The 458144-nt window shown below is 42.3% G+C and overlaps 5 protein-coding genes and 1 long non-coding RNA gene across 29 annotated transcripts; 2 read left to right on the forward strand and 4 right to left on the reverse strand.

Moving 5' to 3' along the window:
* Positions 1-12962: 12962 nt before the first annotated feature.
* Positions 12963-22207, reverse strand: CRYGN (crystallin gamma N). The gene is made up of 4 exons (XM_053410145.1): positions 21838-22207; positions 21014-21262; positions 17641-17786; positions 12963-13179 (listed from the first exon to the last, which is right to left on the reverse strand). The coding sequence occupies exons 1-4, from the start codon at positions 21856-21858 to the stop codon at positions 13044-13046; spliced, it is 552 nt and encodes a 183-aa protein (XP_053266120.1). The 5' UTR covers positions 21859-22207; the 3' UTR covers positions 12963-13043.
* A 2325-nt stretch (positions 22208-24532) lies between these two features.
* RHEB (Ras homolog, mTORC1 binding) lies at positions 24533-53268 on the reverse strand. The gene is made up of 8 exons (XM_053410144.1): positions 52947-53268; positions 36550-36621; positions 35632-35699; positions 32857-32939; positions 29003-29059; positions 28846-28893; positions 27120-27201; positions 24533-25028 (listed from the first exon to the last, which is right to left on the reverse strand). Exons 1-8 carry the CDS (start codon positions 52996-52998, stop codon positions 24936-24938), a joined length of 555 nt encoding a protein of 184 aa, XP_053266119.1. The 5' UTR covers positions 52999-53268; the 3' UTR covers positions 24533-24935.
* A 6560-nt stretch (positions 53269-59828) lies between these two features.
* Positions 59829-261946, reverse strand: PRKAG2 (protein kinase AMP-activated non-catalytic subunit gamma 2). 6 transcript variants are annotated; one of them, XR_008327131.1, is made up of 17 exons: positions 260938-261946; positions 194659-194730; positions 186040-186322; positions 123275-123486; positions 99402-99468; positions 87593-87702; positions 85755-85836; positions 82180-82238; positions 72623-72668; positions 71145-71199; positions 69612-69738; positions 67680-67845; positions 66662-66699; positions 65332-65478; positions 63205-63257; positions 61507-61600; positions 59829-60483 (listed from the first exon to the last, which is right to left on the reverse strand). XR_008327131.1 is itself a non-coding variant. In XM_053359547.1 (16 exons), exons 1-16 carry the CDS (start codon positions 261034-261036, stop codon positions 60452-60454), a joined length of 1689 nt encoding a protein of 562 aa, XP_053215522.1. In that variant the 5' UTR covers positions 261037-261941; the 3' UTR covers positions 59829-60451. The 6 variants fall into 6 exon arrangements, 5 of the variants coding, with proteins under 5 accessions (XP_053215522.1, XP_053215523.1, XP_053215524.1 ...); XM_053359547.1 differs by lacking the exon at positions 63205-63257 and having other exon boundaries at positions 260938-261941; XM_053359548.1 differs by lacking the exons at positions 63205-63257; positions 260938-261946 and adding an exon at positions 212964-213254.
* On the forward strand, positions 100065-186065 carry LOC128398459 (uncharacterized). 4 transcript variants are annotated; one of them, XR_008327136.1, is made up of 5 exons: positions 100097-100215; positions 101780-101828; positions 136791-136903; positions 141597-141717; positions 185976-186065. It is a non-coding gene; the product is annotated as an uncharacterized LOC128398459 (long non-coding RNA). The 4 variants fall into 4 exon arrangements; XR_008327135.1 differs by lacking the exon at positions 185976-186065 and adding an exon at positions 155811-155946; XR_008327134.1 differs by lacking the exon at positions 185976-186065 and having other exon boundaries at positions 141597-141917.
* Positions 261947-283538: 21592 nt separating the features above from the next.
* On the forward strand, positions 283539-314499 carry GALNT11 (polypeptide N-acetylgalactosaminyltransferase 11). Of its 8 annotated transcripts, XR_008333017.1 has the most exons (15): positions 283540-283777; positions 292210-292542; positions 295042-295165; positions 297829-297995; positions 298108-298233; positions 301572-301821; positions 304503-304620; positions 305319-305471; positions 306187-306405; positions 308258-308362; positions 309423-309560; positions 311177-311476; positions 312461-312559; positions 313045-313135; positions 314453-314499. XR_008333017.1 is itself a non-coding variant. In XM_053410555.1 (13 exons), exons 3-13 carry the CDS (start codon positions 292248-292250, stop codon positions 311306-311308), a joined length of 1827 nt encoding a protein of 608 aa, XP_053266530.1. In that variant the 5' UTR covers positions 283539-283777; positions 286978-287054; positions 292210-292247; the 3' UTR covers positions 311309-311583. The 8 variants fall into 8 exon arrangements, 5 of the variants coding, with proteins under 5 accessions (XP_053266530.1, XP_053266528.1, XP_053266531.1 ...); XR_008333016.1 differs by lacking the exon at positions 312461-312559; XM_053410555.1 differs by lacking the exons at positions 312461-312559; positions 313045-313135; positions 314453-314499 and adding an exon at positions 286978-287054 and having other exon boundaries at positions 283539-283777; positions 311177-311583.
* On the reverse strand, positions 313142-457682 carry KMT2C (lysine methyltransferase 2C). 9 transcript variants are annotated; one of them, XM_053410544.1, is made up of 60 exons: positions 456796-457681; positions 420416-420504; positions 416623-416761; positions 415338-415547; positions 412569-412714; positions 411570-411679; positions 391033-391195; positions 390187-390358; positions 389093-389207; positions 385610-385782; positions 384907-385067; positions 383128-383238; positions 379887-380599; positions 374721-374840; positions 372916-373032; positions 372697-372798; positions 371808-371912; positions 369602-369783; positions 369083-369247; positions 367991-368100; positions 363861-363926; positions 362572-362784; positions 361153-361278; positions 359693-359812; positions 357625-357755; positions 356593-356779; positions 354849-354947; positions 354450-354497; positions 351625-351762; positions 351450-351482; positions 351239-351364; positions 350096-350234; positions 349654-349868; positions 349316-349389; positions 348118-348300; positions 344736-346853; positions 343740-344044; positions 341144-342930; positions 339451-339562; positions 338983-339061; positions 338449-338512; positions 337562-337794; positions 334233-335918; positions 331936-332148; positions 329729-329893; positions 327950-328091; positions 327381-327528; positions 326726-326904; positions 326482-326618; positions 325528-325780; positions 324953-325092; positions 323050-323157; positions 321058-322177; positions 320460-320596; positions 319646-319788; positions 319199-319367; positions 317587-317703; positions 316611-316684; positions 316138-316246; positions 313142-315084 (listed from the first exon to the last, which is right to left on the reverse strand). In XM_053410544.1, exons 1-60 carry the CDS (start codon positions 456981-456983, stop codon positions 314992-314994), a joined length of 15120 nt encoding a protein of 5039 aa, XP_053266519.1. In that variant the 5' UTR covers positions 456984-457681; the 3' UTR covers positions 313142-314991. The 9 variants fall into 9 exon arrangements, with proteins under 9 accessions (XP_053266519.1, XP_053266524.1, XP_053266520.1 ...); XM_053410549.1 differs by having other exon boundaries at positions 357625-357701; positions 361153-361281; XM_053410545.1 differs by having other exon boundaries at positions 327950-328088; positions 361153-361281.
* Positions 457683-458144: the final 462 nt, after the last annotated feature.

The raw sequence follows: 458144 nt of genomic DNA on the forward strand, positions 1-458144 counted from the left end.
TGCAGGCTTCTAGCTTTTGTGGACTTACTTGATCAATGCATTGAATGTGTTAGAAAACCCATTATGGACTCCTGGACACCACCGTTCCTCTTCTATTTTTGTACTTATTACAAAAATGGAAAGTTGTTTTGATACACAAATCTTCCTCACTGGATTTTGGATAATACATTTGGTACCTCTAATTATAAAGCACCCTTTTCAGCGGTGCATACATGGCTGCTGGTACAGCTGTTTTAGGAAAGGGTTACCGCCAGCAGCCAGTTCCAGTCAAGCCAGCCATTTCCCAGGGATATTGTTGCATTGTTGGGATTTGAAAAACAACACACACTCGTTGTAATAATCTAACCTGTTCCCTACTTCGGTGGAAGCTCTTGCTTCATTTGCAGTGAACTGGCCTCTTGCCCAGCCTTGTCTATCTCTAACAATACATTCCTGAGGGGCTAAATCTAAGCACAAGCCAAAGGATATAAGTGTAAAAGTATATAAACAGGTCTTGGCCAACATCGCTCTTGTTTACACCAGAGATAAATGAGGAAATGGGACCCAAATTGTGAAATTGAAAACAAAATGAAGGAGCAAATAAATGAAATGAAACAGCCAGTGGCTGTTTCACATTTCAGAAAGCAACCCTCCTTTTTTAGTTTGCAAGATTTGTTTGCAAACTAGCAACTGAAATGGAATGAAGATTGTTGTAATTATTTTTTCAAAGTAGGAAGAGTCTTATAAATAACTGAAGTTTTTTTTGTTGTTGTTGAAAAAATCACATAGGGTCAAAAGGAAAGATGACTGATAAGTTGGAAGATGAAGATGAGCAAATATCATTTCACATACTTAGAACTTGGTTGCAGCTTAGTTGCATGCTGAGTGGTGACCAGGTCCAGGGGTACAACACTTGCCCAAGCCTGCCAGGCTGACAGCAGATAGACTGATGGACATTTGCTGGGGTTCGAAACCGGGAAAGGGGGGGTGGGGCTTTGGGAATCCAAAGGGTATACAATTATACTCTGTTTCTTTTAGTTTTGTTTTGCTACTAATATAAAAATGGGGAATTCGTGGAAGGGAATTGGGGTCGACCTTAGAAAAAGATTTTTAAGAATAAGTACTGATGTATAAAGACTGAGGTTTATAAGTTAAAATTGGTTAACTAAAATGAATTAAAGAAAATAAGGTAAAGTTTGGGGACAAGAACTTGCTGAGCTAAAAATTGGAACTGGAATACAAGAAGGGGGGTGTGGGGAAGTCAAGGAAATTGGTTATTGATAGTAAGGAATGTAAATTTTATGTGTTTTTAATTGTTTTTTTTTTGTTTTTTTCTTTATTTTTTGGAAATTTCAATAAATATTTATAAAAAAAAACACTTGCCCAAGCCTGGATGAGACCATCCACCTGTCTCATCCAAGGTAGGTCTGGAGGGTGGAGCCACATGGACAGGATCCCCACCCCCCAGTAATTGTTTTGTTGTCATTTTCCCTACATACTGGAACAAGACATCCCATTTAATCCAACAGTGTTGCAGAATCAAAATATACATAAACTCAATGCTGGAGACCATTGTAGGAATAACAATTCCCATACAGTAGTGGACAGGATGTTTCAGTAGTGGCCACCCATTTGTGGAATGGCACCATCATGGTCCGTTTTTAGGTGCCAGGCTAATACTTCTTATTGACCCAGGATTTTGGCGGTTAAGTTAGCTGCTTCTGTGGGGTAGGGCTTGAACTTATGGCATTGTTGGATGAGCATTTTAAGGAATTTTGTATTGCACATTGATTTGTAATTTGGCATCTAATTAAGTTTACCTGCTTGCATTTTACCTTGTTAAGATCCTTTGATTGAGGGAGGGTGGGTGAGTGTCTGACAAACACAGTTGATAATAACAGTCGCAACCCACTTCAGAAGGCTGCTTGGAAGATTGAAGAAGAAGAAAAAGTGAAATGTTTTGCTGAAGTGAGAAATAACCGTTCCCTTCTCCTGCGTGAAAGACTGCAGTTAGCTGATTCATAAGCATCTGTTTCCATTCATTCCAGACTGCGTGCCCTGATACTGCTGGATTCCTTTCCAGCGCTGACTAGGGGGCCAAGGAGCGGTTTTGCTGCTAAACATAGCATATATACCCAAGATGACATGGTCTGAATATGGATGGATGCGGGAAGGAGCCTTTTATGAACTTCCTTTAACTCATCTGGTTTTGCAGACAGTCCTCCGACTCAACTTACACACAGTGTAATCAGCGGTTTTGCTCTGACGAATGGAATGTGCATCGATACTCTGTCTTGCTCCAAGTGAAACAGGAGAGTCATTGCTGTTTCTGACCAAGCAGACAGAGCCCCTGTTCCAGTCATTCTTAAACCTCGAAGCAGTCACCACTTCCTTTCTCTTCCTTCATGATCAACAGTATCCCAGGGGTCACCAGCCTGATGCCCAGGGGCCCACCGAGACCTTGTGCCTATAGGGTGCCCTCTCCCTGCTGAAATCAGGCTGGATAGAAGCCCATCTAAGCTAGCTTGTTCTTCTTACAGTAGTGGTTGCTGTCCCATCAACAGCAGGGAAGCCAGATTCCATTGCCATTCCAATTACCTTTTGCATAGTATTTTTCGCTCTATAGGACGCACCAGATGATAATATTCACCTAGTGTGAGGGGGAGGAAACAAGAAAAAAAAATTTCTGAATCCCAGAAGCCAGAACAGCAAGAGGGATCTCGCTTCTGGGATAGCGTCTTGCTGTTCTGGCTTCTGGGATAGCCGCTGAAGCCTCTCCCGGGCAGCGGGATGAAGGCTCCCCCTGCCCAGAAGAGGCTGCGTGCGGGTAAGCTGCCCTCTGCACCTTCCCCCATCTCCCGCAAGAACTGTGCGCTCTTTAAAGGGAGCACGGTTCTTGGGGGCTTTTCTGGGAGGTGGGGGAAGGGACAGAGTCGCACGCTCTGTCCCTTTCCCCCCACTTCCTGCAAGAGCTGCGAGAAGCCTCCGCAGGACAGCAGGGAGCCTTCGTCCCGCTGCCCTACGGAGGCTTCACGGGGGCTATCCAAAAGCCAGAATAGCTAGAGGGAGCACTGCGCAGCGCTCCCTCTAGCTGGTCTAGCTTTGCGTGAAGCCTCCGGAGGACACGGGGAGCCTTCATCCCCTTGCCCTGCAGAAACTTCACCGGCTGTCCCAGAAGCCAGAACAGCGAGATGGAGCGCTGCGCAGCGCTCCAGCTCACTGTTCTGGCTTCTGGGACAGCCCGTGAAGCCTGCATTCGCTCCATAACACACACACACATTTTCCCTTACTTTTTAGGAGGGAAAAAGTGCATCTTATAGAGCGAAAAATACGGTACGTCATGGGATTGCTCCATCTTGCCCTTCACCTAGGGCAAAGAAATGAGTTGGGCCAGCTCTGGAAATACTGCTTGTGGTACAAGGATGTTGCCTTGCTCTCCCCTCATCACACACGGCCTGACACGTGAGCCTGTACAAGCAGCGGTTGAATTCACATGTAGCAAAAACCTGGAACGACTTACTGTGGCTGGATGTGAATGAGCTGCATGCTGGTGCACAGTGATGCTTGGCTCCTCCCAGTTTGCTCCTCCCAGGACGTAAGCGGGGTATACAAACCCAGGGAGGCTGTGCTCACATTACTGCTTTAAAATGCAGCTGCGTCGTTGTATCTCTCAATTCGGATTGAAGTGGATTCGGGGTGGGGGAACATATCAAAACACAGTCTTTGGACTCAGCTACATTGGCAAAGAAAAAACATGTTATATAATATCGGCTTAAGGAGACCATCAGGAGAGACCATAAAGGACAAAGAGAAAATATTTGATTAAGAAGTGATGTGGAAACAGCAAGATAAGATTGGAAAGATCTATGAATATGTGTTTGGACTGTTTGAACATCTGTTTGGACTGATTTGGACATTAATGCAGAAGTAATGATTAGATCAGAATCCTTCCTCGGATCTGGAAGTATGGGACCCCCCAACAAAATTTAAAAATTCGGCACTGTAATTTGGAATTTATGTGATGTGGTTTGATTCAATGTGATTGGCCGGTTAATAAAAATTTATTAGAAAAAGAAAAAGAAAAAACATGTTATATGCGTTGTTTATACATTCTTAACACTGTGACACCAGATGGAGCTGCAGAGTTCCATTTTTGCCAACCCGATTTCTCATGCAAAGTTCGCAATGCGTTTAAACCGAAACGCTTCTTTGATGTGTCTAGATCCAGCCTCTCTTAAGAAACAACCAAGTAGACACAGGATTGATAAGGATTGTGTGTTATGTTGTGTGTCTACTGCTTCCCAAGTCAGCAGTTACTTTGCACTTGGTGCAAAGTAAACAACAGTGTATACACAGCCAAATATTTAACTTCTCGTTGTATTGCTCATGGTCTGCTGTTCTCTAACAAGCCCCCGTCACTAGCCATCCTTAAGCTGTGATTCGTTGTTGGCTTACAGATCATGGCTTCTGACGCGACAGGAAGTTGGCTATCCTGGCCGGTTATCCTGCTAATGCGAGGGGAGGAGCAAAGTGGGAGACATGGTAAAATGTGCTGCAAGAAATTGGGTAAACCAGTCATCAATGTGGATTCTGTGATGGAGGTGAGCGATGTGTCAGATTTTGTTTACCTTTTTTTAAAGACGGGTGGATAGAACCAGAGGCGGAGGAAGGGGGGTGCGGTATGTGCTGGCCTCCCCGGGTGTCATCACTGAGGGGGAGGGGTGACAAAATGACAAAAATATGAGTTAAAAAAATAAAAATTGGGCTCACGAAACTTTTTAGTTCTGTCAACAAACGCAACAAAATGCGTCTGGCACTGGGTGCCACACTACAGGGGTCAGCACTTACCACGGGGCCTGCAGTGTGCCCAAGCCACACGTCTCTCCTAGGAGTGATGTGGTGGCTTGGGCGCCCGCAGGCTCGGCGCTGCCTGAAATGGCAGTGTGGAGCTTGCATCCGCTCACTGTCTCTCCCTCAGCCACCCTACAGCTGAAGGGGAGGCTGCAGAGAGTCTCCACGCAGCGCACCCCAGCCCCACGGGCGGCTTACCCCTGGCTACACTGGGCACCCGAGCAGCTAGCTACGCCGCTGGATAGAACCAGGTGGATGCTCCAAGACAGGCACACGTTGTGCTGAATGAACAGAGAGGTGTGCTAGGTGATTCACTGCAAGTACACAATAGCGTGTGAACTGCCCCATCTTTGGTACAAGTCCCACGAGATTCCAAGAGACATTATGGAATGTGCCAGCTTGCCAATGGCTAACCGTGACCATTAAATGCTGTGAAAGTGACTCATTGGGTTTGGGGGGAGGCCATCATTGCTAGGGCTGGGAAGGATGGAAATCAGTTAAGGTGCCTTTCAAATTCCACTGGTACCCCCAAACTATCTGTGAAAACCTCAGGGTTTCTTTCTGTAAACCCAGAAATAACATTTCTGCCACATTTCACCCACCTTTGGGAGGTATAAAGCACTAAGCCAAAGTACAGCCTGAGGTTTTCCATTCCATTATATGATTATTAATTTTGGTGGGGAGGAATAAAGGCATGAAAGTTTGCAGAGCACCCCTCTTCTACCCAGAGTTGAGAACAAATGGAATTATAAAGCTCACAGCAGGAGCACCGAATTGCCTCTGGAGACCTGGGTTCAGTTTTCACGTCAATCAAAAAGAGACACACATGAATTTGAACCAGCCATTTTACAGTCCTGCTCATATGGTCAGCAGCCTTGTTGCCATTTTCTCAGGAAGCAGAAGAACCACTTTACACAGCAGGGTGCTGGGAGATGCCACGCTGCGGTCTGTTAACATTTCCTGTGGGAAGTTTCCAGGCCAAGTCATAGTTTAGAGCAAAAAGAAGATGGCCCTGCCATGTTTCCACAGGGGACAAGCGCGCTTACACACAAACACACACCCACACCTGAAGTATGGGCATGAACATGTTGCAAACCGGCTGCGGATAATCTTTATCAACCTGAAGGCACATGGCCCTGCTTCCGAACTTCTTGTTTCTTGGACAGGTGGGAAGTGTGAACCAGTATGTGGCAGTGGGTGGGTTTGAAAGAGGATTAGACAAATTCATTGAGAATAAGGCTATCACAGGCCCTCCAAGTGTCCTTATTTTCCAAGGACAGTCTTGGATTTACAGAAGCCATCCTGGTTTCTGATTTGATCCTGGAATGCCCCACTTTTCCTTAGGATGTCCCTATTTTCCTCAGAGAAATGTTGGAGGTAACAGAGTTATGCGACCCCTGAGCCAAGGAGATAAGAAACTATACAACCTTTAGAAGACATCTAAATGCAGCCCTCTATAGGGAATTTTTTTATTGTTTAATGTTTTATTATGTTTTAAAATATGTTGGAAGCTGCCCAGAGTGGCTGGGGCAACCAAGTTAGATGGGTGGCGTATAATGTTGTTATTGTTGTTGTTGATGATGATGATATTGGAATAAAGGTAAAGGTAAAGGGACCCCTGACCATTAGGTCCAGTCATGACCGACTCTGGGGTTTTGGCGCTCATCTCGATTTATTGGCCGAGGGAGCCAGCGTACAGCTTCCAGGTCATGTGGCCAGCATGACTAAGCCGCTTCTGGCGAACCAGAGCAGCACACGGAAACACCGTTTACCTTCCCGCCGGAGCGGTACCTATTTATCTACTTGCCCTTTGATGTGCTTTCGAACTGCTAGGTTAGCAGGAGCTGGGACTGAGCAACGGGAGCTCACCCCGTCGCGGGGATTCGAACTGCCGACCTTCTGATCGGCAAGTCCTAGGCTCTGTGGTTTAACCCACAGCACCACCTGCATCCCAGATATTGGAATAGGAAGTCCCTATTTTCACTGGAGAAATGCTGGAGGCTATGCCATGAATGGCCACAAGCAACAATGCTTTCACTGTTGGAATCAACATACCTCAAAAACAGCTGCTGGGGATCACAACTGGGGAGAGTGTTGTTGTGTTTAAGTGCTGCTTTTGGGCTTCCCATAGGCATTCAGTTGTCCCCTGTAAGAATAGGATCCTGGGCTAGCTAGATATTTGGTCTAATCCCAGCAAGGCTCTTGTGTAAAGAGACAATGTCACTTTCAGGAGAGAGGGAAAAAACACCAAACAAAAACAAAGCATTTTACACTTTGAGTTGATGCACACAGGACCCCTAAAGCAAAAAGAAAGCTCCTTGAGTTCTCCTCTGATTACTATTATTACAGGTTCAGATGATCCCATTGTTTTTGTTTCGTCCCGCTGGCCAAGATAACCACGTCCCACTGTGCGAGTCTCAGCACATTCTGCTCCCTGCTTAGTTACATTTCGGAGAAATTGCGATGCTGGAAACTCCAGTCACACGGTCAAAGCATTTCAAGTGTTGCAGTATAAACAGGACCAGACTAAGTTACAACCGGCTTTTAAAAGAGTTCTGTTTTTTGCTTTCACCTTTCTGAAATCAGAACACAAGGGATATGGATGTGCGGATTTGCCTTTAGAACATGTTTGTACCCTGGATGGCAAGCAAAATTATTCCTGAAGGAAGCTGGGGGCTCAGGAAGCAAGGTGGAAAAGAGAGCTCTGTGCTGCGCAGCTGGCAATGGCTTTAGGAACCAGCACTACAGTCACTTCGAGGCTTCTTTCTATGTGGCGCCTCTTCAAATGTGTACGAAACTAGCTGATTGATGCTAAGTAGTACCTGGAATGATAAAGAAGAGCACATTTCCTTGCTCCTATTTCCCCTGTTTTATCCAAATTAATGTAAATTAATGTTCAACAGAAACAGATGAGATTCTCAATTAGTTTCCCTTTATTGTTAGTTTGTGAAATTGCACAGCTGCACAAAATGCTTGAGATGCAATTACAAAAAACAAAACAAACAACAAGGCTACTGTACTGCCCGAATCTCAAAGGAATTGGTTTTTAAGAGGAAACCTTTGCACTCAACTGGAGGCGGTTTGCTCCTTGTGCGTTCCTTCTGCTTTTAAGGCAAGTGACGCCGTTGCTGAATTTTAACACAAATGGAATTCCACAGCACTTTTGAGTTTTCGCCTCTCACTGGCACTTGAGATGGAATTCTGCTGGGAATCCACTAGAAACCGACTGTGGTTCCAATGGATTCCGGCATAAAGGCCTTAGTCTGGGATGATTGGGGCTGACTGAGGGCGGTGGCGCAGCGGCCCATAAAATAAGAGAACCACAGAACCATAGAACTGTAGAGCTGGAGAATACCCCATGCAGGAATTTCAACAGAATAATAATAATAATAATAATAATAATAATAATAATAATAATAATTTAATTATTTATACCCCTCTCATCTGGATGAGCTTCCCCAGCTACTCTAAAGCATCCATGACAGAAAGCTATCCAACCTCTGCTTAGAAACCTCCAAGGAAGGAGAATCTGCCGCTTTTCCACTGTTGAACACCTCTTACCATCAGAAAGTTCTTCCTGATGTTTAGTCAGAATCTCTTTTCTTGTCACATTACCCACACAAGATCACGGAGCTCAAAAGATACACTATGTTCAGGGCCGTGCTTTCAGAGAGACCCCCAAATGTGTGTTTTGTGGCGCTGTGCAAGATTTCAGCTCTGAAAAAGCATGGGGGGGTCAGGGAGGCAAGATCTGGGCATGAAATTGTGTGAGGTCATGGTGCCCAAAATGGCCACCGTGCTCTCGCAAGGGAAAATGGAACATCCCAGTTTTTTCGGGACATTTGAGGAGTATGCCAATGATTAGGCAGAACCACCCTCCTGACACCTGCATCGCCATCCGCTTACCAGGATGGGGCGGGTGGGGACGGGGTGGTTGCAAGTTTGGGGCTGCAGAGACATACTGGTGGTGGCACCAGAATGGCTCTTCCAGTGCAATCTCTTTATATATATATATATATATATATATATATATATGTTTTTTAACGTATTATTTTCAACAGTAATTAAACATACTTTTACATCTTATTCAATTTTTTGACTTCCATCAGTCCTGTCTGAAAATTTTCCAATCTAATCTCTTAGTATGCATTTCTTATTTTCCCATTACATTTCAAAACTCATAACCAATATCTCTATCTTTTTCTACCTTGTAACACTTTGTATATTTCTCCTTACAAAACTTCTTGTAGTCCTACTAGCGTAATTTGTTGATTACAGTTGCTCTTCAAATAATTCATATACTTCTTCCAATCTTCTGTAAATCTCTGGTCCCACATGTTTCAAATCTTTCCTGTCATTTTGTCCAATTCTGCATAGTCCATTAATTTTGTCTGCCATTCTTCTTTCATCGGAATTTCTTCTTGCTTCCATTTCTGGGCTAACAATACTCTTGCCGCTGTTGTTGCACATAAGAACAGTTTGACATCTTGTCTATTAATGTCTTGGCCTATAATTCCAAGTAAAAATGCTTCCGGATTTTTTAAAGAATGTATATTTCAACATCTTTTTCATCTCATTATATATCATTTCCCAGAAGTTCTTTACTTTCTTACATTCCCACCACATGTGATAAAACGTTCCTTCTTTTTCTTTACATTTCCAACATTTATTATTTGTCTTATACATTAGTGCAATCTCACTGTCGCACTGCACCATCCAGATAAGTTGCAGCGGTGCTGGTGTTCAGAGGGCAGATCTGCCCCTCCACAACAGCTGATATTGGTAGGTTGGGCCCAGAAAAAGAGACTGTGCCTATAGGAACCACTGAGAAAGATATCCTGCCCACGTGGCACCCAGAACTTCGGCTCAGCATTTCTCCTTGTGCTATGCAAGCTGAGGACAGCAGGCACGAGTTCACTTGCAGGGCAGAGTCAACCTAAGGTTAGCCGCAGTGGAGGAAAGGGATTCATTACAGAATGCATTCAGCATGGATGCCTTCCGTCCTGTTAAACACCCGCATTTTGCAAGAGTCAGCTGATGATTATTATGATTATTATTTCTAGCACGGAGCGAGTTCTTCCTGTTTTAAATCACTGGCTTTCTCTCCCACTTCATTGCTCTCCGTTCCTAGTCCCAAATGACAACCTCCTCAAAAAGACGGAATAATAAGAAATAGGTCACTGTTCTATTGAAATCACGTCTGCGAAAAAGCCCAAGCTGCGAATTGCTGATGGATTAGCAAGGCAAGAGGTCATGCTGGAGCCAGAATGTACGGTTCTAAACAGAAATATTTAATGGCACTTTGAGCAATCAAAAAAAGGAGACTAGTGAGCTACGCTGGCCCTGAACAGAATGCAGTTTGCAAGTGGAAAATAATTTTAGGAGAGTGCGGAATCGGGCACAGAGCATCAGTGCCTGAATCTTGCATGTTGCAGCCCAAGGGGCGATATTTTTCTAGATGAGGACATAGAAATTTTCTGACATTGCTTGGGAGACAACTCCCTTAGCCATGGCTAGCTTTGCAAGGGGGACAGTAGAGAAAGACAAGAGGTTTTAGTAGAAGATGGGTAATGGTCAGAGGTAACTGGGGTTCTAGTTATAAAACATCTGGAGGGTCATAAACGCTCCATCCTTGATGTAATTGGAGGTGTAGTTTCTTCAGAGTGCTGGAATTTGCAGCTCTGTGTGTAGATCATTATTATTTGGGGAAGACTGACTGCTTACGGGATGCGGGTGGCACTGTGGGTTAAACCACAGAGCCTAGGACTTGCCGATCAGAAGGTTGGCGGTTTGAATCCCCACGATGGGGTGAGCTCCCATTGCTCGGTCCCTGCTCCTGCCAACCTAGCAGTTCGAAAGCACGTCAAAGTGCAAGTAGATAAATACCGCTCCGGCGGGAAGGTAAATGGCGTTTCCGTGCGCTGCTCAGGTTTGCCAGAAGTGGCTTAGTCATGCTGGCCACATGACCCAGAAGCTGTATGCTGGCTCCCTCGGCCAATAAAGCGAGATGAGCACCACAACCCCAGAGTCGGCCACGACTGGCCCTAATGGTCAGGGGTCACTTTACCTTTATGACTGCTTACATGGCATAATGTGCCTTATCATGTGGATAGAATATGCTCAGAGGCTCTGTGTTCTTGATGTCTGACAGGGGAACTCTTCCTTGGCTTCCTGCCCCTTTCTAGGTCTGGAGTCTTCCTTCTGCACCCAGACCCCTCCGCATCTATACAGCCAAGGGGATGAAATGTGCCATGAAGTGGACTTTGACCAGCCATTAAGGTCCGTGATGGCTTTGGGACACTAGTTCACACGCTCTCTCACACTGGCCTACCTCACAGGGTTGTTGTGAAGACAGCATGCAGTAACTCGGGTGTCTGTCAAATTTTTAAACATAGTCTTCACCACCTCAACTTTCTGTGAACTCTCCAAGCGCAGTTCATGGCTGCTGCCAGAGCACGGCAGATTTCCTTGATCTTACAGACATCGCTCCCTGCTTCTCGTTTCCTTGCCTCCCTGTCAGCCTGCGCTTTGCTGCAGTTCAAAAGCGGCATTAATGAGCAGCAGCGGCAGCACGGTGTTGCAAAGAAACCCTGCAAGTTCTGCTGATTTGAGGCTGAACTGTCACGAACAACAGACACCTCCCTCTTCTCTGTGCTCACAGACAGGGTGAAGTCCGGGGCAGTGGTTTGTGTGTTTGTGTGTTTGTGTGTGTGTGTGTGTGTGTGTAGGAGCAGAACCTCCATTTGCCAAGAGCTAGCTGCCCATCTGCCCTCTAGAACTGGCAAGCCAGATAAGATCCCCGTAAAAGTGACAGATCAAAGTAGCTAATTCATCAGACTCTCCAGGAGATTAGCAAGAGTGGCTTATAGCAGCGCCGCCCGCCGCCAGCATTTGTGGGCATCCATCATGCAGATGAGTCTAAACCGGCAGTGGGGGAACTTTTCCAGCCCGAGGGCCACATTCCCTTCTGAACGACCTTTCAAGGGCCGCATGCCAGTGGTGAATGGGAGCAGAGATAAAAGCAGGCAGAGAAAGTCCTCGGAAGTGGATTTAGGGCAGTGCGAGCGGTACGGCTGCAGGAGTGCACAGCCGAAAAGGCGCCCTCCCAACGCCCGGTAGGGGGCATCAAATAGCCTCATAACAGGGTGGCATATGACTAAGGCCCACCCCTGAAGTCCTGCCCATTTGCACAGTAGGTTCGTTTCTTCACATGCCAACACACGACTCTCTCTATCCTCTCTGTCTCCAATATAGGAATGGAAGGACACATCCCAGCCCAGCAGAAGCTCTTGGAGTGTAAAGTGGGGGCCAGTGAGGGGTACTTCCTGGGCAGAAATCCAAGGGCCAGGGAAAGGGGCCTGGAGGGCCACATTCAATCCCATGCCTGAGGTTCTTCACCCCTGGTCTAAACAGCCAATGGATGATCTTGCAGAGAATATCGTGCAATGCCTTTAAGAGCGTGGTCACTTAATGTTGAATGTCTCCTATGCTCCTTTGAGACCTCATACCAGGGTCAGTATCAACAGGTGGCTTCCTCTGGCAGTTGCCCCAGCACCTTGCAAGTCTCCACACCCCACCCCGCCAATACCAGCACCAGGTTTCTTCTATTATTATTATTATTATTATTATTATTATTATTATTATTATTATTATTATCAGCTAGTCTTCCCTGCCATTTTGACTTGCTCCCATTCCCGACGATGCAGCCGTGCTCTCGATTTCAGAAGCCCACGTCGTGTTGAAGTCCATCACGAGTCGATTTCCTTTTTCATCTTGCTTTTCTCAGAGGGCATGTGCTCACTTTTACATTTAGAAAGAGGATGTCTAAACGGTCTTATGTGACAAAAAGCAGCTTTCCGTGCCCCTGTTAAGGGTCGTCAAACCCCGTAATTATATTTACATCATTAGAGCTCAAGTAACAACCTCCTTACCCATCTCTGTATCTGTATATTGTGAGCCTTCAGAATGCACCATTCCATGAACAATGGCAACTTATTCTCCCCAAACAGAATCACCTCCCTACCTCAATTGGCTGGTCCATGTCGGCTACCCATACAGTGCGCTATCAGGCCCTGGACTGCTTAAGCCAGTGACCTTCCTGGGCATGTGGAGGAATGCAAAAGAGGCACATCGGATTTCAAGTCTTTATTATTTCACATTTCTAGAGACCAGGAGGGAAGGGTCCAGACTCTCCGTTTTCACCAGGCAGTTAGCTAAAAATAGTTGACAACCCTTCTGATTGACTGGATGTTTGCACAGGCAGCTTGCCACTCATTGCAGCTGCTGTAGTCACCTCTCTCGACCACATACATCTGGCCACGATAGTTAGGTTCCTCATACAACACCCATCTGAAACAGAAACAAAATGTTTTCTAGTCAAAACACTCCAAGCCACATTCAGAGATGGTTATGGTGCCATATTGGTTTCCTCCAAACAGTTGGCATTTGATGTTAAAAGTTGATCACGGCTAAAATTCTGGTGGCTCTGAGGTGGAGATGGACTTGCTCCTTTTCTGAATGATTGGTTAACCAAAGGTTTAGAAAGCAGCAGTGATGAAGACATTAAACCCAACATATGTATGTCTGGGAGATGGCGGACAAAAAGCAGAAAGAGTTTTTTAAAACAACTGATCACCGTTTATTCACCTTATAAATACAGTTTAACAAATGCGTTAGTATGCACAACTCCCATTTGTTTAATGTTTATCTTGCACATATGTTTGTATTTAATGTGTTTATTTTAGATCTCTGTTGATTGTTTAATTGTGTTTGGGTGTTTTGGAGATACTGAATTTGTAATATGTTTTGTTATAAGTTCATTGACCTAGACATCAATCAAATTTACTCGCTCAGCCAACCCCCGAAGTTCTTAATATTGAGAACGTTAATATGAAAAGGATGCAGAAAATATGCTTTAAGATATCCTCTTTTTCATAAATACATCTAATAAGAGACATAGGATTTAAGAGACCAGTCCACATAATTTCTGGCCAGAAGTTCTATATGAGCACTGGGGTACATGCCCCACCACATATGCTCTATTCTAGTTGTGCAGAAGAACCCATCGCTCAAGGCAGGTGGTTGTCTCAGCACCAAGGATAGCGCCTAGTGAGCCATTTGCTCTAAGAAAGGCTGGAAGCAAAGCTAAACCTTTTGAGCCTCTGCCTGCTGCCCATCTCTCCTAGGCCAACCCTCTGAGCTACAGACGGGCACTTCTGTACTCTCTGCCCTGCCCACCTGGTGCACCTCCTGTGCCACTGGACTTTCAGAGTACTGTGGGAGGCACTTGGTTCCTCAGGCCCAAAGGAAAGCACCTGTGAGGGTTTGCCTCTGGTTTTATAGACCCTGGGTGCTGTGGAATCTGGCAATGTAGAGGTTCAGTTGTTCCTTGACTCCCTGCTGAATTCTGGGGTCATGACTAGGGTTGCCACCCATCCTGTATAATATGGGTCCGTCCTGTATTTCCATGTAATATAAATGTGAATAAATCCTATTTCTTAAAACTACGACAGTCTCCACTGTGTTTTGATTCTCAAAGGAACACAGATCCTGGGTGAGCGCCTGGAACCCCCTGGAATCTTGCCACGGCTTGGCAGAGATTGGGGATGGTGCCCAACTTTTGTAACAATAGAGACATACCTTGGTTGTCAAACGCCCTGGAACTCGGACATTTTGGCTCCCCAACTCCACAAACCCGGAAGTGGTTGTTCCAGTTTGCAAACGTTCTTTTGGAACCCAAACATTTGGCGGTGCTTCTGCAGCTTCTGATTGGCTGCAAGAGCTTCCTGCTGCCAATCAGAAGCCACAATTTGGTTTTCAAACGTTTTGGAAGTCAAACAGACTTCTAGAACGAATTCCGTTCGACTTCCAAAGTACGACTGTATATCCGTCAACTGAGGATAACACTTCATGCATCTGACGAGGTGGACTTTATTTCATGAAAGCTGATGCTGTAATAAATATGTTACATCTTCAAGGTGCCACAGGACTTTCACCTGCAGGGCTGTTAGGGTTTTAGGAAGCTGCCTTGCTCCAGGCCAGACGCTTCCTCCATCTAATCCAGGAGTCGGCAAGGCTTAACGGTCATGGGCCGGATCACTCCTGCGGAGATCCTTTGTGGGCCGGGCCAGCGCAGCACGACACCGGAAATCGCTTCTGCGCATGTCCGCGACGCCTTAAATTGCTTCTGCACATGCCCAGACGTTGAAAATTGTGCCTGCACAGAAGCGATTTCTGGTGTCTGGGCATGCGCAGAAGCGATTTCCGGAGCTGCAGAAGAGAGTCCCCGCACCGCACTGGTTTAGCACAGTGCGCGGGGACTCACCGAGCAGGCAGCTCAGCTCGGGGGTGGCTCGGGGGCTGGTTAAACGGCCTCCATGGGCCGCTTCTGGCCCATGGGCCCTAGGTTGCCGACCCTTGATCTAATCCACTATTGCTTCTCTTGTCTATCAGCTCTCCAGGGTTTCAAGCAGAGGGTCCTTTAAAATAAAACAAATAACAACAGCCTTGCAGTTGCCAAGCCTTGAAGAAAAGGCTCCTCCCTGGCCACAGAGTACATCTTGCAAGCACTTTGGGCATTTCAGCCAGAGAGCCCAGAACGGTTGTCACCATCCTGCTTCTCCACCTAGCCGCAGGAACTACCACCATCCCAATCCAGACTGTGGCCCGTAGCATCTGTCAGAGCACCAGGTTGGGGAAGGCTGCCTTTGAAGTCCTGCTTTTTGCCCTCCTAAGAGATGTTCCCTTGGCACGGAAGCACGAAGCAGCATGAACCAGAACTCCAGCTGTGCCTCACACAAGCCAAGCACTCTCTGGCTCGGACAGAGGGCTCCAGCTCTCTCCCAGGCACGCACATCCAAGTCATGCCTTCTGATTGTGTTTGTTTGTCCAAAGGAAGCGCATGGTACCATGAGGTCAGAGAGATAGTGGGGGTGGAGAGAGAGAGAGAGAGAGAACGAGCCAATGACATCATAACACAACAACGCCATCACTGGTGAAAGGGTGAGACACACACGATGATTTTTGTTTTTTTCCACCCCCTCAAGAGAACATTTGTTCCTGGTCAGAGCGATGATGGAAATACAACCCTGCGTGATCGCCGGTTTTCAGGGGAAATGTTTTTGGGACAGAGGGAGGGACAGCAAGACTGTCGGCCTCTCCCAGTTTGGCACTTCTAGAGCAAAGGATCAGAAAGCAAGAATGCGAGAAGGAACTATAGTGGGGAAGCTATAATTGGTGTTAATCTTTTCCAGAATAAAGAGGCTTGTTAAGCTGATCCTCTCGTGCCACATGCAAATGTTTTGTTTTGTTTTTGCCTCAGATGAACATTTATGATGGAACTGCTGGATTGGATATTGCTAACTTGCAATTATTTATTATTACTACAGTAAGGACTCCACACATAGACCCAAGCCCAGGGTTGGTGGAATGTCAGGGGAGTAGAGAGCTGGGTTTTGGTCTCTTTTAAAAGGGATACCCTGTAGATATGCAAAAAAATAGAAAAAGTCAATAAATCAATAACTGTTCATGGCTTTTTTGAAGAAAGTAAATGGAAGCTGTCATACTGACACAGACAATTGGTCCATCTGGCTCTGTGTTGTTTATGCTGAATTTGAACTGATCAGCAGTGCTTGCAAACCCCATTTTTTTCAACCAGCCACATCTTTTCCTGCCCCACATCTGACATCAGGTGTAGAGGAAGTGGATATTAAGTCCTAGACCCAACCCTGGAACATACAAGAGAGACAAGAAACCCACTTAGGAGTAGGTTTAACCTGTATGGGGGGGATGACTGAAGAAGGGTAGGGACTGGTAAAAGCTACAGAAAGCAACAGGGGCCCATGTCTGTGGGTGGTTATTCTGGCATGGAACTGCAGAGTCAGAGATGTCATCATCTATATCAGGGTGGTGAGCCCCCTATCTCCCTTCAGATGTGGATGGACCAGCTCCCATCATTGCTGACCTTTAGCCATGCTGGCTGCCAGGGGCTGATGGGAGATGGAGTCTGGCAGCAGCGGTGGGCAATGCATTTCTGTGGATTCTGCCACCTGGGGCAGTTGCCTCATCTTGCCACAAGGGTGGGCCAGCCCTGACCCCAACAGATCTTGCTTCCCCTGTCGGTTTCCAGAGGAGACCCAAAGTCCAGCACAAAGCAAGACATCTCTCTCTCTCTCTCTCTCTCTCTCTCTCTCTCTCTCTCTCTCTCTCTCTCCCTCCAGCTTTCAGCTCACACACACAACTCTGGCTTTGTTCTCTCATCTATCAGGCAGGTGAGGTGGGTAGCGAAAGGCCTGCCCATTTGTTTCTATGGCAACAGAGCTCACCCTTTCGAGATGCAGACGATGGATACTTAACTGGCCAGTCAAAGGTACTGGCATTGACAAACCTTGACAAAGGAACTTGTTTGGCAAGTTTCCTCTTATGTACTCTATCCTCACAGATGCAGTTGCAGGTTCAGAAGGGATCCAGTTTCATCCAGACTGACCAATCTAGCAACTACATCAATAGCAATCTGAATTATCCAAGTGCTAGTTACGTAGTGGAAATGGCACCGTACATGCGCACACACAGACACAGAGAGATGAGGAAACAACATGCTCAGGGGAACCCAGAGAGGCAAATGACTCACCCCCAAAAGAAAACAGCAAGATGGGGGCTGAGTATGCTCAGTGTGCAGGGAATAGGAAAATGGTGGCAGCTGGAAGAAGAATGGAATGGAGTACTCTGAAGAGGGCTAAAAGGAGGATTACATGCGGCAACCCTTTATTGCAGGTTGCCCTTGTATTATTTTGACACCCGTGAGTTACTTACGCTCCATCCCCATAGACTTTGATGGCGTTGATCCAGTTTTTGGCCCAGCCTTGCCTATGCAGGCAAGAGCAATCTTCGGTGAACTCCTGGCTGCGACCACTAAAGTGTCTGCCCTCGAATACTTCGATCCGGTAATTCTCGCCATGCTGTTGGCAAAGGCAGGTCAAAATTAGCTTCATGAAACAGCAGGGGCAAAACCCAGAGACACCTCGCTTTTCCAAATTCACACTAAAGAGCTTGGTATTGCGAAATATGTGTAAAAATGTATATAGAAAAATAACATTTGCACCCTTCTCTTCTTCTAAGGAGCTCCAGGCAACAGAGAGGTGTTTTTCCCCCCTTTTCATTTTGACCCACAGGTGAAAGACAGAAATGTGCCCTAGGCCAGCCAGTGAATTCTGTAGCCAGCAAAAAGCCACAGGTGGAAAATAGGTTCAGCATCAGCCCTCGCCAGCCAGCGACTGTTTCATAACTTTAATATTTATTTTGTCTACTGATTTAAAAATTGCTTTTCCACTTTTTGAAATCAAAGCAAGATCTCAAGAAGGTGGTTAGCAGCAGACATAAAAATATATATCAATAAAAATGTATTAAAACATTTATTTAAATAAGCAACACGTTGTCCCCCTCCCCCATACTATATACAAAATATGCCAGTGATTTGTGCCCTAAATATAGGAGAAGTAGTGCAGTGTAGTAGTTAAGAGTGTCAGCTTGGGATAGGACGATGTTTGCAATTTATTACGCACCCTTTACCTTCAGGTCCCAGGGTGGGCTACGACAATTAAACCACAATATTAATGTTTTTTTAAAAAGTTTAAAGCAACTTTAAAATTCAGGAATAAGGTGGGTTCTAAAATACGCATCTCCAGTGTCAAAAGCCAAGATAAACAAATGTGTCTTCAGCTAGAGAGACTCAGGTTCAAATCGGTTCTGAGCCATGAACCTCACTAGGGAATTCTCTCCCTCAGAGTAGCCTATTTTGCAGGATTGTTGTGAATTAAATGAAGGTGGGAGAGAAGGACCCGTCACTTTACAATATGAGCAACATGCCTGTAAAGATGTGGTCATGCTAAGTTCTCCAGGAAGTTAGTACTTTTCTTATTATTGTTGTTTTCAGTGAGTAATTTAATGCCAGACTATGAAAGTGTTCAAACTTCAGCTGAGATGGGGGAGAGAGAGAGAGAGTTTCAGACCATCCTCAAGTGCCCTTTAGCATAAAACCTGCACCGGAAGAAATACAAACCACGAAACGACCACGCACAAGGTCAAGAAAACAAGGCCACAAGAATGCCACTTTTGACATTTGCAAGAGAACCAGACATCCATACATGGGAAATGAATTAAGAACCCCACGAGGAACGAAACTATGAGGAGGAAATTCCAAAACACACATCTATTTGAGACTGCTTCCCTTAAAACAAACAAACAAAATAATAATCACATTTTCCCTGTTCCTAGTCAAGTCTGTGGTTATTTATACAGGATAGTTGTGACTTTATTAAGCAAGGAAAAGAAAGAAACACACATGCCGCCCGCTTTGGTCTCCAGTATCCTGTCTATGCAATTCTTGGAAGGTGAACTGAGGTAAATTGCTTTGGGAATTTCCCTCTCCTCCCGCCGGTAGGTTTGGTAGGTATTTGTGAGGGAGTCTGCAGACAGGTATAAAGTTCTTTTTAGAAAAAAAGAAAAAGAACCAGCAGACAGAGGACATAATATATTTATAAATGGAATCATGTATGAGAAGACTTGGCTGAGGTAGAGGAAAGCTTGTGGCATTCTTTTGGCGGTGGAATCTCAGATATGCCTGAAACATCTGATAGCAGACCAAAAAAACAACCAAAGAATAGGCTCTCCCGTTCCCCATCTTGTACATACAGATGCACAAATACACACACCTTCCACTGCAATACAAATTTAGTCTGAAGACAGGAAATAGTAGTTAAAAATTGTTGAGGGTACTTTGAGGGAGGGCTCCATTCCTGTGGTGTGTATGTGTCTTATTATATTAAAAATATTAATTTTTTTGCTCTTCAGCTAGTAAGTTTGCAGAATGCCTTACAAAAAACGTCAGCAGGAGAGCTAACCCATTAACAGCACAATCCAGTACATGTCTAAAAGAAGTCCCATAGAGTTCTATTGGTTGTTTCCAACTTAGATTAGAGCCACTTAATAGGCATAAGATAGTCCTGCCCATTAAGTACAATGGGTCTACTCTGGAGTAGGCATCACCACCCCAAGTTATTGCCAAGAGACTGAAGTAAGACATATCTAGTGGATCTTAATGATTAGGTGGGGTATTCCTTCAGATACTTGGGTTCCAGGCCATTCAGGGCTTTACGCACCAATATTAATAAGTTTATTCGAGCCTGGTAATGCACAGAAAGCTGCTGTGGGGACTAGCGAACCAACTGGAGTTTGAAGAAGACAACAGAGGCTTAGACAATAGAAAATAGTTGCCTTACCATGCCTCCTCAGGTGACAGCTTAGAACTGATGAGCAGCCCCAAGCAATGAACTTGGTCCTTCAACCACCAACCCACAGAACTACCATCTTGTTGGGCTTCAGCTTCAATTTATTGGACCTCAACCATCCCAATACTCATTCCAAACACTGGTCAAGTACTTAAACAGCCTCTCCTGATTCGGGTGAGATAGACCACTCTGTGATCTTCAGATGTCGGGCATCATCACTGAAGACTGGGGTATCACCAACGTATTGATTGTGCCTTGCTCCAAATCCCTGGGTGACTTCCCCCAATGACTTCATAAAGATGTTAAAACAGCAACTTGGAACACAATGGAACCCCGGAGGACCTCACAGTCCAGAAGCCATGGGGCTGAGCAAGGGACTCAGGTTCCTACAGGTAGGAACAGAACCACTGGGAGACAGAGGCAGCAGCCCCTAACCCAGAAGGATGCCAAGGCCCAGGAGATACAACGTTCTTGTTCTTTGTCTTGCTTGATCACATGATGATGGCACAAAGACCTGGGCTATGAAGGCAGTGTTTAATCCCCTGGAACAGACAAGCCTGCCCAGGCATGCAGAATCCATGTTTTAAAATGTTTTTAGTTCATTGCAATTAAAAAAAATGTTTTAAATAGTAGTTTACTATTTTTACTGGTAATTTTATTGTTTTATACTTTGTAAAGTACTTTGAGGTTTTTATTCTATCAAGAGGTGCATGATTTTTTATGAAAAGTAATAAATTATGACCGTTCTGGCAAGTTGTTAAAACATACGATGATCCTGAAGACATTCCAGACATCCTCCCAAAGGGCAAGAGTGACAGACACCTGGAAACAGAGACTCCCTGTGATAAACAGGACCTGTCCTGTCGCTCATCAACAAAAAAAAAAAAAGGAGCACTAACCATCCCAACTGGCTTGCAGGATCCCATTCGGTCATTGTGCCCGTTCCAGCGGTGGAAGCCAGGGTATTCACCATGCTCCAGGATGTACTGCTGGCCTCGGAAGTCTGCGAGGCTGAAACAGATCCAGGCTCCGCTCTGCACACAGATGGAATTGACTCTGTTCATGAAGCCCCGCTCCTGGAAGTTGTCGCAGGGCCCGCTAACCTCCAGCTTCCGGCCTGTGAAGCATTTGCCTTCATAGAAAGTGATCTAGAGGAAAGAGGACGTTCCAAGGATTGAGCTACGGCCACTGCGAGGCCCCACGACCCACCGGTATTCCAAGCAGATGGAATCCGCTGCCAGACGGATTTAATTTTGCATTCAACGAGAGAGTTCATTGAAAGCTGGAAGTATTCTTTTAATGAGACATTACAGCTTACAACACTGTGTGTGGCTAACAATGCAACCTCTCGGGGTTTTCTTTTCTTTTATAAACATCGTTTTTTCAAATTGTGTATTTAGATTAATTAAGACACACTCCATTGTATTTCCCAATCCTCTTTATCCTCTTGCTTTCATATGCTTTTCCTTCTCTGGAGTTGCCAGATTCCTTGCGCTTTAAGGAATGCTCCTTAATTTCAGACCACCGCAGCTTGTGTGGCCCCATCCTGCAAGGCAACACAGCCCCACAATGTTTTGGAAAGCGTAGCTCCATTAAGCCATCCTGTCTCCTGTTGGCATCCAAAGCTTTTATTTTTCCAGCTCATCTCCTCCTCCCTCTTTTTTTTTAAAAAGCCTCTGATCTCATACATAAGCAAAGTTACAAAAAGGAACATGTTACTTACTTTTCCTGAATACTGAGACATGTTTCACTGGCAACTGCTAGCGCAGAGGCAGACTCCCAAATGGGATTTTCAGAGTCACGGGAAGCTCTACTATATATCAGCAGCAGGGAGACCAGGTTGGGTTTGTAAGGCCTGCCAAACAATGCACACTGGGGATGGTTCGTGCTTAGCTGGCAAGAACGGCATACCTCTCTCTCTGCTGATACGGGAGTTTTAATTTAATCCAGACAATTTAACAAAAGAATCACTCGTTGGGGGATTTGAGCAATGAGCATCGAACATTTACAGTTCCTTTTAGAGAGAAGCTTTATTTATTAGACGAGGTAACAAGCCAATTTTCACCTGCTTTTCCTTTTAACACAGCACACGTAAGCCTGGAGCCCATACAGTGAGAGTTCAGAAGATGCCTTAGAAATTAGGAATGTGCCCTATACTCTATTTGTCTGTCTAGTCCAGCATTATCTGTTTTAACTGGAAGTTATCTAAAGCTTCAAGTCTCTTTTTCCTCTTCCTTCTTTGCCCCCTTTTCCTTGTCTCTCTCTCTTTTTTTAAAGATTGCAAGCAAGGACTGCCTTGTTTTAATTGTATATAAGCCACTCTGGGAGCCTTTTTAGCTGGATTCTCAGATACAAATGTACTAAATACAAGTAAAGGAACCCAAGATCCTGGATATGAAATACACTGTATGTAAAGTGTAGGAACATAGGAAGCTGCCTTATTCTTATGAGAATTTGCATACCGCCCTCCATCCAAATATCACAGGGCAGTTCACAACATAAAAATGCAAGATAAAAACACTAAATACATAAATGCACAAAACACAGGCCTGAAGGATGTTTAGAATTACATCTGAACCAGACTGCAGCAACAGCCAACATACAAACGCGGACTTGCCCTTCTTTAGGGGAAATGGGATCTTCTGCTCTCAACTAGAGGCTTCCAACAAGTGTTCCAAGAAGCAAATTCCTCTGTGGCTCTGCAGAGGCTAGCTGTGTTGTACTCACATTTTCCTCGCAGAAAACAAGCCCCTATGGTGTATTAAAGGACAGAATGGATATGTTCAGAGCAGAACCTTCTTGCTACCATATCATGCTGTCCTGCTTCATCAGAAGACCTCATTAAACAATAGTGGAACCAATTTCATGTTAAGCCAAGCCCTGAAAATACATTTCTATTGCCAAGCTTCAAAATAATTTCCACATTGCATATGTACACCCCCCCCCAATTCTATATGGCTTATAAACGCCCTGCAGTACTATAGTTAATTCCTATATAAACCAGCAGATATGGAATGAGATCAAACTGGCTCAGCAAGTGCTATTTTTGTACCAGCACGCAATTTATTAGCAGGAACATTTTATACATTCAAAGCTCTCTAAAGACAAAACTAATTAAATCATATTACCCCTGGGGAAGGAGCTAATGATAATCATTCCTTTTTCACAGTTGGGGAAATTGGGCCAATGGGAGGTCCCAAGCCTCAAGAGGGAATTAATGGCAATGGCAGACTTGAAATCTAGCCCTCCAATGCTTGTACTAGGCCCCCAGGTGCCAGACTGCTTTCATTGCTTGGATCTTGGCAAAGCTTGCTGGATGGAGAAATACAATGCACCATGCAGCGTGCTTCCATCGTGAGCTCGTTATTTTACCGGTATTACCATTTTGTCTTCACAATCAACCCTTCAGGTACAAGAAGGCTGAAGCTGTGATTGGTCACCAACAGGACGCATGACGAAGCAAGGATTTGCGCTCATTCATTCATCCAATCCAATTCTACCTACTGCAGAACCCTTGTTCTCAGATCAGAACTGAACTATGCCATTTGAAAAGGGGGACCCCCTAGCATGTTTCAATGTACGCCCAATATTAAATGTGGGCAGCTGACGGAAAGGTTTATGATTGGCTGCTGTGGAGTATCACTCACTAAGGATCCTCAACTGTGGGAGAGGGCTATTGACCTCGTGTCCTACTTGTGACCCTCCCAAATGCATTTGGAAACAGAATGCTGGATGAAACATGCCTCTCCTCTGACCAGCAGGGTCCTCAAGTTCTTATGGCCTTTGCTTTCATTATTAAATTAGTACACCCTAAAATTCATGCAATGGTCAAGACACTTTTCAGAATAGCATAGAGCGCAGCAACCCAACTGAAGTAGCCCAGCCTGTTGAGATGTTGAACATTTTACTACACATCAGCTTGGCCACCTAGTATATTCACAGCTTTCCATTTTTTTGTGTACTATTTTTGGATGACGAGGAGTGCTGTGACATCTTATTGTGGAATGAAAGCTTTAGGCCCACATCAAATGAGTGAAGAGGATGAAACTGGATCGTGCTGGCAGGAAAGTGAGGAAATATACTGTCAAGGGGGGGCGGACCTGGTTCACAAGATTGCGTTCAAAAAGATAATATGCATTCAGTTCACCCGTTACTGGAGCAGTAAATATACCATAATTATGGCCAGTGGGAGGTAATATACTGCTCAAAGTGCAAGAACAAGCCATAATTCTTCTTCAAAACCTGGAAAGTACAACCAAATATGTTAAATTCAAAAACTGCAGTCTTTTCCTGTAACTGACCTTTGAAAATGTTCTGTTTAAGCATTCCATCAAACATTTGGCGGCATACTGAACTAGGTATTTTTCAGAAATGGCATGAAAAAAAATGTAAAGAACCTGTTAAGCAGTGGGCACACAAAGGTTTGCAGCTATTTTATTTACAAGTATACATTTAACACAAAGAAACACCGATATTCAAGCCTAGTTAATAGTAGTGTAACAATATGCATCATCTGGATGATTATTCTAACCCAACTACATTGAAAAATTAATGCCAGTAAAATTCTTGGTCATAATATTAAGAAATACAATATATAAATTGAAAATATGATTGCTTAAAATTTGAAAATGGAAGTGAAGCCTTTTTTTTTTTTTTGCACAGGAGTCAGAGTTTAACATAATCTGAAGGAAAAGTCTCCAACTGACTTTATATTGTTCAGGTTAACAGAAGAAGAAAAAGCGTAGTTTCGCTGTGAGGGGGAACAGGCAGTTTGCTTCTTAAGGTAGAACATATTCCCAGTGTTCAGCCTTCGGTGGGCAATCACATCACCGAGCATGAAGACTTCCCTTGTGAAGATGCCCCGTCAATTTTCTCTGCCTCCAAAATTATCCTTCTGAAGACGTCCACAGCAGTCTGGAAAGAAGGCAGAGGGGCTATTAAGAATCTGAAGCACTAGAAAGCACAGCAGCCACTGTGACTGTTTTAGAATAGCGAACAAGGATGAGAAGAGGAAAGGTGACGACATGCTGTAGCTCAGCATTGCTAGCATGCCTGAGATGGATATGCACGTGACACGATGCAAAAAATCAGGACCGCCTAATTTCCTCACCCAACTCTCATTGCTAAACTCTGACCTGCAAGCCTTCCTTCTTCTTGTAATATGCAAGTGATGCTCAACATGTGAAGTGCCTCTTGAGCCAACATCGCTCAGAATGGGCCTTGTGTACCTTGCACAATGCGTGCGAAGATCACCGCAGACCACCATGCTGCTGAAGTTTCAAGCCAAAGTGTGAATCGGGTGGCTTTCCAAGGTGTAACGAAGACCTCTTTGTTAGGCCTGGCATGAGACCAGTGAAATATAATAGTAATTTGGTTTCATGCCTACTTGTTTTGCACTGTAAGTATTGTTACCTGCCCTGAGCATTGGGAGTGGAAAGATTAGCAGTCTCATCTCAGAAGGCTACGAGGCTATTTCAGGGACCTGAGCCTGAATTCATAACCCAATAGTTATGTGAAGAGAGCTACAGAGCTGGAAGCTATGAAGGCCAGGGAAATGTTTCTGAGAAACTAGAGGGCAATGTCAACAGATGCTAAGAGGCAGTTGACTCAATTAAGCTCCAGGAGCCGCATTTTGGTTTGGAGAAATAGATGCTTTTCAGAAGGTACTTCCATTATTCTGAGCTAGAAGGTAGCACAGAAAGGCACCCAAATATATAAGGACTGAATAGGAAGAACTGTCCCCTGAACCAAAATGCTGCCCTTCAGTATCTTTATTAAATATATATATATAATCTCTTATCACCTAGTTGCTATTGATGTTTCATTTTTCGTGTTAAAAGCTCTTTTCCTCTTGTACTGAAACTTGTTAAGAATTTTTGCCTGCAGAAGTAATAGTTGCAGGGAAAATATAGTAAAGAATGAAGAAGTAGATGTTTTGGTAATGAGAATGCTGCAAATCATTTGTGTGAAACTATCTCGGCATTTTTGAGTTGGCACACTTGGAGAATCCAATGCTCGTCTTTCTGTTTTTTTCTGTTCATCAAGAATCATTTGCCAACGAGGTACAATTCTGAACTGGGCTTGCTTCCAAATTTGCTCCAGTGGATTCAAGCAGTCCCTTAAGCATCTTAAAAGTGCAATATGACAGTTAATTGAACATTGCCTCATATAATGCCAGATACGTACTGTATCTCATGTGACATTTAAAATCCAAAATCAAATGAAAAGGGTATTTGTCAGTATAATGTTTCCCAGACACAAATTGTCCACAAGTGGTCAATTAACCTAATATATTTCCTCTGCAATTAGATTTTTTGCAGAATCCCAAATAGCTTGCTCTACAGAAGTTTCACCTCTACATGCTGTTTCTTTGCTCCTGAAGGTAGACAGGAATGCAATTTTATTGAAACATTCAGATACCCTCCCCGATATTCTGAAACAGTAATTCAGCTCCCATTTTAACAAGGAATATATGATATGCTGCTTTAACTCAAGCTCAAGTCTAAAACTGCCAGTGCTCTTTTTAGCGGATCCTTTCATCTTACAAAATTAGGGAGGCTCTTCATCTGTGGTGGCAAAGCAAGAGTTCACCCTACCTCTGCAGCTTAAGGATAAATTGATGCAGTCATGCAACGAAGTCTATGGAAAATACATGTTTTAACAAGGTTCCCAGTTTGCATCGCCCATAACTAATCTTGTTTGTTTGTAGTTTTAAGTGGCTGCATTGATATGACCGCATTAATCTTCTGATGACTGTAATATTTACATGACAGTCTTGTTGCCTGAAGATTTCATCATATGGTGACATATCACAGTAATCTCCAGATCAGGAACAGTCAATGGGATGCAAACACCCAAGTGATGACTTTGCCACTATGCAAACGGTCATCAGCAAGCTGTAAAAAGCTGACTCGGGCAGCTCTTCTCCCATTTCCCTGGAAACACATTCATAATTAAGCAGCAATTCCTATTTCAACTTCAACCCTTTAGAAGCAAATTGGCTACCTGGTTTTCTTTAGCAGAAGATTCCAAGAAAGCTGCATTCCAGGATTCTGCTAAAGCTTTCCCTTCTTCATAGCTGATCACCCTGAAAAAAGGAAAGGAAAGTTATTTATAGTGAGAGCCCTCTAAATTAAAGTTCTAACCATCTGACTGCTCGTCGTACTGTATTATATGTAAGATTTAGGAGAACTCATCTAATAGATCCAGATATGATATGTTTACAGTTCGGATTATCAATGTTTCATGGAGAAGGTTTCACATCAATTTTCAATTAGAGCAAGAAGCAGGTGATGCCTAGTTTCGAAGGAAGGGGAGCTGAGTGTATTGTTGGAAGTACATAATGAAAGCCAAAGCTTAATCAGATCACACAATAACATTAAAGCCCTGCTGATCACACAGGTTTGGAATCAACAACACAGGCACCGTCTCTAACAGCAACTTCACAAGCACTACATTGCGTATTATTTTGGGTACAGCAACTTTGAAAAACAACTAAGTTAAGGCCGTGCACATTTAAAGGCTAAGCAACGTCCCATGGGTGATCAACTAGGTAATAGGGTATTATTTGGACCATCTCTCTTCTAAGAGTAAAATTTTAGTAGTGGCAGCAATATAATTATTCTGTCTATTAAGAATGTAGGAGAGCCTGCTGGAACAGGTCTAGGGCATACGTAGCCCAGCATCCTGCTGCCACAGTGGCCAGCCAGGCACCCATGGGAAGCCAGCAAGCAGGATTCGGGCGCAAGAACACTCTCCCTCTCTGCTGGTTCCAGCAAGTGGTATTCAGAAGCATAGGGCCTCCAACTGTGATTGGCAGAGCACAGCCACTGTGATCACCATAGCCTTCACTAGTTTGTCCAGTTCTCTTTTAAAGCCATCCAGGCTTGTGGTCATCACTGCCTTCTCAGGCAGTGAGTTCCACAGCTGAACCACGAGCTGCTTGAAGGAGTATAACCATATTACCACAATTCTGAGTTTCTGTGTCACCATAAATGTGTAAGTGATTATGATGGCAGGTGAATTTTTACACCAATCAGAAAAAGGGGACTGGTAAAGATTATGGGAATTCTATGGGAATTTGACAGTAGTGAAATTAAAAATCAACTTTGCCCCGACAGTAGTAAGATCCACCAGAGGATCGGCGGACAAATATCCGGGCAACAGGTTACCCTCAGGCAACTTTACCTGAACCTGACCTGGCCAAAATGCTACATTTAAAAAATAATTGCAACTCTAAAACCTGAAAGCAATACTCAAGTACCAACCCAAGTAGGATGACCTGAGCTCTTTGGAGGAACAGCAGGGCACAAATGTGACAAATATAGTTCATTCTTGGCTTCCTACATAACGCTTCTGCAGATAAGTAGGTCATCAACTGACCAACATTCCAACCTTAGTTGAATTTATCAAATAAAAGCCAGGAATAGGAGTTGGAATGAGGCAAGCTGTGGTATCTGAGGTGATGTATCAGAAGGAAAGGTAGTAAATTACAAGCACATTTCAAGGCATAGGACTGCTACAGCTATCTGCAGACTGTTATGCTCAGAGAAGCATATTCTTCTCGGTTCTACAGAAGTTAGACCCACTGAAATGAATAAGTAATGAATCAAGGCCAGTAACGTCTATTAATTTCAACAGGCCTACTCAGAGTATGACTGGATACAATGCACCACAACATTTTAATCTTAGCAGGGTTGCCTTAACTCATCTCAAGAGAAATATTCCATACCGTTCCATGTGCAGGTCCTTTTTATTTCCAACCAACATAATGGGGATCCTATGGGATTAAAAACAACACAAATCACTTTCAGAGCAGAAGCTGATGTCTGCAGAGTAATACGACAGCAAAATGAAACATGGAATGAAATGAGAGTGTTACTACTTACTGGACTTTTCCCACCATATCCAATAACTTGCCATGGATAACTTTAATCACTTCAAAACTGAAAAATAAAAGGATGACATCATACACGCCCTCCAACGTTGCACCCTCTGGCATTTCTATCCCGCCCACAAATAATTCTACAAAGATCAAAGCCACAAGCAAACACTACTTCATTTAACTACTGGGAATTCTATTTGTCTGGAAAACCTAAGTGAAGCCCCAATGCCAATGGTATCTCATCATGTTTGCACAATTAAAAAATGAGAAATTAAAACCTGCACCCTGGCTTATACATGGCAAGCAAGACATTACTTGAGCTGTGTATGAATTTGATTTCTTTTAAACAGTAAAAGGTGATAAAGTTGAGCATCAAACACCATAATTATTTTAAGTTACAAACTCAGGGTTAAAGAGGCTGTTTCCAAAACATAACACGAACCTGATACTGTTATATACCAGGTCACTTCCAAAGCAGTTTATGTTCTGTGTAGGCTGGTTGCACAAGCCTCACTGAAAGGAAGGGAGAATTGCACAACTGCAGTGGGAGTGCATGCACAAGTTTCCACCACAGTGTGACCTTGACCATGAAGGACAACTGGGTCAATGAGGTCAGGACTTCATTTTGGCACAGAAAAGTAAACAGAATTGGAGAAAGCCAGAACTGTCATTGTAACAGTTTGATTGCTCATGTAAATGGAAGACAATCCATAAAACACCAATGGCAGAACTCCAACACAGCACAGTACAATCTAAAAACAATTTGCTGACTGAAAAGGGAGATGCACAAGGTTCTGCATTCACCCTGCTCCTTTCACCTCCCACCAGCAGGCCAAGCTCATATCACCCTACGTTTTATGTACGGACTGCAATATTTACATCACTAATTCCCCAAGCCCTTGCCCACTATCTGTATCTAACACTGGGGGGAGGAAACTCCAGCAACTTCAACCAACTACCCCATGTCTTTCACCTTCTCTACTCAGCTGGTCTGTGTTGTGCTTCAGGCACAGCCTGAACTTGCTGGTGTTTGCTTCACATTTCAGTGTAGACTGAGACATACAACCACTCACATTCCCTTCCTACGGCTTGCACTGCAAGGTGTTTAGGATTTGCAGAGCTCACCAGTACCAACACCCGCCAAGGCTTGGCCTCCTTCACCCCCATGAAACAACTTTACACATAAGACAGAAATAAGAGATCACGTCGGAGACATGTGAGACATTAGAGTGGAAATATATTTGCAAGTCTCATGTTCCTCAAAAACAGAAGCAAAATTACCGCGGAGGTACAGCTTAAGCATACTCTCCAGTATTGACAGTTATCAGGACTTTACAAGAGAAGTAAATGCAGAAGTTGTCCCAGTGTTTATTCTTTGTGTGTGATAATACGGTTAACTCCAGGAAAACAAGGCAGGATCCAGAGGGCTGTAAGTGGGCTCACATTTTTAGGCCTCTCTACTGACTACAGCCCTCATGCCCCATTCCAGCCACTCCTGAAGTGTTTTTTTTTGGGGGGGGGTTGTTCTCTGGAACAACTTTCAATATAGCACAGTGGGGCCACAGCTGGAAGTGAAGATTAGCAAATATCATGTACAGAATACGGATGCAACACAGTGCCTTTCCAATCTACTTGAGGCTCCTGTAATGCAGTGCATAGTAATGCGCTGGCAACTGGGTAATGGGCAAGTTAGAGAGCAGCTCAAGACCCAAGTGCTCTTCCCTCGTGTGTGGCTTATGGCCCTATCATGTGGGAGCAGAACACAAGTCCAATTTATGTCTGATAGCTTAAGGTGTAGAACAGCAGATTGGTGAATAAAATATTCTTAAAGGGCAAGAGATCACAACAATGCTGAGACATATGACCATGCCCTTGGAGACTCGCCATAATGGGTATGAAGTTCACAGAGGCCACAGGCACAAGTGACACTAAAGCAAGCTGTGGGGCTCATTTTAAGTAAAACATGTGTGTGCTTGTGCACACAGATCTCACTTCGCTTCTCCCTTAATTGAGCAGGGAAACAAACCACAGAGTGGCTGGCTTTGCATTGTGTCTGTATCAGCACTTGTGGTTTGCTTTCCTCTAGACAAACCATGACTGGGAAGTCAGGCTTCGCATTGCGGTTTGTTTGGAGAGAAGTACACCACAAGGACTTTGTTCAGAGGCAACTCCAAGCCAGCTGACCTGGGACTTCTTTAGCAGCTGAACTAAGGGAGGAGGTGAAGTGTTACAGTTAAAACTAACCACATGGCTTGGCATAGCATGTGGTCACCATGACCCTCCTCCTATTCATTATGGCGAGTCCCCAACAGCTGTTGTCTCCTAACAATATTTTTTTCAGTCTGCTGCTCTCAAAAGGAAGTTAGAAATCACCTACACTTATGTCTGTGTGAGAGGACAGTACCACAAGGTTTGCAGAATTATTAATTTGGAAACTTAAATTAAAACATCAACATTTTTATTAAGACTGCAAACAGGCTTAACAAGAAGCCTATTTTAAAATTCTCTATTAAAAGAAAGAAAAGCAAACAAATTGCTATCCACCCTGCGGCCAAGAACACACACATATGAGAAAGTGATAATTGAGCCCATCACAGAAAGCGGAGCTCAAAGAATGGAAATTTCCAAAGCAAAAGAATGCCTCAATACTGACTTCAAGAGCCAAGGTTACACAGTCCAATAAACTCTTGCCTTCTGCTATCCTGTACAGAGTGTCCACATACACTGCCCCAATAAGGAGATCTGTCTGAGTCCTCAGAGCATACTGCAAATGGATCAAGGTTGCACTCTCATTTTTCATAGGCTACCAGGCAGCTGAAGGTTGGTAATGCCACAAAGCAACATCATAAGTGAGCGAACTCAACGTGAAAGGCTCTATATTCCATTAGCAATCCTTTACCCACAGTAATAGGATTTAGGTTATCAAGCACTAATGGCCTTGAAATTGTGCCAAGATTTCTCTTTCAGGAAGGCAGAAGGGCTAATATCAAATGAGTGGAAGATTCAGCCTAGGGACAAATTCACAGACCTCACTTTTGATACCCACTGAGTTGTGTGCAAGTTCAGTTCTAAGGCTTTGCAATATTCATTTCAAGAGATGAACACAAAGTTCTACTCAGGGTTCACCCATTGAAATCTATCGACCCAAGTTAGTTTTGCCCATCAATTTCAATGGATCTGTTCCTACGATACCAGAATGCTTGACACATGCACATTAGTAGGTTGCAGCTTGGTTACCACAACTTTGGATACCTATACACCAAGCATACTAGTGTGCATTTGCAGAGAAGGCAGCAAAACAATACTGGCAGGTACCATTGTTGCACACTTGAGAACAAAATTAATTGTCTAAGAAAGTAAGTAAAATAAAACTGTATTATATGGCAATATAGATTTTTGAGGAATTTTTATACATATTCAATAGTCAATGTATATTTCTGAGCACAAAACCTACTGTTTATGAAAGAGCATCAGTGGAATGTGTCACTTGTTAGCTGGCTTGATGACAAAGGCAGAGGAAAGGACCACAACTGCCTGAAATACTATTCTGTTTTTTCTTCTAGGTCTTACAATTTTTCTTCATGACGAGCAAATGGATGCTGCCCTTTTATAGTACTTCTCAATTTAGCTTGCACTTTATGGCTCCCAGAATGTCAGTGAGAGGCAATACTACTTTGAAAGCTAATAAATAAAAACTCAGTATGTTTTTATGGCACTCAATCCATGTCCTGCAAAATATTTTTTGGTTGTGTTTGCACCACATTTTCAAGCAAAGTAGGGAGACTAAAGCAGCCAAAGTCTGAAACAGCTCTAAATTAAGAAACTGCCTTGATAGCAGGAATTGGAGGCATGTCTTACCTTTTTATTGATGTGACTGAGTAAACAAGAATGTATCCATTAATGTCTATGGAGTACGTCTGAGGAAATATTGAGTATTCATCCTGTTGGAAGATAAAGCTGCACGTTAATGTTTTGCTGCCACACAAGCTCATTAGTGAGCTTGAAGAACTGAGTTAGGATTAAGCGCATTTAATCCTTGCATTGTTAAAATGCTGTGCATGAACGTACATGTACTGACTTCCTTTCACTGCTGTCTTGCATTCTAGTGAATTTTTTGCATAGCTGAAGGATTACAAGTCCTCTACAAAGGTCTACAGGAGCAGTGCCACCGCTGAAAATGGAAGGCACCAAACAGGAAAGGTGACATTTCATGGGCATGATGCACTCATGCACTCACTATGCATTTACAAGAACAGCACTGAATGTGAGAACTGGTAACTTACAATTACTAAACAGTCCTATGGGAAGTTGTCCATTAACTTTGACACACTGTGTCAAGACAGACAATTTTGGCATTTAAACCTATCAGTATTATATCTGTTCGGAAATTGGACATCTACTTAAATAACTTAGAACATGCTCAATACTCTTGCTCAATACTGTTTAAGATGCCAAATGATCTTTCGACTATGAAGTACTGCAAATAGTAGGTTATCAACAAAGCACTGATCAAATTCCATTTTAGCTTCCACAGATGTGAATACTAGGATCTCTCATTGCTCCTTCAGAATTTAAGGTAACTTTGACTTGCTTGGAAGAAGGAACTTTCTTAATGACAATGCAAGCAGACAAATTCAAAACAAGGTTCTGTTTAAAGATTTTTATTTTACTAATTAAAATACAATTCTAAGTACACAAAAGTAAACACAATTTCCCTCATCTTTCCTGTGACTTTAGGATGTTCACCGAGGGAAAGTTTCCCATTCACTTCTCCCTCCTCAAACCACCTATGTTCCCACAAGTGTCTGCCTGAAGGGTCAGGAATTTCTCCTGGACAATGTGAGATGAGGTCCAGAGGGGCTGCTAGGGAAGAGGGGAAATGGGAATTTTCCTTCCATGAACTTGATTAAGTTAAAATGATGAAATTGATAAAATAAACAACTTATGTAGTTTTATTATTGTGATGAGTATGTTGTGGATTTGTCATTTCACGCATTTAGTGTTGGGTGCATTTCACCATTAATACATGAGCCCCCAGTGGCACAATGGGTCAGTGCATCTTGCTGTTAACCAGAAGGTTGGTGGTTTGGGGTGGCTGTGGGCAGGATTCCTGCATTCCAGTGGGGTTGGACTAGATGACCCTTGGGGCTCTTTCCAACTATACAATTCTATTATTCTATGTTCCTGCTCATCTTTACTTCATTTTATGGGATGCCGAGATGAACTTTGCACATTGAAAATATAAATATGCTACAACTGACTTAAGCCTTTGGAAGGCTTAAGTCTATGCAGGGGAAGTATTTTGCTTCAGATAGGGAAGGTAGCCTGGAAACCAAATATGCAGCCATTTGAGGCTCTGTTACCCCTTGATGTGACTTGATATGGCTTCCATGAGTTTTTCTGTGGCTTTAAAAATAGAGAAACATCTAGATGCCCTTGGTTTCCGAGGCTACAGTTGGGACGATGGTTGGGGAAGAGCCTAATCCTGCTCAAGGTCAAATACTGCCAGACTGGAAGATACCAAGAAATTATTGTACCTTCGGTTAAGCAGTAGCATTTTGCAAATGTGCTATAGCATATTTGAGCAAAAGGAGATGTTCTTGTTCAACTCTCAGCAGGTCCCATGCACAAAGACATATGCTACATTTTGAAAACTCACAGCAGCCTATTTATGCACAGGAATAAGCCCAATGCTCAAGGCTACAAAATAGTTTTCCCTACAGGGAAAGAGAAGTTCCTGCTTTGCTTCTTTTGAGGTTTAGTAGTTTCCTTCCTCCTACTTGCCTTATGTCTAGGGTTGCCATATTTTGAAGAGCAAAAAAGAGGGCACATTTGCCGGCACCTAGGCCAGGGAGGAGGGGGTGCGGGAGCAGGCGAGCACTGGAGAATGCTGTGGGTGGGCATGTGCTGGATTGACATCAGAGGGCACTGGGAAGGGACGTGGCCAAATTTGCGCACGCAAAATGGGTGTGTGTGTGATACATACATACATACATATGCCTCTCCCTCTTTGGGACGTGCACGAGGTGGTAGTGGTGGTAAGGCATACAAAATAATTAATTAAAAAGCCCAGGAAAAGCAATAAAGCGAAACAGCATCTTTTTATGTAGGAGAAAGAGAGGAAGCAAGACATTTTGGCAAATTCAAAAAATCTGCCAGGACAGAAATTTTACACCTGAAAAGGAGGACATGTCCTGGAAAAAGAGAATGTATGGCAACCCTACTTATGTCACGAAGGATTGTGAGAAATACTTTGTGCAAAAAGGATATTATCTACTGTCTTATCAGCACACTTGAGATTAAACCCAAATCAATAACCACATATTTCTCTCCTTCACTTGAATTCCCTCTATAAATGGCAAATTCATATGACAACTTTAGATTAACTGCAACTATGATCTTTCTGTGCTTTAAGCAAGAGTAACTGAGTTGGTTATGAAAAGGTACTTATGATCTGCTTCTTCAAAGATTTCATACAATCTGTAACCAGACAATATAGGATGAATCACGTCTAATTTCTACTTGAAAATAATTAAAAGGGCCATAGCTTTCTCTCCTAAGTCTTTTAAGGCTCCGTACCAATTTTAGGATATCAACACTGGAAATACTATCAGGGAAACAAACATTACTTACTTGGCCAGCTGTGTCAACTACTTGAAGATGATATTCCTGCCCATTTACTGTAATCAGCTTTGTGAATGCTGGACAAATGAGAAAAAGGGCAGTTCAGTGCTTCACAAGTCTATCACTTCAGTTCAAACTGGCCATTTTACTCTTTAGCAGAATAAAATAACCTGGGTTTCATTGGCCAAATTTGCACATCACAGTTAACTATTCTTAATGGATTAAAAAGAATGTAATCTATGGCTTACCATTATGTCTGAACCAGAGGGTGCGGTTGGTTTTACCCAAACACAAATCATGATTTGCAAGTCAAAAACAAACCTTGACTTATAGATCATGGTTTGAGTGAAATACTCCATGACCTCCAGTCTTAGGTTAAGGCTGTGAAACTTATTTCATACCCATTATTCAGTGCTTTTTTTCTAGAAAAATAGGTGTTGTTACTCACCATGCAGTTGTTACAGTGAATGTCAAACTTTTTAACGAACAACAACAAGGTGCTAGTACTGCGTACCCTTGAGTACATCCTGAAAAAAAGCACTGCATATATTTCTGCAGAGCTGAACTAGAAAGACTAGCCTTAAAGGCTAGCAGTTATATTAACTTTAGATCCAACATAATTTCAAGCTCATAGGTCTCATTTCCCAAAAGGCTGCAGAGAAGTGTTGCTTCTATTCCTTCTTTGCATATGTGATTTCTAAACCGACTTTCTTAAAAAGACCGACTGGTTTACACCCTAGCTTCTCTATAGAAAACTGCACTTTATGAAGTTCTGCCTCCGTTAAACATCCAACTTCAGATTAAATAATAAATCAATGAAGCATAAACTGCTTCAAGCTCTTTGGAGGAAAAGTGCATGTGTGGGCAAAATGGATTAAGGCAACTCAGCTCCCCTTGCAAGTTCAGAGAAATAGTTCAGTTACTTACTGTTCTCTATGGTAGGATCATATGAATCAACGAACTGGCCTTCCACAAACTGAATCGTCAACGATGATTTCCCTGTGAAGAAAACAAGGCAAAAGCTAACAGTGCTGCACATGCGGTTAATGACATTCTGTCACCAAACACAGAAGTTTTGCAATTTGTTTTATTTTGTTTTAAAGAGCTGTTTAGGTGATCCTGACTACACTGCGTGAGTCTGCGTGAGAGACAGACAGTGTCTGACTCCCTCCTCCTATACCATATCTGTGTTGTAATTGAATTGAAAATTGATTGATGATAACTTTTTCTCCCTTTGAACTGTAGCGCATCATGCCATATCAACAAACTGTTCTTCAGATTTTCCTCTGCTAGGATCTACACATTATGGCTTGGCTTGTTAGTCACACCCATTATTTGCAGCTACTTCCATTACCCTAAAACCCAAGGAAGTTAGCATCTTTTGCACACCCTAGAGAGTAGGTTACTGCCATCCCATTTGGTCACGCTGTCACTTCTGCTGTAAAGCAGCAAAAATATCAATAGGCATTAGAATTAACAGCCCTCCCTCACATATATCCAATGCAGGTTTTCACAAGTGCTATGGGAAATATGTATAGGGGTGAAAATATAACCACGGCCTATTAAATACTGAAGCATTGCTCCAAGCTTCTTTCAAACTTTCAACACTTGAGTTCTGAAGATGTCAATCTATCTAAAAAAGAAGATGTTTCATATGGTGAACATATGCCTGTGCCAGGCAGCCATCTTATTTCCACGTACCACTTATTACCATTAGAATAACTTAAAATAAGATACTCTCATTGTTCCATGTGAAACCAGAATGATTTGCACATAAGGTGATCATGCATTCCCCCCCTTAACTGTGACAAAAGTCAATGTGCCAATCCTCTTGTCTCTTTAGGAATATTATGTTTGCATAAAAAAAAAAAACCACACACAAAACACAAAAAACCCCACCACCCTGACATCTTCCACGAGAGCAAAGCCTGTGACATACATAGTTATTGCAAACAAGGATGTTTCCAACCCACTCCCATCCCGAACCTTCCCAGTAGACACTTTCCCTCCCCGCATTCCATGAATGGAAAGTACTATTATTATATTTATTAGTCACGTTCCTCACAAAAGTGACCCAAAACAAACCGATTGTAACAAGGGGGCAACAAATATGTGGAACATTTCAAACTAAGGACCAAAAGCCTGGATAAAAATGAAAGGCTTTGCCTAACACCCAAAAATGAAAGAAAGAAAGAAAGAAAGAAAGAAAGAAAGAAAGAAAGAAAGATGTTACCAGGCATGCCTCCAAGTGGAGATCATTCCACCACCCACCAATGAAAAGGCCTGTTCTAGTGTTGTCATTCTCCAGACCTCCCATGGAGGGGTCACACAGAGAAGGGTCGCACATATACCCATCAGGGAGGGAATCAGCCTCTGTGCCAAGACACCCACCTCTGTGCCCCTCCTGGCACACAACATACTTAATAGGCTGATCTGGGCCTGTCTGTCTCCATTGTTTGAGGGAACTCTCTTGACTGTTTACTTTGACTTCAACAGATCCTGTGAATCTGCCTGCATGGAACAAGGATGCTAATGTTTTTTATAAGTCATTGAACTAATCTATTTATTTATTTAATGCATTTTTATCCCACTCTTCGGCTGAAAAAAGGCTTCCAGAGTGGCTTACAAATGTCAGTGATGAGCCAGTCTCTGCCCTCAGGCTTACAACCTCCTAGAAGATGCAAAAGAAAAGGGATTAGGAGGGATGGAGAGACTGCATTAGAGGAAGGATTAGTTGGGAAATTACTATTTTCCTTTTATGCAGTTTCTGATATATCTTACTCCATTGTATTGCAATGTTTAATAAGTATATTGAATTAGAAGTCTGGAGTTGATTAAAGAGCTTTACCCATACACAGCCTCCTTCATGAGCTGATGGCTGTGCCCAATGCTACTTGGATCCTGGAACAGAACTAATTCAGGCCTGCTTCTTCCCGTTAAAGATACTGTTAAGTCTGAACTCCCACGTATTCAGATGAAGGTCACTTCACACCGAAAGTAGGGGTAGGAAATCTCTGCCCCACAGCACAAAGCTGACCCACCAGGTCGCCCTATTTGGCTCACGAGGCCATTTTCCCCAGACTATGCCCCACATCTGATACCACAAGTAAAAAAACCTGACAAAAGCAGGATTGAATGCACTTGGTTCCCATCTCCCTCTATCACTATGGGTTAAAGATCTGGGCCCAATGGGCCATAAAGGTTCCCCACAACATCCCAAAGGCTTTACTTTATGCTGTGCCCCGCACTGTTAATTATGGATTTTAAGATACTGCGACATGAAGCACTGGGGAGCCAGTGCTAAGCAAAATGTTAAGAAGCCTGCCATCCTTCAGGTCCTTGGAAAAACTTTCTTTTTGAGATATAGCTGTGCCTTTTTCTGCACTGCAGTGACCCCTGTCTACATGAAATAGTTGCTAGCACCTGTCTGATGTGTTTGCCAACGGCAGGCAACATAATCCTAAAGCAAAGATCACAAGGCATGGTGGATACTTTGGGGCCCAGGCTTGTATTTTTTTAAACTACACACCACATTGTAGTTGCATTTTGTAAGCATTTATAGCTAGTAAACAGGTCATCTGAATTAAAAATGAAACCAACAACTTCTCACATGGCAGGAAGAACCAGACGCACAAATATAGGGTGGGGGACACCTGGCTTACTAGCAGTACATGTGAAAAGGATCTAGGGGTCTTGGTGGATCACAAGCTTAACCTGAATCAACAGTGTGATGCAGAAGCAAAAAAAGCTAACACTATTCTAGGCTATATCAACAGAAGTATAGTGTCCAGAGATCAAGGGAAGTAATAGTACCACTCTATTCTGCCTTGGTCAGACCACACCTGGAATACTGTGCCCAATTCTGGGCACCACAATTTAAAAAGGATGTTGACAAGCTGGAATTTGTGCAGAGGAGGGCAACCAAGTTGATTAAGGGTCTGGAAACTAAGCCTTACAAGGAGCGCTTGAAGGAGCTGGGTATGTTTAGCCTGGAAAAGAGGAGACTGAGGGGAGATATGATAGGCATCTTCAAGTATCTTAAGGGCTGTCACATGGAAGAGGGAACTTGCTTGCTTTCCCACCAGTCTGGTAATTCTAGATATGCGTTACTGTTGCAAAAGAAGGGCCATAAGCTCAGTGGGGTTAAACACCTGCCTTACATGCAGAAGGCCCCAGGTTCAATCCCTGGCATCTCCTGGCATGCCTGCGAAAGACCCCTGAAATCCTGTACAGCCGTGGACAAAACAGAAAGCACTGAGCTATAAAGACCTGACTCAGTATAAGGGAGATTCCTATGTCTACAGAAAACCTTGTATTGTAAACTGATTTCACGTTTCAGCTGGGCAGAAATATTCCATTTGATGGGCACAGCAAAATTCCCGCTGGTCTAATTATAAAATGTTTTCAAATGTTGCTTTCGCCCATTTGAACTGAATCCAATTTTTCATTCACAGGCGTTGTAGTACATAGTAAGGGAACATTTGAAAGCAAACCAGCAGAAATCCAGATAGCAGAAGGCCGGGGGCGGCATTCTATGGATGATATAGGGATAGCAAAAATCCAAGACCAAAACATTCTGCCAATCACATTGGTAAAAAGTGTGAAGCCCTTTAAAAAACCCCCAAAATAACCCCACTAGAGCAGAGATGGGAATAATGAATTATAATATGTGACAACACAAGTTCAATTACCTATTCAGCAGCAAGCAGACTAAATTAACATGAAAAAAATGTTCATCATTTAAGAAGTTGCCAGTTATGCAACGTTCAAGCTTCCGGGCTCCCTGCCAACCAAGTGTGGGCAGGCAAGCAGCATGCTTGGCTATAGTTCAGGGCTGGCCAAATGGCACTGGAATATATTGCAAAATTGCAGTCAGACAGGATAAAGCACAATAGCTCCTGACTACTTTCACGTTTGAGTGGGAAGAGGGAAAGAACACTGTTATGTGCAAGTCTAAAATGTCTGCCTGTACCAAGACTGTTGGCGTGGCTTGTCTTCTTCATGTTAGGCTGCCATCTTCGAATCAAAACTGCAACAACTCTCAAAGTTGCTTTAAATCCATATTCAGCAACCAGTGTTCGAAACTCCCACTGTTCTAGGCGCATTTTGTGAAAGGGAATTTCATTAGTGTGAGCAGTTTCTGAGCTCTGGGTGCAGTACTGTGCCTAAGATTTCGGATTAAAACTGCAGAGTGGAAGGAAAGGAGGACATTTTCCTGCCTCCTCACTTCTAGCTACTCTCTGAAAACTGGAGAAGAGACCCACTTAAGAATATTAAGAGGGGTGGGCAGGGGAAGGACTAGACCATGTGAAAAATGAACATAATATTTTAGCTGCAGTTCATTCATTTCCAGCTCTGTATTGTTATAAAAAAGTGTGCCTAGACATTCCGTTGTTGTGCCCAGAACCTATTTTTAAGGTGCCATTTAGCTCCTAGCTTTCATATCTCAGCTTCTAACACTGTCAGTGACTCACCCTTTATAGCATTTAGGGGAGTCCAGGAGGGTTAAAGTAACTGGACAAGTTATTTTCAACACTTTTTCGTTGTTGTTCAAGAACCCACCGACAGCAGACTAATCAATATGGCTAGCTTCACCCAACAATCCCGCTCCTCCCCCAGCAAACAAACCTCACTGCAGCCAACTAAAACCACCAAACATGCCCCGCCCCCTTCAACCTCTCTATCAAGGAAATATAACAAGTGAATAGAAAGAGACCCTTCCCAAATGATGCTGACACAAAACCCCACACATACAATAAGTAAAAGAATATAAGTTTTACCACCCCATTCCCATCTGTTCCCTTTTCTTCCCCAACCTTATACTGTATACAACACTAAAGTCTCCCAACAAATGTAATCAATCCGTAGAAAACACAACCTGATAAAGAGACAATGCACATACTTTTGTAAACCATGAAAATCTTTAATATTTTTTTTAAAAAAACCGCATCAAAAACTGTTCTTGTTAAAAACTGGTGGAAAGAAGGAAGCAACCGAGTCCATATTTTTGTCTTTAATCTTTTGGAGTTGTAAGCAGAAGTACTTACACCCCTTCCTATAAAACATGTATTCAAGTCTCTATTCTGATTCAGCTGCTGGTGGACTTGAAAAGAGTTTTGAAGTTACAAAAACTAAGGCTTCGAGGTAGGATTCAACAGAAAGCATCAACAGAGCATGCTTAGATCATTTTCAGAGGTATGGATAGCATATGCACTATGTATAAACAACGTGTAAAAAGAAATTTTTTGGATAGACTCAATACTGCCTCGATTTGAAGTCTTTTTCTGTATATTGTGGCTGTAGCAGACAAGGAGGGGGAGAGAGAGAAGGTGCCCTGTGGGTGTTCTTCTTCTTTACACTTCCCTGAGGGCCAAATTTAACATGGCTCTGCTTTCTCCTCAAGACCATCCTTCCCGCTTGCAGCAAGCAGCGTAGCCATGAGGGAGGAAATTCTGGCACTTCCTCCTCCTGCGTTCTCTCGCATTCCCATGCACTGATAGAAGCTCCAGATGGGATATTTCTAAACTTCAGTGGTTTGTTTTGAAATCTACTTCAAAGTGCTAACTATTCTGATGTTGTGCTTAGTGGTCTATAATTGTCTAGGTTCTCAGTGAACTGCCTTTTCCCGTTATCTCCCTTCTCCATAAACTATAAATAACTCTTGGATTAATAAGTACACAGAACTGAATTTCATAAATTAATCTTAAGCGCCTTTAAAATGCTAACATTCTGTAGCATCCCTTTTCTTGTTAGTGAAGCTTAAACTATTAATAATAATAATAATAATAATAATAATAATAATAATAATAATAAATTTGCAGAAGCCAAAAAGAGCACAGAGCTATCCCAACTGCGCTCAACAGATTTAAAGTGGTGGGACAGGCACCTCCAATGGTATGATAATAGAAGAAGTTGTGACAAGAGAAGCAAGTTTGCTACTTTGCTGCTTGCCAAAGACCAGGGTGGGAGACTCAATCTGGTCATTGGGCCGAATCCTTACCTCCTCCACAGGTCAACTCCAGCAGGTAGGCAGGGCTGCCCACCTATCAGTTACCTCACATTATTAAATCTGTGTCCAGCAACACTTGGTACAGGAGCCGAGACCCAACCTGCCTGTGCACTGTCTTGCCAGAGTGGTACATACTCTGGTTATCTCCCGCTTGGTAACTGGGAGTGGCCACCGCGACCTAACTCCACTCTGAAAGGATCGGCATTGGCTTCCAGTACGTTTCCAGGCACAATTCAAAGTGTTGGTGATGACCTTTAAAGCTCTAAACAGTCTTGATTTTGTATACCTGAAGGAGCGTCTCCACTCCCATCATCCAGCCCAGACACTGAGGTCCAGCTCTGACGGACTTCTCGATAGTGGCACCCGCCCTGTGGAACACCCTCTCATCAGATGTCAAACAGATAAATAACTATATGACTTTTGGAAGACATCTGAAGGCAACCCTGTACAGGGAAGTTTTTAATGGTTGATGTTTTATTGTGATTTTAAGATTTTGTTGGGAGCCGCCCAGACTGGCTGGGGCAACCCAGTCACATGGGCGGCATATAAATAATAAAATGATGATGGTGGGCAGTGACAACTTCAAAGGGGCTGATCAACTGACTTGTACTTACATTGTACCTTCAAAAGGCTCATGATAACTGCCATTTGGCTGACTGGTATAGAGAGCAAGCCTCATTGGGTGAACTAGGGAATTCCCAAAAGCAAATAGCCTGTCTCCCAGTGGGGCTCACTGCCAGGGAGCAATCAGGAGAACACCTTATAACACGGGTGTCAAACACAAGGCCCGCGGGCCGAATCCGGCCCGCCAGACCTTGTCATGTGGCCCGTGTAGCCGCCGCCAGCCACCAGCCTTCACCTTTTATTCTCGCTTTTTTTTTTGACACAAGAAAGCCGCCTCTTCAGCGCATGTGCGGCAGCCTACAAGCCAGAGAACGTCTGCCCTCTAGCGGCGCTGGCCGTTCTACACAGGAAACCTCCACTTTACATGCATTCAGGAAACCTCCACTTGTTTTTATATTGAGCGCATGCCATCCTGTGATGTGACAGATCCAACGGCTGCCTGAACCCTTCTCTCCTGTACTGGAAGTCCTACAGATACAACCGGCCCTTTGAGGGTGACCAAACTGCTGATGCGGCCCCCGATGAATTTGAGTTTGACACCCCTGCCTTATAAGCTCCCAACTGCTGTTTTTCAGCCATATCTTTACCTGCCCCACCCCTGATGTCATATGTGACATGGGGCAGATGGGTGTGGATTTTGAGAAAACAGCCTCACAGACCTCATACTGCCTGACTTAATTAGGCCTAGGGACTGGGGGTTTAAGGTAGCTCTGGGTCCACTGCTAAGTCATTACACATCATATAAAATGGAAATATTGAAAATAAGCGCTGAATACTTCAAGCTTAGTTTTATTTTTGCCACTTCTAGTCTTAATGCTATCATACAATCTCATGAAAGACTATTATGTTAAACCTACTTTCAAATTTAACCCTTGCCCCCCTCACGGGCCAAACAATTTCTTATGAAGTATGACCCCCCCCCCAACTTCTCTATTCTTGTTTCCAAAATAACTGCTCTTCAGTTTGAAGAGCCACCACACTGGACAACATAACAAGATTATCCATATCTCCATCGAGATTTATACCCTAAGACAGTTTTGCTTCCAGCAAACCTCCTTCTGTCAGTTAAAATCCACTACAAGATTAAGAAGGAAGTACACTGGTCTTCTATCATCAGTCTGCCAACATGAGCTATATTTTTCATGTTCCTTGCATGCAACTCAAAGGGAAGTGGCAGTACAGTAAAATGGGCAAAGAGAGGAATGTCTAGAATACTGGCCACAAATTAGAATTCAGAATGTCCTTTTTTATAAGAAGTTTCTAGTCCTCATGGTCTTAGAGAACAGTTTACTAAGGTGCAGGCAGGGTTTACTGAACATTCACAGGCAGAGTTCAATGGGGTCTTCTGGTCTGGGAAAAGTGCTTGATGTCCTATAGAGCAGCGAAGCCTGTGCAAGTGTAAACCCAAAATAATGATTGCTTGTAATCCTTAACTGGAATGCTGAATGCCTCTTATAACTTCATCTGCATATTATACTATAACGTTGACACTTATAAGCAAATTTCAGAAATGCTTGATTCTTACATTTTAACAATTTGGAACTACTCTCTGATGACTAGTGGCAGAGAAGACCTAAGGTCCCAAATTCACGTGACAATAATTTGGTGGGCTATCATACCAAGTAAATTAGGACCAGTGGGTCACCAAACCAAAAAAATTGGGAATCACAAGTAGAGTTAACAAGATTTTCCCAGCACCCCTATTTCTTTCTCATTTCCCATCTCCGTGCTGCTCCGACTTCTAATTTCAAACATTCTTCTATTGTTGACAGTTAATGACCTGAATTTTAGATACCTCATGATTTTTTGCCTAGGTTTAAAGAGGCAACTGGTTGGGGGGGGGAATCAATTGCTGTCCCTACATAGTCCCCACCCCACCTTTTGGTACATGCCTCCAAATGCAGACCATGAGCTGGAACAAAAGTTAATTGATCTTAGATTCATAGAAATGTAGAAATGGAAGTGGACCCCCTGCAATGCAGGAATATGCTGCTGTCCCATATGGTGATCGATCCTGCAACCTTGGAATGATCAGCATCTCACTCTAACCAAATGAGCTATCCAGGCTGCATTATCTAAATAATATTTAAATGTGTGTACTCAAAATCAGGTAATGGTTTGGAGTCACTCTCATGAAAGGCTTACCATCCCCTTCCCTGCCTCCTGAATCTGCAAGGGATTCTTTTTTGTTTTTAATACAGTTGTTTTCTGCAAGATCTCTTCTGTGAAAAACAGCTGATTTGGTTTTAAAAAGGGGGAACATACCCTATCAGCTGATGGAAGCAAACTGGAAGTAGGGGGTGTGGTGACAGAAATGTCGCCAGAACCGCCCACAAAATGCACTTATGTGTATTCAGAGTAACAAGTGGTTTTATACTGCATTTAATTCCCCTTTTCGGATTTTTCCCAAATCTGCGTTTATTGTTGAAAAACTGCAGGCAGCCAATTGGCTAGGGGGAAATGTCATGTTGAGAGCACATACACACAAAAAGGCACATGCTGCTTCAAATTCACATTAAGTTCATGTATGGATGAACCTATAAACACAACAGTTCACTTTCCCAGCAAAGAAAACTGCAAACAAACTCTTGAGGCTGCACTGAAAGATAGCTGGAAATCTGAAGTGGGAAGCTGCACAGTTGGAAGTAAGCAATATGGTAGACCAGGGTGGTTCAACCCGTGGCCTGGATGTGGCCTATGATGGCTTTTTTGGCAGCCCTTGGCAATGTTAAAGAAAAAAATAACATAAAAGCCTTACCTTAAAAAGGTATTTTTTGTGTCATGTGTTATCAACATAAGCACATACATCTGTTTGTGTGTTAAAATGTGTTTACTAATTAAATAATATATTTAATTAAATACACAATTGATAAATTTATCATAATTGTGCCTATTAAATAATGATAAATCTATTGCAAACACTTTAATGAAGTGTGTTGCCCATGGATTCTGTGTTGAAGTACTCTTGTGGCCCTCTTGGTATGAGAAGTTGGACTGGCCTGTGAGTGCCCCTGATAGCCCACACACTTTTTCTATGGCAGGGGCAGGGAACCTGTGGCCTTCCATATATTGATTGACTCCAGCTCTTCATTAAAAGTAATGGATGGCTAGTAAGAAAGCCAATATTTGTGATCCCAGAGGGTATCTCAAAGTAGGCCTAGCACACCTCCAAGATAGCTTTCTCTCCCATCCACAGCCTTTAAGATCAATGTGTCAAACGGTACAATATCTTCTGAGCACCGTATTATAATGAAAAGGTTACATAAATGTTCAGTACCTGCCCCCAAACTGTGAGACACCCTCATCCTTGAGATCAACAGTCTCTGACTGAGATGTGCTGATCCTGCATTTGACACACAAAGTTAAGTGGGCAGGTGTGTATGTGTCTAATTTCAATATAATTCAACTATCTATCTCAGACATTCTATTTTTAGTGTGGCCTCCCACCTGCACCACCTTAAACAGTTACTTAATCCAAGCCATTTGAGGCACGAATGAGGACAGAAATTGAAGTAAATGAGGGGTGGGAAAACCCTCTCACCATATTCCTGTAGGACCAGCAGTGTCTGGAAAAATTAGGCATGCCTTCCTTTGGCAGGAGTTATCAATGCAAACACATCAATATCCCTGTTTAATGTGGTCCCCAAAGCAAGAGCAAGCACTGAAAACAGGCTCTAAACTGGGAGCCTCTTTGCTCATTTTGAATACTAACAGAATTTTAAGTTCGAAGTTGCATCACTTGATTTATAATCTAAATAACAGCCGTGTTTTACCTCACAAGGGAAATGCAGCATACAGCATTTCAGGCAAGGTACTATATATTCATCAGCTAAGGCCAAGCATTCACATACACGCAGTTATATTATGAAAAATTATGCAAAGAAGCTGAAGATATTTGACTTCCAATGTTTAAGGTAGCTCTGAAAAATAAATCAATTTTGTCGGGATTTACTGCAAAGGTATGCCAAGTAAGATATTGCAAATCAGCCTTAGAAAGTGCACATTATTCAAATACACAAAACTGGAAGGTCAGAGCTAAGTTCCATTTGACGGTGTCAAATAGCTTCATAGTACGAGCCAAAAATATTTGAGGCTTCCACAGCACAGAGACCTAAGATTCAATTACATCAGTGTCTATATTTGTAGACTATGCATTGCATTTAGGAAACTGATATTTATATAAATACAGGAAGTGTTAAAAGGAGTTGGTGACTGAACAGGGTATCCTATGTAAATATGTTAGCAGCTTGACTGTTTTAAGTATTGTTGAGAGTGAGATGAGAAAAAAAAGCTCAGAAATGCAAACCAGGCAACTCAGGAGTTAATTCTAGCACAGTGTCCTTAAACAACCCTTCCAGTGGCTTGATATTACAGTCAAACATGCTGCCTCTAGAGTTTACTGCTACCATTAACAAGTGCATTGCAGTAAGATTTGCCACTAGACAGGCAGGAATAAAATGAAGCTTTTAATTAAAGCTGGCATTTCAGACTACTACTGAGGAGCAGCTATCCTGCTTAAGAACAAGATCTGGATTCAGCAAATAGTGAAGACCATGACCAAAGAATTGTGTAAAACTGCATTTCAGCAGCTGTTTCAATGACGTGATAAAATATTTGGCAACTTTTAATTGCAGATTGTCCTTGTGCGTTATGATCATTCCCCCATCCATGTTTGAAAATGTGTCTAATATTTAAGCACCCATAACTAAAATAACTAAGAAAAGAAACTCACACTAAAGGCATAGAATGCAACACTACACTAGCATAAACCAGTCTTTTTTTAAAAAAAAATACCCTAGCACTAATACCTTAAGGTACAGGTGGTGACCATTTTGCATGGGGGTTGTGTTCTTGGCCCCCGTGTGTGTTGGTGGAGCATTTATAAGCACGTTCTGCCCTCTTCCGGGTCCCAAAGGACCCACGTGATGGCGATCAAATGTCAACTGAATGCATCTAAAATGGTTGCCGCTTGTATATTAGTGTTTATAAGGCTAAGCCAGGGGTAGGCAACCTAAGGCCTGTGGGCCAGATGCGGCCCAATCGCCTTCTCAATCCGGCCCACAGATAGTGTTTTTACATGAGTAGAATGTGTGCTTTTATTTAAAATGCATCTCTGGGTTATTTGTGGGGCATTCTCCCCCCAATATAGTCCAGCCCATCACATGGTCTGAGGGACAGTGGACCGGCCCACGGCTGGAAAAGGTTGCTGACCCCTGGGCTAAGATATGGATCCTCCATAGAGCCCTTCTGCACCTGCCTCTCCCCAGATGAAACTTTGAATGCTAGAAGAACCCCAGCTCATATTTCCTGCTTTTAGGGAAGGAGCTTCCTGTCTGAAATGCTGTAAAGCCGCTGTCAGTCAGTGTACTGAGCTGGATGGCCAATGGTCAGACTCTGTCCTGTGTACTTCACCTGTTTGTGTGCAAAGGTTTCAACAGGAGTAGGCCTCCTTCAGAGAGTTCTGTGGGCCATTTTCAGATCAGTAAGCAAACAAATATTGTAGGATAGCTATTTTCAGGCAATCCAAATGATTTAATGAATTAGAAAGTCTACCTTTACTTTCCTAATCTACTTTGTTCACCAGGTACTTTCTTTGCCTTATACCCTTGCTAGCTTGAGCCTTATACAAACAGGCTACCTTACACCTGAATTATCTTTGCCATACCAGCCTGTAAAGTCCACACATGTAGGGCAAATTCTTGCATTCAATTACAGACTGATGCTGATTGTTTCCTTGGTCACATTGTATGAACAAGCTACATTTTTGTTCTTCTATTCAGGCCTCTCTATACAGTGGTACCTCGCAAGACGAAATTAATTCGTTCCGTGAGTCTTTTCGTCTTGCGAGGTTTTTCGTCTTGCGAAGCACGATCAGTCGCAACTGCACCTCTTCAAGCGGTTTTAAGAAAAAGGAAACAAACTCGCAAGACGTTTTCGTCTTGCGAAGCAAGCCCATAGGGAAATTCGTCTTGCGAAGCAACTCAAAAAACGAAAAACTCTTTCGTCTTGCGAGTTTTTCGTCTTCCAAGGCATTCGTCTTGCGAGGTACCACTGTAATCTTTGTGCCAGGGAAAGAAATGGAATTACAACAACTGGAACTTGATCCAGGCATGAAGAAAGCCTTGAGGTATGCCTTTTTCACACTGAGAAAGCATCTGAAGATTTCTGAAACCAAAGTCACTGTAAATTTTACAGTACCGGAGAAGCATGTCAATGTTACATCTGCTTTGTTCTATTGCATTGCCTTGATTTCCTCTTCATTCCCAATAAAGGTGGAAAGGGGAGGGAAAAGGAATTGCTATGGTAACAATTCTATGACACTAACTTGACAACCATTCTTCCCCAAAGTATATGAAGAAAGATACAGCAGGTGAGAACTTTATAAGGTTGTACTGTACTTGGAAACTATTTTAACAAGGAGTTAAGGTTCTGGACTGCACATATCATTTTAAAGATCCCACTTCAAAACAAGGGTCTGATTTTAGCTAAACCACCTGTACTTTCTGCCGGAGGGGAAAGTGTGTTTCTTTCACTGAAACTACTAAAAACGCCTGCTTCACTGAGTAGATATGAAAACCTAACCTCAGTATATTTTTCCTTAAATAATTTCCACACTTATTTAATTTATATTCCACCCTTTTCTCCCAAGGAGCTCAAAGGTACATGGTTCTCCTCCTCCTCATTTAATCCCCACAACACCACTGGGGTAGGTTAGGAAGAGAGGTAGTGACTGGGCCAAGGTTACCCAGTGAGCTTCATGATGGAGTGGGGATTTGAACCTTGGTTCTACTTCAACACTCTAACCCAGGGATTGTCAACCTGGTCCCTACCGCCCACTAATGGGTGTTCCAGGATTCTAGGTGGGCGGTAGGGGGTTCTACGGCACAAGCTGAATCCTCCTTCCATTGAGCACTGGTGGGCGGTAAGGCAATTTTACCATCAAGAAAGATGCATTAGTGGGTGGTAGGTATAAAAAGGTTGGCTACCCCTGCTCTAACCACTACATCATTCAAGCTCTCCTACAACAAAAAAGGCCCTATAAACCAAAGTATGTTTCAGCGCCACATTTCCAAGCATTATGGCAGTCATTACGAGAAATGAAGCTGGAATATAAGAACCTGCCCATTTAAACATTTCTCTTATCTACATTATACAATAAAACTTAAATAAAGATTAAACACCCAGAAAGTGTACTGTGAAAGTGAACATGAACAGCTCCTCAACTTTGGACTCCTCCCACCTTGTGTTGGAAATAACTTATTTTACACACTATGACTTAACACTCAGCTGGTTTACACTGTGGATGCTGCTACCCAGTTTGTTTATATAGCTGGACTTTGAAGCCCTTTTTCCACCCACCTTGCTCTCTAACATTACTTTTGTTTACAACAGAACAAAATATCTAAAGAATGCCATCATTTCAGCATTTAAAGGTCCATGGACCTTTAGGGGCAAAAGCAGAGAGCACAGTGTTAAAAAAGGGTTAGATTCCAGCTTTAAATGACCTATGATAGTGCTGTTTAGATTGGTGAGCAGTAAGTGGATGGAAAGTGGGGCATCCCAAAGCACTTGCTACATGTTTCAAGCAAGCAGCTGGGTGGCAAACTGTTCGGGTGACTTACTCATGTAACAGAAGACCTTTACTAAACACTCAAGGGTTTTTTTGTGTATGACAAGGTGGCAAACCCAGGTTTGCTGCCAAATGTGCACTCAATGGGAAGCTGTTGCCAATCACAGCTTCCAGACAAATGTTATTTGTACAATGATACACATGTGAAAACACCTGTGTTCAAGTGCCCATGTAATTAACACTTTGTTTTGTAGGTGTGCACCATAAAAGATGTGATGAGTCCCCAATGCAGCTTTGTCAGCTGTAGAAGTGGCCACATGCTCTTTGCCCTCAAATGTATTTTGAAAGTGACCCCATTTACCTGACAAAGACCAGGTGTCCACTGAGCTTTCTAATAGAATCAAATACATACTATTTAATATACTCTAGCACTTGCTGTACAGTAGCCAATAAAAAACACACACATACAGTCACACCCTTTACTATGTGTTTACCTGTCCCATCATCACACCTGGAGGAAACAGTCAGAAACCAGACAAGCTGCTAAATGTTTGAGCAAGCAAAATAAAAGAAGTTTGCCTAATCCCTGAAGTTGATTTGGGCCTCCTTAAGGAGGCAACTGTTAGGAAAGGGAGGCTTCTTTCAGAGACATTCCCCTGCACCTCCACTACATGTCCTAAGTAAATTATAACTTCATTTTCAATTACTCCACAATAATTACTTTCTAATATTACATTTGAAAAACCTGGCCAATGATTTCGGGAGACTTATTTGGCAAATCCTGAGACCCCCCCTAATCTAAACTACTTTAAGCAAAGAAGTAAAATGATTTACAAAGAGCGAACTGAAGTTAATGTCTTTTATATGCAGAAATTGCACCTGTGATTAGTTTCAAACCACTACCAGCTTTCTGGGGAATTCTGCTTGAATGAGTTTTACTCCCTATGAAAGTCCTTTGGTGTAGAAGCTAAGCAGGTCTATAAAGTATGTCCAAGAGACGGGACAAAGCCATAGTTATCTTCCTCACGGGATCAGACCAAGAAAATTGGTGAATGGTTTTAGTAATGCATCACTTCTCTTCCTGTACAGTATCCAACACATTGTTAACATGCAATAAATCCACAATAACTGACCCACATAGCAATGTAGTTTGAGGAAACAAAACTAAAATTGGTTAACTTGCACTAACGCTTTAGCCACACTGTCATCTTCAGACCAGGATAATTTGCAGAACCGAATGTGCAAATTATTTCCACCAACTCATTTCCACCAACTCATACCAGTTTCCAACTTTGGGGAGGGGTGGAGGGAAAAAACACAAGAGCCCACTTTTCTTAACGCGGTGGGTCACCGGAAGCGAATGCTCTCAAAGACCAAATGTGTGGAGCGGCAAGAAGAGATTGTCACTCACTGTTAGCGGCAGCTACAAAATCATTATTGCGAAAGCGCGATCTTGGGTATGCGGTGCCAGGCGCAGTGGATGGGAGTGGACATCTGGGAGCTGCCCCGGAAACCATCATTACCCGTAACCACGCTTTGCACGAGGAAGGGGGGTGGGTTGGTAAAGAGATTTCACGTCAGCCTGGAGCGGGAACGGTGTTCCCCGCGAGCCAGACCGCGGAAGATTAACAAGTCGCCTCTGCAGACGCGGGAAATGCAAAACGGCCGCTCGGAGCCTCTCCGGAGAAAACGGCCCCGGGAGTTGTGAGGCATCTGCCCCGGGTGCACTGCGTGGGGAGCCCGGCGAGGCTAAGTTACGGGGAAAATGCACACAGACACGCGTGCGAGGCCACCGCCACACGCTTCCCATCCCCGCCAGCACGGAAAGCAGGCAGGGCAGCAGCCCGCCCGGAAAACGGCTGACAGGCCCAAGGCGGGTCGTCGTCGTCGTCGTCCTCCTCACCTGCGACCGGCTTCGAAGGCGGGCTGCCCCCTTTCGGCCGCCAAGCCACGAGGCGGGAGCGGCGCGCACGTCCGCCTGCGGAGCCTCAACTTGGGCCGAGGGCCGAAGGCGGAGGCCGGGCGCGCCCGCGTGGGGGGCTTGAGAGAAGCGCCCCGGTCTGGGGGAGCCCCTCGGGGCCCGCTCCCCGCACCCTCCACCCGCCTCAGGGAGTGACTCACCGACGCTCCTGTAGCCCAGGATGGCGATCTTACGGGACTTGGACGGCGGCATCTTTTCCCCGCCGGGCCCCGAACCACATCAAGGGCTCCGGCCACGGGCGGGCGGGACGAGAGGGAGAACGGGAGGCGCTGCTCCTGACGAGGAGGCGGAGGCGGAGGCGGCGGGCGGCCTTAGGTGGGGCCGGCTGGGGACAGGTAGAGGCGGCAGGGGGCGGCAGCGCGCGGCATGCAAGGCGGCGGAGGGAGGGGTGAGGGGAAGAGACGGACCGCGCGGGACTCGCTGACTAACTGAGAGGCACGGCGATGCGACGGCGCCCGCTTCACTCACGTGACAACCGCCGTCCTCGGCCGTCTCCTCCTCCGCTTCCTCCCCCTTCACCCCCCTCCCGCTCGCGCGTGCGCGCATCTTCGCCTCAGCATTCGCTCGCCCACGTACGGCCGCCGTCGTGCGCGCTTGCGTCACGGGCGAGGGAGAGGTTCACCGTTGGACTGGCAGGCGGGCAAACGGCCGAGCCGAGCTCGCGCTGAAAATTTCGCTGCGTCATCCTTCCCTCAAGGGGGTTGCCCCGCCTGGTTGTTTGGCTCTGGCTCTTGGCTCTGGCTCGTTCTCCCGACCCCGCCCACTCCTTTTCACCTCCTCAGGAGGGGCAGACGTTGGTTGGATATATCGGCTATTTTTTGTTGGTTGGCGGAGGGCGGGGCGGCGGCGGCTTTGCGCGCGAACGGGGCTGCTGATTGGGTCCCCTGATGACTCGCTGCTATTGGCCAAATCCGAATGGAAGGTGTGGAAGGGTGGAGTCGCGGGGGTGGTCTCTCCGGTGATTGGCAGGAGATAGCGGAGCGGCCTTGCGTGAGGGAAAGAGCAGCGCGTGCGTGCGTGCTTGAGTACGTGCGTGCTGGGCCCATTGTCAAAATGTCCCCTTAACTAGCGGGCGGCTGGCAGGAAGCCGCCGGTGGTTTCTGTGCTAACGTGCGGTTCTAGTGCAATGGTTGCGCACGGGACAGATCGAGCTCCCTCCGTTTGCACTGGGAAAGCTTTAAAAAGGCATTGACGTATCTTACAATGCAGTCTGCCGCCAGGGATTTGTATGTACAGTACCTGAATCACGAGTGCTACGATATTTACACTGATTGGGTTTGATTCCTTGAATGGTTTTACCACGTGTGTGGATCGGGGGGGGGGGGCTACAGTATTTTTATTTAGTTATTTAATTTCTATACCGCTTTATATTTTTAAGAAAAATCTCCAAGCGGTTTACAGCATATTAAATCAGTAAAGCATAAATAAAACAATCTGAATAAGTCAAATATAGGGCATACAGACAACATAATTAATAGAAAACTAAAATATTATCTTAAAAGATTTCAAAATAAAATCAGGAAGGGAACGGCAGACTTGAGTTTTTCCGTTTCCCCCTCGCAGCACGCTGTAAACTAGAGCAAACTAAGAGGGTTGTGATTTGGTTGGGGTTCACGGTCAAGTGCAGCGATTTCAGCCATCGGTCAAGTCTGCTACAACATACTGCACCACACTGGCTGCTTTTATCAGTGACTAATAATGCTAATATTGTATGCACTCACACAGAGAAATTACATGCACACTAGTCACTGTATTACAACTTACATGGTTAAAATTATGCTCTTTGTGAAGGACTGGGTGAAGAGGCCTTATAGGTTTCTGCCCAAAACCTACATTATAGGTTCCAAAGCAGGCAGGTTCCCCGGGATTTTTTTTGGGGGGGGTGCTGGTTGACAACATGGTGTTGGGTGTGTTTCCTTATCTCCTGTTCTCCAACTCACTTGCTTCTCCCAAGCATATGTGTAACTAGCATAGAGTAACTTTTATGGGGGGCCAGTGTGGTGGTGTGGTTCAGAGCAGTGGTTCTTGTAAGGATGTGGTGGTGCCACAATGGTGTGGCAGAAAAGGATGGCAGTGTGTCAAGAAGATTCAAGGACCATCAAAGAAACATTTAAACATTTCAGTGCAGTATAATATAGCATACAGGCAGCAACCATTCTGTACGCGTCCAATTGATGCACAACTGCTGACAAGTGGGTCCTTTCAGAGGTCAGAATGAGGGAGTAACGGGCTTATGCACACTTTCCTGACGTGCCTGAGGGCCAGGAATGAAACCCCCAAACAAAATGGTTACCGCCTGTATTATCAAAATATATTTTTTTTGTAGAACATTACTGTGAGTCCTTTTTTTGTTTCCGGATGCATTGATCAATAAAAAAAAAAAATCAGTGCAATGTGAACAAATATTTATTTTGAAAGTATGGCCTAGAGAAAAGTTTGAGAACCACTGGGTTATAAATGCAATGAATATTTTTTAAAAACTTCTCTCTCTGGGTAGTGAGGATTAGGCTCATCTCAGATGGTGCAGCAAAGTTTGGGTTTCCCACAGAAAAGATTGAATAAGAGTTACCCAAGAAGGCTGACAGTGTTACAGTAGAGTCTTTGTATATGTACTCTAGAGATTGTTGGGACAAGTAATTGTTGAGAACATGCTTACCTATATGGGTGAATGTATGCTGGTAGTTTTACAGATGTTTCAGTAGAATTTATGTGCCTCTTGAGTGAGGGGAATCCCATTTCATGGATTTTGATTTTTTCTGTTCTATATACTGTAATAATAATTTTAAAAATCATGAAGATGACGGACTATGCAGAACTTGATAGACTGACGGGAAGGATCCGAAATCGACGAGATCAGAGATTTATAGAAGATTGGGAAAAGTTTACAGAGTATATGCATAAATTAAGTGATAATCAAATAACGCTTGTAAGCTTTAATGAAGCTCTGTAAGAAGAAATGTTAGAATGTGAGCAAATTAAGACTTAATCTATAAAAATAATGGAAGTAAGGTTTTAGAAATGTGTAAGAAATTAAGAAGGGAAGGAGTATCAGTCAAGTTGAGGGAAGTCAAAAAGAGAACAGATATAAAAAAGATGTATGAATTGTATAAATTTTGTATTGGAAAAATTGAATAAAATAATAATTTTTTTAAAAAATCAGGGCTTTTATTTCAGACAGGACCTTGCCTTAATTCAGTTCCAGCACCTCTCAGATGGCTGCCATTGCCATTATAAGAGAATAAGGGTGGATTTCATGGTGAGTTCTGGCACCCCTTTTTCTAGATAAATAGCTCTGATGATGATACATAGTTTATTACTTGTACCCTGCCCATCTATTAATTGTGTTTGTTGATTTCCTTTGTAAACTTTGCCATTTTTTAGCGAAAAGTAGTTCTACAAATAAAATAATATTTTGTGTTCTAGCCATTCACTCCTCTCAGATAATATTATTTCATAACCCCTCCTGTTTTTCTGTTTCTGCAAACCTTTGAGTTCTCCCTAGCTTGTTGATACTTCCCTAGTTCCTTGTGCCATTTTGGCTGCACAAGGATTCACACTTGAAGAAAGAGTATACTATTACTATATACAATGTTTCTCTCAACTTATAAAGTGTTATTTAATTTAACGATGCTTTGGCCACCATGGGATGTAGTTTTCTTATCCAACAGCATTTACTAATAATTGCTCCCATTCGTTGTTTCATACACGTATTTTGCTTACGTATTTAATTTTAATGTTTAACCTGTTTAAAGCACACATTCTGAAGAGGATACAAGTAGGATAGAAGTCAGTACCAAAGGTGGAAAAAGTACATTGTCCTTCTCAGCCATGTTAACTCTGGCTGCAGCTGACAAAATCTTATCCCATCTGAAATCTCTGGATAATTGTTCACCTTTCATGAGAGACCTCAATGCTGTACTGACACCCTTCAGAAGTAGACTATGAAATTTGCACAGACGATCATGTATTGTTGGAGGGGTCAGGAGAATGGTTTGGAGTGTAGATAAAAGGAACAGGGTATTCTGGATTGTAAGCACAATCAGTTCCTTTTGTTTTTTGTATCATATGTATCACCTATTTGAAATATAAATGATGCAGAAGCAAACTAGGACTTGTCTTGTGTCACATACTGAATGTCCAGACACAGCAAATATATTTTCCTTTCACACTGCTCTTTCATAAGCATCTGGATGTGGAATTAACAGTGTGTTTCTACATGGCGCAATACAGCACTATATACCATATTTTTCGCTCTATAACACACACCCGACCATAACACGCACGTAGTTTTTAGAGGAGGAAAACAAGAAAAAAATATTCTAAAAGAAACAGTGGATGTATGATTTTTGTGGTTCATGCTGTGGCCACAGACATGTGATCTGACAGTGAGTTTGGAGTAGCCCAATGCAAAAATCCTGAGGATCCATGTGGATCCATGCTTTGTACCCACATTTTTGCACCACTGCGGCCCCAGGCAACAGTGGGTGCGTGATTTTTTTGGTGCAAGATGTAGCCATGGACATGCTATGTGATCTGATGGTGAATTTGGGGTGACCCAGTGCAAAAATCCTGAGGATCAATGTGGATCCGTGCTTTGTAACTACGTTTTAAGTGGGGAGGGAAGGAAAAGCACTCAAGGGACAAGGAGCACGCGTGGGGTGTGTGGAGAAGGATGCTGCTAATAATGCAGAAGAGGGGTTTAAGGGGAGAAGGCTCCTCTCCTCTCCCACTTTGCTCCTTTAAAGCAAGCAGGCTCTGCTTTTCTCCCTCCTCCCCGCTCATCCCCGGCTTAGCGAGCTGAAAAACTTTGCTGCTATGTAGCGAGCTGAGTGGGGAGGAGAGAGGGACAGAGAGCCTGCTTGCTTTAAAGGAACCAATCGGACAGGAGCCGCTTACACAAGTGTAAGCGTCTCCTCTCCTCTCCCGCTTTGCTCCTTTAAAGAAGCAGGCTCTCTGTCCCTCTCTCCTCCCCACTCAGCGGCTCTTCTCCCGCTTTGCTGTTTCAAAGCGAGCCACGGAGGAGGGAAGGAAGGGGAACCATGGATCCTCTGCTCACGACTGCAGCAGATTCCCCCGCAACCCGTAGGCATTCCCTCCATAACACGCACAGACATTTCCCCTTACTTTCTAGGAGGAAAAAAGTGAGTGTTATGGTGCAGAAAATATGGTACTCCACATTAGTTCTTCTCCATGGCCAAGTCTTCTGTAATGTTTATTCACAAGGCAGTTCCATTCAGCAAAGGTCTCTTGCAACATTAGTAAAGGTAAAGGTAAAGGTACCCCTGCCCGTACGGGCCAGTCTTGACAGACTCTAGGGTTGTGCGCCCATCTCACTCAAGAGGCCGGGGGCCAGCGCTGTCCGCAGACACTTCCGGGTCACGTGGCCAGCGTGACAAGCTGCATCTGGCGAGCCAGCGCAGCACACGGAACGCCGTTTACCTTCCCGCTAGTAAGCGGTCCCTATTTATCTACTTGCACCCGGGAGTGCTTTCGAACTGCTAGGTTGGCAGGCGCTGGGACCGAACAACGGGAGCGCACCCCGCCGCAGGGATTCGAACCGCCGACCTTTCGATCGGCAAGCCCTAGGCGCTGAGGCTTTTACCCACAGCGCCACCCGCGTCCCTCTTGCAACATTAGTAGATGCCTTATTCCAGGTTTAGTGCTTTTTATTGCTACCTATGCAGCACAACTGGGTGTGTGGATTACTTATGAATTGCCCCTGAAGCCTGTTCCATTTGTGTGTGGTGTGTATGAAGATTTAATTACTGGCTTCCTTTCATTATGTAATAGTTAAAGAGAGCTATTTGCTATGGGAGGAAATAGACAATAACAGGAACAAACCTTCCCTAGCGAAGTTAACTAATGGTTATCACGAAACTTTTCAAGAGACACAGTTGGAACAGCCTCAGCAGAAACACTGAAAGGTTGGAGGAGTAAACAGAGCCCACAGCTTTTATCACTGCCCTTAAAAAATTTTTATTTGACTGTACTAATTTTTGCTTTCTGTCAGGCATTGGCAAGGCAGAAAGGTGGAATATAAATATTTTAAACAATTATAAAATGGGCAGAACCTGTAAAGAAGAAACGGTTAATTAATGATCAAGTACACTCTAAAGTGCTGGGGAGGCTAGTGCTCTGACTGTATTTTATTACAACACCCCACCCCAAAATCAGGACATTGCACTGAACATAGGCACTTTGGCAATGATGTCTGAACAGTAGGGATGGGAAGTCTTGTTGCAGAGATACAGTCTGCTAGTATACAGCCAACATATCCACACCATGTACAGGGGACAAATAGATGCTTAAGGGACAGGACCTTCCCTGGAAAGAAGATATTCAACTCCAGAGTCTTCCACAGATATCTTTCTTTAATTTCTCAAAAGGGAAAAGAACTGCCTGTTTTCTGATTTTTTTTAAAAAATAAGCTTATTAAAAAGAGAAGAGCACATCCTTAAAAACAACTACATTTTGGACAACAAATATATGTTTATAGTTTACACAAATAACCAGTTTGCCTTCTGAAAGGAATTAATCTGAATCGCCCTAAAAATGGAATATGCCAGAACATGTGGTTGTACTGCATATGGAGATTTATGGGTGTATTTTTAAGTGGATTATGCCATCTTCTGGACACCTAGGATTTTTTTGTTACTAAAATTACACAGTAGGACTTTTGGAATTATTCTCACACCCTGGTTTTCATTCCATACCAGCATGATACTGTTACTTTTCTGCAAGTTTATATGCAATCAACATTCACCTTCCTTTGTTGATTACTTTTTCATAGCTTCTTTTCTGTGGAAATATGAGGTGTCTAGTGGTGATACATGACAAACCCCTGATTTCTGTGCCTCTTGTGTACAACCCATCTAAAAGCCACATGGTTTGCACCACTGTTTTTAGTAACGAGAGATCTTCTTATATAACAATCAATGTTTTATTAATGAATATGGTGAAGTTTTAGCTATCCACCAAAGATGTGTAAAAAATTGCAAGAAAATAAAAATAAATAAAGCTGGTTTTAGATCAGTCTTGTTTTACCATCTCTTCAGAATGCAACATTTATAAACACACAAAACTGTCATTAAAGTCTTAAAGTAATCTACTGATATTCAAATTACAGCTTTTATGACAAATCTAATGATAACTGAAACTGATTTGGTTTTAGGTTTAGCGACTTGAACATTCAAATACAGTGTCTCGTTTCACACAATACTTCCTCTTATTGTGATGGGCAACAGCGATGACATATTGTTGGCTTTTTGACATAAGGCACTATGATATGAATATGCCATATACTTGCCTTATGTCAGAGATCTGTTGCTGAGCAGTGACTTCTATCAAATACAAAAGATGTTTGTTTTCAGGATACAGTGCATTTTAGATGAAGGACATCATGTGAAGTCTTTCAGCAAACATTTTGAAATGCAAGCCTGTATTTAATACATAAGCTTTTTGTCATGCTGCTTTTTGTGTGTGACAGTCACTGGGAAGTAATAGACTAGTTACCCAACACGCAGTCCCAATACACACATACTCATCCCCATTTCTCTCTTCTCTAGTGCTGCCAGTGTTCTTGAGGCAAAGATGACCCAGTAACTTCAATCAAGTTGTTCTACAAAGGTTTATACGTTCACAGCAATCATTCAGTTTCACCTTCCTTTTGTTTGGCACCTGTTAACGTAAAGGTAGATGAGAGAAAATGTGTACACCAGGGGTCAGCAAATGTTTTCAGCAGGGGGCCAGTCCACTGTCCCTCAGACCTTGTGGGGGGCCAGCCTATATTTTGAAAAAAATAATAATGAATTCCTATGCCCCACAAATAACCCAGAGATGCATTTTAAATAAAAGGACACATTCTACTCATGTAGAAACACGCTGATTCCCGGACTGTCCGCAGGCCAGATTTAGAAGGCGATTGGGCTGGATCCGGCCCCCGGGCCTTAGTTTGCCTACCTATGGTCTACACTCTCATATCATGGGAGAGATTGCATTTGCCCAGCATTCAACACATAACATTTTTGTGCCTGGCAAAATTTGATCTTTCTACCCCTGCACCCAGGGGTGAAATTTTCAAAGCCATTATGCATTCTGCCAAACTTTTTAGTTTTATGGAAGTTTGGACCATTCATAATATACAATGTATAAACTTTACTTTTAAGCTCTAATGCAATATACACTGTACCTTTTATTATTTTAAACTTTTTAGCTAGAGGACATTATGGTCCAGATGCAAAGTTCTGCTGACACCCAAATGCATTCATAGCAGTTGTGGCCTGTATACAATTCTTTGCTTACTTATATCAGAGGCAGCCCAGGGCACTAAGTGCAAGTGCAAGTTCAGTCCATTACATTTGTGTGCAAGGGAGAGATTACTGTGCATACCAATGCTCCAACATGCACAAGGGTCAATCTGTCCGACTAACTGATAACTACAAGTATTAATCAAGTTCTCCACATAATGGAGAAATTCACATTTTAGGGGTGCTAACTAAAAGATGTGCTGGTTTTAAGATAAGGTTATCATTGTGACATTTGACGTGAATACAGGAGACAACTGGCTCAGTCATGAAGCCCACTTGGCCTTGAGGAAATCAGCATCAGTCTCAACTTTCAAGAGTTGTTGTGAGCATAAAGTTATTGTACGATACTTTGTATGTTACAGAAGAACTCAATACATAAATGCTGCATACGTACCAGCTGGTGAGAGCACCAGAGCTTGTAGGATGTCCGAGAGGGAGATGATACCAACAATACTATCTGCTTCATTCACTACCACCAATCGATGCACCTGCAAACATGAAACAAAAGCATATTAAGAGATTACTGTATTTGCCAATAAGCAGTGCACTCCACGTTCATGTTAATAATAGCCAGATGAATCAAGCTATTTAGAAGGACACTCAACTCCCCCTCAATGAATTAATATAGAGACTTTCCAGAACAAATTTTTGTTCAGCTCCAGAGACCCAGGAGGGCATACCACATTCAAATCGAATTTACAGTGAGAAACAAAGAGAAAACATGAACTGGATCCATTTTCCAATGCCGCTAGGTGAAGCCTGGATCAGACCATTTAGTTTTACACCAGTATGTCATTAAAAAGCAGTCCCAATTTCCCTCACTGTTAGCACTTGCATTCACATCTTTTCTGTGGGCTTGTACATGAATAACTGGAGGCCCAGCTGTTCTATAATTGAACAGGGACATGCTGCACAGTAGCAGAATACATTTCACTTTTCACAGCTATGAAAGGCTAATTGTTGAAATGCTAGCAAGGTGTTATTTAACAGTAAAGAACTGTCCGTCGACAGATAGAAGAAATCTGAGAGTGCAGATTGCATTTTCCTCATTGTCAGAACAGAATATAAAGTTCAACAGAAATTATTCCTACTCATTATGAATACATTCAAGTGGAAAGTTCTTGTTAAAAATAGATACTGTCTGTAACCCAAACACTGCCACATAATCTAACAAGGAACAGACTAAAACTAACAAGTCTATTTTTATTATAAAAGTGAAGTGTAATGTTACTGGTTCCATACATAGTTAAATCATATTTATAATTAGAATAGCCTAATTTACAACGTCAGCTTAATGGTGTGCCTTTAAAATTTATGCACCACTATTTTAGGTGCATATTATAGTTTGTGTTTGCCCAGTAGGACTTTTAAACAACATACCCTCCCCACATATCACATCTCCTGAGTTTCAAAAGCAGTTTGCTATACTGCACAGCCACCCCTTTGGGCAAACGTACAACCAGTCAAGCATTGATGAGTAGACAGTGCCAGCAGCCCTCTGTTTGTGAGTTTGCATCTAGTTAATTGAACTGGGGAACATGCCAACAGCAGTGCCATAAACCCACACGGAGTATGCCACAGTTGGCATCTTATATATGGGGTACGTGAACAGCTGTTTGAGAGGGAAAAGTCCACAACCTTATCTGACACGCTTTTCTAGAGTAGGTCTACATCTTTTTCGCTTTATAATCTGACAAAAGTTTTGTTCAGCTGTTTTTAAATACGCACACTTATCATGGAGTACTTGTAGCTTTGCCACGAAGACATTTGAGTAAGACAGCAGTTGTTTATGGGAAAGATGCCCAAATGATTAAGATGCAAAATAGTGAGATGATCAGTTCCCACAAAGCATTTAAAGAACGACCAGACTCTCAACAGATGACCTCGGCTCTACTAAACATTTGATGTTTTATGATTGCTCTCAACCATTTTCCAATTTTGTAACCACTTTAAACTTCCATCAAAATGTTTGCTGAAAGTAACTCAGAAATACAAGAAACAAAGAGCAAGAGAGGCCTTTGTCAAAGAAATAGACATAGTAAAGTTCAAGTCAAGGTACTTCAACAGTTTAGGACAGAGGTGAACTACATACCGGCCAGGTAACTTAGAGCTCCTCTTCTCTTGTATTTGAACAGTCATACCCACCTGATACAAATGGGGAACACAGGAAAGAAATAGAAAAGGGGGGAAATTCTATTTTTATATATGTTCCTCTTACGTTGGCGATACTTTAGACAGGGTTATTATGATGGATGGGTTTAATATGACTATTAAGTATGGACTATCACATGGTCAGTCACTTGGCCATCTTTCTCAAGTTGAACAGCTTCATTACTCAAAGGCTATCGATTAATAAAGTGACAGTACAAACACTTATCTGCCAAGACGCAACAGTAATAACCAATTACTTAAAAAAACCCTCCACCCATCCTCCAATCTAATTCAGATTTCTGGTATCTACGTGTGATGGGATGGTGAGCTGCTTGTGCGTAAAATCCTAGTCCCTCAGAGTTTGGCTAAGTCCACAAACCTCTGTCTCTGATGGAGCTCCTTAAGCATGGCTCCATCAGTCGCTCGTTGAATCGGACAGTGGGCGTTTACGGAACTTCTTCCAGCATAAAAGCTCCTTAACGGAAACGCGTCTTCTGGACTCTCGGCGTGACAGTTTCCGGCGAGGAGTGGGTGTCCCTACAGGAGGTCTTGAAACCTCCCCACTATTTTCGCTTGAAGTGTCTCTGAGCCCTCCCTCCGACTCACTTTCCCTTGGAACTCCACTTCTCCCCCTGCTGGTCCCCTCCTCAGCTGAATGTTCTCTCTCACCCCTCTGTGAGCCCTTTCACCTCCTGCGTCTCAGATGGCAGTTCCCTGACACTACGTATGTTGTGAAATAATTACATGGCATCTTTCTGAAAAGGTATTGTAAGATCGGCAATGTCTGTGTTTAGAAATATATAAAATAAAACTGATATACCATTGATTTTAAAGTACACACCTATCTTAGTTTATGTTGGAAAGTTTCCATTGCTACCTGTTCTTGCTTTGTGTGCACCTGATCGGGTGTCATAACTGATTTTATCCCATATGAAAAATATAACTCAGAATATTTTGCATTTCACTTTTTCAAATTATGGTCTGAAATTAGGGCACTGGGCAGGGAGAGGGGAAAACGAGAAAGCATATTATGGCTTGGTTGGCTTTGTCAGTGAAGGAAGAGTCTTATGTTCCATTACGATGGTGATGGTTGTATGGGAAAGTTTCCCATATACCTCATAACATTTATCCTGTCCCACCCTAGGGGAGAAGGAAGGAAGAAATCACAAGATTTTAAGGGGGATGTCTAAGAGCTTGAATCTAGAAGCTCAAATGGATACCCATTTTCTGATAACTAGATGGGAAGCTACTTCCTAGCCTGCTGCTTGCAAGGTGATCGTGCCTGTAGCTAAAAGGCAGCACTATCCCAGAAGAACTGTCCTGTCCCTGGTATTACTGCAGAATTCAAAACGTGCAGTATTTTGAAAGCAAAGCGTAATTATTGATTACACCCTTATCCAGAACTATGTGCTTTGTATTAAACTTACAGGAACATTTCAATGAGTTTGCATTTCTTTTCCCCTTTCAACCAACGTATACTAGTTATCACATAAATACTGATTAAAGGGTGCGCTAGCAGAATCCATATTTCTGTGATGTGCCTTTGCAAACTAATATTCATCAAGTTTTAAAAAATATGGCAGAAGTCACAGTTCTCATATAACCACCAACAGTCCAGCTAAGTTTATCATCTATAAACCTTGGGTTTAGAGCAACTTTAGATCTCCCACCTCTTCATTTCAGTAAAAGACCTTTAGACTTCAGTCCATCAACAATGCCACATATTTTCATAGGTAGCCATCACAATCTCCACAAAAATCAGGGTTTGGTCACACTGCTTGCCAAAACCTGAAGTCTCCAAGGCTGTAGTAGTTCATCATGCTCAATTACTTTTTTATTTTAAAGAAAGAAATATGACAGTCTTTAAAAGTTAGAATAAAGAATCCATGAAGTACAGAGCCGTTGTGCTTTATGTAGGATTATAAAATGTAAGTTTAAATGCACATTCTAGCACACCTTTGAAGGAGTCTTATGCAGACATCATCCGAGTCCTTCTTTGAAATTGTGTTAGCTGGAATTCTGGTTAGCAACACTACTCAGAAATGTGTTGTCGTCCAAGAAATCTCACCTCAGCTTTAACTATCCGATCCACGATGGTCTCCAGTGTTTCCAGCTTACTGCATTTTACAACACCTTCAAAATACTGAGAGCGGTGTTGTAGGGCTTGTGTCACTGTGATATCTAAGTTATTATAAGTTTTTTCAGCAGCAAGATTCTGAAAAAAAGTGATTACATAAGACTCTTTTTTTTAAAAAAAGAAACACCCAATGTATTATTCCCTTATGTCTGGAATGTGATGCTACTAAGATCATTTCAGAAATGGAACAAAAACCCAGTCCTCCAGATACGCTAAGAGTACAATCTAAATAAATATGTGCAATGTTAGGTTGTACAAAGATATAACATTATGACCAAGCTTGCATGCCAGTTAGGAGGTCTATTGTGCCTCTGCTAAACATGATTGGCTCTTTGCAGATTAATGTTGCCTAATCTCCTAACCAAGTTTAGGATATCAGGAAAACCCAGTGAGCTTGCACACTCCTCTCCTTCCTGTCTCAAATGGGTGGTCCTATTTCCTTTCAGTTTGCACCAGATTTCCACTTTAATCATGGTTGCAAACTGTGGATTAGTGCAAATTAGTGTGTAAACATAACACTAATCATAAAAAGGTAAAGGTAAAGGACCCCTGACAGTTAGGACCGGTTGCAAACGACTCTGGGGTTGCGACGCTCATCTCGCTTTACTAGCCGAGGGAGCCGACGTTTGTCCACATAGTTTTTCTGGGTAATGTGGCCAGCATGTCTAAGCCGCTTCTGGCGAAACTAGAGCAGCGCACAGAAGCGCCGTTTACGTTTGCGCCAGAGCGGTACCTATTTATCTACTTGCACTTTGACATGCTTTCGAACTGCTAGGTTGGCAGGAGCAGGGACCGAGCAACAGGAGCTCACCCCGTCGCGGGGATTCAAACCGCCGACCTTTTGATCGGCAAGCTCTAGGCTCAGTGGTTTAGACCACAGCGCCACCTGCGTCCCTCTAACACTAATCATAGATAGCTACAAAACTCAAATTGAGTGGTGGGTGCTCACAGAAGAGGGGAGAATGTAGGAGCATATCCCAATCTTGATTAGGAGATGGGGCACCATTAGGTTTGCACCAAGTAACAGACTGCAGTCTTTTGTTGGTTGCCAGTTGCTCTCTCCTCTCCAAGGAAATTTACCTCTCCACCCCCCTAGAAGCACTCATGGAAACCATCATAGGAATAATTGAAGGTAGAGACTAACATAGAAATATCAGGAACTGAAGAGCAAAAAGGACCATTCTACTCTAGGAAAAGCCTCTGGGCAAAAGTGAGAGATATAAAATATATTTAAAAAGATATAAAACATGTAAATACTTACTATTACATCAAATTTGGAATAAATATCTACAACTTTTCCTAAAAACAGAAGATAAAACAAACTTTATGTTGGTAATTAAGCTATAAAACCAAATACAATACTCTATATTAGCCTCTGTCAACCTGGTTCAAATGTTTTAAGAGTACAACTCCCACCAGTCCCTGGCCAGCACAAAGACTGCTCTATACAACTTAAAACATTGTTCAGTAGCACCTTAGAGACCAACTAAGTTTGTTCTGGGTATAAGCTTTCGTGTGCATGCACACTTCTTCAAGAAGGATGTAAATACACCTAGAAGTTGTATTAACAGATTTACAGCTTGGTCCCATGCTTGTTTACTTCCACATTGTGTATATGACACACACTAGGCCTGTGATTCTGTACATGCTTACTTTTGAGTCAACAAGTTATAGTGCAGGATGAATCCATATAAAAAGGTGAACATATTTTAGGAAACAGTGAATTTTTAGCTTCAATGATTTCAGCACAGAAAATAATTAATGGTAAATTTCACCTTCCTTACTCAAGAAGTGCAAAAGCACAATCCATCTGCACTTTTCTGTACATTATATTGGAATGGAAGGAAAATAAAATTACTGCAGAAGTGTAATAAATATAGAGGTGCAAATCAGGAGTAATTTTATTGAAGTGAAAACACACAACTGAAAAGAGAAGCAAAAATATATTTTGTTCTAGATCCTATAGGGTTTGATGAGAGTGGAAAAGGGATATGTGCAAATGTGCTTTTAGCTTTAAATGATAATGAAACGCAAGATAACCAAAACAGAATGGAACCATTTTGTTCTATTACAGTTTCCTAGAAACGTAATTAATTCAAGTGAGATGATAGAGATGTTATGAATAAAAGATTGATCAAAGGGTGATAAAGAAGCTTTTTTCTCCTTTTATTTTTTCCCATTTAATAAGGCGGCTCAGATAATTTATCACTTACAACAGATAACCAATGGCAAAATAAACTATTTCCTTCCGAACGATAGCCATTTTACTGAATACAAACCTGACTCATCCACAACAGGTAGTGCTGATATCCTTCTATCTACAAATATATTCAATGCTTTAATGATAGGAGTGTCTGGGTGTATAAAGGCGATGTTGTCATATGTTCCTATCCCAAGTTCATCCAGATTTTGCTTCATAAAGGCAGGCTTTGGCATTTCTGACACCTAGAAGAAGTAAAATACTACTTGTTTGACAGGCATATTTTACCATTTTTAAGCTACACAGCTCACACAGTTTTAAAAATTACCACGCAAGGAATTTCCTTATCATGTCTTTCAACTGGTAACATATTTTAGTAGCCTAGTAAGCTTAAGATTAGTGGGCAAAGTCAAATGTGTTAGAATGAAGCTAATACTGTTTTCGAAGTTGAACTCTATTCTGGCATTCTGTCCCACATTTCTTGCTCATATAGGGATGCCCTGAACTGGGAAAACACAATAAATATCCAATATACAGTAACACGTTCACAGCTTTTATAATTGCAGCATGGATTGCAGTGGCACAAGTGTCCTTGGTGTTTTGAAGATGTAGCTTATGAATGAAACAGCACAGCTATCATTCAAAGCTTGCTGCTTCCTTGTCCAAGCTTCACAATGCAATTATTAACGCCTTATATAAGGTTGCATGCTAGAACTTCTGAGTGTCGTATAACCCAGGCATCATTTGGACACGCTTCTGCAGCTGTGACATTTAGCACACTGAATTTTGCAGGAGAGTTATGAAAGGGATAGCATGTCTAAGGAGTTTTACTAGCATATCTTTTTATTGTACCGATTACAGACAAGTAATCCAAGAATGTTGCAGTGTATCCTCGCCTCTTAGTAGGAATGCTCCTGGACAGGTTTTCAGCCAGCCAATCATGACCCTGTCCATTCTACATTTCTATTTTCCAACAATCAATCAATATTCTGTGCTTATTGAGCATGCTCAGTCCTCACTGGGCTGTTTTGTGGTTTGTTTTTCAAAATGTTCTCCTTCTGCAAACCTCAGAGTTCCTCTGAGCATGCCAATACCTCTTTCCTTTCTCAGTGCCCCAGGTTGGCTCCAATCCTGTCTCTGAACTCAGTGGTGAGCCCTATTATGAGAATGCAAAGTTTGCATAGATTTTTACCATGAAGGTTTCTTGGCAGTAAACACTATAAAGTTGCTGCCATCTGAATACTCTGTAAACGCTATTTGCATGACCCATCCCAATACAAGAAATTTTGTCACCGGAAAAGTGAGACAACAAAAACCATCCATGTGGTCATTTGATAATTCTCAACTATTATCTCATTATACTCCTAAACTTTATAAAAACCTAGGAAAATCAACTACAGTTTCAAGTGACTGAACTAGGCCAGATGACTGCAAATGAGGCAAGCCAAGCCTTGGATTTGTACCCACTCCTCCTCTATGAACAAGAAATGTGAGTAGAAGCTTGCACTTTTGACTAAAATAAAAACTTAAAGAAATGTTCCTTATTCAAACTCCAGTAGGATAAAAGAATCCAGGATCTTGTTAGAATAAACTAAGGTTTCAAGTTTGTACGTAACAGGAAACGGTGCTTTAGTCTGCAGTGAAAGCAGAAGATTTGATTTTCCTCTCACACATGCAAACCGGGTGATGAAGTGTCACCTGCAAAAGTGACTGGATTATTCAAGAGTCTTTTTTGAGACTGCTTGATTGCACAGGTCCAATTAAAATACTTCCTGCATAGTTATTATGAATGGAAACACTTTTATCACTAGTGCAGAGTAAAGGCCTGCTACCAACTGCATGAAGAGAGACAACAGGAACATACCTATTATTTTTGTACCAGTGTAAGTGTAGAGTATTCAAAGGAAATGGATCATATAAGTACAGTTGTTTCCAAAGACTTTACTAATGTAACAGTGAGCTTTGTCTGTTCCAACATCAAGAAGTAATAGGAATTTATTATTTTACTTACAAAAAGCTGGAGAAACTTGAGGATTCTTTTATGGGTAAGTATATAAAGTGCATTTCCGCTCACTGGGTCAATAACTGGCAATCTGTGGATTCTGTTTTTGATCAGTGAATACACAGCATCAAAAAGGCTGAAGAGAAAGTTATTGCAACTGTTAGTATACTCTTACTGTGATATCCGAAGACAGCTTTGATCATTCCCCCAAAGCTACACTCTACCAACTAAGTGATTTTTAGTAAATAATGTTGGAGGAGGTTCTGAAAACTGAGCTAAAGGGCAGATGATTTCATTACATCATTGTTAAAGTAGGTATAGTACAGTTTAACATCAATATTATATCAGATCCTGTCAGCCAAACAGGAAAATGTTTTTTGATGGGGTGGGGAAAGAGAATGTTTTACTTATAAGGACCTGAAGATTACTAAGATTCAAATGCACAATAAAATAGAGGACAATAACAGTAATAAACACAACAGCTTTCTCCCTAAATGTCCTTGTGCTGGCTTGGAAGGGTTACACAGAATGGATGGTTAATTATAGCATAACAAGCTTCCCTTATATAGTAATATACTAATACTACATACAGAAATACATGTAACTGGAAGCAGGAGCGGAAAGGAAGAAAACTTATGCCATATCCTCAGTATTTCTTGTGTAATCATTACCCCCTCCAAAAAAAAAAAAAAATCAGATTCAAAACCCCCAAAGATTCTGGAAATGTAAAGAAAAAGATGGGACATTTTTTCATATGTGGTGGGAATGCAAGAAAGTGAAAAGCTTCTGGGAATTGATATATAATGAGTTGAAAAAAATGTTGAAATATACATTTGTTAAGAAACCAGAGGCTTTTCTCTTAGGAATTGTTGGCAATGAAATAAATAGAAAGGATTACAAAATTTTCCAATATGCAGTGACAGCGGCAAGAATACTACTGGCCCAGAAATGGAAACAAGAACAAATACCAACGTTGGAGGAATGGAGAACGAAGCTGATGGACTATGCAGAACTTGATAAACTGACTGGGAAGATTAGATATCAATGAGACCAAAAATTCATCGAGGACTGGAGAAAATTAGTAGAATACTGGGAATGTATAAGTGATAACGGAATAACGTTAGTGGCATTTAAAGAAGCTCTGTAACAGAATGAGAAATATTGTAAAAAAGCAAAATATAAGAGGGGGGACGGTATAAAGGCAATACTAAAATTTGGAAATGTGTATTTTAAAAAATCAGAATTTGAATGATTGGCAGAGAAGCCGAAGGAAGTCAAAAAACCGAAAAGTTTAATGCAAATTGTTAATGTGGTATAAATGTATGGAAAATTAATAAAATATAATTTTTTTAAAAAAAAACCCCAAAGATTCTAAGATAAGCCATAAAGGTTCCTATCACCAATTTAGAAACTTAATTGAAGTTAGAAACTTAGAAACACCAATTGCTAACGTGCACTATCTGTCTTGTCCCTTGCAGCTGTGTGATGGATGTATTAGCACAATTTACATTTTAAGAAATCAAAAGTAGAAAAGCATCTTACCTTGCATCTGGTGAAATGTTCACTAAAGGCTTAAAGGTTTCTTGTAAATAAAGCTCTGTATAATTAAAAACAAAACCAATGCTTCATAAATTAATAATAAAAAATAGTATTTCATGAAATATCCACACACACTTAGCAGTGAACCCGGCATATGAAAGTGAGGACAATCCATGATTTACTAAATTAAAGAATGGCAGTGGTTCACAAGAGCAATCACTAGAGGTCACTATAATACTATATTAATACACATGAATACCATAAAAAAGTAGACAGCAAAGGCTGAGCAGAGGGTATTTTAAAGAAGTGTTTCAGATTACTAATGTAAGTGCTTTTTGTTTTTAAGGCACCACTGTCTTCTCAGGCACCTGCAGCAATAAATGAACTTCCAACTTTTTCTGCAACGCATAGCATGTCCTGAAGACACATCTTCAAGATGAACATTTATTGAAAGATCTTCAATTTTTTATCTAACCATCATTTCCTGAGGAGTGACTTGGTAAGGTGGAAAGAGGTAAAGGGAGGCAATTTATATTTATGAAAATATAAATACAAAAAGCCATTATTACCCATATTTAAATCAAAACATGCAACATGTAATAATTAAAATTTACACCACCAGTCAGAAATATATAACACATACAGGTGAATATTACTGTGATATTTCATCTTCCAGGGACTGTTTAAAAAACACTTTTTAATAAACTTGCCTGGTGGGCATCCTCTCTTACAACATGTAAGTTTTGTAAGAAATAACACATTCACTCATATGAAGATGATAATAAAGAATTTCAGGGGGATTTCCAAGATAACTCTTATCATGTAAACTATTCACCGTTTTAAAGTCCTCCAGCTATAGATGATCCTTCAAATATCCCAAAAGCAGCATTTTAGGATTCAATAGATCATATCCAATAATCTCTTTTTCTACTTGCCAAAATGAGGACTTGAGCTTTTCCAAAATACCTGCATTAATTTTGTCTCTAAAGCTTTACACCTCCAAGTCCTACCTTCCTGTAATTTTATCCTTCCCGCAAAGAAAGGCCTTAATTTGAGCTAATCCCTTTAGAATTTTACAGACTACAACAGACTTGAGCTTTTCCCAAGATATGAGCAATTAGGATGGATTCCAGCACTCACATTTGTGTTGGAATCTCTTCCACAGCCCACGGCAGAGCCCAAGTATATCTGGGTTCTCAGGCTAAGGGAACACAGGAAACTATTCCTGAGTCAGACCATTAGTCTATGTAACTCAATATTGTCTACACTCACTGGCAGCGGTTCTCCAGGGTTTCAGGCAAGGTGTCTCCTGGCCCAAGCTGAAGATGCTGGGAATTTAACCTGAGATCTTCTGCATGCAGAGCTGATGTTCTACCACTGAACTATATAGTCTTTCCCCTATTAAGGACAACACATAGTATAGTACTGCATAACAGGTTGTGAATCACGTTCTTAGTGCATATCTTTCAAAGGGTACTTACCCCTCCATGTTTCAATCTTGTGCTCCTCCAATTCATAGATTTGTACCTGCAAAGAAAAAACAGGTTTAAAGATCAAATCTTTAGCATATAATTTTAAAATGGCCAATGAACTACCTTCAAGTAATTAGGACTGAGGCACATAGTTAATATTCTGAGATTAACTATAGTAATATGGGTGACTTTAAAATGCAATGAAAGGCTGACAAATTGGAAACTAAACCAAAATCCTGAACAAATACTTAGATTTTCTGCATACACAGCCACTGGAGTTGACAATTACATTCTAATTTGAATCATTTTCTTATGCTCTGTTGCAAGCACATTACAGCAAACAGGAATTAAGGCGGGTGGGAAAATACTAATTGCTAACACCAGCACTGGGATGAACAAGTTTCTCATCTGCATGTTTTGAAAATGAAATTATATTTTCCTACACTGATAAAACTAATGAGAGCACTTGGCTGAAAAGTGGTTGAAATAACCAGGTATAGAATAATAATAATAATAATAATTTATTATTTATACCCCGCCCATCTGGCTGGGCCTCCCCAGCCACTCTGGGCGGCTTCCATAAAAACCAAAAATACAGTAAAATATCACACGTTAAAAACTTCCCTGAACAGGGCTGCCTTAAGATGTCTTCTGCATGTCAGGTAGTTGTTTATCTCTTTGACATCTGCTGGAAGGGCATTCCACAGGGCGGGCGCCACTACCGAGAAGGCCCTCTGCCTGGTTCCCTGTAGCTTTGCTTCTCGCAATGAGGGAACCGCCAGAAGGCCCTCGGCGCTAGACCTCAGTGTCCGGGCAGAATGATGGGGGTGGAGACGCTCCTTCAGGTATACTGGACCGAGGCCGTTTAGGGCTTTAAAGGTCAGCACCAACACTTTGAATTGTGCTCGGAAACGTACTGGGAGCCAATGTAGGTCTTTCAAGACCGGTGTTATATGGTCTCGGCGGCCGCCCCCAGTCACCAGTCTAGCTGCTGCATTCTGGATTAGTTGTAGTTTCCGAGTCACCTTCAAAGGTAGCCCCACGTAGAGCGCATTGCAGTAATCCAAGCGGGAGATAACCAGAGCATGCACCACTCTGGCGAGACAGTCCGCAGGCAGATAGGGTCTCAGCCTACGTACCAGATGGAGCTGGTAAACAGCTGCCCTGGACACAGATTTGACCTGTGCCTCCATGGACAGCTGTGAGTCCAAAATGACTCCCAGGCTGCGCACCTGGTCCTTCAGGGGCACAGTTACCCCATTCAGGACCAGGGAATCCTCCACACCTGCCCGCCTCCTGTCCCCCAAAAACAGTACTTCTGTCTTGTCAGGATTCAACCTCAATCTGTTAGCCGCCATCCATCCTCCAACCGCCTCCAGACACTCACACAGGACCTTCACCGCCCTCACTGGTTCTGATTTAAAAGAGAGGTAGAGCTGGGTATCATCCGCATACTGATGAACACCCAGCCCAAACCTCCTGATGATCTCTCCCAGCGGCTGCATGTAAATGTTGAAAAGCATGGGGGAGAGGACAGAACCCTGAGGCACCCCACAAGTGAGAGCCCAGGGGTCTGAACACTCATCCCCCACCACCACTTTCTGAACACGGCCCAGGAGGAAGGAGCGGAACCACTGTATGACAGTGCCCCCAGCTCCCAGCCCCTCAAGACGGTCCAGAAGGATGTTATGGTCGATGGTATCAAACGCCGCTGAGAGATCCAGCAGAACTAGGAAACAGCTCTCACCTTTGTCTCTAGCCCGCCGGAGATCATCAACCAGTGCGACCAAGGCAGTTTCAGTCCCATGATGAGGCCTGAATCCCGACTGGAAGGGATCCAAATGGTCCGCTTCTTCCAGGCGTGCCTGGAGTTGTTCGGCAACCGCTCGCTCAATCACCTTGCCCAAGAATGGAAGATTTGAGACTGGGCGATAGTTGGCCATCGTGGCCGCATCTAAAGATGGTTTTTTAAGAAGCGGTTTAATAACCGCCTCTTTCAGCGGGTCTGGGAAGGCTCCCTCACGGAGGGAAGCATTCACCACCCCACGAAGCCCATCGCCCAGTCCTTCCCGGCTAGCTTTTATAAGCCAGGATGGGCAAGGATCCAGGAGACAGGTGGTTGGTCTCACTCGTCCAAGCAGCCTGTCCACATCCTCGGAGGTAACAGATTGGAATTGATCCCACTCAACTTGACTAGACAGAACTCTAGCACTCTCCCGCCCCGGCCCTGCTCCCACGGTGGAGTCTACTTCTTCCCGAATCTGAGCGATTTTATCTGCAAAAAACTTTGCAAAATCATTGCAGGAGAACATGTGGCCCATACTGGGCCCCGATGTTGCAGGTGGTTCCGCTAAATTGTGAACCACCTGAAAAAGTCTCCTGCTGCTATTTTCTGCAGATGCAATAGAGGCGGTGAAGAAATTCTTCTTCGCCGTCGCTATCGCCACTTGGTAGGCTCGACGTTGAGCTCTAACCTGTGTCCGGTCAGATTCGGAATGAGTTATCCGCCACCGGCGCTCTAGCCGTCTCAACGATTGTTTCATTGCCCTCAGATCCGTGGAAAACCACGGGGCTGTCCGGGCTCCATGCAATCGGAGAGGGCACTTCGGAGCCAAACAGTCAATAGCCCTGGTTAACTCCGCATTCCAGCGGGCCACCAGGGAATCAGCTGAAAGGCCATCAACATGGGATAAAGCATCCCCTACCACTCTCTGGAAACCATTTGGATCCATTAAGTGGCGGGGGCGGACCATCCGAATTGGTCCCACCTCCCTGCAGAGGGGATGGGTCGCAGAGAAGTCCAGTTGCACCAGGAAGTGATCTGACCATGGCACTTCTTTCGTTTCGCTTTTACTTAGTGTCAGATCACCAACATCCATAGAGGTAAACACCAGGTCCAAGGCATGTCCGCGGCTATGGGTTGGGCCAGACTTATTCAGGGACAGCCCCATGGAGGCCATGCTTTCCACGAAGTCCCGAGCGGCCCCTTGTAAGGTCGTGTCGGCATGGATGTTAAAATCCCCTAGGACGACCAAGCTAGGTGTCTCCAGGAGAACATCCGCCACGACCTGAAGCAGCTCGGGCAGGGAATCCTTGGTGCAGCGGGGAGGTCGGTACACCAAAAGGAATCCTGTACTGCCCCTATTGCCCAACTTCCAGAACATGCACTCGGAAAACTGGGTCTTCCCAATAGGACGCCTGGTGCAAACTAATGACTTCCTAAAAATCACTGCAACCCCCCCTCCCCACCCACATGACCTGGGTTGCTGTGCGTAAGAGAAACCTGGTGGACAAGCAGCGGCAAGGACAGGCCCATCTGCTTCATCCAACCAAGTCTCTGTTACACATGCCAGGTCAAGTCCTCCATCCATGATCAAGTCATGGATGGCAGTGGTCTTATGAATCATTGACCTGGCATTGCACAGCAGCACCTTCAGGTCATGTGGGTATCCCTTGCTGATTCTAGTATCCATCCAGTCAGGACCAGACCCGGAGGCAGGAATAGTCCTCAGACAACGACTAAACCTGCCCCCTCTGTAATGACGTGGTCTAGTCTTAGCGTAACTCCTCCTCCTACCCGTGATCACTGAGATCGGTTGCCCCAGTGCATCCCCCCCTGTGGAACATGCCCCAGCCATTTTGTGGGCTGGGGCCCACTCCCCGGCAGCCCTGACCCCTCCCCCTAAGAACAAAATAACACCTTAAACAAACAAACAAACAAAAAACCAATAAAACAATACAAACAAAAAAAATTAATAATGTAAAAATTACAAAAACATCAAAATAAATAAAAAATAATAATTCCCCAAGCCCAACCAAACATCCATCCCACCCCCACCCCCCACATACAAAAAATCCAAAAGAAAAATTTTAAAAACATTTTAAAAACACTCTGTGCCCCCCGGCAGTAACAACTGTCCTTGTGAGGCCTGTCAGGCCCTGCCCTGGGCCAGGTGGTAAGTGGCAAGAGCAGGGCCCTCAGGCACTCACTCAGGGGAGTCTTCCTGGGCAGCAGGCAGCAAGCCGCACGCAGTCCTTATGAGGCTTCAGGCCCCGCCCCAGGCCAGATGGTAAGTGGCAGGAAGGAGCTGGGCCCTCAGGCACTCACACAGGGGAGTCCTCCTGGGCAGCAGGCAGCAAGCAGCACACAGTCCTTATGAGGCTTCAGGCCCCGCCCCAGGCCAGATGGTAAGTGGCAAGAGCAGGGCCCTCAGGCACTCACACTCACAGAATGCATTGTTAACAAAATATATTCATTCCGCTGTCAAGAAAATAATGAAAAAAATCTTGCTGAAGCAGAAAAGTTGGGCATCTTCCATTTTCTTGTGCAGATTAAGATTACATCATACCTTGAGTGTCAGCAGCAGCCCCTTATCCCTATCACTAGCTGTGTACAGTTATGGGTAGCTACATGCATTCTTTACAAGACACTTACTTTAAAAGTAAGTTTGAAAATGCCACTTTTGATTTGTCATATTCGATTAGGCAATCGGGAGCATTCCACAGGCTCGGAAACTTCCATCCTTCCCTGGTTAGTGTTCCCCACACTGCAGCATTACATCTGCGTTAAACTAAGCAGTTTTCCATGTCAGGCATAAACCCTAATTTCAAAGCTAAGTACAGTTAATGCTAGTGCTGACAAAATGCTGCAACATAGTTAACACTAATAAGGGAAGGGAAGGAGATTGCAACACATGCCCAGTAGTGTCGTGTCTGCTTGTCCAAGATGTGCAAATGAATCTTCAAAGTTATACTGGCATATCATTGTAGAATCTTATACACTTGTGTGTGGTAAAGGCCCTCTCTGCACACTCATTTTGCACTAACATACATATGCAGATCCACTGTATCATCCCTACCCTGGCATAAAATTGCTACCAGACCCCAAGATAACAGGAGGAGCAAAAGAACTGGAGATTCCAGAATGTTACACTTTTGAGTTCAGCATCTTTCCCTGCAGTTCCCAAATAACATTAGCAGAGGTGGGAGGGTGAATTACAACTTTGCCATCTCCTGACACTATGGCACCATGCTTCAATAATTCAGAAGTTCGGGTTAAAAGAGCTCTTGAATGTTGAATTTTAGACTGGGCCCTAAAGAATGCAAGCCACAAGAGTTAAGAAGGATATTTCATTTTCTCTGCCTAAGAAATCTTCTTTAAAGGGAATGAATCTTTGCAGCACCCTTTAAAAACCAAGTACCAATTTTGGTATATAGAGTTTGACTTGTTGACATTACTGCAACAGTAATGATTTGAGTAATGGCAGGAATGTTTGTAGCAATGGAAAGAACTTGAACTTTGTACAGAAATCCCTTGGCATGGGTGCTTGGCACTCTAATGCAAAATAGAAACTCTACTTACAGTACTCCAACTTTCCTCATGATGGAGTAAAAAAACCCTGAATCCATACACATCAGCAAATATGGAAAACACTTATAAGCTATTGGAATGCATGCAACTCTTACAGCAGTGGTACAGCTGGATTTTATTGCCTTACAAAAACGAACACTCCCTTATTTGATGCTGAAAATGCTGCAGTGCTAATTTAAAATTCCTGGCTCCTCTACAGACCATGGTTTGCAAATCAGGAGTCATGCTCATTAATGGTGCTCCCTTTCCTTCACTCTCCAGATGTTACTCCTTTTTTCTTCTTCTTGAAATTCACTTCAACAATGCAAACTAGGCATCCTTTGTAAAATGGAAGCTGTATTCATATTTGAGCTGGGATCATCAATGAACATGGTTTGTGCTTGTGAATATGTAGCATGAAAAACAAGGAAGGGAACAATAACTCTGGAGACGAAGTGACTATGGTTTCTAGGAAGTTAAAGTTACAAAATGCACCCATCTAATGATTGTGAAATTGAAATTATAAGTTTACACTTAAAATTCACAAAGTTGCATTTCATCTCTCATCACATCTATCCACTGTGTCAAACATAATGGCCCATTCAAGGTTTGGTGGATTAGGAACATGCCACAGGCTCATACGTTTCCTCTTTCTGGATTCCCTCCTCCATTTTCTGGTTGCCTCTATTCAATTATTTACCCAATTCAGATTACAGAAAACCAGAAATGGAGGAGAGTAAGCAGAAAGGGCAAATGTATGCCTGCAGTTTATGCCTGATCCTCCAAACCATTATATGAAGGATTGTTTGAACTGCACCAAATTAATTATATTTACATCATGATTAATTCCATTCACTATTTAGTGAATTTATGGTTTCAGTAACTGACAGAGCAAGACTTTATTTTCAGTGAGTTAAATGTCTGATGGTCATTTATGCAAAAATAAAGAGCTTTTGCTTCTCCTGCTGCAACAAATTAAAAACAAACAAACCTACAGTTAATAGGTACTTTACAGAGTAGCCTTTTCAACTATTCAAATATAATACATTCTTTATTGCTGCTATTCCTTTTAGAACAATGTCAAACTTCAATGTCAAATAACTTGTTGACTTTGTTTAGCAACTGAAGGATTACTAACAACAAACATTCCCTCAGCCAGAAATAGCCAACTTAGTGCCTTCCAGTGAGTGTGAACCAAAACTCCCAACATCCCAGACTACTGCAGATGCTTCCTGGGGCTGATGCAGTCCACAAAATCTGGACGGTACCATGTTTACTCCATGTGTTCTAGACATACTAAGCCAAATTGGGGAAAATGTGATTGAAGCAATACAACCAGCATTGTTGAAGAGCTACAGGCAACTGTTACCTATATTCAATAAATCACTATGATGCTTGTGGTCACAGTAGAACCGCTACATCAGCGCAACAGAAATGCATAGGTCAGCACTAGCCTGGTGATAAGTCACCATTTGACCAGCATAGTTTTTTACTAATGTGGTAAATTTATTTTGGGCTATAGCACTGAGATTGCTTGGGGGCGCTCCATCCATAAAATTTCATCTACATAGCAAAATAGAACTCTTCTCCCTAACATCTAGATTTCTAAATGTGTAGGGAGGAATATTCAGCAGAGAGCCTCCAAACTGCAGTCTAAAGTAGTACAGCCTTATCACCTCCACAGGAGAAGGGCCATAGATTAGTTGTGGACAGCTGTTTTGTGGCACAGAAACAGTGAAGAAAGCTAAAGACAGAAGCAAGGACTGGGGACAATTAACATATGCAACATCCTAGGAATCAGTGGAAATCTAAGCACCTGATAAGGAATAGGTATCTGTTATAAATAGAGCCCCGCAGCCAAAGATTTAGCAGGTTCAATTCAATGGGAAATCCAGCCCCAGTTCCTTTTCAGGCTCCCTGCCCAACCCTAGTTTCCAAAGCTCTGTTTCATACTCATTGTGTCTAAATCTGATAGGATTTGCCTGACCTTAGACTGGGTGAGAATTTCCCAAAACTCCACTTTCTCCTTGGTACAGGATTGTTAATTAACAGGGTTTTGCCTAGCCAAGCCAGTATTGGGAGAGCTGGATACATAGACAACTGTGTGTCATGGCTGACAGGCATCATAAAAGGAAGCATTTGACCCACTGTGTCTGTGCACCATTCCAGTGATATATATCTTTAGGATCAGGCTGTATACTTCCAGGTGAAAGAAATCTAAATTTTTCTTTAAACATTTTCACTGTCTCTGTTCCAACAAAATGCGTCAGGTACACAGGGAAATACAAGTAGCAGATCAGACTTAACTACCAAATGGTCAGCTGTTTCCTCTCCTTGCACAACTTGATTATTTCCTGAAAAAAAACTAACAAAGGAAGTTCTTCTCCTTAAAAGTGCACCAAAAGGGTTTCCCCCTATAACTGAATTTATATGGTTCCAACAATATGCTCTGCACTTGACTGAAGGGAGAACTGGAACTTACTGGCATTAAAGCACATAGGAAAGTGCATTTCAACCTTGTATGCAAGGCAGAAGAGTTTCAAATTGGAACAGTTGGCATGTTCAGATAAAGCTGCTATGCTGAAACGAACAACAGGAACTAACAGGCTGGATACCAATCACGATTGTAATGTAGGAGATATATCCTGGATCCCAGCAGCATGCCTATACAACTACATGCAGTTCCCACTTGCCAAACACAACGTGTACCCAGGAAATTGTTCATTAGGCAAGGGTTTGCATAACGAACTGGTGATTTCCATTATTTCCTATGTGAACATTTCTAACCCATGATCTCTCTCCCCTCTCCCATCACGTTTCTTCATAAAAGGGCTGCAGCCAACCAGGAAAAAAGAGACAAAGACAAAACTAATTTGTCCACACTCTCCCCTCCTTCCCTCTCTCCATGGTTTCTGTCCGAAAATGTCTGCTGCAGACCAACAAAGCACAAACAAGGAAGGAAGTGGGCAAACTCCAGTTGTTTGGATATCAATCAGCTTTGTATGTAGCAAGGTTTGGCTATTACTATGTTCACATAAGTGAAATTTTTGGATAATGAGCAGGTGGATAAGTGGGATCTCTGTGTATAAATTTGTGTCCTAACTTCATATTATGAAACTGTGGAGGGGTTGGCTCATTTCAGTCTTACAATAAAACTAGTGCCCGAGAGCGTCTTGCCCCAGGACTAGTTATTTTCATAGTTAAACCAGCCTTTGAATCAAGGTTTCTGCAGTCCAACACTTATTTGATGTACTAAACCACACTGGCTCCATTCCACTGTGCATATTTTCTGCATACTTTGTGTTACATCCATGTTATTTCTGCTTTTTATATTGGTTTGTGCATATCATTTTATAACTATCATGGGTAAGCCAGCTACCCCATGCACCAGAGAAATAAAAAACAAACTCCTTCAGTATCAGAGATGTGCAATTATCTAAAGCAGGGGTCAGCAAACTTTTTCAGCAGGGGGCCGGTCCACTGTCCCTCAGACCTTGTGGGGGGCTGGACTATATTTTTTTGGGGGGGGGAATGAACAAATTCCTATGCCCCACAAATAACCCAGAGATGCATTTTAAATAAAAGCACACATTCTACTCATGTAAAAGCACCAGCCAGGCCCCACAAATAAGCCAGAGGTGCATTTTAAATAAAAGGACACATTCTACTCTTGTAAAAAGACGCTGATTCTCGGACCATCCGTGGGCCAGATTTAGAAGGCAATTGGGCCAGATCCAGCCTCCGGGCCTTAGTTTGCCTACCCATGATCTAAAGTGATGTTTCCTAAACTTGGGTTTCCAGCTGTTTTTTAACTACAACTCCCATCATCCCTAGCTAGCAGGACCAGTGGTCAGGTATGATGGAAACTGTAGTCCAAAAACAGCTGGAGACCCAAGTTCAGGAAACACTAACCTAAAGTATCTAGTTTGATATGAAGACAGGAATAATGGTTCTTATCACTTCTCTCATTCAATAACTAGTAAGTGATATAAGATAAAGAAACCTTTGCCCAAATGTCTACAGAAAAGGTGGGGATCTTAATTTCACATGTGTCATTCAGAATCTAGCAGCAAAACTTTCCTTCCTCTTCAAAAGGCAGCATTCTTTCAACCACCCATCCAATTACAAAAAAAAATATTATCAAATACATTGTTATCAATACTTTTATTTCAGGGATGCTCACTAATGATAATTGTATTTATGAGGTTGTACCTACCATTGGAGACTTATAGTATCTATGCAGTATATTAATGAAATCTGTAATAGTTAACATTCCTGTAACAAGAGAAAACAATGTAAAATAAAGATTTAGATCATATTTAGACACAATTTTTAATTAACAAGTTAAAATAAATTAAATATTGCATCCCTAATTGATAAAAGTTCCTTTAAAAAATTCCTAGTGTAGCTTAGAAATATGAGTGTACATGACACTGCCTGCCTTTTACAAGAACCACCAGAGCTACATAAACATAATTCCTACATAATAAAGGGACATAGCATTTCACATCTGTAAAACTGGTAAGATCTATTTTGTCAGACAACTCTAGCAAAATGTCCTCACTAAACAGCTCCTAACTGTTGTTTGGTATATGATCAGGAACCTCAACCTTCCACGCTTACTCCTTCCCTTGCATGCCAAGATTTGTTGTTGTTTAGTCGTTTAGTCGTGTTTGACTCTTTGTGACCCCCTGGACCAGAGCATGCCAGGCACTTCTGTCTTCCACTGCCTCCCGCAGTTTGGTCAGACTCATGTTTGTAGCGTCGAGAACACTGTCTAACCATCTCGTCCTCTGTCATCCCCTTCTCCTTGTGCCCTCAATCTTTCCCAACATCAGGGTCTTTTCCAGGGAGTCTTCTCTTCTCATGAGGTGGCCAAAGTATTGGAGCCTCAGCTTCAGGATCTGTCCTTCCAGTGAGCACTCAGGGCTAATTTCCTTCAGAATGGATGCGTTTGATCTTCTTGCAGTCCATGGGACTCTCAAGAGTCTCCTTCAGCACCATAATTCAAAAGCATCAATTCTTCGGCGATCAGCCTTCTTTATGGTCCAGCTCTCACTTCCATACATCACTACTGGGAAAACCATGGCTTTAACTATATGGACCTTTGTTGGCAAGGTGATGTCTCTGCTTTTTAAGATACTGTCTAGGTTTGCCATTGCCTTTCTCCCAAGGAGCAGGCGTCTTTTGATTTTGTGACTGCTGTCACCATCTGCAGTGATCATGGAGCCCAAGAAAGTAAAATCTCTCACTGCCTCCATTTCTTCCCCTTCTATTTGCCAGGAGGTGATGGGACCAGTGGCCATGATCTTCGTTTTTTTGATGTTGAGCTTCAGACCATATTTTGTGCTCTCCTCTTTCACCCTCATTAAAAGGTTCTTTAATTCCTCCTCACTATCTGCCATCAAGGTTGTGTCATCTGCATATCTGAGGCTGTTGATATTTCCTCCGGCAATCTTAATTCCGGCTTGGGATTTATCCAGCCCAGCCTTTCGCATGATGAATTCTGCATATAAGTTAAATAAGCAGGGAGACAATATACAGCCTTGCCGTACTCCTTTCCCAATTTTGAACCAATCAGTTGTTCCATATCCAGTTCTAACTGTAGCTTCTTGTCCCACATAGAGATTTCTCAGGAGACAGATGAGGTGATCAGGCACTCCCATTTCTTTAAGAACATTTAAGAATTTCTTTAATGCCAAGATTAGATGATTCCATTTTCTGGTTAATTATAAACGAGAAGTAGCTAATGTGATGTTTAATTACAACTCCCATCAGCCTCAGCCAGCGTGGCCAATGGTCAGGAATGAGTGTTTATAGAACTTGGTGAATAAATCAAACTGAATCCAGAAAGTTAAGAGCTTGGCAACTTTACTTAGTTATACACAAGTAGGCCGAACAAAACTGTAGCCATAGGCATATTGTAAATAATACTGTAGAAACTTCTGGTGAGATGCAGTCAGACTGCAGGCTGAGTTTCTGATGGAAAGGAACTACTATTACAGCTAGAACATACGTAACATGTTAGCATTTTTATATGCAAGAAATCTGGGAAGAAGCAAAATTCTTTGGCTCCGTTGCTATTGCACCTACTAGCTGCTTTAAAACAGTAAGAGCAATCCAATTTGTAATTTACACCATTGGTTGCCAACCAGTACCTCCCTATGTTATTTTCAAAAGGTCTCAGGAAGTTTCCTTTCAAAAATCGAATGCAGGAGAGTGTTTGCTCTTCCTAGTCAATTCTTGTTTACACTGGCTCAGCCTCTCCTAAACTGAACACACCCTTCAACATGACCACATTTCATTGGATGCCAGGAATGGATGCCCACGCTTCCATCAGGAGCTGCAAAGAGCTTCACTGTGAGCAAGCATAGCTGTGGCCAGTATAGGTGCTTCCCACTCTCATTGATGGGGCAGCTGATGGGAAAGCTTGTCAGCACCATTTTGTGGTCCTCTCTCTCTTTTGCTCTTTAAGATGTGAAGCCATTATGCCCATAGCAGTCATTTTCTGTTATGTCATCTTCACGGTAACCATTTTAAAACTAGTGCATATGGTCCTCTCTCTAAATTCTAAATTTGCCCACTGGTTGGTGACCCCAGGCTTACAGTTTTTGGTGCAATTCCCTGCCAGTGCTATTCCAGCAGGGAATCTAACAAAATTTGGAGGGTACCACAGTGGCTACCTGCTATAAACATTAGCTCACCAGGTTCAGACCAACTGGCAGTGACTGGAAAATTCAAATATTGGCACACAAGGAAGCATAAAAGTACGAGGTATGTTCTCATAATGTCAAGCTATAGTTTGGGATTCCAACTGAATAGTCTCCAAGGCTGTAGGGGAGAGGCCACAGTACAACGGGAGAATTTTTTTTTGAAAAAAAATTAAAAATCATGTCTGCATCCTCTTCTTAGGTATGTAATTTCATGTCTTCATGCATGAGAGAAGTACAAGTCTAGGCATGGATTTTATTACCACTCAGCTGGCAGGTATACAAGAGTTTTTAAAATCAGAAATATTTTTCAAGCAGCAAAGGTCTGGAGGGCTCCATGTGTTTAAAAAGACTGGACACAGCCAAGCAACGGTGTTCACTTAAGATGCAGTCAGAACCAGTAGTATCTTGCTACAGATTAGATTCTTGCATATTTATCATGGAAGTGAGGCCTAGAAAGATTTTTTTGGGAGGGGGGGGGGTCTTACGGAAATCAAATGGGATTTTAGAAATAAAGCCAACAGGAATTTGCTTGTAATGGAAATTACTTCTCTCTCTTCGGAAAAGCTGAAGATAATTCAAAAGCACCTGAAATATTGCTGCTTGCACCTTTTCAGCTCTTTGTATGTTTGGCTCTTGAAAGAGCAATGCTGACTCCTTGGAATTTAAAATATTTTTCCCAGCCCTGCTTTTATGATACACTAAGAATCCCATTTCCCAGCATTTTAAAACGTCAGTATAAAAAACCCCAAGAATTCAGCTTGCTCCACAAAAGCACTAAGTGTTGCAGACCCTCTCCATCACCTATTCTATGATTTGAAGCCCATGTTAGAGATAATTGGAAATCACTGTGTCTCACTATTTGAGTGAGCTTCACCATGGCCTCCACACAGGTGTGAAAGCAGAGACTTCCTGTTATGTCTGAAACAGATATAGATGGTATTTCATGAGTATAAAATAAAAAATTGAAGAGAAGGCAAAAGCACAAAAAAATCCCACAATCCACCACTATATCTGATTCCACTGTACAGTGGAGATGAATTAAATCTCTCTCTCCAAACTCTATACTAATATATCTTACCTACAAAGCTTTGTTTTTTACTCTCCCACAGAGGAGCTGCTCGGACACCATTTGCTACCAAGGCAAAGAAAGCTTTCTTTACCTGAAAGACAAAATAAAACAGCATTTTTAAAAAAGGACACAGAGCACTGCTATTTTTAAAAATCTTTTCGCACAGCTTGATACTGAGGAGGACATGACAGCTACAATTTGCTAGAAAGGTATGGATGAGTTTCAAGCCTAAGGAAACAACATGGATACACTGAAACACTTCTCTCACTTGTTCTATATCCATTTGGCATTACACTTGTATGTACAAACCAGAACAGTGATTTAGTTCTTGGCAGCTTCCCAAACTCAAGGACATGGAAAACACTTATTTTATAATAAACCTGCAGTATTAGCCAATGAATATCGCCCACCGCCCTGTACAACATCACATTCATTGCTGCATTTGTGTTTGCCTCTGGCCCCACCCACCACTGGCCTGTGGGAGGTTGTCCAGAATGGAATGGGGAAAAAATGTTCCCCATCCATTTCTAAGCCACACATTGTTTTAAAACATGGCTTAATCGTGAATGTGACTCCTAGCCTACTGTGTGGCACACCCCACCTCTGGTGGGTGCTATGTGCAGCACAAAGCAAGCTACTTTATAGCTTATCGGATCAAGTAAATCTAATTTGTTTCAAATGTTTGTTATTGGCTTATTTCTAGCTTACCATTCATTTGTATGAAATATGACAAGCCATGTTGTGGCTCGTTTGTGCCACACACAGCATTGTACAGAGGTAAGGTCATGTGTTTAAAATCAACTATGACTTAGCATGACGTGCAAACTTAGCTCTTCTGGGGAGGGGGTTAACCTGAATCCACTGGCATGTTAAGACTTTAATCATGAGAAAAAATGGTAAAGAATGGAAGACTAGGTTTCCTTCAGGCTATCTGGAGGATAATATACTTTTGTTCGATATAGGTCTTAAGGTTTGAGTGTTGACCTCCCAACTTTATGAAAGCATGCATTGTATAAAAAGATCTGTCTATCATCAAAGACAAGAGGTTAATTTATTTACCTACCAGGTCCAAGAAGATAATGCAACTACATTATAAAAGGATATATTTTTAGTAACATACTTTTCATTGTAAACAATTCAATGTGACTTTGAAAGTCAATGACTATAGAAGGAGTGTATTTTGTGTCAACTGGAAATGCTAATTTATATTAAAATGTCATGTTAGAAGAATATATGTCTCTTAGAAAATCTGTTCCATGCTGTTTCTCTGTTCCTATTCTGCTATATTCAGTGCTCCTTTTCAACTTTAAAATGATGTTACAGTGAAAAATGTTAATATAGAGCTGCACGGTCTAAGTGTTGGCTTTATTATGACATTTTTATTTAAAAAAATTCTAAAATGACCTTCATCCAGAAAGATCCTAGGTAGGTATATAAAAATTATAGTTTAGTGGGCTTACTTGTAAATACTGGCATGCAATCCTTAAAAGTTACTTTACCAAGGTATTTGAAACCTTATGCCATATAATTTATAAAACAAAAGATAGGCATCTGTTCAACATATGATTTTAGAACATATTTGATAGCTCAATTTTCACAACCACACAAAGGCACTTTGTCACTAACCCTTTTCCATTTAAAAGGAAGGGAACTTCCATTGGTCATTAGGACTGATGTCTAATTATTGATTCAAAGAGGAAGAACATTTTTTAAAAAAAACTTTAAAAATGTCTTTGAGGCATTGCATTCTGAAAACAAGGTCATCTGAATCACAGGGCACAGCCCATGTATATTATTAATAAGGCAACTAATGGTTAGGAAATGGATTCTGAAAATGGACAACTCACCTGTAGTGTAGTGTCAAAGACCACAAGCTTTGAGCTTGTTGGAACAATATCATAACACTTATGTGACCTCATGAATCGCATGTAGATATCACTTTCTGATTCGCCAACAGCTGTAAGAAAAACAATTTTTTAAAAAAAAATAAAAATGCCTCAAACCATATGAATGCTATTCTAATTTAAGGAAGGAAAAAGTGGAATTCTCAACAACATTTCTACTGCAATAGTCATATAAACTTGGGCATAATTTTTAAAGTTATTGATGAGAAAAATCAATGAACAAATTTAGTGGGTACAGAGCTCCAGAATGAGGCAGGTTCACTTCCCTGATGAAAGGCAAACCCCAGCAAGAAAACAGAATGCCTGGAGAGTAAGCAGTGAGGTGTTCCTCCACAACAGGTCTGAGAATATTGATTTGAATGACTACACATGTGAAAAGGAATTTACCTATGGAAATTAAAAAGAACATTGTTTGTAAAGATGATTTATTGGCAGTGGTGAGAATGGATTACATCTAGCGAAGATTTTAAGTGGATTTCAAGAAAAAAGGATGTGGCAACAACAGAAGAGAAGGACATATGTTGGCAACAGGAGTGGGAAACTTGATTTTTAAAAACTGTATTAAATTAATTAGGTTTGATTTGTATTAATTTGCAAAACTAATAAAAATAATTTGAAAAAGAAGAAGAAAGTAAGCAGTGCACCTTTAATGGGAAGTTGAGACAGCCACTTTTCTATGGTATGATATGTTTCAGCATATTAACAAATATAATCAGAACCATGTACTTCATACATGAATAAGAATTCAGAGCAGACTACTAGGCACATAAACAGCCCAAGTGGACTCCCAGTGTGATAAAAACCTGCCTGAAGGTTCCCTCAGCTTTGCTATGATTTGCACCTCTGGTTTCATGTTGCACAATTATTGCCATGTTGAAAAAAATGATACATAAAGAGGCCCTGATGTTACACCTGAATCAGCACCGATATTTAAAACCCAGTGTTTAAATATTCATGGCATTAAGTCCCAAATCAGATTGCTGTTGCAGTTTTGGGGCGACAATGCAGAACAAAGAGAGCAAAAAATATGAGTGGCTTCTAGAGGATGCCAACGCCACACCAAGGTTCCTCCAGAATGGGCGAGTTGAGGTGGAGCCACTTCTCTATGCTTTGAGACAATAAAAGTTAACTGTCAGCCATTGTTAGAATTACCCATTTCTATCACGCTTTAAATCTTCTTCAGGTGGCATACAAAGTAAGTCACAAGGTTACAAATTAAGCTTAGAATAATTCCGTTATTAAATTATTTCTCCACCATCGCATCAGGTAATTCAGGAATCACCACACTGCCAATTGCCTTTCAATACATTTGTGAATATTTTATTTATTCTGGAAAACCTTTTCAGTTTGCTTCTAGATATGGCCAAGTTAGTCGATATCTGGGAGGGGCTCCCTTCCACAGACATGGCTGGAATCTAAAATTGTGGCTATACCCAAGCCATATAAAGATCCGTTGCAGGTGGAATCCTACTGCACAATGTTTTTGACTAACCATGTACACATAAAATCAACATTGATTCTTAATCTAAAGCCATCATTCATATTAATCATCTGAACTCCAATAGTATAGATATTAAATGTGGGACAAAGCAAGGTTGTCCTTTATTACAATTTTTACTTATTCTAACACTAGGGATTAGAACCTCTTGCTATTAAGGCTGAACTTCTCTGCAATGCCCTGCATTGTTGAGCAGGCTCTGGGAAGTGGATAATCTAAACGCAGCTGGAAGAGGCTGCGTCTCTCATATGGATATAGTTACAGCTGCAGCCACTTCAGTGCCAGATCTGCTCAAGTCCTGGCTTACAAGACATCACTTCCTTTTGCTATTAGAATCTGGACCTCGGCAAACATTTCAGGGGTAAATATTAAACGAAGATACTGTATCTTCGGAAAGTACATGGATGATATTAAGCTAACTACACCAAAACCCATGGAAACAGCTCAAGCAATACAAGAACTTAAACCAACTTTGCCTCTGTCACAGGGTGTGTATTTCCAAAAAATTGAGGCAATGTTTTCATATCCCTCCTCACGCACAAAAATCATTCAAGAGTTTACTGAATATTAAAACGTATTATGTGAAACTGAAATATCTAGGTATACTTATCACTATAAATTTGAACAGACTGCTTAAAGTCAACTATAGTTGGCTCTGGCACACTATTAAACACAATGTTTAAACGCTGGAGAAAAGAAACCTTTACAATACTAGATAGATTAGTGGTAATTAAAATGGTGACTCTTCCAAAGTTAACATACCCCTTTCAAGCTCTTCCAGTATGAATATCGCCTGTACAATCATGTCTTTGGCAACAGAAATGGAATTATTTTATTTTTGATCAATGTAAAATCCATGTAGGGAAGTTTATTTATGTGGCCCATCATGAGTGGGGCTGGAGAATCCTGAATTGTAAAGGTAAAGGTACCCCTGACCGTTAGGTCCAGTTGCGGACGACTGGGGTTGCGGCGCTCATCTCGTTCTATAGGCCGAGGGAGCCAGTGTTTGTCCGCAAACAGCTTCAGGGTCATGTGGCCAGCATGACTAAGCCGCTACTGGCGAAACCAGAGCAGCGCACTGAAACGGCGTTTACCTTCCCGCCGGAGCAGTACCTATTTATCTACTTGCACTTTGACGTGCTTTCAAACTGCTAGGTGGGCAGGAGCTGGGACCGAACAACGGGAGCTCACCCCGTCGCGGGGATTCGAACCGCCAACCTTCTGATTGGTGAGAATCCTGAATTGTACTACCTGGCAAATCAGCTTCACCATGCTATTCCAATGCTCATGGATGATGCAGACAAACAATGGGTTTGTATGCAATCTGAACAGATATAGGGTCTCCCCTTTCATGCCTTTTTGGACTCCAATAATAAATTTCAAAACAACCCACATATACACAACAATTTTCTCCAAACAGCAGTCCACTATTGGCTTAGAAAGGTGGCTGTACTTGCTGCAGCCCTATCCCCTTTAATTTGTTTGGTCTCCATCCCCTCTTTTATCACAAAAATCAAACTTACGATATAAGATGGTTGTGGACTGTAAGAGAATGTTTTACTTTTTTGTGTAGATAATGTTCCCATATTGGAGGACAAACTTAATGAAAGTCTACAAAAACTACATGTACCATGACTTCTGTGGAGGCAGATCTCTACTTTTCTCTAAAGGTATTATAGAGAGGCAGTAACATGTAAACTTTCAGAGTTTGAAGGTGTGGTGGGACACTGCAGTAGTAATATTAAGGGTTTGATTTTAGACTATCCTGTAGCTTACTGAAATCACAAGTGAACGGCGCAGAAGGCCTTAAAATAATGTTGGAGCAAGAACTGGATTTGAAGCTGGAGGAACAGGAATGGCAGGAAGATGGAACAAATCCCCATGGTCCATCTCAGTTAGTGACTAAGAAATAACACTTAAAATGGTACGGAGGTTATCCTGTATAAATTATACACTATCACCATACTGTAGGAGGGGATGCCAGATAGTGTGTACTTAAAACATCTCTGGAGGGATTGTAGAAAAATATAAAAGTTCTGGCTCTCTGTGTTTAAAGAGATTAGCACACTTTCAAATTGTAACGTAACACCCACCCCACAACTAGCTCTTCTAAACATTTTTGAAGAGAATGATAAAGGATTATTTTTTAAGGAGTTGGATGCAGTACTGTTCCAGAGGAATTGTTGCAGAAAGCTATACAGCGGGGGGGGGGGGGGAACTACCTCTAGAACAATGCTATATCCTGACGCATCATCATTCAGGGTAGTACAGCAGCTAGTGGCAGAACAATTATTTTAAAAACGCCCTGCGAAGGCCACTGCTGCTGCTTCTACTACTTACAATTGTAAATCTGCATACATTTGTTTAGAACCAAGCCAAAAATGCCGACCCACTTTCATGGCTTTTGAAGTGGGAAGGCATTTTTGGCTCAGTGCTACTTAAATATTGTTTTGCTATTAATGACCCAAAGAACAGCTATCTCTTCCCTCCACTTGCTCCTTCAAAATCTGATCTTTTTTGAATTACTGTAGCCACGTTTAACAAATGCCAATTTATTTAATTTGCAACTTGTATTTTATATGGTTACAAACAACACCTATAATCTCATTATCAAAATTTCTGGTGTTTATCCACTACTTACACTACATAAAAATCACACCCAACAAAAATCTTCCATCTGATAGTCCCAAGTACTACTACTATATGGGTCAAACAGAATATTTGTTTTGTAAAACTCCTTTGTAACTCAACATTCCCTTTCTCATATATATCACATATGATATACTTATTTATCTATGTGCAAGGAGGATGTTTTAGAGGGCTTAGAGGAACCAACAGAAGAACAAGCATTTCAACTGAAATCAAATACTGATTTCCTCCAGACAGGAATTCAACTGCCCAATACTGACAATATGCAGAAAGTAAAAATGCGACATCTTTAAGAAACTGTTACTGTTCCCTTCCTACTGCAAGACATTTAATAATTCTACAGAGCTAAAAGTTACAATCAGTTATGCTCTAAAAACTGATACACATTGTATATCAGGGGTTGTGCTGAAGTACTTGTTGTGAAATTCAGATAAGTCATTTCAACACCAGTGCTATTTCTCCCATCCATTTGGCTTGTAGTGATGAAAAGAGAAAAAATAAACTGAGAAACACCTTCATTTTTAATTAAAATATTTTTATACTGCTCGGTGTTCAAACACCATGCTTGATTAATTATCAGTATTTCAAGAAGCATGTATAAATGACAGACTGCGCTGCAAGTACTTAGGTACAGTAGAACTTGGATTTAGTCAAGCCATGTAATGCATGCCTTTTCTGTTTTCTTCTGCAAAAGCAATTATAGTAAGTATGGACACATCTGCATAAACATTGGTTAATATACCAATGAAGTGAAGAGTTTATATATAATCCAAAGTATAAATCAGGGCAACATTACAGCAATTGTTGTTTGCATTAATCCACAAATGAAGATTCAATGACTTGTGACTGGTTACTCATTAAGACTAGAAATACCATGAAAACAACCTGGAATAAAGTATTTGATTTGTATACCTCCATCAAAGCTCAGGAGACTGCATGGGGAGGGAGATCATTTTATTTTATTCAACTGCTCTGTGAGGTAGGTACAGGTAAGAGACAATGACTGGCCAAGGCAACTTAGTGAGTTAAACAGGAATCTAAACATGTTACCCACCTCAAACCAAAAATTCTAGAGGCAAAGCCAGACATGGATGATCAGTCAACAGATCTCCACTCATCTTTTCCAAAGCTTATAATGCAACCTTTTCTCCCAGTCAATATCGCTCCAGTTATTAGCATCGCTTGCCTGGAAAAAAACAAGTTTCTGTCCCCCACTGGACAGAATGAATCCCCAATTCAATCGGTAAATGATACAGGGAGAAAAGGTTAAATCCTTGCCACTTCAGCTCTTTGGCACCAGTCAAATATGGTCCCTGCCCCCCTGCAGCTTTCTTTAGAAACACCTTTACCATATATCTTGCATCTCATCTCATTTAGTTACAGGCAATATGCAGTAGTGATAAGGTATGAATCACTATTTAAATTAAGAATGATGAACCTGTGGCCCTCCAGATGTTGAATAACTACAACTTCCATCATCCCTAATTATTGGCCATGCTGGCTGGGGTGATGGAGTCCAGCAATGCTTGTAGGGTTTCAGGATTTAGGGATTGGGAGTGGCCTTTCCTCTAAGGAGGTCCAGGTGGAATATATGGTTTTCCTTGTGAAGAAGGTTAAGCTGAGAGATAGTGACTGGTTTCATAGGTGTTCTCACAAGTCAGAGTCTAACCATTACACCACACTGCCTACCAAGTTCCATACACTGGGACAACTCCATATGCATTGCAGTTACTCCTTTGTGACTTATGATCAGCATTATACTGATGCTGATGTAACTATGAAACCGTAAGGAGAAATGGGCAGAAGTGGGACTGTAGGGGTGGAATAGCTAGTGTAGTTGTCATCTTATCCTACTGATGTCAAAAGTTATGCTAGCTGTTCTATACACTTACCAACTCAATAGAAAACTAAAATGAATGCCAATCATCCTTCAGGTCATGTTGTAGAATAGGAGGACAGCACCAGAAAGACATAAGCAATGGACTAGAACTCATACAAACACAAGATGAAGCTACAGCACTCTGCTCCTCACATGTAGTAAGGAGATGGATTTAACGAAAGGGCAGTTTTATAGAAAACAAGACTACAAAGGGCAAACACTCCCCTTTTCAGAAACCATTATTAGGTACACTTCAGGATTCCACACACATACAACTATCTTCAGCCCTGGTGAAGTTTCCCCCATACACTGGGAAAAGCAATGGGACACCAAACATTCACATTCCATTGACTGCTATCACTGGTCTTTATTTTTCATTAAAAGATCAGAACCATAGTGCATGACAGGAGAACAAACAGTAATGAGACAGATCCAATGCAACTTCCTCCAGTAAGTGGGTATTGCCTTAATATTGTTTCCTCAAATGTAGATATCAGGAGAACTACTACTTGAGTGCATACTCACATAAGTGGACAGTGTGACTGTGACGCGCAAAAAATGGAAGAGAAACAGCAGCTGTCACTATCTTAATCAGACAATAGGACCATTATTTCCATTTAAGTCATCTAAACTACCCAATTTTGGAAGTTGGATACTACAGCGCAGGACTAATGTTTGCATTCAAGATGTTATTGGCAAGTGCAAAGAGCTCACACTACAATTCTATCTGGGAGTGAGCCCCAAGGAAGCCAGTCCCGTCATGTTCAAAAATTAATCAGAGAAAACAAAGCCCACCTGTCACTTAAGAATTCATAGCAAGTTTTTCTAACAAGAGGAAGTTTTTAGCTTAAGGCAAAAATGACTTACAGTACTAGTACTATACTTCAACACTTGGAGAGGATGTCAGCATCTCCCATTCCTTTTCTTCGATATAAGATTTAAACAAATTGCTCTGACAGCAAGAATTCAGTGTCAGAAACCTTTTTGTCCCTGGCCACCAATGTGTAAAAAGATATCTCAAAGAACAAATGCAGTTTTGTATATTGTCTACTGCTTCTTGTTCTTAAAACTGTGCTGATGAGAAATGGATGAAAGCCAACATTGCAGCAGAACCAGTTATCCAAGGTAGACTTACAGCTCTGCACCAACCAGTTAACAGAAGTGATAGGTATACAGTTGATGCGTAACAATTTTATTCTTAGAAATGGTTTTGCAACCAAATTGAATTTTAGTCCAATTTGCTTTGAAAGCAAAGACACTAATTTCAGAACACATTAACACTGTAAGTTCAAACTATGCTACACAACAAACTGTTATTAAAGTTTCATGCCGAACAAACAAATATATCAGGACGCTCAATCGTTAATAAAGCAACTTTTAATAACTGAAAAGTCTGATACGAAGGACAGGAACCAGTTTCCCAATTCTTCCTTCACATGATTATAAAAATTAAAACAATCAAATACATTGCTTACTAAGACAAGTATAGCTGTTGCTAACAGCAGTACTGCTTTTGTCACCGAACCGTTTTCAGCTATGAAGTATGGTAATAACCTTATTCTCAAGTAAACAGATTAATCCATTCTCAGAATCATATCTCTATGGTGCTTTATAAAATTATTTTATACAGGTTGCCTACTGGGTTTAAATATTCTGTAAAAGTGACATGAACACCACATTTTTATTGGGAAGGTGGGCTAGAGAGAAAGGAGATCTCTAGTTGGATGTATTGGTTCCGTTTAATCAAGGCAGCAGTTTCTCTCCCTGTGAGCAGATATAATTTTCATGACTTCTATTCCAGAGCAGTCTCTAATTCACCCTCTTCTTGCTCATCTCCTGTGTGCCACTGGGGAGATGATTATGCATCATGGAAGCAAGTGGTACAATTTCACTGGAAAAGATGTATCTCTTGTACAAAGGAAAACATTGCAGGTGTTTTCCTGGAGGGGGCGCAAACTAAGGGCTAGCTCTGCTTGTAAGATGTCTGTAGAGCTAAAACTCACAAACCTCTCAGGGCCAGAAATCTCATCTGATCATATATTTCAATTCCCCCAATCAAGATGGAGCGAGTGAATGCAAACATCAACCTATCTGTGTGAACAGAACAGTACTGGTGGCAGGGCAGAGTTTTAATTTATCTTAAGTGGGAATCCAGCAATTTTTGTTCTCCTCCCTCTTAGAAATAAACCTATTTTACACGAAGCATCAATTTGGCTACAAGGTACATGCCCTGACCCTGAATGTCATAGTTCTTCATACAACAAATAGGGGAAAGGCTAGGCATGAGCAATGTGACTACTGACTTTTGATGAGAGTTGAAACGTGCTCCTGAACAGGATTAGAAATGGTGACAAAAACCTATTGTGAGTGCAATGGACTTGTACAATATGCTGAGTACAGTAGATTTGTACAATTGCACCAAGTAATCTTTTTAACATAGCCAAGACCTCCTCATCTTGTGCCCTCTGCTACATATTCTGGACAACAACTCCTGCCACAGGAGCTAACTCCTAGGGGCCAAGGTCCCTTCGCCCCCTACCAATAAAATATTTGAGGGGGCCAGGCCAAAAATAATCTCTTGTATCCATTTACTGCTTTATCACAAAATGCTCAGCTCAAGAAGAGAAGACACTTTTGACATTCCTAATGCAGTCAAAGCTTAGACCAAGTGTTTTAGCATCTTTAAAGTACTAATTTAAATTGAAGATGCAGTTACTCGGAAGAGATAATTCATAAAAGCAAACACAACCATTAGATCAGAAAGAGAGTCTTGCAGCTCTACTACCCACTAAAGTGTGATTCTTCAGTCATTCCATAATGAGACCCATTAAGAAACTGGTCTTGTTGATGTTTCAAGCCAACACATAGCAATGATCAAAAGTCAGTCCTATCATTCATGAGGTGGTCCAGGAAACCTTCCAATGCAAAGTTGCATCAAGCTGCTGACAGCACAATCCTATATGTATTTACTCAAAAGCTACATCCTACTGTGTTTAGGATTGCAGCCTGAGTCCACTAACTGTCCTCAAAGTCTGCTAATCACAGGAAGAAATGGAACAAGTTCTTAGGAAAAAAACAGCTCTGTTGATTATAAAGCATTTTTTCTTTGTAAATATGTTCTGGAAAACTGCTTTTGATTGTTGTACTGCCTATAACTCTTAAGAGTCTAACAAACTGAGTCACCCAAAATTGAAAAGAAAAATGAATCCTTTGTTAAAAGATCTTCTAAATAAGAAGCTCAGTTATGAGTGGGAATGCAAGAAGCATTATGTTGACTTGTCCATCTAATTAAGTAGGCTTTCTCAAAACAAAACAGACTTTGAGAGTCTCTGTGCTGAAATATCCTTTAAGAGCTTTCTGCTATTTATACCATCTTTACGTGACATAGCAGTCACTCTATAATATCTTCTATAACAAAAGTATATTGGGGAAAAAATAAGCCTGTAGAAAATTTACAGAGGCTTAAATTTCCAAAACAAAATGTGGATATGAAGTTGTGTGAAGAGATTGCAGTCACAACAGTGCACTTTGAACAAGTATTTTAATGGAGGTCCATGGAAGATTATCTGCTCAGGAGAACTGTGCATATCTGCAGAACTAACTGTTCAGAGGTACTCTAAATGCCTCTAGGGGGCAAACAGTAAAGGTGCCAGATGTCCCTTATTTTAACTCACTGACCCTTAATCCAGAATACCACAGTCCATTAGAGCACAATAGCAATCCATTATGTCAGACACCACTGCTCAGAAGTGTTGCTTTTAAAAACAATTAGGTTTGGCAATCTCAATATGAGCTGCCCTGCCCCCTCTTACAAAACTACAAATAAAGAGCTATATTGCCTAGGAAGGCCTGTGTATACATCAAAAGTTTATTTTGAGGTCTCAGAGTTGCATGTGGCAGGTTGCCTGTTTAGCCAGTTTTTAGATGGCTGTGTGAGAGAACACTTTTAGAACGCAACTGACACCAAAGGGCAACTAACTGATGAGATTAATGGTGCTGGAGGGAGAAACCTATTCCATGGAATGAGAATAGACTGTGCACACAAAACGTATCTATTCTATGGAAACAGGTAATTCCCATTTATGAGAATTGCTTGGGGAGGAAATAGGTAATTCCTGTTCGGGAATTGCTTGGGGAGAAGTAATTTCTGTATGGAAAGAATGCAGAAATAGATTACACCTTTTCTATTGGGCAGACTGCAGGTTTGTCCCTGATCTACTAAATAAGTAATTGTTCTACTCACCCCTAGCCTCAATGCCATACTGTTTCAGAATAGCTACTTCACACAACTGTGTACTGACAGAGCAGAAATGAATTTGCCTTCTAGAACCACCCTCTCCAAATGCAAGTAGGGCACAGCATTTAAAGGGTATTACCCAATACCATAGAGAACAGGAATCAAGAATTTTTAGAGGAATAATTTTATGAAATGCCACTTGTCACAACAGTGGTGCAGAGCGAAGGAAAGCTACCTCTGATGAAGTTTCCTTTCCCATAGAGTTATTAAAAGGTCCTCTTGAAGACCTTTTAATTAACACTGCTTTTAATTAATGTGTGTAGGTCTGTATTTTAATGCTGTTGCTGTTTTAATTATGCTTTTAGCTTTGACTGATTTCTTTTTTCAAATTATTGTATGTTGAATTCTCTCTCTCTCTAATAGTCCATTTTGATATAAACCTGCTCAGAAAGGTTTACCCTGTAAAGAGAAATATACATTCTGAAATAAATATATAAACCTAAGAACCCAGGCATGAAAGAGTTAATATTTTAGACTGTAGGCTCCATGGGGACATCCTTTCACTTGTGAACCCATGTACACTAACGGTACTGAAGAAACTAACTAATCCACATTAAGCCACCTTGACTATGGCTGCGTATTCACCATACATTTAAAAGCACACGACTTTCCCCAAAGAATCTGAAGGGGCTGCAGTTTGAATGTGGCAGGAATTGTAGCTCTGCGAGGAGAAAACGACACTTCCAGGGATTTTCTTTGGGAGAAACAAACGTACTGTAAATTCCGCCCACGCACTGTATGAACGGCTGTCAATTCTTTGGATGGGGGGGGGCGCAATACCATTTTAGCCCAGATCTTACCACACACCTCTCTCTACCTTGCACCTCCCATTGTTACTTGGGAGAGGTTGCTTAGAATATAAAGAAGCCCATATCCTTTTTACCCTGCCCACTTTACCTTTCATTCTTCACCAAATCATTTATTGCAAGCCACCGGCTGGGTATTATTATTAATTATTAATTATTAATTATTATTATTATTATTTTAATCCCAGCACTCATGCAACTGGTATGCCTGGCTACTCCAGAAATCCCCTCCCCTCCCCACCCTGGGGGTAGCCTTACCCAGCAGGGAAATGAAATATTGTTAGTGTGTGTGTGTGTGTGTGTGTGTGTGTGTGTGAGAGAGAGAGAGAGAGAGAGAGAGAGAGAGATCTAGAGACACACAGAGAAAGATCTATACCAAAACTGCCCGCCCCTTCAGCTACCAATGAGCCCTGTACAAATTCACCACACAACACAGCAGCAGGAAAAGCAGGTGTCTGTCTGCATGGTCAGCGGTGTGTGCCCAGGCAGGCTCCATGCCGGATTACGAGGTTGTTGTTTGTGTGATTCTGAAGGGATTCCGCCTGCCTCGGGGTTCCCCCATGATCCTACCCGGTCGGTCTGCCTGCTTGCCTGCCCCCCCGCCCCCCGCCGCTTCTCCTTACCTTCATCCTCGAGCTCCAGTTTCTCCAGCATCCCTTCGGAGGCGGCCGGGGACTGAGGAGGAGCTGCCTGCAGGAGGGCGGGGAGGGAGACACAAGAGAGAGACGGCGGGATCAGCAGCATCCAGGCGCGGAACTCACCCGACCCGCGGCGGCATCCCCGGGGGCGGGCGGGAGCGGGGCGTACGGCGGAGAACAGCCGGGGGGCTGCGACCGGCAATGCCCGAGTCTCGGCCTGACAAGAGCGGGCTCGGTTTGCGACGCCTCCCGCACGCTCCGAGGAAGGGGACTGGCCGAGGGGAGGAGCCGAGGGGCGGGAGGGCTCGGCCGGCCTTTCTCTCCCTCACTCTCCCCACACAGCCCATTAACCCCTTCGCAGTCTCGCCAAGGCCCGGCGATATACCGAGCGCTCTTCCCGCCCCTTTCAGGGACTCGGTTAGCCGCGGCGCGGGCTGGCTTCCCCCTCAGCAAGGGCGGCATCCCCTCTCGCAGGGCTGAGGCGCGGAGGGCGGCCGTTAAGCGGCCAACGGCCGCCGGCAGAACGTTGGCGCGTTGCAACCGCCACCTTTACACACCCCTATTTCGGGAAAGCGCAGTGGAACATCCCGCGCTCCTCAAACCCCTCGCCGCGCTACTGCCCCTCGGGAGAAGCGGGCAGCTACCACCTTTCGGAAAAAGGGAGGGAAGGGGGCGGGCCTGGCTGGCGGCAAGTTTCCTATTATGCTAGGGGAATAAGACTCCTACTGTCCTCCCCACTCCTACGCCGCCGTTAGGAGATCAGGGCCGCAGGATTCCATATTAGACTTAAGAGGCGGAGGTAGGACAGGAGACGCGCTTCTTTCCCACGCACCCCACCCCCGCCAGCTGCTTTTGGTATTGTCCAGTGTGCATTCACCTGCACGGAAAGCAGGATGAACCACTGCTCTGGTGCAGGGGAGAAGCTTCATGTTCTTGTCTCCTCCTGCCAGTCACGGCACATAGAATTGCAGAGTTAGCAGGGATCCCGAGGGTCATCTAGTCCAACCCCCCCTGCAATGCAGGAATCCTGCCCACAGCTGTCCCTGGGTGGGCTTGAACCGCCAACCTTCTGGTTAACAGCCAGGCACACTGACCCATTGTGCCACAGTAAGAATGGACTGAGATTTGTCTGGATCTTAGTTTACCTGCAATATGATCCAGATGTTAGTTCCTCTCCTCACAGAGCAGGATGCACATTCTACAGATGTGTCGGTGACCCCACAGTTTGCACCCTATCCCACCTGCCTTTGTTTTTCACCATCACCCTTCCGTATGTGCCCACACATTGTATTCCCATTATCTGGTGTGCAACCTTGCTCGTCTTTATCAGTTCATCCTCCAGTTGCACAAGAAGAATAAGGTGAAGGTGTATTTCTGCCAACCTTCACATTCAGTACTCATCACCACTAAACAGATCCCGCCAAACCTGTGCACTTGTTGTTAGTCTTCAACCCTCCAGCAGAGTGCTAAAGGCAGGAAGTGGGAAATGTGGCCCTCCAGGTATTGGTCACTCCATCCTGACCACTGGCCGTGCTGGCTAGGGCTGATGGGAAGTCCAGCAACATCTAGAGCAGTGGTAGGCAACCTAAGGCCCGTGGGCTGGATGCGGCCCAATCGGCTTCTAAATCCGGCCCGCGGACGCTCTGGGAATCAGCGTGTTTTTACATGAGTAGAATGTGGTCCTTTTATTTAAAATGCATCTCTGGGTTATTTGAGGGGCATAGGAATTCGTTAGTTCGGCCCACCACATGGTCTGAGGGATGGTGGACCGGCTCACGGCTGAAAAAGGTTGCTGACCCCTGATCTAGAGGGCCACAGGCTCCGCACCCTTAGCTTAAGAAGCAAATTTATATCCACGCAGCAGATGCGTATGTTCTTATATTTTTCATTCGTGGGTACATTTAACTTGCTTAAAACTTCTCATGTCCTTCACTATAAGAGGCATTGGTTCTCCTGTTTCCATCCCTAGCTCCCCCACTTCCCAAGAGTGCATATGCTGTTCCCCCTTAATGTTCAGCAGAGATGCTGAAAGGATTAGGTATCTCTGACAGCAATGAACAGCTCCTAAAAGGTAGATACTGCACTTTACAAGTGCATTATTCATAATTTATCCATATATCTTGAAGCGTCCATGGATTAACATGCTTAGCCAAACAAGTCTTAGAGCTGGGTATAGGCCCAATCTTTAAACTAATTTAAGAAATTAGAGCAAAATAAAAATGGAAAGCTGGTTCAGAGTAGACTTTACCTGAATGGGATTTGCACAGTAACTACAAATTAGATTTATATCTTGTAAGAATATGGCACGTTACGTAATTTCATGCTTTCCTATTATTGAAGTTGGTTTTCTGTGTTTTCAACAGGCAGAATTTTAAGGAGCACAGGAAAAATTCAGAACATTACTCATCTTTTGTAAGTGCACAGAGTTTTTTTGGGTTTTTTTTGAGCTTATATTATCCACTGCCAAACTCTCAGGCTTTCAGGGAAGTAGATATGCTTAACATAAGGATTCTAAATTTAAATAAGTTTAAATCACACTTCTCAACATAACCACACACACAATCTTAACCAAATCCTTGCCTAAATATAAAGGTCTTAGTCTGTATCCAGTGCGTACTTATGCTAGGGTTAGAAGAAGGTGCACCATAACCATGGAGTCAATGTGATCAAAACTACTTCACAGACATATTTCTACTTGTATATAAAATATGACACCTCAATTCACCCATCTTACTCTTCCACAGTCAGTCACCTCAAATATGCCTGGGGAGTTGCTGCTTCCATCAATCACCCATTTCCAAATTCTTCCAAAATATTTATAGTCTCACTCAATCCTTATTCAGCCCACGGCATCATTCATATTCTTTCACAAGGCAATAGTGTATCTGCAACCAGAACCATGTAATTGTGGAAGAAAAATGCACAGCTCCCTTTGTCTATGTAGAATTGACTCAGGGAGTAAAATTCAGAGACTGTTACTTCAGCAATGTTATCACATACTCTCAGGTTCTGAATCCATAGTAACTGTAGTCTCATACTTTGACATTTGTTCTACACACAGAACAGATCCACATACACTCTGTCCTCTATCTGTTTTTCTGGGATTACTGTTCTAATGCACATGCTTAGTGCACGTTTGATAAAACCATTAGTTACTTGAAATGACTAAACCTGCAAGCTTAACGCAAACATACTCAGAAGTAGCTTTCCTCCACTGAAATAATTCAAGGCAGGAACTGCAAAAAAACCATGGTGCGGATCAGCTGAATAAATGATAGGCATATAAAGCAGCAATTCTTGTGGAGCAAGCTTCACAGAACTCAGAGGGACTCATCTTGCATAGCCTGGATAAGCTCATTCAGTTAAAGCACAGTGCTGATAATCCCAAGGTTGCAGGTTAGATCCCCGTAAGGGACAGCTGCTTATTCCTGCATTGCAGAAGGTTCGACTAGATGATCCTTGTGGTCCCTTCCAACCTGATTCTATGAAGAAGCATGTTTAGGATCTTCCTGCAAGCAGTGCTCAGCCTTATGCGAAACAAGGCTTTTCACCAATGCACAGTGGCCAGTGATCTAATTTCTATGTTCTATGAAGTATAAAAAGAAGAGCAGGTTTATTGGCTTTTCAGGCAAGGTAACAGTTGCTTTAAGAATAAACATAACTCTTCATATGTTTCTACCTTTTAGAAGACAGCCTGCTCACACTTGATTTATGCAGAGATTCCATCCCTACCCAATACTTGTCCTTTGAAGCTCATTGGGCAGATACAGCAGCCTTAAGAGATTCCCTTTTTATCTTCACACCCCAAAACATGGTTTTCAAGTGTAGTGTTTCAACAACGTAAGCAACCAAACACACGATGCAGGAGACTAGGTTTGCCAGGGTGACTGAAACCTCTCCTGAAAGGTTCCTTCAATTTCACATCTTCCTAACCCCTTCATCTTTTGGCTACCAGTTGTCAGTTTGGATCTTAAGGGTCATAACTGTTGTTACACTGTTCCTTAAGTGTTTTTCCTTAGAGAGCGACAGAGCCAGCAATTTCCTGCAGGGCTCAGATGCTCCCTGAGGCTTCTGTCTGCCACCAGCCACTGAACTTCAATGAGAGTATTCATTTTCCTCGGAAACAGTTCTCTCTCCCCTGCTGTGCTGTGGCAGCAGATGCCACTGCGGTTTAGGAATGCCCCTGGATGCACAATGCGGCACTTCAAAAGGAGCCATAGTAGCCATGCAGAGAATACAGACTTTTCTTGAAGTCAGCACACAGGACAGGAACTACCAAAGCCCAGCAAGTCCCTAAATTAGGAACGTAACAGAATGTTAATTAAAAACAAAAGAGATGTTAGGCTTTCCTCCCGAGCATCAGAATATAATTGCAACTGACGAGACCAGAGCAGAGCAATGGCCCATCTAACTTCAGTATCCCAATCCCCAAAAGCGACCAGCTTCAGAAAGCCCAAGGGAGGGAAATAGGAAACCTATAAAAGATCCCAGGCCAACTCAGCAATTTGTGCTTGCAGAAATAAATCTGCAAGTCATTCTAGTACTCGCCAATCCCACACAGGTATGCTAATAACCCCAGGTGCCAAGTCCTTCCAGCATCATTTTTGGCAGAATAATGACTTGAAAGTGAACTTCAAGCAGCACCGATAATGATTGCAGAAGAAGCTATTACTCTTTGCAAGACATGAACTGGGAGGTGCACTAGTCCAAAGCCACTCTTTTAAAGCAAAAGGAAGTGGCAGCTGAAACCTGCAGGGAAGAAGTATTTACCATTTATGTTCCTACTCTGCATTTTTGAAAAGCCTCGTAAGATTCATTGTCAAATGACTAACTTGGATTTGGATTTTTAAAAATTCTTGCTGAAAATAAAATAATAATAATAATAATAATAATAATAATAATAATAATAATAATAATAATATATTTATACCCTGCCCATCGGGCTGGGTTTACCCAGCCACTCTGGGCGGCTTCCAACAAAATATTAAAATACAGTAATGCATCAAACATTAAAAGCTTCCCTAAACAGGGCTGCCTTCAGATGTCTTCTAAAAGTCATAACATCACAATTTAAAGCCATGCAAGTGTAATTCCAGTTGCTGCTTCTACTGCGCACACCATAAAAGTTTCATCGGCTCAGTATTAATGCGAGCAACACTAAAACATCCAAGGCTGCATGCAGATGTTCTTGTTCTTGGATCTCCTACTGTGGACTTGCACAATAACATACTAATACATTCATATTCCAAGATCAATTTGCTGCCTCACCACAACAGACCAATAGTCACAACCACCCAACACACTTCCTAGTTATGTTCCTTGGGCAGCATAGTATATACTCAGAATGCTACTTTTCCTAGGCATATGCAATCTGACAAAATGTGGAATATATTAAGAAGCCTTGCCATTGGCCTCATCTAGCTCAGTATGGTCTACACTGATGGGCTGTGGCTCTCTGGGGCTTTTGGAAAGGGGTCTTTTCCAGTCTTATGTGGAGGTGCCATGGATTGAACCTGGGAGCCTCTGCATTGCAAATATGTGCTCTATCACTGAATTATGTTGCCAGGATGGCACCAGCAGTCTCCATATCTCCAGCTGTCTCTCAGGACGCTTCCTGTTTGCACCTATTAAGCAAATACAGTGGTACTTTGGGTTACATACGCTTCAGGTTACACACTCCACTAACCCAGAAATAGTGCTTCAGGTTAAGAACTTTGCTTCAGGATAAGAACAGAAATCGGGCTCCGGCAGCAGGAGGCCCCATTAGCTAAAGTGGTGCTTCAGGTTAAGAACAGTTTCAGGTTAAGAATGGACCTCCGGAACAAATTAAGTACTTAACCCGAGGTACCACTGTAAGGGGCTTGTCCACACCGGACTGGACTGTGAACTTGAGTCCAAGATTTCTGGGCACTGTCCTCAACCAGAACCCAGCCATCATTTTTTGTTGAGTGAAATTAGATTTCCTCAACCCTGGGAAGATCTGAAAAGCAAAGCAAAACCCAAAACAAATCCGCTGGTGCTGTTTGCATCCTCTTCAGTTAAGGCGGCACCAGAAAGATCTATGCAATCTCAGAGTGAGGTGGGGGCATGGGGGATGGAGAATCCGGAGTTTGTATGCAGAGTGGAAGGTAAAAAAGGACATTTTTCTCTACTTCCCCACTTCTAGCCACTCGCTGAAGACTGGAGAAGGGACCTGCATGAGAATATGATGGGAGGGGGAGCATGACTTTGCTTTTGAAGGCGGATGAAGATTTGTTTGTGGGGCCACCTTAAGCCTTGTTGAACCTTGCAAGTGCTTGGAGCAACATTGAACCAGCTCTTGTTTCTGAAACTGTTACTACACCGTGCATTCATTTTGCTATCCTGCGCTTGTGTAGACCAGTCTGTTGTGTGCACTTGCTACATGTTATATGTGCAATGAGCCTGCACAACATGTGACTCGTCAGGTTGGCTGCAGCCTGCATAATGCAGCAAAGCAGGTGCTTGACAATTCCTGTAAGTACATTGACTTCAGCAGACTGGGCCACATGTAGTGCAGGCCTAGTGCATGCTAAGAGTACTATGAGACACTTCCGCTAATCCTTATGAGAGTCGCTGGGCATAAGAGTCAGACCAAGTTACCCATTCTCATGCCAAACCTATTTGGATTAGTTTCATGCTCTCCGATAACCTTGAGATATATATATCTTTCACTCGCTGCATTAATGGTTTCACTGACCTTGTGCAATTGATCTGCATTTTGTTGCCAGTGAGGAGACAGTTTCTTGGTACCTGCCTTTAAAGTTGTGTTGTTTGTCAAGGGTTGCAGCTCTCATTACACTGATAAGGCACATTCTCCATTTCCTGGATTTCTCTGCTGAGGACTTCCAGAGGCCACTCTGATTTTTAAAATATTGATAATTTTAGGAGTGGACTTTGAATGCAATGTTGGCAACATACTGAAGTGCCAAACAAAAAGTGTTAAAGAAATAACAGAGTCCAAGCCAGAATTTTCATTATCACTATACTCACGTTAGAGCTATGGATAGCTGAGTTGTTATACGGAATATGAAAATCTAATTGCTTTGCACCAAATGCATTTTACAAAATGCAGGATAAAAATAGTTCAGTGCTGTTTCTCTTCTATGCTTTCTTTTGGAGCAAGACTGCTTTTATGGCAGAGTTATTACAGCCGGGTGCTTGCAATCAAAATGCTGATCCAGGCAAAATCACCACACAATAACACTAACCCCCACCCAAGGGCTGTTTGAAGTAATAAAATATGGATCAGAATAAAATTAAAGTGCTTCTGTAATAGAAGAATATGAGCTGCAATTCAACTAACTTGAAGGCCCTGGCTTTTATCCCAAATACTGCTAAGCTTTTGAGTAGGAAATAGAATCCAAAGTACTCCATCCGGCAAAGTCTTTTAATTGTGTACCAATATACAATGTAGTATAGCTCTGCCCATGGAAATAAAACTTATACAAGGTTAACAGTTAAAGTTCTCCCCAAAGAATCTTGGGAATCATAGTATTTATGACAATGCCATTTATTCTCTGAAGCGATAGCTAGCCTTCTTCACAGAAAGTTACTTCACAAGTCTTTAGAAAGAGAATGACAAGTTAAACCTGTCTAAGACAATAGTGCAGATAAGTCCTTGTAGGATTATTCACTGCATGGTTAGTCACTGGCAAAAGATCAAGCTTTGATAGCATAGCGTATCTTCATTGCATGTTTTGCAAACAATTTGCAAAATATCTGTCCAAAACAGAATTTATCTTTATTGCACTGAACAAACAAACAAACAGCACACAAGAACATCCTAGCTATAGAACAAAATAATATGAGAAAAGGATGAATTTGTGCTGCTTTCACTACACTGAAAGTGCCGCTTTTGCACATAAAGGTAAAGGTAAAGGTACCCCTGCCCGTACGGGCCAGTCTTGACAGACTCTGGGGTTGTGCGCCCATCTCACTCAAGAGGCCGGGGGCCAGCGCTGTCCGCAGACACTTCCGGGTCACGTGGCCAGCGTGACAAGCTGCATCTGGCGAGCCAGCGCAGCACACGGAACGCCGTTTACCTACCCGCTGGTAAGTGGTCCCTATTTATCTACTTGCACCCGGGGGTGCTTTCGAACTGCTAGGTTGGCAGGCGCTGGGACCGAGCAGCGGGAGCGCACCCCACCGAGGGGATTTGAACCGCCGACCTTTCGATCGGCAAGCCCTAGGCGCTGAGGCTTTTACCCACAGCGCCACCCGCATCCCTCTGCTTTTGCACATAACCTGCAGCAAATTCCATGTACATCAGGGTCAAAACAAGCATGAGGCATGATCCAATACAAGCCCCATAAAGCCGGAACTTCTGAAGACTTTCCCATACAGAGCTCACCACAAGGAGACTGAAAACTCACTCAGGGTAGGAGGTGGGGAGGAAAGGTCTTGCAAATCCAAAGCCATGGATGTCATCCAAAGGTGCTAAGCTGTGTTTCCTCCAACAAAACAAAATCTTAGTTTAATATTGACTCGCAAATGCCAATCCAAATTTCTTTCAATTGAAGCTGTAACACAAGCCCAAAAATCTGATTCTCACATGTATTGCTTCCAACTTTATCTCTAATTCAAGTTGCCCATCATAACTATTCACTGTGAACTGAGGTTCTGACAGCTAATAGAAGCATATATTGCAGCCATTTAGAGAGAAAAGGAATGTGGTCCTTAATTGATCGGTGATGTGGTAGTGTTGTGTTGTATTATTTATGCAAATTGATTTCCTCTGAAGTTAAAGATCTGACTGGGACAAACCTTGTTATGCTGAGCTCGTATTTTGCACAATTTGTATACGGTGTCTGTTTGATAATGTGTGGTTTGCTATGCCTAATAAAGGATACTTGATATTAGAAAAGGAATGTGTGCATGGCGGAGAAGCCAGAACTGCAGACTACAAAAAGTCCTACCTAGACCCTGCTCTAATCCAAGCCATCAGCAAATCCACCCTTATGTCACCAAGTTCTTCCTCAGGAAGGAAGTTCTGCACCACATTCCAGGTTGTACAGCAAATTCACTCATACAATGTGCATCGTCCTGCCTACATTAGTATCTGCATTTTCAATGTGGCCGTTTTAAAACACTAGGTCTACCTAAAAATTAAGGCATCTCAGACCAGCAACATGTATGTACCTCAAATGCAACAATTAAGTGCCCCTTCAGTAGAGAGAAAAAATGACAAAATAATGGGCTCCATATACTGATATCAGTTGTATCCTGTTTATGTAATATTCTTGCTTTTCAAGGAATGGAAAAGTTGGCGTCTCAACAGACAAAATGACTTTCATTTATAACATACAGAATGCACCTAAGCAAATGGTGTTTTGAGTAATTCCAGTGGTTACATATTAATCTGCTATGGCTGGGTAGAGGCTCAAGAATCTTGTTTTAAAGCCAGAACCGCATGACAGAGAGTTACTCAAGCACTTCAAGAAGAGCCATGGGTGCCCTTTATTAACAGTTGACCTTCCTTGATACACAAAACACTTCTTTCAAAAAACCTTTGTTTCCACCAAAAACACAGAAGCTAATAAACTAATGGCTTCAGCATTATGCTCTAAATATGTCTCAGCAACTAAGAATGTCATACTAGTTTTTAATTTCCCTCCCAGTGCTTCTTAAGAAGTAAACACACACACACACCCTACCTTTTTAAAAAAAAGCTTAACAGACTAAAGTCTAATGAGAAGGAATTCCTATCTAAATGCAAATCAAGGTGCACCAATCTTGAATGCACAAATAACTACAAATGGAACTTTTCCCACCATCTGTGAATGAAACATGCCACAATTTATAGCTTTTGCACATGCTTCCAGTTCTTCTCTCTGAAATAGTCATGTCTAAACCATGGTGCTTCCAACTCAAACTTTGCAAGCCTCAAACCTTCCTACTGTGTAGGAATATATGTGTTTCAAGTTAAATTTGAGAATATATATACTTATTCTTGGATCACCTGCCACTATTGGTTTTGCTCCAGTAATGTCAAGAGATGGAGACAAAACAAGGGTGGCTCTTCTGCTCAAATGGCAAAGAAAGTGACTAATGGTTGCACTGCCCAGGTGAGCTGGACAGGTGGAGTTATCTTTGCACTCATTGGCACCAAAGCTGCCAGCTTTCGGGCCTTGCAGTGATTCAGCCACTCAGCGGCAGCAGTCATTACAACCTCCTTCTCCTTCCCATCTTAATCAGCCTGGCAAACAACAATCCTTGTATTTTATCTTATTGTACAAGGCTTATTTAAGTCTTGAGGTTGTCTTCAGGATGGAGCAGACATAGCATACTAGTGATAGGATTGGGAGGAGGAAGAAGAAAAAGAAAAAGAAGAAGAAGAGGAGGAGGAGGAGGAGGAGGAGGAGGAGGAGGAAGAGTGTCTTGGGCTAGAAGAGCAGAAGAAGGGTACACATAATCTTGAACTTTTTCCTTTGCATATCCATCGCTAAACAGTCAAGAAATGTTACATCTGCACTGGCCCAATCAAATCACCAACATTTAGGACACATGCATTTAAGATCCTCTTTACCTTTTGGTTTATTATGAGCCTGAAAAAAGCACATCAGTCAGTCATGAGAAGTGCCATTCCACTTTCCCCTTGAGAAATGAATCAGCTGTCCATCCCAGTGGCTGGCCTAAGGCAGCACTGCAGGCCCTAGCCAGAACTAAGTTAATTGCAAATCTGCCAGAGGAGTGAACCAGGCAGAGCTGATGTTAATGGCTTCTCGGCAGCATAAAGCAATGGAGCTAATGAGGAAGAGAATGGAACTTCCATTTCCCCCATTGCAAAAATTGTACCTGGAGACAGGCTTTGTAGAAATATAACTGATTCAAGTGATATAAATTACAATTAATCGTGTAATCCAGTTTAGGAGGCTGGCAGAGAGTTTTTCCTTTCACTCTGCAACTTGCGGAAGGAAAACGGCCATCTGTTTCATTTATTTAGCAGACATACTGCAGGACGTGAGACTCCTTGTTCAAGGGCTCCCTGAACAGATTAGTCCCCCTGTAGTTTATTTTGCACCAAGCGTAAAATGTCATTCAGTAAAGTACAAAATTTCTCTTGTGGCTTATAGAACGCCTGTGCAGTTCTGGGGTTTGAGAAAAGGTGCGTTAACAGTGCACACGATTATCGGCATAGCAGCCCAAGATACTGTTTGAGTAGCCAGAATTCACTTATTAATTAAAACCATTTATATACCGCCTTCCATGTAAACATCACAAGACAGTGTGCAAGAATACATTAAGATAAACAAATTACCGTAGTCCTTCAGGTCAAAACAGTTGTATTAAGTAAACAGAGTATTAAGTTAACAAATACAGGATAGCTCAGTCGGTAGAGCATGAGAATCTTAATCTCAGGGTCATGGGTTTGAGTCCCACACTGGGCAAAAGATTCCTGCATTGCAGGAGGTTGGACAAGATGACCCCTGTGGTCCCTTCCAATGCTACATATATGATTCTACTTTTGCCAACATCGAAATGCCATCAATGTCGGCAGCTGCCTTAATTCAGACGGAAGACGAATCCAAATAGAATGTTTCAGTGTATAACAGTTCTAACAAGGAAGCCATATACAAAGAGAGGGACAGTTTTGGTTCTGAAACAGATGAAGGGAGCTGGAACTATATCTATATCTACCGTATTTTTTGCTCTATAGGACGCACCCGACCATAGGACGCACTTTGTTTTAGAGGGGGAGAACAAGGAAAAAAAAATCTCCCCCTCTCTGCTCAGCGCCCCTTCAGCGAAGCGGCAAGAGAAACGGAGCCGCTTCCATTTCTTCCCCCGCTTCGCTGAAGGGGCGCTGCGCAGCTCTCCCTCTCTGCTGAAGCCGGGAGAGTCTTGCTCTCCCGGCTTCAGCAAAAGGAAGCCAAAGTATTTAATTCGTTCTGGAGATCCGTACTTAACCTGAAACTGTTCTTAACCTGAAGCACTTCAGCTAATGGGGCCTCCCGCTGCCGTCGTGCCGCCGGAGCACAATTTCTGTTCTCATCCTGAAGCAACGTTCTTAACCCGAGTTACTATTTCTGGGTTAGTGGAGTCTGTAACCTGAAGCGTATGTAACCTAAAGCGTATGTAACCTGAGGCACCACTGTATCTCATTTTAAGGAAATGATCAGTGAAGCATCACTGGAGTGAATCGCAATTAGGCAGAAGCAGCACTTGGCCAAATGTTCAGCCCGTCTGCTATAATTGACTAAAGGACTGTAGAGCCAGGCCACATCCCTAGTGCAAAACAATCAAATTTATCAACAGGTTGCTTTTATCCTTGCCCTCAGTTCCAATTGAAAACATGACAGTGATGAATCTGCAATAATAACTATTTTGAGTTCACATCAGTCATCCAATGCAGAGGAAACATTTTCCAACCCACTGCCGAGACATTCTCCAATATTATTATGAGTCAGCTGCCCCAAAGCATCTCATTTTCCAGTGGCTAAACCTAGCCTGTTGCAGGTTTTTGCTTTTTGTTTTTAAATGCAGACTCTGTTTTTAAAACAATCTTATGCCTCCTCCTCTCCCCCTGCCTCCCAGCTTAGCTGGTGTGGCACTAATGGACAGAGAGCAGTCCCCACTGAGCAGGAGCAGGCAGCGAGAGCAAATATTACTGGACAACTTAGGGAAAGCCACCATTTCATTCCCAGTACACGGCATCATCTGTGGAACGGGGTAATGCACACTTTAAAAAAAATCCAGCAGCTTCATTCTCCATGTGTACCTTAGTAACAGAACAATCACAACCGTATCTACTTCGAAGTAAGTCATACTGAATTCAGTGGGGCTTACTATCAGGTAAGTGGGCTGAGGACTGCAGTCTAAAACACTAAGCTTTGAATCAGCAAGACCTCTGTCATAAACTCTTAAGGGCTGCTTCAACACTGAGCATTTGTACTTATGGAAGTCACACTTACTTCACTCTAATTTTCAGAGGCATCTGTAGTGATAAAAGCATCCTCCTCCCATGTTTTCCCTGTTCAGCTTCTTTATTCCTCCAGAGTTCAGAAAATCTGTTCTCTTTACATGATGGAACAGCTATGCAATTTCCTCAAGTGTAGATAAACCATCACACAGTTGTTCTAAGCCACAGAGCCTAGGACTTGCCGACCAGAAGGTCGGCGGTTCGAATCCCCGTGACGGGGTGAGCTCCCGTTGCTCGGTCCCAGCTCCTGCAAACCTAGCAGTTCAAAAGCACGTCAAAGTGCAAGTAGATAAATAGGTACCGCTCCGGCGGGAAGGTAAACGGCATTTCCGTGCGCTGCTCTGGTTCGCCAGAAGTGGCTTAGTCATGCTGGCCACATAACCCGGAAGCTGCACACCGGCTCCCTCGGCCAGTAAAGCGAAATGAGCACCGCAACCCCAGAGTCAGTCACGACTGGACCTAATGGTCAGGGGTCCCTTTACCTTTACCTTTACACAGACCAACAGTGGCCTGAAAAGACCATACTATAGTATGTTTGGAGGGCAGCAGTCAGTGAGAGAGTACTGCACCTTCTTTCCCCACCCCTGCACAGTCTAAGTGATGTCCCCCAATAAACATTTGGGCTGGAGAAATGTGAGCTGATCACAACAGAATGCAATTTGGATTCCAGAAGTCTAGATGAGGTTGCTACTGCACTTCCTTTTTCAAGCAGAGGAACAATGACCAGACATTGCCTGGAAACAGTCAAGTTGTGCATCCATAGCAGAAGAGGAATGACTGCTAGAAAGAACACAGAGAGAAGAAACACTTTGCTGCATCTGCAGCAGCAGAACCGGGTGCCTTCATCTGCCCAGCTGCAACAAAACATCTTTCGCCATATCAGTCTCTACAGCCACAGCAGGCGCTATAACCTTCCTACAGTTTGACTTCACCCCCAAAGGCAAACTCCTCCACTGTCTCCTGAGGCAGATGGATACCAACCATGCTAAATCATCCATGTCTGTAAGTACCCTAAGTAACCTAGCCCATACTGGATCAGGCCAATTCCTCTCTAGCCCAGCATCCTGTTCTCATTTTGGCCAACCGGATGCCTGTGGGAAACCCACAAGCAGGATTCCAACACAAGAGCCACTCTTCCATCTTGTGATTCCCAGCAACTCGTATTTGGAGACCTGCGTCCCCCGACCTCCCATGCCATGTCTCCTTTGGCCTTTAGATAAGCTGCTGTCTCTCAGCCCAGGCCTATATCTGAAGAGGCTACTGATCTACCATACAGGGTTGTTGTAAGAAGACCTGGGAAAGTCTACTCGAGTGCTGCAGGCCAACCTCCCTAACAACGGAGGGAAAAATAGACCACTGTGCAGCTAGAGGAAACATTCAGATCATTGCCACCCTGTCCCTCTTATTCCTTGTCTACTTAGTTACTGTGCCTGGTGAAAAATTTATGAAGCCTTAGTCATAAGATGTTTTCAGACAGACGTACTTAACTGCCAGCTCTTCCTTCACTAACTGCAGCAGCTTTCACACCAGCGTTTATAATGTCAATGGAGAGTTCTATTTAAGCATTTATTGCTGGCTGTGGTCCACCGAGATCCATTAGAGTGTGGAGCAATCTCCCTCAGGGAAGTGGTGGGTAGCCGAGGGCCTCTGAAACCAGACTGGGCAAAATGCTATTTTTAAGGAATCAATGGCAAGACAGACACTGGCCACTGCCCAAGGAGAAGAGCTTGCAGCTGCTCCTAAATCCCCTTTTGTGATATGTTTAGCGGGGCATAAACATATCATGGCTGAGTCACAGAAACTTCTTGGCACAACTTGCTAAATCATGTTTGCCCACCTGAACACTGGAATGCTGGGTCTACAGTACAATGACAGCACACATTCTCCCTCTCCCTCAAGGCACCTAATTTCTTCTCAAGAAGTGCCAGATTCAGGCTAGAGGTACTTTCCTTTCCTGCTGCAGTCTCCATGTGGAATTCTGGGATATGCAGAGGTGGTGGAGAGAGGAAGTGTTTTGGGGGGGCAGGGTTGTACCTAATCCTAGTGTGCATGACCTCTTTCAGACAACACTATTTTCTGTTATTAGAAAGATGTGAGGCATTATGCATGGTGACTGGGAGTTAATTGCCATTTTAATTCTTTTAAGCAGTGAAGAGTTTGCTTGTTTACCTTGCTTCTCCCAAACCCTGTGCCTGAGAATGGACCATATTTGCAGATTACCCAATCTTGGGACTCTGACTTAGTCTGAAGCCTTGGAGGCCCATTGGATGGGTGCACCAGCAGGACTTTAGACACCAGGGACAAATATGACTTGCCTAGAGCCAGCCTTTCTTCAGTTATATGGCTACACACAATATGTCTGAAATCACAAAGTGCTTTTTGTGCCAAGTCATTTCCAGGTGAAGCTTGAAAAGCTTAAGAGCGTATGTAATAAATGCATATCAAAGGAAAGCAGGCAATTCACCACCAGGGTCCAGGAGCTGCCGTGAAAGCAAAGACCCAAAAGCTCTCTTACATTTTGTGTTCATCTTTTTAAGTGAGAAAAGGAATGGGCAGTTGCTATAAAAGCAGAGTCACGGCAAAAAGGTCGAGGGAAATGGAAGGATGGAGTCAGGCAAGAGAGGAAGAGACAAGGAGAGGAAAAAAGGAACTATTTCTGAAGGCACAGAAAATGCAAAGGAGAAAAAAAACTATCATCACCCTCTGTATTAAAACCCCCCCACAACCCTATCTGGAGCTCTATCAAATCTTAGGTGAAAGGATCGGTAGAATGAAGACATTGTTTTCCAATGTACGCACAAGAAACTTTGTTGGGCTAATAGAAGGGGGATGGGAGGGAATGTAAGGTCATCTTACACACCAGCTTTCTGACTTTATGGCTGTAGCCAGGACACACTTCCAGGTACAGCTTTTTTCCAGGGCTGGGGGAGCTTTCTCATGTGCACATGATAAATGGCTATCAAAACAGGTGATTACTACAACAGGACCTTTTGGGTGGTGGCACTACAACTTTGGAGGGCCCTCTGCAAGGAGATGTGAATGGCTCCCTCTCTTCCCATTTTTAGACAGGCAATGCTCTGCTGTTTTAGTAGGCTTTATGCAGTTCCACGTTTATTTAGCGCTGCTTTTAGTTGTGCTGAATTTACTGAAAAACCACACGGCATTGTTAGCTCTGTGCGCCATTCTGCAAGTCTGGCTGCACTCCTGGGTACCTGCCGAGACCTACATCCCCGCAGGAAGTCCAGTTCCATCCCCTGGATCCTTGTAGCTCTGCTGTTCCTTCACTTGGCTATTGCTGCCTGCTCATCAGCTCTCTTTGACCAGATAAATAAAGTACTTAAAAAAAAAAATCTCAACCACCTTTAATTAAAGTGTTCCAGGGAGATGTACAATAATATTTGCAAGAAGAAGCCTCTGGAACTGGGCATCCTTTTTAAAATGGCAGATCTGTGCAAACCAGCCACACCATAAAGCTGCAGAGAAAGGAATGAAGAGAACAGTCTCCCTCTCCCTCTCCCCCCCCCCACACCAGGCAAAAAACAAAACAAAAACAGAAGCAAAAGAAAGCTGCCTCCCCCATTACCTTTACAACCTCTCTGCATTCCACTCACACTTGGCAATCTGACACTAAGGAAGAGTTTAAGTCACCATCCTCCAGCTACTGTTTGAAAGTCAGGCAGTTCAAATAACAAGAAGTCAAAGTACAAATTGTTGTCTTATAGATGTTACTGTGTGTGTGAAGTTGTATGTCTTCCCACTAAACACAGCTGGCCTAACCTTTCGTTGAAGGAATCCAGCTAAACTTAGACTCTTTATCTGGAAAAAGTGCTTTGGACTCCCTACTAGGGACAGATACATAAACAAACACACACTTTTCCATAAAATTAAGCAGCTGCTACTTTGCAACCGGGGATGCAGGTGGTGCTGTGGGTTAAACCACAGAGCCTAGGACTTGCCGATCAGAAGGTCGGCGGTTCGAATCCCTGCAATGGGGTGAGCTCCCGTTGCTCCGTCCCAGCTCCTGCCAACCTAGCAGTTCGAAAGCACGTCAAAGTTCAAGTAGATAAATAGGTACCACTCCAGCGGGAAGGTAAACGGTGTTTCCGTGCGCTGCTCTGGTTCGCCAGAAGCGGCTTAGTCATGCTGGCCACATGACCTGGAAACTGTACGCCGGCTCCCTCGGCCAATAAAGCGAGATGGGTGCCGCAACCCAAAGTCGGTCACGACTGGACCTAATGGTCAGGGGTCCCTTTACCTCTACTTTACTTTGCAACCAGGAGGTTTGCAAGACAGCATTAAAATTTCCTTAAGGCAGGGCAAGTCTCTCATTAGGTTCTGCCTTAGTCACTCTGCCCAAGCTTTATCTACTCCAGATGTGCCAGACAACAGATCAGCATTAGGGAAGGAGTAGGCAGGGGCAGCCAGAGCTACTATGCCACTTAAAAGCTAGAAACCTCTGGGTGCAACCCTTACCCCAATTGCAAGGATGTCTGTACCAGCTCAGATTTAACAAGCAACTCTGTCTGCCAGGTTGTTGCATTAAATATATATACGGTATATATTGGCTCTGTTCCTGTGCCTTTAACAACAACAACATACAGAAAAGCTGCAAGTAAACCTGCTCCCAGCACTCAGCTTCCACCTGCTTCATTTCTGCTGTTAAAGGCACAGAAACGTAGAATCATAGTGGGAAGGGACCCCAAGGGTCATCTAGACCAACCCCCTGCAATGCAGGAACCTCAGCTAAAGCATCCAATGCAAATGGCCATCCAATATCTGCTTAGAAACCTCCAAGGAAGGAGAATCCACCACCTTTCGTGAGAGTCTGTTCCACCGCTGAACAGCTCTTACCGTCAGAAAGTTTTTCTAAACGTTTAGTTGGAATCTCCTTTCTTGCAACTTTAAGCCATTGGTTCGAGTCCTACCCTCCAGAGCAGGAGTAAACAAGCATGCTTCCTCCTCCATGTGACAGCCCTTAAGATATCTGAAGGTACAGTGGTACCTCGGGTTAAGTACTTAATTCGTTCCGGAGGTCTGTACTTAACCTGAAACTGTTCTTAACCTGAAGCACCACTTTAGCTATTGGAGCCTCCTGCTGCCGCCGCGCCGCCGGAGCACGATTCCTGTTCTCATCCTGAAGCAAAGTTCTTAACCTGAGGTAATATTTCTGGATTAGCGGAATCTGTAACATGAAGCGTATGTAACCTGAAGCGTATGTAACCCGAGGTACCACTGTACAAAGAGACAGAAGCATTTCAGTTTCTGTGGAACTACAGGCAACGACCATTTTACACGGGGCTTACATTCCAAGGCACTGTGGGTTTAAGTGAAATCACGTATATTGGGGAAGCCCATAGAAAAAGCCCGTGAACACCCTCTGTAAACCCCAGAAAAACCCTTTAGAAAACCAGCAGCACTTACCAGATGCCAAACTCCACCACAGTTGTTCCCTCCATACCTTCTTTCTCAATCTCCAACTCTCCACAGGCCTCAATGGTTGGTGCAAGGGCTTTTGGGGTTGTACTTGCAAAAGCTCGTGGGATTGCTAGGTGCTGTTTTCACACCGTTTTTGCCCTTTCCACACTTTTTAAGGGCCACTGTTGCCCTTTTCCAGGTCACTTCCGGGTTCGCGGCAATGCGCGTGTGCACGACCACACACAAATTGAATGTGTGTAAAATGGTCATTGCCTGTACTTATAGCAATGGGAAATAAAGTATAAAAATTAGAAAGCATAAAGTACGTCCAGCTAGTTAAGGTGTGTGAAATCTCAGCTGGGAGGCTTCGGGTCAAATAAATTAAATTTGCCTTTCTGGGCTGTGACCAGGGGTTCACTTTTTACCTTTACATCATCTGATGCTGAGGTAGCTTCTGTTTCCAGTGTCCCCCCCATTTCTGAAATCTTCCTCTTCTCCCATCAACAGATATAGGGAGCTAATGTCAGGTAAACAATACAAGCCACAGCTGCTAAGCATTTTGCTTTACGGGTGGATTTAAAGGCAGAGGAGGAAATCTTCAGGTTGCAACCTGAGCATGTAGACAGCAGATGTGTTGTTCCCTGTCAGAAGAGCTGAAGTCCTAACACAGAAAGGCTGCAAAGGATATGTGATGCAAGGCTTATAAATCATGGTTTCTCCGCCACTGTCAGACTTGCCGGCTATCTTATGCAGCCACGCTCCAGAAAATAGGAAGAGTTATTGAGCCAATGAAAGATGTGATAAGTACAGTACACAGTCAGGGGCAAGCTATCCATCTCACAGTCATCTCAGTTTCCTGTGTCTAAGCCACCTTTTTTTAAAAAAAAACAAAATTAATTTTGTTCTGGTGGACGGTCTCAGATGTAAATATGGATGCTAAAAGAATACAACCAAGGATCCTGTTTCCATACCATGATGGTTTTCTCAAACAAGCTCCCAGCAAACTTTCCTGCTGCTGTAAAGAAAGTTTGGGGGGTCAAATGGGATATTGTTCACAGGAAAATTATTCCTGCACCTGTACCTTTAACAGGAGTCACATGCAGAGAAATTTAGCAGGTGAATGTTTTTACCCACCATTTATCTCCACGGTGGAAAAAGGTTTCTGCGCATTAGGTTGCCATCAGAAGCACAGAAGCAGGGCAGTTAAAAAAGGAGGGGAGGAGAAATGTTGGTGATACTAGAGGTTAAGAGATAATACTATTTCAATCTGCAGAGTCCCTTGCACCAAATATAAGTATTAGTAAATACATCAATATTGCTAAAATATCCTAGGACTCACTGGCTCTCGAAGACACATCTTCTAAGTCAAGCATTTCCCTGAACCTGAGCTTTCTGATCTAATTGTTTTAATTGTTCTTTTAACTGTTTTAATTGTTATGTTTCTTCACAGGCTTGTTTTATTGTATATATTAAATACAGATGTTTTTATGTTTCGATGGAATTGCTTTATTCTGTATTTCAATTATGTGTGGATATTGAATACTTGATTTTATACTTGTAAACTGCATTGAAACTATTTTGGTATGCAAGCATTATATAACTAAATACACAGTGCCGACATTAATCAAAAGCAAAGGGTTATGTCGCAATCGTCAGATTTGAATAATGACATATTAAAAGTAGTTTCAGAAAAGCAGACTCACAGGAGACACCAAGAGATGAGCGGTATGCAAAAGCAGAATGTAGGACTGGAGACTATTTAGTGCAAAACAACCGTTGCGAGTTGGAGTAAACAGAAACCAAGTAATTAAGGTTAGGACAAGATTGCAGAGTAGAAATTTAGATGTAAAGGAGAAAAATATGGAAGCAGCATGAGATTTTTAGGAAGAGATCATGGTGATAGAAAGCACCTGCCATTCCTATGGTTAGGAATATGCCACCCCAATCTCAGCACAATGTGAGATTCCAGGCACTTACCCAGGGTTTGTGTTTCCTTCGGGAAAAGGGATAGCGGAGACAGTAGTGTCTTTATAATATATGGTTTATTTACACGCATATATACAGCCTGACCCTATGGTGGAGAGGTTCACAGCATTAACAGCCCAAGAGGATATTGTTTCTGTAATAGCCACAGCCTTGGATTTGAACAGAAATCAAGCATGCCTCCATCTCTCTGGCTTCTGCCTGCTTCTTTCCAGCTTCTAGCTGACATCATTCCCATGTCTCTGATCTCAACTCTGCCTCTGTCCTTCTAGCTTCCCACGAATTGAAGGAGGGGTCCCTACCCATTTGCCATCTTGCACACAGCCCCTTTCTTTGTTCTCCTTAATGGCCCATCACCCAGGCTATCACCTCACCAGGAAGCTAGCTAGCCTGGCTATTAAAAATTAGAAGGGGGTCCAGACATTAGGCTCACCCCTTCCCAAACTCATAACAATACTAACTGACCCCAGATATAGGGAGATGGCAAAACCAAATGATAGAAAATATTTTGAGTAATAGGAATGGCATAAGTAGGAAAGAGCAATTGGGAAGGCTTGCTGTGGGGAAGGATCTTCTCACCCTAGACTAGGTGTGCACATAAAAAATGGCACACAGCTTTCAAGCTGCATATGGATTACTTAGTGCTTGGGGATGGACAGGTTTCTTGTAAAGGATGCTGAATTTGGTAGACCTTAATCTGATCCACCCAGGCACTTCTTATTCTCTTAAGAAAGAACACATACATATTTAGGATCACTTAGCACAGATTAGTTATGCCTCAGCTACCCTAACTACTTTTTTTGGTACATTTAATGCACCTTGGTGGAAAATTCTAGCTTTACAAAAAGTAGACTACAGAAGATTGGTCAGCCCATCTCTTACCTTGAAAGATACCACCCCTTGCTATTGTCTCCCCATCTCTTTCTCACCAAGTTTTAGTACTTAACTTAGGTGTCCTATTTTGTGTTATTGTCCTGTTGGCATGCCCTGGGACAAATGCTGACGTAACACCTTAAGACAGAAGGGAGACCTCCGAGTATTCATATTATATGGCTGTTCTGATCCAAGGCAAGTTTGATCATTGTGACTAAGTTTATGGGTTTTTTTTAAAAAAACTTAGCTGCTTTGTACTTGTTGAGGAAACACTGGGTATAAATCAACGCAGGGCTAGAAAGTCAAAAAGGGGACGCGGGTGACGCTGTGGGTTAAACCACAGAGCCTAGGACTTGCTGATCAGAAGGTCGGCAGTTCGAATCCCTGCAACGGGGTGAGCTCCTGTCGCTCCGTCCCAGCTCCTGCCAACCTAGCAGTTTGAAAGCACGTCAAAGTGCAAGTAGATAAATAGGTACCATTCCAGCGGGAAGGTAAACGGTGTTTCTGTGCGCTGCTCTGGTTCGCCAGAAGCGGCTTAGTCATGCTGGCCACATGACCCGGAAGCTGTACGCCGGCTCCCTCGGCCAATAAAGCGGGATGAGCACCGCAACCCCAGAGTCGTCCGCAACTGGACCTAATGGTCAGGGGTCCCTTTACCTTTACCTTTAGAAAGTCAAAGGTCTGACATAAGGTTTTCACATGGCCAGAGGTGGAGGTTGATCACATCTGGAAAAACTTTCTGGCAGCAAGAGCTGTTTGACAGTGGAACCGTCTCCCTTAGGTGGTTGTGGACTCTCCTTCCATTGAGTTTAGAGATTGGATGGCCATCTGTCAAGGATGCTTTAGTTGAGGTTCCTGCATTGCAGGGGGTTGGACTAGATGACCTTTGGGGTCTCTTCCAACCCTACAATTCTCTGTTGTTATCTGAAATAAATCCTCCATGTTTGATTGCCATATTGTGTGGACCGTACTTAGATCAGCAACTCATGTCAAAGGTGAATGGTTTGAAGAACTCACGTTCACTCAGAAAGGCTGATGGAAGAATAATCTATCAACTGAATCACCAAGCTATATTTCATACATCCAATCCCCAAATGAGTAATTTCTTCCTCCTATGAAAGTTGCCAGTTGACTTTCACACTCAGAGGCTCTGCAGTGGCCATTCAGGAGAGTTTCCCCACCAAAGTCAACTACTATTTCATACTGGCATGTAAGCAAAGTATACAGTGACCTGATGTGATTGATGTTAGAATGAGCTGAGGTCAAAGTATTAGTTTAGTCATCAGTGGCTTCTTGCCAGCCACATCGCACATATCAGCTACCTTTGCTCTAGTTCCCATTAGTCATCTCTTTACGTAAATTACGTAAATTTACAGGTGCTTAATACAGCTGTCAGACTGCAAGCCAGATCGATGCTAACCCTTTAAATTCCCAAGTTAAGTGGGAGATTCTGCAACCCATTTTTCCTCTGGCCCTTACAAACACACCACACACACACACTTACTCAATCACTCTACTGTAGCAGGTGGAAGGTTTGGCTGTCTTCACATTTTTCTCTGAAAATTGCAGGCTTTAAATGTTTGTTACTTCTAAGCTTCAGCAAAAGTATATTGGCTATGGGTGAGGTTTTATATCTGAATTTAGAATTTTATAAAGTAAAACACAGTGTATTGCTTACCCCTGAGAAAATACAGCTATTGATACTATAAACAAGACTGATGGGTGTTCACAGCTAGAATCCTATACAGGATTAAGCAGAATAAGCAGGTTTGAGGAAGGAACCCAAGTAATCAAAATAGCTTTATCTTCCAACAGAAAACTGCATCCTACAAATTAAACACTGTATCCTATTGAAGACAATGGTGCCAATAATTAGTTGCTATTTGTAATGCCTGATGGCTAACTACTCAGTGTGCAAGTTAAAATTTAGGCACACCTTCTGAAAAATTCCCAGGCAAACCTGCAGAGATTTGCAGTCTAAAAGCCTTTGCTAAGAATCGAGAAGCCATTGGTTCAAACCTCACCTCTGCCTTGGACCCATTAGGAAGCCTTAGATAAGGCATCAGCCTCCGTCCTCACCCCAACTGAAATATAGTGATAACTGTAAGACTTAAGTATCTTGCAGAATTAATTAAATAATAATAATAATAATAATAATAATAATAATAATAATAATAATTTATTTATTTATAGCCCGCCCATCTGGCTGGGTTTCCCCAGCCACTCTGGGTGGCTTCCAACAGAACACTAAAATACAATAACCTATTAAACATTAAAAGCTTCCCTAAACAGGGCTGCCTTCAGATGTCTTCTAGAAGTTTGGTAGTTATTTTTCTCTTTGACATCTGGTGGGAGGGCGTTCCACAGGGTGGGTGCCACTACCAAGAAGACCCTCTGCCTGGTTCCCTGTAACTTGGCTTCTCGCAGTGAGGGAACCGCCAGAAGGCCCTCGGCGCTGGACCTCAGTATCCGGGCAGAACGATGGGGGTGGAGATGCTCCTTCAGGTATACTGGACCAATTATATCAAAAGGATTATAAGAAGATAATCCATGTTATGCACTTGGACACTTAGAAGCACCCTGTTAATCCTAAAATGCACACAGGACTTTGCATGTCTTGCAGAGAAATGAAACAGTCCATACTTACGGCTTTTGAGGTAGCGCACGGGGTGGAGGTGGGAGGTTTGGCCACACTTTGTCCAGGAGGAAGGCTTGGTCTCTGGCCTGTATCTGGGGGGGAAGAGGACGTGTGAATTCGTGTTTCTAGCCTCTCTGGTTCATGTTTGTAGGATTCAAGCGGAAATGTTGGCTGCTTGATCACTTGTGTCGGGGTCGAGGGAGAGGAGGAAAGACCAGAGGCTATAAACAAAACAAAACAAAAAAGATGCAGATCATTAAATATCGGTATACATATTGGGTGAGCAATGGCTTAAGCCATGCAAAGGCTTCGATCCAATATTTTCATCACAACACTGCAACACCGAACAGAAATCTTGTCCTTCTATTTACGAAGTACAGGTCTTCCTCCCATTGCCATAAAATGCCTTTTTTAATCTATAAAGTAGCTGCTGTGAAGAGTGTGTTGATCTCAAGCAAGCACAACCAGCCAGATGTGGCTGCGGAGGAGATACCATCCCATTCCTCGGTGTCACCAGTGAAGAAAATTCATTGCTGACAGCCATGTAGAGCAATCTGTGAAGAAAACAGGGGTGAAAGCAAGAGTAGAGATGCTTGTGCCTTCCTGTTTTCTAGGGATTTCTCCTCCCCACATGTACACAGACACACCAGGGACTGTTCAAAGGGCGGGGGGAACTAATGATATGCCAACTCCCTTGGCTTGAATCACTACTGGCTCACATAAATCGAATACTTCAGGTGGGGAGATCACATTCTTTGAAAGCTCCAGGTACCCAGCAATGTTTTGCTTCCTCACAGTCTCCTGGGAACAGTAGTGTGGTAGGGATGGAGTTTCAGAGCAAGGCAGCTCAGCTTAATGCACTCAGGTATTGCAAGGTCAGAAAATTTGTTCTGTGAGCCTGCTATTTCTAAAAACCCTAGAAAAAACAACAACCCCAAAATGAAAAGGCAGAGAGCAGTGCAGCAGAAAGCAGGCAGGTTCAGCTGAGCGAAGGCAGTTCTTTTGTGGAAATGTATAAAACTGATTGTAAGAGATTATTTTCCCAGTAGTGATGTATGGAAGTGAGAGCTGGACCATAAAGAAGGCTGATCGCTGAAGAATTGATGCGTTTGAATTATGGTGCTGGAGGAGACTCTTGAGAGTCCCATGGACTGCAAGAAGATCAAACCTCTCCATTCTGAAGGAAATCATCCCAGAGTGCTCACTGGAAGGACAGATCCTGAAGCTGAGGCTCCAAGACTTTGGCCACCTCATGAGAAGAGCAGACTCCCTGGAAAAGACCCTGATGTTGGGAAAGATCAGCACAGCACAAGGAGAAGGGGACGACAGAGGACGAGATGGTTGGATAGTGTTCTCAAAGCTACCAGCATGAGTTTGACTAAAGATCAGCACAGCACAAGGAGAAGGGGACGACAAAGGACGAGATGGTTGGATAGTGTTCTCAAAGCTACCTGCATGAGTTTGACTAAACTGCGGGAGGCAGTGGAAGACAGGAGTGCCTGGCGTGCTCTGGTCCATGGGGTCACGAAGAGTCAGACACGACTAAACAACTAAACAACAACAACAACAAGAGATGATACTGCTTAGCTTAGCCACTTTCAATGTCTGATGGAGCCAGATGGGAAGGGAAGGGCAGAGTTAGAAATGCCGCAAGAGACTCCCACCCGCTTTATTAGGAATCTGGAACTGGCCAGACTGTCAATTTCAACATCTTTGGTCCATCAGAGCCAAGTGGCTGTTACAGGATTTCTTACAGAAAATGTATGTGGTATGATGACCTTCCATAGAAAGCACCGCTAGAGGAAATGGAGGAGGGAGAGTTGGTGGATACAATTAACAAAGGTCTCTAGAGCAGCAGCTTTCTCCAACTTGGTGCCCTCAAGATGTCTTGCTTACAACCATCAGTCCCAGCCAGAATGTCTGATGGTCAGGGATGATGGGAGTTGTAGTCTGAAGAGAACCAGGCTAAGGAAGGCTCCTGTGCAGAGGATTTGTACCAATCCCATTATTCCAACACAATCCGTCTTCTGTTGGTAGAAAGTATCATGAAAGTCAACTGTACAGCAGTTTCCGTTGATTTTAAAGACCATATCTTGGCAACCTGAAATTGACTTTTGTTTGAAGAGGCATTTGTGTTGTGTAAAATTAAACAAAACACACACACAGTAGCTGTTAAGGTACTGTGCAGAACCAGGAAACTGTTAATGCATGCCCTCCTCAGCAGTTCTGTTATCTCAGGTGTTGCTATGAGAAAGTGAACACTTCCAAGCAGCAAAGAAATTGAACTAAAGATTTAAAGGCTGTTATGAATGGAAAGGCAGTAAATAAACAAGAATGCTGAAAAGATGGTTGTTTGCTCTCTCCTATAAGGATTCCCAATTGTGACATGTTATAAAAAAACAGAAAAACCTTCTGGATATACTCTTAAAAAGGTAAAGGTAAAGGGACCCCTGACCATTAGGTCCAGTCGTGACCGACTCTGGAGTTGCGGCGCTCACCTCGCTTTACTGGCCGAGGGAGCCGGCGTACAGCTTCCGGGTCATGTGGCCAGCCTGACTAAGCTGGTTCTGGCAAACCAGAGCAGCGCACGGAAACACCGTTTACCTTCCCACCGGAGCGGTACCTATTTATCTACTTGCACTTTGACGTGCTTTCGAAGTGCTAGGTTGGCAGGAGCAGGGACCGAGCAACGGGAGCTCACCCCGTCACGGGGATTCGAACCGCCGACCTTCTGATCAGCAAGTCCTAGGCTCTGTGGTTTAACCCACAGCGCCACCCTTATGCCGCTGTTATTAGGATGCACATTTGTATTTCTAAACACATGATGTTGCTTTACGCAGGGTATGATCATTGGCTCAGTTAACCCAATACTGAATGCTCTGATCAGCAGCTGCTCTCTGGCATTATTTTGTAACAGGCTTGGATTGTTTTTCATTTTGTGTGAGTCACCTTGGGAGAGTTTTTAAGGACCAACAGGTGGATATTGAAGTTATTATAAAGGAACATCATGAAACATCTCAGCAGAGGGTCTTTCCTACCCTTCTACCTAAAGTAATATTTAACTAGCTCTGCTATAGATAAACCACAGGAGCTTTTATGTGTATAGCATTTCCCCCACTACTGCTCTGTAGCCCCACATTCCATCACAGTTTAAAAATATTATATTACATTTCATTTATGGAGGTCTGCTATATGAGACCAGGAAAGTGACAAGAGGAAGAAGAGATGAAAAAAGCCAGCAAAATTAGCACATGGAACAGGAAAGAGGAAGAGGAGACAGATGGTCAAGAGAACAGACATGGTGAACACAAGAGAATACATTTGTGGGAGATTGTGGGGGTCGTTGTTAAGAAGCAGAGAGGGAGCGTGCATTTCGGATCTTGAGCGAGAGCTGGGATAAGAAGGAAAGGGAAAGAGTCTGTGGGTAATCTGTTTGTTTGGAGATACAGTCGTCCCTTCGATCTCAAACGCCTTGCAAGTTGAACATTTTGGCTCCCGAACGCCGCAAAGCTTGCAGTCTATGTCCTGACAGATTCTAAGCTAGAGAACATTCATATTCTCAAGAATCCCCCTACATCCTTCTGCTGTGCCTGATGCTGTCTTGTCTCTTAGAAAATGAAATGCTAACTAACAGATGACTATAGAAAGAACATTGTTTCTTCTAGCTAGAATAGCAATGATAATATTTAATGCCCTTTTCTATATGTTTGAAAAGACCTTGCCTCAGTCTCCTGGTCAAGATATCAGACAACAATACTCCTTTGCAGTCAGATACGATATCAGTGCACTGTTTCAGACCACGATACAAACTAAGGATTAATCAGACTTGCCATTTCCCATCAGACTACATGGGAGTCAAGCTTTCTAGGTTGTGAGAAAAGTTAATGAACTGTGCAATCCTATAAATGTCTACACAGATCTAAGCTACTGAGTTCAGTGGGATTTACTCTGAGGAAACCGTGAACAGGATTGAAATCTGAACTCTCTTCCCCAATGCTCCATTTCTTCCAAGTTCAGTGCATTAAAGGTAAAGGTAAAGGACCCCTAACAGTTAAGTCCAGTCGCGAATGACTCTGGGGTTGCGGCACTCATCTCGCTTTACTGACTGAGGGAGTCTGCGTTTGTCCACAGACAGATTTCCGGGTCATGTGGCCAGCATGACTAAGCAGCTTCTGGAGAAACCAGAGCAGCGCATGGAAACGCCTTTACCTTCCTGCCAGAGCAGTACCTATTTATCTACTTGCACTAGGTTGGCAGGAGCTGGGACTGAGCAACAGGAGCTCACCCCATCGCGGGGATAATGTTTTTACAGGCAGGTAAGTGTTTTCAGAGTGCTTGAAGTTTTGGTGGAAACTGCAAATGATGAAAATTATATTCCATTCAAAGGAAATATGATTTACTGCATTACAGCTCCTTAATGCGACTGCTGAGATGCATCTATCACAAAAGCTAATGGGCTAACATGTCGGCTGAAGAGAGGTCCAATAGCAACAGGCTGTGCCAAAACACTAATAATCAGACACACAGGAGCCAAGCCACACAGTTAGCAACGTCATAGACATGCTAAAAAAATAAATAAGAGGATGCAGTAAATGGTCAGCAAATGAGGTTTCTTCAGGAACACTACAGAGCTGTGTATAAGAAAGTCTTCATATAGTTTCTCTCCACTTTCACTCTCCCTGTCCCACTCAAATGTGTGAATGGACAGGGAGTATGTCAGGGCTGAACCAAGGGTAGTGGTCTCAAGTGAGCCAGGAGCTAGGAACCAGGAACTGTGGGAAAAGCCAATAATCAGAACTGAAGAGTAAGTCTCTACGCAAAGGACGAACCACAAGGTGAGGTCAACGAGCAAGTCAGAAGTCCGGATCAAAGAATAACCAAGGATACAATACCACACCAGAGTTCAGGAAAACCTTGTTGCTTGAGCAACAAGCCCTACACCCATCTCTATCACTAGTGGCCTCAGGGGCTAGGGGTGTGGGGTTTGAAGGAGGGCTGAGGCACGGGCAGAAAGGGTTAGACCTCCTTGTCCACCCATACGCCAGCCTCAATTACAGAAGCGTGCTGGTTTTAAAATGGATGATTTGTAATTTAATTTGGATTATCGATTGGCCAGGATTGCACACAGAACTCGAGCAGTTTTGCACCCACACAGGTAGGCCCATGCAATGTGTCTTCCAACAAGGCTTTGGAGTTCAGCCTTTCCCCTTGCTTTTGATTTGTGCATCAATATTGCTGCAAGTCCAAATCTGCCGTTAATCACTCTTCTATTTCCCCATCAGCTTAGGCTTTCCTTTTCTGGCACTGCTCAGGATCTGACATGCAAAGCCCTTTCTCCCCGGGCTAAATATTTTCCATACCTTTTAAGCATTTGCTTACCATTTTTGTGCCAGCATTTCAAATGCGCAGTTATTCCATGTGCACTGTGTAAGGGCATGGGGCAAAGGACTCTCTTTCCCTGCAACCCATCCGTAAAGGTTTGCACTCTTCCACTAGCAGTGAAAACTGAGGTGCAGGCAAGCTATGGCTGGTGAATGTTAAGTAGAGTCAGTTACTTGTAGCAAAACTGAGCAGGGCCTGCTATTTCTCCATTAGGCTGATTCATTGCAAAGAATACCAGGCATTTAAGGCAATTGCTGCAAACTTCACGTGATAACAGTTGTCTGCAGTTGCTTAATGGCTGTGAAGGCACATACAAAGCAGCAGGTGAAGAGTGTGTTGATGATTTGTAATGAAAGCTCTCTGGAGATGGGAAGCCACATAAGGAAGCAAGCAGCTAGGCCCTACTGCAACTGGGAAATGTTGTATTTCCCTTTAAAAGATATAACGCAGGGGGAGATACAGCATCTCCTGGCTCCTTCTTCCACTTTGTTGTTGTTGTTTAGTTGTTTAGTCGTGTCTGACTCTTCGTGACCCCATGGACCAGAGCACGCCAGGCCCTCCTGTCTTCCACTGCCTCCCGCAGTTTGGTCAAACTCATGCTGGTAGCTTTGAGAACACTGTCCAACCATCTCGTCCTCTGTCATCCCCTTCTCCTTGTGCCCTCCATTTTTCCCAACATCAGGGTCTTTTCCAGGGAGTCTTCTCTTCTCATGAGGTAGCCAAAGTATTGGAGCCTCAGCTTCACGATCTGTCCTTCCAGTGAGCACTGAGGGCTGATTTCCTTAAGAATGGATAGGTTTGATCTTCTTGCAGTCCATGGGACTCTCAAGAGTCTCCTCCAGCACCATAATTCAAAAGCATCTTCCACTACTCCCCCAATAAATGCATATATTGAACGACGCATGAATATGACTGGCCCTATCGTATCTACACTGGCCCCAACAGATGGGAGGAATCTCAATTGCTATGCCATTCCAAAGCTGTTGTTGGCACCCATCTGTCTCGGGAGACAACAGTAGAGTGCACTTTCAGGGGTAACGTCAAACTGTTGGAGAGTTACAGCGCCTGCTGTGGCTGTAGAGACCGATATTGGAGAGATGTTTTGTTGCAGCTGGGGCAGGTGAAGGCATCTGGTTGTGCTGCTGCAGATGCACCATGGCGTTTCTTCTCTCTGCGCTCCTCCCAGCAGTCATTCCTCTCTGGTCACTGCTATGGATGCACAACCTGACTGCCTGTCTGCAGGCCCTGCGGTCGTCTGCAAGCGATTCCCACAGGGCAGAGTTGACATTGCCAGCCTTCATGTCACATTTGGAGACATCTTTGTAACACAGAGCTGGGCTTTCGACAGGCCTAATGCCTGATGCAACACACTTTTGTCTTGGCATGAGGATGTGCCATGTTGAACAGAGACCCCTGTCACTCCTTGAAGTACACACCATACACCAGGGCACTGTTATCATTATTACCTTGTGAACTGTAAATATTTTAATCAGTCAGGGACATAAGCACTCTGACCCTGCACAGAACTGAGCTGTATAAAATCTTAGGCAAGTCATCTCTGTCCCCCACAACCCTCACCCCAATCTATAATATTTATTTATACTGAAATGTATAGGCTGCTTTTTGTACTCAGAGGGCCCTTAAAAAAAGAAAACAATGACAAACACAATAAAAAGAAAATGGAGATTTGAGTTCTGGTTGTCAACAAATTTGGTTCTCTGCTATTGTGATGTTTGGGTTTTTGATAATAGTTTTATATTTTTGTTTTTGTGTGTGTGGATTTGGTATATTTTAGTATATTGCTATGCATCTTGGCAGGAACCTTTGGAAGAACACAAATTTAGTCAATCAATTAATATGAACAAATGTCAAATAATATCCATAAAAAGATCTGAGCAAGAGAACGAAGCAGCAAAAGGGGCAGCAAAGATGTCGGCTTCACTAACTAGGACAACTAACCAATACCGAGTGCCCATTGCAATAAGGCAATTCTCACCAGGCCTCTGGAGACCAGCAGGATGAATATCCTAGTGGAGAGAGTTCTACAGTTTGGAAGCTGCAATCCTTATGGACCTGTCCTGCGCTCCCAGCGTGGTGTAGTGGTTAAGAGAGGTAGACTGTGCGTCTCCGCTCCTCCACATGCAGCTGGTGGGTGACCTTGGGCCAGTCACACTTCTCTGAAGTCTCTCAGCCCCACTCACCTCACAGAGTGTTTGTTGTGGGGGAGGAAGGGAAAGGAGACTGTGAGCCGCTTTGAGACTCCTTAGGGTCGTGATAAAGCGGGATATCAAATCCAAACTCTTCTTCTTCTTCTTCTCCCACCAGTTGAGACACAGAGCCGGGCCTCTTCCAAAGACCAAAATGGGAAGGTGGGGTCATGTGGAAGCAAGTACTCCTTCTGGACCAGGGTGAGGAGGGGAGGGGATGGTAATGCTAATAATACGGGGATCATAATTTACCTGACAATACTGTGGTAAGAATGACTAATATAAAGGCCTTGAATGCTTAGAAGGCATAAATTCAAAGTGTTATTGTTGTTGCAATTAACGCAGCATTCAAGAAATCTTTCAAGAGGGTGAACTCGGAACGTTTGCAAGCTGCCCCTGCCCTAGGTAGCATATTTTCCTGCTGATCGGAAGGACCATTCTTCTTCAGCTTATTATTCAAACACATTAGCCAACAAAAAACAGCGAACACATTCAAGTAGTCCTTGAGCGAATACATCCTTGGCCCCTGCTAACGAAACAACAAGCGCTAAGACAACACAGCCCTGAAATGTTGACCTCCGACCCTGTCACTTACGCCATGAGTCTGTTGCAATGCCTAGGCACCCTGGGCTTTATTTACTTAGCACATCACCTGGTTTCTCATTCTCTTACAGAATACTTCACATTCCTCAATGGTGAGGCTTTAAAGGAACAAGGTTCTGGGCCCAGTCTGCACCCATGCAAGTGTGATGGCCATTAACCTGGCTGTACTACCAGTGACATTAGTTACACTCAAACCCATGCACACTTTGTGCAAAATGTAATATATACAAATTCTGGAGCCCAAATTCTGTGATGAGAAATGCTTGATTATTTGCCCCTTACAAACCTCACAAATTAGGTAAAGCTTCGGGAGTTTCTCCTCTACAGCTTTATTTACTTTGATTCTTTCTAACAACCACCACAACCACGAATCATGTAATTTGCAGGCAAAAGAAATGTCTTCATATTCAAACAATCCATAATTAACATGATAAGATGTGGTGGTACACAACTAAGTTTTACTCAAAATAGACCCAACAGGTGTTACCTTGAGTTGAAGAAAGAGCCCTCTAATTATTTGGGTTTCTTCCCCCTTAATCATTGCACCCCTTGATTGTGTGGATCCAGTGAGAATAGGTTCCTGTCTCCAAATAAGATGCTAATAAACTTGGCCAACTACAACCAGGTCCTACACATGTTAACTCCAAAATAAATACCACTGTCCTGAGTTACTTACTCCCAAGTAACCATGCACAAATTTGCAGGGAAGGGGGTTGTGTTATATAGTGAAATGAGAAAAATATTCCACATTCTAGATCTTGGTGTGCTAAATCCCTCTGAAATCACTGAGGATTTGCAAAATAGCCTACATATTATGCATGTCATCTAGAACATGGAATGCCAACGCATGTAAAACCATTGTGCTATATGATTGGCATGCATGCTGGATATTTCTAAAAATGGGGGGTGGGGGGAACCATGCCAACACCAACAGCTGAGTTAGGGTATTTCTTGGAGTAGGCCAACCTCAGAGCAACTATGAATTTCTTTGTCTGTTTGTTAATATTTCTAAGATGCTCCAAAAGTAGCTTATGAAATAAACAAGGTAACATCAAAACACAGTAATAAAATATCACATACTCATCTGCCCGATAATAAATGTTGGAAATGTAAGGAAAACGTAGGTACATTCTTTCACCTTTGGTGGACGTGCCCTAGGATTAAGGCTTTCTGGGAAATGATATATAATGAATTGAAAAAGGTATTTAAATATACCTTCTTGAAGAAACCAGAGGCCTTTCTCTTGGGCATGGCCAGCCAAGTGGTGTTAAAGAAGGACAGAACATTTTTTATGTATGCTACAACAGCAACAAGAATACTTATTGCAAAGTATTGGAAGACGCAAGATTTACCCACTCTGGAAGAATGGCAGATGAAGATGATCGACTGTATGGGATTGGCAGAAATGACTGGCAGAATCCGTGACCAGGGAGAAGAGTCGGCGGAAGAAGATTGGAAGAAATTTAAGGACTACTTACAGAAATATTGTAAAATTAAAGAATGTTGAATGATGTTGGATTGAAATTAAGGGGTTTTCAGCTGTAATGTTTTGAGATAAGGATTTGCTGAGTAAATAATTTGAATTGGAATACAAGAAGGGGAGGTATGAGGAGGTCAGGGAAATAAGTCATTGAAAACTAAGTATTGAGAATTGTATGTGTGTTTTTTTTCTTTTTGATTTTTTCTTTTTGTTTGTATAAAATTGGAATCTTAATAAATATCTTTATAAAATAAATAAATAAATAAATAAATAAAATATCACATACAGACATAAGACCCAAATATTAAATGGGCAGTCTGAGTGATCAAGGAGCAGGTTATAGTGTGTACTGAAGCCAGCTTTACTTACTACCCTAAATTCAAAGGACAAAGCATAGGTTCTCTCTCTATCTCCCCCCCTTTCATTATGGTGAATGGTGGGTGTCTGTTTTTTTTTTTTTTTTTTGAGAGAGACCTTGTATGGAACCACTGGGGATTGCAGTGAGTCTTGATGGACTCTACATATATATAGATAACACGGTGGCACATTGCATCTCCCAAAGGGAGACTTGCTAGTGAAGGCTGACCCTCCCACAATCAGAAGAGGATTCTTCTAATTCGTCACTCCACTTTTCCCCAGAAGAGTGTATGGCAACCATTCATTTAATGGGGAGAAGTGGGGGGGGGGGTAAAGGCATGTCCTGGAAACCTACTGGGGTGAGATTTAAACTTCTTCCTCCCCTGCCCCTGTTTTTCTCAGGGATCCAAGCCCTTAAGAATCAAGCCCACTCTGGTCTGAACATCTCTCATCTCTGTGAAGAGGTCATATAACACAGGGACAGAGAAGATGTATTGATCTGATGCAGTGTAAGGCAGCTACCTACCTACCTTCATCCAGTATCCCCATCCCAGGTTTTGTTTCTCGGCCACACTCGAATGTGCAATAATTTTTGGAACTGATTAGATATCGCTGACCATTTCTCAGACTTTGATTGCTCAGGGCTTTAGTCCTCATGGGATCCCACTGGCAGTGATAAGAGCCAAAGGTCATTTGCACAAAGGGATGTCAGATTGAACCTTCATAAAGAACAACTCTCTGAAAGGGTGATGTCTGTTCTGGACCATCCAATGGCTCTGCTAAATATGGTGCTGTGAATGGCTACCAGGAAAACAGCCTTCTTGGCAGCAGCACCCCATTTCTGCAATGCCCTTTCCAGGGAGGCTCGCCCGGCACCAACATTGCTATTTTGTGTGTGTGTCCAGCACAGAGCTTTCAAAATTTTAATTTCTTGGGTTCTTTTGTTTTAAGCACTTTAATTTTGGAATAGCACCTGGTTTTATGCTGCATTATTGTCTGTTATTTTTTATTATTTTGTATTTGATGGAGAAACTGTGTAGGCTGCCCAAATAAATTCTTATCTGAAAGGTGGGATATAAATCTCTGTTAACAAAATAACAATGAAGTAATGTGCTTGGGAGTAAGACCAATTAAACTCGGTGGGACCTTATTTCAAATAAACCATAGAATCATAGAGTTGGAAGAGACCACAAGGGCCATCGAGTCCAACCCCCTGCCAAGCAGGAAACACCATCACTCCTGACATATGGTTGTCAAGCCTCTGCTTAAAGACCTCCAAAGAAGGAGACTCCACCACACTCCTTGGCAGCAAATTCCACTGTCAAACAGCTCTTACTGTCAGGAAGTTCTTCCTAATGTTTAGGTGGAATCTTCTTTCTTGTAGTTTGGATCCATTGCTCCGTGTCCGCTTCTCTGGAGCAGCAGAAAACAACCTTTCTCCCTCCTCTATGTGACATCCTTTTATATATTTGAACATGACTATCATATCACCCCTTAACCTCCTCTTCTCCAGGCTAAACATGCCCAGCTCCCTTAGCCGTTCCTCATAAGGCATCGTTTCCAGGCCTTTGACCATTTTGGTTGCCCTCCTCTGGACACGTTCCAGTTTCTCAGTGTCCTTCTTGAACTGTGGTGCCCAGAACTGGACACATAGAATCAGGCATAGAACCTGCATAGAATCAGGCTATTAAAACTATTTAGCTTTGGCAGGCTTGTGCAAAACCTCTGGACAAAGCAATACGGTATGTCTAGAAAGCTGACTCCCAACCTGGGAATACAACTTGCTTTTATGCTCTGGGCTGCAGGGGTTGAACATGAAAATGCTAGTGCCTCTCAGAGGGCAAGCCATTGTGGTAATAAAGCCTTGGCTTGTCATTCCTTCTCCTTTATGAGACTGGATTTTTTCAGCATATAGGCATTGCATCCTTGCCAGGAGAACAATTAACCCCCCCCCCCAAAGTAACCTACACCATTTAAAATTCAAAATGCATCCGAGTGCAGCCTCATCCCATGGGGAGACAGCAGGGGTGTGCGGTGGGGAAAGAGAGCTCCAGACTTTCAGTCCTGCTCATCATCATTCTTATCCTGCTAACGTGGGAAATTAATCTCTTTATTAATGTATGTCGCAGTGTGGTTCCTTGGACACCTGCCAAAGCCCTCCTGGAGGAATGAGTGATGACTGCTTAGCTCCTGTTTGACAGAAAATAAACTGCTTGTGCCTCGCTTATGATTCCTTACTGTACTTGGTGAAATAAATTTGTGCCGCTTATAGCAAAAGATCACATCTGCAGCTTGCACGTTTGAGCAATTTGCTCTCAGAAGCTGATCTCACCGCTGCCCACTCACCTACCTCCCATTGAAATGGATGCCCTCTCTGTACAATGACCCTCTCTGTCATCTCTTGCTCTTCCCCACCCCTACAACCTGGTAATCGTACAGACAGGCATTGCACTTCTTACAAAAGGGATCTTGGTATCTCAGCCATTCACACTTCCTTGCATTTGGACTTCCTTTCTTTTTTCGCAGTGGAGTTAAAACTATTTGTTGCGCCACTCCTGCCGCAACCAGGCTAGTTTCCCTTGAAAGCCCCTTTAAAATAAATTCTACTACTCCTCTGCTATTGGCTGCTTGCAGGGAGGCTGAGCAGGCAATTGTCTCTGGCTCTAGTTCCACTTGCCAGCGTACGTGTTTGCCCTTGAGGCTGAGAACACTCGGATGAAACGCACCACAAGGCGGCTTTCCGAGTCTTGCTCTGAGGAGGCCGGCAGCTGTTGGTTCCTCTCAACACTCCTCTTGCACACAGCGGGAAGCGGCTGGCCAGAGACAAGACGGGCTGGCCTGTCAGCAGCGTCCGATCCAACTCACGCCTGCACTTCCCACAGGATTTGTGAAGCAGCATTCTTCACCAGAAAACTCTTCCTTTCCTAATTCAGAGGCTTAGACCCCCAGTTGGACTCACCACCACCACTTCCTTTGCCTCCCTACCCAAAAGCACTCTCTTCTAATGTAAGGATGTAAGAGGCCCCTGCTGAAGGAGATCAAAGGCTGATTTAGTTGAGCATCTTGCTCCCCACAATGCCCTGGTTCCAAAGCCCAACAGCGACCCAGAGACAGAGGCTGAGGGTCAAACAGAGAAAGCTTTGGAACTAAGCCCCACCACTGAACCTGAGGCATCCAAGCCTGAGGCCATCGGGTGTCTGCACGCCCCTGGAATGACGGCCCCCAATCCCATTCCACCAAGGAGCTGGTATATTTCCCCAATGTACTCAGCTGAGCTAGCAGGGCAACAGAGACAGCAGGCACAACATGAGCTCCTGGTGAGATGATGGTCTGTGGGCTTGCAACCAGAGAGTTGCCCCTTTATTAGATGGAGCATGAGAGGTGCAGTAAGGCTCAGAGAGGACTCAGTGTGCCTTGGAACAAGTAGCCTGCTTTCACGGCTCTGTCCAGGGTCCTGAAACCACTGGTTTCTACCACTGGTTTCCTTTGTTTTCAGGAATCCTCCTCTTGAATGAGCGGTGCAAGTCTTCTCCTTTTGCCCCAGATTCGCACACTCCTGACCCAACCGAAGGTTCTCTCTTACCAGGGTGGGATATTGAGATGCCTCAGGTAAGTACACAACAAGTAGCACCTTTCACTGTTTCTTGCCACTGAACATGGAAGATCCACTTAGCTATTATGACTAGTAGCCATGGGTAGATTCCCCCGCACGTGAATTTGTCCAATCTGATCTAAGCCTGTGGCCATAATCTCATTTTGTGGCAGCAGATTCCACAAAACGCTTATGTACTGCTTCCTTCCTTCTGTCTCCCCTGAGTCTGGTGCCAATCAAGATCAACAAAGGCTCTAGCACTATGAGATGGGGAAAACAACTTATCTCTGTCTACTCTGCTCACGCTGTGGGCTTATTCTCCCCAATGGTGCCTTTCAGACTGTCGCCAAATTCTTCCCAACAACTTACTCAATAAAATCATCTCTGCTTTGGTCTCTATTTTGGCCCCTGCTTCCCTCAGAAATATACTCATATATTCTAGTGTGGCTTCAAGCATCATGTTTGTACAATTCTGTTGGTAGTTATCTGTCAGGGAGCCAGTGAGCAATAAATCTCATAGAGTAAGTGAAGTTAACTCATTACGGGCAGTGACCATTTTAGGCGTGTCCACCAACACGTGGGCCCTTTTGGACCCTGAAGAGGGAGGAATCGGGGTGTAACAGGGCAGGGCAGGCTTATGCACACTCCGCTGATGCATTGGGGGGTTGACAAACGGAACCCCCATGCAAAATGGTCGCTGCCTGTAGTAGAAGGAACAAGGCCTGATCAGGAGCACCAGGTCTAATGAGCACAGCAGCTCTTCTTGGTATGTCTTACTGTTAGTTTCTGTTTGTACCACTGTGCAGTTGCTTGGAGTCACAAGACTCTGTTTACATTCCAGAGATTCTATACTGTTGGAAGTCTCACGGAAAACAAGAGACGGATGTGATGTTTACTGGTTTCCTGTTCCTTTGTTTTTCCAGTTGCTCTCTGCTTTCACAGAGAGAGGATGTTACTTTTCTGTCTGTGTAGTTATGAATAAAACTCTTTGGCGAAGTAGCTCATAACCTTCTCGTCCTTCCCTGCGTGCTGAATACTCTGCATAATGGGAAATGTGCTTGGAGCCTTATCAAAGGCTCAGGTCGTTAATCATCATCGGAGGAGATTCAGAAGGCTCGACCGGAGGAGTAGTTTGGTCAAATGCAAGTCCGACACTTACTCCTATGAGGCAGTTGTGGAGATTGAAGGTCCCTGCCTTCCCACAACTTCCTAAGTCGTCTCCTCCCCAGGGTCCTTCCCAAGCAATCTGAGACTTGCCAGCTCCATGCCTGTATTTGCTCCTCCCTCTTCATACCAATGGGGAGGAGAGCTTGTCACAGCAGGCATGGGAGACACCCTAGCTTCTTCACCAGCCTGATTCATCTCTGCCTCTTCACCTCCCTCTTCACCTGCTCCTGGACTTCTCTCTGCCACAGATTCTCCCTGCTCACTAAGCCCTGTTTCCCCTTCAACTCCTGACACCTCCTCCTCCCAGTCTTCTCTCTCTTCTCCTTCTGACCGCTCATCATCGTCCCACCACCACTCCCTGGGCTCTGAGCCTTCTTCCCTTGGGATTTCTCTCCCTGGTGCCTCCCAGCGTTCCTCTGCGTCTCGCCAGTCCATTACATTATCATGACCTAATGCAGTACCACAATTTTCATGGTTAAGAAAAGAAAGGCAAGCTAGTAACTTTTGGAGGCTTATTTGGCTGCCTTAAAGAGGCTTGCTTCCCACTCCAGAAACTCTGGCACTGCAGACATGTCCAAAGACAGCCCTGTGTGGTCACCACTGCTGACCTGGGATACGTTTGAGCTGGAGGTGCAAATCTCCATATCTCATTACCCTGGAGTCAGCCTGACCCCTCTGCTCCCAGCTGCCGTGTGTGTATGTGTGTGTGGATTTCATTTCTGAAAACAAACAGCAGTTCGAGTTCTTGATTTAAGAAGTAGCTGCCACCTAGAAATCTTGGTTCATATATTACCTATGGTCCAAGGCCTGGGGGGTGGGTCACAAACACGTCATTAAAGTCTGCATCTCTTTGGTCGAGAGACTGCCTACATTGCCCCATGAGTCTCATGTGGACACTACGCTCAATCCACTTGCACAATCCAACTGCAATCCAGATACGTTAAAATCAGTAGGTGTCTTGGCATTGATTTCAGCTAGATATGGATGGCAATCTATGAAACCTGAACCCATGACTTTCTAAAGGGTCTGCTCTAGCGTTCGCACAAACTACCAGCCTCAAAGAAGTACTGTCTGGTTGAAAAACCTAGGGTCAATTGTGCAAATTAGGTGGTACGTCCACTCAAAACTTCCATAATTTATTTGGTTTTGCTCTTCAGGTTTCTAAATAATTTGGATTTTTGCCCTCACTAGAGATTGCCTGGAATGGGAAGACCATGCAGTGGTTTTAATGGCAATGAATGAGATCTAAAAACTTGCTTTTTAAACCAACCACGCTCAAAAATCTACCATGATTTATATGCCACATTCTATGCCATTCAGTTGATTTTCTGTTTCTGTGACACATTCCCAGCTGTGCAGAATACACCCAACCCTTGTTCATTCAGTAACGTTGAAACTTCAGTGCGAAGGAACCCAATAGGCTCTTGGGAGCCATGTAAATCCTGGGCATTTATAGCAGATGTACACAGAATGTGAGAAAGGCCTGGACAACTTCCTGGGAAGATACAAGCTTCTTCCTATCTCCTTGCTGGGGTGTGCCAAAGGGTGGAAGAAGAGAACCAGAAGCCATGCAACAGCCATCTAACACTTAATGCACAGTGGTTTTGACAATATATGGAACTGGCTCCTGCCGGCATCGAGCTGTGCAGAGAGACTCAGGCTACCACTTATTATTACCATTCACTTAATGAAGCGTTGAGCATCAGTGGAGCTCGCTTCCAAGTAGTAGGTGCACACTACTGGCTTCAGGCATGCTTCTGACTACCTCATCCTAAACATATTTACCTGGAAGTGAACCAAGCAGACCCATCATCACCCTGTCTCATGTGTTGCACAGGAAGATGCCTTATAGTAGCTCAGTTGTGTCTATTCCAGGGATGGGGAACCTGTGGCCCTCTAAATGTGCTTGGACTAATTCAGCCCAGACCAGGAGCCATGCTGACTGGGGCTGATGGGAGTTATGGCATCTGAAGTGCCACAGGTGAGCCTCCTCTGGTCTACGTTGGCCACCAGTAGCTCTCTAGGTTTTCAGCCAGAAGTCTTTTGCAGCCCTACCTGGAGATGCCAGGGACTGAACTTTGGACTTCTTGTCTGCAAAGGAGCTGCTCTGCCACTGAGCAATAGCCCTTCCCTGAAGGCTCCCACGGGTCATGAAGACTTGGTGAGAGGGGACCGAAGGAAAAGGAGAACAGTGATAGGCTAAGGGACGGGCCTGCCTCTCAGTGAGAAACTATACCTGTGCCTGGGAATTCATGTAACTTAAGGCTCCTCTTTTTTACGCTGGGGGTGAAGGGACCTCAGACCCAGAAATTGGCTCCTATGAAAACTGCTGTATGCATGTAGGTGGTGCACTGTCATTTTCTGCAGCAAATGTGAAAATGTGGGCAACATGAGTGCACCAGATGGAGTTAGGACAGGGCATGTGGTCTGCAAGTAGAAGATCCCAGGTTGATTCTCTGGCACTCCCAGGTTGGGATAGTAGTACAGTGATACCTCGGGTTACATACGCTTCAGGTTACATATGCTTCACGTTACAGACTCCGCAAACCCAGAAATAGTACCTCGGGTTAAGAACTTTGCTTCAGGATGAGAACAGAAATCGTGCTCCGGCGGTGCGGTGGCAGCGGGAGGCCCCATTAGTTAAAGTGGTGCTTCAGGTTAAGAACAGTTTCAGGTTAAGAACGGACCTCCGGAACGAATTAAGTACTTAACCCGAGGTACCACTGTAGTAGTGGTAGTAATAATAATAATAATAATAATTTATTATTTGTACCCCCGCCCATCTGGCTGGGTTTCCCCAGCCACTTCGGGTGGCTTCCAACAGAGATTAAAAATACATTAAAACATCAATCATTAAAAACTTCCCTAAACAGGGCTGCCTTCAGATGTCTTCCTAAATGTCAGGTGGTTGTTTATCTCTTTGACATCTGATGGGAAGGCGTTCCACAGGGCGGGCGCCACTACCGAGAAGGCCCTCTGCCTGGTTCCCTGTAACTTGGCTTCTAGCAGCGAGGGAACCGCCAGAAGGCCCTCAGCGCTGGATCTCAGTGTCCGGGCAGAACGATGGGGGTGGAGACACTCCTTCAGGTATACTTCAGGTATCCTTCAGGACAGGACAGATTCCTGTTTGAAACCCTGAAAAGCCATTGTCGGCCACTGTGCAGACATTGATAAGCTGGAGGAACCATTGGTCTGATTCTGTGTAAGGCAGCTTCCTGAAGACATGGGGATGTTACCCACATATTTGTTGCTAGAAACATCCTTGCTTTGTAACACATGCATGTGCATATTTGCAGCAATCATGGTTTCTGCACAAAAAGCAGAGGCATCCCTATGCAGACTTCAGGGTTAAGAAGCAAGCTCCCAAAGGCATTTTTACGCAACACCATTCTCCAGGGGCCCATCCTCTGAGCGGCCAGAGCCGCTGCTTACATTGCAGAAGGAGGAGAGATAAACACAGCATGGGGCTTGCTCTGCAAGGGCTATTATCGTTTGCTTTATTTGCCCTGTGTGATCTGAATTCGCCCCGTTTGTTTTTGCCAGCATAAAACCAACAGCTGAGAAGAAAAGGTCCTGAGACCGCTAATGCAAACCTCAGAATGTGTATGAAAACAGCTAGAGCAGGAAGAAAAGAGAAAAGGGCGGCAGCTGGTCGCAGGAGGAGGTGAGAGGTAGGGGAACAAAAAAGCATGAGGACAGAGCAGGGTTAGTTATTAAAACAGCCAAGTGAAACAAGGCATACGCAGGAATAAGCCCCTTGGGGAGATATAAGCAAGCAAGGAAGAAAAATCCCAACAGTGCAGTTTTATGTAGCTCTTTCACTGCTAATTCTTAAGTGCCATCGTCCGCCTGCAGTCCAAACACAGTGACAGCTAAAGTATTTTGCTCTGAGGGATCCCCTCCTCTTTTACTAACTTAGCACACTGTACTGTTCCGGTTTGGAATGGTTTCACCTGTTTTACAATCCTAAAATGGTGTATTATGTTGTCATAATTCACCTTGGGGCCTTATGGTGAAGGGCAGGTTAAGAAATCTTAGAAATAAATAGATTAGGGAACAAGCCCTATTGAACATGACAGACTATATTCAGACTTCCCTGTCCATTAACATCAGGGTCCTTGCACTGGCAAACTGGTGAGCTTTAATGCTTTAATGCAGAGCAATCGAGCACCACAGTTACACTAGCAGAAGCTCATGGAGCAACAGATCACGCAGCCTGCCAGTTTATGGATTGTTCTGCTAGTAAAAAAAGATTGCACCAGCAGAACAAATACACAGCTAGGTGACGTTTATTGGGGCTCATCCACACTGCTGCTTTCTCCTGCTCTTCAGCACTGAATCAGAGGACCCGATTTGCTCCTATCCAGCAGTGAAGATCAGGTTTTCCCAGGGAAAGCGGTGGGACAAGTGGAAGTCTGGGGGCTCATCCATATCCCCATTTGCCTCGCCACTTTCTCCCGGGAAAACTCCTGGTTTAGCGCTGAAGCAGAACAAACAGAAACTGGGTTTTCTGTGGGGTGGGGGTAGTTGCAGGGCATAAGGCAAAATCGCTCAGACCTCTGCTTTTTAGACCCGGGACAAGCCGAAGTGTGTTTGGGGCCCCCAGGAGTCCTTAGTGGTAACTTGGACACAACCCACCGGTCCTTACATCTGAGTAAGGGCAGCACTGCTAGATAACGTACTTGCTCAGGATTACATCTGATGCTTGTGTTGACAGCACTGAAAGCGCCAGAAATGCTGTAGGCCAAAGGTTTCTCATTACAATTATCTCCATAGCAGGAGATTCTGCAAATCAGAGCTGGTTAAAGGTGAAGAACCCAGACAGACGCATTAGTCTCGGGAGGTTTCAAGTTTGCAAAAGAAATACTGTAAAGGGCAAATGCGGATTTGAAGTTACATTCCCTGACATTCTTTAAAACACAGCCAGCCGCAAGATTATAATTTACACACATATACATATAAGGGCAATATACTCAAGTAAAGTATAACACTCCTCCCCACTCTGCTGCCTGATGTGCTATTTCCCATGGCACTTCTGCTGTTGTTTTGTTTCTGGTGCACACCCACAAACACACATAGGAACTGTAACTATAGAACCACAGCTGGATGAAGCAACAGTTGCTGGGGATCTGGTATCAGTATGGAAGTGTGACTGACAAGTGCATGTCAGCAGCGCTGGACTCGGGAGCAGGAGAAAAGCACATGCCTGCCGACCATGTGATCCGCAGCCATGTGCTCAGCAACAGCGAGCAAGGAAAAAACGGCTATCATCAATGCTCCCGTCCTCTGCGCTTTCTTCCAAGGCGTCATCCGATTTGCTCTTCCCGGCGCAAAGCTCATTTGATTAGATTGCTATTAAAAGAACAATTTATCTAAACACACTAAACTGGGGGAGAAGTGTGGGCTTGAAGCAAGGCAGATTTGGGGGGGGGGGCATCGATCTTATGAGCATCTCTGAGGCAGATGAGTTGCCACTGCTCCCAGAAGAGTAATGAAGCTATGTTTCATTTGCACCTGTTAATTAATTCAAATGGTATGCATGCTTAAATGCATGCTGCTTAGCAGAAAAAATACTGGCAAGAGGCATTTGGGAATGCAGCTAGGTGCTACTTAACTCCCCTTTCACCGCAGCAGCAAGGCTGTAATCATTCTCTAGAAAAGCCAAGCATGTAAAATGGAGAGAACGGTGAGTTGGAGCAAGGTACACTGAACTCTATGGCTCTCCATTTATCAGGATGGTTATAGCCTTGAGTCTGGATGTGGAAAACCCAAGTTCAAATCATCGCCTGGCTGCCTATTACACTTGCTGGGTAGCCTCGGGCATTGTACTCTGGACCTGCTACCAAACCACAGCTAAGGATGCTATCTAATATTTATTGCATTTCCATCCCCCTCCTCCTCCAGCACTTGGGGATAGGGTAGATAAGAGATGGAGAACCTGCAGCGCTCACTGCCACCTCTGCGACTGTAACCCCACAACCCTGCGAGGTAAGGCAGGCTTAGAGAATGTGTCTAGAATTATATTCCCAACAGGTGTTCTGGCACTGGTAGTCCCAGTCCCATCTCAGGATATGCCAGACATATTGCCAAGGTCCCGGGAGAGCCTACAAAGGTAAGCTCTGTTAGGCAAAAGCAGCAGAGGTGCTTATAGGAGTGCATTCATAGGATCACAGAATTGTAGAGTTCGAAGGGACCCTGAGGGGGCATCTAGTCCAATCCCCTGCAAGGTAGGCATCTCAATACGTTGTCCCCCATCCAACATGAAACCATACTGGATCCTGCTTAGCTTTGCAAATGTGCTAGCAGTTTTATTGCTGTTCCACTAGAGTGACAAAGATGCCATAAGGCTCCAGCTCACTCTCTTCACAAGCAAGTTGACCTTGTGTTGTATCCAACTCATGTTAGACCCATTGATATGAATGGCATGACTAGCTTGGTTCTGTTAATTTGGGATATAGTGTGGTGTAGTGGTTAGAGGGTTAAACTAGGACCTGGGAGACCAGGGTTTAAATTCCTACGTGGCCATGAAGCTCACTGAGTGACCTGGACCGCTCACTCCCTCTCAGGGCTACTGTGAGGATTAAATGAGGGAGAGAACCATGCACACCGTCTTGAGCTCCTTGTAGGACAGGTGGGCTACAAATGGAATAGTTTCAATGGGTCTACTCAGAGCAGGGCTTAGTTGGATCCAACCCCCTCTAGCCGAACTACCTACTGTTCGAGGGAATAAGGAACTATGTGCAAAACAGTGGAAGAAAAAAATCACTTAAATCCCCCAAATGTAGAGAACAGAGTACTTTGCTCTGTATGAAAGAAATGCCAGTTTTGTCCCTTGATACACAGCATAACAACAACAAAAAAAAACCTTCTCGTGCACACAATGTTTTATATTCTTGTGATGCCTTTATTCTGGAGAGATCAACATTCTTAAAATGCTCATGTGATTCCCGCCCCTCCCCCCTCAATATCTGGCTCGATGTCATCTGATTTGAATTTTTCTGGTCCTCTGCAGAGAACTGGGCAGTGTGAGTCCTTTGCCTCTCGCAGCGTGACTTTATCTAGATTGTCATCAGAGCACAGCGGCATGACTGGGAGGTGTGTCTCCGCACCCACGTCAATGGGGCCCAAGAGTGTGTCCGGCTGCCAAACCATGTGACTTGGCAGACCTTCCGTGCTCGGATAAATATTATGCCACTGAATGGCAAAGAGATGCCTGGATCCGGACCAAACCAGGGTCAAGCCCCCGAGGCTTGGCTTTGCAGAGGCTCTTTCCTGCGCTGCCGCACAGAAAGCAGAGGCTCGCACACCTCCCGGGGGGGGGGCAGCAGCAAAAATTCGATTTCATTCCAGAAGCAAACTTGGAAGGCTCAACAAGTTTGCAAGAGACCATAAGCACACCTGAGGCTGTAGGAGGCAATCCTCTATGAACCCCAATCCAATTATATGAGCATAGAAAACCCCAGTCCTGGACAAAAAATGTGCTTTCAACTCATGTCCCTACCCAATGCTGTGAGGTTTCCAGGAAAAAAATCTGGAATATTTTCCATTGCCCAAAGTTTAGGGTGGAAATGATGATGAACAGCCCCTCTCTCTCTCTCTCTCTCTCTCTCTCTCTCTCTCTCTCTCTCTCCCCCTCTCTCTCTTTCTCTCTGTCTCTCTCTGTCTCTCTCTCTGTGGGAGCCAGAAAGCCCTGCTCTCTCTCTTCTCGACTTCCTACCTTCCTTTCACAATCAGCCTCAGTGATTCACGGAGGCTCAGCATTCCCAACACAGTTGGGAAGCCTGCCGCACAGCCTTGGCTCCTGCCCTGGAAATTAATAAATCAGCAGCTCAAGGTCTTTTCTCTCCCTGTACAAGCCCAGGAGGCTCCTCCTCACGTAGAAAGAGGCATGGCAAGGTGAAAGGTGCTTGTGAGTTTAATGGTCTTACTGGGCTGGGAAGTTTCTTGGGTGGTGATGTGTTTTGCTCCACTCATTTCAAAATGTGGCCAGACTGCCTGGCTGCAACCGGAGGTCTTGCTCGTTCTTCTGAGTTGGGCATGGACATCTGCCCCAAAGCCCTGCCCTGTTTGGCTGCCACTGCCAGGAATTGCAATCTCCTAGGAAGATAGCAGATGTACAGTAGTACCTCAGGTTAAGAACTTAATTCGTTCCGGAGGTCTGTTCTTAACCTGAAACTGTTCTTAACCTGAAGCACCACTTTAGCTAATGGGGCCTCCTGCTGCTGCCGCGCTGCTGCTGCACAATTTCTGTTCTCATCCTGCAGCAAAGTTCTTAACCCGAGGTAATATTTCTGAGTTAGCGGAGTCTGTAACCTGAAGCGTATGTAACCCGAGGTACCACTGTACTGCAATAAAGGGCAGCTATGTCCCCTTGCTTTTCCCAACTCTGGTGTTCATGAAATGCGTAAGGGGTGGTTCATGCATTATGTTCTCACGGATGGATGTTCACATCAGATGGGTCATCAGATGGATGCTTTAGTTGAGATTCCAGCATGGGGTTGGAATAGATGACCTTTGGGGTCCCTTCCAATGCTACAATTCTAAGGTCCTATGATTCTACAGTGGTACCTAGGGTTACATACGCTTCAGGTTACAGACTCCACTAACCCAGAAATAGTGCTTCAGGTTAAGAACTTTGCTTCAAGATGAGAACAGAAATCGTGCTCCGACGGCACGGCGGCCCCATTAGCTAAAGTGGTGCTTCAGGTTAAGAACAGTTTCAGGTTAAGAACGGACCTCCGGAACGAATTAAGTACTTAACTTGAGGTACCACTGTATAATACTGTTACACACCACCCCGATCTTCAAGCGGTGTGAGATTCCAGGAGTACCAGGCGAACTTCATGTTGGATCAATCCATCAACCTCTGATGGATGATTTAGAAGGATTGGGTCCGGCATCACTTTCGCTGTGTGTGTGTGCCAGTATCCATACCTAGCAGAGTTGCATCTCAACGCAGTTCCTTCCTTGGAAGCGTCTTCAGGGTTGAAGGTACATACAGCAGGCAATAAACACTTATGGACGTCATAAAGATTCAGTCAAGTGTAGAGGTTTACTTGACAGACATAAAAACATACTGGCAGCAATTATATACAGACATTCACCACTGCAATGGTCAAGGCATGCTTAAGAGTCCAACAAGAGTCCAAGACTCACTCTCTGCTTCTCTCACCGCAAGGCACAAGCAACAGACTCACAACAAGGTACACAGAACCTTGTTATCAGTACTTCCTGTCATACTGCGCATGTCCAAAGAACAGTTCCCACAGAAAATGTCCTTGCATAGACAAAACAATCTCAGCCTTCAGCTGTCTTGAGACTTCCTTCTCTGTTCTTCTCTGTTTCTGGTACAAATGATTCTCACACAGAGAGAGAGATTATCCAACACTTAGCAGGGTCTATGTTACCTTTTACCTCAGATATGCAGATGACACGACCTTGATGGTAGAAAGTGAGGAGGAATTAAAGAACCTTTTAATGAGGGTGAAAGAGGAGAGAGCAAAATATGGTCTGAAGCTCAACATCAAAAAAACGAAGATCGTGGCTAGTGGTCCCATCACCTCCTGGCAAATAGAAGGGGAAGAAATGGAGGCAGTGAGAGATTTTACTTTCTTGGGCTCCATGATCACTGCAGATGGTGACAGCAGCCATGAAATTAAAAGACGCCTGCTTCTTGGGAGAAAAGCAATAAGAAATCTAGACAGCATCTTAAAAAGCAGAGACATCACCTTGCCAACAAAGGTCCGTATAGTTAAAGCTCTGGTTTTCCCAGTAGTGATGTATGGAAGTGAGAGCTGGACCATAAAGAAGGCTGATCGCTGAAGAATTGATGCTTTTGAATTATGGTGCTGGAGGAGACTCTTGAGAGTCTCATGGACTGCAAGAAGATCAAACCTCTCCATTCTGAAGGAAATCAGCCCTGAGTGCTCACTGGAAGGACAGATTGTGAAGCTGAGGCTCCAATACTTTGGCCACCTCATGAGAAGAGAAGACTCCCTGGAAAAGACCCTGATGTTGGGAAAGATGGAGGGCACAAGGAGAAGGGGACGACAGAGGACGAGATGGTTGGACAGTGTTCTCGAAGCTACCAGGATGAGTTTGACCAAACTGTGGGAGGCAATGGAAGACAGGAATGCCTGGCATGCTCTGGTCCATGGGGTCACGAAGAGTCAGACACGACTAAACGACTAAACAACAACAACATGTTACCTTTTGGAAGAATGAAGCACAGCAGCGTCTGTGGTGTCTTTATGATATATGGTTTATTTACACATGTATACAACCTGCATCTAGATGGAGAGAGTTTGGAGCATTCACATCCCAAGAGGGACCCTTGTTCCTTCCATTGGCACAGACTCTGATTGCAAGAGACCCCAAACATTGTGTCTGGCCCTCTCTGCAGCATAAAACAGACAGCCCAGCTTGTGCTCTGGTACCACCACCCCCTTCAGCTTCCTGAAACACTGGCCTTTTGTTTCTTAACTATCTCTCACCTCAGGGAGATGCCGACCTTCTGCATGCAAAGCAGATGTTCTGCCACTGAGCTGCGGTCCTTCCCCAAGGATACAGTACCACATCAATAGCTCCTTATCCAGTAGCATGTACTTTTGAGTTCTGTGGGCCCTTTAAATATCAACAGAGGACAGTAGCACATTCTGAAATGCTATTGGAGCAGACACACATTTGATTAAAACTTCACAGAGCACATGGGAAGGGTTCAAAGGGGGGGGGACAAGACTCTCACGGAGACTAACTTAAAGACAGCATCATCTTTTCGGTGGTGTAATTACATCCTGATTGTCACCCACCAATTGAGCAAAGGTGTCAAGGTTAAACCTGCTATTTCAAGGGCAGGCTTAACACCCGTCTGCCACGGATAGTTCACAGAGAAAATGAAATCAATCCTCTTGTAACATGAGGAGATGCACCAGACAAGCCACTAAAACTCGTCGTCTTCCAGATGTTAGATGTCAACTATCATCAGCCTCAGCCAGCATGGCCAGCGGTCAGGCGTGATGGGAGTTACTGTCCAACAACATCTGGAAGGTCACAGGTTAGCCACGCCTGCGCCGAAGGTTTCTTTCACAGACAATGAATTTGTGAAAGGCAATTTGAGCCTGTGGGGCATTGGGGCTGCCTTGACACCCAAGACTCTCACACGTCCGGTGACCTGTCTTGCGCACAGTGACTTATATCTTTCCTTTGTAACACAACCCTGTTTGCACTGCCTCCTAACATTTGCTACTCTCTTCCAAGGAACTCAAGGAGAGGCCCAGAATCCAACAATAAACTTGAAGAAGAAGAGTTTGGATTTGATATCCCGCTTTATCACTACCCTAAGGATTCTCAATCTCCTTTCCTTCCTCCCCCACAACAAACACTCTGTGAGGTGAGTGAGGCTGAGAGACTTCAGAGAAGTGTGACTGGTCCAAGGTCACCCAGCAGCTGCATGTGGAGGAGCGGGGAATCGAACCCGGTTCACCAGATTACGAGTCCACCACTTTGAACCACTATACCTCCAGAAGGCAGTGGAGGTGAGAAAAATAAAATAAAATAAAATAAGAGCGCTATTGCTAGTCTCCAATTATCGCTCGAGTCTGCATCTGAACCTGGGATATGTCAGAGAAAAATGCAGTCTGTGCACCAGAATCAAGATTTTGGCTAAAGAAGAACGGGAAGACCTTTCGGGCCATCAAGAAAGGTGCTATCTGGGCAGGTTTCCTCAATCTATTGCACCAAAATGTTCTTAGATTCCAAACCATTCCAACTCCCATGAGCCTCAGCCAGCAAGGCAAATGGTCAGGAATGATAAGAGCTGTGGTCCAAAATGTCTGGAGGGCATCATGTTGGGGAAGGCTAGGATTGCAACACACCTACGACAGACTCCAGCCTATGCTGGAGCCAAATACTATTATCTCTTGTTTCTTGCATCCCGGCACTTGCAACGTGTTTGGAGTCCCCTGCTGGTGTTGTAAAAAGCTCGCCCTTTCCGATTCCATTGATGTCCCTGTCTGAAACGCTTGTGGGGTTGCTGAGCCGTCTGGGTCAGACAGCTTTGCTCTGCCTGATGCTCACACTGTCGCCCTGAGCCACGCTTCTCCAGCTTCGCCTCATATTGTGAATGCTCAGATCACACGGCTCATTTGTCCTCCCTTCATGCCTGAGAGGGCAGTGGAGAATGAGACAGAAGAAATTCATTCTCCTTGTGGGCTCCAGCATAAATAAAACCAGCTCAGATTTGGCTAATGAGTGCATGAGCAGCTATCATTACACCAGAGTGTGTGCTCTGTTTGGCCCTCTGTGGTGTGTCTCTTATGCTTCAACCAGCATAAGAAAATACATCTGGAGTGGAGTGACAACTTGAGTCCATCTCATTTAATATTTTCTGTTTCAGACCTGGTGTCCCCCAGATGGTTTGGATTGCAACGTCCATCAATCCCAAGGGAAACCCAGGGGGATATTGGGTTGTTGTTTCTGTTTTGACTATATATTTTGTGGTTTTATATTTTGATTTTCTTCTGTGAACCGCCCTTAGGCCTCTGGATATAGAGCATTATATAAATTAAATAAATAATAATAATAATAATAATAATAATAATAATAATAGTCAACTCTGGAAAAGGCCACATGTACACTGTACGTTTAAAGCAGTATAATACCACTTTACACAGTCATGGCTTCCCCCAAAGGATTCTGGGAGTTGTAGTTTGTTAAAGGTACTGTGAGGTGTTAGGAGACACCTCTTCCCTGCCACAGATTTACAATTCCCAGAGAGGTTTAACAACCAATCCCTCTTCACAGGGAACTCTGGGAACTGTAGTTCTGTGAGAGACAAAGAGGGGTTTCTAAGATTCATGCAGGGTTATTGGGACAAAGGCAGCGAAAAGGGATGCCTCCCATTTCTAAGAATAAAAGTTATTGAAGTGACTACTAAGTAGTTATTTGGCTCTGCCTCAGGCCCCAACTGAAACAAACAGGTCTCTTGGGAGGCAGAAAATAAGACAAAGCAATGTGTCTTTTGTTATGTACTGAAGTTCTCACCCTGGGCCAGCAGGGGGATACTGTAGATAGTTATGCAAATGAAGGATCAAAAGTGACATTCAGTGATTGGATAGTTTGTATGCAAATGAAGGATCGAAAGTGACGTTCAGTGATTGGATAGTTTTAGAAAGTTGCTACAGCAACGTTGTACTGAGTTCTATATAAGCAGGCTGACTGAGCTCTTCAGTTCAGTTCCGTTCTGGCCTCAGAATAAACAAGAGCTGTTTGAAGAATTGCTGTGTTGTCTGATATGTTCACCCACAACTTAACATCTTTATATTAGCAAAGCTGGAGAATAACGATAAGGCAATACGATTTAGGTTTCATAGAATGGTACAGCTGGAAGGGACCTCAAGGGTCATCTAGTCCAACCCCCTGCAATGCAATAATTTCAACTAAAGCATCCATGACAGGTGGCCATCCAACCTCTGCTCAAAATCTTCCAAGGAAGGAGAGTCCACAACCTCCGAAGGGAGTCCGTTCCACTGTCGAACAGCTCTTACTGTCGGAAAGTTCTTCCTGATGTTTAATCGGAATCTCCCTCCTGAAACTTGAATCCATTGATTCAAGTCCTACCCCCCTGAGCAGGAGAAAACCAGCTTTCTCCATCCTCCATGGGACAGCCCTTCAGATATTTGAAGATGGTCATCATATCTCCCCTCAGCCGCCTCTTTTCCTGGCTAAACATACCCAGCTCCTTCAACCGTTCTTCATAAGGCTTGGTTTCTAGACCCCTGACTCATCCAAGTCCATCTCCTGAGCATTCATATTAGTGTAAAAGCAGGTCTCCGAGTTCAAGTCCTAGTCTTGATAGATGCCATTTAATGGCTTCCATACTGTTTGCCTCTGCAACCCTTTTGGGGGCAAACATGCAGCTTTCATTTCCGATCAGGGCATGTCCCATAGCGTACTACTGAAATTTTTTTATGCCACAGTGTTTGATGTGTGTTTCTGTGGGTGAATGCCCTGCTGTTGTTGCACTATACTGCAAGACAGCAGCACTTGCAAAGCACTGCAGAACAGCTAATGAAGCAGAACGATGTGTTGACGGTCCATTTAAATCCCCCACTAAATTACTACTGTTGGGTCAATGATATGTTGCAGAACATAACCACGACAAAACACCAGTCTAGAGGGGCCCTGCTCTATCATGCCATTATGACGCAAGGAGGCTCATCTCTGTTAAACACCACTGATCCTTCATTCCTAAAGGACTTGGCTATTAGGAACTCATAGTATCACCATAAAGAATTATAACCACACCACCCTAGGACCTTAATTCATGCTCCTACACACACACACACACACACACACACACACACACACAGCGCCTCTTCTTGCCTGAAGGAATGCGAGGGAATGCAATGAGGCCTTTACATTATCTCCGACAGTTCAGCAAAATTATCTCATCGCTAATTCCAGTTCACACACTGCCACACAGCAGTTTCTTATTCTGGATGTGCTGCTGACATGTACAGAAACCTATCAGAAAGCTTTGCACAGTCCTCAAAGAAGTCTTGGTTGAAGAAAAATGGCTCCCTTATCTCCTGCTTGGACTACTGCCATGCGCTCTATGTGGGGCTACCTTTGAAGGTGACTTGGAATACGCAACTATTTCAGAAGGAGGCAGCTAGACTGGCAACTGGGAGCGGCAGCTAGGACCATATAACACCAGTCCTAAAGGATTTCCATCGGCTCCCAGTAGGTTTCTGAGCCCAACTCAAAGTGTTGATGCTGACCTTTAAAGTCCTAAATGGCCTCGGCCCTGTATATCTGAAGGAGCATCTCCACCCCCATTGCTCAGTCTGGACACTGAGATACAGCTCTGCGGGCCTTCTGGCAGTTCCCTCACTGTGAGAAGTGAAGTTACAGGGGACCAGGTAGAGGGCCTTCTTGGTGGTGGTGCCCTTCCTGTGGAACCTCCACCTATCAGATGTCTAGGAAATAGACAACTATCTGACATTTAGAAGACATCTGAAAGCAGCCTTGTTTAGGGAAGTTTTTAATGTTTGATGTTTTGCTATGTTTTTATTGAAAGCCGCCCAGGGTGGTTGCAGCAAACCAGTCAGATGAGTGATGATGATATTATTATTATTATTATTATTATTATTATTATTATTATTATTATTATTATTTGAAGCTTTTGACTCTCTGCACCTCGGAGTTCTTGCCTCTGCCTGGCTTTGCTCTCCATTCCCATACAAATCTCCTGCTTGTCTCACTGGTCCATCCCTACATTCCAGTGCAAGGAAAACCTTCGCAGGGACCCCTCCTTTTCTCCTGCCACAAGTCATTTCTCCCAAATCTTCCCTGGCTGTCCATAAGAAGAACTTTGCTGGATCAGGCCAGAAGCCCATCTAATCCAGCATCCTATTCTCACACTGGCCAACTGGATGCCAAGTTTCCCCTCAGCATTGGTCAAACTCTTCAGCCATTAAAGAAAAGCCTACCAGATGCTAGCACCTTGCTACTTAAAAATAAGTTTTTCAAATCCAGGAACGTTGGTAATCTTAAAGCAGTTGGGTGGGGAGGACCTGCGGCCCTCCTTCTTAGGCTACAACTCCCATCGGCCCCCGCCTGTTTGACCAACATTCAAGGATAAGCAGAATCGCAGTACAGAAATCTCTAGAGAGCTCCAGGCTCCTCGCCCCAGTCTCATGTATACAGTCGTACCTTAGTTTCTGAACAGTTTAGTACTCGGACATTTTGGCTCCCGGACGCCGCAAACCTGGAAGTGACTCTTCCAGTTTGCGAACTATTTTTGGAAGCCGAACGTCCGACAGGGCTTCCACGGCTTCTGCTCAGCTGCAGGAGCTTCCTGCAGCCAATCGGAACCCACGCTTTGGTTTCCGAACGTTCTGGAAGTTGAACGGACTTCCAGAACGGATTCCGTTTGACTTCCAAGGTACGGCTGTATATCAGATTGCTACAATTCCCTCTGTCTCCCTCTGAATCAGATGCATGTGATACCCTGACAGTCTGCACTCCGGCACTGCACAGATTCTCGTGTTCGTCCACTTCCTCTCAACTCCCCTCCTGGGGGTCTCAAAGAAGCAAGCAAGGGAAAGCAGTGCCAGAGCTATTCCACGGACATGAATGGGTTTCAAACCACTGAGGCCAGATCAGTCCCCACAAAGGAGACCTTTGCACATGTATTGCTCAGAGTATTGCAAAAGAACGATGTCAATCAACATTTGATGATCTCCTTCTACCGATCCACAACAGAAAGTGTCCTTTCATACTGCATCACAGTGTGGTACGCTGGTTTGACATCAACTGATAGGAAGTGCCTACAGAGGGTGGTGAATACAGCACAAGATATTATGGGCTGTCCCTTGAATCCGCTGGATGACATCACGGAAGAACGTTGCCTCAGGAGAGTGAGGAAAATTCTCAGGGATGATTCACACCCTGGCCGGCACTTTCTTGATCTCCTGCCCTTGGGCAGAAGATATAGAAGCCTGCTTAGTCACACCAACAGGGTAAAGAACAGCTTCTATCCATGGGCTGTTAGGCTGCTGAATGAAAAGATAACAACAGGGCAACTGACTTTCGGGTTTGGTGGGTGTGCGTCAGTAAACGAGGGGAATTAAGAGAGCTGAGTGCGGGGTGCTCGTGTAATCTCACTGTATACAAGTTGTACAAGTGACAATGAAGTATTTCAATTTCAATATGGATGTTGCCCCATGCACCGGCCGGGAAACACACACAACATATCCCTCGCTTCTGGGCAGCAGCCAGTAGTTTCTCTTTTGGGGTGCCCCTCAGTGACAGTAGCCTGGGACAGCAGCACACGTCCAGAATTGTAAGGCGCTGGGTGTAATTTAAACCACGGAGCAGGACTTCAAACCCTACTGTTTCCGATTTGTTGCTTAAATAGGTTGCTCATGCCTCCTCGCATTGTGGAAGGCTTTCATTTGTTGGATTTCAAAGGCAGAGCTGCTTTGCAAGCGCCACCGCGGAAGTCAATCACGCTGGCACCTTTTGATTTCCCCTGATTTCTTTCCCCGGGTTCAAGGTGATCTATTTTTAGCAGCAAGACTTGGGCAAGAGAAGCGTTGCTATAGCAACAGCTGGCAGATACAAACCCAGCCCCTGCTGCAATACTTCAATCGAGTAGACGAATAAGAGCAGTGAAAAAGGAAGGGAGTTGAGGACATCTAAATTTTGCTCAGTCGGGAGTCGGGTTTGTACTCTGCCAAGGCATACAGCTAGTTCTCACATATGAGGAGATGCTTTCTGCCTGCCCTGTAATTATTTCAGATTGCTCATGCGAGGAGCGGGGCATCTTTTTTAAAAAAAAAATTGTCTAAAATTCCTTGCACATAGTATACAGGAGAAGTTATTTATTTCATAAACTGCTTGATTGGGTTTTTTAAAAACCCGAAACCTCAAAGCTGTTTAGATAAGCTTTGCTTGTAATCCAACTTCTGACACACTAGATTTCCCAGTGCAGGGATTACAGTGGTACCTCGGGTTAAGTACTTAATTTGTTCTGGAGGTCCGTTCTTAACCTGAAACTGTTCTTAACCTGAAGCACCACTTTAGCTAATGGGGCCTCCTGCTGCCGCTGTACGATTTCTGTTCTTATCCTGAAGCAAAGTTCTTAACCTGAAGCACTATTTCTAGGTTAGCGGAGTCTGTAACCTGAAGCGTATGTAACCTGAAGCATATGTAACCTGAGGTACCGCTGTATTGTTTTATTTTTATTTTTAGGCATAGAAGAACCTACAGTCTTATGAGCCTCCCCCTGTGAAACGGTGTGGGGAGAGCACACATTTACCTCCTCATCCATTCTGTGAACCACCCTGAGATTGTATGATGAAAGGTGGTATAAAAAAATCAAATAATCAATCAATCAATCAATCAGTCAATCAATCAATCAATCCACTGTTTGCAGGAAAACTGCAGCCATCAGCAGAAACTGGCCTGAAATGAACATACTTTTTTAAAAAAAAAGTGGAGAGGAACGTAAACATTTTACAAGTTAAAAAATGCAACGTTCTCTATCATCATGGGCGGCGGACATGCAATGCAACAGCCTCACCAAAGCCACGCAGGTCGGATGGGAGACAGGCAGGGAATGCACATACACCACCCTGAGTTGAATGGAAGCAAAGCAGAATAGAAATCAAATCGCCAACTATCCCAATATATCCAGGAACACAGGCAAGATTATTTGCCCTTCTAGCCCAGGGATGGGGAACTTGTGGCAGCTCCAGATACTGTTGGACTGCACAGCCAGCATGGCCAACAGTCAAGGATGATGGGAGTTGTAGTCCAGCTACATCTGGAGGGCCACAGGTTCTCCATCATTGCTCTACCCTGATATTATGCATACTGACAGGCAATGGCTCTTCCAAGGTCCCCAGCAGAGAATCCTTCACGTCATTGTGTATTGGAGGTCCTTTTTATCAACAGGAGATGCCAGGGACTGGGACTGTGCTCTACCACAAACCTATGGTCCCCTTCCAGGGCACCCAATGCAGAATATACATGGGTTCTGTTGGACTGCAACAGGAAAAAGAGAAACAAACTTCAGCTGGAAATTCCATCATGTGGATAAACCACTATAGGGAGTCCCATGGTGGTTTATGAACCTGATGGGAGTTGCTAAATGAAACATGCTCCCAAAGGAAAGTTAGTTCATCTGAAATGCATCTTTTTCAACATCTGGAGTTCCAGTAGTTCCACCCCACTGTCAGTCATCCTTGGACTACATCCTTGGACTATAGTGGTACCTCGGGTTACAGTGGTACCTCGGGTTACAGTGGTACCTCGGGTTACATACGCTTCAGGTTACATACTCCGCTAACCCAGAAATAGTGCTTCAGGTTAAGAACTTTGCTTCAGGATGAGAACAGAAATCGTGCTCCGGCGGCGCGGCAGCAGCAGGAGGCCCCATTAGCTAAAGTGGTGCTTCAGGTTAAGAACAGTTTCAGGTTAAGAACGGACCTCCAGAATGAATTAAATACTTAACCCAAGGTACCACTGTGTGTGTGTGTGTGTGTGTGTGTGTGTATCTATCTAACTGTGCATCTTTTAAATATACTAATGCAATCTAATTTGAAATGCATTGAAGCATCCTTTGGTCTTTGACTGTACGGAGCTTGGAGCCACAACCATCAAATGGGCCTGTAAATGTGATCGCTGGTCTCTAGGGCTATCTGTGGACATTATGGATCCACACCCCAGAGCATAGTGTCCAAAGGACTCCCTAGGAATCATTATGCTTACAAATCATGACCTTTTTCTCTTAAGTCTCAACAAGCCCCTTGCCCTTTCCAAGGCAAACCGAAGCGGAAAAGTGATGCAGAATCCACAAAAACTTGCATAATTATACAGAAACGGGAAGTAAGAGGAGGTCGAGGAAGTAAGGTTTAGAAATTGGGTTATGAAATGGTATTTGTTTTATGTTTTATTATTGTTGAATGTTTGTTCATGTATGTTTTGTTTCTGTTATATAAAAAATTGTTCAATAAAAATATTATAAAAAAAAAAAAAAAACTTGCATAATTATTCAGGTCACAGCTTTCAGGGTTTTCCTTTATTCTTCCTCTATAATACTTACAGCCCACCTTCCCACTAAATTAATGCCCAAGATGGCATGATTTGGTGCAACGTTTTGAGTTAACTTTGTTGTGCAATGACAATTTATTTTTTTTAAGATGGAAGACATGCAGGAGGACTGGCTGTAAATGACAACAGAGTTTCTGTATTTTCCATAGATGTGTGGCGGCAGGAATTTTGGTGCCCTGTCATCCACCTGCCGAAACTCTCTCTTCTACACAAGGCCCAGAAACCCCTTTGCATCTGCTTACTCTAATATGATGGGTGGATTAAAAAAACAAAACAAAAATAAAATTGTAAAAATATTGGGGGCCCTAGAGGGCAGTTTTAATAGCTCAGCCTGTCTCCCCATAACCAGGTCATCCAAAGCTGTTCCAAACCTGGCAGGGCTGAAAGTCAATCACTCGCCTTGTTACTACTGTCCAATGTGCCCTACTGTCCAAGGGCACATTCCAGCCAGGCAAAAGAACTGGGGGAGAGTGTTGAGAAGGGCCAAGGAGGAGTGTGGTGCAAGGAGAGTCCCAAGGGCCATATAAAGAGGACTGGAGGACCATATCTGGCTGTTCACTCAGCAATGGACCCAAAACCCAGGCTTGCCTTTTGGCATGTAATTTTAGTAGGAATAGAGGTTCACCCCCAGGGTCCTCTTTGACTGATAAAAGTCTTAAATTAGGGACTGAAGATTAGGCAGGCATTTTGCGGTTCTAGAAATACTCCTGACATTCAAAGCACCTTCAGAGAAGTGCAGTAACGGTGGCCAGGGAGGGAGGGAAATATGCGATATCCCTAGAAGCAAAAGGAGGTTTCGCACACCACACGGCAATCCATCACACCTTCTCCTTTCAAACTGCAACCAGCTGCTGAGAAGCCTCCCAGCACCCAGGCCCCAGTGCCGTCTGCAATGCAAGATTAATTGGCATTGATCGGCCACTAGCGCACATTTTCTGAAATTGCCGTCAACTCAGCAGGCTGAGAGAGGGGACGGCTAATAAATGAAAGAGCTCCGCAGGCGTTGCTGCGAGTTGTACCACTGAGCCCCAAATGCACGGACGAGCAAATCTTTGAATGCAACCGTGTTTGTGTCTCAGCATGGAGGCTGTAGTGGTTCCCCACCACCACCACAATGCTGGGCACTGCTGATGGAGAGCCAGGCTCCTCGGGCACAACCCCATCCCCTAGGGTAAGTTGGGATTTCTGCAATTTCATGTGCAGGCCGAGAATGCCCCAAGTACACACAGATAAGCCTTTCAGTGGAAAGCAGCACAGGCAAAGGGCCGGAAAAGCAGGATACAGCTGAAGCCAAACTGCTGCAGACAAGGTAAACCAAAATATATACTACAGAAAGCTGGATTCTGCAAGCTGTTTCCCAGTTTAATTGGCACCTTTTCTCTAGTCGGAGGGAGGGCAAGGAGCTACAGAGTGCCCAGAAGACTCAATTCTTAATCACTCAAAATCCTACACAGCTCCCCCACTAGCTTCAAAGATTTCTCTAGACACTGTTGATGCTCAAAATGTACACTCAGTTATCTGAAGAAGGGTGCATGCACACAAAAGCTTATACCCAGTCCAAACTTAAAAGGTAAAGGGACCGCTGACCATTAGGTCCAGTCGTGGCCGACTCTGGGGTTGTGGCGCTCATCTCACTCTATAGTCTGAGGGAGCCGGCGTACAGCTTCCGGGTCATGTGGCCAGCATGACTAACCCGCTTCTGGCGAACCAGAGCAGCACATGGAAACGCCGTTTACCTTCCCCGCCGGAGCGGTACCTATTTATCTACTTGCACTTTGTTGTGCTTTTGAACTGCTAGGTTGGCAGGAGCAGGGACCGAGCAATGAGAGCTCACCCCATCACGGGGATTCGAACCGCCAACCCTCTGATCGGCAAGTCCTAGGCTCTGTGGTTTAACCCACAGCGCCACCTGCGTCCCATAGTACAAACTTAGTTGGTCTCTAAAGTGCTACTGGACCATTTTATTATTATTCCTTCATTTCACCCATTTCATCCTCACAAGAACCCTGTGAGCTAGGTAAGACCAAGAGAGATCCACTGGCCTAAGGTTGTCCAGGGAGATTCATGGCTGAGTGGTGACCTAGACCCTGGTTTCCCTAACCTTAGTCTGGCCCTCTAACCAGTACACCACATGCTGCCTCTCTCTGCAGCCATGTGAACTAGAAACTTGTTTTCCTCCCCATCAAATAAAAGCTGAGAACTCTGGATTCTTCACCCAGTAACAGATTCTGACTTCAAAGTTTAAGGAATAGTTGTGCAGACTCCGTGCAAAGGACAAAATCAAATCTAAATGCTGCGCAATGAAAGAAGAAACCCAGATGACAGCAACCTGAATTTTCCTGTATACTTTATCATTATGTATCATAATTCTGTTTGAGCCTGCGAATCCAGGATAGGATTATAACCCCTATTCCAAGGGCCACATTTCCTAATGTGCAATCACTTGGGGACCACTTGACGAAAGCAGGCAAAACAACAGATGTGACTCTTAGTTTTGTACAGTAGGCCATGTTCCAGCCGTGCAAAAGCAAGAGATTTCTGCACCCACCCACAATTTCTGTTTTACATAGAATATTTACTTAGACAACCTTAAAATATCAATGACTTCCCTTCCTCTCTTTCCATCATTCGTTTTGCATGACATAAATACCTTCATATTTTATATAAACTAGACCATTCAGTATTCCATTATTACATCCATCAAAACTTATTTACACTGTTGGATTTATCTTAATGCTGCCCCCCTTTTCAAATAAACACAATTTTCCTCCATATATTCAATAAACATTTCCCAATCTTCTTTAAACCTATGTTCTTCTTGATCTCTTATTCTATATGTTAGGTCCGCAAGCTGCGCTTATTCCATCAGTTTACCCCACCCACATTTCTCTACCCTGGTAAGAAGCTGGCATTATTAGCTAGATACCCAATTGTAGAAGCGCATGGTGCTACTACAATTGCGAAGACCCATGCAGGTAACTTTTGATCCTGCGGGAGCTGCAGTGAGTGCAATTAGCCAATCTGGGTTGAGCTTGGAACAAGCCCAGTCACTAGAGCAAGCTGGGCTTGACTAGACCATTCGAGCCCTGGGCAGCCCAGGGAAAAGCCACATCTGGGTTGCCTTCCAAAGAACCACTACTAAAACAGGCTCCAGATGGGTGTGGATGAGGCTGGATCTTTGCTGGAGTCAGCAGGCACCAGCACCAGCAAGTGGGCCTTCCCCCAGTTGCTGTTTTGCTGAGCCAGATGTTTTCACAGCTGCTCAGAGGAGAGTCGCCTCCCGCACCGGGTTCGTCAGAGGGGAACTTGTTTTAACCTTGCGTTCTTCGTATGTGTCATTCAACCTATCCCTGAACAGATGGTGTCCTTTAAAGGGCAGGGATATTAGTCTCATCTTGCTTGGAAGAAGAAGAAGAAGAAATCTCATTTACAAACAGCAGCAGGGACCTGACCTGTTTAAACACAACTGGCCATGTTGAGAGTCGAAGGGGAGCCAGGGGCAACTCCTATAAAATTAAGTAGCAGATAGTTCAGTGGATTTCTTCAAAGGGACCCACGGGGTTCCTTTGAAGCTCACCAGGCATTCTTCCATGAGACGATCAGTAATGGTAGAGAAGATCCTTTGAGCCTGCCAGTCAGTACCATTTCCCCCTGCAGTGTGAGACCCAGCAGCATTCTGGGGTAACACTCAACACCCAATAAGACATGACGTTGCAGGTTTACGATCTGATCTCTTTGGGAATCTGTGGGACAGCTCAATCAGCAGAGCATGAGACGCTTAATCTTAGAGTTTTGGGTTTGAGCCCAATGTTGGGCAAAAAGATTCCTGCATTGCAGGGGGTTGGACTAGATGACCCAAAAGGTCCCTTTCAACTCTACAATTCTATGATAAAGACAAACCTTGGGAGGATCCTAAAGATCATGTCCCAGATATAACCAGTGCTCCTCAAGCTGCTATCTTCCCTATTATCTACATTCAGTTCGCTTTGAAGGGGCAATTTACTTCAGAAAAACACAGCCTCGGTGCAACTTTGGGGGGCAAGATGGTGGTAAAGAAATTTAAAGAGGTGGGCAAGCCAAGTAGGGACCCTCAACGTCTTGTCCAGCTTAGTCCTCATGGGATGATGGCAAAGGTCCAAAAGAACACATTCCTAGGATATTCACCTTCCCACAGAATCCTTTGCAATATTCCCAGGGTTCCATAGCAGACATCTGGCAAAAGTTTCTTAGCAGGTAAGCGGGTGCAGAAATCAAGACAAATCCAATATAGGACCGTAGAGTCGATGTGCCCTGTGAAATGCTATTCTTTAGTAAGGATCCTGTAGGAAGCCAAACATGGCCTGAAAATGGTCACAGTAAATCCAATTCATCATAGGAATTGTAAGAAGACTGTTACTGGGTTAGACAAAAGGTCCATCTGCTCCAGCATTCTGCTTCCCACAGTGGCTAAGTCATTGCCTTCTCACAGCCCCCAAGCAAGGCGTGAAGGAGTGTTCTTGCTCCCCCGCAACCGGTATTCAGTAAAATGATCTACACCAAACATTTAAAAGACATGTTTCTCCACCCTCCTACCCGCTGCCAAAATCAGAAACTTAGTTCACTCCTTACAGAGCTATAATTCCCAGCACCCACAACAAACTACAATTCCCAGGATACTTTGGGGAAAAGCCATGCTCGTTACATGTGTGTTAAATGTGCTTTAAATGCATGGTGTGTATGTGGCCCAACACTCAACATGGAGATCACTTATAGCCATTGATAAGATGCACCCTGTATGGCTTTGTTTAATCCACTTTTAAAAGCCAGCAGCCACTGCTCTATTCTAGTGGCAGTGAGTTCTACTGGAAGCTTGGCTTGATCAAGTTGATTCTGTCATCTGCTCTGGATCTAGATCTACTGCCAGTCAGTTTCATGGAGGAGCGACAGAGAGCACCAGTTGACAAGGAGCCAAGGCAAGTTAAACAGCCGAGTGGGGCGGCAAGGCAAGGAGTTAACGGCATAGTATTCTGCTCCTCATTTCCTTGGCATTAAAAACAAACAAACCATAAGCTTCCAATGAAGGAACTTAATAAATTACAAAAACAGTTATGTAGCAGCTTTTCACAGGTGTATGTGCGAAGTTGAACCTTGCTTCTGAAAAACGGAACTGGAATTTCCTTTAGGAGCTCAGCAGCTACTCTCTAGGAAATGCAATGACACGCGCCTGCTTTTCAGTTCCTCTCCATCAGCCTTGTGACCTGTAGCCAAGGTTAGCACCAAAAGGCACCTGTGACCCTTCATTTAGGATGCTGCAGAGGCAGCAGATTCAGAGAGCACACCAGAGATATATCCTTGGTGGAATTCCTCAGTAATAAATGGGTTGCTAAAAGGGCAGTGAGAGATTTTACTTTCTTGGGCTCCATGATCACTGCAGATGGTGACAGCAGCCATGAAATTAAGAGACGCCTGCTTCTTGGGAGAAAAGCAATGACAAACCTAGACAGCATCTTAAAAAGCAGAGACATCACCTTGCCTACGAAGGTCCGTATAGTAAAAGCTATGGTTTTCCCAGTAGTGATGTATGGAAGTGAGAGCTGGACCATAAAGAAGGCTGATCGCCGAAGAATTGATGCTTTTGAATTATGGTGCTGGAGGAGACTCTTGAGAGTCCCATGGACTGCAAGAAGATCAAACCTATCCATTCTGAAGGAAATCAGCCCTGAGTGCTCACTGGAAGGACAGATCCTGAAGCTGAGGCTCCAATACTTTGGCTACATCATGAGAAGAGAAGACTCCCTGGAAAAGACCCTGATGTTGGGAAAGATGGAGGGCATAAGGAGAAGGGGACAACGGAGGACGAGATGGTTGGATAGTGTTCTTGAAGCTACCAGCATGAGTTTGACCAAACTGCGGGAGGCAGTGGAAGACAGGAGTGCCTGGCGTGCTCTGGTCCATGGGGTCACGAAGAGTCGGACACGACTAAACAACTAAACAACAACAACAAAAAGGTACCGCTGGGCTGTGATATGCATCAGGAAGCAGCAACAGAAGCAGCCAAAGATTATTAGGCGCTAGCAATATTGCCCTCACTGCTTAGAACTTGCTCTACAAAACGAAGGCGAAGTGGAGTTGGGCGATTTTTCAAACGGCTTAAGGACCATCTTTTTGAACAGGGGCTGGATCAGAGGAAAGGAAAGGCGTATCTACTGCAGCATCAAAGATATCCTCAGCAGACACATTGGTATAGCATCCCTGGTGCTGGAAAACTGGAATCACACTAGAATTCCTCCAGTAAGATACATCCAGAACTTCACTAGTTTTACAGAGGAATCCTAAATGCAGGGGACCATTCCATGGTGAAGAAATGATCACCATGAGAGGGCAAGTAAATGCACCAACCATCAGTCAGAAAGGAGCAGCTGCTCCAGTGCTTTCTTTCCTTTTCCCTCCTCATTGAATTTTCCTTTTGTGCTGTGGCTATGGGATTGCATGCCTGCAGATGCCATTTTCATCTCTCTACGGCAATTGTGATGTTTAGGCAATTTAGAATAGTTAAATCACAACAGTAATAATGAGGAGGAGGCATTTTCAGCAGAATTGCAACTGACAATAAGTACAGGAGTACAAACCTATCTTATAAGCTTATCATTATGCTGCTACATGTTGTTGCGGTCCCTGGTGTAGTTCCGTGTGTCTATAATATCAGGGTACCTGCAATGAAGTCATCCTATAAAACAGAGTGAAAACCGAGAAGAGGCTTTCGAAGGGATAAGTCAAGCACAAATAACTAAGCAATCATCGGACAGCTCTTGAACTTCTCCTATAGCACTGGTGTACAGAGAAGGATGACTGTCTCATAATGTGCCTTGGCTTTCCAAGAACTGAAAAGGACACTTGTGAAATCTCCTGGTATTTTGCCTGCGCATAACTCCAAACCAAAGTTTAGAATTATCAACAAGGCAGAAAATTCACCTTTCAACATTCTTATCTGAAATTCTGCAGAGCAAAATTTGGGGGTGGGGGGGTAGATGAGAGAGGCTAAGCTAGTTTGCCTTTGAGAGAGGAACTGCTCTTATTGGCATGTAGAAAGCAGCTTAAATCTCTTCCAGGCACCTGCATTTAAACAGCCACCCCCAAAACTCAAACCGCTGAATCGATATTGAATTAAGCTGCTCTCTCCACAGCTCCTGGCTGCTGCCAACTCGTGGGGTTCATCCAAGGTTTTTAAGGTGCAAGAGACAGCATTTGCCTACCTAGAAGGCCATGGGGTTCAGATTTGCGCCTCTCGGAGCTCCTGCCTTGATCCTTTCGCTTCTTGCTTCCTCTCAGGCTGCCGAATCGCTTCATGGGCTACAACAGGCACAGACACCACCAGCCGTCAGTCATACCCGTCTCTCCAGAAGCAAATGTGCCCCACAGGTGGAGCGAAGCAGGGAGAACGCGTCAACTGAACTTGTCAACAAAGAGTCCGAGAAGCAAGCAAAAAATAAAATAAATCCAGAGAGGTGGGGGGGGGGAATAAACCCAGTGAACCAGCAGGTGTGCTAATCAAAACAAGTTAAAAATCTTCTGCTTGAGCCCACGAACTTTCTGCAACTTTCAATGCGAAGCTGCAGTCAGAGGAGCTGGAGAATTATATCTTCCCAATGCACAGTAAATAGCTGTGTGCTGCCAACATCTGTTGATATCAGGAGCAGCTGAACACCCCAGTCCAGCTTGCAACAGCGGCACTTCTCTCCTTAAGGAGGAAAAAAGGAGAAAAGAAGCTTGGAGGCTGGGATTTCCCCCAGCAGATCGGCTTCGGCAGAAAGGGGTTGTGGCCGGATGATAAGCCGTTTGCCTCTTTTTAAATAAAACTCCGAACATGCTAAGTAGGCACGAGATCCCTGGGAGGTAATTGCCATGTGCAGTTCAGCGTGATGTCTCTTTAAAAAAGACTGTAAAAGGAAACCACCCCAGAGCAGACAATTCCTGGCACCAATTGGCCAGAGCACATTCCCATTATGACATCACTCAACTATTTTGATTCATGTCGGCTAGGTCTCTTTAGTAGGGCTGCCTGCTGATAACCTCAGCCGTGTTCAGCCCCCTCCAGGACAGAAGCAACAAGCCAGCTCACGGGGAATGAGGTGCTGTCAGTTTCGTGACAGGCAAGTTAAGTCGCTTCTTGGAAACCTGAGCAGCTGAAGCACCCTGGACGGAGTCTCCACATGCATGTGCAAAACCACACTCGATGTATTTGCAACGGCACAGTCCAATCTTTTTAAATGGAGGTTTAAGGACAAATGGCTTAAATATCAAGGTTCCCATAATGTGACACACTCCTCACAGCGTTCAGGCTTTTAAAAGCGACCTTGTAATGCAGAGATAAAATATAAAACTCCTTCCACAATTACTCTATATTAAGGGTGCTTTCAAGGGCTGTTTTTTATATATATAAAAAATTGCATATTAGTTACATCATTAAGGAGCTGTGCAGTTTACAAAGACATCCTAACGTCTCCTTATATGTTTTGAGTAGTATTTGAAGTGTGCCACATGATTTTCTTTAGGAATTCTTTCGATAAGTCTGTTAGACAGTCCACCGTTACAGTACAAATTTGGGGAGAGAACCACTGAGATGGAAAGACAAATTTGTTGGACCCCACTGTAAGCTTTTTCCCAGAGCAGCAATCTTGGCTGACACCCAAACATGCGTGTTTTGGGGCACCATGCCTGAAGAAAGTACAACCCGAGATCAGGGCGGTGCAGTTGATGGGTACGTAATAGTTAAGGCACATTAACAGGCACCTTTGTCTCCCCAAGCTCCACCCCATTACCTGCTATATGGGAGGTGGAGGAAACTTGCAACATGGCAACCTCACATCCTGTGTTTGCCTTACTAAATTTAACAGAGAGGTGAAGGTGGTGCAGAGCTTTTGCTTTTGGTCGTTGCTGCGCAGTGGCTCAAACCTGTAATTCCTGTCTGTGTATTCCCCACTGAAATCAGTTCAACTTAAAAATGCTTATTTGTCCTGGATGAACAAACAACAACAAAACGTATGTGGTATTTGAGTGAGGGAAGACTGAAGGCGCCAGATATTTAAATACTGGTTTTGCTTACATATTAAAAGGGTACGTCACCTATGTAGATAAGTATGTAATAGACATCCAGACGCTGTTGTGTGGGTAGAGGACGCAAGGGAGAAACGTGCTAAGAGGAAGGCACGCTTGACAAATCCACACAGTGATCAACTCCCACCCGGAAACCAATATCCCCACTGTGGAAGGACGTGTGGATCCAGAATTGGCCTCCACAGTCACTTACGGACTCATTGTTAAAGCCATGTTTATGGAAGACAATCTTACTCAGCTATGAGTGATCGCCAAAGAACATATATATTCAAACAGCAAACTCTCTCTCTCTCTCACACACACACACACGCGCACACATATATATGTATATATATGTATATGAAAGTTTGCTGTTTGCTGTACATCTGGACCCCTCTTAAAAGATCATAACCAATTTTTGCATGATTGTTCCTGAGATCAAGGAGCAGGCTTTAAGTCTATGTTTGGATACAACTGGACAATATTTTGAATCAAGATGGCAGGCTGAACTTTTCAAAACTGCAGAATATATCTCAGAACAGATAAAGAGGAAACCTAACGCTGTACACTTCCTAATGCAAATGGTCGAAAGCAGCGGCACTGCGTAAGCTTACGGACCCTGGGCAAGTGTGCGCACGCGTCGGGGGACAAGGGGTGGAGGGTGAATGAGTCCATCACAGCACCCTGGCCTTCACCGCTGACTCTGCCCCACACCAGAGCCAAGCAGGGGCACGCTGCTGCCTCTGATGCTGAGAGAGGAGTTCTGGGCCCGGCCACGCTGGAGGGGCCTGCGTAGGGGTGCCTGCTTCATGCCCCCTCAAAAATATGTGCCCGGGGCTACACCCCTGGCCGAAATTTTTGAAACAAGCAGACTACTAGGGCCATGAGAATGAACAGGCTAAGGTCAGCCAAAGCTTGGGAACAAGAGGGCTGTTTCTTCTAACAGGATTATAAAGGTGTTGGTGTGGGTATTTGGTCATTCCAATTTTCCACCCCACTGTTACTGCAGTGTGTGAACCTAGGAGAAGGTTGCTCAAAGGTCGGTCTAAGCGGTTTTGTCAAGAGGTGCATATTTTATTTTATTTTTTTGGCAGACAGAGTTGCACATTTGCCCTGAATCTGAGTTTAGTTTTCAAGGACAGCAAAGGTGCCCTTCAAACCATCCTTCAAAGCCTGAGAAGAAAATATCCATCTCTATCTCAAGCATTTTCTTTCTTTCTTATGAGCTGATCTGAAAGCATCACAGAACTGCGATAGCTAAGAGGCATCTGAGAGACCATGCAGTCCAAACCCTCAACGGATTTAACTCCAATCATACGCCAAAGGTCAACCTAGACTGCCTGCACTGAGAAACCCAGTGGGGTTTGCTACTGAGTAAGCCTGGAGAAGTAAACCATGAGAGAGGCTTGGAAGCAGCCACGGTATAAATACCTTAGAATCGGATAAAGCCAACTTGCCCAACAGAATCTGACTGATGCCACACTGATGTGAACAGCTAGGGGAGAAAAAACTGTGAAACGCATCTCACCGCATTCTAAGGCGGTAATGCAAGCACACCTTCAGTGGTACTGAAAAAGCCATTCCACATGTTATGCCGAATGAGGTGAATTCAGAATTATTATTTCAGAATGCAGATAGACTGTTTGGATTTCACCCTCCTATGTAAAAAGTTCCAAGAGTATGGAAACTAGAACACTGGGGAAATAATTACACTAAGGCTGTAAATCTAAGTATACTTATGTACAGACATGAAAAAGGCCCTGTTGGGCCGGACTAAAGACCCATCTAGCCCAGTGCACAGTTTCCAGAGGCGGACAGTCAATTGCCTCTGGGAAGACAACAAGCAGGAGATGAAGGCAACAGTTCTGCCTTGTAAATCTCCCTCCAGCCCAGGCAGCTGGTGTTTAGAGGAATATTCCCTCTGAATCTGGACTTCCAATTAAGCTGTCATGGCTAGGTAAAGGTAAAGGGACCCCTGACCGTTAGGTTCAGTCGCGGACGACTCTGGGGTTGTGGCGCTCATCTCGCTTTACAGGCTGAGGGAGCTGGCGTTTGTCCGCAGACAGCTTCTGGGTCATGTGGCCAGCATGACTAAGCCACTTCTGGCAAACCAGAGCAGTGCACGGAAACACCATTTACCTTCCCGCTGGAGTGGTATCTATTTATCTACTTGCACTTTGACATGCTATCGAACTGCTAGGTGGGCAGGAGCAGGGACCGAACAACAGGAGCTCACCCCGTCGCAGGGATTTGAACTGCTGACCTTCTGTGGCACTAGGTTCCAAAAGTTATTATGTGCTGCATGAAGAACTTCATTTTGTCTTTCCAATCAATTTCACTGGGCGATCCCAACTTCTAGTATTACAAGAGAGAGAAATTTATCTCTCCTAACCCCTTAAGGGTTGTGAAGAAGAAGAAGAAGAAGAGTTTGGATTTGATATCCCGCTTTATCACTGCCCAAAGGAGTCTCAAAGCGGCTAACATTCTCCTTTCCCTTCCTCCCCCACAACAAACACTCTGTGAGGTGAGTGGGGCTGAGAGACTTCAAAGAAGTGTGACTGGCCCAAGGTCACCCAGCAGCTGCATGTGGAGGAGCGGAGACACGAACCCGGTTCACCAGATTACAAGTCCACCGCTCTTAACCACTACACCACGCTGGCTTGTGGTAAAGATTACTGAGACAATGCACACTGAGTCCTTCAAACATTGCTACTCAAGCACTATTTAAATGCTGTCATGTAATTTCAGACAATAGAATAGAATGTTCATTGCATATGTTTTGTTAAGTTCCTGGGGCTATTTATTTATTATTAGAAGCCTGAGCAATTTTTGTAATGCTATTGTGCTACACTGATGTTATGATTGTTCCATAAGGTGTTGATTCAAGTTGCACACTGACCCAAGTGCTGTTCTAATCCCAAACAGAACTATTTTGACCTAGAGCTTTTCAGCTGCCCTCACAGGAGGATGGCTTAACTTAAAAACATAGAAAATTATCCCCCCTGCTGCCGCCCCAGGGCTATTCCTACGTATGTTCTCTTGACAACAAGAGGAGCTCATGTCAAGCCAGCCCAGAGGTTGTAGAAAGGAAGGTGCTTTATTGACAAGGCAACAACCCCCTGCCCTGAAGACTTGCGGCCCAAATCTGAAAGCACAAAAATAATGGCATGAGTCAGGAGGAAGTATACAGGGGGGAAAGAGAGAGAGAGAAGAGAAGGATTTCAATCATAATAAAGCAAAGGATTTGCTTCCGCAACCAGCTTGGGCTCCTGTGTTATTCTAAGAGTTCAGATAACACCAGTGGTGCTAAGAGCAACACCACGAGCTGGATCTTTCCCCCCCATTGTTTATTTTCCACTCCCCAAATTGCAAAATAAGCAAGAGCATGATAATGATCCTCAACCTGATGGCTGGTGGGCGTTAGCTGTTAAACAGAGAGATCAGAGACTGAATTGTGAAACTGGCAGATCTGCACCAGGCCTGAAGATCATCCAAGTCAGCACCAGGGTCAGAGCTAAAATGTTGGTGCTCTTCTGGCTACCTGGCTTAGAAAGATGGGTGTCAGCCGCCATGCACAGATTGGAGAGTGGGGGAGGGAAGGTGCTACAGAGATCATGAGTGTACAAAACTGCTCAGCTGACCATTATCTGACAGAGCCGTGCCTCAGAAGCAGGTCAGAAATAATTCACACTGAAGTTAACTCTTTATTCAAAGAAACTAAACTGCTCAGGAGGCCAGGCCTAGTTCCTCTCCCCCAGGTCTATCCCAAGCAATCTGAGACTCCAACACCTTGTTTGCCATTGTTCCACCCTCTTCATACCTCTTCTGGTTCTGGGAGACCAAGGGGTAGGGGAGCTGGTCTTAGCAGACGGTGGAGACCCCTTGGCTTCTTCAACAGCCTGCTTCATCTCTGCCTCTTGATCCCCCTCCTCCCCAGCCTCTGCTTCTGCCCCTGATTCAGGACTGCTCTCTGCTGCAGAATCTTCCTGCTCACTAAACCCTGTTGCCTCTTCATCTTCTGACACCTCCGGCTCCCAGTCCGCTCCCTGTTCTCCCTCTGACCACTCATTGTTGTCCCACCACCAATCCCTGGGCTCTGAGGCTTTTTCCCTTGGGGGTGCTCCAGCTGGTGCCTCCCACCACTTCTCTGCAACCAGCCAGTCCATGACAGTATCTGCTCTCCAGCAGATTTATCCCAGGCCTGTCCCGTCTAACTCTCCCTTCTCCAGAAGAAATGAATGTGAGGGAGCTTCACCACCACTTAGAGTGTGTGAGAGGGATCGTGTTACCCCCTATATACCAGTTTGGACACTGCAGTCATTCGGGAAGTCCCTTCTTAGAATGCAGCATGCCGCTGAGGTCTTTTAGTTTAGCAGCCCCAGTGATAAAGAAATCTGTTCTGGTAAGTATCAGACAGGCTCCAACCCTTTTGGGATTTGGGCACCCATGGAATTTCCCACCCTTCACCCTAAGGGTGGGTTACAGCATTAAAACACAATACTAAAAGCAATTTAAAACAACATACAACGCAAGAGACACACGTCTGTGGGGAGGGAATTCCACAGCTTAGGGGCCACCACAGAGAAGGCCCTCTTCCCCTGCCCCCCCAAACCTCTGAGGGCAGAGGAACTTCTAAGAGGTTCCCATCAACCAATCTCAGCAACTAAGAGGGTCTGTAAGGAAAGAGGCAATCTTTCAGATATCTGGGGCCTGAGTCGTTTAGGGCTTTAAACACTAACATGAGCACCTTTAATTGGTCCTGGCAACAAACTGGCGACCTGTTTTAAAATGGGGGTTATACAAGATCTAAATGTAGCCCCAGCATGCTGCATTTTGGACCAACGTACATTTCTAAACCGTATTCAAGAGCAGTCCCACAAACAGTGTATTACAGTAACCCAATCTGGAAGTTTCCAGAGTATGGTGGCCAAGTCATCTCTGCCCAAAAGGGGTCATACCTGGTGAACCAGCTGTAGCTGGAAAAAGGCGCTCTTTGGCCACCGAGGCCACCTAAGCCTCAAGCGACAGCGCTGAACCCAGGAACACCCCCAAACTGCAGTCAAAAGGGTGGCGGAGGCTGTAGCTTTTGCCAAGTCTCTCTTCACAGTGCACACAGTCCTGCTCTCATCTGGATGAAGAGCAGTCCTTTTCTTCTTCTTGGCTTTTCAACCAGTTATGAACCGCAGATTACCTGCTTTGAAAAGAGGAATTAAACGCATCACTAGCCCAGCTTAGAAAGCTGCTGGTTGTGATAGGAGCAAAGGAGGATTTATGATCGGAGCTAATCAAGAGGCAGGATTCTGTTGGGTAAGTTGTCAAACCTTTGGGCTGTCTGGCAAAATGGGGAACGCGTTGCAATTTTAAAATGAGAGCAATATGCTTTTGTGGGGGGAGGAACCCAATGTTTTCTCGGCAGCCAGCAATGAAGACATGGCATGTCTCTGGCACTCAAATCAGAAGAGTGTGACTGGTGTATTAAATATTAAAACCTGCATCTTAAAGAGACACAAACAGGAAGTATTGCTCCAATCCACATTCTCTGCTTAAGCATGTTTGTTTGTTCACTACTTGGAATGAAGTGGGAGGTAGTATGTGTGGATTAAAGCAGAGTTTCTCAACTCTGGGTCTTCGACCACTTTTGTTGTTGGCATCTGTCTCAAGAGACAATGGAGTGCACCTCTGGGGGTGGAGTTAAGCCGCTATATTAGCAGCCCCTAAGTGGAGGTACAAGCTTGGGCAGCAAGTATGGAGGTCCTGGGCCGCCCAGACAACAAGACCCCCCTCTCAGCCTCGCTGATGTGGTCCAAAGGAAAGCAGAGCAATGTGTTTGGCACCAGCTTGGTTGCAGGAGTTGCCAGAAGGAGGCATACAAAGCATTATCCAACCATCTTAGGGACTCCACTCTGGATTTGTGTAGCCTTTTCTTCTTCCAAAGATATCGCACAAAGGACCACTTTTAGGTGGGTCTCATTTGCTACAGCCTGCCCAGTGCCTCCTTCCTTGCCTGCCCGGCCCTATAGCCACCCCAGTTCAACCAATGCCAACACCAGCAGCTTCTGGCATTTTGAGTAAAGGTTGAGTAAATAAGTTTTTTGGGAGGTGGGGTGCATGAGCAATTGAAGGTCTCCCTTCTGGGGAGGAGGGGGGTGGCCAGAGGAGGTGCTGCCATATGTCTGGAATTTTCTGGTATTCGGTCCTTGTTAGCAGTCTCCAGGCGGAAATCGCTGAGATGTCTGGGAAAATCAGGACATATGGCAGCCCATGTCGGAAGTGTAGATTTTGGCAAGTGTCATTAAAAATAGCTCAGAAAGCTCAACAACTTTTGTGTCTGGACTTTCACTTGTTGAAATATGGCAATCCTATTACAAAACAAACTGGGAATATAAAGGAATATAAAGGAAGGGGGAGAAGAGAGGAGAGCCATTGCAGCAGGAAGAAGTGAATGAAAAGGACCTGAGAGGAGGATTAGAGGACCTTGTAGGTTGGAGGCAGAAGAAGAAGGTCCAAGTTGGATGTGAAAGGAACTGGGAGAAGAATTACCAGGGACTGGTGTGGGTAGGGGCAAATTAAAAAGGAAAGGCCTTCACTGCTTGGAGAGTCTGGATCAGCAAATTCTGCCTAAAACGGGGAGGTATTTCACAATACCTCTGGAGCAAATTCCTGTGCTTCGCTTCAGAAAAGCTAAGCTATGGAACCTCACCACAAAGAAAACACTGTGACAGAGAATTTAGCAATTTCCAAAAATGGATTCAGTGTGGGAAGGAAACAATGTCAGTAAATGCCAAACTCTCCTTCCACCTGCCGCCATTTTGTGACTGGTAAGCCTCAGCCATTTTCAGCCATCTCAGCCACCCTGAATTCAATCATTCAGAGCTTCTATGCCCCATGAGGCCACATACCAATGGACAAGTCGTCTGGGATCTATTAAGAACTGAAGGACAAACCCACACTACAGATCTGCCTTTCTTATAAAAGCAAGAGTCTTGGGGGAAAGACTTGAGGGGTACAAATCAGGTGCACAGTTGATGCGTCAATGGGTATGCAGTAAAACTTGCCGCAATCATCTTCATGGGAAATCTCATTGATGAGGATGAATTGAGTTTTCCCATGGCAAATTCTGTAATATACCAACCCAAATGGTGTGTTCACAGTAAGATTCTGAGTCTACTTATAATGTTGATTACTTTCAACAATATCATTCTATGTAAGCTCTCCGCACACTTTCAAACTGAGACTGCCAGGCACTTCATAACTCCCACTCCTGCTTCAAAGCTTAGTCTATCCTTCCTGGACCCTTCATTAGGCAGAAAGAGGACTGAACGGTTCCAAGAGAGAAAAAAGCAAACTTACACCTTTCTCTGGAGCCTCCTACCGTCACTGACTGCTCACCCCTCCTTTTATAGCCTTCCTGCACCAACACACCCATTATCTTCCTTTCTGCTGAGGCGGCACAAGAGCAAAAGCCTGCAAGACTGAATTTGATTTTCTTCAAAACACAAACACTGTGCAGAAGGGATTACGGCCAAAACAATACCTATAGCACAGTCCGACCGGCCAAAGATAAGAGACCCAGCTGGGGCAGCAGTAGGCAACAGGCAGGCACTCTTTACCACCTGCTGTGCCCCGATATTAAAAATCTTGAGCCTGTGTTTTTCCTCCCCTTTCAGTGTATTCGGAGATGTAACAAGACCCGCAACAGGGACAGGGAGCGCAACGTGGATTAGGAACTTTCCGCTGGCCTTTATTTTGGGTCGCAGCGGTCAGAGTGTTCCGCCATCCACCAGAATTCCTTGCTTCCCTTCCCTATTTTTAGGCTCTGAAACAAAATTGGCTTGAGAGGCCAGCTTACTAATGGGCGCCTCTTCCAGGGACTCAAGGAACCACAACATTATAATGTAACCTCCAAAAATTCAAGCGCCATTGTTATTTATTATGGGGTGGTTGATGTTGTTGGATCTTGCTCTTCTGCCGCACCCAACTTGACAAAATAAATAAACAAAGCAGCCACATATTTTAGGTTGTCGTGATTTGCAGGTGCCATCTTATCAAGAGTTCCATTCTGCATGATAGAGGAACTGGGACTTTAGTGGCGTGGCCCCTACCCTTTGGAAATCCCTGCCCTTGAATATCAGACAGTCTCTGTTGTCTTTTTGGTACCTACTGAAGACACTCCTCTTCCAACAAGAATTCTAGTGGAGCCATTACCTAATCTGCATCTGTACAGGGGTTGGCTTTTAACTGGACGGCTCAGCTGGTTAGCGCATGGTGCTGATAACGCCAAGGTTTCAGGTTCAATCCCTGAATGGGGCAGCTGCACATTCCTGCACTGCAAGGGGTTGGACTAGATGACCGTCGGGTCCCTTCCAGCTCTATGATTCTATACTGTTATTTCTTTATCCTTTTGTTGTTTGGAGCCCAGTGCTCCTTTGGGAGGAAGAATAATGGTACCTGCAGACACCTACATGGCACCTGCTCTATGAAAGTACATGCCTTGTGGGTGGGAGGAACGCCGCAGCTTAATTGCTTGATCTGTAGTTACCCTAATTAGGCCTGGCACTGATAAGCAGCTTCTTAACAAGCTGTGACAGATTTCTCAGCCTTTCCGCCAGAAGTTTCCCTGAGTTTTATTGTGCTCAGCAAAGCTTGGATCTGGTGGCCTTTAATGTAATTGCAGGAGTAATGAGTCTTAGTGCCAACAGCAGCTTTCTTCCCAGGGCAAAAAACAGCAGCCACAGACCAATCTGAATCGGGGCCATGAGAAGAATTAAATCCCCCCCCCCCTCGCTGCATGCCACGGTATCAATCCAACCCTGGCTCCCCAAACCCTGCTATTTGCTAAATTACAATCAATTAATAATAATTATTATAATGGGACGTGGGTCTACACCACAGAGCCTAGGACTTGCCGATCAGAAGCAGCTGTCTGTGGACAAATGCCAGCTCCCTCGGCCTATAGAGCGAGATGAGCACACAACCTTAGAGTTGTCCGCGACTGGGACCTAATGGTCAAGGGTACTTTTACCTTTAATAATAATAATAATAATAATAATAATAATATTTATACCCCACAGGGCGGGCACCGCTACCAAGAAGGCCCTCTGCCTGGTCCCCTGTAACTTTGCTTTTCGCAGTGAGGGAACCACTAGAAGGCCCTCAGCGCTGGACCTCAGTGTTCAGGTTGAATGATGGGGGTGGAAATGCTCCTTCAGATATACTGGGACAAGGCCATTTAGGGCTTTAAAGGTCAGCACCAACACTTTGAACTGGGCTCGGAAACATACTGGGAGACAATGTAGGTCTTTTAAGACTGGTGTTATGTGGTCTCAGCGGCTGCTCCCAGTCACCAGTCTATAACTCAGCAGCCAGACATGTACTTAAACCGTATCAAAGACCTTACAATTTTTCCCCTTTATGCAAAAATCCCAGAATTTGCATGGTAATTGGGCTGGCCCTAAGAATGTTAGAGATCTCTAGATCTGCCCACACAATACTGTATTTCTTCCATGCTGAGATTAGAACCTCAGGGGAATAATTTGTGGCTGTGGTATTTTTAGGGGCACACCTGCAGAGCTTGTGAAAAAGCAAGACGCAAGACAGAAGCCGATTTGCTTTATTCTGGGTGTAGAGTACAACGTGGCACATTTTGAGAGTTGTGAATTGGTTGCTGCAAGGCAATTTCCCACAGCCTCTCTGAGCCCAAATATAGTGACCTTGCAGATGTCACTGGACTACTAGTCCGAGATGATGATAGTTCAAGACCATCACATGGAGAGCCATAGATTCCTCACGCTTCCTATGAGGTCTCCAACATCTCTTGGGACATGCAAGGACAGTTCATAACAAAGGTGAAGATCTACCACCCGTCACTAAAACAAGAATGGAAATGTTGGGGTACAAGGAAAAACCCATGAAAAATAAATATTATAAAAAAGACTATATATGGTCAACTTTTGCCTTTGTGCGGAGAGAGATTAATTCCTTTCTCAGGATGTCAGTTATGCCAGGCAATTTCTTCTGCCTTCTCTTTAAGAAGCATTACAAAAAACTGTCAGCAGCATTAAGGATAGCTTAACAAAAAAACAACACCCTACCTAGCCTCTTTGCCAAAAGCACAATTGCTAATCATTACTGGGATTTGCTTTTCACACAGACAACTCCCTGGTTTTTAAATTCTTTGGTTCTTATTCTGAGTGCCTGGTTTGTTAACTCTTGTTCCAGCCTAGTTTGGGGGGGGGGGGTGTCTGGGCAGGGGGAAGAAGGACTAAAATGAAACTTTTTCTCTGCCTGTCTGAAGCTAATCTTTTCAATTATAGGTGAATGGCACACAATAGGGCACAGGGGTTTGGTCTGGCTTGGCTTTAGAACTTTAGATTTATTATTCATTGTTTAAGGTTTGGGCTAAAACATAGTAGTCATGAGTGCAGAAGACATTCCTTGAGGACTTCCCTCTGGTGCTCATGAAACCTCACGGCCTCCCTTGCTTACTGCTCCCTTCATCACAAGGTGATGAGGGCAGTTATTCCACCCCTCCGCTTGAGAAGAGCTGAAAGAGGAAGCTAGAAGAGGGATGCTCGTCCCCTCTTCCAACTTGATATGCTTTCTGAAGGCTCACATCAGCATCTCAGATGTTAAACTGGAGTCACTGCAACAGTTCATTTATGTTGGGACTGTCAAATGCAGGAGGCAGGGATCTTATCAGTCTGAGGTACCAAATAAGGCTTGAAACACTCACACCGGCGCATTACTGCAGCATATCCAGAGCTAATACACCATTAGCAGGGCAAAGAGGCTGAGGACTCAAATGGTTGCTACAGCACACCTCAATGTCAGCTTCTCCCATATTCCATTTAGTGTGGAAAATTTGCAAATTGTGTGTGGCTTAGGGTATGGAATAGGTGGTGCTGGTAAATGGAGAATAACAATAAATATTTCAGTTGGTGGCATGGGGGGCAGCCATATTGGCACGGAAGAGGATTCTGGGAAACGAGCAGTAGCAAGGGCATCGGTGGTGTCCTGTTTAGGAGACCATGGTGAAGGCAATCCCTGGCTGGATTAATCATATGCCACATTCCAAACAGGAGGGTTACAGAAAAGCAAGTCAGATAGATCAGTCAAACGCACCTGGCAATACCAGATTCAAACCATGGTGGAAAGCAGGGCAAACAGGGCATATCAGCACCCCGGAGAGCTCACTCAGCAGCAGTTGTTGACTCAACAACATGCTGAAGCCCTCTGGGGCTTTATGAAAGTCAGCTGGCCTGGACTGTCTATTAGCCCTACCCCTTCTATGACAATGTAGGCTCTTTTAAAGGATCATTGCCCTGCTGGGTAGCTGTTGGCTCCTACAGCATGGAGATAGCAAGGGCGGAGTTTGAAGGGAGTCATCCAAGCTGGAGGGATCTGGTAAGGCCACATCTTCTGGTCTGGATAGTCCAGAGGGCAGGGTGGGTATTTATGTCCCAAGTGATGCTTCCTCTCTCTGCAGGTCTGCCTGTGAGCCAGATGGAGGATTGTGTCCAGAGAACATGACAAATAGCAGGGACCTCAAGAGCTGCAGAGGTTGCTCAGGCCTGAGTGAGTGGAAGTAGTGATGATGGTGATGAAGGGATTATGGGACACCAAGGTTGGATAATGAAGCTATATTCAGAAGATAACCACTGGTCCCACTGGCTTGAAGGGAGGGGGAGTTATGGGTGTGGCCACATCTGCTGGGTGGGCAGCTTTGCCCTCCAACTTAAATGAGGTTGATACCCCTGGTTGACTAGATCAGCAGAATCTAAATTCTCAAATAAATAAAATGGGAGGGATCACACAAAACAGCATAATATTCACATTGCATGACTGCAAGCTTGCTGATTTTGCTGCGTGCATTTGCGGTGAAAACAGATAGAACTGCAGTCATCATGTGTGATGTTCTATAAACGCTATTTGCACACTTGCGTGTTTTTGAAATCTGAAGTTTTTATCCTGTCTAAAAACCAGACGTTTCAGGTTGGAGGAAGACCAAATATACCACAGGAAGTTCTAGATATAATATGCTTTTGCCATTAACAAAACCAACATCTGGTTGCCTCTCACTTTTATAGCAATTCTTTGTGCAGCTGGATGTTTGGAGTGGGCTCCTTCTTCCCATACTTTTCCGATGCCCTTCCACCTAAGGATTTACTAACAACTTCAGCATTTTTCGAGTAGATGGATGCCTGATACTAGGAAATTCGGGCAGCTGTACAAACCAGCTCGTGCTAATCCCTGGCATTTGTGCAAAAGCTTACCATAAGCCTTCAACTTCAGGAGGTGTCAGAACAGCAAGATCCTCACCATCAATTAATTCTGCTTTCAGAAAGTAGAAAAGAGGGCTATTGGGAGACAACAGAGTGAGAGACAAGAGGCTGGGCCAAGGCCATTTCGTCAGCTTGGTTGAGACCACCAGTTTCACTGGGCTCCTCCCTCCCTCCACTGTCACCTGCCGGCAGCCAAACCACCAGGATTCAACAGTGGGGAAGTGGGGAAGCAGGGCCGTAGGTCAACAGAGCTTGATGGAATGAATCCAGGCTGTGGCATTTTGACCCTCCACTCAATGACTTTTCCCCTGACCTCCAATATCATGCATGCAGGTATTTCTGCACCTGTGTGAATGTGTGTGAACCTTTAAAGAAAATTCCCAGGAAGGGCACAAATGCCAGGATTACCGACCTTAGTTGTCATGATTCACAACAGGCAAACAGGGGCAGCAATACCCATTTTTAATTTGACTCTTAAAAAAAAAAGGTCTTGTGTAAGACTAATGTTTGCCTGAATAAAGCTTGCCTAAGAGAGATGAAGAGGGATGAAGCTGTTCTGTCCCAAGGCCTCTCTGTTTATTTTTTATTTTAATGTACAAGGTGTGACTGCTGTTTAAACGTACTATCATTGCATTAACAAAGATATTGCATGCTGTAACGTGGAAACAAAGCATGCACACCAAACAGGAAGGAATTAATAAGGAAATTATAGGAGCAGCTTTAAGAAACTTTGTGACAATGTTGTGATTACTTAGAGCATCTTATAGAGTTTTAAGAAAATGGAATCCAGTTATGCAATATATGAAGAAATAATTAGGAACTGCAAGTATAGGAATAGAAAATATGCCACTATAAAGATTAAGGACTTTGTTTCTGATTAAGCTGTTTCACACACATGTATTGGGGGATTTCATAAGAGATATAAAATCGTTAAGATAGGATGACCATATTGATGACATTAATGATATTTATGACTTCTACATTTATGAACTGTAACTTATTTGGATTACTTGAGATATTTGTAAGCAAGGTAGTAGAGATGTTTAGTATAAGGTTTGACACTAAATGTTAACCTTAAAAAAAAACCCTGTACTGGATTTTTTATTTAGTTTAAGTATGAACAAAAACTAAATAGAATACTTTTTTAAAAGCCTGATATATATACTGATTTAGAAGTAACACACACACACATCTGCAATCCCATACCCATGTATTGGGTGGAGATCTGAAAAAAAACTGCTCCTGCTAACTCGGTTGTTAAATTTCACCTGTGCCTTCTGCAGGCAACGTTCAGTAAAATTGGATGCACTTATACCATATGGCTAATATGGCCACACACACACAAAAATCACCAAAAATCACGCATGACAAACCTGCCCATCAAAACATAAAATGTGCTAACAAGCTTCCACATCAGCAGGCGCGCAGCAGATTGCAAATGTAACACATGGAACACGAAAATCCTGATTAAAGGAAGGAAAACTACAGGCAGGCATTTTGATAATGATGATACTGTCTGGATGCTGCAAAAAAAAATCACACAAATGAACAACACAAAGTCCACATTAAACACATGTCCAAAAGCACCCAACATAGTGCAGGCACTTCAAAACCCTCTTGCTGTCATGGATTGGCTGGAAGCAGAAGAGGGGTGGGAGGCACCAGCTGGGGAACCCCCAAGGGAACCCCCCTAAGGGAAGAAGGCTCAGAGCCCAGGGATTGGTGATGGGATGATGATGAGTGGTCAGAAGGAGAAGGAGAAGATTGGAAGAAAGAGGTGTCAGAAGCTGAAGGGGTAAAAGGAAGAGTCTGTGGCAGAGAGCAGTCTAGAAGCAGAGGCTGGAGAGGAGGAGGGCCGAGAGGCAGAGATGAGGCAGGCTGCTGAAGAAACCAGGGCATCTCCCCCTCCGGCTGTGACCAACTCCCCTACCCACTGGTCACCCAGAACCTACAGAGATATGAAGAGGACGGAGCAGAGACAGACAAGGTGTCAGAGTCTCAGATTGCTTAGAAAGAACTCAGAGGAGGTCCTTCAGTGACATCTTGTGAGTTATTGGTGACCTGCTGGCCCAGTAAGACATTCTGGTACACATATGAAATCCGGTGTGAACTCTTTGGAAGAAGAGCAAGGTGTATGATTTGGTAAGGGCACCTTCAGACTTGGGGCGCATACCACCTGTGGGCCACCCCTAATCTAGAGTTTCACAACCTGGAAATGTTTGATGACCCAAATTAAAGCCTGCCTTCAATGTAAACTCAAAAGGGCATGAGAATCTGCCTATAACAGATCAGATTATTTGTCCATCTAGCTCCAGAATGGGGAACCTCAGGCCCAGAGACCCAGTGTGGTCCCTCCAGGTCTTTCTGCATGGCCCTAGGAACTCTCCCCCCAGACCACCAGATGCTCCACCCACTTTTGCTTCTGGCCCCTCCCACCCTCAGAATGTAGCAGCCCTGGAAGGCTGCCTCAAAGGAGATTCAGTCCCCAGACTGAAAAATGTTCTCCACCTCTGGATTAGCCCAGCATTTTCTATTGTCGACTAGCTCAATGGCAAAGAAAGGTGTTCCCCAAATGTTCTGAACCCCTGGCCTACCTGGTGGCAAGTCAAAATGTCAAGTCCAAAGTTCGGGGGTCAATCTATGCAAGCTAAGTCCAAAGTCCAGGAAACACACTCTAGGGTCTGTTCAGGTAAGCCAAGTCTGAAGTCCACCAGTCAGGATACAGTCCAGAGTCAATCCTGAGGCACAGTCCCCTAGAGGTCCAGTGGCATCCAAGTCAAGGCCCATCAACATGGGCAGTTGAGCAGACCTGGCACCTCAGCTCTGCTTCCCATTTGTACTTCGCATGTTGATTGAAGCATCTGGGCTTGATGAGACACGTGACCCTCACTTGTTCTGAGCCTACTCCAGCTAAGGAATCACACATCTCCTCCCAGAGCTAGCGAGCCCCACATGGCCAGCTGATGAGCTGGGCTTTGTGCGCTTGCCTGCCTCAGCCTCCTAGAGCGCCCCTCCTGCTGCTCCCTATGCCTCAGAGCCTGCTGTATTTGTGGAGACAGGGGCCCCTATGGCTCTGGTAATGGGTCCTGCTGCTCTGGTTCCCCTCCCCACCCTCTGTCACTCCATGAGTACTTCTTTCCCCATCCCCTGCTTGCCCTGGTATGTCCCAGTCCAAGCTACACCCCATGCTCGGATCCTGTTCCTTCTCTTCCTCCTCCTCCTCTTCCTACCAGTTCATGACACCAACACCGGGTTCCTGGTCCCCTTTAACAAGCGCTACCAGGGCTTCAAGGGACGTGGGTGGTGCTGTGGGTTAAACCACAGAGCCTAGGACTTGCCGATCAGAAGGTCGGCGGTTCGAATCCCCGCAACGGCATGAGCTCCCGTTGCTCGGTCCCTGCTCCTGCCAACCTAGCAGTTCGAAAGCATGTCAAGTGCAAGTAGATAAATAGGTACCGCTCCGGCGGGAAGGTAAACGGCATTTCTGTGCGCTGCTCTGGTTTGCCAGAAGCGGCTTAGTCATGCTGGCCACATGACCCGGAAGCTGTACGCCAGCTCCCTCGGCCAATAAAGCGAGATGAACGCCGCAACCCCAGAGTTGGTCACGACTGGACCCAATGGTCAGGGGTCCCTTTACCTTTACCTTTTACCAGGGCTTCAACATGGGGCGTGCTGCACGCAGAGCATGTCTTCTGCCACTGAGATGCAGATCTTCTCTGACGAAGAGTCAACAATCCTTAAACACCTATGATTCAGAGACCCTGATACAGAGCCACAGACAAAGCCCACTCATGCCCCATTAATATCTCTAGCAAATGGGAAACTAAATATTTCTGGGGATGCAACCAGGCTAGATAAGTCCAGGTCATGAAACTGAACATTTCAGATTCATGGCTTGTGCATTACTGCTGAGCATTGCCTAGAAGCTTCAACCATAATAAGCTGGGCTAATTTCCCACTAATGGTACTTTGGTCTTACAAAAGCAGGTCCTTTTTTTTTCTTCTTCATTCTGCAGTCAAATATTGTTATAGGAAATGCTATAGGACCTGGCCCTAGAAGACTCTAAAATCAATCTAAACCCATTAAAACTGTTTTTTGTTCTCTCTGTCCCTTGGGAAAAAAACTACTTTGTCATTTTATCTTAGCCAAATAGGGTGGAAAGAATTAATTTCATTATACAGAACAGAACAGGATTTCATTGGATTAAACCCAAGGACTTTCAATGTGCTTTTTAATATCTGCAGAATTGCACTGCCCTTTCACATTTGTAAAATATTCACGCACAAAAGATCTCCAAACCCATCCCTATTCCCAACAGTGGCTGAATTTGCCACATCACAGTAAGCCAATGCTGGGGAAACTCCAGTTTCATAAGCCCACCAGATCTCCCCACTTGGCACAGGGTGGGGTTTAGCCAAAGCCATGCCGGGCAGGTTTACAACAGGTAAAACTGCAGTGCCAAACTGAAAAGGAAGAATCGGGAGCACACCCTGAGAGCTTTTTTCCGTTGCTCTGTGGTAACGAAAATAGGCGTCAGATTCAAAAAGCGGCGAATTACAGCTGAACAGGAAGAACGGCGAGTGCATTTTGGCTCTGTACACACCCTCTAGCTTTAAAGCACATGCAAAATACCATCTTTCCCTCAAAGAACTCTGAGCACTGTAGTTTGTTAAGGGTTGCTGGAAGTTACAACTCTGTGAGGGGCTAAACTACAACGTCCATAATTCTTTAGGGGAGGGGATGTTTCAAACGTGCTAAGAAGAAGAAGAAGAGTTTAGATATGATATCCTGCTTTATCGCTACCCGAAGGAGTCTCAAAGCAGCTTACATTCTCCTTTCCCTTCCTCCCCCACAACACACACTTGTGAGGTGAGTGGGGCTGAGAGACTTCAAAGAAGTGTGACTAGCCCAAGGTCACCCAGCGGCTGCATGTGGAGGAGCGGACACGCGAACCCGGTTCACCAGATTACGAGTCTACCGCTTTTAACCACTACACCACACTGGCTCTCCTAAGGTAGAGCGTACACACAGCCTTGAGACTGCATTCATAATTCTTCTGCAGCCTCAACTTAAATTCAAGTCATAGCTGCAAAGGAAGGATCTTTGCAGCACTGGCTTATGTTTATGTCTTTATTATTTATTATTAATTTTTGTATATTGCCCTTCATCTGATTTCACAGGCCGTGAAGGGTTGCCATATGTCCTCTTTTTCCAGGACACATCCTCTTTTTCATGGGTATGTAAAATGAGAGTCGTCATAGTGATCCATAGTTAAAAGTAGTAGTTGGCAAATATGTCCTCTTTTTTGGTCTTCAAAATATGGCAACAAAGAGTCGTGGCTTCAATGGAAGCATTGCAGATATATTCCTAATTCTTCCTAGGCGAGGCATAGGCTCAAAGTAGAATCCAGTTTCATACTCCTTCAGTAAGTCATGAATCATGGGCTATTGTGCATGAGCCAACTGTGTCCGCCTGGACACGCCTCCCCCCCACTAACAATGGGGAGAAACAATTCGCAACCCCTGATTCAGCATTACATCTGATTCAGGGACTGTGGCTTGTTTTTCCCTTAACACACCACAGTGGTAAGCCAAGAGTTGATCTTTGCTCATAAACCATGGTTTGCTTGAAAGAAACTAACTACGATTTCATGATCCAGGTGCAATGCTAAGCCAAGGATTGATTTGTTTCCTCCAAGCAATAGCGGGGAGGAGCAAAACTGCCCAGACTGGCTCAGTTACGGGAAACCATTAAGTATGACACGAGAATTGGGTCATCATTTTAAAAAGAAGAAGTCTTAAACTTGTTAAAAGCACTTTTGGGTGTCTTGCACATTTTCTTCTTCATAACTGTGAAACTCCCATAGATTTGCCCGTATCCAAGTTTAGACTGCAAGAACTTTGAAACAAAGACGTATCCTATTAGACGACGAGACCTCTGTAAATTCCCTGCACATAAACAGATGAACAAATTGTAACACACCCCAATTATGGCTGATGAACCTATATTGTGGATTCTGAAGAAAAGCCTTAGATTTAAAAGGCAAGCTTTTAAGAAGCAATGATTATCAACTATATGTTGGAGAATCAACATGGCTTTCGTATCAAAAGGCAAGAAGTTTGCCGGTCAAAGTTATGTGTCTCCTCTACAGCACAGCCACAATAGAATCTGCTTAAAACCCTGAAACCTTATCTGCAAGAACCAGGCAACTAAAACTAACAGCACCATCTTAAGGCAAAAAATAGAAGCGCACATTAAGCAGGAAAAGAGGAGGCAGCTTTATGCAGAGTCAGGCCAATGATCCGTCTTGCTCAGCACTGTTTATACCCAAGCCAGAGTGAGGCCTTCTACATGGGGTTGGCTTCCCATCAGTCCTAGCATGCCCCATGGGCATAGCTCAGTTGGTAGAGAATGAGACTGGAGTCAGGGCTGGAGTCCTTCCATCCCATCCTTGGGTCTGCTCCTGCACCACCAACCGAGAACATACACAACAGCATAGCTGTCAACTTACAGATTTGAAAATAAGGGACCAGCAGCCTCGAAAAGGGATCAGCAGCCAAAATAAGGGATCAACAATTACTTTGATAAAATACATATTTTGTTGTGTGCAAATGGTTTTATATACCTATTAGGTCCATAAATTACCATATAGCATATATTCAACACAAAAAAACAGCAACAATTTGTTGTTGACAAAGGACAGCTGGACCCCATTACCTTCAGTAGCTTATTTAAGGGACATCATCAATAAGGGACAGCAGCGGGACATGGAGCTGGGATAAGGGACTGTCCCGCCAAATAAGGGATGCTTGACAGCTATGCGCAACAGAGTCGCTGTGTTTTGCACTAGCGAGCTAGCATGAGAAGCAACCACTTAAAAGCACCTTAAGCAAAACTCGAAACCAAAGCTAGTAGGACACACTCTCTCTACTTACTTTCCTGCTGCAGGAAAAGGAAATGGCCCCGAAACCCAGAGCACCTTCCCAAAATGTAACAACGAAGAGTTCCTTACTTTTTCTTGATCTGGAGAAGAACTTTATGCCCCCGGGGGAAGTGGATGCGTTGGAGCTGGGGGAGGAAGAGTCTTTGGAAGATGACCGGAAGATGCCGCTGAAGCTCATGCGCCGAGGGGAACGAGGGGGGGATTCCTGGTAGGGGAAGGGGAACACTGTTTTGGGCGAGCCGGGACTGTGCTTGGATTTGACCGGGGCAGAGGCTGGGCTGGAAGGCCGGTTCTGGAGCCCCTTTGGGAAAAGTCCTTTGGAAGGGCTCCCTGTGTTGTAGCTGTCTTCCGCCTGCAAGGGAAAGAGAAAGGGGTAATAATTTTTAACAAAAAAAAATTATTCCAAGGCCGACCTCTGTCAAACCATTGACCTAATGAGCATCTACCTGCAGTGAATCTGCTGCAATAAAATATTGCCTGCCCTTCTCTTAAAAATATATTTTGCTGGACTAGCCAAACACTAGCATCTTTCCTGTGTTGGAAAGGCTGTGGAGAGATATGCTCATATTTTTATGCATGGTGGAGTCGCACATTGGTATACATCTTTTGGGGGGAAAACTTGTTTCTCATTATTTCCAAAATTACACAGCAATCCCTTCTGCTCAATTCCGGTCTTGCCTTGTTATCATTAGTCTCAAATTTAAAGAATAACCTTAAATGCAGAGGTATATTAATTTTTCCTATTATCAACAGTCCGATTAACAACAGCGATACTGGAAACAACTTAAAGAAACCCCCATTGAAATCTGACTAAATAATAATTGGAATGTGGCTTTATCTCGCTACGAAAGGGTGATTAAAGGCAGTTCAAGGATAGACACTTTTGGTGAGACTTGGCTTCCCTTCTTTGCCTTTATACATAGAGACAGAAGGCACTTTTATTCCACCCTCAAAGCAAGAATCTCTGGGGAGAGGCTACTTGAAATGATAATGCATAAATAAACGTAATGCTTGTGAACTGTGTACTGCATATGAAACCTAACGAGAATGTACCACTGGGCGAGTTAATATTGTTCTTCTATTGACATGAAAACCAATAAAAATTACAGTGGTACCTCGGGTTACATACGCTTCAGGTTACAGACTCTGCTAACCCAGAAATAGTACCTCGGGTTAAGAACTTTGCTTCAGGATGAGAACACAAATTGTGCTCCGGCAGTGCGGCAGCAGCAGGAGGCCCCATTAGCTAAAGTGGTGCTTCAGGTTAAGAACAGTTTCAGGTTAAGAACGGACCTCCGGAACGAATTAAGTATGTAACCAGAGGTACCACTGTATTTGGATGGGGGGGAATATTATCTGCCCAACACTGCAGGTGGTCAGAAAACAGAATTAAAAGTCAAATCCCACCTTCTTCTAATGAAAAGTTAAAATGCAGACTCTCAATGGGTGACAAGGAGGACTCACTACCAACATAGGAAGACAATATGCTACTTTATACCGGTCAGCCTATTTGTCTATCTGGTCCAGTGCTGCTGAACTTTGACAGGAAGTCCATCTCCATGGCCTTGGGGAAGAAGTCTCACCACCGTCACCTCTGACTTGATCTTCTAAATTTGGGACTAGACTTATGACCTCCTGCATGTAAAGCATGAAAAATGATCCATCTCGGTCCCAACAGTTGCCATTTGTGGATGTGAAAAGAACGGGAAGTTTCTGGGATCCTGGTTAATTACATAAAATTCTGCCGCAATGGCCAACAAGACAAGCCATGCAGGTTTTTTTCGAAGGTGAACTACAACAGTGGTGAGCATGGGTCAGACCAGAAATCTATGCCTTCTTAGACCTCCTACCTTCTGCCGAAGAAGAGCTGTTTTGCCTCACATGCACCACCCTGAGAGCTGATACAGTGGTACCTCGGGTTAAGTATTTAATTCGTTCCGGAGGTCCGTTCTTAACCTGAAACTGTTCTTAACCTGAAGCACCACTTTAGCTAATTGGGCCTCCCGCTGCCCCTGCGCCGCTGGAGCACGATTTCTGTTCTCATCCTGAAGCAAAGTTCTTAACCTGAGGTAATATTTCTGGGTTAGCGGAGTCTGTAACCTGAAGCGTCAGTAACCTGAAGCGTATGTAACCCGAGGTACCACTGTAATGGCTTTTTATTGTGTACAACATGCAGCAACAGCCGTTTTTAAAACTCAAATTATATTTTAACTGGAATATAACAATATTCCCTTTAATTGGACTGAAACGTGCTCATATGTTATAACTATCTTGGTCCTAGGGAGGGCGGGAAGCAATTATGCTGATATTAATGGCATGTACAGTGCGCATGACTATCTCAATTGCTTTATGGCTACAGCCATTAGCCGGGGGGGGGAATGAGGGGAGAGACCTGTCGTTTCCTGTTCTCTACTCTTGATGCTGCAGCAATTGTTCCAGTCAGAGCACCTCAAGTGAGATAATTTGATTAATTATTTACCTTAATGATGAGGGGTAAAGAAAACATTAAAGCAGAAGATGAGTGTAAATAAATATATATACATATTTGCTTCCCTATTGGCAATTCATTTAATCAATTTTTCCTTCTCTGAGCTTATCAGACAGGATCCAGTCCTCAATAAAGAACACATACACAAGTACCCATGACTTCTAAGGATACCCAGCCCATTCTTGATACCCCGGCAGCTACAGAGGCTCAGCTGCAGAAACCAAAGGGTGGGCATTTATTGGCTAGTTGTTCTTAGGAATTCTGTTTAAATATTTGTCAAGAAGGAAGGCAGCGGGGCCTCTGGCATCCTCAGATGTTCCACAGACTGAGCAGCAGAGGGCGAAGGGAGCATGTGGAACCAAGCGCAAGCTGAAGGAGGAAACTCCACAAAACAAGCATTTTGCCAGGGACCTCCATGCACAAGCATTAGTCTGAAGAGCAGCTACGAATGATCAGCCCCACACTGAACTTCTCCACACAAGGCACGTGTGGCAATGCATAACTGAATCTGGGATCCACAGCTAAGCTCCAGGCCCTTGCTACTCAGGGCGTTAAGCTTATTATTCTTATTATTGCCCCCAGAGTAAAGGTAAGGGTAAAGGGACCCCTGACCATTAGGTCCAGTCGTGACCGACTCTGGGGTTGCAGCGCTCATCTCGCTTTACTGGCCAAGGAAGCCGGCGTACAGCTTCCGGGTCATGTGGCCAGCATGACTAAGCCGCTCTGGCAAACCAGAGCAGCACACAGAAACACCATTTACCTTCCCTCCGGAGCAGTACCTATTTATCTACTTGCACTTTGACGTGCTTTCGAACTGCTAGGTTGGCAGGAGCAAGGGCCGAGCAACAAGAGCTCACCCCGTTGCAGGGATTCGAACCGCTGACCTTCTGATCGGCAAGTCCTAGACTCTGTGGTTTAACCCACAGCGCCACCCGCATCCCTCCCCCAGAGTACAAAAGTGCTTTAAAGAGCCGCAAAACCAAGACAGACTGAAGAGCTTGGAGTCTAGACTTTGGCACCACAGGTCTTTCCTTATGCCTTGACCTGAAAACTCATTTAAACAGACAATACTGCCATGCACCTTTTGATGCAGTATTTTTTTTTTTTTTTTGTATTTTCCTGCATTTGGGTGTTTATATTTGTGAGCTTTCTTCTGAACCATAAATCTTATATTTTATTTTCAGGGAAAGAACAGGATTTGTTTAATAAAGATTTAAGAAGAAAATAAAGTACCCAATGAAGAGAGGGACAGATTTATTGTAACAAGCAGCATGGTTTGAACTGGAACATTCCTTACAGAAAATAAATCCACAGATAAGTACAAACATTAACTCAGTCTCCCCATTTTAGGCAGAATTTGCTGATCCAGAGTCTCTAGGTGGAGAATATCTATCTATCTATCATCTATCTATCTATCTATCTATCTATCTATCTATCTATCTATCATCATCTATCGCTTTTTTTCTATTAAAAAAGTGTTTAGGGGTACTCTCATTTTCCTACTCATTTTGAAATACTGCCCCTCAATGAGGCCAAACTTATTCACAAAATGTTTAGGGGTATGCATCCCCCTGCATCCCCCTAGAAAAAAAGCACTGTATGTATATGTATATATATATGTATATGTGTGTGTACATACATACATACATGTACATACATACATACATACATACATACATATACACACACACTTTTACTCATCTCCTTGAATTTCTTTTTCCCTCCACCTTTTCTTCTTAACTTATACTTAGTTTCCCCTCCCAAAAATTTATATTCATTTCCTCCTCTCATTATCTCATTCCTTTCTATTCCCATTTACAGTGGTACGTCAGTTTCAGAACAGCCCTGTTTACGAACTACAGTGGTACCTCGGGTTAAGTACTTAATTCGTTCCTGAGGTCTGTTCTTAACCTGAAACTGTTCTTAACCTGAAGCACCACTTTAGCTAATGGGGCCTCCCGCTGCCGCCGCGGCACAATTTCTGTTCTCATCCTGAAGCAAAGTTCTTAAACTGAGGTAATATTTCTGGGTTAGCAGAGTTTGTAACCTGAAGTGTATGTAACCTGAAGCGTATGTAACCCGAGGTACCACTGTACAGTCATACCTCGGGTTACAGCCACTTCAGGTTGCGTTTTTTCGGGTTGTGGTCTGCCGAAACCCGAAAGTACCGGAACAGGTTACTTCCGCGTTTTGGCAGTCGCACATGCGCAGAAGCACCAAATCGCAACGCGTGTGTGAGCTGACGAGGGTTGCAAACACTGCGGGTTGCGAACGTGCATCCCGCACAGATCACATTTGCAACCCGAGCATCCACCGTATTTGGTTTACAAACTCTGAAAAACCAGAAGTAGTGTCCCGGTTTGCGAACTTTACCTTGGTCTAAGAACGGAATCCGAATGGTGGAAGGGCACCAGCGGCGGGAGGCCTCATTAGGGAAGCATGCCTCGGTATAAGAACAATTTCGGTTTAAGAACGGACTTTCGGAACGGATTAAGTTCGTAAACCAAGGTACCACCTGTATTATTATTTTAAAATATTAACCTTTTACCTCATCTCCTAATTCCCTTCAACACTTTCACTGACTTCCAAGGCCATATCTGACTCCTGGGGCTGAAGCAAGTGAAGAGGCAGACTGCGGTGCCAAGGTCCATGTGGCCCCGTTTGACTAAACCAACTGGCAGTGCCCTCTCCAGGGTTCAGACTGGGGACATTCCCAGCCCTATCTGAAGATGCCAGGAATCGAACACGGGGCCTTCCACGTGCACAGAGGATGCTTTAACACTTTAATAACCCTTCCCTGATAGGAAGAAAAATTCTTTCCCTTAGAAGGACAGGCCTGGAGACATGGAGTTCCTTATTTCCTTCAAGCAAAGGGAGCGACGGCACATACCAGATTAAACTAAATGATATGCTATCGGTCTTCATGTCAAGGTGCAGTTAGATTAGTGTCATTCGAGGCGAGGGAATTTCTGCCCGTGGTATACCGCTACAGAACGTCGCTCACGTCTCACCAGATAGCTTTATCGGACTGTACATACATCCTCAGAGGCAAATGCAAGATTAAATGGGCTGTTAGTGTGTGTCAGTGTGTTGTGCGTCTGGCTGGGGTCTGGGTAAGGATATAAGGCAACGATGTTTTCAGTCCTGTCCTGATTTTGGTGTGTAATCAGCGCAGCTTCTGTTATTCTACGGTTCAGCTTCCACTCAAACCTACATCACCATCCCCTACAACATTAATCCGATGAAAATAGGGACCTTCTATACCTAGACAGCATCTTAAAAAGTACCTAGACAGCATCTTAAAAAGTAGAGACATCACCTTGCCAACAAAGGTCCGTATAGTAAAAGCTATGGTTTTCCCAGTAGTGATGTATGGAAGTGAAAGCTGGACTATAAAGAAGGCTGATCGCCGAAGAATTGATGCTTTTGAATTATGGTGCTGGAGGAGACTCTTGAGAGTCCCATGGACTGCAAGAAGATCAAACCTATCCATTCTGAAGGAAATCAGCCCTGAGTGCTCACTGGAAGGACAGATCCTGAAGCTGAGGTTCCAATACTTTGTTGGGAAAGATGGAGGGCACAAGGAGAAGGGGACGACAGAAGATGAGATGGTTGGATAGTGTTCTCAAAGCTACCAGCATGAGTTTGACCAAACTGCAGGAGGCAGTGGAAGACAGGAGTGCCTGGCGTGGTCTGGTCCATGGGGTCACGAAGAGTCAGACACGACTAAACGACTAAACAATAACAACATTCTCCGTCAGGAAGCTTCTCTCGTGTTTGATCTCGCCACACACATAGATGTCCTATATACATCTGTCACCTTAAGCCAACTTCACTGCCTCAACCTACCTCGCAGGATTATCGTAAAGAAAAATGTCTGAGGGAAGGGATCGTGCGCAACACCTTCCGCAGATAAAAGAAACGAAACGAAAGTTTTAGGAGCAAGCTAAAATTGCCAGCCGGCAATTAAGTCTGGAGGAGCAACAGAACCTTGTGTTATAACCACCATTTTAAGACTCCCAGCAAAGCTAAAAATGTCACAAGCTGGGCTGGGGAGGAAGGAATGAGTCAATCAGTATTTGCAATAGGTCTTCCTCAGGAGGTACAAACACAATCTCATCTGCCTACAGAAACACTCTCACCAAGTGACACATAATTTACTCCTCAGGTTTGAAAGTTACAGGCATACCTCAGAAATATTGCAGGTTCGGTTCCAGCCTACCGCGATAAAGCAAATATCGCAATAAAGCGAGTCACACACATTTTTTGGGTGTGAATATATAAGTTCTGTTTACACTATGCTGTAGTCCATAGGTAGGCAAACTAAGGCCCAGGGGTCGGGGCCAGCCCAATCGCTTTCTAAATCTGGCCCAAGGATGGTCCGGGAATCAGCGTGTTTTTACGTGAGTGGAATGTGTCCTTTTATTTAAAATGCATCCCTGGGTTATTTGCAGGGCCTGCCTGGTGTTTTTACATGAGTAGAATGTGTGCTTTTATTTAAAATGCATCTCTGGGTTATTTGTGGGGCATAGGAATTCATTCATATATTTTTTTCAAAATATAGTCCGGCCCCCCACAAGGTCTGAGGGACAGTGGACCGGCCCCCTGCTGAAAAAGTTGGCTGACCCCTGTTGTAGTCTATTAAGCCAGGCCCCCTAGCCAGCTTGACTCTTGCAGCCAGAAGTGTGGCTCTTCCTCCCCCTGGAAGCAGCTGGGCTGCCTGCAGCTGTACCCATGTCCTCATAAGGAGCAGTATCTGTGAAGCACAATAAAACTGCATGTGCAAGATTGAATCACACACTTTCCAATCTTTTGCAGAAAATTATATTTTCATCTGCAGACGAGAAGCGATAATTCCTCATCGCTGATGGTAGTGGCGGCGACCCCAAAACATTTAAAGTGCTGTAAGGTAGCTTCACTTAAGAACCATTTTTTTCTTCTCAGGCAATCAGATTCTACACTCCTAAAGTGTGTCGTGCTTAATGCTTCATTGTGAAAGGTGTGAGTCAGCTCCGCAGAATTTAAAATGGATCTCTGCTTACTAAGGCAAAGGGTTTTGTGAAACGTTAACAGCCAGAAAGACGCGTTCCTGGCATTTTTCTTGAAGCTGTCCCAAGAGGTAAAATATCGCAAGAGTAGCAGACTTTAACAACAAAGCTCTTTCCCTGTCCTTTCTGCACAAGGGGAGGCAAAAGAGGAAATAATAGATTGCTCCTGATTCGCTGGAAAACAATGAATTGTGCAAACCATGGTTTGCCCCATTCAGACACAAAAATAATATTTGGCAACAATTCAGTACTGAATTGGCAGTGTGCAGAGAGAAGGAGATCATATCCCCATGGTTTAGCATTGCATCTGAATGCACTGCACTGTCTGTGTTTGAGCTATTTGTTTTGGGCTGCCTGGCAGTTGCATTTTTTACCTTCTAAACCACTTTGAGTGGGCTTTTGCCTCTCCTGGAGGGATTTTAGCTTGCTAAAGGATCTGTTCACACGTCCAAGGTGAAAAAGTTATAGCAAGGCCACGCCTCCATTTTCCTCACACAGCAAGCTGGTCCTGTGCAAGCGCCTCCCATGGAACCAGATCCACAGGTCAGGATAAGGGTGCCATAAAGGTAAAGGTAACGGGACCCCTGATCATTAGGTCCAGTTGTGGCCGACTCTGGGGTTGCGGCGCTCATCTCGTTTTATTGGCCGAGGGAGCCGGCGTACAGCTTCCGGGTCATGTGGCCAGCAGGACTAAGCTGCTTCTGGTGAACCAGAGCAGCACACGGAAACACCATTTACCTTCCCTCTAGAGTGGTACCTATTTATTTACTTGCACTTTGAAGTGCTTTAGAACTGCTAGGTTGGCAGGAGCTGGGACCGAGCAACGGGAGCTCACCCCGTCGCGGGGATTTGAACTGCCAACCTTCTGATCGGCAAGTCCTAGGTTTAACCCACAGCGCCACCCGTGTCCCAAGGGTGCCATAGAAGAGGCCTTCTCCCAAGACTACTTGACCACATCATCAACACGGAGGGGACAAAGGGACCTTGCAGCAACTTCCACTTAAAAATACTCAGCTGAATCAGCCATTTCTGGACAAATCAACATGGCCGACGTGAACTCAGTGAAACAGGTCTCTGAATTCTGGGAAGATTGATGGAAGCACCACCAGTTTTCACTAGCAAGAGATAGAAAGAAGACTCAGAAAGTCCTACCTTCCGTGAAGCATGCTTCTCTGCACTGTCCACGTCTCCATCCAAGAATGGCATGGCAAATGAGCTGAGATCCTAGGAGAAAAGGAAAAAGGAAAATTATAGTCTTTCAATTAAAGTTTCTAAAGGGCACACAGACTAGAATAGAAATGCAATACGTCGTATGTAAAAGGAAGCTTCAGAAGTCATTTTATAAAATGAAAAGCAGTTCTGGGATGGTTAATGCTGAGTGGTGTAGTGGTGTGGGGGTCACTTAACTTATTTGCTGGCTATTTATTCACTTCTTTGAGCAGTTTCACCCTTCCACTGTACAGTCTCAGGTAATGTTTGCCTTCCCAAAGAGGCATTTGGCCTGCTATTCTCTTCCTACTTACCTGAGAGGAGGGATGTCAGAGAATTCCACTGAAAATAGAAATGTGAGCGGAAATTGCCAACGTTCATTTTATTCATCCCACTCCTCCAACAGAACTCAATCCAGCCAATACAATCAGTATTTGCTGCAGCTGTTGCTTTCAGTCTGTAAACGGTACATAATGGATCACGTGTCAATTCCCCACCAACTCGCATTGCACTGAAATGAACAGGGTGGAATATTGTAATGGCAACGCAACTTATGTACTGAATTACGTACATTACATAAGCTATGCAGTTTTGCCACAGCAAACAGCAGGACAAAAAACACTGTGTGAAAGGCGAACTGCAGCAGAAGGGAAACAGTGCTTCATGGGCAGAACAGAAAAACGATGCCTTCTTACTTCTGTGGTTGAGAGTAAGACCCACTGAACACAGTGGATCTGATTTCAGCACTGCTGGAAACAATTTTGTGAAGAACTATGCCTCATGTGGAACATAGGAACCGCCCAGTTGAATTAGGCCCAAAGGCCCATTTATTCCAGCATTTTGTTTTCACTGTAGCCATGCAGGACCTGAGTGCAACGGCGGTCCTCTGCTCAAAAGTGTCCCCCCAGGATGCAGCTTTTCATTGAAAAAATGATGACAGATGTTGGTGCTTAAATAATAATAATAATAATAATAATAATAATAATAATAATAATGTAATATATATGCTGCTCATCTGCCTGCCCTTGTCTCTCTCCACCTAGCTTGGGGCATGGCCTGGCAGGATTCACAAGGACTGCAGCTACTGCTCAGCAGAGAGGGCTCCTCTTTTAAATTGTTTTTAATTTCTATCCATATTGTTTTAAATGAGACCATCTTGGCTGTGAGCCCTGGAAGAACTGCACCTTGCCTTGTTGGCCTTTTCCCATCTGGCCTGGGAGAGTGGAGTGCTGACTGACTCCAACTACAAAAGCTGAGGCTGTTGAACGGATTCTTGGGCTGGAGTATTGTTTACAGGCGGTTGAAAGAGCTTGTTGCTGTTACTGACATTATTGTTGTATCTTTAGTTTTAGATCTTATGATTTACGTGGAAATTGTTTCCATTTGGTTGTGTACTTTTTGTTTTATTTATAGTTTATGACTTCTGTCATGCTTGAAATTATGTAAATCTTGTCATGTTGTAAGCCGCCTGGAGCATAGTTTCAACTATGGAAAGGCGGCATACAATAAAATGGTGATGATGATCTGACTGGGTTGCCCCAGGCGCTCTAGGCAACTTCCAACAAATCAAAACACAGTAAGACATCCAACATTTTAAACTTCCCCACACAGTGCTATCTTCAGATGTCTTCTAAAAATCAGAAAGTTGTTGATCTCCTTGACATCTGATGGGAGGGCGTTCCATAGGGTGGGCGCCACTACCAAGAAGGCCTTCTGCCTGGTTCCTTGTAACGTCACTTCTTGCAGAGAGGGAACTGCCAGAAGGCCCTCGGAGGTGGGCCTTTGTATGTAATGTGTTACATATATATAATGGGGAGCAGGTGGCGCTGTGGTTTAAACCACTGAGCCTCTTGGGCTTGCCGACTGGAAAGTCGGGGGTTTGAATCCACGTGACCTGGATGAGCTCCCGTTGCTCTGTCCCAGTTCCTGCCAACCTAGCAGTTCAAAAGCATACCAGTGCAAGTAGATAAAATAAAAAAGCACCAACAGTGCTTTTTTTCTAAAAAAATGTTTAGGGGTACTCTCATTTTGACTCAAGAAAATCACCAGTTTATAGTTCAAATTGGGGAAAATAAATACAGTAAATGGACAAAAGTACAAAGATTCACAAAATGTTTAGGGGTATGCATACCCCTGCGTGCCCCCAGAAGAAAAAGCACTGGATACCGCTGCGGCGGGATGGTAAATGGCGTTTCCGTGTGCTCTGGTTTCCGTCACGGTGTGTTCCATTGTGCCAGAAGCAGTTTAGTCATGCTGGCCACATGACCCGGAAAGCTGTCTGCGGACAAACGCCGGCTCCCTCGGCCTGAAGTGAGATGAGCACCGCAACCCCATAGCTGCCTTTGACTGGACTTAACCATCCAGGGGTCCTTTACCTTTACCCTTTTTTACTTATTTATCTATTTATCTGTTTTTATCACACTTTTCTATATAAAATACCCAACACATCAAACAAAACTAAAACAACTAGATCATAAAATGGATTAACTATGATCCATTAACAGACGGACAGACATAAACTATTTTCCAAAATATATAGTGGGTGAATCAGCTGTCACATAGTATCTCCGAGGAAATTAGATGCTAATAGCATTTTTAGATGAAAACCTATTGTCTCAACAGTAAACCTAAGATGTGTGAATATGACAAGTATGTGTTTGCAATTGCAGGTGTCGGGGAGGAAGTCTTGTCACGAAGCCAAGATAGGGAGACGTTCCTTCCACTGTATTAAACAGGGGATTTGCCTGTGCAATGTGTTAAGGGACATTAATCAGATTGCCAACTTAAAGAACCAACAGGAACACAGGGAAATGGAGAGGGGAGAATTCTATACTCCTTTATTTTATTTATTGCACTATTTATTGCCTTTCTTCCATGGAGCTCAAGGTGGATTTCAGTGGTACCTCAGGTTACATACGCTTCAGGTTACAGACTCCGCCAACCCAGAAATATTACCTCGGGTTAAGAACTTTGCTTCATGATAAGAACAGAAATTGTGCTCTGGCGGCGCGGCGGCAGCAGGCCCTATTAGCTAAAGTGGTGCTTCAGGTTAAGAACAGTTTCAGGTTAAGAACGGACCTCCGGAACGAATTAAGTACTTAACCTGAGGTACCACTGTAATATAATTACAGTAATGATTCAAAAAACCACTGGTGATAGTAACACAAACCACCTGGCATTTGTGAACTTTATCTTATAATTCAGCAGTTTCATGCTAAAGTCTCCCTCTGAAGGTCTTCTGGTCAAGAATGATCACTTCAACATCAGTAACCTGAGGTACCACTGTATATTGTTTCCCCCCTCCAAATTTCATCCCCACAACAAGCATGTGAGGTAGGCCAGGCCAAGAGCAAGTGACATCATCCTGTGAGCTTCATAGCCAAGTGAGGATTCAAACCCTGGTCTCCTAGGTCTTAGTCCAACGCTCTAACCACTACACCATAGTGGCTTGCCGATTGTTTGTGAAAACAGAAATCCTTCTGAAAATACTTCATAAGACAGAATCATAAAATCACTGAATTGTAGTGGTGGAAGGGACTCTAGTCCAACCCCCTGCAATGCAGGAATCTCAACTATAGCATTCATGGCATTAAAAACCAAGGAAGGAGAGTCCACTGTCTCCAGAGGGAGTCAGTTCCACTGTCAATCAGCTCTTACTTTCAGAAACTTCTTCCTGAAGTTTTAGCCAGAATTTCCTTCCTTGTAACCTGAAGTCACTGGTTTGAATTCTACCCTCCAAAACAGGGGGAAAGCTTGCTCCATCTTCCTTGTGACAGCCCTTGAGATATTTGAAGATGGCTATTATATCTCTATTATATCCATTCTGAAGGAAATCAGCCCTGAGTGCTCACTGGAAGGACAGATCCTGAAGCTGAGGCTCCAATACTTTGGCTACCTCGTGAGAAGAGAAGACTCCCTGGAAAAGACCCTGATGTTGGGAAAGATGGAGGGCACAAGGAGAAGGGGACGACAGAGGACGAGATGGTTGGACAGTGTTCTCGAAGCTGCCAGCATGAGTTTGACCAAGCTGTGGGAGGCAGTGGAAGACAGGAGTGCCTGGCGTGCTCTGGTCCTTGGGGTCACAAAGAGTCGGACACAACTAAACGACTAAACAACAACAACAACAATTATATCTCCTCTCAGTCTCCTCTTTTCTAGGCTAAATGTACCCAGCTCCTTCAACCATTCCTCATAAGTCTCACAAAGGTCTGAAGTAAAATCAGAAAACAGGTAACATGGCTATCCTAGAGGCTTCAACACTTTCCCCAACCCGATGGCCTCCTGATGTTTTGAACTAAAACTCCATTGATCCCTGACCATTGGTCATGCTGGCTGGCTGGAATGAGAGATGTTGTTCAAAGCATGTATTTCACGATGGGCAGGTCCATATTGCATTCAGGAAGGTGATTAAAATTTACCTGGGGTCAACTTTTCCTTCACAGTTGTGAGACTGAATCCTTCAACGCTCTTCACTATTTTGGTTCCTTTTAGTCCCTAAAGCAGACAAAAGGTTCTCTATGGCCCTTCTCCACTCTACACAACTCTCTCTTTTCCAGAAAAGGGAGAACAGGAGATCTAAATCTACTTCTGCTCTCTCACACATGATACATGTTCTGCCCATCTTCTGAGTCAGTTAAAAGTAGCCCTGTTAATTCCAGCTCATTCTCTTTCTAGAAGGTTCTGGATTAGAATGCTCTCAAATGCAGAATGAGGGCAGGACCCTGATTTCCCTAGCAGCCTCTCTCTGCATACCCCAGTATTATATTCCCAAGGGTAACTCAATAAAACACAAACATTTGTTACACATAATATCACCACTCGCAATCTTCAGACCTTGCAGGAAGCAGAAGATTTTCAGAACGGAAGATTGCAATTGGTGCAACACTTCAAATTAAATTCAAAGGAGATGATCCCTTTGTGCCACCATTCAATATCTTTCCATTAGCAGGAGCTATGTTCTCGTTAAATTAATTAGCAATAATTAACAAAAGCCGGGGTAGCGGTGGTAGTATTTGAGCTGGTGATCAGACAGCTTTGAGTGATGCGAAGAAAATTACACTTATGAAACAAATATGCCCAAGTCATCTTTAATTAAGGAAAATAAACTGTAATTGCATCCTTGCCTCTGCTGCTTGCTCAGTCGGATGGACTTTTGTGCTGTTTTAGTATGTTGCTATTTAGCAAACATGTGCTGAGAATGAGCACAGACGAAGAGGAGAGAGCGCTGCATGAACCCTAGGTTCAAATCGCCTCCTAGGGCTGGGTTCAAATCCTTTCTCAGGTGCACGAGAGGATTTGTGCCCAGTCAAAGTACAACGCTCTATCCTCTACTCTGCAACCTTTTCCTGTTAAATGTCACATTCTCTGTTGGATTAATCTGCTTCTCAATAGCCCACTGTGCTCAATAACTCACATGTGCTCTGCCAGTGAGTGATGGCCCCTATTGAAGAACACTTCCCAACCTGCAACCTCTTCAGTTCGGGACAAATAATGGTCACTGGCGGGGAAGAAGAAGAAGAAGAGTTTGATTTGATATCCCGCTTTATCACTACCTGAAGGAGTCTCAAAGCGGCTAACATTCTCCTTTCCCTTCCTCCCCCACAACAAACACTCTGTGAGGTGAGTAAGGCTGAGAGACTTCAGAGAAGTGTGACTAGCCCAAGGTCACCCAGCAGCTGCATGTGGAGGAGCGGGGAAGCGAACCTGGTTCCCCAGATTACGAGACTACTGCTCTTAACCACTACACCACACAGGCTCTCACTGGGGAATTGGAGCCGCATGAGATGCAGAAAGAGAGAGAGCGCACAATTCAGGCAAGTGAGGGCATCAGAGGGATTCAAGTCAGATTTCTTTCAAGTGATTATTTTTGCTTAAGGACCTGAATGTGGATGGTTTTAAAAGAATAAATCAGTAATGCTAATCTCAAATTCTTGGCATCTCAGGCAAACCTAAATTAGGTGATCCAGTGGCCTTTTACATCTTAAGCCCCAGATCTGGAAAGCACCAGAGGTACCCAGAAAAGGGCATATTTTCCAACATTTCCAAAAAAGGGAAGCATCAATTCCAAACACAAATGTCCTATGAAACCTACAAATGTCCTATGAAAACTGTTTTGCCTTGGGAAGGATCCACAGGCAAAGTTGTGGCTTGGTGCACCGGGGAAGGAGGTCAGCCACCCATGACAGTCCCAACTCTCCTGCTCTCTCATGTTGTTGTTGTTTAGTCGTTTAGTCATGTCCGACTCTTCATGACCCCATGGACCAGAGCATGCCAGGCACTCCTGTCTTCCACTGCCTCCCGCAGTTTGGTCAAACTCATGCTGGTAGCTTTGAGAAGACTGTCCAACCATCTTGTCCTCTGTCGTCCCCTTCTTCTTGTGCCCTCCATCTTTCCCAACATCAGGGTCTTTTCCAGGGAGTCTTCTCTTCTCATGAGGTGGCCAAAGTATTGGAGCCTCAGCTTCACGATCTGTCCTTCCAGTGAGCACTCAGGGCTGATTTCCTTCAGAATGGAGAGGTTTGATCTTCTTGCAGTCCATGGGACTCTCAAGAGTCTCCTCCAGCACCATAATTCAAAAGCATCAATTCTTTGGCGATCAGCCTTCTTTATGGTCCAGCTCTCACTCTCATAGCAGATTTCAAAGCTGAAGCTTCAAGAGCCATGAGGTTCCAGAGATTGCCTCGTACAAAGAGAGTGAAACTTGGCGATGTGGGTCCCTACCAACCTATAGTCTCCCCTGCGCACAGCTCCTTAGACACCAAACAGTAGAGCTCCCCTCAAAACTGAGTATGAGCAGAAGCTACTTGATATATAAGCTTGGCCCACCATATCTGAATAACACATAGTGAAGGCCACAGACAAGTATCTGCGGGTCACGCAGAGAGGAATCCCTACATCCTGCTGTTAAAATGCAGGATCAGAGTTTGTGAAAACCCATTTGTTTCTTCTGGTTTATAGCGATGATTTAATTCAAGGCTCAAACATTGGTTCATGCTCTTGGCTTTGACGTTCTGCGCACTTCACCAAGGATGTGTGTGTGTGTGTGTTTTCTCTTGAAAGAGTGACAAGCTAAACTGTCAGGTGCCAGAACTGGGGTGGCTGGCTTTCAACGTGACTCCAAAAGAGTGGGTGGTAACAGATGCAGCACGGTACATTCACACAACCCGGTAAGCAATGCAGCCTTCATCGATCTCTGATCATTCAGGAGGCAAACAGAGGAAGAGATACAACAGGAGAATGGATGGGAGTAGTACCAAATCAAATCAAGCAAAAAGAAACCCGAGAACTTGATTTTTTTTAAAAAAAAATCTGCTGATTTGGTTTTTGTGAATAATAATTATAATAATTTACTTATACCCTGCCCACCTGACTGGGCTGCCCCAGCCACTTTCGTCGAGAAAGTTATTGTTTGTGCAAGTAGGCTGCACATAAAAATTGTATGGATTTGTCTATGCTATTTACCAGCTGCCTCTTATTTATACTTTGCTTTCATTTCTGGAAAGAAACTGGCCCCAAGGTCTACATTAAAAGGATTTATAAAGCTGCCACATTTCTAAATCTTTACGTTGTATAATGTAATTCTATTTGCGACTAGTGGGACTTGAGGTTCTCTGCTTTTTGTAGTTCTTTTGTGCTCAGAATTATGAAGTCCTCCTGTTACGGATAGAACATTCCTCACAAACAGCAGATGGACACCTACAGGATAAATAGAACAGGATTTTTTGTACTGCTTTTCAACAGGAGATAATGACAAAAGATGCCTGGATCTTTTTGTGTTCCCTGCGCAATGTGGGGCCCGCACAGTTATGAAACTTCTGCTTAAAAGCACAATCCGCTTGCTTCCACTTTCCTGGGATTATGCTGCGTTGAACACAGTGGGACTTACTTCTGAGTAGACATGCTTAGGCTTGCATTGTACATTCCTGTGTTCAGATCAGTGAATGACCTGGGAGCTACGGCATTGCAGACCTGATGACTGCCCCCTGAATGTATTATTCATCATTTATTGGATTTAAATCCCACCTTTCTCCCATGGAACTCACGGCTGAATGCATGGCGACCCCATCACGTCTCTCATCCAGGCAGGGTCCAGACTCTTAATCTCAAGGTTGTGTGTTCGAGCCCCACGCTGAGCAAAATTTTCCTGCATTGCAGGGGTCAGGCCCCCTTCCAACTAGTCTATGATTCAGCAAGATGGCTGCAGCCCACGCCCCGTTGTTATGTTTGTATTTTAATATCACTGAAAATCACTGAATGCTAGCATTCAATTGACATTGGAGAGAGACTGAGTTGAGAAATAAGACCAAGGGTACATATTGATATAGGAATGTATTAGATAAAATGTAAAGCAATATACAATGATTAGAGTACATTCATTTGTAAAAAAGGAATATACAACGGGATAGACAGGAAGTCCAAAGTGTTGGTACATATATGATTTTGGAATAGTTTTTTGTCCTTGTTTTTTTTCTTTAGGTATATTAACTTTGTATTTAAACTTTGTACAGTGGTACCTCTGGCTGCGAACAGGATCCGTTCCAGAATCCTGTTCGCAACATGAGCAGAACGCAACCCGCTTCTGCACGTGTTGCGATTCACTGCATCTGCGCATGCGTGTGACATCTTTTGCGCGTCTGCGCATGCGGCGAAACCCAGAAGTAACCCTTTCCGGTACTTCCAGGTTGCTGCGGGACGCAACCTGAAAAAACATATCATGAAGCAAACGCAACACGAGGTATGACTGTATACGTGCTGAAAATTATATTATAATGGGCCTTGTAAAACAAAACAAAACCCTGTACTCATTCAATCGGTGAAGTGTCTAGCATGCAAAGAAAGTAGACAAAACCCATCTTTGCATCCCTGTGCCATGTTAGCAACTTGAACTAAACTGTTCTGCCTTCTAGAAAACCACAGACCATAAGATTTAGCTCTAGCGAGTCATGCTAGGCACAGAGCATCTTGCAACTGTCATGCTCTGTGCTCAGGCAAGGCAGAACACAGGCTGGGTACCAGGCAGACAGAAGCAAGACTAGGTAGAGAAAGAGTCAGACTGAATGCAGGCCTTCAGGCTATCTTCCAGGAACCCTAAACCTCTACGTTGCCCCTGCAGGGAACAAACTGAGCTCCAGCCCTATGTAGCCCTGTGTGCACAGCTGCTTCCAAATTGTGAGTTCTGCCCAAACCAGAAGACACTCTTTCACTTAAAGAGGCACAGCCCTCTCCATTGGTCTCCTACTAGGATGCAGTGCAGGAGTTTCTCCCTGCACCCTTGTCCTCCATGAAGCTTCCAGAGTCTGAAAATGGCAGTGCCACATCCTCTGGCCAGGGGGACACATGCGTCACAGAGTGGCAAGGCTTCCAGGGTGTGACACGTGCCCTTCCCTTTCTGTTTTGGAGTCTTCCATTACCTGAAGAAGACTCCTGGCCCCTGACAGTAGCCTGCTCTGGACCAGGAAGTTGAAAGCACCGCATAAACGTGGCGCCACAGCAGCGATCAGTTCTGCCTTTAAATTTTGTTCTATGCCGTTGTTCGAATCACGTAAAAACGTACAAAATCTCAAAAACGCAAGCAGAGCGAAGGCCACGGTTCCACCTCTCAGCAGTTTAGGAAAACAGCTGTTCTTCCTGCTTGCTCTGTGCATTCTTTTTGGTTAATAGCCATGAGTAATTCTCATGAGCAAAGAGATCAGCTGGCACGCAAGGATATTAAAGCCTGAAGATTACCGTTATTATCAATTGTTTACACAGTGCTTTTGATTCGCAAACATCTTTCGAATCCTTGATCTGGTTCATCTTCACAACAACTCTGCATACAGGGAAGCCATTGTCATTTCCATTGTTTCACAGAGATTGGCAGCTCAGGTTGGTGGAAGAGTCGTCTCTGCTCAAGGTTATTCAGGAGAACAACATTTACCATGCACTCAAAACCTTCGGTGTGTTCCTAGTACGATACGAAGCATAAGAGACAACTGCACTGAAATATAACGTACTCGGAGTTGAGAGTGGATTTCATGCTCTTTATTCAGCTCATAGTGGTGGGGAAGAATGGAAGTTCCCCCAAAATGTCTGCTTTATATACATTATTTACACAATGGGCCCCACGTGATTGGCCAATTCCGGGATTCACCTGTAAGCCAATCAGGTTGCGGATTCACTTCCACCTGGAGCTGGATTGGGTGGCTCATGTGGACCAATCAGACTGCTGCATTCTGGATCCTATTGTTCTAGGACCAATCAGACTTCTGCATTCTGAATCCTATTCAACTTAGTACATAACATGCACTATAGTCAAAATGTGAACTGTCCACATTTTTGGCAGATAAGCAAGTGGGGTGAGCGAGAGAAACACAGGTACTTGATGGATGTTCAGCCACAGTGATGACTTCTACCCATTCTCACGACAACTAATGTGATGTAATTTACTATACGGTAAAAAACCAGCATACTCCATTAAATACAACAAATACTAATATGGATAAAATAAAGTAAAATAAATGGTAAATAAAAGAAATTGAAGACTTAGGAATTTAAAAGAGAAACAGAAAGTCTATGTAGACCCAATAGGGTCAATTTTTCTGAGAAAATGTCTGAGATTTTTCTTTTTTTCACCCTTCCACTTTGCAAAATTTCCCCAGGATATTCTCCATCCTTTTTTCAGTGTGTGTGAGATGGCTGCCATCCCCCACTTTCCCTCCAATGCTGTGGAAAGATGGTAGATCTGGGGCAAGGTGGGAGATACAAAATGGTGGCCAGAGTTGATGTTGCTGCCACTTGCCGTGGCAGGGGCAGCAGTAACAACAAAAACTCCAAACTTAGGAAAACGAAAAATAGCTGTGCTGTTCTCACAGTTAATGGTGAACCCCACCCCAGGAAACAATTAGAGAATTTCCATTCCCCTTGGAGAAATTTGGTGAATTGATGTGTCGTCCTTCGCACCTGTACTCATCCCTTTTCTCCACCCACAATTATGGTGGGAAAACTCACGAGTCCACGAAGAGCTCTCATATTTCCAGATCTATATTCTTTGTGCATCTCAGCATGTTGGGGGGGGGGGGGAATGCTACGCTGCTTCAATTCTAGAGTCTGTCCATGATTAGTGTCAAGCTTTGTTAAGATGGAGGCAGATGAAACTGAATTTAAAAAGACAAAACTGTGAATACATTTTTTTTGTACCAGACTGTTCTGGAGACACAACATGTTCTTATCAAAACATCTTTCATGTAATGCAGCTAAAATGAGATGTTCGGGAGTTGGCGGAAGTAAATTTGAGAGATTATTCCTTGCATTATTATTTTTTTTAAAAAATCAAGTATGTGTCAAGAGTAAGTCTCTGGAGAACAGCAGGCAGAACATGGCAGGTCACAACTTGCATTGCATTTTTTTCATTTTCAGCCCAAACCAGAAGCCCAAACCCTTTGATGGTCTACAAACAAAATCTATGGGCATTGCCAATACTCTTGCCTCAAACAATGGAACTTCAAATCTAGGCCTTTGGTGCCCCCTCCTCTCACAGTTAACAGCCTGTTTTATTCTAAAATTATAATGACTGCCTGTGCTGGAACAGATTAAGGTTTCTCCGCTACTAACAGCCTGTTTCCAACCAGATGCTCCTGGTAAAACTGCAAGTGGAACAAGATGGAGGAAGCCAAGTCCACTCTCCCGGCTTGGCTCCAGCATCTGAGGGTGAGGGTTAGTTTAGATTTCAAAGCAAACAACCTCCCCTTCCGGAATGTCTTTCTAATCTAATCTAGCTCCCCAAGGAACAAATGACTGGGAACAATTTATTGGAACATGGACCTACTTAATAGATTATGGAAACAACACTACTGTACACATACCACCTCTAATTACACAATACAAAGTACAGGCGGACATTCTAGGATAAGCATGCTAGGATAGCTCAGTTGGTTAGAGTGTGGGGCTGATAAGGCCAAGGTTGCAGGTTTGATCCCCGCAAGGGACAGCTGCATATTCCAGCACCCTTCTAATCCTGCTCAGTTTTATCTCTGATAATTTTGTTGTTTTTTACAATCATACCTCGGGTTGTGAATGTGATCTGTGCGGGTGGCACGTTCGCAACCCACAGCGTTCTCAGCCTGAAGTGCCGTGTCTGCACACGTGTGTGATGCAATTCGGCGCTTCTGCGCATGAATGTGATGTCATTTTGTGCTTCTGCGCATGCGCGAGCGCCAAAACCCAGAAGTAACCCGTTCTGGTACTTTTGGGTTCCGCGCGGTCTGCAACCCGCAGCGTTCGTAACCCAAGGTATGACTGTATCTTGCTTCCATTCAGGGATTTTATTAAATGTATTTTTATTACCTTTATGCAAACCACTTTCAAAATTTTATCTTGTGGTCAAAAATGGAAGCAAGAAGAACTACTGACCAAAGAAGAATGGAGGATGAAATTGATGGACTATGCAGAATTAGATAAATTAACAGGAAGAATTCGAAATCTGCGGGACCTGAGATTCACAAAAGACTGAAGTAAATTTACGGACTATGTGAAAGGTAATTGTGATGATCAGATTAGGTTTGTATGTTTGCAAGAAGTTTTGTGAGGTGAATTATTTGAATTATTGCAAAAATGGATAAAGGGGAGGATGGCTAGTTAAGACAATTAAAGGCAATATGAATTTAAGAAATGCAGAAGAAGTGATAAGAATGGTGGATCATCAGAGGTGCTGATGGAAGTCCAAAAACTGTATAAGATGTGAAGTTTTGTGGTATGTGGTATGTATTATACTTTATATGTTAAAATTAATAAAAATATTGTGGGCAATTCCCGCTGAATTTACATAGGTCTGTGGCCTAATGCCCACTTCCTAGGACTAGGCCCATAAACTCAACAGGACTTACTCCGAGTAAACATACACAAGGCTACACTCTTCCAGTCTTGCAAGGCTGAGCTCCTTGCAGGGGACCTACTCTTTGACAGGCATGCTTTGCTAAAGGTCAGATGCAAATCCTTGAAGATGAGAAACGGCAAACAAGAGTATAAGCAACGAAGTCAGCTGTTCCGTTTTACTGTGTGCCTTGGCATTCTTAAGAGGAGTCCTGCAGGATCAGGTCAGCATCTTGTTCTTACAGTGGCCATCCAGATTCACATGGGAAGCCTACGGGCAGGACATGAGAGCAACAGGATCCTCTTAGGTATTTTTAAACATACAGTGGTACCTTGGTTTACGAACTTAATCCGTTCCGGAAGTCCGTTCTTAAACCAAAACATTCTTAAACCAAGGCGTGCTTTCTCATAGCAGCGGGGAACTCAATTTACAAACGGAACACACTCAACAGGAAGCAAAACGTGTTCTTATTCCAAGGCAAAGTTCACATACCAAAACACCTACTTCCGGGTTTGCAGTGTTCTTAATCCAAGTTGTTCATAAACTAAGCTGTTCTTAAATCAAGGCATCACTCTATTATAAAGGGCTCTGACCAAACACAAATGAACATACAATGTGCTGAAAGGGCCTGATGTGGCTCAATTTCAGAAGTTAAGCAGGTCTGAGCCTGGCCAATATATAAATGGAAGATCACCTGGGAATGTCCTGCATGCTCCTCTTGATGATATCTGGCAGAATAGCAGAAAATTTTAAAAGCTGCTTAGCTCCACATGTTGCTTTGAAATGGCACGCTGGCCTTCAAAGTCAACAGACCAAAGCAATGAAGAACACCAGGGAAAAGCAAGTCCCTTTTTGACTCCACACAGGACGTGAGACAAAATGTACCATTTTCTCCCACCCCTCCCCACCGCCCCAAGGTTATAACACAACATTGTTGTTAAGCCTACGACATTCCAGTGTTTTATACGATATCCTACCATTCCACCACCACAAACAACCTTATTTATTATTGTTTTGTGTGTGGTAAAACACAACTGCAGCGCCAGACTGCTCAGCAGGGCCAGGAAAAACCCTGTTAAGGCTTTTACATTGCTTGTATGCCGTTAAATCTGAGACTTCTGCTTTGCAAATTCTGCCTACCCTATCATTCTGGATCAGGCATAGGCGAACTCGGCCCTCCAGATGTTTTAGGACTACAACTCCCATCATCCCTAGCGAACAGGACCAGTGGTCAGGGATGAGGGGAGTTGTAGTCCCAAAACATCTGGAGGGCTGGATTTGCCTGGTCTGGATTCTCCAAGGTGAGGGAATAGTGTTGGGATTTACTTCTCAAAACTGCTTGACTATCATTTTCTATTCCTGCATGGGGGGGAGCTTTAATTACCAATTTTAATTACCAATTTCCCTAAATGTGCCCCCAGATTTCACTAATTTTAATACGAGTTAATTTTAACATAAGTGCACGTTCCAATCTTTCACAGAAGGTGTTTGAAATCTCGAGTATTTTACACGGAGTACTCTAACCACAGTAAATATTTAAGATGCTAGCCCTGTATGAGAAGGTCTTCCAAAACCCTTCATATAATTTAAGTGATTAGAAAAATGAGGATATAGAAGAATTGTATATTTTAATATTTTGTTCCAATAATATTATTAATCATTCTCCAGTATATTCTTGCTATGCTATGGCATTCTCAGCAAATACATTGAAGATACCTGGTTTTGTTTCTGACATTTTCTACATTATCTGAATAGTTCTCATTTATTCTCTTTATTGCAATGGGTGTTATGAACCATCTTGTATATAACTCTTCCACATGACAGTTCTCTGCCATGCTCAGAGAGAATTTATGGTCTTTGTTGCAAAGACTTTCCATTGTCTCCATAGAAATGTCACCCCCCCCCCTTATATATTATTCCCATTTTAGCATAATTTTATTCTGCTCCAGCTCTGCTTCATACTTCACAATAGTTTATAACATTTTGATTAGGGCTGGACGACATCAGCTTTTCAGCATCATGGTGTATCGCCAGCCCAACATTGCGGTTTGGTGATATAACGCCAATACAGCTTGTTTCTCCCTCTGCGTAGTATGAGGGCAGAGTGGGATGTTGGTTTCACTCAGCGATATATCGCTAGTGAAACCACCGCCTCTCCTAGCAGCGCCCACTGGAGAAAGGAACTTTTGACTGAGTGAAATCAACATCGCGGTCTGCTCCTCATACCAGTCCTTGGCGATATATCAATATATTCCCCAGGCCTAATATTGATGTTGTCGTTTTTATTTGCTGTTGTTTGCGGAACACAGAATGTGTATCGGGCAAAACCCAATTAAAATCTTCTCCAGAAAACATACACAATTTCCTCGCACCCCCCCCCTTTAACATTATTTCAGTGTTTGTTTCAAGAAAGGAAATACGAGAGGAAATCGATAACTAAAACGTTCTCCCACCACCACAGGAAGAGAAACTGACACTGGTCCATTCGAGAAAGGCTACTCAAAAGGCAAATCAGAGACTGTTCTTCACTTTCCCCACTACTTAGATCAACAGGAGGTCATACACAGGGGTAGAACAGGTGAAAAGTGGTTTTCAATTAGCGTTAGAAAATATCTTGGCTGAATGCAAGTTATTTCTGAGTGGACGTTACAGAAGGATCTCACTCACAGGGAAAGGTACTAACAGATATTATAGCTGTATGCTGCTTGGACCATAAAGAAGGCTGATCACCGAAGAATTGATGCTTTAGAATTATGGTGCTGGAGGAGACTCTTGAGAGTCCCATGGACTGCAAGAAGATCAAACCTATCCATTCTTAAGGAAATCAGTCCAGAGTGCTCACTGGAAGGACCGATCCTGAAGCTGAGGCTCCAATACTTTGGCCACCTCATGAGAAGAGAAGACTCCCTGGAAAAGACCCTGATGTTGGGAAAGATGGAGGGCACAAGGAGAAGGGGATGACAGCGAATGAGATGGTTGGACAGCGTTCTCGAAGCTACGGACATGAGTTTGACCAAAGTGCGGGAGACAGTGGAAGACAGGAGTGCCTGGCGTGCTCTGGTCCATGGGGTCATGAAGAGTCAGACACGACTAAACAACTAAACAACAACAACATGCTGCTTCAGCCAGTCTTTTGGCTAATATCCTATATCATTTTAAATTTGTGGGAGAGGGGGTTATTGCTTTGTTTTGTGCTTGTTCTTGTTTTTATTATGCATTTTGTGTTTTTGTCTTGTATTTGTATGCTGTGAACCACCTTGAGATCTATGGATGAAGGATGGTGTGTATAAAGGATGGATGGGTACATAAATTTAATGCGTAATAATAATAATAATAATAATAATAATAGCTCAAATGCTGCATGGAACCTGCATTTTAATTCCTCTTCCTACTAACGGAAGAAATAACAATGCCCTATTTGCACTGGGGCCATTTCCAGACCGTCACTGCTTTTGGGTGGGACTCAATCACATACTCACATTGCACCCTTAAAGTGGATTTGGAGGTCTCGCGCAACAAACTCACTTCCCTCAAATATCAAACATTTTTTGCAATAAGGAAAGAGATGGGGAAATGTGCTAGAAAATGCAGGATAATACTTGCCTGGTGCAATGCCATCTAAAAACCAAATCATAATGAATAATCATTAAATAACCAATGCTGACTAATCGTCCTGCAATCAAATCAGATCAGAAAGAATGCTCAAAAAATAGCAGGTGTAACCAAACATCCCTGCAAACCACTCAGGGTCATCTGGAAGTGACGTTAAGTGTAGAAGCAACCCACAGGCTGAAGGCAAAGTGAAGATGGGCCTTGCTTTGCCCACCTGCCGGAGGTAGAACAGCTGCCTTGATTCTGCCAACCACCTTTGTCCAGTCCACAGGTCCTATTTGCCAGGGCCTAATGGCCGGGCAAGGGACACAGGTGGCGCTGTGGGTTAAACCACAGAGCCTAGGGCTTGCCGATCAGAAGGTCGGCGGTTCGAATCCCCACGATGCGGTGAGCTCCCGTTGCTCAGTCCCTGCTCCTGCCAACCTAGCAGTTCGAAAGCAAGTCAAAGTGCAAGTGGGAAGGTAAACGGCGTTTCCGTGTGCTGCTCTGGTTTGCCAGAAGCGGCTTAGTCATGCTGGCCACATGACCCGGAAGCTGTACGCTGTCTCCCTTGGCCAGTAATGCGAGATGAGTGCCACAACCCCAGAGTCGTCCGTGACTGGACCTAATGGTCAGGGGTCCCTTTACCTTTAATGGCGGGGCACAGGGAGATCAACTGCTCCCCTGAACTTCCACAGCTGCCCTGACTCTGCCAACCATTTCAGACAGCAAGCATAGCTTCCATCTTAGCCGCCAGGTGAGGAAGGAAGGGAAGAGAGGGTGGCCACCTGGCATCACCCACCTGCCAGAACTTCAGCAATTGCCTTGAGTCATGGCAAAAAGGAAGCAACACACATCAAGTGCCCGTGGCTTCTGCACAAAAACTGTGCTAAAATGCTTTAATTTAAGGAAGAAATCACCTCCAGCAAACAATTTGACAAGCTGATTATGTAATACATGGGGGGACAAATCAAACCTTTGATTTGTCCAATGCCTTCTGATTAGCTGTAGGTACAGGGCAGCTCAAAGGAAGCCCATTTTCACACAGAACACATTGTATCAATGAGTTCTTTGAAACCGTGGGCAATGTGTTTGGCTTTGCTGCTGCAACATAAGCTTCTGTTCGCAAGATTTGAGTGCTTTGAGATTTACGTGCCTGTGGTTTAAAGGCCTGACACAAACTGAAAGTTGCCCGAACTGTGAATCTTTATAAAAGCCAACATTTTTGTTAGATCTCAAACTGGAAATATATATATATTATTATTATTATTATTATTTTTAAGCACCATCAACAGCAATGTTTGCAACTAATAAGCCAAGATACATGCATGCATGCATTCGTGTGTGTGTATTAGGAAGCTGAGATTGCTTCTACCAGACAAGCAGAAGACAGATACTGCAGGGTACAGAGAACAGATGGTTAAACATACATTCAGCAAATTCTCACCCACACCCCTTGCACTCCACTGAATATCTCCCTGGAATATCTAATCTTTCTCCGCAAATTGCGAAGGAGAAAAAAGTTGTGGTTGAAAAACACCCTGGAAGGAGAACATTACAACCTTTCATTTTGTTGTAATCAGGGGGAAAGCGTCACCGTGTCAGTTTATACAGGCAGAACAGGCAAAACACATCCACTCAGTAAAATACACAAGGACTATTTCTATTCAGCTAAACAAATTTCTCTCCCCTTTCTCCCAGCCTTGGTCTTGCACTGATAGACACAGTTTCCCTTTAACAGGCACGGTTTATCTGCTTCTTCTACAGCCTCAGGAAAAACACAGATGACTCACGCAAATCCATTACTTACAGCTCTGTAGAATCCTGCACCTTGGGTTGAAATATCCATAGAAATGCACTTAAGAAGAACAAATATTCCCAGGGAAAAGGAAGCAAAATTGAAATGTTTCAGGTCCAGCGAGCGATGCGGCCGCAACAGATGGGGACCAGTGCCTGGGTGTGCTGTCAATTCCCAGAGCAAAGCAACCAGAGAGATCTCAGGGAACACAAGGTAACCCAGGAGAACACAGACAACAGTTTCATCTGATGCTCAAAGGCTGCAAGCCAGGCACGCTTCAGACAATTCAGATTTGATTACGAGAACCCTCCAGCCTACCCTATTAACTTTGAAAAGATGCGTTAAAGAGAAACGTACTTTGGAAAAAGCACTCAATTGTCCAAAGCCGGGGGAGGGGGTGGCGTCTACAAACACGTAAGGTAAGTGGGAGGTTTGGAATAAAATGTGTTATCTTGTTAGCAGACAAGACATCCATGCAGTGGTGGCAGATTGTAGCTCTGGAGTTTGGGAAGAGCCATGTGTCTATTCCGGTCTCAGTCAGAAGCCTGTTTATATACATTCAAAAACCCCGTTGTTCATGGATAATACAAAAGACAGATGTGCTGATCATAATGTACCTACTATTAAATTAACTGCTGCTATTCTTATAGGCCAGGGGACATGGGTGGAGCTGTGGTCTAAACCGCAGAGCCTAGGGCTTGCGGATCAGAAGGTTGGCGGTTCGAAACCCTGCGACGGGGTGAGCTCCCGTTGCTTGGTCCCAGCTCCTGCCAACCTAGCAGTTCGAAAGCACGTCAAAGTGCAAGTAGATAAATAGGTACTGCTCCGGTGGGAAGGTAAACGGCGTTTCCGTGCGTTGCTCTGGTTCGCCAGAAGCTGCTTAGTCATGCTGGCCACATGACCCAGAAAGCTGTCTGCGGACAAACGCCAGCTCCCTCGGCCTGTAAAGTGAGATGAGCGCTGCAACCCCAGAGTTGTCTGCGACTGGACATAACAGTGAGGGGTCCCTTTACCTTTATTCTTATAGGCCAGCTCGTAGCAGTCATGATTCGGCAGCAAAATGAAAAAACAATAGCAATATGGAGAAGATAAAATGCAGTACAGTGGTACCTCAGGTTACAAACACCTCAGATTACAAACACTTTGGGTTACAGACTCTGCTAACCAGGAAGTACTACCTTGGGTTAAGAACTTTACCTCGGGATGAGAACAGAAATTGCGTAGCGGCAGCAGCAGGAGGCCCCATTAGCTAAAGCGGTACCTCAGGTTAAGAACGGTTTCAGGTTAAGAACGGACCTCTGGAACGAATTAAGTTCGTAACCAGAGGCACCACTGTATTCCCCGCCATCCCTGGCAATTCCTTTGTCCCCCACCAGTCCTGGCCCTGCTCCCTGGCGACATCCGGACAGCACCCATGGAGGAAAGGTCTCAGTCAATGGGTGGCCTCTACAGGAACACTATTGATTATGTTGATCCCACAAGAGCAGGCTGCTAAAATTGGGGGTAATTAAAGGAAGGGCTTGGAAGGTCCTGCTGCTATCATCACATTCCTGGAGGTGGAATGAAAACTCCTTATGCAATAAGAGGAGCCTGGAAGATGAAGGCAGCTCTTTGGGACTCTCTATATGGCCCCTGGACCATCCTCCAGACTAGGCCGCTTCCCAGGCATAACAACTTTTGCTCCCCTGACTGGAGGATGGAGAGAGAGAGGGAGAGCAGTGTGTGCATTTAGAAAACTGACTTTTGTGTGGCTTCACCAAATGTTATGCTCTTAGGTTGTGAAGGTTTTGTGGAAGAGCACTGCCCCTGATTTTGAACCGCATGGAATTTCAACATATGCAGAGACAGGCAGCTTTGAAAACAGCCACAGCATCACCAACGATCTGTGGACTCCCCTCAAGGAAGCCGCGACATTTGCCTGTTCTGGTGACACATCAACCAGTTCCTCTCTTCTTCATTTAGCCTCCTCCCATCCGCCTGATCTAGTTAAATTAAATGTCTAAGCTTTCCCCTATAGCTGGCATAACACAAGCAGTGAAAGATTTATCTAAGCTAGCTACCCATTTCCCCCCCATTCATTCGTTCAGTTTCTACCATGTAAATGTTAGCAACAGCTTAGAAGCAGAAGGGACTGTTCCACCGACAGGAACATTTCCACCATGTTCAATAAAGGTTTTTTTTTTCAGATGAGAAGATAAAATTAAAATTAAAATCCGATACAGCCGCCTACTTCTGCATTTTGACCTAACTCCAAATTGAATTAGGCCTAGAATGGAAGGCACTTAGCAAACGCTGCTGTCAATCTAATTACACCAAATGGAATTTAAATTGCCCTCAACATTTTGTTGTACCTTGCTTCGATCACAAACAATTTTGCATCCTTTTGGCCAGCCCTTTGCTAGGGGTTGGGAGAGCACACATTCTTAGTTGATTTTTTTAAATGGAATTTGTTTGAAGTATAGTAGCTTTGAACATGACTATGCCCTTGTACATCCACCTTAAATAATCAAGTGGGTATCATAAATCTGTAAAAGCTGAACGCCAAGAAACACATGCAACGGAGGCAACAGGCACCAACCCGAATGCTTGAATGAACAACGAGTGAAGAAGATGGCAGCCCAAATGTTTTTGTAAAGGCCAATAACTTCTTAGAAAAGCACCCTGTAAGGCCCAATTGATGCTCTGGGAGATCAGGGCAATGCAGTGGTCCACAGGATCAGTACTTTTTTTGCAGCCGGAGTGGGCCAGAGCACAGCACCTCTCAGGTGGGTGCCATTGAGGGCTGGCACTCCCCCTGCCTGCTTCTTGCCATTACGTACTTCTGAGAAGCCTAAAATGAACATTTCAAGTCAAAACAGAAGCTGGCCAGTATGTGTGAGTCCACACTTATTTTAGGTCTATGACTCCACCTAGCTCCTAGCCACAACTGGTCAAGCTATGGGGCAGGGCCAATTCACATTTCCTTTTCTTCAATCCGTCTCCTGTGTAGTGGCGGCTGCTTCAAGCTTCCCAGGCAGTCTTCTACCATTGCAAGTGTGCGTGTTTGAGTGAAGGCCCTTCTGAGCTGCCCTAGCCATCTGCCTGAATCTAACAGAACGAGGGAAGCGGCGACTTACTGTAACAACTTCATGGTGAGATCCTGCACCTATTTTTCTTGAAGAAAAGCACTGCATAGCATTGAAGCTTTAGACCAGTGATGGCCAAACTTGGCCCTCCAGCTGTTTTGGAGTGACTACAACTCCCATCATCCCTAGCTAACAGGACCAGTGGTCAGGGATGATGGGAATTGTAGTCCCAAAACAGCTGGAGGGCCCAGTTTGGCCATCGCTGCTTCAGACTGAGCTAGAATCCCAAGAAGAGGGGAAACACTGTACAACCAAGATAACCAAAGGGAGCATGGGGTGAGGAGACTAAAAGGCAAACAAAGATTGTCAGGATCGGGTAGACCACTGTGTAAGCCAGTAAACAGGAAGGAAGGTTACTCTCTATTGAAGACTAAAAAGGGAGGACACACCTTTTGGATTCAGGGAGGATATGGCAGGAAGTTTTTGAAATCAGCAGAATGGCTACAATTCAAGAGGAGCTACAAAGAGATATGCAACAAGGAGTGGAACGTTCGTGGCACCACCTGCCATTACATTTCAGCAGATCAGCTTCTCGACTTTGCAGATATACCGTATTTTTCACTCTATAGGACGCACCTTTTCCCCTCCAAAAATTAAGGGGAAATGTGTGTGCGTCCTATGGAGCGAATGCAGGCTCCTTGGCTTCAGCGATAGCAACGCGAAGCCTCTGAAGCGCAGAGGGAGCGCTCCCTCTGCGCTCCGGAGGCTTCGCTTTGCTTTTGCTGAAGCTGGGAGAGCAACATTCTCCCGGCTTCAGCAAAAGGAACCTGAAGCCTCCAGAGCTGCACAGCGCCCCTTCAGCGAAGCAGGAGGAAAAATGGAAGGGGCTCCGCTTCTCCTGCCGCTCCGCTGAAGGGGCACTGAGCAGAGAGGAGATTTTTTTTTCTTGTTCTCCCCCTCGAAAACAAGGTGCGTCCTATGTTCGGTATCTTCCAGCTGGATTGAGCTTTCTGCTGTGGTAGCACCCAAGTGAAAGACTGGCGCCTCTTCCTCAAGATTTAGAGTCCCACAGTCCTTAGCGTCCTCAAAAGTAAACAATTTACATCAAAGGAAATCCCAGGGACTTGTCCTGAACTTGTTACCTAGTGAACAAGCTTAGGCCTTGGCTGAACATGTCTACAGGTACTTTATCATCTGCTCTGGAGCCATGTCAGATTTAGCCATCCAGAGGGAGAACCTAAGAACTGGAGGGGAAAGACAACCAGGGATCTGCCGTCCGGTGTTTTACAACCTATCATTACAGGGCTTTAACATGGCCTCCAGCCACTGAAGAAGCTTAGAATTACATAATCAAAACCCTGCACATTACTTTGTGATTTTTGGCGGATTCCTAATAAAGGTATTGCTTTAACTATCCTTGTACTGATGTCTGAAATACATTTCCCCACACATTTCCCCATCCCTGGGGAATTCCCACATCTACAAATGTTTCGTGAAAGTCTGATTTTGTCATCGTTGTTGTTATTGTTGCTACACAGAATCATATGTGCACGGGAGACACAGAGACACGGCGCCAGCAACTTCCACACGTTGGTAATTAGCACCCTTATTAGTGTTTTCATTTCCCAACAGCATTTATTAGTGCGATGATCCAGTGTCCCAAGGACACAGCTATCCTAGCCCTAGACGTACCAAGAGAAAACAATAGCATGCTATTGTAACAAACATTGAGCCCAAGACAAATAAGTAGAACATCAGAGATGATAATATTGAAAGTAGACTCAGAGTCTACTGGACCAGAGGCAGGGTGGATAAAAATCAATGGGATTTTTTTAAAAAAACAAATCAGATTTTTGTTAAAATTTAAATCAGATTTTAAAAATAAAATGCTTTTGGAGGAAAAAACTTTCTAAAGATAGTTTTCTATTTAAGTTACATTTTAGTCCAAAGGTTATTCATCAGAAAATTAGGATTTGTTTAAGTTTTTCATGTGTGCTAAAACTCAGTCTAAGGTTTTTGGTATTTTTAAACATTTAACCACATCAGTTAACAAAGATGGATACATATGCTACAATGTATCTAAGCTTTTTTTTAATCGTTTAACCACATTAGTTAAAAAACATGGATACATATTGTATAATGTTACTGTTTTAGTTAAATAAATTGTTTAAATTGTTATTAAGGAAATTATTATGTTTCGCCTTCCAATAAAGGACAGCAGCAAAGTTGTCCAAATATAAACAGTTAACTTATTGAACCTCACAATAATTTCACCATTTTTTTTATTAGTCTATGTATTTCTAATAGTATAACCAAATCAGTAATTTTTGATATAACTGTAAAAACTACTCTTGAAAATTTATTATTCCAAAATTGAAACCTTCAGCTGGTTGTAAATATTAAGATTACACCAGCAAGAATGAGTCTTTCTGTATTAAAAAAAATTTTTGATTTAAATCAAGTCTTTACCGACTAGTGATTTAAATTGTGATTTAAATCGATTTGACTAGAGGTTCTCCATTTCTTATACCAGATCCATTCCAAAGGCAAGACTAGTGGAGGGATCACTCATAGGGCTTCTATACCACCAAATAATTTACCCCAGCCAAAAATATTCCATCCTTCACTCCCCTTGCAGGAGCTGGTTGATTTGCCAGAAATAGACAACTGGCCTTTTCCTCAGCTGTGAGAATTTTTATAAACATTCTGTCGTGTCACAAGGATCAGTCATACATTGAGCTTTTGGAACCCAGTACTAAGAATTTGTCAAGAATGTATAACTTGCTGTTGAAATGGAATACACAGGATGAGACGGTTAAATCAGTCATGATTAAATGGGCACAAGACATTGGACATGACATTATGTTTGCTGACTGGGAACAGTTATGGACTACCGGTATAAAGTTCACGGCATGTAATGCCTTAAGAGAGAACATTATGAAAATGATTTATAGGTGGTACATGACCCCAGTCAAGCTAGCAAAAATTTATCATACGCCCAATAACAAATGTTGGAAATGTAAGGAAACTGAAGGTACTTTCTATCACCTTTGGTGGACGTGCCCAAGGATCAAGGTCTTCTGGGAAATGATTTATAATGAAATGAAAAAGGTGCTTAAATGCACTTTTGTGAAGAAACCAGAGGCCTTTCTCCTGGGCATGGTAGGCCAATTGGTGTCAAAGAAAGACAGGACGTTTTTTATGTATGCGACAACAGCAGCAAGAGTACTTTTAGCAAAGTATTGGAAGACACAAGAACTACCCACACTGGAAGAATGGCAGACGAAGGTGATTGACTACATGGGACTGGCTGAGATGACCGGCAGAATCCGCGACCAAGGGAAAGAGACGGTGGAAGAAGATTGGAAGAAATTTAAAGTTTATCTTAAGAACTGTTGCAAAATTAATGAGTGTTAAAATGTCTTGGGTAATGCAAAATAGAATTGCAGTGACAAACAATTGGATATGAGAAAAAGGATTTAAAGAAAGTGTTACAAGTAATTGAAATTAGGGGTTGCTGGAAAGATTTAAAACAGGGATGCAGAAAAAGGAGGTATGGGGAAGTCGTTGAAAGAAGGTTTAAGGAAAAAAAGGTTAAGAAATTATACGTGTTTATATGTTTGTTTGTTTGTTTATGTATTGTTTTGTATTGTCTTTTAATATGTGTTGAAAAATCAATAAAAATTTATTAAAAAAAAAAGGATCAGTCATACATTGAGGAACGTAGTGCTACTGTGTACACCCGAAGCTTCCTTTTGCTGAGAGCCACTCAGCTCACTTTTGTCTACTCTGGCTGGATGTGCAAGCAAACCAGCCTCCTCTATCAATGTGGAACGGTTGAGGAAATTGAGTATGTTTAGCCTGGAGAAGGGGAGGCTAAGAGAAGATAGGATAGCCATCTTCAAATATCTCAAGGGCTGTCACATGGAAGACGGAGGAAGCTTGTTTTCTCCTGCTCTGGAGGGTAGGGACTCGAACCAACAGATTCAAGTTACAAGAAAGGAGATTCTGACTAAACATCAATAACTTTCTTGACAGGTAGAAAATATTTTAAAAATCAGTCTTTAGATGCTGAGTTTCCAAAGTCCTAAAGAATTGCCAGGTCCAATTTTTTTAAATGTACGGTACCATTCCAGAGCTCCTCATCCACAAATGAGCCCTCAGGCCTGTTTCACTGACTGAAAACGACCTCTGGTCAAAATTCACCATTTTGAAACCTCCCATTCAGGAGCAAAACACATGGATGGTGGCGTGGCGACGTGCAGCTGCCCTCCTGACAGCTAAGCTGCTGCCACTTACAAAGGAGAGGTGGCAAGGCTGGCACAGTGCAAACGCAATGGCAGATCCAATCTGGCACTCCTGCTGGCGTGTTTACACTGCAGTAACATGTCCTTTGCCTTTTCCCTCCCTGTCTCCTTTCCAGCAAGCAACAGCGACTCAGCTGTCAGGAGATCAAGTGAGCACCGCAACATGCTTTCTGCTACGGATCCCATTCAGTGGCTGAAATTTCCAGACGTTTCTGGTGGTGCCTTATGCACACCCAATGACCTTTAATGCACCACAGTGTTTGGAGCGGCTTCTGCTACAGCCAACAGGTCAAGTATCTATGTAGCTAGGAATCAACTTCCATCTCTCTTTATCAAGTTCATTGCAAGACATGCTTTCCACAGCTCCACAGGCCTCCACTTAACGATGATTTTGGCACGTTACACAAGCTCCTAAAATCCCAGCAAGAATCTTTTGGTTTGGTTTGTAAAATAGCAGTGAGCAAATTGTTCCCAACTGCAATGCACATAAACACTTCTTTTTTTCTTTTTCTTTTTGCTTTAATTAAACAGCTGTGGCTCAATTTGATCAAGGGTAAAAGTGAAATGGAATTAGGGTGGGTAGGGTCTGCCAGTTAACCCTTCTCATTAAATGTCTAACAGTTTAAGGACATTAGAGGAGTCCTGCTGGAGTCCACAACATCTGGAGGGCCACAGCCTTCCTCCTTCCTGATTCTGGGGTGTACAACAGGCTACGGAATTGTGTGCCCCCTCCATGTCTCTCCCCTCCCTTGTGCAAATTATCTCCATCCTTCTCTATCCTGATTTAAGCCTCATGCCGGACAGTTGTGGCTAACTCTGGTCAAGGGAGCTACCAAACCCCCAATCTGATTGTCCATCAGTGTTCAAAACTCCCATTGTTCTAGGCGCATTTCGCAACAGGGAATTTCATTGGTGCTAGCAGATTCTGAGCTCTGGGCACAGTACTGCACCTAAGATTTCAGAATAAAACTGCAGAGTGGAAGGAAAGGACCACCTTTTTCTTTCTCCCCACTTCCAGCTACTCTCTGAAGACTGGAGAAGAGATTCTCTGAAGAATATTAGGGGGCAGCCAGGGAAGGGAAGGACTAGACCATGTGAAAAATGAACATAATATTTTAGCTACAGTTCATTCATTTTCAACTTTGTATTCTTGTTATAAAAAAGCACACCTAGACATTCCGTTGTTGTGCCCATAACCTAGGTATAAGGTGTCATTTAGCTCCTAGTTTTCATATATCAGGTTCTAACAATGATGCCCATTACAAATGTGCTCCACTAAAGCACATCCACTTAGTTAAAATTAAAATCCAATTAAGCTTTTTTTTTAAAATGGAACAAATAAAACCACTGGATGGATTACATATAAAAACCAATACCCGTACGGTAGGACATTCGGTTCTTTGAATATCACAGGCACACAAGCTCAGCTGGTCATCAGTTTTCAGAGATTTATGCTATAAAACCAGGGGTTTGTCATGTGAAGCAGCGGACAATCTGTTCTCAAACTTTATATTCTCTAGACAATACAATTGGGTGCTATTTTGGCCATAGGAAAGGAACTGAGACTGCAGGCCTTTCAAAGCAGCTGTGTTATAGCAGAATAATTTGCAGAGTTGTCATTGACCTGTGGTTCCAGATGAAGATAGCTTGTTGGCACGATGTAATGGTTATATGGGGTTGCTCGTGCGTAAGTTGCCGCCACTCCTGGCTAGGTAGCCTGGTTAAACCTTTCCTGGCTGGACAGCCCTTCACTTTGTGGCTGTTCAGTCGCTAGCAGAATCCGTCAGTGGGCGTTTCTTGAACTTCTTCCAGCAAAGAAGTTCTTTGACACCAAGTCTACGCCTACTTTCCCTGCGCAGAAGTCTTCTGCGCAGGGTGGGTGTGGGTAGCGGAGGACCTGTGCTCTCCCCGCTGGTCTCCGGTGAAGAGTCCTGGAGCCTTCTCTCCGATTCCCCCCTCCGCCCCCCCTTTATCCCTGGTGTTACGCTGATTTCCTTCCCCAGCTGATGAGTCCCCTCTCTCCCTGCTTGGCCCTTCTCCGGCATCGCTTGGGACACCTGCCTCCACTTCTGGCTCCAATGTCAGTTCCCTGACACGCGAAGAATTTATATTTCCCCAGTATTTAAATTGCCAGTGTTGGAACAGGATGCTGGGCTAGAGGGGACTTCCACTTGATCCATCAGAACTTTTCTTATGCTCTAAATAACCAGGTAACAGCCATGCAAAAATCCCACATTTTTGTCTCTGAGAATAGCAAAACGAGTAAGTAAGCGCTGGACGGAGCGATAGCTACCACCTCTGATAACTTGAATTTCATTTATCAGAGACATCCTTTCATGGTAACGCTCTTAACCTACATTGCACGAATGAGCTTGGAAAATAAGTAAAATAGATCAGTAGCCCCACTCTGCTTTGTACTGCAAAGATAAGAGGAGGTGGATTTTGGACTGATTTTCTTTTTGGAAAGCATTTTACTTTCAGAAGTGTCATAGGTCACTGTCGTGGAATCTTTCCCAGTCCAAGAGCTGTGTTATCCAATGGATATGACAATCCTCAGAACGCTTCAATACAACCCAGCAAAGCTCTTCTGCTCTCACATTAAGGGCCATGAGCTCAGAAAGAGGAAAGAAATACAGTGCTGTCAAAAAAAAAAAAGCTTTTGTTAACGAAGAAATCCTAGAAGAATAAGATTCAGAATGCAGCAATCTGATTGGTCCTAGAACAATAGGATCCAGAATGCAGCAGTCTGATTGGTCCTAGAACAATAGGATCCAGAATGCAGCAGTCTGATTGGTCAGCAGGAGCCACCCAATCCAACTCCAGGTGGAAGTGAATCCGCAACCTGATTGGCCTACAGGAGAATCCCAGTCAATCACGTGGGGCCCATTGTGTAAATAATGTATATAAAGCAGACAATTCGGGGAAACTTCCATTCCTCACTACTATGAATAAAGAGCATTAAATCCACACTCAACTCTGGATATATTTCAGCTTTGTTCCTTTGGATCACAAATTATTTGTCAAGAACCCAACACCCACAACTGTCCTCCTAAGAGAGTATATGCTCTCCATTGGTCTCCCTCTGGCCACTGGTCATGCCAGATTGTCAGGTTTCCAAGCCAGGATTAATCATGATTATGCCAACAAATGCCTCTCCGCAAAATGTGCAAACTGCGGAAGTATGCATGGCGTGATGTGTTGTTGTTGTTTTTCATCCCTGTGTACCGACATCCATTCCTGAGCTTTTCCTTTGAGGATGATGGTTCTCTAAAGCAAGAGGAAGCAGCGAAATCGGCCGATGCCGTTTCTAAGGGGGTCAGGAACATGGCTGCTCAGATGTTTCTTTAAACTATCCCCATCCAGACACCTTCCCATTCACTTCCACAGAAGTGCCAGGAGCATGCACAAAATGGAAGCTGAGGTGAATGAATGGGGGAAACAGACTGCTTAGGAAGTTGCGTGTAACTATGAATCAGGGGCCATGCTTCTTACTTTAATGTGAAATGCAACCCAGTTTCTGCCAGTGCCCTGTCATCACCACTGCCACAAACACAGTGCTTACAACAGATGCATTTCCCTATATTACAAAGGCAAAGACCTACTCAGGACCCAATAAAGACGTATTTCTTTGTGTGACAGAGTCTCTGCAGGCAGTAAAGAAATTCCTGAAGTGGAACAGTAGCAGCAATAAAGATGACACCGATTTGGATTTAAAGCCTTAATAGTCCTCTGTCTCTGTAGAATGGGCCTATATCTCTTGACTTTAACAGGATTTGCATGCAAAACGAGAAACAGACATGGCCTCCAGATCCATTGTGTTGCCTTGCCATTTTATGGGTTAATGTTCCCTCATCACCTTTTCCAGAAGGGGCTGTGGCATCCATCTTCAAGGGAGAGGGGTGCCAGTTAAAAAAAACCATTGCGGATCACAGGATATGCTGCCAAGAGAGACAGGAGACGACAGAACTCAAGAGCATCATGGGAAATCAGGGATATGACTTCTCTTCTGACCCTGTGGCAAATAAAGGCCAGGAGGGAAATCAGATGCATAAAACTACAGCCCAAGTTTACTAAGAAGTAAGCGCCACTGAATTTGATGGGATTTCTCCCTTGTAAGGATTGCCGCCTCCATCTTTTGGTTTCTTTTTGGTTTCACAGATGCAGATGTAAATGTTGGTTTGCAAACTGGAAGTCAGCGGGGAGGGAAAACTAAAAGTCCAGCCACATACAATGGCAGCCCACATAGCCAGACACTCCAAGGAGGATCCAAAAATGCAACTTTGTAAAATAATAATAATAATAACAATAATAAATTCAACCCCAAATGTGAATGAAGAAGCAATTTCGTGGCACGATAAATACTAAATTTTTATCCAGTGTAACTAAGTCCTATGCATTTACCCAGCAGCAAGCTCCATTGAACGTAGTGGTGCGTACTGATGACTGAATAAGTTCAATCTGCAAAAGGCACTGGGCTTTAGTGCAGTTGCTAGAGCATGGGACTCTTAATCCCAGGGCTGTGGGTTCGAGCTCCACGCTGGACAAAAGATTCCTGCACTACAGGAGGTTGGACTAGATGACCCTCGTGGTCTCTTCCAATTCTATGAAAAACACCTTTTGTTTTTTAATTAGAAGTGCAAATGAAGTACCAACCCCATAAGAGAGCAGGACCTGAAAAAGGAGGGTCCGTCAATTATCCAAACACTCCAGCAAATGAAGTCATCCCTGCTGTTCCAGAGCTGCACGGCCCCCAAATTCCCTCCTCCACTACATCATTTCTGAAAGCCAGAATCAGGATGAATGCTCATTGCTATGTGACCTCCCTAACATATCAGAACAAATACTAAATGAACAGAAAAAATCGTGTAACCGCCGTGCAAGTCAGGACGAATGCTCAAGAAATAGGTCATCTTGAGGCTCGCCTACTCTTATACTAGGTCAAAATTTCATTTTAAAAATTCCAGCCCAAGCAGCCATTTATATTCAAGTACCAGGAAAGAAGTCACCCGATGCTGGCCCCTAAGTGGGGGCTTAGCCAGAAATGCCGACTCGCATTACTAAAGACAATCAATTTTCCCCTTCCTCTAATCATTAAATAGCTCCAAAGAAAATTTAAAGTGCTTCCTGTTCCTAAACCTTTAGGGAGAAACTTTCCAATTGCAAGAACTTCTTATAAGCGTGCAAACAAGTAACAGCATCAAATTGAGAACCACAGCCATCATGTTATTAAGGAACTCACGAAAGCAAACATAACCAGGATGAGAGCACAGGATAGGGTTGCTAGGTCTGAGACATCGTTCCTGAGACCCAGGTTTTGAGGTTTCCTCAACAGCACAAGCTGGATGCTTCCCTGTCTTCTAATTCCAACCAAATACAGTGGTACCTCGGGTTAAGTACTTAATTCATTCCGGAGGTCCATACTTAACCTGAAACTGTTCTTAACCTGAAGCACCACTTTAGCTAATGGGGCCTCCTGCTGCCGCCACACCGCCAGAGCATGATTTCTGTTCTCATCCTGAGGTAAAGTTCTTAACCTGAAGCACTATTTCTGGGTTAGCGGAGTCTGTAACCTGAAGCGTATGTAACCCGAGGTACCACTGTAAGTGTTCTTTATTTTGTAACTTTTGGGACTATTTTTCCAACATAAAGGCCTAACAGAGTTGACCATTTAGCAATAAATACAGAAAAATCCAGTAGCAATCACGAAGATTTCTTACTATCAAATGTAGAAGTATACAGCCAGTGTTCATGTTATCGTGCTGAAAGAGAAAATGCTGCATAAGAAATTTTAAGGTTTTATCACCAGGGGCGGTAGAGAGAAATCCTCTTACACACACACACACCCCGATAAGTATTCAAACTCAAATCTTTACTGCTTGGGCAAAGGCCGTTGTCAACAGTACAATAAAAAGGAGAGTGCTTTTCAAAACAGAAAAGATGTAGAAAATTAATCCGCTACCTCCACGATTTTCCTGACCCTTCTTATATCTGGTACCTCTCTTTCACTGGTGGGCCACATCTTTCACTTTCGAGAACTGACAACCCTGAATCATCACCAGTCCCTGATGCCTCGTGACATCATAAATCTCTGCATCTCAAGTCTCCGGCACTGCTTGGATGCTGCGAGACACCTGCCAGCTCTAGCTGAGCATAAGACACCACAAGCACAAAGAGCTCCCATCACAAGCTGTCCAACAGGCTTGTCAGCGCTCACTTCCTGCTTCCTTTCGCACTTGAATTTTGAAATACCATCTAGCAAATGGGTCACTTTCACTTCTTCTCACTTCACATTTCCTCAGCTCTGCAAGAAGCATGATGATTACTTCCCCTGTTTGTTTACTTGTCTGGAATCTGGAAATTCAAATGCCACCCAGAGAAGAGTTTGCTTCTCTTGAGAAGCTACTGGTTTTGTATAATCTTCCCAGAGAAATTCCATGTACAAGATTTTCTTAATGTACAAGATCTTCTTAACCCTCTTAACTGAAAGGGTCACATTAGTGGAGGACTGAAAACAGAATCATCATTATGGAAACTTAACAGGTGTGTAGAGCACTTCCTAGTGCTCAAAGCACTTTATGTGCATTATCTACTTGTAATCTTTACAACAACCCTGCAAAGTAAATCAGTATTATTCTTGCCCATACTGCAGAGGCTGCGAGGATTAGACTTACCTAAGATCACCTAGTGGTTCACGGAAGAGGCAAGAACTTCCTGATCTGTAGCACAGTCTCCTGCAGTGCATTTCTATACATGTTTACTTAGAAGTAAGTCCCATTAAGGTTAATGGAACTTATCCCCAAGGTAAATGTGTAGAGGATTGTACCCATGTGCACAGTGCCATTACTGCACATGCTGTTTGAAGTCATGGCAGCAATTGGCAAAAGTTTCAGGAATCTGATTTTGAGATCCTAGTCTGACCCTAGAAAAGGATATCCAGCATGAAGAGATTTAACAAGCTGCTAGAGGACAAGTTAAAGAGATGCTTGGACACTTGGCGGAACTGGCACTACTACAGATGCCACATTCTGCATTGGTAAGAGCTTGATGGTTTAGTATGGCAGCACCTGCACATCGGAACTCCCTGCCTATTGATTTCAAGCAGGCGCCTTCAGTATATTCTTTTTGGCACCAGCTAAAAACATTCTTGTTTAAAGAAGCCAACCCAGATTGTTAGATAGTTATAATAATATCAATCTCCTTTAGTATTTTAACTTTTGTATGCTTTAAAGTAGAGTTGTGATTCCCCTCCCCCTTGATTTTCTTGTTTTATCTTCTTCGAGAGTGTGGTTTGTTTGTTTTTTTGCAATCAAATGGTGGATGAATTTTATGAAATGAAATAAAGTAAATAAATAATAGCAGCAGCAAATGGTGATGTAAATTCAAAAGGGGCAACCTTTTGTTATATCCATTACAGCAAACAGGAGGAAGAGAATGATGCATATACCAGCCTGAACTCTTTGGAGGAAAGGTGAGATTAAAAGCCAGGAAATAAATAAACAAACAAATGAGCACCTGCAAAAAAAAAAGCATCTTAAAGACAACAGTGGCACCATCCCCAGCAGATGAACAGACACTGCTGTACAAGAAGCTTATGCCACAAAACAAATCTCTGAAGACTCTTTGCTGTGGCTGCAGCAACGAAATCCAACTCGATGAAGGAGAATCTATGAAATCCAGTCCTTAATGCAAGACGGAGCTGAATATTGCAAGAGTCCTGGCTGCAACCCAGGCAAAAATAAAGCCACCGGCCCTGGACTGTCGTCCTTGGCTTGAGTTCCCCAGACTGGCGCTACTGATGTGGAGCAGAGCTATAGTAGCAGCCATGGTTAATATGAGCACAGGGGCAGCAGAGGGAGCTCAGGCCTTGCTAAGCAGCTGCTGGCTTTCCTGTGGCTTCTTTGCAAAGGCCAGAAACACCCTCCCCCTTCCCCACTAGACCCAAGAACCTCATTAACCGCGTTGTAATGTGTGCATGAAAGCTAGCAGAGTTAATGCGGCCGAGTGTCAGAGGGCACCCGCAGCATCTCCCTTGCGCCCATCTAAAGTGCAGCTTCCCAAGCCCCGCCGGGAGGACGGCAAACGTCTTCCAGTAAAGCGCTGGGTATTGACTCCCAGAACAGGAACATTAGTAGAACTTAATGGACAAATGATGACCCCCCCACACACACACACACAGCGCAGTATTTGCATTTGCCTCTCCAGGAGCTTCATCTGCTGTTTGACATGATTCACAGCCTTTTCCCAGCCATAACTCCCTTCATATAAACACAGCACCTTCCAAGAACGACTTCCCAGGAGGCGCCCTTGCAGACTGGCTCACCAGGCAGGGCAATGATGATTCTGTTAACATAGCCCCCATCCCGTTTGTGTCTAATAATAATAATAATAATAATAATAATAATAATAATAATTTATTATTTATACCCCGCCCATCTGGCTGAGTTTCCCCAGCCACTCTGGGCGGCTTCCAATCGAGTGTTAAAAACAATACAGCATTAAATATTAAAAACTTCCCTAAACAGGGCTGCCTTCAGCTGCTTATTTCCTTCACATCTGAAGGGAGGGCGTTCCACAGGGCGGGCGCCACTACTGAGAAGGCCCTCTGTCTGGTTCCCTGTAACCTCACTTCTCGCAAAGAGGGAACTGTCAGAAGGCCCTCGGCCCTGTACCTCAGTGTCCGGGCAGAATGATGGGGGTGGAGACGCTCCTTCAGGTATACTGGGCCGAGGCCGTTTAAGGCTTTAAAGGTCAGCACCAACACTTTGAATTGAGCTTGGAAACGTACTGAGAGCCAATGCAGATCTCTCAGGACCGGTGTTATGTGGTCCCGGCGGCCACTCCCTGTCACCAGTCTAGCTGCCGCATTCTGGATTAATTGCAGTTTCCAGGTCACCTTCAAAGGTAGCCCCACGTAGAGCGCATTGCAGTAGTCCAAGCAAGAGATAACTAGAGCATGCACCACTCTGGCGAGACAGTCTGCAGGCAGGCAGGTGGAGCTGGTAGACAGCCGCCCTGGACACAGCGTTGACCTGCACCTTCATGGACAGCTGTGAGTCCAAAATGACTCCCAGGCTGTGCACCTGGTCCTTCAGGGGCACAGTTACCCCATTCAGGACCAGGGAGTCCTCCACACCCGCCCACCCATCCCCCCCAAAACAGTACTTCTGTCTTGTCAGGATTCAATTTCAATCTGTTAGCCGCCATCCATCCTCCAACCGCCTCCAGGCACTATGTGACATGTGGGGAAGCTCAGTGGCAGAGCAACTGCTTTGCATGCAGAAGGTCTCAGGTTCAATCCCCAGCAACCAACCCCAGCCATTGGGAGAGACCCCTACCTGATGCCCTGGGAAAGGCTGTTGCCAGTCAGTGTAGACAATACTAAGCTAGGTGGACCACTGGACCAGCTCAGTATAAAGTAGCTTCCCATGTTCCTACATATAATTATTGGGGCTGTCATCCAATTGGAGAAATCTCAAGTCAACAAGGTCAGGAGGGTAGTCAATTAATGGGGAATGGGGTGTAGAGGTGAGAGTCCCATGGACTGTAAGAAGATCAAACTGATCCATCCTGAAGGAAATCAGCCCTGAGTGCTCACTGGAAGGACAGATCCTGAAGCTGAGGCTCCAATACTTTGGCCACCTCATGAGAAGAGAAGACTCCCTGGAAAAGACCCTGATGTTGGGAAAGATTGAGGGCACAAGGAGAAGGGGACAACAGAGGACGAGATGGTTGGACAGTGTTCTCAAAGCTACCAACATGAGTTTGACCAAACTGCGGGAGGCAGTGGAAGACAGGAGTGCCTGGCGTGCTCTGGTCCATGGGGTCACGAAGAGTCGGACACAACTAAACGACTACCAACCAACAACAACAGGGGTGTTAGGGGAGAAGCAGTACCTCTGGGTGGGGGATACATCATACTCCTTGTGGCGTAGTCTGTCCATCTTTGTTCCCCACCCTGCACTCAGCTCTCACTTGTGGCCCCCAGAAGCTGTCACCATGCGACAGCGGCCACACTCCAGGAATGGCTTCAACTGACCGGCTGAACCAGGTGATGGGAGACGATGGGTCTCAAACCCTCGGTGGGTTAGAAGAAGAAGAAGAAGAGGAGGAGGAGGAGGAGGAGGAGGAGGAGTTTGGATTTGATATCCTGCTTTATCACTACCTGAAGGAATCTCAAAGCAGCTAACATTCTCCTTTCCCTTCCTCCCCCACAACAAACACTCTGTGAGGTGAATGGGGCTGAGAGACTTCAGAGAAGTGTGACTAGCCCAAGGTCACCCAGCAGCTGCATGTGGAGGAGCGGAGACGCAAACCTGGTTCCCCAGATTACGAATCTACCGCTCTTAACCACTACACCACATTTGCTCTCAGGGGCTTCCCCTGCATGTGAAGACAGGCTCAGGTGGATTGAGGAGACAAGACCAATGGGGTCTTGTCCAATGGGTCCTATGGTCAAGGAGGAGATTTCTGCATGTACAGTAGAGGGAATTGAGGGGCAGATGGGGCTTGTCAGCTTGTGGGATATTTTCAGGAGAAAAAAAGGCTAAGGAGTAAACCGCTACACAAATCTGGAGTGGAGTCCCTAAGGCGGATGAGTGGCGCCTTGTATGCCTCCTTCCAGGAACTCCTGTAGCCAAGCTGGTGCCTAACATATTGCTCTGCTTTCCTTTGGGTCACATCAGCGAGGCTGAGAGGGGGGGGGGTCTTGCCATCTGGGCAGCCCAAGACCTCCATACATACCGCCCAGGCTTGCACCACATGGAGGCCACTTTGGTACTGTGGTTTGACTTCACACACACACACACACACACACACACCCCAGTGGCACACTCCATTTTCTCTCGAAACGGACGGGTGCCAACAACAGCAACAAATATACATATCATGGTGTCCCAACACCCTACTGAAGCTCAGCCAAATAACACATGATTGAAACAGTGGCGTATTCTTCCCTTGTTTACTCCTGCCTCTATTCCCTCCTCCTTCCTCTGTCGTTTCCTTGTGTCTGTTTCTGCCATGCAAGCCCCCGGGGTGGGATCCTGTTAACTTGTGCTTTCTAAAGTGCAGAGGAGGAGGAAGAGCTATCCTATGTACTTAACAGTAAACCCACTTCTCTAAGTGCAAAGCCTTACATTGCCAAAAGGACTTTGCTTCTGATGTGGTGAGGATTGCTGCATGCATGCTTAGGAGTACAGCTTTAATCGGGCTCCATTCCTTTTTAAAAACACAAAGCAAAAGTAAATCACACCACAGTTCCTTATTTCAGAGATTAAACAGCGTTTGGCTGTTTCTTTAACTTTCCCCCAAACAAATGAAAATTCTAATTCTTCATCCTTGAGCCTAAGAAACATTTGCCAGAAGCAGCAGCTTAGCTAGAAGTTTGGAGAACAGAATAATTCCAGGACATAGCAGAGAGCTGTGACGGGAGTTCTCAGGCCTTTGGCTGCTGGGGCTGTTATGTGCTAATCGAAACTGATGTGCTCCGTTTGGCCACTGTTTTTGTATTTGGAGCTAAATGTGTTCAGAAACAGCAGGGAGTTCCTTTTCTTTTTCTAAAACCCCGCTGCTGATGGAAACTTCCATACTCAGGTAAATTCACTGCTAGCAAACAGGAAGATGCTTTTATGGACCAATCTGTAACCCTTCCTAAAGCACAGATGCTGTGTGGAGACAGGATAACCTGAATGAAAGGGTAGAGGGAAAGGTAATAAGCCAAGAGAACAGAGTCCAGGCTTGGGACGCAGAACTGGAGCACAGAAAAGAGAAAGACCATAGCCCAAGCTAGAGGACATGCTCTGGATACAGAAATCACAGGTTCAATCCCTGGTGTGTCCAGGAACTGATGGGAGAGACTCCTGCACGAAAAAAGAGCCACTTTCAGTCAATATAATTGTAGACAATACTCAGAGTCTGTATATTTAAAGCACATCTCCCTCCGCTCCCAAGAGTCTTGGGAGCCATAGTTTACCATGCACAGAGTTACGATTCCCAGCACCCTTAAACTACAGCTCCCAGGATTTGGGATGGGGCTTTAGTGTATGGTGCATATACAGAGCCTGAGCTAGACAGACTGAGCTCCTATTGTTAAAAGCATCCAGCGTCTTGTTTCCTAAGCTGCCTTCTACCAAGCCAGACCACTAAATTCATCTACTTCAGTGTTTCCATTCATTTTTTGGGCTACAATTCCCATCATCCCTGACCACTGGTCTTGATAGCTAAGGATGATGGGAGTTGTAGTCCAAAAACAGCTGGAGACCCAAGTTTGGGAAACACTGGTCTAGTTCAATATTATTTATTTATTGCATTTAGAGACTGGCCTTTCTGCCAAGGCACCCAAGGCAATTTGCAATTTTAAAAGACCCAAACAGATGAATGATAGAAAATGGAAAGTTGTCCAGAGGAGGGCAACCAAAATGGTCAAAGGCCTGGAAACGATGCCTTATGAGGAACGGCTAAGGGAGCTGGGCATGTTTAGCCTGGAGAAGAGGAGGTTAAGGGGCGATATGATAGCCATGTTCAAATATATAAAAGGATGTCACATAGAGGAGGGAGAAAGGTTGTTTTCTGCTGCTCCAGAGAAGCGGACACGGAGCAATGGATCCAAACTACAGGAAAGAAGATTCCACCTAAACATTAGGAAGAACTTCCTGACAGTAAGAGCTGTTCGACAGTGGAATTTGCTGCCAAGGAGTGTGGTGGAGTCTCCTTCTTTGGAGGTCTTTAAGCAGAGGCTTGACAACCATATGTCAGGAGTGCTCTGATGGTGTTTCCTGCTTGGCAGGGGGTTGGACTCGATGGCCCTTGTGGTCTCTTCCAACTCTATGATTCTATGGGGGGTGGGGAAGGAGAGTCCAACTGGAGCTGGCCCTGAAGTTGTCTTTGTCTTCCTCCCTTGGCTTCTTCTTCCTTTCCACAGGGCAGATACCACTAATGGGTGGTAGATCTCCAGATTTTTAGACAAGTACTTTTCCAAGTCCCAGCTGGAGGTGCCTGGAACCTTCCGCATGCAAAGCATGTAATCTGCCAGCGAATCATACAGGGACACAGAGCCTCTTCAGTCATCTGGTGCTGTGGGCGTGCAGAAATGCCTCATCTGCTTCTCTATGGCACTGTTGTGTACCCGGCACACAACCTGGGGATTGCTGTGGTAGCTAAAATATCAACCGTAGCTGTTCAGTTCCTTAAAAGAGTGGAGTTCATTTCACTGCGTTGCATTTCCACCTGAAGCTTTCTTCCTTCTCTAAAGGAGAGGCTGTTATTGTGTAATTAAAGGAAGTGGAAAGTACACGTTGACAGGCCAGGCATCCGTGGCGGGAAACAGACAGGAAAGACGAAAGAAAATTACCTGTCTCTCTTATTAAAGGAGCGGCAAAATACTACCCATGATAAGGAGCAGCAAACCCAAAATGCATCGAGTACACTTCTTTCTTCCTTACTTAAAAACCCAATTCCTTGGGATGTTTTCCTTCTATTTGCCTTTTTTTCCCGTTTCCAGCGGGTTGGCAAATATCTCTTTGTTTCTGGATCAGTGGAACCTGCAACCTACCGGGTTCAACAGAGCACATTGTCAGCCATGCGCTGCGGCCTGCTAGGGGGCTTGACAACCACACCGTTTCGTAAGCCCAGACAGGCAGCAGGGACCTTGGTGGGAATCACATGACTGGAGGGCACCATTCAATTTGGTGGTTTATAAGCCACACAGGTTTATGGCAAGACATCTTCCACCTGCATTCCAAAGAACATTATCCAAGGAAGAGCACATCGTGTACCTTTCTCAAAAACTGCCCTTCAGCTTTGTATGCTGTTGTGACAGATAGACTCTAAGGCAGGGGTCAGCAAACTTTTTCAGCAGGGGGCTGGTTCACTGTCCCTCAGACCTTGTGGGGGACCGGACTATATTTAAAAAACCAACCAACCAATGAATGAATGAATTCCTATGCCCCACAAATAACTCAGAGATGCATTTTAAATAAAAACACACATTCTACTCACATAAAAACACCAGGCAGGCCCCACAAATAACCCAGAGATGCATTTTAAATAAAAGCACACATTCTACTCATGTAAAAACATGCTGATTCCCAGACCGTCCACAGGCCGGATTTAGAAGGCAATTGGGCCGGATCCGGCCCCCGGGCCTCAGTTTGCCTACCCAAGCTCTCTAAGGAAACGGAACTCTATCATTACTATGATGATGCAGTGCTGAAGAAAAGCAACAGTAAATATGGTTAACTGCATCCAGCCAAGTTTTACTCAAGAGTCAACTGACTGAAAGTAATGGCTTACAAATTCTGGAATCTTCTGCTTGAGGTGCTGTGGGAACCTGCATCTCCATAAAGCACTTTATAAATGTAAGCAAATAAATAAGTCTCTTGGAGCTAATTCTTTGTTTCCCCCCATAACTTTTTATTATATGTTTTCAAGATATAGTGCAATAAAAACCAAACAGATCTGCTACAGAGTTAAAAAAAAGAATAATACAGAAAGCAAGAAAAAGAGAGAGGGAGGGAAAAAACACAGAACAGAGTTAAAAAGACAGAAAGATGAGGAAAACAAATAGGGGGAGAGACAGAGAAGTATTTCCACATCTCTATCTGCCAACTGTATTACAATTATTCAAAATACTTAGCATATACACTCCAGAATAATTTCTCAATGCAGTTTTTTCTACCAAACTGCTAAATGCTAGCTTTCCTAGTTTCCTTCACAGGCCTCCGACAACCCATTTCTGCCACTCATAAAATCTAAGATATCTGTGACAGGAAGGATAATCTCTTTGCTCCCTGTCCAAAGTCATCCATCACTGATCATATTTATTGATGTTTCCACAGATGGCTCCCTTTGGGCATTGGTCCTATCTTGATCTGCTTTTTGTTTAGCTCCAAGATGGGTGCTCTCTCTATTAAAAAAAGGAAAGAAACAGGGCATTAATACTGCGGAGTGAAAAAGGTACCCTTTGTGTGGGTCTGTGTTTTGGAAGACTGCTGTCGAATCACCACTGGGCACATGAAGACACAGCTTCGCAAAGAAAACTCTCTTTACTTTAATTGTTTACTAGTAACTTGCTGGCACAATTCCCTGGCCTGGCGCTGTGCTTAAAAATAGGCTGAAGGGCAAACAAACAAATTACTATGAAGTAATTCTTTTCCTTCTGTTTTTAAGCACAATATCCCATCAAAAGGAGAAGTCATCACAGGCTCAAGAATCCAAGCCAAACACTGCAAAAACAACATGCATTGTGGGGGAGGTAGTTAAAGGCGATGAATTTTTCCACCCTCCTCAACTCCAAAATTGAAAACGGAGGATATATTAAATAATTAACTGTTGCTGCTGCTGTTGTTGCTCTTATGCAAGTTTACACCACGCCAAACCTGGTACAACTAATGGGAGGGCGGGCAAAATAGCCCAATATTGATAACTACACATAACCATGACAGAGCACATAATTTAACCCATTACCCAATCACACCACACCATTACAGTGGTACCTCAGGTTAAGTACTTAATTCGTTCCAGAGGTCCGTACTTAATCTGAAACTGTAACCTGAAGCGTATGTAACCCGAGGTACCACTGTATTGTGCGTTTCTATTTTAACTTAGGCTGGTCTGTGACCGTAATAAAGATGATGGTGGTACAGTGGTACCTCGGGTTACATAAGCTTCAGGTTACACACACTGCTAACCCAGAAATAGTGCTTCAGGTTAAGAACTTTGCTTCAGGATAAGAACAGAAATTGGGCTCCGGCGGCGTGGCAGCAGCAGGAGGCCCCATTAGCTAAAGTGGTGCTTCAGGTTAAGAACAGTTTCAGGTTAAGAACAGACCTCCAGAACGAATTAAGTTCTTAACCCAAGGTACCGCTGTAATTTGGGAAATAAAACAGATAAAGTGGGTAAAAGGAGTGACTCAAAGAAGGGGGAATATGTGAGGGAGACTTAAAATCAGCTAGAGGATGAAGAGCAAATACTTGCAAAAGTCACTATAGGAGGAAGGGTGCAAGAGAGGCAACGGGTCTTGTGTATGAGCCTTCCCTTTAGGTTTGGTGCATGACCCAAACCATTATTTGGCGAATGTCCATCATAGCAGCGCAAAATCCAGCTGCTGAATATGTTACGTCTGGCTTTGCATCTGAAGTAGCAAGGAGGTACAGAGTTGTTCTGTCCATCCGGGGAATTTGTGCAGTATTGGCAGGATGAACCTGACTCGTATCTCTGTCACTCCTCATCAGGCTTGGTTTTCAGACCCTTGATCATCTTGCTTGCCCTCCTCTGCACATGTTCCAGCTTGTCAACATCCTCCTTAAATTGTGGTGCCCAGAACTGGATACAGTATTCCAAGTGTGCCCTGACTGAGGCAGAATAAAGGGACCCCTGACCATTAAGTCCAGTCGCGAACGACTCTGGGGTTGCGGCGCTCATCTCGCTTTACTGGCCAAGGGAGCCGACGTTTGTCCGCAGGCAGTTTTTCCGGGTCATGTGGCCAGCATGACTAAGCTGCTTCTGGCAAAACCAGAGCAGCGCACGGAAACGTCGTTTACCTTCCCGCCACAGCGGTACCTACTTATCTACTTGCGCTGGTGTGCTTTCAAACTGCTAGGTTGAATAGTGTGGTCCAATTTCTTCCCTTGATCTGGGACACTAGACTTATGTTGGTGTTATAGTAGGGGTGTATTGATTTTCAAATGAATTTAGTACATGGGTGGGGAACCCATTTCCTCTTAATGTTGCTAGAATTCCACTCCCATCAGCTCCAGCCAGCTCAGGCAATAGGGAGGATGGAATAATGAGTGTTTTGGCACAAAATCAGAGCTTCATTTTCCATGTTATTAGAAAAGTAGCTCGTCACTTTATATTCTCTCACACAGGTCCCAAGAACAGTCTCGTGCAGACAGCTGATAACAGAGGAAGCTGCTTTATTCCGGGTCAGACTATTGGTCTATGTAGCGAATAATAATAATAATAATTTATTATTTATACCCCGCCCATCTGGCTGAGTTTCCCCAGCCACTCTGGGCGGCTTCCAATTGAGTGTTAAAAACAATACAGCATTCAATATTAAAAACTTGCCTAAACAGGGCTGCCTTCAGATGTCTTTTAAAGTTAAAATAGCTGCTTATTTCCTTCACATCTGAAGGGAGGGCGTTCCACAGGGCGGGCGCCACTACTGAGAAGGCCCTCTGTCTGGTTCCCTGTAACCTCACTTCTCGCAATGAGGGAACCGCCAGAAGGCCCTCGGAGCTGGATCTCAGTGTCCGGGGTGAATGATGGGGCTCGGTATAATAATAATAATAATAATAATAAATTTTATTTATATCCCGCCCTCCCCAGCCGAAGCCGGGCTCAGGGCGGCTAACAACAATAAAACAATACAAAAGTACAACACAAACAACACTCTAAAATCATTCATTATAAAATTAATGGCCGAGGCCGTTTAGGGCTTTAAAGGTCAGCACCAACACTTTGAATTGTGCTCGGAAACGTACTGGGAGCCAATGCAGATCTCTCAGAACCGGTGTTATGTGGTCCCGGCGGCCACTCCTAGTCACCAGTTGTGAAGTGTTGTCTACACTGGCTGGCAGCAGCTCGCCAGCATTTCAGACAGGATTCTCGCCTCAGGCCTACAGGGAGACACTGGGGTTTTAAACCTGGGACACAGCATGCAGTGCATAGGCTTGGCCACTGAGCTATACAGCCCATCCTCAAATCACAGCCACATCAAAACAAATCACAGCCAGGGTGTGTTTAATTATTCGGGCTTACGTGGCGTTTTCAAGGCTCATAAGAAAGAGACACTTCCAGGGTCATCGGCATTTTGAAAAGACATGTCAAGTTTCACAATACGAGGAAATCCCTTTTTCTCTCTCCAGGCTACACAACCTGTTTCATGAAAAAGAGCGCGGCAACAGGATCCAAGAAAACGACAATTTGTCATTAGACATGTGCAGCCCTCCTGGAAGTCTGGCTGAGATCCAACTGCTTCAGATCTAAGTACATTTTGAGGACTTCTTGGGAGATGGGTGTTCTTCCGCTGAATGACAAGACAAAGGTTTTGCACATAAATGAGCAAGGAGAACCAGCTAGGTTTCTTTTTGAGGAGCCAGGCTTTGATTGCACGGAATAAAAAAAAAAAGACTTCAATCCTAACCTCACTTATTCAATAGGAGTTACTCCCATAATTAGGATTATTATATACTGAACACATATCCCACCCTCCTCCTGAAAGAGCCTAGAGGGGCAAATACAGACACAGCAGAACGTTTTTTAAAAAGCATTCCAAAAACAGTTTAAACATTCAAAACCTGTTAAAGACAAAGGGTAAAAGCCTCAGCGCCTAGGGCTTGCCGATCGAAAGGTCGGCGGTTTGAATCCCCGTGGCGGGGTGCGCTCCCGTTGCTCGGTCCCAGCGCCTGCCAACCTAGCAGTTCGAAAGCACCCCTGGGTGCAAGTAGATAAATAGGGACCGCTTAGCAGCGGGAAGGTAAACGGCATTTCCGTGTGCAGCTCTGGCTCGCCAGATGCAGCTTTGTCACACTGGCCACGTGACCCGGAAGTGTCTGCGGACAGCGCTGGCCCCCGGCCTCTTGAGTGAGATGGGCGCACAACCCCAGAGTCTGTCAAGACTGGCCCGTACGGGCAGGGGTACCTTTACCTTTACCTTTATAGAATAGTCTACTTTAAAAAGCTCACCTGATGCTTTATGTTCTTTCCAGCACTGGAATTTTTTCCAGGCTTTTAACTCCCCCTGACTGAATATTGACAAAGTTGGGCTTTAGTTACTCCCCACCCCCACCCCACTTTTTTATGCTACACTTATTTTTACGATATTTTCAATATTGCATATTTTTTCATCTTCTCTTTATGAGCCACCAGGACGACTAAGAAAGAAATGAATCTAAAAATTCCATTTATTCCTGTCCTTAAAACCTAGATGTGGTGTGTGAGGAACTGTCGGATTGTTAATGCTATGAACCTTACATCTTATTTTCAGCCTGTATGCATGATTGTTTATGTGTGTGTTTTTTAAAAAAAGAACTTTCATCATGAAAACTCCATTGGTCTCCACTGACCTCATTCAAAAGAAACCGCTCAGAGTGTGTGCTGGAACCCACAAAACCTCTCACCCCCGAGACTGGGGCTGCATGCAAATACTACTGAAGGAGTCATGAACAATCTTCAGGCCATCTCTCTAGAGAGGATGTATACTCAATCTTGACAACTCAGCGTGGCTGACAACCCCTCCTCTCATGAAATATTCTGATGTCACCACGTGGAATAATGTGGAGTCATGTTGTCCCCATCTTAGGTCAGTGAATCAAAACTAGCCAGAATTCTCCTCTGGCTTCCTCAGACTCATTTATCTAGCCCCAAATATCCAGCTAGTATCCAACACCATCTCTGCCTACCTGTCCAGCTTGGTAAGAGATCACTAGTCCTACTTTAAACTGTACTCTCATGTAAAACATCCCATGCTACACTTCCAAATGGCAAGCGCCTGCAAATAAACAGATCTGCCTTGATTTTATTGTTACTGCTTCTCTCCCTCCATTTTTAGGGCTTCACCTTTCCGGGGCAGCAGAATCAGGTCCCTCAAGGCTGTTCCCCAAAACAACATTTTTAGTTATACACCAAATTCTCTTTTTTTTGCGATTACGTAATGTGTGAACAAGAGGGGTCAAGTTTGTGTTTTTTTTGCCTGCCTCTTCTCTACTTTCAGCACAGCTGTTGCTATTGTTCCTTCTTTCTTACCATCCTGCATGTACTTCTCTGCATTTCTGAACGCCATCAAGTCTCCATTTACAATCCTCTCCCATCCCAAAGCTGCTAATGTTCAATTAGCTCTAGCAAAATGCATGTCTCCCTCCAAGCGGCGGGGGAGGGGGGGAGAGGACTACACTGCCATAATCAGGTTACTTTTTTTTTTTTTTTAAGATCATTATAGCATTCACAAATCAGAACATAGCAATCCAGTAGCGATAATAGCTATTTCAGCCAGGGAACCACTTCATATTTACTTAGTAAATTGACAGATTCATCGCCTGTCTCTTAGGAAGATCAATGTTTATCGCATGAAGCTGGCTCCTGTCACCCAAAGAGATTCCTGCTCTGAAACCAAGATACAATTTAAATATAGTACACAATATTTTATCGGGCTTCCCATTTCCCTGAGCTGAAGGAGGTTTCACAACAGCTGGACCCTGTGGGGTTTTTTGGGGGGGGTGTTTGTTTTAAAGAGGGTACTGGGGGCTTCTATTAATAAACTTTTTATTTGCAAAAGTACAGGTTGAGCAGATGGCAATGAAACACGCAGGCAAGCATTGTTATTCCCCAGACAATAATAATTCAACTTCCCAATATCCAAGACGCTGCTGCTACTGCTGCCAGCCAGAAAACATTTAGCATCCTTATTCAGCAAGCTCCAAATCTAGGCTTTTTGGCTTTTCTCCCACATTCACACTACAAAAGCAGTTTACTTCTGCCCTTGACTCACTCAGGTAGATGGCACCGCAATAATTCCAAAGGCTCAGAATATCCACAGGCCAGCAATAAACGTTCATTAGGAGCCATCTGAGACAGGGAACCGGTGACCAGTCTTAGAAACTCAGATATAAAAGCTAGGCACAAAATGGCTCCTTAAACCAGGGTTAGAGTCGCCAAAACGGAATGCCTGGTTGCCATTTGGGGACTAGACGGCTCAAAAGTCGTATTTTCCAGTACTTTTGGGTACCTGGAATTGATTCTGATTGCACAGATAACATATAACGGACAGAATTCTACAGGATGTGTTGCTAGTATGTGAAAACAGTCAAGATCCAAGGGTCCTCAGGCATTGTACAGATATTATTGTAACTGTTGAGTGGATTTCTGTTTAACTTTTATATGTTGATATTATTATTTTATACTATTCTAATGATTGTTGAATGTTACTTTTTTGATGGAGGTTGCCTATTTTAAAGTTATGTTTTATTATCACATTTTTATATTGCATTAGATTATTATAAGTACATTTTTTGTTTCTTGAGCTTGTAAACTGCCTTGAGTATTGTAAGATAGAAAGGCGGTCAGTGGCGTAGCGTGGGGGGTGCAGGGGGGGCCGGCTGCACCGGGTGCAACATCTGGGGGTTAGGGTTAGGGGGCGCAAATCCACGGGTTAGGGGGCGCAAATCCACGGGTTAGGGGGCGCAAATCCACGGGTTAGGGGGCGCAAATTACTTGCCTTGCCCCGGGTGCTGACAAGCCACGCTACACCACTGAAGGCGGTATACAAATTAAAAATGATGATGATGATGATGATGATGATGATGCACCTCCAGATGGTGGAGACATCAGGCGCAACCTTGCTGCACAGACATCTTCACTTGGTCGCAAGCAGCCAATAGCCAGTTGCAAAATGCACCTGGCGAATTTCAAATGTTGCCTATGGCCCTCCAGATGTTGTTTGACTCCAAGTCCCATCATCCCTCATCATGGACTATGTCCAGCAACATCTGGAATGCCAAAGGTTCTCCACACCTGCTTAATCCAGGAACAGGTTTACAATCATATGGTGGGGAACATTTTTTCCCCCAAATTTTTTTATTGATTTTCCAAAAAATTTAAGCAAACAAACAAACAAGCATACATCTTAACTGTACTTGATCTAATCTTAGTAACATTGTTAAGTGGCTTCCTCAAATCCCCCCAGCTGAATTTAAGTGTGTTTCATTGTAACAGTTTTCCATAACCAGTTTTCTCATAAAATTAACTTGATCACTTAACATCTTTCTTTCTTTTCTTATTAACTTTCAACATATTATTCTCTATCATCACATATTTAAATCCTAAGCCTATCTGGTATTTGCAAGTTTTTCCAATTAAGTTATCTTAGCATATTTAACTAAATTTCATCCATTCCTCCTGGCACTCCTCCTCCTTCTGGTCACAGACTCTTCCAGTCAGGTCAGCTAGCTCCAAAAAGTCCATCTTCTTCATCTGCCATTCCTCCACTGTTGGGATTTCTTGTGTTTTCCAATTCTTAGGTAACAAAATTCTAGCTGCAGTTGTGACATACAAAAACAATCTAACATCTTTCTTGGGCAGTTCCAGACCTGTTATTCCAAGAAGAAAGGCCTCTGGTTTCTTAATAAATATATATTTCAACGTTTTTTTCAATTCATTATAAATCTTCTCCCAGAAGTCTTTCACCTTGGGGCAGGTCCACCACATGTGATAAAAGGTACCCTCTTTCATATAGCGGGGAACATTTGCCAGCCTGAGGGTAACACATCCTTCTGGGCAACTGCCTGAGGGCCACAGGCCACTGGTAGGCAGAACAAATGTCGGCAGAGCAACAAATCTACATTTTGTCTTTGTACACAGACTACTTTCTGAACAAACCCCTCTGTAACCCCCTTTCAGCACCTGCTTAAAACATTTTCTACATACATGCAGAAGTTAAGTGAACCGCCCTGAGATCTATGGAGTATAAAGCAGTATACAAATTTGTAAATAAATGAATAAAATGTGTTTCAATCAGTTTTTAGTTTACTGTTGATTTTGATTGGTTTTTTTGAATGCTGCTTTAAATAACAGTTTTTAGCTGTCTTCTCTCCCCCCCCCCCCCCGCAGCATGTGAAGACAGGCTCCGGTGAGTTGAGTGGACAAGACCGATTGTGGGTCCGACGGTCAAGAAGGCAGTTTTTGCAGGTTCTGTGGAGGGAAGTGAGGGGCAGATGGGGCTAGTCAACCTGGGAGGGAGCCCATCTAGGAGAAGGAAAACTCTGGTCCTAAACCTCCGCTGCTTTGGGGGATATCTTTGAGAGAAGAAAAGGCTTAGGAGTAAACCCTATACAAATCCGGAGTGGAGTCCCTAAGACGGTTGGATGACGCCTTGAAAGACCTACATTGGCTCCCAGTACATTTCCGAGCACAATTCAAAGTGTTGGTGCTGACCTTTAAAGCCCTAAACAGCCTTGGTCCAGTATACCTGAAGGAGCGTCTCCACCCCCATTGTTCTGCCCAGACATTGAGGTCCAGCGCCGAGGGCCTTCTGGCGGTTCCCTCACTGTGAGAAGCCAAGTTACAGGGAACCAGGCAGAGGGCCTTCTTGGTAGTGGCACCCACCCTGTGGAACGCCCTCCCACTCAAAGAGAAAAACAACTACCAGACTTTCAGAAGACATCTGAAGGCAGCCCTGTTTAGGGAAGCTTTTAATGTTTGATGCATTACTGTATTTTAATATTTTGTTGGAAGCTGCCCAGAGTGGCTGGGGAGGCCTGGCCAGATGGGTGGGGTATAAATAAATAAATAAATTATTATTATTATTCAATGCCTCCGTCCGGCAACTCCTGCAGCCAAACTGTTGCCAACATTTTGCTCTGTGAGGCCGAGAGCAGGGTCTTGTCATCTGGGCTGCCCAGGACCTCCATACAAACAGCCCAGCCTCGCGCCCCAGCGGTTTGACTTCACTCCCTAGAGGCGCACTCCGTTGTCTCTCGAAACAAACATATGCCAACAGCAGCAGTTGTCTCTGATGGACAATTCTAATGAAATGTCCTGTTTGTTTTTTGTAAACAAGACTGGGGTTTTATCACAATCAAGCGGGGATGTTTTGTAAACCACTTTTGAGTTTTTACTACAATCCAGCAGTAGTTTATTCCAAAAAGTAAAATAAACTTCAGACTTCCCCTCAGTTTTGCCCGTGGGCTGCTTGTAACAAAACACCGTTCCTGTGCAAGGCCTCATCAGAGCATGGCCAAGCACAACTACATTTTTAGAATTTGTGTGATATTATCCCAAAGGGTCATTGACAAACCTAGACAGCATCTTAAAAAGCAGAGACATCACCTTGCCAACAAAGGTCCGTATAGTTAAAGCTGTGGTTTACCCAGTAGTGATGTACGGAAGTGAGAGCTGGACAACAAAGAAGGCTGATCGCCAAAGGCTGATCGCCAAAGAACTGATGCTTTTGAATTATGGTGCTGGAGGAGACTCTTGAGAGTCCCATGGACTGCAAGAAGATCAAACCTCTCCATTCTGAAGGAAATCAGCCCTGAGTGCTCACTGGAAGGACAGATCCTGAAGCTGAGGCTCCAATACTTTGGCCACCTCATGAGAAGAGAAGACTCCCTGGAAAAGACCCTGATGTTGGGAAAGATGGAGGGCACAAGGAGAAGGGGACAACAGAGGACGAGATGGTTGGACAGTCTTCTTGAAGCTACGAACATGAGTTTGACCAAACTGCGGGAGGCAGTGGAAGACAGGAGTGCCTGGCGTGCTCTGGTCCATGGGGTCACGAAGAGTCGGAAACGACTAAACAACAACAACAACAACATCCCAAAGGGTAATCCGATCTGAATCCATGGCAGAAACATGCAACATGGCACATTTCTAACAAGAAGGAGGGAACCCAACTCCCAGTGCCCCCCCCCTCTCTCTCTCTCTCACACACACACATACTTGACACTATTCCCACTGGGCTTATAGGCTGTACAGGAGCCAAGAGCTCTCATATCCTGCTCTGATCTAGAACTTTCCTATCCGAAGCTCCACCACATCAGAGGAAAGGATTCAAGAGCCACCATGCACAGCGCTATGATAATTATTATTTTTAATGTAGCCAGCTTCCAAAGCAGACACATTCCCACCGCCTCTCCCCTTCTCTCCCGCTTTATGTGTTCTGCCACCCACAACAACAATTAGTGGAAATGACTGGCTCGGCTTGTTTGCATTGTTCCCAGACTCCTCTCTCCCCCCAGTGAGCTCCGAAGACCATGCAATATTGGAATTGACAAGGCTTTCGACTGCAGCAGAAACAACACTTGTATGTGGGAAAGGAGAGGGCAAGCCAAAGTTCCCAAGCGGGACTTGCAGAGCAAGAGCAGGTAAAGTAAGCAATATTTTTATTTTTATTTCAATGAAAGACTTCTTGAGCTGGGAAGTGAGGACAGCTTTTTCAGCATTGTGGCATCAGTAGGATCTCTCCCTCTCTCTCTACCTGTTTCTGCAGAGTTTCAAAAACCAACCTGCAAAGCCTGTTTGGCCCAGAGACAAATACCGTATTTTTCGCACAATAGGGTGCACCGGACCATAGGGCGCACCCAGTTTTTAGGGGGGGAATCAAGAAAAAAAATATCCCCCCCAGCCCCAAAGAGCAGCGTACAGGCTGCACACAACCTCTCCCTGTCAGAGGGGTTGCGCGCAGCTATGGAACAAGCGAAGGCAGCAAGCAGGATGGATCCCACTCGCTGTTTTGGCTTCCCCTTTAGCCCCGTGCAGCCTCTCCTTGCCGGGAGACGCTGCGCAGGGCTAAAGAAGCCATAGCCCCGTGCAGCCTCTCCTTGCCGGAGGAGTTGCGCGCAGCTATGGAAGAAGGCAAGGCAGCGAGCGGGATGGATCCCACTCGCTGTTTTGGCTTCCCCTTTAGCCCCGTGCAGCCTCTCCTTGCCGGGAGACGCTGCGCAGGGCTAAAGAAGCCATAGCCCCGTGCAGCCTCTCCTTGCCAGAGGGGTTGCGCGCAGCTATGGAAGAAGGTAAGGTAGCGAGCGGGATGGATCCCACTCGCTGTTTTGGCTGCCCCTTTAGCCCCGTGCAGCCTCTCCTTGCCGGGAGACGCTGCGCAGGGCTAAAGAAGCCATAGCCCCGTGCAGCCTCTCCTTGCCTGCATGGAGCCTGCATTCGCTCCATAGGACGCACACACATTTCCCCTCAATTTTTGGAGGGGGAAAACTGCGTCCAATAGAGCGAAAAATACAGTACAATTTGCACTTCCACATCATGGGAAACAGCAGCTCTATCAACCAACCTCTGCTCTCTAAAGAACTACTGTCCGGCTCCAAAAGAACTCACTTGCAAAACTGTAAACACCAAACCCTGCAAAGAAGGCATAAAATCACAGCAAAAAAAATATGTGCTGTATAAACATAGTCAGCCAAACACATCCTGACATAATCACAGTTTTTAGACACTCAAAAGCAGGGTGGATAAAAATCTATATTTTAAAAAAATCAAAATCAAAAAATTGGGGGGGTTCTATTTAAATCAGATTTTTAAAAATTTAGATCATTTTTAAAAATTTAAATCAGATTTTTAAAATAAAATGCTTCTGAAGGAAAAATCTTTCCAAATATAGTTTTCTATTTAAGTTACTTTATAGTCCAAAGGCTACTCACAGGAAATAAGGATTTGTTTTTGTTTTTTCATGTGTGCTAAAACTCAGTCTAAGGTTTTTGGTTTTTTTAAACGTTTAACCACATCAGTTAACAAAGATGGATACATATGCTACAATGTCATTGTTTTAGTTAAATAAACTATTTAAATTTTTTTAATGAAATGATCATTTTTTCCTTCCAATAAAGTACAAATATAAACAATAATTTCATCATTTTTATCAGTCTATGTGGTGGTCTCGCAGTGTTTGTTAGAAGCAGGAAGGCTTGCGCCAAGGCATATTTACCTTGGGAAACATACCTCAAAAGTTTGGGGCCACTATGAAAAAGACCCTGCTCTGTCACCCTGACAGCCTTAAGTGGCATAAAAGCCATTTGGCCAACACAGATCCACACCAGACATTTAAAACACAGCCAAGACACTTTTAAAGCAAATGGCTTCCTCTTTGAGGGAAGACATGTGTTTTAATGTGTGTTGGATGTACTTTAAATGTATGGTGTGGATCTGGGCTTTGCTGCTGGTTTATGTCTGGCATGTCTGGACTGGGACCCTGGTATAGGGAGCAGGGGGTCTTAACCCTCTACCCTCCCCAGGTCCGAATCAGATCAGCTTCCAGGCGTGTTTCTGAATTCATACACAAGACAAATGAACGTTTCCACCCTTTTTAATATATAAAAAAACCTCTTCTGTGTATTGCCATGCATTTGTTAAATCCGTTAGGTCAGGTGGATTTTACTGCTGATGGAAGCATGTAGAAAAAGGTATTCCACCATTAAGGGGAAAGGGTGATCTTCCTGAACCAAAACAGTCCTAGTTTAAGAGTTTCCAAAATAATGACTTAGGACATAAATCAGCCCTTAACCAAAAGTGTAAATTAACTCCCCAAGACCCTATTAATTCAAAACATGTTTCCACACAACATATTTGTTTTGTAACTCTTCGTTCTTCTGGAATCTGGATTCTTAAGTAATCAAAGTTCAGTCTATAAGCCAAATAGATAGGCTGCCAGAGCCCTTAAGATGATACCTTGGCTTAGATTGTTATAGAATGACTGCATATTTTAATCTATGGAAAGAAGTCCCACTGAAGACATAGGGCCAAAATAGATGGGCATCCATTGCAATCAAGTATTGATGCTTTCGGATGCTGGGTTTGTGTTGGGGATCAGATCACCTGAGAAAACGCCTGGTACATACCACACACTGAAACACACGTTGAAAGCAGATTATTTCCCCCAAATAACCCTAGGAGCTGTAGTGTGTTGCGGGTGCTGGGAGTTGTAGCTCAGTGAGGAGTAAACTACAGTTCCCAGGATTATTTGGGGAAAATAATATACTGTGTACACAGCCATAAAAAGGTAAAGGGACGCCTGACCATTAGGTCCAGTCGTGGCCAACTCTGGGGTTGTGGCGCTCATCTCGCTTTATTGGCTGAGGGAGCCAGCATACAGCTTCCCGGTCATGTGGCCAGCATGAGTAAGCAGCTTCTGGCAAACCAGAGCAGCACATGGAAACGCTGTTTACCTTCCCGCCAGAGCGGTACCTATTTATCTATTTGCACTTTGACATGCTTTCGAACTGCTAGTTTGGCAGGAGCAGGGACCAAGCAACGGGAGCTCACCCCGTCGCGGGGATTCGAACTGCCGACCTTCTGATCGGCAAGTCCTAGGCTCTGTGGTTTAACCCACAGCGCCACCCGCGTCCCGTACGCAGCCATACATGAGCTTATATCCCGGTTGCAGGCTCTACCATTAGTGCCCAAGTCATGCAGGGGGTCCCGGCTGTTCCCCGTAAGCCCCCTTGGCCAGTCCTCTTTGCTGGAGGACAACTGTGTATGCCGTTATGACATGCTCTCTCCCCACACCTTGCGGCAGGTGAGGGGGCAACAGGTTGCAACCTCAGGGATTGTGGAGGACACTATCCCATCACCATCACTGAAGGCACAAAACTCAGTGGTGAAAGCCCTTGCTTTGTAGGAAAACAATCCCAGGTTCATCTCCACTTGAAATAATCTCAAAGAACAGAGGTGAGGAGGAACTCTACTCCTCTCCTACTCAGAGTAGACAATATGGGGCTAGACAGACCAATAACATGTCTTGATATACTACGGTTTTTTGATCCAAAACCAAAAATGCAGGAAGCAGATGTCCAGACAAGCCCTTACATGCTATATTTACGGCTGTGTTGTTGATTTTAAAGGCTGGTGCTAAATTGGCAAGGCAAATGCAGGTTCGATACATATCATTCTGAAGCAGGGCCAGCCCAAGACATTTTGGCACCTGAGGCTAACCACAAAATGGCACCCTCCGTCGCTGCCAAGGAAGAAGAGGTGAGTGAAAATCTACGTCAGGAACAAGTGGGGGGGGGGATAAAGCTGTATATCTGCTGCTCCTGTGGATCCTGCCACCCAAGGCAGTCACCTCACCTTGCCTCATGGGTGGGCCGGCCCTGTTCTGAAGTCCGCCAATCCATCATTATAAACTAGTATTCACCTGGATAATTATACAAGCAGTACTTCACAGGAGTAGCAGCACCATTAAACAACTGAACTGACTTCTAGCTCTGACAGGAGAATCTAGATGCCTCCGGCTGAATTTGGGCTTCAGCACATTACAATTGGCAGGAATACACACATAATGAGCAATGCTGAATGATTCAGCAGCCACTCTTTGGGGCTTACATAGCAGAGGTTTGGGGGGGAGAGAGAGACAGAGAGATGGAGAGAGGTAACTGGCCCCAAATCAGATCAAGTCACTTGTGGGTCACCTTCATAAGTCCTTCAACACCAGCACCATCCAAATCCTAAATAAATGCATAAGTCAGAAAATCATGTTTTCTTTTGACAACCTTTTACAAGCTGCTTTCAGACAGCCTCTTGGGGCAACAAAGTACAGTGGTACCTCGAGTTACATACGCTTCAGGTTACATACGCTTCAGGTTACAGACTCCGCTAACCCAGAAATATTACCTCGGGTTAAGAACTTTGCTACAGGATGAGAACAGAAATTGTGCAGCGGCAGCAGGAGGCTAAAGTGATCTTCAGGTTAAGAACAGTTTCAGGTTAATAATGGACCTCCGGAACGAATTAAGTACTTAACCCGAGGTACCACTGTAATAAATACTCCAAATAAATATATGGAATAAAGGAGAAGCGAGTTCATTGTACACCTCTTGGACATGAATTAAACCCCATTCTTACAAGTTAATTGGAGGATTTCTCAGGCAGGGGTTTATTACATGCCTCTCTTTTTCTTTTTGCACCATCTACACAATGTTGTTGGCATCAAAATGCCAGTTCCAACCCCCCCAATTTAAACCAAATTTACTCTTTCCAGGATAGATCTAGTAAGATAGAGAGAGAGAGAGATGAAAAAACCCTTTGCCCATTTGCATTATTAAGCCCCTGTCCAAAAGCACCCATAAATTGCAACACCCCTCTTAAGGGGAATTATAGTATAATGGCAAAAAAATAAACTAGGCATGATAGTAGAAGATGCAGAACTTTAAATTTGTATAGTCTGTCTTTCAAAAGCAGGGCGATCCGTAGATTCACAGACTAGATTCATCCAACTTCCAATTCCTTTATTTGTGAACTAAGGATTATAATGTTAAAAGGACATAATTGTGGGGACCGACCTAAGTCTCCTATTGTCGGGGTGAACGAAATGCTCTTGATCACTCCATCTTGCACATCAAAGGTGCTGAATAAATCATTAAGAATATTAATAGCTATGTATCTCTCCAGGGCACAAAATTTATAGCTGGCTCTGGAATGACTGGAATGCCTTCAAGCATCTAGGAGTCACTCCAATGCAGGTGAGTCACCCATCTCCAGCCATGCTCAGTCCATTTTCATGCCACACAATAGCATCCTCACACAACACTGCAATGCAGCAAAGGTCGCCGTGGCTTCAGCGCAGCATCCAAGGCTGGCTTGCAACTCAGCAACAACACCACTGATTGCAATGCTACGTCCCATCCTAAACACTTCCTTAACTGGTGTTCCGGCTCACCAGAACACATTCCAGATGTCCAAGCGCTACGGCAAATGTATAACCCTACAGTGGTGCCGCTAAAGGCAAGGCACCCAAAAAAAAGCCAACCTTCTTTTGGGACCAATAGAAATAGTCAGAAGAGAGAAGGTTTGCTAGATCCCAGTCTCGCCCTTCCAACGCTCTGCGCACATCTGTAGGGTGTTTCATCTTAGGATGATCCCAGCTAGTATAGCTAGAAAACAGCAACCCAAACAGGACCAGTTTGGGAGACCATGGTTCACTGTCAAAAGTTCGAATCCTGGGATCTCCAGATAAAAGTATCTGGTAACAGAAGATGTGAAAGGCCTGTACAGTGGTACCCCGGGTTACAGACGCTTTAGGTTACAGACTCCACTAACCCAGAAATAGTACCTCAGGTGAAGAACTTTGCTTCAGGATGAGAACAGAAATCATGTGGCGGCAACAGGAGGCCCCATTAGCTAAAGTGGTACCTCAGGTTAAGAACAGTTTCAGGTTAAGAACGGACCTCCAGAACGAATTAAGTTCTTAACCAGAGGTACCACTGTACCTGAGATCTTGGGCTAGATGGGGGGGGGACACACACGCAAAATTAAAGCAGTCAAAAAAATTGTCCAGTAGCACTTCAAAGTGTGCATGCACATGAAAGCTTATACCCAGAACAAACTTAGTTGGTCTCTAAGGTGCTACTGGACAATTTTCTTATTTATTTCGACTGCATCAGACCAACACAGCTACCTCCCTGAAAATTAAAGCAGTGTCTTATGTTCTAATGTGCCTCCAGCTTCCTAGACTATGCGCTGCAGCAATTGACAAATCGTCTACACACATGCTGAGTTCCCCCCTCTTTTACCTTTAAGAATCCACTGAATAATAAGTATGATCTGGTAACAAAAAGGAAGGAGAGGTGGGGAGGAAACCTTACTGGTGAAAAGCTCTCCTGACAAGTAATTCTGCACTGACAGGAGCTGCTGAAATAATACAAATGATACTCTAAGGCAGCCCAAAAGGAAGAGGAGCAGCAGGAGAAAGAAAATAGTTGGAGTCTGCGTGTCACGATGACTCAATAGCCAACAAAGAGAGTGTGGAAAGAGTTCTCCTTACATACTTATAGTGCAACTGTCAGGCCAAATCAGAAGAGGCCTTCATGTTTGAAGTCCAAGCCTGTGTAGAACTGGTAATCTGAAGCTAAACTCCATCCACCCAAAGGGGGTGATTCGGTTTGGGGCATATCAGTGGGGGAAAAAGGGGGTCTTAAGCATTTCCCACAAAGTCCCAAAAGCCAAAGCATGAACAAGGCATTGATGATCGTAGCTGATGTGCCTCAGGGCTGAAATCAACACAATTGAGCTTTTAATTTTGGGCATCACCGGCTTGCGAAGTGTGTGGTGGGGAGAGAATCAAACAGAAGTGGAAATGGACTCCACAGGCAAATCTGCAAAAAATATACAGACAGTTTGTTGAATCCAAGCCCATTAAGTGCTCATTGCATCCTCTGCGACAATGTGGTTTAAATGGATTCACTAAAGCATTGCAAATGACACTGCCAGAAAAGGGGGGGGGGGGTGATAGACCAAGAGGGGTGGGAGAGTGTTGAAGCATGACCTGCATGTAGATCATCACAACTGATCGTCACCAACTTGGATGGTAGAAGGTACTGGAAAGCAGCAAATTGACAAAGCAAAGGATTCCTAAATGGCAAACAAAAATTCTCTATAGACATTAGAGCAGCTTTTCGAAAGCATGCCTCCTTTCCACAGAAATCAGTCTTTGTTTTGAGTTCCTTCCTCCCGACTTCACCACTCGCCGCTTTCTCCCCCAGCCCAGAATCAAGCATCCACAGCAATGATCAACGTGCAGAGATCTGAATGTCCCACAGCAGGGCGAAACTGCTTTTTCCTTGGAGGAAGTAGCTGCATTGGCAAACCTCACCTGGCAGAGATGCCCAACCCATTTGCCTAAGTAAGGATCTTCTCTCAAGCTTGGAACTAAGTGCTCCTGTTCTAAGTATCTCTCTCTCTCTCTCTCTCTCTCTCTCTCTCTCTCTCTCTCTCTCTCTCTCTCACACACACACACACACACACACACACAATGTAGGGTCTCTACTCCACAGTACAGGTAACCTGGACTGCAAACTACAGAGTGGGGAAGCTTGCAACTCACTCCTAGCCAAGTCAAGCAGCACAAGTGCCTTCAGGAGAAAAGGTAAACCCCCTTTTCAAGAAGAAAAAGTGAAAGGTTAGAGCAAAAAGGGAACTAGCAGGACAGAGAGGATAAGGAGACAACCACTTGGGTTCTTGGAGCCCTGACACTATTGAAAACTCTCTCTTTGGGCAACATGCAAAACAGCCCTGCTCTGCCCACGAGTTTCCACTTCCTCTAAAAATCATGTTACTGGAGGTATTTTGAAGAAAGAAGGGCAGGGCCCTCAGGCCCAGAGTGCAACTGTTGGAATGGAGATCACAGCCACACAGAAAGGTTATTGACTTTCACCAGTTCCTACAGAAGCACCCTGCCGGCATCCGAGACCGTACAGGAGTCACTTTCATGGGACTTGCCTTTTTCCACCTTGCAAACTTCCTATGGATAGCATTGCTGGGTCAGGGCCGAAAAAGCCCCTTACAGAACCTTTACAAAGTGCACAGAAAGCAAAATTCCACTGGCTCCCATCACTACAGCTCTGCGATGGAGAGAGCCAAATTTGGTGATATCCTGAAGCAGCGGTCACCAGGCCTGCGGGCACACTTCCAAACCAGATAAACTGTTGCGGGCAACACAAAACAACCTATCAGATGGAACAAGATTGGTGTTTGCATAGCAAACGAGGGATGTGGAGAAAAGAACAGGCTTTCTTTTAAAATACCTCGAGAAGTACAACATGCTTTATAGGTGGTCTCTGAGAAAAAGTGTCATCGTTATCATGGTCGATCGGTCGAATTTGTATACCTATACACAAAGGTTTCAGGGGTGGTTCCCTGCCCACAAACTGCAATCCGCAAGAGCTGCTCCAGACTGCAAACTTGATGTCCTACACCTAGAATCGTAGTTGGAAGCAGGGTGGGTTTGTTTTAAATCAAGTCGATTTAAATCACGATTTAAATCACTAGTCAGTAAGACTTGATTTAAATCATTGTTTATGCAGAAAGACTCATTCTTAATATTTACAACCAGATGAAGTTTCATTTTTCGGAATAATAAATTTTCAGAGTAGTTTTTACAGTTATATCAAAAAATTACTGATTTGGTTAAACTATTAGAAATACACAGAGAGATAACTTATTAAACCTCACAATAACTTCATAATTAACTGTTTATATTTGGACAACTTTTCTGCTGTACTTTATTGGAAGGAGAATAAACTTAAGTTTTAGCACACATGAAAAACTTAAAACAAATCCTTATTTCCTGATGAATAGCCTTTGGACTATAATGCAACTTAAATAGAAAACTATCTTCAGAAGGATTATTCCGCCAAAAGCATTTTATTTTAAAAATCCGATTTAAATTTTAAAAAATCCGATTTTTAAAATTTATTTATTTTTAAAAAACATTGATTTTTATCTGCCCTGGATGGAAGGGACTGCCAAGGGTCATCTAGTCCAACCCCCTACAATGCAGTAATAGGCACGCAGGACTCAAACCCACAACCCCAACTGGAATTGCCAGCACCACGCTCTATCCCACTGAGCTAGCAGCCAAGCTTGAAATGCTTTGTTTTCTATGCAGTTTTCTGCGCCACGCAATAAGCAGCAGGCCCCGTGCCTTCTCAACCATTATGCAAAATCAGAAACCAAGAAAGAAAATTATCCTCTTGTTCCTTGGGGGAGCAGAGAGGTGTACCATTCAAAATAAGGCAACACAGAAGCGGGGAAGGGGGGGTGGAATCACAGCTCACAGCAGGACGGTTCTGTGCCTTCAGAGGTACGTTTTCCGAGTGCATAAAAAGTACAAGTGGATTTAGAACCATTAGCCTGCTTTTGTTTCCTGCTCTCTCAATGCAGATTGGCATAAACAGTGGCCTGAAAGCGCCGACTTCAAAATACAATTTCTACTTTACCAGCCAATAACAAAATGTGGCTTGTACATTTCAGAGATCGTGCCAAACCAAGGTTAAATGTCCTTAAACCATGTTTTGGTATGAATGGAGCAAAACGCTCTCTTTTCCTTCAATGGTCCAATTTTCACAGCCACTTTTGATGGGGTCGGTACAGGACACATCTGCCATAAAATGAGTTCTTTTGAAACTCTGCAAGCAGCAACTTTGCCTTATTTCGTTTCACAGCCCATGTTTGTGTCCTGTTTCTTCACATGGCTTCAATTATGACTGTAAATGGCCCAGGGAGCAGTGTGGTATACTGGTTAGGGTGGTGGGCCAGGACCTGGGAGACCAGTGTTCAAATCTCCACTCAGCCATGAAGCTCACTGGGTGACCTTGCACCTGTCTCTCTTACTTTTGTGGCTTAGGGCCCTCGTATTTACGGGACTGCCTCTTCTAGTATGCCCCGCAGAGGACCTTAAGGTCCATGAATAACCATAGTTTAGAGGTCCCGGGCCCTAAGGAAGTCAGACTATCCTCCACCAGGGCCAGGGCCTTTTCAGTGATGGCTCCGACCTGGTGGAATGCTCTGTCCCATGAGACTAGGGCCCTGCAGGATTTAACCTCCTTCCTTCGGGCCTGTAAGACAGAGCTATTCCGCCTGGCCTTTAATTTGAATTCAGCCTGATCTTTTATTTCACTTCTCTTCCCTCCCCCTCCCCTTTTATGAAGATTACCGGCTCTGAGACCCCACAGCTAATTCTCCCCTGGCCTCCTCACTGGCCCAAGTAGGACCAATTCAGCCAGCTAGCTCTGGGGATTAGTTAATGCTTATTTCCCCTAAATTGATTTTTGAATTTTATTGTTATTCATGTTTTTATACTGTATTTTATGCTACTTCTACAATTAAGTGTTTTAAGTTTGTTGTTAGTTGCCCTGAGCCAAGTTACTGAACCGGGAAGGGCGGGGTATAAATAAAAATGTATTATTGTTGTTATTATTATTATTATTATTATTATTATTATTATTACTAACCTAACCCACCTCGCAGGGTTGCCATGAGGATAAAACAAAGACGAGGAGAACCGCACATGATACTTTAAACTCCTTGGAGGATATATAAATATAAAATAAATAAATTACTGGGAAATATACATAAATATTGCACAAATAAATAAAATCAGCCATAGCATTCTGTTCTTCAACAGGATGTAGAAGCTGGCAATTTTACCACAAGGAAGAAGCATCGCAAGAAAAGCCTCGCCAAGTTAAAAACACACACAAACCAGAGCCAAAATCACCTCAGTCAAAAGTGTTCTTGCATACGGGGCATTCCTGATTCTTGCTCAATCATGTTCCATGCTGGACTCTCTCTCTCTCTATCACAACAAATACTCTTGCTAAGTAAGGAGAGGGGGTGGATTTTACCAATGACAAAAATAATACAGTCCGCATGCCAGAATGTCGCAACTTTATCCCAACCCAACAAGCCACACTAACCTGAGGGGAAAGGGGAGAGAAATTTGTTGCACGAGTTTCCAACGCCTATTGACTGCACTTGTTATGCAATAAAGGCAGCATCTAGAAAGAGCTGAAGGAGTCCATCTTTAAACTCTTCATCTCAGTTTATTGGTGCATTTCTTCGGATATTTACCTCAAGTGGGGCAATGGTTAAGGAACCTTCCATTTTCAACCAAGACACTGCCTAGTTTATTTTTGTGTGCCTTGGTATAAAAATAAATGAAGTTCTCATTTGAGACAGATTAGAGGAAATGCACCAATAAGCTATCTCAAGAAAAGCTCGGGGTGAGGGAAGAGGTGCTATGTACACTACTTTTGTGGCACACATGAAGAGCAAAAAACAGGCACTTGTGCACACAATTCTCTGGCTGCCACCACAAATGTGAGGACAATTGAAAGACTTGGCTATCCCGTCTGCTCTTGGCAGGATGTCGCCCTATTTAGCCTGGCTTTTGACCCTTGAGAGGTGTGTTTTCAGAGCCCACCCTACCTGTGACTGTAATATGTTCTGTTTTTAATTCTGAATATTATATTGCTTTAAAGGTAGAAGGTAAAAGGGAAAGGACCCCTGGACACTTAAGTCCAGTCAAAGGCAACTATGGGGGTGTGGCTCTCATATCATCTGTTTTGGGAAGTTCTTAATGACTGTTTTAATGTATTTGTAATCTTTTGTTGGAAGCCGCCCAGAGTGGCTAGAGAAACCAAGCCAGAAGGGCGGGGTATAAATAAATTATTGTTGTTGTTATTATTATTATTATTATTATTATTATTATTATTATTATTATATCTCACTTTAAGCTGAGGAAACCAGCATTTGTCCACAGACAGCTTTCTGGTAATGTGGCCAGCTTGACTAAACCACTACTGGCGCACGGAGGACTGTGAAGAGTGCCAGAGCACACAGAAACGCTGTTTACCTTCCCGTCACAGCAGTACTTATTTATCTACTTGCACTGGTGTGCTTTCAAACTGCTACGTTGACTGAAGCTGGGACAGGGAGCTCACCCCGTCGCGTGGATTCGAACCGCCGACCTTCCGATCGGCAAGCTCAAGAGGCTCAGTGGTTTAGAGCACAGCGCCACCTGTAACCTATCCTGGCGCCTGCTGGTAAAGGTCGGTAATGCAAATCATCAATAGTGGTAACACTTCTCTTTTTGCACATATGACTGGGTCCCTGCCCTTGAGGAAAAGGGGATATCTGACATTTGAGGAAATTCCTCTGCCCACAGTCAACACAGAAGCAGCACAACATCCCTTTTGTTGTTGTTCTGTGACAGAAAGCAGGAAACTTTCCCAGTAGCTGTTCATCCACTTCAACCCTAACACACTCTCTGACTGCTCCAACCAGCCAGCAATCTGCCTTGCAGAGGCAGTCAATGCACACAGACCTCCACACACGCACCTGGTTGCATGCCACAAAATAGCGGTTATTCTCCCAACATGACCACAGGTCAGTCCTAAACCCAGAAGCAAGTCCCACTGAGTTAAATGAGAGTTTGCGGCACAATCCCGTATGTGTTTATTTGGGAACAAGTCCCACTGTGTTCAAGAGGTGTAATTTCCAGGTGAGTGTGTGAGAGATTATACCATAATCTTTACAGCCTCAGTTCCAATAAAGTGTGGTTAGGACGAAGGTGAGGCTACTAAGAGCTTGTCACTCTGTAGGCTGGAGGTTCATAAAATAATTTAAAGCAAATTAAAATGGGGGTGGGTAGAGAACATGCTTTGCATGCAGAAGGTTTTGGATTCAAACCCTGGCATCTTCAGATGGTGACCAGGAAAGAACTCTTTCCAAAAGTATGGACAGCCAACGGCAGCCAGTTTCAAACCTGTGGCTCTCCAACGTTGATGGACTACAATTCCAATTATCCCTAACCACTGGCCATGCTGGACAGAGGCAGAACCCAACAATATATGGAGGGCCACTGGTTCCCCACCCTCTGATGTAGTGTTAGAAACTCAGATATATAAGCTAGGTGCCAAATAGCTCCTTAAACCAGGGTTACAGTCGCCAGAACAGAATGCCTTGTGAATATCGAACACTGGATGTAGACAATACTTAGGTAGATCAACCAATGGTCTGAAACTGAATCATGGGTGTCAACTTGAATATGGGGGGCAGGTAAGCCCTGCCCCACGTAACTGATCACATGAAGTGGCACACCCACCCACACCCACACACCATTTAATAGCAATGCCCATCAATTTGGGGGGGGGCTCAAATATTTTATGGGGGGGCGAAGGAATCTCAGCCCCTAGGAGTTGCCTCCAATGAACTGAATCATTGTAAGGAAGTTTCCTGTGCTTCTGACAACTTACTGAATGGCCAAATCACAGTGAGGAAGATTCAAAAACAGTTAAACTTCCACCCTCCTCTGCCCTCAACGCATATGCACACAGACTAGGGATTGTCATCTGTGTTGATGACCGAACATATAAATTCACAGGCCAACAATAAATAACTGATACTGAGTCAGGCTGGGATCCTGTTCGTGTGGCGACAGGTATGTGGGTTAAGGTGCTTCTCACTTCCGCGTGCAAAACCATTTTTCACTTCCCCGTGCTCACAAAGCAACTCACAGGAAGGGCATTATTACAAGCGAACCTGTTCCTCACTATCAGATTGTGCATAGTTTATTCCAATGCTCTTCTCACTACTCAGCGATGCTTCAATGTCTGAACGCCAGTGAGAGAGAATACCTGTCACGCCCGAGGAAAAGTATGTGGAGCTACAGAACATGCCCACAGGCATCAAGGAACGTCGCAGCAAGCGCTCACAAACTTCTGCTTGCTCAAGAGTCCCACTGAAGAAGTGCAGTTCCACTGGGTCGCCCCTCTTTTCACAGGAAACGGGAATTGTGATGCCCTGTGCTACAGTCAACAGAGTTCGCCCCTTGGGATTTATACCTCTACTTTCCCAACTCTGATCAATACAAGTAATAAGTGAAAAGGGTAGCATGGAGACCACTTTCAACTGTCCGCAAAAAACTAACACACTAGGGAACATCAGAAGCTGCTATATACTGAGTCCAGCTGGTCCATCTAGCTCAGTTTTGTTTCTACGGCATTGTCTTGCCACAGTGCTCCAGGGTTTCTGTTGCACTAGCTTCTGCTTCCATGGATGTTTGTTTTCTTTTGAGGTGTGCACCCTTTGCATGGGGGAGAAGAGCCATCCTAAATGCAAGCCCACCACCATCAGTTTGAAGTGGTGGAGGCTATTTGGCCACCTTGAGATGCTACCATCTCATTCTGTTGCAGATCAGATCAGAAGATGAAGGTGGACATTTTCTACTCTTTCAATGCCTTCTTATGGGTTATCTAAGCCATTTTAGCTTATGGCAAACAGGACATCAAGGGTTAATGGAAGCGTGATCCTATATATGGTGCACCATATCAATATCCTATATATGGTGCACAAGAAAACTTGGATAGACCGTGTCCTGGAACTCAACATACAAAGGAACATTTTGTGTTCTCGTATGGCTTAGCAGTGAGGACCTTTCATCCTGGAACTTCTCACAAAGCAGTTATTATTACTATTATTTATTAAATTTGTATACCGCCCTGTCTAAAGCAGTCTCTGCCAGCCAGGTGCCCTCCAAATGTTTCAGACTACAGCTCCCATAAGTCCCAGGCAGCCTATTGGAGTCAAAGTCCAAAACATGTGGAGGACACCATCTTAGCGAATGTTCTCCAGGAGCAGCACAGTGAGAAGTGCCCGACCCTCAAGGCAAAAGTTGCTTAGATCCCAGGACAGCTTCAAACCCAAAGAGCCGCTTTAAAAGTACTGTATGGTGATCAAGCGCACCTTCGCAGTACAACCCTATACGGGGAAGCAAGTGTAGGGTTGCAAATTAAGCCCCCTCTTAAGTCTCCGTGCAGCAGTTTGCATGAATGTGAGCTTGTCGTGAGTAGAAGGCAGGCAACCAATGCTTTATTTTTTAATTCACTTGTACGATCTGGCTAATGCAGGTTTTCCATTCAGGCTGGAATCTGGTTTAAGCAGATGCATGTGGGTGTCTGTGTAGCATCACAGTCCTCAAACTGGGCTTCACCTCTCTGAGCCTTGGGAAGCGTTTGGAGCCCACGACCAGCTGGCAGAGAAACCAGACTGAGGCTGTAAAACCTGTGCACGCTCATTGAGCATTAGTCCCATTGAATGCCATGGGGCTTACTTCTGAGTAAGGAATGCCACCCCCAGAGACTCACCTGGTGCCTATGCTCCTTCCTGCTCCCCCAGGCCGTTTAATTCCAATACACAGCTGCTTCAGGGCTGTTACTATTGCTTGCACCACGTTACCCCCTTGCTGTGCTTTAAACCTGCTTTAATGGGGACAGAGTTTGCTGGGGGGGGGGGTTGCTTCTCTCTCCAGGAGCTTTTGTTTTATTTTGCACTGTGCTTCAAAATACATTTTCCGTCGTATTTTATTGCATAACCTTCCAGACAGCTTGGCTGGATGGGTGGCTTATAAAATGTAAACACGTTTTCTTAAAAGGGGTTGCATTGCACATAAATCCCTCCCTAGAAAAAGGGTGGCTGCCAAAGTGTCAGGGCACGGCTGCCCCATTGCTCTCACCCTTTTCCACCATACCCCCCCCCCCACAAAAAAGAGCCGTTCCCCAATTGTGGCTTTTGAGTGACAGGCATGAGCACATTCCTTTCGTGCCCCACCCCCCTCCCAACCTGTTGCTGCAAAAGAGAGAGCTCGCGCTGCAAAGGAGATAACATAATCCTTGGGCGGGGGGTGGAGGAGAGGTGCATCAACTTCTCTATAGCTCTTAATTGGCCAGAGAAAAGAGGAGACAATAATAACTCGATTTTCGGTCTTTACCAGTGCTAGGAATCGAGCAGGGGGAAAGGAGAGGGAGAGAGAACGAGATCGACCAGGCAGGCGCAACTTACTGGGATGTGGACTCGCAGAAGGCGCTTCTTTTGGCCGCTGCTCTTCTTGCCACCGGGCGCTGCATCTTTCTTCTTGGTGTCCATAGCGGTGCTTCCCATCTCTCCGATGTCCCTTCCGACGGGAAGGTCGGAGGAGAGGCCCGCGGGAACCGGCCCGGCCAGGTCTCTCCTCCAGCCAGGCTCTTCGGCTAACCCTCTCCAAGCTCCTCCGCGCCAAGTGATGGGTCGTTTGAGCTCCTCGTTTTATATTGCGTTGTTTTTCCAGAGCCTTTGGCTGTAAAGAGGGACGTCCCAAGCTTGGAGGGAGGGGGGGTGTTACGACCACAGCGGCTGCTCGGGGTCCTCAAGGGCACGGGATGGGTCTGGGAAGGAGAAGCGAAAGAAGGCGCCTCGCATCGTGCAGAAAAAAAGCGCAATGGTTGGAAGGCTGCGAGAAAGCTAGCCAAAGCTCAGGCTGCAGCAGGGAACTCCTGGGCCGACTCAGAAGCAGCCCGCGCTTCTGGGCGGCTGCAAAAGTTTCCTTCCCCCTGCGCAGCAGGAGATGGGCATGTCCTCTGAGTCAGCGTGCCCGGAGGGCGAAAGCAAGGAGGTGCACCCAACACAATTGAGAGTAATCGCGCAGATTAATCTGAATGCGGAGGCTGTTTTGCAGAAAAGCAGCCCCCCCCTCCCTCTCTGCTCTGTAGTGCCAAGTCTGGGCTCCAGTGCCCAGGTCCGCCCCACCGCCAGCCACCACTACGGAGAAGGAGGAGGAGGAAAAGATGCAATTCGCGTTGAAGAGCTGGTTTCCTTTCGCGCTGCAAAACAAGACTCTCAGGCAGGCAGGCGGCTGCAGTTTGCAAACACAAGTGACCCGGAGAGGGAGGGAGGGAGGTGAGCAGATCACCCAGCACTGCTTGCGGTTCCCGTTTCGCGCTCTGCAAGCGAGGACGCTTTCTGACAGCTGCTTGCACAAGATCCAGGGGAAAGGAGCGCGCGCGAGCGAGCAAGGAAACCCAGCCCGGGAAGGCAGTCGCCAAGCTCTGCGCGCGCGTGTATATATATATATATTCCTCGCAATCGAGGAGGAGGACGACGACGCTGCCGCCGAACAGGAAGTGCAAAATCACGAAAGACAACTTTCTCTCCCCCCCAACGCAGAGCGCGCGCCCCGCCCCGCGGCCCACGCCCCTCCGCGTGTCTCCAGAACCAAGGTCGAGCCGAGGAAAGATCTCGGCGGGGGATCCCGTCTTCAAGGACATCCCCGGGACTCTTGATCATCGCCTGAGCAGATGGAGCCAAGATTGGGGAGGAATCGGTTGATCCCGCTTTGAAATCGGGGCTTAGCTGCATAAGCCATGCTATGCCACCCTCTTTAAAAAATAAATAAAGGGAATGATATTCCGAAAAGGGCATCAATATTCTTCCCTACGAGGAGCAAACCCCCCCCTCGGTAAAAAAATAATAATAATGCTTGGATACTTGTACTTTGAGTTTTCCTGCGCTGCAAACGTTGTTGGTCTGGGTAAGGCGGCGGGAGAGCCGCGATTGTGCACAAACGCGCTTTCTGGGTTTGCAGAAGGAAGGCGGCTCCTTCCTTCCCCCGCTTCGGGCAAGGCGCCGTTGCGAAAGGCTGCGTCGGTCGTGCCCAAGCTGCCTTCTCTGCCAGACGCGCGGCCGGCAGGTGGCGCTGGTTGCCGCTGGCCGAGGGCGAAGCCGCAGCTGCAGGCGAAAGGTTTACTACACGGTTTGGACGTGAAGCTGCTGGCGAAGGCAAGCCTTTGGCCAGCTGAAGCCCTGCCAGCTGTTTAGAACTACAACTCCCATCAGCCCCGGCCTGCGTGGGATGGGATTTGTAGTCCGAAACAGCTGAAACGGCTTCAGCTGGGCAAAGGTGGACGAAGGGGTACATAGCCTCTGCGCTGCTTAAAAGTCTTATCATATTTTAAAGAATATTTTGGTAAGTGCATACCATAGGAATAAACAAGCTTTTTCGTTTTCAAATGATTTTTTTTTAATTGTCCATGTTCAAATGTGGGGTGGGGCGAGGGTCGAACTAATCCAGGCATGGCCAAACTCGGCCCTCCAGATGTTTTGGGACTACAACTCCCATCATCCCTGGCTAACAGGACCAGTGGTCAGGGATGATGGGAACTGTAGTCCCTAAACATCTGGAGGGCCGAGTTTGGCCATGCCTGATACTAATCCTTTGCTTTTTCAAGGACCTTTTCATGTGTATGGCATTATACTCTGCATGCATGTGTGTGCTTTGCTGCTGTTGAAGGCAGAATACAAAACAAGAGAGCCATTTTTTAATGTCATATACCTTGCATGTGTTGAAAATACTGTAGATAGCAAAGCAAGAGATTGACGGAGAGGCAAGGCAAATTTAGACAAACTAGAAATGCAGAAGAGGCGTGATCTTCCACCCCAGGGCAGGCTCTGCCATTCCATACATACATAATTTTATTCGTGTGCCACAGTTCCACAGTTCAAACCATGCTCAAGGCGGCTTGCAACAGGAAAAGGACACATAGCTGCAACATAGCGAAAGTAGTAATAAACAATAAATGAACATTTAAAAAATACACAACCAAACTGAACAATTATCACGTGATTCACAACAAGATCTAGATACAAAAAAAAAAACAGCAACAACCCCCCAACAAAATATCCACCAGTAATAAAGTGCAAGCAATAAAATATAACTTACAAACATTTAAGGCGACAAAAACATCAGCAACCTATCTTTTTTATATTAAAAACTAATACTCCTCTACAGATTCACTCTTCCTGCTGTCTAAAGGCAAAGGCTAGTCCACTCCCCATCTAAACAAAAAACGTCAGAGAGAGCAGGAATAAACTCTCAGCCAGGAGCTCCTCCTACTTCTGTAATCTCAGCATGTCTTAAACAGCCCAGATAACAGCTTTCAACCACCTCTTCCTAGATTGCAATGTGCACCGTTTTGCACTAAATTGGACCACTGGGGCAGCCCTGAGCTTTCACAAACCCTGTGCATCTATTGTACACCTACCATGATCTTAAGGTCCAAAGTGTGCTCCAGTAGATCTACTTAAGCATGCATTCTCCTTTGAACAAAGCTTCTAGGAATAGCATAATATGGAATATTGCCCGCTGACTGCTTGTCCTTTAGCACAAAGATCTAGTTATGGTTTTACATGTGCTATAAACAATTCTGCAACATGTTGGTGTTCCCATGTATTTGCTGCAGTGCTTGCCCAGGCCAGCTCTGGTGTGCTTACAGCAACCTGCTTCAGGTGGCCCTTTGAAAATAATAATAATAATAATAATAATAATAATAATAATAATAATAATAATAATATAGTATTTGTACCCCGCCCATCGGGCTGGGCTTCCCCAGCCACTCTGGGCGGCTTCCAACAATGATTAAAAATACATTAAAATGTCACACATTAAAAACCTCCTGAACAGGGCTGCCTTCAGATGTTGAAGGGAAAGACAGTTCCATAGTTTTACTATGCGCTGCATAAAGAATTACCGTATTTTTCGCTCTATAAGACACACCAGACCACAAGACGCACCTAGTTTTTGGAGAAGGAAAACAATAAAAAATATATTCTGAATCTCAGAAGCCAGAACAGCAAGAGGGATCGCTGCACAGTGAAAGCAGCAATCCCTCTTGCTGTTCTGGCTTCTGGGAAAGCTGCGCAGCCTGCATTCACTCCATAAGATGCACACACATTTCCCCTTACTTTTTAGGAGGGGAAAAGTGAGTCTTATAGAGCAAAAAATACGCTTTCTGCCCTGAATCTTCCAAAATTCAGTTTCAGTGGGTGCCCACATATTCTAGTATTATGACAGAGGGAAGAAAAAACTTCTCTCTATCACCTTTCCATGTATAATTTTATAAACATCTGTCATGTCACTCGCCTTCTCCCTAAACTAAAAAGTCCCAAATGCTGCAAGGCAGGCAATTCCTGATTTTCCCCCCTACATATTAGGAAACCACTGCTGAGTGGTTTGTTTATTTCATTTGTTTCATAAATTTTGTTGTTGTTGTTTAGTCGTTTAGTCGTTTCCGACTCTTCGTGACCCCATGGACCAGAGCACGCCAGGCACCTCTGTCCTCCACTACCTCCCGCAGTTTGGTCAAACTCATGCTGGTAACCTCGAAAACACTATCCAACCATCTCGTCCTCTGTCGCCCCCTTCTCCTTGTGCCCTCCATCTTTCCCAGCATCAGTGTCTTCTCCAGGGAGTCTTCTCTTCTCATGAGGTGGCCAAAGTACTGGAGCCTCAGCTTCACGATCTGTCCTTCCAGTGAGCACTCAGGGCTGATTTCATTAAGAATGGATGCGTTTGATCTTCTTGCATCCATGGGACTCTCAAGAGTCTCCTCCAGCACCATAATTCAAAAGCATCAATTCTTCGCGATCAGCCTTCTTTATGGTCCAGCTCTCACTTCCATACATCACTACTGGGAAAAACATGGCTTTAACTATACGGACCTTTGTTGGCAAGGTGACGTCTCTACTTCTCAAGATGCTGTCTAGGCCTGTCATTGCCCTTCTCCCAAGAAGCAGGCGTCTTTTAATTTCGTGGCTGCTGTCACCATCTGCAGTGATCATGGAGCCCAAGAAAGTAAAATCTCTCACTGCCTCCATTTCTTCCCCTTCTATTTGCCAGGAGGTGATGGGACCAGTGGCCAAGATCTTCGTTTTTTTGATGTTGAGCCTCAGACCATATTTTGCGCTCTCCTCTTTCACCCTCATTAAAAGGTTCTTTAATTCCTCCTCACTTTCTGCCATCAAGGTTGTGTCATCTGCATATCTGAGGTTGTTGATATTTCTTCTGGCAATCTTAATTCCAGCTTGGGATTCATCCAGCCCAGCCTTATGCATGATGTATTCTGCATATAAATTAAATAAGCAGGGAGATAAAATACAGCCTTGTCGTACTCCTTTCCCAATTTTGAACCAATCAGTTGTTCCATATCCATAAATTTTAAACAACACCACAAAGTGTTTTACAAAGAGTAGTGGCAACATGCCTGCATTGAACGCACCAGGATCCATGTCTAAGGAGGTGTTTAATTCTGAGGCCCATTCTACCAGCTCAAAACCCAGGACTTTATGTGCAGATGAAAGAAAGAGGTGGAGAAATAAGAGAGTGCAATGAGAAGTGAATAAAAGTAATACCACCGACTAAGACAAGAAGCAAACAAAACCCCTTAGAATCTGCAAAGTCTGGACCTGAGCCAAGGATGTCCACTTTTGTGAGGCTATCGGGGTCCTGTAAATGGCCCAGTGTTCTCTCTGCTTGTCTTGCCAACCAAGTTTTATTGAATTGACTGTAGTTATTCAGCATGTTTGCCTTTCGAATCAGCCAGCTGAGAGAGCTGTTCTTAAGGGTGCCTGAGTCATCAAAGAGGCTTCTAGCAAAACAGGGAAGACTAGGCTTCGGTTCCCACTATGGTTTCAATATGACTAACAAAACAGACATTTTAAATTCTTACAGCAAAATGGTTTGGCGTCTGCCTTCATCCGCCTTGGAAACGGCATCGTTTTGATCAGAGAAACTGATGGGAGGCAGAAGCCGAACATTTTTCTTATAAGAATATAAAATGTTTGTTTTCTTTGTGTGTGCTTACCTGGAAGTAAGTCTCACTGTGAACAATAGGCCTTATTTCCTAAAAAGATAGAACTGCAGCCTTAAACTTATTAAACTGAATGTACAACACACAATCACAAGACAAGGTCACAACAGATAAAAACTTTTCAGTTCCTTGAACAGCTAAGAATGATCAAACCCACCAGGTCTGCAAGACACCCTGAAATGCCTTAGCAGTACTATTCCCACTGCAAGCCAACTGCTCTGAAGGGTCTGTCCCATACTATGCATGCACCTGCTTCCTTAAGAGTTGCAACCTTGACTGCAGAGAGAAGGGCAGAGATGTGAAGGGACCAGGTTGCATATGGATTTCAATTAATGCCTCTCAAGCTGGAAACACTGTGCCTCCAGTTAGCAGAGTACAAACTAAGCAACATCTTCTCCAGTGATTTAGCTTAGTACAAACAAACACTCTCCGCCAATAGTCCTGAACAGTTTAAAGCAAAACCTCAAACATGAAACCATCAGGGGCCTAGAGTAAGGAAATACCATTCCAAAATAAATTGCTTGGTGACTGCCTAATCACTTTTAGAGCAACCCTAGTGCTTAGATTTTAACAGCAATTAGCAATGCATTTTTACTTGATTTGCTTTTGTTTAGTCCCGCACATGTTTCATAAAGAAACGCATCTTCATTTCAATTTGGGGGCAGCAATGTCATATCTGGACAGGGGCCAGTTTTTGGCATGGTAACAATATGATCTTTCAGCACTAGTACACATTAAAAATACAACCACAAAGTCATTTGGAAAGAGTTAGGCTGAGTCTGGATCTTTGCAATGCAGAAACCTGTATTGCTATTTCAAAGGAGGGAGGGGGAAAGGCAGAGAAAGTTGGCACATGACAGATTTTTGTTTGCATTTCATCACACAATTTGTCCCCACCCCAGCTACCCTTACATCTGGGTTATGGAAGTCAAATGTTCCCTTATAAAGACCCGCAGAACATTCCCAGACTTCTTAAAATGTTTACAATATGTTTGCTCTGAGCTTTGGTCACACTGTTTTATACTCTTCATCCCATAAGCAAACATAATGACTAGCTCAGCTTTTACATTTTGATGCATAGTACATAGGAGGATGGTATTCTGCAAAAACACTATTTTTACAAGTAAAATCCTCTTTTTATTTTTTTTTTATAATAAATGTTTATTAGGATTTTACAAAACATAGAAATCATAGAATCACATAAAACAAACGCTCACATAAATCAAAACAGAAAACAGAAAATACACACTTAATAAAGAAAATAAAAAATAAAAAATAAAAATCCACTTTTAAATTTCAAGGTTCTATATCCCTCTTTCCTGACCTCCTCTCCCTTTTTTGTGTTCCTCTTTATTCCGTCAAATTCAGCAAATTCTAACCCTCTTTCAAACCTCATTTATAATTTATATGTTCCCACTTATTATGTCTCTAGTTTCCATTATCTTGGTCCTTTACTCCACCTTATATACTTTGACATAATATTATTCTAGTCATACCCCCCTTCTCTTTTTTTAAAGTTCTTTTTTCATACCTCTTTTAACCATATCCCAAATGCCATGTTACCTTCACATCCCACATCATTTTAACATTCAAACATTTTACAATATTTCTGTAGATAATCCTTGAACTTTTTCCAATCCTCTTCCATCGACTCTTCTCCCAGGTCTCGGATTCTGCCAGTCATTTCTGCCATCTCCATATAGTCAATCACTTGCATCTGCCACTCTTCCACGGTGGGTAAATCTTGTGTCTTCCAATATTTAGCGAGAAGTATTCTTGCTGCTGTTGTTGCATACATAAAAAATGTTCTGTCTTTCTTTGGCACCAATTGGCCGACTATGCCCAAAAGGAAGGCCTCTGGTTTCTTTACAAAGGTAAATTTAAGTACCTTCTTCAGTTCATTATAGATCGTTTCCCAGTAAGCCTTAAACCTTGGGCAAGTCCGCCAAAGATGAAAGAATGTTCCCTCAGCTTCTTTACATTTCCAACACTTGTTGTCAGGTAGGTGATAAATTTTTGCAAGCTTAACTGGGGTCATGTACCACCTGTAAATCATTTTCATAATATTCTCCTTTAAGGCATTACATGCCGTAAACTTCATACCGGTGGTCCACAACTGCTCCCAGTCAGCAAACATAATGTTATGACCTATATCCTGCGCTCATTTAATCATAGCTGATTTGACCGTTTCATCCTGTGTATTCCATTTTAACAGCAAGTTATACATTCTTGACAATATCTTGGTTTTAGGTTCTAACAATTCTATTTCCAATTTTGATTTCTCCACCTGGAAGCCAATTTTTTTATCCAAATTATAGGCCTCTCTTATTTGATAATAATGAAGCCAATCTCGCACTTTATCTTTTAATTTCTCAAAACTCTGCAATTTCAGTTTGTCACCTTCTTGCTCCAAAATTTCCCAATATTTTGGCCATTTGGCCTCCATATTGAGCTTTTTCTGAGACTTAGCTTCCATTGGCGACAGCCACCTTGGGGTTTTACTTTCCAACAAGTCTTTATATCTTATCCAGACATTGAACAATGCTTTCCTGACAATATGGTTTTTAAATGCTTTATGTGCTTTAACCTTGTCGTACCACGTAAAATCCTCTTTTTCATTACCTTCTATTATAAAGAGAGCTGCCAATATCAGGCATAATTTGCAACTGATTGTACTTTATGTATTTTCTGTCAAAAATTGCAGCTCTCTCAAAACGCCCCCACACATTTGCCTCTTGATAAACATTTTCTACACTTATTTTGATTGCATTTCTGAAAGCTGTGTGAACATGAGACTTCATAACAGCCTTACCTACCAGATTCAAACTTGTCTCTGAGAACTGCCTACATAAAGATCCTGACAAACATACAGCTTGCTTGACAAACATGTGGAAAACATTATACCACATCACGGCAGATTGGGTCATGTGCCAAGCTGAGCAAATCTGAGATAGGCAGTTCTGTCTCCCTCTGCTTGCTGCAGGCTGCGCGAATGGGCCTCTGGAATCACAGGGTAGAAGCTCAAACCAATATGTGCAAGAAGAGCTTAATAGCAGCAATTTCAATACAGCTGATGGAAAACTGATTTGGATTTAGGATGCCAGGAGGACTGACACTTCCAACCTGTGTGCTTGCTTCTGCATCCTGCAACACCCACTCAGCTTGCACATTTGTAAACAAACACAATATGTCCCCAATGTAAATGTTGACTTGGATTGGGAAAGGAGGGTATGGAAGAAGACCACTGAGGTGGGGTTAGGTTTATTTGAAAGCTACATTGGAAGCACTGGAAAAACCCATGCTGACATATCCTTAGCACGCAAGGTTTCCTGCAGTCCTTTGTGCATCATCCACACCAGCCCTGTGAAGCCTGCCATCATGTATCATGTTCCACCTTTTGCAGGGAGGAAACTCATGCAGAACATTAACTAACACTAGCAGAAATGGTATTGGGCTGATGTTTATGATTATTGAAAACATGGTGACATTTAAAAAATCAACAAACTGCAGGCCATCGGATTAGGCAACATATTAGACCACTAATGACACTCTTTGGCACAATTTAACTTGGTGTGGTGTTGGCTCACCCAACGGCTATTAAAGTGGCAGGCCCCATTCATTTGTAAGATGGATGCCCAGCCTGATAAGCCTTTAATGGTGCTGCTGAAGGATCAAAGAGCAAATTTCTATTCAGTCAGCTACCTGCCTCCTGCTAAGGTTTGCAAATTTCCCACTTCTGGATTTCCTGATTGTTGAAAGTTCCCTGGCTGCAGGCCAGATAAAACTGCCGTCCTTTTGAGGCACACAGTGGAACTGATAACGCCAAAGTACATGCAGCTGGGATTTTGGCAGAGTCCAAAAACTAGCCTTGATCATAAATAAACACAAGAAAAATTCCTGGATGCCAAGGTCCAGGTTTGGGGCAAGTCCCCTTTGGTGAGAGAACCCCAGGAGAGATTTAAAACCACAAAATGTGTAGCAAAGCAAAGCAGTGAAGTATAGGCTGTGAGACCTTTAAAATGTTCCCTTTAAAATTAGTTCAAAAATAGTTCCCTCTTCCCCCGGCATGGGAACAGACTGCACGTAAAGTAAGTTAAAAGTTGCTTACAAACTATCCAAAGTAAGTTAAAAGTTACTTACAAACTATCCAAAGGTCAGGTTTATGTGCTTTTCCATACATCAGTCAGAAAGGTTACACTGTAGTAAAACTTAGTTTAGTTCCAAGTGGTGAAAGTTCCTAAATTATTGTTATAGGAATTCAATAATGGCTGATGAGAGCCATGCAATTTGAGCTGGAACAACTAGCTCAAACCTCTTTACATACTGAGCTTTTCAGGTTAACTGAAGAGGAACAATAGTCTTATTGCTGAGGGAAGTGGACATAGCTAAGCCTGGCCATACAGCTTACTCTATGGCATTAACCCCTTCATGCATTAATTAGACTTAAGCATGTTGGTTATATAAGGCTGGTTGTCCTTCTCAGGCAAATATAACAATTGCATGCACAATTAATGAACCACCCAGTCTCATATTGACTTGAAGGTTCTCCAGACTGTCTCTTGGTAGTAGCTTGGTCAGAATGTTGGCTGTCATTTCTATGCCAATTCAACAAGTCATTATTGTATCCCCTCACACACATAGTGGTATTTCACCCTAATGTGTTTGGTTCTTGCATGAAACTTCTCACTTTGAGAGTATGTCAGTCAGCTTTGGTTGTTGTCCATCAATCGAACAGGTTTCTGCCCACACAACCCAAAGTTAGTTGGGTTAGTAACTTAGTCCATAGCTAGTAGTCCATAGCTAGTTGGTCAATGCACACCAGTTCTCTGCATGCCTCTGTTGCACAGCTGTGCACTGTGACCCTGTGGAAGAAAAAGCTACAGATCCTTGTTCATAACTGGCCCAGGAAACAGGACCATTCCAAACATGAAAAGAACTCCATTTGCTGATTTGAAATCCTTTGTTTTTTTTCTGGCCCTGCCAGCATCTGGGAAACCCAGTTTAGGATTGCTGTCAGCTGGTAGTTTAAGTTTACAGTTTATGGTTCCCTTCAAGTTTCTAGCAACTCTTTTCCCATAAGTCCTTTACTCCCTTAGATGATCTCAGTGACCAGCTTGGGACACACAGGCTAAGGCATTCCTTAAGCTTCTTGAAAGAAAGGAGTGCAATAAAGAAAAACAAATATGAACACAGCCAAAATATATAGAGCAAAGAGGCAGGCACAGAGAGCAACAGGGCCTGCTGCAGTTGAACTCTCCCCCCACAGCCAACCTTGGTTATTGTATCATTTGTTTTAGTCCCTTAAGACTGTAAAGTGCCTTGGCAGAAATAAGGCATGTAAATGGAAAAAGTAAATGGACAGACCATACATATGTAGAATGCTCTGGGGCTCGCTTCTAAACAGCTGCTGCGCAGAAATAAATAAAAAGCAGAAGAATGAGCATAGCCTGGAATAAGGGCCCATTTGTACATTCACCCTGGGTTTATTTTTAAATTGATTTATGTTACTCCCCACCCACACAGAGCAATGGAACATGACATCCTTGCTCATCATGACACTTTTAGAACACTAACGAAAAGTGGCTTCATCTGCTGTTCACTTTTGCCATGAACAGAAGTGTAACTTACTTACTTTCTTTCTTTCTTTCTTTCTTTCTTTCTTTCTTCGGAGGCATAGTGTTCAGATATGCATATTTTACATCAGGGGTGAAGAATCTCTGGATGTTGTTGGATTCCATCATACCAAGTTGATGTGGGTTGGATTCTAACAACATCTTCTGGTCCACAGCTTCCCCATGATACAGAGCATCATCTAGAGCAACCTTTCTCAACCTTGGGTCCCCATAAGATCATCCTGATCTACCAGAACCAGTATTCAGGGATGATGGGAGTTGTAGTCAAACAACATCTGGGGTCCCAAGGTTGAGAAAGGCTGATATATATATAGAGAGAGAAATCCTGAAGTTAATGCGAGAAAAAAATCTTAGTTGTTAATAAACCAAGTGGGATGGTGGGTCAGCCCAGAAAGACCAAGCATTCCACATAACAATTTTGCACCATTCCTTAGGTTATGACTCTAGCTGCATTATCACCTTAGGTGTTATTGATAATGTATGCATTTATGGCGTATGCATTTACCTACAACACATTTTTGACCAGTCAAATATAGAGCTCAGTATAAACAGTGAGTAGTAACAAAATGACAACCATGATTATTGGTAGTTTCATTATATAAAGGATTGGGAATTTTTAAATGTAGTAGCTTCTGTCAATTACTGTTGGTAGAAACAAGAAATAATGAAAGAAAATGAATTATGATTCATAAGTTTTAAAAAATAATAATTATGCCTTGGCAGATAGGAAGATTAGGGCAAAAGAATTAGATACCTGCACAGCGGACTCAGAGATTTAATATGTATATTTTATATGAGAATTACCTATTATCCTATGTAGCAAAGAATGTTAGATTTGATGGTGGTTTTATTGTATAAGTAGTGATTTCTGATGTTTTTGGATTATGCCTTTGGCTAGGGCAATAAAGTTTATGTTGATGAATTATGGTATCAGTTTTGCAGCCGAAGTGATGTGTCCAAATATCGATAATTTGAGCAGTGGCGCCCACTGCAACGTTGTGCCTTCTCAACTTACCGTAAATCTGATGTACAGCCCTTCTCTTAAGCACTGAGATAGGCAGAAACCCATTCTTACTGTTTGCAGTTGAGGGGCTAGGTGCAGTGCTGATTGGTTGGCACTTGTAACAATCATGACAACATCTCCACTCCTCCAGAGCAGGTTTTCAAGCTTACAAATACTGTAATACACTGGGGATTTTGCAACAAATAAGACAGCTAGTGAAAGTCTTTAATCACCTGACTTCTGTAATGTAGGTTACACTAGTAAGATGAAACAGTAACTGGTTTTATTAGCTTTTGCTACATAGTTTTTTAGTTTGGAACCACTCCTAAAAAAAAAGGCTGCTTTGAGCATGCTCGGTTCCAACTTTTCTCAATAAACACTTTAGTGTTTTCGCCACCAGGTGGCAACCACATAAATGTATATTACAAGTATGTGGGAGGAAAAAAAGGTGGACAGTCTCATGGCCAGCTCTACTATTAGGTAGAATGAGCAGCTGCCTCAGGCAGCAGAGGCTCAGAGTGGGGTCAGTCAGTCCTCTAAGCTAGCTAGATGTCCTCAGGTGCAATGGAGGACATGTGGTGAAGTAAAATTCAATTACCACAATGGTCAGTTTCCTATACACACAATGCCATATTGTGCTTCACTTCAGACAGAAAAATGAATTGATTTCGGTTGTCCCTGCAATAGCTGACCCTTGATTTTCCCATATGAGGGGAAACTGAAGAGGAAATCAGCTTTGGATTGAGAGACAATTATCCTTTGCATATTTGTTGTATTGCTACTTGAAATTCAATCAGCATATACCAGCTTCTTTTCTAGCATTCAGAAAAAGACAACAAAACACTGTTCATCTTCCTCGGGTGAAGTTCTGCTTCATTTAACTCACTTGCAGAATTCTAATTAAAACAAGATCAGACAGCTTTTTTTTTTTAAACATTCCATCTTCTTACCAAAAAAATCCGTCACCACTTCAATATGGTATAGTGAAAATTCAATCTACCAGAACAAAGCTTAATCATACCAAGTCTTTCCACCCACAAAACACACACACATCACTGAAAATGAGGCCCTTAGCAACAGGCAGCATTGAGGCATGATTCTTTCTTTCTTTCTTTCTTTCTTTCTTTCTTTCTTTCCTTTCACAGATCCCCCCCCTATAAGGAACAGCTATATCCAAATCTACCTATAGCCCTGGGTGTAATGCTTATGTCAGTTTCATACCACCTTGACAGCCATGGCTTCTCTTAAAGAAACTTGAGAATCATAATTTGGAATGGATGTTTAGAATTATTTGTAGGAGACCCTTAGTGCTTCACAGATAACTACTTTCCCTAGGGTTTCATTCATTCATTCATTTAACAAAATGAATATTTTGCTTACTAGAACAAAATACCTCTAAGCAATTTACAAGAGACAAGCGAAAATATTCATTTAAAATACTACTAAAAAAATCAAACATTAAAAACAAGTTGTGTAATAAAATATAATCTGGGATAGCTCAGTCGGTAGAGCATATGAAAAGATTATATGTTTATTTGTGAAACATCCTTAAAACTAATTTTGATTTTTCCTAATCACGTTAATATTGAGCTTCAATGGGGGTTAGGAAGGATATATTCACAACAGGAGTAACTAGTTTCAGCTAGCATGTGATGATATGGACGCATAGGACCCTGTATAAGGATAGTAAAATAATGCATAAGGTGATGTCCATAACAGGAAGATACATCTCTAGACCAAGCCTAAAAAAAACCCTAATGTGTAGACATATATAGCAACCCTGCTATGTCCCCTAATACCCTAAATGCAAATTAGGAGACATGCTACAAAACCTTTCTTCTCAGTAGGATTGGTGAACTATCTCTTGCTGTGGGTAGGGTCAGGGGGCAATAGTAATAAGTTGAGGTCAGAAAACTTTTGTGCTTGCATCCATCCATCCGATATTCCAGGTGCCATGAACACCTCCAGGTTGATTGTCCCCACCCTCCTTAGCTATGTTAGCAGGAGCAACCCCACAATATGTATTTATGCTCATATCTTTGTGAGCTGTTCTCAGTAAAGTAGCTTAATTACTTTGCTACTGCAAAGAAGACACTCTCCTTCTGCGCCCTCATTAATAGCAGTTTCTTGACATATCTAGGACTGATTTTAAGGTTTAAAACCTGCAAGAAGGGAGAGAAGGGGCCTTAAAATTGGCCACCCTCACTTAGTATTTGGGCAGCAGATTGTGGTTGTGCTTCCCTTCCAATTTAGTATTCACTCCCTGCTTTTCCAATGCTGGATTTATAACTTGTGTTCACACAACATTATCCAAAAGGCATATTATCTCGGCAATATTGCTGGCACAAGCTATAACTGTGTCCTTATATTATCATTTCTTTAAAAAAGAATCATTAGCATTTTGGAGCATATATATTTATTTTAACAAGAGCCAAATGCCAGCACTCAACCTATTTTTTCCCACATGGTTTCTCTGTCACAGAAGTGTTGAGCAATCTCCTCCACTTTTGAACTTACCAAATTAAACACCGGGTTTTTCCTCTTTGAAATTTACAGGCAGCCTTGTTTTTGAGTTCCTTTACATATCAGATCTTCATGCAGCTCTATAATCTCATGGGCCTATGCACCTTTTTCCCTGCATCTTTGTTATGAAAAAATTAACACACACACGCTGAGCTGTTGGCAATGGCTCAGTACTTGTTAGATGCCTTGATTAAACATCTAGACTCTAGCGGCCTTTCTCAACCTGTGGGTCCCCAGATGTTGTTGAACTACAACTCCCATCACCCATTGCTAGCAAGGCCAGAGCTCAGGGATGATGGGAGTTGTAGTCCAACAACATCTGGGGACCCACAGGTTGAGAACCACTGCGAGGGTTTATTTTGTAGCGATTATAAAGGGAGTGCCCTGGGAGTTTTCTTGCTCAAAGAGCACAAGAGAAAAGGGGGGGGGGGGAAATGAGAGAGTTTAGATCAAATATTATGATACCATAAGCTGGTCAATAATTAGCTTTCATGTAATTCCAACTTGGGCTCTGCCTTACAAGGACACATGTTAATATGTAATTAAGTATTTTTTTAAAGTGTATTCAGTGCAGAGTTAAGGCGTAAAGTTGGAACAATTCAAATATTTAAAAAGCACATTTCTGTTGATGTTTTGTTTCTATGGAGTTGTAATTTTATGGTGAAAATTAATAAATAGATTCTTTAAAAATAAAAACAAAAATAAATGCAACATTACATATATATTTTTCTGTGCCATCCATGGCCAGCCTGGCTGCTTTAATTCTGCACTAAGAAACAAAGTAGTTAAAAAAAAACAACTACCCCAAACAGACTAAGTTTTTTCTGTCGAACCTACTACTACCTTCATGTTTATCCTTAAAGACCAGGGAGGCTATGCACTTGCCTCTGATCTATGTTCCAGAAAATTATCAAGTTTGCTCCAACACAGATGTCTTAACACTTGGCACCTGAACCCATGTCAGCAAGAACCTCTGCCAACAGCAGGAGTTACCTGCAGGGCTTGGGAGAGACAAAGCAGATCTGCTGATAGTAGCACTGAAATCTTTCAGTCTAGGCAGGTTCTGAAACAGCAAAAAGCTGGAATGGCACAGTCGCTGCTCTTTCCTGCATCATTATTGTGGAGCCAACAATAACCCTCCTCTTGGATTATACCCCAGAGAAGGCCAACTAGCAAAACCAACAGGAGGAAACCAAAGACCATGAATAAAATGCTGCTGGCAGCCATACCAAACCGCAGCTCTCTGTGATCTCAGTGTGTGTGTGTGTGTGTGTGTGTGTGTGTGTGTGTGTGTGTTTCACCAAGTGACACAGGATATGGGGTAGGCAGGAGTAGCTCCAGGCTGGCAGAACAGAGAGCAAATCTTTAGGTTGTGTAGCTGCATGGGTGAGCAGCTGGAATGATTAGGCAATGGATTCTGCTTTCCAAAATATCAATTTCAGCCATAATGTTAACCATACACATGAAGCTACATTAGGCAGAATCTGACTCAGGCCATTGGTACATCTAGCCTAGTATTGTCTATGCTGACAAGCAACAACATTCAAAGGTCTCAGAAAAAGATGTCTTCCTAGATACCTTTACACCAACCTTCTCCAACTAGGTGCCCTCCAGATGTTTTGGTCTACTCCAAGACTGGGGGGGGGGGCTACTTGAAATCAGGAATCAAACATGGGAACTTCTGCATGCAAAGGATGTGTTTCAGCCCACCCCCTTGTTTTTGTGTTGCAAGCAGAATTAATAGGCTAAAGAGGGACCTGCCACAAAATATTGCAGATTACATGCTTGAAGGGGATAGTCGCTGGCATTCATCTGTCTCAAGAGACTGCAGCCCTAGCACACAACCCAAGAGATTGGGGAGTGATATTGTGCCTGGTTGTCCTTGAGACACTCTGCAGACACCTTGAATGTGGAGTTTTAGAAAGCAGAGATTGGTGCATGCCTGGGGATGTTTGCTGCACCAACAAGCACAAAACAACCCCTCTGCAGCACCACAAATCCAATTTAATGGTGTAAGTTTGGGAAGGGTCAATCACTTTTCCTACCTGGGCAGCTATCTTTCCACAAGAGCCAACACTGATGCCAAAATCCAGCATCACCTGAGCTCTGTGAGTGCAACTTTCTCCTGATTGAAGTGCAGAGTGTTTGAGGACTGGGACATTTGCAGGGAAACCAAAATGCTTGTTTACAAAGCTATTGTACTACCAACCTTACTGTATGCTTGTGAAGCATGGACCACTTCTAAATGCCATCTCCAACTCCTCGAAATATTCCATTAATGGTGTCTCAAAAAAAAAATTTCACATCATTTGGGAAAGCGAACTAATGTTAGTGTACTAGAAGAAGCAAAGATCACCGGTGTCAAAGTAATGATTCTTCAACATTAACTTTGTTGGACTGGTCATGTTGTTCAGATGCCTGATTATTGTCTTCCAAAGCAACTACTCTATTCCCAACTCAAGAATGGAAAGTGAAATACTGATGGACAACAAAAGAGGTTTAAAGACACTCTCAAGACAAATCTAAAAAAATGTAACGTAAGTACTGATAAATGGGAAACACTAGCCTCTGAGTGCTCCAATTGGAGAACAGCCTTTACCAAAGGTGTTGTGGACTTTGACGAAGCCTGAACAGGGCAAAAAGGAGAAACAAGCCAAGAGGAAGACACGTTTGGCAAACCCTCACCGTGATCAACTCCCACCCAGAAACTTATGTCCCCACTGTGGAAGGATATGTGGATCCAAAACTGGCCTCCATAGTCACTTATGGACTCACTGTTAAGACTGTGCTCATGGAAGACACACATACTCGGCTATGTGTGATTGCCAAAGAAGAAGAGAAGAAAGAAGCTTGCATGAGTCATGTGTGCAGAGGATCCAAGGCACACCGTTTTTGCATGATTTCCCCTCAGTGGGACTGGTCTTTTAGGGCAAATGGGATACTGCCCCACCAACCAGCCTGCCTTCTTACTTACTTACTCTCAGCCCAAGGGTGGCAGCATTGAATGCCAGCTTCCTCCTCCTTCATCCCAGCATTTTCCTTGTAGAACTCACCAGGGAGGAGAGCGGCAACAAAAGTAGAATTAGTTGGCTCCAGCTTGTCATTGGCTTCGGCTCCACCTGCTGCCAGGGTCCCAGTCCCCCACTCTACCGGTGCCAAGAGGTACCAGCTGCCACTGCTTTCAGCACATCTCAGGAGCTGAACAGCAGACAGGCAATTGCTTTTATGGTTTGACCCATAAGAAATGGGTCGCAGAAATTTTAAAGTGTTATTTTGGGTACTTTGCAATGGTGAAGGGAAAAAAGGATGATTCATCCTGTTTCACTCAGGCTACATCAGAGCTGCTCTGTGGAAGAGAAACCCATTAGTACTTCAGCTTGAGTGGATCTCACTTAACATGCACCTAGTAAGACCAGAGCCGTCGCTTGCTGATATTGTGCCCCTGGCAAAACTGTCCAGATTACACCCCCTTGCCACGGACAAATTAGCACTTCTTTCCGCCTCTTCTCCAACCCTCCCCCACTCAATTCACCCTCTATTAAAACCTTTTCTTATGAGGCAATAATTGATATTTTTATTTATAGAGATATTTTTGGACATATTTTGTAGCCAATTTTGCCCCCCACCTGCACCCCTGGTGGGGGGGGGGAGGCACTCACCACTGCCTAGCTACGGCCCTGAATAAAGCTGGAGTGCTGCAGGCAGTATGGAAAAAACACACACACCAAAATGCAACCTTAGGAGGAAGCCACAAAGTTTCCAGAATAATTTTTAAAGCTGTGATTATGTAGTTGCAGAGGAACTCCAGGCATTAATGGGACAATAAGAGCTATCAACGCAGAACTTTCTCTTAGCTCATGATCAGCCTCCTTCTGTGCTGTGTTGCTTTGGAGGTCCACCTAGTGGATATATCAGGGGTGGCATCTTACCAAAGATGGAAGAGAAGAGTATTTATTGCATGTGAGATTGGTGGAGCAGTGGCAAATTTTTGAAGTGCAAAGCCTCATAACAACAGGAAAGTAATACTGCAACTTTGTGATGATGATATGACACAGGGATAGTCAATGTGGCACCCTTCGGATGTTGATGCACTACAACTCATCATCCTTGACTGTTGGTCATGTTAGGTGGTCTTCGTTTACTCTCACAAGCAGTGGCGAATTTTGGGCTCTCAAATTCTACTCCATTGTTGTGGCACCCCCTGCAGCATGGTGCCCAGTGCCCAAACTGGTCACACTACCCTAAAATTGTCATCACAAGCCAAGAGGGGCAAGGAGCAAGAGGACATCGGGACCACCTCATTCCTGCAAGAATCCTGTCCACATCTTCAGGTTGCACCAATTGAAAGTGGCCCCACAGCTCATGAGCAGCTGGCACTCTGAACACCTTCACTGTATCCATTGCAACTGGGGCATCAAAGGCAGCATGGATGCAAGCAGGTTTATCCTAAAAATAACTCACAAATGAGTTGCATTTATTAGAGGGGCACATTGCTCCAATTTCCAGACTGAATCTAACTAGTCCACGCACCATCCAAAACAGCTCTGCAGGGCAGTTCACTGAGGAGGCAATGATGGCAGAAAAATCCTGCCTTTATGTAGTCCTCTTAATCGGGCAGCCCTTATATAGTTCCCTTAATTGCCTGCGCTTTCATTACGCGGCTTGGGATCCAAGTCTCTTAAGGACTGCCTTCCTTCCTGTACATAAATTACATCTTTGTAAACTGCTTTGAGGGTTTTTTTTACAATCAAGCGGTATACAAATTTTGTGAAAAAAATAAAATAACAAATAAATCTTCAAAGGCCCTTCTCTGGGTTCCCCAGTCTCCTGAAGCCAGCTAGCTGCAGACTGGAGAGAAGTCATTTTCTGTGAACATAGAATTGTAGAGGTGGAAGGGACCACGGGGGTCATCTAGTCCAACTCCCTACAATGAGGGAATCTTTCACCCAACATGGGGCTCGAACCCACAACCCTGAGATTAAGAGTCTCATGCTCTACTGACTGAGTGGCATCCTGCCTTTGGAATGCACTTCCCAGGGAGGCCCTCTTGGTGCCATACTTTTTGAAACTTTTGATACCATCTGGATTGGGGGCAGAGTCCTGCCTCTGTTGAGCCTTTGGGTGTTGTCAATTGTAATACGGTATCTATATTGTGTGTTGTTAAAGTTTTCAGTCGCTTTGATTGTTTGCAAGCTGCTCTGGGAGTCAAAATACTAAAAGGCAGGCCATAAAATAAAGTAATACATGTACACAAATCCACCAGAGGGCTAAATCTGGATGGAACAGATCTCAGCTTTCTGAGTTAAGCCAATGCTAGATGGTTCAAGATCATTTTATTCTTATTTATGCTTGATTCTGCATAGGGGATGGGGTTAGGAAGAAACAGGTGGGACTTCAGGCCCTACCAAGGGTAAGGGCTGGGGGGGACATGGTCCCACTCACCCTTTCTTAGTTCATTGGGACAGCATTCTGTCTTGCATGCAGAAGGTCCTGGGTCTAATCTGTCATATCTAACCAGGATGAAAATATCCCTATCTGAAAGCCTTGAGAGCTGCTGCTAGGTAGTATTGATGGTACTGAGATACATAGATCAGTGGTCCAACTCAGCACGAGGCAGCTTACTATGGTCCTCAAATATGCAATACCAGGCCCCAAGCCTCTGAACCAGGAAAGATGGATTAAGAATACCGTACCCACGACGCAACTCCTTCAAAAATGCTGCTTTCTTGCTTTTGTACCAGGAAAACAGTCCAGCAAAGCAAAAGGTGGCTTCCAACAGAGAGAATGTTGTGGTTATTAAGGACAAATTGTACATGCTTTATATTATTGCTTTCTTTCTAAAAGGCTCTGAGCATATTGGAGGCGGTTTGTGCCTTAGCAACTTATCTAACACACATTGCCCTCGAGGTGCTGAACAGTTAACAGATGGAAACACTGAAATGTTCTGCCCTCTAGAAACTGTGCAGGAGGTTAAGTGTAAGAGATTAGTGGGGGGAGTGGCTCTTTATTCCCATTAATTAATACAGTTTCTTGAATTGCATGTGTTCCTAAGCTGCCTGAGCATAAGAGCATTAAAAGCATGCATTCTGAGCAAACACTGCCTTCTGAACAAGATTAGGGTCCCTGCAACACCCAATTAATGTGGGTGCTGTCAAGCCAAGCTAGATTAAGCCATGTGGAGAACAGCCTATCTGCTATGGAATCTTATGAAATGTTTAAACTGCTTGACATTTAGTACTTTTTTCACAACAACAGATTCGCTTCTTAGGTTTACTAATTATCATTATGAAAAAATAATCATGGTCTTTCAAATAACCTATGCCACAAAGGCATCCGCCCCCCAAAAACATTCACAACATTTAAGACGAGTGTTTTCTAAAGTTGTGAGAATGGAGGCGTACTTTTTGTTGATTAAAACTCTGCCTCCACATGATGTAGATCAATAGCTGAGCTCGTTCGCAGACCCTTAAATTTTATTTTTCATGCTTACGAATGAAAAACTTACATTGAAAAACTTATTAGATGAGACCAACCTGGTTGGGATTTGTCTGTCTTGGGAGACAGTGGAAAAGTGTGCCTTCAGGGGTGAAGTTCGAGAGTTACAGCACCTGCTATGGCTATAGAGACCGATATGGGAGAGAAGTGTTTTGTTGCAGCTGGGGCAGATGAAGGTGCTGGTGCAGATACAGTATGCCCAGGCGTTTCTTCTTTCTGTGCTCCTCCTCTGGTCACTGTTGTGGATACATGACCTGACCAATTGTCTCCAGGCACTGTGATCATCTTGCAAGGGATTCCCACAGGGTGGGGGATGTTGCCAGCCTTCATGTCACATTTGCATACATCTTTGTAATGCCAATTGGTCTGCCAATGGGCCTGGTGACTGAAGCCAGCATTCTATAAAGTATGTCCTTGGGGATCCTGCCATTCTGAGACAGGAGTGTGAATACGCTGGGAGAGCACATCTTTCTTTGAGACTCTCTCCTGCCACGTGATGTCCTGACACAGTGCATGTGGGAAATTGGCATCACCATCAACCTGATACAGGAAGTCTCACCACAAGAAAGAAACCACATCTATCACACTAGGGAAGAGAGCACAGAACTGGAGATTAGGGGTTGCTGCAAAGGAAGATGAATGCCACACCCAGCAACCACAATAGTCTCCTCAAGCCTTTGAAGTCATTTTTACCGATGCAATTGAAGTTGGTTTTATCCTGTTCACAGCCACTTTCTCTCTCTTTGTGTTGGTGGCATAGAAAGAAATAAATAAAGAGTTGCTGCCCTCCCCTGTCAGAATCCGGCCCCCAAAGCTGTCATTATGATGGAATCTGGCCCCCAAGGAGAAAAGCCATTTCTCACCTCAGGGCCGGAGGCGTAAACAGCCAAAAAGACGATATATAAAACAGCATTATAAACTATTAGAAGAGTACTTGACCTCCTTAATATGCAGAAAAATAAACAAGAGTGGATATTTCTTTCTTTCTCTATTTCCAATTCATGCAACTCTGGGAGAGTTTCTTTTGCGTTATTACTTCACGTGCGGTGCACCAGCCACATTTTCAAAAGCACCCTTGGGTTGAAACCAAAGCCGTGGGCTGGGCCGGATCTCCCGCCTGCCTGCCTTAAAACTTGCCTGTCCCGCCGCCCGAGGGAGAGCGCGGCGGGGGAGGGGAAGCAGGCAGCAAACAGCCCTGCCTCTCGTGTCATGGCGACGCGCACCGCACGCACGCACGCTCGCGCCTGCGAAGAAGCGAGCGGGACGTCACGTGGCCGACCGTGCCCACTAAGCGGCCGCGGCGGCGCTGCTCGCGGAGGAGCGGTTTGTTCTCCCCCCCACCTCACCCGCTTCCCTGCTCCTCCGGCTCCCTCCCACCTTCCCGCTGACGGTTGGTGCCTCGCGCCGCTGCCCACCCCCCTCACGCGCTCCCCTCAGAGAGCCGTTGCCGCCAGCGCGCCTCTCTCTCTCTCTCCCTCAGGTGAAGAGGATGGTGGCGGTTCCGCCGAGTCGCGCTCCTGAGCCCCGTCGACCTCCAGCAGCCGCGTCGCACGGTGGCCACAACGCGGGTGAGTCTGAGGGTACCGGCTGCGGCAGCAGAGACCTCCTCCCCGCCTCAGGAAAGCGCCCTGAGGCGCCCGGCTGGGCTTTTTGTGCGGACGCCAGGCCTGTTCCCATTGAATGGGGGAGCCGCGTCGGCCCCTCTCGCCTTTCTCCTACCCCCGCCAGCAGCATTCCTCCTCTGGAGTCTCCTCTTCCGTGCCACGCTCGCTGCAAAGTCAGTCAGCCCGTGAATTAACGTCCTGCTTCTCCCCGCCCCTGTCAGTGTTTAAATGTTAACCGCATCCTCCAACGTTCTTTTACGGAACATACCTAACTTAGCAAACGAAGGACGGTTTGGGGTGCGCGCGCGCGCGCTCTTGTGTTTTGTGTCCGGCTAACCTGGGAGTCAGCGCCCGTGGGACCTAGGCGTGTGTAAGACGTGCAAGGAATTGCGCTGAATCTCGCTGAGCGAGGAGAAACTTGACAGGGAGGGGCCGGGGAGAGACAGACGCTGACTCGGGAGCCTGATAATCTAAATTCCGAAAGTGGGAATAGACGAAGGAGGGAGGGAATCGGTTCTTTCCTCCCGTTTCGGAGAGGGCAAATCAATCAATCAATCAATCAATCAATCAGGGGGACGTGCACCTGAGGCAACAGTGCATCAGGTGAGTAAAAATATGAGCAGTTTTCGCAGGCCAGTTGTTGCCTTCCTTTTCCTCTCCTGCTTGCCGCAGTGCCAGGAGGTACCTTTTCGAGATCTCCACATGCAGGTTAGGCAGGTCCCTCTTTTGTACGCACTGTGCGATCGGGGAGGTGGAAGATCAGTATGTACAGTATGCAGAAGTGTGGGGTTGTTGTCATGGTTGTGTTCCTTTCCCTCCCACCTTTATAGGATATTGGACGTTGGGAAACTGGAGTTGAAAGATTTGTGGGTTTTTTATATATATATATATAAAACCAGCTGCTTACAAGTTCTTGCAACTAATGAGCAAGATGGTTTTGCTCCTTTGAGATGCTCTTTTGTGCTACCTAATGAATGCTTTCAGCCCGGGTCAGAATGTGGCAGTCTATAAATCGGCAGCTGAGAGAAAGCCTCAGTCCAAAACACACTTTTTCCGGGAGTAAGACCCAATTAATTCAGTCAGATTTGACACTGAGCAACCGTTAGAATTTTATTTGTTTGCTGATCATAATGTAGTGAAGAAAGTGGAACACGCATTTCTAACATGAGTTGTAGAAAAGGAGAAACAGCTGTGAACCAGAATTTCTGTATACTGAAATGTATAGCATTCTACTATGATGACCACATCATAGATTCCCTACCATTGTAAGGCAGAAGCGAATGTCATGGTGGAAGCTCTCTTCATATTTGTACAGATTTTGATGTTTAGAATTTCATCCCTGCTTCTATAGGAATGATATGTGGTAGTAATTTTTAAGTATAAGCAGGGCTTTTTTTCAGTCAGAACTCACCGGAATTCAGTTCCAGCACCTCTGAGGTGGCAGGGCACCATTGCTATTATAAGAGAACAAGGGAGGCATTTATGGTGAGTTCTGGCATCTCTTTTTCTAGAAAAATAGCACGGAGTAGAAGTATCTGAAGTAAGTTTTATTGGTAAGAGTTTCTTTAAGCCCTGGTTAGAAGTTTTGTATAGCCATGGGTTATTGCATGCTTTTAGTAGCCACAGAAAAATATTCAGTTTATTGATCAAAATATTCCTATGCACTGTAGCCTTATGCATGTCTACTGAAAACTGAATCCCATTGACTTTAGTGACACTTACTCTCAGGTAAATGTCTATAGGATTGTCACCTTAGGCATCTTTCTATTATGGAAAGTTCAAGCTTAAATAACATTGGAAATAATGTTTTAAAAACTCCCATTGTGTCATGTTATATCTGCTATGGAATGCCCTAACTCCTGAACCTTGTTGGCTGGAAAATAGCAACAGTGTGAGGTAGGAGACAGAATAGCTCCATTCTTAACATATCACATGACCTGGATTTCTGTGCTTCAATAATCCTTGCGTTTTCCTTGGCACAAGTTAGTGCGGGACAGGGAGTTGCTTTACTTTGCTCAGGAATTTAATTACTACTATGTTGTCTAGGTTAAGCAACAACAATCCTTACTATTATTTATCACAGTTACAGTGTTGAGAATTGGCAGATGATTAGGATATCAACAGTGAATCAGAAAAAAACTTTCATTTGTTTCCTTAGTATGTTGCAATTGCATCCTGTTATTGTATTGCAGACATTTGTAAAATGTGGATTTTACAGCCCCAGCGTGCATGTAGGTGAGAACAATGTATTATTATTTTTATCTTCACTGTCACTACTAGAGATGTGTTGCATAGGTAGTGCCCTTTTATTATTTTTGGGTGGTATTCTCATAACTGAAGTATTGTTCATGACTGAACAATTGTTGTGGAGAGTGTATAGAAGGATAAAGTAGGATATGGAAAGGAGAACCATTCTTCAGCCTCTGATTGCTGCAGTAATCCAGCTAAACCCTACAAAGTCTAATCTTCTGGCAGAGATGGGTTTAGTACCATGTTGATTAAGTACTAGTTATTGAAGCAGGGGATAATATAGGGAAAATTACAGAACTGACGTAGGAAAACTTATGTGGGGGCTACGTTCTAGAGATTGTGCCTAAAGCCAAAATTGTGTATAGTCAAAACATATTGGGTTTAGCGGTGGATGTGATTGCCAGTCTTTTTTTAATGTGTGTGCATGTGTATAGTTACAGTAGATGCACAAATAAATAACTGAATAAACAAATAGAGTGGTTTACAGCTGCTTTGTTAAATGTTTAGGCTTCTGCCTTCCTCAATAACCCATTTGTTATTTCAATTGGATGTTGGAAACCAATAGTACAGTTTTAAAGAGGCTTAAGATGAAACAATTTTAGCAAGACAAAAGTGGTATGCAACCATTTCTTTTTTAAAAAAGGAGAATTAAAAAAAGTGAAGGAAGCGATAGTATTGCCTCTACAGTTTCTTCATTTCCATCAGCTTACCAAAGTTATAGAATTGGGAAGTGCATTCTCTCCAAAGATGCTGTTGCTGAAACAATTCCAAACTGAGAGGGGTAAAAAAAGAGTGCAGTTCTTAAGTTATTTAAAGGCTGGTATATGCATAAATTTAAGCTAAGATTGATAGTTCACCTTAGGTAACAATCTTAGAACTTGATTTATTGATTGCATTTTTTATGACCGTTCCAGTTTTTCAGCTTTCAGAATGCGGAAGAAGCAGAAAGCCTTTGTTTTCCTGTCTTTCACTCAGTGAGGATGATGTCACAGTAAGCTAGTCTATATTTCACAACTCTATTGATGCGTTTCAACTAGATTGGAGTATTGCTCAGATTCCTCTTCTATGGTGCTAGATGGAAAATGAACATAACCTACCTTTCGCAGTAGTAGTATCATGCGTAGTCAGTTCCTTTGTTGAGTTCAAAACCTGTAAATTGGGCACCAACTTGAATAAAATATTGAGGACTGGATTAAGCTCGCACACGCTCCCTCCACTTTGTGGAGGAAAACCTCTTTTGTTTAACATTGTTTTTGTGTTTTGTTTTCTAACTTTCTTTTGATATATCTGATTGACTGCTGCCCTTTTTTTAAAAACAAAGAAAGCTAAAATTCTATGACCTCTGCTGGCATGGTGCCCAGTGCACCTGTACCTTCTGTATCTCCCAGTTGGTAACTCTGCTTGGGAGGGTTTAGAAGCTTTCACTTCAGCTTTGGGTTCTGGCTAGGTGTTTCTTCTGCTGTGAATGGTTTTAGTGGTGTTTTAAGAGACAAACCTGTCTTGATGCACCTCTTGGAAGTGGTTCCACTTTCCCTCACCTTGATCAGTTCACGGTCCTCTAGGCCTGGTCTATCAACCGTGAAATCTTTTATGTGTGCCAAGAAAAAGGTCTATCTGCCTCGCATTGAGACATGTGATCCTGTTAGGCGACATTTAACCAATCTATTATATTTCAATCCAGCAGCTTGGTCATAAAACTTTTAGTAGCTTATTCAGTCTGATCTGTGATGGTAGCCAAGTATTCTTAGCTATTGTTGTGGAAAAAATACTATAGATACTTAGAAAATTTTAGCAGTACCTATAGTAGGCTATCTTAATATATTATAAGGTTGCCTGAATATCTGTTTCACATGACTATAGACAGCTTTAATTTTCTGTTTCTTCCTAACTCTCTTGAGAATGTTACATTTCCTAAAAGCATGTATGGGTTGCATAAAAGTGTTTAGATTTAAGTTTTATATTTTGGGTAGGATAACAGACATCCTTGTTATCACCATTTAAGCCATGAGCACCTTTGTTTTCTACAAACCTTAAGCTGTTATTCTTTTAAGGCTAATCAAAGTGCTTATGTAAACCAAGGCTATTTGCCCCAATCTAGGTACCTACAGCTTTCAACTATTTGGGAGCTTGCAATTACTTTGTAACCAGACTATAGCATATTATGGCTCTTTGGAATATAGAACTGTTCAGATTTTTATTAGTCAGGTTTAATAATGAACCGCCTTTCCGTTTGTCTCATGTTTGGGGGGAAATGTTGACAGAATCCTCATGTCTGCAAAATCAGTGAAAGTTTTAGAAAAGCTATAAGTAGTTAAAACTCTGTGGAAGCAATGATGTTTAGAATGGAATATAGTCATTTCACCATAGTCAGAATTGGCAGTATCTTTCAGCTAAAAAAGAAAGAAAACATGGCAACATTCTGATGCCAAACTCAATTTTTGCACTCAGGGAATTAATTATGGGTTGTGAAATTTGTATTTCACGTTGGTAATATTTTTTACTTGAGTTGTATAAGGCACATAAAGCATGGCTTGCGGCATGGAGCAAAGACTATATGCAACATGGTATAAATCTATTTGTACCATACAAGTGTGGAAGTCAGTGCTGGACATGGGACTTGGATTCCTAAGCATCTCAGTCTTCACTTGGTAGTGGTGCCTGCCCTGTGGAACGCCCTTCCATCAGATGTCAAGGAAATAAGCAACTATCCTACTTTTAAAAGACATCTGAAGACAGCCCTGTTTAGGGAAACTTTTAATGTTTAATGCGGTATTGTGTTTTTAATATTCGATTGGGAGCCGCCGAGAGTGGCTGGGGAAACTCAGCCAGATGGACGGGGTATGTATGTATGTATGTATGTATGTATGTATAAATAAATAAATAAATAAATATTATTAGACCCCTTTAAGAATGTGATGGTAGACTTGCTTGATCTTCATAAGAACAGAAGAAGAGCATGCTGGATCAGACAAAAGGCTCATCTAGTCCAGCATCCTGTTCTGTCAGTGGCCATCCAGATGCCTGTTGGAAACTTGGAAGCAGGATATGAGCATAAGAGCACTCCTCTGTCCCGGAGTTTCCAGCATCTGGTAATCAGAAGCATACCACCATGATGGCAGAGCACTGATAGGCTTATCCTCCATGAATTTTTCTAATCCTTTTTAAGACCATCCAGGCTGGGGACCATCACTACTTCCTGTGGGAATGACTACAATTGGAGTATAGTTCTGATCTTCTCACTTTAAAAAGGAAATTGAAGATAACAGGTTTGGAAAAGGGCAGCCACAATGATGGGGCAGCAAGTCCTATATGAGGAAAGGCTACAGCATTTGGGACTTTTCAGTTTAGAGACTGTCACGTAAGAGGTGTCTTCTGTTATTGTGTCTTCTGCCATACAAGTGGTGTCTTGTGTAGAGATGCCTGATGCTATTTTGTTCTTTAAATAGTACTGTTTAACTGAGATGGTGTGAGCAATTTGGTTTGGATGCTGCAAACACTATTTTCTTGTATCTGTTTTTCTTGAGCAACATAAAGGAGGAAAGAGATACTTCGGACCTCTGTGCCTCCCAGGAGAAACAGCATCAAGTAGAATTAGAGTAATATGGCAAACAAGAAGGATACTACCTTTGGAAAGGGAACATTGAAGCTGAAATAAAATAGGCAGGTTGAAAGAAATGCATCTGTTTTGAAGATATCAGCATTACTTCTTGGACTTCATGTTTTGACTAGCTTGCTTATAACTGTCTCCTGTGTCGATTGTGATATGTCATTGTGAATGTCATCGCTGTATCATGATCATACCAGAGAAATTTGTAGAATTATATATACAATCAAATTTTAAGAGTAGCTGTATTTTTCCAGAGTGGCACACAAATTGCCCTCCCTTTAAACCATTTTTATTATATTTATATTCCACCATTACTCCAAGGAACTCAAGGTGGTTTACACGCTTCTTTCTCTCTCCATTTTATCCTTGCCAACACCCTTGTCAGGTAGGTCAATCCTAAAATAGTCTGTCCCAAGGTCACCCAGTGGATTGAGTGGGGATTTGAATCCTTTTGGGAATTGACTGGTTTTAATTAAAGGGCTGCTGTGCTTTTTATTATAATTATTGGTATGAAAACACCAACTTGATTATGCTGTAACTACAGGGCACATGCTTTTACTACATAACATTGTCCTCTGCCAGCGTGCACTTTAATAGAGAAAGGTCAGTACTTGTTTTTTCACTTTATTATTCAGAAAGCGAATCTTAAAACTGTCCAGCTGAGATGTGTGTATCTGCAGCATTCCTTTACAGCTCATTTAACCAAGTGCTATGGATACAGTTTGAAGAAACTCTGTGAAGACGACTTAATTTTTATAGGTACACTGGATTACTTGTATCTAGGAAATTGACCTTGCAGTCCTTTCTTGTACTACAGTACTGGTGAGGACAAAGTGTCTCACTGTTAATGACCAGCAGCTAATACTGGAAACTTAGTGTGTACTCCTGTGCATGTCTGTTCATTGAATTTAGTTTAAAGGGGCTTAGTCCTAAGTTGATGGGTATAGGATTGCAGCCTTAGCTCTCTTCTGTTCAGAGGACCTAAATTCAGAGGTTATAGCATATATTGTTTGCAATATTGCAGCATGTATATGTATATATGCCAGTGCAGGTTTGTGGGCAAATTAAAATTTGTGGGAGGCTGAAGCATCATTGCCACTGCTTTTTGCAGCATGGCCTATAAGCAAAATTAAGAATAAATTTCAAAATTAAGTAGGAAGGGGCAGGAACTGAACATATTTCTGAACTGGTTATGACATTCTCATAGGAAATATACTGTTCCTTGTTTGAGAATTCTACTGAGTGGCCAACATAGAGAGGCCATCATGTTTGTGCTTAATTACATTACACAATTAAGTAATGTAATTACTTTCCCCCCCCCCTTCAGTTACACAAGGAATTACATACACCTGGCTCTGTTTTTCTCCCTCTGCAATCCACAACACTTGCACCTCAAACTCAGGAATATTTTCTGTAGTTGCAACTACACAATAAGTTAGTAACAGAGACTGGTGACCCGGAGCTTGGTATGATCCAGGGTCTTCCCACCTCACCTGCAGCAATCCCTTGTTGCATTGACATGGTGTTGCAGTAGTTCTTTCTGACATGGGTAAACAAGAGTGAAGTGGTGCAGCACTCAAGTGAAGAACCAGAGTTTCTGTGTGTTTAAGAGAACAAAGCTTGAGAACCCATATCTTTTCTCCTGTAGCATGAGTTGAAATAGAGCTAAAGTTGCTGACTTTTCAGCCTTTGCTCAGTTCAAAACATGGTCCCTGTTAAAAATTAGTTGTTGTGCTGCAAATATTTTAAGCAGTTAGGCTGTAAATGTTTAAAGTTCAGATTACATTTGCTGTTAATGTGTCTCAACCTGACATTTCCAGTGTAACTTTACTTGCTTAACATGGTATTTGTGCCATTCTTTCTTTGCGTCTCACATTCTTTGCTCCAAATGCTGAGGGCCAGGATTGGAGGTGAAGATCAGTCTGTTTCTAACAGTTGAATTTGCAAGTAGCTTGTTAGTTTTAAAAAAGGAAGGACTCATTGACTGAATACCTATTTTAATCAGGTTCTGAAGCAAACTTTGCAAGTCCTGAGAAGGAATTTAGTTATCATTAACCACTGTTAGTGCCGAAGCAGATACAACACAAAATGTTTGTTAAGTCAAGGGCAGTAGGATTTTTAAAGGAGACGGAAGGGAGTATTAGTTTCTGAGAGTGATGCTTGATTTACAAAGAGAAAGCCAGAATTTTATCCAAGATAGAGACATTTTATTGAGATGCCCACAAGGCATTTGAGAATGTAACCTTATTATGTGGTGCTTTCTTTGTAGAATATTTGCAATGATCATTTATGTAAAAATACTGCTAATGCTTCACTTAAAATGTCTGTATCCATTGCTGTTCCTTAATTTTATGGTAACTTGGCATACTGATAAGTTGATGTATGATTTGATGCTTTTGTATAGAATGAAAAATTGTCATTCTCAAGGCATTATTACAGTATACGGTTAATTTAAAATAGATCATTTTCTGAAAGGCCAGCTTTCAGGAAGAGGCTTGTAATTGGAAATCTTACCCTTTTCTCTTTTATATTTTTTTAGGGGATTGAGAATGTGCTAACAACAATGCTAGGATTACAATGGGAAGTGTCACACTTCGCTATTTCTGCTATGGCTGCCTCTTCACATCTGTGACCTGGACACTTCTACTCTTTATTTATTTCAACTTCAGCGAAGAGACCCAGTCTTTCAAGAATGTGCCCATCAAGGGGCTTGAACCTCAGAAGCCATTTCCTAAAAAGATCTATCCCCGTTTTGTCCATGGGCCAGTACACATACCTGAAGCTCACCACAGATACAGTAAGAACAGGAATCCATTGGGAAATGCTGCACAGGATCCCATCAAGGGGGATACTGAGATGTCTCCTGAAATGGGTAAGTGAATAGTAATTGACTGCATTGAAACTCATATTGTGAAAAACAGATGTGAAGTGCTTCTGTCTTCCTATGTAGTTTCAGACAGGAAACGAATGGGAGCCCTAAATTAGAAAAGTGCTTGCTCTTGAAGCACAGTGGTTTACCCAGATTAGTAATTGCCAGACATATATATTACTAATGAAAAATGCAGAGGCAATTCAATTAGATCTGCTATTTTAATAAACCATTAAAATACAAATAGATCTTTGTCTAGTTTAGTGCCAAAATATGCTAGGGATGTTTTGCCATCTGCAAAGAAATTATCATCTGATAAGATAATCAGACTTGCTTTATTTATGATATGAAAGCCAGACATTCAGCATAGTGTTCATTATGAATCACATTCTACAGTATTAGGGGTACAGCTTGGTCTGAAATGTATTTGTTAGAATCCACCTGGGTCTGGATTCTGAGGAGACCTTTGGAAGAGCAAGATTCTATAGGAGTCTTGGTATTATAGGGGAACAGGAACCTTGAGGAACCCACAATCTTTGAGGGCTTGCAGAATCTGCCAGCCTCAAAAAAAATCCCAGCCAAGGAACTAAGTGTCCCCACATTCTCTGCCCCCCTCTTTCTCTCATAATTGAAGGTGGTGGTGGGCCCGTCTGGAAGCCCAGAACTGGCAACAGTGAACCCCTACAACGGCTCATGTAGCCGCTTATGGTCTCTTTACTGTAGTTCCACCTATGATAAGAGGAAATGAGTGTAGTCCCTGAAATAAGACCCAACTGAGAATGAGGAAGGGGCTTAGCAGTCACTACTACAGAATTGTGTAGCCTATGTCTGGTGTCTTGTAGAATAGCACCTTTTCTTCACAGAGCCAGTTGTACTCTGCACCCGGGTCCCAACCTCAATTTCCTTCTTATTTCCTCAGGGTGTGGAACCTATTCAACATTAACCAATGCATGTAGAATGCTCTTACTGCATATAGCTCTCAGAAACATATTTTTGTCCAGTAGGTTTTTCTTCATGAAATTGGAGAAGCTAAAAAATCTTATTTACTTTTTTGATCACGCTTTCCCTGAATGCTTGCTTCATAGTGAATGAACTGAAGATGCCTATTGGCTTTGACTGTTAAGAAGATTAGGTTACATGACCCATAAGCTGTATGCAATTTTAGTTGCAGCAAGGAGAGAATATGCTTTGTAAAATAGGGAGGAAAGCTTAGAATCATTTTCAAGATGCATTCCCTCCTTTAAAAAGAGTGGAGAATGAACCTGGGCCCTGCCTATTCTAGAAAAAAATAGGCAGGGCCCAGGTTCATTCTCCAGAGTTTTCAAACTAAAGGTGTTTGTTTCTAGCCCTCAGATGTGCAAGAATAGGTAAGAGGTCACAAAAATAATAAAGAATTTGAACTCATTGCATGCTGCTTTCTAAACCTTTGTACTATGCCCCCCACCGGTTTGATTTGATTTTTCTTTTTTGTGCTGCATGATTCACCGGTTTCAATATGTTTAGTGAAAAATAAAGCAAACTAGCTGTAGTCTTCTGGCCTGAAAATTTTAACCGCAGTATGGCTGTATATTATGGACAAGTGTTGCTAAGGATGTACACGTATATGTGTTTTCTGCACAACTGGAAGATCTAGAAGGAGCAAGTTTAGAAAAGAAAAGAAAAGTGGTGTGGAGTATTCTATGCCCCTTGATGCCATCTTGTCCTCTTTGCACTGTGCAATCTGTTCTTTGCCTACTATGCTCCTGCCTGTCATATGGGCAAGTGAGGTTAACGAGCGGTTAGCGTGGACTAGGTGTATTGAATCAACATGCAAACACAGCCATGTCTCCTCCTCTGAAATCCCATGCAGCTATATCACTGGGGACTACTTAAAATTATTGAGACCAGCTTTGCAAATTGTGTGTGTATTTTAGCCTTCTGCCTCCTACATTCTTGCTGTCCTTCTCCCCCACTCTCTCCTGCCCCAAAGAGCAATACAGTGGTACCTCGGGTTAAGTACTTAATTCATTCCGGAGGTCCGTTCTTAACCTGAAACTGTTCTTAACCTGAAGCACCACTTTAGCTAATGGGGCCTCCTGCTGCCACCGCAGCACGATTTCTGTTCTCATCCTGAAGCAAAGTTCTTAACCCGAGGTACTATTTCTGGGTTAGCGGAGTCTGTAACCTGAAGCATATGTAAACTGAAGCGTATGTAACCCAAGGTACCACTGTATTCCAGCTACCTCTTCTGGATCTCTTAAGACTTGAAAAGAGAGCTTCATTAGTACCATAGTAGTATGGTAAATACTGCACAAATATTGCTATAAATGCCTTGAGCTTAGATAGGCCATCCTGTTTAGCAGTGAGACCTCCTCATTAGTCTTTCCCTGGGCCAGGAAATGAGTATGGGGCAGTAATTTGAATTGGAAGATATCATTAGCTGAACATGTAAGTTTAAGAAGTTGATCATTGGCAATACATACATGAGACAGTGAATTGATTTTGGCACATTCTCCGTTGCAGGTATGATTTTTAATGAGCAAGACCAGGAAGTGAGAGACTTGGGCTATCAAAAGCATGCTTTCAATATGCTCATCAGTAACCGGTTGGGATATCACAGAGATGTGCCAGACACAAGAGATGCAAAGTATGTTTCTGCATGTTCTCGATAAAGTGAATGCTTTCTTTCAAGAGCCCAATGGTGAAGATCTAGCAAAAAGGCCAACAGAATGATGGGCAGTGGGAAGGATGGGGCTTGTATGTTGCAGCGATGCCTTTGGCAGTGTGCCTATATATATTCCTACATATCCTGGGGGGGGGGGGAGATTCCATTAGGGAGCTGTCCAGCTGCTTTGAGAAGGTGAACATGGAAGGAAATAGTACCCAAAGAAAGGGCTCTGTGCTTTGCAAAAATGGCTTGGTCCTGCAGAAGGGGAAAGTCAGAAGGTCAAGCATGGGAGGATCAAGCATTTTACGGTGTTTGTAGGCATGCATATGGTTGGTTTAAATTTTAATCAGAACTACCACAGGGGAGGCACTTTTTGCATTCCTGTATGGCTCCTCTGAGATGGAGTCAAGGGCACTTCATATTGTGAGTGGAGTACATGCTATACACCTAGAACATCAACAGTCTTAAGTGTATTACTTTACTTTCTCCCATAGGATTCCCCCGCCCCATATTTTCTTCATGGGGGGAGAGCAGCTTTGGCCCTTCCGCCAAAATCTGGCAGCTGATTTATTCCCTCCACCCAATAGAACTTGACTCTTTGAAAAATGTCTATTTCGTAGCCCTGTCCTGGGTTCTATTTCTTAGCCATGCTAAAGAAAGAAAAAGGATATCACATGTGACGTTGTAGTTTTTTCATAAAGTAAACATTTTTCTTCCAGTCCTCTACAGATTTAAGGTCTCCTCAGAGTTGTCGAATGAGCATATTTCCCCCCAAATAGAGAGCTGATGGAAATGAGAGAGGATGAGAAGTAAGAAATTCAGACCATACCAGAAATTATATTAAGAAAGGGAGCGATTCAGAAATAACATGGTTTTGAAAATAATTTCCTTTTTGTATTTACATTGGCAAAATATGCATAACATGTAGAATTGCTTGACGGTTCTTGCTGTGCAGTATGCAAGACAAATATGTATCTTTCTGTTGCTTAAAGTGCTTAACTTTGGCTGGATTGTGCCCTTTGTGTGTCAAGTTCTTTGCAATGTAAAATCTGATAATCACTGTGGCATTGCTATCCATACAGAATTTAAAAATTCAGAACCAACTTTTAACATATGCATGCACAAAAGGCTGTCTTCCTTTTTCTTGTAATGCAGCTATACATTGTGTACCTTGAGAAACCAATCTTTTCATTTCAAATTAAATATCCAGATTTGTGAAACAGCCCTAATAGTTGCAGATCACTGAATATTTTGTTTTTTGAGCTTTGATTTTGGCTTTGTCATGATCCTGTTGTAATGTGTAGGTTCAAAGATCTCACTTAAAAAGCCTTTATCTCCTTATTAGGACAGAGTGAACATTGAGTTCATTCTTGACATCATTCTGTGTTTTAAGTATGGTTATGAACAGGGCTGCAAGATACTTTGCAAAACTTAGTAACCTGTATAATTTTCTAGAAGCAATATTGGAGAGAAGGAAGGAAAAATGCAGCTCCCTACCCTGCTTTCCTTTGATTCAGTGTTTAATTGAGAATTCCTAGGACTCAAGCTTAACTGGAAATTAGATATACTATCATTTTTTTTGCATCATTACTGTTACATATTTTCTCTAAGCTATAGAATTGTAAGAGGTTCTGTAATATAGGAGGCCCTACTTGTACGTACAGGGGTCAGTAAAAGTAAAAATGAGCCGTGGAAATTGCTGAATATGAGGAATAGCCTGAAGAAGGGGAAAAGAATGGAATAGAAAGGGAAAGATATTTGGGTCTTAGAAAGACATGCAAATGGACAGGGAAAAAAGCTGTGGAGAAATTTAAAGAATAGTGTTTAAAGTTTTAAGGAACAGTAAAGTAGGGAAGAAGGGAATTAAAAGGGGAAAGAGCATATATTCTTTGCATGCTGAAAATCTCTGAATCAAGTACTGCCACCTCTAGGTAGCACTGGGGAACACCCCTGTCTGAGATGCTGCTGTAGTTGGTGTGGAGTATATTGAATGAGATAGATCAGTGGTCTGACTCTGTATAAAGCAGCTTCATGTGTTTGTTAGAAGGATATCAGGATTAGAAAGGTATTGCAGTGCTGAAAGAAAAATTAAATGGGGATAGGAGGAGGATGAACGAAGTGTAAGGTGAAGAAAGGGTTATGAATGGAAGGAGCAGAGGAGGAAAATGAGTGGGGTGGGGTGGGGAAAGGGCTGGATTTTCAGTAACTTATCTGTGGTGGCATTAGAGATAGGATGACTGTGTTCCCTAAATTTCCTGTTTTCATTATCTTAAAAAAAAGTTAGTGGACAAATGTAATGCAGAGGAAGAAATGTAAAAAATGCAGAGTTCAGTTTCTTCAAACAACAAGCACGCACAGTAGAAGGATAAATCTGCATCCTCTACAGAAAACAAAATCCAGTATTCCTCAGCAACTGAATTGCCAGACTCCTTTTTTAGGTGCCAATGATTCACAGGGCATATGGTTTCTTAAACTTATGAGTAAAATATATTCTGTGGGGGAAACAGCTACACGCATATTGCATGGTTATTATAAAAGGGAGGGTGCAGCTTCTATTTTGGTATTATATGGGGTGTTCGTGAAATATTAGCAACATTCTTTGAAAACCATGTGTTATAATATGTGCCTTTTCTTTCTTGCAGGTGTAAAGAAAAAAGTTATCCTCATGATCTGCCCTACGCTAGCATTATAATTTGTTTCTATAATGAAGCATTCTCTGCCTTGCTTCGGACAGTGCATAGCGTTTTGGACCGCACACCATCTAATCTTCTCCATGAAATTATCTTGGTGGATGACAGTAGTGAATTAGGTGAAAGACTCTTACATTATATGTTAATTTTGTGCAGTGTAGTCTAAGGATACTTGGACTACTGACAGATTACTAAATGCCGTCTTACTCCCCTTGCCTTTTCTTACTCTAGCTGATCTGAAAGAAGAATTGGATGCTTATCTAACAAAAAATCTTCCGAACAATATAAAGCTAGTCAGAAATGAGAAGCGAGAAGGGCTAATTCGTGGGAGAATGATTGGAGCTTCTCATGCTACAGGTAATGTCCTTTATATCTATAAATTCATGCAGTCCCTTTGTTTGTTCAGTACTTCTAAATCATGATGGTTTGTCCAAATTGCTTGTGACTTTAATACATTTAATGAAGAATAAAGAAAAATGTGAAACTTCTCATAGTAAATGCTCCTTGATCAGCTTTCAAGCAAAACAATACTACTAATACTAATTTATAATTTATACCTCGCCCATCTGGCTGGGTTTCCCCAGCCACTCTGGGCAGCTTCCAACAGAATACAGTGGTACCTTGGGTTACAGACGCTTCAGGTTACAGACTCCGCTAACCCAGAAATAGTGCCTCGGGTTAAGAACTTTGCTTCAGGATGAGAACAGAAATCGTGCTCCGGCGGCGCAGCAGCAGGAGGCCCCATTAGCTAAAGTGGTGCTTCAGGTTAAGAACAGTTTCAGGTTAAGAACGGACCTCCAGAACGAATTAAGTTCTTAACCCTAGGTACCACTGCATTAAAAACACAATGCAGCATTAAACATTAAAAACTTCCCTAAACAGGGCTGCCTTCAGATGTCTTTTAAAAATACATCATTAAAATGAACAAAAAATAAGTCAGCAAAATACATAGAACATCCCTGGATTCAAAAGCAAATAAAAGTCTGTTGCTGAGAAGACCACTGTTAGCCACAGTTAGTAGATAAGAAATATAATTCTCTCACTGTCTCAAATTTTAATATGTATGCTTCTTCCTGTTATTTCCTGATGGTTAAATATTCTGTAGGTAGTTGTCAGCATCAGTATAGAACCTGAATACTTGTGAAGGGGTCAGACTATAATGAACCACCATTTGGAAAATAGGGTGGACACTCAAGAATAGTGTAGTTGGCTATCTCTTCTCTATTTTAACTTACTTAAATATGGAATCTCTCTTGCTGTCCAGGATCATCCCACTTCTGCTCATGGTGAGGAAAGCAGGGAAGGGGCAAATCTGAGGTTGGCTTCTAATCTTGAGTGTATTAAGCCTGGGAAGTAATGTTATAACAATCCCCTTGTTATAAAAGGTTTTTATTTCGCCATAATATGTACCAGTTGTGAAAACCAGGGTTTGTGAAATGCAGTAAAACAACTGTGGCTTGTCTTTCTTTCCCCACAAGGGACTAACTTATCTGGCCCTAGCTCACTACATGTAGGTTGACAGTTAATTTGTTTCCATTATGACAAGGCATCTTATTAAAGCTGTTTACAAATACCCCATTCATACTGATTCACAGTCATCTCCCCAGAGAGATTTGTTGTGGCTATAACATTTAATTAGGTTAAAGTATCTTTTTGATAATCTTTATAATCAGCCTGCATTGTGCATGAACAAAAATCAGTGTTGAATCAGGAAAGCTTGTGTTATAATTTGTAATGATGATCTAAGCTCCTCCTAATTAATGCGTGTTAATCATCTACATTAATGCAGTATAATTACATTGAAGTTCCGAACATGCAGCAGTACTTGTTCAGCTTTACTATTTGAGCTCAGTGCTGCAGCTTGTGAATAGCTTCCCTAAGCTATACCCAGTGAAGTAGGAAAATTTTATAGCTATAATTGGAACACCTAACTGCCTTTTTAGAATGGAATTTCCTGAGTTTCTGGTTTCCAACCTTGGCTTTCATTTAGGAATAACTTCTAAGTTTTTATTGGGCTTTTTAAAACTCATAATTGCATCTTTTTTACTGGCTACCCCCTTGGCCTTGTTTATGACTCATAATTGTAATGGATGACTCTTATGATCATTAGTATAGTTTTTATCATTTTAGCCTCCTGAGAGCATTCATGATGAAGGCTGTGGGATACAAGTTATATAAATAATACTCTTGGCGATTCCACACCCGCCCCGCCCCCAAAATCTGAAGGATGCTGTAACTTAATTTCCCTAGAAAAAGTACTTGATATAAGAAATGAAACTATTAGCCCACTTATTATTACATTATTAATATCCAGATAATTGCTACAATTTAGGTTACCACCCTCTCATTCCATGTGTTTTCCAACAAGACAAGGTCTGTGGCTATTTGAGTTGTGTGTTTGTAGTTATTCTAAAATTGATTTCTTGAACAGGAAGAAATCCTGTTTGAGGCAAGTTTTGAGTATTATAATGTGTTCTGACATTTGTATTATAATGTGTTTAGGGGTGTCTTCTGTCTGGTCAGGTGAAAATTGATTTAATTGTCATGGGGGACCTTAACTGACACCTGAAGAGGGGGTGGAGATAAAACACTCATTATGCATAGAAGGGTAGAATATATGCATTATCTGACTGCTGGCTGCAGGTGTAGAATTTCTAGTTAGACATGTGATTGGCTAAGGCCAGACCTGGGATGGGGCAGGAGTCAGCCCATGTTGGTTGGCGCTTGATGTTCATAGGGAACAGCCCATAGAAGAAGACAATAGAGGAGGAGCTGAGAGGAAGGCAGCATAGTTTGGTGGCCAAAGACTTGCTGGGGTAGGTGAGTCACTTGGCTTAGCTAAATGAATGAGAGGGGTGGGATCTGTCTACAGCACTGAGGTAGAAGAAGTGAGAAGCAGTTTGGAATGGTAGGCTCTGGATTCCGGGTGGAGAGTCAGAGGAAGATTCCAGGACAGGGTTAAGCAGGATGGTGTAGATACAAGGGCAGTCTGGCAAAAGGGTTTTAACAGGGTAACCTAACTGCTTCCTCAGAGCTGCCATGGTTTAATAACGGTAGTGTAAAATAAGCAGTTGATATTTAAAGTGGCAGTAACAACTTAGCAAATGCATACTTATTTAAAGAGAGAGTACTAAGCTAAAGCAACCACATAAGCTTGTGTACTACATACTCTTGTTGTAAATAAACATTAATATTTTTGTAAAATATTGTAGTTATCTGTCAGGCTTTGCACCATGTCTATATCCCAGTTACCAGGGGTGTTGATAAGTTAAGGGTTCAAACGGGATAAGTGATATTATATGGTGGTTGCAGTATGAGTTTAGGAAAACCATTGGAGCGGAAGTTGGGGTTTGTTAATAGAATAAGTAAAGAATCACACACACCCCTTCCTACTGAAGTTTGAAAGGTCCAATTCTTGTATATAGCCACATAGATGGGGGAATCCCTCAAAATGTAATCATGAGATAATCCATCCCAACTGTAGTGTGATAGAGTTCTGCCTTTTTAAAAGAAAGAAAAGTGGAATTACCTGGATGTACCGAGTACTTGAGATTTCCCCATAAGGCTGCTGTGTTTCATATTGTTCCCCTCTCTCTGCTAGAGTGGAACATGTGTAGAATAATGAAAACATGTAACTCTGACTCTGATTGCTTTGCTTTTTGTTCTCTGTTCTTATTGTGCTTCTCTTTTCTCAGGGAAGGTACTTGTGTTTCTGGACAGTCACTGTGAGGTGAATGAGCTGTGGTTGCAACCTTTGCTGACACCCATCCAGGAATCACGGAAAACAGTGGTTTGTCCTGTCATTGATATAATTAGTGCTGACACGCTTACCTACAGCTCTTCCCCAGTTGTCCGTGGAGGGTTCAACTGGGGTCTGCACTTTAAATGGGATCTTGTTCCTTTGTCAGAACTGGAAGGCCCTGAGGGAGCCACTTCTCCAATCAAGTAAGATTTACTTATTTATATTATAACCCACACTGCATTGTTCACACAGAGTGAGAAACATTAAAATACAATAAAACAATATTTCATTTAAAGACAACTTGATGTAAACAAAGACAATAAGCTAGCAGCAAAGCTGCTACATAATATGCTATGTAGTAAGATACCTTCTCTAAGTACCATATTGTCAGCGCTGCCCGAGGTCCCAGCTCACAGAAGACCAACGCTGCTTCGTTCTTTAGTATAAAAGTCTTTATTGAAGTTCAGTTTCACTTCCACACGCGCAGCGTGCAACGCTACGTCTCTGACTTTAGACCGCCGAAGCTCCGTCTGAATCTCCTCCCCCCTGACACCAGTTTAAGACTCTAGCCTTACTCCACCTCTTCCTCTGTTCCTTCCTCCTCTGGGTCCGCCTGCCCGTCGGGGTCTCACCCTTCCTAGACTCTTCTGACGCTGAGTCCCCTGACTCTTCCCCCTCCCTCCTTCGGGCTTTAGGACCTGGCTCCCAATCCGGGTTTTCTGCTGTCCCGCGCTCCTGCACACTTGAACTTGGCGCGCGCGCGGAGCCTCCCACTTTCCTTCTGACCGTTACACTTGTGTCACTGCTCCCTCCTTCAGGGAGGCTAGCTGGACCTGACCTCCCCTCCGTTTCCCCACTTTCCGATGGGGGCGTGGTCAGTCCTTACTCATCTTCTCTCCCCGCTGGAGGAGAGGCTGGTCCTGACTCATGTGACTCTTCCCCCCCACTGCGCTCTGGTGGGGGAGCTGGTCCTGATCCTCCGCTGCTCCCTTGGGAGTCCCCGCTGGCCCCTTGCTTCTGGTGCGTCCCCCCTGGGACCCCCCTTGCCCTTACCATAGGCGCCCCCTTCTGGGAATCTTCTGATTCGCTGGAGAAGCTCATGGAATCTCTCGGGTCACTGTCATACTCCCCTACGCTCCCCTCGGATTCCTCTCCTTCGCTCTCTATTTGCTCTCTCCCCTGTGCTTCTGCTCCTGAGCCCCTGACACATATGCTAAAGAACATACCATATTATGAAGGGAGTACCGTATATGCAACCATGTGCTCCTTCAAGGAAGGGGAAGATAAAAAAAGTGGGGTACAACTGCTTCAACACTCATCTTTAGGTCTGAACACTTAAACTGAAAAGAAGAATGAAGAAAAGGGATAGCCAATTGATGCAATGAGCTGTACCAGCAAATGTCAATAATTTTCTTTGGAGAAATCTCTTTCAACATCTAATTTTTAACAGGAAAGTTGAAACCAGAATTTCAACATATACCGTATTTTTCGTCCCATAGGACATACCGGCCCATAGGACGCACCTAGTTTTTTGGGGGGTGAAATAAAGGAAATTCCCCCCCTTTATTTCCCCCCCAAAACCAGGTCGGGGAATCCAAACAAGGTAGAGGAACAGCGGGATGGCGGTGCTGCGCCTCCCCGTTGTCCCCCAAGCTTGTGGGGCTGCCCGATGTCTGCCCGAAGCGTGGGCGCTCTGCTTCAGCGCGCTCCGCGCAGCAGGCTGCTATCCGCAGCCTAGGGAGCCCTGCGGGAACTCCCGCGGGCTCCCCAGGCTTGCTGATAGCTTCCTGAAGCCTGGAGAGCGTGAGGGGTAGGTGCGCACCGACCCCCTCGCTCTCCAAGCTTCAGCGAAAGCCTGCATTTGCCCCATAGGACGCACACAGATTTCCCCTTCATTTTTGGAGGGGAAAAAGTGCGTCCTATAGGGCGAAAAATACGGTAATAAATGACTTATCCATAAATGCTGTTCATTCCAAGTTTGGCAAGCCTTTAATTCAAGGGTTCCCAAATGTTTTGGACTAGTGGGTACATTTAGAATTTTGAGAGAGTGCTGGTGGCTGACACAGGAAGTGTGCCATAAAGCAAAATTAGAGGTCAAAACCAGTACTTTGAATTGAGCTAAGAAGCTAATGGGCAGCCAGCGCAGTCAGGCAAGGATTGGCATTATATGTTCAAACCGTATTGTAACAGTGAGCAACCTGGCCGCCAAATTCTGCACCAAGTTGGTGACTCCTGCTTTAATTTGTAACCTGTCATGGGAACAATTGGTAAGTAAAGGTCCTTAAGACCTTGTACAAAAGCCTAAGAGATGTGTCACAAATGAGGGAGGGTAAGGGAAGAACAATGCTTATCATACAGTAGAAAAAGTGGCAGACTCCTTCAATTACTTCATTACATCTATGCCCTTCCATGTAGCCATAAGGGCCTCTCAGGATGGCACACACCAATAAAACAATCAGTAAACTTAAAATTAATAAAAATCACACACTAAAAAAATCTGAATTGGGGATCCAGAATAACTTCCTAAAAGCCATTACCTGCCTCCTGAGTGGTATGCACTGTCTTTCTGCAGGTTTTCAAAGTTTCCTTGAGTAGAAATCAAGCTCGACGCCACATTGTCACCATTTTTTTTTAATTAGGGCCACGTGTTTGGATCATATGTGAGTTTCTATTCCCACTTGGTTAGTCTTAAATATCTTACTGATTGGACAGTATTGCAATCCCCCCCCCCCCGTTGCTGGACTTCCACATTTGATGCATAACCATACATACCTCACATCAATCCTCTTTTTTAAATTTTGTGTGACTTCAGCCCTTGCCCCCCCCATTCCTCTCCTCCCATCATTGGTAGGTATGGTTTTGGAAAACACTCATTTTCTTTTAGGTCACCTACAATGGCAGGAGGCTTGTTTGCAATGGACAGAGAATATTTCAATGAACTTGGACAATATGATAGCGGCATGGACATCTGGGGAGGGGAAAACCTGGAAATATCATTTCGGGTATGTATGCTATTTTTGTAGACTATAACCTTTTTTCTTGGATGAGGACCCTGATTGAACCGCATTTCTTTACACACTACGGTTGCGCAGTACAGTGGTACCTCAGGTTAAGTACTTAATTCGTTCCGGAGGTCCGTTCTTAACCTGAAACTGTTCCTAACCTGAAGCACCACTTTAGCTAATGGGGCCTCCTGCTGCTGCTGCTGCGCCACCAAAGTACGATTTCTGATCTCATCCTGAAGCAAAGTTCTTAACCCAAGGTACTATTTCTGGGTTAGCGGAGTCTGTGACCTGAAGTGTATGTAACCTGAAGTGTATGTAACCCGAGGTACCACTGTAATTTTCTTTAATTTTGCAGAGTTCTGTGAAAGTTGAAAGTTCTTCTAAACTAGGTGTCGGGAATCTTTTATTGTCGGACCAGACAATTATTTTTTCTTAAAAATAAATTTCCTTTTTCATATCACAACCCCCATCACGTCCAGCTAGCAGGACCAGTGTCAGGCATGATGGGAATTGTAGTCCCCAAAGAGCTGAAGACCAAAGTTTGGGAAACCCTGATCTAGAAGTTATAGCTTCTATCAGCTGTAATCCTTTCTAACTATGTTAAATAGACCAACATCTTCAGAAACCACACCTATGCTTAATATGACCTTAAGTAATAATCCTTTGTTTTATTAATTACTTCTGTTTCTGAGCAGATCTGGATGTGTGGGGGCAAACTTCTCATCATCCCATGCTCCAGAGTCGGACACATCTTTCGTAAAAGGCGACCTTATGGCTCCCCAGGCGGGCAGGACACCATGGCGCACAACTCTCTACGGCTAGCTCATGTGTGGATGGATGAATATAAGGCAAGATGGACACTACTGTATAATTACAAGCCATAGCAAAAGGTGGATGTATCTGGGTGCCTTGGTGGTCACAGCAGGGATGGATATTCAGAAACTCTGGTCCCGTTCCTGAAAAGTGGTAGTTTTCTCATCATCTACTTTTTGTGTGGTATCAGAACCTTTCAATATAGGTTCTGAGTTGTAACAAAAGTTTAGAAATTTGCATTGATAATTGCCGTAATTTCCTTGGTGACATGTAGTAAAACAGTAAATCAGAACAAAATTGGTCCTACCTGAAGCATAGGTTTCGTTGGTTACGAGGGGGTAACTGGGGCCCAGCCCTTTGGGGTCTGCAGTTATGTTTTCTAACTTAGGTTATATGTTCATTATTTATCTTCACATTCTTACTTACACACATGTTTTGAGCCAGGGTGGGAGACAGGCAATTTTTTTTAAATGGACACAGTTTTCAGCTGCTATGAAAAACTGAATATAGCGAGCTGACCCCCCAGGTCCCAAAATGTGTGGTTCTGCCCTTGGTCATTATTGGCTGGATAGGCACAGTAGTTTCAAAGTGTAGCTTTATAACATGTACAAACCACATTGGTTTACAGTTCAGAGAAATTGGCTTTTTGCTTGTTTTGTTTTCAGTCCTGTGTATTCATCCTCACTTCAAAATAGAATCACTGTTCTGAACTGTAATTCTTCCTACCACGCTTTCCTCTTTATGACATAGGAACAGTATTTTGCTCTGCGACCAGAATTACGGACAAGGAACTATGGGAATATTACTGATCGTGTGGAGTTGAGAAGAAAGTTGAACTGCAAATCGTTTAAGTGGTATTTAGACAATATATACCCAGAGATGCAAATTTCTGGTTCTAATGCCAAAGTACCGCCCCCACTCTTTTTCAACAAAGGGCAAAAACGACCAAAAACATTGCAACGTGGACGGGTAAGATGCTGTTCTAACTCTTCAGGTTCTTTAAAATCATACTCTGAAAAATGTAGTTATAAAGATCACAAAAGCTGGCATCTGAATTAAAAGAAACTGTATTATTACTTTCTATCTGTAAAATAGTGTAGCTTTGCAGTAAGAGTAGCTTTGAAAATCTGTAATTATGCAGTGTAGTTTTTACATCAAATATGCTAAAGGTATCATATCAGTCTTACTTGCCTTGCTTCCTGTGCAGGTTAACAGCCTTCATTATGGATGAATGCCTTTCACATTTGTAGGCCACTATAATCTCTTGTCTGATCAGAAGCACTCTTGCTTTAGGACAGGGTGGTCCAAGCTCTCAAACAAAGTAGGCCACAAGAGTATTTTGACACAGAACCTGGGGTGGGGGGTACACACTGAATTAAATTTCCATATCATAAAGTGTTTGCAATATATTTAATATTATTTATTATACACACATTTATCTACCTACCTACCTAAAAAGTGACCAAAAAGATCCCAAATCATGGAGGCTGCCTGGTGTGAGGGAAGTTGCAGGATGCAGGCAGAACTCCAGACTGCAAAGAGGAAGGGAGAGGAAAGAGCAAGGGAGTTATTACCAGCTCTTGGTGGGGCAGGGCAGAGAGACGAAAAGAAAATGAGACGAAGAAAATGAGCAACTCACTGCAGCTCTGCCATTTTGCTTTTATTGCTTTCTTGCCCCTTTCCCCCTTCTCTCCTCCTTTGCCACTCCGGCTTCCAGCCCTGCTGCCGCCACCACCAAAATATTCAACACATGCACACATGTGTGTGCACACTCACTATCTCTAGTTCAAGTTAGGGATTCTCTCTGGATGAGAGAATCTTCTGCAAGGAAGACATTGCTTGCTTGGCTGAAGAAATTGCCTTTCACTCCCCTCCTTTCCTCCCCCCCCCCATCCTTCTTGCTCTCTACTCATCCTGCCCCCAAGGTGGATTCTCAGCCACAGCTGGGACGAGTGGCTGTGCTGGTCACAAACTAGGGCAAGGCTTTCATGTTGTCGCTTCCAGTTCCCTGCAGCTTCAGTACATAGCAAGGGCCACTAAGAAAGGCCTTGATGACCACAAGTGGCTTGTGTGCCGCATGTTGGACAACCCTTGTTTAGGAACACATATATTGGAAATGACTTTACAGTGGAAGGAGATTAAAAAATCTTACCTTTCCAAAGAATTTTGGATGATATAATTAATCCTAAATTAGCTTGTTTTGCGTCATAAAAATGTGCATAGGTGCATGCAACTTTCTCTTTTATCTCTTCTTAGCCTTGAGACTGCATCAAGTAGCTTTGGGCAAAGTCGCTGTCTCTGAGGTTACCTTATCAGCACACAAAGTGGTGTTTTGTTTTGTTTTGAAAAAAAGATAGGCCTGAAGAGCTTATAGTTTACTGTGTGTGTGCTGAAAAGTTTTGTGTCCTTACTAGTCTCTACCACGCATATCTCCTAGAAATCTGTCAACAGAGTTGCTTCTGTGATTGCAACAATACCTTGATCTAGTGAAAATTATTCTAGAGATGCAACTATTAGGCATGGGTGGAGCCAGGACTTTTGTTGGGGGGGCAGAACGGATGTGATTGGTCAGTTAGGTATTTCTATTGTTTCACTTGATGGGGGGGAGCTGCCCCCTGCCCTCCCCTTGGCTACGCCTATGTTGTTAGGGGAAATTCTATAGAGAGCACATAAAATAACCTTCTGCCTCTTTCCTCCAAACATCTCCCATTTTTCCCATAATGCTCTCCCCCATCCTCTCCCTTATATAATACGGCAAGAATGAATAGTATTGTGATTGCAGATACTTTCCAGTTGTCTTATGTGTGTGTTTCTTTTGCAGCTGCTTCATCTTCAGACAAATAAATGTCTTGTTGCCCAAGGCCACCCAAGTCAAAAAGGAGGACTTGTTGTGGTCAGAGAGTGTGATTACAATGATCAAAATCAGGTAAGTGCCCGAAGACAGAACTTACTTTCTACTTGCGTTTCTTTCCCTAGCATTGTTCATTTTTATAGTCTCCACAGTGTTGCTTTATTTTGATCACTCCTTCATAACATTAAAAACAAACCACACCCAAATTCCTTCCTCTATAGACACAAAAAGGGTCTCTCACTTGATATCTTCTCACTGTATGCTCTGGTCATCTATATCTTTTGACACTTACGTCACATAAAGCTTTCTGTTTGTATCAATTTCCTTTCTGTTATTTCAGGACTGATCACTCAGATAAATACATCAGTATCCATTAGCTACTTTTACAAATTTTTACCACTGTTGTCTGCTTCAAAATCACTTACTAAAAGGAGGCTTTGTGGATTCCTTAAGTACCTCACTACACTAGGTGATACATTCAGAATTCTGCTCAGTGCTTGAGGTCCATTCCAGGAACTTTCCAGGGCACCAAGAACAGATCTGCTTCAAAATGTGCCTTAAGGAGGGCCCCCATGTCCTGGAAATAAGTTCAATAGAGTTACTGGCCCATATGAATGTGGATTTAAAATAGCCAGAGAAATTATATCTGATCCAAAAATGCACAGCTGTTAGAGGGTTTCAGAATTAAAGCAAACAACATCTGGCACCCTCCCTACTTTTAGGTAATTTTAAAGAAGCCAAAAAAAGGGGGGAGGAGAGAAAACTGGGAGTTTTCCATTGCTAGCACCTCTCCACATGTTCAGATTGGTCTAATATATTTCCTTTGTAAAGCTCAGCTCATACTTGTTCACAGAAAATAAGTATCTGTGGTAGTTTTTTCTGCTTAAGGTAAACAGATTTTTTTTCACTCCTCAATGCTTGATTTGAAAATGTTAAGAAGGGAATCTTACTTAAATGCAATTAATAGGAAATTAATCTGCTTCAAAATACTTTAGAAAGCTGAGATTTTACACTGTGGCATATTTTATAAAGTGATTTGTGGTTGTTTTTGTGTTACTATTTTACTTCTTGTATTTTTGTACAATACTTAGAGGTTTAGAAATGATTTTAAATAAATAAATTATTCCACTATTAGGTATGGCTTTACAATGAAGATCATGAGCTGATCCTAAACAATCTCCTATGCTTGGACGTGTCTGAATCTCGCACTTCTGATCCGCCACGCCTTATGAAATGCCATGGATCAGGAGGATCTCAGCAATGGGTGCTTGGGGTGAGTTGTGGACAAGAGTGGATGATTTCAGATCTCTTTCTGTGTGTCTCTTTGTGTGGGTAGGTACAGTGGTGCCTCGCTAGACAAAAAGAATCCGTTCTGCGATTCTCTTCGTCCAGCGGTTTTTTCATCTTGCGAAGCAAGCCCATTGACAGCTTAGCGGATTAGCACTACAGCTGATAAGCGGCTTAGCGGCTTAGAAAAAGGGCGAAAAAAGCGGGAAAAACCCGCGGGGGGACGCAAGATTTTTTTGTCTTGCGAAGCAACCCCATAGGGAAATTCGTTTTGCGAAGCGCCTCCAAAACGGAAAACCCTTTCGACTAGCGGGTTTTCCGTCTTGCGAGGCGTTCGTCTTGCGGGGCACCACTGTATGTGATTTTCTAATTCTAAAAATCACATATGGGTTAACAGTTCCACACTAATGTTTTTCAGTACAGGTTTCCTATTAAATGATGTGTGTGCTCATCTAAATTATGTGGAGATCAGGGGAGGAGTGAACTATCATGTAAATGGGCCATTGTTGGAATAAAAATCCAAATACCTCCTTTTGAGGTTGCATGGAATAACCTGACAAACTTAACAATGGAAGACATTTATCTACTGGGGAGTAGCCATGCACTCTCAACACCAGCCCCTCAATACTCTCCACATACTGGAGGGCATGTCTGCAGGAGGGCTGTGCAATAAATTGCCCTATTGTTGAATACCAGTACTGTATTGAAATAACATTGTGATAAGTGTTTCCACAAGGCAATATGCCGCTAAGCAAAAAATGGAGACTTAACAGCTTCCCAGGGGGTAGCTCAGCTGAAGGACACTTCGCATTGCAGGCATGGCGTCTCCAGCTTTGTTTGCTTCCTCCCTCCTAACCAATAAGAAATGATGCCAGGGTAGCGCATTGCATTTTGAAAATGTGCATCTTTACTACCATGTCTGGTTATTTTAAAATGAAAGTCTGTTCTGCAGTCCAAATCATCTAGAGGGCACCAGGCTGGAGAAGGCTGACCTATATCAATATCCCATGAGATGAGCTCTCCGGGATTAGCTTCATGGAAACAATAATCTCACTGTTTTTTTGTCTACAGTGATAACATATTGTAATGTTTGCAGAGTTCCCCAGCTTTGCAATACAGTGGTACCTCGGGTTAAGTATTTAATTCGTTCCGGAGGTCCGTTCTTAACCTGAAACTGTTCTTGAATTGAAGCACCACTTTAGCTAATGGGGCCTCCCGCTGCTGCCGCGCTGCCGGAGCACGATTTCTGTTCTCATCCTGAAGCAAAGTTCTTAACCTGAGGTAGTATTTCTGGGTTAGCGGAGTCTGTAACCTGAAACGTATGTAACCTGAAGCATATGTAACCCGAGGTACCACTGTATATAGATTTGGCTAAGAAAAGTGATCCAAACAGATCACTGCAGCATTAAGCTTCAAACATTAGTGCTTGAATAGTTATTCAGAGTTCCTGTCCTCTAGATGAGTGGTGACTGAATCAGGGCAACATTTTAACTGCCCTGGTAAGGTCAGCTCTTCTCACCCCAGCAAAGACAATAATCTCATTCAGAAGCAGGTTTTGAGCTGTTTTGCCTCAACTGTTGCGTTTTATTTTTCTGTCTCCAGAAACATAATCGACTCTATCAGGTGTCCGTTGGGCAATGCATGAAGGTAGCTGATCCGCTTAGCCTCAAAGGATATGTGACCATGGCAATTTGTGACGGCTCCCTCCCTCAGCAGTGGCGCTTTGAAAGCTGAGTGACAGTGAAGGCCCATTTCCACAGTAGCCCATAGTTGACCTTATAGAGCCTGCAGTCCCTGCTGCTATTTCTGAAACGGAACAGTTTGGGAAGCTTTAAGAAGCAAGTGGAATAGGAGCTGTGGCAGCCACGTTTCAATCTCTACACACATAGAAGTGCAATTCATGTAAGTTTTTTGCACTTCCCTGGCAAATGTAGCTACTCTAAATAGTTAGACCATTGTATTTAATTAGGAAAGAAAATTAATATTGAATATTTCCAATAGTCAGATGACTACCTTGTCTTGCCAGTACTTCTTGCACAAGTATTACTGTACTATTATTTTCTTTGTTTGGATGATGAATTATTTTAACTGATCTGGAAAAAGAATATTCATTTTTAAACCAATCTCTGTATTTAATTTTAATTCATTAATTTTAACATGTTACAATGTTAACATTTTATGTCACAGCATTTAAAATAAGTCATTACAGATTTTGATGACTCTGGGCAGCATCCAGAATCATGAAGTGGAAATAGGTTTATACAGTGGGTCTCATGTCTTCTCCCTGCTTGCCCCCCTGACGATCTGGGAATCCTTAGGGAAGTATGGGAATGGGGGCTGCAGCAGTTGGGAACAATTACTGGAATTCAGGTAGGGGCTGACTTGCAATAGCAGAAGTGCCTTTCTGCTTGCAAATCTTCAGGTGCCACCATATGAAATTGGCATTTTAAGAGCAAGTATGGTACTTTTTCTGTTATAATCAGTTTCTGAGTGAAGAGGTCAACAGAAATGATTATGGTGCAAGATGTATGTATCTCAATACACTTGTGTGGACTTTTTAATTTCTTCCTCTGGATTGAAAGCATTAATTGCTGGTTTTTCCTTTATTTGTTCATTCAGCACTGGTTTAAAATGCAGTTGCATAATAAACTTGTGAAAATACTTCAGGGTTAACAATGTTTGAAACATTTTCTGTCTTTCTCTGAAATCGAGCAATATGCTTAAGACCTTGTCCAAAGGGGGTGGGGTGGGGGAGATCTGTACCTTATAAGGATTTCTTAAGTTTAATTTGCCGCAGAGTTAATTTTTACTGATTTGTGGACTGTATGCTGCTCAACATACAAATGGAATACCAGCTAGCGTGTGCCACCTGTCTTATTTTAACAGGTCGTCTAGTTAGGCCTGCATCCCCAGCACATAACACAGCACACTATGAACACTTCTGAGCATAGCCTGCACTTTCATTTTAGTGAAGCTAGCAGCTCTGTAAGTATGGGGAAAAAACCCCTTGTTAGGAAACAGTGGAGGGCAGTCCTCATGAAGTATATAATCCAACAAAACAATGGCTATCAGCTGCACTGTGTTCATACAGAAAGAAAGCTGGGGTGGAAGTTACAGCGCCAATTCAAGGAATTTGAATCTGTCCTAATATTTACTGTACCTTATTTTCAAAGAATTGAGCAGATTACATCCAGATGTGGAAGGCTATGATATCCAGAACAGAAAATTGGGTGGAGTTCTTGAGGTGGGCAGTGATTTAACTCTGCAGATCATTCAAAAGCCATATACTATAAATAGTCTGGGAAGCATTCAGATTATATGAACTAGCACTGTAGCTTTCTTCCAACTTTATCTGCTCAAGGCTATGTGCCTCTTAGCAATTAAATCATTGCTTTTGGTATTTTAGTTTGGAGTAAAGGTGATGGATTTATTTTAATATTATTATGGCTGCTTCTCTCTTTGAATGGCAGTGCAGTGCTGTACCAAATCTTGAGGCTCCTAAGAAAACCATCTAGGAACATTCTGGTAAAATAAGAAACATTTCCAAATGAAAATATAGAGGTAATATTTATAGATGTAAAATATTTTATTTGTAAATGCTGATCTTCTAAATCTGTTTCCACAAATTTCAAAGCCCATAACACTCTGTATACTTCAAAAATTCATTTTTTGCCAACATTAGATAACTATTATACAGAACAGAAAAAACCTGTAGGACAAATACTGGTAGGATGTTGGAATATTGTACAAGAGAAGAAAAATATTCGAGAAACAAATTTCATACAGCTATTTATCAAGAGAAAAATATATACAATTGATTTATTCTGTAAGATAAAAATACATCATGCCATATACATTACAAGTTCAGAACTGTAGCACTGAATATATCAACAGTTTTACAGTCCACTTTCGCTGTGCACACAAAAAACTTCATTTTTTTAATATTTAGACTGTGAAGTGTCAGTACCAGAATTTAAAGTACAAAATAAAAAAACTAACCTGCTTCAAAATGTTGATTAGGTTTCTACAAGCAAACACAAAGTGTTTTATTTTTTTTAAAGAAATGTAAACAAAACAATCCATACAAACACATTTTTTAAATTACATTTTCCAAAACCCTATTGCCAGAGTCCTGCAGCTGAAAGCACAATTACACCTAATTTTTTCTTTGTTTTTACTTTTAAAGAAGGCAGCTATTGTATTAGACTTACGCTCTCACTACACATTTCTATTTTCATTACATGATTTAGTGTAAGCTGAACAGTTCATGTAATCCCCACTATTTTTTTCTGGAAAAGAAAATCAATGTTCAGCTTCTATTTTGGGTGGTTTTAGCAGTTATTCACAGTTATCACAAATTCTAAGCACAAAAAACCTGATTTAAGAAATAGGGATGTAACAATATAATACAAATAAAATAAATCAGTCTAAATTTCCTCAGACATCTACAAAAGTCATAGTTGTAATATACATGCTCTCTACCAGTCTTAACGGTTACTTAAAAAAGTTATTAATAGAGCACAGTTGAGCCTGCTGTAAAGATTAAAAAAATAAAGTAAAACCTCTCTTTAAATTGAGATTTTGGTTATTCCATAACAATTGTAATGGCATTTTTAATACATGAGATCATATTGTAACATCCCTATCAAAGTTTTATAATAAGCACCCGAACTGCTGCAAAGTCTGGTAGCATTTGGTCAATTACTATTTTTTTATACTGTACTTTATTCCTCAAAATATTTACACTTTTGTACAAAGTAACAGGGTTTGTTAGTTCTGCAGGTAACAGCAGCAGCTTGGCTTCTAACTTTTCCTTTTAAAAATAGCTTCATTCACTTATTTCAATAATAAATACAAAAAGTTTCTCTTATTTTACAGAAATCAAAAACTACAATAAACTGACTCATGGAATCAAGTATTTTAAATGTATTTTAGTGCAAGTTATTTCCCTTAGCTCTATCCCTAAGGAAGTCGTTTCAGTACATTCCTTGTTCAGTGGTGTCTACTTTTATTTATTTATTTTTCTGTATTTAGAGGGCCTGCCCCTTTAATAAGTAAGGCTGTGGCCAGCACTTTGGACGTCTCCCTTTCGCTGGTGATTTCAGTCTACATTCATTGATGCCCCACTGCCCTTTTGCAGTTCAGCCATAGCTTCTCTGCCCAAGTTCAACGATTTCTCCTTATGAGTTCATAAAATCAAAAGTGCTGGACTGGTTTGGAGATCAGTTTCACCTCTGTGTGCCTCGGACATCAGGCAACAACTCCATATTCTGCCAGCTTGCTTCACACTGGTGTAGAATACAACTTTCAGAAGTGATTGCTTTCACACCCACCCACACCCACCCCATAAAAATCAAAAAAATCAAAATCACTTCTTCCTTGGGACAAGCAACCCCTGGAGACAGCAAGGAATGCATCTAGTTCATCCATTTTCGGCAGTTTACAGCTCCACAGTGACATGGAATCTTGTGCTGGTCATCTTCAAAATCAAACTTATAGTCATAACAGAGCTGAAAGAAAGGGACTGCCAGTTAGGTTTGGTGTTTGCAAAATCAAGAACAATTACTCACCTCATATATATATATATATATATAGAGAGAGAGAGAGAGAGAGAGAGAGAGAGAGATTATGGATGGAAGAATCAGCTTCTTGCAAGGTGAACTATGCCTAGGGTGCTAAAGTTCAGCCTCGTTGAATCAATATAGTGGCAAAAATGCCATATTCATCTGAGTAGCTGCCCAGAGTGGCTGGGGCAACCACTTCAGATGGGTAGGGTATAAATAATAAATTCTTCTTCTTCTATTCTTACCTTGAAATGGTGTTGCAGATTAAGGGTTGGTTTAGGAGATACCCCATTTCTGTAACCAGTCTAACCAGCTCATTGTGGCTGTTTTTATTTGCCAGAGTTCTTGCTACTGAAAATATAGTGCAGAATCAAATGTGCTGATTGAGGTGCAAGAATGTTCCCCGAGGTGTTTGGAAGCATACACCTGAAAAGCCTTTGTCTGTTGCTATCAAAGTAACTTTCCACGTTGGGGGCAAATACATCTCCACATGAAATGGTCTGCATGCTGCCCAAGAACTCTACAACACTGTTGTGTGCATTTGAATGGGCTCCAAAACAGTTACACCAGAATGAAATATTTTTTTCAGAAGTAGTTTTCCAATATCCTATTTAGTGTGACGTTTCAGCATACAAAGCAATGTTTTACATTCTGCACACTTCTATATGTGTACTTGCAGAAGTAAGCCCTGTTGAGTTCAATGAAAGTTACTCCCAGGTATGTGGGTAGAGGAAAGTGGTAAATGTTAAACAGCTTTACAGTATAAACAAACTTTAACAAGGCATTCTTCAGAATGGCTTCTAATAGATTGCCTAAAATGCTAAGCAGTGCATGGGAAAAAATACAAGGGGGTGAGACTGTCCAGTTGACGAGTCAACAGAAAATGAATAAATCATGGTACTTAAAAAAGCATTTTTGTAACTAGGAATTTTAGAAAGAAGAAATTGAGCATATTCTACAAATAAAGGTTTAAGCTACTAGAAGCTATGCAAATCCTACCTCTTCTCCCTTCTGGATTCTCCTGCTAGAGCTAATGATGATCTTATGTCCCCTTTCAAAGGTTACCACCTCAGCCACACAGTTTGGTGCACAGGAATGGTTAATATACCTACAAGGGGTGGGGTGGGGGGTGGGGAACAGGAGAAATCCAGGCACAAGTTTTAAAGTGTTGAGGAAGCAAACTGATTTTACTGTAAAATATATATACAACCTCTGATCTTTGCCCAGGAAAAAACAAAGTTCAAAAAGTGCTCTGTTGCTGGACATCTGCTTTGAGAGCACAAATCAAGGCTACAGTAAATTAATAAGGCAGCTTTAGTTTACTGGGAGTATGACAGTTGAATGCGCCAACTTAGAGAATAAAGGCAATTGCGGAAGAACACTTCCAGTAGAACTCCTCAGGATAGAGCCGGCAAAGAGAACATGGCTGGCATCCAAAAATGAGATCACCATTCCTCTCAAGAGCCACCCACCTTGCAGGACCTCCTGTCAATGTGGCATCAATGACATGGTCATTGTCAATGCGGAACATGTACACTCCGCGATTCTGCGAGGAGGGAAGCAGAGAGAAAATGCTGTCAGATCTGTACAAGAAGAGTCAATCATTCAAACAAAAGGAGTGACACACAGTTCAAAGTGTTTTTCAGATTCATGAGACAACCCATTGGCATACTATGCTAGTGGGAGACTCGTGTATATTTATACCCAACACAGAAACCAGAGCATGCTTACTAGTATTTTGTGACTAGATGTATTGAATAGAAAAGGCAACCTAGAAGATCCTTTAGAGACAGGCTCAGACATGGCCACAAACTAATAGTTTCAGTCAGTCTAAATCAGGCATGTCCAACTTCCAAGAGACTGCAATCTACTCAGACTATAAAAAAAGCTGGCAGTGATCTACCCATTGGATTGACCAAAGTTGTTGAACCTTTTTTAGGAAAGCAAAAGTTGTTGAGCTTTTTTTGGAGAGTGAAAGTTGTTGTGTTGAGTTTTTGGGGGGAGGGGGACGCCTAGTGATCGACCGGTAGATTGCAATTGAACTGTTGGACATGCCTGCTCTAAATGAATTCAGTCTCACACAATCCTATAGTCACTGGATGGTAGTGGGGACATGGATGTTGCTCTGAATGATTGGTGTGTATCATAGTCTCTGTGTTGCACAGATCTCTACATATATGGGCCCAGATCTCGGTTCATACATTTTTCACACACAATGTTTATGAAGCACAATGAACATCTGTTAATACTTTGAGCCATTTTTAAAAATTCTCCGGAAACACCAGGTGCTCCTGCTATCTGAAGACACAGTTCTGAGTGCTTCACATCCAAGCTGTAATACATGTCAGCATTCACAATGCTATAGCTGTTTGCTCTGGAGAAGAGCTCACACATTTTTGACTATCTTACATGAGTTCTTGAAACAGGTTAAGTTGCCTTATGTAATACCTGAGATTCATAAAGCTTCTCTTTCCTGTTGGCTACCTCATTGCGGATGATGGTTCCAATATATTCAATGACCATGGTGTGCTTTTCAATGTCTCTAGCAGCATATAAGCCCAGGCCCTACAAAGAATAGTAGATGCTTTAGTAATATCTCAGTACCAGAGTGCACAACCTAAACACTATGTTGGTGTAGTTTAGCATTAGGGTACAAGAACTGATGCTTTTTAGCAAACTTACAGTCAATCCTATACATGTTTACTCAGAAGTATGTCCCTCTGTGTTCAATGGAGATTACTCCCATTTAAGGGAGTAGCTCAAATCAGCAAGGAGAAAAATAACACTAACATAGCCCACCAGTACACAAGTGCTATTCAGACCTTAATGTAAATTTCATGTAGTCTTTTAGGCAAGTGGCTTATATGAGCCACAATAAATAAAATTAATAAAATACAAAATAAAATACAGGATCACAAATATATCACATATATAAAACAGCCCTGAAAAACAGCTGCATGTCCAGCAACAGGCAAGCATAATATGATTAATATCAGCTAAAACATTTAAACAATTTCAAATCAGTGGGACCATAACTTGAAATTAATGGGCTTTGGAAGGCCTGCAGTTGGGAAGGAGCCACTGGGATGAAGTTCCACGAGTGCAGGGCTAGCACCATAAAGGCCCTATTCTTTATGCCCACCAGTCTGATTGATCTTACAGGCACGCCTTACAGCAGGGTCTCCAGAGTAGATCTCTGGGCCCAGGCAAGTATGAAGGGCTCCTTTCTCCTTTAAAGATCAACACCAGTATATTAAATTTATTGATGTTATATATTTTACCAGCCATCTGGCCCACATTGATAGACACATTTTTCACCAACGGAAATGTTCTAGCAATCTTCAAAGGCAGCTCTATATGCAATAGCAAAGTCAGAATGTCACTAGTTCATGAGTAACAGAAGTCAGGTCCACTGTCTACATAATTGGGGCTCCTCTCTTGTGGAGCCAATCATCTACCAGCCAAGCAAGTTTAGACGCAGCCAAGATGAGCAAGGCAGACTACTCTGTCCACCCCCTTTGTGACCTAACAAACCCCAAACTCCCAAATTAACTAACACATCAACAGCAAATATGCAGATAGAAGGCCAGTAGTGGTGGTGATAGTATATTTTATAGACTGTCACATGTACAGCTTATCTGCATATTGGACAGATGTTTGTTCCCTTGAGACCAAGATGGCTGACTTGGAGAAACTATATTCCAAGCAGCACACATTTCCCCCGAAGATATTAGAAAACCGTCTGGATTCATCATCCTCTGGAAGCAAACCATTAGTGTTGACCCTCCACCACTGTGAAGGTTACAAGAAGCCTGAAGGTCAAATGTGATCAGCTAATGATCAGATCATGACAATGAAGCCATTACTAGCTCCTCTTCCCACAGAGAATTTCCCCCTAGCCCAGTACAGAACACCAAAGTATGCTATACCACTTACATTGAACCTGATTTTAATCTGAGCCGGACCATGGCTTCATATTGTTTTCATGGCTGATTGGAAGAGACAGTGGCAAAATTTTAAAAGACTGAATGCATTGCACAGCAAAGTTGTTGCAACTGACCTGAATACGTGAGCGTGCCAAATAGACGTTGGATTTCCATTCGGTCTTCATTTTTCGGTACTGAGAGGACTTTGAATGAACAAACTGTTTACTGTAAGGTGCATTCAGTTCTCCTGTAACTGTGCTCTGAAATGACTTTGAAGTGCTGGTGCTATTTAAGGTATGAGGCCTGCAGTAGTGGGTCATATAACAGAAGAGACAAAGAAGGAAAACTGAAGATCTCTCTGAATTTTATGACATTTAGAGGTTCTTGTTTTTTAAAAAACAAACTCAAAGACAGACAGACATTCAAAGCCAGCTAGCAGAGACAACAAAGCAGCTCCCCTGGCTCAGACATGCACATACACAGCCAACAACAACAGGGTTTGTAAGCAGCACACAGAAGCACAGGTATCCTACGCAGCCTATAAACCCTGGGCTGTACTATGTGAATTTAAAAGAAAATACCTTAACACAAACCTCTTGACATGGCTGCTCATTTTTGGCTCAGAGCGGGCGCAGCCTGTGGGGTTGATGGCAAGAGGAAGTTCCATGAGGGGGTTTCGGCCATACCGGAAGGTGTAATGTTCACAAGCCTCAACCCCAGGAAGCTGTAAACACACCAAGGAGTCACATGTCAATGCAGTTGCAGAACAGCCAAAGAAATGTTCTCTGATTCAGGAATAGGTTTAGGAATTAGAACAGCACACACAGAGAGAGACAGCACTCAGTGAAGTGCTTTACAAAACTGCCTTCTTTTTCCTTCTTGCTTTTCTTTAAGAGCACAGATCCACAAACCGATTGTACAAACCCAACCCTGCCTTTTCTATCCTAGCCTGCAATGCTCAATAAGCCCTTGGGTGCTTTGCCCACTCACATAGTATCTACTAATGCATACTTCTACCTGCAAAACCTGCTGCCATAAGTGTTGAAGAGAAGAGAAAGAGGTGGGGTGGGCGGGCGGGCAGGCAGGCAATTACAATACCCCACACCAAACCATTGTTTCCTGTTTCTAAACCTCTGAAAGTGAGCCTATAACCCTGGCCAAAAGGCCTGCTTCAGGGCTTTCCACTGACTAAATTTTAATGCTAGTTATGGCACAGCATTCTATACCAGAACCATTTCTTCCTTCAGACTCTATGACAACTTTTCAATAGGTAAGAGCCTGGACACATGTTACACGCATTGCATAAAAAAAGTGCTGTGTCTAAGACAGACAATGATTTACTACTAAAGAGTAACAAGCCAAGAACTGGCCTAGTACAGCCGCATGACCTCTTACCGATTCAGCAATCCTAGCCACTGCAGAGACAGTCAAACCAAAAAGGTCTTCACCCTTTAGATATGCAGGGAATAGCTGCAGCATTTCAGAACTCCTCCTTACTGAAGCAACAGGCTCTAGGATTTTATCCCAAACACCTGCATAGGATAAAAATTACAGTGAATCACAAAATAAATGCAAGAGAAAAAACAAATCACCACAATAAACTTGTTTAAAGTCATATCTACTTTGGATGTAACACTAGGATTGGTCTAAAATACTAAGGGGCAGATTGTGTTCTTAGGATTATACTGCTCCCAATATGAATTCTTTACATCAATATCACTTCTGCATGGAAAACCATGTATACTTTGTATATTGACTGTCCTATATGATGAACACAGCACACACACATGGCAAAATAGCATGGAGATCATCACATACAATACTGACATTGGTACTCACCCTTTGCTACAAAGAAGTCATTTGTGCATTGGCGAGTTAGCAATGCAATAGGCCTAATGGCTTCCAGTAACCAGTCAGAAATATCAAATGAACATAAACAATGAAATGCACATCTAGCAGTTAGGCCAAAGACTTTCACAAGATTCCGTGTTACCTTTAGGGGTTGAGTCAGTAAGAACCAGGTCTTCATGGCCTTGCTCAATGATCCTGATCACAAAGAGGGGAAGACCATCCTTCTCTTCAATGGAACACAGGTAGCGACATCTGCGGTTGGCATAGCGTGTGCTCCAATACAACCGGCTGGCCTCGTAACCCACAGGGTAGAGCACCTTTGAAGAATGGAAGGCCTGCATCTGGTGTGGCAGCAGCTGGCCAATCGTGTGGAAGATGAGGCTCCCCACCCGGAAGGTGTGCTCGCGATCCCCCCGTTGGACTATGCTGGCAATTTGTCGGACTTCATCCCGCTGGACGTATACCCGCCTGAAGACTGCAAAATAGCTGAGTTCTTGCTCGTGAGCGCCCTTTGGTTTGTGCATAGGGCAAAGCATAGTTTTGTCTTTAAAAAACATGCATTGTGCTTTAATGGCGCAGGTAAAGTGATAAATATTGGTGCACCTTAACCTGTGACAGCCGCTGGTGGCGCCCATTTTGTGACAGAACATGCATTTCATCTGCAAGCCCCTTCGCAGGGCGAGCTCCACATTGATTAAGGCACCAGCTTGTGTCTCATAGACCTCAGTAGACCAAAGAGCACAGTTCAAGTGGACCCAAACATCTAAGTCAAGGTTTAGAAGTCTTGCTGGTCCATCTGTCAGCCCATCTCCCTCCTCATGACAGAAACAACACTTTCGGTAGTCCTTCGGCACTGGGTCAGGTTTAATGGTTGTGCCCAGCTTTTTGAGGAATTCATCTATCTCCTCATCACAAGGAGGTTTGAATGTTCCTTTAGGAATCACAATCTGTATGTTCCACTTTTTCCACTTCATTCCTTTCCATTTCTTACTTACTGGTCGACAGTCATCCAGACCATTCGGTATAGTTCTCAGGCGGGGTTTTAGCTTCACGGTTACCTTAAGCTCATCTGGTTTTGGCTCGACTCTGGCTGCTTCAAAAGCAGGAGGGAAGGTGATAAGGGGCGAGGAAGGCGGAGAAATCTTTTCCTGTAGCTGAGGCAGGCAGTGCACATCTAACGTAGAGATGTTGTTGTTATACTGATGGAACACTTTGGGGGCTGCCTCCTTCAATGGAAACTGTGGCAAGGTAGGAATTGATTCCTGAGAAATAATAAAGCAATTAAATATGGAATCAAGGAAAACATGTTTGGTCAATATTATTTCAAAGTCAGATGCCTATGATGTATTATGGTAGTTACGAATGCATGAACCAGCAGCATCCTATTTTACTTGCAGAGGAAACCTTATTATCTTCCTGGTACTGTGTCTTCCCAGGCAGTGTGGTAGACCAGTAACACTAATAATAACAGTAAATGCTTAGAAGACATGTGCTAGGAATTTATAAGCTTGAGGCTGATTTACTTGCAGGTAAGTATGCCGGATTGATGTTTGCAATGATATACTTCTCCACTTACAAGCAAATTTATTCATGGGCAGGCACGTCAGATTGCAATTTTTAAGCAGAAAGTTTTAACAGAACAAAGTTACCTAGGATTCCTGAATCAAAGTTAGTGAGTTATTGATACTCCAGGGAGACAACCTGAAAATGATATCATAAAACACCACCCAAGATAAGATTCTGATGGTACCAAATATTCTGAATGTATCATGGGACGTATCATGCATATGTATGTCACTGAATGATGGCTAGAATGCACTGGGAATATCTGCTGCATGCATTACCTGCTGCTTCAAATGATGCCAGCACAGGAAAAACACTTAATAGATTGTACCCTCTATTGCAACAAAACTGAATTTTTTGGGACAGGTACTGATTTAATCTTCTAGAGTTAACTGAGATGAAAGCTACTCTTCATTTACACTAGAGATGGATCTTGCAAACATTTTTTTTTAAAAAAATCAGAATACAGTATTTCATCTAGCTTCAGAATTTTGAAAGAAACTGAATCACTGTATATATTTCAATTAATATTTATTGTATATTTTATTAATGCAGCAGCACTGGGAATTACCTTGCTTTCTGAGCTTTTTGCTTGCATGGATGCTGAATAAAGAACAAAGCAGTTGTTGCTACAGAAGACAATGTCTTTCTCCATTCTTTCAGACTTCTCTCTAGAATCCTGGAAATAATAAGCCAAAGAGCGTAAACATGAACTTCAGGGAATTTCATTTTTTGTACATTTAGTAAATTAGAAAAACCAAGCTGCCCATTACTTGTAGAAACCTTTTCTTATGTTAATACAAGATCTTGGAGAACAAATCCTATTCAGAATGAACTAGGAAAAGCATTCACTTATGTTGCTAGTAATGTCAATGTGTTTATAACTCAAGACTTTGCTAATTACATAAATGTGAGTTGATGAAATACCATATTTTTCTGTGTACAAGACACCCCCCATGAATAAGACGACCCCTATTTTTTTAACCCAAAATTTTAAAAATCAGTATTTTAAACAACAAACAAAACAACTTTCTTTCAAAAAAAATTTAAAAAATAAGGAAATTGTCCAGTAGCACCATAGAGACCAACTAAGTTTGTTCTGGGTATAAGCTTTCATGTGCATGCACACTTCTTTAGATACTTTCTTTCAGTTAGAGTGACAGGGGGAGCTTTTTTGGGGAGATCACCTTCAAACCCAGACAAAAAGTGTGCAGGATCAAAATGAGCTGGCATGTAGAAGGGAGGTGGCCAGTCTGTTGCCGTCAAGCTCTTTGCAGCCTAAGCGAAAACCTGCCCAATCCTGCTTTGCCTGGATACTGTGGCAGCAGCAATGCCCAGGTTCCAGGATCAGAGCCGCTGGAGCTGGGAGTGGATCCAGGGGCTCTCACATGCCGGCCACCTCTCCGTGGACTAGGCAAGGTGAAGCAGGCGGGAGCCAGAACCTGAGGAGCCGCCTGCTCCCCTCCCCAAATAACAACTTCAGCACACTGATGACATCACCAAACTTTGGAACTTTGGCAGAGAAGGTTGGGCAAGTTTTGGAAAGCGGGGGGGGGGGGGGCAGCAGAGCAGAGTCTTCCGCGCAAGGTGATGAGGTGTCCTCTTCAGCATTGAACTAGAGGAGCTTCTACAGGATGCCTTATGAAGCTTAGGCTCCATGCATCAGGCTCACTCCCGGCAGAGGGGGAAAGAGTGCCTTTGAGCATGCCTTTTTCCGCCATGTCACTTGACAGCAGCCAAGCTCCCCCCCCCCAATTCACATTCCGTTTATAAGACATCCCCCAAATTTTGACTGGGGGGGGAAATCAGGTAAAAACATCGTCTTACACACAGAAAAATATGGTACATTTGTTTCTTGATGTAAAAAATAGTTCACAGTGCACCTCAGAATGTTAATTTAAGACACACAGCCCTTTCACTATGCACTATTTATAGCAAGAAATGCTGACATGTTGATTTGTAGTTACATACTAAAACTACCATTATTTTACATATGATTTTGATTGTACAAAACTACTTGATAGTGAAAGTAATTTCAAGGAAAGATAAATTGGCTGGTGGTGCTAGTATGGAGGCATGCAGACTTCTGAAATTTCTACTTTGAAGCACTCTGGTATTTATTCACAGGCTAGAGAATCCCTAGGGATCTTTATTTTTATAGAACTGTTGAAACAGCAGAAATAAAATGAGAGCAAGATTTTTTAAAATTATGAACTCTCTTCTCCTGCAACTGATAAAACCTTATTACTCTGGAATGGCTTTTTGAGTTATTTCTAACTTGCCAGAGACCACTTGTTAATGAAAGAGAAATCTCTACTGAATTCTACCAACCTCCAAAATGCAGAACAGTAATAATTAAATAGTTGTACAATGTCAAGTATATGAACTGTAGGAATCAACCTGACCCCCTCTTTTTGTAGTTTAACCTTATAAAGCAAAAAACAATAATAGACAAACGGGTATCACAGTAGTACCTGTTTCAGGAAAGGTAGATCACTGAAGGATTTCCGTACTCCACTGCCCAGAACTACGACTTTACAATGAGAGCACCACTGTGACCTCAACCCTGAACCATCTGCAACATGTGGACTGTGTGCCTTATAGCCTGCCAAGACTTAACAAGAACACCAACAAGTTACAAAGTGTCATTCTGAATAGAGCATATGCATTACTTCATGGGCGTGCGTGTTCCTCCAAATAATTTATCCTGATTTCATTTTTAAAGCACAATTTCCCTACAACTGTTGCATAGCAACACACCTTCCACCACTGCGGACCTACTTTGCCCTTCCCCTTCATACCACCCTATTCTTTTTACAGTGCTTCTATTTACACATTTAATGTGACAAAATATCTGCCGCTGGACAACATTCCACAAGTATGGGTTTTGCCTAGTCACTCTCACCAGAACATGATTCGTATTACTGAGGAGACAGAAAAATGAAGCACAGTGTCATTTTCTCACCTTGGATTAAACTCTTCATTGCCACGTTTTCTCAAAAAACAACTACAATTAACAAAACAAAAAAAATGATATATCCTTACTCACCGTTACCACTTGGGGGAAATGGCATATTATGTTGTTTGAGTCCGTAAGGCCCTGTTAGTCCAGGAGACCCTACAGTGCCTGCCTGAGGACCGTGAAGTAACAAGTGCTGCCTGTACTCAAAGGCTACATTTGCTCTGTGAGAGTTCATAATTCCCAGAGAGGATGAGACATCTGGTGCACTGCTCACTTCATAACTGTTTGGAATTCTGACATGCAGAAGATTGGAAAATGCAGCCACCACACTGCCAATATTCTAGAGTGGGAAAAGGAAAAAAGACAAGTGCATAGCATCTTTTCTCTTCATCACATACTTAAAAGAGGACTGCACTGAAATGGAGCAGTGCATGTTTTGCAGAACAACCTCCCCCCTCCCCTGAATGCTCTCGTCCAGTTTTGGGGTGGGAGGGATGTAAAACAGGTCACACATTTGCACACACTCCAAATGGCAGACTGAGGACAATGCTTCCTGGGCTCACTTCTGTACAGCTTAATGACAGTAAATTTGACTGATTGCCTGATGACGTAACATCAACACACTAGCTACGTGATCCCTGATTGGCTGGGATTACATTAGTAAGAAGCCCTTGTTTTCTTTTTTTTTAAGAAGGCACCTAAGCTGCTATTATTATTATTATTATTATTATTATTATTATTATTATTATTATTATTAAATCAAGGAAAGCAGCTGCTTCAAAGAGCATGTGATAAAACAAGGAAATTGGGAATTTGTGAACCCAGCCCTCCGCAATCTAAATAAATGTCTTTTTCTTCGAAAAACTGTTTGTGGGAAGTATTTTGGTGCAGATTTACAATTTAAAGAAATGGCACTGAAACTAATAACCAGAGTTTACAACAACTGTTGTACTGCAACACAAATAAAATAGCCATAACGTCTGCAGGACATGGGGCACAACATTGTCACAGATACATGCAGCTCACTGGAACTTTCCTTACCTCTGCAGCTGTGGGATGTAAAGTAATTGCTATGGATACAAGGCCAGATTTTGGACCATTTTGAGAAGGACCAAGCTGAGAGCCAAAGAAGCCAGAACCAGGCTCTGTTTTGATATAATTCCTTTTTTCTTCTGAACCTTCAGTTAAAGGGAGAGATACAAAATTAAATATGCATGGAACTGAGGCACATGAACATGCCGGTGGGGAAATTAGTAGAAACACCAAGAAAATATTTTGGCAATACCTTTTCCAGTACTGGCAGGTAGAATTGGAATGATGGGGGATGGAACAGGTTCGGGCATCTCTTCCTTTACTGCTGACAGATCAGGGTATCTACTTATTTCCATGCCCATTACACTCTCGGGAGAGGAGGAAGGAACAAAGCTGTCAGGAGTGTCTCTGTCATCACAGGGATCCTGAACCCTGAGAGGGAAAATAATTGGAAATGTTTTTCACATATAGATGTGTAAAGTGGAAATGGGTATGTTTAGCCTGGTAAAGAGGAGACTGAGAGGAGATATGATAGGCATCTTCAAATATTTTAAGGACTGTCACATGGAGGGTGGAGCAAGCTTCTTGTTTTCTCCTGCACCCATCCAATGGATCCAAAAGTTACAAGGAAGGATATTCCGACTAAACCTCAGTAAGAACGCTCTGACAGTAAGAGCTGTTTGACAGTGGAATGGACTCCCTAGGAAGGTGGAGGACTCTCCATTGTTTGAAGTTTTTAAGCAGAGGTTGGATGACCATCTGCCATGTATGATCCAATTTACCTGAATTCAATAGGACTTACTTCTCAGTAACATGGTTATTTAGAGTTTAGCAGCATCATGGAGCACCTAAGATAACAGATACCCAACACAAAGCTAAAAATAAAAATAATTAGAGAAAATATCTACCTCAGCTCTTCATGATTGTTATGAGGTGGGGTTGGAAGAGAAGCAGGAACATCCACACTTTTAGGACCCTGAGCCATGGCTCTGGCTAACAGATCATCCTGTGGTCTGAAAGGCAGCTGAAACTGCTTCGGTCCCAGAGCTTTGGTAACTGAAATGCAGCAAGAACAGACAAAACAAATGACCCAAATATTCAGTGACCTATAAAAGGGGGCGGGGAATCAAAAAATGGATCCTAACTTCAACCTATACTTCTTTTGTTTTACATTTAATTAGACTTTCAGTCAGTAGCTGAAGTTGTGAAAATCTGCAGCATTCTCATACAAATGAAAGGATGAGTGAAGCTCATGCCCACTTTATGAGGACCAACAATATAGCTATCTATACTGGCCATGTATACATTATGTAAGCACAGAATATGCACAGAATGTTCATCAAAGTTGTTCCTATAAATTTTGTGAGAAATGATAACAAAAAGTCAAAACATTTCAAATCTGAAAAAAGTAAGTAAATGGTTTTCAGACAATCTGAAAACTGAAAATGTATACTCTGGCATACATGTGAAAACTTACCATCATGCCCTCCAAGCATTCCAGCCTTTGTAGCAAGTTCTTCAGTGGTTGCAAATCCATTTACCAGTTTTTGGCAAGTCACAGGTGGAGGTGTAGGAGGGAGGGAGGCCGGAGGAGTGGGAGGGTTACTCAAGTTATTCTGCTGCAAAAGAGGAAATAATTTAAAGTTACCTTTCAGCAAGTTTATCTGGTACGTGATAAGTTATGTATCTTACGTACAAAAGGTCCAACAGAATGCACATAATTTTTATTTTACAACTGCACATACATAATGCACCTGTTTATCTACCAGTCACACTGGCTTGGTTCAGATGCAACACAAAACCTGGTTTGGTGCTATGAGAATGAATCTGGAAGGATAATATACTCAGAATAAGAAGTCAGTTGCTGGGTTTGGGGGTAAACCATAAAGCTATGGTTACTATTATATCGAAGCATTTGACCTGCAAACCAGGACTGCAAGCTTTGATCAACTTCGATTTTGCATGGCAAATGCAAGCCACAATTTGCAGGTCATGTTTGGAGTTATGCCTGAACTGAGGTGGCTGGCTTGGTTCACATATCATACTAAGCTGAACCACGGCTCAGCATAAACACATGTGTGTGGGTTCTGGACAAGATGATTGGCTGGGGAGGAACAAAAAAAAAAACCTCATTCTGTTGCAGCACTGCAATGAGCTAAGCCATGGCTTGGCCTTAGCCTGTCATCTGCAGCTGGGCATGTGGTTTACAAGCAGTAAGCAAGATTTGCTCCATGGTTTATGGCTCATGGTTTGTTCAGGAGAACTTAACCACAAGCCTGGGTTTGGATGACACACTAAGTAAAACCAGGCCTTAGTTCAGTGCAGGACAGCAGAACAACAGAAGGACCAGTGGGGAGCAAAGCAACCACAATCCCCTCTATGGGAGCCCACATGCTCATCTGTTTGTGCTAAGCTGATCCACCATAGCCAAGGAGATCCTCTCATCAGTCACCACCTATCTAAAGGCTTCCTCAAACTTGGCCCTCCAGATGTTTTGAGACTACAATTCCCATCATCCCTGATCACTGGTTCTGCTAGCTAGGGATCATGGGAGTTGTAGGCCAAAAACATTTGGAGGGCTGAGTTTGAAGAAGCCTGTGGTAGAGCATCTGCTTTACATTTCAATTTATGGCATCTCCTCTCTGGGAACGTCCCCTTTCTGAAACCCTGGAGCACCATTGCCACTCAGTGTATACAGTGCTGAGTTAGATGGACCAATGGCAGTTTTCTGTCTCTAATAAATGGAGTGATACATACGAGAAAGGAAGGACAAACACTATCCTTCAAATTAAGCAGTCCTTTATGACTTCAAATTATTTTGTGTTTGCATTGCACTGGGAATTTTGTTTAAAAAGTAACTTTAAAGGTTAGGATTACAACTTTCACAACTGCATCAGTTTGAAAAGATAGTTATAGAATAAAAAAAAATCACAGTGTGAGTAATGGGTCACATCCAATGCTGTGGTTCCACTATGGCAGTAGACTTCCACTTGTGCATCAGAACTGCACCCCCCCCCCCGTGTCTGCCAGTGTGGGAGGGGAAGTCCCGTTGCACAAGCAGAATTCTGCTTTAAATATGCCTCACCACTTTCCAGTGAAGAAGAACAATAATAAAGCTGGCAATGAGAGAACAAGAAAAATGAAATCTTTTAAAATCCAGCATGTCTCATATAACACCATGGTATAACTACTGCTGGATCCCAATGTTTTGTTTCGTATAGAACATTTGGAGAATCTATGTAGAAAAAAAATACACCTTGTAGATTAGCTGAGAATAGTAATCTGATACCCCGTCAAGCGTTGCACTACCAAAGCTTCCCAAAAGGCGATTTCCACTATTCAGATGGCCACTGCCATAAGGAAGAAAGTGGGCAAAACTCACTCCAATTATCGGCTCCATTAGAGGCAGCAAAGAGAGTTGCTGTAGGAAAAGATGAGTAGTAATTATTTTTCACTAGCAATATGCAACAATGAACTGTAAATTTCCACTCAATTACACTAAGATGACTGTAACCATTAGAAGCCCAAGGTTTTTTAAAAACTCATTTACTGAACACTAGCCTTGAGGTTAGTCCTTCAAGTACTTTACATAAAGGACTTCAGACAGAATCACAGAAATGTAGAGTTGGAAGGAACTCAAAGGTCACCTAGTCCAACTTCCTGCAATGCAGGAATCACAGCTAAAGGAATCCCTGATAGACTGCCATCCAACCTCTATTTAAAAACCTCCAATGAAGGAGAGTCCATCACCTTCCGTGGTAGTCTGTTCCATAGTTGAACAGAGTTCTTCCTAATGCTTAGTCAGAATCTCTTTTATTGTAATTTTAATAATAATTTATTTATACCCCACCCATCTGGCTGCGTTTCCCCAGCCACTCTGGGTGGCACCCAACCGAATATTAAAAACACAGTACAGCATTAAACATTAAAAACTTCTCTAAACTGAAGGGCTGCCTTCAGATGTCTTTTAAAAGTAAGATAGCTGCTTATTGCCTTGACATCTGATGGGAGGGCGTTCCACAGGGCAGGCGCCACTACCGAGAAGGCCCTCTTCCTGGTTCCCTGTAACTTGGCTTCTCGCAGTGAGGGAACTGCCAGAAGGCCCTCGGCACTGGACCTCAGTGTCTGGGTTGAACGATGGGGGTGGAGACGCTCCTTCAGGTATACAGGACCGAGGCCATTTAGGGCTTTAAAGGTCAGCACCGACACTTTGAATTGTGCTCGGAAACGTACTGGGAGCCAATGCAGATCTCTCAGGAATGGTGTTATATGGTCGCGGCGGCCACTCCCAATCACCAGTATGGCTGCCGCATTCTGGATTAATTGCAGTTTCTGAGTCACCTTCAAAGGTAGCGCCACATAGAGTGCATTGCAGTAGTCAAAGCATTGATTTGTCTCCTACCCTTCAAAGGAGAAGAAAACAAGCTTGCTCCACCTTCCCTGTGACAGCCCTTCTGATATTTGAAGATGACTATCATATCTCCTTTTAGTCTCCTCCAAGCTAAACATACCCAACTCCTTCAACTGTTCATCATAAGGCTTGGTTCCCAGACCCTTGATAATTTTGGTTGTCCTGCACACATTCCAGATTGTCAATATCCTTCTTAAATTGTGGTGCCCAGAACTGGGGGGCTGACCAAGGCAGAATAGAGTGGTGCTACTACCTCCCTTGATCTAGACACTATACTTCTGAATTGCTTTAGCTTTTTTGCTGCTGCATCACACTGCTGACTCAGGTTAAGGTATGGAATTGCATCCCTTCATGCACTCTACCTGTGAGGTAAGCAGGCTTTACCAATACATTTTTGCTCGCAGACTTTGCTCTCAAATAAAATAAACTAACACCATCAGGACAGTGGCTCTCCAACCGTGGAGCACTGCAACTGTTTCCCAACCTTCTATCTTAATGATAAATGAACACCACACACATTGTTTTAAAAGCTTATTGTGTACAATTAAAAAAAAAGACATTTTCATGATGATTTGGAAAGTTGCAATAGTTCTGCCTCTTCTGTCTCACCTCCAAGCCTTATTATTTTTACCTACCTTCCAACAGACACTTTCTTCATCTTTTATGCATTAGCCCTATGCCTTTACCAAGCGTCTTTCACTTTGCCATTTCTCAGTCTCCTTGCTTTCTTCTCCATGATCCTGGCTGCATTCTTTCATCAACACTCCCTAAGCAATCCCTAAAACACTGACATTATGTTGCAGGGGGCAACAAGTCAAATATGTCAGCACCATCATGCATCACAATAAAACTAGATGTGGATTGTAGGCAAATATTAAGTGCACTTAAAAATGTAAATACATGTATTTCTAGGTTATCAACTACTGTGAATAAACAAGCATACTAAAAAAACCCCTAAACATTATGGTGCTGGATGTGACCACCTTGCTCAGTATAGTCAGTGACATAATATATCTTCAGTCTTTTAAGTTCTTTACCCCTTCAGTGCTCACCTGTTTTAACTGCATAAATGTTTCAGTGTTAGGATAAATAGCATGCTTTTCCTCTTCCTCTTTTTTTCTCTTCTTAGATCGAGGTGCTGCCTTCTCACCCGCCCTCTGAGTTCGTTTATTTCGTTGTTTTTTCATTTCATGTCCTAAATCTGCTCTCTGAAGCTGGCTGTTACCACATCCAAATGTACCCTGCAATGGATTCCCTAATGATTGCTTATGGGGGGCGGGAGGGAAATGATAAAGATATATCAGTTCAAATCACTTAGTTGAACATTTTGTTTTGTATTTGTAAAAAGCAACATATAATGCTACTATACATTTGGCATTACTTTATTAGTTTATTATCTATAACAAGCAAGACACCCACCAAATGGTAAGAACACGACTATGAAAATGAGCATGGAGGCAAGTGAATCTTTGCTCCCCTGTTCCAAGGAGGTTTTGCCAATCCGTGTCTCTAAAATCCCAAGCTTTCACCATATCTTTAAAACTGTCTGCTAATTCACCTGCCCCTTTCCCTTATGCTTTGTCACCTCAGCTACTCCCTTTAAACACTGCCTTCCTTCCTCATTTCCTGGGCCCCAAGCTGATATTGCTACACCTTTCATTACTTTAGCTCCTGCTTACTCTAAGGCGACTTTCCAAACCAGCTGCTTTTTTCTGCCTCCATATATCTTTGCTATCTCCTCAGCACTCTTTAATCAGGCACCCAGCCTGCTTCCCTTCAGCCTTCAAGAAGGGGTCTGATATGAGGAAAGGGAGAGGACTGGTCTATTGGATGCCAATGTCGCACAATCACTTAAATCTGCATACTCATATAGCCTTGCTGTAGCTCTGGTTACAGTAGTTCCTAGCAGGAATACTGGGGGGGGGGGGGTCTTTGTCCTGAAACATAGCTTATCAATTCCAGATCTCCCTTTCCTTTTGGCAATACCCATCCTACCCTGGATCTTAAAAAAGCAGTATAGGTTTGAATGCTTTTTTGTTACTGCCCAAATTTAAATGATAAATATATGGAAAACATGCAGAAATCATAACTCTTTGAGGTACAGACACCCCCTCACTTTTGGAAAAAGCTAAACAACAATAAAAAAGAAAGCACTACAATTACCAGTGACTAATGATTTTAGGAGGGTGAAGAGAAACAGAAGTTTAGAAGTATATAATTGCACCCATGCTAGAGAAGTGCCACCCCTTCCATGTGACTCCTTCCTGCCCTAGTATTTTTGTTAGCATGTTGTTTTGCTTAACAATGTCCAGAGTCTCTTGACAGGCTACAATAATGACAAAGCATACACACCTAATGAAATCAGAACTCCAGCATTCTACAGTAATATTTCACAGACACAAATAAGCTCTCTGATCTTAGATTCCAATAATGTCAAACCAAGAATCACTGTCATTAAAAATTATAGCTTTTAAGTTCGAATACAAAAGCCATTTTAAAATTATCAGTATAATTTATTTACATACAAACAGAGTGCTAATGGCAGCAAAACCTTCCAAGCACTGGTTTTATCCGGTTTTCAAGAATATTGTGCAATTATCAGTTCACAACAGCAGGTTTCCCTCTGGGAGGCACAAGAGTTTATGAATGTACAAGAGTGACTCCCTAGAAGATATGTTAGCTATGAATTACTAAATTGGCTGACAAAATATATTATTCAGTGTTCAGCATGACTATAGTTATTCTTTCTAAGGTGCAGAATATCTTCATCAATGAATATCACTAGTTTATTACTGTGCTGAAACTAACTTATTTTGAGTAAGTGTGTGACACAAGTGCTAAAAAAACCTTAAAATCAAAAATACAAGAACTTTTGCCGTTCCTTATCTAATATAAACAAATGGCTGCTTTATGATAGTATCTGTTCAGGGACCATAATCCAGCACGTCAAAGGAAAACTGAGGTTTATAATTTTCCATACAATCTTAAGCTTCTCCTCACATCTAAACTGGATATTCACTAAAACAGTTGCTTGCGAGTAGCTCTGTATATTTGTCACGTGTAAAGGCTGGGATGCTGCAACTATGTATTCAAAGGCTGTGGAGTTTGCCTTTGAATCATGCTTCTCCATTTCCTGCTTTACTTGATGACCTCTAGAGGAGGTGAAAGCCCATATACAGAACATTGTGAAGGAGGAACATGTTCAACCAGTACTGCCTTTGTTTTTTTTAAGGGCATATCCTTAGCAGCTGGGCTATTTTAAATTTACAATAAATTTACAATAAATACACAATGGTGCATCATTTCCAATACCCTCTAAGTTTGGATGTTAATAATAAAAATTGGTTACCATGCTGCCTTCCATCGGATCCCGTTTCCCCACGAATTTGCTCTCCTTAGCACTTTCTTCTGACTGTAAGCTGCTTTCTGCTTTCTGCTTGAAAAGAGAGGCAGATTTTTTGTTCTTAAGCAAGTGTTTGAGGAGTTCATTCCCTGATTCCCCTTTTGCTGCTGGAATGCTGTCAGGTTGTGCCTGATTCTGCAAAGAAGGGGAAGGCTGCACAGTAGCTTTCTCCTCTTCCACTTTAATGCCATTTTCATTCTCCATCTTAGGCTCAGCCTCACTAGGGCATTGATCAGTGCTTGTCTTTTCCTGATTAATTTCCTGAATGCTCATAGAAGCCTCTGTCTTGTCCTTGTCTGTCTCCTGGTTCATGCCTGGCTGCTCAGGCAATATGTTTTGTGGCAAATCAGTCCTGGAGAGCTGACTTTTCAATTCTAAGGAAGACTGACTCTCAGCAACATCTGGGGGTGATGAGCCTGGCAGCTCCTCTGCCTCCGATTCTCCTGGATGCCGTGGAAGTTCACCAGGCGTGCTAACTGTTGGGGTGGAGACAGCGTCTGAAACAACTGGAGTTGGGGGTGCAGTTATATCTGAATGTGGGGTTGATGGGGTATTTACTGACTCCGCATCATCCTCTTTCTTCTTCTTTCTGGTTCTTTTCTTTTTGCCCTTCTCCTCTGGAATGATATCAGAATACAACTGGATGAGAGACTGACTTGTTCCAGGAAAGTTTGTTCCATGGGGCATGGCGTCCTGACCACAGGGGGGACCACTGCCAGTTCCAGGAGAAACTCCAGGCAGGCCAGTGGCAAACTGAGGCCGAACCTGGTACTGTGAAAAGCTTCCACATGGCTGCTTCACAGAATGGAAAGGGGGACTTCCGTCTGGAAGTGGGGGAGGATCGGGAACAAAGGGGGAAGATCCCACTGGCTGCCGCTCACTACACTGCGGAAAGCTGGAAGGAGGTGGGGAGTTTAGAGGTCCTTGCTGCATAATGGGTCCCATCTGCTGCTGTTGATGCTGTGGAGATTGCTGAAGAGGCCGTGGAGGCCGCATAAAATCACAAGGTAGGTCTGAATTGAAGAACGGTATTTGAGGCAAAGAAGTTCTGGCATTTAATTCTGAGCCCATTGTACTGTGCTGTTCCATTTCCATTTTCTGCTGCAGAGCTCTCTGCCGATCCACCTCCTGCATAAGCTGAATCCGTTGCCTTTCCTGCTGCTCTCGCAAACGCTCCTTTCGCTCACGCTCTTGAAAGCTTTCACTAAATGGGTTGTTGTCATCGAACTCTACACGGGGTGGTGGCCCTGACTGTACATTTGAGCTAGGAGCTGGCACAGAAGTGGGAGTAACAGGATTCACCGGCAACTGTGCCATTGGTGGCTGCATCCTTGGTACATTGTGTGGGATGTGTGCTGAAGCAGCACTGGGCGGCGGTTGCCATCCAGGCAAACTTAGCATTCTGGGTGGATTGGGTTGTCCAGGAACAGCTATGGCATGCTGTTGATGCTGAAGCTGTTGAGATACCATTGGGAAACTCTGCTGACCCACTGCTGGTGGAGATCCTCCTGTGACCATTGCAGGCTGAGCAGGCATACCTGGCACCATTGCATGGGGTCCCATTCCACATTGTTGCTGTTTAATCCGATATTCTTCAATGAGTTCTGCATGCTCTTTCTGTTGCTTTCGTATCTACAATGTAAGCATGTTATTAAGTGATGTCCCATAAAAGTACATTTTCTGTTTCTTAAGCTGGAGACTTCTGTGAAAAAACAAACCTTAATACATATACACAATGAAAAAATATTTAAGAAAATACTGGGTATAACATTTTACAAACTTTCTTTAATATTTTTTTTAATTAGTTATCTGATATTCATTTCTGTGATATATAAATGCACTCTTTTTCCTTATATTGTCTACATTTGAGCTGCAAAGAAAAGAATGACTGGCGCACCTGAAGGGTAGATTTCTTTCAGCTTAGCAGGGTTGGTATGTTGGATTATGGCTCTACCTAACATACCATCCCTGCTAGCTGAAGGAAAACAGAACAACTGTCCCGCCTGAAGTATAGATTTCCTGTGGCTTAGAAGGGATGGTATGTTAGGTGGAGCCATAACCCAACATACAAGCCCTGCTAACCAAGAGGAAATATAGATTAATATGCTTTTCTCTATACCCATGTATTCACCTTTGCCTACTATCAACGGAGGCTAACACTTCATGCCCATGATAAAGTGAACTCTAGTCCATGAAACCTTATGCCACAATAAATTTGATTGACTTTAACTCTGTTAATTTGGTATGCATTATACTATATTACATTGATGTAGCTCCACTCCCCCTGCCCCCAGCTCATGGGCAACTAGAAAATCAGGGTCCCAAAATGAGTAGGAGTCTCCACAAGTAAAGGAGGCTTCACTGCTAAAGATAGTTACCCTTGAACATATGGAGGGCAATGGAGATGGGGGACAGAGTTATTGTGTTTATTCATGCTCTCCCTACTGTGTGTGGTTATTTAAGCCCCATTACGAACACCTAAAGTGGGTTCAAGAAAACCCCTGAACTGCAGACCTGACTCTTCAGAAAGAGTGAAACTCCATTCATAGCCAGTTAAAAACCACCATTCGGATCAATGTACCATCTTAGCTGGATTATGTTTCAGCTTGTTTGCCATTCCAGAACTGCCTGCAGACACCTGTTCAGGATTTCTACCACCTCCCTGGTAGTAAATGGGAAAGCAAGGTAAAGCTGTATGCTATGCTTTTCTCTATACCCATGTATTCATATTTACCTCTTTACACTCATCCCAAACCTCTGGATAACATCTCTCACTGACTCCATGTGAATGTTAAAAGCACAGGGAAACAGAAGTCTTTCAGCAGCACCTGCTGGATCCACCTCTCCAGAAAAGGCCCAATCCACCATATCTTCAAGTTCATTCCAGAGAGCCTACCAGAAGAGTACTATAGATGATGGTGTCAAATGTTGCTGAGAGGTCCAGGAGAAACAACATGGTTGCATTTGTTCTGTCTGCTCTGTGGCACAGGCCAGGCACCTGGACAGCCAAGACCATTTTTGTCCCAAAATCAAGTCAAAGGTTAGACTAGACCAGGTTTAACTTTTGGGAATACCACAACCTGCTCTAACCTGTTCAAAAATGATAGCTTTGACAGGGGACAATAATTCAGGAGTATGTGAAAATCTAAAAATACTTATGTGGCTCTGAATCTTATACTTTTGTTTCTTTATAAAAAATTGCTACCACCTCTTCTGCCAGTTTTAAAATTGTTGCTATTGGAACACTTGCAATTTAGTTATTGATAAACTCTCACCTGTTCAAGTTGTTTTTGAACCATACTCTGCTGCTCAGTAACATGCTTGAGCTGCTCCGCATCTTCCTCTGGGAATTCTCGACCAGCTTTCTTTGCAGTGCGCTGTTTTGCAGATAGTGCCTTTTTTGATTTTCTGTGTGCTCCAATTTGTTCTTCAAGGAATTTCTGTTGCATCTGAAGAAGCTGCTGTGTTTCTTGTAGCCATTCTTCATATTGCTTTCTGTGTGAATCATCTAAGGATAAAACACAACAAATCAATTTTCTTACCATGGGTTTTGCAAACTTTCACAAATCTCGTTTTCAAACTGATTTCAAAAAGAAGGGATTTCCTTTCATATCAGCCCCCTACACCAAGTATTAACACCTTTCTCTTTTTGTAACAGAGAAGAAATAAATTATTTTGAATAATATAAGAAAAGAGGATGTAAAGCATCAACAAAATCTGAAGCATGCAAGTATGCATTAACATCTTTCAAGGCAGAATTTAAGGCCAATCTTTTCTTACCCTAACCAAGGAATCAAGTGCTACCCCTTTGAAACTGCCAATGGGGCTATAAAATCTTTTTCCCCCTTTTAAAAAATAGGTTAATATAAAATACATATGAAAATGAATGTCAGGTTAGTCATTATTACCCAAATATTATTATCATCTAAGCAATGCTAATTATTCTGAGATGTTTCTGCAACTGGTTTTTCCACATTTTATAAGTTTGGTAGGTTGTCACATTTCAAAAGCTTATTATGCATTGGCTCAGAATATTTCAGTTAGTTGTGTCATAATTCAATTATTGTCTTTGAATAGGCTTGTAAATAAGCTGTATGTATTGTGAAATATAATATGTGCCCATGGAGTTGGCTTCAAAGTCTAATATCAGTTATATACTTACTTACAAAACCAGGACCAAAATTTGGAGGGTTGGGTCTAGACATCTGCGGTGTTAGGTTTCCATCCTTGAAAGGGGGGGGGGGGAAACAGAGTGTGTTAAACAAAATTCTGTTTTACAGTTGCTCTGAAGCTGTGAGGAATGGGAATCTGTGAACAAGAAACAGATTTCTGCACTCAGGCTACATTCAACACGCCGTCAAGAGGCTGCTGCTACTGGGTTTGGGTTATAGGTTGTGGCATAGTTATGGACCCAGTCCAGAAAACATCCTGCTTCCCTTGTGGGATGATGAGCTCCTCTGACAAAGAGACGATCATTGCAATAAGGTGTAACATTGCAACTCACCTGCTCATCTCAGGTAAGGACAACAATTCAAATGTGTAGGATTTCAATCCAGAGACTTACTCAACTCATGAAAACATTAGTGGCTGTGGATGCAGGTTTGTCTGAATACTCTATCCATTATAGCACATCAGCTTTTAGACCACAATTCCACTTACGAAAATCTGCTTTACTTCAAATTTCAGGACACGTTACCTGTGTGATTGCTTGCTGAACAAGATTCTGGCTTTCACCACTTGGTACTCCTGGCACTGCTTGACCCATAAAGGCAAATCTAGTAATGGGTAAATAAAATCACATTTTGGATTTGTTTTACATCTAAAATTAATGAAGTGTTAATAATATGAGATTGTGATATAAACTAATCTCAGAAGGGAAACAGTGTGCTCCTGGGCATGCACAGTCTGCTGCTTCACATTCCTAGCCCCTGCCCTTTTCTGCATACCACAGAGTTATTGCTATGTGCAGAGGAATACAGCTGTTTGTGGGTATGACATGAATCACAAAATAGGAAATTAATGATTAATGGTAAAATTAATGCTAAAATTTACTTTGCTAACCTCCCAAGGAAGGTAACAGCTATCAGAATAAACTGAAATTTCAGTGAGCAGAAACTCATGCTGATATCTATGAGAAGCTAAAATATTCACAATCTTTGCCTACCTGTTCATGACCATTTGTGGCATGCCCATATTGTTCTGTGCCATTACTTTATTGATCCCTTTCAGAGCCACCATTTTCGCTTTCATTATAGGGTCAGTGATTGCATCAAAATCTATGAAACCAAAATTTAAGAAGAATAAGTATTTATTATATAAAATAGCCAGTGTGGATAAGGACATCATTTGTTCACCACTGCTAACCTGTTGAGGCCCATTTTTTAAAGTTTCATAATTATGACAGAAAAACTGGTCCACTGATGTTTTAATTATTTTTAAAGATAATTTACTGTGGTTACTATAGGTCTTTTAGAAATTCACACTTAATAATTGGTTCAAACTACATTAAGACAGGGTGACTCTAATAGATTGATGCTAGAATGCTGATAGGCATCATAGGGAATGTTTTAGACAGAAGCAGTTCTCTTAGGTGCCATTTTCCCTCTTTATACTAGCCCTGAGCAAGTGCCAGCAGCATAATACCTTGTTTGCAAGAGAAGTAACCATATTGCTGGAGGGAGAGAGGGAGGGATGTCTGGTAATGGACTGTATATTGCTTTCACCCACCCATGTATTTGCGTTGAGGTTTTTACTCTACCTGTCGCCTTCATGACAGAGTCTTTCCTCAAGGATTTCCTCTGACTAGCTTGCTTCAACTGAGTAAGCTCACAATTTATACAAATTTCAATAAATTGAAGTGAGAGCTGGAGCAGTGATCTCTCCCTAACTGACTTGCTAACATGACATTCTTGGCCTTATGCGAATAGCAAAGGTAGGTTTTTGCCATACTCATACCTGCAGAGCATATTATACCATGCTCTGAATCCAAAACAAAGAATATACAATGACAACAATAATATTAACATATTAACTGGAGTTTGGAAACAGAATATACCAGTGGGGAATGTGGTTATAAGGAGTGGCAGAGTAACTGATCTGCACCTGCTTGCCCAATCCAATTGAACAGAAACACACACACACACGCGCACACACACACACACACTTGAATGCATATGCAAATACAGAACATGAACAGAGTTTGGCAGAATGAAGAAGCATATTTGCTCTTCCCCTTGTGGAAGACACCTAATATGCTGCACCTTGTCCCAAATTATTCCCTCCACCTTTACTTCTCACTCAAATTCCCACTCATATTCCTCCTTCCTAAACTAGGAGGGCCAGTAAAAATGGACTGGCAGCCCCCCACCCCCAAAATTCAAATGAAGTTGACAGCATTGTTTCAGGCTAGGCACCAGATAAATATTTTGGCTTCTATAATCCATGTTTTCAGCTGTTCAGCAAGCTACCGGTATGTCTATTGCATTCCAAATACACACTTTCCCTGCAGGAACAGAAAACCTCTCGGACCAATTCCAATTTTCTTTTTTTCTACATACAGATTAAACAAATTAGAAAACACAATAGAGATAATAAAGTTTATCAAATGGTGGACATTCCGAGTATTAATACTGTACTTTACCATGTGTAAGACTAGGGTTTTTTATGTTAAAATAATGTTTAAAATTTGGGTTGTCTTATACACAGATAGTGCCGAGTGTATTTTCTTAATTTTGAGTCACCCAAAATAGGGGGTGTCTTATACACCGGGGGGGGGCGTGTTATACACTGAAAAATACGGTATATGGTTGTAGGTTTCTATCGCACTTAGCATTATCAAAGAAAAAACAAAAACATACCAATGTTGGGGAAAAATGGCTCTGAACGCTGGCGAATCATGGCTTGCATCTGTCGCTGCTGCTGCTGCTCTTGCCTTTCTTGATCCAAAAGATCTTGCAGCAGAAGAGGCTGTTCTTCTAGCAGAAGAGGCCTCTCTCGATTTTGCTGCTGGGCTAATGTTTGCGGAATCATCATCGGCTGTGGCCCAGGCATACCACTGGGGCCGGGTCGATTTACAGCAGGCACAGTTTGATTACCAGGCTGCACTGCCCCAAAGCTATTAGCTGTCTGGCCAGGAATAAAGGCTGGATTTACCGCCGTCCCTTGTGAGAAGTTATGGCTTATTTGTGGAACCATGTTCACATTAGGTACAGTATTTTCCATGGTTTGACCAGCAGATGTCATTAAAGTTTGTGGCATACTTGAAACAGGGTTGATTTGTGCTGCTGGCTGTGGATTAGGCGGAGAGCCCAGAGGCCCGACATCAGTGTTTTCTGAATTCTCATTAGCTAACAAACTTGTAAGAACAGGAGTGGATCCAGAGATATTGCAAGAACCTTGAGTTGATGTTGGAGCAGGGCCCGGAACAGTATCTGGGCTGGGCACAGTGATTTCCTCATTCATATTTGTTTTGCCAGGTAATTCCACATTATGGGGCATCACAGATGTTGCCTCTCCATCATGTAATTCTGTTTCAGTCATAAACTGAGCGCTGGAGGATGCCACACTTACATCTCTTTTTTCACTTTCAGATTTAGTTTCTTCTAATGTGTTTGGAGACATAACTTCTGTTTTAATTTCACTGACTTCAGCAGTTTTTTTCTGAGGAGACGATGCTGCAGGAGTGGTAGCTTTCTCATCCTGATGCTTTTGCTGAGTATCTTCTGCTTTGCCTTGTATTTCATCTATGGGGACATTAAGATCTAGCTCCTCACTAAACATACCTTTTTTGTCACCCAAATCGTGGTCTGGATCAGTGTAGGCAATTATGTCAAATTCGCCTGATCTTAGAAGGTAATCAAGGTGGCGATCATTCGTTTCAAGATTATCTAATGTGTCCAGTTCATCTCCTTTGCCATCTTCTGGGTCTAGATTTAGATTTTCAAGGTCCTCGTCAACTAAATCCTTAACCTCAACACCCTCAAGGTCCTTGACATCTAAATCTTTTACAGAGGAGTCATCAGGATCAAGCTTTTCTTCTAATCCATCAGTGGGTTGGTTGGGAATCTGTAAGTCACTTGCTGCCTCCGTAGGTGTTGTTGTTGGCAAAGAACCTCCTGAAAAAGCATCATTAACTGGTGGATGACCTAAAGAACACATGACTAATACAGGTGGATGGTTGGGATTCACTATAGCTTGCTGACCTGGCGGTAAATGCTCCAAACCCGTTGCCACATGCAATGGATTGTTTAGGCTTTGAGAATTACGTCTTGTGGGCTCTAGGTGTCTTGGGCCTTGACAGTCCTGTCTAGGTACAAATCCTGTATGTTGTTGATGCTGGGGGACTGTGTTCGTAACAGCTGACGAGGAATTAAAAGGAAGTCTTGGCCTGCCTTCGGGTGCTCTGTGACAGAGCTCAATAAATGCCTGCCCCATGATGTTGTGCTGTTGAACCTGAATACCTTGCGGTGGGAAATGCTGTGAGAGTCCAATAGGGTTGCCCATTTGTGGCTTGTTAGGGAGTCTAGGCATGTCAATTGATCTTCTGAGTTGTGGTGGAACTCCAGCACGTTGCATTTGCTGGGGAGGCCCAAGGAAACGTTCTTGACATGGTGGAGGACCATGACCACCTCCAGAAAAACCAAATCTGGGGGAAAAAAATATTTGGTTGACTTGGATTGCACATTGTAGAAAGTTTACACAACAAATCAATTTTGTGGGATATTATATCTTTCGAATAAACTGATGTGACACTTTGCCAGCTAATTTACATTCTGACTGGATGTTACTGAAACAAATTATTGGACTAGATGTTCATTACATCTAAAGTAGCAATACATGCTTATCTTCATATTTTGATGAAATCCAGAGTAGGTGTCAAAACAGAGTGGACTGGTTTAAATTAAGGCAATTTACATAACTACTGAAATAATCAAGAAAAACAAGTGAAAAAAATCAAGTTTCAGGCTAATCCATGTATTATCTGGGCTAAACAAGCATTTACTGCGATAAGGAAATACAAGTTTGCAATATATTATTTATAGTCTGCCCTTAAACCTACAGTCTCAATAGAGCCTCATTACTGCCCGGAACATACCTTTGTTCTGTCATATATTTTGCACTAAAGAATTTAAACCTACTTGTAGAACAATTTTGAAATTAAGGATACTAAACAAGATCACTTACTTGAAGAGGTTACATATTTTTGCCCCTGCTTCAGTGTTTTTCACAGAAAAACAAATGTTCAGCAGGTTTGATAAAAGGGTCATGAATTCAATTTAAAGTGATTGAGTGTAGCCTTTAATGTGTTTGTAGCATTACATCTGGATATAATTTTAAACCAGAGCATTTTTAAAGGGTCACTTAATATAACCAACACTTAAAATATATAGATAAAGAACCCACAAATTTATTAAACAATGACATATTTTGTGAAGAAGTAATCAAGAAGTATACCTAATTCCATGAGGTCTCATTGCCATTCCACCCATATCTCCTGGAAATTGGGGTCTATTAAACTGCCCATCGATGGGAAAACCTGTGAACCTTAGTCCGCTGGGAGGGACAATGGCTGACCTAATATTCCCAGGATATGGAGGAGGCGGCCTGTTAAAAATCTGCTTCAGATTTTCTTGCTGCTGCCATGGTTGCGTAGATCCTGCATGAGGTGCTGTGGTCGGCTCTTGTGGCATTTTCTCTTGACGGATGGCATTCTTCTTTTGTTGCTGCTGCTGCAGAATAATCTCACGTAATTTCTGGCGCTGACAGGGAACAAAAACAATTCAGCTCATTTATTTATTTCATTCTTATCCCACCCTTCATCAGCAAGCGATCCCAGGACAGGTTAAATACATAATGAAACATCAAAACAGAACAAACAGTAAATAAAACATTAGAAGAACATAAAAAAGCACATAAGTAACACATATCTCCTTCCAGTATTAATACCACAAAATCAGTTCCCCTCTCTGCATCAGAAGCCTGAAGGAAGAGATGAGCTTTTGGCTGGTGCTAAAAACACAAAACAATGTCTGCACCAGCCATTATCTCAAGGGGGAGATTATTCTACAATTGGGGTGTCACCACTGAGAAGATCCTATTTTGTGTAACTGAGTACCCCTCAAGAGATGGGACAAGCAGAAGGGCCTCCCTGGAAGTTCTTAAAGCAGAGGAAGGAAAATAAAGGAATATGTGTTCCTTCAGGTATCTCGGTTCTATGTTGTTCAGGGCTTTGTAGTCACCAGTAAACCCTGAAGTGGTTTCACTAGGATACAGACAGTGTTAAAGGCCTGATACTGATGATAAGACTACTGCCACAGAATACAAAATACCTGCATCTGATAGAATAAAAGAAATGATTTACTGATACAACACAGCCACAATTGATAAGTTCTATCAACTCTGGCATCTCATGGTTTTCACAAGCATGTTATTCAAGAACAGTAAACTCACTTGTCTTATTTTTTCTGCATCTGCCTGAGACATTGTGGTCTGCGTATTTGTTGCTCCAGCTGTTGGTACTGGGCCAGGAGAAGCTTGGGGGAACTGTTTTCCCTGCAAGCTCATAGAAGAGTTTGCAGATGAGCCCAAGTTACCCTCTGATCCAGATCTTGGCTGATCTGCAACATCGTGGGGAAGCTGAGCAGTTCCAAAAGTTTCTGGCTGAGGTCTTGGAGTCATTGGAGGTTGATCATAAGGATCACAAGGTGGTGCTGTTGAAGCATGGCTAAAAGAATCTGTCGCAGCCGGTCCCAATAGCTTTGGAGGCTGAGAACACGGATCTGATGGCCTTACAAATGTCCCAGGTAAGGTCCTGTTCTGTGATGCCTGCAGATAAGGATCACGATTTGACATTAGGGCTGGTCTACTGTAAGGTTCTGGAATTCCAGGCCTTGGTGTTGCTGGTGGTTGAGAATATGGATCACTACTAACCGGCCTTGGTGTACCTGGAGGTTGGGCATATGGATCAGAATGCCTTTGATTAGCTGAAACCTGAGCAAATAAGTCTCCAGTCTGTGCAGGTCTTGGTGTGAGTGGCTGATGCATGTATGGGTCAACAGCAGTGGGGCGAGGAGTACCCGGAGGCTGGGCATAGGGGTCTGTGACTGGCCGAGGAGTACCCGGAGGCTGAGCGTAGGGGTCTGCAACAGGCCGAGGAGTAACTGGAGGCTGGGCGTAGGGGTCTGCGACAGGCCGAGGGGTACCCGGAGGCTGGGCGTAGGGATCTGAGACAGGCCGAGGGGTACCTGGAGGCTGGGCGTAGGGGTCTGCGACAGGCCGAGGGGTACCCGGAGGCTGGGCGTAGGGATCTGAGACAGGCCGAGGGGTACCCGGAGGCTGGGCGTAGGGATCTGAGACAGGCCGAGGGGTACCCGGAGGCTGGGCGTAGGGATCTGAGACAGGCCGAGGAGTACCCGGAGGCTGGGCGTAAGGGTCCTGAGCAACTGCCCTTGAAATAGTTCCAGACTGAGAAAAAGAATCACCCTGGTTTCGCACTACTCTTTGTGGGTGGGCAAAAGTCTCTTTTATTGCTGGATGCGGAGTCAGAGGAGGCTGACTATATGGGTCATTAGATGGATTGTGTGAAAAGCTATCTACTGGCCTTGGTGTCAAAACAGGCCGTTCATAGGGGTCCACAGACATGCGCCGTGGGGTTGGTGGCATTGAAGCATACGGATCTTGTGGTGACTGAGTTGGGCGCATTGGAGTTTTAAATGGGCCAGGACTTCCCTCAACAACAGGAATGGGAGTCAATGGTGGGCGTGCATATGAGTCAGCAGGAGACATCCGGGGCCTTTGAAACGCATCTGTTCTTGGAGGTGGTTTAGCAAAGGGGTCGCTGTTTGCCGCTGATAAAGATGCTTTCCCTGGTTGTTCTGCAATTAAAGGTGATCTTGATATCCCCAAAGGTTTGGAGAAAGGTTCCGTTCCCATTGTAGGCCTGGGTGTATCTGGAGCTTTTGCATAAGGGTCACTGTTGACTGGAGACAAAGAACATGAATCTCTGACAGGTGATGGCCTGCTCCCTGTTGATTCAGATGCCTGAGCTGGCCTGGATAGGGTTGAAGGGGGTGGACAGATATCTACTGATGTAACAGAATTTATTCTGACAAAGTTTTGATTTTGGTTAACAGGTGGTGGCCGAGGAGTTCCCACCATTTTTGCATAAGGGTCAACAGGAGAAGGTGGTCTGGTAGAGGAGCAAGGAGGAAACATCTGTTGTGATGGTGCCTGGCAATGTGCATCTTGAACAGGCATTCTATTTGGTGCTGCAGGTGGAGGTGGGGCCTGTGGCTTTAAGAAAACATCAGAAGGTGTAGAAGTAGGGGTACCAGGAACCTGTTTTGTATATAACGTCTGTTGTGCAGGAGACATACTTCCATTGCCAGTCTGAGGGGTTAAAGGACTTTGAATCCCACTACTAGGTGTGTCTGAACCTGACTGGTTCAAAAGCTGCTGTGACCCAAGTTGTTGTTGCAGTTGCTGCTGTTGCTGCTGCTCATTTTTCACTTGCTCAAGTTTCTGAGTTGCTTCAATTTTAGCTTGCTGTTTACTTTTCTGACGCATTTGCTGTTTTAGGAAATGAAAAAACCAGGTTGAATTATAACCATCAGGAAATCAAACAATAGTAAAGAACTCATAAGCACATTTTAAGGTCATTTGAAAAGTTCCAACAAATTAAGGATATGGGGCCAATTATTTCTAATATGTATATTATTTATGCAGGCTTCCAGATGACTAATATCAAACGTGCAGATCTCTGAGAATATATACTTAAATTTGAAGAAGAAAGACAACCTCTGTTAAAAGATACAGGGACACTGTATAACTTTCTTGGACATTCCATCCAAGGTGAAAGTACCAGAGGCTTCTGAACTTTATTTTTAAAGGTCCTATTCTGAGTTTCTTATGTCACACAAAATTATCCCTATGGTGGTTTGGCACATGAGCTAACATAGCATGCAGCTCACAATACATTGGTCTACATATGCTAAATGCACTGACTATCAAAATGACATTTTATTTCACTAGTGCGGAAAAACCTGCTAACTTTCTTATGAAACACCATGTGGAAATAATCCTTCATTCATTTGTAATAGTTACGAGTAGCCTCTACAAATGCTCATGACCTAAGAATTACTGTATTTTTCGCTCTATAAGATGCACCAGATCACAAGACGCATCTAGTTTTTGGAGGAGGAAAATAAGAAAAAAAATATTCTGAATCTCAGAAGCCAGAACAGCAAGAGGGATCGCTGTGCAGTGAAAGCAGCAATCCCTCTTGCTGTTCTGGCTTCTGGGATAGCTGCGCAGCCTGCATTCGCTCCATAAGATGCACACACATTTCCCCTTACTTTTTAGGAGGGAAAAAGTGAGTCTTATAGAGCAAAAAATACGGTACCTTCTACACATGTGGTGCCTCACCGAGAAGCTGAACTATGAAATGGCTTTGAGTTATTCAGGCATCTGCAGTATGGCGGGGCTTCTTAAACTCTCTAACCACAGGGCCAGTCTGAGGGGCCTAAAACTTACTGAGGCCTACCAGTCTACATAGAGGAGGTACGGGGATGGATCCAGTCACAAAACGGTAGCAAATGGAGGAAGTTTAATTTAAGCCCCACTTTTTGTTACTTTAAATTGAGAATTCTCAGTTAAGGTGCTAGGATTATGTAGACGTCACTTCAGAGGCTACCTATACTTGCTGTACACAGCCCATATACAAAGTATATGATAAACTACTATTTCCTTTTCTAGCATCTGATGTTAATTAAGGGTAGTTTTTTCTACAGCTGTACTAGACGAAAGGGGGAATCAAAGACCAAATGCAACACACCTGTCTAAATTTCCACTCTTGCTCATGCTCTGATTCCCTCTGCTTTAATGGGTCCTTAAAGAGTTCAGTGTCGATACGAGAGCTTGGATCAATGCTATCCTGCTGCTGCTGCCTTTTCATGGAATCATTAGACATCTGCACTTTGTTGATCCGTAAGGCAGCTCTATTATCTCGGGCTTTTTGCTGCAAAACAAGCACACATGTAATTTTTTAGACTTGTTTAGACTGATATTGGAAGTAATGCCATTCTTTATTATCAACACAAAACCCACAAATGGTTTACAGGGTTTGAATAAATTTCACATAGGAAATAAGAAACTAGGACACCCTCGGTTACATTTCCAGAAAGGTAGCCATCAAAGGTGCAGTTAGCAACACACACACACACACACACACACACACACACATTGAAAACAGTACAAGAAAAAGAGTCCTATCCATGTGTTTTGCACCAACAGCAGCTTCACTATTTCATGAAACATATGAAGAGAATTGGGACAATATCCGAAATCAAGCTAACCACTGTAAGCACTAAAGAGAGCAAATGGGAAATTTAAAAACAACAACAGACATCAGTTAATAATATAATCAGTATAACCATTTAAAACAGCTATAGGAATTAATTTCCGGGTGATGTTCATGATCTTTACTTTTCCAGAGGATCAAATCATCCTGTCAGTTTTTTAAAAAGTTTAGTATGTAAATTCAACACTAGGTTTTTAGAGACGCAAAAGAGCAGTCAGAAGAAAGCAGGCATGGCCCCAAATCCATAAAAAGTAAATTAAGAAAACTAACTAAAATTCATGTATGTAAAATGCACTTTGCAGAAGCAGTGTGCTTTATAGCAGTTTTAAAACTTAAAATACCGTATTTTTCGCTCTATAAGATGCACCAGACCACAAGACGCACCTAGTTTTTGGAAGAGGAAAACAAGGGGAAAAAAATTCTGAATCTCAGAAGCCAGAACAGCAAGAGGGATCGCTGCGCAGTGAAAGCAGCAATCCCTCTTGCTGTTCTGGCTTCTGGGATAGTTGCGCAGCCTGCATTCGCTCCATAAGACGCACACACATTCCCCTTACTTTTTAGGAGGGAAAAAGTGAGTCTTATAGAGCAAAATATACGGTACTTTTAGACTAATTAAAGGAAATCAGAGGTATAACTTTTTTCTGTTTCAACAAAAATGGCAAATACTCATTACCACATATGGAGCTCTTTCTTGTGAGCTTGCTTTCCTCCACAATTTAGCAATTTGCTTCACTCTTGTAGTCCAATCTGAGAATGCAGAGGAGAAAAAGGAGTAAGATTTTGTTATTTTGTATTAGGAATATTATCAATGCATCAGTAAACAGTAAACATGAAACTGTTGCCTTTTTCAGAATTCAGAAAAGCTGAACTTTATGAAATAAGATTGGTGCCTAACAGATTTGTAATGCAAGGTTTAACTTATTGGACTTCCTGTACTGGCAAGAGGTTGGATTAGATAAGATTACTTTTAAGGTTCCTTCCAATTTTATGATTCTACAATTTATAACATACCTGGGAACTCCTCCTTTAGATTTGGAAAATTGATATTCGTGTACAAAACAGGTGCTACAGTTGCCATTTCACCAAGTGCTTCTTCCTTTTCCCACTTAAGAGTGCTTCTCTGTGCGTTAGACATGGTATCACCTTCACCATCCAGTGGTGTAGCAGACGGAACCCAAGAACTGGTGGGATCATTCAGCACTGCATTAAATGCTGTATTCTTATCCCTGGCAAAGCAAAGCAAAATAGGGATTTGTTCATTTCAGTATACGGAAATACATTATTCCAACAAACACACACAAATTAGCAACACCTCAAAATTATTAATAATTTTGGTTACTCTAAAACCCGGGAAGAAGAGAAATCAGAGAACCCAACTCGTTAGCAACATGATAGGTTAAATGAATAGCTATGCTGAAGTAGGGGATATATCAAATTATTCAATTTGACTCACCTTGTGTCTGTGTATGGTGGCTGTGCTATTGTCGAAAAGGAACCTATTCCTCCTCCCGGAACCAAAGTTGTATGAGGGAGATGGGGGCTTGGTCCAATTAGGCCATTTATAAGTGGAACTCTTGAAAATGCATTCTCTCCTTTAAAGAAAAGTTGAAAACACAAATAATATTTATTTATAGTAATTTATTTACATATGGGCTTTTAGGGCATAGCCCACCCAAGGTGGCTCGCAATACCATAAAGCACAATAACTTGAACAATCTAAAATATCATAAGTAAAAAACTGATTACTATCTGAAAGCCAATACTCAGGAAAAATAAAATGTAATAGTAGTACTTTGCATGTGAAAAGCAAACTAAAACTCTGCTTCACTATTTCACAGTACTAAACTAAACCATTTGAAGGGACATTTCCTGCATACACCAAATATTAAACATTCAAAAATTTTAGTCTGTTTTGAAGACTTTGAAAGAAGATAACATCCAGGGACTAAGCTCAAATAACTCTGCCTCTCACATGCTATTTTGCAGACTAAAGCCTTTTTTTGGCATTGTTTTCTGGGTTCTGGGATGCTGTAAAGAAGACAATGTTTGGTTTCAGGAACATATAATGATCCTTATTCCTTGGCTGGAGACAGAAGGAGCTGAAAAGATGTTGGCCAAGCATCCTTGGGTACAGGGGTGGGAACCAATGAAGTAGTGGGGGCAGGGAATCTGTCAAGGGATACCTTTCTTCAGGGAGAATCTGCCAGGAGCTGAGCAACTGTGGGGCAGGGAAGAGAAGAGACAAAAATGGATGGAATTTGCAGCACTGAAGAATGTTCTCTGCCACTTTTCTTCCTCTTTCTACCTCTCTCTCACACATACACATACAACTTGGAAGAGAAAGAAAGAGTGGGCCTGCACTAACCAAAGGGCTGGATGCAGCCACAGGTTGCTCACTACTGTCCTAGGTAGATAGGAGACAGGCTGTATCAAAAGAAACATATCCACCCTTATAGGATAATTTTATTGATTAAAAAAATTACAAAAACAATACTCTAGCTTCCAGTTTTCACAAGACTGGGTGACAATGACTGAATTGTGCGTGAATTGCTAGCAGTTGCATTTTTGTTTTTCAAAAAAAAGATAGTAAACAAACCTTGATTATGCAAATGCATGAGTTGAGGAGGTGGCGGTGGTGGGGGTTGTGGCAAAGGAGTTGACTGAGTAGCTGAAGGGCTCAGTACAGCAGTAAATAGGTCTTCAACATCCTTTCCTCCCAGCTCTGCAAAACACTGCATGTGAGTATATAAGGTACGGTTGCATTTAGTAAGCTTCATAAAATGATGCTAAAAAGCAAGAGAACATACCTGGAATCTTGTACAGTTTGCCAAGAATTGCACCTGAACAAAGTAAAATCAACAGAAACATTAGCAAACATATACGTACAGTGAATTGTGGTAATTGCAACTAATTAAAACCAAGCACGAAGAAAATCTAAAAAGAAGTTCCTTCATGAGGCAATGATATAAGAGAAACATTTACCATCTGTGACCATCTTGTCCAGTTCAGGACTCAGGATTCTATCTAACTGTTCTTCACTCAGTGGCCGTGAACTCTGACTGACGCTTTGTGGAGGTATAGAGGATGGATCATCCGATATGGGTCCAATATCTAGTCCAGCTGATGGAAGGAAAAGTATGGTTTTAACTAAAAGACCAGCAATAAGCTGAGGTGCCTAGTTTAACAACTGCTTGGAAAATATATTTGAAGCATATTTTTCTATAACACACCCAACTAAAAAACTTGTTTGGTCTAAGAAACGAAGGTTTTGCAAACCTGACTGAATATTATCGTGAATCATAAGCCTCTCCTGGTATTAAGAACTTAACAATTCCAACAAGTGATTGAATTATTTTAACATTAGAGGCTTCTTTGTAAATATTCATCAGCAGGTAAGAGTTAACCTATGGACACTACAAAACCGTCTCTGGAATAGTTAAAGGAGGAAATATTTTCTTTAGAACTGATATAGATACATTTACACAGAACTTAATATGGTGTCTAAATCTGGTGAAACAAAAATAGCCTGCAGAAATGGATGACTCTACCCTCTTTGTAAGATTCTGCAATTTACTACCTTTTCTAGTGAAGAAGAAGATTTGCCAAAGAGAGCCAAGAATACACTGAGGGCTTCTGCCCAAGGCACTATCCTTAGATGTTAGGTGTGGTTTGCCCGAAACATTATTGTGTCTCTTTCCACCTTTGGCTCTGGGGGTGGCGCTGGGGATGCTCAGCAAAAAACAACGTTCTATTTAGCCTTTTCTCCTATACATTACACAGTAGTAGGTTTTTTTTGTCACAAGTCACTTCCTGGTTCTGTACTTCCTGGAATGGCGTCTGTCATCAATTACAGTAAAAGTGAAACCTCCCTCCAGGCTCTTCTTCCAAGTACATCTCCATCTCCTCTCTGAACTGCTTTCTCTATATTAGAACCTGTAGTACTTCATCTATTCCATAACTGATCTAAATCTGGATTCTGTCTGTTTTTTTGACTTACATTATTTATTCACAGTATTTATATAGGTCACCTCGTAATAATATTCTCAGGGTAGCTCACAACAGGAAATAAAACAATTTAACATTCAGTAACAATGATACTATGAAAGTACAAATACAGCATAAAAACAGTTGCTGAGAATAGAAACAGCTGAAAGCTGAAAGAGATTAAAAAGTATAGGAGAATAAAAAAAAGATATTTGCCTGGCACCAAACTGACACCAAGGCAAGCGTAGGTGAGCGTCCCTAGTGAGGTCAATCCATAGCTGGGGTGCTACTACTGTAAAGGCCTCTCTCTCCCTTAGCCACTTGCCCATCTCACTTGTAAGAGGCACTTGAGTAAGGTCTAGAAGGAGAAAGATTCAGGAGCCCTGGTTTTAAGTTATGAAGGGTCTTAAAGTTCAAAATTGTCATCTTGAATTGAGCCTGGAAATGACTAAGAGCCAGTGAACAGAATGAAGCACTGTGAGATCAGCTTATATTACTCAGTACACCCCAAAGAGTTCCAGAGAGTCCACACACCCCTGACCACTGGAGCCTTCCAAAGTTGTGTGAGAGAGGAGATAGATTAGAGTGGGACAGAAGGATCCAGGGTGGGTTTCCCACCTTCTTCACCTTCTACATGATTTGCCCCTGCACAGGACCTCCTTCTGCCCCACTGAAAAAAGCAAGGCTATCTCTGGACCAAATAGGTGTCCCGGACACTTCCCTTGGCTGATCTGCATTAACTGTGGCATCCAAATCATGGCAGTTGTGAGTGGCTCTTATCTTTGAAGAGCCATGTCAAGGCATGCTTTTGAGGATTTGTTCACATGTCCTATGTGCCAAACTGCAGAAGGCCTAAACCACTTGGAAAAGCTCTGCTGAATGATTAATTATTATACTAGACTTGTTCCTGTTATCACATAACACCAATGAGAGGTGGAACTAAGTATTTCTTCATGTTGGATTGGCTAGTGAACATCAGAGAACAGTATATTGCTAAGCAGCACATGGTCATGGTTGCAGAAGCTCAACTGAGTGAGTTTTAGTCAACTTGTCTCAAGGCTATCTAGATTATTTATGACCTCTCTGTCTTCTTGTGGGTTACTCCTGATGGGTGATATAGGCACTGGGAGTGGTGGTTGTGTAGGAGATTAGAATGAGGTGGCTGAGAATTTCCAGTCTAAGAATGATAGAATTCTTGGAATTCTACATACATATGTTACTTAATATGGGTTAGTATCATAAACACACTTAACTTATAGCACTTACTCACCACTTAGTAACTACAATATTTAGCAGTATATGAATTTAAATACTTGGAAATACAATGTTGAAGCCATTACAAAAAATAATACTTAAAGGGATAATAGCTTATATAATCTTTAAAAATAATGACTCCAACCTTATGTTTTATGCTTGAAAAAGTTGCAGTGTCAGGGCCAAATTAAAAACTGATATTAACTTTTTATTCATGCTTTTCATAATACAACAAACTAAATTAAAAACAAGTCTATCACTGTGATGCTCTATAAAGCATACTTAAATAGTGGAGGAGGAAGGAAACGTGTTACTTTGTACTGTGAAAGGCACACACACAAATCCAGTTATTCACAACATATTAAAACAAAATTCTGAAACACTACTAGGTGCACTGCACAGGCAGGTATTTAACATTGCACAAGACTCTGCACACAGAGATAGTGAAACATGAAAGCATTTTTAGTGACATGGAATATATTTACACATGCAAAAATAAAAAATCAGCCGAAACCACTAGGAAAGATGACTACTTCTAACCATGAATCACCCACTGTTTATTTCCTTACCAAAAGGGGAGGATGAGCTCTCAACCTGGAAAGTGCATAAATCAAGACCTACAAGATCCAAACCAGATAAAATGGATGATTATAACAAGAAAGAAAGAAAAGGAGAGGCTGAAAAAGCAAGAAAGAATATAAACCAAAAGTATATACAGCTGCATGCTAAAATAGTACATGGGAATGCCAGACACCAACAAGATTTTAAAAAGTTATCCCCACATCAATAAAGTGCAAAGTAAAATAAAGTGCAGATTTATTGATCAAAGCAAGAAATAAGAAAGAGTCCTTTGCTTGCTGAAGCATACTTATGGTATAACAATATAAATAGTTGCATAATACCATGAACAGGATGATTTTATAAATCAAGACAAATTTCACAAAACCAACAAGAACTTAGACATGTACCTGAATGATCCCCAGATTTCACTAAATCATCAGAAAGAATTCCAAGTATGTCATCATCAGTGCTCAGTACCAGGGCAGCTAATGGGTCATCCGAGGTACCTACAGAAAACATGTACTTTACACAATGAGCTTATCCACATTTACCTTTTACTCTCCTCTTTCAAGGCAGAGGTCTGTGCTTTAAAGCTCCATATATGAGTGTGCTTTGGTTGGTCTTTTTGCCCTGAGCTTTCCCCGCAATGACCCTTCTTTAAAGCCAAATTGGAGCAAATGTCAATCTGGGTTTTCAGTGCATTGACATTTGTTTTGATTGGACTTTAAAGAGTGGGTTTTTGACCCTAGGGGAAAGCTCTGGAGCAATAAAAAATGGAGGGCACTTGGACACAGCACTTTATATCACAGTCCTTGCCTAGAAAGAGTGGAAGCAAGGTCAGTGTGGAAAAGCCCTTAATCATAACAACTGTGATCCCCAGGTTATTTATCCATTTGCTCTGAGCTCAAGGGTTTTTAACAAGTATTATTTTTAGTATGTGTTTCTCCAATCAGATACCTTTATTTTATTTTCTCTTTATGAAAGGAGGCTTGAATGTTTCTTTGTAAACAGAAAGCTCAAATTTAAGTAAACAGTTGAAACACCATTTAACACTTTGGGAATTGGCCTACAATGACTTAAATCAGGACAAGAAACTGGCAGGCCATGGGTAGGATACAGCCCACCCACAGCACCCCACCTCCTCCCCAGCTCTCCCTACAGATTTTAGGCTTGAAAAAAAGCCTCCTATTTGGAGCCCATAGAATCCTTTTTCCAAGCTTAATTGCAGTGCAGGGGGCCATGGGGGGAGGGAATCACAGCTGTGATCTGGAAACAACCTCCACTGTAATTAGGCTTGAAAACAGCCGTACCAGTGGAAGGCTTTACTCAAGCCTAATTGCTATGGGTGCGGGGATGGATTTCACAAAGGGGGCAGCTAGGAAGGGAAGGGTTAACCATGCAATCTCTGTGAGGATCACCCTCTTTGGCAATTAAGACTGATAAAGCCTATTTGTGTGTATGTGTGAAAAAGAGTGAGATCCTGCATATATGTATGTGTGTGCAGCATAATTATGTGGTGTGTGCAGTACATTTATGTGGGCACACCAGCTCCTGCAGTACTTTAGGCCCATGCACTTTCGTTTTGGCCTTACTCACCACTGGCATGTAGGTGCCAGAAAGTGGCCTATGGCTGAAAAATGTTCCTCACCCCTGTGCTGAAACAGCTTGGATCCATATAACACCTTCCCCATATAATAAACATTGACTGTAATGTCAGCCACTGCTGTCCTGGCCCAGGCTTCATAATCTTTGGTTTTATACCATCTGCACTCCAGCAATTTTCTGAACTGCTTCAGAAACATGAGCTCTTTGGTAAATCAGGGGGATTCTTGTCACTATAATGAGAGAGTATACTCAAGAGCCACTGTCCAATTGCTGCCATCTGCTGACAAGACAATGTAGCTATCAGACTTGAGTACAATTCCACCCCTTCCAACAGTGTTGGAAACCTATAGGAACTGTAAACTGCCAGAAGGGCCATAGCTCAGCAGTAGAGAACACACTTACGGAGAATACTAATTAATAAGATAGCTAAGGAAATTATTCAAAATACTTTCCCTAACCACTGTCCTTCTACCAATCCACCCAAAATTCCTGCTTTTAAGAACTCTGCTCTTCAAGTACCCCTTACCAAAAGAAACAAAAACATACCTTGTATTCCAGATTTTGATGGAGCTGGAGTGGAAGTTGAGCTAAGAAGTGGATCTGAAGATGGATCTAGGAAATTTGTGTTCAAATTTGCTTTGCAAGAAATGTTAAGGCTCTCTTCACATAAATTATCTAAACTTGGTTTTCTTTGTCTACTGGTATCTAGGAGGTCTTTTCCAAAGAAGGCTTCCTACAATTAAAAACAAACACATTCCCCACATTTGAGCATTGGAACACAAAACCAAAAACTGATTTCTTTACATACAAAACTATTGTTCACCCAATTTAGTTCATTCTAATGTTAACTTTGTGGCTAGGACATAGTAAATTTAAACTCAACACAAATGACTATTTTTTAATGTAAAGTTCTTGAAGTTAATCCATCGCTCTTTACTTCTTATTCAAATACTTGTATCCTATGAAAAAAGAAGAAATGTTTCCAATTTGGGGCAATTTCCCCATACTCAACAGCTCCCCATGCCCATCCAAGGTTGTTCAGGAAGCCTCCTGACCCCCTGGATAAGCTTTTTGGAGCACACAGACAGCTGCTAGAGTGAAGAGTAGATGGGGAACTTTGCAAACTTGGTTCAATTCAGCTATCTTAGCATACATATTAGGTAATATATGGTGAAAAGAATTAAGTTTTCCATATTGCTCCATGCTGCTGAAAAAATAGCCTCTGTTTATAAGAATCAGTATACAAAATTAAATCCTCCTAGCAAGGGCTATTTTCAACTGAAGCATCTATATCAACATTAATACAGACATTTGGGTTATGTCTGAATAACATTCTATTGTTTTTGTTGGAAAACAAACGAAACAGGAAAATTAGAAGGAAATGTGTAATTTATGTTTTAATGCTTAATAGCAAAAGGAGGCTGTTGAAACGATCGCTCTTTATGCAAAATCAACTTAGAGTGATAATGAATCACACAACTGGAAAGCAAATGTTTGTGTTTTACACCGATTAACAGTTTATTCAATATATGCAAATGCTAATCTTAAGCAGCACACTACGCATAGCAATGACTATACCTGCAAGTACGCTGGGAAGATTTCTTCAAGCTTGTTTTTCTTCTTCCTGTAACGCTTTTTAATTTTTTCTGTATTCTCTGAAACAGGAGTAGTTTCATCAACGGGTGTATCTAGTAGCTGTTCACTCCAACCTAACAATGACAATCATGCATAATAACAAATTTACTTATAACTCTTGCCCACTCTTGAGGTACTGCCCCACTCTGTTTAGCATCTGTACATCTCCTTAGTTTAAAACAGCAATATTATAAAAATTACAATAATGCAGAACTGCAGAGATGGACCAATTTAGCAAATGATGCATAATGTTTTCTTAAGGTATTCAGAGATGCTAAGTGAAATGAAACAAAATCTACAAAATTATTTCTGGGCTGAATTGAGATAACTGTGAAATAATTGCATTCGAGGAAGATAGGGAATGGTTTTTCTTCAACAGAAAATGAATGTTGAATACTGTATACCAGGGAGGTCCAACTCCCGAGAGACTGTGATCTACTCGCAGAATAAAAAACTGGCAGTGATCTACCCCTTTTTGGGGGTGGGGGGTTCAGCTTTATTTAGAGGGGAATATCCTGCGATTGGCCCGAACCTCCCAGGTATCGACCAGTTGATCCCAATCAACCTACTGGATATCCCTGCTATATACTGTAGATTGCATATCTGTATTTGTATACATTTTAGTAAAAAAGTCTCATAAGGGACAAATGCTATTTTTAAACAAATAAAATTTGTTACTGAATTAAACCTCTTAAAAGGATGTTTCATTTAGGTGCTTTCATTAATTCTCATTATATTATCATTTTATATTAGCAGGATTGTTATTTTTCTCTTGTCAACCAAATGATACTGTGCAGAGTTATTCAGCTACTGAAGTGACACTTAAATACATTTAGCACCTTTTCAAGTGTTAAGGAAATGTCTGCAGTGTGTCAAGATATGGAACCTACACATTACCACCTACGTTATGAAAAGCATCAGGAGAGATTTCTAAAAGATTGAGGGGAATTCCTACTTTTGATGAGCATTATTAGGTAACTGAACAAATCAGTTATGGGTAAATCAATATAATCAATCCAACTGCAGTATCATCCACTCTGCAGTTACTGTCCATTCCTAAAACAAAGCTATGGTAACATAGTATTTCATTAACATTGCCTTCATAATGATACAACCTATTGAGACAACAAGACCCAAACCCCAAATTATTGATTAAGGTAAAATCCCTGGTTCTAAACAGAGCATAAAAAGTATTGGAGTTTGTGTTCATGTTATGTAAGGAGGCATTTAACCAGGTTAAAGTAATTTATCAAGAGCAGATGCTATCACTACAATTTTTTAAAAGGTTGCACTGCAAGAAACCCATTTGTCGGTTTTCCCTCAACACTACTACATTACCTGTAGCCACCTCCTGACAGACAATTCTGAGTATAAATGGGCAGCATGAGACAGTGTGAACAGATGGCAGAAACAAGGTGAGATGGGTGGGTGTGCAAGCAGTTGCAGGTGAGGTGGAGAAGAGTTTTATTTGGCCCACAATTTAAGTAAACTGACCTAATTCACACAGATCAGAATGCAGTGATCCTTCCTCTGAATTTCACAATACAGTTTTTTTGCTTAAAAACATACTGAAGTATGTAATTTAGGATAAAATATTTATAGAAATGCATACATTGAAATAAAATGTTTATTTCAATATGTATTTTGCAGTAAAATACTGCAAAAAAATAAAGAAAGAATTAAATAACAATTTTCATAGTTTTTTGTTAATCCACAGATTAATGCGCAAATGGTATGGAACAGGCTTAAGAATAAAGACATGCAAAATTAATATGAACTGCTCAGGACAGGCACTTTTAAAATGATGCTTCAGGAATAAGTATGTGCTATGGGAAGTGCTGAAAATACAGATGTGGAGAAAACCAGTAGTTAATTTTTTTAAAATTGCATTATAATGAATCTTAACAATATAATGTTCCTATATTGGAGTACATGTTGCTATAGTGACAGATAATTTAACTTAACTATCAGTGTCACATTTAAGTGGTTGATTCACATAATTAGTACCCACTTTCATCTCTGCTGGGTATCTGCTCAGATACGGAGCCAGAGGAGTCCTTCCTTGAAAGAGATCGTTTTGTTTTTCCCTGTCCTGTACGACTCCGCTGACGTACCATAAATCCACCAATGCCTGTAAAAACACACACACATAATACACCTTGAATTTATTTGAATTAGGAAAACATACTTGGATTTCACCTTTTTGTAGATTCACAAACACTAAAGTCCACTTTAAGTATAAAACTGGAAGTGGATACACAGTACATATTTAGTAAGCACCTGGCTCTACATCATAATACAAGAGGTGGTAATGCAATTTATTTTACACTACTAGAATGTGTGTCCAGGAGCTTTGAGTGATCCAGATGCATGGTTCTGAGATGTATGTGAAAATGATGCACCAGTGCCTCACGCACTATAGCAGGGATAGTGAACCCTTGATCCGTGGGCAGCAAGCCATGGCCAACTGCCCCACTCCTGATGTCATATGTAATATCAGGTGAGAGTCTTAAAGTGTTTCCAATTACAGTATTCTCTGGCAAGGGAGGCTTGCTGTCAGTGCCAATCAGCAGTGACAATAAGCTTTCAAGAATCAACTAACTGCTACAGAGTTCCCCATCAGAAAAGAATTAGAATGGAAAGCATCTGCCAAAAACCCAATGACTAAAGAGGAGAATATGATGTCTATCTAGCAAACCTAACCAGGTGGAATATGGAAGGGTGAAATAGAATGTCCTTTCTGAGAGGATAATTTACTGGGTAAGACATTAGGTAGAAGTACAGACGAAGTACAGACATTGGGAGAGTTAGGAACAAACTGATTTCACAACCATGTTTAGACCTACTGATCCTTGTGGAACATGCAAAATTCCCTCATCCTACATATATAGAAAAAGAGTCTAATCTGAAACGTTTGGATTACGTTGTTGTGACAAGGAAAACAATATTCCAACTTCACTTTCAAAACTAGTGTCCCCCTTCTTGATACAGACTGTCTAGAGTTATTATACTTTGCACATGCACTGGGGCAGAAAAGAAATTTCTTTTAACTGCTATGGTAGTTATTTGCTTTAATGAAAGGTGCTCTAACAGCACCGCCATGATATGGGGAGATAGTGTGTGCTCACATATACGTTTTCCTGTCTTAAACAGTGGAAGCAAACCATTCAGAACAGCAGGGCACCTATCAGGTTTAATGATCCAATGGCAAGTTTCAATACAAAATTAGTACTTAAGAGAATGATACGGGTAGTTCTCCTGTTTCGCAACATTGGAACACCATTCTTTAGAATCAGAAAGGAAATGAATTGTAACCCAATTAGAGGAAGCTGTAATATACAATAAACAGGGAAGTGATAATTCTCAGCAAAATCTTGTCAATCAAGTTTGTAAGTTAAAAGATTATTATTTACATATAGATAATAAATATAAACCTAATGAATATGCAAACATCTGGAGCATGTACTCTACCAGGTCTGTATGGTTTTCTTTTTCTCTTTTTAATCCCCTCAGTTCCTTCTACTCCCTTAGGATCATCATCTGCAGGCTCCCGTTCAGGGCTTGTATCAGATTTTCCCTCACAGTCCATGAGATCTCCTTCTGAATTTAAACACAGACAAACACATAAAACAATTATAAAGTAAAATTCATAGGAAGTTGTCATTTTCTCTTACATAATTCTGCCTCACCTCTCAGGAAAAAGCTTCTTAAGGTATGTAATGGCATATATAAAATAATGAGCATAATAAAATCAACACACAATTTTAAATGACAGCACACTGAAGTAGTAGTAGTAAAAACGGACTCTGCTAAAATCAAATGCCGGGAAAAGACAGAAGGTATAAATGCTACTAGGGATGGTGACTGACATGCAAAGAAAGGTGCGGAATTTCAGAGACAGGGTGCCATAACTGAAAAGGCCCTGTTTGCCACCCAATGCACCTCTGATGGTGGGATGGGGGGGTGCACTCAGCAGAGCTTCCAAGCTCAAGTAGTTCTTCTAAGTCTGCTGGGCCTGGGTCATCTAAGGTTCATCTGGCTTGAATGTCATTAGGACAGGTGTACTTGTGCCCAGGTCCCATTTCTTCAACCTGAGTAGCAGCTGGCAGTCACTAAAAGTTGCTAAAAGGTACTGAAGGTATGAAAGACAGCTGAGCATCCTGTTTAGGGGAGTTTTTAATGTTTGATGTTTTATTGTGTTTTTAATATTCTGTTGGGAGCTGCCCAGAGTAGCTGGGAAACCCAGCCAGATGGGCCGGGGTATTAATAATAATAATAATAATAATAATAATAATAATTAAACATCACCTAATATACCTGTACTCATAAGCAGGCACTTATCATATTAATGAATAGCAATATTGCTGGGTATTTCATTACATGGGTTTCATTATGCAAGTCGTCTTTCTACTATGTGTCAGTAAGTATTGTACTAGTCAGGTATTTCTCATTAAAGTTAAAATCCATTCATGACCTATGTATCTCCTTATATAACATCGCCATTGTGAAAGTCTAACATCCCTTGGCTAATAAAGGTACCGGGAATTAATTGCTTATGTCATAGCACTTACACCAACATGGAAGGGCTCCAGATGCAGTTGGTGGAGTACCTGTTTTGCATGCAAAAGGTTGCTAAAGCCACTGATAGGCAGAGCAGGCAACCAAAGAGTTATATATAGTTGGAAGGTTTCTTGGAAATAATCTAGTCCAAACCTCTGCTACATGCAGATCTATCACATTCTGTCTACTGAAGGGCAAAGTTTCTGGTTCTATTCTGGAAGACCTGAACTACTGAAAATCCCAACTACCTCAATATCCTCCTACAACCCATGTCCTTCTGTAAACTGCTTCTATTGTTAACAGCGACATACAGAACAAAGCAACAATTACCTCTACTGTCATCCATCTCGCCATCCCTTGAATGTTCTGATTGGATGTCAGGCAGGGTCTGAAGTACAGCCACACTATTCTGGTTTATAATCTTCAACTTGAGCTTTGGCTTTGTCCGTTTTCTTCTTGGTACAACAGCACTGAGGCTCTGTAACTGAGACATCCCTGTTTCTGTCAGACAGACTCCATCCTGAGTGTATGTCTTCGGTGGGTCTATGAAATTTGCATGAACCATAACAGGAATACACAACTTTAATAACCTTAGCTTACAAGCATTGTGTAACTATATCCCCCCCCCAACTTTAAGGAACTTGCAATTAACATACTAACAATTATCCATTGTAACATCAGAGCAAAAGAAATAAAAATGAGCAGAACTATTTCTGAAGTAAATCAACATTGGTTCAGAATAACACAAAGCTTTTCCATTGATATATTATTTATTCCAATGTGATAGAAAGAACAAAGGACTGGTTCACATGTCATGCTAAACTCAACCACGGTTTAGCAAAAGTGTGTGGGTTCCCAGAGTCTGGGAACAATCCTCCCTGGTTGTTTTACTGCTGCACCATGCTGAACCAAGCCACGACATCTGAATCTGGGCTTCAAGTTTTGCTTTTTCCAGACTAACCATGAGCTTTAACCAAGGTTTGTCCTGTGGTTTATGGCTTTTTCCAGGACTGCCTGGGTTCAGATGGCACACTAAGCCAAACTATGGTTTCACTAAAGTGTGGCGAGTGAATTACCAGGGGTGAAGCAGCAATGAGCTCCTCCCTGGAAGCCTACATGGTTTTGCCAAGCCTAAATTTGGATTAGCATGAAATGCAAACCAGACCATTGTTTCTTTACAGTTTTCTTGATTGCTTCCTGCAGATATTTATTCATGCTATCACCATAGCAGAAGTACTTTGACCCTGCAAAGGTTCTACTCAAACTGAGTCCAAGGAAAAACCCATAAAGGCTGTTCCATAAGCAATTTATAGCAGTGCTCATGTTAAGGGAGAAAAGGTAACAAATTAATGAAATCCAGGAAAAAAACCAACCCACTAAAATGTCCCATTTCAGCCCTGTTTTTGGCTCACTTTAGGGATTTACTTAAACAAAAAATCTGCCTGTTCCATAAATTTTGAAGAGCAGTTGCATGTTTAAAAAACAAAACTTTTAGTAAGAGGCATTATGATGACAAAGGATAAAAAGAGCTAAGAAACGTATTCATACACTGTAGAATTTATTTCTAGGTTAAGCAGTAACCATGTTAGGGGGAAGAAATAAAGAATTTTGAAAGTTACCAAATTCCTTTGCTTTTGTTATAATTTGAGTGGCAACCGATGGTTCACAGCATTCAGAGGAAGGCACTGAAAGATAAAAATTGCAATTGGCTGTGAGTCCTGGAAGACCTGCTCCCTGCCTTGCAGGCCTTTTCCACATGGCAGTGCCCTTATTGACTCCACCTACAAAAGCTGAGGCTGCTGAAGAAGCTGGATATCATCTTGTCTGTCTCAGTGTAGACCCAGGTCATCAAGTCTGAGCTTCCACAGCTGCCACCCCCTGCCATAAACCACCATTGGCAGGACTGGGAGCAACAACACTAGATAAGTTCTATGCTTATAATAGTATTTTATTCTCTTGTAAACTATGCTACTTTAAATGTGCATTTTATATTGGACTTCCTTTAGTAATGTTTTATTTTGAAATCTTATAAGATAATGCTGTAGTTTCCTGTTATTTATATTGCTTTGGCTGTGTACCCTATATATGACTTTCTTCAGTGACATTTTATTATAGATTGCTTTATCTGATGTTTTAATGTACTGTAAACCACTTTAAGATTTTTTTCCCTTAAAAATATAAAGCGGTATAGAAATGAAATGAATAATGATGATGACGTTGCTTGTATTAAAATATATAATCCTCTATAACTATAGTTTTTGATGTTGGTATCATTTCTAATCTTCTGCAAGTCTCTTGTGCTCAGGCATGTCAGAAGTGCATTTTTAAATTTTTGAACAATTGAATTTTTTTAGGCTAATAAATTTCAGTTGACATTCACTGTTACCAGGAATACAGTGGAAGGCTGAATATACAAATTAAAAACAACTATGTGCTAATAGTGTGTTGAAGAAATGCTTATATTTCTGGAAGCACTAGGCACAATCTAAAGAACATTAATTCCATAACAGCTCTCACTGAAAGCAGTAACGCTTACAGCCTAATTCCATGCATGCATACCTGCAAGCTATTTTTTTTCTAACCTTTTTCCCCCCACAGCACCAGAACACTCTGCCAAGGCACCTATGCCTACAATTTCTTACTGATATACCAGAGGATCTCTGGCAGCATAACTGCTTACTCTCTGGTAGAGTGGGACTTACACAACTTCCAAAGGACCCTCAGTTGGCCTTTGGCTGGCTTCAAGATTACTCCCTTAAATCAAGCCCTTCTCCGGGTTGTGAGAGAAAGCACCATGTACCATTTGTCCTTTTCAACAATAGCATTCATTTATTTTATTTCTTTGTATGCACAGCCTGCTCCATCTTGAAAAATCTAAGCAGGTATCAATTAATTTTTTAATTTTTTTAAAAATGTAAATAATGCCTTTAAAATAAAATGAAAATCTAATTTGATGTAAACCTGAACAAGTTTATTTTTTAATGGAGTGGGAAACAACATTCCATAGAGGTTAAAGCCTGGATAATTTGAGAGACGGGGGGATGGAAAGACAGAAGCACATTTGGGAAGCCAAAGAGGCAGCAGTCCCATTTGACTTAGAAATAGCTAATTAAGACAAAGCATGATAATTTCAGAATTAACTAGCAAGAAATAGTATGGACAGACAGTGATTTGGATGTGGCAGCTGGCAGATTAACATATGAAGAAAACAAGAAATATAAGTTAGTTTAAAGATCAATAACACAATCTGCCAAGTGGGCAACCTCCATGAAGGACTCTGGTGCAAGACCCTTTAAATAGATGGAAGCCTGCCATTCTGCTATCACAGTCATTTCCCAAAACCTTCTAGGTATCAAAAGGTTATAGGAAAACCATTAGCAGCCCACTAAGAAGGGTTTCAGGATATGAAATTCTTTTAGACCCAGTGTTGTTGTTTTTACCCTTTTTCTGAATTATGTGGAAGACACAGTGAAGTAAGATCAAAAAGAATTTACTGCATGGTTTCTAATACAGTAACCACTGCTAAAATTTTATATGCAGGAAGGTGAGAGTGGAGATGATCAATGACACCACCTATTGAAGAATGGATTGGTAAAATATGGAAGTTTGCTTCAATGGCTGAATTAATATGATACATCAGATTCAAAGTGGAGGAGACAATAACAAGGTACTTTTATGATGAATGGCATTTTCTTTATCAAATATAGTAAGAAAAATGGGATGCAATCTAATATAAACCATGGTTTTATAGTGTTCTGAAATATGATTAATTTTGCTATTTGGAATTCCTTAATGGTGGGAAGCAACAAGACACTGGTCACCTTTGAACGTGATATGACACAAAAGAAAGAAAGAGAAATGAAGTCAGAGTAGCGGTTGTGCTTCATTTGTAGATAGCACCTCAGCTTCCATAATATAAGGAACAATAATGATTGAACTGAGGATAAATCTTATGACAATGCCTTTATATATATATATAAAAGGATGGGTGTGAGAAAAGAGAAAAATTTGGAAATGTGTTTCTGGTATTAAGAAACAATGAAAACTGGAAGTTATTACAGGATATTGTTAATATAAACTATTGATAGGAATAGCTATCCATGTGTTTGATATGATGTAGAGAAATGTGGTATATATGTTTGTTTGCCTAGAAGGTTTTCTCTGTGTGTTTTATGGGGGGGGGGATATTCTGTGTCCTCTTTGACTGTCAAAGGTCATGGCCTTATATTGTTTTTATGTCAAAAGCCTGTCTGGCATTAGCAGCTTAGTGGGAGGTAAGAGAGAGTCGATCACCTTGAGAATTTATTATATGGGGCCTGGATTAGGTAAATTTATTCTAATTGGTCTAGGTGGCTGCCAGTTAGGAAAAGAGTTGAGATTTGACAGGGAGAGATGGTACAGTAACTCTGACTGCCATCATCATTACTTAGAGCAGTGGTTCCCAATTAGGGGTCCAGGAACCCCTGGGGGTCCATGGAACACATCCAGGGAGTCCATGGCCCCATACCTTGCTCCCCCCCAGCTAAATTTTTGTCATTTTTGCATGGTAAAACCACAAATTTTATGGTCTGTTTTAGCGCTGTGCGGTTTCTCAATATATTGGCCAAAATTGGTTTTGAAAGCATACCTCAATAACAATTTTGACCCAGCAATACGCAACCATATATCACTCCTAATGTGAAGGAAAGCAGGGCAGCCAATTGCAAGGTGCTGCCTTCCGCTCATGCTGACGGAGAGCAGGGCAGCTGATCGGCCTCACATCAAGGCACTGAGGCGGAGCAGCTTTTCTCAGTCAGCAGGAAAGCAGCCACAGTAGATATGCATCTTCGCTGGCTGCTCCACTGACAGCGACTTCATGCACACCCCGATCCCTATCCCCTCCCACTCAAACCACGAGGTGGAGGTGACTCCGCTTCCTCAACTCCCCTCAAGCAGCCAATCTCCACAGCTGAGCCTTCCCTCATTGTCACGCCTTGAATGATCTCCATGACTGTTCCTTCCCTCATCCCCATGCCTGATTTCTAATTTCAGACATTGTGATATATCAGAATATTGTGATGTTCAGCTGTTGATATATCACAACGTTGAAAACCAGATATTGCTCAGCCCTAATGTGTTTTTAGTATACCTAAAATAGGGGTTACCCCACATTTTGTTCTAAAAATTGCTTTGCAGAGGTAACTACCATAGACTTATCAAAATTTTCAAAAGTAGAGGGTCTGTGGCTTGGCTTTTGAAAAGTAGGGGGTCCTCAGTAATTAACTAATTGGGAAACACTGGCTTGGAGTAAAAAAACAACACCACATATTTTTACATGTCTGTTGCTATCAATGCAACTTATGAAAAAAATAATCCTGAGAATCTTGAGTTAAGAGAAGTCTATCTGACACTGAGAGCAAAATATTCAAGATAATGCTATTGTTAAATAATGAATTTCATCTGCTCAAAATCATGGTGCTCTGAGTGCAGTCTTTCTCTCGCTTGTGGGCACACACACCCTCTTGCTGCTATTATAATTTTAAGCAGACTTACAAATCCTCTGGGAAGAGATTTACCCAGCTTTCTACTCTAAATTGTTTTTTTCCTCATTAATAATCTTGCAGTGCTAAAAGCAAGACAAAAGAAATTATTTCCCTCAAGTACTGCCTCTGAAATCAATTCAGCATCTGCCAATCAGGAGACAGACCAAAAGAAGTTGTTTCCAAAGCTAGTGCTATGCCGCTAGATACCCAATTAAGAAATTCCTTACCATTTGCTGGTGGTATGTATGGCTGACACATGGTACAGTCAAAGCCACTGTCAGCCGTGCTTTCAACTTCCTCGTCTGTGTTTAAGTTTTGACAGATTGTGTGCATCCATCTGGAAGTTAAGTTAAAAAGGAGAAAATGAAACGTATACCATTTTATGCCAAAACACCATTCAGACTCTCTTTAGATTGAAAGAAGCACAGAACACGTCTAGTGCTTTAAAAGTTTCCCTGTAAAGAGGCAATGATATGAAGACCCCAGAGGAAGTCTGCTTTAGTCCCAGAAGATAGTTGTTAAAATCGTCAGATAAGACAGGGGTACTTTGGGTAGATGGTTTGTCCACGCAAGGTAGCAGTGTTCACTCTGTGCTAGATGGAATTATACTCTCCCCAAGCAACAGGCTGCACTTTGGGAGTGATCTTTGCAATACAGAAGCAACTTGCACCTCTAAATGTTGCATCAGAGGCCTGGCTTGAATGTCGTATTACATCACAGTTAAAAACGAACTGTGAACGAACATCATGCTGGTGCATGCTGCCCAACATTTCTCACTCTCTGTTCCACCCCAGTTCCTACTGCTGCCGTGCTGCAATGTAACAAGCCAGGCTTGTGGTTTTCCTCAAGCAAACCATGAGCAGTAAGCCAAGAACAAACCTTGATTGCCATCCATAGTTTGTTTGGACAAAAACAAATCATGAGCCTGGGTTCAGACATTTTGATGAACCAGACTATGGCTTGTTTCCAAGAATATTTAATCACTGGACATCAGTGAGTTGCATGTCCACATTCAAATATACTTGGTTTTAAACTATAGTATAATGTGATGTATGAACCAACTCAAGAGTGCCATTTATCAACTCAGGATGAAGAGATAACTTTCTTTAAAAAACAACAACATGGTGGTTTTCTTCTTTCTGATATTAGCTACAGCTTTTTCTTTGAAAGAGGCTCTCTCTTATTGCAAAGCGACTCTGATAAGGGAGAGAAAGTAAATTCCATATGATAAATTAAAACAATCTTCAATCAACATTACACTATGAGCAAATTATTGACGTATGAAAATATATAATTCACTGTGTAGCAGAAACTCTGACCTGTCACACTGTCTGCATTGCAGAATAAGCTCTTCTTCTCTGTAATTGCAACAGCAGACTGGGCAGGTAGATAAACTTGCACAGGGAGCACACTGTGTGTAATTATTTTGCCATTCACATCTAAGACCAGGAGATGTAGCACCACAATGTCTGCACCAAACACACCTGTAAAACACAAAACAATATCTTTCTTAACATGGGCTCATGGCAGGATTCACTGCTTCACTTTATTAAAATTCTTATTTTCACCTTAAAAATTTTATTTATGATTTGTGAAGTGGATATAATTTGTATAAGGTATGTGGTGGATTTTTTGTTTATGTTTTTCCTGTATATATGTGCAAATATGAATAAAAATTTATTAAAAAGAAGAAGAAAATAAACTGTTAATAAATATTTTTTTAAAAAATGTAATTTTCCAAATCAGCCTTGCCGTATTATACTAATTAAAAGAAAATATAGTCAGATTAAAAGAAAACATTAAAAGCGGCGGCGGGGGGGGAACGAAGTTACACATACCATTTGCATTTCCACCCTCCTTTAGGAACTGTCTGCAATGGCGGATCTAGGCAGTAAGTGTGATAGCTGATATCACAATCATCGCAAAGGAGCAGTCTTCCTGGATCTGTAGCCTTCCCACAGGCTTCACACACAGTGCATTCCAGACACCTCCAACCTTTGTGGAGCACCACTTTTGTTATCTGCATAGTGGAAAACAGCAGGTAATTATTTATGGAAGCCATACAACCTCAGCTGATTTACAGGCTTATATTCTCAATAAATTTGCTTCTATCATTTGGAAATAGTATTTTTTTTAATGTTTATGCTCTCCTTTTTGTTTTAGAGGGAAGTCCTCATTTTTTTAGAAGTCAAAAATATCCTTGCATTCAATAGCAATGTACATTGTGCTCTCCAAGATTATGGATGAAAATTTGTTTTAGATTTTTTTAAAAAATAAAATGTCCCAAGTGTAAGGATTTAACATACTCTCAGTTATTGCAAATATCAAAATCAAGATTCACATTTACTGAAATTAAAAGACAACATAGTTCCAAAATCTGGAGAAATACAGTTTGCTCTTGATTTACAAATCTATTTGGCATCTCCTCCCCATTATGGCATTTAAACAAAAGTACAATAGTGCCAAATGTTACTTTCCTAATCTTAAATATGGCTATAGTTTAGAAACATACATCGAAACTTGAAACAAAGAAGTTTTTCGAAAAGGTCCATCACGGTACCTGACAGAAGCAAGGCACAATGTTCCAAACCTCTGAATCAGTCTTTACCACCATATGTCACAGTGCAAAAGCCAGTTTACATATCACTCTGTTGCAAAGTGATCATGTGAATACCAACCTCACATTGTTTATTTAGAACCCTAGAGATTCTCTCCCACTAGCATAGATGGTTGGGGAAATATGAAGTGTTCATGCTCTGTGAAAAGAGCGAGTGTGCTCCAGTTATGCCATACACCCTCAAAAGGAGCAATTCCTTGCAAGAGGTAAGAAGTTGGTACTGGCTAGATAGTTCTTTCTTAGACAGTTGAATCTTCCATCTTTCTTTGGTGAGGTGGGGAGAAAACAAAAGAAAGCTGCTCCTGACATGCTAAGTATGAGAGAGCTGGAACTGTCTCCTTCACAAGAGTACAGGAGAAGTCAAGGGGCAGGCAAACACTGGTAAGGAAAGGTGTTTGTAGGTTCAGGATTTTAAGCAATCAAATTAGTGTTGGTTTTGCTGTGATCATTAAGAGTGCAATGTGTGAACCAGCTCTACCACTCCTGAATGTTTTCTTTTTTTCCCATTCACTAGTGTAAGACAACACAATGGTGTAAGACATATGTAAATAAAAGGAGACAGGCTTGGAAATAGTTATCCGATTCCCTTCAGAATCAGGGTTTGAAACGCATTATAAACTTTGCTTCAAAACATGCTTAAGTCACATTTTCTGTTGGAGTAATCAACCTAATTTTTCTTCAAAGCAATTCATGAGGATTAAAATGGCTACTTTTATGGAGTGTTCCAAAGTTTACCCCCTCTACTACACTAATCATTTTGTGAAAACAAAAAGCTGTCTAGAGTGTGTTATAGCTTCAGTACAACCCTTTCATAAAAGTGCAGGTGATTTAATACATTAAAAGAATATTCCCTTTTTAAATAACTGCACTTAAAAGACGATTCATTGTTTATATGCTGAAGCAAATAGCTTATTATCTGTGCATGTCTTCCCATAACTATCCAAATTTAACTTTTTGCACATTCTCTCCTAGCTTAATGAATGTAAGAAATTAACTACTTCAGTTTCTGAAAATTCTGATAGCCAACAGACAAAGTGAATTAACCGAATCTTACTGCGGTCATTAATGAAAATGAACTATATTTTTTTAGGAAACCAGCCTTAAAGAAAACAAAATGCACTATATTGCTTCATATCTTAATACTTAGGTTATATCTAGCTCAATACTGAGCTGTTATCTCAATACTTTCTTTTAACCATCTGTAAGATAAACGGTGCTATTTATAGCTGAAAAATTACAGAAAGGTTAACTTCTCTTGCATTTATAAAATGTCATTTAATTAAAGTGCTTTGTCAGCTGCATACAAATAATGGTCACATTTCCAGAGGAATATTTTACAAGCTAAAACACTCCTTAATAATGTAAAAACTGGAATCAATGCGGTGTATGCAGGGACAATATGCTGACAATAATTTCAAAGTGCTCACCTTAATACTGACACAGTATGGATGGTAACACTGACCACACTGAGAGCAGGCAAGCAAACGTCCTTCTGCACCTTGGCCAAAACTCCCACAAACTACACACATATCCTAGAATATCAAAGAAACATTTTCAGGTAAACAACTAGTACTAGGTAATTAAAACATGGAAGAAATATACACCTTTAATCCATTTTTAGCAAACTTTGTTCTCTTTCAAAATTTCAGGTGTATACAGTCTCCTCATTATTATCAATACCCTATGTATATAGGAAAAATCAGTAATACTAGTAAAGCTACCTTGAGCATTTTTGTAAGGACAAGTAGTTAAAGTCTTAAAACAATTTTAAAAATCTACAAGAATTTCTAAAATATATTAGAAGCTCACTGCAAATGTCCAAAGAGAGATGGACCAAAAATATCAGCTCAGCTTTAGATCTAACTCACCTCTAGCTTTAAAGACCACTAGAATTGTGGCCAGAAGCAGCCAGTGTAATAAGAAGTGATGAAGCAATGCTATTACCTGCCCTCAAAACTTAAGAGGACAGTAGCCACACAATGCAATAACTGCAGCCTCCCAACAAATGGTATTCTGTTTTCTCTACTACAGTAGCCCATATACAGAATAGTTAATCCCTAAATTTAACAAAACACTAACAGGCTTATTACTTGTTTTATGGTCCACCAAATAATAAGTTATAAATTATCTAGATTAAACACCTATAGATAAATTAACTATCGTCAAATGTCTTGCTAGGAAGAGGTTGGATGTCACCAGAAGTGGACAGCTAGAATAAACAATACCATTAAATATTGCCTACACTTTTCATCTGAGGCTTAGAAATTAGGAAATAACCAATGACATTAGAAAATAATAAAATATGAATATTGCAACCTGATGCAAAGTAAACTTGTCACTGCTAGAAAACAGAACAACAGTATTGTGCATTGAGTTTTCTTCCTCGTCTTTGTTAGATGAAATGTCCATATCTGTGACCTACAAATAAAAGAAAACAAAAACTTAACAGTTTTCTGGCAGTAAAAGCAGATCATTGTGAGCAGAGACACGAATCAAGACTTCTGCCTGCTCAAATAATATGCTAGAGATTCTTACCCCTGGAGAAAGAAAAGATCCAATTCCATTTTTAAGTTTTGATCTCCCCCGTCCACCTCTTCCAGAAAGGCCTGCACCACGTGGTCTCCGCTTCCCAGGAAACCCTGAGCCACGACCCTATTTAAAGCAAATTAAAACATTTAGATGGAACTAAGCAATGCTTCATAGAAATGTTCCTTATAACACAGACTTTGTAAGAATACAACAGGATTTTGTATTTTGCAACACAGTAGTATTTTTCACATGAGCATGTCCCACAGCAGGGACTGCAGATATGAACAGATCTTGATACACAGCATATAGTGAGGGTTGCAGCCTATGAACCTTTGTCAAGTTTCTTATTATGAATTTTGATCCAGGTGGGGTTTTTGATTTAGTGGGAGTCATTTGCTAGCAGAAGAGGAGGAGAGGAAGTTTTTGCTACCCAATAATCTGTCCTGAAAGATCACCTGGCAAATAATGTTTCCCTTCTCTCTGATTAGCAGGCACCAACTAGATTCCACTCTATGCTTATATCCTGCATTGGCTTAAGAGTAGCTTCCCATCAATCTCATCAAAGGCATGCCTAACACTGTACACGCTATTCACAAGGTATGTAAAAGACATCGATGACTTCAGAAAATGGGGAGGGGGAGTAAAACTATTGCTTGCTAAGAGAAAATTCACAACAATGTTCACTCTAGCTCCACAGATAGTCCTAGAAGGATGTTATCAACTGAAAGTACCAACACACCATTAATTTACATCATTTATAAAATTTGTAAATGATACAGGAAGAAAGGACACGTTTTCATGAAACTTAATATTAAATTAATAGCACAATTACTGATACAAACATATCAATCAAACGTGGGCATGCTGAAAATGAGAATACAAATGAACAATTCTAAGTCTCATGAGAAAAAAGTTCTTTTCAGCTTGTTCAGGTCTTAGGCTGGTTACTCTAGATACAGAGTTCATCTCTTCTAATAATGTATACAACTAAATGTTATTTTGATACAGGAAGCACAACAAAAAGCAGCAGCACCTAGTAAACAAGAGGTAATACAATAATCTTCACAAAAATACTGCAAAAATAAAAATATTGATTTTATCTGTACTGTATCTATATTATGCTGATAATCTTTCAGGGCACATTTAGTATTTCAGCTTTTGAGATTTAAAAAATCCTTAGTTAGGCTAGATTCTGGTGAAGCATTCTGGAAAATTCAGAACCTTGCATACTATTTTGTGATATTTTGGTTGACCTAATAAAGGTACTGTCCTAATATGGATTTTTGACTTTGTGGAGCCACACAGCTACCTTTACTTTTTATGTTAGTAACAAGCTGCCATAAAACTCTTTGTCTGGAAATAATAATCTGCAGCCCTTTGTGTGAGACCTTCTGGAGGAGGAGCACAGAAAACTAGTTTTACAGCAACCTCTAAAGTATGCACTGGCCACTGGAGGTTTCAGACACCATATACACTGGTCTCCCATCTATGTTTTATTTTAGACTCCATTCAGATGATAGCAGTAACTCATAACATACAACATGGCCCAGTTACAGTGTACAGAATACACCCTATAGGCGTTAAGCACCGCATACAGCTGAATTAGAAATTGACTCAATATTCATTCTGCATGCACTGAGAGAGAATGTAGGGATTTTTAAAAAGCAAGTTATACAGCTGTTTAAAAACTGGGTTTAAGTAGCATATTAATTTAGCTATGCTTCAGAAGAGTTTTCATTAGTATCTTTCTATAATGGAGAACAGCAGAGAGATAGCAAAGGATAACAAGAATATAAATACAAATTAATTACCACTTTGATGCTCCATATGGCACTGCCAGGTAGCGGTCTGGACTTAAAAGTTTCCCGACCTTCTGAAATGTCTGGGGACCAGGAAGGTGGGCTCACTGTATTATGGCTACTCCAAGCCCCCTAGGATATGTCAGGTGAGAAAATAGATGTATAAAACTCAGCCAAATAAAATAAAAATAAAGAACGCAAATAAAAAGTTCTGAAAGCAAAGCACATGCAGGCACACAAATACTTGGTTTAACAAACACATGGACTTACTGGGATAAATTTCAACCTAGCGCTCACATTTATACAGGATGAGCATCAGACTTCAAGTGTGAATAAAATGTTGATTAAATAATAAATATAAAAGAGAAGCACTGCCGGAAAACAAAAGATTGCTTGGCATGAGGAAGAGATGAAGTGTGACTGTGACTCAGTTATAACTTTTATTACTACAATACTAAACCAAGATACACCCATTTGGGATCATGGCTATATTTTTATGGCAATATTATTTCTGTATTTCAGTCTGCATCTTGGAGAAGGCAACTGACTTGGGCTATGTTGTGTGACTGTTAAAATAAATTTTTAAAAATTACAAGCCAGAAAAGCTAAGAAGCATAGCAGACAAAAATGGATTAAAATAAAAGGTATAATATGAAAATGAAAAATAAACGAACAGTTAAAATATCCATGAGCTGAAGCTATACCACCCAAGCACTATTAAAAAAAACAACTGAAATTCTTATATCAAATAAAATTAGCAAGCAATCATGTCTATAAGTGCCTAATATATTGTATTCTGTAGAGTCCAAAAATGGACTAAGATTGAATTCACCAAGGCAATTCCCATGAGCTGAATTGCGCATATGAGTTTTCTATACTTGTACTACTCTCCACCCTCAATCCTTGCTAATCTTTATTTCACTTTTGCTATGCATCTACAGTAAGTGTAACAGGTGGCTGTTTCTTTGAACAGTATCAGTAATGCTCTCAGTTTCCACACACAAAAATATTTAGGAATAGGGTTCCTCAGATTTCAGGACTGGAGATACTGTGGCCCTCCAAATGTGACTGAACTGCAAGTTCTATCATCCCGTGCTGGCTAGTACTGATGGAGTCCCACAATGTCTCTGGAGGATAACAGCTTCCTCTTCCCTCTCATAACTGGAAGAAGTCTCTAAACTTTAGGTACCCTCAGAAATACAGTTGTTTTATCAAACAGACACATGTACAACAAAATCTTTCAGGCTACTCTAGTGCTAAGAAGTCCTGTAGCACTAAAACTCCACTTTCATGCCTAATAAAAGTACTAAAATATGATTCTATGAAATTTCATCCTAAATATACTAAACATAAGAATATTTCTACATTTGTGTGTGCAGCTAGCTTCTTGAAGGTGTCAGCTGACACACTAGTGTTATATATACAGACAAAATAGCAAAATATAGTTTGTCAAGAATCAGGAAATAGTGAAAGCAATTAGCACATGTGAGTGAGTTCATCATCAGAAGATTAATTTGCTAACTACCCAAATCATAATCTGGTGCCATGTCTAAATAAGACCATTATCTTCAAAAGAGATTCTCAAAAACAGGAAGAACACTCAGGCTTTTGATTAATGTCCATGAAAGCACAACTCAGGAGAAAGCTCATTTACTTAAAACATAAATAAAACAAAAAGTAGTAATTGGTGTGCACTCTGAAACAAACTGCCATTTCCTTAGAATTGATATTCATTAATAAAGAAACACACAGCATCAACAACACAGATCAAAAGTTTAAGAAAAAAGTTAATAACAACTACACTGCCCAGTGGAAAGTCCATTCCTACTTGCCTCTAATGAACAAGAACAAAGCGAAGGTGGGGCACAGCCAGCAAGTAGCAGGAAGAGGCAGCAGTTCAACAGCAAGCAAGTTCCAGTCTGATATTACAGATGTGTCCTACCTCTATTTTTTCAGGTTGATCATGCAGGAGTGGATTATCTATTATTAACTGTGCTATCAGGGAGTGTGACCCTGATGGAAACCAACTCCTGCACAACTCTAACCAATCAGAATGAAGAAGAAGCAAGACACACCAATAATATCCACCACTGGAAACTCCAGGGTCCTGCTAGAACTATCAAATTCTGTGTCTTCGTAGTAGTGCAGCTTCCTTCTTCAAAAGGCTCCTGAGCAGCACCATTAAAACAAAAAACTAAGCTGCATCTATCCAGTGAGCCTTTGCATACATATTGGTCAGTGTCGGTAGTGGTAATTATTTTTATTGAGACTTAAGGCATGCTGGCTGGTAAATGTGCATAATATTGCTTTGCCACAACTGCCTTCAAAATGGCAGCATGTTTGCTTTCTCTCTATCTAAACCCCCAACATTCTCTTAAATGAAAGCTACAAGTTAAACCTAGTGTGGTCAGAATTTATATAATTATGTCCCTACATCAACCTCTGTGGTAAATCATCAGAACTTCCCTTGGTCTGTGTTAGGATATTTATGTAAACTGAAATAGTATTCATGTAATTCCTCAAATATCTTAGGCAGCATGCCATATTTTCTGGAAATAAGCATGCATGGGACAAATCAAAATTGTGTTTAAAGATGCAGGAAGGTTGCAGGGGAGGCGAATACATCTTGAATTTCTTCTGTGGCTCCCAACATTTTTAAACAGGCAGTGTCCACTCAACAGCAGCCTTTCTGTAATGGATCATGTGTCCATGGCAGCCATTTTATGATGGTGCCCACAACATCTTCTCAAATCTCAGGTGTACTTATGGAAAGTTTCGGACTTATGGAACATAGGTGGTAAGAAGAGGCACTCTCACAGTACATTTATTTAGGCAGAGCAGGAAGTGCCGCCAGTCACTGATACGCTTTTACCAACTTCTTTATAGCTAAGTTGCATGGCCAACATAGGCTTTGAAAAGCAGACCAGTGCTCCTGGATCTCTTCATTTCCTAACATTGTCATCTTTCTTGAAGAGAATTTCTTATTCTGCCAGCTACCTGTCTACAAAAGCATTAAGGCCTGCACAAGTATACCATCCAAATGCCATCCAAATTAGTGGGGGTAAGCACTCCCATCACTTACCTTTTTGCAGTCAGGGAATGTTTCCAACAGGCAAGATTTAAAAACTCAAATGCAAGAGACCCATTTCCCCACAAACTAATTCCTAATTAGTAGTATGAAAGCTAATTGTCCTTTGCCAGATGAAATACACAAAATCCTATATATGTCTAGCACATGATTTAGGGGCAAGGATAACAAAAGAGTAAATATACAACTTTAAAGGTTACATACTAGCACCAATATAGTAACCAGAGAAATGAAAACAAAAGACTGAACTGATAGCATTCAAAAGCATAAGATATTGGCTTATAACACAATTTGTTTCTAATGGCTTGCCTAGAATGAGTGTTTACCTTCCAAGTGCTAACCTGTCACCTCCCCCAATAATTGAGGAAAGAAGGAAGCAGGTTTCATACATTAGGTATGCTACATTTTATCTGAATTGCACCCAAAATCTATTCTTGACAGCTAGATAAGAGGCAATTTTGAGATACAAATGCTTAAAGTTTTACATATTGCTCAATCAAGTGGGACTTATTTTGCTTCTTCATTTCCCCAAAGCAAAACTGTTTACCTATATAAGTATACCAGGCATGTCCAACTTCCAAGAGACTGCGACCTCAAAAGTTGTTGAGATTTTTTGGGAGAGCCAAAAAATGGATCTGCTCTGAGTAAAACTTAGAATGCTGCCCTTCAATGCATGCCCAGTTGCTGGACTCTACATTAACCTATACTGTTAATTTTCTTTCAGAGACCTTAACAACTTGTCCACCTAGACATATATTTCTCTTCTGTGCCCCTGCCCATTTTTTCTAGTGCTGCCACTGTGTGTCAGGAGACTAGAGGTCCTCCCCCAATCAGTCCCTTACATGCTTCCTTTTTGCCTTTTCCACCATTAGAGCATCAGTAAAGCCAGAGGTGCAACGGCAGTCCACCTTCCTTGCTAAGGAAGAGATTTCTGAGGGCAGATCTTCCAGTGAACATAGGATTGCACCCATAACTATACAGTTGTACCTTGGAAGTAAAACAGAATCCGTTCCAGAAGTCCGTTTGACATCCAAACCGTTCAGCTCCCAATGCGTGGCTTCTGATTGGCTGCAGGAGCATCCTGCAGCCAATCAGAAGCCATGCTGGACTTTCGGCTTCTGAAAACTGGAACAATCACTTCCGGGTTTCGATCACTTGGGAGCCGAAAGGTTTGAGTTCAAAGGCGTTCAGCTTCCGAGGTTCCACTATATATGCATTATTGTTAAAGAGAGGTTGCAAAGAAAATATAAAATGGATTATAATTTAGTAGAAGTCAGTGAAACCCATTGCTGTACCAAAAATTGTGTGGGCTAAAGCAGACGTGGCTAATTATGTATTCAGTATTAAGCATAGCATGAACATTAAATAAATTGTGATAAAATAAAAACATTAATTATTTTACTCTTCAGGGGGGTGGAACCTGTCTAAATGAAAAACAACTTTCATAGGAAAATCCATTTGTTTTTTAAGGTTCCTGCACCTAGGAATAATTTATAATAATTAGAAATCTAAATCAGCCATTTTATCAGAACATTTTATTCTCTTTTTACCAATTAATATTATTTCATTTAGAATATATATGTAGACAAAGAATAGAGGGGGAAAGTATAAAGAGGTTCATGAAATCAGCAGTGAAATAAATTATCTAAGTAATGTGTGGGTTCTAAAGAGAATTAAATGAGACTTGCACAGCAAATCTTTGAACAGCATTGTTTTTCACCACCTACAAGTAATAAATGTTTGGTCTGGACATCTGAACACTCTAGCTAAATTAGTAATATTGGAAAATATGCTTTACCCTGAATTAATTCCAGAATACAAACCTTTCAGAAAAACCACAGGAAACATAATTATTTCTTTTTCTTTCTTTCTGACAAAATCTGTACAAACATTTACTCATGAAATCAGTTCTCCACAGTAAATTGTTGGTAAAGAAGTGTACTAAGAAGCTAACAACAGACTCTGTAGTCTCAGTTTCAGACAGGAAGGCAAAACAAATACCTCTCTTGGTGTCATAGCCAAAGTAATGATTCGGGTAAACAATACAACTAAAATGCTTTTTGTAACTGATTTCAGTAAAACATGCTCACCTGTCTTGACCTTGGTCTCCCAGGAGAAAACTTTCTTTTGGTGATAGCTGGTTTTCCCATTCCAATTTTTGGAGTGAGCGATACGTATGTCGTTGGAAGAGTTATAGAGGATTCTAGTGGTGACATCTGACTACGCATTGTGTCATGTGAAGAGCCTAACTCTAGTGAGGCTGCTGGTGAGGAAGACACACTGGACTTGTTTAATTCAACCGATGATGAAAATAAAGACTGTGTTTCAGCTGGTGACTTTAAAGATTTATCTTCCAATGGTGAACTGTCAGTTGCACAACTTTCATTTGCAGGAAGAGATGACGTTTCATAATTTTCAGGAGTGTCATCTCCTTCTGCAGCTTCTGGCACCATTGTTGTTTCTGGTTGTTCTTCCTTCTTACAGGAGCTGCTCTCACTATTGACCAAATTGAAGGTTTCCGATATCTTTGCTACATCCTCAGGTATCTCTGGCGGAAGCTGAGATTCCTCTGTGGACATTTCAAATACCTCAGTGCTTTCCTGTGATTGTTTTGTTTCCTCAGTTTGCTTGTCTAAGACTTGCTGCATTGTATTTGAAAGATTTTCTGTCATTTCTATCTTTTTATCAGCATGATTAAGATCAGATGCAGGAGTCTTTTTAGGAGATGTTTCTATTTCACTTTTACCAAAATGGTCAGGAGCCTCTGTTTCCAGTTCACCATTATTTTCATTTAATGAGAAGCCTGAAAGAAATTAGAACATTTCATTTGAGTCTGAAATTAGAGCATCTCTAGTGTAAAAGTGTATTTTTAAAAATATGTGAACAGTTAACAAGCATGTGTGGCCTGTACTGCTAGTCCTACATCTTGAAATTCTGAAGTTATTCTGTTATCATTCTGTATCATATGATCTTGGGAAAGATGGAGGGCACAAGGAGAAGGGGATGACAGAGGACGAGATGGTTGGACAGTGTTCTCGAAGCTACTAACATGAGCTTGACCAAACTGCAGAAGGCAGTGGAAGACAGGAGTGCCTAGCGTGCTCTGGTCCATGGGGTCACGAAGAGTCAGACACGACTAAACGACTAAGCAACAAAATCATATGATCAAACCATATGGGTTCCATTTAGCATTCATAGCTAATAGCCACCGGCAGAACTATCTTCCATGGTCTGTTTAGCTCTTGAGCAAATAAAGTATGAAAAAATAGTTCCTGCTTCTTTGTCCTGATTCAACTATCAATTCAATTAGATGGCCCACAGTTTGAAACTTAATCCTGAGAACACTTTAGCCTTCCCTTACAGGGAAGATGCACAAAGCCCCCAGTCATGCTGACTGCCCTTTTCGGTTCATTTCCCAGCTCTGCAATTTCCTTCTTTATGTACAGTGACCAAAACTCTACCCAGTGTCAGTGGTGTAGCAAGGTCAGGTGGTACCCGGCGCAGAAAATTTCTTGTCCGTCCCCCCCCCCCACTGAAATTATTAAAAGAAGGAAAAATAAGATACTTACAGTTGCAAGTGTTATTTTCTGGTTTATTTACTTAACATTGTGAGCATAAGCACTTAAAAACCTTTTTCCTAACTTTGTTCTCTGCAAATTTTGAAATCACATCATCAAAATCAATTCCTTTCGCTACTTTGTTTTCAACTGACAAGGTGGCTAAGCCAGAGAGCTACACACTGTTTTCATTGAACTATCCACCACTAAAGTGCAATGAAGTCTAGAATATCTATTATCCAGTACCAATTTCAACATCACTAAATAATCCCCTATCATTTTCTTCACCTTAAACATCAGAATATCTCCTGCATAGTGAGGTACTAAATATGCACAAGCCACATAATACTCATTCTTCACTTGAAGGAAATCAATCTTTTAGTGTGGCAGAACGTTGGAACTCACTATCTATGGATATGAGGTGGGTGCCTGCTAAAAAATTTTGGTTTAGGCAAGCTTATCCAGAAATGTAGACACTGTCATGTATTTAATGTGGTTTTTAGCTAATAGTTGATTTTAATTTTTTTTAATGTTTCGAATACTTGGTTTTATTCACTGCTAATTTTATTGCTCTATTCTTTTTGTAGACTGTTTTAAGGTTTGTTTACAACAAAGTAGTATATAAATGTGAAATAAATAAATGTGAAATAAGTAAATACCTTTGGATCTGCCTTTGGGTCTGCTTAGTTTATCATTATTCCAAACAAAGCATAATTTAGCACATAACAATGCAGATTCATAATGCCTATTTGAACTTGAGGTGTTCTTCGGTGCCCCAGTGAAGTAAAGCGAGGTAGAAACAGAGCCTTTTTGATAGGGGCATCTTGGCTCCAGAACAGGCTCTCCAGAGAAGATCACCTGGCCCCTTCTTTATGTTATTTTTCAAAAGCCAGTTTTTTAAAACAAAAACAAGACCCTTTTACACACCCAGGCTTTTAAAATGGAGGTGGTGCAAGGAAATCTATGGCATAACCATTGGCAATAAATGCCTTCTCCTGACTTGCTGGTTTATTACTATTATACATTTCATTTTTAATATTTTGTTGTAGGCCACCCAGGAAATGTTTATGGATTAATGGCTATATAAATCTAATCAATCATCATCATATGAATGTCATACAGAACTATTAAACCAAATCTATACCCTGATCTTTGGATCACTGAAGCTTATAGTTAAGTGTAGTAAGATTGAAAGATGCAATACTTATTTTTAGTTTTGTCTTTAGGCAAAAGCTGCACATGAGACCCTCATGTTCATTTTTTTTAACCTCTGTGATCCTTAACTTAGTTTTCTCCCTATGACTTTTCCAACTGGCATTTTCTCCATATGCTGACTTTCAGCCCCAGTGGTATTTGCATAATTTAAAAAAAATTATCTAGGTTCTCCTGCTTTTTTTCACTGCCTTCTAAATTGGCATTCACAAAAATCTTTCAATTCTTCCCTACCATTGGGAATGAATAACAGACTTCCCTCATTCGACTGCTCAAGTGAGCAGGATGCATAGAGGCATCCCAGCCTTGGCAAGAAAAGTCCAGTACTGTAATCAACTATTAACTCCACTGCCTATTATAGAAATTATTTTGTACTTTTATATTGTGCATTTGTTTTGAAGACCTTAACAATACTGTTCCAATGGCCCATCCTCAAAAAAGAAAAAGAAACATCTTAATTCTCCAAATGCTTTTGGATGTAGATTTTTGAAAATAGATTCCACATACAGTATTTATGTGTATATGGGTGTACTGTGTCACATCAAAAGAAAAATGCTCTTACCATCTGTGCCACACTTAACCGTTGATTCTTGAGCAAGGATGCTATCCGTTACTAGTTGGTCCTTGTTGGCTACATCTCCTCCTTCTTCTGTTTCCATTTCATCTGCACAAACATAAGCAGCAAACACTTTTAAAAATCTTCATGCAGCATTTATTGTATTACTCACAATCATTAACTTATTTTGAAGCTTGACCTTTTTGCTTCCACAAAATGATATTTTAACAGTGAGCACACACAGTTAATGGTTTACTATGCACAAGCTAATGCACCCACATTATTCTTCGACACCAGCACTGGGGAGAAACAAACCATAATCCCTGGTTTAGCAATACATGCTTTGATCAAACCATGATCTGTAGCCAAAATTTGTGCTTTCTTTTACTACAAAACAAGTCATAATCCTTGGTTCAGGCATAATGCTATGCCAAAAATTGTGGTATGTTTCATCCCAGTAGTAGATGGGAAGAGTGAAGCAAGCGGGATAAATTCATACACAGTAAACCGATAACTATGTTTTACTGTTATGCCTGAATGCTGTCAGCATGATCTGAATGAGTTAGATGATAAGTACAAAATTTGGGTATAAGAGAATATCTTATTCATAAGTTATGGGAATGAGTTTCATAATCAACTAGTATACCATATGCACTTCTGTCAGGGTAAAGTGTCCTAAAGCTTGTACTGCTTTAAATTTGGCAGAATTGTAGCACAAGTATTAACATTCTTGTACAAATTAACATTGCCATTTAAGACTGATCCTAGATATAGCTTGAACCTCAGTGACTTCCACAGACTTTATCAAAGCGTAAAATAGGAAACTTTTATTCTATGTCCATGATTCAATGAAAACAAAGAAGAAATGCTGAACTTGGATTGTAAAACTTGTAAAAGCTGTAAAATCCCAACATTTCAAATTAATAACCTATCTTTTGGTCACAAACTCTCTGTAGTATATCCTAACCTGAAATCTACTTTTAAAAAGCCAGAACAGTAACATGCTTTCATACTAGTAAAACTCATTAAAATGCACAAAAGCAAGCAGGAGCATGGAGACGACCTCTACAAGAATATTAAACTCTTAGCTCCTAAAAAGGAGATCCACAGAGAATATTACTGTTAAAAGGCATAAGAATATGTCTTTTTATGTGAAACAGCCTAGCAAAGTTCAAAATGGCAGAACAATTTGGAGTGCTGCTGAATTCAGTAACTAATCTGTTCGTCTTGGAGACTGACATCATTAAAGTGAAAACTTCAGTATGAGGAAATGATCATTTACATTGGTTTCAAATCTGAAATTATTGTACAAAAGTAATCTCTTGGGAGTATGGAATGAAACAACCCATCTCCTATAATAGCTTCATATTTTTCTTTGTTGTTAAAATGGCATTGCCACTCTTGCTGTGAGACAAGAATATATTCCACAATTTTTCTTCAAGTACAAACCATGGCAAAACCTATTCAATAAAATAGTCTGCTTGGCAGCATGTTCCCCTTTTTAAAAAAGCTGAGAATGGTGCTATAAAATTCGATATTCAATTTCTGGAAGATGTTTTAGTGTTAAAGGTTTTCTGGCTTTGTCCTGAGAGCCTTTGGAGCTGCAATCTCAATGACATACAGTAGTGTGAAGATTTTTAAAAGATTATTTTATCCCCGCCCCCCCAGTGATTTTTGGCTGCAATGTTGGCAGCCATAATATTATATAGGAAGTGCTCCCCAAATATCAAATGAAAGACAAGCAGTGGGCATGGAAAATATGAAAGGAGAAAGAGTGTCTTTTACCTGTACCAGTTTCAGGAAGAGGTTGGGCAGTATCCATCACATCACATGCCTGTGCATGTTCCTCTTCTGCTTCTAAGTATTTGCAAAGACTGCAAGTGTATTCTTTTAAGTGAGTATCCAGTTCGTTATCGGGAAATCTGTCACATTCTATGTGAATCCACCTAAGGGAATCATTAGTCAAAAATTCACATTAATTAATTTATGTAAAATGTCCCACTGAAATCCTATCTTCATTGTAAAAAAATTTTATTTTTTAAAACTCTGTATTTTCTGGATTTTGGGGCACCTCAAATCAAACCAATACCTAAAAGGGATTCACAAAAGCATCTGAATCCACTTTACTTGCAGAACTGATCGAATGTGCTACATTCACTAATGAGTAATTGTTTCGTGTACATATACATAACTACAATAACCCTACAAGACTTAGTTCCAGATCTATTTAAAACTTGAAGAAGCCAACCATACACTGAACAGTTAACCCTATATGGGGACAGAATTTATCAGAAGATTCTGAGAACCTTGTGGCAAGTCTCATGATGGATGAACAGTAGTTGATACGCATATTATATTGCAGAAATAGAAGCGTCTTCAATAGATCAAAGCTGGATGCAACGTGGGGCCACTTTAACAAAAAGGTCTGAGGGCCATTAAGAAGTAGCAGAGTTATCCAATCGTTTAAAATTATAGTTAGGTTTCCTACCTTTTGCACATATGACAACGCAACTTGTCTTTTTGCAAGTCTGGATTGGAGGATTTTTCACAGAAAGGACAAGGCAAATTGTCTTGCTGACGGTAACAACTATCACACATAAGACAGTTGTGATGCCACTGACTACTGGTCCGTGTGCCACATTCTGCACATACCCTGCAGTTCTGAAAATATGAGAAAAGAAAGTCTTTCCTGTTTACGATACTATGCTATTGCATCAAAAACAATCACTGGCAAACATGTTCTACATTGACAGAAAGAGGAACTTTAATTTTATTTATCTGGAAGTTTAACGAGCAAAACTAGTAGTCCATAATCTATTCAAAACACAGCCTAAGGGTAAATTTTCACACTGCACTTCCACCAGACAAGAAAATCTTTGACAAGGATGTCTTTAATGGGACATAGTTCTCTTGCCAGTAGAAACTTAAGTCTCCATGCAGACACGATCAAAAGGATTATTAACCTTTGATGGACAGAAAATAAAATGAAAAGCATCCTTTCTTTCTCCTGAAAATTGAATTATATACTAACTCTTGACAATGTAAATATAGTCTGAATAAATATCTGCTCCTCTGTTGTACGTTGGGACTTCTTTTTCCTTGTAAATATCAATTGCAAAGGGGTGAGAAACTGATCTCATGATTTCTAAATCTGTACTAAGCAGTTAGTAAATTAAGTATGTGAGATAAGAAAGAATATTGTGTCATATATTTAGTTTATGTGGGAGGAACCACAGCTCAGTGGCAGAGCATGTCCTTTCTATGACAAGGGTAACAGCTTAACCTCCTGTATCTCCAGGAAGAGCTGAAAGAGAATCCTGTCTGAAATCCTGAAGAGCTGTTGCCAGTCATTGTTAAAGAATACTGAACTAGATAGACCAGTGGTGTGACTCAGTATCAGGCAATATTCCAGGTACTGCTACTACCCATGGCAACTGAGAAAGAACTGAGGTACTGCTGTACTCCCATATCTCTGCTGTCCCAAACCAACATGGTCAACACTGTAGCCTAACAACATTTGAAGAGCCACAGGTTAGCTACCCTGATTTAAATTAATCCACCCTGACATAATTGCCTGGTTGCTACTGCCTCTTAACATGAGAATATGCTTATGCTAGGAGAGCAAAAGGAGAACAAGTTCAGCTTCTCTTCTTGTCCTTCCCTCTCCTCACTGTACTACGTTGCATATGAATCAAGCCCTGCTGTTTTCATCCTTAGAAGGTTCTCCTTTACACAAGTTAAAGAAGATTCCACAATGAAGACGTAAATTTATGTTAAAAGCATTATGCAATTGTAAATGTATCCTTTCAAGGTAAACCAGCTTGGAAATGTAGTAAGTACCGTATATTTTTATTGACAGTTAAGTATAGCTACCTTCTAATTATTATTTTTAAAATGGGAATTTAGTTATTACAAGCTATGAGACTCCAGGAATCTGGCAGGCAGAAATTCTATATAACATCACAAGCATCTGGCTGGAGTGCAATAAATTCCCCATCCAGAAGGCAGATAAAAATTACAGAATATTTGGGAAGGAAATAACTAATGCATCTCAGAGAAATGGCATTTATATGAAAACAAGAAACATTTTTTAAAATAAAGCTTACATCTGTTAGTGCAATCAACAGCCTTAAGTATCAGTCTACTTTAACTAGCCATAGGTGTTAAATCTCAGAAAATACACATTGTTCAAATTTTGTAATTATATGTTCCTATATTGACAAAAGTCTAGTTTGGATGGATCATTTTGATATATTTATATTCCTACACTTATTTTTTCAACCTCTTTCTTTAAAAATATTTTAAAATACATCAAAGGGGGTCACAGACAGTAGTAACATTAAAATACTCCACCAAAATATATTAATGAAAGGTTTGACAATGATTTATATTATTGAATATTATTTAATCCATACTGTTAATATATTATAAAAACGTCTCATTGTACAATTGTCCATAAGTTTTTGGTGGGTTCCTTTTCATCCTGTTTATTAATAAAATCAAGAAAAGCAGACCAAGCTGCATAAAATTAATCAATTTCCTTTGTTCTCTTTTTGCCCAAACTTGTCTAGTTGTTTTTTCCACCAATATAACAATTGTTCATACTTTGTTATACCATGCTTCTAATGACCGATCTTTAGAATTCTTCCAGCATTACATAACTATTATTAACAACTTATTATCTAATAAATGTGATGCTACAATCAAACAAAATAAACATTTTCTTATATGCGATTTTGACATTTTGGCCACTGAAGAGTGAAACCTTTGGATCCATCTACATTTCCTACTTTACTGTAAGACTACATTCTTTCAAGATACCTTCCAAAATCCATGCACATATTGGTACACCCAACATTGTGGAAATATGTTCCCCATGCTTCCCATCCCATCAATCAGGTGATGTAGAACCATAAATATGACTAAGGGTAGTTGGAGTCATATACCAGCAGAGAAAAACTTTCAGAGGATTTTCCTGTATTTTTGCGAAGATTGAATATAATGGCTTTGCAAGCCAATTACTATTTCAATCCTCTATTATTTCTTTAAAATATCATGCTCGTGTTTCATTTAAACTTTGGATTGATCCAATTTGTCTCAACTATCAAAATTTTGTAAAAAATAAATAAAAATTCCATCGCTTTTATTATGGAATCAGTCACAAGCACGAACAATTCAACTCTTGATATCTTGATTTCAGTTATATAAAAGAACTTGGGTGTTATTAGAACCAGTTTATTGATACCATGCCCAATTCTTCTTTCAGCTGAAGACCTGATTTGGGGGTCACTACTGCAAACAGATCACATATGGATACTATACCAATTTTCCACTGGTTAAAATATTGAATTTTGTCCCTATTGACAAACCACAGGTGTATTAAAAAGGGAGTAAGCAGAGAGAAACATGGAGAGCGTTTACACTGCCATTTCCTCCACACTATAAGTGTGCAATTAAGGAAGGGATTATCTATAGCTTCTTGATACTTTTAATTGGTATAAAAGGTAAACCTTGAACCCTATACTTGGTCAACCCCTTTGTTTCAATATTAATCCACTGATTTTCCACTTAACTATGAAGTAATTTAAGAATATGTCTCAGCTGAAAAGCCCCATAATAGTTGTATATTTGGCAAACTTATCCCTCTTTTTTGCACAGGTAGGTAGCCGTGTTGGTCTGCCGTAGTCAAAACAAAATAAAAAAATTCCTTCCAGTAGCACCTTAGAGACCAACTAAGTTAGTTACTGGTATGAGCTTTCGTGTGCATGCACACTTCTTCAGATACCTCTTTTTTGCACTTTTTTCAAAAGATTGTGATTACCAGAAGTAAAGGTCACTTAAAAATCAACATGAGATTAACCAGAGATTCTCTGTGTTGCTATTCATTAGCTGAAGTGAGTTCAGTGGGCTAAAAGAACATGAAAGCAGGCCTCTTATGTAATCAACTTCCAATTTCAAAACGTAAACTCACTTTGCATTTCCAGCCATTTGTTGGTACAGAGTCCATAACTGGTTGTAAACAAAAAGTATGATACCCTTTGTCACATGTATCACACACAAGCATCTTGTTGTCTTCTCCAGAATGCCTAGGAAAGAGGTTAGCAGGTTAAGCTTGCTGGATAGGAAGGAAAATACTTTAAAAAACAAAATAGCAAATTGCAGCAAGGTAGCTAAGCACTAAACAGTAAAGCACCAACTATAAAATAAGTTAGATGATCCAATGCTGAAGCCTGAAGTCACATCTAATAATATAGAGCCAATACTTCAGTTTCATTACTTGACTCTATTAAATGTCATGCTACTCCACCAGTGCAACATTTCAATCTTAATTATGCACTCACAAATATTAATAAAAAATGGTAGAAAGGGAGAATTAAAAAGTCTAACAACTCTTAATTGTTATGGAAGTAATGAAATACCAATCAATATATGCTAAAGTTGCTGCAGATAATGTGAGAAGTGAATGATACAGGGGAAGTGAGTAGGTGGGAGAGGTCTTTTCTTTGCACTAGTCTTAATACCCTCCTTGAAACCAACTCAACTAGGGCTCTGTTGTGCCATGCTATGGGTCAGTAAACAAACAGAATCCACAATCCATTGTGGGCCTCCAGCACCAAAAGCAAATATTCCTAAGGGAATGTTTTCTCCACTCTTCACTCAAGAGTGAAGAAACCATATCCAACATTTTGGTAAGCAAATCAGGTTTGGTTATGGCAATCAGGGACCATTCCCATAAATCTGTCCAAGTGCTTATCTTCAAGTTCCACAGAAGAAGAAAAGGAGGAGATCACCGTCTTTAGTTAAATTCTCTTACACCTTTTATAACCATGGTCAATACATTAAAACAGGTTTCCAAGTCTGCCTCACCTCTCAATTTCTGCCTCAGAGAGCACCCTCTCCCATTTTAAATAATACAATTTTATGGGAATTTCCTCTTCCATCTACCAAAGCACCTTGTCTCCATTATCAGGCTCTGGTGACTGCAGAACTGTCACAGGACAGGTTTGGGTTTCACAACTCCCTGCAGTTCTAAACACAATAAAACCACAGTCTACTTTTGCTTACTTGCAGTTCTGGCACACTTTGCAATCTGGACACTGCCAACCTGCCCGTTTTATAGGTGTCACTTGTATATCCAGGCACATTCCATGGTAATGCTGGCCACAGGTAGTACAAAAAAGCTGATCTAAGAGGTCGCCAGGGCTATCACACACTGCACAGTTTGCTTCTTCCTTTGCTGTAAATTAACAGATGAATTTTGCATCATTTTAGAAGGAGTCGTCATAAAGCTTCACATTATATAAATATTTTCATCCTGTTATTCCAACGCTACATAAGGATTACATAAGCTGGCAAAATACAACTGAAGAATATATGAAATCAGACATTTAACTGCATATGAAAGCAGACTGTGCATAATGACACTTTGCATAGCAAACTGCTTCACACAGGTTACATCCTTTAAAAATGAAACTAGTATTGGAAAATTTGTCCTCCAATACTTTTAAAAGACAAGCAGCATAGTGGGAACAATTATTTACTAATATATTAAGAGTGATGATTACAGAGTGGGTGGGTGAGCAGCCACAAGTAAGCCCAATGGTAGGCAGCCTGGCTTCCTTCCCTTGTTTCTCATGAGTTTGTTTGAAGAGCTACAGATTGGGAAAGGAGGGAAATGGATTTCCTGACACTTTCCTGACTGTAACCCTTCACCTTACTCAGAGCAGCTAGAACTAAAGACTGGAAGTTGGGAAAGGCTGGGACATAACTCTCTTCTCCAATTCCCTTTTATTATAGTTGAATAAAAGGTAAGCAATAAAGAATTAATCTGGATCCAGTAACAAAAAAAGGAATTTTGTACTGATCATCAATAAGTATGAACTGCAGCTTTAGCTCACTACTACTACTTACATCTTTGTGGAGCCTGGTCAATGTGGTCTGGGCAAAGAAGGGAAAAATTATTAAAGTCCTGAAAAGTGCCTGCTCCAGCAGCACATGGATAATGGTACATCTGGGTGCATTTCTCTTCACAGCATTTGATAGTGGCTCCAAGGTGCTTGCAATATGCACATCGCTGAAAAACAAAGCATGCACCTATTTAGTATTGTGTATAAAATCAATCCCACTAGGCAGAAGGTTCACAGGAATATAGCATTTTTCTCTGTGCTATGAGTTTTTCAATACTTCCTAGGTTTAGTCTCACAATCTTTGTGTGAGTTATGCTAGGAAAACAGATAGTGACTTAGTCCAAGTCATCCAGTAGACCTCAGAGTTTACTGGAGATTGGGATTTGTATTTCCTGTTCAAAACCAATAATCCATTTACTGTAGGCACACTGAAATACACACCTCTAGTGGTTTTGGTTTTGCACAATGAACAATCCACTCAGAGGGCCATGCTATGCACAAACAGTGGAGTTTTCAGACTGAAGATATTCCAGTACAATTTATTCAACACAATATATTTTTCAGTCCCTTTCATTATCCCAGCCATAACTTTTAAGAAAAAATTCACAGCATGGAATTCACAACAAAATAGTGTATGGTGATTCATAAATGAATTTATTACAGCAAACCATTAAATAAATTATTCACTTCATCTATACGAATTATATCAGACATATAAGTAGAGTAGGCATTTTCTTAACATGTTCAATGTGCTCATTATGTTAAATATCTACTAGTTTTTCTTGTTACTGGTTTTGTGATTGGTACACAAGTTAATAAAATAGATCTTGGAAGATACTAAAAGTTGTATATTTCTCCTGGTGAAAAATAATGTACCATGGAAAGCAAAATTATGAATATATTAGCAGAACATATCATTACACTGAATATATCTGTATAACAGTATGACAGACTACCTAAATAATCATTAGCATGCTTGTACCTGTGGAAAAATATGAGGAATGACTTAAAATGTGATGCCATTATATATCAGAAAAGATACTGCATTATCCATCTCAAAAAACATTACAGATACAAATAGTTTCGGTCATTTCATTTTTCATTGTAACATGATTGAAGGGTATCATGTCAGTAAAAGGAGCATATGTAGCTTCTGTTTCTAGATTTGCGTTTTGTCATTGATTATATATTTATTAATTTTGTGTTATATGCATCAGTTTATGGTGTCTGGAGTTTTCAACCCTTAAAAGCAAGAGAAATCAACGTTTTTAATTCTTTGAAGCAAACAGGTTTTTTAAAAATTAAAATTATTTACAAACACAATACCTTTAATAGTATCCTAATTACCGTACAACAATCTAAACACACACAAATCAGTCATAAATGATGAACACAGTAAATGTTTTAAAGACATACTCATAGCAAGTAATTCAAATTACAGATATTACATGTAACTGCCACCATAGCCCAGGACAAATGAGCCCAGGTCTTCACTTGCCCTGAAAAAAATAAAATAAAGGGAGGTGCCAAACTGTTCTCCCTTATCAGGGAGTTTCACAACATCAGTGCAACGATAAAGAACGCCTTGCTCTAAGCCCTCACTGTTGTAACTTCCTGAAAATAGAGGATCCAAAACAAAGTTATCCTATCCAGCTTCAGCGGCTGGTGTGGAATATGCAGAAGGTACTTCTTCAGGTATGCAGGGATATAGGAATTTAAATTTAACCTAGCACAGAAGGATAATTTAGCATTGAACTTCTGCTGCTGTAAGATTATTCCTTAGGAATTGAGGATAGATACTGTCAGTCACAACAATCAAGTAAGAATAGCAGCCTTTAAAAATAAGCAGTCCATTAACTGATGTTGTGGTCCTAGACCAGAAATTCTCATACTGTATACAAATTCCAAAATCAGCACTTCATCCCCTATACATCAAGGAGGTACCCTTTGTTAAGTAGCTTCAAATGACTGGACCATCGACTCCTTGGAGTATTAGTAAAGACCAAATAAATCCCCATAGCTTGAAATCTTGTTACCTAGAAGAAGTCAACAGCTGCATAAAAAAGCACTGATCCATTAAGTGTCCAGATACAGCACTCAGTATGGGGGCATTAAACTTTACTATCTAGACCAGACATTTTAAATTTTACATTATTTCAATTGTAGTGATCAAGAGATGCTTTGCATAGGGACTATTATATTTCCATCTTCCATTAAATCATCTTTTTTCCACTATTGGGCATACGCAAATGAAGTGAGGAAATAATTAACAGATTGAATAATATGCAATAGACTGCAGAATTCAAGTCTTTTCCTCCATGGGATTTCTACTGTCTGCAACAACAGCATGCCTAGGCACACTGCAGGACCAAGTCTAATTAGTGAAAAGCAAAAGCAAATTGGAATACAGCACACAGATAAACTGAGCAACACACATTACAGATTGCTATAAAGTACTGCACCTAACAACATGGTATAATTTAAAATTCAACATACACATGTTTAAAAGCTTTGGCAGTCCCTTAGGTCAGTGTCAAGACAGCTTCCTCCATTTGCCTCAGCTGCAGGAGTGCTAACCGTGGTCCTGAACCTACTGAACTCTGAATTAGCACCTTGATCCTTGTCCAGGGTCCTGACCTTGCCTTAGATCCTGGCCAATTCTGAAGCTCTGGGCCATCAACTCCTCTCACAAGGGATAGGGATAGTTGGGAGAGAAGGAAGCACATTTCCTTGCAACCCTGGTGGCATGCACACACAGGACTCTCCTGTATGAGTGTCTGAGGGCCCTGCTCTTGCCGCTTACCATCTACCTGGGCCAGGGCGGGGCCTGAAGCCTCACAGGGACTGCTGCGCTCTGCTGCCCAGGAGGACTCTCCTGTGTGAGTGTCTGGGGGCCCTGCTCTTGCCGCTTACCATCTACCTGGGCCAGGGCGGGGCCTGAAGCCTCACAGGGACTGCTGCGCTCTGCTGCCCAGGAGGACTCTCCTGTGTGAGTGTCTGGGGGCCCTGCTCCTTCCTGCCGCTTACCACCTGGCCCAGGGCAGGGCCTGACGGGCCTCACTAGGACAGTTGCTGTTACTGCTGGAGGGGTGCAGAGTGCTTTTAAAATGTTTTTTAAAAATTTCTTTTGAATTTTTTGTATGTGGGGTGGGTGGGGGTGGGATGGATGTTTATTGGGCCTGGGAATTTGTTTGATTTTACATTTTTGTAATTTTTACTGTTTTTTGTTGTATTGATTTATTGGTGTTGTTTTTTTTTTAAGGTGTTATTTTGTTCTTAAGGGGAGGGGTCAGGGCTGCCGGGGAGTAGGTCCCAGCCAACAAAATGGCTGGGGCATGTTCCACAGGGGGGGATGCACTGGGACAACCGATCCCAGTGATCACGGGTAGGAGGAGGAGTTACGCTAAGACCAGACCATGTCATTACAGAGGAGGCAGGTTTAGTCGTTGTCTGAGGACTATCCCTGCCTCCGGGTCTGGTCCTGACTGGATGGATACTAGAATCAGCAAGGGATACCCACATGACCTGAAGGTGCTGCTGTGCAATGCCAGGTCAATGATTCATAAGACCACTGCCATCCATGACTTGATCATGGATGGAGGACTTGACCTGGCATGTGTAACAGAGACTTGGTTGGATGAAGCAGATGGGCCTGCCCTTGCCGCCGCTTGTCCACCAGGTTTCTCTTACGCACAACAACCCAGGTCATGTGGGCGGGGAGGGGAGGTTGCAGTGATTTTTAGGAAGTCATTAGTTTGCACCAGGCGTCCTATTGGGAAGACCCAGTTTTTCGAGTGCATGTTCTGGAAGTTGGGCAATAGGGGCAGTACAGGATTCCTTTTGGTGTACCGGCCTCCCCGCTGCACCAAGGATTCCCTGCCCGAGCTGCTTCAGGTCGTGGCGGATGTTCTCCTGGAGACACCTAGCTTGGTTGTCCTAGGGGATTTTAACATCCATGCCGACACGACTTTACAAGGGGCCGCTCGGGACTTCGTGGAAAGCATGGCCTCCATGGGGCTGTCCCTGAATAAGTCTGGCCCAACCCATAGCCGAGGACATGCCTTGGACCTGGTGTTTACCTCTATGGATGTTGGTGATCTGACACTAAGTAAAAGCGAAACGAAGGAAGTGCCATGGTCAGATCACTTCCTGGTGCAACTGGACTTCTCTGCGACCCATCCCCTCTGCAGGGAGGTGGGACCAATTCGGATGGTCCGCCCCCTCCACTTAATGGATCCAAATGGTTTCCAGAGAGTGGTAGGGGATGCTTTATCCCATGTTGATGGCCTTTCAGCCGATTCCCTGGTGGCCCGCTGGAATGTGGAGTTAACCAGGGCTATTGACTGTTTGGCTCCGAAGCGCCCTCTCCAATTGCATGGAGCCCGGACAGCCCCGTGGTTTTCCACGGATCTGAGGGCAATGAAACAATCATTGAGACGGCTAGAGCGCCGGTGGCGGATAACTCATTCCGAATCTGACCAGACACAGGTTAGAGCTCAATGTCGAGCCTACCAAGTGGCGATAGCGATGGCGAAGAAGACTTTCTTCGCCGCCTCTATTGCATCTGCAGAAAACAGCAGCAGGAGACTTTTTCAGGTGGTTCACAATTTAGCGGAACCACCTGCGACATCGGGGCCCAGTACGGGCCACATGATCTCCTGCAATGATTTTGCAAAGTTTTTTGCAGATAAAATCGCTCAGATTCAGGAAGAAGTAGACTCCACCGTGGGAGCAGGGCCAGGGCGGGAGAATGCTAGAGTCCTGTCTAGTCAAGTTGTGTGGGATCAATTCCAATCTGTTACCTCCGAGGATGTGGACAGGCTGCTTGGACGAGTGAAGCCAACCACCTGTCTCCTGGATCCTTGCCCATCCTGGCTTATATAAGCTAGCCGGGAAGGACTGGGCGATGGGCTTCGTGGGGTGGTGAATGCTTCCCTCCGTGAGGGAGCCTTCTCAGACTCGCTGAAAGAGGCGGTTATTAAACCGCTTCTTAAAAAACCATCTTTAGATGCGGCCACGATGGCCAATTATTGCCCAGTCTCAAATCTTCCATTCTTGGGCAAGGTGATTGAGCGAGTGGTTGCTGAACAACTCCAGGCACGCCTGGAAGAAGTGGACCATTTGGATCCCTTCCAGTCGGGATTCAGGCCTCATCATGGGACTGAAACTGCCTTGGTCGCACTGGTTGATGATCTCTGGCGGGGCTAGGGACAAAGGTGAGAGCTGTTTCCTAGTTCTGCTGGATCTCTCAGCGGCGTTTGATACCATCGACCATAACATCCTTCTGGACCGTCTTGAGGGGCTGGGAGCTGGGGGCACTGTCATACAGTGGTTCCGCTCCTTCCTCCTGGGCCGTGTTCAGAAAGTGGTGGTGGGGGATGAGTGTTCAGACCCCTGGACTCTCACTTGTGGGGTGCCTCAGGGTTCTGTCCTCTCCCCCATGCTTTTCAACATTTACATGCAGCCACTGGGAGAGATCATCAGGAGGTTTGGGCTGGGTGTTCATCAGTATGCGGATGATACCCAGCTCTACCTCTCTTTTAAATCAGAACCAGTGAAGGCGGTGAAGGTCCTGTGTGAGTGTCTGGAGGCGGTTGGAGGATGGATGGCGGCTAACAGATTGAGGTTGAATCCTGACAAGACAGAAGTACTGTTTTGGGGGGACAGGAGGCGGGCAGGTGTGGAGGATTCCCTGGTCCTGAATGGGATAACTGTGCCCCTGAAGGACCAGGTGCGCAGCCTGGGAGTCATTTTGGACTCACAGCTGTCCATGGAGGCACAGGTCAAAACTATATCCAGGGCAGCTGTTTACCAGCTCCATCTGGTACGTAGGCTGAGACCCTATCTGCCTGCAGACTGTCTCGTCAGAGTGGTACATGCTCTGGTTATCTCCCGCTTGGACTACTGCAATGCGCTCTACGTGGGGCTACCTTTGAAGGTGACCCGGAAACTACAACTAATCCAGAATGCGGCAGCTAGACTGGTGACTGGGAGCGGCCGCCGAGACCATATAACACCGGTCTTGAAAGACCTACATTGGCTCCCAGTACGTTTCTGGGCACAATTCAAAGTGTTGGTGCTGACCTTTAAAGCCCTAAATGGCCTCGGTCCAGTATATCTGAAGGAGCGTCTCCTCCACCATCGTTCAGCCCGGACACTGAGGTCCAGCTCTGAGGGCCGTCTGGCGGTTCCCTCACTACGAGAGGCCAAGTTACAGGGAACCAGGCAGAGGGCCTTCTCGGTAGTGGCGCCGCCCTGTGGAACGCCCTCCCATCAGATGTCAAAGCGATAGACAACTACCTGACATTCAGAAGACATCTGAAGGCAGCCCTGTTCAGGGAAGTTTTTAACATGTGACATTTTAGTGTATTTTTTATCTTTGTTGGAAGCCGCCCAGAGTGGCTGGGGAAACCCAGCCAGATGGGCGGGGTACAAATAATAAATTATTATTGTTGTTGTTGTTGTTGTTGTTGTTGTTGTTATTATTATTATTATTATTATTAGGCAAAAGCAGGAAGTAACCTTCAGGGAGGTGCTGCCACTTCCTGTACCTCTCTATTAACCTCAGTTCAAGGCTTCCTGCTTTAATGGCAGGCCATTGTCTCTCAATGTGCCAATGGCTTCTGAAAAGCTTATGCCCTAATCTCTCATAAGCAGAATTCTCTCCACAACTGAAGACTGAAATGGTGCCACTTTTTAAGTTACTAATATAATCTGAGTTGAGAACATATCTTCCATAACAAATTAGCATGTCTCCCTAGGAAGGTCAACTTCAGTCTGGAAATCACTACTTCGTAACTCAATTAAAATACCTTGCCATTTTGCTGAATTCATCATATAATCACTATAATGTATCAAGGCTTACTATGTTCAGCCACTGACATCCAACCTGTACATAGCAACAATTTGTCTAGTATGTTAGAGTGCAGTTAAACTGTGTAGCAACATATTTATTTAAAGTTTATATCACAGCCTTTTTTTTAAAAAAAAGGTTCAAAGTGGCTAATAAAAAATAGAATAAGACACATAAAATCATTACTATTAAAGAGAAACATAAGCCAGGAAAAATATCTTAAGTACTGCATCAAAAGCCCTTCAGCTAAAGTTCACTAATAACCAAATATTTTCCCAAAAGGAAGGTTTTCACACTTGATAGAAGACCAATAAGACAGGAGCAAGACAGATTACTCTGGGCAGGGAATTTCAATGTCTAGGGACAGCCACTGAAAATATTCCAGTGAAAATAAAATTGATATTATTGATATTATTTGTTACATTTCCATTTAAAATGCTGTAGGTGGCCATATTCAATATGCATCATATACAAATACAACTGCACTGTGGATATTGGAATTTTTTACCCCAAATTTCCAACGTATATGGTTCCCATTATTTTAAAAAACGCACACAGCAAATTTAAAAGGAGTTCCTGTTTTTAAAACGTACAATAATTACAAACGCATATAACTTTTCTAACCTACTTACTTATTTGTTTGACAGTCTTTTAACTCCATTGGGCAATCAAGTTAGCAGCACTGACCCCCTCAACTTCACACTGTTTCCTCCTCAAGTTATCAGCCAAATTTTACGCAAGGGGATTGCATTAAATTAGATTTTCAGAAATGAGAACAATCTGGATAAACTTGAGAAACTGAAAAATGCCTCACACGTGTTGATTTACAATGCTATGCAGAGAAATAGAGGAGGGTGGGAAATGAAAGGCATTGAACTGAACCCTAACAACACATGGTAAAAAACCATGTCGGCAATTAGAAGCATTTGGAAACTTAGCAAGAAAACCACTTTTATAAACAATGTGGTTTATGAAATCTGAATAAGGGAAAAAAACACTAAGGAAATCAGCATTTGTTTAAACCATACACAAGTGATAAAGCACTCAGAAGTAGTAAATCCCCACAGGGAAGTTTTACAACAGCTGCTGACTGGAAGGCTTATTTTTTCCCCTGCAGCAGAAGCACTGTTTTGCTACAAACGAGACTAGAAATTATGATCCAAGGAGCTCAAGTATGTTGTTATTGTAACTCTGCCTGACCTTTAACAAAGAAGAGTTCAAACAGCACACGATTAAAATGTTTTTAAAGGTGTGTTACATAAAAGCTACCACTGCAATTCTGAAGCACAGAAATATTTCATAAGGACATTTTTTGAAGGGAAAAAAATCAGGAAATGTCAAAGCACACTGCACAACTGACTGAATGGAATTTAAAGCAGCCGCAGGTAGGGCATTTGAGATTGGCTAAAGATGCCTCTTAGCATCTTTATTTTGCAGAACAAAACTTTATTTTGCAGAACAAAACTTTGTTTTGCACGATCAAGAAAGCAAGCTCTCAGAACAAGCATTTTTCCATGGTTAGTAGAGAACAGGTTTTTTTTTGTTATTTGTCTTGGATAAATATTCTGCTTAGTGCTACTGAACTAACTAGAAAATTAAGACCCAGCACCCATATCTTCCATATAGCTAACAATGGCCTATTTTCTCCCATATCTTTCTTTCAGTTTCTTCCTGGTTTCCTGGCTGTTTCACACATTTTGTTCCAGCTATGCATTCTATCTTTCCTTCTACTTAGAATCATATAATTGTGGAGTTGGTGGTGACCCCAAGGGTCATCTAGTCCAGCCCCCTGAAGTGCAGGAATCTCAACTAGATCATATGTGACAAATGGCCATCCAGCCTCTGCTTTAAAAAAAAAAAAAACCTAAGGAAGGAGAGTCCATTCTAATATCTAACAGCTCTTACTGTCAGAATGCTCTTCCTGAGGTTTAATTGAAATCTCCTTCCTTGTAACTTGAATACATTGGCTCAGGTCTTACCCTCCAGAGCAGGAGAAAACAAGATTGCTCCATCTTCCATGCGACAGCCCTTTAGATATTTGATGATGGCTATCATATCTCCTCTCAGTCTGCTCTTATCCAGGTTAAACAGACCCAACTCCCTCAACCATTCCTCATAAGGCTTGGTTTCCATACCCTTTATCATATCTTGGTTGCCATTTCAGCTTATCACTATCCTTCCCAAACTGTGTGGCACAGAACTGGACACAGTACTCCAGGACTGGTCTGATCAAGGCAAAATAGAGCGGGACTATTAATTCCCTTGAACTATACCTTTGTTGATAGAGTCTAGAATAGCATTACCTTTTATGCTGCAACATCAGACTGTTGACTCATGGTAACCCACAGGAATAAGTAGATACAATTCTGCCATTGCTTAATTAAATAAGTTTCCATAGATCAGTCGAGAGAACCAAAAATAGAGCAATTGTAGCCTGATTACTCTTTCCCTTTTTTCCTAGCTTTGCCATTTTCCCCAAGATGGAGGAGCTGGCGCTTCAATTTCTGTCATGAAGGAAAACGAAAAAATAAAAAAGGCACCTGAGCGAAGAAGAAACAGAGGCAGAGATCATTCTTTCTTTTTATTCAAGCTAGAACGAAGGAAAGAGCTTAAGCGGAATGTGATAGGAACTCAGGATGTCATATGATTCTTCACAATGCAAAAGTTATTCATCTGATGTCATGGAAGTCCATAGTGAAAGGGGAAAGGGGTTGAGTGATCCCAAAAGAAGTTCTTAATTACAAAGAGAGCTTCTGGCTGCTGGATATAACTAATACATAGCAGGTGTCTTCTAGAGAGGAAAAATTCCCTTACCTATGCCTTTGTGGTGACTTCCCTTATTCTCTATTATAAATGCCTTTTGCGTACCTTTTTCCTATTCTCCAAGTCAGGACCTTAATGCTAAATTGGGTTCTCTCCAAACAGTACTGATTTGCCATAAGCCAACTCTTACAGCTAATTTGTCTATATTGCACCCATATAAAGCAATAAGGCAGCAAATGTTAAAACATTATTGTAATTTCTAACCTATTAAAATCTACGTAAAATTTAATCTGTCTGCTGCTCAGCTTGACCACATTAGTCAAACAAATTCTTCCACAGAACAGGCATACCTCAGAGATATTGCAGGTTCAGTGCCAGATCACTGCAATAAAGTGAGTATCACAATAAAGCAAGCCACACTTTTAAGTTCACACTATACTATACTGTATTATATTAAGCCAGGCCCCACTGGCTGCAGGGGCAGCGGGGGGGGGGGGGGAATCCCAGCCAGCTCCACTCCCGTGGCCAGAAGAGGGGCAGTGGGGGGCCAGGCTGCACCAGCATCCTCATAAGGAGCAATATCCACAAAGCACAATAATGTGAAGTGGAATAAAACAAGGTGTGCCTGTATATTATTTTTCTCAAGCATTTTGTTATATTTTAGATCTACAAATGGATAAAGAAGGAGAGGACACACTGGGACTTCTTTCCACACTCTCTATTATTTTTCAATTATTTTCCATTTCTTTATTTTACAACTTAAAAATTTAAATAACTTAATTGCTGCATGAGCTTTCAACATGTATTAAGACTAGCCTTATTCAGCATTTCCTGGGGGGACTAAACACATTTGCCAACTTTCTGTACTGAATTCCACAGTACATTAAGCATGATTCTTAGCTGAAGCAATTAACTGTTGAGTAAATTGTATAGTTTTGATAAATATTTGAAAACATTGATTCTTCAATCCTTTAACTATGTCCCAAAACAGATGTGCACAACTGCAAATTCTATTTGCTTCCTGGTTTCTGAAGTGTAATGACATTTTTACAACCACACACGATGCCCTCACCCAGGAGTAAAACAAACCATAATAATTCTCCACCATCTGTTTCTTAATTTTGCATTCATTTAACTTTGCATTCCAAACTAAAAATCATTTATTTCATAACACATAATGTCCAATTGGTAGAAATTATAGCTGGTAATTTTTTAAGGGCTTATATCTGTAATGTTTCCATTGCTCTTAATTTAAGTACTATTAAAGCTACCATATGGAAGACCCATTCTACCCCAAGAATCATTGCCCATTATAGCAAGAAGGTCATTTGCACTCTCTCCCACTTCTGCCCCCCAGTATCATACAATTGCATTTAAAAGGAATGGGGAATATTGGAACTTTTGAAGCATATTCACAAAGATGTGTTTTTAAGAAAGTTACACTGATTAAATACATCAAGATCTGCAAGCTCGCATATTGTCCCAATACAGCTTTATCTCACTTTTCTGACTAAACATAAAGCACCTAGTGTGCCTGAAGGGGGGTGGGGGGGGTGTGTGCTAAACCTCCACAGTGTAACTGAAACAGAATGAACAAAACTATAAAATTGTAGAAAATACCAAAATCCACAGAGGGAGAGATAATTTTAAATGCTGCCAAAGGACTTGGTAAATAAAAGGTTTTCTTTTTTAACTGGCACCTAAATAATACAGTGAGTGGCTGCCAAATGAAACTGGGGAGGTGATTTCACAGTCTAGTTGCAATCCCAGAAAAGGGTCTGCCTGCCTGGCTACCTAACTTAGCAGCAAAAAGTGTAAGCAGATGGAACAGCACATGAGCACACACACACACACACACACACACACACGGAGAGTTGTATAGGAACAGGCAGTCCTTAACATACCCTAGTCCGTGGCTGGCTTTAAAGGTTAAAAACAGCTGTTTGAATTGTGCCTAGAGACAAACTGGCAGGTAGTGCAAGTCCTTAAACACTGGAGAGATATACTCAGCCCTAAGAGCCCTACATAATGACCTGGTGGCTATGTTCTGTACGAGTGGAAAATTTCTGGACAGTCTTCAGAGGCAGTCCTGGACATAAGACTGCAGTACTTTAAACTTTGATGTAATCGGCTTCCGGTTCTGCTTTGCCTTAATAGAGACAGACCCCACGATAGCGGGAGATTGTTGGCGAAGGAAAAACAAGGATGATTGGAGGTAATTATCCTTGCAAATTCCCCCCAGGGATTGGGGTGGGATGGGGAATGGGCTTCACTTCCCTTTCATCCCGGTACCTGGCTCTTGCTCTGGCGTGGAATGCAGGGGGCAGGGAGGCGCTGAGTGCAAAAGCACTTCGCCTGCCGAAAAGCCTCCAACACCGCCATTAAGAAGCAGAGGTTCTCCTGTTAATTAGAGCTTAATTGGACTAAGGTACAGGAACGTGCTAGAAGAGATGTGATCACAAACCGCAGAACAAAATCAACTTCAAGGACTTTAAGGTTTGAACTTGAGAGAAGACTTCATTCAGTGCAAAAGACGGTGGGGGGAGGGCAGCCTCTGATTTCTTTATTTAAAGTTTTCTTCTCTACATTTATGATTTGGCGACCCTCCTCTGAATGCTAGTTCAAATCATATTTGTACAAGCAAGGATGGAAGAAATTGGATTATAAATATGGAATATAACATCAACTGGAACCATGGGTGTAAAAAAAGGAAAAGGGGAGGTAAGCTCTATTTTGCAAAAGGTTTACAATGGAAACTTAGAGCTGACTCTTCCCCATCCTTTATTATTTATGGAGCGAACTCAATAACGCTAAGAGGACTTGGAATTTAATTTAATTGGAAGTATAATTGTTCATATATCTTCAGTTGGAAGGAAGGATGAAAGGAGTCTGTTAACTGCCAAGGAACTGATAAGGTTCTTTATTGAGTCATCTGCAGTTCGACAGACCGCTCTTCTTCCCAGACTGAGAGGAAAAATGGTGAAAACAGGTTATTTATTGGGACAGAGTGACTTTTGCAGCTAATGTTAAAGTTGTAAAACAATTAAGCATGGGACGGAGCGATGGAGAAATTTCTGGAACAATGGGATACCAGCTCCGCCCAAGGCATGATGGATAACAGCAACAACCAGGGGAATGAGAGATATAACATCTTACAAGGACAAGAAGAAACACCATGGACAGAATAATTGCCACACACAGGAAGAACAAGGATATAGTTTGAGTTCCTCACTTGTACCTTTAGAAATGATTTAATGTGTCAACACAAATAGAAGTTATTAATATTGTAGTTGTTGTAGAAGGGATTATTATTATGACTGAAATGGAATGGAAATCAATAAGATTTTGGAATGCAGAAATTAACCAAATAATCAATTTATTAAATCTGGCACGTGGGGGGCCCACTTTATTGAAATTATAAAATTCAGTATTTGAACGATTGGTATTAATAATTGTATTATAAATTGGTATTGTTATAATGAGGCTATTACTGGATTGTAATTGAAAAATAAAAATTATTATCAATAAACCTTGATGTTATCAAAGCAGAGTAATCATGGCAAGATCAAGTTAATTCAGAAGAGCTCCTGCTAGCTAACCAATGAAAGTGCTTTTAGGCTACAGATGCCACTTGAACATGCAAGTGCAGATTTGGATCTAAAAAGCACACCCAAACTGCAGACCTGATCTTTCTGGAAGGGTCAAATCCTATAGAAACAGGCTAAGTATTAATTAATACAATGTTTTTTGCAACCCACCAACATAGTTCTCATCTGGTCTAGCTTCAAGTTACTGGCTCTTGGCCAGCCCATTACTGAGTCAAGGCACCTGTTCAGAACTTTCACTACTTTACCTGGTTTAGGTAAGCAGAGCTGGGCATTGTCTACATTTTTTCCCTAGCACATCTTTCAGCATTAGATAGCATGGGATATGGAATCTTGCAGAACCCCAGTGCACAAATGCTATGGGCCAGGCAGAGGTTCCCTTGCAACACCTTCTGGAATCACTAGGCAGAAAAGAACCACTGGAGCACAGTGTCCCCAAGACCTACCCTTTACTGGTGATTTCAGAAGAATCTCATATCGTATAATACTAGAAACTACTGAGAGATGTAGTCAGCACTGAAACCAACAACATGGGCACAGCACAACATCCGTTCCCCCAAATTTTTAAGGCATCCCCCTTCTTTCTTTTGGCTGTGCAATACATTATGAATCAAGAACATGGAAAGCTTATTATGTTAGATATGCCTGTATTGATTTAACCAGGATTTTTGCTTGAAAGAATAGAACCAACTATAATGAAAATAATAAATAAATAAATATAGATAATAAGTGTGACATTTTTTGTTATGCGTGTTATTTGGTATTTTTTAAATCTATGAAAAATATTGTATGATTGTATTAAAAATGATTGCCACTTTGTAGTAGCAATTAGCAATTAATACAGTTTAACATAAAATAACCAAGATAAGGTAGGTTCAATTAATTTCTAGTGGTTAACAATGATTTGAGCAAAACAAAACCACTTGCCTTCTATTTTCGAAAGGCTATGCTGCTTAATTATTTTAGGCATATGTCAGATTCCAGATACTTCAGCAGTGGTCAGCAATTTAATGCTAGGACCTGTGATGAAAGGAGGTAGTAATACTTGATTTTGTCCAATTAAAAAAGTGAAATGAAGTGGATAGAATCCCAAATAACCACATAGTGCTTAATAAGGTTGACATTTTTGCAGCGGACAAAATAAATGAACTGCCAATGTTAATGCACGGAACAGGTCCAAATAAAATTAAGAGACTCTGATTATGAGGCCCTTATACTAGTATTCAACGCCCGCCTTCTAGCTTTACTTTACCTGCCACCCAAGTACTTTGACCTTTTTGTTTTTCAGATGAGTGAACACTGCTGCCATGGCCGACCTTTTCCAGAAAACGTATCCATCATAGGAGTCCAGATCTGACAGGGAGCAAACATTTCCAAGATGCCAAGGCAGTCTGATGTAATAGATGCATGAATCCACTCCAACCAATTATTTTTCTTAAAATTATAAAAATGCATCTCTTACCACAACCCACCTAATAAGTGCCTTTTAATATTCTAACAACTCAGTAACTGATTTGCTCACATGACATGAGTTCCAAGCATATAGAAGAACTGTTCAGTGCTCACAAATCTCCAGTGAATGCTGCTGTAACTAAAAAAAAGAGAAAGGTGTGTGTTCTTTGTGTAGGCTTCTATTGGATGCCACTATTGAATGTATGTAGAAAAACAAAACAATATACATGAATATGGGTGCAGATTCACTGAGACGCAGGGGGGTGCAGATTCCCAGGTTTATCTTACTCAAACAGGGTAGCCAATATGATGCCCACAAGATTTTTGGACTACAAATCCCATCAGCCCCAGCTTCACGTGAATCATCAGGAACGATGGGAGCTGTAGATCAAAACATCGGAGGATACCATGCCAGTTACCTCTATACTGGAACAATGCTACCTATATACCATTTGTGACTCAATGCCTTTGAAAGGCAAATCAACACACAGAAGCTACTGGAAGCCGTTTATGAACAATCAGAAATATACAGTGCAGGTTTATGTGCAATTCCCTTACCATACTACACCTTCTTCTTCATTATTATAGTTATGGGTCAGTATTTATATAGGGCTTTTCCTATGCATTCAAAAGCCGTCCCATGCTTGAAACAACCCTGTAATACAGACAACTTTGACTGCACCAATATTATACAGAAGAGGTAGTACCAAAGTAGAATAATAAAGCTTATCTATGGTTGCTCAGTTCAGTGAAGGTGGGTTTTTAAAAACTCATCTCTCATATTATACTCAAATCACTTCACAACACCACACCTATATATCCTTTCCTCCTATATAAATCTATAAGGTGCTGGAATTATTCTTTGAACCCATTTCCTTCAATTGTTCACTACTGATTGAGAAGTGACACACTGCCTACTTCCAAATACTTACAAATCTCCTATTGTTATAACATTAAGAACTGTTTGTAACTGTAAGTAATTAAGATAAAATTAGTTTCTCAGTATTTATTTGTGCATACAGCACAACTTCATGCACAGCTAGTTTTATTGCTTATCATTAATAATCAGTTTTGCCAGCTGTTGATTCCCATTTGGAATACAACAAAAGAACATTTTCTTAAATGCATCACTGAACAATATCAGTGAGCACAGAAGACATAATAAATGTAAATATTAAAAGAACATATTCTAAAAGCCATATTACATGTCTTCTATATTCAAGTCACATATGGTCACCAAATATTTACAACCTACGTAGATCGTGTCAAAAACTCCTAACACTCCTGTTGAAATGTACCCGTAAGTCATCACTACAACATTGAAAAGTAGCATAATAATGAACTAAAAATCCACCAAAGATGCTCAAATCAATTAACTTCTGAGTGAACCAGCACTCCAGTCCAAATTCACCACCAAAATTTATCACAAAATCACAAATAGCATCGTAAGAACATAATAGCAGCCAGCTGGATCTGGCCAATGACCCATCTTGCCCAGCATTCTGTTCTCACAGTGGCCAATCAGATGCTTGTGGGAAACAAGAGAGCAGAACATGAGCACAAGTGCATACTCCCCTCCTGTAGTTTTCAACAAATGGTATTCAGAAGCATATCTCGGGCTTGCTTAAAAGAAAATTGGTAGATACATGCAACACCTGTGCTGAAAAGTAAACAAACTAAAAGACCACAAAGCCAGGTGAGGAAGCGCAATCTCAATCCCCTATTTCAGGGCCGTGACCTCTAGCAATTTTAAAGGAAGCGTCTGAAAAGAAAAGAAAAAGTAGTACTTTATTTTGGCCATTATTATTTTTTTAAGTGCTTCCTACTCAATTTATGCAAGAAGAAATAAAAATGCTTAAAACTCAATGATAATATGTTAATTCAGGGTACACACAGAAAACAGCTTTGCTAAGTGCTAGTGCATAAAGGAAGCGTACAGTGGAAATTCCTTCAGGAACATAAGTCCTTTTATGCATCTCTGATGGAGTCTTTCAAGCTTTTTTATTTGTATTTTTGTGGTTTCTCTGTCAGTTTCTCTCTGGATGCCCTTGTCTATTCTGTCTTTTCCCAAAGCATTTAAGCTTCCAAGCTTTCATTGTACTTCTGATCTTATTCAGCATCAAACTTTCTTTGAAATTTCTTTGTAGCAACAACCTCTCTTCCTTCATTCTAGTACCCTGACATACAAAATGTAGAGTTCAAGAAAGGGCGCTTTTCCATAGTACTGAAGTTAAGAAAAGCAAGTGAAAACTCTTACAAGACTGCCTCTGCTTTCCTACTTCATTGCCAAGAGTGCATTCACACAGAATATTTCCTACAGGACATTCTCTTGGCACTTTACTAAGAAATCAGAAGCACCACTTCAGTGGAGGAAATAAAGCTATTTTTTCTTATTGGTGGACAATGCCAAAATATCTTAGAATGAAATGACCCCATACTGCTAGCACCTGTAAAACAAGCAAGCAAGTACATGGCTTGAATTCAACCTGGAATAACTAAAAATATTTTGTAGACTACAATGGCACGCCTGTCAGGGCAATGAATCTACAATGGTACTTCATTGTTCAAGCATATCTGAATGAGCAGTAGCAACTGTGAACAGTTGTTAATGTGCAAGATTTGTGTTTTTAATATTCAACTGAATTTGTAGAATGAAAAGTAGGTATGTTACAAAAAATGGATGATGAAGATGATGACAATGACAGACATCTTTCAGCAATAGAGCTATCGGGATACCTATTGAAATGGAACCTCTATGTGCAGAATAATGCTGTGTTGAATTCCCAGTGATGCATTGGGTCTGTACATGCAGCACTAAACAGATGGCTAGTGCTGTCAATGCATTCTCAATGGAACTACTCCAGAGTAAGTAATAGGATAAGCAATCCTTACTGTCTGAGACTTTCTCTAAAAACTAAACTAATTAAACTAAATGAAATGCCATTTTTCTTATTAAGTCTCATTTACTGTATGTTCATGATGTTTCACCAAGCATTTTCAAAGAACAGGCCATGTGCTAAATTATTGGCATCAGTTGATAAAAAACATAGAAGTAAAGGACGTTACCAGTCTCAGAAGTAGTTTAACAGACTGGCTCAGAGGGAAAACACACACTATTCATATCTTTAGTTATCATAAACTTTCCTGGAGCAGAGCACTGTGGGTTGGCCAATCATTTTACTCTGAAGGAAATTACTATAGTGAACTACTCTGGCTATTCAACTAGATAAAAAAAGCATAGCATGTTAACTACTAAACAATATGTCTTTTTGAAGTAGGACTATATTCCTCAACTCATACTTTACTAGAGCATGGAACCTGATTTTTATTAAACTTTTTTTAATATCAAACTTTATAATCTTTAAATTCCAGCTTTCAAGTTTGTTTTACATTTCACTTTAAACTTTGACTTCCCGCCTTTTCTTCCATGCTGTTCTGAATCCCATCCCATCTACATACCACATTCTAACAGACATTCCACCTAAAACATATTCTTTTATTTCAAATATTGTCATTTTTCTTCCTCTACTCATGTTTCAAATCCTGCTTGTGATTTCATCTGATTAGGATGTTTTTCACATATTCCCAAAAGGGCTTCCATTCTTCCACAAATAGTCAAGCCCCACCCCAAGCCCTACACCACTCCAGTAACATTTGTTGAGAGGAACTGCATCAGCTGTGAGCATAGAGGTTCCTTCACCAATCAGAATCAGTGGTCCCAAAAACAGAGGAGCACCCAAATCTCCTATCAGACCCTGATTAATGCTATCACTTTGGATTCCAACCAATGACAATGACGGGGAAAACCTTCCAAATAGAACAGAAATGTTCTTGCCATATGATATTTAGGGTTAAGCTTTCATGGCTTACCATGCAAGACAAAAATAAATAAATAATATATGAAAAATTAGCCAAGTTCAAACAACCTATGCACTACTTTTACTACTTATCAAAAACCTTTAAGTACAGATATCCGTACACATATAAAATCCACAATAGTGTCATCAGAACAGTAAGACTCCAAACCACAGTAAAATTCCAACCAATTGGGATGTTTTTGGAAGAAGGGGAATGTCTAGAGTCAGAAAATAGAACAACTTGTGAAAAAGTGTTTCCAATACAGTCATACCTCATGTTGCATCTGCTTCAATTTACGTCTTTTCAAGTTGCGTCATGCAGCAACCCGGAAGTACCGGTACGGTTACTTCCGGGTTTCACCGCTCGCGCATGCGCAGAAGCACTAAATCACGCAGAAAAGAACTTCTGGGTGTGAACGCTTTGAGTTGCAGGCATGCCTCCGGGACAGATTACGTCTGCAACTCAAGGTTCCACTGCATCTCAAAAAATGATTCACAAACAAGCCTTATTATACTCTTCCTATCAGTATAATAGTGAAGACACGGTATACACAAATAATTTAAAATTTATTTACCCTAGAAAATCTTCATCATATCTCACTATAGCCTTCTTTGCTCCAACTTAAAAAAGGGTTTTTTTGGTAAAATCACTTCACACTTCACAATTCACACTTACTGAAAACCAAATACAATGTTTCAATACAATTTACAATACAAATACAATGTTTCAAGCCAGTGAATCTGCTGGATCAAAATCTTTGGGTACTTTAAAGGTAAAGGTACCCCTGCCCGTATGGGCCAGTCTTGACAGACTCTAGGGTTGTGCGCTCATCTCACTCTATAGGCCGGGAGCCAGCGCTGTCCGCAGACACTTCTGGGTCACGTGGCCAGCGTGACAAGCTGCATCTGGCGAGCCAGCGCAGCACACGGAACGCCGTTTACCTTCCCGCTGGTAAGCAGTCCCTATTTATCTACTTGCACCCGGAGGTGCTTTCGAACTGCTAGGTTGGCAGGCGCTGGGACCGAACGACGGGAGCGCACCCCGTCGCGGGGATTCGAACCGCCGACCATGCGATCGGCAAGTCCTAGGTGCTGAGGTTTTACCCACAGCGCCACCCGCGTGGGTACTTTAAAATGCAGAAAACACCTGGAGGACTCAACCTGAAGTTGTGCCTCTTTGAAGCTCTGATAGGAGGAAATATGGGGAATTACTACATGGTTGTCTCACCTTGGGGACACATAGGCTTCATCTGAAGGATAACACAAACCATGGGTAAAAGCCTGCACGGGTCTTGGGCTTGCATACTCATTCTGCTGGCATAACTGTAACAGGTTCAAAAGATTTTGCTTTGATTTTAGATTTAAGTGCAGCTTGTCATGTGATCCAAACCTGACAAATGTTGGCTTATCTTAAGCATGCCAGCTTCAAGCCATGGGTCATGAAATGGGCTTGTTTCAACAAACAATAGCTAAGATCAACCACAGTTTAGAGTTCAAAAACAAAAACGAACAATAAAAACAATCATAGCAAAAGCTTCAAATTCTTCCCTGTGACCATGCCAGAAGAATAAAGGTGAGGAGAAAGCATTTGATGTCAAGGCTTGCACAGGCTCATTCTTGTGACAATAAACCATGTTTGATACTGATATATGAGCGGAGTGATATAGTTGCATTTACTGGGAACAGAAATAGTGCCATTTAGATCAGCAGTAGAAGTGAATCAAGCACCAGCTAACTCCTGCTTTTTTTTGAATATTTAATCTACAGAAGAACTTGACAGCTGGGTTTGCTAGTAGAACAAACACAATACTCCTCTTCTCTCTTCATTGGATCTACCACCCAAATTAATATTTGAAAGTGACACAATTCAGAAATAGGAAAACATATTTTCAAATAATCAAATAATCAATACTCCATTAGGGATGCTTTTTCTGCAATTGTAACATTTTATAATAGAATGATTCTTTTAAATGATTTAAGAGAGATGGAATCTTAATTACTTTGAACTCACTTTTGTGCTCCCTGAGACAACAGCTTTGTCCACACTCACTGGTAGATGCTCTTCAGTCTGGCAAATTCCAAGTGACCATTCCGCACAGCGGTGATGAGCCCAGCAGTAACCTAACATATGATGATCAGCAAATGAATGGATTAGTTTTATAGTTTTTTGCTGCAGAACAGCAAAAGGGAAAATGTATAGACAGCATCTGCTAAACCATGGGTAGGCAAACTAAGGCCCGGGGGCTGGATCCAGCCCAATCACCTTCTAAATCTGGCCTGCGGACAGTCCGGGAATCAGTGTGTTTTTACATGAGTAGAATATGCCCTTTTATTTAAAATGCATCTCTGGATTATTTGTGGGGCATAGGAATTTGTTCATTTTTTTTTCCCTTTTCAAAATACAGTCCGCCCCCCGCCCCAAGGTCTGAAGGACAGTGGACCAGCCCTGCTGAAAAAGTTTGCTGACCCCTTTGCTAAACCGACATAATGACTGGAGAAGAAAATTATCATTTTTAATTTGTTAAGAACTCCAGGTCTTTCAAATAACTTTAAGTTTGATCCACAACCACTTATAGCAAAGTAGGGAAATAAGTATTCTGTCTCTCTCTAAGGATATAATTTTATCCTTAGACTGAAAGAATGTTTTTTTTTAATAAAAAAAGAACATTAGAACTTAAAGATAGACATTGATTCCTGCATTGCAGGGGGTTGGACTAGATGACCCTTCCAACTCTACAATCCTATGATTCTATAAAATATACACCCACTGAAATAATTTAGTATTTGTTCAGCTAATTCACTATTGATGTTATGATAGAATGGGAATTACATTTACCAGTAAATCTGAAAGATTGTATTTCTACAGTGGTAGTAATAACATTTCCCCTATATTTTCTCCTTTTAAAAGGAGAGGGAAGGAGATATTTTCAAACAAACAACTTCATTCAATTTGAACGATAAGTAAAATATACAATATATTGAATGGAGCTATATTCTAGTAGTACACTACCTGTTGGCTCAAATAAGGCTTGGACATCAATGTCATCTGGTAAGCCAACCATTTTGAGTTCATCCCAGAATTTGACTACCTGATCATCAGGAGTAGTTTGAGTGCTTATACTTCTACAAGATGTTATGCTCTGATGAGACTTCTCTCTGTGTGGAATACAAGATTTGGTTAAATGATTGCAATTAACATAACATGGGTTTACATACATACATACAAATTACATTTAAACTATATGGAAAAATAAAGAAATACATATTGGCAGGTTTTCAGGTATCTGACACAAGTGTATCAACCTAGGAAATGAGTATACTCTAGATTAACTTGCTTCTTTATTGTGCATTGGGCTCACATTGCTAACTCACAGCTCATAGTAAATCCTGCTTCAATATTTTATTGGATCAGTTTATACTTTTATTGTATCTTAAGCAAATAGTCTCTACTATCTAATGAAATATTATGTTATTCAGAATCTAAAGCGCAATTAAAAGACACTGTTACTGGGGTGGCATGAGTTGGGAGAAGAAGTTATACAAGACTTTAGAAAGCTACTGCCAGAGTAGACAGTGCTGGGTAGGATGAAGCAGTGGTCTGAACTCAGCATACCAGCTTCATATATGTTAAATGTGCATTTGAGTTTCACTGATGTCAAACTGAAAATGATTAATGTGCGGACAACTAAGTAATTTATTTCTATAGAAGAACGAGCATTCAGACTGGCAGAGCTAAAGCTGATACCCACAGGTGAAAGTAAAAGAAAGCATAGCCATGCAAATAAAAATAAGTTAATACACTTGTAAGTTTTGACCATCCAAATTCTCATTAAAATAGTCCACCTTAAGTCCCTTTAAAAGGCTGCTTCATTTTGTTATTGTTTCATTTCCCACTTTACTGCTTCATTCTATTGGCAGCAGTCCAGGGTTAGCCACCAATCAGAGAACTCCAACACAACAATTGCTTTAGTACCTAAACTTGGATAGCAGCCAGCATGGCACTTGGGTATGATTACATCACCATCCTCAGGGGACAGAGCTGGCTAGTTGTTCCAAGCTAAATTAATTTTGAACTTTCCCATAGGCTACAAAAGCAACTACTAATCAGCCAGCACCACAGAATCCAAAGAGCAGCAAAGCAGCCCCTTAAGGAGCAGCTTGCTGTGGATAAAAGTGAAATAAATTGGAACTCCTAACTATATTTTTAAAATCTGCAGTACTACATACTGATGAAAAACTATATTTCATCAGTATATAGTACTGAAGACTCATAGCTCAGTGACAGAGCATCTGCTTTGAATGCAGAAGGACCCTAGATTGACCTCCGATATCTCCAGTAGAGCTGGACCAGCATATCTCTGGTCCGAAATGCTGAAGAATCGCTGATCTGACCCAGCATGATGCTGGTTATTGGCTATAACATTTGTGAGTTGTTTTATACGAAAGGTATCAAAGCAACATAACAAGATAAAATAACTTTTTAAACAACAATATTTAAAGCAACATAAAATACAAAATACCTAAAATGCCCAACCAGGAAAATAATAATGACAAATCCTACCCATCCTAAAATGATGGGCACCACCACAGAGGTCAGCTTAGCTACCCAAGGCCTCAGTGAATAAAAAGGTCTTATAGCTTGGCACCTAAAAATTGATGATGAGGGCATCAGGCAAGTTTCCTTCCCCCCCCCCAACTCACAAACCAAAGACAGATCACTAATGCTAGGAACTACAGTACTAGCAGTGCTAGCAGAGAGCACGTGGAAAAGACAGGGGGCTACCAATTCAAGGTGCTGGTATGAGTATGCAAAGTTCTAAATGGCTTGAGGCCCAAGTACTTCCTGCATCTGCAGACCCTTACTTTAAGATCTGAAGGGGAGGCCCTGCTCATGATCCAGTTACTAATATTTGCCCATTGGGTTGTGACATGAAGCAGAGCCACCTATATATGAAGTTTCCACTCTGGAGAAGTTTGGTTGTCCCCCATCTCAGATTGCTTCAAAACATCAATCAAAGACACATCTGTTCACTTGAGTTTTGGCACATAGTGAGGAAGTTATCTACTTAGGCCTTATTGCCATCAACTGCATTACGTTTTCATGTCTGTATTTTGATCTTTATATTAGTATTTTAATTATGATTGTAATGTGATTGTACTTTTTGAAACCCTGTTAGCTGCCCTGTGCATCCTCGGGAGGAGGGGCAGGACAGAAATTTAATACCTGACCAAAGAACTGAACCTGGATTCCTTCATCAAAATCTAACACCATAGGCCAGGGTTGGCTAATCTGTGGACCCCATCATCCCTGACCGTTATCCATGCTGGCTGGAGCCAATGGGAGTTAGAGTATAGTAACATATGGAGTTACATGGTAGCCTGCCCTGGGTTAGCCACTGTTTCATACTGGCTTTTGTCACCTTAGTATCTAACTGACCTTGTTTAAATAGAATTATCAATGTATTTTGCTGCTACTGCTTCCTGAAACACTTTCTATTGACAAAGACCCCTTATATTTTATGTCATAAATATGTTTTTTTTTTCATTTTCAGCACCTACTTAGGCTAGGGTTGCCAGGACACCCCAAAAGTTGTTGGGTTTTTTTAATAGAAATATCGCAAAGTTGTTGAGCAGCCCTAACTTTAGGCAAAGTACAAAAAAATTATGGACGTATGGCAACCCTAACTGCATGCTGTCTTACTGCACATTTACTTACAAGTCAGATGACTAGAACATGAACTGAAATAGTATATATTTTGGTAAGCATAAAAAAACTTACTTCTTTTGTCCTCTTGATTTGCGTAGGACTGAATTCTGCCTTGGAGTACTCTCATAAATGCCGTCATTGCTGTCACCAGTTTCACTCTTATTTAAAGACTGGTTGCTCCATGGAGCAATAAACCCTGGTGTTGGACTAAACTGCTTAAGTTCTCCTTGTCCCAATGAGCTTCGTTCCCCACAATAACAAAAGGCGCAGAGCTGTTCACTGCTAGAGAGTCAGAAAGCAAAAACAGAGATGTCAAAAGCTGTTTTGAAATTAAGGACAAAAAGTCCTGGTAAACTGGAAAGCTTTTACCTGGCACCTAAAAATAGATAAGGATGGTGCCAGGCTAGTCTCCCTCAGTAAAGCATTTCACAAGTGGGGAGTCACCACTGAAAAGTCCCATTCTCATGTTGCTACTCTTACTGATTTCAATAAAACTTATTCCCTAGCAATTTTGTAAAAGAACATAGCCTTAGCCTTTAAGTACCATAAACAACTTAAGAATGTCTTCCAGTCTAGTGTGAACAGGCAAAGGAAGAATTTAATTGATTGATGTATTTAATAAGTTCTTCCATATCCCAGTTTTCACCTTAAGAAGTTATGCAATCCTTAGGCTTTCAGAACAGAGTAATATTTTATAAAGTGCCATTGAGCAATAGTTAACATGTCATCTGTTCATCATTTTGCATTTTACTGAAATAAGAATGATGGGGCTATTATTACTACATTTTAGTAATCTTTAAAGCTTTAGACAGTGATAAATAGATATTAAAAATTAAATTCTACCTTAACTGAAAGTAATAACTCCAGTGAATGCACTACTGCTGGATAAACTTCGGTAATTTGTGAAACAAACTTTGGCAGTCTATTATTCTGATTGTCCTATATAGCTCCTTTAATGTGCATTTTATATACAGTACAGTCGTACCTTGGTTCTCAAACGTAATCTGTTCCTGAAGTCCATTTGACTTTTGAAATCCAAGACATGGCTTTCAATTGGCTGCAGGAGCTTCCTGCATTCAGTTGGAAGCCACAGAAAGTCAGCTTCCAAAAAACATTTGCAAACTGGAACACCTACTTCCGGGTTTGCGGTGTTTGGGAGCCAAAATGTAAAAGTACCAAGGCGTACAAGTACCAAGGTATGACTGTATTCAAATAAGAATATGTGTTCATGGAAGACAATCTTACTTGGCTATGCGTGATTGCCAAAGAATAAATCCCAGCATTTTCTGTGTTGTTTGTTCAGATCCCAGCCCTTCCCCCACCACTGACTCAGCATCTGCCTGTTTCTCTTTCTAACCTGGTTTTTGCTTCAACACCAACAGAGGCAATGGAGCTTGCAGATTCCACAGACACTGAGCGCTGAAGAACTGGCGTTAGCTTCTTGTCACCATGCACTTCAGTTTGGGCATCCTCCTCTGCAGATTGTTCCTTGATTTCTGATGGACAAAAGAGAGTAAGTTGATTAAAGATCATACTTTTAAGTGTTAGGAGAATCTGGCACAGCATTGTCCTATGCACATAATCTGTTTTTCTATTTGTATTCAAAAACATTGCAGTTGCAACATCCAGATGGAAACATATGCTACCCTCCGTATTTATTGATACAGTCATACCTTGAGTTACGTTTGCTTCATGTTGCGGCTTTTCAGGTTACGAACACGGCAAACCCGGAAGTAAACACTTTCGGGTTCACTGCATGCGCATGTGCAGAAGCAATCTGCGTGCTTCGCGCACGTGCAGAAGCGGCACTCTACTTCTTTTCGGGGTGCAAATGGCACCCTGAAACTGATCACATTCGTAAGTAGAGGTACCACTGTACTTTAATTCTGACTATGCCTATAACAATATGTTTTATCTTTTAAATCATTTATAATGACAGTTTTAAAAACAGAAATGTCACCATTTAGTTATGACTAAAACTGACAAGGGCCACAAAATTAATAAACTAGACACATAGATACTGTTTCAAAAGCATAAAAAACTACTTCAAAATAATTTTGCCTGCGACTTTAATTTAAATGTTACAAAAGAAAGCTACGTTCAGATTTAACATTTCTATGTCCACAAGTTCTTCTAAAGTTAGTTTTGGTACTGAAATACAAATAGTGATAAAGCACCTTTTAGTTTATTTATCCTTATTTCATCAATATCCCAAATTTGCTGCTGAACTTTTACAGGTTGAAGGGCTTCATGTTAAAGTTTCACACCACAATTTGTGTGATGTTTCAAATTTTACATATCAAATTATTTGAATTGTAGTGATAAGTGCATAGGGACTATTATAGTTCCATCTTTCATTAAATCACCTTTTTTCTGCTATTGGGCATATGCAAATGAAGTGAGGAAATAATTAACAGACTGAATAACATGAAATAGACCACAGCATTCAGGTCTTTTCCTCCATAGGATTTCTGCTGTCTGCAACAACAGCAAGCCTAGGCACACTGCAGGACCAAGTCTAATTAGTGAAAAGCAAAATCAAACTGGAATACAGTACACAGATAAACTACAGATTGCTATAAAGTACTGCAGCTAATAACATGGTATAATTTAAAATTCAACATACACATGTTATAAAGCATAGGATATAATATGACATTTCAGAGGAGGGGGAAGGAAACCAACTGCCATATTACTGATAACAACTGCATTAAAGCATAGAGGAAAACGGTTAGTTTAAACTGATCCAAAAACATGTTTCAAACTGTTGAAAGGCATAATATTACTAGGTATATGCAACCTTTGGTGTTAAACCATTTATTTGATGGCAGTTAATTAAAATAAATTTATGTCCTGTGTGACTGCAATAGCACCTTTCCAGAAAAGGTTTCAGATTAGGTCTTCCGCAACCAAATAAATAAACCAGAGGAGCACGTTAACAAAAATAAAGTGTAATATATTTACTAGTCCTCAAGTAAGCAAAGGAAATATGCAAATCCTATAGTAAGAAAACATCTTCCTATGATGCGATCTAAATAATTCTGGTCCAGTGGCAAGGCTTTGTGGATTGACCTGAATGTTATGTGTCTTAGGAGGATGAAAGCAGTCTGAGACTCATGAGCAATCAATTCAAAGTCATCCCAGAAATGAGGCTGAAGAGCTCCACTTAAGACATAAATACAATACTAGAAACTAGTCAGGCAGCATACAATGTGGTTGAAGTACAACTACAGGAAACTCAATGAAATTTCATTGAGATATTCCATGAAAAAAATTGACAACCCCTTGAATAGCTCAATGATCACACAAGATGTCCATCTGTTACAGTGACTGACTTGAAGTTCAAGTCTTTAGTTTTTAAAAGATTTATTTTTTATCAGATCAGCATGAAGGCTACAATATACAAAGCAATGGAAGTTAGCCAATGGCGCATGACAGCTGATGGAAGGCAAATCATCACCATTCTGAAGATTTCACTATAGTTGTATTGAACACATCCAGTCAACAATATTTCCTACCTCATAAACATGTTGAGAGGAAGCAAATTTTTGCTCTCTTTTTCTCCACTCTGCATCTACCTAAACCCTAACTTTCTGCAACCAGCTAAAACTGCTCCACAGGACCTACCCTCCTCAAGTGGTTAAGACAATACTGAATTGGCCATTGTCATATACTTATCAGATATATGGTTTTACCTCTTTCAACTAATTTTATATCATCTGTATTCAGACACTGAAACTGGGTATTTATATGCTGTGGGGGGGTGATTAAATGATTTTGGTTGGCAAAATAGACCATTCATTGTAGTGAAGAATACAGATGGAGGCTGTAAATGGAATTACTTTAATCTTGATGGATTTATCATAAGGTGCTTTCCTATAACATTCAAAGGCAACGCTAATCTGATGCATAAGATGTTCTCAGTTTACAGATCTTGTTAGTTATAACAGAGTCTCAAAAAGTATAGAGGAGACCAACAGGAAGGATTAATGACCATAAAGAAGAGTTAAGTGGTTTATGAGGATTTGAAGAGAAAGGCAAGGATTAAAGGATTAAATTATAAAATTCAATTTCTATTGAATTTGCAACAGCCAATTCTTCAAACAGAATTTTGTTGAAAATATCCACAGATAAACTTTAAAAGTAAAAACTACTTTACTTTTTCTTGCCTCTGTTTTTTAAACTGCTTCAAATAGCTAGCACAAGCATTTTAATGTAGTCTCAAGAGAACCAAACCTTTAAATAACTTCAAAAGCTTTTAATTGGAAGGATCTTTATGAGCAATCAGTTTTAACTACTGTGTTACACCAGACTGATATTTCCTAGGGGGGGGGGGAAATCTAACTTTATTTTGAAAAGTTTCAGCCTACTTCTGAAGATTGTTACTGAGCTACTCTTATACATGCTGCCTGATGAGGAACAGGATCTTTCTGCAGCAGTGCCTGGAATTGGAAGTCATTGCCTTGCGAGGTTCCACAAGCCTCCTCACTTAGAAAAACAAGTCAATCACACATCTATAAAGAAACATGGAAGCAACATTCTAAGACTTATTAGGCAGACATGGAGGAGCTGCTGTTGCTAAGGTCATCATCATTTAGAAGCAAAGAGGCAGTGGCCTTGGCTTTTGCCTATATTGAAGTATCTTCCTATATTCTGTTCTGCACAAGCACACTGTCCAATGTAGGATTGCACTGAAGGACCATTTTGTGTGTGTTTTTTTTAAATCAGTACCCAGGAAGCTGGAGGTGGAGGAGACTGAAAATTGATTTACATCTGTAGTCAGGTACAAATGTAGTCTTAATAACCTGTCCTTTCTTTGATTTTCTAATTTTCCACTTTGGTTTTAAGCCATTTAAAAATATTCCATGTCTGTTTTCTTTAACCTTTTGTGCTCTTTTTCCATAGAGATAAGTGTATTGAATATGCTTTTACTATTACTTTCAACAACTGCTAGCCCACTGAATTTAACCCTTCAATAAATTCATGCTTCTCAAACTACACTTTTCTTTAAAAAACCTTTTTTTTAAAAAAAAGATACATTTTCTAATTGCATTTTCTATGTCTGTTTTTCCTTGCATATGGATATATGCTAGGAAAACAGCCCATATTCCCAAAATTTATGAAAGCATTGCTACTACTTGTGCCTTTACCAGTTTCCACAGTGTTTTCTGTTTCTGCTGCCTCCAAACCATCCATGCTGTCTTCATCCTCCACTGCAGGTTTTCCTCTACTTCGAGGCCTATGAAATATAAGCGATTGTTTATAATATAGAATAAAAAATAATACAAAACTACAAAGAAAATCACCTGAATGGTTAAATATTAAATTAGCAGATATTTATAAAGTTAAAAGCCAAATATCTATTTTTAATAGTACCGATAGATAGAATATGCTACTAGGAGAAAGGCTGTACCACTCAGTCCATCTGCTCATACCTGGTCATTGCATTTTCTATTACAATTGAAAGTTTCAGATCAAAAATACATAGGCTGGGTCCAAAGAGCTACTTTAGGAATGCTGAAAGTGTTTGGTTCATTGAGTCAATATCCTTTCTCTCTCTCTTTGTTTAAACTGTAGTCACATCCCTTTTATCAAAGACTGTTTTTGAAAGTCTCCTTTGTTTCAAAAGTAGTTTGCCATCTGAGAGAGAAGGAAGCAGTTGCTCATGAAACATTACATCCAAAGCACACTTGCAAGCAACTAACTAGCAGTGCAGTTCTTCAGATAATATTATTTGGAAGATTACAAGAGAACTGCAAAATTTAAATCAATAAATAGATTACACAACTTTTGAATTGACTAAAAATGTGCTGAGATTAGTTGAGCAGCAGTTTTTTGAAAAATATTTTAAATACAATTAATAATATAGTATCATTTAAAAAAATGATTCCATCCCCCCTTCTCTCTCATATACAGGAGGATTGCCTGATGCAAAATTATGCCTGTTATAATACAACATACATATCAGATCACCTTTCCTCAGGCATATTAAAACTCAAAATTTATAGTCAATAAAAAAACTACTCAGCAAGTGGGCAGAGGTTATAGTAATCTTAAAAGAACTCCTACCCAACTAACTGGCCACAAAAGAATATTTCAGTGTAACATTCAATAATCCTATTTCTTCATAAAACAATACCACACTCTTAAATATATATATATATTTGGAAATAATTTTACTCAAACACCACACCACAAATAATGGGTTCTGATGAAGCATGCCATCATCTTTGAAAATGTAACCCAATATATCATCACAACAGAAGAATCTGATGAGATACTGGTTTTGCAGCACACAATAGGAAATTGGATCAACATTACATGAGAAGTTAAAAACTGTGCATCTAAATCTCCACACAAATTACCCAGATTTTTCAGATATAATCTAGGATGACAGAATTTCCAAAATTATTATAATCTGGCTGTCAAAAGAATCACACTAAACAGAAAACAGCAGAAGAGTGGTGCTAGCCACAGTGAAAAAGAAGTTTTAAAAGGAGTAGTAAAGTAGCCATCGGAATTAAGAAAGGAGGGTGATGGGAGAGACAAGAAAAGGAGTTGGAAACATGTCAGTTTTATTTTATTGGGTCATATACTAACAGGAGCTGAAGTTTAAAATGCTGCCAGGTCAGGTTCACAACTTTTCAGATTTACAACACACTACACAGCTATGTAAAAGTAATAAAAAGAATATAACTGAACTCAATGAAATTTTTGTGATTGCCATAATTATGCTCAAGAGAATGTACACAATCAACCCATGGAAGTAGCACACTTGAGAAATTGAATCTAATTATACCATATTAGATATACACTGCGAGTTTCTTTTCTTTGCACATGTAAGCTTCTGTCCCCGCATTTGCATACATGATTGCTTTCTCTTCTTTTAGTATCAATATTATATTGTGTTTCTACTCAAATAAACTTTTGGGTTATATTTTATTTCTGAGGGTATAATTCTACATGGACAAAGACAAAAGAAAATTAATGTAAGCAGGTGAAAAATTATTTCATGCTCATCCCACTTGAACAAGGAGTACACCCTAGAAATAGCAACATTTATGAAAGCCTGTTTTGCTCTTATTGTATGGGAAGGGTAGTCAAGTGTGGTCTAATAGCTAAAATCTTCAAAAGGTAATGTAGAGGAGAGGTTACATATTGCTTCTAATCACAGCATCTGCATCTATGCATACTGGTTTTACTAGAGTATGGAGGCATAAAAATTAAAATGGTACTTTTAAAGCACATCTAATACCAAATTACTTCAAAATTTTCACCTCCTATAGAAAACCTTTAGGCAATTAGATTAAAATATTTTCCTTCTGTTTATTTCACAGGTTATGTAAACTTTTGTATTTACATCCTACAGTGCATATATTAGTATGCAAAGAACGGCACACACACACATATACACACACGCAGACCTTTTAAATGTGCCACACTGATGATTTCTCAACTGTGTCCCCCTCCCCCAAACACATTTCAAGCAATGCATTTAACATTAGCAAAATCACAGGTTTGAACTAATTGAATATAATTACTTCTTTTCAATAGAGAACATACCCACATCTGGTGTTTTCATGCAATTTTCTTCTTTTGCATTTACTGTACTACAAAAGACCTTCCAACTACTGCACAGGTTTAAAATAGCTCCATTGGGGGGAAATTACAAAATAGAAGTTGGAAGAATATATTTATACTTTAATTTAATTGGGTTTTAGTACAAAAAGCAATCTGAATAAATAGTATACGGTTCTACAATATAAAGCAATACAGAGGCGGTTTTTTTGGTTTTTTTAGAAAAGGGGAGGCATTAAAAAGTTGCTCTGAAAGCTGGAACCAGAATTATGTTCAACATGTAGAAATATTGTTTATTTATTATAAGAGCACTTTGGCTGTTCTTCTGCTGTGCTCTCAGAGAAGTTTATAAATAAAAGCATAAAATATACCAAAATCAGGAAAACAAATAACGGGAGGCAGTTAAGACTAGTATAAAAAGGAGATGCTTAAGATTTCATGCTAAAAATCCGAATCTCTTAAGCTTTGACGGCCTGAGAGATAGGCTACTGTCAGGAAAGCCTCTCTGGACAGTTCTTAAGATGCTGCTACTACACACAGTTCACCCTGTTTGTTTCTTGCTGAAGCAACATCAGAGCTCTACCTTCTTATAGCCCTATTACCAGTCTAAGCCCTGCCCTATCTCACCCCAGGACAGACACAGAAGCCTGGAGGGCTGGCATTTGGCCTCCATGAATGAAGTTCCTCACTCTTCAAATTAGGCCAAGGATATGCTGGTGCAAATTGCTGTCATTTGTCATGTCGGCCATAAAATCCTCACAAAGCAGCCTTGGCAACATCCTGGGGGTCCTCAACACTAGCCCAGAGATAACCTCTGTCAGCTCCAGGCAGGAAGACTGCTGAAGAGTGTGGTGAGTGGTAAATCAACAAGAGTCCCTAATCTGTCTTACTGTCCAACACCAAGTAGAAACATTCAAAATTGGCTCCCAGGCAGGAAGTCTGGAAAGGAGACTTTAGATTATTGCACTGTTGTGCTGCATTAAGAATTCAGGCAGATGCAACCAAGGCAAATAGACACCTTCCAGCCATCCACCCAACTTTCAGCAATTCAGGCCAGGCGGCTCCTTCTGATTTGTGTAATATTATGAACCAACCTTTCATTCAGCAACAGTACCACATGGGCTGATGGCTTGTTAACATGGCAACTATGGTCACAAAGGATAGGGGAGAAACCAGAAAGAGGAACAACCACTAAATTTTTGACCAACACTCATTTAAATGACACATCCATACCCACCACCATATCTTCCCCAGCCTATAATGACCTCAATAGGGGCTATATAAAAAGCGAGCACCTTACAGGATTGTTCATTACAATGTTAAGGAACATACCACAAAAATCTTGTAGTTAAACTGGGCTTATAATATCGCTATTTATCAAATATAAACAATAGGCCAAATTCATCAAGAAAACTGAATTTAACAACTTGCATACTTATTAGAAACTAAGCACATGCTGCAATTCATTCTGTTCCTGCTAATCATGGAAATAGGCAAGGAGTTGTGTCTTATCCCCAGCCGTAGATAGCCTACACAAACCCTTCTCCGTCATCTGTTATTTCACTAGGCATTGCACATGGTTTTAAGCTTACTGCCATTGCCATAAGGCATTCAGACTCAGAATGCTGAATTCGGCACCTAACACCAACATCTGAGTTTGTGCTCCACCTAAACTCCAAATATTATGGGGAGGGGGATTGCTAATATGAATAAATTTACCTTTTGAATATACTTAACGTTTTATGTTGCTCAGAGAATTAATGCCAACTCTTGTATTGCTATACATTTATCTGTGACCATGACCAATTTAAGGTTGGCATATGTTGACATCTAAAGCCCTATATGACTTGGGGCCTAGGTACCTGAGAAGACACCTCTGCTGATACCAACCTACTTGGACCTTGAGATTGTTGGATGAAGTAAAGATACACTGATCCAAGGCTGATCAAGTTACCTCAGCACCTGAGGCACACACACAAATACTACAAGTACCTCCACCCCTCCCTGACAGCTTAAAATTACATTACATATCTGTCAATATGCTACCCTTTCATAAATTCCAAAATCAGCTGCCTGAGGCATCTACTTCACACTGTCTAATGACAGGACTATCCCTGCTACTAAAATAACTAGAGTGCACCTGAAAGAAAGAAAACACACAGAACATTAGGTCATTTGAAAATGCAAACATAGTTCAGCAGATGTTAGGTCAACAATGTTTAGCCAAGCCATACATCCCACCAGGAGGTGATATACAAAATCCCGAAATACATTCCCAAGGGGGCCAGGGCACTGTCATAGGAAAAAAGAAAAGGGAGAAACAGGTTCTTTTAAAAAAAAAAAAAAAAAGCTAACCGGTCTCAAGCGAAAATTGGCACTTTTTAGAACTTATTTCTCCCTTCTATGTATGAGCTTCCAGAATCCATCAGCTCATATTCCATCTGAAAACTATGTAGCAATGCATATAGCAAATTTATCTGTAGCTATATAAAAATGTTGCCTCCTCTGGCGTGTTGTTTTTACATGCATTTTTTAAACCTGTGACTTGTGGGGCATTTGATTATAATGTTGCATACTTAGTAGGGGGTAGAGGATTAAAGGGTAAGAACTACTTCTCTAGTTACATGAATATGCCTGCTTAATATAATAGTTATCAGCTTAAATTATTGTCCGGAAAGTCTATGGTTCAAGGCAACCCTTTCATAGTAACCACACAAGGAGGCCAGAACTAGGCAGTCTTACAGGATCACTGCAAGGATTACAAAGATTGTCTATTATTGACCATGAGGAAAAAATGGAATAAAAATAAAAAGCTTACACAGAGTAGTGCACTTGGTAAGAGTGATGGACTGGAGAGACTGAGGTTCAGATCTCCCCACTCAGCCATAAAACCTGTTGGATGGCCCTGGGCATGTCAGCTTAATCTGTCCCTCAGGGCTGTTGGGATGACTCGATAACAAACTCCTGAACCCAACACTGAGCTCTTTAGAACTGGATTTTAAAAGCGGTAAATAAATTTGAGTTTCGTCTTGAATGAAGGGAAAAGGCAATTAATATGACACCATTTGTATTCTCTTGCTAAGCTTCCTCTATCAGGGATAGAATGAGTTAAAGGTATGTCTACTGGGCTTGCTCCTAAAGCACATGACAAATAAGACAATCTTCATTAATTTCCTTAAACTGCCTCTGAACTATTATATTTATTAAACCACACAGAAGCTGCTTGTAGCTCATAACATTAAATTATAGTCTCTTGAAGCTTCCTTCTAAGACCAATAGCTCTTTGGAGTTTTCAAGCTTGCATTATTTTCTTTCATTAACAAATTTGGCATAGCAAGAAAAAAAATTAGCTTGGTAAATGGTCCTGCTAAAATTGTAAAGTAAGGCGGCCCTTTCCATTGAAGTACATAAGCAACTCCTTGTGGGCAAAGGAGTTTGGTGCTTTTGAGATCCTGTGGCACTCAACCACAGTATATGTCTACAAATTTGCTATGAACAATATTGTTATGAGATTGGAAGGGAGGATAGGCTGCATGTCTGAGCCCCCTTCTAATTCCTGGATCCAGCATGGATTCAATTCCTGGAATTGCCAGGCTGGCTTCCTGATGAGCTAATGACCCTCTAAGTATACAGTGGTACCTCGGGTTAAGTACTTAATTCGTTCTAGAGGTCTGTTCTTAACCTGAAGCACCACTTTAGCTAATGGGGCCTCCTGTTGCTGCACGATTTCTGTTCTCATCCTGAAGCAAAGTTCTTAACCCGAGGTAATATTTCTGGGTTAGCGGAGTCTGTAACCTGAAGCGTATGTAACCCGAGGTACCACTGTACTTTGTCTTTCTAAGCAGTTAGAAAAACAAAGGTGACAAGGAAAGTGGCTCTGTGCCAGATACAAGGTGCAGGCTAAAGCCTGCAAGACAAAACCATGCCTGATCTCTGCTTCAGTTCAAGGCTGTTGCTATGGGAGAAGGAAGGCCCTCTTGGGGTGGTTAATGCTGGGAACCCCTAAATTGTAGGCTCAGACTGTATGTGTGTGTAAATAAAGAATACTGTATAACATAAAGACACCACAGCCTCCACTGTCCTTCATGCCGAAGGGAACACAAACCCTGGGTTTATTCCTTAGCCATTTCTTTTCCTGAACATACCCCACAAGGCTGCAGAGGTTTAGATCAGAGTTTTCCTTCTCCTAGATGGGCTGTCTTCCCAGGTTGACAAGCCTCATCTGCCCCTCATTTCCCACAATAGCTTCTGGATCGTTGGACTCGCTATTGGTCTTGTTTGCTCAGTCCCCCAGAGCCTGTCTTTACATGCAGGGGAGAGACAAGTCCCTAACTCACCTGACTCACTGAGGGTTTGAGACCCATTGGCTACCCTCAATTGGTTTAGCCAGCCCACCAACCCGGTTTCCCAGAGTGTAGCTGCTGTCAGCTTCTAGGGGCCACATGTTAGAGGTGAGAGCAAGGTAGGGACTAAAGGCAGACAAACTACTCTAGAAGGAGCCCAATATGTCCCCCACCAGAGACACTGCCCCTCCCCTAATGCCCCATACACTCACAATGCAGGACTGGTCAGCAGACACAGATGCAAAACATGCAAGTTCTTCGAGTTTTAACACTTGCCCAGAGCTTGGGAAACAATCCATAAATTTAAACCATCCACATATCACACTGCTCCAAAAATGACTTCAGAACCAAATGAAATCCTATTCCATTTATTAAAGCAAAGGTTGTCTGCTCCAGACCGTCATCAGCTTTAGTACAGCCAGCTGCTCAAAAAGTGTTCCCTAGCATATGAGATACAGTATATGAATTTTCTTCAGTAATAACTGGGGAAAAGAAAAGGGGAAAAAAATCTGTAGTGCCTGCAGGCATCTCTATCTACTATTCTTTGTATGTAGAAGACAAAATTATTACAACAGTGCAATTATCTAGGAAACTAAAACTTTTTAATTCTCTGAAAGGTATTGAGGAAAATCTTGAGACAGTGTTTAAGAGGTTGTTGTATTGTCCCTCATTTGCAACAGTAGAAAGCAGGTGCAAATGTTTAGCTCAGCTATGGTACTCTATGGAGCTAACACAAAACACCCTTCCTTGGGCAATGGTAGAATCATACAGCTGGAAGGGGCTGAGGATCATCTAGTCCAACCCCCTGCAATGAAGGAATATGTAGCTGTCCCATAAGGAGATCAAACCTGCAACCTTGGCATTATCAGAACCACTATCTAACCAACTGAGCTATCCAGTTTATGTGGTTTTCATGCACACCATATCATCACTGCCTGAAGTACACTATTAGTACTAGCAATTAAAAGAATTACCAGTTTTATTATACACATTCACAGATCTAAGCAATTCAGAGGCTGGTCATATGGCAGGTGCAGAAAAGGTGGTAGCAGTTACAACTTTAAAGCAAGGATTTTCAAACTTGCCAGAAGTTATTTGCCTGAATGACTGAATGACTTAAAACTAAATGTAACTAAGGCAACAGCCAGAACAGTTCATTTAGTAGCACTGTACTCCAAACCTAGACCCAGACAGCTTACATGAAACAGTCTATTTTCAACATTCTTTTCTGAAATAATCTCTGGTTCTGAATATAAGCCTTCATTTTTATCTTCAAGGAATTATTCACTACTGTAGATTGTATTTCATAAAAATATTCACACTAGACATTCCAAGAGAGAATATTTCATAGTTCCCCAGCCCCAAATTCCTCCAAGTTTCCAAATCTTCCATTTAAAAGAACTAGGGGAAAGTCTAGGAGGGAGAGAGGGTCCACACCCCCCCCCCCGGGCTTTTACACCTCTAGGACAGAAGAAGGTTGTGTGGCTTTATGTCTTTGAAACACTTTTACAATGTAATCTAATACCTGTTTACTTAGAAGCTGCACCATCTTCAATTAGGCTTACTCCAAGGAAAGCATGCATAGCACGGCAACTTTAATATGCAACGTGCTTTGTAATCCTTCATGCATTCAGTCTCACACCAAATGAAACATAACAATGTTATCTCCTTTAGTAATAATAATAATAATAATAATAATAATAATAATAATGGTAATAATAATAGAAACCAACTGAGAGGTAGAGGCTTGGTCAAGGTGAAATGGTACCGTAATTGAATAGTTGACCAGGAGCATAAAGTTTAGTTTGCCAAGCTCTAGTATGCTTATGATTTCAGCAAATGTACTTTGTTACTAGCAACAACCAATAAACTGGGTTATTTTACACTTAGTTAACCCTAATTCACAGCCATATGAAAAGAAAAAAGGAGAAGAAAGTATACTGTTGGTGTGCACCCAAACAAAAGTGTGGGGCACTTCTGTAGGCTTTAAATTAGGTTTTGGACTTCAAAGATTACAAATAAAGGCATATAACTGAAAAAAAAATCTGTCAAAATTATGAAGGCTACATGGGTATCGTTTTTTGCAACTTTTTTACACCAAATTTTACTCCAAGGCTGTAATTGGCAGGGACAAAATTATATAGCAATTAGGGCATGACAGCAAAAGCAAACAAGTACTGAAAATGGGCTCGACACTTCTAGTAACAAGCAGGTAATTATCACAGCAGCTTGAAAGGGGCATAATCAACCAAACTGACATCATCCCACCCACATAATAAACGTGAAATCCCTTTATGTCCAAAGTAGCTTTTACACACAGCTGGCAAATGTGGCTAGTCAATGTCTGACTCCTTTGTAGCTGACATTTCTTTTAGGCCAGTTCAGCGAACTACTTTTTTGAAGTGGAGATTTCACCTAATGTTAAATAACTTTCCACAGAAGCATACATTGCCACTGTACTTTCATTTTAAAATTCAATAAATTTGATTAAATAATTTGTACCTCTTTTAATGCTGATACAGTTTCACATTTTAAGATTTCTGATGGCATTTTAATGAATGTTCAATTGATTTAAAAGTTCTGTTTACATAGATACAACATGGACACACAATTTACTTCTCTTTTCACACTCTTGTAATATGCAATAGTAGATCTACATATATTAAAGACTGGGTTTTTAATTTATGCATTTTAATAAATAAGTCTAAAAAATTCCCTGCAAGATTTTCAAAAACGTGTTAACGTTTGAAGCTGTTTTATAACCACTGAAAAATGTTCAAAACTCCAGTGAAATACAGTTTCATATTATTGCCTTTTACACCTTTTTTTTAAAGCCATCAAAAGAATCATTCACTAAGTTCATTTTACTATTTCCCTATGTAACTCTAAGGGGAAATCATTCCAGAGTCAGGCACCCATCAAAGCGAAGGCCCTTCTACATTTCCCCTCACCCTGAATCCTAGCAGAGAATGTGAGCAGAGCCCACCTGCCAAACTTAGCAGAAGTGGTATTCGTTGATCCTACCTCACTGCTCCAGTTAATAAACTGGTAGCCACATTATGCATGCTCGGAATTATTTTCCCAGTTTCTGTCTCTTTATTTCCAAAGTGATCACAGCATGTAATGATAGCTTAAGGGGACAAGGAAAGAACTGTGGTAAATAAAAAAATAAAATATTTTGTGTATAAGAGCAATCTACAAGGCTTAAATGCCACCAGTGCAGCAGACCAGAAAGCAGTATTGCATAATCTAGTTCTACAATTGCCAGGTGATAAAAAGGGGAGCTGTAAATTATCTCCTGACCTCTCACCTGGTTCCTTAGTTTGAGTAACTTGTTTAGAATAAAACCAAGCTGCTTTCCACCAGTCAATACCATTCGGTGCTTGTTTTGCCTCGAGCTCTACCAGTCTGACAGAGATCCTTCCCACTCACAATCTCCCTTTTTGGGCCACCTGTTCTAAAAGGGAGAGACTGGGGACACTGGCCAGAAGAGGGGGATGCTGATTACCCATTCATCTTCAAAAAGGAAAATCTTTGTGTACAGGCAATCCAGTCTTCATTTCCCTTCCTCCTATCATCATCAAAGATACATGGAGAAGAAGGATTAATACCTAAGGGTTGAGGTGCAGCATTGCCCATGAAGTCCAGATTTACTACAGTTAAATTGTAGTAGATATACCAAGAAGTCCTACCATGTGAGTCCCACTGAGGTGTCCTGGAGGAGGTCATGAGATCTGGAGGAGTGGGAAGAGATCAGAGGGTTGGAGCTAGGGGACCTGTGGGAGGATCCAAGTGGGATGAGGGGAGTGGAATTGCAGCCTCAAGGAACATCTGATCCTGGGGAGGGGTTCAGTGGTTTGGGGAATGGAGATCAGGATTCTGGGAAAGGGCTGAGTGGATTGTAGGAGGAACATCCCTTAGTGCCACAACAGATGATGGAGAGTGAGCTCCCTGAATACGTTTTGAGTTCAGTACACTCCAATCAGATAACAAAGACACATAAAGAAGCCCCTGGTGGGCACATGATTCTGCAAACTCAAAGCATTTACCAAATCAGGATTTTTTAAATAGTTTTTTTTTTGTAAGCAAAATATTTGACTATATTTGCCCAAATACTGACAAATCCTATTTCACATTATTGAGCAATCACAATTTTAGTCACAGACAAAATAGGCAATGGGATTCTCTCACTGGCATTATCCTAAATACACATATTGCCCTCTACGAACCTTGAAAAAAATGCCCATACATCTCCACTGGCCAAAAAGAACTAGTTCCTTTCTGTGCAGCCAGAAAACCAGTAAGATAGAGGGGTTGGGGAATGGATCAAATTATTAGAGCGGATAAACTCAACAAAATGCCCTCCATATGTTGCTAGATTTCAGTTCCCATCAGTCCTAGTAATCCAGGTAAATGGTCATGGATGGTGGATGTTGCAGTCTACAACACCTAGCATGCAGCACACTGGCTACTTCTGTCACATAATATATTCCTATTCTATCATATGCACCATCGTAACATTGGAGGTCATAAGCAACAGCATTACCATTGATACCTAGACAGTTTTAGCAGCAATTGCACATATTAGTAGCTTTTTGCACCTTACCACAACCTTCCCAACTCCCATTAGATGCACCCAGGGCCTGGAGGACACCAGGTTAGGGAAGACTATCCCAGCACAACAGTGTTCTGTCCCTAGCAAACTAAAAACTAAATAAGCATTGAAACTATAAATCATTTGTGAAAAAGTTTAAACTCTCATAAGACATTTCAAAAGAAGTTTAAAACTTTTAGATGTTTTTAGGACATTACAATAAAATGTAAGTATCTAGAACAATGAACAGGCTACAAGTAAAGGGGTCTCAAAACTTAAAATTTCCATATATTCTACTGACAACATTCTGTTTTGGTTTATGAAGTTTTAATGAAAGAACTCAGCAGACCTATTTAGAAAATTCTAAAATTACCAGTACTGTATACTTCTGTTTCTTGTACACTAGGTTTTAAAAATTAGACAATATAAATCTAACTTCTCAGAAAAACTACTGCTCACAGGCAATTCACACAGCCCCAACTTATTTTTATTGTGTTCATCTATGTGAATTAGAGCTTGAAAAAGGTTGAGTGAGAAGTATTCACTATTTCATGTCTACCGATCAGGTGCAGTACAGATGGCCACAGGAAAATATCCTGCTGCTTTGACATTATTCCTTCAATGGGAAATGGAAAGGCAGATTTCTGACACAGACTAGGTTCTATATACTCACAGCCTCACAATAAAAACTTCGAGCGTGACAGGAGAAACAAAATTTAGTTGCATGAACACTTGCCATCAATAAATTACCGTATTTTTTGCACCATAACACTCACTTTTTTCCTCCTAGAAAGTAAGGGGAAATGTCTGTGCGTGTTATGGAGGAAATGCCCACGGGTGACATGCCTACGGATTTTCCTCCTCTAAAAACTACGTGCGTGTTATGGTCGGGTGCGTGTTATAGAGCGAAAAATACGGTAGGTACAAACCAATTTGTAAAATAAAAACCAGAAACAATGGTTTTATACAAATCAGCAGTTAGCACTTTTAACATTGAAAGAGTCAAAATTCAACTAACTATCTTCAGAAAAACAACACTTCTTGTTTTTTCCAAGAAAGAATTTAACCAGATAATTAACGTCTATAACTGGTACATGCTTAGTCATTGCAACATGCAGACTGTATTTTGTATGTACACTATAAAAGTTCTTTATCTTATTGAGGCACTCTCCTTACAGTATCTTAGATATTTATTTATTTAAGATATTTATTTATCTTCTAGGCATAAGGATTAAGATTTTAAGATTCTATTTTTTAAAATAATTGTTTAAGATGCCTTTTTCTATTCTTTCCCTTCAAAAAGCTAACAGAACTGTATACGTTATTAGGGCAGATAACCATGTCCTTCAAAGAGAATAGGGGAGCCACCCAGAACTACTAGAGAAATAACAGCAAATTACCTATACATTTTCCTTGCCAGATTAGGAGTCAAGCCACTATGATATTTTAAGCCTGCAGATCAAAGCATTCATAATGGTTGCACCAAACTGTATATAGCTGAAGTTTCATGCCATGCCTACCATAAATGCATGGAGATAGCAGGCTGACATGTTAGAATATTGCTACAAATAATTAATGTGTTTTATGCACAGTAGATTGATTTAAATAAAAAATTCCACTTTTAAATTCCTGTATTTCCTCAACTTGCATTCATGTTAAACTGGTTGCATCACTGCAACATGAACGGGGGGGGGGCGTTTTGAGAGAAACACCTTACTCATTTTTGACTGCCTGAATATTCAGATCAACACCACTCCAGACTAGGGCACAGAGTGCCGTCATTCATAAAGCTTCTGTTTCCCTTCCAAGGATGCCTAGGAACAGGATCTGTACTAGGAGGTTGGGCCAGATAGACAGAATGGATATTCTGCTAGTGCCTGATGCCCAGCAGTCTCCCAAACTAAACTGACAAAGAAAGTCTTTTGTATAGTGTGATGTTGGAAAACCCAAAAACATTTGATATGAGGAGTTATCAACTTCCATGACTGGAAGAACTCCAGACTTCACAGCCACCATAACAACCATGTGGCTGTCTCAGCACATCTCTACCCTGATGTACAAAGTGTGGCATGCCCTCAATACCTTTTCCCCCTCAGCTACACAACTGTTCAGTAGGCGATAGAGTGATAATCCCTGCACTGTCATGGACGGAACACTTCCCAGTAAGGTTTGGATTGGCAGCAACACTTCCCCCATTAAGATGATTTGCCCATGGAGACTGATAAATTCCTAAATGCTCTGTGAAGATTTTCCAGATGATCAAACCTTGGTCAGTGTGGATCAGCAACATGAAAAGGGCCATAGACATGTTCATTTCTAAATCCATCAGAGTAAGCTACAGATGCCCTGTTGTTTACAGGAATGCTCTGAGGGCTAGGTGGTGCAAATCTTATACTGAACACAACAAAACACAAGTGAGTGCACATATTGCATCTAATATGTGGTGGTAGTGATGACAAAGTAAATACAAAGTAAATATAAGGTAAAGGACACCTGGATGGTTACGTCCAGTCAAAGGCAAATACAGTGGTACCTCGGGTTAAGTACTTAATTCGTTCCAGAGGTCCGTACTTAACCTAAAACTGCTCTTAACCTGAAGCACCACTTTAGTGAATGGGGCCTCCTGCTGCCACTCTGCCGCCGGAGCACGATTTCTGTTCTCATCCTGAAGCAAAATTCTTAACCCAAGGTAATATTTCTGGGTTAGCGGAGTCTGTAACCTGAAGCGTATGTAACCCGAGGTACCACTGTATGAGGTGCAGTGCTCATATCATTTTTCAGGCCGAGGAAGCCTCCGTTTGTCCACAGACAGCTTTCCGAGTCATGTGGGCAGCATGACTAAACTGCTTCTGGCATAACAGGACACTGTGATGAGTGCCAGAGTGCATGGAAATGCCATTTACCTTCCCACCACAGCAGTACCTATTTATTTACTTGCACTGGTGTACTTTCGAACTGCTAGGCTGACAGAAGTTGGGACAAAGCAACAGGAGCTCACTCCATCACGCGGATTCAAATCTCCAACCTTCAGATCGTCAAACCCAAAGAGGCTCAGTGGTTTAGACCACAGCACCACCCGCGTCCCTGATGACACAGTAGGCTAACCTCTCTGTCATCGTTGCATTTCAAGTAACTATCCAATATAGTCTTGAGCCTTTGGAATCCTGGTGTGACTCATTTGTAATTGTGTTGTTTAAAAAGCTTAAGTCCAGGTTTTAGTTGTCCCCCTCCTATGGTTCTCTCCCCCTACCACACACTGAAAAGGAGCCATTAACTCAGAAAGTCTTTAATAAAATGCCATTATTCAGTTTTAGGACACTGTAAGTGTAGATTATAATTTTTAATGGGAAGTGTTACATTCACGATAAATTCACTCTCTTTGTAAATCAAGCTTTTTTTAAAAAAAGAAACCTTTGCCGCAACAGTATTTTTAAAATTAAATTTTGAATTTTAATGCCCATTTTTTAGTCACTGTCAATTCCAAATGGAATATTATGCTGCTAAAAGCAGGGAATGTCATTATATCATTTAGATCCATAAGTGTCATTCATATTTAAACAATTTCATGAAGAATGTTAATTTCAAACAGCCACAGAAAATTATTTGGTGTCACTCCTAACAGAACAATTTCAAAACAAGAAAGTACTGTAAACTAACACGAAGGTGTTTCTGCAGTATGCAGATGTGAATAGAAAAGAATGGCACAATTTGATACGAGACAAAGCAGCTGGTGGGCAAGAGCATATGCTAATCATGTTGGCCAGAATGTTTCATGTTCTTATGCTATACATCTGTCCCACCCACCTGCTGCACTTTTCCTCAAAACTACAAGTTATTTGGGACAAAGACTGTGTTTATGCTGTGCGTTTATACAAAATAATGCAGCAGTATGCTGTATATAATTTGGGACTCTCAAAACCTCAAAACTATGATTGCTAATCTCAAAACATGGCTACCTTGGAAACTCTCCCTTGCTATCTTTACCCAATAACAGATCTCACTGGAAAGGCTAGGTAGGCCTTTTGATCATTCTTTTAAAGTGCCTCAAACAACTATGTGTTGTACATAAAATAAATATAAAACATAGCTCTCCTCTCAGGATTACAATCTAAAAGATTGGTCATATGAGGAAAGGGAGGAGGAAGGAACAATGTAAAGGAAGGAGATTAATTCAACATACAACTTTTTATCATATTTATAATGGTTGTTTTTATGCAGGGTTCTCAGGAACAGAAAAAATTCCTTGCACTGAAATAGGTACTTCTTTCACTTTAGTTTATATGCAATGTATTTTTTAAAAAACTTTTTCTTTTAATGAATCAGAAGACGCATTAACAGAACTTATCCCCAGGTTAACGTTTATAGGACTGCAGCCTTAACAATTCATTCATAATCATAGAGCAAAGAAAGGCTGATCCATAGAAGGCCGTACTTCTCAACAAAATTTAATTGCTTTTAACAAAAAGTTAAATTTGTTCTACAGATCTAGCTAAACCAATGAGAGCCAGAACCCTCCTATTTGGTAAGTGCCATTTGTTATGGTTTAGTTGAAACTAGAGAAAAGAACTTTTCCCAGCTGTCAGTTCATATATCTGCTCAGATGGACAATACTTCACCAAACAAGAGGAGATCCGAGTCCTTGAAACAGTTCTATTCAGAATAGACCCACTGGAATTAATGGGCATTATTAACTTAAGGCTGTTGGTTTTTATAAGTCTACTCCAAGTAGGACTTAGTGAGATACAACCCATGGGAAGCTGTCTTATACCAAGTCAGACCTCTGGTCCATCTAGCTCAATACTAATTACTCTGAAACTTCTCCACAGTTTCAGGCAGAAGTCTTTCCCAGCCTTTTTTAGATCCCACTAGGTAGATGGAACCTGGGACTTTCTGCCTGCAAAGCATGTGCACTACTGCTCAGATATGGCCCTTCCCCAACATAATACCCTAATATGCAGGATCTTTGAATACGTGCAAATTTAAAAGGTGATGGATCATATATAATTGTTACAAGAGTGTGGGCCCAAACTTATATACAGATGAGGAATATGAAAGTATCCAATGGTGCAAACAATTCCCTCAAGGTAAGATACTAACTGTACCAAAGAAGAGTCTTTATTTTATTTACTGGTTGTTACAGAATTTCATACTGTATCTTAAATAATGAGAAAATATCTAGAATTTCCCAGAAAGAACAGGGAGTGCAAGGCAATTTAAGATATACCCTGGCCTGTCCTCTATTAAACTGTGTGAGTGCTAGATCTAGCTCTTCCTTTCATTTCTCCTGTATTGAAACATAATGTTGTTGTTGTTGTTGTTTAGTCATTTAGTCGTGTCCGACTCTTCGTGAACCCATGGACCAGAGCACGCCAGGCACTCCTGTCTCCCACTGCCTCCCGCAGTTTGGGCCAAAGAAACATAATGTAGGCTCCAGCATATTTCAGTTTTGTTTCTGTTGTAAACAGCATCACTAATGTCAGACTGACTTTACTGTTCAGGTTGCAAATGTATTCCAGATAGCCTTCATCTTCACAAGTGAACTACATACTACAGGAGTAGTAAAAGCTAGCATGACTAGACTGAAAAACACTAAAGATTCAAGTCTATAGTCCCCTGCAGAAAAGTCAGTCAGCATTCAGGTGTCTTACATTGTTGACAATATGGAATCACCCCTTTTGCCCTTAGTATACCAGTTGGTGTCATGGGAAACAGATGCACTTGATCATTAAAATACTGTAAGATGTAAATGTTCCACTTTAAACAATTCTTCTTTCAGAATGACTGAAATAATTAATTTAACATACTGTTATTCCTTTCAAGTTAGAAAAGAAGCTGTTCCCTAGAGATAATATCTTATTTCTCATACCATACAAGGCACCATGATAGTGACAGTACATAACGTCTCATCCAGTGCTTAATGATTCCCCTCCCCCATGACACTCCAATCATGTTTTTAGATTTCTTGGAGTTATTTACATTGTAAAAAAATCTTACAATATAAAAGCTAATTTATGTATCCAATATACAGTAAATACCGAAATAATGCCACTGCATACAATAAAGTGAGTCATTAGTGACTTTAAATTTTTTTTGGTAAAGTACAGCTAATATTTCATGTTTCGGAATAGAATTGCACTGATAAGGCTCATACATTTAAATATGCACATCTCCTCACAGTGTTTTAAAAACATGACAACACTTGTCTATATCAATTCTTTGCTTGCACTTCTTCAGGTGTCACTTTTTACATGACAGAAAAGATACCCACCTACACCCAACCCCCCACAAACTTATTATGGTTTAGAGACTATATAACCCTCAGAATTCCTACGCATGAATGCAGGGCTTCTTGGGTATGAACTTTTTTTAAAAAAACTTCCATAGTCAATAATGAAACGTGACCACACAGATAATTAATTGAATGGCAGCTACTTTGTTTCCCTGCACTCCATCACAAGTGGTATGGCTGGTGGTCTCTTTTGCCTCACAATTAAGTTACAACACACCTGAAATTTTCAACCTTACTAGTAGGATCTTATATAAAACATTACCAAGGTTTTTGTTTTTTTTGTTATTTCTCCTATCCTCTTCTTAAAGTTCATATTGGAGTAAGACAATCTTCTCTATTTCCCAACTGTCTAACTGTCAGATATAGTCATCTACCTTTCTCAGGCTGTCTCAGATGTAGTTTGATACATGGGCACCACTGGTAAGGTAAGGCAGAACAAAGTGTTCATTCCCTTAATATTATTCTTAGTGCCCCAAGTCTCCAAGGCTAGGCTGCTCTCAAAGAACATTACAGTGAATGGCTTATGAAACAATCCAAGAGGACTACTTCCCCCCACCTCATTGTATCCACAAGGCCCAGACCTCCATGTGCTGCTAGAATGTCCCCTGTCATCTTTCTTTTTACTGCTTATTCCACCCTGCCCTCCTCTGCTGCCACTGAAAATTGGAGGGGGGAAAGCAGAGTGCCACCCTTGAGAAATAGAGGTGGAGAACCAGTAGGTTCTAAGTTGCTCTGCAGACTTGCAAAGGAACTGTGGCCATTCACTTACCAGTTGGCTGCAAGAGCCAGTTTTTAAAAGCCTTAGTCCACTCCATGCTTGGCAACAGCTCTCAGATTGATTGCCCTCCGCCACTAAAGCATTTTGTTCAATGCATACTTTATACAGCTGTGGAAGTGCACACAGAACAGCAGATCCAGCTGGTGGTAGAATGGGAATCCTCAAACAGAAAAATCCTATCGCTACCTCCTCCTGAGGCTTTGGCTCTTGGGGCAGTCAGGCAGTGCCTCTTCCCTACTGCATATATTGGAACTGGAAAAGACTCAGAAGAAATAGGACAGGTCGGGGGACTTCTGGATCAACGTCCTCTGAGACTCATTGCAAAGAGGGACTACAACAGAGTTACACTTTATGAGGGCTAAATGCACTCCCCAACCCCACATGTGGTGCAAACCCTTTTTCCACAGAGAAAGAGAGATCTCTTTACTCACACCTCCACAACTGTGGTGCCACAATCCTGATACCAAGGAGAAATGGGCTTTCAGCCCAGTCTTCAGCCTGGAAAACTCTGCAGCCTGCCCAGCCCTTTGGATGCAAGTCTTTCCATTCCCTTCCCACTTCCTTGTTTGATGCCTCAACAATCAACTGTAAACCTGCACCCATCTCCAGTTAAGTTCACATTAAAAAGGCCTTGTCTGCTGTGCTGTATACAGCCTGCTACAAATGCATTTCTTTCTTTATTTTAGAAAACTGTTTGTCTGTTTGTTATGCATTTGGAAAGTTCTTAAGATATTGTAAGCAAATTTTGCATGGTGGTTCCTGATATCAAAGAAGAGGCTTTAGACTATATTTGGATACAACTGGACATGATGTTGAATCAAAAGGGCGAGTTGAACCTTTCAAGACTGCACTTTTTTTTGTTTTAGAAATCCCAAGCAATGCCAAGTATGAGGCTGCAGATAAGCTACATTATGAACAGTCACTTAGATCTTTGGAGAAATTTTACTTGTGGTACCATATCCTATGGAATATCACTGGATAGTTTCACTGCAATACAAAATATGCCCTTCTGCTTGCCATATGTAAAGCACCATCTATTTACATCAGGCATCTTGTGAAGATACATATTTTTGCCCTGGCTTTCCCTGATCCATAAGGTCAGAACCTGCTACCTCTAAATTCCTGTTTATCTGTCTATCTATCTATTACTGTTGCATTGTTTTTGTGCCATTTGCCTGATCCAGCAAGGCTCGTCATATGATCTTATTAACACACATGTGTGCAGAACCAATCAGAGGGGGGCCAGGGGGACCATTTGGCCTGAGGCCTCGAGCTCAAAGGGGACCTCAAATTTAGACACTTGTCGATGTTTTAGTATTGTATAAATTTTGTGACTTGTTTTCACGTACAGTGGACTAAAATGTGACACACACTTTCAGCTTGAAATGGCTAGGAAAGTGTTTGTTAGATAAGTTTCAAAATTCAAATTACGTCTCAGTCTACTTTTCATGCCTTGTTTTGGTTTTGGGTGCTGCATCTTTCATTTCATTATGGCTAGCGGCCTCAAAAGTGGAAATGGCTGGAAGTAGCCCTGAAAGGCTCGCCTGTGGGTGGGTGATGCTTACAACCTGAATATGGAATTCCTCAGAGTAAGAAGACAAATCATACTTCTAACCAGTGCTTTTTTCTGGGGGGGATGCAGGGGTACGCATACCCCTTAACATTTTGTGAATCTAAGTTTGGCCTCATTGAGGGGTAGTATTTCAATGAGTAGGAAAATGAGAGTACCCATAAACATTTTTTAAGAAAAAAAGCACTGCTTCTAACAGAACAAAAAATTGACAAGGGAAAGGAAAAGAGAGAGCAGAAATACCACTTCAAGCTCATTTGTTTTAGAGATGGCTAGCTTTCACAATCACAGGATATCTTACAGCACAATCCAAGCCATATCTACTCAAAAGCAAGTGCCATTGAACTAAACAGAAGCATTACCAACTTACCAGGAAGTAAGCCTCATTGAGCACAGTGGGACTTACTTCCAAATAAATACAAATAGAACAGTGCTGGTAAAGAGTCTGATTAGAAACATTACTCATTGGGGGAGGGCAGGGAAAAGAATGAAATATATTCTATATAACGTACTTTACTTTTAAATACATTGTTGCTTATGCAAAATGTGGTGAACAACAAGAATAACTATGCCTGTTTCCAGGTTGAACTGACAAAAAATGTAAATAAAAATGATCAGACTAGTGTAATATAAAACGCCAAAGAAACAAAACAAGAAGAAACTACTCATAAACTACATTTTTCATTATTCTAGGATTTGAGATTACATTGTCCAGATGCAGAATCGAAAAGGTTGGTCAGCACTACAATTTGAAGTGATGAAACTAGCACATGTAAGAATAGTAGGTTTAAAACAAAAAAGTAATTTGAAGCTAAGTATTATTCATATGTATAAAAAAACCCCAGTATAGTAAAGAGTCCCTGATCTGTGATACATCAGCACAAGTAGTGTCTGAGGCAGCTGTATTCAAGGGGTATGGAGCAACTGCTTTCATAACATTAAGAAACTGTTGTATAGTGCTCTTTAAAGAGACATTAATGAATGGCTTAGCATGAATGCAGCTGCATTGCACTGCTGACAGAACAGTATCTTGTCCTTACCCTGTATTTGTCTTGAAAGTATCACAGCTAAAAATATTTTCAACTACAAGGCATTGTACTACAAGGATTCTCCTATTGTGCATGAAAATAGTACCAGTAGTGCTTGTATACTCTCAGTATACTATTAGGATAGCTATAGTTAGGATTTTTATTTAGGCATAATTTTTTTTCCAATAGAACTTTTCATACAATTGTATGGTAGTGGCAATAGCTTTATAAAACCAAGACAGACCTACCTGCCTCATTCTATTTTCAAGCGGGCACAAGTCTAATAATGTGTATAAAGTGCTGATATTTTGAAGTATAATGCAATTCTGCTATGTTAAAAATTCAGAAATCAAATAAAATTAAACACTCCAATTTTATGATAGGATAGGTGACTGATGTGTCATAATGTATATCTAGCACTCGATACTTTTAAAAAACTTTATAGATATTCAGAGATACTAAGGAATTAACCCTATAAGCCTTATATGTAGAGAACTCCTTATACTGTGTATCAAGTTCACTGAAACAAACTAGTTACATAACCTATTCTTTCACTTATGACCTATTTCTTGTAGAAAACCAATCATAATTTGAAAATGTTTGGATACTATGTTTAATTTACAATGTTCCAGAAAACACTCTTTAAAGATATTTCATTAGAGGCAGGAATTGTTATATTAAACATTCTATTGAAGTTTTGTATTTACATTGATTCCTTAAATTATTTGCAAAAATAAAGAGATTCTCTAGTGACTTTATTAAACCTATAAATCATATTCTCTAGTATATCCTATTCAAGCAAAGAAAAATGCATTCAAGTAGAGACAAAAGTCACATATGTCATTTGAAATAAGTATATTTCTGATATCTGAACAAATGCATTTTAGCTATAAATTAGTTGCTACGCCAGAGCTGGATTTTTCACTTGATTGCAGAGTGTTGTGCTTGTTATTATGAATATTCAACACACATGGATATAAACGTTTTCCTGACAAGCAAAGATAACAAACTGTTACGAAATATCTCAAGTGTCAACTTAAGCCATTCGGATAACTTTCCTGCACGGTGCCTCGATTACTACTATCCATCGTTATTGCAACCCACCATCCATCTTCACAGAACTGTAAAATAGCCTGTCTGCCATATATAGCTCCGGGGCTCCTGTCATATTTTGCCCTTTAATACAAAGAAGTTGACGGCAGGGTACTTACCACCGTTCAATTTTTTCTGCACAACGTCATCCACAACCGCGTAACCTTTCACAAAACCCGTAGGAAGGATGAAGGAGCAGGCATCGGTGCCCCAAGCCGATTACCCGAAGGAAGAAGTTATTTACATGTTAGAATCCAAGCCCAGCGTCGCGTGGAGAGAGACAAATTGTTCAGCACTCCCTTAGATCAGCCATATTACTCTCCCAAATCAAACAACACTTCACTTCCCAAGCTGCTTCCCTAGCAGCCTCGGCGAAGACAACTGGCAGGCGCTCCCCCGGGCGAGTCCTGCCCTCACCCCCACCGCGGGCACTGCTCACAAATGTTATTTCCGAGCCCCCCAAAACGCCGCGGAACTTCACCCCTTAAGGAGTCCCCCATCCAACACTAGAGCCGCCGGAGGAAGAGGAGGAGGAGGAGAAGGAGAAGGGGAGGGGAGGAATGAAGAAGAAGAAGAAAAAGCAGGGCTGGAGAAAGTAGATCCGACTATTCCGAGCGCCGCAAATGTGCGGACTGGATTTCTCCCACCAAGGATCCGGAACGGCGAGCCCCGGCCACACTCGCTAGGAAAGCAGCCTCTGACTTAACTCTTTCCTGACCAGCTAACAATGTACTGTGTTTGACAAACTGATATTGACTCAAGCACAATAAGCCTCACTCTCCAATAAGCTCTCTGCCGGCACAGAAATGTTGGGCAAAATCAAGGTGAGGGTTTCATGGTCTGACGGAACTCACGTTCATATTTGAGTTAAGAGCTGCATGTCTAAAAGCCTGTGGATAGTCTCAAAGCAGGGAGGAAACCTGTCATCTCAGGCCGTTAGGGGCTTCAGTCTGCCTGCCGTGAATAGTTCCATAAGCAGGGAAAGAGAGGCCTTGTTTAAACTTGCTAAAGAACTTAGTTTCTCCACCTCTAATGTATGTGTGTACGATTTTAAACTAGTTTTCATTCAACTTACTCTCAACACACTGGTACCATTTCCTTCTCTGTCCCCTTTCCAGTCCCTCAACTAGCTTCTGCCAAAAATACAGTTCAAGTGAACAGAAACAAAGGAAGCGTTATGTAACTTTTATTTCACTTGAGTTTTTATTCCTGAGCTTGTCCTCTAAAAATATCACAAACTCACCCAGTTATCCTTCAAAACTACGGTAAACCTATCCATCACAAGGTCTTCAACCAAGGAGGACACTGTATGTTTCAAGCAATGTTTACTTGTGCAAAATTAAATAAGCTTGATACTACTCTTTAGAAAACCTATTTTTCGGCTAAAATTCATATGGTTTTTAAAACAAGAATAGTTTTTATTTAACTTAAGCTATTTCAGACTTTCCCCAATAATGCAAAATTTTCTGTTTGGTAAAAAAGACATGGCTGCAATCTTATGCTCATCGACTTGGAACTCTTATGATTGTAATTTTAAAACTCGAAAATCTGTGGGCCTTACTTTGAAAGAAACAAATAGAATCAGAATGCACGTGTAATTGATACATCAACCTTATAAATACAGTGCAGTTTTGCTGCATCTGACACAAAGTGTATCAGATGCAACTTCAGTGCAGTCAGGGCAAGATTTACATCACGTGTCCAGTCCTGTACAATGCAACAATTTTTAATCTGGAAACAGTGGCTACTGCTTAATTAAGCAGGACCAATCCACCACCCTCCATGAGCATACCATTTTATGTTGGCTCAGAATAGTGAAATATGATGAAAATATAATAAAATCTATCGGGTTAATAGCCACTCTGCTATCAATGCTATCTATGCCACAGAATGTTTGTCAAAGATGAGAGAGGCTTGATTCTCACTAATAACAATATTACACACTGAGTATGCATAAGGGGTTAAATAAGCCTCATATAGACTAGAACACAGTCTGTTTGACTGATTTAAATTCTAGTGTTGAAACTAGCCTAGATTTGACACTTGGTGTTGTGTAAAATAGTTAGAAATATTAATTTAAAATTTTAAAGGTTAGATGAAGTTATATAACTTAATAAAGAAAACAAATACATGCTTCACTCCACATCCACCCACAACACATTGATAATGGGAAAACATTCCAACTTGTGTCATTCAGCTGAGTGTATATCCAGAAAAAGAATTCCACAAAGATAATATTTAGAGATAAATTCACATATAAAAAGGTATGAAGATCAGGAATGTTGGGATGAAGGATAAAAAAAATGCATTGTGTGTAAAAACCTAGGTCCTTGATTAACAGGACAATATTTTTTCCAAGCTCCCTCTAACATGTGTCATGATGTCATAAAATATGACATCATGGCATCCCTTAGGGAAAGAGCTTGCTGGTCAGCTGGAGTTTAAACACATATATAACTCACAACAGCTATGAGATACAGAGGCTGGGATATCTTACCCCAGAACTACAAATGTGTTGAGTATCTGTCATCTTTTCAGAAGTATTACTATGCACACTGTATGATTTTTAATGAGATACTTCATGTCAGTTGACTTTAAAAAATAAATTGTAGTTTAAAATTGCTTCTTCTATATTACAGAATATTTATACAATGAAATCTGTTATGCTACCTTTCTCATAAGGAAAAATAGCATAATAGATGTTGGGTGCGGGGCAGATTGCCCATAATTCCTGGATTTAGTAAAAGTTAAAATTAGTCAAGGTATGATTAAACTTTGCCAAACCCCCTGGATTTAGTTATGCTAATATGCCCAGTGAGCTCCACAGAGCCAGCTGGATGGGCCATTAGCAGAGAACAAAGGCCAGTGATGGCCCATCAAGGAAACCATCAGAGGGCAAGACTGCCAAGCAAGAGTGAGTGGGGGCCCTTCTGTGCAGGGTGATAGTAGCCAGAAGCAAAGGCCAGATTTAGGATTTCAGCTTTGAATGAGTAGGATGTGGGGAGGTCCCTGGCAGTGAGGAAGAGATGAGTTGGTAGATGAGCCATCTACGAACAGAACCTCCATTTTATATGGACTGAATATTATTGTATTGGCCCTCATCCATTCATGGTTCCAAGCAGTGCTTAGGGTTGAAAAGCAGCAGCTCTGGATGACATCAGCATAAAGTACACAGACATCTCATTCTAAATCTCCCATCCATCATGGTAATCCATCAGGGCAATGAAACCCATTTCCATGCCAAGATCAGGCCTGAAACTAAAATAAAATGGGCCAAGATAATCAGTTTTATCCAAGATTAAATGCACAGGGTTCACCCACTCAACTATCCTGTCAAATGAGGCGAATCTCTGCCATCAGCTGATAGTTAATAAACATTCCTTGGAGTCCAAGGATTTTAATACGGAACAGGCTCACTTTCAAGGTGGTGCAGTTTGCTCACTCTCATAAAGAAACAATTGTCATGAGCCCCACAAAGACTTCTTGGCAGAGGAGGGAAGAAGAACGTGATGTGAGTCTGGAAACCAATCCTGGAGAAGGATCCAGTGGCTTGGGGGGTACTGATCTAGTTGCTAGGGAGTGACCAAGTGGATTGTCAGGAAAAAGGCCTACCTCACCTCAGCAACAGTGGACATCCCAAGTTCGGATGGAATGGTAACTGTCCCACCTCCAGCTAGCAGAGTGATCCCTGCCATGGGTAGGCACCTTGAGTCTAGGTACAACAGTGAGCTGGCACTATCACCCTGACCTCCATCCTCAAGAATGTGACACCAGTTGTGGCAATATGAGCAGAATCAGCCTACTTGCAGGAGTGCCCACTTGCTTGCTCAGTCCCATAACTTTGGACACAACCTGCACAAATGACTGTGCCTACTCTGCACTTCAAAAGGGGAGCTCAGGGGGTGTGTCAAGCTATTCTTTTATCATGTTTTTCAGTCAATTATTATCCCCCAAAGTCGCTCATATCAATTTTAAAAAGTGAAAGTCAATTTGTAAGCATGATGGGAAGATCTAAGAAGACAAGATGGGCAAAGGAAGGGTAGTGGAAGGAAAGGGGGGATCAGTTTACAGTCGGATGATGCTATTGAGGTATAAGCGGCATTTATATCCAGTTCAGGCCAAGCAGATCTTCCCTTGCTGTTGTTCTCATGTGAACTAGTGGCTCTTTGGCCAAAGGATGGGACCAGAATGTTCTCCCTCTATGCTTCTGTGACCCCAGGGCAACTGTTTGAGCAGAGTGTTCTTTCTGACATGGGAAGGGGAGCAAGTTACCTGCAGCAGCTGCTTCTCTGGCTAATGAATGAGACATGAAGCTGTCATGAAGCTCTTATTAGGAGGCATGGGATGCAACATTCCAGTGCCCCCTGATCCTCTGGTCAGTGACAGAGACCAAAATGTGCTTCCCTTTACTATGAAAGTCCCAGGAAAACAAGCTAATAATATTCAGAAGTAACAAAATATGTTATTTCCACAATCACAACTGGAAGTTAGCCAGTTCTATAGTAACACAAAAAATAATCAATCCATCATAGCAGATACTCAGAAATATATCAACCTCCAAAGTTACAGACAAAAATAAGGAATCTGAACTAAAGGCAAACAAGTCAGAATCTATGTTAAAGATATGCCTAACCAACCTTTTTTCAGAGTACAGTGAAACACATAGATCCCTTGATCCAGCTAAAGGAAGTATGCATATAGAAGCAGGCTTCCATGTTTGTACACCTCATTGGAAAAACACCACATTCACAACCAGGTTCATGAATCCCTTCAGGCATATATAAGGTTTTATATACATACAATGGAACTTTTAATTTTCCCACCTCACAAACCAACTTTTCTCACAGCATGTGAAGATGCTTCCTAAGATGCCCAAAGTTTTAAAGGAAGCTTGTAAGGGGAGGTGGCATCTACAGTATTACCAAGTTTATGGAGTCCTTTAAATCAGGATCCAAAGCTTATGTATATTGTGTTTTGATCCCACACAATTAGGTAATGTATAATTATATTGCCTCTTCTTCCTAGATGTCTTCTAGATCCAGTCTTCTGGATTACATGTAATTAAACCTTTTAGTGGCTTCCTCATCAACCGGTGTTGCTCTCACTTTCTCTTTTCCTTATGAAAAGGCATTAACTCCACCATCAAGTTATTTATACCTGGCTTAGTGTTTTAACATCACCTAATATCTGGATTATATCTGGTCACTGCATGCTTTTTAGTGAAGAAAACACTATATTTTACTGAGAAGTCAGAATCCAAATTACACATGTTAAAAAAAAAAAAGTGGTTGGGTGGATTGCAGAAAACCAAACAAAGGACACCTATAAAAAAGTAAGAGTACACAAAGATGTACTGGAACAGTTAAAGAGGAGAAAGGGAAATTCCACTTTTATGGAGAACTTCCATTGTTCTTTCATTATTCATTTAGCATTGTATCAAAATTATATATTATATTAATATTTTACATGATTGGTTGTAGAAAGTAATACCTTAAAAGTAGCTACAATACATAAACAAGTCTAAGATTTATGACTGATTGTTTTTAAAAAATCATTGTAGCTTCAAGGAAACTGATTATTTGAATTCATTCCAATCCCATTTTAGAATGGAAATTTTGGGATGGAACAGCCTTTATTGCTCTAATGGATGGCATACATCAGAGAATGGATGGAGTAGTGCAATCCTATTAGTTTTCCTGGATTTCTCAACTGCTTTCAGTACCATCACCCACAGTAGGAGTTGGGATGGTTGGATGAATATTTATCTTCCCTTCACTTTTGACATTAGCTTTCCCCACCCCCAGTCTGTTTCCTTCTACTCTAATATCAATGTGCTGCTAGAGAACAAGGTACAGTGGTACCTTGGGTTACATACGCTTCAGGTTACATACGCTTCAGGTTACAGACTCCGCTAACCCAGAAATAGTACCTCGGGTTAAGAACTTTGCTTCAGGATGAGAACAGAAATTGTGCTCCGGCGGTGCAGCAGCAGCGGGAGGCCCCATTAGCTAAAGTGGTGCTTCAGGTTAAGAACAGACCTCCAGAATGAGTTAAGTTCTTAACCCGAGGTACCACTGTATTAAGAAAGGGGTAAAGTTTAAGGGTTGCCCTCAGACTTTATTGAACTGTAAGTAGCAGATTGAAGAGATACAAACTAAATGATTTCTAATGTAAACAACGGTCTAAAAGGTTCATAGCAAGTCAATTTGTTCCCAGATATGGAGCAAATTAATTTGTCCACCATCCCTGCAGAGGAAGCATAGCACTGCAGTGACTCCAGTTTTTCCAGGAAGGCCTGGTCTCAGAAGATGGTGCTGGGGGATTTCTGCCCCAGGGCCTTCGGTAGACAGGGTGCTACTGGGTTCCACCTTGTCCACACAGTTTAATATCTACATGAAACTGCTGGGGAAGTCATCCAGATGTTGGGGCTGCAATGTCATCAGTATGCTGATAAAATATAGCTATTTGTTTTCCACCTATAAATCCCAGGGTTGTTGTGGAATTCTTGAATTTTGGAGGCAATTTGGGGATAGATGAAGGTGAACAAGCGGAAGCATAATCCAGATATGCTATGGGTAGAGAAATCAGATGACCTCAGTAGAGGGGTACAGCAAATTTTGAATTGAGTTGCATTTCCACCAAAGGAACAGTTTTGCAGTTTGGGGGCTCTTCTGGACTCAGCACTGTCTACATAAGTAGAGAGGCTAGTGGTAGCCAGCCCTGCCTTTTGTGAAAGTAGGCTGTTAGTCTACTGTGGATCTGACTTTTATTTATTTATTTATTTACGGCTATTAGCCCATAAAATATGTACAAACATAAAAACACAGAGACATAAAAACCGATATATCCGACAACAGAAGGTGAACACCACGATGCAAGGGTGGGTCATTGAGCAGAGCCAAATGACAGCTTGGGGCCAGGAGAGCTCCAAGGGACGGATCACAGAGAAAGGAAAACTGAAGACGAAATCCGACATGCACTCTCATCATAACAGTCCGATTAGTTTTGATGTTGTTGTTGTTTTTTGGTGGTTTTTGAGTGTGAGATAACCGCATTCAGGAATCTCGCCACCTGCAGAGTTACAGAAGGATCTGTATCCTGCAAAAGCAGTGCGGCATGTGACTCAACAGGCCTGCCAACCAAGCGCAGTAAAGCAGGACCCAGGAATTTAGGTGGATCTGACTTACCTAAAGAAAGTGGGTCAATGTAGTTATGTATGTGTTTATATCTGGACTAGAATTTTTAAAAAGGTAAAGGTAAAGAACCCCTGGATGGTTAAGTCCAGTCAAAGGCAACTATGGGGTTGCAGCGCTCATCTCGCTTCAGGCCAAGGGAGCTGGCATTTGTCCACAGACAGCTTTCCAGGTCATGAATGAGTAAACTGCTTCTGGCGCAATGGAACACCGAGACAGAAAGAAGAGCACACGGAAATGCCATTTACCTCCCAGGCGCAGCGGTACCTATTTATCTACTTGCACTTGACGTGCTTTTGAACTGCTAGGTTGGCAGAAGCTGGGACATAGCAACGGGAGCTCACCCCGTCTTGCGGATTCGAACCGCTGACCTTCCGATCAGTAAGCCCAAGAGACTCAGTGGTTTAGACCACAGCACCACCGGCTCCTGGACTGGACTAGAATGCAATGTGCTCTACCACAGAGCTGCCTTAGAAAATGACCCAGCAAATTCAGCTGGTATAAAACATGGCCATTTGAGTGTTCTTTGGAGTTAGGTGATATGGCTCTATCACACCAATTCTGTGCTAGTTCTACTGGCTGCTGGTGCATTTCTGGGCCCTGTTTAAATACCTGGGCATGCTCATTAAAGCCACAAATGGTTTGAGGTCTGGTTATTTGAAGAATGTCCTGTGTTTTGAAACTGATATTGTGGGTCCTGCTTTTTGTCCTGCCTTTAGGTCAGAAAGATTAATAAGTCTTAGGGACAGAATGAAAGGCGCCCTATAAATATTTTTTAAATAATTAAAATTTTGTGCTTTGATACTGGTTTAGCTCTGATAGTGCTCCATTCAGTGTGGCCCAGGAATGGGCAACAGGAGCAATGAACTAAAGAAAAAACAAAGGTTTAAAGCCTTATTAATTTTAAAGATTTACATGCTGCCTTTCAGCCATGCTTCCTGGGTGATTTGCAAAAACAGAAAGAGCACACACAGAGAGACACAGACACACACAAACTTAAAAGTCTAGGAGAAAGGATAACATCTTCACCTCATCATCTACTAACTCCTTTAGTTTCTCCCCCTATGGATGCTGTGCTACATGGACCATATTTCTAGACTCAAGCCTTTCCTAGGCACTGAAGACATTTCTAGAGGGAGAGAGGAAATCTACACAACTATTCAACTACACGACCACTCAAGAAATGTCTTGTTATGAATCCAAGATGCAATACCTACAAAAGAACTAATGCTTAAGCACCTGACATGCTATGCCCAGTAACTCATTGTGCTGTTCACAGCTGTCTCATTGTTAGTTTTGCTACACCCATCTCATCACCATCTGCTGCCCTCATTCTAAACTTAGAAGCGTCTTTGGGTAGAATACACCTTGCCATTGTGAGATGCAGATGTTAACATAAGGGGGTTCTATCCTAGTGTAGGGTATATAAATACAAGCTGATAGACTTGTTTATGGCTTTGGGGTGAATGAGCAAGTAAAATTTTTAATGATATCAAGTTAAACTTTTAAGTAGAGGTTTGGTTTTATATATATGCCAACACTCTATATTCATAAAATAAAGTCTATGAGATTTTGCCTCTGTAAATTCAAGTGGGAGAATGCAAGCAGCATTTCAACTTATTCTAATAAAAGGGTGCATTTTCATGACTTGATATGGAAATTTCTAATTGTTATTATGTAATAGCAGAATAGTTTATCCCATCATTCTTTAATAGCAAATATTTCTACTAATCATAATAAGGGCTCATGTGTCAGAGTTTTTCTTTCAGCTGACTGGAAATTGTACTCCCATTTGGGTTAAGTTTTAGTAAGAATGGGAAATGCATAAATAATTATTAACAATCACAGCATCATTATTACTAATAATCATGTTGAGATTCTTAGGTTACATAACTAAACACACTTACTATAGAGCAAGGCCAATTGAATCACTGACATTTCTGGGCAAACATGTTTAAGATTTGCAGTTAAGAGAAAAATGCATGTTGTCCCCACCCCCGAAACAAAATTAATCCAAATGAGTATACAATTTTTGGTTTATTAAAAGAAGCTATTTAGTTATATGCCTAACTCTTGGTTGGATTGCAGCTATTAACAGTTTCTTTTGATAGGATGTCTTCTACTTATAAAGGGCAATGCCATGCCAGTTAACGGCACCACATTTCATTCACAAGGCACTTCAACTACTTCTAGACTCTCTGGATAAATTCATACAACTGTTTTCATCCTACAAGAGGTCCATTTTTACATTCACTTCACAATATGAGTAATGTGAAAAGCTATATTTGGAACAGGCCAAAAAGGTGTTGCAGATGCATTCACAACGAATATACCAGTCAACATTCAAAAAGCAGGCTTGCTGAGACCTTAGTTGCACACACATATGTTCAGCTATTACAGTACAATAATGGTTTTGTTTATATTACCACTATGACTGGCTACTCTCTATAACAGAACACACAAAGCAATCTTATTGACATGCTAGACATCTGAATTAAGCATAATCCCACTAGAAAAAGGAAAATGATACTTTATGTAGTAATCTGTTTTGAAAGGGAAATGTCCTTACAGTGAGTTTTTCCTGCACCTTCTGGAACTTGAATATGATGCAAATATGATGCAGCATTTATAGTAAGAAGATCTATCTGCCGTTACTTTTTAAGCACCAAACAACATGCTACCCTACTTAAGTATTTTAAATTTTCTTGCCTTCATGTGACCTATGACACTTTGAATTAATAATCATAATTATTGCTTATATGGGTTACTATAAAATATTAATATGAAGTCTTGTAGGAATTGCAGAAGTACCCAGAACATGCTTGCAAGGATCACTTTTCTGAATTCATTTCAGTATAGTAATATTAAAACTTTGGTAAGAGAAACATCATTAAAATGGTTATGTTACTTATTCTGCATTTTTGTCACACAGCCAAAATAAACAGGTATAACACTAACATTTCAGCTTTGCTGGTTAGCTTCACTTTGAGAGCCCTCATTCAAAAATATGATGATGTTAAGTCTATGACTTTTTTTATTTAAAAAAATGTTTTATTACAATTGAAACTAAAACTACCCTAATTCTACTGAGAGCATATTACCATAACCATCAATTTAGAAATTGCCTTTGATACAATCGTCTCAAGGCAATGTATTACAAAAACATAAAAAACACAAAATAGGCAGTCACAAGCAAAGACCAAATTATCCAGCTGGGAAAGCCTGTCTGAACAAAAAAGTATTCAATTGTTTATGGAAAGTGCAGATAGTGGACACCTGCCATATCTCAACAAGAATGCAAAACAGGGGCATCCACACTGAAAGCTCTGCTTAGTTACTGCAGAGCAGACTTCTGAGATCTTTGTAACTTGCAGGAAAAACTTTCCTGCATACTGCAGAGATCTACTGGGTCTATAAAGGAAAAGGCAGTCTCTCAAATAAGCTAGTCCTGAGCTATACACAGCCTTATATATTAGCACCAACACCTTGAACTTGGCCTGGTAGCAGCCTGGCAGCCTGTGCAAATTCTATAAGCAGAGTGTTACATGCTGGTTTGCCCCCACAAGCAACCTAGCCATCATGTTCTGCACCAGCTGCAGCTTCCAGACCAACCCCAAGGTTAGCCCCACACTGACTGCATTGCAGTGTTCTAACCATTAGCTTACCAACACATAGGCAACTGTATCACAATTTTTTTAAAACACTGAAGTACACCAACATCCCACTTGACATTTGCATCACCTGTGCCTCATGACTGACAACAGCTATGTAAATAGATTCATGGAATATAATTTCCTCTATAAAATTTGGGCAAGGATCACAAGCATTTTCTCAAAGCAGGTTGGAAAGCATACTGGAATGGGTAAAGAAACAAAATAGCTTTATAAATTGGCCTAATTATTTGTTCTTAAAAAGAAAGAGGTTGGAAACTAGGCAATAACTTTCTACAAATCAGTAATAAAGTTTAAACTTGGTTCCAAAGATAGTGGATTTTGGTCTGTTGTGTGGTCCCTGTTAGAAGCTCTGATGATCACAGATCAGCAAAGCAGCTTGCTTGTCCCATGTGGCTTTCACAAGCCATGGGCGGGGATCCGGCAAGCTGCATGAACAAGCATCTACCAATACTTTTCCTTTTTAAACATTTATTCATACCGCCATAGCATAGCTCCTTGAGAAGTTCCTGATTTGTGGAGTAGCTTGTCAGGTAGCACCTGGGACTGGTTTTGGAATGGTTGTTTCAGAAATCCTCCTTCCCATTCATAATGGAGATAGGCCGAAATCACATCTAAGTAGAGACTGCTGAGGTGTCATCAATAACCTAAGCATAATGTACACACACACTCTCTCTATTTTTTCATATCTCATGTTGGTCAATAATGGGATGCAGGCAAAGCCTTTGAAGCTGAATCCAGTCAAGACCTGCCAACCATCATTGCCTCAGTCTTGTAACCTGGAGGGATATGCTTACCAGCTATTGATGGTGTTTATCCTCCCATCATCACTATAGCCTGGGGATTCTCTTCAACCACTGAATCTGGAACTGGTAGCAGTGACCAGGAGCTTTTTCCACCAGCCTCTTTTGGAAAAAAGGCTGCTAGGCTTGTTGTCAGAATCAGACTAGTCTGCTGTCATTCATAAATATCAAGACTGGAGTTCCATAATTTTAAACTTAATTTTAAGTCCATTGTGTAAGGACCATGTCATTTATGCGTTCTGGTGGCTGCAGCTGGTGCACAGCAAGGAAGCCTGTCTATAAAATGAGAGGAACACATTCCATCAGTGCTCCACCATATGAGCTGTATTTACCAGTACATACCATTACAGAAACAATCCATGATACTGGCTTTGACCAATACGGCACATACTGCATACTTTAAACACCATCTCCTTCCCTCAGTGTTGCAGTCTGCCACAAGCAGAATCCATATAGTATGTTCTGTGTGAGATGTACAATAAACAAAAGTAAACTAGGTTGGGGAACAACTGTACAACTTCTCTTTGAAAACTGCCAAGTCTCCATGCTCACAATTTCCCCCAAGGCAAGGCAATTCAGACGAATTGCCACAAATAAGCAGGGATTTCTCTTGTTATCCATTTGTTTATGTGTATTTCATACACATTTTAGTGTAAAGCAGCACTCCGAAAACAGAAACCTGCCAAATGAATTCCCCAGTACAGCACCTTCCCATGTTCCCGTCTATACACAGTGTATGTGCAGACTATTTTGCAACCATGGAAAAATATAGAAATCACTTTTGCATCACAACCTTACTTCCTAGTCAATTAAAAAAACAACCTTAAAAAAACCCTTATTTTTAAAAAAAAAACGTTAAAAAAACGTTAAGAACAGGTCAAATACATATCTGTAGCTGCACACTATTACTTCTGAAAGCCATCTAATGGCAAGGCCTTCATGCTAGTTTTTACACTAAGTATAGCTAATAGGTAATAGAGGTGTCTTCAATAACTGATGGTACTATGCCTCCTGGATACATTGCCATGGATGAAAAAACTGGTGAGTTGTTTCTCCTCACTTCCTTAATCTTTTTCTTCCAACTGCACATGAAAATATCACATTTCTGAATTTTGCCTGAAAATTTAAAGGATTGCTTTTATTAAGCAATCAAATAAAAAGGAGGAATGAGTTGGTATCAGCATAAAGCAAATGCAATAAAAACAGCAGTGTCAACTTTAGCTATACATTATCCAGTCAAGGCCCACATGAGTGGGGTTTCCCATATCCTTTTGATTTTTTTTAAAAAATCAAGTATCTGAACTGTTGAAAGCAAAGCATAGTGTCTGTTTTGTTTTGAAGTGGAAAGTAATATTCTAAAAGTTAGCTACTACCCATAACCCCCTTTCTTTTCCATTTAACTGGAGGCAGAAAAACTGTGTGCTTCAAAGACCAGTACAGAATTATAGCATGTACATTATCTGAGTCCATATTAATTATTACACAGAGCATAGATGCTTAGTATCAAAGTACTCCCAAATCTCAGTACAAAATTATGTTAATTTTTGAATGATGCTTTCTATGTAAAAGAAAGCCAAAACTACCTGCATCTCCAGTGTCAGATTCAGCAAAGGACAACATAATGCTCCTTGTTTTCATTAATACTCAAGTACTCAGAGCCATAAAACGAGACACTAATTTAATTTCTTCACATTAACTGTCAGGATGCTAACAAACAGAAAGATGGCAGTAGCAAGAGACAAAGCCAAAACACCACAATCTTCCCCCAGCCACTCTCCTGTTGTTGTGCATACCCCTGGCTGTGGCTTTTGACAGCTCCTAGGGAGGAGCTTCCCATTACACAATCACCACCCTAAGATTGATAGACATGCTGCCTATATGCAGTGAGAGTGAGAAGAAATTTGTTTTCAAAAGTAATCCTGTTATGGCAAAACCGGACTTTTAAAAACAGGTTTAAAAAACAAAACAAAAGGAAAAACAAACCCCACTATATTGCTGTGTGTGTGTGTGTGTGTGTGTGTGTGTGTGTGTGGCCAAGAGAAGCATAGGTTGAGTAAGCTAGAAGAGAAAAGACCTGGTGAGAGAAACTAATCTCAAAAGAAGAGAGGAAGAACAAAATTAAAAATAGAAAGAGTAGGATAATAAAGGAGAGAGAGAGAAGAAAAAGAGGAGAGCGATTCCAAGCATGAAACCTGGCGCAGGAGAACAGCAAAAAGAAGTTAAAAGTAAGGGAAATAATGGGAATGGCAGGACGATGACAAAACAGGGGGGTGGGGGAGAGAAAGAAAGAAGGAAGTAGGAGAGGAAGGTAAGCCAGGGCCTTTCTCAATATGGCACTGGGGCAGGGAGGAGTGAAAAAAGTATAAACAAAAGGAAAGGCAGAAGCAGGCGAGGAAGGGGAGGGGAGGCAAAGTGCAAAGGGGAGAGGATGGAGGAGGAAAAGAGGCCAGAGGTGGCCCTTCTCGACATGACAACTGGGTCAGGAAAGAGGAGGAGGGGGAGGAAGCCCCTTCCTGGAGCTGACAGCGCTCCTGCCCTGCCTCCCTTTTCTCTCTCCCTCTCGCCACCATCCCCTCACGCACTGAACTTACTTCTTCCTGACTCTCTGGAAAGGGGAAGCGCCATCTTTGCGAGGCCGGCCCCTAGGTCTTTTGTCTGTGGCGGCCGCCGCCGCCGCCGTGGGGGGAGCTCCCGGCTCGGGGAGTTGTGGCGGCGGCGGCGGCGGTGGAGGAGGCGGCTGCTCGGCCGCCGGCGCCGGGCTCTGCTCCTCCGTTGACATCCTAGTCAGCAGGACGGGAGAGGAGGCACATGGAGGGCGAGGAGGGAGCTTGGGGGACGGGGGTGAGGAGGAGGAGGAGGAGGAGGGCGGCGATCCCGACGCTCCTCCTGCTCCCGCCGCCGCCGCCGCTGTTTCCCTTCGTCGTCGTCGTCTTCTTCTCCTGCTGCTGCTTCTGCTTCTCCGCCTCCTCCTCCTCTCTCCTACCTCCGCCTCGCATTGCTGGCCTCAGCCGCCGCGGACCAGCGCGCAGGTAGCGGCATGGGGAGGGCGAAGGGAGGAGGGCCCGCCTCAGCCCACACGCAACCAGACCCCTTTCCTCGCGGGGCGGAGGGGAGGGCCGGCGAGGTCGGCGCAGGAGGGGAGAGCGACCCGCGGCGACGACGCCACCAACCGCCGGCGCGCGCAGGGCAGGCCGGCTTCTCCCGCCGCCTCAGCTGAGGAGAATCTCTTCCCTCACGCGACGACGCCCGCTCTCGCCTCACACAAGGCCCCGTGAAGGGTGGCGGCCGCAGGCAACGAACGACTCCTTCTCCTGCTGCTGCTGCTGCCGAGGAGGAGGCAGCCTCCGCCGCCGCTTCATCGGACGTTGGCCCTGTGCCCTTCCCCCGCCCCCGGGGGAAGCGGAGGAGGCGGAGGCCGACGCTGGGCGGGCGGGCGGGCGGAGGGCAGCTGAGAGGAAGTTTTGACAGCTCCTCCAGCTGCTGCTGAGGGAAGGGAAGGGAACGTACAACTGGAAAGCGCCCGTGTGGTGGTGGGGTGTGTGTTGTGTGTACGGGGAAGGGGAAGGGAGGTGGGTCGCTCTAGGGTGTGCGCTGGCTTATTACAGGGCGACTCCTCTCCTCCGCCTTCCCTCGCTCCTTTCTTTCCTTTTCCCCTCAGGCGGGCCCGCGACGCCGCCAGCCAGGAAGTTTTACTTGAGGAGAGAGAGAGAGAGAGAGAGAGAGAGAGAGAGAGAAGAAACCGGGGGGAGGGGCGAAGGAGACAGTTTCTGAGGGAGGGTGTCGCGCGGCTGACGGGCTCAACACCCTCCTCCCTGAGGTGGCGACGGTGGTCGCCGTGCTACAGCCGCTGAGGCGCGCCAACAGCCCAGTTAGCAGCGACAGCCGCCCGCTCGAAACGCCGCGCTGTTGTTGTTGTTTTCCGCCCTCACAGGCGCAGCCA

This window comes from Podarcis raffonei, chromosome 12 (genome assembly GCF_027172205.1).
Source record: "Podarcis raffonei isolate rPodRaf1 chromosome 12, rPodRaf1.pri, whole genome shotgun sequence".
Classification (NCBI taxonomy): domain Eukaryota; kingdom Metazoa; phylum Chordata; class Lepidosauria; order Squamata; family Lacertidae; genus Podarcis; species Podarcis raffonei.

Bases quoted from the DNA above. Each gene is read 5' to 3' on its own strand.
- PRKAG2 (XM_053359547.1), bottom strand. From the start codon at position 261,036: ATGGGAAGCACCGCTATGGACACCAAGAAGAAAGATGCAGCGCCCGGT. The intron at 194,731-260,937 runs GTAAGTTGCGCC...CTTTTCTCCTAG, and splicing joins TTCTGCGAGTCCACATCCCA to GATCTCAGCTCATTTGCCAT. The intron at 85,837-87,592 runs GTGAGTTGTCCA...TTTGTCTTTCAG, and splicing joins TCTTTGACACTACACTACAG to GTAAAGAAAGCTTTCTTTGC.
- KMT2C (XM_053410543.1), bottom strand. From the start codon at position 456,983: ATGTCAACGGAGGAGCAGAGCCCGGCGCCGGCGGCCGAGCAGCCGCCT. The intron at 356,780-357,624 runs GTATAGTCATTG...TTTTAATTGTAG, and splicing joins TCTTCCCAGCGTACTTGCAG to GAAGCCTTCTTTGGAAAAGA. The intron at 322,178-323,049 runs GTAATTCCCAGT...ATTATTTCTCAG, and splicing joins CAAAAAGCTCAGAAAGCAAG to GAATCAATTCCTACCTTGCC.
- RHEB (XM_053410144.1), bottom strand. From the start codon at position 52,998: ATGCCGCCGTCCAAGTCCCGTAAGATCGCCATCCTGGGCTACAGGAGC. The intron at 32,940-35,631 runs GTAAGTAATGTT...ATCTTCCAACAG, and splicing joins TAGTTGACACAGCTGGCCAA to GATGAATACTCAATATTTCC. The intron at 29,060-32,856 runs GTAAGACATGCC...TTTATTTTTCAG, and splicing joins TCAGTCACATCAATAAAAAG to TTTTGAAGTGATTAAAGTTA.
- GALNT11 (XM_053410555.1), top strand. From the start codon at position 292,248: ATGGGAAGTGTCACACTTCGCTATTTCTGCTATGGCTGCCTCTTCACA. The intron at 292,543-295,041 runs GTAAGTGAATAG...TCTCCGTTGCAG, and splicing joins TGAGATGTCTCCTGAAATGG to GTATGATTTTTAATGAGCAA. The intron at 297,996-298,107 runs GTGAAAGACTCT...TTCTTACTCTAG, and splicing joins GGATGACAGTAGTGAATTAG to CTGATCTGAAAGAAGAATTG.
- CRYGN (XM_053410145.1), bottom strand. From the start codon at position 21,858: ATGTCTCAGTATTCAGGAAAA. The intron at 17,787-21,013 runs GTTAGTGCTCCT...CTTTGCCAACAG, and splicing joins CCTGCAAGCCAGTTGGGATG to CATGGCGAGAATTACCGGAT. The intron at 13,180-17,640 runs GTAAGTAACTCA...TTTCTGTTTCAG, and splicing joins AAAGTCTATGGGGATGGAGC to ATGGGTGTTGTATGAGGAAC.